General features: G+C 39.1%; 3 protein-coding genes and 1 long non-coding RNA gene across 9 annotated transcripts; 2 read left to right on the top strand and 2 right to left on the bottom strand.

Annotated features, from left to right (window-relative positions):
* Nucleotides 1-47,446: 47,446 nt before the first annotated feature.
* On the bottom strand, nucleotides 47,447-48,631 carry LOC124605912. The gene is made up of 2 exons (XM_047137865.1): nucleotides 48,228-48,631; nucleotides 47,447-47,486 (listed from the first exon to the last, which is right to left on the bottom strand). Exons 1-2 carry the CDS (start codon nucleotides 48,629-48,631, stop codon nucleotides 47,447-47,449), a joined length of 444 nt encoding a protein of 147 aa, XP_046993821.1.
* Nucleotides 48,632-110,818: 62,187 nt separating this feature from the next.
* Nucleotides 110,819-112,283, top strand: LOC124605783. 3 transcript variants are annotated; one of them, XM_047137672.1, is made up of 2 exons: nucleotides 110,819-111,723; nucleotides 111,851-112,283. In XM_047137672.1, exons 1-2 carry the CDS (start codon nucleotides 111,375-111,377, stop codon nucleotides 111,925-111,927), a joined length of 426 nt encoding a protein of 141 aa, XP_046993628.1. In that variant the 5' UTR covers nucleotides 110,819-111,374; the 3' UTR covers nucleotides 111,928-112,283. The 3 variants fall into 3 exon arrangements, with proteins under 3 accessions (XP_046993628.1, XP_046993626.1, XP_046993627.1); XM_047137670.1 differs by having other exon boundaries at nucleotides 110,820-111,723; nucleotides 112,057-112,283; XM_047137671.1 differs by having other exon boundaries at nucleotides 110,829-111,723; nucleotides 111,836-112,283.
* Nucleotides 112,284-135,913: 23,630 nt separating this feature from the next.
* On the top strand, nucleotides 135,914-148,334 carry LOC124605782. Its single transcript, XR_006978680.1, has 3 exons — nucleotides 135,914-136,406; nucleotides 145,428-145,527; nucleotides 147,899-148,334. It is a non-coding gene; the product is annotated as an uncharacterized LOC124605782 (long non-coding RNA).
* On the bottom strand, nucleotides 141,142-519,933 carry LOC124605781 (pericentriolar material 1 protein-like). Of its 4 annotated transcripts, none has more exons than XM_047137665.1 (43): nucleotides 519,826-519,933; nucleotides 514,269-514,403; nucleotides 499,717-499,813; nucleotides 491,126-491,184; nucleotides 490,930-491,037; nucleotides 488,586-488,684; nucleotides 486,138-486,266; nucleotides 485,328-485,399; nucleotides 479,715-479,792; nucleotides 467,261-467,347; nucleotides 466,121-466,255; nucleotides 465,789-465,936; nucleotides 454,460-454,623; nucleotides 443,634-443,770; nucleotides 434,845-435,009; nucleotides 428,147-428,231; nucleotides 412,679-412,775; nucleotides 403,463-403,562; nucleotides 394,374-394,499; nucleotides 384,479-384,567; nucleotides 374,280-374,440; nucleotides 367,400-367,579; nucleotides 353,481-353,812; nucleotides 315,835-316,005; nucleotides 312,855-312,995; nucleotides 303,087-303,288; nucleotides 293,798-293,905; nucleotides 291,006-291,062; nucleotides 282,492-282,554; nucleotides 275,722-275,975; nucleotides 266,472-266,571; nucleotides 261,916-261,978; nucleotides 255,885-255,947; nucleotides 247,432-247,494; nucleotides 238,703-238,837; nucleotides 228,426-228,679; nucleotides 214,092-214,194; nucleotides 201,290-201,352; nucleotides 197,891-197,956; nucleotides 174,157-174,219; nucleotides 168,029-168,163; nucleotides 153,430-153,505; nucleotides 141,142-141,313 (listed from the first exon to the last, which is right to left on the bottom strand). In XM_047137665.1, the coding sequence occupies exons 2-43, from the start codon at nucleotides 514,389-514,391 to the stop codon at nucleotides 141,288-141,290; spliced, it is 4,977 nt and encodes a 1,658-aa protein (XP_046993621.1). In that variant the 5' UTR covers nucleotides 514,392-514,403; nucleotides 519,826-519,933; the 3' UTR covers nucleotides 141,142-141,287. The 4 variants fall into 4 exon arrangements, with proteins under 4 accessions (XP_046993621.1, XP_046993622.1, XP_046993623.1 ...); XM_047137666.1 differs by having other exon boundaries at nucleotides 519,715-519,828; XM_047137667.1 differs by lacking the exon at nucleotides 174,157-174,219.
* Between the last annotated feature and the right edge of the window lie 37,924 nt (nucleotides 519,934-557,857).

Here is a 557,857-nt window from a genome sequence, read left to right as displayed (position 1 = left end):
ATGATTTCTTGGTGATATAGCTTGCATATTTTTGCAACCTGTTTTAGAATATTTGATTCTACGATGCATAAGAGATGTTTAAAACTTGCATGCAACACTGTCAGAAAGTTTTTAATCAGGGCGATGTCCTCTGATTTTAGTTCATTCAGTAGTATTCCTCAGAAACTAAAACATGTACTCCTCTGTATCCATTTTTTCACTCAAACACTTCTGTTTTCTTATTGTTTTGTTTTTCAGTACTATTTTTTAGGAACAACAATGCAACAACTGTGGCGGCTGTTCTGCTTTTTCAGCATGTTATGGAAAACTTCCACTTGCCTGTTTCATGGTATAACTGTAGGGAAAACACTTACAAATATACTTGTTGCATATTCCTGAAATTAGCTTGCCCAAACGACTTGTAAAAGCAAACTTGCGCAAATTTTTTTGTAATGCAAACACTTCAACAAGTACTTGCAGCAGCTACTTATGGAAGTTACTTGTTAGCGGACACGCGCCTTCAAGGCTTTTAGCCAAGTAACTTGGGCAGCTAACTTTGGAAGCACGTCGTGAGATGTTATTAACATGAGAACAAAAACTCCTCAAGTTCTTTTTTTTTTGCAAGTCGCTTTGGCAAGTTAATTTCAGGAACTTGCTGCAAATACTCGCGAAAGTGTTTTCATTAAGGTGGAAGTTTGCAGTATTGTGGTTAAAAACAGAACAGCTGCTACCAGTGTTCCATTATTATTATCGAAGAAAAATCGTTACGAAAAACAATGTTGCACTCTCTGATTAAAAGAGAAAGCGCAAATGACCGCACAGGAAAGTTAATACAAATTCTTCCCTATGTAAAAAGATCTACACACCATCGTTCCTTAGCAACAGATCTTGTCGAGAGGCTGAGAAAGTCCCCAGGTCCTGATGGAATCCCAGTTCGGTTCTGTAAAGAGCTCTCTACAGCATTGCGCCTTACTTATATTACAATTATCGCGAATCTCTGGTCCAGCAGAAGTCACAAGCGACTCGATAAAAGCGCAGGTGTCTCCTGTATATAACTAGGGTAAAAGAACGAACCCGCAAAATTACAGGCGAATATGTTGAACATCAGTTTGCTGCAGAAGCCCCGAACATATTCCCAGTTTGAATGTAATAAATTTCTTTGAGCAGGAAAGGCTCCTGACCACAAATCAGCACAGTTTTTCAAAGAATCGCTAATGCGAAACTCAGCTTGCCCCTTTCTCATGTCATATTCCCCAAACCATGGATGCAGGGAAATAGACGGATTCCATATTGCAGATTTCCGTAACGAATTTGACACGTTGCTACACTGGCACCTGTTAACGAAGGTATAAGCATGCAGAATAAGTTCCCTGTTATGTGAGTGGCTTGAAGACTTTTTAGGTAACAGAACAGCGTGTATTATTCTCCATTGTGGGCGTTTGTTGGAGACATGGACATCGTCAGGAGTGCCCCAGGGAAGTGTGATAGAACTGTTGATATTTTCTATGTACATAAACTATATGGAAGACAGGGTGTGCAGCAATATGCGACTGTTTGCTGATGATAATGTTCTGCACAATAAGGTGTCGTCATTGGGTAACTGTTGGACGATACAAAATGACTTGGACAGAATTCCTAGTTGGTGTGATGAATGGTACCATGCTCTAAATGTAGAAAAATATAAGTTAATTCAGATGAGTAGGGAAAACAAACATTTAATGTTCGAATTTTTCAGTGGTTTACTGCTTGACAGAGTTGCATCGAATAAATGTCTAGGTGTAACGTTTAGAGCAATATAAAATGAAAAAAGCATGTAAGGATTGTAGTAGGAAATGTGAATGGTTGACTTCGGTTTATTGGGAGAATTTTAGAAAAGTGTGGTTCATTTGTAAAGAAGACCGCATTTAGCACACCAGCATGACCCCATTCTTTGTGGCCCAGCCCAGGTCAGAGTAAAGGAAGACATCAGAAAAACTCAAAGGCAGGCTGTTAGTTTTGTTACCAATATGTTCGAACAATACATAAGTATTATGGAGATGAATCAGGAACTGAGATGAGAATCGCTGGAGAGAAGCAACGTTCCTTTTGAGGAGTACTATTGAGAAAATTCAGAGAACCAGCATTTGAGGCTGACAGCAGATCAATCCTACTGTCGTCAACATAGACTATGTGTAAGGAGCATGAAGGTAAGATACAAGAAATTAAGGTTCATACAGGAGCATATAGATAGTTGTGTCTCCCTCGCTCTATGTGAGAGGGTAGCAACTAAGGAAATGACAAGTAGTACTACAGGGTACCCTCCACTATGGTCTGTACTGTGGCTTGTGGAATGTGTATGTAGATGTAGATGCACTCAGGTTGCTCATGGTAGTAGTGCACTTATGATGCACCTTCAGAACAAGTGGCTACCACTATCCCGTGGTAAATGGATTGTCAGATCACAGTGCACAATCAGTCACATTACATAATTAGATCCATACAGTAATATAACAGTCTTAAATTACATATAGGGCTATGTACACATGATGCTTATTAAATTATACAATATATTGAGTTCAGTATTAGGGTATTATATATTTACAATATTCTGCATGTAGCTTCCATGTTTATTATCCATTATTAACACTATTTGGAATAGTTGAATGTCCCCTAAATTACATTATTTGACGTACTATTTCATTTAAAAGACGACAATTCTGGGCAATTCTGAGTTTAGTATTACATGTATCCATTCTATTAAAACAATAGTTTGAAATCCAGAACGATAATAATTTAGTAATTTAAACATAGCTGCACAACAGCAACAGTTCCACGTAATAAAATTATAAACAGCCGACCAGTTGCAATGGATAAAGAATTCTTTACCTAGGTTTCAACAAATTTAAATTTGTCTTCTTCAGAAGGTGGCCTAAGGACAATGAACATCATAGCTTACATTAGAAAGGTATCAAACTTAAGTCAAGAATAGATTTTAACACAAATTAGAGAGCTCTTGCATTTACTTATGTAACGCAGTTTCTGTACAAAATGGAAGAAACAATTGAATATAATGTTTTAGACAGAAACTGTTAAAGGTTGTTAACTATTGATCTATTTATCTTATTAATAATTATATTAAAACTGACAATAATTCAAGAGTTAATAATCTTTATAGGGTTTGCAAGGTAGTTCATTATATAAAAAAAGTAAATTTAGCATTAGAATCAATGTTAACATTAGTATTTAAATAATTGAATATTTTATTAGGTATTTGCATATTCCAAAAGCTTAACCAAATCTCATTTAAAAAAGAAATTGCAATGTTAGGCAAAAGGTGCCAAAACATTTCTTCATTATTGTAAAACTAACTGTTACGCTAAAGTTTTGTGAATATGTGATTTTGCATCACAGCTTCACAAAAGGATTAATATTAACAATGAACTTGTCAATATAGGTTGTTCTGGTTTTATTTGAAAGCCAGTGCAAATCCAAGAAGTTAGTTAAGGTGATGTTGTTTTACTGGAAAACGGTTGTTATTGAAGTATGAAGTAGTCAAGTTGTTGTAATAGTTTGAAACGAAACAATGTACAAATGATTGAAAATGGATTTGAAGAACAAGACATTACAAGATTACATGAAGTAAAAGTCAGTATTTCATTCTGTAGTTCGAAAACGTGACCAACACCTCTTGCTAAAAAAATTACATTGATCTTATTTCATCAGGTAAGTATTTTTTAAGTTCGACATACGCCTTCTTTTGTAACACAGAGTGTGTAATGTGATTACTTTATTTAATGTGCATCACAGGTGCAGTGCATACATGATTTGAGACAGGAGTTATACATGAACGGACAGTTTTGAAATACCCTAAGTAAACAGTGTGGATGATTAATGAAAAATTTAGTGAATTTTTTAAAAAGCTTAAAAATGTTAATGTGGGTGAAGTATACAATAAGCCTAACACTAACACTAAATTAAACATATTTATTAATCAGTTTATATTCATTTTTGAAAGTAATTTTCCTAAAAAGATAACTTAATTTAATAATGAGAAACCACTGAAGAAATCATGGAACACGCAGGTACTAGAGTCTCTTCACTTTTACAAAATAGCCAGGACAAATAACAATCTAGAAATACTTTGCTATTGTAAACAGTACTGTAACATATTAAGAAAAGTTATAAAAAATTGGCAGATCAGGTAATGCAATAAAATAAAAATGACACTGTTACATCATATTCTTCTTTGGCACTATAGCTCTTTTTAGGTCCTAACCTCTTCAACAATCTGCCTCCACACATCTCTGTTCTCTGCTTTTCTCTTCCATCCTTGTATCTCCGTCTTTGTCATCGTTCAGCCACCCAGCCATGTAGCTCATGGTTAGCACTTCCTTCTGATTGAATACAATCTGCCTTTCATTATTCATTTGGGTATCCTTTAATATGTCATCTTCTCTGTACGTCCTAAATTCTTCGATATTTAATAAATTTTGCTCTATCTTTTCCTTTTATAAGCTCTTGATTTTCCTGGTTGTATTTTGCCCTCCAGCCCTCTGAATTACTCCACAAATTTTATTGAGATTTTCCATTTAAGTACCCCTATGTTGTTTGTATCTCTTTCTGTCATCATCAACATTTCTGAGTGATACATAACAGCTGGTCAACAGGGAATAGTATACCATTAACTACATTTTTCTTGTAATGAGAGAATTATTAAATGCCTGTAAGTTTGTAAAATAGTGCTACAGTCCAGGATAGTATTGCTGGTGGGCACTAAAAGATAGTATAATTTCTACCATCATTCCCAGACGCTAACCCACCTGTGTTAGTGACCAGTAGATGGTCAGGTAGGGGAAAACGGTTAGAAAGCTGCGGAAAACATGAAAGTTATTGGGGCACGGGGGAACGACCGAGTGCCCAGGTCCACAAGTGAAGTATAATGACATCATGGAAGCTGTGAGATACTGTCATACTAGTGACAAAACAGAGTTTCTTAAGGAAGACCCAGGATAACGCAACATTAGGTATTCAGTTGCAAAGACAGCAGAGAAGTGCCTTTGAAAGGGGAAGTTATGAAAGTCTGGTCATTAGCAGAGCTGACAGCGAGATAAAACCAGGACACATGATCCTACAGCCGTTCCCACCACCATTGCACACATGGAAAGCGCTGACTTAAATATCCCACCCTTCTTAACAAACGTCTTGTTGCTGATTGATGAGTGCCAATTGCTGACTGTGTAGTGCGTGGTTCAGCCCTTGCATTAGTTTCAGCTATCTGGTGTGAGGAGAGGTTGTGGAGGTTGGCCCTTGGGACAACTAACTGTCTTTGATCATCTATGGACCCACAAGTTCAGCTGGAAGGACACTGCTGCTGCCAGCTGCATTGCCAACTTCTGAGAAAATGCTGATGACGTGTAGAGGGCGCCATCTCTCTGCAGGCTTGCTGGAGGCTTCACCTGTGTGACCTGAATGCTGTGCATTATCCATCTTCAAGTGATGATGATGATGTCTGATGTGTGGGCGCACAACTGTGCAGTCATCAGCGCCCATACAAAGCCCCAATTTTTACACAGTCCAATTCTCTTTTAGACAATGCAATCCAGCCACTGTCACGAATGATGATGATGATGATGATGAAATGACGAAGACAACACAAACACCCAGTCCCCAGGAAGAGAAAATCCCCAACCCAGCCAGGAACCGAACCTGGGACCCCATACTCCAGAAGCAGCAAAGGTAGCCACTAGGCCAAGAGCTGCAGACCCGTCTTCAAGTGGGTGGACAGTACCGGTGCTCATTCTGCTTCTGTGTCAGACACCGATGCTGTTGGCTTCTGCTTTCACAACAGGGACTCAGGTTCGACTTCTGTGTGCCAGTGAGTATTTCAGGCTGTCCTGGGGCGAGATTCTTGAGTGTAAATCTTCAACACCCACGAGTGCAGTTTGGAGATCGATATGCAGAGCTGGAGGCCACCAGGTTCCGCAGTCGACAGCCACACTGTGACGTAACAGCCGCCACCCGACATTTAGCAGTCCTGGCGGTAATGCAAAATGAGTGCAAGCCGGACTTCCACTGCTGATTTGGCGCTACTCTGCCTGTCCAGCGAAGGTGAAGCACTTTGTAAGACAGTCCTTTACCACTGCTAATGAAGTATTATTGTCAATGATGTTTTCTTGGCAGTCTCGAGCATAAGTAGGACGTCACCACTGCATTCCACCGGTTCTCTCCTGACGACTGTAGGCGTCTGGGACTGGACCCTATGTCTGGTGTCAACAAGTGGTTGCCAGTGGTAGAGATGTCTACAGCTGGTGCCACACCAACACATCTTGGACAACAGCAACCGACCATCTATGCAGCTCTGGGGTGAGGTCAATGGCTATGAGTTGAAGTTCGTAACAATGCTGTGTGGTGAGTGACTGATATTCGTTTGCTTTCTTCTTCTGTATTTTTGTATGGGCATGTTGAGTTATAGAGGACTTCACTGTATCTTTAAGATGTCATTTCTTGGACTGCAAGAATCCACAGAGTCGCCTGAGTTCTGTGGGAGCACTAGAGAAGTTTACTTGCAACGCGTGAGGTGTTTGTACTGTAATTTATCTGAGCACAACAGTGCACAGAGTCTCGTTGGGTTATGATGCAGAGTAAAGATTAAGTATAGCTTACTTCCTTTTATGCCTGTTGTGGCTGCCGTTTCCTTCTTTTCTAGTATAACACTAAATGGAGCTTACACAAATCCCACAAACATGAGCAGCAACTCTGAATGAAATGATGGAAGCTTTGATGGGTTAGATAGTCACATTATTACAAACTACAAAACAACAGCGGCAAGACAGTGAAGTATTTCGTAGGAGAATAGAGTAATTTGAAGCTACTGGGAGCGAAGGGTTCCTTCATTCAGGAGAAAATAATACTGTGTCGGATGTACCCGCCCATTCCATCGATCCCAAGCAGCTAACTTCATAGTGCCGTTTTCAGGGAAGGGAACTGTCCCGTGGGCTCTTCCTCACGTGGTGGCACATTGGAGTGTGAGTGTACAGTGTGAGAGGACTCACTGTTTCCACTCATAATAACTAGACGGAACAAGTTGTCTGGTATAAGAGTTTATTACATTAAACCCTTCAACTTGCACAGGCAGCGCGCCAACTGCGTCTCCTGGCTTAGCTGGAAGACATACACGCCCGTCCGCTATGGGGTCTCGCAGCTACCCGCTCGTCCGTTACAACTGCTGATCTTACCTGCGCGCACAAAGGACCTGGGATATCCCTACTGCACGTGGGTTGCAAAGTCTTCCGACAGGGAGCAGACTGTACTGGACAGTCTGACCTGCCCGGTTTGAAGCTACCACCAGATGGCAGTTGGAGTGAGTAGCATAGTCCAAACAGCAACCAAGGATGTATGTATTTTTATTAGTGATGTAAAGGCTGCCGCCAAATTGGGAAAATGATTGGAAGAAACGGCTAGGTTAAGGTTCGTGGATGACATGAAAATATATACACTACTGGCCGTTAAAATTGCTACACCAAGAAGAAATGCAGATGATAAACGGGTATTCATTCGACAAATGTATTATACTAGAACTGACATGTGATTACATTTTCACACAATCTGGGTGCATAGATCCTGAGAAATCAGTAACGGCCTTGATACGCCTGGGCATTGAGTCAAACAGAGCTTGGATGGCGTGTACAGGTACAGCTGCCCATGCAGCTTAAACACGATACCACAGTTCTTCAAGAGTAGTGACTGGTGTATTGTGACGAGCCAGTTGCTCGGCCACCACTGACCAGACGTTTTGAATTGGTGAGAGATCTGGAGAATGTGCTGGCCAGGGCAGCAGTCGAACATTTTCTGTATCCAGAAAGGCCCGTACAGGACCTGCAACATGCGGTCGTGCATTATCCTGCTGAAATGGAGGGTTTCGCAGGGATTGAATGAAGGGTAGAGCCACGGGTCGTAACACATCTGAAATGTAACGTCCACTGTTCAAAGTGTCGTCAATGCGAACAAGAGGTGACCGAGACGTGTAACCAACGGCACCCCATACCATCACGCCGGGTGATACGCCAGTATGGCGATGACGAATACACGCTTCCAATGTGCGTTCACCGCGATGTCGACAAACGCGGATGCGACCATCATGATGCTGTAAACAGAACCTGGATCCATCCGAAAAAATGACGTTTTGCCATTCGTGCTCCCAGGTTCGTCGTTGAGTTCACCGTCGCAGGTGCTCCTGTCTGTGATGCGGCGTCAAGGGTAACCGCAGCCATGGTCTCTGAGCTGACAGTCCATGCTGCTGCAAACGTCGTTGAACTGTTCGTGCAGATGGTTGTTGTCTTGCAAACGTCCCCATCTGCTGACTCAGAGATCGAGACGTGGCTGCACGATCCGCTACAGCCATGCCTGTCATCTCGACTGCTAGTGATACGGGGCCGTTGGGATCCAGCATCGCGTTCCGTGTTACCCTCCTGAACCCACCGATTCCATATTCTGCTAACAGTCATTGGATCTCGACCAACGCGAGCAGCAATGTCGCGCTACGATAAACAGCAATCGCGATAGGCTACAATCCGACCTTTATCAAAGTCGAAAACGTGATGGTACACATTTCTCCTCCTTACGTGAGGCATCAGAACAACGTTTCACCACGCAACGCCGGTCAACTGCTGTTTGTGTACGAGAAATCGATTGGAGACTTTCCTCGTGTCAGCACGTTGTAGGTGCCGCCACCGGCGCCAACCTTGTGTGAATGCTCTGAAAAGCTAATCATTTGCATATCACAGCATTTTCTTCCTGTCGGTTAAATTTCGCGTCTGTTGCGCGTCATCTTCGTGGAGGCAATTTTAATGGCCAGTAGTGTATTATGTACCACGAGATCCTCAGTAAGGCCCAAACTGGCTAATGGTCTAATACAGCGCTATCGGAAGCTGAACAGCATGAGCTTGTCTAGGTAAAAATTCAATGAATTATCGAAGAAGCATGGTGAATCGGTGGAACTCTTCCCTGACAGGGTTAGGAAGCTGAACTCGCAAACATATGAACTGACGCAGAATGCGGAGGCCGATAGAGTGATTTTGCGTGAGGCAGAGAATAGGGCTCTGGAAGCGTTTCTAACAAGTATTTCTTTTGATATGTCAAGGAGTGTCACAATGGAGAACCCAAGTGACTTATCTGCTACCATAAGGACTGCTGCGTAATTCGAGGAGACTGACATTGCTGCACGAAGACAGAGTGATCGCTGTGTTTTTTCTTCTAAAGGGAAATGTTTTAGACAAGAGCACAGGGGCCACATCAAGAAGCAATGTCGGCAGCCCGAATATTACGTATGTCAGGAGGTGGGCCTTAGAGCGCATAACTGCCGGAAGAAAGCTTGGTACAAGCAGTGTCCTAATAACAGGTCATTCAACAGGAATAGGTGTGCCTCAACGTCGGACGGCAGTACCAGTAGAACACGAGACTGCAGAAACGTATGCAGAGACGGAGTGTTACGTGCTAGGCAAAGTAAAAGGTACGGAACATAAATTTCTGGTGGACACAGTGGCTCATGTGTTAGTAGTTGTTTGGATTTCTTGGGCAGTAAGAGACTGCAGTCGCTACGATAGAGGTGATGCGGAATAGATGATAATGAAGTGAAGTCATAAGAGACAAAGCTGTTCAGTTTTAATGTGGGAAATAAGGTTTTTCGATAGCATGTAGAAGTACTGCTACGTGTTGATGAGGGGTACTGAGCGATCCTGGGACTCAACTTTCTTGCTAAACGTCACGCAAAAATTAACCTTTTGCAGCAGACAATTGAACTTGGTGGGACATTGTTTACGCTAGGATCTACAGCTGTAAGTGTTACACTGTAGCGAGGTTTCCCGATCATGGGGGCGCTACCCTATAAACTGGAGACACAGGCACTAAAGTTCAATTCACATGATACCATACCACAAGGTATAGGATAGTTGATCTGGGAGAGCGTAGATATAGACCTACCTAAGGATTTATTATTTCTTGTAGAGCTATTGGAAACTAACGAAGAACTGGATAAGGTACACTGTCTTGTACACAGAAGTATAGTATGCGTCAGTGACATGGATGGAGATTTTATGGTTCTAAATAGTCTAGATAATTTTGGGAAGGACAAAGTTAGACCGCTGAAGAATTCGCTAACTGCTAATTTGGATGTTTTGGAGGAAGATGACAAGTGGGGGCCTCTGACACAAGCACACCATCAGTGCATCTGCATTACATGAAAAAGTGAAACATTTAAAGAGAAATGATAGAGAAGCAATGGAAGCTTTCTTAATACAGTTCATAAATTTGTTTAACCCGAGTGGTCCATTACCAGCAACGCCACCAAAATAATGTTGAAACCAAAATAATGTTTGACCTGTCTGGATGATATAACAGTGTTCTCAAAGGACATGGAAGAGCACATACAATGATCGGAGGTGATATTCAAAAGATTGAGAACAGCATGACTAGCGCTAAGCATCGATAAATGGCTTTTGCAGAGAACAGCATTACTAATGTTAAGCGTCGATAAATGGAATTTCCTGCAATGGAAGTAAATCATCTTGGGCGTATAATTAGCAAGAAAGATGTGAGAGCAGATCCACATTTGGCCTTAGTAGTTCAGAATTTTTCGCCACCGAAGACAGTGAAAGGGTTGCAAAGTTTCATCAGTCTCTGTAAGTATAGTCATCAATTCGTAAAGGACTTTGCTGAAATCGCCGACTTTTGATCGGTTTTTTATGCGAAGGGAAAAATTTGAATGGTGTGTAGTGAATGAAGTATTATGAAACAATGTGTGTGTGTGTGTGTGTAGTGTGGGCAGTGACTGATAGTGAGATATGAGTGAACGGTGTGGCATTACATTATTTTAATAAGTTATTTGTGAAAACGGGTAGCTTTGAGGGATGAAATAGTGAAAGCAGCAGAGGATCAAATAGGTTAAAAGACGAGGGCTAGTAGAAACGCTTGTGTAACAGAAGAAATATTGAATTTAATTGATGAAAGGAGAAAATATAAAAATGCAGTAAATGAAGCAGGCAAAAAGGAAAACAAACGTCTCAAAAATTATATCGACAGGAAGTGCAAAATGGCAAAGCAGGGATTGCTAGATTACAAATGTAAGGATGTAAAGGCTTATCTCACTAGGGGTAAGACAGATACTGCCTACAGGAAAATTAAAGAGACCTTTGGAGAAAGGAGAACCACTTGCATGAATATCAAGAGCTTTTATGGAAACCCAGTTCTAAGCAAAGAAGAGAAAGCAGAAAGGTGGAAGTAGTATATAGAAGGCCTATACAAGGGCGATGTACTTGAGGAGAATATTATGGAAATGGAAGAGGATGTAGATGAAGATGAAATGGGAGATATGATACTGCGTGAAGAGTTTGACAGAGCACTGAAAGACCTGAGTCGAAACAAGGCCCCCAGAGTAGACAACATTCCGTTAGAACTACTGACAACCTTGGCAGAGCCAGTCCTGACAAAACTCTACCATCTGGTGAGTAAGATGTATGAGACAGGCGAAATACCCTCAGACTTCAAGAAGAATATAATAATTCCAATCCCAAAGAATGTGGGTGTTGACAGATGTGAAAATTACCGAACTATCAGTTTAATAAGTCACAGCTGCAAAATACTAACGCGAATTCTTTACAGACGAATGGAAAAACTAGTAGAAGCCGACCTTGGGGAAGATCAGTTTGGATTCTGTAGAAATGTTGGAACACGTGAGGCAATACTGACCCTACGACTTATCTTAGAAGAAAGATTAAGGAAAGGCAAATCTACGTTTCTAGCATTTGTAGACTTAGAGAGAGCTTTTGACAATGTTGAGTGGAATACTCTCTTTCAAATTCTGAATGTGGCAGGGGTAAAATACAGGGAGCAAAGGGCTATTTACAATTTGTACAGAAAGCAGATGGCAGTGATAAGAGTCGAGGGGCATGAAAGGGAAGCAGTGGTTGAGAAGGGAGTGAGACAGTGTTGTAGCCTATCCCCGATGTTATTCAATCTGTATATAGAGCAAGCAATAAAGGAAACAATAGAAATGTTCGGAGTAGGTATTAAAATCCATGGAGAAGAAATAAAGACTTTGAGGTTCGCCGATGAAATTGTAATTCTGGCAGAGACACCAAAGGACTTGGAAGAGCAGTTGAACGGAATGGATAGTGTCTTGAAAGGAGGGTATAAGATGAACATCAACAAAAGCAAAATGAGGATAATGGAATGTAGAAGAATTAAGTCAGGTGATGCTGATGGAATTAGATGAGGAAATGAGACACTTAAAGTAGTAAAGGAGTTTTGCTATTTGGGGAGCAAAATAACTGATTATGGTCGAAGTAGAGAGGATATAAAATGTAGACTGGCAATGGCAAGGAAAGTGTTTCTAAAGAAGAGAAATTTGTTAACATCGAGTATAGATTTAAATGTCAGGAAGTCGTTTCTGAAAGTATTTGTATGGAGTGTAGCCATGTATGGAAGTGAAACATGGATGATAAATAGTTTAGACAAGAAGAGAATAGAAGCTTTCGAAATGTGGTGCTACAGAAGAATGCTGAAGATTAGATGGGTAAATCACATAACTAATGAGGAGGTATTAAATAGAATTGGGGAGAAGAGGAGCTTCTGGCGCAACTTGACTAGAAGAAGGGATCAGTTGGTAGGACATGTTCTGAGACATCGAGGGGTCGCCAATTTAGTATTGGAGGGCAGCGTGGAGGATAAAAATCGTAGAGGGAGACCAAGAGATGAATACACTAAGCAGATTCAGAAGGATGTAGGTTGCCATAGGTACTGGGAGATGAAGAAGCTTGCACAGGATAGAGTGGCATGGAAGGCTGCATCAAACTGGTCTCAGGACTGAAGACCACAACATCAACAACATTTGTAAAAAAAAGTATTGTATGCCAGGAGTAAATCTATAAATATATATGTATACGAATTAGCTTATTTTAAATTGTTCTAAACTTGTAAATACTTTGACATGTCCTATATCCTTGTAAAAAGAGATCTACAGATGACTAAAGCTACTACTACTACTACTACCAAATGTCAGACGGCATTTGAGAAATTTAAAGCAAGCACCGACATTGGTCCCGATTTTGTTATTCCCCGATTTTGAAAAAAAAAAAATTTCTGTTTTGTGATGCGAGTAATACAGTTCTATGAAGTGTCCTAGGACAGAATATGCAAGGATCATCCTGTAGCATACACATCCTCTCAGTTGAACAAAGCAGAGCAAATTTATTCCATAACTGAAAAGAAGATACGAGCAGCAGTGTATGGTGTTACATACCTCCGCTGCTATTTATGTGGGCAAAAGTTTATGGTATTGGCAGATCATGCTGCTCTCAAATGATTGAAGGACCTTTGCAGCAGGTTAACAAGATGGGGAGTCCGTGTGAATGAGTTTGATTACAAGATAATGCACAAGGCACAAAAAAGGCATGCTAACGCAGACAGTTTGAATAGAAAAATTGCAGCTCTACAAACACTTGGCAGGAGCATTGCTGAATGGCGAAAGGTGCAAAGTGCTGATGCTGACTGTCAATGGGGCAAGTTGCAATCTTAGTTCGTGACATGCGACAGCTTGCTGTGCGGAGCAACAAAGTGTGGGTTATGAGTGGTAGAAGATGCAGCTTGCGGGAACAAAGTCTTGGCACAAGCACATGAGCATATGTTGTCAGGCCATGGTGGACGAAGAACAACTTTTAGATGAATTGCCAGAAAATTTTGGTGGATGACTTGAAAACGAGGTGTCGAGTAATGTGTCAGGAACTGTGTACCTTGTGCACAACAAGATCATATTAGCCACTGACCGATTCAGTTGCAATGTTTACCAGAAGCACCTACACCATTTGAAGTGCTTGAATTGGAGCTTCAGGTCAATTTAACAAAACACCTGCAGGAAACAAATACATGTTGACTGTAATTGACCATTTTGCGTGTTATATATTAATAGCTATAATACATGACAGAAAAGTGAGTGCAGTTGCTAAAGCGTTAGTAAATAATTGGTCGCTCACATTTCGCATACTGGACACGTCATTTACAGTCCAGTGTACCAGTTTCATGTCCGATCTTATGAAGCAGTTGTGTCAATTGGTCCAAATTCACAAACTGTGAACAAGCCCCTTCCCCCTCTCAAGCCAGTGGAAGAACAGAGAGAGTTCACTGCACGATTCTGAAGATTTTGAGCTCCTAAGTTAGCAGTAATCATGAAAATTTGGACTTATATTTAAATTTTGTAATTGCTGCTTACAATTCCAAAGTCCTTAAGTCTTCTGGTCTTTCGCCTTAGTAAATGTCTTCATGCAGACTCTCAGAATACAAACCATTGCATATGGGAAAGATTATCCAAGAATGTTTCTGTAGGACTAAATACATTAAAAGGTGGTGTACTAGATGCAGTGATATGTTTCAGGTCTACTGAAGTATGGGGTACAACCCGTTGGCTTTGACAAATGACATCATAGGTTGCCTATAGATATTAATGTCTTTACTTTCCCGCCATCGATAATAAACTGGTTGTCTGCTGTGGATAAGCGCTAGCATTGCACATTCAGAAATTGAATGTGGTTTTAAAAGAGAGCGCTAGACATTGCGTACAATTTTTCCGTATGTATTGATTTAAATAATTGGTTGTTTGCAATTCATTCGGTACTTAACTTCATTCTTACTGAGTATGAGATAATTTGGACTAATAGTTTTTTATTTTAAGAGAATTTTTAGTTTTTCGTTTTCGTTTGTAGGTATGGATTCATCTATTCCAATGAATCTGGATGATTTAAAGGAGGATATGGGCGTAGACATGTTGGCCACGATTCGATATTTACAAATGTGTGGTCTTGGTGCCAATTATGTTCGATGCCGTGAGTGCGGCGAACATATGCGCTTGAAAAGTGTGTCTGCTCTCCGTACTCACGACTTATTTGTATGGCGCTGCAGCAAAGATAGGTTGTGGCGGTCCATTAGACGAGTCGCATTTTGGCAAAAGGAAGTACGATGGGAGGAAACTCCGGTAGGGTTATGGGTTTGGGGGGGGGGGGCGGGGGGGGGGTAGCTTCAGGTCAAGAATGCGACGCTGTAGTTCTTACAATAGTTCCCAATCGAAAGAAGGAAGTTATGGTCACATTAATTCAAGATCATGTTGCAGAGGGTACCGTAGTAACTTCAGATGGTTTTTCTTCATATAAAGATTTGGGGAACAGGGGTTATCAGCATCTTGTTGTTAATCACAATACTGAATTCAGATCTTTATCCACTGGGGCTTGTACAAATAGCATAGAAGGTCATTAATCAGCTATAAAATCTGTTGTAGGGAGGGGGAAATGACGGATTTCGTCACTACAGAATCACAGAGGAATATTCATGGAGGTGTAGTGTAGCCCTTTTAAGTGTTTTCTTAAAAGTGTTGGTCAAATGTATCGTCCAAAATTTATTAGTTAATTTCAGATTGGGATGGGGGTTGGGGGGTGAATGTGTGTGTTTTCATAATGTGTTTCTTGTGTATGTGGGTATGTGATTTTTGTTAATGTCTTTCTAGGTGAGCATCGGTTTTTTTGCAGAGGAGTTTTCGTGTGGTAAGCTCAGTTTTTTATATTCGTGTTTTACTGCATTTGTCAGTTTTGATGTAATTCATTGTTGTATTACATCGTTACTTATGTTTTTGTCAACTGCAGTACGTAATACAAATGTTGTAGCTGTTGTTCTCTTCCCTTCCCCAGCACTAGTATCGGTACGATTTTTTCGATTCTATACTAGCACTGCTAAAGGCGAAAAGACCGACACACGTAAAATTGTATCCTGTACTTGAGTTGACGTATACAGGTCAACTGAAGTATGGGATACGGATACTAGATAGACGACAAAAGCGATATATGTAACACAGATGTGATTTGGCTATATAGGTCAACTGAAGTCGTTATTTCCAATTCGCTAGTACTACTATACTATTCTTCAGTTGACCTATATCGCTCAACTAAAGAATGGGATACAAATTTAACTGCTGTTGATTTTATTGTCGTCGCTAGCAAGGCTATCACTTTCAGTCGATACTATTAGCGCCCAAGAGAAAACAAAATTGTACCCCATACTGAAGTATGGGATACAGATTTTATGTGTGTCGTCTTCTTGCGTCTTCGCGTAGTTTGCCAATTTAACATACGTCGATTTCCTCGTTTTTGTAAAACCAGTACTTCAGTTGACCTACATAATTCAACTGAACAACAACAAACTAATGATAACGAAAACGAAGAAATCGATGTACGTTAAATACACTCCTGGAAATGGAAAAAAGAACACATTGACACCGGTGTGTCAGACCCACCATACTTGCTCCGGACACTGCGAGAGGGCTGTACGAGCAATGATCACACGCACGGCACAGCGGACACACCAGGAACCACGGTGTTGGCCGTCGAATGGCGCTAGCTGCGCAGCATTTGTGCACCGCCGCCGTCAGTGTCAGCCAGTTTGCCGTGGCATACGGAGCTCCATCGCAGTCTTTAACACTGGTAGCATGCCGCGACAGCGTGGACGTGAACCGTATGTGCAGTTGACGGACTTTGAGCGAGGGCGTATAGTGGGCATGCGGGAGGCCGGGTGGACGTACCGCCGAATTGCTCAACACGTGGGGCGTGAGGTCTCCACAGTACATCGATGTTGTCACCAGTGGTCGGCGGAAGGTGCACGTGCCCGTCGACCTGGGACCGGACCGCAGCGACGCACGGATGCACGCCAAGACCGTAGGATCCTACGCAGTGCCGTAGGGGACCGCACCGCCACTTCCCAGCAAATTAGAGACACTGTTGCTCCTGGGGTATCGGCGAGGACCATTCGCAACCGTCTCCATGAAGCTGGGCTACGGTCCCGCACACCGTTAGGCCGTCTTCCGCTCACGCCCCAACATCGTGCAGCCCGCCTCCAGTGGTGTCGCGACAGGCGTGAATGGAGGGACGAATGGAGACGTGTCGTCTTCAGCGATGAGAGTCGCTTCTGCCTTGGTGCCAATGATGGTCGTATGCGTGTTTGGCGCCGTGCAGGTGAGCGCCACAATCAGGACTACATACGACCGAGGCACACAGGGCCAACACCCGGCATCATGGTGTGGGGAGCGATCTCCTACACTGGCCGTACACCACTGGTGATCGTCGAGGGGACACTGAATAGTGCACGGTACATCCAAACCGTCATCGAATCCATCGTTCTACCATTCCTAGACCGGCAAGGGAACTTGCTGTTCCAACAGGACAATGCACGTCCGCATGTATCCCGTGCCACCCAACGTGCTCTAGAAGGTGTAAGTCAACTACCGTGGCCAGCAAGATCTCCGGATCTGTCCCCCATTGAGCACTTTTGGGACTGGATGAAGCGTCGTCTCACGCGGTCTGCACGTCCAGCACGAACGCTGGTCCAACTGAGGCGCCAGGTGGAAATGGCATGGCAAGCCGTTCCACAGGACTACATCCAGCATCTCTACGATCGTCTCCATGGGAGAATAGTAGCCTGCATTGCTGCGAAAGGTGGATATACACTGTACTAGTGCCGACATTGTGCATGCTCTGTTGCCTGTGTCTATGTGCCTGTGGTTCTGTCAGTGTGATCATGTGATGTATCTGACCCCAGGAATGTGTCAATAAAGTTTCCCCTTCCTGGGACAATGAATTCACGGTGTTCTTATTTCAATTTCCAGGAGTGTATGTATCCCATACTGCATTTAACCTATACAGCGCGACTGAGATTCGAGAGAGAACTCATATATATCTGATGTGAGGTGTTCTATGCTACTGCTACTTCTATCACTTTTTTCCCCTTCATTTTCCACAGAAGTACTGGGGCACAAACAAGCGATATCCTTAATATTAAGGTCGAAATACTACTGGCATTTGTATATGTCTACCATATTTCTTCTCTCCTGTATTCCTTTGTTTCTGAAAACTCCTCTCAGCCGTTAAATCTGCGTAATAAATGATCTCTGGCAAATTCTGACGTCATTGTTCAAAGTGTTGGCTGTTGAGGTTGTATCCCATTCTCCAGTAGACCCTATGTTTCGATGATGGAGTGACAGGAAGGTTGAAAGTCCTGAGAAATTTATATATAAAATGTGGCTCTAATATGGAAGATCAACTGCTTGTGTGTGACAAACAATGGGTGCATTAAGCTGAAACATTAGCTCTTCAAGTTACCAAAGAAGCAAGAAGTGCTGAAAGGAATGCCAAGAGGAAGCTTGAAGATGAAGAAATGCTGCAGGATGAAGATTATGTTTCAGGAATGTTCTGAGGCACAGTTTAATTGGATTCATGTCTTCATTCACAATTTCTCGCAAGTTGTATTTTTCAGAATTCAGGTATTTCCTAAAGTTTATAAATCATTGCTCTAATTTTTTTCTGTAACTTGCAACAGTCCGTTCTTATGTTGTAGACCTAAGATTTTTTTTATATCTCTTCGATTATTATTTCACATTTAAAGACTTTGCAAGAATGTATTTTCTGTTAAACAATGTGTTGTGGCAATTTGTTCATGTATAGTGCTGTAGTATTTCTATAAGATTGAAAGAGTCTGCAAGACTGTAGTTGTTGTTAAATAATCTGCTGCAGTAATTGGTTAACTTTGTATTTCAAGTAGACATGTCAGTATTTGGAAAAAATCGTTATGAATTGCAACAAATGAACCCAAAATAGCAATTAATTTTTGGATTACATACATGTCTTCTTATTCTGCCTGGGAGTGATGACTCATCTCTAGTGGCACTTCAAATGTCTAAATTTACATGATTGGAATAATAATAAAATTAATTTGTTAATTGTAAGAAATATCTGCACGAATGGCGAGCAACAGTACATGAATGATAAATAATTCAGATTGTTCAGGTACTTTTGAGCACAGGCATGATGTGGTTGGCTAAGAGCATGATGACGTCGGCATTGACATAATATGACATTAATATGACATGACACTGACGTGATGTGATGCTGATGTGATGTGGCATTGAAGTGATGAGACACTGATGTGATGTGGAGAGGAGTGGGACGAAATTTGCATAGCTGGAATAATAATGAAATTAATTTGTTATTATTGTTACTTATAACAGATCCACACTCCCTGGTTCCAAACAAACCCTATGGTGCACAGAATAAGACTGATGTTCCCCACACAATTGCTTTAGTTATAAAAGATAGTCCATAATTGATAACTAATTCAGACTTTTTTGATACTTTTGAGTAAAAGCTGTATGATATCGGCACTGGTGTGATAGAACATTGATGTGATACGGCATTAACGTGACGTGATGTTGACATGGTGTGATGTTGATGTGATGTGACACTGATGTGACACAGTGTTGAAATGACAAGATTTTGACGTGAAGTATAGTGCAGTGAGGCGAAACTCATGTAATTACCACAATAAAAAATATTTATTATTAATATTATTTATGCCATGTATGGAAGTGAAACATGGATGATAAATAGTGAAACACGTATGTATTCAGTAGCAGCGATGGCGAGGCATGACAGAATCTCTGACTAGAGAGTTTTTTATCGTTTCTAGTCTGCGCTTGACCGCGTGGGAGTGCGGTTGTTGTACGTAGCGAGTCGCGAGAGCATGTAGTTGAGTTCCGAGTTGGACGCTGTTGCGTGTTGGACGCAGTTGCTTGTTGCACTCTGTCAGTGCTAGTAGCGCGCGTGAGACAGTAGTCGTGTGTGAGGAGTCAGCGGGCGTCGACATGGGTCTCTGGTCACGATTCAGGACGAGGTATATTGTTATCAAAGGTAATGAAGCAGCATTGCGCTCAGCCAATAACATCTGTTAATTGTAACTAATTTGTTCAAGAAATGCCCCAATAATAATTTTGTTTTCAAAGCAATCGTTTTTAAGAAAAGAATCATTCGAATTGAAACAATATTTCCTATGCTTTTCCTCCCAGAATCAATTTATCAGATTAATTATTGCACAGGGCCTAAGGTCAGCGATGCTGCCCTATTATTGTGGGCTTAGTGATTAAATTTCATTTCTCAATTTTTGTGTCGAGTTTACATTGGGCGATTATTTTTCAATATTTTTGTAGCGAAGATGCAGTCACTTTTATTTCAATTTAACGATGTTTTGTGGGAGCTCAACAACATTTGCCTCTATTCCGATTAACATTCAAATATAGTCATTCAAATTATTTGGCAGGAGAATATTGACATTTACAATTTCTGTGGGGAGACTACACTTGGTTCTATTCAATTCTTTTCATTTTCATACTTTTACGGGGAGGTTACACTTAGCATGACAATTCACAAATAAATATTATCTTTCATAAATTTTTGTGGGGAGGTTACAATAGTTTGGACAAGAAGAGAATATAAGCTTTTGAAATGTGGTGCTACAGAAGAATGCTGAAGATTAGATGGGTAGATCACATAACTAATGAGGAAGTATTGAATAGGATTGGGGAGAAGAGAAGTTTGTGGCACAACTTGACTAGAAGAAGGGATCGGTTGGTAGGACATATTCTGAGGCATCAAGGGATCACCAATTTAGTATTGGAGGGCAGTGTGGAGGGTAAAAATCGCAGAGGGAGACCAAGAGATAAATACACTAAGTAGATTCAGAAGGATGTAGGTTGCGGTAGGTACTGGGAGATGAAGAAGCTTGCACGGGATAGAGTAGCATGGAGAGCTGCTGTAAATCAGTCTCAGAACTGACGACCACAACAACAACAACAATATTATTTATAACAAATACTCAAACTACAGGCCCTAACAAACCTGATCCTCTCCTCATGGGGCGCAGAACAATTGTGACTTCACCTACGCAATTGCTTTAGTTACAAAGAATGTGGAGAGAGAGAGAGAGCTCGTATCCTATTGGTTCAAGGGGTGGAGGAAGAGGTGACCTTGAATATACAACATATGCGTGCATGGGCAGGGTTGCTGAAAGTGTTATCAGTTGATTAAACTGGTTATGATCAGCAGTGTCTAAGGTATGCTGGCAAGCTTAGAGGGGGGCAGGGGAGGGCGATGATCTTGAATGTATCTCACACAACTGCATCAGGTATGTGGACAGACAGTTGTTACCCTGGGTGACTCGCCCAATCACCTAGGTGTAATATAGCAATTTGGAAGTCTTTTCTTACTTTAGCAGTGGATTAAACTGGTTTTAACCATTTCTTGGCTAGAACTGGCCTTGATAACTACTCGTATCAAATAGCATAAAATCGTAAGCACCGTTGTTAAATAGTGAAATGTATTACACTGTCAACAATTTAACGCCATAGGTTTTATATCGCCATGTAACATGTGCCTTAAAAATCTGGTAATTGTCTGAGGACTGAAAGCGGTTGTAATAAATAGGTACTTATTACCAGTCTTTGGTGGTGGAACTGTGACGTTTCTTTAAATACTTACAAGCTGTAGGGCTCCGCCTTCACAAAAAAGTTTAAATTATCTGAGTAGAACGACCATTGCTGCAGAGACAAATATCACTGGCAATACGAACAGAGAAGAACTTGGAATCAGTTTTTCTCTGTCACCTACTTGGTGACATTAAAAGCAACGGTGGTAACATTAAGAGTGCAACGGGAATTCCACTGTTAAATGCAGAGGAGAGAGCAGATAGGTGGAAAGAATACATTGAAAGCCTCTATGAGGGTGAAGATTTGTCTGATGATATAGAAGAATAAACAGGAGTCGATTTAGAAGAGATAGGGGATCCAGTATTAGAATCGGAATTTAAAAGAGCTTTGGAGGACTTACGGTCAAATGAGGCAGAAGGGATAGATAACATTCCATCAGAATTTCTAAAATCATTGGGGGAAGTGGCAACAAAACGACTATTCACGTTGATGTGTAGAATATATGAGTCTGGCGATATACCATCTGACTTTCGGAAAAGCATCATCCACACAATTCCGAAGACGGCAAGAGCTGACAAGTGCGAAAATTATCGCACAATCAGCTTAACTGCTCATGCATCGAAGCTGCTTACAAGAATAATATACAGAAGAATGGAAAAGAAAATTGAGAATGCGCTAGGTGACGATCAGTTTGGCATTAGGAAAAGTAAAGGGGCGAGAGAGGCAATTCTGACGTTGCGGCTAATAATGGAAGCAAGGCTAAAGAAAAATCAAGACACTTTCATAGGATTTGTCAACCTGGAAAAAGCGTTCGACAATATCAAATGGTGAAAGCTGTTCGTGATTCTGAAAAATGTAGGGGTAAGCTATAGGGAGAGACGGGTCATATACAATGTGTACAACAACCAAGAGGGAATAATAAGAGTGCACGATCAAGAACGAAGTGCTCGTATTAAGAAGGGTGTAAGACAAGGCTGTAGCCTTTCGCCCCTACTCTTCAATCTGTACATCGAGGAAGCAATGATGGGAATAAAAGAAACGTTCAGGAGTGGAATTAAAATACAAGGTGAAAGGATATCAATGATACGATTCGCTGATGACAATGCTATCCTGAGTGAAAGTGAAGAAGAATTAAATGATCTGCTGAACAGAATGAACAGTCTAATGAGTACAGAGTATGGTTTGAGAGTAAATCGGAGAAAGACGAAGGTAATGAGAAGTGGTAGAAATGAGAACAGCGAGAAACTTAACATCAGGATTGATGGTCACGAAGTCAATGAAGTTAAGGAATTCTGCTACCTAGGCAGTAAAATAACCAATGACGGACGGAGCAAGGAGGACATCAAAAGCAGACTCGCTACGGCAAAAAAGGCGTTTCTGGCCAAGAGAAGTCTACTAATATCAAATACCGGCCTTAATTTGAGGAAGAAATTTCTGAGGATGTATGTCTGGAGTACAGCATTGTATGGTAGTGAATCATGGACTGTGGGAAAACCGGAACAGAAGAGAATCGAAGCATTTGAGATGTGGTGCTATAGACGAATGTTGAAAATTAGGTGGACTGGTAAGGTAAGGAATGAGGAGGTTCTGCGCAGAATCGGAGAGGAGAGGAATATGTGGAAAACACTGATAAGGAGAAGGGACAGGATGATAGGACATCTGCTAAGACATGAGGGAATGACTTCCATGGTACTAGAGGGAGCTGTAGAGGGCAAAAACTGTAGAGGAAGACAGAGATTGGAATACGTCAAGCAAATAATTGAGGACGTAGTTTGCAAGTGATACTCTGATATGAGGAAAGGAATTCGTGGCGGGCTGCATCAAACCAGTCAGTAGACTGATGACAAAAAAAATTAATGTCTGTCTATAAACACCCCAGCATCACCCATTCCCAAGCCAAGACCACTTTGTCTGAGAGGAGTGTAAATCTGGCTGCAGGTACCATAACCAAATCTGATTGGCAACACAAACTGAGGACACTAGCAATTAGACGATCACCATCGTACAGTATGCAAACCAACTGCATAATCATTTTCTTTCTGCTGTGCTCAAAGCAGTCCTGGTAACTGAGAAGAGTCCCTCTATTTGGTGTAGTGTGAGATTTGTATCAGAGGCAGATACCAGTCCTGGCTTGATATACAAACAGAGCCCATCCAAAATTTCTCAGTCTCCTATGGAAGAAAAACTTTTGCATTATTATTTCCTCTCTACTCACTTTCCCCACAGCAGCACTGACAGCAGAGCTGATGCCTCAGCTGACAGAGAACCAGTGTGGCTGCAGAGACAGTAACAGTAACAGGATCCTACAGGTGATCCGAATAGAGGACGATCAGACACAGTCATATTATCTCCCCAGGGACTATGGCGCTATAGAAGATCCCTGAGATGGGTTGAGTATGAGAATAACACGAGATACAGTAGCTGGATGTGGCTAGTGATGCAAACACAGGATTCCTGGAATTAGCTGTGTAATTTTTCTCTCCTCATAATCAAATGGTTCAAATGGCTCTGAGCACTATGCGACTTAACTTCTGAGGCCGTAAGTCGCCTAGAACTTAGAACTAATTAAACCTAACTAACCTAAGGACATCACACACATCCATGCCCGAGGCAGGATTCGAACCTGCGACCGTAGCGGTCGCTCGGTTCCAGACTGCAGCGCCTAGAACAGCACGGCCACTGCGGCCGGCTCTCTCCTCATAACCCTCCCCCTCTACTACAGTGTCTGCGAAAAGTCTCTCAGCAGAGTGGAAAACAAGTGCAGCAGCATACACAACAAACACATACGGCTGATGATGCAAACAAAGGGTGACTGGATTCGGTCATGCTCCATCAGCAAAGGAAGAAAACCGAGCTGTGTAATTTTCCCCTCTCTATATTCCCCCCAGCAGCCCTCACACTAGAGAAGGTTCCTTCTACAGTATGGAGTTCAAGTAGAACAGCAGGTATACCACTGCTGGCAGTGGGAGAAGATAACTCCCTAAATCACTCATCCTCCATCACCTACTGCAGAGGAACCAGCTGCGTGAATGTTTTCTCTTCATAGTATCACAAGCTACCCTGCCACCTGAAGGTATTCTCAGAAGTATCAATATGACAGTAGAGACAGCTAACAGATCTTGCCGGCGATACAAAAAGAGGAGGCCAGCCTTTGTCACCTAGGAAGATCATCTAGCTGTGCAATGTACCCCTTTCTCTAATCAGACCAGAAATTTCAAACTAATGTGTGGCGCACGAGTACAGAAGAGATGCGGCTCCAGACATGCAACGTTTGGCGAGTACCTAGTGGGCGCTCAACGAATGCTGAACAGGAGAGATGTTCGTCACGATGAAGAGAAGTACTCAAACGGCCTGAACTAGATATGTGCACATTACCATGCGCTGCGACGAACTGCTAACAACGAATATTCGCCGATCTGCATCTCTACTGACTAGAAGGATATCTGGAAATTGTAATTCATGTAGTAGCCATAGTATGTAGTGTAACATTGCTGAGAATTAATCTGAGCCCACGGACAAACGCTTCTGTGTTAATCAATGAATCTAATTTTTATTCTGCTGCACTTCATTGGTCTAGGAAAAATGCCCCTTCTGAAAGAACAGAATGTTTGTACAATCTGTCTAGTTTCAATCAGCGTGGATATTCAACCTGTGACACCGAGTGTAACTTCACATGACACCTCTATCACTCTGAATATGAGATAATAGTCATAATAATAATAATAATAATAATAATAATAATACGAGTGTTGCCCAGAAAGTAATGCACGCAATTTTTTCCTTAGCCTAAAACAATGCTATGAATGCGAAATGTTACATGTATATTATTTGAAGTCTCCTGAGTGAGCGCGACAAGCTTCTGTCACTTCCGATAGATAGCGTAGCTGCAGGACAGTTTCAGAATGGCTTCTGTAGGAGATGTACGTTACAAGCAACGTGCTGTCATTGAATTTCTCACTGCACATTTCTCACTCTTGTGCAGAGTCTATGGAGCATCTGCTGTCGACAGAAGTACAGCCAGTCGCTGGGCATGGAGGGTGAGGCTATCAGAAGGGCCGGCCGGAGTGGCCGTGCGGTTCTAGGCGTTACAGTCTGGAGCCGCGAGACGCTACGGTCGCAGGTTCGAATCCTGCCTCGGGCATGGATGTGTGTGATGTCCCTAGGTTAGTAAGGTTTAAGTAGTTCTAAGTTCTTTAAATATGATGCTGGCAACAATCAGAGCAAAATGCCTCGGACCTTTGGAGGTGATGGAGTCCCACCTCTAACTGACAAACCAGGGACTCCAAAGATACGACTTGGCAAACAAATGGTAATGAGATGGGGAGCCATTAATATCAATGGGGGCTACTCTGGGAAGATGGTAGAGCTGGCAGAGGCTGCAAGTAAGATGGGGCTGGACGTTTTAGCTGTTAGTGACATTCGGGTAAGGGGTGAGAAAGAAGAGGAAGTGGGAGAATACAAGGTCTACCTGTCAGGAGTCAAAGCAGAAATAGCACAATGGGGTGTAGGGCTTTACATCAGGAAAGAAATGGAACCCAGCGTAGTTGCAATAAGGTATGTAAACGAACGACTGATGTGGATAGATTTGACAGTGTCTAGCAAGAAAATTAGGACTGTGTCAGTATATTCGCATTGTGAAGGGACAGATCAAGATAAGATGGATAGTTTTTATGAGGCACTCAGTGATGTAGTTGTTAGAGTAAAGGACAAGGACAGTGTTCTGCTCATGGGTGATTTTAACGCCAGGATTGGAAATCGAACAGAAGGGTATGAAAAGGTTATGGGTAAATTTGGAGAGGATATGGAGGCCAACAGGAACGGGAAACAACTCTTGGATTTCTGTGTCAGTATGGGCTTAGTAATCACAAACTGCTTTTTTAAACATAAGAACATTCACCGGTATACTTGGGAAGGCAGGGGAACCAGATCTGTCATTGACTATATAATAACAGATCAGGAATTCAGGAAGGCTGTGAGGGACACATGTGTATTCATGGGATTCTTTGATGACACTGATCATTATTTAATCTGCAGTGAAATTGGGATTGTGAGGCCGAAAGTGCAGGAGGTCAGGTCCATTTGTAGGAGGATAAGAGTGGAGAAACTTCAGGATAAGGAAATCAGGCACAAGTACATAACAGCGATCTCAGAAAGGTACCAGTTAGTTGAATGTAGTCAATTACAGTCATTGGAAAAGGAATGGACAAGGTACAGGGACACAGTACTAGAAGTGGCTAAAGAATGTCTTGGAACAGTAGTGTGTAAAAGTAGGATGAAGCAAACAGCTTGGTGGAATGATACAGTCAAGGCAGCCTGTAAAAGGAAAAAGAAGGCGTATCAGAAATGGCTACAAACCAGAACCCAGGTAGACAGAGAAAGTTATGTTGAAGAAAGAAACAAAGCCAAACAGATAATTGCAGCATCCAAGAAGAAATCGTGGGAAGACTTTGGAAACAGGTTGGAGACTATGGGTCAAGCTGCTGGAAAACCATTCTGGAGTGTAATTAGCAGTCTTCGAAAGGGAGGTAAGAAGGAAATGACAAGTATTTTGGACAGGTCAGGAAAACTGCTGGTGAATCCTGTGGATGCCTTGGGCAGATGGAGGGAATATTTTGAAGAGTTGCTCAATGTAGGTGAAAATGCGATCAGTAATGTTTCAGATTTCGAGGTAGAATGGGATAGGAATGATGATGGAAATAGGATCACATTTGAGGAAGTGGAAAAAATGGTCAATAGATTGCAGTGCAATAAAGCGGCTGGGGTGGATGAAATTAAGTCGGAACTCATCAAATACAGTGGAATATCAGGTCTTAAATGGCTACACAGGATAATTGAAATTGCCTGGGAGTCGGGACAGGTTCCATCAGACTGGACAAAAGCAGTAATCACACCAATTTTTAAACATGGAAACAGAAAAGATTGTAACAACTATAGAGGTATCTCTTTAATCAGCGTTGTGGGTAAAATCTTCTCAGGTATTGTTGAAAGGAAAGTGCGAGTATTAGTTGAGGACCAATTGGATGAAAATCAGTGTGGGTTTAGGCCTCTTAGAGGTTGTCAGGACCAGATCTTTAGCTTACGGCAAATTATGGAGAAGTGTTATGAGTGGAACAGGGAATTGTATCTATGCTTTACAGATCTAGAAAAGGCATATGACCGGGTTCCTAGGAGGAAGTTATTGTCTGTTCTACAAGATTATGGAATAGGAGGCAAACTTTTGCAAGCAATTAAAGGTCTTTACATGGATAGTCAGGCAGCAGTTAGAGTTGACGGTAAATTGAGTTCATGGTTCAGAGTAGTTTCAGGGGTAAGACAAGGCTGCAACCTGTCTCGACTGTTGTTCATATTATTTATGGATCATATGTTGGAAACAATAGGCTGTCTGAGTGAGATTAAGATATGTGGACACAAAATAAGCAGTCTTGCATATGCAGATGACTTAGTTGTGATGGCAGATTCGATTGAAAGTTTGCAAAGTAATATTTCAGAGCTAGATCAGAAATGTAAGGACTATGGTATGAAGCTTAGCATCTCCAAAACGAAAGTAATGTCAGTGGGAAAGAAATATAAACGGATTGAGTGCCAAATACGAGGAACAAAGTTAGAACAGGTGGACGGTTTCAAGTACTTAGGATGCATATTCTCACAGGATGGCAACATAGTGAAAGAACTGGAAGCGAGGTGTAGCAAAGCTAATGCAGTGAGTGCTCAGCTACGATCTACTCTCTTCTGCAAGAAGGAAGTCAGTACCAAGACTAAGTTATCTGTGCACTGTTCAATCTTTCGACCAACTTTGTTGTATGGGAGCGAAAGCTGGGTGGATTCAGGTTACCTTATCAACAAGGTTGAGGTTACGGATATGAAAGTAGCTAGGATGATTGCAGGTACTAGTAGATGGGAACAATGGCAGGAGGGTGTCCACAATGAGGAAATCAAAGAAAAACTGGGAATGAACTGTATAGAAGTAGCAGTCAGGGCGAACAGGCTTAGATGGTGGGGTCATGTTACACGCATGGGAGAAGCAAGGTTACCCAAGAGACTCATGGATTCAGCAGTAGAGGGTAGGAGGAGTCGGGGCAGACCGAGGAGAAGGTACCTGGATTCGGTTAAGAATGATTTTGAAGTAATAGGTTTAACATCAGAAGAGGCACCAATGTTAGCACTGAATAGGGGATCATGGAGGAACTGTATAAGGGGGGCTATGCTCCAGACTGAACGCTGAAAGGCATAATCAGTCTTAAATGATGATGATGATGATAAGTTCTAGGGGACTGATGACCTCAGAAGTTGAGTCCCATAGTGCTCAGAGCCATTTTTGAACCATCATCAGAAGGCGGTTCGACAGAGCTCCACGATTTGCAGCGGTTGGGAAGATCATCCATGGCTGTCACACCTGACTTATTGCAGCGAGCTGATACTTGAGCCATTAAGGTACGCCATTCGTGGAAGACATTTTGAGGACGATGAGGACGTGATTCACACAGTGAAGCGCTGGCTCTGCTACTGGGACAAGGATTGGTACTGAAAGGCATGCCCTTGTTTAGTGGTGGAGGAAGGCCATAAAATGGGATGGAGATTATGTGGAAAAATAGGTTGTGTAGATAAAAAATTATTCTTTCATGTATGTAATGCTCATTATGTTCAATAAAGAATTGTTGAAGAAAAAAAATGTGGTACATTACTTTCTGGGCAACCTTCGTAATTCTTTGTAGCACAATGGCCTGGTGCAACGTTTTCAGTTGGATGCCATTCAGCAACTTTTGTGTTCCTAACCTTCTCCAGTAATACTATTAGCGAGAGCGGACCTCACATGGAATCCTAACCAAGTGTCGTTCCTGGCGAATAATCCAACACTGAGAGGTGAAGGCCAGGTTAAGGCCGAGTGAAATATTCCAATGCTCGACCAGAATTCGGTCTTGCTTTCTTTCGGTTCCCAGCCATGTCATTTACCATTAGCCAACTAGACCTGATTGAAAATGGGATGTCACATGCTGATTAAGTTCTTTTTGCTAGTATCTTTGTATGCTAATTTCACATCAGCAGATAGTCAATATTCATGTCAACAAATTTTGTGTTCATTAGATTATCTATGGTATTAATGTGACAGAATTATTTTCCCCCTTCAAATTCATGTAGTTTGTTGTCTTTATTCTGTTTTGGTTTATTATTTACTGACTTAATGCAAAACTTGCATGAGTATTTAATTTACTTTCTCCACCTAGAGACCCATTGTTTCCTCTGTGATTATAATATTGCAGTCATCCACAAAGAGGATTATTTCCACATGCTGAACATTTTCTGGAAACTCACTGCTGTACTTTGGATTTCATACATATGTACTAAATTTTTTTGTCATTTGAGAGATGCATTATTTCTAGCCTTGCTACTGCCCTTATTTATAATGATTCTAGCTTGTTTGCTACAGTCTCAGTGGTCGTATACAGATCTAGACATATGCATGATATAGCAGTTAGCATTGCTAGTGTACGAAATATTGCCTTTGTATTCTTCACAGTGGTTGATTCTCTTTCTTTGGAAATCAAACTGTGCTTGTCTGGAGACATTATATGTGTTCAGGTAATTCATTAAACTATCTTGACAACCAGATCTATAGCTTTTTAGAATGATGATGTTTTAGATATTATTAAAAGTTATATGAGCTGAAATACACATTTGTTATGTTAATTAATGTGTATTGCATTCTTTTTCAGAATATTATTAAAACGTGCAGCTCAGTAGCCGTATTTATACTATTATTCAGCTTACTACAAGCATACTGCAACACACTTGCTGAACAAATCTAGATTCATTGACATGGTCTATATTTATGATGTAAAAATTTATCATCTACCAGTTTCTTTCATAATGTAATAAAACAGCACAACTCCGATACTACATTGGAATTATGGAAGGTGATTGTTTTGTTGCCATATATAATTCAGATCGTTGTTTCCTGCCATCAGAGGGGTCGTGTGATGGCCCCACACAGCTCCCTCTGATCTGAATGCTTTGTATCCATTTACAAATGGGTTTTATACAATTTTTGTACTAAACAAAGATTGATTATAAAGTTTGTCTAAAGTTCTGTTCATCACTGTGATATCCCACTCAACCCATAGCGTAGGAGAGACAGAAAGAACGAATAGCACACTTTGCTCACTTTCTGCTTAGTCATCACAAGCAAAGGACATTTCTGGCAATCATATTTGTTTTGTAATTATTCCATTAGCATCTGAATAAGAGAGATGAGTTTCCTTTTATAATAAAGCTTTTGCAAATACTTCACCTTTCTAACGGCTGAATTATTAATATTGTAGTGGCTTCATTTGTACATCAGAAATAACTGAAATAATAGCTCCTGTGTTATAGAAAAGGTATTTTGTAATTGTGTAGATTTGAGAACATTAATTTATGGAACAGAAGGGAGGATTACAACCATTGCTTTATATACATCAGAAAAGAGAAATATGGTAGTAAAGTAGCAATCTCTGTTGTGAGAGAGTGGCAACTGTAAAGTAATAGATGTAAGCCATTTTAGCATTGTGAGTATTAGGCCAATTGAAGCAAGTACAAGAAAGAGACAATAATTATTCTAGGTTTCTACAAATTTTCCTGTGGTGGCACAGAAAACATGATATTAACTGCCCACATCAGCATTGACATACTACCTACAGAATTCAGTTCAAAAAATTAATATTGGCACTAAATCAGTTTAACTGAATTTTCTTGATAAATGAGATAGAGAGGTTGAAAGGTGTGCATCAGTGACATAACGAGAAGTAAGCAGATAAGAAAATGTTAAAGTTTTAATTATCTCTGGAGAATCTGTGAATGAAATCACATATTTAAGTTTAAGGTGAGCTATAAACTTCTCAAATTGTAGCAGCTCTACTTTCAGCAGTTAAAGTCTCCTCAAGAAAATTACATTTCTCTTTCAAATTATTCAAATTTATTATTCTATAAAGTAATAGATTTCAGCTGTTATTCTTTTCATCGTCTTCTTTTACATGATACAAAGTAGAATTAATTGCTAACGATCAGAATATATCCAAGAGCAACTGCAAAGCCCTTACTGATGTTAAGACTTTTTATTTTACATTCGTTTTCTGCTAACAAACTCCATCAATCGTACATAGACAGCCACAATTTCATTCTTTCAGCTATTACCGAACTAACCTAGAAAATCCTATACCCAGCCAAATTCTTACTCGTTTATAAATATCTACATACAGTATTTATGCGTGAACCACGTGAACCTGGATTCAGGGAGGCAAATTAAGAATTTCAAAAAGTTTAAAAGAAGAAGAAGAACAGGACTGATGGTTGGTGGAATTTTTATTAGCGAAGTGGAAATCGTAGGTAGACGGATGGATATATGCACGTGATGCAACTGGTAACTCTGTCTCTGTGATGTTTTTGTGTGACAGTCATGGACAGAAACTTTGATGTAGTGTGGTATCTGCTTAGTGCTTTTATTGCTGTTTGGGTGTGTTTCCCCTGTTTTATCAATATGATGATGTCATGATAGAAATTAAACATCAATATCGACAGTAGGAAATGTCTTAGTGGCGCAGGCTACAGAAAATTAGTTGAACAAAACAGTTGGAGAGAAAAGGAAGTGTTAGGTCGAACGCCAAAGTTACATACGTTTTTCGTTAACAAAGGACTAGTTCCTGTAGCTGTAAGTTCTTTCTCTCCTGACAACTTGAAACCTGTAAATGTTTCACAGTGGATCGGCAGTTGTGTCAAAAGCTCCACGTTAGTGAATCTTGAACTGATAAACAACATACAAATATTTCCACAGCAAGTAAACCAAAGTCAGGCCTAGAGGAAGTTTCGTCAGACTTTACAGTTGATGAAGATCCTTACTTGTGGGAAGTCACTGAAAAACACTAGATTACATATTACAACATGGAATTAATCAAAATGTGAACTGTGATTTTGTAAAGTAAGAGCGAGTATATTCTGCGTGAGGGCTTAATTAAATAAAATGCAAATAATTTTAATTTTAGTAGCTGTCTGTCCGGTTACACAGTCTCGTAACCGGTTGGCCCTGAGTAGTATTAGTACGCAATCTGACTGCATAGAATAACAACAAAGAATGAAAGGAAATTTCCGTTAACACAATTAATTAATTAAGTCCCCAGCAACTATAAAAGCTACGAAACAACAAAGCACAAGTGTAACTGTTCTGTGTGTGGAAGTGTGATTCAACGTACACATCTGGCACGGTTCTTCCTCAATAAGGTAAGATATTTTAAACACCATTTACACTGAAGTAATTAAAAAAACCAGAAATACTATAATTACACACAGAAGCCAGAATTACACTCTAATACATGAACACAAGCCAGATGCTTCATTGACTGAACCTGTGACCAAGAGGCATTGTTAGTTAGGAAATTTGAAATAAAAAATTTTTGTTACCTTCATATATATTGACGAAAAGTACACTCTGATCATTACTAGATCCCCATTCGAACATCTGCTGTCTAGCCCATCAGAACAACTGCACACGACATGGCCTCAACTAGTACAGCTATCGACATCCTCTCAACAAGCACTGCCGCCGGCAACCTCTGAACTACTACTACTAGTGGAAGCGGCTGAATAATACTCTTTGGCGCAATCTCTGACGCTGTGACTCAGTGTAGCCACCTATCATATGCCCCTCCTCCACGGGGTAGAATTTGATGGTAATTTTGCCAGCATTGGTGGTGAAAATACCGCCAAATTCATCCAAAAAAATACAGACAAAAATAAAAGATAATATTTGTAAGTAAATATCACATAACTGAATAAATTTTGGCTTTGCACTGACCCTTCAATAACCTAATATATAAAATACAGTAAGGAATACAAATGCTTGCCTACATGTGATTTTACATAATAGTTTACACAAGTATCATGTGGTTAAACAAGTCAATCAATAGCTTCAGCAATGACGAATAGGTGCAGGTAAGAGTCTCATAACATTTCATAAACAGTAAATACACAAAAAACCAGTTTATACAAATATTCACATAAAATCCTTTCAGTAGTTCAATAAACAAGTAGCACTCCTCAGTGGTTAACAGTTCCAACAGTAGCACCCAGCAGTGGTCAACAGGTGCAAATAGCAGTCTCATAACATTTCATCAGCAGTAATTAAACAGCTCCAACAGTGGCACCCAGCAATGTTGAACAGGTGCAGACACCAACAAGTGACATCATTTCAGTAGAAGCCGTTCCATCAGTGGCACTCAGCAATGTTGAACAGGTGCAGACAGCAACAAGTGACATTATCTCAGTAGAAGCAGTTCCATCAGTGGCACCCAGCAATGTTGAGCAGCTGCAGACACCAACAAGTGACATCATTTCAGTAGAAGCAGTTCCATCAGTGGCACCCAGCAATGTCGAACAGGTGCAGACACCAACAAGTGACATTATGTCAGTAGAAGCAGTTCCATCAGTGGCACCCAGCAATGTTGAGCAGGTGCAGGTAACAGTCCATAATATTCACTGTCACTAATTAGACAGTTCATCAGAGTTCATAATCAGAAATTAAACATTTCCAAGTGGCATCCATCAATGTAGAACAAGTGTAGGTAACAGTCCATAATATTCACTATCACTAATTAGAGAGTTCATCAGAGTTCATCAGCAGAAATTAAACATTTCCAAGTCGCACCCATCAATGTTGAACAGGTGCAAGCACGAACAACAGTTTGAATGCACACACAATTGCTTTTAAAAAATTATTATCAATGTTCTTACACTAAACATACAAATTAAAATAAACACACAAATGATATCAGATAATTGTCGTATTAACTATTACAAATACACAAATATCAGTAAACCTATAATATTTATGGGTGTCAGTGCAAGCCACAACAAACAAGCAAAATAATATTTGGGAGATAGGTCGGTTCCAATTATTTGGAATTAGGAAAGGAAAACACACAAGACACACTCACTCACCTTTCATCCACATTAAGTACTACTGTGTAATTGAAAAGTGTTAACTGTGTAAATGCAATTCTGTCAAAATTTGATGTTCAACATGTGTATCAAGTAGTAGTGGCATCAGTGTGTAACAGTCAATAATAGTTAGTCAATGTCATGGTCATCATGTCAAGACCAGTGTTTGCCAAGCCAAATCAAAATGTACGGTTGCTGAACAACTGTCAGTGTGCTAAGATATGCAAATACTTCCTCTCTCCAAAAAAAATTATATATCTACTTCTTATTGATTTAACAAAGCGTGTGTGTAGACAATCTTCTTTCCACTCGAGTGTTCTAGTCTGCCATCTTCATCCTCCTTGTTGCATATAAACCAACAAAAAAAATATGCTCCTCACTTGCTTTACCTCTTATCCACCAAAACTCCAATAATCATCAGCATCACATAATCTTAATACTTCAATAATACCTCTTACGTCGATACATATAAACCTTATCATCAATAACATTTACCTTACCTCTTGTCCACCAAAACTCCAATAATCATCAAATTCACACAATCTCAATACTTCAATAATACCTCTTCAATATGTCGATACATATAAACCTTATCACTAATATCATTTCACTTCCATAACAACTCTTTCCTCTAGTCAGTCTCCTCGAACAAGTACAGATAATATCCTAGTGCAAACTTCAATTCATCATCCCATACAATCCGAAGACACAATGTCCACACACTACCTCTGTGTAATCCACCTGACCCAAATCTTCTACTCATTATGAATAATAAAATACATTTTGGTTACCTTGTCCATCATTAAATAAAAGAAATGCATACATGACCTCTAACAGCCTTTAGTTTGAATAACTTTCAGTAAGTAAGTATGAGTACAGAGGGTGAATGATCCTAATATTTCACAGTGTGTACACCACTTCAAGAATCACGACAAAATAGAAGTAAACATGTGGAGTATTTTTTTTTGTGTGTGTAAAGTGTCACTTGCTATTTCAATTGCTCACGAAGAATGCAGTGTAATAACTGTCAATGGTCTAAACCTAGTGTTGGTATTTCATGTCGTTAGCTTCTTTTCTATTAGCATAAATTTATACAGCTTTCATAAATCCTCCAGCTCATGTTACTTCAATAAAGTTTCTTGTACCAATGTCATTCGTAGAATTATAGCAGTTCATTTTCTTATCTTAAAATATAAAGCACTAAGCGTAAGCAAAACATCCAATAGCGAGTAAATATACCAGTAGAGAACTGAATGTCAACAAATGGATGTAGCACAATTCCTACAACGAGGCTCTGCCAAGCGAACAATCTACAATTAATACCATAGTGTGACCTAAACTCCATGTTTGTACACTGTATACCAGCATTTCTATATACCAAATTAAAGAGTAGTTATGACAACAAAACAAAAATGTGTAAATATGCAATCCGTAGGCAAGCAGTAAATATATATCTTACATAACAAATAGGTCATTAGCATCATATCAGGATAAGCAAATAAATGTTCATATGTAATCTTAATAAGTAAACATGAAGGCGCAAGCAGATAAATCACAAAGTATAACTTACATACATAACCATATCAGCACAACTAATCAGGTGACAATTATAATTTAAATAAATAATCACAGCAGGCAAATAATAAAAAAATATGACATCAGTGAAAATGCAGTGCAGCCAAGCGATGCATAGTATACATAAGTAACAAACCTGTTCATTAATCAATCATTGTCAAAATCAGTTAACATAAAGTATAAATCACGTCATCGTGAGCAGCAAATTACGTCTAAAGTACGTACCTAAGTGTAATTATGTTACCTGAAAAATAAATGCAGTTGATAGTTACCTTTTTAGTTTATTACTTTCTTCTTCGAAATTACATTCTTCCAGAAATTTTCTCGATAGCAAGTCCTCTTAACGTCGGACACACACAGAATTTACCTGAAGTTCTTAAATATTTTATACAACTGTATCCTGAAAAAAAACTGAACGTCAATAACGTAATTTACCAAGTCATTATTGCTTTTTACTGAATTTAATCAGAGAAATTAGACTGTGTATTTGTTTACGGCTGTCAGTGCATTTGCACTGAGCGCTCGATCAGCTGTAGGTACGCGTGACGTAGGAAGTAATTGTTTGCGGTCAACGACTGCCTTGTGCGGCGCGCAGACTTGAGTGTTGCTTTGAGTATGTGCCGCCGCCAGAACACGGCGCGGTATCCTTGTATTCTTTGCGTGTTTACATGTAACTGTTAGTTTCTCGAAAGTATGTCATTCCACAAAAATTTTAACGTTCGATATATGATGTATTCCCTTAGAGCGCCGAGATTTAAGAGTTTCTACTTCGACAGTGTTATCATGAATGATTTTGCGAACTCTATATGGACCGTTATAAAGCAGAAAAAATTTGCGACACAAGCCTTTTCCTTTGTGAGACAAACGGTGAGACTTAATTAACACATTTTGACCAACTGACAAGGTTTTTAAACAACCAGGACGTTTAGCTGATTTCTCTCTTCTAGTAGCCGCAGACGCAATATTTTGTAGAGTCAGGTTCACAACTTCAGAATGCCGCAGTTTCCGTGAAGGCGGAAAAGAAACGATTTCAGAAATGCGATTTGTAGGTGCTTTATTTTTTAATTTCAATATAGGCGGTAAAGAAGTTGAATCATTAGGGAGTTCGTTCAGAATGTTTTGAAAAATATGAAGATACTGATCCCACTTTCTGTGATTCTGATGACAATAAAGACGACACAATTTACTGATTTCCTTCATCCATCTCTCTGAAGCGTTAGATTGAGGGTGAAAAAGTGAAATGAATATTGGTTTAATCTTACGACGCCGTAGAGTACGAAGCCAAATTTTAGAGCGAAACTGTGCCCCATTATCTGATATAACCTTATCAACATGACCCATTTCTTCAAGAAAATGTTTGATGAAAGCGTTAGATACTGAAAGAGTTGTTGCTTTGCGTAAAGGTGTAAAACACACATATTTTGATGTCAATTCCACTGCTACCAAAATGTACGCAAAACCATTAGTAGAACGAACCACTGGACCGAACAAATCGACTGCAGCCATCTCCTTTAATTTCTCTGGAATGATAGGAAACAACGGTGCTCTGAGAGAAATGGTTGGCGGCTTAGCCTTTTGACATAATTTGCATTTGGCAAGAACAAATCGAATACGTTTTTCCATATTACTGAAGTAGCAATTTTCTCGTAATTTATGGAAGCATTTTCTGGGACCAAAGTGTGCATAACTGAAATGTGTATACCTAATAAATTTATTAACCCACTCATCAGGAATGCAAACTAACCAAACAGAGTTGTCGACCGATTTTCGTTTAAAAAGAATATCAATGCGAACTAAATAATACTGTCTAATCGCTACGCTTTCCTTTCTCCTCCACTTCTCCTTAATGTCCTTCCAGATTGGATCCTTGTTTTGCTCCTTAGCGATGTCCTGGAGCGAAGTCGAAATAAAATTTTCAAACGCAACACCTTCAATATACATCAATCAGTAATTGTTTTCTTTGCAGTCCTCCTCAGCACTTTGTTTCAAACCCATAGGTGCACGTGATAAAGCATTAGCAATAATATTTGAAGATCCCTGTATGTAAACAATACTAAAATCAAATTCCTGTAGATACAGCGCCCATCGTGACAATCTTCCATGTGTTAATTTTGTTGACATAAGAAATTCCAGAGCTCGATGATCGGTGTAAACCTTAGTATGTATGCCATACAAAAATATGCGAAATTTTGTGAAAGCCCATCCAACAGCCAAGGCTTCATGTGCCGTAATCGAATAATTCTTTTCTGATTTAGAGAGAACACGACTTCCAAATGCAATAGTTTTCTGTACTACAACGCCTCTTTCTTCTATCTCTTGAAATAAGTGTGCACCTAGGCCTTTGTATGATGAGTCCATCGTCAAACAAAAATCTTTAGATAAATCCGGGTGTGAAAGAAGTGGAGCAGCAACTAAAGCATCACGAAGTTCTTCAAATTCTGATTGAGCTTCCTCATCCCAACACCAATAAGAATTCTTTCCAGATAGTTCACATAAACGAGGTGTGGCCAAATTGTCCAATCTAACAAAGCGTCTAAGAAAATTACAGACACCAAGGAAACTACGAACATCACGTTTTGTAGTAGGAACAGCATAATTACGAATAGCATCTAGTTTCTCTGGATCAGGAAGAAAACCTTCTGTAGAAATAATATGACCAAGAAATTTCACCTGAGAACGACCAAATTCAGATTTTTCCAAGTTCACTGTAATGCCAACTCTTGCAAAAATACGTAATAATGAATCCAAAATTTTGTTATGCTCACTCCAAGAACGTTTAGCAATAAGAATATCGTCAACATATGAAGTAATATTGTCACGAAGATAAACTGGTAAAATTTCGTTTAAACTACGAATGAATGCTGCAGAAGATACAGCAAGTCCAAACGCTAATTTCCGAAATCACTTTTGGGTAAAATAGTCATATCCGGTTATTCTTTACCGACTCTCTAGATAGATTGATAGTTGAAGAGTTGTTTTAATAGATACAAAGAATAGTAAAAGAGTAGGCAGCGGTGCAGAAAACTAAAAGGGAAATAGCACCACTACAGCTCGGGGCCCTGTGCACGCTACGGCACATATTCACTTAGTGTAGCGAATCCCCTGAGGACTTAAATAGCCGCACATAAATTCCAGTTTGTGACTTAGTGGCCAGTTTGGTGGAAGTGCGTAGATAAATTTATCTAACCATGAACATGGATGTATGTCATTCTTAGAATTGCGAAAGATCTTAAATTTCCGAACAGTTAAAAAGTGTTTATAGTCAAAGTTTTCGCCTCGTGGCGACAAAGACGTACCGCGTCTGTCGCAGTCCGAATGTCGATTCTTGTCAAGTTCGCGCGCCTGGCACTCTCTTGTTGCTTCTCGTAAATGAAATAAATTATTTTCTTCAAAGCCCTCTGCTATCTGCGATTCTTAATTTCTTCTGCTGTCTTTTCCTACGATTTCGCTTTTAATTTGTTTGACTTGTTTTTGTAACGCTTCAAATTCCCTTTTAACGCGTTCATTAAATTTTCCCTGATTTTCAACATGATTATTTATGTTCAGGTACTCTTCTGTTTCTGCAAATGGCAATGGAGCTGTATCATCTGAATTTCCATCCCCATTTAAACTAAGACTTGTCAATTGATCTGAAATCTCCTCAACTCTTTCCGGTAAGTCACCTATTTGTTCTTTCTGTTTATTTACGTCTTCCGTAAGTGTCGCGACTCGGGTTTAAGAAATGACACATTTAGTAGTTAACTGTTCATACTGTTGTGTTAGGTTATTTATTCTGTCATGTGGTACGGATTCCTCGATTCTTTCAAAAATTTCTTCCTTATCATGTGCACGTTGTAAATTTACCTCTGAGAATTTTTGTACTATCACGCGATCTCTTTCTTCCTGTTCTGTTTCCTGTTCCTTTTGTCTAATTTCTATTGAAATTAATCTATTATTGTGAGAATTCGGAATCGGTTGTACTTCTTCTTTAATTTCTCTCTTTAATTCATCTTTCATGTTTTCAAAACATGTCCCTATTCGTGAGTCTGTGTTTCCATTGTTCCCATATCAGTTTCTAACCGTGTTGCCACTGTTTTTAATTCAGATCCTAACTGTGATCCCAGTGAGTCTAACCATGTTTCCATTGTTCCCATATCACTTTTAATTGTTCCTATTTGTGATCCTACTGTTTTTAATTCAGATCCCAAATGTAATATTGCACTCATCAACTGCTCCATAATAACTGGTTCGAAATTCTTTTCGCCCCTAACATTTCCCGCAAAACCAGCTTCCTTCGTCATAGCTGTAAAGCTATCTGTGTTTGATGCTATTCCAGAATCTTCTGTCGTTAACCTCGTATTCTGAAAATTTTTTGAATGTAAAAAGTTTTGAACTGGTTCCGGACTATCTTCCCTGCTAATTAAACTATTTTCTACTTCATTATTCATCATACTGTTCTCCTGTGTTGGCAAGTTCGCCATGTTAACAATTTCGTCATTCTGACTATCCATCATTTTTGCCTTTTTCATCAATCGCGTAGTCATTTACAAGACATTCAAAACTCGTCACTATACGAAAATTACACACAATATGACACTTTACGACCAACAATACTATTCACACGAAATGCTTCCCGACAAACACGATTAACGAACAATTGACATATTCATAATTGCATAAAATTGTCAAACCCGTATACAAGACATCAAAAATTAAATTCTGCAAAAATACCATTAGAAGAATAACAAGACAACTACAAATGTTCAATTACCAAATCTACACATGCAATATAGACTACAATTACTAAACTACAAATTTCTACAAAAATACTACTGTATGCTATTTTTACTATCACAAGAATTCCAAGGGAAGATCCGAAGCAGCAGTCGCCACATGCATGGGGGCTTAATTAAATAAAATTCATATAATTTTAATTTTAGTAGCTGTCTGTCCGGTTATGCAGTCTCGTAACCGGTTGGCCCTGAGTAGTATTAGTACGCAATCTGACTGCATAGAATAACAACAAAGAATGAAAGGAAATTTCCGTTAACACAATTAATTAATTAAGTCCCCAGCAACTATAAAAGCTACAAAACAACAAAGCACAAGTGTAACTATTCTGTGTGTGGAAGTGTGATTTAACGTACACATCTGGCATGGTTCTTCCTCAATAAGACAATATATTTTAAACACCATTTACACTGAAGTAATTTAAAAAAACCAGAAGTACTATAATTGCACATAGAAACCAGAATTACACTCTAATACATGAACACAAGCCAGATGCTTTGTTGACTGAACCTGTGACCAAGAGGCATTGTTAGTTAGGAAATTTGAAATAAAAAAATTTTTGTTACCTTCATATATATTGACGAAAAATACACTCTGATCATTACTAGATCCCCATTCGAACAACATCTGCTGTCTAGCCCATCAGAACAACTGCACACGACATGGCCTCAACTAGTACAGCTATCGACATCCTCTCAACAAGCACTGCCCACGGCAACCTCTGAACTACTGCTACTAGTGGAGGTGGCTCTTTGGCGCAATCTCTGGCGCTGTGACTCAGTGTAGCCACCTTTCAATTCTGATAAACCAAGATTTATTTCCAAGGATTTGTATGAGAGAAAACTGTTAATGGCGACATCGTGCAATGCAATTACTCGATTCATATTGCAATCAGGGATCATTTTACTGTGCACCTGTAAACTGTTTGGCGGTTCATCCCAGTTCAGTGCAAGTCGCTTTAATGATTATTAATCAAAGGGTAACTGAACATGAAAATTACAGGCACTTCGTTATTGTCTTGTAAGTTTCAAAGAATGGGGAAATACTCTACACAGAGTTAATAAACAATTTATTATTCAGTTACAAGATGAAATGAAGTATTGGAGAAGTTTAGTACGCAGGGTAGTAACTGTAGTGAAAAAAATTTCTTCGAGATGACTGCTATTGCATGGAGATGACGAACAATTTGTTTCCTTATGGAATTGTAATTTTATGATGTGTTTATAGAGGATAGCTGAATTTGGTTCATTCTTAGGAGGTCATAGAGCTAAATATGGAAGGCAGGGTAAAGGAAACACCTAAAATTTATAATTCAGAAATTATTAACTAATTATAAATATTCTGGGGAAGTCTATCACAAGAAAGATCAAAAGGAGATAGCTGATCCAAAGTATTTATCCTTTATTGTGGATGTGGATTCCACCCCTGAAGTTCAATGCTGTGATCAATTAAGTTTCACTATACGATATGTGAATAAAGATGGAGTACCATAAGAGCAGTTTGTAGAGTTTATGAGAAATACTGGTCATATGGAAAAAGAATTGACAGATGCATTATTTAAGTTCCTCAACTCCTGTGGATTAGATATAAACAATTACTTTGGCCAGACTTATGAGAATGATGTAAATACGGTGGGAATCTACCCTCACCTACAAGCCTCAATCAAACCCTTCAGTCCCTTGGCAATTTTCATCTCCTGCTCAGCTCATTCCCTGAATCTGGTAGGATCAAGTGCAGAAACATGCTGTAAAATGGCTACAACCTTTCTTGAACTGCTACAAAGAATTTACAATTTTTTTGGTGATCTACAGATCGCTCGAAAATTCAGCAATCAATTTGTTTGAGTTTGAAGTGTCTCTGCATTACAAGATGCTCAGCTCGAAAAGATGCCTGCAAAGACATAAATTTCAATTGGAATGCAGTCAATAAAGCTTTAAAGTTCATTTCTGAAGCGTAAAACGAGAAAGCTGTGATTAAATGAGAAGCAAAAGAAATATTTGAAAAGCTTAACTCGAAAGTATTCCATTCATGGCAACAATGTGGGGAGTATTTTGTAACGTTTCAGTGCAGTGAGAAGAAGTTGACGTACCTGCAGTAGTGAAATTATATTATACGTCACTTCTTCCTTTCATAGATGAGATGACAAATTCTTTTGAAGTGTACAAAAAGTTTGGGGAGAGGAAACTGGAGGTTGTACGACCAGTACAAATAAATAAAACTACAAAAAACGAAAGAAGTCCTCTGAGGACTCAGACCCTGAGTTAGAAAATGAAACTGGTTCTCAAAGCTGATGGTGTCAAGTTGAAGATCAATTATTTAATTATATTGGACAGACTGTTCACAGAGATCAATAAGCATCTTCGTGCCTACAAAGGATTTACTGAAAAGTTCTTGTCCTTATCTGGTTTGACGAAAATGGATCCTGATGAAGTCTATAACGCTGCAAAAGAGCTGCAGCATGTTTTCTTAGAGAATATAAAGCAGTTTTTGGAACATAATTTGTCCATATCAAAAGCTTCCTTTTATGTTCTGTGTATGAGAACGGTCCTTCTTTGTCTGTCTTAAATAAAATGCTAAGATATGGTTTGATATTTATCCAGACAGCAGAATCGCTCTTCTAATTTATTTGAGTACACCAACAATTCCTGCTCTGCTGAACGACCTTCTCAATTTTTTGAATGGTCAAGAATTACTTGTGTGGTTCTCAGTCTCAGGAGCATTTGAATTATTGTACTATCAATAGAAAATAACATGACAATGAAACTGGACTTCGAGTGTACAATACATGTGTTTGCTGATAGCAAGTCAAGAAGAAATCCACTGAACTGCTGATGTTCTGTGTTCATATACTAATCCTTTTTTCGTTTCTATTGAGTTTACCTTTCTACATCTACATCTACATTGATACTCCGCAAGCCACCCAACGGTGTGTGGCGGAAGGCACTTTACGTGCCACTGTCATTACCTCCCTTTCCTGTTCCAGTCGCGTATGGTTCACGGGAAGAACGACTGTCTGAAAGCCTCCGTGCGCGCTCTAATCTCTCTAATTTTACATTCGTGATCTCCTCGGGAGGTATAAGTAGGGGGAAGCAATATATTCGATACCTCATCCAGAAACGCTGAAACACGTATGTAACATAGCAGCGATGGCGAGGCATTGTAGCATCTGTGACCAGAGAGTTTGCGCTTGACCGCGCGAGTGTTGCGAGTCTGTCAGGTAGTCGTTGCGAGTCTGTAGCTCTGGCTAGTTGAGGGCAGTACTCTGTCAGTAGTCGTCGCGTGCAGTACGCTAGTAGTCATCATGCAGAGCAGTCGGTCAGTAGTAGCAGCCCAGTGCGGTTGTGTGATGTAGGCGGTCGGCAACACTGGTCAAGATGCTGAATGAGGTATACTGTTAATTAATATAATCATTAGATAATGAAAAATTTTATTTATTGTAATTATTCTCCAACAAGTGCCCCAATAATAATTTTTATTTCAAAAGCATTTTCTCAAAAATTTAATTTTTTATTGAACTAAAGATTTCGTTGCACTTCCCATTTCATTCCACTTCTTTTGAAGAAAAATTTCACTAAAATCACAAAAAAAAAAGAATATTATTATTTGCAATGCAGTTCCTCCAAGCGGTGCGCAACAACAAGAGCAGAAATTTGACTAGGTGTTGCAATGAGGTAAGAATTTAATTTTGATTTTTGCACAGGGCCAAAGACCGATATTTCGGTTTAATTGAATTTTCTTATCACTGAATGGACTTTAATTTTTTGTGAGGAATTTATATTTGAGTCAGATTGCTAATCTTTGTTTAATTGTCATTGTCAGTAGATTTCATTGTGGGGAGGTTGCACTCGGCTCCCATTTGTATTAAGTATTGTCTTTTTCTTTTAAAATTTTTGTGGGAAGGTTACACTTGGCGACACCCAGTCCAGGATCGTATTTCGTTGAGAGTCTTTTGAGCAACAGTCAGATATCTGCTCTTATTTGCTTAGATATAATTAGGATTTGGCGCAACGCTTTTAATAATATTGTGACTTTCTTTCTACAGGTCAACGGCAATTTGTTGCTCTGTTGTATTTGTGTGTTGTTTTTGCATTGTGCTTATTTATTTTGTGAATAATTTTGACTATTATTAAAATGCCGCGAAAGACTGTGAATAGTGTATCGCGAGGTATTTTGAATGAAATTACCGACTTAAACAGCGTGACCGATAGTAATTTTGACACGCAGTGTGATGATGACAATCCTGCGTTCACTAACAATCAGTGCATTACAACCATTAATGATGACTTTTGTCTTAATGATGAACAAACGAACTCGGTTATGTCCTCTGTTGATTTGACGACAATCGATGACGCGGGACGCTCTATTGTAATGAGCGCTGCCCAGCTTAATACACGCGATTTGGAAAATTCAAGTAACGTACAGACAAATTTGTCTAGTGAAAATGAACAATGTACCGAAAGTAGGACGGATTTATTTAATTCCGAAATAATGTCTGACAGTGTACATTCGACTGACAAACTTTTTTCTAAATCTCAGAATAACCAAATGGTTACAGTAAGCGAGAAAGTTCCAGATCCACTATTGAACAGCACAGAGAATAGAAATGCTAATTTTGAATCGGATCCAATTATGACATTTTTGCGGCAAAATTTCAAACAGTTTAATGAAAAATTTGATAAAAATGACGAAAATCTCAAACAACTTAATAAAAAATTAGACGACAATTCCAGACAGGTAAATGATAAATTAGACGACAATTCCAGACAGCTTAGTGAACAAATTAGAGCCGTTGCCGCGCAGTGCCATGACACTAAGGAACAGTTGCGCGTGGAAATTGAGGCTTGTTCACGAAAAAATAGCGAAGAAATAAAGTCTGTTGCGCAAGAATTAAGGGAAATGCAAACAGCCGCAACAGAAACACTCAGAGACGAAATTAGCGGAGTCGCTAAACAATGCTCTGAAAAAGCTACACAATTACGGGACGAGTTTAAAGCAATGACGGTAGAACTTTCGCGCACTATGGACGCAAAGATAGACGCGAAATTCGAACAACAGAACACTCAGATGAACGAGCGCTTTAATCAGCACATACAGAACAGTGATACGCGTTTCCGCAGATTTATTCAAGATCAAAACAAAGTAAAACGACAAGTCATGGAAACAATCACTGCACAAAGACAAGAGGACAAACGTAAAATATTCGCGAAAGCGAAGACGTATGTAGACAATAATATTACTACAGTGTCCGACAAAATTAATACCATAGAACAGTTGAACGCGGAATTACGGGATGAAATTTCTGATCTTAAATCAAAAACAGACACACACACAGTAAATATTCAAACAGTGACAGACAGATTCGAACAATTAGATCTAACACAGGATTGCGATGTCATCAAAGCTGATGTTAAAAAACTGAGCGAAACTACGCGTAAGTTGCAAAAACAGATTAATGCGTCTGATTCTAAAACCGATGATCAGGTTAAGATACTGACTGAAAAATGTGATGAATTGGCCAGTCGTATTGATGTCATCGAAAATACTAATGACAATAAATCAGACGATACTGCACCGGTTTCATTTATCCAAACACCTGAATTTCAAAATTTACAGCAGACAATTAATGAGATCGATTCATCTAACAACACGTTACGTAGGAAGTTATCAAATTTACAACAAGAAGTAACAGAGATGAAAAACATTTCAGTTAATAACATACCACAACAGACGCCACTTTATGAACATGTGTCAGACTCACGCAGCGCGTATAATTTGGGTAATCTGCAGAGAGTACGGGACTTAGATTCCGAACAACCACAGTTCAATAGATACTCTTACGATCCTGAACCTGTTGCATCACACAGAGATGATAATTTCGATTACAAACATTTTCTGTCAGTAAGAAAGTTCAAAATATTTAAAAACGATAGAACGCAGATTCACCCACTGGATTGGATTCAACAGTTTAGCTTTGCTCTTCCACCGACTTGGCCTGTAACACATAAACTTGAATTTATTTGCAGTTTTTTGGAAGGCGAACCGGCAACTCGTATGAGACCGATCGCGAGACAGTGTTACTCGGTAGAGGAATTTCAGAATGCTTTTCTGTCAGCGTACTGGTCGAAGACGACACAGCGCGGAATTAAAGATCAACTAATTAGTTTGCCAAACTATGAAAACTCAAATTTTCCCAGTGTAACGCAATTTTTTGAGCACATGGTACAACAAAACCAGTACCTAAGTGAACCGTACAGTGAATCCGCACTTATACAACTATGCATCTCTAAATTACCACGGTCATTACGAGTGTCACTTCTAACGGGCCAGCAAAAAGAAAACATTTCAGCATTCAGAGATCTTTTACAGCTCTTGGAAGTACAGCAATCCGATTATTCTTTTGTAAACAAAAACTTTTCGTGTAACAACCAAGGTCAACAACAGTACTACAATTATGATCAGGGACGTAATTTCAATCGGAAAGGTAACAGACGCTTTAGGAACGACAACTACCAAAACTTTAATAACAGGCAAAATTCTAATTATCAATACCGTCAAAATTTTCAGCAACAGGAACAACACTTTGGTAACAATAGAGGTGTTTCACAACAACAACATCAAAACCAGCCGGTTAGCATACCTAACCAACAATGGAATACACAAGGTCAACCAGGCTTTAATGTTTCGCCGCGTGGACGTATAGTCCCTGGTTCAACAAATAGTAACGCACGGGAGCAGAGAAACAACTACAATCGCACCAAAAAGTATTGGCACAGTTACATTTTAGTGGTTGTAGGTTAAACGAAACATATATTTCAGAACAGAACCCATACATGTGACACCTTACATTACATAGTTTACAAATATGTCAAAATCACCTGTCCTTAAAGTAACATACAGTGTCATGAAAAAAAACATCGCTCTTCTGCACCCAAAAAAGTATTGGCACACGCATATGAATCGGACAGTGTGTTCGTTTTCTTCATTGATGTTCACCATCTAATAGCTAGTGTGCATCCCTTTAGCATCTATAACAGCACGTAAACGCCTAGGAATGCTTTGTATTAAATTCCGGGTGATATCAGGGGTAATTTTCGACCATTCCTCCAGGAGCACTTTCTCCAAGTCGTTTTTACCGGACGGACGCCTTTTTCTGACTTGTGTGTCAAGATGAGCCCACAGGTTCTCAATGGGGTTCAAATCAGGGCTCTGAGGTGGTGTTAGAACCCTTCTGGGGGCATTGTACAGTAACCACTCCCGGGTTTTCATGGCGGTATGTTTTGGGTCGTTGTCTTGCTGGAACTGAAACACCCCAGTAAGGCCCAATTTCTGTGCACTAGCGTGTAAATTACCTCGCAACACGTCAATGTATCTCATATGATCCATTGTGCCGTGAATTACAGCTAGATTTCCAACGCCGGAAGCCGCCATACAGCCCCAGACCATGATACCGCCCCCACCGTGTTTGACTGTGGGATGCATGTGTTTGATGTCGAGGTGCGTATTCGGCTTGCGCCAAATTTTCTTTCTTGCATCAAATCCGAACACATTGAACTTCGATTCGTCGCTAAATATCACAGTGTTCCAAAACTCCATCGGCTTGCTGATGTAGTCCTTGGCAAACTGCAGGCGTTTCTGCCGGTTAATTTCCGAAATGTATGGCTTCTTCCTGGGAGAACGTCCATGCATGTCAGCCTCATTCAACACATTTCGTATAGTCTGAACACTAACCGTCTTGTCGGACGTTGTCTGAACAATCTCAGCAATAGTTGCTGCACTTGTAGCAGGTTCCTTCCGAGCAAGTGCGATGATATGGCGACGCTCTCGGGTTGTAAGCACTTTTGGACGTCCAGGACGACACTTATTCACTGTTGTTCCAGTCTCTTTATATTTCTGAATGATGGCTCTTACCGTGGTGTAGCTCACAGACACCTCTGCTCCGATTTGTCGATAGCTTCTCCCTTGTGAATGGAGCAATACCACTCTCTCACGCAACGCCACTGAATGTTCCTTCTTCTTCGGCCCCATGCTGACCACTATCGCGCACTACAGCAACATACTGGCGACCGGGCCGTCAACAACACGCAGTGTCTAATGTGTCAGCAGATGGCGTTCCGGTACCTGAAAACCCAGCAATATACCGAGATGCCATGCTCTGTGCCAATACTTTTTGTGTGCAGAGGAGATACGTGTTTGCCCATAACACTGCATTTCTTTGTTAATGGTAGGCACTATGGGCAGAATTGTAATGTCTGGTATGTGAGGTAGCACGTACATGTACTGTGTACCGGAAAGTGCGGCGTTTGTAACCAGCAACGATAAATACGCACGTGTGCCAATACTTTTTGGTGCGATTGTATGTACAAAGAAGACAGTATTTCAATTCCTATCGCAATACACCGTATAGGAATGATTATTACGACAGACGTAAAAACGATGAGCACAATTACCAGCGTACATATAATAACAGTCGGTCTCACCAACAGCAAAATCATACGCAAGAACATATTCTCATGAATGAACCCGACAGTAGGTACCATCCAGAGCGTAACACGTCTGGAAGAAGTAATAGAACAGTTCAAATAGTAGAAATGCCACAGAATTCTCCTAGTAATAATAACACGTCGGATAGAATCTGACTAGATACTGCACAGGACGCATCTTCTAATAACACAAGCACTACCTTTGACACGCAAAATGTTGTTCACGAAAATGTAATTACTTTTGACAATATCAGAGACACTCTCTTGCAGGAAAGACCAGTTGTTCAGAAAACTATTTCACATCCTGTTATTGAAATTAAAATTGGTTCTTCGAAATTCTCAGCAGTAATTGATTCCGGATCACCAATATCAGTAATAAATGAAGAGACTTTTAATGAGTGCAACAAAGAGAATACCTATCCGACATTACCATTAGGCAAAACAAAAGTGAAAGGAGCAGTACCGAGTAAAGGAGTAGACGTTAAACTACAGACGCATTTATCATTTTGTATTGGAGGTCATACTTTCCACTCTAATTTTTGGATTGTTCCTTTATTGACAACAGACATTATTTTAGGCACGAATTTTCTGGTACAACACGACTCAGTTATCGACTTTCAGAATTCTTATTTAATGTTAAAGGATGAAAATGTACAATTGGCTTTAGAATTTCAGCACTCATTATCTGCGGAAGAACAAACAATCAACCGCACAGAGGTCATTTCCGCAACACGTGACATAAACTGTAATCCCACATTGTTAACGGATACGTACGTACACAACTATAATACTCCAGACGAAATGGACTACGACGTAATACAAATGATTTCCGATAAAGTTAGACAAAGCAGTGCAACTACAGACGACGAACGAACGCAATTACATAAAATTCTTTTACAGCAAGCTCCAGTTTTTGACAACATTCCTGGTACTATGTCCGGCTTTATGTATGAATTTCAAGTCAAACCGCACGACACATTTAAGGCAAAGCATTATCCTATTCCATACATTCACAGAGAACAGGTTAAAAAAGAATTGCAGGATATGCTCGACCAAGGAATTATAGAACCGGCAGTTAGTCCGTACATAAACCCGCTACATATTGTTAAGAAAAAAGATGGCTCACTTCGCCTTGTACTTGATTCACGTCACATTAATGACATTATTGTTAACGAAACAGATCGACCACAGACACTAGAGGAACTTTTACAGAAATTTCATGGTACAGCTATTTATTCTACACTAGATTTGAAATCGGGATTTTGGCAAATTCAACTTCATCCGAATTGCAGAAAATATACAGCTTTTCTTTGTTTCGGCGACTGTTATCAATTTTGCAAACTACCGTTCGGCTTAACTATTTCTTCTGCAGCTTTTATTCGCGGTTTGAACACTATACTTCCGACAGAACTTAAAGACAGAATTACGACGTATGTAGACGACATTCTTATCGCAGAAGCTAACTGGTCTGAACACAATCTGATTCTTGAACAACTGTTGCAAACTTTTCATGCACAAGGACTTACAGTTAATCTTAGTAAATCGCACTTTGGCAAAACTTCTATAAAATTTCTTGGACACGTAATTTCAGCAGAAGGCATTGCACCTGATCCAGAAAAACTTCAAGCTCTACGTGATATTACTGTTCCGACGACAAAGAAGCAATTACGCAGTTTTTTGGGCTTAATTAACTTTTTTCGTAAATTTATTCATCACTCCGCTTTAGACACGCCTAGACTATGCCAATTAACAGGTAAAAACACTATTTGGTCTTGGGATAAGCAAGCACACTCTGAATTCATGAACCTGAAACATGCTTTGTTGAATGCACCACTATTATCGCACCCAGATCTTACTAGAAATTTTTCCATTGCCACTGACAGTTCCAACACCGCTTTAGGCGTACACATTTTCCAGGAAATCGAAGAAGACGGTTCTACAGTAATTAAAAACATCGCATTTGCAAGTCGCGTTTTGTCACCCGCTGAACGAAATTATTCCGTTACAGAACTGGAAACATTATGTGTTGTATGGGGTTTTACGAGATTTCGGCACTTTCTTTATGGCAGACATACCACCGTTTACACAGACCATAGAGCTATACAATTTTTGCTTTCAGCTAAATTTCCTCACGACAGATTAAGCAGATGGAAACTATATTTACAGGAATTTAATTTTACAATTGTTCACATTCCCGGCACACAAAATGTTATAGCAGACGCACTATCGCGTTCTCTCGGCAACAATCAGCAAGACGTAGCAACCAACTTCTGCAAAACAAATTTCAGTGTCATGTACATTCAGCAAGTTGCATTTGAAAACTTTATTTCGTCGTCATTACAGGACATAGCAAAGGAGCAAAATAAGGACAATGTGTGGAAAGAAATTAAACACCTTTGGCAAGATAGGAAAAATGTTACGATTAGGAACCATTACACTGTACGCAATGACATTCTGTTTCGCCGCTCTCATCCTGATAGCAACAATTGGTTATTATGCATACCTGACGAACTGGTTAACAAATTAATTTGGTACACTCATTTAAGTTACGCACATTACGGAGCACGAAAATGTTTTCTTATACTGAGACAGAACTGTTATTTTACTAACATGGAAAAACGTATACGACGAGTTTTAGCGTCTTGTAAAATTTGCCAGAAAGCTAAATCAGACACCACTTCACATATTCCTCCTTTATATCCCATTATACCTGTTAAATTAAGACATATGGCCGCAGTAGATATTTTTGGTCCGATTCCGAGAACTAACAGAGGTTTTTGCTACATTTTTGTCGCTGTTGAGCTCACTTCAAAATTTATTACTTTCACTCCGTTACGCAAAGCTACTGCTAAAACTGTTTCCAAAGCATTTGTAAAACATTTTCTATTTCATGTAGGGCATGTAATGAAAGTAATTTCTCACAATGGATCTCAATTTCGTAGTAGCGTATGGACACGCATGTTACGAGCCAGAAACATTTCTCCGATCTATATATCCAAGTACCACGCTTCTTCGAACCCCTGTGAACGATTAATGAAAGAAATTGGTAAGCTGTGCCGAATATACTGCCACAAAAGACATATTGATTGGGACACACACATATTCTCATTCCAAGATGTAATTAATTCCATTCCAAATGAATCCACTATGCTATCTCCGTCTGTTATACTGAAAAATGCTGAACCACCTAACAAAATTAAAGAATTAATAACATTTCCTACATCTCGTCGATTACGACACCACGAAATAATTGACATTGCGCTGAACAACATCAAACGTGCCGCAGAGCGCCGGAGAAGACAGCAAAAACAGGTTTGTACACGCCGCGACTTTCACGTTGGACAGAAGATACTAGTACGTACACACTATTTATCCAGCAAATTAAAAGGTAAGTGCAGTAAATTTGAACTTCTATACGCAGGTCCATATCGGATTCGCAGCATCCCTCACCCCAATGTTGTACACGTCGAAACTTTGAGAACCAGAAAATCGAAAGGCAGTCACCATATCTCAAACATTAAACCGTTTATTGAGTGAAACCACTGTATGATTCAACACACTATGATGTCATTTACTAACGCAATTATTTCACGTGACTAATTACTGATGATTATCGTATTTTTTTTCTTGGCAAGTGCCCGGCAAGGTAAGGTTAGCAGGTCGCTTTTCTTGTCGTTACACATCAGACCGTGCACATTTTCCACCTTTTTGTGTGTATGATTGTACTCCAGTTTTGTTTGTATGCACTATGAAATAGTTAAGATATAACACACACCAGTCGACTTTGACATTTTTTTTGCCTTATGACATCTCAACATCGTGACTGTTTCACATTTTTTTTTGCTGCTGCATTGTATTATTCTGTGTATATTTTTGCATTTGAACACTGTCAATGTTTTTGACATATTACGTTTTCTGTCATGTTATGCTGTAGGGTTAATTATGTTACCATAAACCAGTCATTATCTAGTGGGTATATGATTTAAATGCAGGACATTAATCTTTGTTCATCAATTTCAGAAAGGAATGATGATTCTAAGAAATAAATTTAACATAAATGGGAATTTCACCTACGGAATAAACGAAAGGAGATGCAATAACTTTATGAGGAAGAGTAAATGGATCAGGATTAACAAACATTAACAAGAATATACTATACTCATCACAGAATAGCAGTCTTAACTAATTTTTTCTTTCAGAATACAAGGTGATTGATGCAGGCTGTCAGAGAGAACTACACATCTTAGTTTTAGTGATGAAATATGCTAGAGATAAGGAATAGTTATGTAATGAGTAATGAAGTGATTTTTTGCAGATGATAATGAATACTGATGAATAATGATGAAGGATATGGTATTATGAATAATGAAGTTTTTCTTTACAGGTGACGATAATGGTGAAGTTATGATGATATGGATAATGAAGTTTTTTCTTTACAGATGAGGATAATGTTGAAATTATGTATTTATGCTACGTAATTATTTAAGTATTTGTTGCAGTTTGTTTTGACAGCAGGTGTTATATTGCATAGTAGGATGACAGAAAGTTTTGGAAAGGACAGCTATGGAACACATTTTATACACATTTCACTACCTGTTAATTCGAAGTTCACTACTTTTCAGCATAGTGTGCGTTTCTTCTTTCAGGTCAATAATCCGTTTTTGTATTTTTTCCAGGAGAAGCTTTTCATGATACTTACTAAACCTGTTACTTATTATACCTGTTCTAGTACTTGCATTTTTTTGTATTTTACCCATTTGTGTTTATCATTTATAAATGTGATCACACATACTGCCTTGTTACATAATCTTGCTACAGCTGACTCATGACGAATGACGTTACCTATCCTCATTTGCAGCAATAGGTCAAAAGCAAATAGTGTTATGCCTCACCAATTAATTATCGATCCCAACGCAATGCATTGCTAAAAAAGGTATTACCAGTCCCACATAATGTCACTAGTTTATGATAATTCTGAATAATACTGATCAACTCTGAATAGTATGTCACTTGAGTAATGACTTCCTAATGAGACAAAAATATATATATATATATATATATATATATATATATATATATATATATATATATATAAAATAATGCTTTGTCACCAGCTAATAACTGCCACTGTTTTATTGTAATGAGACTACTTATAATGCCCACGATTATTAATGCTATGATTGTAATTAACTGATTTTTAATAATGACTTTGTAATGATCGGAATATTACTGAATGAGGAACACTGTTTATTGTAATGAGACTACTTATAATGCCCATGATTATTAATGATTTGACTGTAATTAACTGATTTTAATAATGACTTTGTAATGATCTGAATACTACTGAATGAGGAACAATGTTTTATTGTAATGAGACTACTTATAATGCCTATGATTATTAATGCTATGACTGTAATTAACTGATTTTTAATAATGACTTCGTAATAATCTGAATAATACTGAATGTTGATTCTATTCAATACTTGCTGGCCACTGAGTGCCAATAATTAATGTCACTTGAAGAATTGTTATTAATTATGCCATTAATTAGCCCTTTTTTTTCCCATGTTGAGTTTTCATGTTCTGGTTAATGGCCAATGAGTGCCAATAATTTGTATCACTCAATGTATTATGTTAATGCTAGGCCAATAATTGACTCTCCTTTTCAACTAAGACTTCTGATGAACATTATTCTGTCATACTAAATATACTTTGTAACTGGCCAAGGACCGCCACTGTTTATTGTAATACGATTACCCATGATGCCAGCTAGTGATTCTTAATAGATTGGAATGACACATAATTAATTAACTATGGTACTGTTTAAGGGGATACGGAATCACCTATCCCCGCAATGTTATTATATGCCTACTATAGGGAACATTTTCTCACAAACTACTGGAGACAGAGAGGTAAAAATTTTACTGTATGTGCATTCATATGTTACAACAATACTGAAACAACAGTTTATTGTCAAAGTATTTTCTTACAGAGATATTGTACATTTATTTTTAAGTAAATTTTTTCCATCGCTTTTTACTAGACTATCACCCCTAAGTCTTTTGTAAATCAAGTAATTAAAAAAAATCGTTGTTTCAGTATGTAATAGGGACCTATGTCACTACGTCATAAAAATTTCAGACTTCTAGGTTGACCAGTACCTGAGATAATGTTCCTAGATGAAGTAAAAAGTAAACTTACGGGAAACGGAGAAAGGAGATTAAAACATTCCTGATCCGTAGCTAATACCCCCTTCACAGTCTTCATAATCATCTTCAAGTCTTCTTTTGGCACCCCTCTGCACCTGTCTTGCTTTTTTCACTAATGTCTTGATTATATTATCAGCATGCCTTAGTCTGTGCTGATCTAAAAAGAACATAGCACGTACCGTACGGGAACCAACACACATACCCAACTTTTGAAGGACCTGGCATTTAGTTATATTTCCAAGATTGAAGGTTGCCACAGCATCATACACACCAAAATGTAGTGTATTAATTCCGACAAACACTGTTTTTGGGAGACGATGCCATATCACACTATTCAAGCACTCGTTGGGGTTCTGCGTTTTTCCGTGAAGACATTTCATCAGAAGACTTCTGTCAGCCAGATCTCTGAAAATGGGCTTTATTTGTGCCATGATGGCTGATGGTAGACTGTGGTGGTGAATGTATTTCTCTCCTGTTGTTAGTCCCCTATTGTATTTACACCAGCTGTTTTCACCTTTGGGGCACAAACCATGTTGTGGATGCTCATCCGTGGATGCGGTGTGGAAATATAAAGCCCATATAGCTCTCCTCATTTCTTCAAGATTGCCTGTATTTTGCCTGATTGCAAGGCCATAGCAGTTCTGAATGTGGTCTATTATGGAATCAGTCAATCTTCCTCTGCCATCCAAGGTTTTCCCATCATCTAGTTTTTTCCCTTTCATAACTGATTTTAACCTTCTCAGCCTGGCACCCATTCTCTTCTGCACATGTCCTATACATTCAAGTTTGCTTATATTTACACTGTTCCCATATGGTTTGCTTTCCAAAACTTCTTTGAATGCTTTAGAGTCACCATCTCCCAGATATTTGACATAGCGAACATTATACCACTGTGAAGAGCGATGAAAAATTTTCTTCACCCCAGCAACCTCCATGCCACCACTACTACCATAATAATTAGCAATACAGTCATCACTGTGTTCATTTTTCAGCCTGCCTGTGCACCTACAGTATTTAGACATTATTGCAACATCAATAACCTTGCCAGTATCAACACTAGTTGCTGTTACAACACCATTGTTGGAGGTGTGGCCCCTTTTCTGCCACGTGCCATCAAACGCCACTGTGAGGTCACGACTGCCGTCATTTTCTTCCACTGCTTCTTCCACAGCAACCTGCATTGACTTCTGTGCTACATCTTCAACTGCAGATCCTAGTACATAATTGTAAGCTTCAAACTTTGAAGGTGCACTTGGAAGATTTAGAACACCACATAGCATATCACCAGCTGCTTTGCCCTTACCAATTGCTCGCAATCCATAAACTAACCTAATATTTACACTATAAAGTTCAGTTTTCTTGTATCCATTATTTACAGTTACTGAAACCGAACTTGGAAACTTACAGCTGTATTTACAAACACTGCATATTAAATTAAACTGGGCAGCCAGGCCAACATGGGATTCTACTTTCAGAGAAACGTTTCCATGACATTTTTTGCAGCACAAACTGTTTTCAAGAGCTTCACACAATATATTCGTATCAATGAGTTCAAAAACTTCATTCCCTCTATCAAGTAAATTATATTTCTCTTCCAAATCTCTTAGTTTTTTATGAGAAGCACTGCTTTCATTTGGTGTAAGTTCGTTCGGCAAATCAGTAATAAGTGGATTCACATTTTCCAACAGTGATGATGATGAACTGCTTTGCTTTGCTAATGAATCATTATTTCTTTTCTTTTGCCAGTTCACACGCTTTTTAAATACTTTTGCTTTAGCTCTAGGCATTTTCACTGCGAAAAATGAAGCACTAAATACGAAATAACTCAACAACAACTACTTTCTTATATCACACTGTTTACAAAACAGTCCCGCCACAAAGTCAAAGAGTAACTTGAGGAAACCAGAGAGAAACATTTTCGGGTAACTAGTGTATAAATAGTCGCTGGAAACCGGGATATTTGAATTCATGTCACTTTAAAGGTACTGCCAAAAAGTTCATGGTCAGCCACGAGAGACGTGTATAACTAAAGCGCAATACCCGATCTCACAAATATATAAAAATAAAATAGTTATAATTGTAGTAGAGCTATGTATGATACGTCATTTTAAAGAGGAAACATGGCAGAATATAATACGCCAATAAAAAAAAATTCGATTTTTTAACCCAAAATCCGATTCCGTATCCCCTTAATAATGCTTTGTAATTAGGAGAAGACTAATGATTCTTACTATATTAGAATGACAAATGAATAATTAACGACAAATGATTAATTAACTGTAATTAGACAAATGATTAATTAACGACAAACGATTAATTAACTGTAATTAGACAAATGATTAATTAACGACAAATGATTAATTAACTGTAATTAGACAAATGATTAATTAACTGTAATTAGACAAATGATTAATTAACGACAAATGATTAATTAACTGTAATTACGAAAAGGCTAATGATTATTATTGGAATGACAAATGATTAATTAACTGTATTTAGGAGAAGGTTAATGATTCTTAATTATATTCTGTAACTGACAAGAATGCGATTATTTCATAATATTTTGTAACCAGGAAAAGAAGGCTACTGATTCTATGTAAAACAATTAATGAACATTTTTCTGTAATACTACATACTTGGTACAGAAATGTTCAATAACTGGGCTATGAATGCCACAAACTGCTAATTAAGTCTGTAATTGTCAATATTATGTGACTTGATGTCCTTCACTTCATAAGCTGACTGCCCTGAATTACTGCAATGTCCATTTGTCCTGTTTATCCCACTGATCATGGAGCACTATATTTGGTTTTGCACTAATTCTACGTGGGTGTGCCTTGTAAGAGCGTGGTGTTGACACGACATGCTGTCCACCACCGTGAGCGATGAAGACATTATTATGGTCCCACTGTTTGGTGTACCTAATGTACTGCCAAAATGAAAACATGGAACATTACTACGACAGTTCAGTGTCTTGGCTACACTGATAAATTCTGATGGGAAAAGAACTTCAAGTTGTGTCACTTGGTGTTGTACTTCTGTGGAAAGATATGGACTTTCAGAACAGCTGTGTGCAATCTAAAGTGCTACAACCATGATGCAATCCTTCCCTTTCCTATCCTAATTCTTGTCACATAAGAAAATCAGTTTTTTGGTAACATCATTTATGTTCGTAGGTTATACATTTTTTTTTTCGATTCGCTGAACTCCAGTGCGAGTACACTTATGTCACTTGTCAACATAATATTTTGCCAGTCTGTTTATTTGTTCTGAATATGCTAAAGAATTTTTTTCAGTGCCTGTGCACTTTGTTATCTGTCAAATAACTTGTATATACATTTTTCTGATTTGCTACTATGTTTTGTACTCACATTTTGCCTTTGTCTGATATATTTTGTACTTAGTGCGTGTGCACAACATTTAAATATTCTGTAAGTTGTAGAATTTTGTTAATTAAAGAAAAATTTTGCCGCGCTTGGCAAGTCCAAATGACTCACCATCGCTGCCAAATTTTTGCCCCCCCAGTGGAGGGTTATGAAACACGTATGTAACATAGCAGCGATGGCGAGGCATTGTAGCATCTGTGACCAGAGAGTTTGCGCTTGACCGCGCGAGTGTTGCGAGTCTGTCAGGTAGTCGTTGCGAGTCTGTAGCTCTGGCTAGTTGAGGGCAGTACTCTGTCAGTAGTCGTCGCGTGCAGTACGCTAGTAGTCATCATGCAGAGCAGTCGGTCAGTAGTAGCAGCCCAGTGCGGTTGTGTGATGTAGGCGGTCGGCAACACTGGTCAAGATGCTGAATGAGGTATACTGTTAATTAATATAATCATTAGATAATGAAAAATTTTATTTATTGTAATTATTCTCCAACAAGTGCCCCAATAATAATTTTTATTTCAAAAGCATTTTCTCAAAAATTTAATTTTTTATTGAACTAAAGATTTCGTTGCACTTCCCATTTCATTCCACTTCTTTTGAAGAAAAATTTCACTAAAATCACAAAAAAAAAGAATATTATTATTTGCAATGCAGTTCCTCCAAGCGGTGCGCAACAACAAGAGCAGAAATTTGACTAGGTGTTGCAATGAGGTAAGAATTTAATTTTGATTTTTGCACAGGGCCAAAGACCGATATTTCGGTTTAATTGAATTTTCTTATCACTGAATGGACTTTAATTTTTTGTGAGGAATTTATATTTGAGTCAGATTGCTAATCTTTGTTTAATTGTCATTGTCAGTAGATTTCATTGTGGGGAGGTTGCACTCGGCTCCCATTTGTATTAAGTATTGTCTTTTTCTTTTAAAATTTTTGTGGGAAGGTTACAACGCACCCTCTCGAAACCTGTCGAGCAAGTTACACCGCGATGCAGAGCGCCTCTCCTGCAGAGTCTGCCACCTGAGTTTATTAAACATCTCCGTAACGCTATCATGGTTACCAAATAACCCGGTAACGAAACGCGCCGCTCTTCTTTGGATCTTCTCTATCTCTTCCGTCAACCCGACCTGGTACGGATCCCACACTGATGAGCAATACTCAAGTATAGGTCGAATGAGTGTTTTGTAAGCCACCTCCTTTGTTGATGGACTACATTTTCTAAGCACTCTCCCAATGAATCTCAACCTGGTACCCGCCTTACCAACAATTAATTTTATATGATCATTCCACTTCAAATCGTTCTGCACGCATACTCCCAGATATTTTACAGACGTAACTGCTACCAGTGTTTGTTCCGCTATCATATAATCATACAATAAAGGATCCTTCTTTCCATGTATTCGCAATACATTACATTTGTCTATGTTAAGGGTCAGTTGCCACTCCCTGCACCAAGTGCCTATCCGCTGCAGATCTTCCTGCATTTCGCTACAATTTTCTAATGCTGCAACTTCTCTGTATACTACAGCATCATCCGCGAAAAGCCGCATGGAACTTCCGACACTATCTACTAAGTCATTTACGAATATTGTGAAAAGCAATGGTCCCATAACACTCCCCTGTGGCACGCCAGAGGTTACTTTAACGTCTGTAGACGTCTCTCCATTGATAACAACATGCTGTGTTCTGTTTGCTAAAAACTCTTCAATCCAGCCACACAGCTGGTCTGATATTCCGTAGGCTCTTACTTTGTTTATCAGGCGACAGTGCGGAACTGTATCGAACGCCTTCTGGAAGTCAAGAAAAATAGCATCTACCTGGGAGCCTGTATCTAATATTTTCTGGGTCTCATGAACAAATAAGGCGAGTTGGGTCTCACACGATCGCTGTCTCCGGAATCCATGTTGATTCCTACATAGTAGATTCTGGGTTTCCAGAAATGACATGATACGCGAGCAAAAAACATGTTCTAAAATTCTACAAGAGATCGACGTAAGAGATATAGGTCTATAGTTTTGCGCATCTGCTCGACGACCCTTCTTGAAGACTGGGACTATCTGTGCTCTTTTCCAATCATTTGGAACCCTCCGTTCCTCTAGAGACTTGCGGTACACGGCTGTTAGAAGGGGGGCAAGTTCTTTCGCGTACTCTGTGTAGAATCGAATTGGTATCCCGTCAGGTCCAGTGGACTTTCCTCTATTGAGTGATTCCAGTTGCTTTTCTATTCCTTGGACACTTATTTCGATGTCAGTGATTTTTTCGTTAGTGCGAGGATTTAGAGAAGGAACTGCAGTGCGGTCTTCCTCTGTGAAACAGCTTTGGAAAAAGGTGTTTAGTATTTCAGCTTTACGCGTGTCATCCTCTGTTTCAATGCCATCATCATCCCGTAGTGTCTGCATATGCTGTTTCGAGCCACTTACTGATTTAACGTAAGACCAGAACTTCCTAGGATTTTCTGTCAAGTCGGTACATAGAATTTTACTTTCGAATTCAATGAACGCTTCACGCATAGCCCTCCTTACGCTAACTTTGACATCGTTTAGCTTCTGTTTGTCTGAGAGGTTTTGGCTGCGTTTAAACTTGGAGTGGAGCTCTCTTTGCTTTCGCAGTAGTTTCCTAACTTTGTTGTTGTACCACGATGGGTTTTTCCCGTCCCTCACAGTTTTACTCGGCACGTACCTGTCTAAAACGCATTTTACGATTGCCTTGAACTTTTTCCATAAACACTCAACATTGTCAGTGTCGGAACAGAAATTTTCGTTTTGATCTGTTAGGTAGTGTGAAATCTGCCTTCTATTACTCTTGCTAAACAGATAAACCTTCCTCCCTTTTTTTATATTCCTATTAACTTCCATATTCAGGGATGCTGCAACGGCCTTATGATCACTGATTCCCTGTTCTGTACATACAGAGTCGAAAAGTTCGGGTCTGTTTGTTATCAGTAGGTCCAAGATGTTATCTCCCCGAGTCGGTTCTCTGTTTAATTGCTCGAGGTAATTTTCGGATAGTGCACTCAGTATAATGTCACTCGATGCTCTGTCCCTACCACCCGTCCTAGACATCTGAGTGTCCCAGTATATATCTGGTAAATTGAAATCTCCACCTAAGACTATAACATGCAGAGAAAATTTATGTGAAATGTATTCCAAATTTTCTCTCAGTTGTTCTGCCACTAATGCTGCTGAGTCGGGAGGTCGGTAAAAGGAGCCAATTATTAACCTAGTTCGGTTGTTTAGTGTAACCTCCACCCATAATAATTCACAGGAACTATCCACTTCTACTTCACTACAGGATAAACTACTACTAACAGCGACAAACACTCCACCACCGGTTGCATGCAATCTATCCTTTCTAAACACCGTCTGTACCTTTGTAAAAATTTCGGCAGAATTTATCTCTGGCTTAAGCCAGCCTTCTGTACCTATAACGATTTCAGCTTCGGTGCTTTCTATCAGCGCTTGAAGTTCCGGTACTTTACCAACGCAGCTTCGACAGTTGACAATTACAATACCAATTGCTGCTAGGTCCCCGCATGTCCTGACTTTGCCCCGCACCCGTTGAGGCTGTTGCCCTTTCTGTACTTGCCCAAGACCATCTAACCTAAAAAACCGCCCAGCCCACGCCACACAACCCCTGCTACCCGTGTAGCCGCTTGTTGCGTGTAGTGGACTCCTGACCTATCCAGCGGAACCCGAAACCCCACCACCCTATGGCGCAAGTCGAGGAATCTGCAGCCCACATGGTCGCAGAACCGTCTCAGCCTCTGATTCAGACCCTCCACTCGGCTCTGTACCAAAGGTCCGCAGTCAGTCCTGTCGACGATGCTGCAGATGGTGAGCTCTGCTTTCATCCCGCTAGCGAGACTGGCAGTCTCCACCAAATCAGATAGCCGCCGGAAGCCAGAGAGGATTTCCTCCAATCCATAGCGACACACATCATTGGTGCCGACATGAGCGACCACCTGCAGATGGGTGCACCCTGTACCCTTCATGGCATCCGGAAGGACCCTTTCCACATCTGGAATGACTCCCCCCGGTATGCACACGGAGTGCACATTGGTTTTCATCCCCTCTCTTGCTGCCATTTCCCTAAGGGGCCCCATTACGCGCCTGACGTTGGAGCTCCCAACTACCAGTAAGCCCACCCTCTGCAACTGCCCGGATCTTGCAGACTGAGGGGCAACCTCTGGAACAGGACAAGCAGCCATGTCAGGCCGAAGATCAGTATCAGCCTGAGACAGAGCCTGAAACCGGTTCGTCAGACAAACTGGAGAGGCTTTCCGTTCAGCCCTCCGGAATGTCTTTCGCCCCCTGCCACACCTTGAAACGACCTCCCACTCTACCACAGGTGAGGGATCAGCCTCAATGCGGGCAGTATCCCGGGCAACCACAGTCGTAGTCCGATCAGGGGATGCGTGGGACGAGCTGGCCGTCCCCGACAAACCCCCATCCGGACCCCCACAGTGATGCCCATTGGCAACAGCCTCAAGCTGTGTGACCGAAGCCAACACTGCCTGAAGCTGGGAGCGAAGGGATGCCAACTCAGCCTGCATCCGAACACAGCAGATGCAGTCCCTATCCATGCTAAAAACTGTTTTACAAAGAACGTCTGAACTAATCTACAGAGAGCGCAAACAAATCGACAAAATTTAAACGGTTATTAAAATACAAGATTGCCTAGTAAATGCAGTAATGCTGGTACTTGCGCACTGCTGACACTGCTCGGCGGCGGAAGGAGACTAAGCGAAATTACACTGTTCAGGTACTAAAACGCGATGCTACACTCTCAAATACTATAATACCCCCGAAATTTATGAATTAAACAATTTGCGTACCTGTGTGTGTTTAATAATAGTGTATGTTTGGCGTCTCCCTCCTGAATTTTGGATATGCTGCAAAGGATCTTCCTGCTCTGACCTCAAGGTTAATTACTATAATTCTGTATAATATTTTTGGGCCCATGGGCATACTGTTACCTAAATATGGGGCTGAGTGTATCGTTCAAATCCAAAATATAAATACAAAATACATAAATAGATTATAGTTAGAGAGTGACACTATGTTAAAGAAATATTGTGATTTTTAGGTAATTTATAAATATATGGAATTTCTAATATATAGAACCAAAACTTTTCTTTGATTAGTTATCAGGGTTTTGGATTGGAAGTCAAATGTACTATTTATGTTAGAAAGAGAATTATTCATCATTAAATGAAATATATAGGAATAACCACACTGAATCTTCGAAGTGTCAATATCATGTAATAGCTTCAAATCCAAAGTGCTGTCTTAATGACAATTTATTTATTGAGTGTTGAAATAAAAAATCTGATAAGACGCTTGTGCCAGTAATAACATGTATTCTGTGGAATTCTGTTGCAACAAAAGCTGTTGATCCATAAACCCCATTAGCAATAGAGAAAGGTGCTTCTCAGTATTCATATGCATGCAATATACTGAAATATAATCCTAAAAATATTGTGAAAATACACCTTGTTATCCTTGTGGATGATTATATTCTGAAAGTGTATGATGTGTACATGTCAGAGATACTCCTGGTGCAAGAATTATAGCTACATTAAGTAAAGGAATTTGTATAGGACTCAAAGGTTGGATTCATATTTGAGGTTGTAGTATTTCTAATTCAATTGTTGGTGTTAGTCTTCTCCTAAAGAAACCTCAGGAGAATGGTACAAAGAATAGAAATTCAGATGCAATAAATAAAACTCTTTCTCATCCTAATACAAATAAACAAATCCTGTATATAATCCTTGATATTTACCTCTTCATATTATATCTCATCATCACTGAATTATTGTACATAATGTAATGTAATTCCAAACGCAATTATAAATAGGTTAATATTACAAAAATAAAATTATTTACTTAGCTCTAATTCTTTAACTTTGCTCCAGTTGCTCCTGTTAGTGGTTAAAGTATATTAAGTGAAATGAGTGATTTGAGTGAGGTGTTAACACATGTTTTTAATATACTAGTGTATAATACAGAGTTCTTAGAATGGAGAATAACAAAAACTTTAATTACTGTAGCTGTTGATTCTCGAATTAATAATAATGAAGTTAAATTTATTGCTAGTGATAGTCCCGTGTTTCATAATGGTGTTAATAAGTATCCTGCCACTGTGTCTGCTGTCACTCGAAGTGTTAGTGTTCCTTGATGGATGACATTTCGAATTGTCTCTATTAAAACCATTAATAATATCAATATAAGAGATGTACCTTAAGGAAACTGTATGTACAACTAACTACATGGTTAGTGTGATTAATTCATTCAAATAATATAAATCTCAGTTATATTAGTAAAGCAGCTGTGAATGTTAGTACTAGGTGACTAGCTCTGGCAAAAATGTATGGGAAGAGTTGTATGAAATTATTAATTAATATTATAATGAAAATTGAAATAAAAAGATTGTATTAAATGGTATTGGTCCTATTAAGGTTTAAAATTTGTTATGTAAAGTTATAATTTATTTCAAATAATGTTAATTTGTGGAGGTGTTAATCAGTGCAAAGAAAAAGGTACAGGGAAAGACAGAAAAACAGCGATATAAGTCACTTAAGATTGAAATTAATATCAACTGCATGGAAGCCAAGCCGAAATGGTTGCAGGAAAAATTCGAGGATATCAATAAAGAAATTGTCAGCAGAAGGATTATTTCAGCTTATAGTAAAGCCAAAACATTCTGTGGTGGGATTAAAACCGAAGGTGTCAACATTAAGAGAAGAATTCCACTGGCAAATATAACGGATACAGCTGGTAGGTGGAAAGAGTACAGTAATACCTCAACTTACACTACTCTGTTTTATGCAAATCGAGAGTTATGCGTTCATCTGTGTGAGTGCCATCCACCAATATTTCCCCACTCTACCTGCACAGTGTTCGGCTTACAATAGGTTCAGATGTGTTTCGTGTGAAATCGTTTCATCCATGGAGCTGGCTTGATCGATGGAATCTATGTTATCCAAATGAGCTAGAATAGATTCATTTACAACGAACAAGAAAAGAAAATCATTGTCTTTCAAATGTAATTTTCAAATACTTTGATGCAAGAATTAAAATATGTAGATTGGCAAAGATGTTTGATCTACTTTAATCAACAGTCAGAACATTACAAAAGGTAAAAAAAAAATTCTAGAGGCTGTGAAAAATGCTCAGTCTTTGAATTCAAGTATCATTCATAAACATCATGATATTATCACTCAGATAGAAATAATATTAAAATTATAGTGTAATAATTAAGCAAGAGTAAAAAATCGTCCTATTGATCAAGAAATGGTGTGCTCTAAAGCTAGGTTTATTTTTAAGCGCTCAAAATAAGAAGATGGCCAGAGATGAAAAGTTTAAAGTTAGAAACAGTTTGTGTAGCTGATTCAAAAGTCATTGTAATCGGCATAGCATCACAAAAAGTAAAGAGGCGGCAAGCACTGATAAAGAGACTGCATCACTCTATCAAGAGAAGCTCAAGGCAATGGTAAAAGAATGTGGCTACGCCGCCGGAACCATAGTCAACGTAGATGAAACTTATGTTATTGAAGAAAACGCCTAAAGGAACTTTTAGTGTGCATGAAGATTTTTTTCTATGTTTTAAAGCTGTCCAAGATCGATTGACATTGATGGCTGGTGTAAATGCAGCTAGTGATTGTAAATTATAAACTTTCCTAGCTTATTGCTCAGAAAAGTTACCTAAAGCTGGGTTTCTCGTTATCTGGAAGTCGAATGCTAAATCTTGGGTGACCCTTTTGAGGACTGCTTTGGTCAAACGTTATTGTCCATTAAAACAAATCCCATTTAAAGTGATCCTATTAATCGAAAATGCACTAGGTCATCCTCATGTTACTCTAATTTCTACAAATATGTGAAAGTTGTATTCTCGGCACCAAATTCATCTATGGTCCAGAGAGACGATTGTTTGCACATCTACATGAAGGTATGACACAAAACAATGAGCTCTCTGTTAAGGATTTTTACAACCAATTCAATGTTTTAGAGGCTGTGAGAATTATTGACATTGTGGAATAAATCTGGACAAAAAACTTAAATGGTGACTGGAAAAATTGTGTCCATTTAAATTTATGAGTGGATAGTGATGACATACAAGAACTCCTGGATTCACACAATCAGATGCTGACAATTTATGAGTTTACAGATATGTGTGAGCAAGAGTAAAACATTGAGGAACCTGGTTCTTCAGACTCAGTTCCATCAGAAGATCAAATAATTGTTGCAAACTATACAGAAGGCCTCAGTCCAATTAAAAATGGTTACAATTTTTTGAAAAATAGAGACCAACGAAATGTACGTTTCTGTTACGGAAAGGAGAATAAAAAATTTATTACCATTGTTACAAGAAAATTTTGTATGAAAAGAAAAAAAATTGAGTCATCATATGTCATTGTTAGATTTTTTTAAGCCGTCTATGTCACAATAAGTTTGGTTTACATTGTTGCAATCCAAAATGCTGTACTATAATATTTGAAAATTTTATTGTCCCAAATTACGTTGTTTTATTTAATCTCTGGTTCCAATTGAACATACTTTTATTTAACTGTATGACACTGAAAGCCTCTAGGAGAGAGAGGATGTGCCAGATAATGTGACAGAAGAAGAAATGGGAGTCATTATGTATGACATAATGGATCCAGTATTAGAGTCAGTGTTTAACAGAGCTTTGGAAGACTTGTGACCAAAAAGGGATAAGGCATAGATAATATTCCTTCCGAATTTCTAAAATCAGTGATGGAATTGGCAACTGAACGATTATTGAAGTTGGTCTGTAGAATCTACACTCCTGGAAATGGAAAAAAGAACACATTGACACCGGTGTGTCAGACCCACCATACTTGCTCCGGACACTGCGAGAGGGCTGTACAAGCAATGATCACATGCACGGCACAGCAGACACACCAGGAACCGCGGTGTTGGCCGTCGAATGGCGCTAGCTGCGCAGCATTTGTGCAACGCCGCCGTCAGTGTCAGCCAGTTTGCCGTGGCATACGGAGCTCCATCGCAGTCTTTAAAACTGGTAGCATGCCGCGACAGCGTGGACTTGAACCGTATGTGCAGTTGACGGACTTTGAGCGAGGGCGTATAGTGGGCATGCGGGAGGCCGGGTGGACGTACCGCCGAATTGCTCAACACGTGGGGCGTGAGGTCTCCACAGTACATCGATGTTGTCGCCAGTGGTCGGCGTAAGGTGCACGTGCCCGTCGACCTGGGACCGGACCGCAGCGACGCACGGATGCACGCCAAGACCGTAGGATCCTCCGCAGTGCCGTAGGGGACCGCACCGCCATTTCCCAGCAAATTAGGGACACTGTTGCTCCTGGGGTATCGGCGAGGACCATTCGCAACCGTCTCCATGAAGCTGGGCTACGGTCCTGCACACCGTTAGGCCGTCTTCCGCTCACGCCCCAACATCGTGCAGCCCGCCTCCAGTGGTGTCGCGACAGGCGTGAATGGAGGGACGAATGGAGACATGTCATCTTCAGCGATGAGAGTCGCTTCTGCCTTGGTGCCAATGATGGTCGTATGCGTGTTTGGCGCCGTGCAGGTGAGCGCCACAATCAGGACTACATACGACCGAGGCACACAGGGCCAACACCCGGCATCATGGTGTGGGGAGCGATCTCCTACACTGGCCGTATACCACTGGTGATCGTCGAGGGGACACTGAATAGTGCACGGTACATCCAAACCGTCATCGAACCCATCGTTCTACCATTCCTAGACCGGCAAGGGAACTTGCTGTTCCAACAGGACAATGCACGTCCGCATGTATCCCGTGCCACCCAACGTGCTCTAGAAGGTGTAAGTCAACTACCCTGGCCAGCAAGATCTCCGGATCTGTCCCCCATTGAGCATGTTTGGGACTGGATGAAGCGTCGTCTCACGCGGTCTGCACGTCCAGCACGAACGCTGGTCCAACTGAGGCGCCAGGTGGAAATGGCATGGCAAGCCGTTCCACAGGACTACATCCAGCATCTCTGCGATCGTCTCCATGGGAGAATAGCAGCCTGCATTGCTGCGAAAGGTGGATATACACTGTACTAGTGCCGACATTGTGCATGCTCTGTTGCCTGTGTCTATGTGCCTGTGGTTCTGTCAGTGTGATCATGTGATGTATCTGACCCCAGGAATGTGTCAATAAAGTTTCCCCTTCCTGGGAAAATGAATTCACGGTGTTCTTATTTCAATTTCCAGGACTGTATGAGACTGGAGACATACCATCAGACATTTGGAAAAATGTCATTCATGTGGGAACAGTGGCGAGTATATATGAGTGACGTGCAGGCCGCCCCCCCCCCACCCCTCCCCCTTGCGGGTCGCGCACATTACGACCCGCGCCGCTCTCGCCAGTCAGCCTGCACGCTATTCTTTCGTTTCTTTCGTCAGTCGACTCGACTGAATCGGATTTTCGAGTAGTTGTACTTTCCTAAACCGCACACGCATCTGCACATCGTATTTTATACATTTCTGTCTGGCACATACACTCCTGGAAATGGAAAAAAGAACACATTGACACCGGTGTGTCAGACCCACCATACTTGCTCCGGACACTGCGAGAGGGCTGTACAAGCAATGATCACACGCACGGCACAGCGGACACACCAGGAACCGCGCTGTTGGCCGTCGAATGGCGCTAGCTGCGCAGCATTTGTGCACCGCCGCCGTCAGTGTCAGCCAGTTTGCCGTGGCATACGGAGCTCCATCGCAGTCTTTAACACTGGTAGCATACCGCGACAGCGTGGACGTGAACCGTATGTGCAGTTGGCGGACTTTGAGCGAGGGCGTATAGTGGGCATGCGGGAGGCCGGGTGGACGTACCGCCGAATTGCTCAACACGTGGGGCGAGAGGTCTCCACAGTACATCGATGTTGTCGCCAGTGGTCGGCGGAAGGTGCACGTGCCCGTCGACCTGGGACCGGACCGCAGCGACGCACGGATGTACGCCAAGACCATAGGATCCTACGCAGTGCCGTAGGGGACCGCACCGCCACTTCCCAGCAAATTAGGGACACTGTTGCTCCTGGGGTATCGGCGAGGACCATTCGCAACCGTCTCCATGAAGCTGGGCTACGGTCCTGCACACCGTTAGGCCGTCTTCCGCTCACGTCCCAACATCGTGCAGCCCGCCTCCAGTGGTGTCGCGACAGGCGTGAATGGAGGGACGAATGGAGACGTGTCGTCTTCAGCGATAAGAGTCGCTTCTGCCTTGGTGCCAATGATGGTCGTATGCGTGTTTGGCGCCGTGCAGGTGAGCGCCACAATCAGGACTGCATACGACCGAGGCACACAGGGCCAACACCCGGCATCATGGTGTGGGGAGCGATCTCCTACACTGGCCGTACACCACTGGTGATCGTCGAGGGGACACTGAATAGTGCACGGTACATCCAAACCGTCATCGAACCCATCGTTCTACCATTCCTAGACCGGCAAGGGAACTTGCTGTTCCATCAGGACAATGCACGTCCGCATGTATCCCGTGCCACCCAATGTGCTCTAGAAGGTGTAAGTCAACTACCCTGGCCAGCAAGATCTCCGGATCTGTCCCCCATTGAGCATGTTTGGGACTGGATGAAGCGTCGTCTCACGCGGTCTGCACGTCCAGCACGAACGCTGGTCCAACTGAGGCGCCAGGTGGAAATGGCATGGCAAGCCGTTCCACAGGACTACATCCATCATCTCTACAATCGTCTCCATGGGAGAATAGCAGCCTGCATTGCTGCGAAAGGTGGATATACACTGTACTAGTGCCGAAATTGTGCATTATCTGTTGCCTGTGTCTATGTGCCTGTGGTTCTGTCAGTGTGATCATGTGATGTATCAGACCCCAGGAATGTGTCAATAAAGTTTCCCCTTCCTGGGACAATGAATTCACGGTGTTCTTATTTCAATTTCCAGGAGTGTATATAGCTAACACATACCTACGAGAAAAGTTGCAGTCATTCTAGTGATCTCGATACATTATTCTGTCTGGCATTTGTTCGAGAAAAGTCGTGAATATTCTACTGTTTTCTTATACAGAGTACCTTCGATACATAGCGTTATAAATACGGACTATTCGCCAAATAGGAAGCTAGTTTCCATTAAGAAGCAGAAATGTTAAGGCTGAAGAATGAATAAGTAAAAAGTCCTAGTTGTATCAAGTGCAAGTGTGAAGATTAGTCAAGATTGAGAGACAGCAGTTGATTGTGAAGTATTAATAAAAGTAATTCATAGTAATTTCTCAGTAAAAATATCGTTACGAGACGTAATGGCTTAGCTCTGTCGAACACACACCCTGACATTGATTGTCCTGTTGATAATGTAATTAACCAATTTGCAAGGATGAACAGGCGCATAGAATACATCATTTAAGGAAGAGAACCAAAATTGTAACTTTATTATATCATAACATGGCATTGTATTGTATTGTATATGTGTATAATCAGTTTAAATAAAACTTTCTTAAACTTTGCATGTGACTTGATTATTTTTTATTATGGTAAAAATAAAGTTAGCTCAAGGTATCTTTACCACCCCTTCCTTGAGGTTTTTCTGTACCCGCCACAGTGTGAGACTGTATCTGATGGTTACTGCTGGTGTAATTTCCCTTCCAAACACTGTCCCAAATGAGCAAATCATTTGTATCTTTACCTATAGTTACTCATACTTTAGGTACTTGGAGTGCAGAAGGCTCTGTTTAAAAAGGATAGCTTGATGTGTAAGTAGGCTGTTTCTATGTAAGTAGGCTGTTTATGTTTTCTTATTGGTAACGCCACGTAGCGCTCTATATGAAAAATCACTGGCTGTGCTGTGTGCAGTCTGTGGCTAGTTTGCATTGTTGTCTGCCATTGTAGTGTTGGGCAGCGGCAGCTGGATGTGAACAGCGCGTAGCGTTGCGCAGTTGGAGGTGAGCCGCCAGCAGTGGTGGATGTGGGGAGAGAGATGGCGGAGTTTTGAAATTTGTCATGAACTGCTATATTTGTATATGATGATATCAAGGTAAATACATTGTTTGTTCTCTATTAATATCTTTCATTTGCTAACTATCCCTATCAGTAGTTAGTGCCTTCCATAGTTTGAATCTTTTATGTAGCTGGCAGTAGTGGCGCTCGCTGTATTGCAGTAGCTTGAGCAGCGAAGATTTTTGTGAGGTAAGTGAATTGTGAAAGGTATATTTTAATGTTAGTCAGGGCCATTCTTTTGTACGAATTATTGAAAGTCAGATTGCGTTGTGCTAACAAAATATTGTGTGTCAGGTTAAGCACAGTCTTGTATAAATTTTTCAAAGGGGACGTTTCATATGTCGACCCTTGGCCTAGGATACCTCACTGGAATCTTCTGATTTTTTTTTTGTTGTAGTTTGTGTAATTAGTGTAGATTTTGTTTATTGCTAGCGCGTAATTGTAGAGAAAATCTCCTTTGTAGTTGCAGACTTTCATTGTTGTACAGTAAAACAGTTGTGGCATGCACGTAGATTTGCACAAAGTATTTCGCAGCTGGAATTAACTAGATATTATTTTCAGTGCTATGTTAATGTGTTCTCTTATTTTTGATCTTCAAATTGTGTTTTTCTGTGTTGTCGTGTGAAATACTGTGACAATAATGGCGTGTGAAAAACGTAATACTAGGCTCCAAAGTAAACTGAGAAATGACAGTGAAAATGAAAGCAGTGTGTTAGCGCCACCGAGTAATGAATTAACTGATGTTCAAAGTAGCAATTTGGTAATTGTGCATAGGGAAATGGAGCGGGCGGCAAACAATGGCGTGGACAGTGAAACAATTAGTGAAGAGGGAAGCATTATCGATCGATCGGTCGGCAACAGCTCGCCTCAGGAATCCGAAATGACAGAACACAATATTGCAAATACTGTAGACTCAGGTTTTGGGTTCTCACCGTTTTCTCAAATGAGTCAAGGAACATTTTCTGCTTGTCAAAATGGGAATGTTGCCGGTGCAACTTCACTACCGAAAAGCACTGAGGAACATGTTTCAGACACCAGTGCATTGTTATTACAATTAATGCAACAAATGGGACAAAAGCTTGAAAAGTTAGACACAATGGAACAACACCAGAGACAAACACAGCAACAGTTAGACACAGTGGAACAAAATCTCAAAAAGTTAGACACAGTGGAACAAAATCTCAAAAAGTTAGACACAGTGGAACAAAATCTCAAAAAGTTAGACACAATGGAACAAAATCTTCAAAAGTTAGACACTACACTTGAACAAACACGTGAAGATTTAACCACTGAGTTACATAACATCGAATCGAAATGTCAAAAGGTCTGTAATGACGTAAAAACACAAATTTGTGAGCATTTCCAACCTATTTTTTCGCGTCATGAAAATGTATTACAGAATCACGAAGCAGCCATAAAAGAACTGCAAACTATTGTTCATGAAAATTATGAGACCTTGCAAGCTAAAATTGACTCAGTTGCATCTACCGATTCGGTTACGCAACTTGCAAGAACTCAGGAAAACTTAAAGGACACAGTAGATACCCTGAAAATTGGTTCAGAAAGACACATGGAGGAAATAAGTACACTATCGGAGAAAGTAGCCGAACTTTCGGATCAGTTCACTAACTTATCTACAAAGGTAGATGATGATCTGAATGACACAAGACCCGTAGCCTTCACTGACACTGAAGAGTATGTAGAAATTAGAAAATTCAAATAAAATCAAAATCAAATCAATACACAGTACAAAAGAGAAATCCGGGAAGTGCAAGATCAGTTGGCACAAGTAGTACAAGAATTACGTATTTCAGAGGACACTCGCGCCCCAATATGGGAAGAGGGACTTAGAAATACGGAAAAGCCACAAAAAAATAACACAGGGCATTTCGGTAATTATGAAAGGAATTGGCAAGGTGGACCGAATTTTGAAATGGAACCGCCGACACGACGTAACAATGACCGATATGCTACTCGCCGGTACGATGACTTTGACTATAAGCTGTTCATTACTACACGTAAATTCAAAACATTTAAGAATTCTGCCAACGACATTCATCCACAAGCGTGGCTCCATCAGTTCTCTCATTGTTTTCCTCCCAACTGGTCATTAGAACACAGATTAGAATTTATGTGTGGCTACTTGGAGAATGAACCAGCTGTAAGAATGCGATCGGTCATTCACGATTGCCACAGTGAAGGAGAGTTTTACCATGCCTTCCTCTCAGCATATTGGTCTCAAGCCACACAAGACCGAGTAAAACATAGCATCATAATGATGAAACGTTTCGAACAATCTGAATTTTCCAGTCTTATGAAATATTTTGAAGACATGTTGCATAAGAATCAGTATCTTTCAAACCCATACAGCCCCTCAGAACTTATCCGCATTTGCTTAATCAAATTGCCTGAACATTTACGACACATTATTTTGGCAGGACGTTGCAAAGACGACATTGAAGCTTTTCAGGGAATCTTACAAGAATTAGAAATTGACACAGACAGTCACGGGATGCGAAAACAGGAAAACAATCACTACAGGTCACATCCGTCACAATTCTGTGACGACAGAAACAATAACTGGACACGACAGGTCTATTCTTACAACGCAAATCGTGACCAAAATAGACACCACCCGTACGACAACCGTTGGCAGAGTAGTAATAATTACAGGGAAAGATCACCTCTCCATGGAAGTGACTATCACAGAGATAACCATAGAAACAAACAATATGGGTACCAAAACAATTATTATCAAGGGAGGCAGAATAACTTCAGACGCAACGGTCCGCCGTGCAGTGATAATTCAGGGAGAAATTCTCCACCACTTAACCGACAAGAAAGAAATTACAGGAACTACCGACAAAACGACAGACCTGAATTTCATCAGAACTGGCGGGATTCTAACAGAGCTGGGCCTTCTCGGCAAGGTGAATTTGTAGAAGTTAGGTCTCCTAATCCCAATAACGACGCGCGCCAACAAAGGGACAGACAATGACTCGCACCGCAGGCACCCACGTGCGCCGGCTGGCTCAGAGAAAAATAACATAGAAGCTAACCTTGAGAAAAATTCCAGGACTCTTTACCGATGTATACCGCATGACAATTGCTTTGAAGTTGAAACTCTGTGCACTAGGAAGAGTAAAGGTTGACATCACATTTCACATGTATTACCGTTTATTGAAAAATAATCTGCTTTTTAACTTTGTCTTTGCCATAAAACTTTTCACTTTACATTACTAGTATGCATTGTCAGACTTAGAAACTGTTACCATGCAACAATGTTTGAAGTTAAATATCCAATCAAGAACCTAGGGAACATTTTTAAACAGAAATTACGAATGCATTGTTATTGTGAACAGACGACACAATGTTGTTATTTGTACATTCTTGCTTGTTAGTTGCACGATTACGTAACGACTATAAGGCTCACATACTTAGAACATTTACCAGTACTGCTAATGAGATTTTAATGCAACATTTTGGTTTACTTGAAATTTGGTGTATCATGAGGTAAGTACATTGGCTTCTGCAGAACTTAGCTTTCGGAGGACGATAACTACGACACTTCCACAGAGATTATCTTACAGCAAGACGCACATTTAGCGCTACAGGACACGTATTTGAGTGATTAATTTCGCACTTAAAACATGCACTTTTTAAGATATTTGAAGTACAATGATACAAGGGTTTTCCGTGATATATTTCATTCCATTGCTGTAATCTGTAACACCTGAGGGTATAATTACATTAATCCTCAGGGGGGTACACGCTTACTTTGTGTAGCATGTGTGTGGCAACCACAAGGAACCCTAGCTAATATGGTATTTGCCTATACAACTTTACACATCGGTACCATATTTCTCTAACACACAAATTACACAGCTATCTGATCATTTAACTGAGAGATAAACATTTTTTTTACTACATCAGTGACACATGTTTACGCAATACACAGTTGGGTAACTTCACACTTATGAAACTGTATTTTGTCTGTACTTTGTAAACTGTTCATATTTTTTCGGAATCATTGTGATACTATGAGAGCTTTGAATGATGTATTTGGTAAGGGAGCATGATTTTAAAGTACGTTTGAGGTAGATGACACTATTGAAATGAGCAGAGAATTTTTTTTAGGTTTTGAAATTATTACAGAAAGCTACGACGTTTTTGAGATTTGACTGAGGTGTTATGATGTTATTATTACGACGACGATGTGTACTATGCTGTTGAGATATGTTTATGATCAATAAGATGATGCTACCATATATGAGGAATAAGAAGTATGTTGGAAACCAAGAATCGTACTTTAAGAGTTATGAAATGTGCGTAAATGCGTGACTGTATCACAATGCTGACGAATATTTTATTTGGACACTGTTATATTCATAGGATTTTGTTTCTACACATTTGGAACGTAAATTCTCGACCTGTGAAATTTTTATATGAGACTGTCACTATAGCGGAAACTGCTGTCGTAAATATTTCCGTAAGAAAGTTAAGTGACCACCTGCACGTAATGCATCGCGGGCACCCACCTGGGCGACAGCCGCCCGAAAAAAAGCCATTAGCCTTTCAGCGGCACAGGTAGAAAAAAAAGAAAGGGGAGGCCATTGTCCTCGCTATTGACATTTCCTTGTTGAAAGCATACTGTGGAGCTCGTAATTTATGATATTTACTAAAATGCCTAATGAAATGATTAGAAACATTTTACATCTATTGTCTTTATAGTTAAGAGATTGCTCATTTTGTTTAATATCTGGTTTCCAGCTGTGTTGCAGCATTGGTTTCATAAAATAAAATTAAATGCATTTGCTAATGTGAACACTTTCTGTCAACAGATCTATTAAATAATAATTTTGTGATTCACATTCTTCAAAAAAGGAGCACTTGGAAAGGAAAGAACAATAAGAAGGGACTAGTAACAGTAACTGCATACATAATATTCTTTTCAAGTACATGGTAATATTTCTTTTACAATAAGTTTTTGTGGTGCACCACTTTAATTACATAGACATTAAGATGTGAATATACATTTCCCTTATCTGCATTGTTGTTTTTACTGTAATATTTTTTCTGCTTGAGCTATGTCATGTTTAGATATAAGCTGCTGTTTGCCAGGCATAGTGCTACTGAATGTTAATTTGTGTTACTCTGCTAAGCCAGATTTATTTTTTTGTTTGCTGCGCATTGCCTCATATTAGTTGTAATGTTGAATTGCTTGGTAATTTAGATTTACTGTAGCTTGCTTTGCGATTTTCCATTTTTTTCATTGCTGTTTATATTAATTGTTTTATGTGCTGCTGCATTGCCTCGTCCCTTAGTTTAGCATCTGAGCTCAGTAGATTTAAGTTAGCTTAAGAGGGGGTAGACTATATAAGAAACTGACTATGGAGAATAGGTAAAGAATGCATTGCGAAGTTATATGAAAAAGATTTGGGCCCAAATGAGTATTGTACAATCAGAAATAATTATTTTGAAAGAAATATGAACAGAATACAGAAAGCAGGCTTAGATAGGACTTTTTGGGAATAATGATGAACAAAGGGAGATCTCCATGCAAAATACTGCAGTAAAACAAACCCTGTCCTTTCCCTTTTGTGTTATCCCACTATATGTTTGTGTACCCTTGTGTATTTGTTTTCTTCCTGTCTCTGTGTACTGTTTCATAGAACTTTTTTCTCTTCTAATACTAAGTTACATTCACTATGATGAGGAATACTGTTATCCTCAAATACAATTGGCATTAATAATGTGTTATTTACTTTGTAAAGATGTTTAGACATTATTTATTCTGTTTTGTGTTAATGCTCATGTGTGAAGTTGATGTTTCGAAAGTTATTCTGATCTTTTATGTATGTACTCATGTCATAATTCCTGTAACACTGACGTATATGTCTATTTCTATTCTTTTGTAATGCCTGTTTTACTACAAATGTTATCTGTATTGTTATGTTCTTTAATGATGTATTTTGTACCTTTGTAATTGTATTCTCATGTTATAAAATTGTAATTGACACCAGTTCATCTTATTATTAACTTGTAAGTTACATTTCACTGCACACGTTTCTGTTGGTCATAGTATATGGGCAATATGTGAGAAGTAGGGACTGTTAGTGTTTGCACGTGTGTTAATAATTCAGCAAGGGACTGGATAACAGCATTGCTGGTTCTAAGGACAATTTCAAAAACTTTGTGAGTGCACAAGTGGTGGTTTATGGACTTGCTATATTATCCGCAAGACTCTTCAATGGTGATTGTGCACCTGCACAGTCACAACAGATGGCTGCTGGCTATCTCTACAAGGACTACAGTGGGTCTACATCTTTGATGATCCATCAATATCATTATTTCTACAAGGACTGCAGTGGGTCTGCACCTCTGGTGGCCCACCAATACCGTAATCTCTACCAGGACTACAGTGGGTCTGCTCTGTGATGACCTACCTACCAATACTCTTCAAAATTTCGACTGACTCTGCTGTGGGTTTGCTCTGTTGTGGCCCATTACCTGTATGCATGTCAAGAGTCAGCACTGTCTTTCCGTTGGAAGGACAACACTACTTCTTCAAGACTGCATGGAAATCCACTACTTCTGTGTGCATTTTCTTCTACTGCTCAGACTTTGAGAAAAACACTACTATATTACCGTGATGAACGATCGGGACTGTCTTTATGGACTGTGAGAAAATTTGAGCTTTTGACCAACATAATATCAATAAGTGTGTGCATTTGATTTCTTTGTTATTGTAATTATGAAAAAAATTTTCAAATCTGTATTGGCCACTGCCCAATCCAATTTGTAAAATTTTTTGTGGGGAGCATGGGGGCTATATAAGTAGGCTGTTTCTATGTAAGTAGGCTGTTTATGTTTTCTTATTGGTAACGCCACATAGCGCTCTATATGAAAAATCACTGGCTGTGCTGTGTGCAGTCTGTGACTAGTTTGCATTGTTGTCTGCCATTGTAGTGTTGGGCAGCGGCAGCTGGATGTGAACAGCGTGTAGCATTGCACAGTTGGAGGTGAGCCGCCAGCAGTGGTGGATGTGGGGAGAGAGATGGCGGAGTTTTGAAATTTGTCATGAACTGCTATATTTGTATATGATGATATCAAGGTAAATACATTGTTTGTTCTCTATTAATATCTTTCATTTGCTAACTATCCCTATCAGTAGTTAGTGCCTTCCATAGTTTGAATCTTTTATTTAGCTGGCAGTAGTGGCGCTCGCTGTATTGCAGTAGCTTGAGCAGCGAAGATTTTTGTGAGGTAAGTGAATTGTGAAAGGTATAGTTTAATGTTAGTCAGGGCCATTCTTTTGTACGAATTATTGAAAGTCAGATTGCGTTGCGCTAACAAAATATTGTGTGTCAGTTTAAGGACAGTCGTGTATAATTGTTCAAAGGGGACGTTTCAGATGCTGTCATAGGGTCAAAGTATGCATGTCTACTTTCATGTCATGCAGGTAATTCACTGCAAGTAATATCCTGTAGTTTTGAACCTGCACTCAAACAGTCTATGCATTGGCTAGAATTGCGAATTAATGAATATACACAAAAAACACGAAATCAAAGTTAAACGAATAATTTAATGACAAGGGCTCTGTTCTAAGGTCTGTAATTGGTGTAGACGACAGAGAATTATGTTGAATGGTATCTGTCCAAGAAAGGACATTTCGAATAACCGAGGAGTTGTCCTACGATATTTAGTTAAAATATAGACAGAAAATACTCGTATCAAATGCAGCAGATATTATGTTTAGAGCATTACTTGAATGGTGCCAAAATCCCAAAACTGAATAGTCATCAAAGATGCAGAAAAACTAGGTCCATTTCGTAATCACAATACACGAAGTATTCAACAGCACAAAACAGTTCTGAGTTGAACATGATTTGCAAACTAGCACTCATGAGATGAAAAGTAGAAATTCATACTCCATCAATCCTCAGCTCCGTGATACAAGCAGAAAAAATTAAAGTCCTACTCTGGGACACACTAAGATCTCTTGAAAAATAAACTACCTACATCCAAGTATCAAGAATTGCTCCCTGGAGCCCGTCACTCGAGAAGTCTAAGTCTCCACTTGACTGCCATATTGTTCCACTACAATCTACTTTTCCATTGGCTGAATGCTGTCCTAACAAGAAATAAATTGCACCTAATTTCTACAGAAACTGACTACTTCCCAGACTAAACTAATATGTTATCAAATAAAGAAATGTTATAAATATTTGGTCACACTCAGATCATTCATAATTATTACAAATAAGGGTTTGTTCATAAATTAATAAATAAGCAAATATTCTTGTGCAACTGTGTGCACATTCAATGACAAACCAAGTGTCATTGAAAATTATTTAAATAGTTATTTACAGCTTCTTGACAGAAGTGTTTTTGTTTATCTTTTCAGTTGTGGTATCTGCTGACACATGCGACTGACCGCTTTTAAATTAGCACAGTTTTTTAATAGCACTTGCAATCAAAATTTAAATAATGCTACTGGCAAAATGATAAACTGTTCATTAAATAACTATGTACATGTGACAATATGTGAGGTATTCATTTACTGTGTGTAATTGTGGAGAGTACGATGTGGACAAACACTTGCTTACAAAGAAGAACCAGCCAAAGTTGAAAATTTCACTTTTTTATTCACTCAGTGACTAGTTTCTGGCTAGGACTGATTTTCACATAATCATAACATAGTCGAAAATAGTATTTCCGAAAATGCAAAATCCATGTGAAAATGTCTAAATGAACAGTTACAGCACTTACAAATAATTCTATGCTGTAACTGTTCGTTTGCACATTTTTGACAAGGTTTTTGCATTTTAGGAAACACTATTGTCGCTATATTATGACGATTTGAAAATGGGTCCCAGCCCACACTAGCCAGCAAGCAAGTGAAAAAAATACATTTGCAATTTTGGCTGGTTTTTTGTTGTACTGATTAACAGAAGTTGCTGACCCACAACTATTCTGGCATGCTGGAAGATCAAAAAGACTTACATAATAAAAAAATATCAAAGACGTCATAGGTCAACAAATAAAACAGACACAGATGAGTGGCTTTCAGGGATGATAGCAATTATGCGTTGTTGTCATCTAAGATATTGTTTGGTGAAATTGTATGAAGCATTTAAAAGTTGCTAATTCAATGGTTCTTTGCGAAAATGTTTCTCACTGTGAAATAGTACCTTGTGTAGTTTTAAAGATGTGGAAAATATTGTTGTGCCATCGGATGTGCCTCATTTCTCTGAGATCGTAAATTTGATTTGCTTTAATACTTGGCCCTAAATTATTATAGATTCTCAAAAGCTGTAAGAAGCCATCTTTCAGCTTCTCTGAGACTCCAACATTTTTGGAACATCTTCTGCACAAAGGCCACACGAGCAACAGGCATCCAAATTCCCAGCTTTGGGATTTACCAGTTTCTGGTGATGCTGTTCGTCTCTGTACACAGACTCGCCCATACGACTCAACTAGCGAGACCAGCTGTGGCGGGTCCTGAGTACTGACCCTGCTAGTGTTCAGCTGTACAACAATTTCATCTAATGTCATATCAGTATTGTGGTGTCACCGGTGAATCCAAACCGAGCGCCGCCACACGGCAGGTCTATAGAGACGTGCTAGCACTCGCCGCAGTTGTACAGCCGACTTTGCTAGGAAAGGTTCACTGAGAATTACGCTCTCATTTGCCGAGACGATAGTTAGCATAGCCTTCAGCTAAGTCAGTTGCTATGACCTAGCAAGGCGCCGTTTATCCTTTGCTATGTATCTAATGAAGCATGTACAGTAACAAGACCAATGTTCACCAATTGTGGATTAAAGTTAAGTATTCCAGCAGATACGTACTTTTCTTTATAGCATTCATTACGTATCCTGTTTCAGACCTCACGCCAGCCTGCGTGAGTTTAAGCGCGTGCCTTTCGGTTACCCGTCACTGTGGATTGGCTGTCTTGCCAGTCCACAACAGGTATTGTACAGCCAATTATCTTGCCTATATACCTATAACATCATGAAAGAAATCCCAAATACAGCAAGGGCAAATAAGTGTGAAAAGTATTGGACTGGCAAGGAATAAAGTTGACTCTGCTAGATGATCAGTTTGGCTTTAGGAAAGGAAAGCCTCAGGAGAAGCAGTTCTGCCATTGTGCACATTGACAAAGGCATCAATTAAGAAAAATCAAGATTTTATGTAGAATTTGTCGATCTAGAAAAAAGCATTCTTAGGATATGCCTAGAAAGGCAGTTTATGAAGTAAAATTGTGTAAAATGTTCGGAATCCCCAGAAAAATGTGTGTAAACTATCTATCCAAGAGGGAACCATGAGAATGGAAGACCAAGAAAGAAGTGTTCCAATTAGAAAGGAGGTAAGACAAAGATGCAATCTTTCACCCCTACTGTTCAATTTACACATCGAAGAAGCAATGATGGGAATAAAAGACAAGTTGAGAAGTGAAATTAAAACTCATATTGAAAGGATATCAGTGACAAAAGTCACTGATGATATTGCAATGTTCAGTGAAAGTAAAGAAAAACTGTGGGACCTGTTGAATGGAATGAAGAGTCTAACGAGCACACACTAAGGATTGAGAGGAAACAAAAAAAAAGACGAAAGTAAGAAGTAATAGAAATGAAATGAGTGAAAAACCATCAAAATTGGGTACCATGAAGTAGAGGAAGTGATAAAATTCTGTTAGTCTTTTGGAAGTAAAACAACACATGATGGACGAAATAAGATGATGGTTAGCACAAGCAAAGAGGGCATTGCTGGCTGACAGAAGTTGTAAGACCTCTTTATTATAAATCATTTTTTGTTTATAAAATTTTGTGTATTCTTCAGCAAACAAACATATGTATAATTGATGTATCGATTAAGGACCAGAGAGCTTATGTGATAATACTTACACTAACTGTACAAATAAATGAGGGTGTGGCATTCAGTCTTATCTTTGAGAGCAGCTAGGAGATGCCTGGCTGTTCGTTTTTGTCTTTTATCATCCTGATCTTGTCATGAAAACATCATTGTTTGTAGCTCTGAATAGTTTCTAATATATTGGATTAACTTCCATTCACAATGTGTTCGAATACTTTATTACAGTACCAATCCACTTGTATTAATAATCATTATACTGCTATTTCTAATTTCAGCTTTTTTTTTGTGGGAGAGACATAACACTTCGAAGCAACACCAATTCACCATTTGTGTCACTTTGTTATTGATTTTCAATATATTTTTTTCCTCCTGTCATACAACTTGAACCTGCAGTCGTTCGAAGAAGAAATCCAAGAATTTTAACTAATCACACAGCACAGAGCGGTTGCCAGATCATAATATACAAATTTCAAACATTCCATCGGAGCATGTCTTTAGTTGTGCTGCTCCCAAAACGAATGTGGGACAATTACAATGTGCATTCTTTTACTGCTTCATTGTTCATTCATGGAGGCAGAAACCACCTCACACTGGCGACCGCATGCAAAAGATTGCTAAATTATGTCTGTTGTATAAAATTATAATGTTTTTGATTGATCTTGCTGTTTGTTTTTGTTTCATGGTCGAGCGATCGCTAAAAACATTATCGTATGGAAATACAAAGTAACTGGAAACTACAAATGAGATGAAAGAACTACTACGAAATAAAATAAGCAAAGAAATCTGTAAGGAAAAATTAACAAGATGAAGCAGAATGAAAACATTTACGGTATTAGGGAATTCGTCATTGCACTTTACTGCTTGAAGTACTGAGTGCTAGGCTACAATATTATACTTTTTTATTTAAATACATCAGCAGTATATTACATTTCTATCATAGTTAGTCACATGCTTTCATACAGTACAGTGCAGTTAACGGTAACAAACATAACAATACACAGTTTGGCTGGTCCAAGATGAATTTTACACAAAATGGCACTCTTCAATATCGATGTAAATGCCATCTGTGTTGTGTTAATCTAGCAGCAGTGTTAATATTTTCCATTATCAGTTAATGTTATTTATTAAAAAAATGCTTAACTGCAGTGTATTACTCTTTCAATATCATGATCTAAATTGGTCACCAACAAAAAAAATGGAAGAGACAGATTCTAGTAACATATCTTCAGATGAAGTAAGTAACGAAGTAGAAATTAATTCAAACAAGGAGAATATTAACTTTGATGTGTGTGAAATCCATACACAATATGGTAGTGACACATTTTAAACAGTTATTCAACCAACTATAAGTAATGAACAGCTGAATGGTTTGATCTTCAGCCAACCTTGTGTTCCTGCCCATAGAAGTTTCTAGTGAATCTGATATGCAACAAATGTTGCAAAAGATATAACTAATACGACCACTCTGAGGTCTAAAGACGAAATAGCCTCAAAGCTCGATGAAACAACGAAAAATATCACACACAATTTCAGAGCTTTCATGAATTGCATTTAATTTGCAGTCATGGTTTTGTAGCATTTCCCTAGATGTAGTGCTAATATCCCAAGAGAATAAAAATTTGAAGCAACAACAAGGAACATTAGCTAACAATGTATCAAAGTTATCTAATGTTTGCAAAAGATTGTCTAATAATGTTGGTAAGCTCACTGGTGAACATACCACATTCCATGACACTTTAGATACACTTCAGTCTAAAGTAGAACATTTCACAACTGAACAAGGTAAGAGTTTAAAGTTACAATTCAAAGACCAGGTGCATATCTTTATTAGCAATTATTCTGAATGGATAGATAACAAAGATAAGCACAAGGCTGGTGAATAAATACTTGCTAGCATCTGTTGACAAAGATTTGCCAGTTTGGCAATAAAATGTGTTTTTTTACAGTTGTCTAATTTGCGATAGGAACTAAAACAGGTACAGGGAAATGAGCGAGGTGCCAGGGTGTACCTATTTAATTCTGACAAATTTTGCATGGGAACGAGACATGTACTCGACCCAATTCTTACCTATCACCTCATTAATTATGTGCACAATGGTAATGAAGGGAAATGATGGTGGACCATGCTAGTTGGTAAAGTAAGGAGTGCACACTCACAATAATTTAATAAACTTCATAATCTATTCAGAGAAAAAAGAGAACTTTATCATAGTAAACAACACGAAATGGGATTCTGCATATATCTACGAAATGATATGCGGCTTAAATATTATAATGAGATTTATTATACATCAAAACATAAAGACACATGATCATCGACACAAATAGTACGTTAAAGGATAGGGTATTCTGAACTATTATGCGAATAAGAGTTGGCTCGAGAACAAGGGCTCCTACTCTCTGTGATGCAATAGTTTGACGATAATGAGTGGAGGTCCTAATCAATCAAATATTACTCTCTTGACTATATTGCAGTATTGCGATTAATAATGAGAGCTCATATGTGATCACATGGAGAAACAAGCAAGGTGGACTTGTGGCAAAGTGAGTGGATGTGGTGCTGAGGACTTCAGTATAAAATTGATAGGTCCTACAATGCCAGAGCCACAAAAACTTTATCAATACTGAAATTTGTAGCAGGTCGTCGGTAAGCAGCTTCCTGACGATGTAGGCACCAACTTCTGCCTAAAAAAGTGCGACTAACTCGCAAGACCGTCCGACACCGACGAAGATCAGATCCAGAATCCACACAACCCGAGATCAAAGCCAGCATAGCTCAACTCACTACCATCCTCGAAAACCGCGAATCAGTATTCAGCTCTGATTCCAAAATTCCCCCACACTGTCTCAGAACATCATAGACGCCAATAGCGACCGTTCCCTCCAATTTCGAGTAGGGCATTACGACGTCAACTAGCCTCAGTCTAAGATGACCAGTCATGCCTCTGCTATTCAGCTGAGGGAACTGAACTTGCCGTTTGACCGGATACGAAAACAAACTGCCTAGAACACTGGCCATCCGACGTCAGACAGTCGCACCCAGCAGGGCCTGGTCCACAAGTATTCTCAGAATCAAGAGGACAATGCAGTCAGTCGGTGCCAGCAGTCTTCGTTCCGGGCGCGCAACGGTCAACACATAAACTGCAGCAACACTCAGACATCTTGCAGGTCGTTCCGCCCTGCATACAATAGGCGAAACTCGACCGATGTCAGTCGTTCCGCGAGACGCTTAAGCCCATTCTACGAACCCCTCAGAATTCGGTGAAGTGCAGCCCCCAACCGTAAATGCAGTGTGCCACGTCCTCCAATGCTCTCCTCACACAGGCCACACAGGGAAGTAACCCAACATACATAGGAATCATTTCTTGATGCAATAATTTACCAACAGCCGTATTTATTGTAGAAACTTATTTTATGAACTTCTTATGTGCTACCAGTTTCAGCATTACATTGATGCCATCTTCAGGCCCCACACATAATAGCCATAATATCGCTATACGCAATAGGAGCCATATAACTGGATCCATGAATCAAATTGCTATGCAACAGCTCTTGGTGGCCAGGTGACACAGACTGTATAGCGATTTTATGACTATGACGTGTGGGGCCTGAAGAGGGTATCAGTTTAATGCCGAAACTGGTAGCACGTAAGAAGTTCATAAAATAAATTTCTACAATACATACGTCTGTAGGTAAATTATTGCAGCAAGAAATACATGTCAGCTGTTGTCCCACAGTCCATAATGGATCAACAAAGATTGCTTAGGAATCAAGTGAAAAGTACTTTTTGAGCTCTCAGTACAAATACTCTCATTACAATAACCTTAGTCGGTCTGTTACCACTGTGAAATGACATAGAACATTAGTAAAATTGATGATGTGAGAGGCGACATGCAAAAGAAGGCATGGAACATCTCATTATCCCCCCAGTCACTTTAGATTATTTTTGGTAGTGGTTGATTCACTTGAAAGAGGTAGTGTGTCAGTCACTCCAAAGGAATGAGTCCAAACAGTTTCCAAAATGTCATAACAAATTGGCAGATTAAATTGGAAATTGATGATAAAATGGAAGGTGGAATTTTTCTTATGACTTTGCCAACATCTTGCTCATATTGACAAATAAGTCACATGCAACACAGATTCACCCTCAAGGAGCCCACTGTCATTCATGGACATACTCGCACAGTCATACAAATATTGAACACGTGCCGGAAGGCCAAGTTCGAAGCTGCAATAAAATGTTGACCTATTGGATCTGCAAGCTTCTCATTAAGGTAACATTTAAGAATTATCTACTGGTACCCAACTCAAACACACACATACTGCATGAAACCAAAAAGACAAACAATATTTCTATGCTTTATGGTTGAAACATTTAACCACACTCACGTCGTTTCCCTGAACAGAAAGGATGATAATTGTTTTTTTTTACAGTGATAGATTGACTGATGGCCCATTCATCACTAACAAGAATTGTAACCGCACATATCCCACTCACTTACACAAAACAAACAAAAATACTCTCATGTAACTGTGGCAAATTATTGTGTATAACATTTTGTAACTATTGGCACATACACAAGAAATTTGCACACGTAGTGACACTTGACAGGCATCAACATAACTTAGATAGACAGATACAGTATAGAAAAAAATAGAAATTTATAAGTATACCTGTTTGATCGAATATTATATAACATAGTGTGCATCACAAAAAAACCCTTGTTTCAAACTAGCATGATGAGAAGGGAACCAAGATATCTTCAACATGAACACGAATGTATAAAAAAAGGAGGACTGGAAGCTATAAAACAAAACAATATACATGTAGTTGACATTGTATTTCCAGTTTCTAGTATCTGAAATAAAGTTTGGAGGGCAAAAAAAACAATGTTTTCACAAAAGGCACAAATTTTACTGTGTTCACGCAGTTGTCTGAGAAAAAAAAACAGTTGACCATAACATCCTTCACACGCTAACATCACACAACGAATCTCTCAACACACGGACATTACCGCACTCGTCTGTGGAGCTGGGTCGTGATTACTGGCGTGGAGAAAGGGGCACCTGCTGGAAGGAGTGCGACTAGGGGTGTGGGCCACCACTTTAATGTTTCTCGGAACTATGCGCGGCATCAGGAAGTATCTCCAGTCATCCTTTCCTCTCTGTAAGGGCGTTGTCAGTATACAGGTGGTAGGACAGCCGATTGTCGATTTGCAGAACTGTGGTGTATGATGGCAAGCACATGTACAGGCTCTGATTGTCATTGAGGACCACAAGATTCGGGACAGATCCATAGGACAGGTAGTTGGCTGCCCGAGGACAGTAACACTTGGCCTTATCTAGACCAAAACATTGCAATACAGGATACTACTCTTAGAGTGACTCCAACACTCGTGGAGTCATCTGATGGAGGTCGAAACAAGGACAGCAGATCGATCAATGTGGCTAATTGCTCAGAACTGCTCTCTGTAGGAGAGGAGATAATCACGAAAAACTGCAGTCCAGCAATAGCCAGCACAGAACTGCTTTGGGCATGCAGTCCGGCCTATTATAGTGAGTTATGCGAACTCGTGCAGGAACTGTAAACGGCGTCCATCGTAAGTGCGGGTCAAGAGATCTCTCCGATGCTTTGTGGTGCCATTGTTAGAGCACGCCCTCGTCGTACGACACCTCTTCTGCAGTGGGATCCCCATTTCTGCATCACTGCTGAGTGGTGCCGTGCTGTCTCCTCAGCCAGCCGCTAACGTGTTTTGTCCTGGTCGGCTTCCGAGGGATATGTCCGCCCTCAGATGACCCAGAGCTGTCTACCAGGTGAGCCGCTGCCTTACTTTCATTGCACTGAACAGGTGGATGGCATACACCTCTGAGCCGTCGGGGAGAGGGGGGATGTGTCGTGACTGACAGCCGTCTCCCTCAGGCGCCTCCCTGCGGCTCGGACGCCATTTACTCCACATCGACCACCTTGTAGTGTCAATTCTCGTCCAGCACTCACACGCTGTTTCCAGTACCTGCACAATACTTAAGTCCCTTTATAAAGTGTGCCTCCCTAAAGCTTTTTACAAATACAGCATTAAGAATTTCATACAATTATCTCAGATAGTATTTTGTCTATTCAATAAAAAAATTAATAGAAATGACTATTTACATGAACAGAACTGTTACACTAATACAATACAAAATTCTTATACTCTGCTGAGAGACTTTATAATTAATACTATTGTAAAGAATAGTGACTTAACCTATGGGCCCTTTGTTAATACCAAGGTATGTGTAATTATTGATTCATGAAGATAAAGAAAAGCTGAAGTACGCTACCCATAACCCTAAATTACTATATGTATTAGCAACTGTGGCCTACCCTTCACTGGAGCATGCTCACAACTACTGGTGACTATTTAACTTTACTAACTACGCTATCTACAGGCACCACTGCACGTCCCACGGCGTCTCTGATCCCAGAGGCCTAGATGGATCCCTGAAACTGCTCAAGACATGGCGACCGCACACAAATACACAATGAACACATATTAGACGAGATAAAATTAGCTGCAATTGCATTAGTAATGGAAATTAATTAAAATACTACATGTAACTTATCAGCTACATCCGTTTACCATACATGCGCCCCTATCCTGCCCCGCTGAGACAACTTGATGGATGTTGCTGTCTCTGGTGTGGCCGATACGCTGAGTCAGTCGTCGCTCATCAGAGATGGAACTGGAAGTACTGAAAGCTACGATGGAAGATTTACACACACACAAAAAAAAAAAAAAAAAAAAAAAACAACCGCAGCAGACTTCGCAAGTTAAGGGGATACGGAATCACCTATTCCCGCAATGTTAATATATGCCTACTATAGGGAACATTTTCTCACAAACTACTGGAGACAGAGAGGTAAAAATTTTACTGTATGTGCATTCATATGTTACAACAATACTGAAACAACAGTTTATTGTCAAAGTATTTTCTTACAGAGATATTGTACATTTATTTTTAAGTAAATTTTTTCCATCGCTTTTTACTAGACTATCACCCCTAAGTCTTTTGGAAATCAAGTAATTAAAAAATCGTTGTTTCAGTATGTAATAGGGACCTATGTCACTACGTCATAAAAATTTCAGACTTCTAGGTTGACCAGTACCTGAGATAATGTTCCTAGATGAAGTAAAAAGTAAACTTACGGGAAACGGAGAAAGAAGATTAAAACATTCCCGATCCGTAGCTAATACCCCCTTCACAGTCTTCATAATCATCTTCAAGTCTTCTTTTGGCACCCCTCTGCACCTGTCTTGCTTTTTTCACTAATGTCTTGATTATATTATCAGCATGCCTTAGTCTGTGCTGATCTAAAAAGAACATAGCACGTACCGTACGGGAACCAACACACATACCCAACTTTTGAAGGACCTGGCATTTAGTTATATTTCCAAGATTGAAGGTTGCCACAGCATCATACACACCAAAATGTAGTGTATTAATTCCGACAAACACTGTTTTTGGGAGACGATGCCATATCACACTATTCAAGCACTCGTTGGGGTTCTGCGTTTTTCCGTGAAGACATTTCATCAGAAGACTTCTGTCAGCCAGATCTCTGAAAATGGGCTTTATTTCTGCCATGATGGCTGATGGTAGACTGTGGTGGTGAATGTATTTCTCTCCTGTTGTTAGTCCCCTATTGTATTTACACCAGCTGTTTTCACCTTTGGGGCACAAACCATGTTGTGGATGCTCATCCGTGGATGCGGTGTGGAAATATAAAGCCCATATAGCTCTCCTCATTTCTTCAAGATTGCCTGTATTTTGCCTGATTGCAAGGCCATAGCAGTTCTGAATGTGGTCTATTATGGAATCAGTCAATCTTCCTCTGCCATCCAAGGTTTTCCCATTATCTAGTTTTTTCCCTTTCATAACTGATTCTAACCTTCTCAGCCTGGCACCCATTCTCTTCTGCACATGTCCTATACATTCAAGTTTGCTTATATTTACACTGTTCCCATATGGTTTGCTTTCCAAAACTTCTTTGAATGCTTTAGAGTCACCATCTCCCAGATATTTGACATAGCGAACATTATACCACTGTGAAGAGCGATGAAAAATTTTCTTCACCCCAGCAACCTCCATGCCACCACTACTACCATAATAATTAGCAATACAGTCATCACTGTGTTCATTTTTCAGCCTGCCTGTGCACCTACAGTATTTAGACATTATTGCAACATCAATAACCTTGCCAGTATCAACACTAGTTGCTGTTACAACACCATTGTTGGAGGTGTGGCCCCTTTTCTGCCACGTGCCATCAAACGCCACTGTGAGGTCACGACTGCCGTCATTTTCTTCCACTGCTTCTTCCACAGCAACCTGCATTGACTTCTGTGCTACATCTTCAACTGCAGATCCTAGTACATAATTGTAAGCTTCAAACTTTGAAGGTGCACTTGGAAGATTTAGAACACCACATAGCATATCACCAGCTGCTTTGCCCTTACCAATTGCTCGCAATCCATAAACTAACCTAATATTTACACTATAAAGTTCAGTTTTCTTGTATCCATTATTTACAGTTACTGAAACCGAACTTGGAAACTTACAGCTGTATTTACAAACACTGCATATTAAATTAAACTGGGCAGCCAGGCCAACATGGGATTCTACTTTCAGAGAAACGTTTCCATGACATTTTTTGCAGCACAAACTGTTTTCAAGAGCTTCACACAATATATTCGTATCAATGAGTTCAAAAACTTCATTCCCTCTATCAAGTAAATTATATTTCTCTTCCAAATCTCTTAGTTTTTTATGAGAAGCACTGCTTTCATTTGGTGTAAGTTCGTTCGGCAAATCAGTAATAAGTGGATTCACATTTTCCAACAGTGATGATGATGAACTGCTTTGCTTTGCTAATGAATCATTATTTCTTTTCTTTTGCCAGTTCACACGCTTTTTAAATACTTTTGCTTTAGCTCTAGGCATTTTCACTGCGAAAAATGAAGCACTAAATACGAAATAACTCAACAACAACTACTTTCTTATATCACACTGTTTACAAAACAGTCCCGCCACAAAGTCAAAGAGTAACTTGAGGAAACCAGAGAGAAACATTTTCGGGCAACTAGTGTATAAATAGTCTCTGGAAACCGGGATATTTGAATTCATGTCACTGCCAAAAAGTTCATGGTCAGCCACGAGAGACGTGTATAACTAAAGCGCAATACCCGATCTCACAAATATATAAAAATAAAATAGTTATAATTGTAGTAGAGCTATGTATGATACGTCATTTTAAAGAGGAAACATGGCAGAATATAATACGCCAATAAAAAAAAATTCGATTTTTTAACCCAAAATCCGATTCCGTATCCCCTTAAAATGCAAAGACTCTACCTCTGTAAGCAAGTTCTTATAAATATCATACTTTTGGAATTATCTTGTGTGCTAGGTCTGACACTAAGATACCAATAACCAGACTTGTTGAGGAATTCCATACCTTCTGCATTACACCGCTCATACGATAAATCCCGACGATCGCAGACGTTCAGAGACGACACTTGCCACACTCCAGAAAGGTTATGCCCAGCAGCAGCGGCATGGGCGGGCACAATGGCCACCTTTGTATATCCGCCTCCAAACCCTAAGAGTATGGTGCAACGTACCCATCACGCCAACGAAAAAAAAAAGGCTCACTGAAAATAGGTGCAACACTGCAATTGTGTGCCCATGACACCAGTGACAAATACCCTGAAAACAAACAAAAGGTTCAATGCTGTAGGGCGTGCCCAGAGCAATGTCGATGTGCATCCAGTAGTTCTTCCTCAACAAAGACATAGTAATAGGTATGGTATAAAGACATAACACACATGAAGATCAAGTCTGTGTTACCAAGGACTCGGAAGGGTGGTAGCTCCACCATATGACGGGAAGTCCGGAAAAGTGAGTTAGACTGACACTACATTTTCGGAGTTAATCAAGATTGCGCAAGGATCATATGTCGCTTTGTAGCCCCTACAAGTTACACATGTACACGTTAAAGAATATAAATAAAAACAAATTACCACGCTTAATGTCTAATATGTACACAACAGAAAGTTGTTTCCTAATCCAGTGTATTTTACAAATGTTTCCCGTTTGTTTCTCACACAGGCAACACTTTTTTTCGCTACAGAAATACTACGTTCTCGCTCTCCTTACATTTCAACATATGTACACGGCTCTGTCCGAGTATTAGTGCAGATTTTCCGTGAGCCGAATCCGCATGGTCCTGGCTTCAATATCGCCCTCCATTTCTGTTCCGGTGATTGGAACTCGGGTTAGAACCACGTATTTCTAGTGCCTCATCCCACTGTTTATCTGAATCTCTGCGCCTCCAGCTCGTGTCATACTGGCAGGTATCGTTTTGGCTCTGCAAGTTACTCTGCCGTCCTGATCTTTGTCTCCCATAGTCCTGCCTCCTGGATGTTCCGTCATGCTAATTCCTCCTGTCATTGTTGTTATTATTGGACGGTGCTCCACGAACGTCGCCATTGTAATAGTTATATTGCCCTTTCCTTCGATCATGTGCTGCTTCTTTTTCAAAAATTAACTCCATCTCGCGCAGAAGACTTTTCAACGTTTCGATATTCGATCCGTACTTTCCTACAAGCAATTGCTGGTAGCTGCTTGGCAGTTTCGCGAAACAAAACTTAATTATTTCACCATCACTATGAGTCACATCAAGAAACTGGTTCTTTTTAATTAGAGCCTCAAAGAGCTTCGTGCGTCTCTTGTATCCTGACGACTCCAGATCTGGACACAAAATGATTTCCTGGTTTTTTTGGTCTTGCATTTCGCGCAAACAATACGTTCTGAGAAACGCGTCGGTGAATTCTTGGTACGTTCGGCATGTACCCGCAACACCGCACATTTTCACAGCTGCCGTGCCCTAAAAGTGCTCGCAGATAAATTCTAATTTTGCCGTCAATGGCCAAGATATTTGTGCGTGTTAGAAAACTGTGACAGCCAAATTTTTGGGTGAAATGAGCCTCCATTTTGCCGGAAATTTTGGAATTTGAGGACTGATAAAAAGTGTTTGTGATCAGACTCTGGTCTCCCTTGCACATTTTTATTGATTCTAGAATCAAATGCGCTCATCTGTTCGACGCGAGCTGACTTCTCCTGGTACGTGCTGTGACTACATAGTCCTGCCCCATCCTGCCCCATAATGATACTGGAACTGAGCGTTAGTTGTTCCGACCGGGCTGTAATGTTGCGTCCATTCGCTCCCTGGGCTGCTGTGCGCGCTTCGCAGTCCACTACCTCGCGCTGAGCCGGTGCACGGTGGGCCGCCGTCTGGCGCCACACTTCCATATCCGCCAGTCGTCGCCTCTGTACGCGATGTACCAATTTGTACTTGGCGTTCCAGGCGTGCTACACGTTCTTCTACGCTTTCGCATCTTTGGGTGGTAACCGTAACACGTTCTTCAACGCTCCCCATTCTTTGCATCGTACTCGCAAGTGCTTCCTTCCCCTGGGCTTTTATTGCAGCAATTCCTACCGCATTGACGTGTCCAAATCGCCTAGCGATTCTTGCATGGTTATTTGCGGCTTTTGCCATTTCTTGGCGACAGCCGCTTCAACCCCTACTAACTATGCTTCCTTCTTGGCTTCAACGGCGCTTTTCTTCGCCTCGACACTAGTCTTAAGAAAAAAAGAAAAAAACCAAATAAAAAAATTTTAAAAAAATTAAAAAAAAAACAAAAAAATAAAAAGTTGTTATATTAACTTCATTATGTTCTTAAATTAACTTAATTATGTCATGTATTGGAAAATTTGACTCGTTCCACATCATTACGAAATATCGTATTCATGATCCATGGAACTAGTGTTAATCTAATCTACTCTAATCCTCCGCTATTTCACTCTTCACCTTATTCTCTACTTCATCCATTCTCTTTTCTAGGCTCTGCTTTATGTCCTTTACCAGCCCCAAAATCTCTAATAATAAATCCTTTGGCTGACTAGGCCCATCTTCACCAACTGGAGATGCTACTCTAGACACTTGAGCACTATTATACTGTTGAGGCCGAATTTTCCTCGGTATGTTCTCATCTGTGTTCTTATTTATATAACCAAGAGCGTCCACATGCCAATTCACTTCTACCTCCCCTTCTTTCTCACTGATTTCACCGTTCAGATCCTTCTGTTCTAGGTCTGTCTCCGATTCGCGTCAAACGTCTGTGTTCCACACCTTCCGTCCCATAGGAAAACTCAACAGTTCTTCATCTGGCTCAGTCCTGTTACTACCCTGATCCTGTTCTATCGTGTGCAGTCTATTTATTTGAGATGTGTTCGACAACAGTCGCACCCTGCCGCAGCGAACATTCATGCAAGGAATATCAACAACAACAACAAAAATATATCAGCGGAAACACCATAAAACACTTCACACAAAAATTGCACTGGTCCACTTCAACTACTAAAAAAAAATTTAACCCACAAATGTCTATAAGACAATCCCTCCAAAATCATTTCAACACTGTAGCAACACTGTCAGTTTCAATTGAATACGATGTGGTACAGAACACACACACATCAACCAACACACAAAAAAACCAACATGAAATTACTAAATAAATGAACAAAATCAATGTCTTTTACATACGTGCCACAAAATATTTCTATCGCGAAATCTAATTACAACAATGAAAATTAATTATTATGTTTTTCTTGAAACAGAAAAGTTATCAATCAAGTACTGACAGTGTCTCAACGGTCACAGGATAGAACCAAGGGAAGGGTCGCCATATTATGCGAGGTGCCAGGGTGAAGAAGAGTTTGTACCTCTTTAATTCTGACGGATTTTGCATGAGAACGAGACGGCACTTGACCCACTCCTTACCTACCACGTAATTAATTATGCACACAATGGTAATGAAGGGAAATGATGATGGACACTGCTAGTTGGTAAAATAAGGAGTGCGCACTCACAATAATTAATAAAAATCGCAATATACTCACAGAAAAAAAGAGAACTTTATCATAATGAACAACAGGAAATGGGATTCTGCATATACCTACGAAATGATATGCGGCTTAAATATTACAATGAGATTTATTATACATCAGAAGATAAAGACACATGATCATCAACACAAACAGTAGGTTAAAGGATAGGGTATTCTGAACTATTATGCGAATAAGAGTTGGCTCGAGAACAAGGGCTCCTACTCTCTGTGATGCAATAGCTTGACGATAATGAGTGGAGGTCCTAATCAATCAAATATTACTCTCTCGACTATATTGCAGTATCGCGATTAGTAGTGAGAGCTCACATGGGATCACATGGAGAAACAAGCAAGATGGACTTGTGGCAAAACGAGCGCGCGTGCTGCTGAGAACTTCAGTATAAAATTGATAGGTCCTATAGTGCCAGAGTCGCAAAATAATTTACCAATACTGAAATATGTAGCAGCTCGTCGGTAGGCAGCTTTCTGATGATGTAGGCACCGACTTCTGGTGTGCAGCAACTCTGTTTCAACCCCTGGCCCTGAACGCTGTCCGAGAATTCTAAGTTCTGCCGAAAAAAGTGCGACTAAATCGCAAGACCGTCAGACTCCGAAGAAACTCAGATCCCGAATCCATACAACGCAAGATCGAAGCCAGCATAGCTCAACTCCCTACCATCCTCGATAACCGCGAATCAGCATTCAGTTCTGATTCCAAAATTCCCCCACACTGTCTCAGAACATCATTGATGCCAATAGCGACCGTTCCCTCCAATTTGGAGCAGGGTATTATGACGTCAACTAGCGTCAGTTTAAGATGACCAATCATGCCTGTGCTATTCAGCTGAGGGCACGAACTTGGTGTTTGACTGGCTACGAAAACAACCTGCCTTGACCACCAGCCATCTGGCGCCAGACAGTCACATCCAGCAGGGCACGGTCCACAAGTATTCTCAGAATCAAGAGGACAATGCAGTCAGTCAGTGCCAGGAGTAATGTTTTGAAGAATCAGCCTCAGTTGTCAAATTTTCTGGTCTTTACCAGGTTTCGGCTAAATTAATCTAGCCTCCTTCAGAAGCTTAAAATTACTATAACATGCCAGAGTAAGGAACAGTCAACATTAAAATTAAAACCTATAGTACTGTGGTACCATGTCAAATTAAAACTACTTAACTGAAGGCCAGCCCCAGCATTCTTAGGTGCCAGGAGTCTTCGTTCCAGACGAGTGAAACAGTAAACACATAAACTACGGCGACACTGCATACAATAGGCGAAACTCGACCGACGTCAGTCGTTCCGCCAGGCGCTTAAGCCTATTCTACGAACCCCTCAGAATTCGGGGAAGTACAGCCCCCAACGGGATATGCAGTGTGCCGCGTCCTCCGATGCTCGCCGCGCGCACAGGGAAGTAACCCAGCATGCATAGGAATCAAATGAAAAGTACTTTTTGAGCTCTCAGTGTAAATACTCTAATTACAATAACCTTATTCGCTCTGTTACCACCGTGCAATGACATAGAACATCAATAAAATTGATGAAAGAGAGAGGTGACATGCAAAAGAGGGCATGGAACCTCTCAAATGTAACACATTATTCATCCATGTTTGCTCCCACACATGAAAGTTCCAGTTATGTGCAAACTGCACAAAGGTTTGTTAATGAAAATGTATGTGGCATTCAGGTCCCCACTAATGACCTATTGAATAACCTGGAGGCAGTTCCTAAATTCTCAACTGTATTACTAGACGAGAGTTTATTAAAACATCATCCATTCCAAGTATTCATTCCGGAAAAAAAGGCTGTTCAACCTGTCGTTTTTCTTAAATCATTCAAAACAGTCTCACCTATGACTTGGAAAGATCAACAAAAGATTAATTATATAGCAGGCTACATACAGAGTGAGGTAACCGAAACTGCGGAAAACTATCGACTCCGAACAAATTGATCGCGCTTTTCTGAACAAATTTTGGTCAGACTCTTTTCAATAAAGGTTAAGAAAACAGGTTTTTGGCCTAGAATCCATTAATCCACGTGTAGGTAGCGTAAGGTGTGAATTCTAAACGCAAAATTACTATTTGAGATATATGAAAAACTTGTAAAAGTTCCCAACACAAATATGGAATACTTATGTCTGTATTCGACTCACTGAACCAGGAGAACTAACGTGCCTTTTGCAATAACAATAGTCAGACAGCTATCGTGGCACAGTCGTGACAGTACAGCCAACCTAATCACACTAAAAAAGTTTTGTAAACTGTATAGTACTGGCTAATCAGGCATAAAATGCGAATCCAGCTGCTCAGAACTATGGACCAAATCCGCCAGATAAGAAAAGTAAGAATGAAAACCGTTTCCATCCAGGATACAGTAGTAACTATAACAGGCGAAATAACAGAAATGGAGACAGGAATGATAATGGAGACCATTACTATGGTAACCGCCATAATAATGGCAATAAAAATAATTACAGAAACGGACAATGGCAGTGGTACCATACAAACAACAATAATAATTAGGCTGGGAATAGGACCACCTATAATAATAATAACAACAGCAAAAACCAGAATAGTTCGCAAAATAACACACGAAGACATGTGGTCCAAGGTGACTGGAGAACACAGCATCCTGATGTGAATGTAATGCAGCTACGAATAAGCACTTGAGAAGAACATCTACAGATTCTAGAAAGAACACTAGAGAAGTTTTCACGAGCAGGAGTAACAGCAAATTTACAAAAATCTAAGTTTGCAGGAGAGGACATCTGATTTTTAGACCATGTAATATCCATACAAGGAATACAACCAGATCCTGGTAAAATTAGTGCAATCAAGAATTTCCCATATCCAAGCACCAAGAAGCAGTTAAAAGCATTTTTCAATTTCTGCTCTTCCTATCGGCGTTTCGTTCCAGACCAATTAAAGTCCACAGCATTACTGAGTTTATTTTGAACGTTTTATGGCTTTGTACACAGCGATTCACAAATGATATTAACGGAAACAAGAAAGTGTTAGTTAATTCAGGTATCTTATGTCATCTTGAAGTGACCAAAGATTTTTGTCTCGCTGCAAACGCCTCCTACAAAGTTCGGTCTTGTGTCTGTTTCAGGCTGATTAAGAATGAGGTAAGAATGAAGTGAAAATGATCCGATTTGCAATCAGAATACTCAGTGAATGCCAAGGTTCTTATTCAGCAGCAGAATTAGAAACATTAGCAACCGTATGTGCATTCAAAAAATTCTGTTGCTACATTTATGATAGAAACATAAAGGTATATACTGATACCAAGCTTTGAATTCTTTGATGTTGTGCTGATTATTACGCTGGCATCTGACACGATGGGCATTGTTCTTATAGGAATATTCCTTTGTAATAAATCACATAGTGGGAAAATAAAACATTGCAGCTGATATAATGTCTAGACTGCCACGAAGTCTAAACGAAAATGCAGAAACATTACAACAAGTAATAGACTATTGCATTTTACTCATGAAAGACAAACACTACTGACAACACTATATTAATATGAGTAGAAGCAGGAGAGAACTACAAGAAGCAGATCCACAATGGCATGAAGTGAGAGCACAGCTGAAATAGGATAATGCAAGCAATTTGGAAAATATTATAGCATACGCCATAACGTATTGTTCTGTAAAAGGCATCCCAACTCAAACTCTTGGTGTGTACTCATACTGTCTGAAAGTGTAGATAAGCTCATTAGTTATATGCATCTTGCCTGGGGGCACTAGAAAACTACAGAGTGTTAAGAAAGTTTAACCTATTTTGCTATTTTCCCAATATGGGACGAAAAGTACATCGATTACTAAGCTCTTCTGTCATCTGTCAGAAAGTAAAGTCCATCAACAAAACTAATAAGAGTGAACTGCACTCCATTTTGGCGAACAAATTACTTGAAATCGTAACTGTTGATGTTGCCGATCCAGACCTGACCACCTGTGATGGGTACCAAGTATGTTATTGCGTTATATGACATTTTCCACGTTTGTAAAGATAAATGCAGCAAAGTCCACTGTGATTACAGAAATTATAAAATAAGTTTAAAATAATTACATTCCTACAATAGGAAAACCCACGATGTTACTAACAGACAATGCAACTTACTTCACTGACTACAAATGGAGAGAGTTTTTACGAGAAACTGACATATAAATAATTTTAATATCACACTTTAACCCGCAAGCCAATCCATGTGATCAAGTATATCATAAAATAAACGGATCCATATGCATATACACGTACAATCAATGCATTCGCTGGGTGCAATATCTTGATTTGTTTCAGCAGGTAGTGAACCATCTTCCTATTTATGACATACCACACGCTCTTCCAAACTTGATGTTGAATGTTCCAGAAAGCAACGAGTGGCTAGGTCTTCTTTCAAAATTTCCAAGACAAGCAGGATCTTACAAAGAAATGGTGAGATCTGTCGTAATTGCACTTTGTCGTCAAGCACATCTTAGAAAATTGCAGTATGACAAGAATCTCAAAATCACGTAAAATTATGAATTAGAAAATTATGTTTTACTCAGAACTCACTGCAAATCTTCACAGCGCAAGCGAAAAAACAGCAAGTGAGTGTTACTTTATGAAGGATCATGTATCATCACAAACATCCCACAGCCAAGCTGATATTTACTCACAAATTCTAGAACCAACAAAATTCAAGGTATGCGCCTACAAAGATCTGAAGAAGTTTCAAAGTACACAAAACCAGTAAATGAACATTATGAAAGGAAAGAACCACCTAAAAGAACATTCGTCTTAATAATCTCTGAATGAAATAAAACACATGAAACATCACAAATCCTGATTTCGTTCTGGAATAAGTATTACATTTGAAACATGCATATGTATCAATGATACAAGTCCTACACTAGCTGAAATTGTATTGATTCATTAGCAAATGTTCACATGTATTAATTTAAGGAAGATACGCTATAGCGCCAACTCACTTTTATCTATTGTTCACCAAGTCTTTCCTGATGTTAAGTATTTTCACCTGTATAGGTATAACGATATTTTCTCAGAGTGCAGAGATGCATCCCAGACTTATACATTTCTGGATATAAACCATGTCTAATGCATTTTAACACCATGACATTTATTTTGTGAAGAGAATAAAACATGGTCATAAACTAATAAAACTGAATGAGTAGTAAAATGGCAAAGAATTATGTCCTGTCAATAAATAAAAACATTTACACAGACACACTGCACTGTGTACCATATGAATACAACACAGTCACACACAAATACATAATTTGCTAGCCTGTCCACAAAGTAAATATCAGTAGTACACTCAAATGAAATACTGCTCAGCAATATGAAAGGTAGTGTACTGCTGTAACTAGGGCTTTTCCGTCTGATCTTTTTGGGTGAACATCTGTTTGATTTGTGCTTGATTCACTTCCAATAGTAGGTACTTTGCTTTTTTTCACTCATGTACGTACTTTAGGTAATGATGTGTTGTAGTGACTTTTCTCTGACCTTTTGCATGTATACAAGTAAATAGAACATTAACTTCACAATATACAGGGTGATTCAAAAAGAATACCACAACTTTAAAAATGTGTATTTAATGAAAGAAACATAACATAACCTTCTGTTATACATCATTACAAAGAGTATTTAAAAAGGTTTTTTTTTCACTCAAAAACAAGTTCAGAGATGTTCAATATGGTCCCCTCCAGACACTCGAGCAATATAAACCCGATACTCCAACTCGTCCCACACTCTCTGTAGCATATCAGACGTAACAGTTTGGATAGCTGCTGTTATTTCTCGTTTCAAATCATCAATGGTGGCTGGGAGAGGTGGCCGAAACACCATATCCTTAACATACCCCCATAAGAAAAAATCGCAGGGGGTAAGATCAGGGCTTCTTGGAGGCCAGTGATGAAGTGCTCTGTCACGGGCTGCCTGGCGGTCGATCCATCGCCTCGGGTAGTTGACGTTCAGGTAGTTACGGACAGATAAGTGCCAATGTGGTGGCGCTCCATCCTGCTGAAATATGAATTGTTGTGCTTCTTGTTCGAGCTGAGGGAACAGCCAATTCTCTAACATCTCCAGATACTGTAGTCCAGTTACAGTAGCACCTTCGAAGAAAAAGGGACCAAAAACTTTATTGGCTGAAATGGCACAGAAAACGTTCACCTTAGGCGAGTCACGTTCATACTGAGTTGTTTCCTGCGGATTCTCATTGCCCCATATACAGACATTGTGACGGTTGACTTTCCCATTAGTGTGGAAAGTTGCTTCATCACTAAACACAATCTTTGAAACGAAAGATTCATCTGTTTCCATTTGAGCAAGGATAAAATCACAGAAATCGATTCTTTTAATCTTATCAGCTGCAGACAGTGCTTGAACCAATTTCAGACGATAAGGTTTCATAACTAACCTTTTTCGTAGGACTCTCCATACAGTTGATTGTGGAATTTGCAGCTCTCTGCTATCTCTGCGAGTCGATTTTCCTGGGCTGCGAACAAATGCTTGCTGGATGCGTGCTACATTTTCATCACTCGTTCTCGGCAGTCCAGAACTTTTCCCTTTGCACAAACACCCATTCTCTGTAAACTGTTTATACCAACGTTTAATACACCACCTATCAGGAGGTTTAACACCATACTTCGAAATTCACGCTGATTCACTTCTGCCATACTCAATAACACAAAAAGCTTTCTGTTGAGCGGTCGCCATTTTAGCAGCAACTGACGCTGACGCCTAGTCAGCAGCGCCTCAAGCGAACAAATGTACAACTAAATGAAACTTTATAGCTCCCTTAATTCGCCGACAGATAGTGCTTAGCTCTGCCTTTTGTCGTTGCAGAGTTTTAAATTCCTAAAGTTGTGGTATTCTTTTTGAATCACCCTGTATATAGGCTGCACCCAGATTCTAAAGAATATTTTAAACGCTGATAATACGCTAAGTAAAATTTGTAAAAATATGTGGATCTGTAAATTTAAAAGTTTCTAGTAACTAAAAAACATCGTACAAAGGTCCCTAAACTTCTGTTATAGTGAACCCAAACTAGTAATATGTAAGTGATAAAACAATGATCAATTGTGTGTGGGGGTAGAGAATTAGTGGGCAGTGCATAATCCCAATCCTTAGCAGGAACATTAGGATGAATAAATAGCATTTCCGCCAGATACAAAGATGGGCACTTATGTCGTGGAAAAACTGGAACAGCTTCATTCAAGTGAGAGTGCCACCAAAGGGGTGTCGATGGATTCCACTGCACAGGTGCTCGAAACGCGTCTCCAACACCACTGTTCACTGAGAAAAATATCACAAGAAACACAGAGTGCCACATCCAATGGTCATGTCTGAAATAAACCGCAGGAGCGCCTACAGTGAAATGTAATTGACACTGGATAGTTGTGAGCAGCACATTACTGAATATTCAGATGTGCACAATAAAATGTGGATATATAAACAAAACATGGACACAACAATATTCGTGTGAATTTATCAACTTTTCTCTTTTGTAGATAAGCAGGCTACTCTCACGATAAAGAAATGAACTTTCAGCTTTGTCTGAATTCAAACTGTGCTTATGCACTGGTCCATGTCCGAGTCTCTCCAATTAACAAAAATCAAATGAAAATGAGTAATTTCTACTGTCCATAGTGTGAATATTCTAAACTCATGTTATTAACTACCATTATGAAAGAAACCGAACTTTATCCATTGTACAGGTATTTATCTATGTATTTTAACTTTGTATGTACCACAGTAGCACATCTTTTTCATTCAGCTGATGGCATGATACAAATGATCCACAAATCCCAGAACTTCAGTACTGCTGCATGTATGTGAGAGGGCACCGGAGTGAAAAGCCTTAAGATGGCATTGTGAACATAGACCATATGGCATACTAAGGGAAACGTGCCAGCTGACCTACTGCTGCCCAGGTGCTGTCATGCAGCCATTGTCTGGCATTACTCCTCCACTGGAGTGATGACCTGCAGTGTGTCGCATGCACAAATCAAGAAATGTCTGGACTCTGCTCTCATCCTCAGAACAATAATGTCACTCACAAGTCATGTTGATGCATACCTACAAACATATTTATACCAGGAAATTGACAAATAATGAATCATTAACTTATGGGACTGTTCTTGACAGACACGCAAAAATGTATTCATTAATTTTTCTTTTCTAGGTGTAGGGAAACTATCACTTCAATGAGCTGAATTACTACTCACAATAAACTAACAAACTGTTTTGTAGTTTCTCAAAGGGGCAATGTGAGACCTTCTTAGAAGACATTTTTTCTGTTTATAAAATTTTGTGTGTGCTTGGTTAAAGGAACATTAATTGATACATCGATTAACGACCAGAGTGCCCATATGGAAACACTTATACTATGTGTACAAATAAACGAGGGCGCGTTCTTCAATTTCTTCTTTGAGGGCAGCTAGGAGATGTTTGGCTGTTCTCTTTTGTCTTTTACTATCTTGATCGTGTCATGTAAGCATTGTTGCCTATAGCTCCGAATAATTTGTAATATAGACAACACTCATTCAAAATGTTTTTGAATACTTTATTCAGCTGGTCCTGGCAGAGGTTCGAGTCCTGCCTCGGGCATGGGTATGTGTGTTTGTCCTTAGGATAACTTAGGTTAAGTAGTGTGTAAGCTTAGGGACTGATGAGCTTCGCAGTTAAGTCCCATAAGATTTCACACACATGTGAACATTTTGAATACTTTATTACAGTACCAGTCCACATGTTTATCTTAATAATAATTATGCTGCTAGTTTCATTTTCACCTTTTTTATGGGAGAGATGCAACACTTCGAATTCGCACACCCTGAACCTGTAGTCATTCGAAGAAGAAGTTCAAGAATTTTAACTAACCGCACAGCATAGAGCAATTATCAGATCATGATATGCAATTTGCATTTTGAAACATTCCATCGGTCTGAGTCTTTCATTGTGTTGCTCCCAACACCAATCTGAGGCAATTACAATACGTATTCCTTTACTGCTTCAATTTCCATTTAATGAGCAGAAGCAGAAGCCAGCTTACAACGTCTACTAGCAATGGAGGGTAAAAAGTGTAGTGGAAGGCAGACTGGTAAATATTGAAGAAATAATTGAGGACATTGGATGAACATGCTACTCTGAGGTGAAGATGTTAGCACAGGACAGAAATTTGTAATGACCACATCAAACGAATTAGAAGATCGATAACCCATTAACAAAAAAGAAAAAAATAGAGAACAATGTGATGTTGCTATTTTGTCAGAAGCTGAGGAAGCAGTAATAATAGTGGTGCATACCTTCCCCCCAATGTGTACATGGAGACAGACAACCAACCATAGTGAACAAGAATTTTCTTTCAGGGAATGAACAACTTTTTATTTTTTAACTAAAGAACAGTGTGCTCAAGAAATTGCTATGTTTTCTTTTAAACGTAACTTGGTTGTAAAAGGTTTTTGCTTTCAAATTTCAGTAGCGCATTCCGACTGTTGCAGACGTCTTCAGGTTATCTACAAAGCAAAATGTTTTAAAAATAAGCATAAGGAAATGTCCTGAGCCTATCTTGTGCAAAATCGTACTCTACAGGAGCGGTTCCATCAAACTTTAGGATCTGGTCATGGCGCATGCCATCTGTAAAATGATTACACGACGCAAATACATTGGCAAAATGCGACTGAGATATGAAAATGTTGAAAATCCCCAAAGCCTGTCAACTGGGTTCCTGGTAAGAACAGCAAAAAACTTTTTTATGTTTGATAAACTGGAAATAATTATGAAATAACACTGGAGATACCAGCATACTTCACAGCAGTAAGTCTAAACTTCTTTGAAGAGGGACATCAGCTGATAATTGAGGAGTCAACACCAAAAAACGTCCTTTTAGTGATCTCAAATTCTTCAGGTAAACTGACTTTCCGTCGCTTATGGGGAAAATGCAAAATCTAGATATTATTGATAGTAGGCGAGCAATTACCAGATGGCTTTAAATGTTCTGCAAATGGCGAGTGTTGTTTTATCTGCCTTCTTTTTGTGAGCAAGTGTTCCTCAAACTGGCTTTAAACATTCTTCCTGTTTTCAAATTTTGCGTTTGCCCATGAGGGACGGAAATGCAGTTTACTTGAGGGATTTGAGGTAACTAACGCATGCTTTTTGGTGTTGATTGCCTCCTCAATGATCGGCTGACCTGCAAATATCAATCATTTTTTGGTATAATGGTGTCCCTTTTTAAAGAAGGTTAGCCTTTTTACTGTGAAGTGTGCTGGTATCTCCTTTGTTATTTATTTGACTGTTTTATCTTTAAGACATAATTTTAATTCTTATTTTTATATTTATGATGACCTTTTTATAAGGTATAATTATCTTATGGGACAGATGACAGTTAACTTTGCTCTTATTTTTAGGGCTGTTATTTCAGAAAGTATGTACATTGTGATTTATAAGGCTATGTATGTTCTGTATGTGAATACTCTCATATGCAGTGGTTTATGTAACACACTAGCCAACGCAATCTGTCTGACTCTACTGTACTACTTGCACTTGAGGTCTGATTACCATAATTTTCTGCATTCTCTGTTTGTGAGAGTGGTTGCTCACACATGTTCTGCTCCTGCTCCATGAAACTCTGCTGTGCGTCTGTTCTTAACTTATGTGGCGTCCATTACACATAGCAATAAGTAGGGCAATTAAAGAATTTTTCGTTATTTACTGTAATGGTCTCCTTAGCTGCCATTTTCAAATCCAATTAATTCCATTTTATCAAACCTTACAAACTTTTTCGTTGCAATTTTGCATCGTTCCAGTTCTTTCCAGGAACCCAGTTGACAAGCATCGGAGATTTTCACCTTTTTGATATCTCAATCGTGTCATGTAATCATTTTATAAATGATGTGTGCAATGGTCAGTTTCTGTAAATTTGATGAAACCTTTTCCCAAAGAGATCGGTTTTTCACAAGATGGAATTAGAAGACTTTCTTATACTTATTTTTATAATTTTTTGCTTCGTAGATAATCTGAAGATGCCTACCACAGGCGAAATGCGCCACTGAAATTTGAAAATAAAAACCTCCACAGCCAAGATCGTATTTTTATCTCAAATTTTAGGCTGGTGGCTATATCAGCTAAGATGATGGATGGAAGAAACTTTTTTTGGTACGTTGAAATGCAAATAACGTTGAATCATGAAGTTCTAGTATTGGGAAAGTTCGATTAGCTGAGTGTGGAAGTACATAAAAATAAACAATGATAAACATAATCCTGTCCCACCACAAGCACCAGATGGGTTTCACATAATGGATGTTTTTGAAATCCTTGCTACTCTGCAAGATGGAAGTTATTCTGTTTGAAATATCTCATTATGTTTGAGCTCTGGATATGTTCTTAAATTTCAATAATTGCTGGATGTCAGGGATACTGGACAGCAGATATAAGAATAATTTTTGCTACTCTTTTTGATTGGTGTTACCTATATAGTCTAACTACTACTGGTCACAATGTTTTGATTGAGGGTTTATGGTACATTGTGGTTAAAAGATGGGCTAATTGACTTACATATTCTGTACAGAATTTGATAGGTACTCCATCAAGTGTTGGAAGCCTGTTGAAATTTAGTGATTTCAGCTTACACTAATATCTATAGCTCTAACCTTTGAAAAAGCACATTAATCTATCCCTGGCAGTATTCCTGGATTTTCCTTTGTAAAGGAATATCTGAAAATGGATATCAGTCCTTCTGCTTTTGCTTAGTTACTCTCAATTTCAGTTCTTGTGTCATACATTACATACTAACTTCTGTGCCAATGACAGCCTTTACCTACGACCAGACTTTCATTAGATTTTGTGAGAGGTATTTCAATAAGATTCTGCTACAGTAGTCAATTTATGATTTGTGCACTGCACTTCTGGTAGCCAAATGCTTTTGGTTTATCATCTCTCTACCTGTAGCGTCATGCTTTGTTTTACACCTATTATGCAGTAGCCACTGTATTTTTAGAAGTTTATCCTCATAGAGGGTCCTACCAAAAATGTTCTACTATGAGGGCGTGCTGAAAAGTAATGACTCCGAATTTATTATTCTGTTTTTAGTATCACCCATATTACTTGGTTGACTTTCCCACTTTCTTGGAACCTCCATGCCACTAGAGGGCAGCTGTAACATTACAGTGTGTAACGTAACTACGTTGGTGAGCAGAAAGTTATAAACGAGTTCCTAACCACAGGAAACGTGTCTTCAGTTGATGTCCATAAAGGAATGAAAGCTGTGTGCAGTTATGATTGTATCGATATCAATAACGATTTGCAACAATCTGATCACTTGGGTTCACTGTCATCGATCATCATCTATACAGTCCTGACTTGGCTGCATCCGACTTTTATATGTTCCTAAAACTTAAAGAACACCTTTGAGGACTTCACTTTGATAGTGAGTGAGCAGTGCATGCAGACATAAGGTTGTGGCTTTGACAACAAATTAAACACTCTACACTGACACAATCAAGAAACCTCTCTCTTGTTGGGAGAAATGTGTCTGTCAGCAGGGTGATCATGTTGAGAAACAAATGTGTAGATATGAAGAATAAAGATGTAGAATGTTAAGGTGCTTTATTTAAAAAGCTTTAAGAGTTGTCACATAAAAAATTTTGAGGCATTACTTTGCTGTACAACCTTGTAGATACTTATCTATCATGTGCTTGGAAACCATTTTTCTAATACTGGGCCTCTTTTCCTCGACATGTTCGTGTAGAGAGCTAAAGGTTTTGATGTGTTCCTTGAGATATGACACTAAAGCCTCTGTATCTAGTTTATTGAACCTGCAAATTTTCTACTTGTTTTAGCTGCTCTTTTTACTTCAGTTATCCTTGTTGCTGCAATTTTGTTGTGGTCACTGATACCGATTTGGATTTAGTTATCCTTAGTTTCATCTCTGGGTGATTCTGGTGGTCAATAAAAGGACTCAATTATAAATGTATGCCCACTATTATACTGAGTCTTGCCTATATACTCTAGCATGCGAATATAATTTCTATCTTGGTGGATTTGGGTTTCTTCTCTACTGCAATGAATATACCAATCTCATTTCTGGTTATCCTATCCATCTGATACTCACTTAGATCTACTATAAAAATCTCACTGCAAACTGTTTGTTTTTAGTTAGTTTCCTGTACCTAGTAACATATGAGCTCAGCTGCTTTTAGAAACACATATAGCTCTCGAACTTCGACAGTTGATTAATACAATTTTAATAGTCTTGTCTGTAATAAGAATTTCTTTAGGTCTTATATTAATATTTCATGGTCTCGTATCAGTTGCAACTGATGGAAAGTTGTCTAATCTAGAAAGCTCTGACATGCACTTTTCAGACAGTGAGCTGCCTGGTTAGCAGACTCTGATGTGTTGTAGCCCCTGACCCATTTTGCCGAATCGTAAAAATCCCTCACCTGTAGCACAAGCTAACAAAGCCACAGCCTAGCTTGTCACAGAAACTTTGAAGTCTCTGGTTCAAGCCTTCCACTTGACGTACAATGAGGGGGCTACGATCAGTCCTGGTGATTATGCTGCAGATTGTGAGTTCATTTAAAATTCCATGAGGAAGGGTGACCTTTTTGACCTAGTCTACCAGCAAATGGAATGATCCAGACATAACATTAGAAATGTTTCTAGTTACCAGGCGATTAAAGGCTGGTCCACATACTACAATTTGTGTGTGCAGGCATTTTTGAATGCTGTATATAGGTTCATATTTAGTGTGCCCATATTAAACAACGACAATCTTCTGCTGGTCATCCAGATATCAGTCTAATGAAATAACTTTCAGTGGCAAATGGTTACTCTGTCATAAAGGATATTTTAGACTCAGTTTGGACAGTACCACTAAAGGAGGAAGTTATTCTATGATCAGTGTTCGCAACTTTTCTTGCAGATAAATTGCTAATGATGCGTCAGAGCCATCAAGAACTGTCTAAATGAACAGGCCACCAGCTTTTTAAGCAATAACAATTTTGTCACATTATTTTAGTTCTCAAGTTACAGAGGAGACACCAAGATTTGAGAAATTATTTGGCACTGTACATATAAACATAAAATTATTTATTAAAACTCGTAACTCTTAATATTGGACGAAACTGTAACCCAATGGAAAAGCAGTTCATCTCACGTAAAGCTGACAGCGACGTTACAGATTCCAATAAAAAGAAGAAGTAATAGAGATTTGGAATTTTCGGCTGCATAGTCCTCGCAAGCAGTGAGGAAGATTGTAGTGAGCACTCTCGAAGGCTTCAGAATAAAATTCAGTCGTCATTTTTATTTCATTTTAGCACTTTCAACAAATTAGTCATCTTCAGAAGCTTAGTGCTGGTTTAGCGAATGTCTTATAGACGTGATTCATTTACCATAAATTATCGGTCTGTCGATCTTTGTTCACAATAATCACATACAATATGTACAATTTTGGACATGTCATGACATTATTCTTCTGTGAAGTAGATATTGATCTCTACTGAACCAGTGCTAAGCTTCTTAAGATGACAATTTAACTTGTTGACAACTTGTAAAACGAAATAATAAATCTATGCAACTGCAGACTGAATTTTATTCTGAAATGTATACTACAGTTTCTCAAAAAATAACAGCTATGAATAAAATACAATGTTCTGAAGAAGTATTTCATGTACACTAGCAGAGTACCTAAAATTAGGTAAATTTCGATATGCTGCTTAGCTTTATTGTGAGAAACAGCTCGCAATTTTTATAACTGTTTCCCTCTTTGCTGTAGAGTCTATTGCATCATTTTCTCTATTAAAGAATTATAAGCAGTTGCCTTCTTGTCCCAATCACTGTGTTCATTGGTCTATTTCCTCAAGCAATGAATCCACAAGAGCACTGATGCATATCAGCCGTTTTAGAATTTCAGAATTCATTATACAGTCAAAGGCTGGAATCTCTCGATGAACAAACATGCGAGTGAGAACTCCAGTTTCGCTGTGATTTCCTGTACCCACGCTATCCTTTACCTTCACAGATGTAGTTTGCTCTTACAGATTTCAGCAATTTTGCTGAAAGACGCGGCTACAGCTTTGAGATATGTGCACATCTCAGATCTGCGTTGATTCCTGGCTCCACGCTACTATTTGTTTATTCACAAGTGATGTGAAGGAAGAGGCACAGATCAGATGAATGCTGTGAGCGTCCTGTCGATACCAGTCGCCATACATATTTAACAAAGAAGATTAGCTGTGTGGTTATTCTTTACATTTTATGATCTTTGCGCATCGTCGTTCAAACTTTTGATTGGTTGTATCGGAATTTAAAATTGTTTATAATTAAATAAAACAAATATCACGCAAAGAGGATGTCATTTCATTGACATTATGTTCTCAACTAAATGTAATTTTGTCAGTAACACATTCTTTATTTACGAATTTTTCGCCCCGTAGTTAAAATACACCACCCCGTGTTTGAAATTCAGTTGATATGTGGAAAAGTACTGTGGGGCTACCAAGGGGGTTTCGGAATCAGTCTTGTTGCAAACTGAATTAGTTTCTTTCCGATGAAAAATTCAAAATGGAATTATTTGTACGTCTTTTGTCATGACTTGCGTAGGAAACCAGGTGCTGTAGTCGATCCCGTAACGTAGCATGAAGCAATATAACGGGAATATCAGATGATCTCACTTCCGAATATATCCTCCACTTCCACAAATATTCTGCTAAAAGCTGCACGCTTGAATCTCGTATTGCATTGGTTCAACGGCCGTCTTCCTGCTTAGGTAGAAGGTGGGGGATTAATATCGGAAGTGCATGTTGTGAAGTGTTAAAACTGTTAAAGAGAACTGACTTTGTGTACGCGTTGTATAAAATAGTCGTTCCACTTCAGCATTATGAGTTGTGAAGTAAATGAGAAATGGGCTGCCGACGCTGAGCCGTTAGCCGGCGTCACGCAAAACCTATGTGTAAATGTGGCCAAATTTCCAGACTTAAGACGAGTTCCAAATTTCCAGCCATTTCTTTCTACCAACACATATTATGGATACATGCCAGTGTTTCCTCGCTCCGATGATTGTGAAATGGACACTGATGATACAAACTCTTGGACTAAATTAGGTCTAAATTCGCATTGTGCCCATCGTCAGAACGAAAATGTTGGTGCTTTTCCGGGATTAACTCGAAAGCGCTGTAGCAGAGACATGCAGCCGCACGAGCAAGGCGCCAAGAAAAGCAGACGCGAAGGTACGTACTGTTAAAGTCATTTTACTTTTTAAGATGTTCAGTCATGATCCCGTCAAGTAACGTTAATATGTATGTCGATTGGAAAGAAATGTGGATAAATGTTGCTTTTCAGAGCTACCCGTTACAGGGTTTTCGGCGCGACAGACAACAATGCAGCAATTAGACGCACACTATCCAAGGTGCATCATGGGTCATTTGGTGTGATACTATTGTATTGAAAATTTTGGAATTTTCAAATGTGGCTTTAGTTGATCATTTACGTTTTATATTTTCTTGCTTAAAACATTGGGAGAACATAACACTTACCTTGAGATCATTCTTTTTGTTCCTTAGAGCCTGTGTCTAAATGTGAAAAGGACATTGAGAGGCATACCTCTGAAGAAAGTGAATTGGCGTTGGAACAATTATTGAAATATACTCACGGCTGTGACATATATAATTATTATTCTGCTTGTGACATCTAACATGTAACTAATTACTTAATTTATATACTTTTTTAATGTATTGACAGTTTTGTATTGATTGTGAGTTGTAATAATAAATATTGTATTCTAATCAAAGTCCTGTATGGTATTTATTTCAAGTCATTCCCAGATGATAGCTTCTATAATAATAGAAAAGTTTTGCTTATTGATGGCTCTGAAAAATCAAGGGAGGGTTCTTCAGCTTTTTTATGGAATTAGTGAAAGAATATTCTGTGCCTAATTTTCTATAAGCTGCAGATTGCATTCTTTTGAATATTAGTGTTTAATTGCTAGGCATTTTTGTTTGATCAGTGTCTGTATTCTGGTTGTAGAGTGCTTGTAATGAGGTGTTATAAGCATGCTATGAAGATTTATGATCTTCTGGATGTTATTTATTATTCTTCATGGAGAATGAAGATTTATTAATGTTCCTGGTGCCCTGTGGGTAACCGCGTGTGTGTGTGTGTGTGTGTGTGTGTGTGTGTGTGTGTGTGTGTGGGTAGTTGCCTTATAACAGTGGTGCAAGATGGCATACACAATTTTCCTTATTGCAGACTGTATCTTGCGTTGTCTGTAATGAGATTTGGTTTCGTCATCCCTGTGAATTATACTACTTCAATAAACAGCCGATATGCTTGTAACAACTGGAAATGTATGTTCTTTCTTAAAGCCAACACAATAGCTAAACCTCATTCCCATGAGTTTTTCCTGTGATATTATTTGAAATTGGTTATGTTTCAGGTTCATTGATACACCAGTACAAAGTGAAGAGCAACTGGTTGGTATGTTCCTAGTTGCCAGCCTTATTGTATATCTACTTTCAAACTCTGCAGAGCACTGTCAAGTGCTAACAGATGTACACTGTTTTGCAATGGTATTTGAGAGTGCTGTAAAATTTTGTGTGCATTTTTAATTCACACATATAGATTGGTGATAACTACTTTCAACACGGCTGTTGTCTAGAAAGCTGTTGCTAAACTTAAAGAAAATAATTATTCAGTCGTTAGATCCATACCCCAAAGTACTTGAACACATCCTTTACCATGTGTATGATGTTGGCACTGAAACTAGAAGGAAGATAATAGTGTTACAATTTGGTCTGTTAAATGCTACACAACTGGAACTTATTCTAGTTAAGAATACATTTGAAATTGTTGTTTTTTTAATTTAGATTAGGCAGGTTGAAGTAGTGGCTTCTGAGTGACTGGTCTATGCTCAATTTGCTAAAGACTGGTGACTGGGAGAGTGATATATGTATGCCTATAAGATAACCAACTTTTACAGAGATTTTACAGTGTGCTTACTACACCTCCCCCCCCCCCCTCTCCACATGCAATATACTTACTAGAAAATGTGGGTATGAAAAGTAAGCAGTGTAATTACTATTTATCAGACTTTTCTTGATCATTAAATGAAAAGGCGTGTGGGTTGTGCAGGAAGCAAACTCTGCACAGCACACAGGCAGCTACTGGAGAGGAGCAGCACAGTGTGGAACAAGTTCTGTCTTAATCATGCCATGTAAACACTATACGTGTGCTTTGGTTTGACATATGCAGGGTGTCTCAGGAGGAATGGTCAGTAATGTATATATAAATTATTTAACTATGTATTCCAACTGTCTCACCCCAAGGAGTCTTATTTCATGACAAACCAATTCTACTCCATGGCATTTACTATTAAATTGTATTTTTAGTTCACTAAGTTAGGCAGTGAAGAGTGTGTGCAGTTGTGAAATGTGGACAACCATCAGCTGTATAATGGAGTGATGACAATAAAAATTTTCATTGTCATTCCACGACACAGCTGATTGTCATCCATGTTAACAACTACGAATACTTTTCATGTGTTTCATAATGACTGTACTCGACGGAGTGCCAGTTTATTTGGTCATGCATGCATGTCCGAAGGAACATTTGCATCGTGATTCTCCACAGCACAGGCACTGCAATATCATAAATTTGGCCGTGGCTGGACTTGAAGCAAAATTATCCTGTAGTCCTCAGATTTCTACTGCCCTTTAACAAGAAGTCCAGTGATCAAGAAAAATAGCTCAGATAGTTTTTTAAGGTAAATAAATTTGACTGAAATTATGAATGGTATTAAATTGGTAAAGAATGCCCATGGGTTGCACCATTTACTGCTCTTCTGGATGAGGATTATTTTCTTTATGTTGAAGATAAACAGAGAAAAGGTTTCAGTTTCTATTTTAAGACTTCTCTCTTTCTACACAAACAAATGCAAATACAAAATATTCAGTGCTCATGATTCTACTTATTGATCATTGAAATGCAGCCGTAGCTGCAGCCGAAGACATATGAATCAGTGTTTACACATGCTGTTGGAAGTCTTTGCATTGTTAAATATATGCTTATTGGAGGTGTGAATATTTGAACTGTAAGAAAAACTGGCTTTGTCTTTTCAAACAAACTACAATAATGGTGAAGCATGATATATTGTGGCAGCCATATTCAGTACAGGGTTAAGTAGTGAGTGTGTGTGTGTGTGTGTGTGTGTGTGTGTGTGTGTTTTTTGCAAAGCATAATCTCTGGAGGGCAAATAATTTTGGTGTACTATCAATATAAAGATGGTTCTTTGTATTTATAGACTTGAAGCTGTTGTTTTTATCGAATCATTTGTATAAGGAAATGACGGAAGAATTTGTTTTGACAACATGGCACTTAAGGTATCCAATTTCTGTTTGGTTAAAACTAGCATCCTGACCATCCTGCTTGTGATGTCTCATAGTTTACACAGATACCTGTATGGCTGTTTCAAAAGACTATGGTCAGTCATTCTATCCATACTTTTTTCTAACTGAGAAAAGTGCTTTGTCTGGATCAATTTATCCCTTAATTCCTCTTTATTAACGCAATGACTGCCATGTGCCACAGTAGAACCACATGCCTGACTGTGTGCCTGGCTCTGCCTGATGGTGTGTGTGGCAGTCAACGTGTTACAATTAATAACAACTGTCAATAATAAAGTGGATGCAGAAACATAGTTGGTCAACTGTACTCACAGTTGTAGTGCACCATTGACACTGAAAGTTCTAATATTAAGTATGTGGGTTTGGAATCACATAAAACACCAACATATTCTAATGATTTGTTTCAAAGTTTCTGTTAGTTAATGTTGCCAATTGTGGCAATTGTTCATCATGGATTTCTCCAGTTGCTTTGTTTGCCCCTTTCTTTTAATACAAAAAAGGCATTCATGCAGTAAAATTTGTCACACAAATTCTTAGTTTCAAAATTTGGTATACTATTGCACAGCATACAAAATAACTTAACCTTTGTTTTGTACTACTCGTCAAACTACTTGTGATCGCTACTAGAAGAGGGTGTAGGGGATGAAAAAAGGCAAGCTGTGGCCAGCACACAGACTACAGTAGTGTCAAGAGCAGCAGTGGGGGAGGAGGGAGGGTGTGTGGAGACTCCACGTTTTCCACACTGTGCTAGTACAGCACTTTAACTTTGTGCTTTGTACAGAAAATCTACTAAAGTAGAACAGTAGAAGTGGCTTATGTTTTACTGCCCCTACTCGAAGCAGTGCCTGCTGTGGGGCTGGAATTGCCCCATCACTCATTTTCAAACAAAGAAATCAACAGCACAGCACAACTTTCACTATGTTTCATTACTTTGATGCTACTTACAGTAATTACTATTATTATTATTAATGGCATGCCTTCAACTGAACATCTGGAAGTACATGATTAATCAATCATTCTGAGGTATCACGTTGTTGTTGTTATAACTGTAAAGTTGGCTTTGGTTGGACACTAATGGTTCAAATCTAGGGAGCTTAGCAATTGAAAATATTTTGGCACATGGAGCCTTCGATAAAATTAAGTCTACACCTATTGATATATTCTGTAAGCCACTGCACAATGAATGGCACATGGGCGGTTACTTTACACCAGTATTGAGCATTCCTTATCACATTCCATTCTCAGTCGAATTTGTTTCCATAAATGAGTGCTGTTGTTGTCACCATCACCTCGGCCACAGACTGGCAGAAAATGATAGGTGCCATTTCTTTGAGACTATGCGGTATTTGTTCTTCTTTTTTCCTCATATTTTAACTGTTAAAATATGAATTATATGATGTGAGGTGGAGAAATAACATTGAATTAGCAAACTGCATGGGCAAAAATTGTCTGCAGAGCAACGTCCAGACTGTCTGGTATTCCAGACAAAGCATTAATCAGTTGCACCAGTTTGATCCTGTTGCAGTTCTTCCTGTCTCTCAATGTAATGATTTGTGCATTGTGTTACCATTGGGACAAGCTGACACAAATATCGCTCACCAAATTCCTGTTGCATGCATTTGATTTCAGTTCCTGGCATGACAATACTTTAAAAATAAAATATGTAGTTTAGTTGCAGCTTCTCTGTTGCTACCTTTTTTTAATAGCAGCGAAGGAAAATCAGTCTCGTTGATGACAAGGGCATTAAAGGTGGAATATAATCTCGAACAGAGCAAAGATGTGAAGGAAATCAACTATGTTCACTTCAAAGGAACTACCCCGACATTTCTCTTCATCAGTTTCAGAAAACCACATAAAACCTAAACTATAAGGTTAAATGCGGATTTGAACCCACCAGTATAAAAAGAGGTGGGAAGTATTGTATCACCAGAAGAGAACTAACAGAAAAATAGGTAGGTAAGGAGAGTTCAGTGACGTAGAATGTGGACCAGTCATTGGATGTCATGTGAATAACAAATCCATCATGGTCCTTTTCGATGCTTCAAGAGCTGATCAAGTCAACTGTCGGTGATGTGATTATGAAATGGGAACGTAAAGGAACAACTACAGATAAACGAAGACCATGCAGACATCATGCTCTGACAGAAAGGGACTTTTGAGTGTGGAGAGTGGGGGATTCTGAATTTTTCCTGGTTATAGTTTTTGTAAAAAAAAAATTTCTCCAAGTTTCATACACTGTATCTGCATATTTAGATATTGCTGATTTTTCATCCACAAGGTAGTAAGTTGCAAGTATTGTTTAACACCATGGAGAATGGAAATCATAACACTTCCTGTTCCTGATTGATGCATGTGAATCCAGGCTTTTCTGAAGTGGAAAAAAATTATGGTACTTGCCTTAACCAAAATGTTTCACATCTGCATTTACTATTGTAACTTCTTATGAGTAATTGTGACAACTATAATGGCTTTATATAACTTCAAAGTAAAAATTTATAAACACCGGCCTTGTGTCTGTGTCGTCCTATTGATCAATACCACTTGCTTTCTCTGTGCACTACATTTTTGCCTTTTAAATTCAATCACTGAGTGGAAAAAAAGTACAGCTCCAGAATCCTTGTTTTGAGATAAACACAAAAATATGTTTTGGGTGACAACTGTAAATTTCACAACAATCAAGTGAACAGAGAATTGTAAGGAATGACACTCAACAAGCCCTTGCTAAGAATGTTTCATTAAGTGCATCTTTAGAAGCTGTACAGTCAAAAACAAAACTTGACATTATACTGTTATTCCAGTTCATATTTGTTAAATGTAAAAAAAGGAACTCATTTTAATAAGGATGCCTTTAATACCTATTTTTTTTACATAATATGCTGGCCTAGAACTGATGATTCCTGCTGATCTTCATTGCTTGTCTCCCAAGACGTAATACAACAGTAAAACGTGAAACTCCAAGATTTTGCCACATGTATACTTCAAGATTTATTTTATATCTACTATTTCATATTAATTGGTAATGGTTTCTTGTAGACTGGTTCATTTGGAAAAGTTGCAATGATGTGAGGCCTGAGCCTTTTAAAATCATTTGTATGCAGTCCTCCAATAAAACGAGTAGCAGAAATATAACCTGGTGTAGATCTGTCATAGATTAACTGATTATAGGTTGAAACTGGAAGGTTTCATTACTTCCATGAACAACTGACTTGCAAGTTCTTTTTGTAATAGTTTGGCCACCACCTTTTGAAGTCAGCTACAGCTGTGTATTTGATTGCTGATACTGTAAATGGCTTTAATTTGCAACTGCTTGCAATCATGTGCTGATAATTTCCTGGTAGATGAATTGAATCGTGTTCTTGTGACTCATTTGACATTTCCAAGGGCTGTCTCACATGCTGGCTTTGTGCAATATGTAAGAGAAATCTCAAAATTGTATGCTTTCAATTCTGCCCCAGACAACTGTCCGAAAAAATATGAAGTTCTAATACCTCAGTGGGGCACTTTTTGCAGTAATTGTAAATAAAACTACGAACTTCATTGAAACCTTTCAAAGCCTGCCCTTCATGATATGTGGAGAAATGTCCAGTATCACTTTTCAAGTCATGAATCTCAAATCTGTCGAACCATAACTGTTGATAGTAAAACATTTTCTGAACAGATATCTCTGGAAGTGGCATATTCTGAATATAATCAAAAACTATAGCACCAACAAACAGCTTCTTGTTCCTGACATAAAGCTTTAATTTTCTTGAGTTTGGCATACAACTTATTTTCTTTTCCTTTGTGTACCATAATTTTTGCTGCAACAGCTCACTTTGCTTTATCATTGAGACTGTGATTTAGTTGTTTTGTACTGAGTTATTCACATTCACCAGAAACATCAAGCTGTGGCCTAATGAATCTCGGAGCAAAATTTTCTTTGAAAAACTGCAAGTAGATTCATACCTAACTTTCTTCCTTCCTCCTGCATATTTCTTTGGGAATAGGTAATACATAATCTTCCCACTTAGATATGTGCCAAGGTAGTGTACTTTTTTTGGAACGATAATAAGAAATCTTTATGGGGAATGACTATATGTGACTTTTTATTTTGGCAGATATGTCAGGCGAGAATACATGTGGCCTATTGTTATGCTTGCAATGTGAATCTTTAGGATTCTGCCCAGAAATCAATAACTGATTCAATCGCTGAAGATGTAAATCAGTTATCGAAAGTATATTCAGAAAAGCAGTTTTACAAATGGAAAGTTTGCCTGAGCCATTTTGTATAAAGTATGAAACTGTTGTGGTCCTACTTTTTTACTTGGTTTCTCCTTTCAGATGACGTCTAGCTACTTCATGACATTCCATTAGGCTAATCAAATATGTATCTTGCTGGTCCCCAGAACCTCCTTGATACAAATGAGTCAAAAAGGATTCCTTTTCTGCTCGACTTACATTGGACATGAGTCATTCCATGTCAAATCAACACACTTTAAATAAAAATTTTACTTCACCCTCTAAGATTTTCCTGAAAGTTGGTATACTTATAGTGGGTGCTGAAACTAAGAAAAATACCAAATTTCAATTTTTTGCCTCAAACCATTCCTGAAATATGGTCGTGTAAACTTGTCAAAAACTGGCCAAAAATGTGTGAACGGACTTTTTTTAAATTGCCCTAGGAGCTGCCCTAATTGAGCTAGAGAACTGGGAAAGGTGTTATTTTGTAGCATTTTTCATGCTCTGTCCATTGATAGACAAAAAAACATAGCTCAAAATGGTAATTAATATTTTGATTTAATTTTTTTACAAAAGTACATAATCGAAAATTTTCAAAATATTTCCATAACTACTTCATACTGTTGTAAATCACATGGCAAAATATAAATATGGGATGATGATGGGTTCATTGTTAAAAAAAAAATATTCCAGACTCTTGTTTTTCACCAAACTGACCTTTAAGGTAGTACGTCAGTAGAGGACCATATACATAGGGCTTGATGTCTGTACAATAATTCAAAGACTGGAGCCATTGTTGAGATGATGTAGTCTGCATTGTTACCTTCTAAGGCTTTGTGTGCCTACAGCATTATTGTGCTGTGTGGTTTTAGTGCAAATCAATTGTTACCTCTGTGTTGACCAGTCTGTATCTATTATATTTAATAGTTCATTTTCAAGTAAATCTATACATTGAAGGACATTTTATAAGTGGTTTTTGTATAAATATGGAACCAAGTAAAAAGTGCAGTGCTGTAATCCATTGAAGAAGTCAAATCATTTTATTAGAGACAGAAAAAAACTGAGAAATGTCATAACATGGATGCCCAAATTATTTCCTCAAATACCAAGTGGTGCCAAGATTTGTGATAAATGTAGGAAAGATGTAACCAAATTGAAAAATACATCAGAGCCCATCAGTGATGAAAGTGTTGAAGAAGAATCTTCTGGATCAGAGATAATCACCCGAGACCAAGACCCTGACTTCACTCCAACTTCAGTAGCTGTTAAAACATTTAACACAACACTTCAAGAATTAGGTGAGTCCCCAATTGACAAGAGAAAACTAACATCTAGGCATTACGCCAAATCAAAAGTGAAGAAAATCTCATCAATGACACGTAAACTTTTTGTTGCTCCTGAAACTTCTTCATCAGATACTGATACTGATGAATCCGTTCTTGAAAATCTTAAAAGAAACTTTAAAAATTCTATAAGTAGAAAAAAAACTAATGATTATTACAATTTTGCCTGAAAAGTGGAGTGTCAGGAAAATAATGAGGGAATTTAATGCTCCTAATTACATTGTTTGGCAGTCCAAAAAAATTTTGAAAGAGAAAGGATTCATGGAAGATCCAAACCCAAAACCAGGGAAGTGTTTACCAACAGAAACTGTCAAAACTGTACATTCATTTTATGAAAATGATGAAGTCAGCAGGGCAATGCCAGGTATTAAAGATTGTGTGACAATTACAGAAACAAGTGGAAATAAAACAAAAATATCAAAAAGACTTATTTTGTGTAACCTTAAACAAGCTTACAAGCATTTTAAAGACAAGTTTCCTAACATAAAAGTAGGTTTCTCTAAATTTGCTGAGTTGAGACCAAAATATTGTATATTAGCTGGCCGGAGTGGCACACACATTGTCTGCGTGTGCACAACTCACCAAAACATAAAATTAATGATAGAAAAAGCCAAACTAAATACAGTAACAAACAGCAGCTTAAACAATTATAAGCAGTGCATTGCAAAAATGCTTTGCAACCCATCATCAGTTGATTGCAGCATGGGAAACTGTGAATACTGCCCAGGAGAAACTGTCATACGTAAAATTTTAAAAGACTCTTTTTCATGAAAACTTAATTGAACAAGTTCAGTTCCTACAGTGGATGTCAGTTGACCGATGTAATCTGGAAATTGTTCAGAAAGCTTCTGAAGAATTCGTAGATTTATTTTGTAGTAAGATGTTGACTTTGATTTGGCATGACTTCATTGCAAAGCAACAACGAACATTCCTTAACTCCACAAGAGAAAACCTTCTGGAATCTGAATTGTTGTCATATGTGATTTTTCAGAAAATTGTAGTATAGTTCTACAGGATGAAGCTCAGAGTTTTCACTGGACAAGACAACAGATTACCATTCATCCTTTTGTTATATATTACAAACAGGAAGGCAAAATTGAGCATACGAGCTTTGTCATTGTTTCTGATTGCCTGGAGCACAATACAACTGTGGTTTACACCTTTCAAAAGAAGCTAATTTCATATCTAACAAATAAATTTCAAAAGATTCCAAAAAAGATATACTATTATTCTGACGGTTCTGCCGCTCAGTATAAAAATAAGAAAAACTTCCTGAACCTTTGCCTTCATGAGGAAGACTTCAACATAAAAGCTGAGTGGCACTTTTCAGCCACAGTACATGGGAAAGGGCCTTGTGATGGAGTAGGGGGTTCAGTAAAGAGACTGGCAGTTCGTGCAAGTTTGCAAAGGCCATACCAAAATCAGATCCAAACCGCACGAGATCTATTTGAGTGGTCAGTAGATAATATCACAAATGTTGATTTTGCATATTCCACTCAAGAAGACTACGCTGCTTCAGAAATATTCTTAAAAAGCCGACTTGAAGAGGCATTGACAATCAAAGGAACACAGCAATTTCATGCCTTCACTCCCAACACTACATCAAAATTAATAGTCAAATACTTCTCAGGTGATATGCAGAGTTTGGAGAGGGAAGTAACTACATCATCAGACAAACTGAAGTTACAAGATGTATCAGGCTATGTCACCACTGTATATGGCAGAAACTGGTGGCTTGGGTACATTTTATAAAAAAAAAAAAAACGAAGAACTTGATGAAGTGAAAATAACTTTTCTTCATCCATGTGGACCAGCTAAGCCATTCTCTTATCCTGCACATGCAGATGTCCCGTGGGTGTCAGTTGTGGATGTTCTCATAAAAGTGAATCCATTTACTCCGACAGGGAGAACATATATTCTTAATGAAAGTGATGTAAACCAAACCTAGTCAGCTTTATTAAAATGTAATATGTGAAGTTCCAAGACAATTTATTGGGAAACTGCTTTCAACTCAAAACTTGATTTTTGTGTTAAGTGTTAATGTATATTTTATAGAAAGTTGTTTCAAAATTATTGTTAGTACCTATTGTGTTAAATTTAGCTACGTACAGATACCTGTTACTCAAAAACAAGCATTATGTATTTAATTTGATTAATAGTTCCATTTCAAACATCATGGACCAGAACTATTACGTAAATACTTGTACTTATTCATACTTTATTTCAGTTTGTAGTTAAATGCTCAATTTCTTGTTTTTGTTATATTGGTTAATATACTGTTAGTGAAGTTGTATGAAATTAAAATAAGCAATCAACTTAATTATAAAATATGCTGATTAGTTTTGGTTTAATAAGGTGATGTTTTGATATTTCTAATACTTTTTTTACTTACCTTTCAGTATATTTTAAAGAAATTCCTGTTTGTTAAAGGTCAATTTGGTCAAACTAGGGCCGTTAGTGAAAAAAAAGAGTCTGGAATAATTTTTTTTTCACAATAAACCCATCATTATCCCAGATTTATATTTTTCCATGTGATTTACAACAGTATGAAGTAGTTATGGAAATATTTCGAAAATTTTCGATTATGTACTTTTTGTAAAAAAATTAAAATTAAATCGAAATATTAATTAGTATTTTGAAAAAGGTTATTAATTAGAAGCTATGTTTTGTTGTATATCCCTGGAAAGAGCATGCAAAATGACACCTTTCCCAGTTCTCTAGTTCAATTAGGGCAGCTCCTAGGACAATTGAAAAAAAGTCCGTTCACACATTTTTGGCTGGTTTTTGAAAGGGTATTTCAGGAATGGTTTGAGATAAAAAATTGAAATTTGGTATTTTTCTTAGTCTCAGTGCCCACTATAAGTATACCAACTTTCAGTAAAATCTAAGAGGGTGAGGTAAAATAGGTATGTTGATTTGACATGGAATGACTCACACGCACTTCTTCTTGCAACTAGACAAAAAGGAAAAAATACATATTTCACTTGTTAATTTTCTTTATTAACATTTTATATCAGTTAATGATATAAAGAGAAAACTTATATGCAATTTTGTCCAGTAGCTTTCTTCCCCCAACTTTCCCCTTTCAGTGACATGCTGTTCTCCATGAAGATGAACTTGCTTTCTTGCACTTTTCTTCCATGCTTCCACCTATTCCTTTATCTGTATTATCATCTGAACACTCACTACTGGACATTATGTACGTATCTGATTATTATACAAGTACACTTCTTGAGAGCAACTACTGTTGCTTCTTTCATCTGAACAAAAAACACCGGTAACTTCAAATGAGGTTGCAGGTGCACAGATATGTCTGCACATGTCAACTGCTAGCGGCAAGGAAGAGAACATCTGATACTGGGTGGAAGAGTGTTATAATGCTTGGAGTTGTATCGTTCTTCCATCCTTTAACGTAACAGGCACCCTTATAAATGTATACACAGTGTTTAAGTTATACTTCTCTTTAACCCACATTTAAATGTGGTTTTGACTGTCTCTATTGAAAACTGACAATTTTGGAGTTTTACTGTTTTTCCATTCACCGATTCAATTGTATTTGCAATAAGAATGATGGATAGTTATCCCACAAAAGTATTTTGTTATATAGGATGTGATCACTCAGTTTCATTCATGAGTCTTATTTAAAAAATGCCATGAGAATCTCAAAATGGTCTATTTGTCAAACACTGCATTCCGACAATCCAATGGCAGCCATATAGTCACTATTACTGGATGGAATGACAATTAGGATCTAATGTTGTGTTGACGAGGTAGGCCTAATTAGACATGGATCACAGTCTGAGATTGGAGAAGGAAATGTTTCTTCTTTTCAGAGGAGCCATCCCAGCATTTGCCTTAAGCAATTTAGTGAAACCATAGAAAACGTAAATCTGGTGGCCATATGAGAATTTGGATCACTGTTCTCTTGAATGCAAGCAGGACTGGTTCTGGGGGAAGGGGGGGGGGGAGGGGGAGGTGAACCATGCCACCATGCAGGGCTGTAGGTTTTTGGGCATGACAGAATTCTTAAGGTTTAATGTAGTTCCATAAAGATGACTTAGACAATGAAAGTTTTGTATAAATGAAACAGTCTGAGAATAAGTTGGAAATACAGTCATTCGTAAAATCTAGAGTTTTACTGGAAATTGTCTATAGAATTGTGAAACGAATGACAAAAGAAGTGCTGGAGGTGGTCACCTCAGTTGCATTTTTCAGAATAGCGAAGGCTGCTAGTGGCAGTGTTGCAAGCTCAGTTTCAACCATGTGCATACACAACACTTAAAATATACTTACATGAGCTTGAAAGCCCTTGCAGAACTGAAAAACTTTATTAGATAAACATCAGCATATGATGACCTAACAGTTATTTATTACCTATTGCAGTATCACTGAGAAAACACTTTGTAATAAATAAATAAAGAATAAATAAAATATGCACTGCCATCTCATGCCATACTCTTTTGAATCCTGGCATTGTGATTAAGGAGCATCTAATCATGGAAAGATGTATGGCATCCATCCTTCACCATTCCATCTCCTTCAGATTTGCCATAATACCATTTATGTTGTCTTTCTTCTTGTCGCATTCCTACAAATCAAAATTTTTCTGCCTTGTCTATAACTTCTTTTAAGTTTTCCTTCATTTTTTTCCCATGAGTGTTGGAGCCATAATCAATAGATGTTAGTATTAACCCTTTCAGATCCACTGGCTACAATTCTGTACATTAAATTTTACTGTTTCGTAGTTGGAACCGAAATATTTTTCCCCAGTGGAAATTCATGTACACATTTGTGAATGTTCAGTCTTTTTATCAAACAGTGGAAAAAATCCAGGATGGAATGTAAGAACATTATGAAAAGGATAGATGCTACTCTTCATAATGTTCTTACATTCCTATCTGCGACTCAGCATCTCCGCTATATGGTAAGGATAGATGCAACTCACCATATAGCGGAGATGCTGAGTCGCAGATAGGCACAACAAAAAGACTGTCACAAAATGAGCTTTCGGCCAACGAGGCCTTTGTCGAAAATAGACAAAAACACACACACACACACACACACACACACACACACACACACACACACACACACAGAGAGTCTCTGGCAGCTGAAGCCAGACTACGAACAGCAGTGCATGTTAGGAGAGGCAACCGGAGGGGATGAGGAGGAGGCTGGGGTGGGGAAGAGGAGAGATAACAAGGTAGGGGTGGGGGACTGTAAAGTGCTGCTAGTGGGTGCATGCAGGGACAAGGTGTAGAGCGGGTAGGGCAGCTAGATGCAGTCAGAAGATTAGATGGAGGGCAGGGGAGAGATGCGGGTAGTGGAAAAGGAGAGAAGTAAAAAGACAAGATGTGTTAGTGGAATAGAGGACTGCATAGTGCTGGAATGGGAACAGGGAAGGGGCTGATGAGTAAGGGCAACGACTAACGAAGTTTGAGGCCAGGAGGGTTATGGGAACATAGGATATACTGCAGGGAGAATTCCCACCTGCGCCATTCAGAAAAGCTCCTGTTGGTAATGATCCAGATGGCACAGGCTGTGAAGCAGTCATTGAAATACAGAACATCATATTGGGCAGCATGCTCAACAGCAGGGTGGTCTAGTTGTTTCTTGGCCACAGTTCTTCGGTGGCCATTCGTGCAGACAGACAGCCTGTTGGCTGTAATGCCCATATAGAATGCAGCACAGTGGTTGCAGCTTTGCTTCTGGATCACATGATTGGTTTCACAAGTAACTCTGCCTTTGATGGGATAGGTGATGTTTATGACTGGACTGGAGTAGGTGGTGGTGGTGGTGGTGGTGGTGGGAGGATGTATGGGACAAGTCTTGCATCTAGGTCTATTACAGAGAAATGGGCCATGCGGCAAGGGTTTGAGAGCGGGGGTTGTGGATGGATGGATGAGGATATTGTGTAGGTTTGATGGGCAGTGGAATAACACTGTAGGAGGGTGAGAACAATAGTGGGTAGAAAATTTCTCATTTCAGGGCACAACGAGAGGTAGTTGAAACCCTGGTGGAGAATGTAATTCAGTTGCTCCACTCCTAGTTGGTACTGAGTCACGAAGGGAATGCTCCTCTATGGCCAGATGGTGTGATTTTGGGAGGTGGTGGGTGACTGGAAAAATAAGGCATGGGAGATTTGTTTTTGTATAAGGTTGGGAGAGTAAGTACAGTCTGTAAAGGCCACAGTGAGACCTTCAGTATATTTTGAGAGGGACTGCTCGTCACTGCAGATGTGACGGCCACAGGTAGCTAGGTTATATGGAAGGGACTTCTTGGTATGGAATGGCTGGCAGCTATTGAAGTGAAGGTATTGCTGGTGGTTGGTAGGTTTGATATGGACAGAGGTACTTTGAGTTGGAGGTCAACATTGAGGAAGGTGGTTTGTTTGATTGAGGAGGACCAAATAGAGGCTCTTCACTGTTCCCATTCCAGCACTACACAGCCCCCTGTTCCACCAGTGCACAAAGTCTGGGGAGAGAGAGAATAAATAAATACAGTAAGTAGTCTTAATTCTTTTAAGGATGAGGTTGGACAATGTTGTAATGCAGAATTGTCTGTTGGCATGTTCATTACACTGTTGGCTTAATTTCAATGCAAAAAGTATACTACCTCTAAGACTTTAATTAGTGTGACCACCAGTGGGACTTGGTTAAAATATTTAAGGACCATTAAAATAATCATTCCACTATCTCAAAATAATTGTAAGTTTACATATTTAGTTAGACAGAGACCAAAACCAAAACATTCTACCACTCTGTTGTCCATCAGTTCTGATCTCCTACTCTACAATATAATAATTATAAATGGGAGAACATGAGAACATGATAGCAATTCACCTGTAGGTATCCTGCATGTTCATCTTCTTAGTAATTTAACTAACAAATTATTTAGGAGTAAAGGAGATGACTCACCGAAAGGCAGAAACATGGTGTCGTCGACAGGTACGCAGACAAAAGGCACAGAGCTTTGCTAGTTTTTGGAATGAAATTCCTTTCTCAAGCTTGTAGGAGAAACACACACACACACACACACACACACACACACACACACAGACGGTGCTGTCGAGTGCCAGCTCTTTCCTGGCCCATGGTGAGTGTACTGGAATGAGGCGGGGGTGCAGAGTGGGGTGGGGTGAGGGAAAAAATGACAAAGAAGCACTCCCCCCCCCCCCCTCCCCTTGTCATCCAATACCATCTGGGACTGGAATGACTGAAATGCCTTTCATTAGGGCTTTGATTATCTGTCATTAAGCCCTGAAATGAGGGAAATCCTACCCATGATACTTATATCTCCCAAAGCGATGTTCTGCTACCCACCGAACCTCCACAGCACCCTAGTCCATCCCTATGCGACCCCCCCCCCCCCCTCCCGGTTCCCTGCCACAGGTATCATACCCTTGTGAAAGACCCAGATGCAAGACCTGCCCTGCCCACCTACCCAGCACCTCCTACTCCAGTCAGTCTCATCGCAGGCTTATCCTACCCCATCAGGGGCCAGACCACCTGTGAAAGCAGCCATGCCATATACCAGCTCTGCTGCAACCACTGCACAGTGTTTTACATTGGTATGACAACCAACCAGCTGCAAGCAGAATGAATGGCCACCACCAAGCTGTTGCCAAAAACATGGTGGACCATCTAGTGGCACAACATGCAGCAGAGTACGACATGCGAGATTTCGATGGCTGCTTCACAACCCTTACCATCTAGATCCTCCCCACCACCACCAGCTTTTCTGAGCTGCGCAGAGGGTGCTATCCCTACAGCACGTCCTTCGCTCCCATGACCTCCCAGGCCTAAACCTAAGGTGAATCGCTGTCCCCCCACCCAATGATACTTGTGTGTGTGTGTGTGTGTGTGTGTGTGTGTGTGTGTGTGTGTGTTTCTCGTACAAGCTTGAGAAAGAAATTTCATTCTGAAAGCTAGCAAAGTGAAGATATGTTCCTTTTGTTTGCGTACCTGTCAATGACATGGTGCTTCTGTCTTTCAGTGAGTCATCTCCTTTATTCCTAAATAATTCATTATCCTCAACCAGAACTTTCTGTAATTTAACTCACAGCCACTTTTGGATGCTACAGTAAGTTTTATTAACTCAGCTCATGAACCTGTACAGAACTATCATAAATGAGAAAAATAAAGAGGGTAATATTGTTCACTCAAAACAGAAAATTTAATGTCAGCTGAATCTGTTCCAAGGCTTCTCCACTGGGTTTACTCGTAGAGTTGAGGGCTGAATTTGCTGTGCTGGCTCTGTTCCAGCTTTCCATTCCGCAGTTGTGGGCATAGTGTCCTCTTCCATTTCATGAACCATTTTGTTGGCCTATGGTAGTACATATGTGAGCTGTATTCGTTATAAGGAAACTGTCCTTTGCTTGCCGTTACACTGTATTTGCATTGTATTCCATCACATTTTAGGACTCTGTATGATCTGGCATATGGGGGTTGCAGAGGGGGACGTACTGCATCTGTCCTCAACATCAAATGTGAGCATGTACTCAGACCCTTTTGGATGAAAAACTTATGTTCCCCTGTTGTGATGCAGGTGATGGACATAATTGGCTATTTGGTTTTGTACCTGTTGTAGCAAGTACAGCAGATTAGTCAATTTTTGGTTCTGGTTATGCCAAATGCATGCATGCATGTCTGAAGGACTGTTGAATCGTTCTTCTTAACAACACAAGCATTGCAGTGTCATATTTATCTGCTGACACCAGGCAGAAACTTTCAGTTAAAATGTACTCCTTTGTATGAGAATTACTTAATGTATGTACGAGTACAGGTTGTGATGCAGGCATGACGACATATGTATCCTGTATCATGCTTATATACAACCTGTAGGCTTAGCAATAACAGCAGCAGTGTGGAGGTCCAGCTCTGGCTTCATGACATATGATGACAGCTTTCAATGTCCTGTGCCAGCATTCCTTGATTCCATTATTTGCCAGATTGTAGCTAGTTTTAAGATAATGTCAGAACACATGCAGGTCAGCCAGCCCTAGGAACAGCTTCAATTCAAGCTATTGCCCCAGGTTTACGGCAATGTGCTATCCACATCGCTAAAAAAAAAAAAAAAAAAAAAAAAAAAAAAAAAAAAAAAAAAAAAAAAAAAAAAAAAAAACAACAACTTAGCCACAGTCTCTGCTGAGGTGTCGTTCAGTGGGACTGCCTGTGCCCACCAAGCGTATTTGATGAAATGTCTGGGTTTCCCTTTTGACATTTCACACTAGATCTTTAGTTTGGACCCTACAGGCTGTAATTGCTTCAGACCCAGTACAGTTGATTTGCTTTGCAAACATTCTTTTAGTGGAGCATCAGTAGCCTATTCTGTGGGCAGCAGCCCATAATCCACTACATTTTTAGTCCCATCCCTTTAATTTGTCTATTAGTTGTAGTAGACTGCCCAATAAACTCAAACTGTTAGAAATGTCTTGGGGACCAATCTTCCTTGTGTTCTGTGAATGGTTTGGCCTCTAAGTAATAGCTTAAGTGTCACACTGCTTCATAAACCGCTAGTAACTCACAATCAAATGTGCCCCATTTGACCTGGGATGCTGTGAGCTTCTGGAGGGGGTGGGGGGATCGGGGTGGGGCGATCCAGAAGGTTGCCAATAGCCTTTCATATACCGGTGGATGTGGCTCCAATTGCCTATTGGCTGGTGTCTATGACTATTGCTAACAGTGGCATAGGATGGGCTAAAAGAATTGTTTTTTACAAGCTACCTTTTACCTGGGGAAAGGCTCGTGGCATCTCAGGTATCGCCTCCAGTGGCCGTTGACCTGTGGCATCTTAACCTGCTAGTGCTGCTATCAGCAGTGCTGTACCTTGCCTGCTCCTGGTAGATGCTAACAGTAGAAGATTACAACCTCTAGGAATTTCTTAACTGATGTAAATCTATTGGGCGAGGCATGTTCTTAATTATTTCAAATTTTGTCTGCCTACAGGCAGATGCCAGCTGTTGAAACTGCACGGCCAAGGAAATTCACTTGTGTCTGCAGCAGAGTATAATTCCCTTCATCGAACACTATGTTCTACTTTTTTATCTGGTCAAATACTGTCATGAGGTGTTCCTCATGTGATGTGGCATTCTTGGTATGGAAATAATAAATCTAGCCTTCTGAGGACCATTTGCACGAAACACTGCCATGTCTGTGCAGTGTTCAACTTGAATGGCATTTGTAAAAGCTCGAACAATCCTAACAGAATTATTACAGCAGTTTTTCGTTTGCCCACTTTGCCATTGGTATTTGATTGTACGCGTTTTTGCAAATGATTACACTGAATGTTGTGGTTCCTGCTAGCATGTTGGCGAAATCTTAAATATTTTGTACTGGGTATCGATCCAGAATTGTATGTTTGGATACATGGAAATCAGTGTAGAGCCTCTGAATGCCATCGTTCTTTTTGACTAGATGCATTGGCGATGATGCCCTTGAGCTCTCTGACCTATGTATAATGCCCATTTGTAGCTTGTCTTCAAAATCTGCCTTTCCTGCAACAAAACTGTTGGGCACTAATTCTCTCAGCTGTTGTGAGACTGGTTGGCCTGGTGTTATCTAAATATGGTGTACTGTGTTGCACTACACCTTTTTTATCTTCTCTCCAATACCCATGGTGCTCACAACACTTCAGCCTAAAGCTCAAGCTATGATCTCTTCATCCATCTTTATCTGTGCTGTGCTGAGTTTTACCTCAATCTTCTGCTGGCAAGTAAAATCTGCAGCTAGAATGGGTTCTGCTATGTGTGTTAGTATGAAACTTCCTATAAACTTCCTACTAAATCCCAAATCCACCTTCGCTTTGTGATTTTCGTATGTTGCTATGGGCAAACTGTTTGCTGCTGTAATATGAATAGGCTAGGTTGGTCTTCCACTTCTTTTTTTATCAACCGGTAATGTGCTAACTTCAGACCCTGAGTCAAAAGGATAGTCATGTCTTAACATCTCCCACATGTAATCTTCATGACAATGTTAGCATCTTGCTTGATTGCTCACTCTTTTGGGACCCACCCTGTTTTTGTTATGGTGCTTTTCTTGAGCTCTGCCACCCACTGCACCTACTGCTGGCTGCTTTCATCATTTGGGTATGAACACAGAGAGGTACATCATGTGGCTTGCTTGTCAAAATGCCAATGATACCATGTTTAACCTTGTTTATGCTAATGGTACTGTCTACTCTTACTTCCAGTGTCTTGTCAGGATGTATTCTTGTTACCTTCTGCCAGCATGGCTACCTGCTTCCATAACATTTCTGCCTGCTCTTTCAGGTTACTTAACTGCTTACTAATGTCTGTATGTTGCTACTTTTGGATAAACACAGTCTCTTTTGTGTTGCTTTCTTTAGCCACTTTTATTACCCTTAACATGATCGGCTTATCTAGTACTGTCTACACCCTGTCCGCAGTCGTGATTACAGAGTCGATGTCAATCCTTTCATGCGTAACTAAAGCTGCTTTTACCATTACTGGCAGCTGCGCCATCCATATACGTCTTAGTGTCATGTCCAACAACTCTTCTTCTGCAATTATACTTCATAAATGCTGGCCAGAATTCTGAAGGCATTCGGTCATCTATCTGTTCACTACACAGCACCCGCTACACCCTCTGATCTACTGTCTTACACAACCAGTTGATTAGTGTCTTCTTTAGATGTAGATACTGTTGTTCTTGTGGTGGTTTCAATATAAAGTCCGTGACTATAGCGATAGACCCAGCATCTAAACTGTTTACTGTTACCGCAAATTTTATGTGATCATTGGTCATGTTCTTCTGCACAAATGCTATGTCTAATACTGCAAACCATAATTGCGGCTTTTCTGGCAAGAACTGTGGAGTCTGCACTTTCATATGTGACTGACTCTTATCTCATACGAGGGTCACTCCGAAAGAAATGAACACTATTTTTTTTTTTAATCCATCTTTTATTCTACATGTTTGAAAGTTTTACAATGTGTAGATACATCCTTTAGGAACAATATTTTCAGTTTTCCACATAATTTCCATCCCTCTCAACTGCCTTACGCCATCTTGGAACCAGCGCCTGTATACCTGCACGGTAAAATTCTGGACCAACCTGTCGGAGCCACTGTTTGGCAGCGTGCACAAGTGAGTCATGATCTTCAAACCTTGTTCCACGAAGAGAGTCTTTCAGTTTCTCAAAGAGATGATAGTCACATGGAGCCAGGTCAGGACTGTAAGACAGGTGTTTCAGTGTTGTCCATCCGAGTTTTGTGATTGCTTCCATGGTTTTTTGACTAACATGTGGCCGTGCATTGTCGTGCAACAGCAAAACATCCTGCTTTTGCCGATGTGGTCAAACACGACTCAGTCAAGCTTGAAGTTTCTTCAGCGTTGTCACATATGCATCAGAATTTATGGTGGTTCCATTTGGCATGATGTCCACAAGCAAGAGTCCTTCGGAATCGAAAAACACCGTAGCCATAACTTTTCCAGCAGAAGGTGTGGTTTTGAATTTTTTTTTCTTGGGTGAATTTGCATGATGCCACTCCACTGATTGCCTCTTCGTCACTGGTGAAAAATGATGGAGCCATGTTTCATCACCTGTCATAATTCTTCCAAGAAATTCATCTCCACCACTCTCGTAATGTTCCAAAAGTTTGCTGCATACCGTTTTTCTTGTTTCTTTGTGAGCCACTGTCAACAACCCGGGAACCCACCTGGCACAAACCTTTTTTAACACCAACATTTTCAGTATTCTGCAAACACTTCCTTTCCCTATCCCAACGTAGCATGACAATTCGTTCACTGTGATGCGTCTGTCAGCAGTCACCAATTTGTTAACTCTCTGCACATTGTCTGGAGTGTGTGCAATATGAGGCCTACTGCTGCGAGGACAATCCTCAATATTGCCGTGCCCGCTTTCATCACGTAACCTGCTTGCCCACCGACTAACTGTACTGCGATCAGCAGCAGCATCTCCATACACCTTTTTCAACCTCTTGTGGATGTTTCCCACTGTCTCGTTTTCACAGCACAGGAATTCTATGACAGCACGATGCTTCTGACGAATGTCAAGTGTAGCAGCCATCTTGAAGACATGCTGTGACGGCACCACTCACGGGAACAGGTTGAACTAAGTTTGAAAACAAGCGGGAAGGATGTATCTACACACTGTAAAACTTTCACACATGCAGAATGAAAACTGTATTTTTACAAAAATAGTGTGCATTACTTTTGGAGTGATCCTCGTATTTGTCAGCTCACCTGTTTACTGAATTTCTGTTGTCTGTCAACAATTGCGCACATTTCTGGATTATCTTGCATTCCTATTGCAGCCTGAAGATCTTTAATCTGCTTCTGCACGTCTTCTTGTAGTTTTGACAGCTGCCACTCAGCCAGAGTTTGACTAACTTCTTGATATGATGATACCATACAACTCTGTGTAGTCTTTGCTGTTTGCAAATTTTTCGACATCTTTGGGGTCACCAATTTGTAGCTATCCTGCATGTTTCCCTTCTTAGTAATTTAACTAAAAAGACAATTTGGATGCTACAATGAGTTTTATTAACTCAGCTCACAGAACTGTCAAAATGAGAAAAAACCAAGTGTAAATTTTTGACTCCCAAGAGTAAATGTAATGTCAACTAAGTCTTTTCCAAGGCACACAAAATACAGACTGTGCAATTTAATCTGCCAGTGGCGATTCCCATACATCCATTAAATTTTGTGAGTGCAGCTGCACAAACTTCATTTCTCCTTTTTCTAATATTTTGGCCATACATCCTCCAGCTATCTTCAGAATGAGCCAACTGAAGTTAAAGTACTTGTTCTGTCATTTTAAACCATAGAAAACACAAGCACCATGCATGTTGTTTGGTGGCGGATATGTCGTAATGAACTGCACTGTAGTGACATCATTGTACGTTTATTAAAGAAAGAAACAACTGAAATTTGTTTTTTGAAGAATTCAGTGACCAGGATAGTGATTCCAACTCAGATAAATCACCCAGTTCAGAACTTTCTTTAATAAACTTACAAATATATTACTACAGTGCAGCTAATGATGACACATCAATATCCCAGCATGGATAGGCCATGTTGCCACAGATTCAGTTTACGGACACTTCCGGCTGCTAATCAACAAGCCAGGCACTGTGTTTTGTGGTTTAAAATGATGGAACAAGTACTGCAGCTTCATTTGCCTCACCCTGAAGATGGTTGAAAGCTATATGGCTGAAATATCAGGGGAAATTTAATAGATGAATTATTATGCCTTGAAGACATCAAGACACACACGATGACAACTATCTTTTGAGATGTACATCATATGATTTTGGCTGATTTCAATAGCACGTGAACCACTGCGAATGCTGCTGCTTGTAAGTAGACATTACAAAATTTGACGGACACTATCAACATCAACATAGTAAATGTGCAGCTGTTGCATGGCAATGTATGGAATCGCGTTTTCGTACCATAGAGGACCAACTGCACATCTGGGCTTGCCAGTGTAGTCCCTATCTCCTATACAGCGTAGACCTGGCACCCTTGGCCTTCTGTCTGTTCAGAGAAAACAAAGAAATATATTTTCTCAGCACAGTTGATGACTGGTGTGTTGGTGAAATGAAAAAATGGAACATACAGAGCAGGTAATTTCCCATTCACAGTGAAGTGAAGGCGAAGATATGCAAAATGCTACTTTCATTTTCTATGCAATGGTAATCCTTGTACACACAGAAAAAATGCTTCAGTCACATAAGTAACTGTTTTGAAAAATAAAGGAACAATGCAGAAATTGTCCTTTTTCCAGCACTCTATAAGATGGGTTGCAGATGCTGACCTGTGTCTGTTCATGCCTATAGGCTTTTAGCGTGTGTATTGAAAGATAATAACAGTTTCATTAAAAATTCTTTATTATTTATATTACTGCTAAGTATGACCTGTCTAAAACAGTAAATAGGGTTACGGCCTGAATTTCATGTACATGTCTTGCAGTAAAATATAGAATTTTTTGTCAAAAACATGACCCCTTCTTCTTGGCACGTTGTTTCAAACTTTTCTGACAAGTTCCTTACTTTGTGCTTTCCTACACTGAAGGTATAAACACTTTTTAGCTTCCTTGTTCTCTTGGGCAATCTCGGTCTGTGTAAAACTGTTTACTATAGACATTTCAAGCAAGTGAAGAAAATCATTTCTCCATCACATCAGTGATTTTGCAGCAGAACTATACTTGGAAATGTAATTATTGGCTCTATTAACAGCTTCCATTTGTTTAATGTATGTTGTGACTACAGTTAGTTATTCAGTTGTTATTCGCCACTGTGCATTCGCATTCTCTGCGCCACCTGTTGTTTATCAACATTGTGGAACGTGCTCAGCATCAGACCTGTCTCTTATCTTGCCAAGCCAATACATTCACTGTCACCTTTCAGTAAAGCGCAAACATCACTGTGCTTCAGTTTAATTTTATTTTTTTATTTCCACAGGTGTGCAAGTCCTGTTGATTTGCAAAGTCCCAGTGAAGCCAAGTAATTTATCTTAACATTAAAAAACAGAGGATAAAATTGAGAAATGGTACCACAAGAATAAGACTAAGTTCTGAAAGGAAAAACATTAAATAAGGTGAGCCACAGGGTTTGGTTCTTGGCCCACTCCACTTCTCAACCTAAATATATGATTTACCTGGGACACTGGGCTACTCTTCAAAGACTATGGTATTTGCTGATGGGGTTAAAATACCAGCAAGACACCCAAACACATCCATATGATGCACAGATATGAGAATCATGGAACAAGTTTACAACTAACGGATCCATAGCAAATAATTAAACCCCTAATCTGGTGAAAACCCATACAACGCAATTCCAAACAAAGAAAAATGGCGTACAAGTACTGGAAGTAGTGATGAATGGACATACAACGGATGTGGCTCCATGTGTGAAACTACTGGGCATCTAATAAACTGAGGTGGCACCAGCACATGGATAAGGTAATAAAAATATAAAAACAAAGCTCTGTCTGGTTTTGCACCACATAATCACATTTTTGCAATTCTGTATATTTATGGTACGAGATGTTCAGAGGTTAAATATACCTCTCCCAAAGCAGTTCAATGCAACTGTAGAAAATTTTCGAGAAAATCAAATTTGAAGTTTTCCAGTCACATTTAATACACCAAAATAACATAGATGTTTCTCTACATGCATTGTGGCTCTGTGGTAGAGCGCTCGCTTGCTGCGTGGGGGGCTTAGGTTCGATTCCAGATGGAATCAAATTTTTAAACACAAGTGCACATTCTATGAGCATTTCCATGAAGTGTAGAATCATACGGCACACGAGAATGGTAATCGCTATATTATATTGAGTCTCATTTCGTTCATTATTTTTTCCATTATTTTTCCCCATTCATTTTGAATACCTACATTATTTAAATATAAAATTCATCAAATATATGGTAATTAACAAACCTAATAGTCATTTTTTTATGAAAATGTACATCGTCTTATTTCTATACATGTATTGCACACAGGAATACAGTTTTCATTACAAACAAAAATTCTAGCTACTGCTCCTTTATAAAAGATTTATAATTAAAAAATTACAATAAGTTTTTTTCTATATTTTTGTATTTTATAGTTTATGTAAATACTCATAGAACATGCACCTTTATTTAGAAATTTGATCCCAACAGGTTACAAATCCAGGCCCCTCACTCATTGAGTGAGTACTCTACTGCGGAGGCACATTGCTTGTTGAAAAATATCTACATTATTTTAGTATATTAAACGTGGCCAGAAAACTTCAAAGTCAATTTTCTTAAGAATTTTTTAGAGTTTCATCAAACCACTTTGGGAGAAGTGTATTTATTTGAGTTCTGAACTTCACGTACCATGAATATGAAAAATTACAAAAATCTGATTATCGTGTGATCTCTTTGTAAGAAACATCTTTCACTGCACGATGAATTCCTTTTGTTTCTGCCAATGATCACAAACTTTTGGTCCTTAGACTATTGGTTTCAGTCAACAATGGCCATCTTCAGACCTGTAGCAAATCATGGGAAATGGAATACAACTAGTGAACAGATTATGTTTTAGAACAATAAAATATGTCATAATGAAAAATTATTACTTTCATGCATATGAAAACATGCACTTAAAATATGATGAGGCATACCTGTTTTAAAGCTTGTCCTAAAACAATGAAGCCATGGTGGCTCCATCACGAAGTATACACAAAATCGGCATGGCATCGTTGCACATATTTAAAATGTGATGTAAACTAGGCCACAGGTCTGGCAGGGTCATCTGTCTCTATTGCTAATGGTCAAAGCAAACTGCAGTACAGTAGCCACTACATATTTTTGTGCTGTGTTGACATACGGACAGGAGTACCACCATACTTTCATTCAGTTCTCTCCTATCTTCAGGGCCCTGGGAATTTTTACACTTACATGCCAATATGTATACTCCGTAATGGTATAGTGGGTTAATAACAAGAGTCATCTGCAGAGTTAAATGCCACAAAACTAGAAAAAAAGTAATTATTTCTATGTAGACTTTCCACTGCTATCTAGGCTCCGAGTGGAGTTTTATATTCTGATAAAAAGTCAAGCGCATGTTGCTGTAGACATCAAGTAGGAAACTGAAGAAAAAAACAAAATAAAAGAGTACTTTATTTGCCACTATAACATATCAGAATATATGGACCTAGGGATGTAAATTCTGCTTCATTTTAACATTTAATAGAAACAAGCATTGACTTTGCTAGCATACAGGCAGCTGACACTGCTGTGGTACAGTAATATAAACGCTTTGTGTGAAGTATTGGATAAAAACACCAACTGAGTTCTACATTTACATCTATACTCTGCAAACCACTATGAGGTTGTAGAAGAGGATTAGCCATGCTTTTTGCTTCCAAAGCTGATGTTTTTCTCCTGATATACTTGTAATTTAGAATCAGTTTTCATAATTATCAGTGTGAGCAGATTAGTAGTAGTGATGATTTGTTGTTAGTACACTTTACAAAAATAGCCGTCCACCCCGATAGCTGAATGGTCAGCGTGATGGATTGCCATCCTACGGGCCCAGATTTGATTTCCAGCTGGGTCGGGGATTTTCTCCACTCAGGGATTGGGTGTTGTGCTGTCTTCATCATCATTTCATCCCCATTCGGCATGCAGGTCACCCAATGTGACATCAAATGTAATAAGACCTGCACCAAGGTGGCCGGACCTGCCCCGCAAGGGGCCTCCCGGCCATGACGCCAAACGCTCATTTCCATTTTCCAAAACTAGCCTTCAGTGGTTGCTTATGTCTGTTAATGTAAACCTTCACTTGTCCCACATCCTTAATTGCTCTCCATCGTGATGGGATTTGTAGAAAACAATGTGTAAATAACTGAATGACTTAAATTTCTGTACAGTCACATTCATCCAGTAATTCCACACAGAATATTACTGCAACACACAATAGGCAAAGTTTTATGCAGCGTATTAGTTTTTTTAAATCTATTTTGCCCTGAAGCACTTCATCACTGAAAAAACTACACTGGTGTTTCTGGTGACTGATGCTTAGTACGTGAATTGTGAATGCCATTTCTTTGAACAGAAACTTTAGTTTGCTGTAATGATGTTTTCAGTATGTCATGCAGCCCTCTTCAACCACCATAATCTATTATGTCATCACTTATTTCATTGCACTCACCATTCAGTTTTGAGAACATTGTTGCTTGAGCCACTGTCAAATTCTTCACATTCTGTATCATGTATTTCACAGTTAGACTCATTCCTGTTATTGAGAAGTTCCTCAGTTTCATTCTCACTAAGATGAGTGTACTTCAATGGAAACATTATGTCTACTGATAGCTGCTCTCCAGTTATTGAAGAGTAATAATAAAATTAATGATTTCAAGTTAAAAACTTCAGTACAACCTAGTGGAATTCTCTTTTAAAAAAAGAGACTATATTGAAACACACACACACACACACACACACACACACACACACACACACACACACACACCAGTGGGGTGCTCGCACTATACAACAACTAAATTAATTGGTCTCAAATGACTGGAACTGTAAAACTGTACTGTCCCACTCTGTGGTATGGTGGACTGCAAAGTGCTAATCAAAATATTAAAAATGAAGCCATTTTTCACTGTCTTTCTTAGAGATCAATCCAGGAAAATTAGTCATTCCTATTACCTGCAAGATGGATATTTGCAACAGTTCATATAGTCATGATGCTTCTTCTTAAATAGCAATGCTGCAAATAATTTCTATTACTAAGAGTTGGATTCATATAATAAAAAAATAACACAATTAAAAAAAGTTTATTATCTTTATTTACAAACTGAATTTACAGTGGCTTCTAAAAATACTTCATTAATATTTAAATAATTTGCAGCAAAATGAAAATACTATTTCTTATTCACATCATCATTTCAATGGATCAGTCTTCAATAAACTAACTTAATTATAAGGAAAAAAATACAAGTGCAATACGACGTGAAGCTAACAATGCATTTATACCAAGGTATAAAAAAAATATGGAACTACAGAATTAGCATACCAACAATGAAATGATTGACTGTGATAAAACGAGTAACCAAGTATTAAAAATTTTCTCCTAACAGGACAAAACGTACTGAGGAAAAAATTGCATTACTGTTTCTTTTCTTTTTCCAAAAAGAGTTAGACCAAAGTTAGTCGCTGAAATTTCACAATGATTTATTTTAGAAGTAATAAAATATAGTCAAAATTGAAATTCCAGCAGTTCTTAAAAGGTGTGACCAGTTGCAAACAGATATTTCATATGAACAAAAACAACAGTCTTAAATGGGATGAAAGATATAATCTATGTGGAAACTTCACTGAAACCAGTGAACGCATAAATGTAAACAATGAACTAAACTGGAACCCTCCTGTAAGTCCTGAATCAAAAGTAGCAGAAAGATAAAGGTTTTTTAAAACTGTAATACTTTGAATTTGGAGTCAAAATACTTCGAGGAAAGAAAGAATATGAATAATGATGCAGATATGGGTGACAACTGAGATATGATTCACAAAGTGTCACTGGGAGAAAAAGCACTGTGCCCTTCCCACTAAGCAGAAATGAATTTGCAAAAATTATGATCACTTTGTGTGGAACCGAGCAAAACATCAGTCATGTAAGATGTAACATGTCTAGAAGAAGCAAAATTTGTGTTGAGAAGATTTTTTTTTCTTTATGACGTGCTTTTATTTCAAGAGAGAGACAAATAATTTGGGCTATTCAAGGCATCTAGTAGTTTGGTTTTGTACTTCAGAATGTGCCCTGCAAGAAACTTGGCCAGTTACAAGTACTGAGAGTGCTTTAAAAAAGGCTGGAAAAATAACACGACACCCTATTAATGATGTGCACGAAAAAGATGAGATAAATGAACACCGACACAAGGATACATCTTTGAACTGCACACTGCAAGAAGATGGAAGTATATGGAAGTTACACTAGCCATAGTACAATGATTAACAAACCATGAATAGTATTTGCTCTCACTCTTATTTTGTCATTTTATCAAGATTTTTGATGACTGAGATTCAGTGTTTATTTCTGAGTGTTCCTGCTGGCATGATCATTATTTTCTTTGTCACCACCTTTATGTACAAATAAAATTTGATTCTCTTCTCTTGTAATTTACAACTGAGAGAAGACTTCACTAAACAAGAGAGCCATTCAAAAATGGGAGAAATAAATTTATTTGGTCAATATATCTTATGAGGAAGCAGGACACTCATGTTGCCCATAGTACACAAAAACAACTTAATAAATATAAATAACCAGTCTTCCAAAAATATATAGGTGTACTAGAGCCAGCTACAACTTCACAAACATGATGGTGATGAGTTATCTGAAATCAGACATTTCATTTGATTAATGGCATTTTGTTGTTCTAGACATATATACAGAATTAATTTTAATCTTTATAAGATTATAGGGCAATACTGAGGTGACAAAAGTCATGGGATAGTAATATGTACATATGCAGATGGTGGTAGTATCACGTACACAATGTACAAAAGGGCAGTGCATTGGTAATTAACAGACTTAGAAAACGGAACGGTAGTTGGAGCAAGGCACACAGGATATTCCATTTTGGAAATTGTTAGGGAATTCAATATTCTGAGATCCACAATTGCCTGTCACCACAGACAAAGCAGTGGCGTTTGCTTAGAGTTGTCAGTGCTAACAGACAAGGAATACTGCATGAAATAACAGCAGAAATCAATGTAGGACATATGATGAACATATCCATTAATGGGCTATGGCAACAGATGACCAACATGTTTCTTTGCTAACAGCATGACATTGCCTGCAGTGCTTTGCCTGGGCTCGTGACCATATCAATTGGACCCTAGATGACTGGGAAAACTGTGACCTGGTCAGATGAGTCCTAATTTCAATTGGGAAGAGGTTATGGTAGTGTTTGGAACACGTATTACGTTCGAATATAATGATTTTTCTGGAGACTAGATATCTACTCTGTAGGAATCAGCATGGGTTTCGAAAAAGACGATTGTGTGAAACCCAGCTCGCGCTATTCGTCCACGAGACTCAGAGGGCCATAGACACAGGTTCCCAGGTAGATGACTTCTGCAAGGCATTCGATACAGTTCCTCACAGTCATTTAATGAACAAAGTAAGAGCACATCGACTATCAGACCAATTGTGTGATTGGATTGAAGAGCTCCTAGATAACAGAACGCAGCATGTCATTCTCAATGGAGGGAAGTCTTCCGAAGTAAGTGTGATTTCAGGTGTGAGGGGAGTGTCGTAGGACCATTGCTATTCACAATATACATAAATGACCTTGTGGATAACATCGGAAGTTCACTGAGGCTTTTTGCGGATGATGCTGTAGTATATCGACAGGTTGTAACAATCGAAAATTGTACTGAAATGCAGGAGGATCTGCAACAAATTGACGCATGGTGCAGGGAATGGCAATTGAATCTCAATGTAGACAAGTGCAATGTGCTGCGAATACACAGAAAGAAATATCCTTTATCGTTTAGCTACAATATAGCAGGTCAGCAACTGGAAGCAGTTAATTCCATAAATTATCTGGGAGTAGGCATTAGGAGTGATTTAAAATGAAATGATCATATAAAGGTGATCGTCGGTAAAGCAGATGCCAGACTGAGATTCATTGGCAGAATCCTAAGGAAATGCAATCTGAAAACAAAGGAAGTAAGTTACAGTAAACTTGTTTGCCCACTGCTTGAATATTGCTCACCAGTGTGGGATCCATACCAGATAGGTTTGATAGAAGAAATAGAGAAGATCCAACGGAGAGCAGCGCGCTTCGTTACAGGATCATTTAGTAATCGCAAAAGCGTTACGGAGATGACAGATAAACTCCAGTGGAAGTCTCTGCAGGAGAGATGCTCAGTAGCTCGGTACAGGCTTTTGTTGAAGTTTTGACAACATACCTTCACCGAGGAGTCAAGCTGTATATTGCTCCCTCCTATGTATATCTCGCGAAGAGACCATGAGGATAAAATCAGAGAGATTAGAGCCCACACAGAGGCATACCGACAATATTTCTTTCCACGAACAATACGAGACTGGAATAGAAGGGAGAACCAATAGAAGTACTCAAAGTACCCTCCAACACACACCGGTAGGTGGCTTGCGGAGTATGGATGTAGATGTAGATGGTGCAGACCCCACTAAGCCATGGGCCCAAGTTGTCAAAAAGGCACTGTGCATGCTGGTGGTGGCTCCATAATGGTGTAGGCTGTGGTTACAGAGAATGGAGTGGGTCTTGTAGTCCAACTGAACTGAGCATTGACTGGAAATGGTTATGTTCGGTTACTTGGAGACCATCGACAGCCAGTCATGGACTTCATGTTCCCAAACAACTATGGAAATCTTATTAATGAAAATGCGCCGTGTTACCAGGCCACAATTGTTTGTCATTGGTTTGAAGGACATTCTGGACAATTCAAGCGAATGTTGTGGCCACCCAGATCATGTACATGAATCCCACTGAACTTTTATAGGACATAATCAAGAGGTCAGTTCATGTATGAAATCAATTTGCAATTATGGATGGCTATAGCGGCAGCCTGCACAGGACTTCCAACGATTTGTTGAGTCCATGCCATGTCGGGTTGCTGCACTGTGCCAGGCAGAAGGACATCCAACACAATATCAGAGGTATCCCATGGCTTTTGTCACCTCAATATAGTTTATGGAACCAAATGTCAGCTATGTGGACAAAGTATTACATGCAATAAGATTAATTATTTCACTATAGTGGATAAAAGCAGTCTTACTTGAACTATAATTCATTCAGACAAAATCCACTCTGAGTTTTTAATACTGCACTTTACAGTATGGAAGTGTGAAAGTGCAAAATGATGTCCCCCCCCTTCCTCCCTCCAGCTGTAACTACCTCCAAATGATTCACTGTTGTAACTATGTGGTCAATATGATCTTTCCATCTAGCATCTCCCTTAACAAATGTTCCAAGTTTAACAAATCTATGTAGATTTTTCAGTGGGTTCACTTCAACCTACAACACTTCGATATTTGTGATGTAACACAATTTCTTAATTACTTTGCTACATCTATTTTTACATGCGTGTACACATTTCTCTTTCTTATCTTCATGTAAACCTCCCCTCCCACCCCCTCAAAAAGAAGGAAGTCACTTCTGCCTTTTTAATTTTGTTTCATCTGTGAATCCTGAATATTGCATTATCATATAGCAAAGCCTCACCCTCATTATATTCAAGTTTCTTTCATTGATTATTTTATTTAATGTTCTTCATCCATATCCTAGCAGTATAATATATCAGAATTTTGAGTTTCTTGAACAGAAAGGATAAGGATAATTATATTTGTTAATTTTTTTGCCCCATAACAGTTCTTGTAATCAGGACAAAGTACTAACAGAATACACGTCAATGATTTTGAAACTAACGGTTTACCTTTAAATATTTCTGTTTGTTTGATTATGATATTCACTTGTGTAATTATATTTTTCATAACAAATAATGGAAAATCCAGGATGGAATAATGACAGTATTATGAAAAGGATAGATTGCCATCGACCATATAGTGGAGATGTCGAATTGCAGGCATGCACAACAAAAAGGCCTGTAAACAAGTGAGCTTTTGGCCAAAAGGCCTTCTTCCAAAGCGCGCACGCACAACCCCCCCCCCCCCCCCCCCCCCCTCCTACACACTACCACTGTCTCCGCCCACCAAGGCTGGGCTGTGAGTAACTGCGCATGATGGGAGAAGCAATCTGGGTGATGGGGTAAGGATGAGGCTGGGGCAGGAAAGGGGAGAGAGAGCAATGTAGGGGTGGGCAATGGTAATGTGCTGCTTCTGGGGGCATACAAGGATGTGGTGGGGACAGGGTTGGGCAGCTAGGTGCAGTTGGGAGGGTAGTCTGGGGGTGGCGTGGGAAGAGAGCTGAAAAGGAGAGAAGCAAAAAGACTGGGCACTTTGGTGGAATAGAGAACTGTGTAGTGCTGGAGTGGGAGCAGGGAAGGGGATAGTGACTAATGAAACTTAAGGCCAGGGGGGTTACTGGAACATAGGATATATTGCCGGGAGAGTTCCCACCTTCATAATTCTTTACCTCCACCACCCAGATTTGCCTCTCCCTTTATGCGTAGTTGCTTGCAGTCTGGCCTCGATAGCCAGAGACAGTGATCATGTGTCTGTGTGAGTTGTGCTTGCATGAATGTGTGTGTGTGTGTGTGTGTGTGTGTGTGTGTGTGTTTTGTCTACTTTAGAAGAAGGCCTGTTGGTCAAAAGCTCAATTGTTAAGCAATCTTTTTGTTGTACCTGTCAGCTACTCGACATCTCAACTATATGGTGAGTAGCAATCTATCCTTTTCATTATATTTTTCACAACTATCTTTAAGTGTTATTTGCTACCTTCAAATTATATGTTCTCTTCAAAAATTCATAAGGTGTGATACTAATTTGGATTTAATGTACAGGTGACTGTTGATACCAAAGGAAGTGAACTTGAACTGCTGTCAAAGGTGCCACATAGTGTGAAAGACACCCAACAAAAAGATAAAACTTCATTATGTAAAGGTAAGACAGAAAGCTTATTTCTTTTTGTCTGTATGGATCTTGATAGATAAAATATACAGGGTGTTTCAAAAAGACTTTTACAAGCTTGGGGGACTGGTTCCTTACACCAAAACAAGGAAAAAAAGTCTAATAAACATGAGCTCTAAAATTCATATTACTTGTTCATTTTCAGTATGGTAAAACACATCTCTTCTACTGCAAGCTCTTTGCTTTCCATATTTTGGGGGAGAAGAGGTAGTATGGACCAAAACAAGAAAAAATGTCCTGTAAACATGGGCTCTACAATGTGTACCTTAAGAGATGTGAGCACCTGTTCAATAAAAGAAATGTATTCCACCATGGTGAAGAGTATGCATTTTGGAGCCCATGTTTACTGGACATTTTATTCTTGTTTTGGTCCATACTACCTCCACCCAAAATATGGCAAGCAAAGAGCTTGCAGCAGAATAGATGTGTTTCACAGAATCGAAAATGAACAATTGCTCATGGCTCGTTAGGTATTTTTTTTAGAGCCCATGCTTACTAGACATTTTTTCTTTGTTTGGTGTAAGGAACCTGTCCCCAAAGTTAGCAAAAGTATTTCTGAAACACCCTTTATGTGCTGAAGAGTCAACAATGACCCTCTTTAAGTAGATGTTTTAGAGGCTGTTAGTAACTCATAAAACAGAAGCAAACGTGATCTGCTAGTTTCACACAGTAAATTTCTGAAATTAATTTCCTTTTTTCCAGACTGGTATGTCTTATAGACTGTGTAGCAATTATAAGCAAGTATTATGAGGCTGTCTAAAAATATGCTTAATTCACTAATGTATGTCAAAGCAAATAAAAAAAATGGGGAAGGAGAATAAAACAGTTGAATTTGACATCTTACTATATTCAATACACGCCTGTCACTAACTTTGTTTTGGGACTTCACTGAACTTGATTCCCAAGACTGTTGGTGGTACAGCTTTGTGTATGTGTTTGCTATTTGGAAGTGTCGGTAGTTGGTGAGAATACTTTGGTTTTCCTGTTCTGTTTTTTGTTTGTGAGTCACAATGACTCACATCCATGACACATAGCTGAATGAAGAGACTCATTTAGAACATGACAAGAATCTTCACAATTGTACAAAGAATTCCAGACAAGACACAATATTTTGACACTGCACATTATAACAGGCAACTCATGTAGTATTTCACTCTAAATCATTCAGATAGTACTAATATGAGCAAAAGTACAGTAAATACAAACCTGTAATAAAGGATAACAGTTGAGTCATTAAGTGAAATTGTTAGTGGAAATAAAACTGTTTGTGATCTGGACATTTTTCGGAATTTTACAAATGTGCCAAACCAGTAAGATTCTTATTTATGGGGGACTACTGTTCAACAGGTAGAATTCCGATATCTTTTGGCTAAAGATATAGGAAAATGCTGGTGGAGGGTTCCAATACTGTAGCAGGTACATCTGAACAGGAAATAAATTCAGTCAGTCAATTATTTATCTATATGATACCTAGTCCAACGAAACTCACAGGTACATCTAGCACAGATTGAAAGTTTAATGGCTTGTGAAAGTTACATCTCCTTAAGGCAACAGATTTATTGTTCATGATGCACAATCATCAAATTATGATTTCAGTCAAAACTGCATTCATTTTATTTCAATATTTATAGGCAAACTTTTCTTGCTACTTTGACTTCTTGCTCTGTCAGTGAAATTGTGGCTAAAATACCCCAGCAAAGTAAAATTATGAACAAAAAGAGTTGGCGTAGAAAGAAATATGAAAGTAGACTACCACAAATTTTACACTTCAAGTGCTCCTACACTTCCTATCCCTTCTAATTTATTATTGGTATTAACATTCCTAAGTTACTGGCAGCTGATTTCTGCTCTTACTTCTCACAAATACTTTATTGGGAACACTCAGAAAGCAGAGGAACAATGTTTTGAACAGTGAGTGATCGCACTGTGAAAAAAAAACGACAGCTCCTAGTTCCACTGGTGGCATAATCACAACTATACTGTTATTAATGTTGAAATACATCTCATATTTTTTAGACTCAATCACAGAACTATTTCCACATCTTGAGCTAAGTTTGCCAGGAATCATAGGATATTTTAGTCTCATATATATGGGTGCCTTTTTATTCAGGTGTAATGCTAATAAGCTACCAGTAATTTTGAGACTTGGCCAATGTGTAATCAATTCATTACTTCAGGGTGCACAGTAACTTCCCTGCTATAAAACGTTCCTGAAACCTCAGACAACAAATGAAAAATAACAAAATAATTCCAGAAATAACTGCATTCATAAAGCATTGTAGTTAACTGAGTGTGTTCAAAAAGTAACACAGCCTTTTAAATGAATGTTTCTTATTTGTTGCAGGTATGATCCTTGTTTCAGTGAGGAAGAAACTGACTATACTTCACGACAGAGAGCATTCATTGTCATTAAATACATTACATGTGTCAGTTATGCAGTGAATCAAAATGTCTTCACAGAAAACTACAGTAACCATGCATTTAAGTTCACCATCTGGTGGCAATATGAAAAGTTTCAAAAGAAAGGAAATGTGGCAAACATTGCCAAAATCAGTTGACATCAGAAAAGTTGATCTGTGTGTAAGCTGCATATTCATCAAGTTCTATGAAGTCTGTGCAGCACCTATCTAGGCAGTCTGGTCCCACCATTGGTAGTGCACACAAATGTGAGCAAGTGCATAAGCATCCATTCAAACAGAACACATACTGTTCATGAGTGGCTACCTGTCATTAGTTCATTTGTAATGCCTTATTGAGGAGCGGGGGGGGCTCAATGATTGGTTTTCGTTTGACAACGTGTAGTTCCATCTTAATGAGGATGTAAATGCACAAAAATAATGCATTTTGACTATCAGTATGGAAAATCCACATGAAATGCGCGAGTCTCCTCTGCATGGACAAAGGAAGATGTATGGTGTACAGCACTGCATACTGATGATGTAATAATTTGTAAACACTATACCTGAAGACCAGAAGTGATACATATGGTTTCAGCAGGGCAATGCTGTTCCTCACACACTGACCACCACCATGACTTTCTCAAGTCAAATTAATCATGAACAACTGATTTCATAGGAACTGTGGTCCCCTTGGGCTCCTGACTTATTCCTATGTGACATTTTCCTGTGTGTGTACCTTAGGAATGCAGTTTACAGCACCCACATTCACATTATTCCCAAACTGCAGACAGAGATTGAATGATGTGTTGCTCCAATTCCTCAACAAATGTTAATCATGTGCGTAAGAACGTGCAGTGTCATATTCAATTATATGAATTATATAATAGAGGCCACTTTGGACAACTATTGTCACTTAGCTAACTTTCTCATAAAAAAAAGTGAGGCACCCTCAAGACATAGTCACGTGTTGCTGGAACTGTGTATATGTACACACCAGTGGTTGGTACACAATGTGATCAAAAGTATCCGGATGCCCCCAAAAACATACGCTTTTCATATTAGGTGCATTGTGCTGCACCTACGGCCAGGTACTCCATATCAGTGACCTCAGTAGTCAATGGACATTGTGAGAGACCAGAATGGGGCTCTCAGCAGAACTCATGGACTTCGAACGTGGTCAGGTGATTTGGTGTCACTTGTGTTGCACACATGTACGCGAGATTTCCACACTCCTAAACATCCCTAGGTGTACTGTTTCCAATGTGATACTGAAGTGGAAACGTGAAGGGACACGTACAGTATGAAAGTCAGTCGATAGACCTCGTCTGTTGACTGACAGAGACTGCTGACAGCTGAAGAGAGTCATAATGTGTAATAAGCAGACATCTATCCAGACCATCACACAGAAATTCCAAGCTGCATCAGGATCCACTGCAAGTACTATGACAGTTGGGTGGTTGAGCAGCTGCTCATAAGTCACACATCACACTGGTAAATGCCAAACAACACCTCACTTGGTGTAAGGAGCGTACACATTGGACGTCTGAACTGTGGAAAAGTGTTGTGTGGAGTGACAAATCATGGTACGCAATGTGGCGATGCGATGACAGGGTGTGGGTATGTCGAATGCCCGGTGAACTTCATCTGCCAATGTGTGTAGTGCCAACGGTAAAATTCGGAGATGGTGGTGTTATGGTGTGGTTGTGTTTTTCATGGAGGGGGCTTGCACGCCATGTTGTTTTGTATGGCACTATCACAGCACAGGCCTACATTGATGTTTTAAGCACCTTCTTGCTTCCCACTGTTGAAGAGCAGTTCAGGTATGGCGATTGCCTCTTTCAACACGATGGAGCACCTGTTCATAATGCACAGGTGGAGTGGTTACAGGACAATTACATCCCTGTAATGGACTGGCCTGTACAGAGTCATGACCTGAACCCTGTTAGAACACCTTTGGGATGTTTTGGAACGCTGACTTCATGCCAGGCCTCACCGAGCAACATCAATACCTCTCCTCAGTGCAGCACACCGTGAAGAATGGGCTGCAATTCCCCCAAGAAAACTTTGAGCACCTGACTGAACATATGCGTGTAAGAGTGGAAGCTGACATCAAGGCTAAGGGTGAGCCAACACCATATTGAATTCCACCATTACCGATGGAGGGCACCATGAACTTGTAAGTCATTTTCCGACAGGCATCCGGATACTTTTGATCAAATAGTGTAGGCAAATGATTATAGAGTTGCAGTTCTCTGTGGCAGGTAGAATGGCCACCAGAGTGCATTAATGATGTTCATGTTTAGTGTTGTTACCAGGCCTGTTAGGGTATATAAGGGGCAAGAACAGCATGAGATATCGAGTGATCACTGCGATAATACAGAGATGACATTTACTCACATGAGATAACAAAGTTTGAAAGGAGCCTTGCAGTGGGTATCCACTTGGTCAGCTGGTCAAACTGTGCAATAGACAGACTTGTGGCACACTGAGATCTGGCAGGGCCCTATGTTGGACTGGATGGGAATGTGAGGGTAGGCATACTCATCAACAAGGTTCTGGTCACATCTGCACCTGCCCTCCAAGAATGAGTAATGGACTCCCTGCAACATTCTGTGTCATCCTGCACCATTGCTCATAGACTAGGATAGACTAGGAGCAGCCTGACTATGGAATCCTCATCCTACCTGTAGTGCCAATAACACCGCAACACTAATGGCTGTGTTCGGAGTGTTGCTGTGTTTGGGAAGCATGTACTGCTGATGAATAGCATCAAATGGTGTTTAGCAATGAAGCATTGTTCTACGATACTGTAAGCAATCGTCAGTGGTAAGTATGGCAGCAGCTTAGGGAGAGGTCTCAGTTTTCCAATGTTTTGGAAAGCGATGTTACTCTTGGCCTCACGCTATGGGGAGCCACTGGGTATGACTCTTATCGTAACAATGGTACATCAAAAACATCCTGCATCCTCTTATGTTACTTCTCAAGCAACAGTATTGTAGTACCATTTTTCAACAGGACAACACTTGTCCTGTCCACACATGGCAATGAACTGTGTGTGTGATGATGAGATACTCTTGTGGCCACTAAGATCCCCAGATCTGTCCCCAGATCTGTGGGACTAACTATGACGTTATCTCTGCCCCAGTGCCAGTATCTAGGTCTGGGACCATATACAACATTTGCAGGCCAACTTGCCTCAGGGGTTCGAAAGTGCACTGTGTCTGCCACTGTCATACTGTGTGATGGGATTGTGAAACTGACTACCTGTAAACAATTTTTTATGTAAGAACTGGAACCAGTCGTCATTAGTCTGATTGGTTACAATAAAGGTGGAAAAAGTCAATGTTAATTAAAAAGAGTATAGTGTACATTATTAGAGTAATTCTTGAAATCCAGTTTCACAGCAAATCGATGACCTCCTTCAACGAGACACTGAAGGCAGAATAAGGGTTTGCAGGTAGGTCACATTTCAACCAACTGCTGCCAATCTCAGATATCAAACATTACTAATCTCCAGCAGCAGCAGCACTGTAGTAGCAGTTGTTGAATAATGTGTTCATATTGCTGATATGTAATTTGTAATAAAATCTTCATCACTGAGGGTGAGTTCAGTTTTAAATATCAATCACACAAAACAGTTAAACATATGTTAGTTGTATGTGTCATTCTGATTTCATAGCCACTTGCTACAAAGCATAGTTAGTATGCTTGCACTGTGTCAAGGACACTTACTCTATTGGCATTGCTCTGCTCTCCCATGGCAGTCAATGTTCAGAGTAAGGCTTGCATCCTCTGATGCTACCCCACCCCACAACAACTGATCATGTTAAAGTGTGTGCACAGTATCACAACAGAGTAGAAAAACAGCTGAATTCTACACAGTGGCTTATGCCACTCATCAAACAAAGCTGTTTCCACACCATACCACCATTCAGTCTCCTCTACAAGAATTCCACCGATTAAATTACAATCAACACTTGATAAAATTGTGGTTGTAAATAATATCAATCATGAATGTAAATACAGAAAAAGAGTATGTAACTGCCAACAAGCAGTATTATTACTGGTGAGCTTACACAATTTCAGTATGATACAAGTCGCCAAAATATCTTGTGGGTATATACAAACAAAAGAAGCAATTACACAGAAAAATGGACTTTTCTCACCAATAAGAGAATATAGGAGAATCAATAATGAGACTGAATGATAGTTATGGATTCAAAAAGGTGACAATCAATATACTGATCACCAGTGGTGCAACATAACTGAAACTCAAAGATTATCTTGAAGAACTGCTGGCAGCCATTTTATGCTACCTTTTGCATTATCCAAATTCTTTTAATGTAACACGTCTTAGCTCTTTTGAAAGCAGAGCCATGGTCTGTCTTTGTCTCTCTCATAGTTTACATTCCTGAATAAACAATGATGTGTACATCCTTTTCTTACTATTTGTTTCAGTGTTAAGATTTTAGCAACATTAACTATCTTGAGGGGGGGTACCAATTTGTAATGCTTATAGTAAAAGTTGCTTTATTTTGTTGTCCATTATGATGTAATTGGTGCACTAGTGGGTAACTAACTGGCTACAAATCCAAAGATGTAATGTTCAATCCTTAGTCATTACACATTTTGGTGGTCAGGTGTCCACCAGAACCATACCAATAGCAGTACAGCACTTCTCAACCCAACTTTTTAGGTTGAGGATAGCTTTACATTCTTTTTTGTGTGATATAACAACATTTTTACTTCTAGTAAGTAAAATACTGAAAATGAAACATCATGATTGGCCGTCAATAATGGAACATGTAATCTCTGAGTGTAAAGGAGTTTTACTGAAGTTGTAAAAAAAGTGTGATGGTTCTACCATCAATTTTCAGTCTGCTGTGCAACTAAGTCCCTTCAAACTTATGAAACAAATTTGCTACTAAAATTGGAAGAACAGAACATTTGCAACTGTGAGAGAGAATGACATGCTGCTACAAAGTAACTGTAAGAAGATCAAGGTGTCACTTGAAGACTATTTTTTTAATTCGTTCATCTTGTCTTCATGAAATAGTTGTTTTTCATTTTTATCCAGAGGGAATGCCTTGGGTAAAAAAACTGACATCTTCACAAATCTTCTACTATTGAAATGAAAATTTTTTTGAGAAAAATGTAATATTATAAGGAAAAACAAATGGGTGCCCAATACTAACTTTAAGGAAGTGGAATTCCAATTACTGCCAGTAGACACAAATGAAAAAGTTTATATTCCCTCTTCTACTTTTATGTTTGTCTATCAATAGTATTTGGAACAGATAATTACTCAACAACGAAACTGTTTTCTTGTAATTTTAAAACTTTCTTGTGTATATGACCATTGAAACTAACTCCCTCATCACAACCAGGTGCTCCCCATATTTTGAGAAGCTACAATTACTCTTATTAACTGAAGCAAATAATATATATGATAATTATATGTTTATTAAGTACATACCAACACCATGAAAGCTGTTAAGAAGTCGAGATGGAATTTGGTCTAAAGACTGATCCATCTCCCAGTGGGCCTCGGCCTGAAACAATAGAATATTGTAATACGATTCAGCATTTACAAATACTTAACATTTTTAACATTGAACACAATGGAATGCTCATTAATTAACTGTATAGATTTTGGGACCTCAAAGTAAAAACTGGATGCTGAACATTGCAAGTTACTTTTTGAAACAAATTACGTAGACATTTTTCAGAACATAATAATTCTTTGGTAAGTCACTTTCAAGATTTCCCAGTATTAATATCAGAAATAAAAATAATCTTCATAAAGATTTAAAGTCATTTGCTTTGGACCAGAACGGTGACCATTATTCAGAAACACACATGTCCAGTAAATTCCCAGCAGCTTCAAAAAGCTGAACTACTTATAAAGTAATGTTCATCACATTTTGCTTGCACAGTAGTTTGATATGAATGTTAAGAAAACCATGACAGCTGTTATTTTAAGTGCATATATTAAAGCCATGACCTGTTTCTTTCTATACATCATCTTCAGATGACAAAGTGGCAGAAATGTGGCAGGGTCATGATTAAAAATGCTTAATCCCACTATAAAACATTGAAAGATACACTTTGGAATATAAAAAATACTTTGTTTCACTGTGTTGATTGTTCTTTGTAAAAGCACAGCCAGCAGTACATGTTGAGTAGGACAAGGATAGCTGCATATTGTTCTGCACCCAATACCTACAACTGACTGCACTTACACCAAGCGTAATAAATGAAGTGAAACATTGTACTTGCCCTATTCCAGCATATATGTTTCAGTGTTTTACTGTGGATTACGAATTTTAAATGATGACAATGGCACATTTCTGCCACTATGTCACCTGAGGATGTTCATACAGAATGAAAGTGGTCGTGGCTAAATAAATGTTCCTAAAATAACAGCTGTGTGGTTTTCTTAATATTCATACTAATAAAATGAGTTTGCAGGATTTGTTGGTGGCCCACTCCTTCTACTCCAACTACAAATTTACTGCTAAAACTAATTGATGTAATAACATTAATTACTTCAAATAAGTCTTACTTCTGCAAATTTTTCAGTGCAGTAATGTGATCAGTGTAAAAGAAATTGTAAACTGATTTTCTGTTTGATGATAGCCTACGAATTATCATATACACCTCACTGTATTGTACACTGATATGCACATCATAATGGTTTGCTGAGTATAGAGATAGATGTTTTGTGACAAGTTTGTTATTGGATTTTAAATTTATTTTCAATTGAGAGTTTTGAATTTTTCCACTTCCATGAGGAACATTTTGCTTAGGAAGTGACATTAGCATACCCTTTTTTGTTGTTGTAAACAATTATGTATTCTTGTTTTACAACACGTTCTACATTTTTGAGGATCTCCTTGCTATGAATCTATGAAACAAATAACATTTTTATTGTAATCTCTTTACTTTGCTTACTTTACTGCACGAATCATATCCCTGAACTCACAGCTTCCTTGATCTATCATCAATCTTTAACTTTGCTTTTGTACCTATATATGGTGTGGGATAGACAACATAAAATGATTTTCAGGCCATGACTAAAATCATGTTTCTCTATGAAATGACTTCTGGATACCAGTATAAAACTTACTGACAACCAAGAGTGTTAATAAATAGGTAACTAGCAGCAATAATAGTTAAGCCCAAATAGATTTACACACATGACCTTTAATCTTCTCCGCTCCTTCCATCTTCTGGTGAAGTCAAAAGAAGGAAAGAAAGAGTAACCTTTGCAAAACATTGTGCTCACTCTGTGATCATGTATGAAAAGAAACCTGTGAAGATTTTATTGCACTGACACACCACAAAAACCTTCATAGACACATGGTCTTGTGTTTGTGCATATATTGTTCAGTATAATTATGCTGGTAGATATTTTAAAAAGTTTTAAGGCATGGATGACATACTAATGAAAATGACCAACAGGTACTCAAAACAAATAAATAAAAAAGTGACAACATACCCCTCACAAATTTTATGTAAGGATATTCAATTTGGACGGTCTCTTGACATTTGTAACAGAAAATTATAGAAACTGCGAGTTTACGTTCTGGGAGTAACCCTATTACCCCCTAAAGAATCAAACTTCATGTATAAAAAAGTTTCAAATGTCTCATTACTTTACGAATGAGTTAATGAGTAAAATATTTGACAAGAAGATTGTAAAAGCTTGATGGCTGAAACTGGAAAATCCTAACTGTATTGATTTTTATTAGTTTTGGATTATTCACCCATGGACTAATGAAAAAATCAAAAGCAACTGAAATTATGTTTCAAGTTTGTTGGAGGTTGCTAATTGTGTCATTGGGTTGTATGAATAAAAAAAGGGAAAAATTGTCTGGAGAAGGTTCTTAGAGCAAAAGAACATTCTGTGAAAAAGTTCTCTGATTCATATGAATAAAAATTATGAAGCATATTCTCTTGTGCAGGAGTTCCTTTTTACTACCTCCTCTCCTCCTTAAGAAGGTTCTCGACATGTGTTGTCAGCCATGTTCAGCACAGAACACACACTTAATCTCAGATTTCATTCAACTCACTCAAACAGGCAAACTATTCAATTTGCTAGTATGGAACTGACATCAATGTGTTCTGGAAGATTTGCACTATGTTTTGATTTTACTTTTATGTGTAGCAACAGATTATTAAGACAATTATGGACAGTTTACAAAAATGCATTTTCTGATAATGCTATCGAATCGAATTTTCGCCATGTGGGAAACTTTTTTATTACTGAAGTACGTGAACGCTTTATGCAAGCAAAATCTTAAGAATGCATCACATTCTCGTCTACTCCAAACCAAAACTCTGTCGGAGTTTTCTAACATGAGATAGTTTTTGTTAAATATGACACATACTGATCTGCTCAAAAGTGGTAAGCTTTGCAGTTTCATTACAAAAAACAGATAGCTATGTTTGTAATAAATCAATTATTAATTTTTCTGATCTGGCTACTTATTTCTGCTATGAGAAAATATGATGATGAACAACTGAAAATGTTCATGACACAGTTGTGTGGTGGATACTTAAGTCTTCTCGTACACTAGTCTGAAGACTTGGGTCTGCTAAAAAGTACAAAAATGTTTTCACTTTCACTTTCTTGAAAGGTTGCCCATCTTCTTTCATGATTTTTGGGAAGGAAGTTCACCAGCAAAGTAATATTTTTATTACAGATAATTTTCAAACTGGGGCAACCACTGGTAAAATAGTTATACACTACTGCTTCACACTTCATACAGTGAACAGCTTTTTAAAATACGGGTGTTAAAATGATTACACTGAAACTGAATGAAATGTCCAATGGACCGCTGTAGCTGTATTTAGTCAGATCACTTATAAATCTACCCAACCAGTTTCGCAACTTTTGAGTCGCATCTTATGGTGTATATAAGTGCTATGTCATAGGTTACAGAATGCCACAGTGTAACAATTGGTATGGCTAGGTAAAAATTTCAGCACTTCTCAACTGATAAAAAACCATCTTCAAATGATAAAAAGACCATTCTCAATCATGAAAGTCAAGTCTGTGCTATGTTGCGAACTAGACACATTCCTATTAAAATATGCTCTTGTCAGCCTATGTCAAGCAACAAAATGCCCCTCATACATGTTATTAGTGACAAAAGCCGACATGCTCATGTGTATTTGCCACCAACATAGCAGCTGACAACATAAGCTATGAGTGTCCTATGAAGTGTGTGCTGTGGCTGCCATCCAATTGTGTGGGTTTATAAGTGACCTGAATAAATACAGCTACAGTGGACTAACGGACATTTCATTCAGTTTCATTTGAATAGTTTTAACGCCTGTATTTTTTTAAAAAATATGTTTGCTGTGTGAAGTGTCAAGCAATCATGTATAATTTTTTATTGTTAAACCAGTATCAATGTTTGAAGTTTCTTTCTTCAGTATTTCTTTGGCCTAAATATATATTTTTTGTCCTCCAAGCAACATAAATTTTGCCATTTTTACTAAAAGAAACTCTGTAAAACTTAACACCAACAGAACTTACTTTGCTCAAAGTATGCCACAGATCTCACTTTGAAAAATGGAGAAATTTGTCTAGTTTCATTCACTTGAAATCAAAGAATGTTCTTCACGTTGAGCAACTTTCCCCACTCTTTCACTCAAGCGAGAATATTCTCAGGTGATGTATACTCATGCGAACCTGAGTGTGTTCTCTGAAATTCCAAGAATGAAGTACATTCTCTGTTTTATTTATATTACCCATTATCAAACAATGGGTGAGTATAGTCCGGTTGATTTGTTGTCCATTTTAAGAAAAGGTAGTTTTTCTGGCACCTCAATGTTTATGACATCATATCTCCTGAACTATATGTCATACAATGATATAATTTTGCAGGTTCTTTCTGTGATATATGTGGATACTGCTGCAAAATTTTCTGTGAGTAGTGTTGGTAGTAAAGAAATATGACATCATGATTGCGATCTGAAGTTTTCCCGGTGTATTTCCAATTTGAACAGTACTCGGATTACCCGACAGGGTAGCGTCGTAATTTCTCCAGAATATTTCGGCAGACGTACACACTGCCATCTTCAGGTGGTTGCTGACGAATGCTGTGCCGTTTCTCTCGGCACCCTATATATACTAGCCATTACCCCCTCCACCGTTCCTCTCCTGGTGTCTTTGGTGCGGCCGGCGCGGCGGCTACTGGAGGTGGTGGGGGAAGCGGCGCCTGGGTCTGAACTGCTGCCGCCATTGGGGGCGGTCCTCGATCTCTGGGACCGCATCTTTCTGTCCAGTTCTATCGACTGTGGACATTATAAGCAGTGTGGAGCAGGCCACCTACACTCTGCCAGCCAATGAAGCAGAAGAAATATGTCGTGAAACGTGCTGTGCGCTCACCAGGGCCGCACCACTGAAACAGAACATCTCGAAGGAGGAGAGAGCGGCCATCCGTGAGTTATGCAGCGATCCTGAGTTGGTGGTCTTGCCTGCTGACAAAGGCAATGCTACAGTACTTCTCGATGACGCAGTGACCCGACACGTCGCCTTCAAAGAAGAACCGTTGAACTTCTTCGCAGTACCTTTGATGGAAAAACTGTCAAGAAACTTCGACTACAAGCAGCTGCACCGCCATGACTGTATGGGCTACCAAAGGTCCACAAGGATGGGACACCTATGCGTCCAATGGTCAGCAACATTGGAGCAGCAACCCATGAACTGCCCCAACACCTGACGGGTATCCTTAGTCCATTCCTGGGAAAATGCGAACACCATATCCGCAATTCCATCCACTTTGTGCAACGTACACAAGAACTTCAGCTCCAGGATAGCGACTGGTTAGTGAGCTTCGATGCAGTGTCCCTCTTCACTAGGGTACCACTGAAAGACTCCATCGATCTGATAAGCAAGAAATTCAACAACAACCTAACAAGGCTCTTCAAGTTCATGCTCACCTCAACATACTTCCTGTTCACCGGCAATAATTATGAACAGACAGATGGCGTCACCATGGGATGCCCGCTTTCACCGGTTGTAGCCAACTTTTTTATGGAGAATTTCGAGGAGAAGGCACTAGAACAAGCCAAACAAAAACCAACTTGTTTCTTCTGCTACGTGTATGACATGTTCGTTGTTTGGCCACATGGATGGGACAGCTTAAATGAATTTCTCGAACACCTCAACTCGCTGCACCCCAACATACAATTCACGATGGAGGTGGAGTAGGATGGTGCCCTACCGTTTCTTGACGTCCTGGTGAAACAGAAACCTGATGGCAAGCTGGGACACAGTGTATACAGAAAACCTACACACACCGATTTGTACCTATATACCTTCAGTTGCCACTACAACTCCCAGCGTGAAGGCGTTTTGCGCACACTTGTTCACAGGGCACGATCGATCTGCAATCAGGGGAGCCTTCCAGCAGAACTGCAGCACCTCGAGACAACATTTCGGAAAAATGGGTACAACCGGAAGCAAATAAGACATGCACTCGGACAGACTGTGCCAAGAGAACAAGGAGAAGAAACAGAAGAACACAAGTCATTGGCGTGCACTCCGTTTGTCGGAAACACCTCAAGAAAAATCAGTAGAATCCTGGGGAAACACAATGTGAAATGTGTATTCCAACCCCCTGCAAAAACCTTCACTCTACTGGGTTCAGTGAAAGATGACCTAGGCCTTTGAAAACTAGGCGTTTATCAAATTCTCTGTCAGTGCGGAAAATCATACATTGGGGAGACAGTCCACACTGTAGAAGAGAGGTGCTGCGAACACAAGCACCATACCAAATTATGCCAGGCCACTAAATCAGCCGTGGCTGACCAGCGTGTAAAGACTGGCCATACTATGGACTATGAAAAAACAAAAATACTCTGTCAATCCTCCTACTTCTGGGACTGCGTTACTAAAGAGGCCATCGAAATCCGACTACAGGACGATCTAATTAATAAAGACAGTGGCCTTCAACTTAGTCAGGCGCTTGGAACCCTGCACTCAGCCTGGAGAGGAAGATGCGGTCCCAGAGATCGAGGACCGCCCCCGACGGCAGCAGCAGGGAGACTGCAGACCCCAGTTCAGACCCAGGCACCGTTTCCCCCACCACCTCCAGTAGCCACCGCACCGGCCACACCAAAGACACCAGGAAAGGAATGGTGGAGGGGGTAACGGCTAGTATATATAGAGCGCCAAGAGGAACAGCACAGCATTCGTCAGGAACCACCTGAAGATGGCATCATGTACGTCTGCCGAAATATTGTGGAGAAATTACAACGCTGCCCGGTCGGATACCCGAGAACTGTTCAAAGACATCATGATTGCCACTTAAATTTGTCTGTATGAACTGCAAAAATGTAGTAAACAATACTTTTTTTTTCCTTTCGTTGTTTTGCAGTAGTTTCAGTGAAAAAAAGTTTCAAAAAAGATTGAAATTATGTGTGAAGTTGTTTTGGAGATTGCTAAATGCTCCCACCCTCAAATACTGGATGAATAAAGTGTGGATAATTTGTGCGCCATGAGTTATGCTGCCTTAAGACATATTCAGTTATGTACAGTTTCTAACTTTAATACAGCACTTCTTGTGTTAAATCTTCAAAGTAAAATTATATCTCTTAATGAGTAGATTAGGACAGTATTTTAAAATTTTAAGTTGGGTCAATAGTTTCATGAAATATTGAAAATCTAATTTTTGTTGCCCTGGAAGCTGTTAAATAAGCAACCTGCAATTGAAACTGGGTGACTATTTTAGCCTTTAATAATATAGATTTTGGAACATTAGCATCCTTTGATATACAATTCATCTCTAATGATTTAGAGCACACACTGACACGTATGGTAGCACAATGTGAGCAAACTTGAATGCAGTTTTGAGACATATTTTCCGTTTGCGTCCTGAAAAAGTTATGATGGTGTTGATGTTTCTCTCCAAATATCTCATGAGGATATAGTATGTATGAAACAATTGTATCAACAGTATCACAACGTTTACATTACATTAACATAGACATTATTGTTGGTGTCATGTTAACCATTAGGTGATTAAGCAAGAAAGAAATAGAACTGCACAAATATTAACTAAAGGACACATAAGTAATGTTAAGAGTTTCCATGAAGAAATGAATATATCAAAATGCAAGTACAATTATATGAGATTGCATTTAATTTCAATACTTTACTTTATACCTCATATCAAACATCTTTTTTGGTGTTTTGGATGTCTCCTTGTTAAAAATTCTCTGAAAGTACGGAAAAGCAAACAATTTCGAGCTCCTCTGCTGAAATTGTGGAAAGTGAAGATGAAGTAAAGACCTTTTTGTGACAACAAGAAAAGCTGAAAAACAACAAAATGGATTCATATCATCACATGATATATTTACTACACATTAATTAATTAATTTTTGCACCATGCAAACAAAAGGAAGCCAGAGAGAGAGCAGTGTGGTAAGCAGAAATTACCATGAAGAGGTACGCAAGCTACTATATTATATAAGATGATCAGTCAATGAAGATATGTGAGATACAAGTCTTGCATGAACATTTCAATGAATCATCTTTTGTTCGTGGAGGTGCGTTCCATCTATGCAACTAATTGAAGGCAGTTTGTTTACTGCCATATGCATTTCGCTTCTTTTATTTCGAAAGCATCTTCAATGGCCTGTAATACATGTTTCTTTTTATACATACAATAAACGTATTATGTGGTGTACACAATATGCTGCAATTTTACATTCTGTCATGTTTTGCTCTTTTTCTTTTCTTTTTTTTTTTTTTTTTGTTAGAATCAACTTTTGTAGCACAAATTTCATAATGTGAAATTATCATTTGCTGTTACTTATGATTTCCAGCGCAGTTAACTCGTGTGTGGTCCTGGAGATGTATTCATTAGTTTCCATGCTCCAGCTGGCCCACTTCTGGCTGGAAACTGATTTAATTTGATAATTATTGTCTGCATATGAGTGACATTGTTACTGCTGCCTATTTTGACTCGTTCTCATGTCCCTCCAATTTAATAAACTTATTCATCTTGCATCATACGAAACAGTCTGTTAGGATTGATTGAAGTACTGACTATAACCTAGAGACTGATTTTAAAAATTCCGCTCATTTATGTTCTTAACTTGTCTCAAACTCTGTAAAATCATTATTTTAGTACTATAATAATTAATTCCTCCAGGGACCATTTTACAATGATATAGGATTTGTCAGCTTAATGCAGGAAAAAAAGAAATCTTGTGTGCTGACAGGTACCGGTAGAAATAAAGCTATGAGAACATCTCTTGAGTAATGCATTGATATATCAGTTGGCAGAGCAACTACCCATGGAAGGAGGAAGTCCAAGGTTTGAGTCCCAGTCCAGTGCACAGTTTTAAACTGTCAGGAAGTTTCAAGTCAGTGCACACTCTGATGAAGAGAGAAAATTCATTCTGGGAACAATCCTCCAATCTGTAGCTAAGCCATTTCTCTGCTACAACTGTTCTTCCTGAAGTACTAGTTCCACAAGGTATGCAGGAGTCCTCCTGTGAAGTTTGAAAGGAAGGAGAGAAGTTCTGGTGGCAGTGAAGCTGAAAGAGCAAGTAGTGAGTCATGCTTGGATAGCTCAGTTAGTACTATTTCTTCACGGAATAAGTCAGTACATGGTTTACAGAATGATGATTAGAAAGTTTATAAACAAAATATTAATAAATCCCATGCAAAAAGAATAGTGAGAAAGTATAAATAACATAGAAGAGAAAAAAATTCCAAACTACAGTGAGAAACTGCTGTACGGAATAAAAGTGTGCCATAAAGAAACGTTTCAAGTTAGATATGAATACCAGGGGTTTACCATACTTTTTTCAGATCTGTAGGAAGCCTAATGAAAATGAAACCTGCTGAATAGTGCACAACTTTCTGTACAATGCTTCAGTGAGTGTTATCCAAATGCATATCATTTTTTTCTGTCTAGAGTTTACTGGATGAATGTTGCAGTTTCTTCATCTGTCATGTTTAGTGGTATACCCTATCAAGAAAGAAACGGAACAAACCCAGAACAGAGCTCAGCTGCTCCCCCCCCCCCCTCTTGCCCTGCAGTATCTTCCACATATACAGGGCTATTACAAATGATTGAAGCGATTTCATAAATTCACTGTAGCTCCATTCATTGACATATGGTCACGACACACTACAGATACGTAGAAAAACTCATAAAGTTTTGTTCGGCTGAAGCCGCACTTCAGGTTTCTGCTGCCAGAGCGCAGTGAGACAAAATGGCGACAGGAGCCGAGAAAGTGTATGTCGTGCTTGAAATGCACTCACATCAGTCGGTCATAACAGTGCAACGTCACTTCAGGACGAAGTTCAACAAAGATCCACCAACTGCTAACTCCATTCGGCCATGGTATGCGCAGTTTAAAGCTTCTGGATGCCTCTGTGAGGGGAAATCAACGGGTCGGCCTGCAGTGAGCGAAGAAACGGTTGAACGCGTGCGGGCAAGTTTCACGCGTAGCCCGCGGGAGTCGACGAATAAAGCAAGCAGGGAGCTAAACGTACCATAGGATGGTGCTCCACCGCACTTCCATCATGATGTTCGGCATTTCTTAAACAGGAGATTGGAAAACCGATGGATCGGTCGTGGTGGAGATCATGATCAGCAATTCATGTCATGGCCTCCACGCTCTCCCGACTTAACCCTATGCGATTTCTTTCTGTGGGGTTATGTGAAAGATTCAGTGTTTAAACCTCCTCTACCAAGAAACGTGCCAGAACTGCGAGCTCGCATCAACGATGCTTTCGAACTCATTGATGGGGACATGCTGCGCCGAGTGTTGGAGGAACTTGATTATCGGCTTGATGTCTGCCGAATCACTAAAGGGGCACATATCGAACATTTGTGAATGCCTAAAAAAACTTTTTGAGTTTTTGTATGTGTGTGCAAAGCATTGTGAAAATATCTCAAATAATAAAGTTATTGTAGAGCTGTGAAATCGCTTCAATCATTTGTAATAACCCTGTACTTTTATATGAAATTAGGAGTAAAAATTTCAAAGAGCCAAGATTGCTTACTACAGCATTCATTTAGATTACCGGTTTCAGCAAACTATGTTGCCATCTTTGGATCTTGTGCAATATACTTCAATGAATCATGATGATGTGCACCTTATATCGTGTCACATCCTAAGGAGACATTTCAAGAACATGAAGACCATAGTATATCAGCATGTCAAGTACAAAACAGTCATTACATAAAATGCCACGTATATTGCACCAACTATATACATGCTCATGCTCATGTCCATACAACAGCTGAATGACAACCCTAGGTCTTCTTTTCTGAAGAAGTCTTTGGCCGAAAGCTCAGTGTGGAACAGTCTTTCTGCTGTGCCTGTCTGCAAGTCAGCATGTCATCCTTATGGTGAGTAGCAAACTATCATCTTCATCATATACATAAATGATATGCTTTCTAGTATGACAGGTGAGTCTGAAGCAGTTCTGCTTGGAGATGACACTAGCTTGGAAGTGAAGAATGTTGAGTTCAAGAGAGAAGTTCATTGCTTGTGCCTGTGCCTGCATCTGATGTGAGCAGTAACCATTCACCCCGGATTACTTTTGCTCCTACCCCTGTGATCATCCCTGTTGTAGGACTTGCCCTATGCACCCTTCAAGCACCACCTCTACCAGTCCTTTACATGTCAAATGTTACCTCCCATACAGCCTTGGCATTTGAGGCAAACATATTTGTTGAGATGCAGACTCTTCAGTCTAGTTTAAAAGCAGATTCTTGGGCCTTCACATCCAATCCAAAAAAACACAGGTTAGGGATACGCCTCTAGTCATTCAATTCTGTACTGATCTTCAATGTATTAACCACCTACTTCGACAAGGCTGTGGATTCCTAAAACCGTGCCATGAAATGAGGTCCATTCTGTTTGACATTTTACACACTACAGCCAGAATAGCTTTTTGTCATGCCCCCCCCCCCCCCTCCCAATTTCTACAGTATACATTATTTAACAGTTTCCTAGGGTTGCAAATCTCTGCAGTATCCTGGTCAGAAACTATGCTGCTTCTGCACCCATTTCCATACCCTATGGCTCCTACCCCTGTGACCATCCCTGCTGTCCCTGTAACACATAAAACTTATACTATCAAAGGGAGAGTCACCTGTGAAAGGACACATGTTGTGTACCATTTCTGTGCTGTTTTCAGCTTCTACATTGGCACAACTAGCACCAAGCTATCCATTAGAGTGAATGGGTATAGCAGAGGACGTATACTGACAACATATAACATCCTGTTGCACATGTCATCTGTATTCTTTCCCCTGACACCAGTTTCTCAGAATTCCACAGGTGGGAACTTGCATTACAACATATCCTTGGTTTGTCACCCACCTGGCCTTAATTTATGTTAATTTCTTTTTTCCCAATATTTCCTCTCAGTAACTACCTCTTTCTTCACTCCGTTTTAGTTTTCTGTATCTTTTATTCTCTGATCTGTCTACTTCGCCCCCCCCCCCCCCCTTCCCTTTATCATATATAATGCACTTAGCATTCTGCTGCTCTTATAAAGTCTTGCAGAATGTTTTTGCAGTAATCTCTCTCTTGCTTCTTAGACTACCTTACAGCTTTAAGCTCTCAGGTTTTCAAATGTCATCCAATGTACCCCCCCCCCCCCTCCCCCAAACAATCAGTCTTTCGTACTCATCACATCCAGTAAATCTCCCCTGGCCTAGGATTCTGGACGACCTTTCCGTAACTCTCATCATTTCCTAAACCTCACCCTTCATCCCTCTTCCTTCCCCTTCAACCCTTCCGGCACTGGCTCCAAAAGCATGTACACACACACACACACACACACACACACACACACACACACACACACACACACACTGAGAGGCCAATGTCAGAATCCACACACTCCTGAACAGGGGTTGACAAGAGGCTTGCAGACTTACATATCATATTGTTTGAACTGTATGTTTCTGAGCCAAAAATATCCTTTGCAAATGGGAAGAGTTACCCCAGAATGTGGTGTTGTAAATTATAAGGAAAGAAAATAAGCAAAGTAAACTAATTTTCATGTTGGCCTATCGCTATTGCATATACTGTTTTAATGGTAGATATAGCAGTATTCAGTTTTTGAACAGGATCCTGAATATGGGCTTTCAATGACAACTTCCCATCTGTTCTGCCTGAACACCTAGGATTTGTGTGTGTGTGTGTGTGTGTGTGTGTGTGTGTGTGTGTGTGCGAGTTCTGATTGAACTTTGCCCAAATGCTAAAAGTTTAACAGTCTTTTCATTGTGTCTGTCTACAACTTGACACCTGCTCTATGTGGTGAGTAGCAATCTTTCTTTTCATATTATTGTTAAACGATAAACTCACAAAAATATATATAAAATAGCTATATTTCCCCTTTTGATTCCCCGATATAAGAATTCACAGCCTCAAAGTAATAAGTGAAAGTTGTAAAATGTTTTGTCCAACATAAACTGTTTTATTTATTCAAAGAAGCTGAACTTGCATTCTACCATTTATTCTGCATTACTAGCCAGTATTGACCTGTGGTCTTTTTTAAATTTCCTTGACATCAATGCTGTTTGTATCATTATACAGGGTGATTCAAAAAGAATACCACAACTTTAGGAATTTAAAACTCTGCAACGACAAAAGGCAGAGCTAAGCACTATCTGTCGGCGAATTAAGGGAGCTATAAAGTTTCATTTAGTTGTACATTTGTTCGCCATTTCAGCCAATAAAGTTTTTGGTCCCTTTTTCTTCGAAGGTGCTACTGTAACTGGACTACAGTATCTGGAGATGTTAGAGAATTGGCTGTTCCCTCTGCTCAAACAAGAAGCACAACAATTCATATTTCAGCAGGATGGAGCGCCACCACATTGGCACTTATCTGTCCGTAACTACCTGAACGTCAACTACCCGAGGCGATGGATCGGCCGCCAGGCAGCCCGTGACAGAGCATGTCATCACTGGCCTCCAAGAAGCCCTGATCTTACCCCCTGCAATTTTTTCTTATGGGGGTATGTTAAGGATATGGTGTTTTGGCCACCTCTCCCAGCCACCATTGATGATTTGAAACGAGAAATAAGAGCAGCTATCCAAACTGTTACGCCTGATATGCTACAGAGAGTGTGGAACGAGTTGGAGTATCGGGTTGATATTGCTCGTGTCTCTGGAGGGGGCCATATTGAACATCTCTGAACTTGTTTTTGAGTGAAAAAAAACCTTTTTAAATACTCTTTGTAATGATGTATAACAGAAGGTTATATTATGTTTCTTTCATTAAATACACATTTTTAAAGTTGTGGTATTCTTTTTGAATCACCCTGTATTTAAAACCAGTTCAAGTTATGTGGGAACACCAGAAAGACTGCATGTAAATATTGCGCTGCATGTCACCTGATGAAATTTTGATTTGATCTAGCTTCCAGGCACTTTTCACACCACAATGCATCTTTCTACTTGCAAAGATGTTTTCTGTTTCTGCACTTTGTACCAACTGTGTGCAATTTCTGCTTGTAGTCATTCTGTTTGTTATTGTATTTAAATACAAGGAAGTAGGATTAGTGTATGGAAATAAATGCCTGCTCCCATGCAATACAAATTGCTATGAACTATAAAGACACATGTCCCCAACATACAACAGTATTAGAAAATGGACATGGGCCGTAACTAGCTGGTAATGCAAAATAGATGCTAAAATAAGAGTTAACTTGTTCCAAGAAATTAAACATTGTATGGTTTTGACATTCAGAAAAAAAATTCATTTATATTTCAAAAAACTGCACGGAACACAACTCTATACTTCTTTCTGTTCAAGGGATTTTTCGAATTTGAGGTGTAACATGTTGGAGATGGCCAATTTTGAGGCATTGTTCTATTGCATGTGGAATTTAGTGTCTTGACTGCTTCTGGCAGTGTCTGGTTCAGCATGCTAGGAGTTGGCAATATTGACAAAAGGCTCCTCATCTGTAATTTTGGCCATCTGAGCTTGGGGAAGAGATCCCTTGGTGCTGGTTGGCTTCATCAGCACACCATAGTTTTTTTTTTTTTTTTTTACGTTAGTAATATTTTCTTACTTCATTACTGCATTCGGAAGGTGCAGCAGGAACAGGTGTATGGAGCCGGACGTCGACACCGTCATCAGGGCATGACTGGTCAGCTTCTGCCAAATCTCCATTGAAGTCCTCTGGAGCAACAGTTTCCATGTGTTCCTGTGAACACCAATACTGTGTGTAAGATAGGTCATAATGTTAAAACCTTTTCCAGCCAAGTGAACACTGTTCAATGAAACACATTACAGCTATACTGCTCAGATAAAACTTCATATTATAATTACAAACAATACATTATTTTTGAGCCAGCAACAATGAATTCTACACATATATTTCATGAAATCCTTAATGCTAAAAAGATTCCTCCAGCTGGAGATTTGTGGCTTGCTAAATAAAAACAGGTCATATCAGAAACGACTTTTCATGTGGAAGATTTCATCCTTGTTTAAAGAAAGCAGTTTATGACAGAATCAGCGTAGAAACCATATGCATGCTGTAGCGTAAAAACTGCATGATAAATCTCTTTCCCCATCATCAATAATTCATCAAATTCTTATCTTGATTCTTTCCTCTGCATATATCTCTCCCTTCCTCCTATCCCTTGAGTTCTTTCTGTCAGCTTCAGAATGTTTCCAGTGTGTTATATTCTTAAATGTATAAAATTTGTTCTATGACTCAGGTTAGTGTTAAACCGACTGAAGATCTGAGCGGAACAAAAACTGTTTCAGACATAATTGAAAAAGAAAGTTGTCAAAAGTGCTATTTCTTATACGAATGTTGAACACTCAGAACAATTCATGAGGCCAGCAATCAGAATGAATTATTTAACAGATTCCAAGGGATGCAGAATTTTTCAAAGCTCCATATGGCAAGTATCACATTCATTTAATGCTGTATGCTGTCTTTTTCTGTAATAATGGAAAGATGCAAATTGAAACTGTGTACAATGTTTGAGAGAGAGAGAGAGAGAAAGGGGAGGTGGGCACTTGATTCGCATAACACTCACTATTTATAACAGGAAGTTTGCCACAATGGAAAATAATTTTGAAACTACAAGGAGAATGAAAGATAAGTACTCAGTGAAACACAAGTTGTCATCCTTCAACCCTATCATTATGAGTGGAGTGAGTTGACAGCTGGACCACTACCTAAAGAAGTGGCACCATCTCTGGTTACCATGGACTTTAAAGGAATGCACATAGAGCTGTATGATCCTGCAACCAGAACAACCAAGGCACATTTCACAGTAACAGCTGTAGGCAACAAGCCCCACAATGTTGCACTTTCATCTCTCAGAGTCTACAGGACACAGACGGATATCTTATAAGAAAAGGAGATAATGGTCTATACCTTCAGCAGCCAGGACAACATATCCTTAGTGACAGACTTCAGAAGACTGGCTTTCAACTATGGAACTGATTCATTCATGGCAAGGGAAAGGACACTAGTATGTCTGTGTGTTGTTGCTAATAATGACACAAAGAGGTTTCTGCTTCAAGTCACCTAAGTTCTCACCATTCAGTGACCACCGAGTAACTATGTAGTAAGCACAGTCTGGTACATAGTGTCCACTGCTAGGATCTAGACACATAGTCAAGCTCAAGCACTGCTCCATACCTTAGAAGTGTGTGAAGTGTGCAGGTGGATACTGGAACTGTGTTTGTCTCCTCACTAAAGACAAGTTCTACCTAACTGTGCACTCTGCAGAAAGTAGCATATGATCAGCTTGCAGGATATTTGGTAAAAAAGTGTGCTGAGGCTAAAAAGAGGGAGGTAAAAGCCAACACAGATGGGTGGTGGTAGTGCAGGAGAAGCATGTGCAGGGGTGAACTATACTGTGCTGGTGAAGCCAACTAGCACCGAGGGATCTCTTCCCCAAGCTCAGACAGCCAAAATTACAGATGAGGAGCCTTTTGTCAATATTGCCAACTCCTACCATGCTGAGCCAGATATTGCCAGAAGCAGTCGAGACACTAAATTCCACATGCAAACTTGGAACAATGCCCCAAAATTGGCCTTCTCCAACTACCTAGACAATGCAACAAGACATCATGACACCTTTCTCATACCAACTGACACTGCCAATAAGCCACAGGGACTTGCTGAGAGTAAAGCAATGCTCTTGTTGTGACTCTTACTAACTAACTGAATTTTCCACCCACTGACAGTGGATAATCTCCCTGCACCTTCCTCGTATAAATTGCCAGGCATGTGAGCACACCACAGCAAACTGTTGCAGTATTCATATCAGCTGTCTTGGCTGCCACCGGAAGAAACATCAAAGTCAGCAATGGTTGAGTGATTCTGCAGAATCACATTCTATTTGTGCAGAATCACATTCTATTTGTGGGGTGCCGGTGGTATTTGCACACAAGTTGGAAAATTATAGCAATTCCTGAAGTGAATGGGAATCATCTCACATTGGACATATATGTTAGCCAAGCAAACGAAGTTTGCCATTGCAATGCAGTGGCAGTAAATTTTATGTTATCTTCAATACTTTCATGCATACAACATGTGCTCAGTACAAAAAATTTCAAATACTGACCAGGGGCTAATTCAACCTAACTTCATTACCTATTACATTTGTTTAGTTACTGGGAGTATAATGAGCTGGTTAGTTTGACTGACAACTGCACGAATTACAAAACATCAATAACTTAAAGTTTTGTTACCATTGTTCATATATAAACATGTAAACATTTACTGGCTTCCTGACAAGGCAGACAGAAAAGCTGTAGAAATGAATAAAGTATTCATGCAGTCACTGATGAAAATATTTTAGAAACACTAGCATTCATTTAGTTTTGAAATAATTAACATCTTTATGCAGAATACTATTTACTGAAGTAGAATTGCACATTTATGCAAACTAACCAGCATAATTGTATAGAAATTATGACTGTATGAAGGTTCATATTTAATTTAACCTCCATCCACTATTAGTTACTTAGAAAAGCAAACTGTTAATTGTAATTTGTGAAAACAACAATGTATAAATTCAATTTTAATATTGTGTTGTAGACTTCTTTAGGAAAACATTTTATTTGCCAAGTTTGCAAGGAAGGATACATCAATTACTGGTTTCAACAAGTTAAATGGCCATCTCCAGCGCACTTAACAGAAAGCAGTGTCTACATTGACTATTGAAGCAAGATGGTTTGTGCTATCATGTTTACAATTTCAAACTAAATCTAACATGTATATATTGTAGCCACAGTATTTGAGTTTGGAACTTTAAACATTATTACAACAAAATGTCTCGCTTCACCAGTTGACGTAGACACTGCTTTCTCTTACGTGGTGTGAAGATGGCCATTTAACTGGTCAAAACCAGTAATCTACTTATCCTTCTATCTCAGCAAATAAGGAGTTTCGCAAAAGAAAACTACAACACTATGTTTAAAAATCACCACCTAGAAAACTGACATGTCAGGTAATTATCAATTTTAATTATTGTAAACTTATAAAAGAAGCATGCTAGAAGGCACTTAGGTGAGTATTCCATAGTTTGAAAGTGAATAGTTAACATTTATGTCTGAGGTGCTCTAGTTTTCTGCCTCAAGTCACAATTGCTTGCATTCTGAACAGGATGGCGAAAGATTCTGCCAGAGAGGAACATTTGTGGAACATCTGCTTGAACTTTGAGAGGATGTGGAATCTGATTGTAACAACACTGACTAATGCTTCCCTGTTTCATAGTAAGCCTATACTCTTCACACTATCTGTAAGAAGTTGTTAAACGACAGGTCAGAAAGATGCAATATCCATGTGCGTACTTGCTGGTCAGGTCCATAGCAAACAGCACAATCCCTTGTGACAGAATCAGCATAGAAACATTTTCACTGGTGATTGGGATATGTGAATTACAGTGCACATTTAATTCTTTTTGCCTGATGATCTACCACAATAATATTCATTTCCTTGTTCCATGAGTTTGCAAAACAGAAGGCAATAGAGAAGCAATACACATAAAAAAATGACTCTTTGCATGCAATACAAACTTTATGGAATCCTGACAAGAGTGATCCCCACAAATTACTGATTGATTTACAGATTCTGAAGAATCTCTTTTCAAGTAGCTAAGGGCGCACCATCATCTCTGGTTGACTAGCGAATATATTTGGTTCATGGTTCACCAGTCTCATAAACAGATAATAAATACTTTACAATATATAGTGGCCAGATGTTGCTTATAAGATGAAAAATTGACATGATTTTCAGATTTAAATGTGCTGTGAGGAAACTGATATTTTTTGTCATTGATTCACTGGAAGTAAAATACATATTCAGGCGAGATGGAGCCTACATACTTGTGTTTCAAACTGCGAAACAAATGAATCTGATGCCTATTATGGTCATAATATGATGATAATACTTCACAAATTTGGTCAAAGGACAATTTATCAAGTTGTTCTATGAAGCACAATTTCCTAACTAGATTTAACAGACATTGCAAAGACCAAGATAAAAAAAAGAATATTTCTGAGTAACTGGATTAGTTGCTGCTGATACAGTTTCCTATAGTGTTTAATTTTATAAAACAATGGAAATGCTGAAACAGTTGGTGTAAATGATGCCTCACTGCCTGATGTTATTATCTATTGCTGTATGACTATCTCTAATAACTTGGTCAGTGCTGTGTCCATTTTGACACATCATGTGTTCAGAGCTTCACTTTACCACCAGTATCTTGCAGGTACACAGTTCATTTCCATGCTCTACTTGTAGTTCTATCTTCACCATTGTTGTGTGGTGAATAAAAAATAATTATTAGAACACTATCTACAAACATGGTTCTGAGTTACAAGTCCAAAATCATAACCAAGTCCAGCCCAAAAACCAAGAATTTAGAGCAACACAAAACCAGGCTGGACTGCATTCCACAGATATACCAAGTCTGTGTTCTTGGGGACATCTAAAACATCTAGATATAAGCACTACATTATATCACCCAATAGTGTCAATAGTTATATTAACAATAGTCAACAAAATTATGTATTATATACACAGGCAGCTAGACAATGGCATTGTAGCTGAAATATGCCTATCACAAACCAAACAATAAAGCACAAAATCCTTTCAACATAGCAGTGATTTGAATTTCCCTCTTTATAATACAGTGAGTCTGTTGTGAAGTATATCAATGTAAGGATGGCTAGCAGAGGCCATGCATGCACACATGGGCGCGCGCGCACGCACATACACAGGCACGCACATGTGCACGCATGCACGCACGCACTCTCTCTCTCTCTCTCTCTCTCTCTCTCTCTCCTGTCATTGTTATCATGTCTTGTTCCAACAGTCATGTCACACTATGACATGGTGACCAGTGTTGTGTCTGTCTGCTGCTGTGCCCTTTTTCCCTGGGTATGCAGCCTATGATGTGGGTAAGAAGATAGTTTCTTACTCACTACTGTTTGTTTAGCTGCCGGTTACAGCTGTCAGCTCATGCAGTGAAGGCTCCAGACTGCCTGTGATGATCTGTATCATGGATAATAAAATGGACTTTGGCCATCAACACAGTGAAGAGCCAGTCATTCACTACATGAGATACCCAGTTGCACAAACTCATGACAGGTAAGCATCCCACAATGGAGTTGTCTAATGGGAATGTGTGGCCAAGTACATAGGCACCATTATCCACAGGTTGCCACGATGACACTGCCATGTCAAAAAATTGCAGGCTAAAGCAATGACCAGTATATGATGGTGCTACTTGCACTGAACCCAATGGACGCGAACGTATGAGCTGACTTGTACAACACAATGCTGCACCTATTTTTAAATTATGCAGAAGTAGTGTATCAAATGCTTACAGAGAGTGCAAAATTATGGTCTATAATTTGCTTTGAACTGACAGCTGGATACCTTACCTTTTGGAGAGATTTAAGGGAAAGGCTGGCGACCTGGTGAGAAATTTAAAATGTCACAGAACTGAACATACACAACCTGTGCATATGAGTACAATACCATGAGGTAACCATTCCTGATGGTTGTTATTATTATTATTATTATTATTAGCATCTTCATTATCATTATTATTATTTGCAGATAGTAAGTGACTATAATCTAAGATGTGCTCATTACTGCAGCTACAGGTACTGTATGATGTGAGAAAGTAATATATTTGTACATTGTTTGGAACATACCCGATCATTTAGTGAGTTGGACGCTTCTGAAATACTTTCAATGATCCATAGTTCAGGAGAATCCTGCAGGAGACAAATCAGTGAAAGGGAAGTAATACTATAATGTTGTTACAGAAAATCAATGATTAGATCTGATTACTATAAATACAATACAGTTACAAAAGTTAAAATATTATACAGTGTCTTTAAGAAAGTAGGTAAGATTCCTCGGAAGTACAAACAAGACTGCAACAAATGTAAAAACTCACAGTCATCTGTTCTTTCATTTTGCACAATCTTGTGAACAATACATCTTACATTATTAAGAAGAAAAAAAACGTGTGTAACAGGAATATATGGTTGATGTAATGTTCTTGTTGATAAGACTGACAGTAAAGGACAGAGTGTTGAATGGAAGAATAATCAATCTCCCACCAACAGAAAGTTGAGTTGACCATCATATAAATATATGAGCCTCACAGCATTTTGGAGTTCTTAAACTGCAACACCAATTAATGAAACTATTTGAAAGATAACCAAGCTGATCTTAATTGCTCCTTAAACAAGCAATCACCAATTTATTATCTATTACTGCTTCACCTCAACAACTGTTCAGTAAATAACAAGCTTCATGACATCACAACATTCTGTTAGAATCATTTCTATCTACATTCTAGAATAATGAGAGACATGCTTTATATTTTGTAGCTGTGGTGGCCATTTATCAAAAATCAAATCCAAGAAAATGACAACAGCAAAAACAAAATTAAATAGATATGGAACCAAACCCAAAACCTGATACATAATAGTGAAGTGTGAGAAATAAAGACAGATTAGAGAGAAGAGAATGAAAAAAATAGAAACAATAAAGAAAATAAATGAGACAAATATATATCTTGTATGTAAAAATTTATGTTTACCTGTTCATCATCTATGCATTCCTATACCATTTATTCCAATACAATGAAGCTTTGGCGAGTTCTTACGCTCACAGCTGCAACGGTTTCTGTGGGGTTCAGAAACCACAAGTGTGAGGGTGGAAAGGAGGGTGGCACAGAAGCTTATCTCATGAACAACTGGATTAATTTCAGTCAAATTCTATATAAACATGAATCATTATTTTTTTTAAAAATGTATGTAACAAACCTCAACCACTCCTAAGGGGTTCTCAGGGCCTCTAGACTTGACATTTCACCCCTGTGTGTGTGTGTGTGTGTGTGTGTGTGTGTGTGTGTGTGTGGGCGCGCGCGCGCGCGCGCACTCGAGCGCACCCCTAAGGGGAGGAGGGGGTGGGGAGTGTGCAGAGACAGACCACATATCAGTGGTTCTATATAACGCCTGAAGGAATTTCTAGCAAAATTGACACACATATCACTTGCTGTCTCGAAGAATTTACTATGATAGTAAGACAGGTCTAATGAACAGATTAAATAGCAATGGCTGAGGGTTTGGAGTGTAAAAATGTAAGAACCAAATTTTCCTCATTCAGCTGTCAGCAAAAAAAAAACACCCCAAGTAAGGCCACTTACAACAGTGGCCAAAATGTGAGAAGCCTTAAACATTGACAATGTGGTCACAGAGCCAGAAAAATTTTATTGACTGTGACAATGGCTGTGAAAGTCTACACTTACAAGCTTTTTCAAATTTAATTTAATACATAAAAAACCACTGTCTTTTATTTGTTTTGTACATGTAAATATGTCTGCTTAGTACATGTGTATCTACTTAGAAAGAAAAAGACATACTGCAATACATGCCAGGCACAGCTAGTATACAGTAAAAAGTATAATGAAAAAAGAGAGGTGTTAACAGAGATCAAATCATGATGGGGGTCGGATGCAAGGATATGTTGGAACGTATGTTCCCGTCTCCTGATTTGAAATGAAGATAGGATTACACAGTGCACATTAAATGTACGTGTTATATACGACATGTCAAAAATGAACAATGTTCATTATCGCGTTTTACCTAACCACTTTGCTTACATTTTAACATAATTGATTATAAATACAAACAGTTACAAATTTAATGTTATAAGTATTCCTCAACACTTTAAAATTCCTTTTCCACTAGATAGTATTTGAGTTTCTCTGGAAAGTTAGTGTTACATACACTGTCATGCAATGGCGGCTCATGCTCATTTTCATTGGTGAGGCCCAGATAAAAAGTCAATTAAGTTTATAATGGAATTGTTCTGCACTGTTGTTATATAACCTCCATGTCTGTCACTTATGTCAGAGGCGAGGAATCTTTCAACAGGTTTCTTTCCCTTAATCTACTGCAGTATGATGACCAACTGACTTTTGCAAGTAATATGCGCTGTTTCATTTGCCTGCACAGAAACAAAAGTGACAGCATTAATGTCTTTAATCAGCTCTTCAATGTAAATTAGGTATATAAAACCTGAAAAGAAAAAATATGTGAATATATTTGCAGATGGAAGTACTAAATCTGTCTAAAACATTGTCAAGGTATCCTTGAGGAGGCAAGAAATTTAAGAAACTCATGAGTTCCTCAAAATGTTAAGCACTCTACTGCTCCATTTAATGTGTGTCTATTCTTCATACCTAATTCATTATGTCAGGTTCTCAATTGACATTTTATACAATAAATCAATCTGAGCAGCAATGTTATGGTGCCAAACTTTTTCTATTTACAATAATTTTCTAAATGCAGTCTGCTTTTGCACGTGTGTCAATCCATTGACTTAAACGCTTTAGATCCTTAATAGCCAAATTTTGGCCAAAATAACTTTCCTTTCTCTTCACAAACTGTTAACCACTACTTTTTGCAGAAAGTTGTGTCCTTCCTTCCATCATGTTCACACATTACAAAACATTCTGATTGATGTGCACAAAACCTTTTGATTTATTTAGTATGAGAACACTAAATAAATTAAAGTTTTTTTTTTAGCAAATGATCTACTTTATTAATTTTAAAATCATTGGAAGAGTACTTGAGTTTCAGCCACAAAGCTCCAGAATACAGAACACTACATAGAGATAGCTACTTTTGCTGTCTATGACATTTCCCATTGGCATGGAGGAAGATGCATAAAGTGATATAGGAAAATATTTAGGTTATGGGGCCACAGACACTGTTTATAGGTGCAGATGGGTGGGAGAGTGGTAACGTGACAGAGAGATCAGAGTTTGCTGGGGAGGAGGAACGAGGGGTATGCGTGAGTCAATCCATCCACCCAAGCTGGCCCCAAGTTACACCATGGCAAGGGGTGAGGTAGAGGAAGGGAAACAGCTTGGTCACGTCATTACAATTGCAGTTTATCGAGCCAGAGGTGTGAGTACAGGCCACGATACACTGGCCCTCAGATGAAAGGGATGGGGAAAGGAAAACAGGTCCGTCACTGTGGAATGATGGAATGAGTGGAGGGGTAAGGGAGGAGTAGCAGAAGATCTGGCCCTGTTACTGGGAGCTCAGAGTACATTGGAGCAGTAGAAACTGAGACTGATTATCTCTGATCTCTGTCATCCATACTACACCAAAATCAGATCATTTTCAAACTGTTTGATACAATATTGAAAAAAAAAAATGCAGAATAAAACAAAATTCTGGTGGGGCCGGGTCCCTCTGGCCCAGATGAAAGAGACACTCCTGCTGTCAAGCAAGTTTTTAGGTAGAATTCTTAGTACCTGTGTACTGATGCCCTTTTCCCATCACTGCCAGTCAGTAGTGTATGCTTCATACACCATTTTTCCTCTGTGTAATGTGAGGGTGTACACTAGCATTTGTAATCCACTCTGCACTATCTTTTGTGATGTATGCTATTGTTTTATATGTATTAAAAGATGTAAAATTTTAAGGTGCCTACATTTTTAAGCAGTTTTGGATGTTTCAGAAGTCTTTTTTCTTAAAATGATCCTCAGTGCTTTTTTCTGTAATGTGAACTTTCTTTTTGTTTCTAGAATGTTTGAGTTTCCCCACACTGTCACTCCAAATTACAGGTATGGTTCAAAGAGTCCACAGTATACTGTGCACAGAAGCTGTATGTCTGCATACTGTGATAGCTGCTTCATTATGAATATGACAGAGCTGAGTTTCTTACAGACAGAATTAATACACTGTTTCCATTTCAGCTCATAAGCCACAGTAATATCTAAGAATCTACTGAATTCTATTTATTCCAGCCTGGTTTCGTCTACATCTATATACATGCTCCGCAAGCCTGCTCGTTGTTTCTGAACACTGCAAACATAGTTTTTTTCAGGTTTACAACCAGTCCATTTTCTAAGAGCCACTGAGTTCTGATGTTTGCAGAAATGTAAACTCTTCTCTCAAGTTGCTTCATATCCTGGGTCAAGGTTCAATATTGTGATGTCTTCTTCATACAATATTCTCTTCTCTTTCCCTTCAACACCTATATCATTAATAAACAAATTAAAAAGCAATGGCGCCATTACCAACCACTGTAGCAATCCATATTTGATGGCCCTAGTTTCTGATTGGTATGCATTCCCTATTGAAACAAACTGTTTCCTGTTACATAAGTATGATTGTATCCACTCTCCAGTGTGTCCTTGAATGCCATATTTTCTGCTCTTTGTATTATTATTTCATTGTGAACGGTGTTGAATGCTTTGGAGGGATCCAGAAACATTGCAGATACTATTTTTTTCATATAAGAACTGTGTAATTTATTCTGTGGCAATTGCTGATTCAGTAGGTTTGCTCTTTGTGAAACTATGCTGCGATGGAACAAGAATGTAATGTTTGTCCAGATAATCAACTGATCCATTCTACATACACTTATGTAGTTGTTGGGGTCATCCCTATCCTCTTTCTGTACACTGGCACCACCCTGCCTTCCTTCAGTTCTTCAGAAAAAAGCCCATCTCTGAAAAAGGTGTTTGCTATGTGTGATTATTTGCTCACTTACTAGCTCCATTAGACAATGGAAAATCCAGGATGGAATAATGACAATATTATTAAAATGATGGATTGCTACTCACCAATAGTGAAGATAAGCACAACTACTAAACACATACGCTCTTGGTCAGAAGGCCTTTTTCTGAAATAGACAATGCACATATACACATTCACACAAACACAGCTCACATTTCAGAAGAATGCCTTCTGTTTACATGTTTAGTAGTCTTTTTGTTGTATTGTCTATGACCTAACATCTTCACTACTAGCTCTATTATGTGAGTCAATATTTCATCATCACCAGCTGATTTCGTGGACTTTACTTTCTGTACAGCTTTCCTCAGTCCATCTTCTGTACCAAGTTTCAAGAACATGGTTCAGCTTGATTTTCTTGATACCTTAGTAATCTTCTTTTCTGGACCATTTCTTTCCAATTTTAAGTTCTCTACCACATTGATAGATTTGTCACTGAGTGTGTCAGCTATTTCTCAACCACCTGTAACCACTGTGTTGCGTTTTTTCATTGACCTGATCTCTGTTTCTTTGTTTCATTAATCTTTTTCCTTTCTTTAGGCACCAATTACATTCCAAGCAGCCTTAATTATTTTTTTTTTTTTTTTCCCCCACTAGGGTGTTACAGAGGTTAGGAGGGTAATGAAAGGTGATAATGGATGGTGTGGGAAGTAGTATCAGGAAAAAAGGATCTCCTGTTAGGCCTTGACTTGACGAAGTCATAGCCTTGGGCAAGAAATGTATTGAAGCAATCAATACCAGGGCAGTATGGAATGACAAGAGGGATGCTTCTGCATTTTTGGGTGTGGTGGCTGAGGGATGGAGGAGATAGTGGCTGGTGAGAGTGGTGGTTGGCAACAGTAATGTGTTGGTAAAGGACCAATGGTAATGTGTTGGTAAAGGACAAGGTGAGTAAAGGGCTAAGGATTCATTAGTATGAAATTTAAGGAGGGATTGGTTGCAAGATCTACAAATAAACCAGGGAAACTGCTATGGGAAGCAAGATGGTCCTGTTGTTTGCCAAACTTTCTGTGGGCTGCATGGAAGAGACTTTCCTGAAGGATCAGAAATGGAGCCCCCTGGTTTGTTACAGATTTATTGATGACATTTTTATGGTCTGGACTGTTGCTGAGGAAGAACTTCTCCACCCTTGACATCAACCTCCTTTTAACTGAAGCCCATAACCAAACTTCAGTCCATGTACAGCCAGCCAATAAGCAACAATACCTGCACTTTGGCAGCTACCACCCCTTCCACATTAGACACTTCATTCCTTACAGCCTAGGCTTCCATGGTAAACATCTCTGCTCCACTACCAAATTTGTCAACACCTACACACACAAAATATTCCTAACATACTCAGTTATCCTGCGGATGTTATTCACCAACAAATCTCCCAGGCAACATCCTTGTCCCACTGTATGACTAACACAGTTCCTACTGTCAAACAACTCAGAAGCATTCCCCTCCCCTTGTCACCCAGTATAACACATGCTTTGATTTTTTAAATATATTACTTCATCAAGGCTATGACTTTCTCAGGTCAAGCCCTGAAATGAGGTCCCCCCCCCCCCCCCCCCCGATCCCCTCCCCACTTGCTGTTGCCTTCTGTTTCCCTACTGAAGTCCATATCATCCTAGTGAAACCATATGATATTCCCAAAACAGAATCCCCAGGTACCTATCTCTGTAATCATTCCGCTATACAATCTGCCCCATGCATCTACCCACTGCCACCTACCCCAAGCCTATCGATGGTACATCCTACAATATCAAAGGCACAGGAACTTGCAAAACTGTGTATGTTGTCTAGCAACTAGCTTGTGTCCACTGTGCAGCATTTTATATAGGTCTGAGCATTATTAAACTAGCTGAAGGAATGAATGGGCTTTGGGTAAACCCAGCTCCCAAGCTTCAGCTCTCGACTAATATACAAGTACTACTACACAGTGGCAAGTTAAGTGTTATCTTTTCCTGTGTTTCGCTTGTAGTATATTTATTAAATTTCGCGTATGTTTCACTGTTTAAGAGGTTTAATCTCGAGTTTTTGTAAGTGTAAGTTCATTTAGTCTGTAGCACAATAGTTCCTCACTGAACAGCCAGCTATGTAGCTCATTAATGCATCAGCATCCATTGGTGGCACATGTCAGCAAGTTGCATACCTAGAATTGTCTGCTATTATAGTTCACTTCTTCAGTTAGCCTTGTTAGGATGTGTGCATGCTGTATGCAGATGCAGGGGGAGCTGGCCGTAGTTCATGAACACCAGAACATGGTTTTGGCTATGGTCAGTCATATTCAGGCTGCTGCCTCAGGTTGTAGCAATGGTGGAGAATCTGGCACATCACATGGGACACCTCAGATATCACTTGTTTTGTCCATGGGCTCTGCTTCTGGAGCACCTTCTAGTGCATCTGATGTGGCGGAGCCACCATCACACGAGGGTGAGTGGCAGGTGGTAACACGATTGCATCGCTCAAGGTGGAGGGCCAATGTGGAGACTGGATGCTTAGCCTTGCCCATTCACCCTATGAGTGGACAGGTGGCCACTCCTACAGCAGGATCCAAGCATGCACACAGAGGGAGAGGCTTCTAGTTACTGGGAGCTCCAATTTTAAGTGCATTATAGAGCCACTTAGGCAGATAGCATTCAGGACTGGAAAGAAAGCCAATGTGCACTCGGTACATCTCCTGGGGGGTCTCATCCAAGATGTGGAGGTGGTCTTTCCTGTGGCTATCAAGCGTGTGCAGGTTGCAGTCGTCTGCAGGTGGTGGCTCATGAGTGCACGAACAAAGCCTGTCGCATGGGTTCTGAGGCATTCCTCAGTTCATACCACTGGTGGAGATGGTGAAGACTGCTGGCATCTTGTGCAGGGTGCAAGCAGAGCTCGCAATTTGCAGTATCATTCCCAGAGCTGATGGGGTCCTTTGGTTTGGAGCCAAGTGGAGAGTCGCAACCAAAGACTTAGTTGACTCTGTGACGGTCTTGGCTGCAGATTTCTGGACTTGCGTTATTGTGTGGGGATTTGTAGTACTCCCCTTGCAGTGCACTATGCAAAGGAAGCAGCTACTCAGATAGCAAAGTACTTGTGGAGTGCACATGAGGTTTTTTTTGTGCTACACAGTAGTTTGAGGTGCTCTGATGAACACTCGTCAATCAATATGCAGTCAGGGAAGTCGGACAGTATTCAGAATAAATACACTTTGGATGTCACAATTTTATCAGTAAACTGTCAAAGTATTTTTAATTAAGTTCCTGAATTTACTGCCCTCCAGGGACATTCTCACGCTCAGATTATTCTTGGGATTGGGAGCTGGCTGAAACACGAAGTGAAAAGCTCTGAGATATTTAGTGAGTCACGGAATGTATACTGGAAAAGTAGATTGGTGGTCATAGGAGGGGCAGTGTTCATTGCAGTTGACAAAAATATTCTTTCTGTTGAGGTTGAAGTCGAGTGTGACAGTGAAGTATCTGGTCGCATATAACAGGTGGTAGGTGAAACCAATTAATTGTTGGATGTTTTAACCGACCATCCGATTGTGCTGTGACAGTTCTAGAGTCATTCAAAGGAAGTCTATGGTCAATAGCACGTAAATACCCACATCATGCAATAATAGTTGGAGGCGACTTTAACCTGCCAGACAGACAGTCATGCAAAATGCTTATGAACATTTTTTCTGAAAACAGACTTGTGCAGCTAGCTTGGCAGCTCACACACAATGAAAATAACTTAGACCTTGTAGCTACAAATAGGCTGTACCTTATCGACAATGTCAGTATAGAAATGAGGATTAGTGATCATGATCTCATTTTAGCAACTATGATTATGAAAGGTAATAAATCAGTTAAGAAGGCTAGGAGAGCATTATGCCAGATAGAGCAGATAAGCAGTTATCATTTACACAGTGAATTGGCATCATTTAGTTTCAGTAAGATGGATGTAGAGGAATTATGGGCAAAGTTTAAGCAGATTGTAAATTGTGGTCTGAAGAGTTATGTGCCTAGTAAGTGGATAAAGGATGGCATAGACCCACCATGATTTAACAACAAATTTTGGTGGATGCTGAGGAAGCAGAGGCTGTTGCACTCTCACTTCAAAAGGTAATGCACAAATGATTACAATCGAAAGTTAGTAGAGATTTGCACATCCGTGCAAAGATCTATGCGCGAAGCATTCAACAATTACCATCATCACACCTTAGCAAAAGATCTGTCAGAGAACCTGAGAAAATTCTGGTCTTAACATAAGTCACTAAGAGGGTCTAAGGCTTCCATTCAGTTCCTTGTTGACAAGTCTAGTATGGAGGCTGAAGATAGCAAAATGAAAGCTGAAGTTTTAAATTTCTAGTTCAAGAAATCATTCAAACAGGAGAATTGTACGAACATACTGTCCTTTCACCATCAGACTGACTCTCATACGGACGACATAGTAATAAGCATCCCTGGCATAGAAAAACAACTGAAAGATTTGAAAGAAAATAAATCACCAGGTCCGGATGGAACTCCAGTTCAATTTTACAAAGGGTACACTCCAGCATTGGCCCCTTACCTAGCTTGCATTTATTGTGAATCTGTTGTTCAGCACAGAGTCCCGAGTGACTGGAAAAAATAGCAGGTGACTCCAGTATATAAGAAGGGTAAAAGAACAGACCTGCAAAATTACAGACTAATGTCCCTAACTTTTGTTTGTGCAGAATCCTTGAAGATATTCTCAGTTCAAATATAATAAACTTTCTTGAGACTGAGAAGCTTATTTCCATGAATCAGCCTGGTTTTATAAATCATTGCTCATGAGAAACTCAGCTTGCCCTTTTCTCACATGATACACTGAGAACTATGGATGAAGGCAACAGGCAGATTCCACATTTCTAGGTTTCCAGCAAGCACTTGATACAGTGCCTCATTGCAGGCTGTTAAAGAAGGCACGAGCATATGCAGTAAGTTCACACATATGTGAATGGCTCGAAGACTTTTTAAACAACAGAACCCAGTATGTTGTGCTCAACAGCGAATGTTCATCAGAGAGTTCCCTATGGAAGTATGATAGGACTGCTGTTGTTTATATACATAAATGATTTGGCAGACAGAGTGGGCAGCAACCTGCGGTTGTTTGCTGATGATGCTTTGCTGTATGGTAAGGTATCAAAGTTGAGTGACAGTACGAACATACAAGATGACTTAGACAAAATTTCCAGTCAGTGTGATGAATGGCAACTAGCCCTAAATGTGGAAAAATGTAAGTGGATGTGGATGAGTCGGAAGATCAAACCTGTAATGTTTGGATACAGTATTACTAGTGTCCTGCTTGACACAATCAAGTTGTTTAAATATCTGTACATAATGTTGCAAAGTGATATGAGGTGGAACAAGCACGTGATTCACCTGTAAAAGAGACTGCATATAGGTTGCTGGTGCAACATATTCTTGAGTAGTGCTCGAGTGTTAGGGATCCATACCAGGTCGGACTGAAGGAAGACATTGACGCATTTCAGAGGCAATCTCCTAGATTTGTTACTGGTAGGTTCAAACAACACCTAAGAGTTACAGAGATGCCTCGGGAATTGAAATGGGAATCCCTGAAGGGAAGGTGATGTTCTTTTTGAGAAACACTATTGAGAAAATGTAGAGAACTGGCATTTGAAGTTGAATACTGAACGATTCTACTGCCAGCAACATACATTGCGTGTAATGACCATGAAGATATGACAAATTAGGGCTCATATGGAGCCATATAGACAGTCATTTTTTCTCGCTCTATTTGCGAGTGGAACAGGAAAGGAAAGGACAAGTAGACCTTCCACCATGCACCGTGTGGCTTGCAGAGTATCTATGTAGATGTATATGTAGAACCCAGTAACAAGTTGTTAATCGATTTGAAATCCCTTGTCAATAGCAATGATGTTTGCTAAACCCATGATGACTGTGTGTCAATAGACTGTTTTCTTTGAGGTGATTCATAATGTTCAAACATAATGTAAGTTCCAAAATCCTGCTGCATATTGACACTAATGATATGGGCCTATAAGTAAGTGGATTACTCCTGCTACCTTTCTTGAATATTGGTGTGACCTGTCCAACTTTCCAGTCTTTAGGTACAGATCTTTCATTGAGCGAACGGTTGTATATGATTGTTAAGTACGGAGCTAATGCATCAGCATACTCTGAAAGGAATGTAATTGTTATACAGTCTGGATCAGAAGACTTGCTTTTATTAAGTGATGTAAGTTGCTTCACAACTGTGAGGATTGGTAGCTGTTTTTGATTCGAATTCTGGAATATTTACTTCATCTTCTTTAGTGAAGGCATATGTTTAGTAACTCTGCTTTGGCAACACTGTCTTTGATAGTATCTCCATTGCTATCGTGCAGAGAAGGCATTGATTGTTTCTTGCCGCATTGATTGTTTCTAACCTCTTACTGTCTCTGATGCCTTCCCATTCACTTCTGTCAACCCTCATCTCCACTAATAGTGGATCCCTTTCCTCCTGTAGTCTGAGTGATCTGTTAACCAGCAATTGTGTCCCATAATTTATAAGGTTCCTCAATTGAATTTTACTTTGCTGTGTTAATATAGTGAAACATCCCTTAAAATGAACACTTCCCAATAATGGACTCCTCTCAACAGCACTTATAGTAAAATCATTCCAAATAGCGGACATTTTCAATAAGAACCGACCAAAATTTCAGTTTTGGACAGAAATGTTAGTTTCAGCTGCAGTTTCAGTTTCAGCCAGAAATCAGCCGATCTTCAGCTTGGCTGAAACCAGCTTTTGTAAACTCATGGATGAAGTCAGGTCACGTCAGAATAGATTGAGTCAACAATAGCGCTTGACCTTAGTTGGCGGGGCACTGTTTAACTATTATGAGAGTTTTTCCTTGTGCATAAAAATTGCAAGTATTTTGCTGCTAATTACAATACAATGTAATTGCATCTGATGGTGATACTCTTATACTGAGTTAATAACAATTTAACTTACTCATTGTCGTATTTAATGGAATGGGTTTTTATACTGTTATGCTGAAATGTTTTACTGAGTTTTCTTGAAAGCTAGTGCCTTTTTAATAACCGACATTGGTTTAGAAAATATTTCTCATGTGGTACACAGCTTTTATGGTTCAGTTTGTGTAAATTTACAATGACAAAAATCATACTGTTAGTCAGAACTGTGATGCTATTTTTCAAACTACTTTCTACAGCACTGATTGAAGTTGATTTACTGACTGTAACTAATGTGCATTATGTAATTAGGAATGACAAACAGGAGATATGTTAGGTTGTTTGTCGACTGCAAAAAGAGAAGTGAAGATGGCTGTTTGAAACTAGTGCTCGCTACAAAGGAATTGCAAACAAATTATTCCTTTCTGTGTACTTTGTATTGTGGTGTGATATGCCGCTAATCATGTACACACATAGCATTTTGTAGTATCTACTGTGCTTGTTTGTAGCACACCTAAAGAGTATTTTCCTACAAGAAGATATGCAGGACTGTAACATTATGAATATGACATAGAATTTTTTGTGGTATCTATATGTAGTTAAGTTTAATTATTCTCTAAATTATTTCAATTTTTTTAGGTATAAAATGTCACAACAAAGAGAAAAGAATTGAATTTGGAAGTACCTTAATGAAAGTAACACCAATTCATCTAAAGCCATTTGCACAGTTTTGCAACAAAACACTTTCGCTGGAGTGCCATAACCCAAAAGACAAACACTGCATGGACTGAAACAATATTTATCAAAGTTTCATGGCTCAGAATGTAAACAGATTTTAAAAGATCAGTCAGAATTGGATAATTTGAAAGATGAAACCAAATCAAAGCGGATGGATTCCACAGTCTTCTTGAGTACCAGTACAGAGAAGGATGAAAAACCCAGTCTAATTCAGTCGACCATTTCAAGTTTGACCTTTAAATCTGCACACTGGTGAGGAAACCATGAAATTATAAAAAGAATAGACATCTATTATGGATTTAATAATTGCTGGCATGCTGCTGTGTTGTCAGCTCAATTTTACTCATCCACAGGCTTCCAGAATGAGATTTTCACTCTGCAGTGGAATGTGCACTGATATGAAACTTCCTGGCAGATTAAAACTGTGTGCAGGACCGAGACTCGAACTCGGGACCTTTGCCTTTTGCTGGCAAGTGCTCTACCAACTGAGCTACCCAAGCATGACTCACACCCCATCCTCACAGCTTTACTTCTGCCAGTACCTCGTCTCCTACCTTCCAAACTTCACAGAAGCTCTCCTGCGAACCTTGCAGAACTAGCACTCCTTGAAGAAAGGCAAAGTCCTGAGTTCGAGTCACGGTATGGCACACAGGTTTAATCTACCAGGAAGTTTCATATCAGCACACACTCCGCTGCAGAGTGAAAATCTCATTCTGGAAACATCCCCCAGGCTGTAGCTAAGCCATGCTTCCGCAATATCCTTTCTTCCAGGAGTCTAGTCCTGCAAGGTTCGCAGGAGAGCTTGAAATATTACTGTATAAATATTACTGTATCTCATTGCCATGTATCAGAACCCCTTGGAGAGCATTAAAGATAAACACCAGTCCTAATTGTCCAATTGTAAAATGACCTGTTTCCAAATTACATACAAAAACAACCACTATTTCAGTATACACATAATTCGAAAATGATGCTTTGCTGATTAACATTGTTCTTATATGAGAAACACAATATAAATGTGAAATTAACACTGTAACTAATCGAAAGAAATGTAGCATATGGTCAAGATGTACCAGTAAACCTATCATTATAAAATTACTACAGCAACTTAAATAGAGCATATAAATAAAGCACGTTAATTGAATCTCCGATATATGTTAGCACTAAAATTCAGGCACTAGTTGATTTGTTATAAACAAATTTAGAAATGTAATTGTTACCTGTAACATAATTAGTCAGAAAATGTTATATTAACTTGTAACTAAGTTGAAAATAGGTTCACCTTGTTCAGCACTGAGATTGTAAATTTTTAGCAATGTGTATCTCATATTCGGTTTAACTTTTAATTGTGATTTTACATAAAATTGTTATTTTCATTGTCTGTAATTGTTAACAAAAGTATAAATAGAGGTCACGCAGGCACCTTGGGGCACTCGTTTTTTGGCTAGGGTTGCGAGCAAATGTATTGTAGGCTCACTCGTTTGTTGATTGTTGTGAACACTGTGTCGTTTGATGTCAACTTTGGGTACATGTGATGTAACCGGTACAGTTCACCAGGCTCGGACACCAGTGTCCTGGAAATATATTGGTGTTAAAACTGCACTGTACTTTGGAATTTATTTGGGAGTCTTCCGCAATCCTTTTCATAGGCTGCACAGCGACGAGACGAATCCAGGAATTTTACAACACCCCGAGAACTAAACAACTCTCACTGTTGGTAGAATTGACATGAAAACAACAGCACATCAACTGGGCATTTCACTCAAAAGTCAAAACATTTGCAATGCGAAGGTGGGAAAATATAAACATCTCAAGCTTCTGTGAAGTTTGGAAGGTAGGAGACGAGGTACTGGTGGGAGTAAAGCTGTGAGGACGGGGCGTGAGTTGTGCTTGGGTAGCTCAGTTGGTAGAGCACTTGCCCATAAAAGGCAAAGGTCCTGAGTTTGAGTCTCGGTCCGGCACACAGTTTTAATCTCCCAGGAAGTTTCATCCACAGGCTGTTCACAAATATCGACTCACATCTGAAAAATTCTTTAGAATCACGTTGATCCTGCAGATCTATGACAAAGTAAAAGTCAATGTAAAGAATCTGATTGTGAAATGCAAGAGGTTAAGTGCCACCGAAATATGGACCCACAATGCAAGCAAAACGTTCTCACTCCTCAGCTTTATACAGGGCATGTCATTATTGAGCACCAACAATGGAAAGATATACTAGGTGCAACTGCCTTAGAACAAGATCATACTAGTCAATATATCAAACAAAAGTTAACAGAGATGGTTAACGAATGGAGCATAAGCTGCAAGACTTTTCTGAAATTACGTGACACTGCACCAAATATGGTTTGTGCAGTGTGTGACCAATATGCCTATAGGTTGTGTGTCACACACACTGAAATTGGTGATAAAACATTCCCTGTTCTCAAATGAACAAACTAAAGCCACAATAAAAAAGGGCAGGAAAATCATGTGCTACTTCCACCACAGTGAGCAAGCTTCAAGATAACCAACAAATTGTCAAGACTCAGTGTGGAGTGCCAAAATGTTATTTTTGATAAAAGATGTTGATGTGAGATGGAACAGCACATACTTGGTGTTGCAAAAACTTCTGGAACAAAAAAAGGGCAGTAAAATTGTATAGTGGTGAACTTGGAGGAATTACCACCCTTTCCCGTTTTGAGTGAAATTTATAAAACCTCTCATAGACGCCTTGAAATATTTCTACGAGGCCACATTGGAATTATGTCTCAGTGATGCATGTGTTGCTGTAATAATACCCCTGTCATCTTTGTTGAAGTGCAAGATGCAAGTTCAATGTGAAAATGAAGTGAGACAGTGGCAAATACCACAAACACTGAGTGAATCTTTAAATAAGAAATTCTCCTATGTTAAAGGACATCCTTCACTGCTTGCTGCAACACTGCTCACTCCAAAGTTTAAATCTAAATATCCTACTTCCAACAAATTGGAAATTGCAATGTCTGCAATAATTGGATTCTCGAAAGGGCACAACAATAGTGTATTAGTACACAGAGGGAACGAGCCAGCCTTCAACTTCTGCAGAACAGAGCCAGTCTGTGCACAGTATTCAGCAGAAAGGAGAAAATTTAAGGAATTCATACTACCATGTCTCTGATGAGGTGCAGTCAGACAAAGACACAATGGTACTGCAGGATAAAACTTTAGTGTTCAAGCAGATCATCCAGTGTTATCTCTCAGAACCACTATTACAACACAAGGTTGACACATACTCATACTGGAACTCCAGTACCTTTTCTCACTCTAAGGAAAACAGTCTTGAAGTATCTTTCTATACCTTTCTGCTCCATCTACTAGTGTTCCTAGTGAACAGCTGTTCAGTCACTCTTGACAAATTTATGCAGATCGTCAAAATATTTTGCTTGGTTAAAATGTGGAAAAACATCTTTTCTTAGCTTACAATATAAGATTTTTTAATGATAATTAGTAGAATTACTAAATTAGCTAAAACATTTAAAGTGTTTCTGATGTTACTTCTGTCTATAAATAATTGTTAGTTTTTAGTTTTTTTGCAAATAGTTTTGTTTTGTAAGTTAATTCAGTTTTCTTTGTCTTGAAGATATGACCATATTGTTATTTTCAGGCTGATAGTACAAAATTGACAAATGCAAGATCTCAGTGATTTAATTAATGACTTGCTTCTGAATTATGGAAAGCATATTGTTATAGGAGACTATCAAATATAAATAATAAAAATTATAAAATATATTACAGAACATGCATTTAGCTTTGAACCTGTTAGTATGAAAAAGTAGTTGAGGACACTAGCTGATTGTGATAGGCAACAAAAGACTTAAAAATTGATTTATTAATAAATCGAAAACTTTTATTTTATCTTAAATAGATAATCTGTTGCACAGTCAGAAAAAACTAGTGGTTTGGGGTATAATGTAAATTTAGTGAACTTTTAACTTAAATACATAAGTTCCAGTTTTGGTTACGCTTTCAGCCAAAACAAGAAGAAGAGTCAAATATTTGATATTTGGTTATGTTTCGGTTTCAGTTGCAACTTTACTGTTTGTGTCTTCAAAGGAAAGAGCTTATGTACTGTAGTGCTAAGATGTCAGGAAAATGGAAATGGTTAGTGCTGAATGAAAAGGTCAAAATCATCAGCATCTACGAAAACAAAAAGCTTAGTGTTAGAGATATGGCCACGAGATTTGGTGTTGCAAAAACACAGATGAAAGGCATAAAATGAAACAGAAATGACATTCTGAAACCATGGACTGGAAATATAAACTTATCAGTCAATGTGCTTTTCCCATGTTGACATTTCACTTTTGAATGGTTCCACTATGCTCGCAGCAATAACTTGCCAGTTAGTGGACCTATGATCCATGAGAGAGCACTTGCAATCAGCAAGGAGTTACAACTTCATGATTTTTAAGCATCTGTAGGTTGGCTCGACAAATTTAGGAGTCGACACAACCTCTCTTTTCCAACTGCGTGTTGTGAATCCAGCCCAATGGACAAAACTATTATGTCAGATTGACAAAAATGAGTAATGGGAATCTGTGAGGATTATGAAGAAAGAATCATGATGAGACTGGTCTTTTCTTCACAACTCTTCCCAGTGTAACAATGGACTTGAAAGGTGAAAACTGTTCAGGAGGAAAAATTTCAAAAGAATGAACACACTGTTCTATTGTGTGTTAATATGATATGTGAATTGCAAAAGCCTTTAATTATTGCTAAGGCTGTGAAGCCTAGATGTTTTACAGGTATTGACTTGAGTAAACTAAATGTGGAATGGTTTGCTAATAAAGGATCTTGGATGATGACAGCAATAATGACTGAATGGTTGCTGGCACTTGATAGAACAATTGGAAAGACAAAGGCAGAAAGTGATTTTGTTCATGGATAATGCCAATTCCCACTGCAATGCAGCACTAAAAATGTAAAAATAATCTTTTTACTGGCAAATTCAAGTAAGTTATCATTGTCAACTGTGGGATCAGTGTATTATTCAGAATTCAAAACGTTTTACAGGCAAAAAGTGTTGAGACATATTTTGTCTTAGATGAATAATGTTGAATCTGGATATGAACTCCAAAAACCTATCAGCGTATTGAAAGCAATTCTGTGGATATTTTCAGTCTTAAAATGTGTAACATCTAATACAACCGCTTCAAGAAGACATGGTTCATTTTCAATGACCATGCTTCAGCAATTCAAAATACCATCCAAGAAAACAATCTCAAGGAATATGAGCATGAACTTCAGACTTTGATAGTAATTTTATGTTCCATAGGGACTGCAGCAAGGTATAAGTTAGCAAGTAACATATTTATAAGGAATGTCTACATCCACTACTGTATGATACTTTTATTTCTTTCAATTTCACTACAAATCTCTTTCAGCTAAATTGCTATGATCAAGTGATGTACATATTGTCTAAATGGACTGACATACATATGACATCATTGGTAATTGTATTTTGTCTGCTGTCTTTTTTTTAATGAAGGTAGTAATGAATTTGTTATAACAGTAAATTGACAGTTTTGGAACTATAGTGGGGGATTAATATCACATAGCGGCGAGTCCGACACTCCTTATAAATTCAGTGTGGAATTTGGTGGATCTGAGAGATATGACAACCTCAATGATGCACTGTTCACAGAAAGTACATCTTTTAGTGTAACTGAACTCATACAAAAGATCCACCAAGAAGGGTGTGGTGACAATGTCAAGAATGGACAACAGGATGAAGATGATGTAACTGAACCAGACTTTACTCCACTTTCAAGTAACTAGCAGTTGAAGAAATAAAAAAAATGGAAACACTGCTTTTTAATGAAAAGTGGTAAACATGGACTCAGTTTAACATTAGCAGTTAAATACACATTGATAAGACAATTATAAATGACTCTCTGGTTCAAGGTTAAACTAACCTTCCAGATGCATGAAAGAAATTTAATGCTGTATTATACTAGCATATGGGGGTTTGTTAACGTAGTACTGTACTTAAATAAAGATACATTTTCACTAATTTACTCATACAGTATACAAAAGAATTCTTCTCTATCTACAGTGCATATCTACAGTGCATTGTATGTATGTACCAGGTAAAAGGGTCGGATGAGAAATGGAATGAATTCTACTCAACCCTATTGCATCATTATGAATATAGTTGTCCAGTCAGAGAAATCCAGAAGGTAGTTAAACACTGTCAAAATTGAAGTAATCCTAGACTGAAACTCCCAGCAAATCTGATTAGGCTCAGGCAGCAAGTACATGATCTAAACCAGCTTTATAAAGCTACTACTATGCAGGTTTTCAAGGAAAAATACAATAGGGCCAAGCAAACTTTTAAAACTGAAATTGTCAATCTAAGGAAGCAGATTAACAGCAAAACAATAGAACAGTCTGACAACATAAGCAAAGCATCTTGGAAGCTGATTGACAAATACCGAAAAGGTCCCAACAAGATGAACATGGAACCACTCAGCATAAGACATGATGGTAACATTATAAGAAACCCAGATACTATATGTAATATTTTTAATAACTACTACATTTCTGGTAAACAACCAATGCATATGACAGATTCACAGATAGAGATCCTGTGCCATCTCCCCCAATGTACCGAATTTGAATTTGTGGAAGTGAATGAGCAGGAGGTTCACAGGGCAATGTACATGGTAAAGAAAAAATTTTCATCGGGATGGGATGGCATATCCAGTGCTATTACTAAAGCATGCTTAAAAGAAATTTCTAAACCTCTTACTCACCTGATTAATTGTAGCATTAGAGAAAACATGTATCCAACGGTTCTAAAAATGAGTGTAGTGAAACCAGTGTATAAAAAGGGAAGTAAGGAAGAAGTCTCCAACTGTACACCAATATAATTAATTCTCACTTTTAGCAAGATATTCGAAAGCATTATCCTTTCTCAGCTAAGTGCCTTTTTCACAAAACATAAACTGCTTGTAGATTTGCAGCATGGTTTCAGAAAAGAGCTAAGTACAACCACAGCAGTTACACAGTTCATCCATGAAGTTTACTGTCTGTTGGACCAAAAGATGCAGACTGCAGGTATATTTTTGGACCTGACAAGAGCATTTGATATGGTAAACCATAGGGTACTTCTTAAAAAGCTAAAATCTTATAGTATTGGGGATAAAGCCATGAATCTCTTAACCACGTACCTGTTGAATCGTAAGCAAAGCACTAAATTGTCATACAAACTAGATAATAAAATCATGAACTCCCAGTCCACCAGTGAACCTGTATTACAAGGTGTACCACAGGGCTCAATCCTTGGACCTTTTCTCTTCCTTATATATATTAACGACATTGCACAACCCATTAACTCCCATATTGTAAGCTATGCAGATGACACGTCAATCTTATTCTATGGGAGCGAATCTAAAGAGCTACACTCTCTTGCTTCTAGTGGTGTAACAGAAGTAACAAAATACTTCAACGATCAGGGACTAAAGGTGAATGTCACCAAATCTCAACTACTGACATTTAAAACAGGCAGTTTGCATCACAACAATTTGAATAGTGTGTGTAATATCTCTGCAACAGAAAATGGTAACTGTACATTCCTGGGTGTATATGTTGATGAAAATTTGCGATAGACATACCACATTAATTTAGTATGCGGAAAAGTCAGTAATGCCATATATCTCCTCAGCCAGCTCGCAAAGATAGTTCCTAGCCAAGCACTGAAATTAGTATATTATGGAACACTTTACCCCTTTCTCAATTATGGAATTGAACTATGGGGCTGTGCAGCTGATGTACATTTAAAAAGGATACTACTACTACACAAAAGAGCAATAAGACTTATACATGGAATGGGACATAGAGATTCATGTCATGAAGTGTTTGTGCAGCACTAATATCTGACAATATATTCTCTGTACATCTTCAAAATAGTTGTATTTTTTATAAGTCAACCAACAGAAGCTATCAAAGGCAGTGATGTACACGATCACAACACTAGAGCAAAGTGTAACTATTTCCATAACAGAACAAGGTTAAAAATGACTGATAGAAGTCCATATATCAGTGGTTTGATTTGGTATAACAAACTACCAAACTCTCAAAGAACGTATACGGGAAATGTTTTTAAAACAAAATTAAAATCTTTTATAATAGAAAAATGTTTATATTCTTTCAATGAATTTTAAGATAGTGATTGTAACCTGAGGCATTAGCATATCAGTTGTAATTTGATAAATGTAAAAAATAGACATAAGAAGCAACAGCTACAGAATATAGTGTATTTTATAAGTATAAATATAGCCATAGTATTAAGTCTGATGTTTGCAAAAGCCATCATTATGATGGCTCCACACAAAGAAAATGTAAATAAATAAATAAATGTATTGTACACTGTGTTTTTATCCTTGTTCGAACAGCAGACACTTCAAAAAAGCAAACATGTTTATTTTACCCATAGATGTTCATTATTTACAAGTTCTACTGTAACTAATGCAGATAAATAATAGGACTGCAAAAGGAAATGTACAGGTGATGGACTAGGGCCAAGCAAAACTTATAACATCAATAAAACTTCATCTCTTGCCATGGCATATACAGGGTGTTACAAAAAGGTACGGCCAAACTTTCAGGAAACATTCCTCACACACAAAGAAAGAAAAATGTTATGAGGACTTGTGTCCGGAAACGCTTACTTTCCATGTTAGAGCTCATTTTATTACTTCTCTTCAAATCACATTAATCATGGAATGGAAACACATAGCAACAGAATGTACCAGCGTGACTTCAAACACTTTGTTACAGGAAATGTTCAAAATGTCCTCCGTTAGCGAGGATACATGCATCCAACCTCCGTCGCATGGAATCCCTGATGCGCTGATGCAGCCCTGGAGAATGGCGTATTGTATCACAGCCGTCCACAATACGAGCACGGAGAATCTCTACATTTGGTACCAGGGTTGCGTATACAAGAGCTTTCAAATGCCCCCATAAATGAAAGTCAAGAGGGTTGAGATCAGGAGAGCGTGGAGGCCATGGAATTGGTCCACCTCTACCAATCCATCGGTCACCGAATCTGTTGTTGAGAAGCGTACAAACACTTCGACTGAAATTTGCAGGAGCTCCATCGTGCATGAACCACATATTGTGTCGTACTTGTAAAGGCACATGTTCTAGCAGCACAGGTAGAGTATCGCGTATGAAATTATGGCGGTGAATCGAGGAAGTACAGTACATACTGACGAAACTAAAATGAGCTCTAACATGGAAATTAAGCATTTCCGGACACATGTCCACATAACATCTTTTCTTTATTTGTGTCTGAGGAATGTTTCCTGAAAGTTTGGCCGTACCTTCTTGTAACACCCTGTATATTACATATGAGAGGAAATTCACTAATGTTAGTATGAAGACTGTGATTTAAGACAGTGATTTTGCACTAATCCATTAATTGAAAATAGTGACAACTTAAAAATTCTTTTATATTTATGATTTTTATCAGTTAGGCACAGCTTATTGCTACATACCACTACTCAATTTCACTTGAAACGCTTCTCTAATGTGCCATCAGAAACATTACCCTGTACCTTGCATAACAACTTCAGGTAACACCATGATGAATTTTACCATTTTACACAGTTTTTTCTCTGTGTATACAACTGTGCTGGCAGTCTGAAATTACTTTTCTGTTTCAGAAACATTATGCTTGGTCTCAAAGGCTTTTTCAAGAAAACTTCTGGGAAATAATTATGGAACTCAGAACTTTGTACAGTGATAGCAGGGGGAGGTACCATATTTTTTACTCCAGCAGCAAATAACAGCAGTTTACTTTTCAGATTGTCCTGAACTGTTGCTTTAAAAAAATCCACATGGCTATAGAATATCAGTTTTGTTATGTGACTAGAATGAGAATTTCTTGTTGAGTGTACAACATTATCAGCAATGAAAGTAACATTAAGTGTTAATGAAAGCAGCATGAAGTATGTGTCAGGGAAACATTATAGGAACACTGCTGCTTATTATGTATGTAAATAACTAGAACGACAATGTCTGTAGGTTGGTAATAATTATCATGCATGTCACTGGCATTCAAAAAGAACTGATCACTTGAAAGAAGTTGCAGCATTAGAAAATTGTAGCGAAATGCAGGAAGATCTGCAGCGGATAGGCACTTGGTGCAGGGAGTGGCAACTGTCCCTTAACATAGACAAATGTAATGTATTGCGAATACATAGAAAGAAGGATCCTTTATTGTATGATTATATGATAGCGGAACAAACACTGGTAGCAGTTACTTCTGTAAAATATCTGGGAGTATGCATGCGGAACGATTTGAAGTGGAATGATCATATAAAATTAATTGTTGGTAAGGCGGGTACCAGGTTGAGATTCATTGGGAGAGTGCTTAGAAAATGTAGTCCATCAACAAAGGAGGTGGCTTACAAAACACTCGTTCGACCTATACTTGAGTATTGCTCATCAGTGTGGGATCCGTACCAGATCGGTTTGACGGAGGAGATAGAGAAGATCCAAAGAAGAGCGGCGCGTTTCGTCACAGGGTTATTTGGTAACTGTGATAGCGTTACGGAGATGTTTAATAAACTCGAGTGGCAGACTCTGCAAGAGAGGCACTCTGCATCGCGGTGTAGCTTGCTCGCCAGGTTTCGAGAGGGTGCGTTTCTGGATGAGGTATAGAATATATTGCTTCCCCCTACTTATACCGCCCGAGGAGATCACGAATGTAAAATTAGAGAGATTAGAGCGCGCACGGAGGCTTTCAGACAGTCGTTCTTCCCGCGAACCATACGCGACTGGAACAGGAAAGGGAGGTAATGACAGTGGCACGTAAAGTGCCCTCCGCCACACACCGTTGGGTGGCTTGCGGAGTGTAAATGTAGATGTAGATGAAGAACAGGAAGATTGACATTAAAGTAGTATTTGCTGCAGTAATTGTGAGGGGACCCTAAGGTAAGTGCACCTACATGCACAACTAAATCAAAAGCTCTGTATTTTTATTGTGCTACAAGTCCTGCATCAGGAACGCTCAATGGTATATATTTAGCATTTTGACATGACAATTCAAAGAAGGGTATGTCAGAGTAAATGTCTATTACTTAAGTGCTGGATGCTGTTGATGAAGATTTTGTCTATCTGGTGTGACAAAGTATTAAATTTGTACATTGTCTGACACATACCTGACTGGTCACTGTGGAAGAAGTCTCTGTAATATTTTCAGTGGTGGAGGCAGGTTCAGCTGGTTCCTGGAGAGAGAGAGAAAAAAAAACAACTAAAAGACATTTGATGGTAATGATATTACAGTGAGCCAATAATGTAGATATTATAAAGTTTCACTATTAATCTATGTGTTTACACAAACTGTAAATATTCCTTTGAAGTATGAAGAAGTCCATATCAAAAGTAAAAATTGGAAGTTAACATGTTCTCTTTTTCTATCACAACTATGTGAGTTGTATACGTTATGATCCCATTAGCTCAGTCATTACTGAGAAGAGACAGAAGGTGTATCTATGTATGCATGTATCTATCTAGTCTTCCATCAGTATGGATCAAAAAATAAACATCTGGTGCAACTATACATCCAAGATCATTTCATTACAACAATGCACAGTCATCCTGCAAATCATACTAAGGAAGTACATTGTTATAATCTGGAGATTTTGCACACAGTAAAGAGGAGTCAGGCAAATTTGTGTGAATAGCTAGACAAGTTTCAGGATAGCTGCATACTTAATGCAGTGACAACTCACTTTTACAGATATTCAACACTAATGAAAGACCATTTCTGATTTGCAGCTGTGGTGACTGTTTTTTTTTATTTTTTTTTATAAAAAAAGCAAACCAAAGAAAATGATGACAACAAATCCATAACAAAAGACAGGGATCCAAAACCAAAAACTGACTGATAGCAATGAAGAAAAATTTTGTAACTTTGTAAACCCAGATGATCTGAGATAAAAGTAAATGTTGCAGGCAAGAGGTGGAAATACAAAGTTAAAGGCACCAATAAAATACTAGCACCAACCAAAATTATCAACAACAATAAAATTTCATGCCTTGAAACACGTATAGGCACAATGTAAATGAGCACTTTCACTAACATGAATAAATACAAAGATAGAGGCAATGAGAGAATACAGTAATTGAAGATGGTAGCAACTTCTAACAAAGTCTATGTCTATGATTCGTTACATTCGGCCAAGGCCTGGTCCTTACTCCTTTCCTCAACATGTCTTAGACCCCCTCTTTAATTTATCATCAAAAGCATTATCTTTAAGCAACTGTAGATGACACCATGATGATTTTTTATTTTTTGTCAAATTATATTAAAAAACACACAATGTCTGAAAAATAATGATGTCTCTCGGAACTGTGTGTATGGATAGTGAAGGACGAGACAATATTTTCTAATTCACAATGCAGCAGATAATTGCAGTGAGATGAATGCTAGCCTTTTTCATTTTTGATGTTGCCCTAGACTTTTACCTAAAAAGACATTAGCTTAGTTATGTGATTGAAATGATAATTTCTTGTTAAGTGGAATTTGCTATGCAGTTCCATGTGTAGAGCCACATCAATAATCACTGGGAAATGTTATAGGATAACTGCTGCTCATTATGTATGTAAGTGTCTAGACAGGTACCTTCAATAGATGGGTACGATTGATCACATATGGTGCGTTTTATTTATATAGCCCTGGTCACATGACAGAACTGTTGTAAAATGCAGGAAGATATGCACAAGATTAGTACTGGCTGCAGTGACTGACATGTGACCCTAATAAAAGTACAACAATGTGCACAACTGATCAAAGACATTCACATACTCTCTTGATGTGGCTATGCACAGAGGTGTGATGGAACAAGCACATTGCACTTATTGTGCACTTAAATCAACTTGCAGCTTCTGTTGGTTCGTTCTAGTGGGAGGGATGAAGCTTATGTCCAGGTAACCAACAGATAGCCAACTTTTGTTGCTATACTGTCAGTAAACAGTAGCATGAAGTTCTGGGCATTTATTGCTTCTATAATTGTCACTTCTCATTGTTAAGAGTAATGTTTTCAATTGTTGGAATGTTCTGTGTTTATGGTGAATGTTTTTATTTGTATTAGTGATGTTTTAGTAACAGTGTTACATGTCTCAACCCATAGTTCACCTTAAAAGATAATGTCCAAGAACACATTCCCTGGCTTCAAAAGTACTTAGGGTTACAAGGAGAATTACATTCTGCGAATAAGGCTGTGAATTTTTGTGCTTGTGAGAGAGTGCTTCAAATTGGTGTGCAATAGTGAGGATACAATTTTACATCTTTTAAGTGAGTTGGAAAGAACAAGGTGTACTTAACATTCATAGACCTACAGCACTGAAAATTGGAAAGGAGAAGGTACGTGGAAATGATGAAGTAACAACAGGTCATTATTCCCCGGAAACAATGCAAGAAAGGTAGTTACAATAGAAGCGTAACCAAGATCAACTAATTGAAGCAGCTTGCAATATGTAGATTTGTACACTGTTACCATATTATCAACACAAGGGATATCCTACTTTAATCAAACTCCTGTTCAGCCTGAAAGAAGAAGTTATTTAATGGATGTAGGTTGCTTCATTGAAACTGTCTACATGAACTTGGTTTCCAGCACAAACATTTTTGACCTCCAATGTTTATCGCAGAGAGAAGCGACAAATTTGCCTGGAGATGCCAGTATCTGCGTGCCATGAAGAGCATTTCATTCAGAGACATTGTGTGGTTTCGTCATTCAGAGACATTGTGTGGCGAGATGAGACAAATTGAAAGTCCCACAGAACCTGGTTGGAAACCTGACTATGCTGAAAGGGCATAGCATAATCAGCATCCTATGTAATTCAAATTGATTGAACTTTAAGGCCAAGGTGGAAAGCAACACGGCAATAAATGTCAGTAAGGTGTACGGTAAGTGTTGACAAAAGAAGCTATTAACCCACAGGACTTGTCTCAAGTTGTGAGTCATACCAAGGAAACAGTTGCGGAAACATTGATTCCTGATTCATGGAGGAATTCTGGAAGAATAGTTCAATCAGATGGTCATTTCAGTCAGCTCCAGTTCCAGGTTCAAGAAAGAGGGCAGAAATAATTCTTTCATTGGAGTCATACTGCTTATTCTGTAATCATGAGTATTTATAAAATATTAGTTGACATACGTGTCTTCTTTTCTATTTTAATTTGTTTATTACTAATAAAAATTTCTTTTTGATGGCTGGTTAATGACCGCAAACTGAAAGAAGACATGATGCGCTCAGTGCATGTTGGTAAAGATGTCCTCTCCAGTCATTCCATGAGAACTATTAAAGGTTGCAAAGTATTTTAATCACACAATAGTGGAGAAGTCACACACAATAGTGGAGAAGTCAAATGTCAGATTACAGTTCACTGGAATGAATTTACAGTTTTGAAACATCTAACTTACAATGCATTCAGGTGCCCCTTTCTAACAACACATTTTTCATTAACTTCATCTGTAGATAGTAAATGACTATAAATTAAGTATGTCCTAGTACTGGATAGTGTAGCCAAAGATATTGGTCTATCAGGAACATACCTGCTTGTTTGCCAAGGTAAAAGTCTCTGCAATATTTTCTGTGGTCACAGGTTCAGTTGGTTCCTGGGGAAAACAAACCAACAAAAAGGAAATAGGATGATAATGTCATTACAGTGGGCCAATAATTATATCTGATTACTGTAAAAACAATACAATAGTGAAATTTAACTGTTATTCTGTACGTCTAAAAATGTGTAAACCTTCCTTGACAGCATAAACAACTAAACAAAATGTAAATATTAAAAGTTAATTTTTGTGTTTCAACATAACTGTCATCAAGGGGTGTGACTGAATGAAATTTAAGATGTTTATTTGACACCATAAATGGTTGTCAAGCCACAGTCACTAAAACAATGAAATTTTTAAAAGGTTACATAACTAGTTTCAACACACTGAGTCATCATTGTAATCAACAACCTGGAAAACTGCATTAATAATTGCAACGAAACGTATTTCAAATATCACAAAAATTACACTAAAACCAGTAAACTGAAGCAAAGGCAGCAGAAAAGGGTTACAAGATGTCATGACAATTTTTGGTTGATCAGTCATTTCACACCTAAATGCAGTGAAGACAAAAACCGCATCGGGATGAAAGATATTATATACTCTTGCATTGAGTCCTGCAGTGATACAACGATCACTTTGCAAACAAAGGCTCACAGTCATAATCTTATAACATACACCTAGCCAAAACAAGAACACAGCATGCATGCAATTGTACTGTGTTCTAGTTTTGGGCTTGTTGCACATTATAAGATTATGACTCTAAGCCTTTGTTTGCATGACATAATCCAAGAGTATATAATATCTTTCATGCCAATGCAGTTTTTGTCTACACTGCATTAAGGTGTGAAATGACTAATCAACCAAAAACTGTCATGACATCTTGTGACCATTTTCTGCTGCCGTTGCTACAGTTTACTGCTTTTGGTGTATTTTTTGTGATATTTGAAAGAAGTGTGGTTGCAATTATTAATGCAGTTTTCCAAGTTGTGATTATATTTGAAAATGACAACTCAGTGCATCGAAAGCAGTTATGTACTCTTTTAAAAATTTCATTGTTTTAGTGACTGTGGCTTGATGCTATTTGTGGTGTCAAATAAGCATTTTAAAAGTTAATTACTTCCCCTTCAGTATGAATCAATATAATATCTTGTGTAGTTAAACATCCAAGAACATTTTATTACAATGCAGAGTGCACATCCAAATCGTACTGCGTGTAATAGTCCACACTTGTCAGTGTCAAGTTGTCTTTGTGACCAGTGTATCCTGCAGACTTTTGGTAAAATATAAAGTGATTTGGTAAATAAAAGTAGGTATAAATAGACAGTAGAGTTCCATCAGCTAACTATTTGTCCCTCATAATGTACTGGAATTCTCTAGCTGCAATACTAACAAATAAGAAATATTTCAAAGTTAAAACAGCTGATTTTCATTTTCATTAAACAAGCAATTGCCAATCAATTACTCAATGTCTCATCTGAGCCACTGTTTCGTAAATAACAGGCCCTCAGACAACATTCATATCTTGCAACTGTGGTGGCCAATCATTAAAGTCTGTACCGATATGGAGCCAAAGCTAAAATTTGTAGATAACAATGAAGAAAACTTTTGTAAGTTTCAAAAAATTAGACATTTTAGCAAGAGGACCATACCTCCTTGTCATCACTGATTTCGTCTGAATTACTGGTATATGCATGGCGTGGCCAAAAATGAAAGTGACAGAAGTGGGAGCTCCAGATGGCCCAGCATTTAGGGGAGAAAAATTACATTTTCGACAAAAGTGAGATGAGGCATTAACCTATCGTACATTACAGGCAGTGGTTGGTGCAGCAGAAAGAGTACAGGATGGTAATTCGAGGATTGTAGGGTTTAGTCCTCATGCAGAAATAATTTTTATTTCCTATTTTTATGTTACTTACACTGCAAATAAACCTTAATGTTCAACATATAGTTTTTATTAATATTAATTAATTTATTAATATATTAGTATTTATTAATATTTTTCCAGATTAATATTCATTAATTCTAATAAAAGGCATGGAAAGGAAAGTCGAAGGAAAATTTGAAACTGCAACTAAATTTCCAAGAAAGGATTGTAATTAAAGCATACAGATAAAAATTTGGCACTCATAATGTATTCAAGATGCCGAAAAAATTACGGCTTCCCATAGTTTTATGGCATATATCACCCAAACACAGGTAGATCGTCAACTGTAAAGTAACAATAGTATCTACTTTTATACTTGAAGTTATTGTATGTGGATTTATAATCCATTCTTGGAAATTATTTTACAATCCCAAATTTTACTTTGCTTTTCCTTTTTAAGCCTTTTATGAATATCTAAATTTATAATCTGTAATTTATTGCAGCAGATATAGATTTTGACTATAACATAATCAATCACACCAAGAATGCTATTTTTTTCTACATTCTTGATCATCTACACCTCCCACTTCTGTCACTTTCCTCCTGGCCAAGTCCTGCATATACAATAAATTTAGACGAAACTGATGATGACAAATAGGCACTGTCCCCTTGTAAGATAAAAGTAGATGACATGTGAGAAATGATAATGAGAAAGTAAAGGCACACATAAAATACTAGAACCAAACAAAATCATTACCAACAATAAAATTTCATATCCTGCAATGTGCATATGCATCATAAATGTAAGAACATTCACTATTTGTGTTTATGACTCATATCGTATAGCCAAGCCTTACTGTTTCACTATTCTACTCAACTTTTCTGGATCTCTACTCCAATGTGTGGTCTAACATACAAGCTTGCCACTGTAAGCTAAAAATCAATAACAGTCAGTGATACTGTTGTAGTCTCTTGACATACTCATTCAAAGGTGAGTAAAATGGCACAAGTAAATGACAGAGGGTGGTGAAGTCAACTACCAGACCACTTTTCACTTAAATGAATTTACAGACTTGAAAAAACTAACTCATACAGCATTCATGCTGCCCATTCTTGAGAAGCCAAACAAACTGGTGCATTTGCCTAATATTGTGTAGGGCCCTGCGAGCAGGCAGAAGTGCCGCAACATGATGTGGCATGGACTCAACTAATGTCTGAAGTAGTGCTGGAGGGAATTGACACCATGAATCCTGTAGGGCTGTCCATAAATCTGTAAGAGTACAAGGGCGTGGAGATCTCTTCTGAAGAGCATGTAGCAAGGCATCCCAGATATGCTCAATAATGTTCATGTTTGGGGGATCTGGTGGCCAGCGGAAGTGTTCCCGCAGCCACTCTGTAGCAATTCTTGATATGTGGGGTGTTGCACCGTCCTGCTGGAATTGCGCAAGTCCGTCAGAACTTATAATGGACATGAATGGATGCAGGTGATCAGACAGGGTGCTTAAGTACGTGTTACCTGTCACAATCATATCTAGACGTATAAGGGGTCCCATCCAACTGCACGAGTCCCACACCATTACAGAGCGTCCACCAGCTTGAACAGTCCCCTACTGACATGCGGGGTCCATGAATTCATGATGTTTTCTCCATACCTGTACACATCCATCTGCTCGATACAATCGGAAATGAGACTTGACTGACCAGGCAACATGTTTCCAGTCATCAACGGTCCAATGTCAGTATTGATGGGCCCAGTTGAGGTGTAAAGCTTTGTGTTGTGCAGTCATCACAAGTGGATCTTCAGCTCCAAAAGCCCATGTCGATGATGTTTTGTTGAATGGTTTGAACTCTGACACTTGTTGATGGTCCAACATTGAAATCTGCAGCAATTTGCAGAAGGGTTGCACTTCTGTCACACTGAATGATTCTTTTTAGTTGTCGTTGATCCTGTGCTTGGCGAGGAATGATTGCTGATCAGACATACACACGGTACATGTGTGGAATGGGAAAAGCACGTGACCTATCTGAGTTTGACCGAGCACAGATTGTGATGGCCCAGAAGGTCAGCACGAGCATTTCAGAAACTGCATGACTTGTCAGGTGTTCAAGGAGTTCTATGTTGAGGGTCTTCAACAAGTGGTGAAGCCAAGGTGAAACCATGTCCAGACCTAATGGGGTTGGGTGGCCAACCTTCATTACAGATGTTGCATGTCGCAGGCTGGGCAGACTGGTAAAACAGGATAGGTGGTGAACTGTGGTGGAACTAACATCAGACTTTAATACTGGGCAGAGTACAAGTGTGTCTGAGCACACAGTGTGCCTAACACTCCCAATGATGTGCCTCCACAGCTGATGACTCAATATGTGCCAATGTTAACATCATGTCATTGGCAACTACGATTGAAATTGGCACATGACCATCAACACTGGATGTTGGCGCAGTGCCAGAGTGTTCCATGGTCTGATGAATCCTGATACCTTCATCATCATGCCAAATCCATTGTCTTCCAGGGGAACAGCTCCTCAACACCTGTACTGCGGGATGAAGACAAGCTGGTGGTGCTCTGCGGAACATTCACTTGGGCATCCATGGGGCCAGTGGAACACATGCAAGGCACCATGATGGCCAAGGAGTATCACAAACTGGTTGCAGACCATGTACAGCCCTTCTGATGATCATGTTTCCTGACAGCAGTGATATTTTTCAACAAGATAATGTGCAATGGCACAAGGTCAGAAATGTGATAGAGTGGTTCGAGAACACAGTGACGAATTCCAGTTGATATGCTGGGTCTCTAACTCACCAGATCTGAGTCCGATCGAACACATCTAGGATGCGATTGAACATGACATCAGAATTCATCACCAGCCTTCCCAGAATTTACGGGTATTAAGGGACTTGTGTGTGTGTGTGTGTGTGTGTGCAGATATGATACCAACAAGGCATGATGCCAACAAGGCATCAATGCTTTCATGCCATGATCTATTGCCACTGTTATCCATGCCAAAGGTGGACATACTGGCTATTAGGAAGGTGGGCATAATTTTCTGGCTGATCTGTGCATAAGTATGTTAGTAGGAAAATAGGTACTTTGAAAAAATCCACTGCTCCTCCTCTTGTACTACTCAGCCATGTTTTTCAGCTAACACTTAAAACATAGCATTTATGTATGTATTGACATGTAAGTTTAAGAACCGTAGGTACCCAAAGAGACCTCTACAAGATGCTCAGTTATCAACTTTACCCATTATTCTTACTGCCTATTTTTGCAGAATAAACACTTTTTTCACCTTAACTTAATGCTCCAGAAGATTATGCCACAGGAGAGAACTCATTAAAAGTATGCTGGCATTCATGTCTGTAGGTCAGCACACTGACAGATACTTATTAGTGTAGAAGAACCTGGAGCTGTGTTTTTTGGTTAACTTATCCACATTCTGGTGTTGCCTCAGTTTACTATCCATCTGGATGCCCAGGAGCCTCAAAGATGGCACCTCATTTAGGGTTTTGAGAACTTCTGCGTTTTTTTATTTTTTTAGTGTGGGATGTTAGAATCCTACCTACTGCGCATCACACATTTGTGTGAGCAGGTGTGAAATCAGTGGCGAGCAGAAGGTAGACGCGGCGGCCAAACGGCACTGACAAGTCTTGTTGGGCGATCCATGGAAGTTCTAGTGAAAGTATAGGAAGAACCATGGAACTTCTAGGTTATTCTGTGTCAATTGTATAAGTGACCTTTGTTATAAATAACAGGAACAATTGAGATTCTGAAGTCTAAAAAAAAAAGCTCTTGTCTTGGGCTTACTGGAGGCAAGACATACTTGACGATTTGTTTGTAATAGAGTTATTGGTTGTTAAGCCAACTCTTTGCTAAATGTACTTAAATCTGTTTCTAATGTGAGACGATATGAGTGACTTACAAGAAGTCTAATGTTTATGTGCGAAGAGTGAATTCTGTTCTTTATGAAGCTCAAATATATTGATAGTTGTTGAAAAGTATTCTTTGAGTACCTGATTATTTCACAAGTAGAGAGAGAGTCTTTAAGGTTCCTGTAACTAGCATCATTCTTTGGAGAAGAAGTTATAGAGATTCTAGAAGCTGGTTATCCAAGGAAGTAGATTGGCCGTGTACACCAAGTAAGTCGACTCGTATAAGAGAAGTGGAAAGTTTGCACATACACTTCATACACTCTTACTCATCAAATTGTTTGACTCGTCCAGTGTATGTCCATTTATCTCTGCTTCTACTACCTGATATAATTTTTATTTGTTTGTAATTCCATTATATGAGTTTTTATAATATTGAGAGAATAATTATTTGCCATGGACCCATTAATTGCAAGTCTGTTTCATGATTCTCCTGGCTGTGCCTCGTATGGGTGTGTTTGGGCCCTCTATCAATATACTTAACTCTTCAGTTTTTGGAGAATCCTCCAATGTCATAGGTTAATCATTTACACAAGCTAAGAATAGAAGCAGGACAGACAAGCACTGTACCTTGCATACATCACATTTAATGTTTTCCTACGCTGAATTAAATTTTATGCCTGTCATTTCATTTGCTAATGTGGTTCTCTGTTTTCTACTGCCGAAAGAAGATTCCACCAATGCAAGGGGAAGATTTTTAATATCACATAATTTTAGTTTCCCTAGCAAGATTTTATGATATACACTATCAAAGGCCTTGGAATGATCACAGAAAACATGGCTGGAACTGTGATGAAGAAGAAGAAGAAGAAGAAGAAGAAGAAGAAGACACATCACCTCTGTAGAAGGATGGCTATAAGCAATCAACCACCTCAAGACACAATTAAAGCTGGTTGGTGTGTAAAGTGCTTAACATGCTACATTCAGGAGCTTGAACCATGGGACTTCTATTAGGGTGGAGTGTATTCTGATTGTGAACAACAATAAATTACAAGTCATATGCTTCAACATCCTTCATGCTCAATAACTTGCACAAAGGATGATCTTCTAAGAGACCCTCTCCAACTGCCTTATATTGCAAAGTTTTTGTCATTTGTAATATGAAGAGTGTAACTGTTACATCTAGTGTGTCGTGTTTGAGCAATTAATTTTACATTCACTAATTTGTATAGCACCTGTAAATTTGTGTATTTCCAGTTCAAGAATTATAACAACAAATTAAAAACAATGCCTCTAAAGGCAGAATTTGAGACTAAATAACAAAAATAATTGTGTATCTGACATTGACTGTTTCCTTCAACATGATAAATGCAGGTTTCTACCCATACGGATTAATGTAATTATCCAAAACTCATGCAGAACTTTATTAGTTACACTGGTAGAATAGTTGTACAAAATAAAATGATTGGGCAAACTTGGCTAATTTCGCAGTTTAAGGTTTTTCGGCTCTAGTATTTTAAAGAAATATTTTAAAAATGAAATTTTTGTCTCAAATTATATGTAAAAGTAGTATAATTCATTGATATAAATGTTAAATATTGAAAGTTAAATTTCAGATACAAGAAAACTTTCTTAAAATAGTACTAATTTACTGTGTTAATAAGGACTCAGGCAATTTCACAATACTACTTGGGTAATTTCGCAGTAGCAGTTATAGTTCTAAAAGAATACTTTAGTGTCAGCAGAACATGATTTAAAGTAACCAAAACATCATACACTTAACATCTACTGTATTTACCATTGCTAAATTATTATAAGTAATGTAATCAATGGTAATATGATTAATTAATTACATACTTTAACATATAAAGGAATAATACAATAAACAAAATTAATTATTGCAGTCATAAAACATCTTAAAATCGGAAATGTAATTGAAGTTAGTTCTTAAAATGGGATATGTGATTCAAGTTAATCAGAATCAGCCTCAGTGCATAAACGGCATGTGAACTGAGCACAGTATGCCTTCAGTCTTTGGCAAGACAGATGAAACCAGCACTCATACTTCAAGCAATAAATCCATTCTTGGCCATCATTATCATCTTTGTAATTTCCACCACATGGCGAACAAATGTTGTCATCCTTTCCTACATTTCTTATTAATCTTCTCTGTACAGGCATACATCGTCTTGTTGAAGGAACTACTTGTGCATGCACTTGCTGTTTTCCCATTTTAGCTTTTGAGGTGCTCACTTTTCGTTGTTGCCTCTCTGCTGGAACATTCCCCTTTGATTTGGAATTTTCTGTCTCCTTCCCTTTCTTCAGGGGTCTTTAGGCCTATTGCAACCAACATGCCTTCATGAGCAATAACTCTGGTTGAAGTAACTGCATGTTTCCTCTTTCGCCATGATTTTATGGATTTTGGAAGAGGCATGTTAATTTCCTCCTGAATACTTTCACTTTGATCTGTTGACGCTTCTGTCTCAGATGGCATATTATCAACAGCTTCTTTTTGCTCAGCTGATATGCATTCATCTACTGTTCTTTCAGGTAGCTCTACTTGCCCAGCATTAAAGGTCTCATTAACTTGGGAAACCTTCAAAGTGACGTCTGGAATGGCATCTCTATTCATGAGAAAAATTTCAGTTTTAGAAAGACTACTCTTGATGGTGGCTGTAGTTATAGTTTCATCCATGGGCTTCTTGAACAGATGATAAAAATCCATCCTTGTAGGATTGTAACCACAAGTTTTCATAAAGTCCCTCACATTTCTTTTCCAAGCCATTTTTAGAGAACCAAACACGGACACATCACACAGCTGTAAGATCTGAGTGGTGTGTGATGGAAAGGTAACAAAAAGAATGCCATTTTCTTGTCTGAATTTTAGAGCTTCTGGAGAGACATGTTTAGAATGTGAGTCCATCAATAGCAGAACAGGATGAGCAGGAGGAATGTGGTTAATGACGTGCTTCAAGAACTCCATAAAATTTCTGAATTTATCCAGCCATTTTTTGACACTGCTACCTGGCTCAATGTAGGAGCATTTTATTTCAGGCTATCAGTGACAGGAATCCCCTTGAAAATAAACATAGGAGGCACTGTTTGTCCCACAGCATTGGCAGCAAACATAACTGTTGTAGTCTCCCCCTTTTCACCAGTCGTCTGCTGGTGGACACATTTTGCTCCTTTGGTGAAACAATTTTGCTTGGCTTATTCACCATTGAAAATCCTATTTCATCTAGATTCCAAATTAGATTTGGCTTTGTCATGAGTCCTGTTTTCTCATACACAGTACTTGGCACATCATAAAAATTGTTCAAATTAGAATGATTTGAAGCTGCAGCCCTATGATATAATTGATTTTCTGGCTGATGTAAACTTAGTCCATATCATTTCTTAAATGAACTCCACCATTCTGCCTTGTCTCTTTCTTCCCCAAATGGGTTCCTTTGAGGTCTCCTCGATGCTAATTTGTGAGTGTAATAACGCATATCACTTGCCCACAATCCGAAACCCAGTTCTTGCATTCAATTTCATTAGTTTCCTCCTCCTCTGCTAAAAAGAAGGGGCACCCCTTTTCATGAGAACACAGTCCACAGGATTGGCGCAAACACTTAGTCTATCCTTTAGGTGTTGTAAGGTATGCCAAAATCTTTACTGGATCTATAAACTGACCAGCCATCCTTTAACACCCTTCGTACAGTTTCTTCCAAATCCTTTCTGCTGGACTATTCTCCATATTTGACTCTAGGTTTATATATCTGTAACAAATTAAATTGATAAATACCTTAAGCCTTCCTTAACGAATGTCAGTATCACATTCAAATCATGAAAGCACTTTAATTCAGCAAAACAACATGTAAAATACGTTCTTTTATTTGATTTGCGTGCTGCTCAAACTGCTTTACACACTCGTCAGTGGCACCAAATCATTAAGAACTGCAGTACCAGCAAAAGTGAATTACAAGCAAACTATTGGTGTCAAAATGGCTAACAAGACATTAAATTAAATAGAGAACAGTGAAGAACCCATCACTTACACTTCAGATTATTTTGGCAGTATCAATAAAAAAACCAGAAAGCTGTCACTAAACACGTGCAACACTGAAAATATTCTCAACCACACTGGAAAAATTTCTATCACAGCCGCAAGAATGTGCTCCGGTAGCTGTTTTCTCGACCACACACTGCTGATAGGTGTTGCCACCCGTGGTGCAATGTTCATACTTAAAATCAGCTCATACAATTTTGCAGTGAATGGATATGTATGGTACTGCAAAACTAACCATATTACAAAATTAGCCAAGTTTGTCCTGTATAAAAACCATGATCATGAATCGTGTTTGTTATTATGGATTGTGATTGTTGACCTCCTCATTACTATGTCACTTTTAAACAGAGAACCATGTGACATGCATTTTATAATTTTTTCTTTTCTTACTAATGCTGGGGATGATGAAAAGATACAGACTGAATAAGAAACAGATCTACCAATAATCTTGATGTGGGATCATGAGTGGTGTACAGACAGTGAGACAAGAGCAGATATGTCTTCAAAGCTATATAGCATAGTTTTGCTCAGGAAGAAGCTCTGAGATTGACAGATGTGCTCCACTGGTGCCAAAATCCCATGTGTGAATTAGGAGAAAAATTTGTAAGCACACTTCCACACTAGCAGGGTTCAGAACACAAAACAGTATGGTGACTGCACTCTTGTGTAAAATACCCAAATTTGTCATCATACGATGGTCACATATATGGACCACTGAAAAAAGCTGAAATATTTAAAGCAATCATTTTTATGAGAATGTAGTTTACATAATTTTCATCTGGTTCAAGCAGCCAGAGACATGTATCTTCCACACACAATCCATGGCTGACGCAAAAACTGAATTGCCCACCACCACATTAACAGCAATATCTTCTTAAAAGCATAACCCAAAAGCTATTCATATCCCCGAGCCATCATATTTAAGTGTTTGGAGAGATGACTTTTATCTTGTAAATAATCCAATAAAAACCATTCACAGAGTATAATTTCTCAGATTACAAAATCAGAATTTTTAAAACTTCAAATTATGTTAATACTGCAGACCTATAGGCTGAAGACACTTCATTTTAAGTTACTCCTACAAGCAGTTTCTTTTATTTTCTTTAGTGTACTGTCATATGTAACTTTTACATGTCTCAACAGTTCTGGGTGTTCTAGCTGGCAGTGAGAAATAATTTCACTCCCAAATTCTGATCACAAATTGTTTCCTTCTTGGAAGATAAAAAAAGGAAGAAGAACAGGAAAAATCTAAAATAAGTACCAACAATAAGACTAGCACAGAACATTGTACTTTTGTATACAAGGAAATATTATCTGTTTTTTTATTCTAACTGATATCTGAATGAAAACATAAGAATGTAGCAAACACAATAACAAACTACTTTTTTTGGTGTAATGATAGTGCAAACCAGACTGATGCAGCATTATACACTCCTGGAAATTGAAATAAGAACACCGTGAATTCATTGTCCCAGGAAGGGGAAACTTTATTGACACATTCCTGGGGTCAGATACATCACATGATCACACTGACAGAACCACAGGCACATAGACACAGGCAACAGAGCATGCACAATGTCGGCACTAGTACAGTGTATATCCACCTTTCGCAGCAATGCAGGCTGCTATTCTCCCATGGAGACGATCGTAGAGATGCTGGATGTAGTCCTGTGGAACGGCTTGCCATGCCATTTCCACCTGGCGCCGCAGTTGGACCAGCGTTCGTGCTGGACGTGCAGACCGCGTGAGACGACGCTTCATCCAGTCCCAAACATGCTCAATGGGGGACAGATCCGGAGATCTTGCTGGCCAGGGTAGTTGACTTACACCTTCTAGAGCATGTTGGGTGGCACGGGATACATGCGGACGAGCATTGTCCTGTTGGAACAGCAAGTTCCCTTGCCGGTCTAGGAATGCTAGAACGATGGGTTCGATGACGGTTTGGATGTACCGTGCACTATTCAGTGTCCCCTCGACGATCACCAGTGGTGTACGGCCAGTGTAGGAGATCGCTCCCCACACCATGATGCCGGGTGTTGGCCCTGTGTGCCTCGGTCGTATGCAGTCCTGATTGTGGCGCTCACCTGCACGGCGCCAAACACGCATACGACCATCATTGGCACCAAGGCAGAAGCGACTCTCATCGCTGAAGACGACACGTCTCCATTCGTCCCTCCATTCACGCCTGTCGCGACACCACTGGAGGCGGGCTGCACGATGTTGGGGCGTGAGCGGAAGACGGCCTAACGGTGTGCGGGACCGTAGCCCAGCTTCATGGAGATGGTTGCGAATGGTCCTCGCCGATACCCCAGGAGCAATAGTGTCCCTAATTTGCTGGGAAGTGGCGGTGCGGTCCCCTACAGCACTGCGTAGGATCCTACGGTCTTGGCATGCATCCGTGCGTCGCTGCGGTCCGGTCCCAGGTCGACGGGCACGTGCACCTTCCGCCGACCACTGGCAAAAACATCGATGTACTGTGGAGACCTCACGCCCCACGTGTTGAGCAATTCGGCGGTACGTCCACCCGGCGTCCCGCATGCCCACTATACGCCCTCGCTCAAAGTCCGTCAACTGCACATACGGTTCACGTCCACGCTGTCGTGGCATGGTACCAGTGTTAAAGACTGCGATGGAGCTCCGTATGCCATGGCAAACTGGCTGACACTGACGGCGGCGGTGCACAAATGCTGCGCAGCTAGCGCCATTCGACGGCCAACACCGTGGTTCCTGGTGTGTCCGCTGTGCCGTGCGTGTGATCATTGCTTGTACAGCCCTCTCGCAGTGTCCGGAGCAAGTATGGTGGGTCTGACACATCGGTGTCAATGTGTTCTTTTTTCCATTTTCAGGAGTGTATTATCAGGAAACTAGTAAGTGTGAGCACTAAACAGCTCTTCAACAATATTAGAGTAATGAAATATTGGTTGGGAAACTCTCCTGCAACAAAGCAGAAAAGCAGATTGATAAAGCAGTTGCGAGAGTTGAGCAAATACCATTTCTTATTCTAATTTACCTCAGAGTCTCTCCTAACAGTGTCCACCAAACGCAAAAAGGTCAGTTCACTCTGCACAACTTCAGCAATTGCAGTGAGCAATTCTTCTCCAACATCTCGCAGTCTGCAAAGAATGAGAAAATAAGATGCTTTTCCTCCAAGAAAAATAACACATAAATTACAAATTTAGGAATTTAAATAATTTTTTTTCATAATGAGTTGAGTTCGCAACAAATAACATACCACTGCTGTTACAATCTATAATACTGCCCAATGTGTGTAAATGAAGTGCCAAACCAAGTAGCAAATTATTACTATTTGTCACCTTGTATTGAAAGTGTAGCTTGGTGTGGAGCTGGGAGGAGAGCAGGTTTTGGTTCTCATGCTCCGCACAGTTGACACTACAGGGCCGAGCGAGATGTTTACTTGACTAACGCTGCATGCAATACATTACACATACTCCCTATCAATCTGAAGAAGTATTATTACATGTTAATCGAACTTTTTATACTTAGTACACCAAATTCTGTGGATACCACAAAGATAATGTTAAAATTTCAAATCAATAACTTCAATACTTTCAGAGATATAAATTTTTATCTAAAACACATAATAACCATGCTGCTGCTGTGAAACTGAGTAAGGGTCTGTAATGTATTCATTTAAAGTATCAATTGAAACTACAACCAAGAGCATAGGTTCATATAATCTAAATTTTGGAATTTTCTTTAGTGTCATTATCACAGATTTCTGACGTACTTAAAAGTACTCCAGAAAATTATTATTTCATCATGTTTTGGTTGCGTGTGTGTTTCGGAGAGGCTGAGAAAGGGAATAGAGGACATACATAAAGTGAGAATGGGATATTTTATTAAAACTATGTAAATGCATGTGTGAGAAAGTTGTGCAATAGGGGAATTTATGACATATGTCTGAGTGAGCTTCATTTTGTGAAAGGCAGCCAGAAGGGATGTTGAGTATTAAATTTATTAGTAATTTATTTTATGGAAAGGAATCATATTTTGTTTTTGTTAAATTTTATCTAGTTTCACAATCATGAGATTTCTAGTCTAAATCACTTGAGGTAATCTGATTGGCTGACATTAGAAATACCACAAGTATAGAAGTGCTCGAGATGATCTGATTGGCTGTTTAACAAACTAGCCAATAGGAATTCAGCATTTTCCGTGCATTTGAGTGGGGATTTGGGCCCTGATATCTATGAGTCGAGAGAGTCACTCGGGAGCCGTCTTCTGGTAAACACCTATTAAACCGGGTGAAATTTTATCTAGTTTCACAATTATGAGATTTCTAGTCTAAATCACTTGTGGTAATCTGATTGGCTGACATTAGAAATACCACAAGTATAGAAATGCTCGAGATGATCTGATTGGCTGTTTAACAAACTAGCCAATAGGAATTCAGCATTTCTCGTGCATTTGAGTGTGGATTTGGGCCCCGATATCTATGAGTCGAGAGAGTCACTCGAGAGCCGTCTTCTGGTAAACACCTATTAAACCGGGTGATCAAATTTGTACTAAAATGAAGAAATTGGGGCGTTTTATTGGTTCTCACATTGTTGATGAAAAATGACTACAGTGTTGAGTATTTTGTGAAAGTTTGAGCTTTTGTGAGTGATTTATTTTAGGAGATATTCGCATGTGAATGTATCATGTCATCCATTAACTCCATGGGGTGTTTTCATGCAGATAGCGAGACATTATGGTGAGCACTTCTTTCCAAGAAGCCTACTGAATGACTGAATGTGTTAACTTGCAGGTAGTCATTGGTCAGTGACTGTTTAGCAGATTGAAAATATCGGGTCAGACTAAATATCTTCTGGCTGCTTTCGGGTGTGAACTTGTAACAGAGACAGTCAGTAATGGTGTATAACTGATGTTGGGACATCCCGCCCCACCTCATACGCCAAATGAAAAACCACTTTTTCTTGAAACAGGAGGATGGGGTGCAGAGGATGCACGTGGAAGTTATGTGCACCAATCTAGCTGTAAACTTCTCATAACTGCTCAATAGAAGACCATTACATTATATAACATATTTATCTCTCATTAGTTTGATAAGTTGACTCCAACATCCAACTATTAGTTTCAAAAACTGTCCCACAGTTAATACAAACTGTGTATCTGGTCTTGCTTCAAGTCAGTCTTTGTTTTAATGCTACACTAGGGAGAAGATCACTTCCCTAGCATTAATCAGAAAATGCAAGTTAACAGTAACTTCTAGCTGCATTTAACACACTAAAGAATGAAATGTGGTTGAAAAGATTATACAAAAATGGGAAGTGTCATGCTTCCAACTCAAAAATTATTCAGCATAGCTCAATCAACACAAGGAATAAGAAAATGGAGTCACAGAGTAGTCGTTGAAAATCTCAGTTCGATGAAAAGGAGTCTGTACGTTTTTTTAGGAATGACACATCCAACTGAAGCCACTCACTGATGGTCAGATCCCACGTAGATACCAGACTGTATGATAGGCTGCCACAGCATTTGTTAAACCAGAAATGTATGCATGCAGTGTGAACGTGGATGTCGCTATTTTGTAAGGTGAGAGTTTCCACTGCCTCATGAAGATGTAGAAAAATGGACAACACCTAGTCAATGAGAATACTGAAGTAAACATCTCAGTCATGCTCACCACAACCAGAATGATTGGGCCCAAGTCACGATATGAAAAACAACCTCAAAAATCACAAAAGCACCTCCAGCCTGAACTGCACCCTCCACACACTGTGGGTTAAATTCCTCACTGGCCTGTTAGTGCACTTGTTGTCCTGCATCATGTGAAAAAGAGGCAAAATAGTGACTCGTCAGGCCACAGTATGTACCTCCACTCACATACAGTCAAGTTTCTGTTTGTCCCACTGAAGATGCGCAGTTTTACGTGTCACTGTAAGTAACAGTCTTTTCAAGGTACCCAACTTCAAAAGATCATTGCATGTAGTTCCCTTTGCAATGTTTGCTCGTTAACTGGCTGAGATGAATCTATATTCACTGATGGCAGCAATTGCTTTCAGATTTGAAACCGACTGTTACTGACAAGTTGTGACAGTCATCTCTTGTCTGTATTGGCTAGGGTCTTTTTACAACCACTGTTCTTAGATCATGTTACATCTATATCTACATACACATTCCACAAGACACCATATGATGGGTGGCAGAGGGTACCCTGTACCACTATTAGTCATTTCCTTTCCTGTTTCACTCACAAATACAGTGATGGGAAAAACAGCTGCCTGTATGCCTCCGTACAAGTTTTAATCTCTCTAACCTTATCTTCATGGTCCTCATGTGAAATGTATGTTGTTGGCATAGAATCATTCTGCAGTCAGCTTCAAATGCCAATTCTCTTCAAATGCCAGTTCTCTAAATTTTCTCAATAGTGTTTCTCCAAAAGAACTTCACCTTCCCTTCAGGTATTTCAACTTGAGTTCCTGAATCATCTCCGTAACACTCGAATGTAGTTTGAGTCTACAGGTAACAAATCTAGCAGCCCAACTCTGAATTGCTTAAATGTCTTCTTTTAATCTGACTTAGTGCAAATCCCAAACACAAGAACATAACTCAATAACAGGTGACACTAGTGTCCTATATGTGGTCTCCTTTAGAGATTAACTACATTTTCCTAATCATACAATGTAGGCTTTGATCGTACAATGTAGGCATTTTCCTAAAATTCTCCTAATAAACCGAAGTTGACCATTTGCCTTCCCCACTATAATCCTTACAGGCTCATTGCATTTCATATTACTTTGAAACATTATGCCTGGATATTTAATTGACATCAGTGTGTCAAGTAGCACACTACTAATGCTGTATTTGAATATCATGGGTTTGTTTTTCCTACTCATCTGCATTCCCTTACATTTTTCTACATTCAAAGTTAGATGCCATTCACGATACTAACTAAAAATTTTGTCTAAGTCATCTTGTATTCTCCTACACTCTACAGTCACTTAATGACGACACCTTCCTATACATCACAACAGTCGTAGGTCTCTGCTTACCCTGCCCACCAGATCATTTATGTATATGTATGACAGCATTCCTATCACACTTCCCTGGAGCACTCCTGATGATACGCTTGCCTCTGATAAACACTCGCCATCAATGATAACATCTGAGTTCTGTTGCTTAAGAAATATCTGAGCCACTCACATACCTGGGAACCTATTCTGTATGCTTGTACCTCGGTTAACAGTTGGCAGTGTGGCACTTTTGAGTAGTACACACTCCTTGTAGACACTTTGGGTAGTCCATGATGACACATCAACAAATCAGGCAACTACATTCACAGTGGGGTGTCACGGGTACACCCAAACACAATAGCTCCTTTTTGTCATTCTGTCACATCTCCATGTCAATCCATCCTACTGTGCCATTTCCATACAACGGACTAGCACCTACACACCATTTGCACAAGTGATGCAGGGTCACATGACTACTTGGTATCAATTACATGCAATTTATAGCACTCCAATGCAACCACTATGTTCTCAAGGATTGCTGACATAACTACTTAGATCTGAGGATTATCCAGAGTGATCAAAACATATCATGTAATTAAAAATGAGCAACTGAGACTGAAGTTCAAATGATAATTGTTTTAAATATATCAAGGCATGGTTTCCACTAAGTTATAACAAACAATGTGTCAAATTTTCTGATGCAAGCAAGAAATTTTTAATGTTTATAGCTGCTGAATTGTGACACTGATTTTGTTCCTTAAATGCAACTATACTCTTTTGTCTGTGGTACTCAAAAGATCCTCTGAAGAGGATTTCAAAAACATATCGTGTGGAACTCGATGAAATAGTAAGAAGATAATAGAGATGCAGCCACTGTCCTGTCATCAGGAGAAGAGTTCTCACAAACAACTGCTCTATGTACAAATGTAAGCAAAGACATAACTCATGTATGGATTATGTATTTATTACTATGCCTGTCATATCAAGCATCTCAAGTGGTGACCATGTACACTGATAAATGTTATAATCTGATTCTGGAAAAACGAGAGGTTGAATTTCACCTGGACTTATACAAGTGCAGGCTCATGTTATATGGCATCTTATCCCTTTAGGACTCACTGCCATATAAAATGAGAATGCCTTTAGGACTCACTGACCCCCCTCCCCTCCCCCTTAGATGAACCAGGGACTTTGCCCGTTGGTGAGGAGGCTCGTGTGCCTCAGCGATACAGATAGCCCTGCCTTAGGTGCAACCATTATGGAGAGGTAACTGTTGAGAGGCCAGACAAACCTGTGGTTCCTGAAGAGGAGCAGCAACCTTTTCAGTAGTTGCAGGGGCAACAGTCTGGATGATTGACTGATCTGGCCTTGTGACATTAACCAAAACAGCCTTCCTGTGCTGGTACTGCAAATGGCTGAAAGCAAGGGGAAACTACAGCCGTAATTTTTTCTGAGGGCATGCAGCTTTAATGTATGGTTAAATGCTGATGATGTTCTCTTGGGTAAAATATTCTGGAGGTAAAATAGTCCCCCATTTGGATCTCCAGGTGGGGATTACTCAGGAGGACGTCATTATCAGGAGAAACAAAACTGGCATAATACGAACTAGAGCATGGAATGCCAGATCCCTTAATTGGGTAGGTATGTTAGAAAATTTAAAAAAGGAAATGGATAGGTTAAAGTTAGATATAGTAGGAATTAGTGAAGTTCGGTGGCAGGAGGAACCAGATTTCTGGTCAGGTGAATATATGGTTATAAATACAAAATCAATTAGGGGTAATGCAGGAGTAGGTTTAATAATGAATAAAAAAAATAGGAGAGCGGGAAAGGTGCTACGAACAGCATAGTGAACACATTATTGCAGGAAAGGTAGACACAAAGCCCATATCTACCACAGTAGTACAAGTTTATATGCAAACTACCTTCGCAGATGACGAAGAGATTGAAGAAATGTATGAGGAGATAAAAGAAATTATTCAGATAGTCAAGGGAGATGAAAATTTAATAGTCATAGGGGACCGGAATTCGATAGTAGGAGAAGGAAGAGAAAGAAACGTAGTACATGAATACGGAATGGGGGTAAGGAAAGAAAGAGGAAGCCGCCTGGTAGAATTTTGCACAGAGCATAACTTAATCATGAAAGAAGGTTGTATATGTGGAAGAGACCTGGAGACACTGGAAGGTTTCAGATAGATTATATAATAGTAAGACAGAGATTTAGGAACCAGGTTTTAAATTGTAAGACATTTCCGGGGGGCAGATGTGGACTCTGACTACAATCTATTGGTTGTGAACTACAATCTATTGGTTGTGAACTGTAGATTAAAACTGAAGAAACTGCAAAAAATTGGGAATTTAAGGAGATGTGACCTGGATAAACTGACAAAACCAGAGGTTGTACAGAGTTTCAGGGAGAGCATAAGGGAACAACTGACAGGAATGGGGGAAAGAAATACAGTAGAAGAAGAATAGGTAGCTTTGAGGGATGAAGTAGTGAAGGGGGCAGAGGATCAATTAGGTAAAACGACGAGGGCTAGTAGAAATCCTTGGGTAACAGAAGAAATGTTGAATTTAATTGATGAAAGGAGAAAATATAAAAATGCAGTAAACAAAGCAGGCAAAAAGGAATACAAACGTCTCAAAAATGAGATCGACAGGAAGTGCAAAATGGCTAAGCAGGCATGAAGAGGACAAATGTAAGGATGTACAGGCTTATCTCACTAGGGGTAAGATAGATACAGCCTACAGGAAAATTAAAGAGACCTTTGGAGAAAAGAGAACCACTTGTATGAATATCAAGAGCTCAGATGCAAAACCTGTTCTAAGCAAAGAAGGGAAAGCAGGAAGGTGGAAGGAGTATACAGAGGGTCTATACAAGGGTGATGTACTTGAAGGCAATATTATGGAAATGGAAGAGGACAAGGATGAACTGGGAGGTACGATACTGCGTGAAGAATTTGGCAGAGCACTGAAAGACCTACGTTGAAAACAAGGCCCCAGGATTAGACAACATTCCATTAGAACTACTGATAGCCTTGGGAGAGCCAGCCCTGACAAAACTCTACAGATGTGCAAGGTAGGTGAAATACCATCAGACTTCAAGAAGAATATAATAATTCCAATCTCAAAGAAATCAGATTTCAACAGGTGTGAAAATTACTGAACTTTCAGTTTAATAAGTCACGGCTGCAAAATACTAACAAGAATTCTTTACAGACAAATGCAAAAACTGGCAGAAGCTGACCTCAGGGAAGATCAGTTTGGAGTCTGCAGAAATGTTGGAACACGTGAGGCAATACTGATCCTACAAATTATCTTAGAAGATAGATTAAGGAAAGGCAAACCTATGTTTCTAGCTTTTGTAGACTTAGATAATGCTTTTGCCATTGTTGACTGGAACATTCTCTTTCAAATGCTAAAGGTGGCAGGGGTAAAATACAGGGAGCGAAAGGCTATTTGCAATTTGTACAGAACCCAGATGGGAGTTATAAGGGTCGAGGGGCATGAAAGGGAAGCAGTGGTTGGGAAGGGAGTGAGGCAGGGTTGTAGCCTATCACTAATGTTATTCAATCTGTATATTGAGCAAGCAGTAAAGGAAACAAAAGAAAAATTTACAGTAGGGATTAAAATACATGGAGAAGAAATAAAAACTTTGAGGTTTGCCAATGACACTGCAAGAGACAGCAAAGGACCTGGACGAGCAGTTGAATGGAATGGACAGTGTTTTGAAAGGAGGATATAAGATGAACATCAACAAAAGCAAAACAAGGATAATGAAATGTAGTCGAATTAGGTCAGGTGACGCTGAGGGAATTAGATTAGGAAATGAGACACTTAAAGTAGTAAATAAGTTTTGCTATTTGGGAAGCAAAGTAACTAATGATGGTTGAAGTGGGGAATATAAAATGTAGACTGGCAATGGCAACGAAAGCATTTCTGAAGAGGAGAAATTTGTTAACATCGAGTGTATATTAAGTGTCTTTTCTGAAAGTATTTGTATGGAGTGTAGTCCTGTATCGAAGTGAAACATGGGCAATTAATAGTTTAGAGAAGAAGAGAATAGAAGCTTTTACAATGTGGTGCTATAGAAGAATGCTAAAGATTAGATGGGTAGATCATGTAACTAATGAGGAGGTACTCAAAAGAATTGGGGAGAAGAGGAATTTGTGGCACAACTTGACTAGAAGAAGGGATCAGTTAATAGGACATGTTCTGAGGCATCAAGGGTTCACCAATTTAGTATTGGAGGACAGGGTGGAGGGTAAAAGTCATAGAGGGAGACCAAGAGATGAATACACTAAGCAGAGTTAGAAGGATGTAGGTTGCAGTAGTTACTTGAAGATGGAGAAGCTTGCACAGCATGGAGAGCTGCATCAAACCTGTCTCAGGACTGAAGACCCCCACACTACCACCACCACCACCACCACCACAACAACAACAGGACTCCTTGTGTTTCATGAACAATGAGTCCAACAGTCTCCAAATGTTCTCTTAAGAAGGTCTGTAATTATCTGTACGGAATGGGCAGGTCATCTGTATGCTCTTACGGATATTTAGAAGCCTAGAATTCCATCAATAAAAAAGGGACGAATGATGTGATTTATGAAAATCAAACAATGGAAAATCCAGGATGGAATGTAACAATACAACAGAAGGAAAGTTGCTACTCACCATATAGCAGAGATGCTGAGCCATGATAGGCACAATAAAAAGATTCACACAATCATAGTTTTTGGCCATTAAGGCCTTTGTCAGCAGTAGACACACATGCACACACACACACTCACACAAGCACAACTTGCACACACATCTGCAGTCTCAGAGAGCTGAAATTACATGATTTATGGTTTATGAAAAGGTGCATAACATGTTGACAGACCAAGGCAACTGTTTATTCACTTAATTCAGCCAGTGTGGAGTTTCAGCTGACCAGTAGTGTGAATTGCAATGACTGATTTTCTCAGGGTTTGTAAAGGGTGCTTCACCTGTAAACCAAATCTTGCACAGAAACACTGCATCTTTTTGCAGTTTTCAAAAATATTGTTTAAAGAACTGTAAACTATTTTGATTCACACTGTAAAGCTTTTAATGGAGCAAAATGTGAAAAGCGTGAAATGCATTGAAATGTAGTATTCACAGAACACTCTTTTGGCTGATCCCACTCACACATACAAGCTGCCTTGTAGTAACACAGTGGCTGTGTGTCACTCTGCTGAAATGTTTAATGTGTTTCTCTTACCAGTTGCTGTTTTTTCCAACAGTGACAGCTTGCTACAAACAGGATATACTTCAGCATACAATTGCACCAATGTGTACATCTCCCCCCCCCCCCCCCCCCCCTTGTCCACCACTCTCCCTCTCATTCTGATTTCCTTTCATATGTCCATACTTTCACTGGACAAATCCTCTTTAGCCATTTAATACCATTAAATAATTTTAAATTAATATTGTAAAACAAAATAAAATAAATAACGGTATTACTAGAAAGACATATTGCTATAAAAATGCGTGCACACAATGCCTCGAGTTCATGTGCTGGCGTAGATGCATGGGAACAGAAAGTACATGTATCAGATTTACCTGAATGAAAGTGTAAAGGCAACAGTGATGAAATCTAAATGGAATTTTTATATTTTATGAAGTTGCCAAGACCGTTAATAGTTATAGTTCATTACTGATAACATGATGTAATATCTTTAAATATTTTTTTGTTTGTTTATTCTTTGGTAGCAAAGATGTGATGATTCTGGGATAGCTGCTAAGTAAAAGTCAATAAAGAAGTCTTAAGCAGGCCAAGTGGCGTGTGTTCTCTGTGATTTAAAATTAGACTAAATATCATCAAGCAACATCTTTTGGAACTGTCACAAATATTACGTTACAGCAGTTATATTTGGTGACCCTGACGTGATAATAAGAAGATATGACTACAAATGGGAGCGTTTCTGAAGATCGCCTGGAAGCAAACAAGGTTAGCATCAAAATTCCGCCTTTTTGGAGTGAAAAACCTGAAATTTGGTTCTATTAAGTAGAAGCACAGTTCAGCATTTGCAAAATTGTCACAGAAGAAACTAAATTTAACCACCTAGTGTCACAATTAGAACCAAAATACATCGAGAATATTTGGGACATTATTTGCGGCACAGATGTGAATAAATATTCATTGGCTAAGGAACGTCTACTGAATATTTTCAAAGAAAGTGAAGATATGTGTATTAAGAGATTAGTTACTGGAATTGATTTGGGAGACCAAAAACCTAGTCAGTTATTACGCAAAATGCAAGCCTTGGCGGGTGTAGATTTGTTAGAAAAAGTCCTAAAGGCACTTGGGCTAGAAAAACTTCCGGATTCTATAATGAACATTTTAATTGTCAGTGACGAGGGACTCGAAAAGGTGGCTATAATGGCTGATAGAATAACAGAAATAAATCCCCGTAACGAATTGTTCATCACAAAAAGTGGTGCTTGTAGCCAACAGGATGTTACGATAACAATGAGTGACTTGATAACAAGAATTTCGAGGCTAGAGCAACAAATGGCCGCGCTGTCAACTGGTTATCGAGGCAGGTCTCATAACAGAAGCTGTGAGCATCAATGTAAAAGAAGTCGTAGTAAGTCTCGAAATAAATACAACCCCAAGGGAAAGTACCGTTATTACCACTTTCACTTTGGGCAGAACTGCAAGCCTGAAAAATGCACACTTCCATGTAGCTGGACTGAAAAGGGAAACGCGACCCAGCAGCTGAATTAGCGGCAAGTTCTGCTGCTCAAGTCCACTGCTGCAAAACCCGCTTATTTGTAACCGACAAAAAAACAGGATTGCAATTTTTTGTCGACAGTGGGGCAGATGTTCTGTAATTCCCGCTCACGCAAATGTTAATGTTGAGTCGCCATATAAATTGTATGCTGCAAATGTTACCAAAATTCCTACACATGGAATCGAACTTCGTACTATTGATCTGGGACTGCGACGTCAATTTCAATGGCCATTTATAGTTGCGAAGATCAATAAAGCTATATCGGGTGCTGATTTTTTTAATAAATTTAAATTATTAGTAGATATCCATAATAAAAGATTAATAGATGATGTAACCAAGCTCAATGCTGAGGGTAAAGTTATGTCAATCTCAGAGGAAATCGCCCTGAGCACCATGAGCCAAAACACAAAATTTACAGATCTACTGTTACAGTATCCAGACACAGCTAAACCTAATTTGGTACCTAGCAAAATTAAACATGATGTCAAACACTATATTACCACTGAAGGCCCGTCTGTGTCTTCTACGGCAAGACAATTAGACCCAAAGCGCATGGCGATGGCAAAACAAGAATTTAAATTCATGTTGACAATGGCATCATTAGACCATCTAAATCTGCATGGGCAAGTCCTCTCCATGTTGTACCCAAGAAGGATAGCTCAATACATCCGTGTGGAGATTATAGACGGTTAAATGAAAGAACAATTCCAGACCGTTATCCTATACCTAGAATAGAAGATTTCCACTGTATTCTTCAAGGCAAAAACATATTTTCTAAAATTGATCTCTTTAAGGCCTATAATCAAATACCTATTGCTGAAGAAGATAAGCACAAAAAACAGCTGTAATCACACCATTTGGACTGTATGAATTTAATGTCTTGAGCTTTGGCCTGCGGAATGCACCGTCAACATTCCGGCGATTCATTAATGAAGTTATGTTTGGGCTAGATTTTGTGTTTCCTTACCTCGATGACATTTTAATTCCCTCATCCAGTATTGAAGAACACCGAACACACCTGGAACTAGTCCTGGAGCGATTGTCTAATTATGGACTTCGAATCAACATATCAAAATCAACCTTTGGAGTGAATGAAACTGAATTCCTGGGGTACTGGATAACATCAGAGGGATTCCGTCCACTACCTGAGATGTGACAAGGTTAGAAAACCATTAGAACCTACATATGATGGTCCCTTTCCTGTCATTTCAAGACATGAAAAATATTTCACTATTAAAAGGAAGTGCAAACACATAAATGTGTCAGTGGACAGACTTAAACCAGCTTATCTCCTGCAAGAAAAATGGGAATCAGAGAAGGAACTTCCAACTTTTCCAAGGACACTGAACCACAACATCCCACAGAGGAACCATCTCCGAATATCAGAGTATCGAAGTAGGACGGATTATAAGGTTCCCACCTTGATTCTTAGAGCAGCTGTCTCTGTGGAGAATTAATCAAATATCATACCAGACATTGTAAAAGGTTTTTTGTAATTATTTTGTATCATATCTTTTGTCATTCCAATATGTTTTTTATTGTCTTATATTAATGTTGTGCTGATTTTTTTTAAGAAAATTCATTCATCACCATGTATTAATTCATAACCATGTTACTGGTGGGGGAGTAGTGTAAAGGCAACAGTGATGAAATCTAGATGGAATATTTATATTTTATGAAGTTGCCAAAACCTAACATGATGTAATATTTTTAAAATTTTATTTATTTTTTGTGTGTTCTTTGGTAGCAAAGATGTGATGATTCTGGGATAGCTGCTAAGTAAAAGTCAATAAAGAAGTCTTAAGAAGGCCAAGTGGCATGTGTTCTCAGTGATTTAAAATTAGACTAAATATCGTCAAGCAACATCTTTTGGAATTGCCGCAAATATTACGTTACAGCAGTTATAGAAGCAATACACAGATATGCACTGCAGTGTCAACCTATTGTGTCAGTATCACTGAAATAAAATGTCAATACAGATTTTTCATATTCTGCTTGAGAAACTGATAATGGTTATTTCTAGGCAAAATAACATTATGAGTAATGCAATTTCTACTGAGATAAGGAACAGCCACCCACAATGCTTCATTATCTGTAAAGTGATTACTTGTATATCAAGTTTGAAAACGAAACATTTCTATGATTGCTCTCAAAACTGCAAAACACACAATGGACATATTTTAGTGTCTATTATGTTTCATAGCATTTAATTACTTTTATACTATAATGAAACTGTTCCACAGAAGTATTTTCCGAGGTGCAACAATAACATAACTTATTAAATTACAAGTTATTTGGAATCACTGTGAAATAGTGCAGATTGTTACTTTTTGCAAAAAAAAAAAAAAAAACTCCACACAAAGTAACAATAAACTTCATTGCCACTGGTTCGCATTCCTGTGCCAAAAATTTTATTTCCAAATTACATTCATGCAAGCTTTTTATGACTGAAAATGTATAAATTTTTTGGCTATTCGTTTGTTTGTTCACATATTTTTATCAAGATAATCTTCTGAATTTGATATCCAAAATAAAATTGTCGTGTTTTGTGAACTCCTGCAGACTTTTTTTATTGCCAATAAATGTTGTGATGAGAAACGCACAATGAAGCATTATCAGAGTCATGTGCACTTCACAAACAAGCTGACTACACTTACTCACAGTCAGTCAAATAGGTCATCAGATTCTCGCCAAGAAGGGGAAGCCAAGCACTTTCAGATATGTCATACACTCTGAAATGAAAGGTGCAAAACACATACCTTCATGGTGGTGCTCAAAGCACCAAGTGTATGCTCAAAACCTGAACAGAAAAAACCATCCTGTGGCTGGACCTTAAGACTGACATAGTGTTGAATAATTGTTAAAGTCTCTTCTAAATTATATTTTAGATACTGCACTTACTTATTCCTTTATGAACTAGATCAGTATCAACAAACAAAACTGAGAAAACTTGTCTCTCATGACTTCACATGCAGCTACCATGTTATTAGCATTTGTGACAACAAATAAATAATGGTGGAATTAATTCTATTACTGCATAACTATTTAGTACAGCAATAATGTGCTAAACTATTTTGCCACTTTGCTGAGCTCTGAAAAACAATTTCAAATACAATGGCTACTGAGTTAATTGTATACATGTAATCATATATCTGAAAAATTTGATGAGCTAGATAACAATTGGTTGTAAAGACAGAAAGTTGTCCGTGAGATGACAACAGAATAATATTATTATTATGGCTCAGGAGTCTCATGTACTTTTACATGGCTCAACTGAGGGTTAAAGCTGAATTCATATATTCAATTTTACATCACTATACAAGAAATTTACACTTTGTAGGCCAACAACTAACTCTTAAATCAGTTTAAGTATTTTAATGCTGGTGTGTCATTATGTTAATGACTACCACAGCATGCTAAACAAAAAATGCTCCATTTTTCACTTCTATCACAGATACGCTAACAATGTTCTGTTCTTCATTAGAATAATCAACACGTGGGAGATGGTACATGCTTTCTGTACAAGCATGTAAGTAATTTGTTAACTAAATGAATAATTTGATGTAATAAAACAGGGACCGTAATGATTGTCTTGGTCAAGGTTTTACTCACCGACAACCTTGAAATTTGAGTAAAGCGTCCTCCAGCAAAGCATCAAGCTGCCCATGAGAACCTCCAGCAGGAGTGGTGGCTACAACATTAGATGCAACAGAAAGTGTAGGTGGCAGATGCACTGCCAACTCTCGCACAGCTTCTAGCAATGCTGGAGTGCATATATCATCCAGATGGGCTTTTAGAAAAGGGATAATATCAACTAGAACTGCTTGCACTTCCCAGTCCAGCTTTTGTCCATAGCCAACCTGCAACTGAAAATAAAGATTAATCAGTTAGACTGGTTATATTCCTTGTTTTGAAAGAAGTAACATTAACAATAAAAAAAAAGGGTTTTTAAGGAAAAACACTGAATGTATAAAATACATCAGACAGTCAATGATCAATTCAGGCTAGTTACTGCTGTGCAAAGGCTTAACACCTACAGTGTCACCAACCAACATCACATCAGTGCATTGGAGATGTCTAATATACAGGGGATAATTTTGTGGAAGGAATGGCCACGTTCCAACTGTCCACTAGCAGGAATCCAAGCATCACTAGAGGTTGTGGGTTGCACAGACCTCTTCTCTTCCGCAAGACACTTGATTAATAATAGGCTCAGCTGTATTCTAGCACTCAGTGGCATTCAAGGGCAGCACTCAGGCCAGACCAGATCAGTTCACTCCAAATGATTTTCCTGAGGCAGGTGCCAATTCTGCAAGGACTCCATCAATCACAGTTCTCATTTGAGAGCCACCTCCATGATGTTGCTACTTTTCACGTCTGACTTCATGATCCGCGGAGTTGCCAGCTGGGGATTGAAGAGTGCCCGAGGCCTCATCGCTGAAAAAGACAGGCACTCTGTCATTGCGGCAGACTTGTGTACTTATAAATTTATTCCTGTTTAACTTTCAAACACCTACACACAGGGCTTAGACAATTTTGTTTCCCCATGGGACTTAAGCTTTGTTTATTCAGTTTGTACTTTAACACTGAGCTTCCTGCAGGACGCTGACTTTTAGAAAGTGTGTGTTTAATGACAATTTAACCAGCATACAGCCACCAGAAGTGTTATTCCTCTACTTCAAGAAGTGATTTATTTTATCATTTCAATCCACATCAGAGAAGATGTGCAATTAATATTTGATAAACAAACTTGTTCAATTATTGCTACCTGGAGATTTTTTGCACCACCACTAGTGGACCTCAGATATTTTTGCCAGAAGCATAGCTGACTCTGAGTGGAACAACATCATCAAGCTGACTTTTTTATGCTTTCATTCATCTGTGTTCTTCAAGATATTTTTGGATAACTTTTCACTTAGGCAAAATAGTCTTTGCTGTGCAAATTAATTCAAATTATATGCAGAGTTCACAACATCCACCTTCTTGGAATTCCTTTTAAACATTCAGGAATGTCAAATACAGCCACACAGTACACTTATTTGCTGGTGAAATTTGCTTTTAAGAATCCATTTGAGTCTCAGTGCCACAAAAATAAAAATATTAAACAATTTTCTAATTGAACTAACTCTAGCATGGAAAGGACTTAAATAGACAACTGTGAACACTTTGACAATTGAACCACATAAGTAAAATATCTAACACATAACAGAAATGCTACAAAATGCTGACTGGAGTTGTTTTTTTAAACTGTCCTTCAGCAGCACAGGTAATTTGTGAATAGAAATAAGTAATCAATAAAAAATCAACAGGTTAACACACAAAAATATTTGTTGAAATAAAAAAAATGTATACTACTTTTGTTTGATTGGCACACTGCACATCATAATACATAAATTAAATATGACTTACGGGATACACAACTAATTAAAGCAAACCAAAGAGTTCATCAGATACTTGTTAAAAATGCAAATATCACAAGTTGTGTTTGCAGGTGTTAATAACAAACAGAACTGAGCAAAAAATTAAAAGTTCACCTCAGTAACTATAAATGGCAAACTCATGTCAATAACAGCAATAATGAAAATTCCTGGATGGAATAATAAGTAAAATAAGGGAAAGGTATCACTCACCTATAGCAGAAAGATGTTGGCACATGAACACACATAACAGAAAACAGTGTTCACTAACTTTCAAGCGCTCTGGCTCTTCTTCTAGTACAAAGTGCACACACACACACACACACACACACACACACACACACACACACACACACCATGATGCCTATCCAAATTTCAGAAAAAAATCCCTGAGAATTTCAGGTATGATGTGCAACATGGTGTCATAATAAGGCCCTGGATAACTGATAAATTAATGTTGGGGCCATAAGCTGCTGAATGACCATGCTTTTCAAAACATCGATAATTTATATAGAACAATATTCATATAGTTAACATACTTCGAAATATCAAGCATTTTATAATAAAACAATGGAAAATCCAGGATGGAATGTAATAATATTAGAGAATGAAAGTTGCTACTCACCATACAGCAGAGATGCTGAGTCGCGATAGGCTCAACAAAAAGACTCACGCAATTATAGCTTTCAGCCATTAAGGCCTTCGTCAGCAATAGAAACACACACACACACACACACACACACACACACACACACACACACACGCTCACGCTCACGCAAGCGCAACTTTCACACATGTCTTCAGTCTCAGACAACTAAAACCACACTGCGAGCAGCAGCAGCAGTGCATGATGGGAGTGGCGACTGGGTGGGGCTAAGGAGGAGGCTGGGGCAGGGAGGGGGAGGTATAGTACGGTGGGGGTGGCAGACAGTGAAGTGCTGCAGTTTAGACGGAGGGCAGAAGAGAAGGTGGGGAGTGGGGGGGTACGTAGCGGAAAGGAGAGAAATAAAAACAAATTAAAAGATGGGGTGTGGCGGTGAAATGACGGCTGTGTAGTGCTGGAATGGGAACAGGGAGGGGGCTGGATGGGTGAGGACAGTGACTAATGAAAGTTGAGGCCAGGAGCGTTACAGGATTGTACGATGTATTGCAGGGAAAATTCCTACCTGCGCAATTCAGAAAAGCTGGTGTTGGTGGGAAGGATCCATATGACACAGGCTGTGAAGCAGTCACTGAGACGAGGGATATCATGTTTGACAGTGTGTTCAGAAACAGGGTGGTCCACTTGTTTTTTTGGCCACAGTTTGTCGGTGGCCATTCATGTGGGCAGACAGCTTGTTGGTTGTCATGCCTACATAGATTGCAGCACAGTGGTTGCAGATTAGCTTGTAAATCACATGACTGGTTTCACAGGTAGCACTGCCTTTGATGGGATAGGTGATGTTAGTGACCGGACTGGAGTAGGTGGTGGTAGGAGGATGTATGGGACAGGTATATTACAGGGGTATAAGCCATGAGGTGGTGGATTCGGAGCAGGGGTTGTGTGAGGATGGACTAGTATATTATGTAGGTTCAGTGGACAGCCGAATACCACCATAGGAGGGGTGAGAAGGATAGTGGGTAGGACATTTCTCATTTCAGGGCACGACGAGAGGTAATCGAAACCCTGGCAGAGATTGTAATTCAGTTGCTCCAGTCCCAGATGTTACTGAGTTACAAGGACAACGTTCCTCTGTTGCTGGACTGTACAACTTTGGTGGGGACTAGCCAGATTCCAGTCCCACGTACCACATACTGTTTCTGCGTTGTTGCTTGTCTCATGAAATCTCCCCCTAATGGCCTTACCATTAAATTACGCATCTCTGGCTGCCAACCCTCCTTCCACTATGACCTCCACCTGTTCAGACCCTGCCAATCCTTAGCCCACATCAACATAGTCCTGCAAAACTATATGAACCAAGTTCAATCCTCCTTGCAGTATCTTCTCCCTATCCACAAAATTCTCCTGCTATGTAATCCCAAATTCCTGAAACCCATAACACACAATGAAACTCTTGCCCTGCAAGAACTTGAGCAACATGCACAACCACCTCAGAAAGCTCTCCATCTTGCTCACTTCCTATTCCCGCAATTTTGTCATATGATGACAAGGCTGGACACCGTGGCTGTTATTTGAAGACAAATGTTGATAGTGTTGAGACAGCAACCAGCCACAAATTTATTTTAAGTTCCTTTATTCAAAGGGTAATGTTACCGGTTTCGAATCATTATGATTCATCGTCAGACGGCTTTCTTCAGAGCATGTGCTGAATTTTTTACTGATTAGATATCCTAAAAAATAACAGATACATTTGCTACTTGATCTGTAGATAGGTGTAGGAATACTATTTGCTTTGGAGGGTGAAAATTAATTTTTGGAAATTTTTCAGGATTGGGGTGTTAGCCAGCTCAGTTTGTTCATTAAGGATATAGTCTGGAGTGCTGTTTTGTGTGTGTGTGTGTGTATTTATATTTCCTCCAATATATTCGTAGTGGCTCCCTTTTCTGCCAGGTGTAAAATTTTTAAGTTGTTCTCAATGTTTCTCACTGAATGGTTTTCTCCAGCAATATGGGGGCTGCAAACGCAGATTTATTCAAGTTGCCAAGCCTTAAAGCATCAATGTGTTCTTTCTATCTAACTTCGTAACTTCTGCTTGTCTGGAACTTCCTGGCAGATTAAAACTGTGTGCCGGACCGAGACGTGAACTCGGGACCTTTGCCTTTCGCGGGCAAGTGCTCTACCATCTGAGCTACCCAAGCACGACTCACGACCCGTCGTCACAGTTTTACTTCAGCCAGTACCTCGTCTCTACATTCCCAACTTTACAGAAGCTCTCCTCCGAACCTTGCAGAACTAGCACTCCTGAAAGAACGGATACTGTGGAGACATGGCTTAGCCACAACCTGGGGGATGTTTCCAGAACGAGATTTTCACTCTGCAGCGGAGTGTGCACTGATATGAAGATTCCTGGCAGATTAAAACTGTGTGCTGGATCAAGACTCAAACTCGAGACATTTGCCTTTTGCGGGCAAGTGCTTGTCCGTCCAATGTAGAATTTTGGTCATGTATCACATTTGAGCTTATTCCTGATTTACTGTAGGGGCTCTTGGAGGTGTTTGCATCATGGATTACTTATAGTTCTAATTTATTACTTGTGGAAAAGCTGATTGTAATATTTTTGTTTTTAAATAAGTTTACTATTTGGCACGATAGTGAGCCTATGTAAGGGCGAGCAGCATATTTAGGTTTGGCTTCTGTGGCACACTGATTTGGCTTGGAGTGCATGTTGTGTGGATTGCTGTTTAGTGGAACTGTGGTTTTTTTTGTGGAGTTTTTCTATTATTGTTGGTTTATATCCATTATTATGAGCAACTGTTTTAATTATACTGATTTCATTTTGTTGGTCTGTGTCACTCACTGGGACTGTTTTAATTCCATGTACCATGGCTCTGAAACATGCCATTTTTTGTTGGCGAGGATGGCACGATGTGTTGTCAATACTGACATCTGTGGTGGTAGGTTTTCTGTAAATACTAAATTGATGTCATTACAAATCTTCAGGTCAAGGAAGTTAATGCTTTTATTCGTTTCATATTCAATTGTGAATTTAGTATTTTTGTGCATTTTGCTTAGCTCTGCTTCTAATATATCAATTTCATTGTTTGTATCATCAAAAAGCAAGATTGTATCATCAACATATCTTCTATAGTAGATAATTTTGTTTGAGATGTGCTGGTTGTTTGAGAAAATTTTTGCTCTATATGGTTGATGTAAATATCAGCCAATAGCCCAGCTAAGCTACTTCCCATTGCCAAACCATCATGTTCTTCATACAGCTTGTTGTTGAAGCTAAAGTTATTATGCTCTAGAATAAGTGTAAGTATTTCTATGAGTTCATAGATCTGTGAAATACTAATTTTCTTATAATTAAGCTGATTGTTTCTTATAATGTTAATAGTCTCTTTGACAGGGATGTTAGTGTATAGATTGACTACGTCTAGTGATGCTAATTTAGCTGTTGGTGGGATGTGGATGTCTTTAATTAAGCTTATGAGTTCATGTGTGTTATGTATAGTGTAGTTATTTTCAAATGTATAGTATTTGGTAATGAGGTCATGAAGTATGGAGGGCTGTTTCTTGAGTTAACAATCAGGCAAATGGGACAATTTTCTTTATGAATCTTTGGCTGTGCATGCAATTTTGATGCTGAGGGATTCATTGTTATACAGTTATGTACTTCATATTTGTTCAGTAACAAGTTACAGTTTTGTAGTAGCTTACTATATCATTAATGAACAAACTGAGTAGGCTAACACCCCTTTCCTGAAAAATATCAAAAAATTATTTTCCGCCCTGGGATGCATGTTAGAAGTCTGTTCTGTGACTAAGCTGAAGTGCTCAGTGACACAAATTTACATGTGCAATGACAGAAATGTGGTGGAAATGCATTCAGTGACATATCTGAAGCACTCAGTTACGCAAGTTTATGTGTGCAATGATGTGAATGCGGCGAAAATTACAAACGTTGTCTGCTGGATGAAAACTATGAAAACAAGTACTCCAAAATGACACTTCACGTGAGTCACATCCCAATGCAAATCCGTAACTCAACCATCTTTGTGATGTGCTTTTAATCATGTATCATTTATATTTTAGGATAACTAATCAGTAAAAAACACAGCACATGTCGTAATGAAAGCATGAAAGCCAGCTGACAATGAATCGTAATGATTGGAAACTGGTAACCGTACCTTTTAAATAAAGGAACTTAAATACATTTGTGGCTGGTTGCTGTCTCAACACCATTAACATTTGTCCTATTCCCACCTTGGAGTACCACTGTCCACCACCTCTACAACATACTCCAAACCTCCCCCACATCCGCTCATAGCAGACAAACCCTGTCTTGCAGACCTACTACACTTACCCCACCCTCCAAAATTCCCTCCCACCGCCACACAGAACCCAGAACCTAAACAGACCCGCAACACAGTCATGAACCTTTCCTCAAAAAGCCTTAACCCACAGAAATATCAGTCCTTTCCAAAGGCCTCACCTTTTGCCCCACTCCCAAATTCAGTCATGCAGGACTTGTTAAAGACCTTCTCTCCTTCTCCTGGTCTCTTCTGTGGAAACACTTTTTTGCCATCAACCTGACCAATCAGACTCAACCAAAGACTGAACCTTGCCCAACTCAGTTCACTCCTCTATCCAACCATGATCAACCCCCACTGCCTCCAAACCACCCCATGTTAACATTCGAGAATTTCTTAACCTCGAACCTTGCCTCACCATCATTCTCCAAATCCCTCAACATGGAAACTAGCCTTACATCTGCAGAAAGAACCCTTCCTTATAATCCTACTTGCAGACAAAGGCCCCACCACCGTTGTTTTGAACTGCAAGGATTACCTGGCAGAAGGACTCCATCAGCTGTCAGGTACTTCCGCCTACAAACCTTGCCACAGTGCCCCATTCAAGTAATCCAGCAAGATCTCCAGTCACTACTCAAATCCTTAGGTCCATATCCACGAACCTCTCCCTAGAGTACATCTCCCTACTTACCCCTTGCACTCCCCTCATTCCCACCTCCTACATGCTTCCTAAAGTTCATAAACCCAACCACCCACTGTGACCCATTGTGGGCGGTTACTGTGCCCCCACTGAGAGAATCTCTGCTCTTGTAGACCAACACCTTCAACCTATTACCCAGAACCTATCCTCCTATAGAAAAGATACCAACCATTTCCTCCACCCACTCTCCACAGTTCCTGTCCCTTTACGACACAGTGCCCTGCTCGTCACTATTGACGCCACCACCCTGTATACTAACATTCCTAATGCCGATGGCCTTACTGCTATTGAACACTACCTTTCCAGATGCCCTATGAACTCCAAACCAACAACCTCCTTCCTAGTCACCATGACCAACTATATCGTCACCTACAATTACTTCTCCTTTGAAGGCATTACCTACAAGCAAATTTGGGGTAAGGCTATGGGCACCTGCATGGCATCATCCTATGCCAACCGATTCATGGGCCATCAAGAGGGATCCTTCCTAAAATCCCAGAATCCTATACCCCACACCTGGTTCAGATTCACTGATGACATCTTTGCTACCTGGATTGAGGGTGAGGACACCCTATCCACATTCCTCCAGAACCTCAACAACTTCTCCCCCATTTGCTTCACCTGGTCCTATTCAACCCAAGAAGCCACCTTCCAAGATATTGACCTCCACCTCAGAGATGGCTACATCAGTACCTCTGTCCATATCAAACCTACTAACCACCAGAAATACCTCCACTTCGAGAGCTGCCACCCATTCCAAACAAAGAAGTCCCTTCTGTACAGCCTAGCCACCAGTGGTTGTCGCATTTGTAGTTATGGGCAGTCCCTCTCAAAATATACCGAGGGTCTCACTGAAGCCTTCACTGACCATAATTATCCTCTCAACCTTGTACAAAAACAAATCTCCCACGCCTTATATTTCCAGTCTCCCACCACCTCACAAAATCACACAGTCCGGCAACACAGGAGCATTCTCCTCGTAACTCAGTACCATCCAGGACTGGAGCAACTGAATTACATTCTCGCACCTCTCGTCGTGCCCTGAAATGAGAAATGTCCTGCCCACTATCCTTCCCACCCCTCCTACAGTGGTATTCCACCATCCACTGAACCTACACAATATACTCATCCATCCTTACACAAATCCTGCTCCCAATCCTTTACCTCATGGCTCATACCCCTGTAATAGACCTGTCCCATACACCCTCCTATCACCACCTACTCCAGTCCGCTCACTATATCACCACCTATCCCATCAAAGGCAGTGCTACCTGTGAAACCAGCTAAGCTGCAACAACTGTGCTGCATTCTATGTAGGCATGACAACCAACAAGCTGTCTGCCCGCATGAATGGCCACTGACGAACTGTGGCCAGAAAAACAAGTGGACCACCCTGTTTCTGAACACATTGCCAAACATGATATCCCTCATCTCAGTGACTGCTTCACAGCCTGTGTCGTACAGATCCTTCCCACCAACACCAGCTTTTCTGAATTGCGCAGGTAGGAACTTTCCCTGCAATACATCCTACATTCCTGTAACGCTCCTGCCTCAACTTTCGTTAGTCACTGTTCTCACCCATCCAGCTCCCTCCCTGTTCCCATTCCAGCACTACACAGTTGTCATTTCATTGCCACACCTTGTCTTTTAATTTCGTTTTATTTATCTCCTATTTCACTTCTTACCCCCACTCCCACCTTCTCTCCTGCCCTCCATCTAAACTGCAGCACTTCACTGTCTGCCACCCCCCACCATACTATACCTCCCCATCCCTGCCCCAGCCTCCTCCTTACCCCCAACCAGTCGCTACTTCCATTGCTGCTGCTTGCAGTGTGGTTTCAGTTGTCTGAGACTGAAGACGTGTGCAAGTTGCGTTTGCGTGAGGGTGAATGCGTGTGTGTGTGTGTGTGTGTGTGTGTGTGTGTGTGTGCCTATTGCTGACAAAGGCTGTAATGGTGGAAAGCTATAATTGTGAGAATCCTTTTGCTGGGCCTATCACAACTCAGCATCTCCACTATACGGTGAGTAGCTACTTTCCTTCTCAAGTATTTTAAAATTAGTGATTTATAAAACTGAATAAAATCAAATTACAACAAAGGTTAAAATCAAAGAATTCTCTGACATTGTATGAAATTCCTGAAATTCTCTGAGATTTCCCTGATTTTCTCATGTATAAGGCAATTGCCTGGAAATTCCAGGTTTTCCGGGTATTCCAGAAGAATCACAACCCTCTCCACAGAGATGCTAAATGACCATGGTAACATTTATTACTGATTATCAGTTACTGAGAGCAGTTAGCCAACTAATGGGTTTGGGGAGGGATAGGGAAGGATGCACAAGGGGAGGAGGTGGTAGCATGGTAGTGTGAAGCAGAAGCAGCAGGTAGCGGGTGAAAAGAAAGGAAAGTGGAGGTGGTCAAGGAATGGATGGAAAAGGGAGGAGGGGTGGTGAGAATGAGAGATATCATTGTAAAATAATCCTTGTACCTAATATTAACTTGTGTGTTTTTGTGCTTGTAGTTGTATTAGTTGTTACTGTACGTTTACCTAAGATAATGTGACTAGTATGTAGGAACAAATTTCTACTCCCTTATAACACATATTTGTTTGAAATATGTCACCGATATAATCTGTATTTAAAAATGGATGTGAGTTATGACACGTTAGCAATCCCAAATAAATGTTGAAATAAATGTTTGACTTGCTACAGTAATTAAAAAAGCCTATGGCAGACAAAACGATTTTTAGCTTTCTTGTGTGTCTCAAATAACTGCAATGATAACAGAGTTAGTTTCCACTGTTTAAATGTTTTTGTTGATTACAGGTGCAACAAGTTTAATGTTAGTAATATTTTCTTACTTCATTACTGCATTCAGTAGGTACAGCAGAATCAGATATATGGGGCTGGACATCAACACAGTCATCAGGGCATGACTGGTCAGCTTCTGCCAAATCACGATTGCAGTCCTCTGGTGCCACAGTTTCTCCATGGCCCTGTAAATATTAATACTATGATTGTTACATGTGATATGTGAGACAGATAGACACAACAAATGAATATCATTACAATGAAACAATGGAAACTCCAGTTGGAGTGTCAACAATGTAAGGAAAAAATAGACTGCTACTTACTGTAAAGATAACATGTTAAATTGCAAACAGGTGCAATTAAAAGACTCTTACACATTAGCTTTCAGCCACAGCCTTCATCAGAAAAAGAGAGACATATACCATTCATTTACACAGTTAAGCACACCTCACACACACACGACTGCCAACTCTGGCAGCTTGGGCCAGAATGCAACTGTGACATTGAATGAAAGGAGCAATCTGAAGGGGGCAGGAAAGGGGAAGGGAGAGCATTGTATGAGAGGGGGAGAGAGGAGAACCATCTGGCAAAGTGTGCACGCGCAGCATCGGACTGGGAGGTGTGGGAAAATTGGAGCAAAAAAGGAGAGCAGCAGAGAAAGATGGGCAGGTGAGGTGTCAGAGGCAGCACACAAAGAGAGCAGGAGATGAGAATAGGCAGGAGGTGACGGACAGAGGGGTTCAGAACTGCTGGGTGGAGGGTGTTGGAACAATATGTTACCATAGGTTGAGATTGGGATAATTTTGGGGGCCGAGAATGTGTTGTAAGGATAATGCCCATCTGTGCAGTTCAGAAAAGCTGGTGGTGGAGGGAAGGATCCAGATGGCTCGAATAGTGAAACAGCCATCTGGATCCTTCCCTCCACCACCAGCTTTCCTGACCTGCACAGATGGGAGCTACCCTTACAATACATTTTCTGCTCACAAATTATCCCAACCTCAACTTATGGTAACATACTGCTCCCACACCCTCCACCCAGCAGTTTCCACCCCCTCTGTCCATCACCTCCAGCCTGTTCTCGTCTCCTATCCTTTTTGTATACTGTCCTCTGCCAACACACCTACCCAACTTTCCCTGCTCCTCTCCTTTTTCGCTCTGTTTTTCTCCATCTCCCTGCCTCACAGCCTCCCAACGCTGTGTCTGCTGGCAATCTAGCCCCTGCACAATCTTCCAGCAGTGCTCTCTGCCCTCCTTCCACCACCCTCTCCCGATTGCTGCTTTTGTTCTACATGACAGTTACTTTCTGGTCCAAACTGTTGGAGTTGGTGGTCATTTGCGAATGAGATGTGCTTTCTTGTATGAATGAATAATGTATGTTTCTCTTTATTTTTCTGGTGAAAGCTGTGGCTGAAAACTAAAGTGTAAGTGTCTTTTAACTGTGCCTGTCTGCATCTTAATGTGTCATCTTTACGGTAAGCAGCAATCTATCTTTTCCTTACATTTTTACCATTGCAATGAAATGTACTGTTATTTCACAGTTCACGAATACTTAATACAAGTATTATAGTTACAGGCAACAAAATATTGTTGAGTCAGCAATACTGAATTGCATGCCTTCATTTGATGCAATACGTAATACTAAAAAGGTTTCTACACTTGTTAAATAAAAACAGTCAATAATAAAAATGACACTTAATGTGAAGGTTTCATTCTCCTGTGGGGAAAGCAGTTGCCTCACAACGACATTACAATAAACAGAAATTCTGTAGAATGAAAACTATGTGATTAATACTGAAAAACTTCTCTACCCATCACTGATAAACAAGTTACACCCTGATTACAATTCTTTCCTTTGCAAATATCTGTCTCTTTCCCCTCTCCCTCATTATCTCTGCCAGCTTCAGTATAGTACTTACGATACTAATGTGGAATACACAGAACAATTCACTAAGTCAGAAATCACAATAAAACATTTAACAGATTTCTAGGTTTAAAATTTTTTTCATGGCCCTGTATGGAAATAATCGCATTCATTTAATGGCGTCTTCTTCTGTAATGGAGGGATGCCACTGTAAACCATGTATCATACTTAGGAATAGGGGAAAAAAGAAGCTTGATTTTAATAATGCTCACTATCTATAGAAGTAAATTTGCTACACTGATAACACTATTAAAAATAATCCTGAACTTAAAAGGAGACTGAAAGATAAGTACCCTGTGAATGTAAGTCACCACACCTACCACTACAAGCAATGGGCGGTGATGGATGCACCACCACCTAAAGGACTGGCACCACCTAGGACTCGCACAACTTATGGCCATCACAGATTTAAAAACCGTGCACAAAAAGCTGTATGATACTGTGACTACAACAGTCGATGACAATTTCATGGTAAGAACCACAGGCAGGGAGCCCTACGAAATGCTTCTTTTGTATCCTGAATACTACAAGAAACTGATGGATATCTCATAAGAAAAGGAGATGATGCTTTGTATGTTTGGCAGCCAGGACAACACATCCTTAATGACAATTTTCAGAAGACCTTGGAACTTCCAGTTCTGAAACTAGTGAGCTCAAGAAGAACATTCATGTGATGGACTTCAGTGCATGCAATGTCATGGAAATGAGATCCAGAATGGTGAGGGAGGTGACATTGCTATGTACTTGTTGCTGACACCAATGACACAAAGTGGATATTGTTTCAGGTCACCCAGGTTACCACCATATCTGTGACAACTGAGTAACTAAGAAGTAAACACAGTCTCCTACACAGCTCCAGTGCTAAGTCCTCATCACAGAGGCAAGCACTGCCACATACCTTAGAAGTGGGCGAAGTGTGTAGGTGGACACAGCAGCAGTGCATGTCTCCTCACTAAAAGTGAGTTTTACCTATGTATGTACTCTGCAGGAGGAAGTACATGGTGAGCTTGCAGCATATGAGGTATAAAAGTGTGTTGAAGTTAAAAAGAAGGGGCAAATGCTAACACAGATTGGTGGCGGCAGTGCAGCAAAAGCCTGAACAGGCCTGAACTATGCTGTGCTGGTGAAGTCAACCAGCACAGCCTGCTATCAGGCTACTTTAGATGCTGCCAGAAGCAGCCAGGAAACTGAGTGGCGCACATGAAGTTATTATCACAGCCTTCTGAAATTTACAGCTTTTGAAACACACATTGACAGCTTTCACACAGTGTTGATGCTATCAATAAACCACAAGGGTCTCTAGTAAGAGCAAAATAATGCTCCTGTTGGTGACTGTGGCAGCCTAGCACTGCCCATCTGAATCTTCCACCCGGTGACTTCTCATGTCAGTTACCAAGCTCATGAACATGCCACAGCAAACTGTCACTGCAATAATGTCAGATATCTTCATTGCCATTGGGAAAACCATTGAAGCCCAAAATGGCTGAGTGATATTGTGGAATCATATTCTGCGTGTGGAATACCAGTGGTATTTGCATAAAAGTCAGAGAATTCTAGCAATTCCTCTTTGAGGCAGAAGTGACAGAGAAGCATCTCACACTAGACATAAATGTCAGCACAACAGACTATATTTGCCACTGCAATGTATCAGCAGTTAACACTTCTGATATTGAGACCACTTTGGTCGCTGCCTGCAGGTCCCATCATGGGCTGCTGGAGCTGGTAGATTTTAGATAACTTTGTACACAACATTGTAAACTCATTGTCACAGATGACTTTAACATTACAAGATGCCTGCACTGCACTCCTGATTGGCATAACACTGTTGTTATGGGACTGTAAACACATTACCTCTAAAGAGGAAAGGAAAGATGTCCTACACACATACACCGCACAACAAAGTTAAAGGATAACTTTTTCAAAAACCCCAATTGTCTCCCATTGCAATGTATAAGTTTCAAATTTGCCCCAAACACGCCTACAGCTTCCCTCTGCAATGGTGCAAAAGTGTGGGACCCTGTGACATCACCCTTTGACTTGGCGAAGCTTCAAACAGTGAAGTGTCATCACATGCAAAAAAAGGCCATAGCTCAATAGCTCATGTGAACAGTAAAGTGGGTTGATGATGTCACATTGGCATCAAATTTCACCACAATTCTCCCTAACACCATTGTGAATGTACACAGGATGAGAAGGTTGTCACAGCCCCTCTTATACACACTTCACCCCTTCTTCTGATATATCTGTGATGATCAGAACCGTGACTCCCAGTGTTGAAATCATGCAGTTTTCTCACAGGCGTCTGAGGAAAACATCTGAGACACATTGTCACGCAGAACTGACATGAAAAGACCTCAAAGGGTGGCATGAAGGACATCAATGAAACTATCCATTCCCTTGGAGTGTCAATTCCCACACATCTCGTGGCAGAAAATAGCAGTTCACATTGTGATGAGCAACAGGAAGATGTCCTTGACAACCTTTGACATTACTGACACCATCAGACATTTCAATCTTTCTCTAAGGTGATTGTGGGGCTACATCTCCACTGAACAAGATTGCACTGGAGTGCAGTAAGGCCACAATTTTTGCTCTTGTTTACAGGACAGAACCACTAGGGAATGTTCAAAACCATTCAATGAAATCTGAATGTGATACAAAACCTCAAAGGGTACTTATGCTTTTTCAACTCTTAATGTTTTCTGCCCTCCTGTGTGCTGATCATGTGGGAGTGCAACATTAACATGTGTGAATAAAACAGTAAAGGGTGCCCTAAGACCCCCATGTTTGGCAATACCCTCAGTGCTATCCACCAAACATTACTGAGTGCATTACAAATGTATGTGTCAGGAACTTTTACAGTAATTCAGCCTGACTGCTGCTCTAGTGCCTGAAGGCAGGCAAATTGCACCAAAGAGGTGTTGAAGCAGCTGCCTAACCCTCATGTGCTAGAACAGCCACCAGGCTGATTTGGTGCTGAAATTTCTGAAAGTACATTTGTAATATGCTCAACAAAGTTTCATGGATGGCATCGAGGGTGTTGCTGAACTGGAGAGGGGGAGGGGGGGGGGCGTGTTTGAGAGTCCCTTTGCTGTTTTATTCATGCACACTTTAATGCTTCTACTCACAACATAGCGGAGATGCTGAGTTGCAGGTCTCAATGTGTCTTACCACCAATTTCAGTTGGTTTTTGTCTTTCACTATCGGCCTATTCCCTCAGATTTCATCTTTTTTCCACCTTGCTTCATCTGCCATTTTTTCAGACATAATTCTACGTTATTTATGTATTTTTACAGATGGATCCTTGCGCCTTACATCTGCGTCAATGCAGAGTAGTTCCCTTATCCAGAGCCAGAAGCCAGTCCCACACACTGTTCCTGTGTTGTTGCTTGGCTCACGGAATCCCCCAAATGCCTTACCATCAGATTACCCATCTCCGACTGCCGTCTTCCTTCCACAATGACCTCCATCTGTTCAGATTTGCCAATTCTTAACTCTCACCAACATAGTGCTGCAAAACCAAATCAATCAGATGCAAACCTTCTTGCAATGCCTTCTCTTCTTCTGTAAAATTCTCCTGCTATGCAATCCTAAAAATGGATCTAATAACACACATTGAAACTCTTGCCCTCCAGGAATTAGAGCAACATGCACAATGCCACCTCAAAACACTCTCCACCCTGTTCACTTCCTATTCTCGCCTTGGGCTACCACTATCCACCACCTCTACAACAAACTCCAAACTTTTTAAAGACCTTCTCTCCTTCTACCAGTCCCTACAGTGGAAACACTTTTTCACCACCAACCTTACCAATCAGACTCAACCAAAGACTAATGTTGTATCCTGCCTGACTCAGTTCACTCCTCCGTCCAAACATCATACATACCACTGCCCCCAAATCACCCTGTCAACTTTTCAGAATTTCTTAACCTCGAACCTTGCCTCACCATCATTCCCCAACCCCCCCCCCCTCCCCCCCAACATGCATATTAATCTTACATCTGCAGAAAGAACCACACTCCACCACCTAAAAACTGATCCCAACCTTATAATCTCATAGACTAACACCTTCAGCCTATTACCTGCAACCACACTCCAACATAAAAAATACCAACCATTTCCTCCAACGACTCTCCACTGTTCCTGTTCCTTTACCATATGGTGCCCTGCTTGTTACTATTGCTGCCACCTCCCTTTACACTAACATCCCTAATGCCTGTGACCTTAATGCCACTGAACACCACCTTCCCCAACACCTGATGGATCCCAAACCAACAATTTCCTTCCTAGTTAGCATGACCAATTATATCCTCACTCACAATAACTTCTCCTTTGAAGGCATTACTTACAAACAAATCTGGGGTACAGAAATGGGCACCTACATGGCACCATCCAATGCCAAACTATTCATGGATCATTTAGGAGAATCCCAGACCCCTTTCCTGGTTCAGATTCACTTATGACATCTTTGTGATCTGGATCGAGGGTGAGGACACCCATTCCACATTCCTCCAGAACCTGAACACCTTCTCCCCTTTTGCTTCACTTGGTCCTACTCATCCAACAAGCCACCTTCCTTGATGTTGACCTCCACCTCATAGATAGCTACCTTAGTACCTTTGTCCATACCTAATCTACCAATCATCGGCAATATCTCCCCGTCAACAAAGCCTAGCCACCCTTGGCTGTCACATCTGTAGTGACAAGCAGTCCCTCTCAAAATATACCAAGGGTCTCACTGAAGCCTTCACAGACTGTAATTATCCTCCCAACCTAGTACAAAAACAGAACTCCCATGCCTTATCTTTCCAGTCACCCACCACCACCTAAAGTCCCACCATACAACCAAAGAGGAGCATTCCCCTCATGATTCTGTACCACCCAACACTGGAGCAATTGAATTACATTCTCCACCAGAGTTTCGATTACCTCCTGTTGTGCCCTGAAATAAGAAATGTCCTACCCACTATCTTTCCTAAGACTCCCACAGAGGTATTCCGTTGTCCACTGGGCCTATGCAATATTCCCATCCATCCCTGCACAACCCTTGCTCCCAACCCCTTGCCTCATGACTCACATCCCTGTAATAGACCTAGACGCAAAACCTGTCCTATACACCTTCCCACCACCACATACTCCAGTCCGGTCACAAATATCACCTATCCTATGAAAGGCAGGGTTACCTGTGAAATCAGTTATGTGATATGCAAGCTAAGCTCCAACCACTGTAGTGCATTCAACGTGGGCATAACAACAAACAAGCTGGCTGTCTGCACAAATGGGCACTGACAAACTCTGGCCCAGAAACAGTTGACCATCCTGTTGCTGAGCATGCTGCCCAACACAACGTTCTTCATTGAAATGACTACTTCACAGCCAGTGCCATCTGGATCCTTCCCATCAACACCAGCTTTTCTACATTCCACAGGTGGGAACTCTCACTACAATACATCCTACATTCCCGTAACCCTCCTGGCCTCAACCTTCAACAGTCATTGTCCTTACCCACCTAGACCCTTCCCTATTCCCATGCCAACACTACACAGTCCTCTATTCCACCAACGCCCCCTCAGTCTTTTTACTTCTCTACTTTTCTGCTACCACCCCCCACCCCCCAATTCCTCAATCTTACCTCCCAAACGCAGCTGGCTGCCCTGCCTTCTATCCACCTCAACCCTGTATTTTCCCACAAGCAGCACTTTACCGTTCCCCACCCCTATCCTGATATCTCTCCCCCTTCCCCTCCGCACCTCTGGCTGCTCCTTACGCCTACCACTCAGCTGCCTCTCCCATCATGTGCTGCTGCTCGCAGTCTGGCTTCAGGTGCCAGAGACTGTGATGGCTTCAGCTGCCAGAGACTGTGGTCATATGTGTGTGAGTTGCATATTATATATATATATATATATATATATATATATATATATATATATATATATATATATATATATGTGTGTGTGTGTGTGTGTGTGTGTGTGTGTGTGTGTGTGCGCGCGTGCTTGTGTGCTTGCTGTGTTTTGTCTATTTTTGACTTCCATTGTTTAGCTCTGGGATACATTTAGGTGAATGGCTGGTGACTTCTACAACAAATGTAGAATACTACAAGAACTGACATATCTGCAACTCTTGCCACAGGGTACAACATTACGATAGCACTAAATGGCCACACCTTATAGCAAACTATGATCATTCTTATAACAAGCTAATATTAGACTGTTTTTGTTAAAAGATCAAAATCAAAGCAGACCATTAAGAGAAAAGGGCTGGTATACTTTATCAGGAATGTCTGAAACAATGTCAAAAGTACACAATACAATAACTTCTACAAAGACAGTTCCCGTGCATTGCTATTGGGCAATATAGGAACAAAATCAGTTTGATCTCCATGCCTCCAACCTATAAATGATGTGTCACATGTGTATGTTGAAATACTATTTAAATTTAACTATAACATGTTCTTGTGAAATGTACTGTTGACTTGTGGATGAACGTGGAAACAAACAGAAAGAACTAGGTGAAACCTGGTGTCAGAAAACAATGTTTTTCTTTCACAAAGTAGTAATGGGACTATCAGTTGAATTGCTGTCAGCAGTATCCCATGATATCATTCCAGACCACAGTTTCTAGTTCCAAGTATTTCCATTTATGAAGCAAAAATCATCAACAACCAACAGGTACACTTGAAAATTGTTCAAAATTCAAAGTGAAACTTTATTACTATTATTATTATTATTATTATTATTATTATTTTGAGTTGTTAATAACAGAGACTATCATTTGAGAAGTGCTGGAAACTGCAGCCACAGATTTTGGCCAGTCTTGTGTGAAGGTATTATATTTAAATATTGTTTGGCACATACCTGATTGATTGCTGAAGGAAAACTCTCTGCATTATTTTCAGTGCTGGCAGGTTCAGTTGCTTCCTGGGGAAATTAAATCAGACAAAAGGATAATAATGATATTACAGTGAGTCAATAATTATATCTGATTATTATACATTCAAAACACGTATAAAAATCAACTATTAAATCTGTTTAAAGCAGGTGTAAATATTCCTTGGAAATATCAAACAAGTCTACATCAAATGAAAAATTGAAGGTTAAGTCTTCTTTCTTTCAGGGCTGTGAAAAATGGTACATGTTACATCAGTTCAGTATGACCAAGAAGAGATAAAAACATAGCTACGGGTGCATGCATACATCCAGTCTTGTGTTAGTATGAATCAATAAGATATTTATCTGGTGCATTTTATTTATTATTATTTATTATTATATTACTATTTTAATACAAGAATGTATGGTTCTCGTGCAAATCATACTAAGAAAATTCAATGGTTCACAGAGTTTGGTATCAAGTTGCCTGTCAGGGCCAGTTTAAGGACGTGCGGTACACACAGCACTGATTAAAAGTGCAGAGTCTGTGTTCAGCAAAATGTACTCATTTTTAAAACTTATTATTTTATATCTTTATAAAATGTGAAGCTAATGTCAAATATAATTTATTTCATTAACTAACAAATGTTATACATGTACATTTTTGAACAATTATCTGACCAACATATTAAACCAAGACTTTAATATTATACATCACAGTTGACTTTTTTTAGCTCCATTCACACAGCATGGAAAAACCACTCTTTAGGGAAGTAAATAGATGTCATCCCATGTTTTGTGTCGCTTCATAATAAGAAAATTGTTAACCCACATTAGTGACTCAACAATAACATGTCAAGACTGTCAGAATGTGGATGCCAATGCTGTCTTGATTCAACACTGGTTGTGCCAAGTCAGTTCTGTTACTCAGCCTTAAGGATATTTCTAAAAACAAAAAATGTACACACATGCAAAAGAATACACCAAATTCTGCATCTCTGAAAGTCTGTATCATATACTGAATAAGTCTCCACATTATTACACTGTTTAGGAAAAAAAATCATTTGCTGCTTTAGTATCTAAATCTAAATGGATACTCTGCAAATACACTTAAGTGCCTGGCAAAGGGTGCACTGAACCACCTTCGCAATAATTGTCTATTATTCCACTCTCAAATGGAGTGCGGAAAAAATGAACACCTATATCTTTCCGAGCACTGATCTTCAAATTCTGTAAGTATAAAACTGAAAAGGGCAGAGCACTCTGAGGTCCCCACAACAGGTACAAATGGGTTATCAGGTGGGAAATGGGAATGCAAGAGGAACAGCACAAATAAAATCCTGTGACTAAACAAAATCATTAAAAAATAAAAAAATTCCATAATGAAATTTTCACTTTGCAGTGGAGTGTGCACTGATACGAAACTTCCTGGCAGATTAAAACTGTGTGCCAGACCAAGAATCGAACTTGGGACCTTTGCCTTTCATGGACGAGTGCTCCACCATCTGAGCTATCCAAGCATGATTCATGACCTGTTCTCACAGCTTTACTTCCACCAGTACCTAGTTTCCTACTTTTCAAACTTCACTGAAGTTCTCCTGCAACCTCGCAGAACTAGCTCTCCTGGAAGAAAGGATATTGTGTAGACATGGATTAACCACAGCCTGGGGGATGTTTCTAGAATGAAATTCTCACTCTGCAGCAATGTGTGCACTGATATGAAAATTCCTGGCAGATTAAAACTGCGTGCTGGATCAAGACTGTGGCTAAGCCATGTCTCTGGAATAGCCTTTCTTCCAGGAGTGCTAGTTCTGCAAGGTTTGCAGGAGAGCTTCTGTGAAGTTCAGAAGGTATGAGATGAGGTACTGGCAGAAGTAAAGCTGTGAGGACGGGTTGTGAGTTGGGCTTGGGTAGCTCACATGGTAGAGCACTTGGCCACGAAAGGCAAAGGTCCTGAGTTCGAGTCTCAGTTCAGCACACAGTTTTAATCTACCAGGAAGTTTCAATAAAAAAAATCATTTACTGCCTTGCATATACGCATACACTAGTGGAGACTGACCTTCATTGTAACGGAAAGCCAATCACTTGCCACAAGGCGATGCCCAGCCCATGTGGTCCCACAGCAGATGAACATGCAAGAATGGAATTGTGCAACAAGAAAACATGGCCAGTTACCTATGTGTCATACTTAATAGGTTGCCAATGTACACCAATGTGTCAAAAATGGAAGATCAGAGTGATGCTACCTGCTGCTAAACCCAATGACAAGATTCCCACATGACCTTCAAGCTATCCTGTAAATGACACTGCTGTGTCCAAGTCTGAAGCATGTGGCAGTAATAGTCAACGCAAATGAAACTGATTACATACTGATATCAATATAATAGAGGGAAACATTCCACGCGGGAAAAATATATTTAAAAACAAAGATGATGTGACTTACCATACGAAAGCGCTGGCAGGTCGATGGAAACACAAACACACATATACATACACACAAAATTCAAGCTTTTGCAACAAACTGTTGCCTCATCAGGAAAGAGGGAAGGAGAGGGAAAGACGAAAGGAAGTGGGTTTTAAGGGAGAGGGTAAGGAGTCATTCCAATCCCGGGAGCGGAAAGACTTACCTTAGGGGGAAAAAAGGACGGGTATACACTCGCGCACACACACACATATCCATCCACACATATACAGACACAAGCTTGTGTCTGTGTATGTGTGGATGGATATGTGTGTGTGTGCGCGAGTGTATACCCGTCCTTTTTTCCCCCTAAGGTAAGTCTTTCCGCTCCCGGGATTGGAATGACTACTTACCCTCTCCCTTAAAACCCACTTCCTTTCGTCTTTCCCTCTCCTTCCCTCTTTCCTGATGAGGCAACAGTTTGTTGCGAAAGCTTGAATTTTGTGTGTATGTATGTGTCTGTTTGTGTTTCTATCGACCTGCCAGTGCTTTCGTATGGTAAGTCACATCATCTTTGTTTTTAAATATATGATTACATACTGATTTAAACATCCTTGCAGTTTGAAACTGTGTGCCAGACCAGGCTTTGAATCCAAAATGTTGCCTTTTGCAAGCAATATTCTCATTGACTGTGCTGTCCAGGTATAACTCATGACCCACAAAAGTTTCATTTCTGACAGTACAACGGAGTGGCTGGGACTCATGCATGAGTACAAATCCTGCCTGCAAACACAAAGTTCTGGTGTCAGGTCCCAGACCAATATACAGTTTTGATCAGTTAGAAAGTATTTGCTGCAGACTCAAAGATAAATTCTGGGCAGATATTGACTATTTATAGAGAGGACAAAATCGAGCTCTTAGACCTGGTCTGCACAGTTAATTAGGATACCTTACTACCGGGATAAGTTTAGGTGACTGGCTGGCAATTTCCACGAGAAATGTCCAGTATGACACACATGATACATTAGTAACCTGTGTATGATGCCTCCAGGAAGCCATATACATGCAGGAGGGGGGGGGGGGGGGGGGGGGAGGTTCCATTTTGAAGATTTCCAATTGACTGAAGATTTATTGTTGCAACAGTGCAGGTGGAGTACATGAAATGATTACATTTGTATTGAAGTGCCCATACAGTATGGTGCTGACATGATTTGACCTCAGGAATGCTATATTAAATATAATTCAATGATATTTTACTTAGTAGCATGTAATCTATTTATATTGTGTATCAATAATCTGAATGTAATTATTATAACATTGCCCATGCATGTTAAATACATGTTTCGAGCTGTAAGATAAATAAATAAATAAACAAGTGGTTCTCAGGCACCAGGCATCAACCCATGCTGAAACACCCACATTAGTATATGGTGTAGCTGTCACACGTGGCAATGCAGGCACTGACTATGACATCTAGTCGATCATTGTTGTTGTTGTGGTCTTCAGTCCTGAGACTGGTTTGATGCAGCTCTCCATGCTAATCTATCCTGTGCAAGCTCCTTCATCTCCCAGTACCAACTGCAACCTACATCCTTCTGAATCTGTTTAGTGTATTCATCTCTTGGTCTCCCTCTACGATTTTTACCCACCACGCTGCCCTCCAATGCTAAATTTGTGATCCCTTGATGCCTCAGGACATGTCCTACCAACCGATCCCTTCTTCTAGTCAAGTTGTGCCACAAACTTCTCTTCTCCCCAATCCTATTGAACACCTCCTCATTAGTTACGTGATCTACCCATCTAATCTTCAGCATTCTTCTGTAGCACCACATTTCAAAAGCTTCTATTCTCTTCTTGTCCAAACTATTTATCGTCCATGTTTCACTTCCATACATGGCTACACTTCATACAAATACTTTCAGAAACGACTTCCTGACACTTAAATCTATACTCGATGTTAACAAATTTCTCTTCTTCAGAGACACTTCCCTTGCCATTGCCAGTCTATATTTTATATCCTCTCTACTTCGACCATCATCAGTTATTTTGCTCCCCAAATAGCAAAACTCCTTCACTACTTTAAGCGTCTCATTTCCTAATCTAATTCCCGCAGCATCACCCGACTTAATTCGACTACATTCCATTATCCTCGTTTTACTTTTGTTGATGTTCATCTTATATCCTCCTTTCAAGACACTGTCTATTCTGTTCAAATGCTCTTCCAAGTCCTTTGCTGTCTCTGACAGAATTACAATGTCATCGGCGAACCTCAAAGTTTTTATTTCTTCTCCCTGGATTTTAATATCTACTCCAAATTTTTCTTTTGTTTCCATTACTGCTTGCTCAATATACAGATTGAATAACATCGGAGAGAGGCTACAACCCTGTCTCACTCCCTTCCCAACCACTGCTTCCCTTTCATGTCCCTCGACTCTTATAACTGCCATCTGCTTTCTGTACAAATTGTAAATAGCCTTTCGCTCTCTATATTTTATCCCTGCCACCTTCAGAATTTGAAAGAGAGTATTCCAGTCAACATTGTCAAAAGCTTTCTCTAAGTCTACAAATGCTAGAAACGTAGGTTTGCCTTTCCTTAATCTTTCTTCTAAGATAAGTTGTAAGGTCAGTATTGCCTCATGTGTTCCAACATTTCTACGGAATCCAAACTGATCTTCCCCGAGGCCGGCTTCTACCAGTTTTTCCATTTGTCTGTAAATAATTCGTGTTAGTATTTTGCAGCTGTGGCTTATTAAACTGATAGTTCGGTAATTTTCACATCTGTCAACACCTGCTTTCTTTGGGATTGGAATTATTATATTCTTCTTGAAGTCGGAGGGAATTTCGCCTGTCTCATACATCTTGCTCACCAGATGGTAGAGTTTTGTCAGGACTGGCTCTCCCAAGGCCGTCAGTAGTTCCAATGGAATGTTGTCTACTCCCGGGGCCTTGTTTCGACTCAGGTCTTTCAGTGCTCTGTCAAACTCTTCACGTAGTATCGTATCTCCCAATTCATCTTCATCTACATCCTCTTCCATTTCCATAATATTGTCCTCAAGTACATCGCCCTTGTATAGACCCTCTATATACTCCTTCCACCTTTCCGCTTTCCCCTCTTTGCTTAGAACTGGGTTTCCATCTGAGCTCTTGATTATCATACAAGTGGCTCTCTTTTCTCCAAAGGTCTCTTTAATTTTCCTGTAGGCTGTATCTATCTTACCCCTAGTGAGATAAGCCTCTACATCCTTACATTTGTCCTCTAGCCATGCCGGCTTAGCCATTTTACACTTCCTGTCGATCTCATTTTTGAGACGTTTGTATTCCTTTTTGCCTGCTTCATTTACTGCATTTTTATATTTTCTCCTTTCATCAATTCAATTCAATATTTCTTCTGTTACCCAAGGATTTCTACTAGACCTCGTCCTTTTACCTACTTGATCCTCTGCTGCCTTCACTACTTCATCCCTCAGAGCTACCCATTCTTCTTCTACTGTATTTCTTTCCCCCATTCCTGTCAATTGTTCCCTTATGCTGTCCCTGAAACTCTGTACAACCTCTGGTTAAGTCAGTTTATCCAGGTCCCATCTCCTTAAATTCCCACAATTATACAGAATGTGAATACTGTCCTGAGATACATTATGCCACACCTGATCAGCCCATTCATGTAGTTAAGTTGCATGTGTCACTTCTCATCCCATCATATCCCACACGTGGTCAGTTGGAGACAAGCCTGAAGATCATGCTGGTCAGTAAAGCTGCTGCACATCTTGCAGAGCATGTTGAGTTTCATAGGTGGTGTGTGGGTGAGGACTATCCTGTTGGAATAACACATCTTCCTGTTGAAATAATAGCAAAGGAACACTTCTAACAACATTCTGCACGACCAAGAGCTGGTTAGTGTCTGCTCCAGAAACACCATACGTGAATGAGGGCTGTAGTTTATCACACCCCAAAGTATAAGGCCAGGGGTGGTGCCAGTGTGTCTTGGATCAATGCACTCTAAGAGGCAGCACTCATCAGGTCTGTCTCATATGAGCCAATGATAATAACTTGCATGCAGGCAGAATCTGCTTTCATCACTGAGGACCACGGCATGTTATTCCATTTTCCTAGTGACCTTTTGACAGCACCGGTCGAACCGTGCATGTCAATGCGGTGACGTGAGTGGAAGATGGGCTGGAGGTGGGTGTGCCCATAGTCCCAATGCTAATAACTGGTTTGCAACAGTTCATGTTGACATGTCTGGGTTCACAAGTCCTCTTATTTGTGCTGTGGTATCTGTATGATCTGCCACTGTTGCCCTTACAGTATGACAATCCTGCTGGGTGTCTGTGCTGTGTGGACATCCAGAACCTCATCTATGGAGGTGAGAATGTTCTCATGATCATTGATACCAGCATTGTTAAACAAATGACACCGCACATCCAATTTGTGTGGCAATTCTCCAGAAGGAGCATCCTGCCACTCGGAAGAGTGCAATTTGACATCTTCCAAACTTGCTCACTTGGCTGTAGGAAGCACGAATGCATCTCCATGGCAGGGCTGTCTGCTTGCTTCACACATCTGCACCACAATGAACCTTCTGGCTTTGAGCATACCCTATTGAAGGGTAGACACAGACACCACACTGGTAGCTATGCCACTATGCTATCTGTTGGCAGTTGTCTTTGAAACCTCTGTCGGAACATCTACTGACCCAAACTGAATATGTCGTAATCAGATCAAAATCAACATTGTCTTTCCAGATCCACTCCACTAATTCCCCCTCCCCTGACAGTGTAAAATAGCACTCTAATATTAGATTGTTATTTTGTTACAGAGGAAAACCAGAAAACACTATCTAGAGAAAACTGCTAACTAAACTTCTTCAAGAATGTTTGAAAGAACAAGGAGCGCATCAGGCTTAGCCCTCTCAGAAGAATAGGAGACAAGAATTCTAGCAAAGGGATATCTGAAATCTTTCTCCTGTAGCGAAATCAATTTGAGTCTACATGCTTTCAACATATAAATGACATCATACATGAAGAATGATCAACTATATTAAGTGTTTGTGAAATGTTACACTGAATTGTTGAATAAGCTGGGAACAAACAGGTGAAACCTGATGTCAAGAAACTGCCTGCTCCTCTCACTGAGCAACAATGAAACTGGCCAACAGATTATTAACAACAGTAGTCTGTACTAGCAGCTCCTATAACAACTTGGAAAATTTTTTAATTAATTTCAAAACTGCCACGCAATATGTTAATCAGAAGGTATAAGCTACGAGGTCTCCTCCCATTGTTGAACAAAATTTAAGTGGTTAAAATGTCTTCTAATGTACAACTTACACTCATATCGCCGTATCACCATGATTAAGAAATCACGCACAAACCTAGATTATTATCAAATATAATGTGACAGAAGCAAAAACAAACATATTGCAGCAGTAATTAGTCCAGGATTCATATTTGCAAGCAGTTTAGCCACACGTATTATTTCCATTTATGAAGGATAAAACACTAACAACCTACAGGTTTGGCTGAGAATTGTTCAGAATCCAAAGTTTCACACTTTATTTAATTAATATGATGTGCCATTTAGTGCCTCCTCCATAAAAATCTAGCCTAATATTAGTATCAATATTATGAAAATGGAAGTTGCTACTCACCATGTAGCGGAGCTGCCGAGTTACAAACAAGCTTTCAGCCAGCACAATCTTTGTCTAAAATAGATGACAGTTTGATGAAGGTCATACTGGGCGAAAGCTTATTTCTGACAGCCTTTTCATTGTGCCTATCTGTGACTCAGCATCTCCGTTACATGGTGAGTAGTAACTTTCCTTTTCATAATACTGTCACATTCCATCCTAGATTTTCCATTGATTGATTTCTATTATTAGTATTGTTATTTCATCCCATATTTTCTGTTGTTTGATACTTTTTTATTAGTTTGATTTGTATGTATTAAATGGCTATTATTTAAGATGTGAAGGATGCAGTGGATGAAGTTTTTGATCTGTCTGGTGTGAGGAAGTACTATATTTACACTTTTTGGCACACACCTGGTTGTTTGTTGTGGTAAAATTCTCTGCGATATTGTCAGTGGTCACAGGATCAGCTGGTTCCTTGCGAAAACAAATAACAAAATGGAAATACAATGATAATGATACTGCAGTGAGCAAATAATTAAATCAAATTATTGTAAATTCAATAATAGTATGAAGGACAACTATTAATCCACATGTTTAAAACTAGTGTAAACATTCCTTGGAAATATAAACAACTCTGCATAAAAAAAAATGGAAAGTTTGCTTTTCTTATTTCAGAGCTTTGTAAATTGATACATCTTACAATAATTCAGTATAAGCAAGAATAGATAAAAACATAGCTGTGAATGCAAGCATCTATCCGAGAATATTTTATTACAACAGTGCAAGGTCCACATACAAATCATAATATGAAAGTACAGTGGTTCATTCTCTTCAGTCTGAAATTGCCTCCATGGCCAATACTTTCTGGAGACTTTCTGCACATTACAGACAAGGTGATCTGGTCAAGACAGATACCTGTAACTAGATAGAAAAGTTTAACCCTTTCAGACCATTTGGCTACAATTTTGTACATTAACTTTTACTGTGCCTTAGCTATAACAGAAGTATTTTTTTTCCAATGGAAAGCTGAGGTACACATTCATGAATGTTCAACCTTTTCATCATGTGCAATTGCTGCCAACTGTAGGGCATCCCTATGAAAATATCAGCAAGTCGATATAGCAGTGCGCAGCATGTTATGACATTACGCAGCAGCCCATGATCACCAGGATACACAGATATGGCTAGTTCACTATATTCCACTTTATAATTGAATATTGCTATTGACATTTTGCATGGTAATTACTGAATGATCATTTTACTATTTATTACAATAGAGAATATTCTGTAATAAGTTATTGTTCACCATAATAAGAAGCTACATCACTAAATTATGTTTTCAAAATAGGTACATATTTTTGTATAAATCTTGCCTCTAAAATCATTAAAAAATCACCTACAAGCATTACCACGTAAATAAAAATTTTCGTTCTACCAGAAAAAAATCAGGTCTGAAAGGGATAAGGAAGAGTGCACAGTTAATGAAGTGGCAAATCACTTTTACATTAGTCACAGCTGATATAATTCATGATTGAATGAGTTCCCAAATGAGTATGTACAGCTGGTACTGAAACAAGTTAAGGGAAAATGTGAAAATTTTCTTATTGGTATGAATTTTTGAACAGCACTTTGTGGATGATGGAATATTCTTAAGCAGAATCACTGTTGGTGGAAAAATGGTTTGCTGCCAGATCACATTGTGTAAATTTTACAACATTTAATCAACACAATGGTTCAACATCATCAAGTGGCTACTGGTATGCACAATGAGGATATCTCATCTGTTTCCAGATGGATGGTGGCAGCAACCCCACAGATCCCTATCAGGAAGCAAGGAGTGGTCTTCTATATACACATACTGGGTCACCAGTGCTTCTGCTGGGTTGCACTACTTCCAGGAAACAAACCAAAGCTGGTAGCAAGGCGAGTCCTCCACTATGGTGCAGCAGGGCTGTCCTCAGAAATTTTTGGTTTTCTTAATATCTGGCACCAAGCACTGGATTTCTAACTGTACTTAAATGGAATCTTGAGTCTCTTCTTCTTCTTCTTCTTCTTCTTCTTGGACAGTTCTGTCTTGGAAATTTTACCACTTCTTAATTTTGTTCCTGCATTTTGTTCTGTCTTCAATTTCTTGCTTATCTATGCCTGTTTGTTCTAGGTCTTTATACAATTTCCTAAGCCAGTTTGGTTTGCTTTTCAGTTTTTGAATATGCTGCAAAACTTCCTTTAGTCAGTTTGCTACAAATAGGACGTGCCTACATGGCATTAGTCTTCTTTTCCTACTTTTGTCTGTTTTATTAATTTTCTTTTATTGATTCCAAAATAGTGTTTCTGATTGCACATGTGTATTCAGGCCAAATTAGTGTCTAGTAATGATGAATTTTTGTGTTTCTAAAGAATGATCTTTTATTGTAAACATCTTTTGTTAAATGAAATGATAAGTGCTTCTTTTGCAATCTTGTCCTGGTGGCTTCTTTCACCCCTCCACTGTGCTGGATGACTAGTCCTAAATACTCAAATTTGTCTCCTCTCCTGTTACTTCCATACCTTGTGTTTGATTTTGATAGTGTAATCTTGTTGTTTCTCATTACTTCCATTATTTTGAATGAGATTTCTAGTCCCACTTTTACTGCTGTTCAACGTGTTTCTGTCCATCTTAGTGCTACCTTTATACTGTCTGCCAGAACTGCTAAAACATATGCATACGCTTAGCAATCAGTTTTGAGATTATCTCTTTTCATGCCAAATTGTATTACATTCTTTTATGTTAGATTCTTCCAATTTCTTCCTCCATTCTCTGGTCACTTTTTCAAGTACATACTTACATGAGATTGGAGCTAGCCACTGACTAGTCTAATTCCTGCCTTTATCTCAAATAGGTCTCAAATTTCTCCCATGATTTTAAGGTGGAATTTGTATTTGTTAATATTTCTTTTAAATGTTACTGTGTTTTCTTATTTACTGCAAATTCTTCCAGGGTTTTGAATAAAATTAGCCTGTGTACAGAGACATACCGCTTTTTAAAATGTACAAATCCACAGAATAACTTAGCTATTTCAAACCTTTCTTTAAATATTAGCTTCAAATTACTGATTTATTCTGCACATGACCTATCCCTTTTCTAATTCTGCCTGATATTCTCCTGATTCTGCATCCAGTTCTTCTTCAATTCTTCGGGAAAGAGCTGCAGAAAAGATTTTGTACGCTACATGGACTAAGGATGTACCCGCTGTCCCCTGCTCACCCTTCCTAACGTCATTCAAACCAGTTTCATCATGTTTTTTGTGTAGTGGGTGGATTAGTGATTACTGCTACTTTCCTTCTTCTTGCCTTTTTCCATCAGTTTAAATAATGCCAATTGTGTCTCTCTTCCACTACGTTTTAGAATTTCTGCTATTACAATTACTATCATTTCATGGTCCTTTAATTCTGAGTCCCTATTGATAAGGTTATCCTCTGTAGAAATACATACAGCTTTCTTTATCACACAATCCCTTAAGTATGAAACTGAAGGCATAATCTTTGTCTTCTCGTACATCACTCCCTGTGGAAAGGCAATCTCATCTACTGTACATTTATCTGGTTGGTCTAAGTGAATATGATACAGCTCTTCATCACTCTGGTTTGCACTGTGCAGAATGTCTAGTCACTATAAGACATTCAACAATGACGTGGACTCTCATATACGCATCATGTCCTACGACAGATACAATCTTTGATGGGCCCAACAAGTTCCTCAGTTTTGCAATTGGACAAAATATACATTTAATGTTATGATGCTGGTGGATTCTCCCAATTTTTGAGAAAATACCACCAACATATGATATGAAACCCTTGACAGTGGGTACCTCCAGTTCTTCATTTTGCTGCTCAAGCTGGTTGCACCTGGTGGAATATGTGACAAATTTGTTCTTTAGAATAGCTGCTCTGTTGGAAAATTGTTTTCAGATCTTGGATACGGAAGCTCACCTAACAGACCATCAGTATCAGAGACGACTTGTTCTGTGAAGGAGAGTCTGCAATACACTACAACATTGTGTAGTGTGTTGCTAAATTGTTTCCTCTAAAAACAAAACCATCATGGGAAAGTGAGGGCTCCCTATGGTAACCTCATCTACTTGCTCAGAGATTTGTGTACAAGGAGTGTCAGTAGTGATGTAAGATGCTTAACTACAAAGTCCATGCAGATTTTTGATAGTGTCTCATTGGCACAAGCCCTTACTGGCAAGGGTGAATGTGAACTCTTCTTGAGAAAGGTCTAGAATTTCCTCTGAATCTAGTCCATTGGGGTCATTATTTAAGTTGCAATATGGAGAATAATTGAATACCTTGCCATTACATTCAGTACAGGACAGATGATGACAGTGGCATTAGCCTTGTTGGAAGGCAAAATAAACATATCCTTGTCTTGTCTTAAGTCATGGAGAGCAGTACTTCATAATGACATGATGCTGAGTTTACTATTTGTGACTATTTGGAGACTGAGCCAGAAAGTGGCGGCATTCCACCTAATTTCCTAAGCAGCATCCCTTGGGAGTCTTGATACTTCCCATTATACTCCAGTTGCAGTGTCTTGGATTGGAGCAGTCCTGGATGCAGGTATCAATTTCAGATGTTTCTCTAAAACAGAGATCACTGTACCACCCAGAATCTTTCAAGCAAGAGTAAATACTATACATCACAATGGTGTATCTTCTTACAACATTTGGAGGATCATGTGGTCATACTTTTGAGTTCGATGAAGCTTCATTTAGTGATCTGCCTTATTCGCTAGTGTCCAAGTAACACTATTTATCCAGTCCCAGGATACTGCTGAGATATTAGATGATATCTTCAGATGTAAAGATAGTAATCTCGTTGACACCAAATCTGTTCCCAATGTGCATAGCATATTTTCCGTCTCATCAATGTTAGCCACTGCCTAATTCTAGTGGTGGCCACAGAAAATATTTGAATATTGTTTTGTTACAAATCAAAACCAGAAAATGTTATTAAGAGGGAATAGATAAGCATACATCATCAATGACACATCACAAGTGAAACACTTAGATGCTGTCCCACTATACTAAGCTTTTGTGAAATGTAAAGTCAAATTATTGAAGAAACTGGGGAAAAAAATAAAAAGAACCAAGTGAAATCTGGTGTCAGGAAGCTGCCCGTTAATCTCACAGAGCACTAACAGAACAGACCAATGGATCACCATCAACAGTAGATTGTAGAATCAGTCCATACAATTTGGAGAGAGATTTCATATTAAATCGAAGTCACTGCCACACAGGCTACTTATCAGAAGTTACAAGGTATTCTCCCCCTACTAAACAAATTTAGGTGGTTAAAAGGCTTCTAATATACCACTGCCACCTCCAACTGCAGATAGTAATATTTGATATAATGTGACAGATACAGAGAAAATCATACTTCAGAGGTAATTGGACCTCATTTCATATTTGGAAATATTTCATCAACATATGTTGTTGTTGTTGTTGTTGTTGTTGTGGTCTTCAGAGAGACTGGTTTGATGCAGCTCTGCATGGTAGTCTACTCCGTGCAAGCCTCTTCATCTCTGAATAAGTACTGCAAACATCCATTTGAATCTGCCTCCCTCCACATGTTTTAGCCCTCATATTTCCCTCTATTACCATACTGATTATTCCTCGATATCTCAGTATCCATCCTATCAATCGATCCCTTTTTTTAGTTAAGATGTGCAATAAATTTCTTTTTGCCCAGTTTGATTTAGAACGTCCTCATTCATTTTTCAATCTACCCATCTAAACCTCAGTATTCTTCTATAGTGCCACATTTCAAAAGCTTCTGTTCACTTCTTGCCTGAACAGCTTATTGGCCACGTTTCACTTTTGTACAAGGCTGCACCACAGACAAATACCTTCAGAAAAGACCACCTAACATATAAACTTACATTAGATGCTAAAAAAATTCCTCTTTTTCTAATGCTTTTCCTACTATGCAAGACACTACCCATTCTGCTCAACTGCTGTACCAGGTCCTTCACTGTCTCTTACAGAATTACAATGACAAAAGAGACCTTTCTTTACCCTGAACTTTAATCGTCTTTCCAAAGTTCTCCTTGGTTTCTTTTCGTGTCCGCCAAACATACAGACAGAACAATATCAGGGAAAGTCTACAACCCTGTCTCACTCCCTTCTCAATTACTGCCTCTATGTCCTTCTACTCCTATAACTGCAGTCTGGTTTCTACACAAGTTATATCCCTGTTACTCCATGAGATCTATTATATCTATTTTCAACAGCTTTCAGATTTGGCTGAGAAATGTTAAGAACGGGAGATTCCATAAATTTGTATTATTTTGATTGATAGATATTAAAGGATTATTATTTAAAATGTGATTTATAAATTAGATGGAGTTTTTGGTCTTTTTTGTGTGAGAAAGTATTATATTTAAACTTTGTTTTGTACATACTGGATTGTCTGCTACGCTGAAAGTCTCTGTGATATTCTCAGTGGTCACAGGTCCAGATGGCTCCTGGGAAAAACAAATCAACAAAAAGGAAGTAGGATGATAATTATGTTACAGTGCGCAAAATATTGGATCTGAATACTGTATATACGATACAGTTATAAAAATTAACTAATAATCTATACCTGTAACATTAAGAACTTTCCTTGGGAGTACAGACAGGTCTACATCAAATGTTAAAAAGACAGTTAATTGTTCCTTCCTTGTGACAAGTGCATGAGTGTAATACGCTGCATTACTACAATCATTAGCATGAAGAGATAAAATGTATAACTATGAATGCAATCATCTATCCAGTGTTGTATCAGTATAGCTTAATGTAATGTTTTTAATGGTGCAGCTAAACATAAAAGAATATTTTACTGCAACAATGCACAGTTCACATGGAAACAACAATAAGAAACTACAATGGTTTACTCTCTTAAGTCTAAAATTGTTTCTGTGGTCAGCATTTTGTGGAAACTTTGTGCACAGGTGCTTTGGTCAAGACAAATAAGTATGAATAGACAGAAAAGTTTAAGTGAGGCTGTGTCATTAATGAAGTAGCATATCACTTTTACATTAGTCATGTCTCAGTGGTTGCAATAATTCATAACTGAACAAATTCCCAGAAGAGTGAGTATAGCAGATGCTGAAACAAATTATGAGAAAATGTGAGATGTATCAAATAAATATTTGCATACAAAATTACAACAGCACTTTGTGGATGATAAAATTTCTTAAGAGGGATCACTATAAGTGATAGTACACGAATTCACCATCATCCGCATGAGAATGAAGGTAATAAGGAGTAGGCAGGGGCTGTCACTGTATTAGTCATCTGAGCATGTGTAGTTTGAACAGCATAATCATTTCATCAGATGTGTTGCATTTCTGCATGTAATAGTATAGTCACTTATTTATATACCACTTACAAATTTGTAAGTTCCAAAATCAACGATTATTACAGTATCTCATCAAAAATGACAGGAAATAAATAAGCAAAAATGGAAATTTCAGGATAGAATAACAACCATATGGAAATGGTAGATTGCTAATCATGACACAGAGGAAAATGCTAAAATATTTAAGCTTTCACACAAAATCTTTCTTCTGAAATAGAAACACATACACATTCACACAAGCACAAGCACACATAGTCAATGTTTTTAGGCACTGGGGTCAAAGGAAGGGCAGCTTAGTGTCATCAGCAAAGTGTTCTGCTCCACTACCACTACAGAGGATGCTACTATCGAATTGCCAATAGGATCTGTCTTAATTCAGGAACAATGTTGGAAGTGATATCCATTCTGTGTCAATTTTTGGATGTTTTTAAATCCACAGTGGAGAAAAGACAGACCATACGGCCCTTGATAAATCATATCAGCACTGGGGATTATCCACCAAATAACCAGCATTCACATAGAATGTCCTTGGCTGAACAACAGATAATATGGAAGGAAGTGATGAAGATGTGCAAAATTATATCACTGGATTTTCTGGGAGTCCTTTATGCTACCACTCACAAAGAAAGCACTCTATCCATTGCCATGCACTGATGACATCCTAGACTTCTTAAAAAGGATCAAAGTATTTCTCAGCTATGAACATGCAGACAGACTACTGGTAAAACAATGTTGATGAGGCTAACTGGGAAGAGGCTGCCTTCATAACTCTTGGTGGCTTCTATGGGTTTAAAGTTACGCCATTTGGAGTGTTTAATGCTCCAGCCACCTTCAACAATGTGGTGGACAACCAGCTTCTACACCTTCAATGGATGATGTGTCTGTGCTATCTGGATAACATCGTTATAGTTTTGGAGACATTTGAAGAACATCTAAGGCAGCCATATTAGAGCATCCTCACCTGAATCCAAACGAAGTGCCTCTTCATTGCCAAAAAAATAAAAATCTTGGGCATATAATGTATGGCAACTGAGTCCATCCCAGTCCAGAGAAAATAACAGCAGTCAGAGATTTTCTGACTCCTCAACACATTTGAGAAGTGTGAAGTTTTCTCAAAAAGTGCTTGTACTATGGCATTTCATTTCTTGAAGGACATCTGTATCAAGGTACATCCCTTGCAAGAACTATGGCAGCAAAGTTCCAAATTTTCCTGGAATGAGGAGGAAGAAAGAGTTTTCCTTGTCTTAAGGAGGCACTATCATCATCTCCAGTTCTAGCATGCTAGAATGCTGAGACAGAAATTCACACCTATGATAGCAGTTTTGGGATAGGGGCAGTTCTAGCACAAATTCAGGAAGATGCTGAAAAGACAGTAGCTTATTGTTCTAGAGCACTCTCCAAGTCAAAGATGAACTGCTCTACAACATCTTGCTATTGTTTGGGCCATTTAAAGCTCCAAAATCCATCGTGGCCACCATTCTCTCTGTTGGCTGACAAGCCTGAAGGATCCATTGGGTCGACTGGCAAGATGGGCACTGAGACTTCAGGAGTACATCACAGTGCTATACAAAAATGGAAGAAAGCACAAGAATGCTGAATGCTTTTCAAGGAATCTTTTCGTGGAACACAGCAGCATGGACGAAATCTGAGACATCGACACATTAACTGACACTGCTGATGAACAGAGGGAAATTCCAGCACCGATGAAAACCAAAGAAGCATTCAAAGAGGAGGAACCAATCAAAGGAGAATTCCAGTTCATAAACAGAACATCATGTAAGAGGAGCCAAGATCCAATGGTTGCTCATCACCTCAGTTCCTCTACAGGCAGGTATCCTGAAGTATTTCCGTGATGCTCCCGCATCTGGTCACCTGGAATTCGTGGAGACTCTAGACAGTATCAGATGCAGGTATCACTCACTCACCAGGTCTCTTCTGATCTGTTAAGACACTATGTGTAAGGAATGACAGTGATGGAAACACATACAATAATTATCCCTGGGGCGTGTGGTACCAATCTTGCCTGCAGCAGTATCATTCCACTGAATTGGGATCGAACTCTTGCAGATTTTCCCAAAGTCGACAAACGGAAATCGATGGATGATAGTCTGCACTGACTACTTCATTTACTATGCTGTCACTAAAGCTGTGCCAACTGACAAAACTCCAGTAATTGCAAAATTCATTGCAGAAGATGTCATTTTGAAGAACAGACCAATCTGTGTGGTAACCTCTGATTGTGGAAAAGGTTTCTGGTCAAGACTTGCATCCAAAATTATTGTACACTCTGACATTACCCACAGGATGAAAGCTACCTACCATCTGCAGATGAATGGCTGCAGAGAATGCTTTAACATAAGACATCGGCAACACTGGCAAATATACTCTCTTTGTATAGCGATGTCAAACAGAGTGTTTGGCATAGAATACAGCCTGCTGTGACATTCGCAAACAACACAGCAATGCAAGGCACTAAAGAGATTTCACACCGTTCTTCCTGATCCACGGTTGTGAAGCTAAAACGAGAATGGATAAACTGTCCCCATTTCAATCAGATGATACTCAGTACGACTGTGTGAAATACCTCTTCAACAGAACTGAAAAAGCAATGCAGCTGGCTTGCATATGGATCCCAGATGCCTGTGAGAAAGACTGAGAGCACTACAATGCAAAGCTTCAACCAGTGAAATATAGCCCAAGGACTTTGTATGGATTTTTATGCCTGTGTGGAAAGTAGGACTATCTGAAAAGTTACTAAAGTGCTACTTTAGGCCATTATTGTATCCTTCATCACTTGTCAGATGTCACATATGAAGTCAAGAATTGAGACCCTTCATCAAGAAGATAAAAGTGCAGAGACATTGTCCATATCCGTCCTACATAGCCCTAATACAGTCCAGAGGTGCAGGTCAATGATGGGAGGTTCAACGAAACTGAAAACCTACTTGACAATCACAAATCTTCGGTGTGAGGTGCTGCCTTTGATGCTCGTCATAATGAAGAGGATGTAACAACACAACGAGAATGCAACGCTCAGTCAATGCTGCCGTACAGAGGACCACTGACAAGGTCTGAATTCAGAGTGCTGTAGGCAGCTACAATGAGAACTTCTGAAATGGCAAGTTGCTGTTTCGCCAGGAGAGGGAGCAATGCCACAAGCTGTGAAGCATGCAGCACAGCATAGTGGTTAGCACTGCTGGTTGGTGTGCTGCAGGTCACCAGTTCAAACCTGACCAGAAATTAGTTGTTATTTAGTAGTTATCATGTCTGGAAAATTCTCCAAATAGCTTATGTTTGCAGTTGTTGTACTGTATATTCTGGAATATTTGTTGTTTGTATAAAGACCAGCATTCTGGAACATTCAGTTTGTATATACAGCTGCACTCTCCCTTGGTAATAAACATGCTTTCAGTTCTAAATGTTGTGCTCCATTGACAACACTGCCTTCGGATTTGGATTTGATTGTGGTCTCAACATAACAGTATCAGAGTAATGAAATATTGGCTTGATAACAAACTTGCAACAAATAGGAAAAGAATGTTTACAAAGTGATTTGGAGAGGTGAGCAAATATCACACTAGCATTAACAATAGCACTTTTGTCATTCTAACCTACCTCGTCTCTCCGAACAGTGTCCACAAAACGCAAAAAGGTCAGTTCACTCTGCACAACTTCAGTAATTGCAGTGAGCAATTCTTCCCCAACATCTCGCAGTCTGGAAAGAATGAGAAAATAAGATGCCTTTCCTCCAAGAACAGTACCACGTGTGTTACAAATTTAGGATTTTTTTTTCTATATAGAGCTGAATACAAGACACATACTATATCACTGCTGTTAAAATCAATCATACTTTTCATTATATGTAAATAGACTACTGAAGCCTGGCAGAGCTCTATGTCACACTAGAAAATTATATTTGATTTTGTTTCTTGAAACTGGGGGGTAGAATTCAGGGCATCCTTTTGGAAACTATGTGCTGTAATTGTATCTTCATAACTGTTCAATAAGAGATACCCATAGTTTATACTATATAAATATTTCTCTCTCACTTCTTTGAAAGATGCCTTCAGCTGCCACCACCAAAATGTTTTTCTAGATTGATAAAAGCTATATAGCATTTCTTATTTTGATTTATTCTTTGTTCCAGTTCATATTCTTGCTCTCTTAACACAGTAAAACAGTAAATGTGCAATTATACACTGTGTCAAAATGAGAAGTGTCTTGATTCCAACAGAAAATGGGTTCAACAAAGCACATATTAAACACAGAATAACAAAACGGACCACAGAGTATGCATTAAAAATCTTCATGAGTAACTAGGACATAAATAACATAAAAGTGTACCAGTATCAATGTGATTTTATTTCTCTTCAACTTATCTGGCATCTTTTTTGATATGTGCATGTGAGTTCTCATTTCACATTTTCAAATTCTTATAACACAAATCCTCATTGTTGGTGTGGTATAACAGCGACCTATGCGTATTATAACTGACTTACTGTTGTATACAAGTTTCATCTTACAATAGCAGTGTGTATTGATTGCATCTGTCATAAATTTCCCCTCTTTAAAAGTCCATTAGTGAGCATAATGCAGGGGAAAAACTTTCAGGACTCGAAATTCCAAGTAGCTTCAAAGCAGCAGAAAATTTTATTCTAAATTTTGCTGTTGTTTTAGTGTTTTATTGGGTGTTAATCACTTCAGTTCTTGAAGCTAATTTCTATTCAGAAATTAATATTTATTTGTTTACTACTGTGTAAAACATTGCACCTGCCACAATGCTATTTTCAGACGAAGGATAGATTACTTGTGCATAAGCAACTGACTGAGCTGTCAACTGATTGGAAGCTGCAGAGAATAGATAGAAAGAGATACACATGAGATAGAACAGGTACTATACTATTCTGAGAATACCGTCCCATCTCCAGGAAGTATAGCATCCATCACTACACAACTACCCGACTGTGAGTGACATGTCAGTAGAAGATTTTGGGGTCCAGAGTATGGGAGGTAGGGATCAAGAAGAACTTGGGGTATGTCACTCATTCTCTAGCCAACAAGTGTGAGGTGTTGTCGTCTCACCCTGAAACTGAACTTGAGCCAATGAGACACATTTCATCTGTTAGGAAGCCTGCCACATCATGTGTCAGAGGGAGGCAAGCACAAAGAGAAGGGATCTGTTACTTGTCAGCAGTTCAACTCTATGGCAAGTAATGCTACCACAGAAAGGAATGGGAAAGAACACCATGTGCACTAAGTGTGTATGGCCAGAGGCCTCATCAAACATGTTGAACAGGCTGTTTCAGTATCTACTGAAGGATTAGGATGCACCCAGCTGCAGACTGTGGTGCATGTTGGAACAAATGATGCCTACCTTCTGGACTCTGATGTCATTCTCAGATCATTCCAGTGACTTGCAAAGAGGGTTGAGAAGCCAGTCTTGCCCTTGGAATTTCAACAAAGTTCAGTATCTGCAGCATTGCCTCCAGCACAGATCGCTGCCCGCTTGGTTCCGAGTCAAGTTGAAGGAATGAAAAATAATTATTAAATGTTCTGTGACAAGCTACGCTGCAACTTCCTAGATTTGTGTCATAGTGTTGTAAACTGTAAAATCCCATTGAATGGGTCAGAGATGGACAACACATCAGAGACTGCTACCCAGGGAAGTATGAATGGTGCAGACAAGGTATTCTTTTTGATTAGGTGACTCTCCATCCAGTCAGAAATAATAGCTGTGTGAGCACCAGAGTGTTAGTATAAAATCTAGAGATATCTCCCACTCTTTACCCCAAATGCCCCCCAACCACCCCTTGAGACTATTACAATTCCAATGATTAACTGGGGAGGTATTTGCAATCATGTACCAGAAAGTGCTCCCAAAATAAATTTGAATTCACATAATTCTAGGTGCAGAGAGACAGTTGTTGTGGACTTTAGGCTGAAGACTGGTTTGATACATCCCTCTATGATAGCCTATCCCACAAGAGCCTCTTCATATCTGGAAAACTACTCCTAATTATGTCCATTTGAACCCGCTTACTGTAGTCAAGCTTTGGTTGCCTTCTACAATTTTTAACCACCATAGTTCCTTTCATTAGCAGTCTTACAATTCATGGATAGCTCAGGATAGGTATGATCAATAGATTTCACTTTTATCCAAGTTGTGCCACAAATTATGCTGGCTGCTAAAACCCAAAATTAACAGCACTGACATTTTAGGGGTGAATCTAAGTGTCTATTGATAGTATAGGCTGACAAAAAATGGAGATGATGTAACTTTCACACTAAAAAAGAAACTCAAATTCACTGAGATAGAAGCTGAAGCTCCTTGTGAGACTGACTGAACAAGATCAGTACCAACTTAGTAGTAGTAGTAGTAGTAGTAGTAGTAGTAGTACGGTCAGGTCTAGTCATGGGTTATGCCTCTTCCATTTTTCTCTGTCCATAGCCAGTCTTTTCATTTCTGAATATTTGTCTCCTTTTGTATTGTCCAGCATTTGTCATCTTCACCTTTTTCCATTCACGATTCCTTCTATTGCGTCCTTCAATAAACATTCCCTCCTCAAACAGTGTCCAATCCAGTTCCGTTTTCTCTTTCTGATACCTTTCAGCATGTTTCTTTCTTCTCCAACTCTTCTTAATATTTCTTCATTCCTTACTCGGTCTTCCCATCTCACTTTTTCCATTCTTCTCCATATCCACATCTCTAGTGCCTTCAATCTTCTTTCATCTTCCTTACTCAATGTCCAGGTCTCTGCACCATATAGTGCAATGCTCCAGATGCAACATTTGGTAAGTCTTTTCCTCAGATCTATGTTTAGTGGTCCACAAAGTAATTTCTGTTTCCTCTTGAATCCTTCTTTAGCCATTGCAATTCCTTTCCTAATTTCTGTTGAGCAATACATATCATCCATTATTACACTTCCCAAGTAATTGAAGTTATTCACTTGCTCTATTTCCTCTACCCCATTTTCATACAACATTTTCTCCTCTTTCCTCCAATTACCATGCTTTTTGTTTTCTGCTTGTTAATTTTCATTCCATATTCTTCGACTGTTGAGTATAGATCATCTAACATGTGTTCCATCTCTCTTGCACTCTCTGCCGTCACAACAATGTTGTCTGCAAATCTTATACACTCCACCATCTGACCACCTATACAAGTTCCTCTCCTTCCATCGACTGAGTGGGTAAAAAATTTTAATTGTGTAACTGATGTAACTGAAAATTCAGAGAAAATCTCAGCTTGCTAGTGAGTATGTTCCCCTACCATACTGTAATCATTGGAAGAGAGAGACTGAGATGTTCATTCAAAAATCAACTGCAATTGTTACACTTTTTTAAAGTGGTGGGAATGACATGACATCCTGCGAAATAATACTACAGGCCTTCTCTCAAAACTATCTAGAACAATTAGTTCAGAAATATATTACATCTAATGGCAAAAACTAGACTGGATTTCTTTTAGATGTTTATGTTGAAAGCAGTATCAGTGATCTTGAAACAGTTCTAGCAACAATGACCACCAAAGTAGAAAAGGCTATAAAACAGATAGAAGGACTTACCTGTTTGGCAAACCAGATAAAGACGCATAGTGTCACAGTTCAAGGAGGAGTTTGAAACATTTAGTTTGGCAGGAGCATGTAGGGGAACTGTGGATTTAGGAGAATAGTTGAACAATCACTGGATAAATATGTAACTTAGATGTATAACAAGATGCAGAATTATTAATACAGAGATGCTAAATGAAACATGTTTGATTGTCAATAGGCCAACATATGAAGGCTTTAATTACTACCACAGGAAAATGTCATCAATGAACTTCTCACACAACCCCAGGAAACGTTGTACATGTCAAGGCTATTATGGATGAAATGTAAGCTTAACCTGGAGGGAAGGAAAGCACAAGAAGAAATGATGAATCCTCTTTTAAATATATAGGAATGAAGCCCTTCACCGTAAATTTCATTGATGAAATCTTCACAGGTTATCAGCCGAGTTGTAACATGTTGTAAGCAGAATTCTGACAAGCTTCCTACTCATCATCTTCATGTCAAGAGTCAGGTTCATGACTAGTTTGTTCATTTATAGCTGCTACACTACAGACTTCCCTGTTGACGGCCCAGCAGGCCGACCAACTGTGTGGCTCTGGAAGAGGTGTCGGGGCCATTAGTGGAGCGTCTCCCACTGGACTTTGATATCCCACAATACTGGAGCAAAGTAGTAGCAAGAACTCTGCTGCTGAATATGAGTGAGCTGTGTAGGTGGCTTCTGAGTGACCTGAGCAACTTTTGCCACATAAGTCATATTAGTGAAATACATCTGGAAGTATTTCTTTCTTTGTGATGCTTTTAGGATGAAGTGACATTGTAGAAATGACACTGTGACAACACTTTGTGTTTATGTCATGGGCAGATGGAAAGGCTTCTTCCCATAGGCAGAATACAGCAACATGAGGGACAGGAGAACTCACATCTCTCTTCCAGTTAATTCTTAAATTGTCCTCTCTCTCCCAGTCAGTTTTTGGACCAACTCTGTGCCTGTGCCACTGGCAGGGGATTATCTCACTTCTCCCTCATTATGGCCCTGGTGACTATAAAGATACGTACATATGATGCCTAGAATTTGAGTGCAGATGTGCAGGAACAAATGGGTATGTATCCAAGTTGGCTGAATAGATGCAATGAACACACTTGAATTATAATGTCAACCTGTCACATCAATGTGTTTTCAATAAAATGTCACTGCAAGTCTTAGGTATTCTACTTGAAAAATTGATTATGGGTATTTCCAGGCAAGATAAGATTATGTGTATTGCAATTTCTCTAGAGATTAAGACTAAGCATAATGCCCCATTACCTTTAAAGTGATTACGTGTATTTTGGATTTGAAAGCAGAACATTTTTGTGATTGTTCCTGAAACTGCAAAATATTTGACAGGAAAGATAGATTAGGCAGAATTGGTGGTGGAGTGTTTGTGTCTGTCAGTAGTGGTTTATCTTGTAGTGAAGTCGAAGTAGATACTCCGTGTGAATTGGTATGGGTGGAAGTTATACTTAACAGCCGAACTATGTTAATAATTGGCTCCTTCTACCGACCCTCAGACTCTGATGATATAGTTGCTGAACAGTTCAGAGAAAATTTGAGTCTCGTAACAAATAAATACCCCACTCATACGGTTATAGATGGTGGGGACTTCAACCTTCCCTCGATATGTTGGCAAAAATACTTGTTCAAAACCGGTGGTAGGCAGAAAACATCTTCCGAGATTGTCCTAAATGCTTTCTCCGAAAATTATTTCGAGCAGTTAGTCCACGAACCTACGCAAATTGTAAATGGTTGCGAAAACACACTTGACCTCTTAGCCACAGACAATCCAGAGCTAATAGAGAGCATCATGACTGATACAGGGATTAGTGATCACAAGGTCGTTGTAGCTAGGCTCAATACCGTTTCTTCCAAATCCACCAGAAACAAACGCAAAATAATTTTATTTAAAAAAGCAGATAAAGTGTCACTAGAAGCCGTCCTAAGTGACAATCTCCATTCCTTCCAAACTGACTATGCAAATGTAGACGAGATATGGCTCAAATTTAAATATATAGTAGCAACAGCAATTGAGAGATTCATACCTCATAAATTGGTAAGAGATGGAACTGATCCCCCATGGTACACAAAACAGGTCCGAACACTGTTGCAGAGGCAATGGAAAAAGCATGCAAAGTTCAGAAGAACGCGAAATCCCGAAGATTGACTAAAATTTACAGACGCGCAAAATTTGGCACGGACTTCAATGCGAGATGTCTTTAATAGGTTCCACAACGAAACATTGTCTCGAAATTTGGTAGAAAATCCGAAGAAATTCTGGTTGTATGTAAAGCACACAGGCGGCAAGACGCAGTCAATACCTTCGCTGCGCAGTGCCAATGGTAATGTTACTGGCGACTGTGCCGCTAAAGCGGAGTTACAGAACGCAGTTTTCCGAAATTCCTTCACCAGGGAAGATGAATGGAGTATTCCAGAATTTGAAACACGAACAGCTACTAGCATGAACTTCTTAGAAGTAGATACCTTAGGGGTTGTGAAGCAACTCAAATCACTTGATACGGGCAAGTTTTCAGGTCCAGATTGTATACCGATTAGGTTCCTTTCAGATTACACTGATACAATACCTCCCTACTTAGCAGTCATATACAGCCGGTCGCTCACCGATAGATCTGTACCTACAGATTGGAAAATTGCGCAGGTCGCACCAGTGTTTAAGAAGGGTAGTAGGAGTAATCTATCGAACTACAGACCTATATCATTGACGTTGGTTTACAGTAGGGTTTTGGAGCATATACTGTATTCAAACATTATGAATCACTTCGAAGGGAACGATCTATTGATACGTAATCAGCATGGTTTCAGAAAACATCGTTATTGTGCAACACAACTAGCTCTTTATTCGCACGAAGTAATGGCCACTATCGACAGGGGATCTCAAGTTGATTCCGTATTTCTAGATTTCCGGAAAGCTTTTGACACCGTTCCTCGCAAGCGACTTCTAATCAAGCTGCGGGCCTATGGGGTATCGTCTCAGTTGTGCGACTGGATTCGTGATTTCCTGTCAGGAAGGTCGCAGTTCATAGTGATAGATGGCAAATCATCGAGTAAAACTGAAGTGATATCAGGTGTTCCTCAGGGAAGCGACCTGGGACCTCTGCTGTTCCTGATCTATATAAATGACCTGGGTGATAATCTGAGCAGTTCTCTTAGGTTGATCGCAGATGATGCTGTAATTTACCGTCTAGTAAGGTCATCCTAAGACCAGTATCAGTTGCAAAGTGATTTAGAAAGATTGCTGTATGGTGTGGCAAGTGGCAGTGGACGCTAAATAACGTAAAGTGTGAGGTGATCCACATGGGTTCCAAAAGAAATCCCTTGGAATTCGATTACTCGATAAATAGTACAATTCTCAAGGCTGCCAATTCAACTAAGTACCTGGGTGTTAAAATTATGAACAACTTCAGTTGGAAAGACCACATAGATAATATTGTGGGGAAGGCGAGGCAAAGGTTGCATTTCATTGGCAGGACACTTAGAAGATGCAACAAGTCCACTAAAGGGACAGCTTACACTACACTCGTTCGTCCTCTGTTAGAATATTGCTGCGCGGTGTGGGATCCTTACCAGGTGGGATTGATGGAGGACATCGAAAGGGTGCAAAAAAGGGCAGCTCGTTTTGTATTATCACGTAATAGGGGAGAGAGCGTAGCAGATATGATACGCGAGTTGGGATGGAAGTCATTAAAGCAAAGACGTTTTTCGTCGCGGTGAGATCTATTTAAGAAATTTCAGTCACCAACTTTCTCTTCCAAATGCGAAAATATTTTGTTGAGCCCAACCTACACAGGTAGGAATGATCATCAAAATAAAATAAGAGAAATCAGAGCTTGAACAGAAAGGTTTAGGTGTTCGTTTTTCCTGCACGCTGTTCGAGAGTGGAATGGTAGAGAGATAGTATGATTGTGGTTCGATGAACCCTCTGCCAAGCACTTAAATGTGAATTGCAGAGTAATCATGTAGATGTAGATATATACTTAGTGACCACATAGTTATGTTAAATTTTATTATTTTTTCTCCCTCACAGCAGAATTTTCTGAAGTGTAGAAATAACACAATAATACCACTTATTAGCTGCTTGGAATCGTTCAAATTCTGACTTTTCACCCACAACTGGCTACACAAAAGAACAACAAACTTCACTGCCTCTGGCACACATTTCCACACAACAATTTGCTTGTTCTTGTATTTTTATCTACATAATCTTCTGACTTTGATGCCCAGAATACGCATGTAGCACTATGCTTCTTTTATTGTAAATACACATCACAGCAAGAAACACACAACTAAATACCTGTGTGATTCACAGAAAGGTAGATCTTGCTTGGCTGTTATCAGACATACTGTGCATCAGATTCTGAACAAGAGGGGGAAAGTATGCACTTTCACACATCAATCAACTGCAGCAAAACAGGCACGCGCAAAATGCACGCCTTCACTGTGCTGCTGAAAGTATCAAGTGCAATCGAAGAGAACAAGTCAACTCTAGTAGAAACTGACACACTGATGAATAAGTATGGAAGAATGTTATAAAACATATAATTTTATATACTGTAGTTACCAATTTCCTTATGAACTACATCAGTATCAATCACACACATCTAAATATGCTGAGAAAATGGTTCTATTAGACTGCAGATGCAGCAAACACACTATTTGTATATGTGGGAAACAAATGAATAATGGTTGAATTTATTCTGTTGTCGTATAACTAAGTACTATAGTAATAGTGTTCAAACACATTATATCTCTTTACTGAGCTCTGAAAAATTATTTACGAATACGGCAACTGCTGAATTCATTATGTATAATCCCAACTTAGAACAGTTTCCTGAGATACACAAGTTGTTGTTGATATAAAAAGCTATCAGTCAAATGATTGCAGGAGTCTTAGCATGTGTTGTATTTTTACAAGACTCAAATGAGGATTACTAGCTGCATCTATATATTCATGTTTACAGCACTGCATAAGCAATTTACATTTTGTAGAGCAACAACTACCTTTCACTCAGGCAAATTTAAGCATGATGTATTGCTGGTGTGACTTGAATTTAGAGAACTCTACAAAAAATTCTCCATTTTTTACTTCTATTAAAGATATGATGATAAGGTTCTATTCTGCACTACGGGAACTAACACTTACTGTGAGAGGCAGAACACACTTTCCGTGCAAGCAAATAGGTACGTTCTGAATTAAGTGAATCATTTGACATAATAAAAAAGGGATAATAATGATCTTTCTGATCACAATTTTACTCACCGACAACCTTGAAATTTGAGTAAAGCATCTTCAAGCAAAGCATCAAGTTGGCCATGGGAATCACCACCAGCAGTGGCAGCTACAACATTAGATGCAACAGAAAGTGTAGGCGGCAGATGCACTGCCAACTCTCGTACTGCTTCTAGTAGTGCAGGAGTGCATATATCATCTAGATGAGCTTTTAGAAAAGGGATAATATCAACTAGAACTGCTTGCACTTCCCAGTCCAGCTTTTGCCCATAGCCAACTTGCAACTGGAAAAAAAGGAAGACTCATAAATAACAATGGATATACTTCTTATTTTTGAAAAGGTAATATTAATAATTGAGGAAACAATTTAAAAAAAATAAAGAATGTACAGAATACAGCACATAGATGATAATTTAATTGTGATATGGGATGGAATTTGACAGTGTGGAAAGGAAGAGAAGGAAAAATAGTAGAAGATGGGGAAAAAGGAATGGAAGAGGCAGCTGGCTGATAGAATTTTGCAGAGTACAACTTAATCATTGTGGATACTTGATTTGTGAACAATGAAAGAAGGGTGTGTATGTGGAAGGGAATTGGAGACAGCAGACGATTTTAGCAAAATCATGTAATAGCGAAGGTAGAAGTAAAGGAAACAACTCACCTTGAGCCATTGACAAAAAAAACACCCTTTGTTAGCATTTAGATGACCGCCGCCACAGGCAGTAACAAACAAGCACATATGTGCACATACGCATGCACGTACGCACGCACGCACGCACGCACACACACACACACACACACACACACACACACACACACACAGTTACAACGTAGCAGCTGAATCCACATTGTGAGAACTGCAGTTTGGCATGTAAACTGGGGAACTGGGGTGAAGGGTTGTGGCGTGGGGGATGGGTGAGGTAAGAAAAGTGGCAAGGTGAGGGGAGAAGGACTTGGAGAAAGGATGGAGGATGGTTTGGAGGAAGGCACCAGGTGTGCAAGATAGGAATGCAAAGAGAGGGAGGCAGCAGACACACAGGATAGGAATGGAACAAACAGGCACCAGAGCCAGTGAGTTTGTGAAGCACAGCGGGACGATGACTTGTGGCGTGGATTGAGAGCAGGTGACAGAATAGAAGGGGATGCTGTTAGGAAGGAGTGTGAGTGCAAAGGGTTTCGGGAGACCCCCACTAACCCCCTAAACCCATTAAAGTTCCTTTCCATTCCATTCCAACATTGAATGCAGGAAGAATGGCTGCTTCAGTGGCTCTGTGCAGGCTGTAGTTAGTCTAAAGCTGCCTTCGCAGTTCCTATCGAAGGAATCCATAGGAGCTGTAGTATATTCCCAATTGGTCACTTAATACTCCTCCTTAAATCTTTGCAAGTTAGTTCACATCTATCTGCAAGCATCTCAGGTTCAGGGTTTTCACCATTTCATGATGCGCTCCCGAGAGTCAAACAAAGCTGTAATCGTTCATATTTCCCTTCTCTGTGTACATTCCATATCACTTGTCAGTCCTTTGTATAAACTTCAGCATTACTTTGGTATGAGTTACACCAGTTTTCTAAAAGTGATCTACTTTGTAGATTGATTACCATTTCCCAGTATCCTACCAATGAACAAACGTCCTTCACCTAATTTCCCTACAACTGAGCCTATGTTATCAGTTTATTTTATATCCACTGCAGATTGTTAAGACAGAGCAATTTGAATGAATTTGCCAATTTCTACTGGGCTTACTAACATTTTAGTCACAGTATACTACAATTGTGCATTTTGTGAATGGCAAAATTTTCATTTCTAAACATTTAAGTGAAATTGCCAATTTTTGTACCACTTTGAAATCTTCCACAGACCTGACTGAATATTTGCACAGGTTTTTTTTCAGATAGCTCTTCATTACTGATAACTGGTTCATTTCAAAAAGTCTGAGGTTACAACCAAATTTGTGCACCAGGTCATCAACAAACTATATAAATGATAAGAATCCCAGTACACTTCCCTCGGGTACACTCAAAGTACTTTTACACCTGTTGATGAAAGAGAATGTGCTACATCCTCCCTAACAAAAAATCCTCAATTCAGTCACAGATTTTAATGATACCCATATTAGTGTTATTAATAAGTGTTGATGTGGTACTGAGTAAAATGGTTTTTAGAAGTAAAGAAATACAGCATGTACCAGACTGCCCTGATACATGAGTTTCATGACGTCATGTGAAAAGGGCGTTAGGTGATGCTTGCATGCCCATTGTTTACAGAATCCATGCCCAATGGCAAAGAAAAGTTTATTCTGTTCTAAATACTTCATTATGTTTGAGTTCAGAAAGTGTTCTAATATTCTACAACAAAGTTTGTATGTAGAACATCTGCAACTGAGAGGTATGATAAATAACTTTTTTTAGAGATCTGTACCAGTTGTACTAACCATTTATTGAAACTATAACTGGCCTTCACTTAATGTCTGAGAGCAGCAGTATTTGTGTAGAGTTGTCAGTGCTAACAGAGAAGCAGCACCATGTGAAAAACCATAGAAATCGGCGTGGGGCACAAGATGAATGTATCTGTTAGGACACTGTTGTGAAATTTGGCTTCAGTAGTCTATGACAACATGCAATCAATGCAAGTGCCTTAGCTAACAGCATGACCATGTCGGCTGGATCCTAGACAACTAGAGAAGTGTGGTCTGGTCAGATGAGACCCAATTTTAGTTGGTAAGAGCTGAAAGTAAAGTTCAAGTGTAGTGCAGTGCAGACCCCATGAAGCCATGAACCCAGATTGTCAACAAGCCACTGTGCAAGGAATGGACTGTGTCCTCTGGTCCAACTGTACTGATTGATCATTGACTGGAAATGGTTATGTTCAGCTGCTCGGAGGCCATTTGCAGTCATTCCTGGACTTCACATTCCCAAACAACAATGAAATTTTTATTACTGGAAATGCGCCATGTCACTGGGCCACAATTGTTTGCGATTTGAAAAACATTCCGGACAACTTGAGCAAATGATCTGGCCAGAAAGATCACCTGACATGAATCTTATCGAACATTTATGGGACATAATTAAGAGGTCAGTTCATGCACAAAATTCTGCACCAGCAACACTTCTCTGAGTTTGGACAACTATAGAGGAAGCACCACTCAATATTTCTGCAGGGAATATCCAATGACTTGTTGAGTCCGTATCACGTCAAGTTGCCACACTGTGCTGCACAAAAGGAGACCCAATATGATATTAGTAGGCACCCCTTAACTTTTGTCACCACACTGTAGATGTATTACATATAGAAAAGACAGAAAAAAACCTATTTATGTTAGCAGTGGTATTATAGCAAGTGGTGCTATTGGATTTTACTATGTTTCAAGGAAATAGCATGCAACTAATGACTAATACCAGTTGTCTGAGCTCTGAGATTATATCAGAATTGTTCAAGTGACTCAGAGAGAAGGTTGAGAAGACCAGGGTTGTTCATGGAGTTACAACAAAACTTCTAATCTCCAGCACTCTCCTCAAAACTAATCTTGGCCCCCTTGTTCTGAGCTGAGTTAAAGGCTTCAACAAAAGACTTTAGAGATACTAAGACACTGTTAGTGTATGTAAGTAGCATGAACAGCATCAGATGTTGAGTGATCACTGTGTATGACACAGAGGTATTCCATATTTGTGTGAGACAGTGTTATCAGCACCTGTCAAATTTTGAAAGGAGCCTTATTGTGGACTCCAGCTGACAAGCATCACTTGTGTGATTTGTGGGAAATTCAGGTGTGACAGTGGGCTGCATGGAAACATGATGGCGGGTGTCCCCATCATAAATGTTTAGGTGGGCCAAGTCACAAGGGAGGATAGCGCATTGTGCACCGAGAACATTGTATCCCTTCACTTTTGCACCTCCCATCCAAGAACTGGTAATGCAAGCCCTGCAACATTCTGTGCTATCCTGCACAATTGGTCGAAGACTAGCAGCAGGAGGACTAGGGAATTACCACCCCATGTGTTGGCTGCTGTTAACACAACACAAATGGCTGTCTTTGTAGTGGTGCCATTATGAGGAAGTGTATATGCCTCATGAATGGCACTGCATTGTGTTCAGTAATGAATTGCGGTTCTGCACTATCCTAAATAGCCATTGTTGGTGAGTATGGCAGTGACATGGACAGAGATCCCAGTTCCCAATGAATTTGTTAGGCACAACATTGTTACTCCTTGTGTCATGGTGTGGGAAGCCACTGGGTATAAGGTCAGGTCATGGATAATAGTGACTGAGGGAACTCTTACAGCACAATGATACATCACAGACATCCTGCATCGTCATATATTACCTCTCATGTGACAGTACTGTGGGGCCATTTTCCAACACAACATGTGTGAAACCAGCTTGGACATCACCTCCATTCTAGTGCCAGTATCCAGGATACCCAAGACCAGTTACAACAGTTGTGGGCTAGCTTGCCTCAGGAAAGAAGACAACAGCTTTATAACACCCTTCCCAACCAAATCAGTGCATGCATCCAGGCCAGAGGGCACACAACATCATTCTGTAAAATGGGCTCATACTGCCATGTTCTTTGCGAATCTGACTCAGCTGTGTAATAACTAAAGTAACATCACATAACCTCTCAAACCATGAAATTTCATTTCGTTTACTCCTCCCCTTCTGCACACTTCAATTTTTATCAGGCAGCATGTGTGTTTGTGTGTGTGTGTGGGTGGGGGGTTTGTAGAGTTTTAGAGTGTTATACTGTTCATTTTCCACTTCTTTACAAATCAACATCCAAGAACATTGCTCCAGTTTAAATCACGCACCACTACACATATGAATGACACGGATATTATTGCCAGTGATGTTGAGAAAGAGCTGAACTCATTTAAATTTTACAGGGCCCAGGACCTAGTAGAATCTGTCAGATTCAATACAGAACTTGCAGCAGAGTTAGCCACCTCTCCCAACGAATATTAATAACACATAGACCAAGTGAGATGGTGCAGTGGTTATTACAATGGACTCATATTTGTGGGGATAACATTTCAAATCCACTTCCAGCCATTCTGATTTATGTTTCCCTTGATTTCCCAAAATCACTCCAGGCAAATGCCTCGACGATTCCTTTGAAAAGGTAGGGCCAATTTCCTTCCCCATTCTTGTAAAAGTCCAAGCTTGTGCTCTGTTTTTAATAACTTCAATGTCAATAATCCTAATCTTCCTTCCTTCCTTTAAAACATGATAGGTCCCTGTGGTTCCAAAAAAACAAAGATCACACTCATCTACCGTCAAGGTAGCAGAAGTGACCCACAAAACTATCATCTAATAACACAGGCATGTATCTGTTGTAGAACAATTAATTTAGAGAGATCCGCTTCAAATATACTACTTATTTATTCAAACCATGACTGGTTTTGTGATTTTAAAATCCCATCTTTGGGTGTATGGTGAGAGGTAATGCCTGAAATGTGATATTCTTACACACTCTTGACTCTGTGGATCTCAGTATATTGAATTCCCGGCCAATTTCTGAAATGGAATGTCCCGGGCATCTAGCTCCAACAGCTATTTTCCATTCAAAGTCTATTAATTCCCATTGTGTGGCCATAGTCACATTAGACACTTTTTCACATGAATCACCTGAGTATAAATGACATCTCCGCCAATGTACTGCCCTTTCATGTCTTGTATGTGCAATACTATTGCCATCTGTATATCGCTATCCCAAGACTTGTGTCACCTCAGTATATCAGGAATATATGAAATCCCCAAATTCTTTTTTGGCTGGTATTTTTCTGAACTTGATTATTCGCTTTATAATTTACATGCAGCTAATAACATTAGTGTAAAAATTCATGTTCACATGCTTTATGTAAAGAGGTATTCAAAATGTAGGATTCATGCGAAAACCACATGCACTTTAAAATTTCAACCCATTAACAACAGTTTTAGGACTGGAATATCTTACTTGAAAGTCCTCATTTCCTTCTTTCTAACAAATACCTTGTTTTTCTGAACAATGAATAACTATGAAAATATCTTTATTCAAAACTGTTGTTATAGAAAGATCAGAGAATACTGAATCTTCATATGTAATCTTTTCAAAAATCCATTGTTATTTATTGTCTTGTAGCCTCAGTTGTTCTGTATGCTTTTACAAGGATAACATGCTAGTTAGTTAAATATTGATCATCATCAGTTTGGACAATAAAAAAGTATGTAAATGAAATTCAAATTTGATTGTGTTATGGTAAATTATTTTAAGTTTTTTCAAAGTATCCAGCAGTTCACAACTGAACATCAAAACTGATACACCCTCTATGGCTGCTGGAACAACCTCTGCAATGTACTGAATGTGGGGCCCCCGCCCCCTCCAAGACATATACACTGTCTGAACAGGCGATCTTTCTTATCCCTTGTTGTTATTGCCCTAAGTGGTATCATTATTTACTGTACATTTTAAGGTTTTAGTTTCATTACAGCACACATACAGGGGTACATATGAGGCCATTTTCTTCAAATTTACTTGAGAAGCATCATAAAATACTGTGAAAATGATACAACAGGGAACTTCTGGCAGAACATAAATAATTTTGAGTATCGGAGGCAACTCACCAAACAGCATAAGTGTTGATTCATTGTTGACAGGCACACCAAATGCGAATGAAAACTTTTGCACCTATACTGTGCCGGGTATATACACAATTGTGTGTCCACCTGGCACAAGTGTAGCTGCACAAGTGTGTGTGTGTGTGTGTGTGTGTGTGTGTGTGTGTGAAAACAACAGACACATTTCTGACAGCTACCATAAAGTACTTACAGTGAGGTCAAAGGCATCCTTATTGTTCCACACAGCATGTTGAGGTGCCAATGCTGCTGCTCCCTGGGATAACACAAGTGCAGGCTTTTAAAACTTGTTGAAAATCAGAACCAATACAAAAAAATGGATCAACATTTCCATTCTAATAATATCTGTTGTCACACAGTTCACAGATAAAGTAGAGAGCAAAAGTACCACAATGTTATTAAATTACAAAAAAGTGTTTGTACATAGAATTTTGGTAATTATTGCATCTGATTGTGGAAGCAAAATCAGAAATGGCTCTCTGTCTTTATTAGAATTACTCTAATAAAATGGTAAAGCAGTACAAAAGCAGTCAAAACTATGTTGTGAATTTTGAAGCCTATGTACAGCGATAACATGAAAGTTAAAAAAACAACCCATAATGAAACCGATACAGATATTACAAAAGGAATGAAGATCAATTCAGTCATGGTGTGCCACCTCACTATCTATAACACTGGTATTTAAAGGTAAAAAGATTCAATTTAACAATTCCTCATTATACTTGAAAGCAGCAAATGTTTTTTTGTTGAATGAAAGTAGTTCATTCACAAGCTAATTTTACACCTTATCTGGAATTACTCTGAGCCTCTTCAAAATGTGTTTTCTCAGAGAATTTCACTATAACACAACTTATTTTTTTAAAAAGAGGAATTATTATTGTTTCCTTTCTTGTTCAGAGCAGAAAGTGTAACTGAATACTCCATCACATCATTGTTACGTAGGTTAAGTATGCATCATCTGAGTCATGTAGTACATTCATAAACATGTTAAATCATTCAAAATGTAAGTGTAAATGTGGAAGTTTTCCACAATGCAGAAGACAAATGCTATGTGGTCAAACGAAGGCAGTATGTTAAAATACTTTATTTCTCTCATTAATCCTGCCTGAGATGTTTTCTTGAAATCACTTTATTTCTCTCATTAATCCTGCCTGAGATGTTTTCTTGAAATCTAACAACTGTCTTTCTGTTACTGCTAATCAAAGACTGAAGCAAACATTCTGTCTACACAGTTCTTCAAAACGGAATTGTGACTCTGAAATGCTCTGGACAGTAACTAGAAAATATTGTGACTGAAGATGAAATATTATTAAGTAATATATTCTTAACCTAAACAGACTTCAATATTCCAGACTTCTCTTTGTCACACCCTACTCTGGTTTCTACATAATCAGTGTATGACTTGATGGATGATTGGTTGGTTGGTTGGATTGGGGAAGGAGACCAGACAGCGTGGTCATCGGTCTCATCGGATTAGGGAAGGAAGTCGGCCGTGCCCTTTCAAAGGAACCATCCCGGCATTTGCCTGGAGTGATTTAGGGAAATCACGGAAAACCTAAATCAGGATGGCCGGACGCGGGATTGAATCGTCGTCCTCCTGAATGCGAGTCCAGTGTCTAACCACTGCGCCACCTCGCTCGGTTGGATGGATGAATTTGACCTCTTATCTGACTTAACAACAGAGAAATGAAGAACAACAATGCTCATGCAAGTTGTTTTACACATTCAATGGAACACCGTAAATGTATTGTAGAGTACCTTTTACAGCAAAATGAAATGCTCCATTAACATCATTTTACAAATGTACTATAGAAAACACTCTACTGTGAAATAAAATTTTCTATTATTGATAATGCATTATTATCAAAACACCCTACTATCTTGCACGAAATGGAAAAATAATATTAGCCTGTTTAACTTTCATGTTTTCTAGCAGCAGTTCTGTCACCAATGATTCAAGATATACATAATTGCCACAGATTATGCTGATAGACTGCAGAGACATTTGGCTGTACGTCAATGACTGCATAATGATTGGTGGCTGGACAGAGTCAGGACTACAGTGTGACAAGAGGAGTAGGCATGGGTCCTTCCAGAAGGACTACATCACAAGAAGATCACAGGTTTTTATGTCTATCTCTGATGAATAGATAAGGACAACAGCTGAAATTCAGATAGAGGATACAGGCAGAGTATCACCCTGAGCAGGTTACTGGAAGCTGGTTCGAGATCTCAAGTAGCCAAGCAATGTTTACCACTGACACCATCAACAGAATAAAGAGACTTGCATGTGTAGAGCCAGTCATCTGGAACAGTGAGTAGTATTCTGTGCTATTCAGCATTGATTCTGGGTTCTGTTTGTGGTGGTCAGATTGATTTCATTGTCCTTGGACATAGGTCATGGGAAGCAGTAATTTTCATAAGCAGTTATTTTCTAGACCCATGTGCATTCATCTTCTAGAAGATGGTCTGGGGAACTATTTGAAATGACAATAGGACTCACTCAGGAATTGTTGAAGGGAGGCTGAATAACTGCCAGTATGTGGTAAAAATGGTAAATCCTCTTACCATAAACCTTCATGACCAAGGTACCAAATGGCACATTCCAACAGGATGATGCATGGTCCCACATAACAGTTAACACCACAAATGCTTTGAAGGATGTAAGGATCATTAACTACCCTGCCCAGTCCCATGGTATGTCACCACAGAGCAATTCTCAGAGTTGAGGGAAAGCATCCAGCCAGCATTCTTCATGTATTGACACAGCAAATGTTTCAAGTATGTCAACAAATTCCTCAAAAAAAGATTTGGAGGTTGTTTATTTCCATGCCACAATGAACACAAGAGCATATTCTCTGTATGCAAGATCACACGTTAGACTGATGTAGATGACAGACAGCAGTTACGAATGGAATGGAAATTCAATCATTTAATGCTCATTATGTGATGAACGTCTGTGGTAAATACAGAACTGGTGCTACATGCTTTAACACTTTCCGTTTCTGCCTGTGTGTGTGTGTGTGTGTGTGTGTGTGTGTGTGTGTGTGTGGGCACGCGCGTGCATGTATATACAACAGAGCGCGCGGACACGCGGACACGCATACACGCGCACGCGCACACACACAGATATCACAACATCAAGAAATAATTAATACAATCAAAATTTGGGAATACATTCGTCTAGGTAAAATATTTAAGTGATTAACATTGCATGATCACAGGGCAATGTAAACATGAGATAAACCACTGTAAATATGAAATGCTGGTAGATTAATAAACAGTGTAACTGGCAGAATGTAGCATGCAAACATGCATGCATTGCATTGTACAGGTGATGGATGTCAATTTGTGGGAAGGAGGTCCATGCCTGTTGCACTTTGTTGGCCAACACAGTGACAGTTAATGCTGTTTGTAGACAATGCTGGAGTTGTCATCCGATGATGTCCCGTAGGTGCTTGATTGGAGGCAGATCAAGCGATCAACGAGTCCAAGGCTACATGTCAACATTCTACAGAGCATGTTGAGTTAAAACAGTGGAATGTGGGCTAGTGTTAACTTTTGCAAAACACCCCCTGGAGTGCTGTTCTGCACAACAGATAGATTGGACTGACATACAAATTTGCAGTTAGGTTGTGTGGGTAACCATGAGAGTCTTCCTGCTGTCATATGAAACAGCATCTCAGACCACATCTCCAGGTGTACGTTCAGTGTGTCTAGCACACAGACAGGTTGGTTGCAGCCCTCAACTGGCCTCCTCCTAACCAACACACAGCTGTCACTGACACCAAGGCAGAACCAGCTTTTATCAGAAATGATAACAGACCTCCACCATGCTTTCCAATGAGCTCTTGCTTGACACCACTGAAGTCGCAAATGCTGTTGGTTTGGGGTCAGTAGAATGCTCACTATAGGGCATCTGGCTCAGAGCTGTCCTTGAAGTAACTGATTTGTAACAGTTCATTATGTCACTGTGGTGCCAACTGTTGCTCAAATTGCTGCTGCAGATGCAGTACGATGTGACAGAGCCATAAACCGTACCTTCCTGTGACCACGGTTACCAGTAATCAGATCAGTGGCAGCATTCCTGCCAAGTCTTTCTGCAGTATCATGGAAGGGATGTCCAGCTTCTCCCAGCCCTATTATATGACCTCGTTGAAACTTAGGGAGATGTTTGTAATGAAGCAAGCTGGGATGCTTTTACTTCCTCTCTTGTTTTGGCATATGCCTTCTTAAAATTCATTTTCTCATTTCTGAGTAATCAACATAACATAACTTGAGTATAATCTACATTTTCATAAAAGAGAAAGGTTGTCCCTCAGTTTTAAAGAATATAACACCAGATCTAATTTTGTGCTTAGTTTTATGTATGTAATTGATTTTTTAATTTATTTTGACTATTCCTAGCTAATAATTTTGTCATAGGGTGAAATCAGTAACTGCTTTCTAACTTAAATTTATTGTTGACTTAAAAACAAATATAAATTCTGTAATAATTGTAAACATTTGGAAGATGAAATACTACTAATCTTAAAGTACCTATTTGGCTCTATTCGAAAACACGTTAGAAAGCCAGCCCTTCATTGATTCCAAAGTAATTAACAGTTTTGTCAAAAATAATGTTTGCGAAACAATATCTGTTAATTTCATCATTTAAACAAATAATTCAGCCAACTCTTGTAGTAGAAGAAACGGTTAAAAAGATACAATTTTTTGATGTATTCAGTTAATTTCATGAGTTAAGTTTTAATTGTAATTTCTGTAAATTACACATCAAACAATGTGTAGTTTCAGTGCCTATTATTGTAAGGATATATAAGGGACTGATTTTTTGTCCCGGGCCAGTCAGTCCACAGCCGAGTTTCAGACAAGAAACCTGTGTTGGTTAGAACAACAATAATGCTTCAACTTAACTGTGAAATAAGTTTGTCACAATTAGGCTCTGTGTAAAAACATTGACAGTGTCTGTTCAATTTATTTGAAAGACTGTGAAATGTGTGGTTAGGCTTTTACTGCTCATAGATGTTCAACAGTAAACTATTATAGCAGTATGTGGAAGTTTGCCTGCAACCTATTAATGAGGGTTATCGAAAGTTAAACGATAGTTAACTGGCCAGATTAACTGTGTATATTGGGAGGGGGGAAAGGTGGTGACAGTGAAAGTAAAGAACTGTGAAACGCAAATGTGCACCTGTCGGCCACATCATTTATAGTAGTCAATGCTGAACTTCCAAACCCCATTTTTCAGCAGTGTAGCAATGCAGTACATCGACACTGAGAACAACAAACAAAGAAATAAAGCAGGTGAACATCATGTATGGTGCCCCAGGTGAGGACTTTTTATGTGGGCACAATAAACTAGGACTTGCAAACTCTGACAGTGAACTCGAGCGGTTTACAGTGAATTAAATGAAGTGAGTGCAACAGCCAATCAGTGCTTGGGTTTCCTGGCCACAGTAGGACAGCAGCCAATAGGCGAGTGGGTTCTATGGAAGGAGCCACTGAGTACAGGAGCAGCCAATCAGCATGTCGGTGGACACAGCTGACCAGGATAAACAAGACACCTCGCCGAGAGAATTACAACTTGCAGGAGCTGTGCAGACGACAAATCGAGATGACAACTGCAGCTGTCTAGCAGGAGATGAGTGAATAAGAATAAGTTAATTTCATGACAAAAGCTGTTTTATATTAAGTGATACATAATGATTGGCCTTAACAAACATGACAGTGAGATGGAGGAGAATGGACAACACGAGAGTGATGTCCTTGAAAACAAAGCTGTAGAGGTTAAGTTTTAAATGAACAGAAAAACTTCATGGGGACTGGTTCTGTAGATGATAGTGGGTATAAATCAGTTATGAATGTAACTTCGAGTGATGGGAATGAAAGTCCTATTGTAGATGGAATGATAAAAGTGTCATATGCATTGTATGGTGATGTAAGCAAAATGGACAAAAACAGTACTAAAGTGGATGAGATCGTTAAAGTTAAGGAGGAGGAAACTAGTAATTAAAACCAACAAGGGCAAAAGTTTATGGCAGATGGAAAAGTGGAAGTAATGTTAAAGCAAATTATGAGTAGTTTGAGTAGTATGTGTATGAAAGAAGACATTAGTAGTATGAAACAAGACATTAGTAGGGTGGAAAATGAAAATGAATAGCATTAGAAATGACATGGTTAGCTTAAAGGATGAACTGAAGAAAGAAATGAAAAAGGAGATTAAGGTAGTCAGATCTAATCTTTCAGAATTAAATAAGAAGATTGAGGTGGTAGTTAAAGATTGTGATGAAAAGATAAAGAAAGTAGAGCAGAAGACTAATGAGAAATTAACATTAATGAGCAATAAATGTGTAGAAGAGAGAAATAAACGTTGTGATGACTATAGTATGAGGGTGGAGGCTTCTGAAAAAAAACAGTATAAAGGTGAAGTCAAAGGAAATTTTGTGCTGAAAATAGGGTTAAACTAGAGAACCAAATCGATCAGATTAAAAATGTTTTTGAAACGGAGGTAGAAACCAAGTATGCAGTAGTGGTAAAGGAAAAACTGCTAAAATTAAATGAAATGTAGATTCAAAATTGACTGAAATGGAGATAAATGTGGAAGAGGTACAACATCTAAAGCATAGAGAAAGTGGTAGTGGATCTGATTCTGACATTAGTTGTAATAATGATGGCAACGTCAAATCCAGTAGTGATGAGGATGGGGTATTTGAATTTATTATCAATAATGATGGCAATGTGATAAGTAAAAAGGAAGTGTGGTACCCTGTAACAACAACAAGTGTACAAGGTATACATGTTAAGTGTTTACTGGGCAGTGGTAGTGATTTGAATGGCACTTCACAGGCATTTTTTGTATCTAGGGTATAGTGGTAATGCATGTTTCTGGAATAAAAATTATTGGTGCTACTGGTAAGCTATCAAAGAGTGTGAAACGAGAAGTACTATTAACTGTAAAATTGGTGGGGCAGTTGTTGGAATGCAATTTCTTGGTGATTCAAAATCTCAGCATTGATGTAATATTTGGGATTAATTTCTTGTGTAAATAGCAAGGAGGGGTTCAACATTCTGTGTTGGATTCATTATGTGACGATAATGCTTACCTCAGCTGTCTGTCTCATTTTTCATGTTTCCTGAGGCAGTCAAACTCTTCTCCTATCCTATCTGTAGTTTACAAGTGAATCAGAAACATTCTGTCTTCGATTTTTATGTAATTTTATACAGTAGGAATATTTTAGAAAAGGTTTCTCCAGTGTTATCTATGTATATATATACTATATTATGTTGTGCTAGTGATAAGTAATGGAATCATAAGAGGATGGAAGAAAATTAATTGGTACCATGGTTAAAGAATTTCCGTCAATAAGGCATGGTAAACTGAAAATGAAGTATTATGTGGAGAATGTCCACATTATCTGAAAACTATAATTAACATCTGAAGTAATCATTGGTGCAGCAGCAGAGGCAATATGCAGTAAAAACCATCTTGAATACTAGATCTTAATATTAACTATGGTATAATAGAAGTGTTTGTGTTCAGAACAATCAGTATATGGAGATAACTATCCATCTGTGTCATGGTACAGCATTTTCTAACATTAAGGAATTCCAACTTCAAACATAGTTACCTGGAGTAATCTATGGAATGTATAAGCAAAATTGGTATATATATCACCCTTCAGGCTATAATCTTAAGCAATTTGATGGAATACAGTGAAATAATATTTTTTCTAAGTGATAATTTCATCTGATCGGTAATGAGTTAAGTTCGCCTTAGCATAAGGCTCTGTTACTGTGGAGTATTTTTCAGTAGAATCAATTTTGTATTGAATAAGCAGAGCAGGTGTTTATTAGTTAATGAAGCAATGATGAAATAATAAAATAGTGAATAATGCTAGGGTCTTAATGGTTAGGGAGCCTGTCTCTGAAATAGGGATTTTTTTTAATTTTTAATTTTTTTAAAATTTTTTTAGAATGCACTCCACTAGTTAATGAGGTAAGAAAGGTAAGTAAAATAATAGACCTGACAGACATGATTGAGTAATGCAAAAGATGACTGTATACAACAAATGTGGTGTAACTATATTTAGCAAATTTGAACTCGGCAATACTGAGTACTGCGTGTATTGTGCAATTCATGACACTGCAGCTGGGAATGAGAGCTTAACAGAAAGAGCAATATTTTAGTGAGGTACAAGTCATAAAGCTGCACTATCGAATCTATACGTTATCTGAAAACTTCTATTTGTGCTCTGAGGTATTGTGAGCTTAAAGTGGTAATACTGGAACAAAGAACTTTAAGTTTGCTGATTAACTGATAACTGTGGTACTAGACTGATGTGAATATTCTGGCAGGCCAACTATTTGGTAACTTTTGTAATTTTGTGAGGATTTAATCTTGTGGCTGAATGAGGGTAGTGCTCAGAGTTGAATTAAGAAGTGGGGCAATGATTTGGTACAGCTTCCATCCCCTTAATTTTGATTTGAGTAGTAATTAAGTTATGTGATGGTGACACTAATCTTTTTTCATAATGTAACGATTAGTGCTACTGCATACAGTTTAAGACCACCAATGTTTCACAGTTTGCACAGTAATTCTGTCTTGTTTACAAGCCTGTCAATCTCTCAATGTTTCAACAATGCATTGAGTAGTAATGTTTATTTCTTCCATAATTAATATATTGTTTCTTGACTTGCTAGAACTTACCTCAATATTGTCATCATATTCACAAGAAAACAAATCTGAACAACCAGAAACTTCACTCTGAAAAAGACAATGTTTTCATAGTTACAATGCTGAACAACAACATACAATTAGATAATATCGTGAACACTTAAAGACAGTGAATAATAAAACCATGTATATGATTATTACCCTTACAGAATGTCTGCCTGATACATTGGCGTGTAAGAGGTAATCCATAGAGCTACCAAAAAGAAATCTGAACACAAAAGGTTATGCAAAAAATTTGATATGTGGAGCATTTTAAAATTACATCTTACTCTCATGCAGAAACAGTGACATCTGAAGGAAATGTGGCAAATTTTATATATTTCTGTAGCTGACAACATGCAAAAAATTATGGAACTAATGCAGAAATATGTAAGTTGCAATCAAGGAACAAAATGAATGTCACATACAGACTCGCAAGTAAAGTGAATTAGAAACAGCTTTTACACTGGAAAGATAGATGTGCTGTAGCAGCAAATAGAACAGTTTGATATGTCACTTCACAGGGTTCTGATGAAAGGAGCACCCCATCTTTGAGGTTATGCACACATCCCCCCCCCCCCCCCCCCCTCCCCACAGTGTGTGTAAGATGAGTATATCAATTTACAAAAATTCATACCACTACCGTCAACTGCACTTGGCAATAATGTGTTAATGACACACATGTTCATATCAATTATTGAAATTTGTAACAAGTGGGTATACGGGTCACAGTGCTACAAGTCACTTGGCATCTTAATGATGTACAACAATATCCTGTCAGCAACCATGCCACCCACAACCATCCTACCACTGTTGGATGCAAAGCCACAACCAACACAGGTGCCTCTGCTCATCATGTGCCCACAGCAAAGAGATTAATTTGGGTAGCACACTGAAACGGATACTGGTTGCCTAGGCTGTGGTATCCACCGGTACACACCAATGGGAGGATAAGAATATCTTGAAAACTGCAAGAGGCACTGGACATAGCTTGTCAATAGGACTCCATTCAGTTAATTACTGGAGGTACTCTCATGTATGTAGGGAATGTTCATCTGGGTGATATGGGGCCCCTGATACATCTGCCATCATCTATCACCAACAAACAATAGGACACAAGACCTAAATCTTATTGAGCATGTGTACGACATCATCATATATCAATAAGTGTGCACCTTGGACCTGGTTATACCAATGCCTGCAAGATGTTAGTGGCAGCTGACTGGTTATGAATTATACTCTCCTACACTTTTGGTATGTTTGCTCTGTAGCTGAGTGGTCAGCACAGCTGAGCACCATGCTGAAGAACCTGGGTTTGATTCTCAGTACTGCCTGAGATTTTTCCTTAGTGGGAGGACTGGTACGAGCCCAACTGAGGAGCAAGTCAGTGGTTGCGAAACCCAACAACAACCCAGAGAGTGGTGTGCTGATCACATGCCCTTCTATACTGCATGTAATGATGCCATTGGCAGAGAATGACAAAATGTCATTTGGACCTGACAGGTCCATCCAGGACCAGAATGTGGAACTTTAACTCATCTTTACACCTTTGGTATCTTGTGAAGTCCATGTGATGATGTTTTTCCACCATGGTCAGATCAATATGGTGATGTTTATGCTACTAGGTATGTGTCAATAATTCAACCACTCATGAGTACTTATACACTGTAAAATATCCTAAATTTCCCACATATACTTCTAACATCAATTGAAGGGGAATGGTAGGAATGCATATCACTGTCTGATCTCTGTTATCAGAGTAATAAATGAATATTTTGTGATACCAGTTCATTATAGAAACAAGTGCACTAATTTCGATGTTTCATAAGCTTCCTGTTCAGTGTTTATAAGTAGATCAATAACGTCAACCATAATCATTCATATTATACATCACCTGCGAAACAGTGTAAAGACAGGATATATTTTGGGCACTAGAATTACACTAAAAGTAGAAGCTAACATGAGATAAACTTTTGAAGTTTTGAGAATGATGAAGAATATAGTCCACTGATGCAATCACAAGAAAGAAAATCAACAGCAACTTCTAGTCAGATCTTATTCTTTCAGCAACATGTAACTCTCAGAAGCAATGGACAGATGTCACTGTAGTCTCCATGCTTTGACTGCTCAATGAAAACTTCAATAGCATGCAGTTGTAAACCAGAAGTATAACTCAATTTTTATGTTAGTTACTAAAGTCAGATGACAATTTGTTTTTTTAGTGATTTTGGTGGTTTCACAGAAGAGAAATGTAATATGTATAATAAAATAAAAACACAGAATTTAAGAAAGCCTCATTGTGTTCGTATAGATGGTGCCTCTGACATTTCTTCAGCTTTTGAAGTTGATGAAGATCTCATGGTGACAAACTAAAGTTGGATCCCTCACAAAACTGAAATGTGGTTTTTTATTTATACACCTTCTGTTCATCCTCCTGTGCTTTGTTCTGAGAGTTTACCCTGACACTAAGAGTATGCTATGTATTTTTAATCTGTACAGATATTTCAGACATACAGACAGTTTCTGAAATGTCTACCTGCCCATCTAACATTTTGTGTAACATTTTGAACACTTATCGCTCACCAGGCTGATATACCTTCAAACAAAACAAAAATGACAAGCTTAATGGCTTTTGCTAAACCTATTATATCATTAAAGAAATAGTTATAAACTACAAAGGTCCCCCCTCCTCTTTTAGTCAATTTACCATATATAATATATATCACAGATAACACTTGCATGAAAACAGAAAACTAGCAAACTTGTTTGTGTTTCAGAAACTGTACCTTAATAACAACATCCCCAGTGCTCGATGCAACACTTTCAGTAGTGGCATTTTCAGTAGTTCTGGTATCACTTTGTGGATGTGGCGTTTCAGTTGACTGGGTACTATTCTGGAAAGAAAGAAAATTATATATTATTTTGTTCAAATGAAATGTGACTTTGTCCACAATCGTAATTCCTGTCCAGCAAACTAACTGATATAGTGATCATATCATAGGTTCAGTTTCCCAAAACAAGATTGATATTAATTACACTTATGATGATATTCACAGTACCATTCTATCACTCTTCAAATCACAACATCCTGGTCATCCCAAACATTCTTACTTAAATACTTAAATCATTTCTTTGACATTATGGGTTATACCTGTAGTCACTGAGTGAACTATTTTATGAGAGAGAGAGAGAGAGAGAGAGAGAGAGAGAGAGAGAGTGATATTAATCAACAATCAACAGGCTTTCTCATTTCAGTACAGGGCTACTAGGTCACAACTGCAAACTAAGTGCAGCATGCATTTATTTCATTTTCATTTCTGCACCTTTCTCCTTGCCTCATATCTGTTATTATTTTCTCAGTTTTTCATATTTATTAAAGTTCTAGTTTTTATTTCAGCTTTGTATTCTGCATCTTCTTTTTCTTCATTCACTTCTCTCCCACAGTCTCCATAATTTTTCTTTCCTGTATTTATATTACCACCGACATTTTTTTCAAATATATTTGTACTTTCAATAAACCTGTCTGTTGCCTCTGATTAACTGACCTTTCCTTCCTACCACACCAGAGTCCTCAAGGTTTCATATCCTGTCTATTGTCAACAATCACATGTTACATTTATAGCCTGTCTATTACCAGTAATTATGTTTTATTGCTCTCTTATTCTGTTTTGTCGGATTTTCCATGCCCTGTGTCTGAGAATGGGTTTCCTCTTTAATCCCCAAAAAATCTCATCAGGAAAATCCTTTCCAGCATGTGAGGTACATATAGCATCCACCTACTTTATACTAACATTCATATGTAAATAGCTGTAAAATCAGTTTTTCATATCTAAGTATATTGTTACAATAAATCTCAAAATAGTGTAGCTTTGTTGTATAAAAGTTACTGCAGCACCATGACAATGTGCCAAGTGACTATTAACACTGTTATGTTGCAGCCTCACTCCTGAGTTAGTCACCAAATCTAGATGGGTTGCAGTGCTTTGCATTAGTACACAAAATGATATCACTGTTGTGTCACAATGATTATGGCCATTACTCTGGCCACATGTAGAATAGTTAGTTATAGCTCATGGCACATGGTTAAAGGAGTTCATATGAAAAACTTCAACCATAAATAAATGTACACATTTTTGGTAAGGAGTGTTAGACAGTAGTACTAAAGAATACTTCAGCTTGAATTTTTCATCACAACTATCGTCTTTATAACACCCCAATGATGAGCGGAGAGGTGGGGGCCCCTCACAAATACACTACTGCTCATTACAATTAAACTGCCAGGAACGATAGCAAATAATGAAATTTTACCTATTGTGTGTATACAATACAGAGGGAAGGATACATGATTAGGTTTCTAGGTGATATGTAGGTATACAGGGAACAAAATTTAGTACACCAAGTTGCCAACTCTTAACTTGGCTGGGCACTAAGTCAAAGTGAGCTCGTATGACATAACAGTATGTCACTGCATGCGGCTTCAGCTCCAAGCCAGATACCATCAACCGCCATGCCAGTCTCTCAACAGTCCTTGACCAAATGTTTTCATTGCATGAGAAATCACAAGAACGTGCTGACCAGAGCCTGAGGCCCTCTGTATAATGGGAAATCGTGAAAAAATGGGCCAATTGTTATCTTATTTTATCTCAATGAAAGATCATGGCATGGACACATCGAAGATCAGGCACTGCCACTAGCCTTAACACATCGGGAATGTAGTGCCCACTGTCCAAATTACTGGTCATTCGAATCAGAACCAGAAGTGATCATGTTGCATATTCAATGACACCTCATTCCATCACACCACCTGCGAGACAAACACAATCTGGCAACTTTCATTCTTCTTGGAGTCCCCACACATTGAATATGTCCACTGTGAGGCTAAATACAGAACTGGGACTCATCTGAAAAGACAATGTGGTACCATTCCTGTGTTATGTGTTGTTATTGGATGCACCAGTTTTGACACACCTCTCTCTGCTGCAACAATAGTCACTGTGCTGGCATCTCATGGTATTCAGACATCATTACACTGTTCATCTCAATACCTATCTTCATGTAAACAGACCCATTTCCTGATTCATGCTACATGACGTGGCTGTATGGCCAAGTGTGTGTGTGTGTGTGTGTGTGTGTGTGTGTGTGTGTGTGTCATTTAGATCATGCATGGCACTGAGAATGGGACTCCTGGACCGACTGATTCCAAGTTTGGGTTACAAATTAATTGATAATTGCAGAAAGACCACGAGTCAACTTTTTTACAAAAATGAGTTATATATTGGAACTGGGTGACACAGTATAGCCAGATTAATAAAGACAAGAAAGGAAGTAGTCAACTGTCAAGTGACATCACTAATGGAGATCTAAATCTTCACTCCATGCAGAAAGGTCATGAGTAACTGACCCATGTCCTTTTTGCAGTGACTATAATGAAGTGTATTTAGCTGAAAGCAAAAGACATTGGTGGTGGAACTGGGTGACACAGTATAGCCAGAATAATAAAGACAAGAAAGGAAGTAGTCAACTGTCAAGTGACATCACTAATGGAGATCTAAATCTTCACTCCGTGCAGAAAGGTCATGAGTAACTGACCCATGTCCTTTTTGCAGTGACTATAATGAAGTGTATTTAGCTGAAAGCAAAAGACATTGGTGGCCCTTTGCTGCTTTCATGTGTACTTTTTCTTGTTAAGGTTGACAAATTGTGACAATGCAATTAGTTGTTCACCACAGAAGGTCCAACAAATTTCACAGTAAAATTAGTAAAGTTTCTTAACACGGTAAAAAGGGAAATAATGTCTGTGGGCTGAAGTTTGACTACACGTGAAAGTTATTATTTACCAACTACTCCTGTTCAGGATATCTTTTATTTGAAAAAAAGCTATAGCTCAATGATTTTGACACACATAATATGAAAAATAAAGACTCACGGTCTTATGGATACCATGAATGCACAGTCAAGAAATGTGGAAATGAAGTTTGCTTATTTCTGTACCATCATATCCAGAAAAATATCCCAAAAGATGTGAATTAGCTTCACCTGTTCTCCAACAGGTGTGCCAGTTTGAATAAGAACAACACAATGATTCACTTTTGTTTAACATTCGTATCAGATGGAAGATTTAAGAAGATGAAAGAATACTTCCCTGTACAGGAACCAACGATAGTCTGAGAGTCATCATCACAGGACCTACACATTTTAAGAGTGTGACATAATGATCAAAGAGCTATCAGCGGAACCTGTTGATGGCATCTTTATAGAAGCATTTACAAATTGGTGGTTTGTCTATTTTTAAAAAATCTTGTCTCTTTGAATCAAATATGGGAAAATTTTCAACGGAACATAAAATTTCTTTTTCCTCTTCTAAATGGGTGAGTTTTGAGTATTATACACATTATCCTGGACAAGGGAAAACTGAGCTGTTCATTCATGGTGCTCCCACAAAAACATTTCAGCTCCTTTACAGTTTCAATAAGGATCCTATACTTCCCAATGAGTTAGCACATCCCGAAAAACAGGTGCCCATCATTGTCAAAAAAATATGAGACATACTGAAAGTGAAAAGGTATAGCCACCAAAGTATATGGAATTTTATGAGCAATTGCAAGAATAGCCAACAGTACAGGAACGAACTATGATGATATGAATGAAAATGCAAGAATAGCTGACAGCATAGGAACAAACTATGATGATGTGAATGAAATAGTAATAGTCTCATTTGAGTTTGCAGTTCACCATATTGATTGAATTTTAATAAAATCAACATGCATGTCCAAGTATAGGTTTCATTTAAGGTAATAAATAGTTGTTAACTGCAAAAAGTTATGAGTCAGAAATTTTTAAAATTTTAATTTTATGATAAACTATATATAACAAAACAAAAATACACAATGCTAAGCAGTCCTTAAAGACTCAAAAACCAATGACATTGTAACAGTAATAAATACACAGATGGTTTACGCTGTAGGAAGTTTGTGCATTCTCCTGCAAAACTTTACTTTTGGGACTCATGAACTTTTTGAGATGACCAATCCAATTGAAGGATCCCGACCAAAGCGAGTAGCAATATTGCAGAACAATAAACCTCAGTCTCTTGGGGTGCGATCCTCAGGCTATCTAATTTTGAAACATGCTGGTAGATATTTCTCCTTCTTAAGGCATAACACTATTTTTAATCAAGCTATACTCAAATATAACTCCTGAATAAAAACCTCAGTGTGTGATCTTTCCCTGGTAGACATTTCTCCTTCTTAAGGCATAACACTTTTTTGACACAAACTGTATTTAAATGTAACTTCTGATTGAGAGAGCCTAAATACAGGATTTAGATAGCATAATTCCTTACCAGTTTATTTGGTTGTGGTGAAATTAGCATATCCAGCTCTGTAGCACACTTTTTGTACATTTAACTTCTGTTGCTGATCATCTTCACGATGCTGTAATTTTAAAGGACATCTGTGTAGATAGTGGAACAGTTAGTTCTGTGCCATATTGAGTTTCTGTCATTGTCTCTTAGATCAATATTATCTTTAATTGAGTACAACAAAGTAATACTGTGATAAGAAGAGGCAAAAGTAAATAATTAGCCTTTATTCCATAGTTTAAACTCCATTGGTATTCAGCATGTGTGTTGCACATATTTCCTCCCCCCGTGTCAACCTCTTCCTCCCAGGTCTCTCTGTGCACCTCGTCCTCCTACCCCCACTGCATCTGTCCTCTCCACTCTCTCTGACTCTTCATTTCCTCCTCTCTTTGTCCATCCCCTCTACCTACTCTCTCTGGCTCCCTCTGCCCATACCCACCTCCCCCCCCCCCCCCGCCACTAACTGTCCATCTCTACCTGCCCCTCTCTAAGTGTGCACATCTCCACTGCCCCCTCTCTCTGTCCATTTCCTCCTCTCCCCCATCTCTCTTGTTCAACTCCTCCTCTTCCCCTCTCTCTCTGCCAAACACCTCCTGCCCCCTCCCCCTTCTCTCTCTCTGCCCATCTCCCTTTGTCCCATCTCTCTTTCCATCACCTCCTGCACCTCTCTCTGTCCATCCCATCCTCTATCCACCTCAATCTTCCCCCACCTGTGTCCATTATACAGCTGGCCGATACTACCCCACTACGCCTGTCATGCATAGGAGCCTACACATCAGGGGCTTAAAAACGAACCCACGCATAGGCTGCCATGCAAAGCAGATAGATAAAGCAGGCCGATACTACTCAACGCAACATGCCTTTTGTGCAGGGCAGCCTATATGTTGGAGGCAGGAAAATTGTTCCTTGCTCCTGACTGTAGGCTGCCTTACAAAACAGGCTGAAAGGCACAGTGATAATATTCCCACACAATGCACCTGTTGTGCAGGGTAACATATATGGCAGGGGCCGTCAAAAACAAAACATAATGCTTCTTTCCATATCTGTGCTCCTACTGGGGCTAGGATGTTATAAGATCCATAGTGCTGATTCTCAAGAAGTTTGCTGTTTACATAGCAAATTTGGTTGGAATTGATTCAGAAATTTAGGAGGAAATGCTAGACACACACACACACATACATACATACATACATACAGCTCTCTTATCTACCCATCACCTCCTTGTCTTCCTATATGTCCATCTCATTCCCCACACTATCTCTTCCTGTCACTCTCCTCCTTTCCTCCCTCTCTGCCTGTAAATCTCTTCCTACTGCCTCTCTTCCTAGTCATCTGCTCCCACCCTCCCATCTCCCCCTAACCTTTCCCTCCCCCCCCCCCCCCCTGCCCCCCTCACTCAATCTCCTCTATTCATTTCAACCTTTTGCCATGCATGCTCATCTGCATGAACTGTCCCTGCAAAAAGAGGTCAACAAAGCAGGCTGGTACTACTCCCACAACACGTCTCGTGTTGCACACCCTATATGCCAAGGGCTCGCCACCCGTGATGAGTAGGTTACCTTGAAAAGCAGGCCAACACGACTCCAACACAACACACTTGATCCAATGAGCAGTCTACACATCAGGAACTGGAGAACCCTTTCTTCCCCTTGACGTGTAGGCTGCACTGCAATGTAGGTTGATAATGCAGGTTATTATTATTCCCTCACAACACATCTGTTGTGCAGTGCAAGTCAGTATGGCAGGAGCTTAAAAACACATGTCTGCATCTCCATAAGTATTGGTGTTAGAGCATTAGAAACCTCACTAAGTTGGTCCTCTTGGTGCAAAAAGTTCGTGTGTCAAATCTGACCCACTTCGTCCATGGGCATGGGTGGAGTTCCCACACATACTTACATATTCTCAGCTACATTCATTAAGAGAAGCTCTTACCAACACATGCATAAGCTTAATACATATACTAGCCTATTTCTGGCAGTTTTATGTGTGTACACATTCAACAGATCAATTGCACCTTCACCGGCTTCTCCTTCTCGGTCCATACCAACCTCCGCCCCCTCCCCCTCCAACACATAGTCCATCCCCTCCTTGTCTCCCTCCTGCTGCCTGTCCCTCTCCTCCCACTCCTACCCTACCTATTTGTCCATCACCTCTTGACTCTTCTCCCTACCCATCCCCTCCCCTCATTGCTCTCTCCCTATCCTTTTCCGCCTCCCTATCTCTGTGCCTCCTTCCTATCACCTCTCTTTGTCCATCCCCTCTCACTGTCCATTGCCTCCTCCTCCCATTCATCCCATCCATCCCCTCTTGCCACATTCACTCTCTGTCCGTCCTCTCCATCCATCTCAACAATTTCCCAGCCATGCCCATCTGAAGGTGTAGCCCCTGAAAAACACGTCGATAAAGTAGGCCTGTATAAATCGAACACTACAGGCCAGTCACACAGGGCAGCCTACATGCTGGGGACAAAAAAAAACTGTTTTTGTTAAAAATGAAACTCCTCCAGTTGTACTTAAGATTTTATATTTATTTGGCTACTAGTTTTGACGTTGCATCTACGCCATCTTCAGGCCCATACAATTTGATGAAACCAATTGTGTGGGGCTCAGTTCTAGAAATCCGCAGTGAGACCAACATGTGCTCCACATGGATGGCAGGCTGGCAGTTATACGTGACCCCTGATACATCTAGATATGCCTTTGACAGGTGACACATATGTAAGCATCCTGTCTGAGCACCTGCATCCATTCATGTCCATTGTGCATTCTGATAGACTTGGGCAATTCTGGCAGCGCAATGGGATACCCCACACATCCAGAATTGCTACAGAGTTGCTCCAGAAACACTCTTCTGAGTTAAAACACTTCCACTGGCCACCAAACCCCTGAGACATGAACATTATTAAGCACTTTCAACATTCTGGAGGGCCCTACACGATATTAGGCAGGTGTACCGGCTTCTCTAGCTCTTCAGTGTATATGTGGCATGTAGCAGAGTGATATCACTCACCAGTTTATACATCATGGCACCTGGGAACAGTACGTCTAATATTGAATGTAACCTTACATGCTGTATGTTGTGTCTGCATTTCATATCTATATCAATTTCTGACAACTACTGGTGGATTGTGGAGTTTGAGTTTGGGACACAAGGATAGTTGGAGTGGAGTACCATCACACAAGTGCAGTTGTGGCACTTGGGGGGGGGGCGAGGGGGGGCAGAGGAGAAGAGGAGATGGGCAGAGAGGGAGGAAAATACACACACACACACACACACACACACACACACACACAGATTGTATTGCCAGGTATGTAGCGCACGGCCTTGCCGCATTGATAACACCAGTTCCCGTCAGATCACCGAAGTAGCACTGGGATGAGTGACCATCCAGTCTGCCGACCGCTGTTGGCCAGCGGGCTACACTGAGTCCTTGTGAGGCAAAATGAGGAGCTACTTGTTTGAGAAGTAGCAGCTCTGGTCTCGGAAACTGACATACGGCCAGGAGAACGGTGTGCTGACCACATGCCCCTCCATATCCGCATCTAGTGATGCCTGTGGGATGAGGATGACATGGTGGCCGGTCGGTACCATTTGGCCTTCCATGGCCTGTTTGGATGTAGTTTAGTTTTTTATGTATGTCTGGCATCTCCTTTCATACCCCTCTATTGATTTCAACCTAATGTGGCACACAAACAACACACTGCATGAAGGTTTTAACCTACTTCCCATAGGAATGGAGATATGGCCAGAAACAATTTTTCAGCTGCTGATGTGTATGCTGCCCCGCATGAGAGGTGTGTTGTGTGGGAGTTTAATCAGCATGATTTATAGACCTGTTTTGCAGGGCAGTCTACATATCAAGGTCAACGAATGGTTTTTTGATCTTCATACATCGATATTTAAATTGGATTAAGGTGGGACACAGCTGGTATAATTTTTGTTAAAAATGAAACCCCTCCAGCTGTACTTAAATTTTATATTTATTTGGCTACTAGTTTCGACGCTGCATCTACGCCATCTTCAGGCCCGTACACTTTGGTGAAATCAATTGTGTGTGGCTCAGTACTAGAAATCTGCAGTGAGACCAACACGTGCTCCACATGAATGGCAGGCTGGGGGAGGAGGTAATAGCGCATTGCCTACTCTTTTTTTCCATAGGGGCTTGACATGTAGGTTGCTCTGGAGAGCAGGTCAATACTATTTCCACAAAACATACCTGTCATGAGGGTAGCCCATATGGCAGGGGGTTAAATACACCACATTTGTATCTACACACATATTATAGCTACAGCATTATAAGCCCTCCCTATGTTGGTCCTCTAAGGCTGTGTGTCTGGGAGGAGTTCCCAGACATACACACACACACACACACACACACACACACACACACACACACACACACACACACACACATACGTATTCTCAACTTTATATATATTAAGAAGACAGGTGTAGATGTGGAAGAGTAGGTTAGTTCATCTGCATTTGGTTGCCTCAAAGGTAATTTACCCAACACTGACTTTTGTGAAAACAAACAGCTCAGTAATACATGCTTTCATGGGGCAAACCAGAATGGCTACTTTTAAGGAACATATGATATGTCTTGAGTAAAATATTTGCAGCATTATAATAAAGAAATAAACAACACACTAAATATATTTTTTTATCAATTATGTATAGGTAAAAATTCAAAATATACAGTTTAAACTACCTACCAAAGGATTATTGTTGTGAGATTGCTGGGAAAGAAAATTTTGTAACACTTGAAGAGTGCCCTGGCGCAGTGGTTCTGAATTGACTTGTTTCAAATTTTCAAACAGCTGTAAGAGGAAATGTTGTTGGTTCTCATTTGCAGCAACTAGTGCAGTAAATTCAGAGTATAAAACTTCACCAAGTGACTGCTCCATTGATGACTTCCTAAAAGTAAAGAAAAGAATATTGTACAACACAGAATGGAATAATAATTGACAATAGGTAACTTCTTCTCAAAGACTCTGAGGATTTAAATTAGCACATATGTCTTTCTCTCATTGCAAAATATGTGCAATTAAGCCATACAGGAGCCCAAACATAACTTCAGCTACTACCAGTGTGTTCAAGAAGTGAAATTGTGGGTAAAGTTGGCAATACAACCAAAACCGCCCATTGCAATCACTAGTCTTTATGTCTGGGGCTACATTTTGTTGCTTCACTGTGCACTATAGCAGTAATGCAGTGGTAGCTCCTGTGGTTATGGAGGTATGAGTGTTTGATGTGGTCCCATCACACCATGGTGTTCATTGTGACACCATCTATCTCTTTAGCATCAATGTGCAGTGTATATCTAAAGATACCCTACAACTTCAATGTGTTATAGTGTCCAAACTAATTAAAATATTCACATCATGTTTGGCTTACATGACAGAAACATTCACAATGTTTTGTTTGTGAGTGTTCCAGGTTGATGTGAGTAAAGCATAATAACAACAGTTCAAGAAATGGCTCACTGTTTGAAATGGTTTATTCAGACCAAATCAGACATGCAGGTTCAAAGGAACTTCCAAACCTGGTATAGGAAGCACCGATCCTCATGAACGCCAATACACTGCTGGTACAGGCATTTTATGCAGACAGAAAGCATTGATGTGATGTATAATATTGGATGACCTGGAACAAGTTAAGCCAACACAGTACAGATATGGTTGGCTCTTCAACGTTCACTGCAGGAGGCTGTTTAAAAGGTATCGCAATTGCTACAAATCCCTAGAGTGGCCATGCACAGAGTTCTTCAGATACGGTTACAGATGGATCCATCCTGAGTAATAGCCGGAAGCACTGAAACCAGGCAACAAGCCACAACAGATGCAATTCACTGTGGATGTTTTTCACCATTTAGAGAAGGATGGGAATTTTATAACAACATAACTGTTGTGACTCGCCAATCATTCAAAGCGCCGCCGCGCAATTACGCGCGTCCTCTACGTGCGGCACTGTCTGCCAGCCATGCAGCAGCTGTGCCACCTAAGGGGCCAGCCGGGCAGCGGCCGCTAGACTGGGACTCAGTGCTCATTTGAATGCCAACATGTACACATGTCTTGCTTGTCAACTTACTCTGTGACTTATATGTGTTGTGTCGATCTGAAATATATTTGTTAAACTTGAAGTTATAGCAATTGGCGACAAGGTAGTGGATTTTTCCTTTTCACCGTTGACCTATAGGGTTCCAGGGCTACTGTTGAGCAACTATTGCAAAATCTCCTTGAACAGCAAACGCTTCTAACAGCGGCGATTCGTGATTTCGTCGCGGCGTCAAATGCGGGGCGTTTCTCGTCGTTGGCTGTACCTCCTTTTCCTCCTTACGACGAGACGGCGGAAGACTGGTCTGATTATGAAAAACGTCTTCAATAGCACTTCTTGGCATTTCATGTCACGGACGAACAACCATGTAAGTCTCTGTTCCTTTCCTGGATTTCACCTCAAATGTATCGGTTGTTGTCGCAATTGGCTCCTTTGAAGGATCCTGCATCTTTGTCCTTTGCTGAAATGTGCTCATTTCTGTCTGTCTATTTTCAAAAGCAAACGCATGTGGTAGCCTCTCGTGTTGCCTTTTATCGTTGTCAAAAACAGCCACATCAATCCTATCGCGCTTGGGCTGCTGAACTTCACGGCCTGTCGAAAGTGTCAATTTGTTACTGACGTTCACAAAGAATCCTATGCCGATTCCATGGTACGGGATGCTATTATCCAGTCGGCGCCCGACAAAGAAGTTCGGCAATGTGCCCTTCAGTTGGCGAATCCGACTCTAGATGAAGTTCTCTCCATTGCGCAGTCTTTTGAAATTTCTCGCGCTGCTCGTGTGCAAATACTGTAGAGGCGTGGGGTGATGTCGAGGAAATACAACCTCTGTGTGCTGTTGACGACGCGTGCGGCGCGTCCCCGCCGGCCGACGTGGCCGCAGTGCGCTCCCACGCGCAGCCTCGGCCTAGCCGTAAATAACCCGCTAAGAAACTGCAGCAAAACCCCCGACAACTACCTTCATGTCCGCGGTGTTTTACGAAACATTCACGCTAGGATTGTCCCCAACGTTGGGCTGTGTGTCACAATTGCAAAAAGAAAGGTCATGTGTCTTCCGTTTGCAAATCCGACCGCATACATGATGTTCATGAACATGATGCTGATTCTGATTCTGTGTTGTCTGTCAATTGCACTTCTTCCCTTTCAGGGAAGTTATTCCTCACTGTCCAAATCCTTGGTCGAGATGTTCGCATGCAAGTGGATACCGGTTCTGCTGCCACTATAATTAATTCTCAGATGTATCTTCAGTTGGGTTCTCCACTCCTGTCACCTGTTACTCAGCAATTACGGACGTACAATAAACAGAAGATTTCTCTCTTGGGACAGGTTAATGCTGAGGCATCTTACAAATCCATTGTTCGCACTTTTCCCATATTTGTGGTCGACCGGAGCAACGCAGAAAATCTTTTTGGTTTCGATGCCTTTCGCGTTTTTGGGTTCTCCATAGATTACTCTGTCAATATTGTCTCTGATGCTATTCCTTATGCTCAACTGGATTCCTCGTCAACGACATTTTCGTCCCTTTTTTCTCCTGGGTTAGGCCGTGCAAACGACTTTGAAGCTCATATCACACTCAAACCCACTGCGCGGCCTAAGTTTTTTCAGGCCTGGCCCATTCCTGTGGCCCGTCGTGATCGGGTAAAACGGGAGTTGGATCGTCTCACTACTTCCGGGGTCTTGCTTCCTGTCACTTCCAGTGAGTGGTCCTCTCCTGTTGTTGTCGTTGCTAAGCCCAATGGTGATACTCGTCTCTGTGGTGATTTCAAAGCCACTGTAAATGCTCAATGCCTCATCGACACTTACCCTATGCCCCGTCCTGAAGAACTGTTCACTAAACTTGCTGGAGGCCAGTATTTTTCTAAACTTGACCTGTCAGAAGCTTATCATCAACTTCCTCTCAACGCTGCTTCCCGGCAGTTTCTGATCCTTAACACGCCTTTCGGCCTTTATCAATACCAACGCTTGCCATTCGGGGTTGCTATCACCCCTGCTCTCTTTCAGCGATTCTTGGAACAATTATTGCTCCCTGTCCCTGGGTGTATCAATTACATGGACGACATTGTTGTCACTGGCTCCACCACTGAAGAACATCTTCAAAATCTCCGCACACTTTTTCATGTCTTACAGACTGCCGGTCTTAAGTGTAATCTTCAGAAATCACAATTTTTTCCGGCATCTATCACGTACTTGGGGTTTCAACTCTCTCGGGATGGTATTCGTCTGCTTCAGCAAACTGTCGCTGCGATCGATGCCCTTCCTCACCCTACATCTGTTAAGGAACTGCAGGCCTTCTTGTGGAAAATAGCATACTATCACAAGTTTTTACCGTCTGCGGCTTCGGTGGCTCAGCCATTGCATCGCCTGTTGCATAAAAACGTGCCTTTTCACTGGTCCGTGTCATGCGAAGCGGCTTTCCAGAAATTGAAGACTATGCTGAAACAGGCCCCGTGCCTGGCCACTTATCGACCTGGCCAACATCTTGTTCTTGCCACAAACGCCTCTCAATATGGGTTCGGTGCAGTCCTTGCGCACCGTTTTTTTGACGGTTCGGAACAACCCATTGCTTATGCCTCCAAAACACTCACGGATGCCCAACAAAAGTATTCTCAAATTTAAAAAGAAGCTTTGACCATTATTTATGCTCTTTATAAGTTTGGTGTTTTTCTCTATGGCTCAAAATTTTATCTTGTTACGGATCACAAACCACTTGTTTCCTTGTTTCATCCATCAATGTCACTTCCCGACAAGGCTCCACACCGCCTCCGGCGTTGGGCTCTTTACTTGTCTCGTTTCAATTATGAGATTCACTTCCGGCCAACGGCTCAACATGCAAATGCTGATGCTCTGTCTCGCCTTCCCATGGGTCCTGATCAGGCATTCGATAGGGACGAACTTTTGTTTTTCCACCTGCATGTTGCCGAGCAGCGGGTTGTGGACGGGTTCCCCATCACTGGGGACAGGCTGGCGGCTGCTACGGGTTCTGACCCTACCCTCTACCGGGTTTTACGCTGTATTCAGAAGGGTTGGCCAGATCGCCCGTCCGCTAAGACTTCTGATCTGTTGTGGAACTACTACGCTTTGCGCTACCGCCTCACGGCTAGGAATGGTGTTATCCTCCTCTCCACTGACAATGCTTCACCGCATGTTGTGGTACCTGCGTCTTTGCGTGCTTCGGTCTTGCGCCTCCTTCACCGAGGGCACTGGGGTGTGTCGCGCACAAAATCTCTGGCGTGTCGTCATGTGTACTGGCCTGGCATGGACTCTGAAATAGCACACACGGTCGCTCCCTGCGGCCCTTGTGCGTCATAGGCCGCTGCCCCGAAGTCATCTTTGTCTCTGTGGCCTTCGTCTGAGAAGCCCTGGGAGAGCATTCATGCTGACTTTGCGGGACCCTTTTTAGGTACTTATTGGCTCCTCATAATTGACGCCTACTCTAGCTTTCCTTTCATTGTCTGTTGCACGTCGCCTACCACCGCGGCAACCACCAGTGCTCTCGCCCGCATTTTTTCTTTGGAAGGCTTCCTCTCTACTCTTGTTACTGATAATGGTCCGCAATTTGCCTCTTCCGAATTTGCGGATTTTTGTGCTCGTCACGGCATTATGCATGTCACGGCCCCGCTGTTCCATCCACAATCCAACGGTGAGGCTGAATGACTGGTCCGTACATTTAAGGCTCAGATGCGGAAACTTCTGACTTCTTCTACTGCTGATGATGCACTTCTCCAGTTTCTGGCATCTTACCGTTTCACCCCCATGGGCGACCACAGCCTGGCTGAGCTCTTACATGGCCGACAGCCCCGCACACTACTTCATCTTCTGTGGCCTTCCACTTCCCGGCCGCGGGTGCCTTCCTTTGGTCGGCTCACCGCCGACGACCTCGTCTGGATACGGGGATCTGGCAGCCGGCCAAAATGGAGCCCGGGCCGCATCTTAAGACACCGTGGCAGACACCTGTATGAAATCCGGACGGACACGGGTGTTGCAGTGCGTCATTCGGACCAGCTTCGGCCTCGTGTGCCGGCAACGCCTGTTCCGAATGCCGCTACACCACTTTTGGCCCTACCTGACGCACGGGATCTTGGTATCTCTCAATACTCACAACGCAGCCCTCTCACCGTCATCGCGATGCCGGTGGAAGAACGGACGCCACCAGAAGACGTGCCCATGCAGGAACCAGATGACCATCCTCTGTCAGAACAAATCTACTCGCCTCCTCCTGCAACAGACGCCGACACATAGCCCATGTCTACTGTTATATCAACTGGACTTGCCGCAATGGGCAGATTGGCGCAGGGGGCCCGAGCAGATTCAACCCCTACGTCTCCTGTCATCTCGACCCGTTATCATCGGGGACACTTCCGTCCGTACGGGAAGCCTCCTCCTCGAGACTTTATGGCGAGTCAAACAACGCCTGTGGATTTTAGCCATCTCCAGGACACCTCCATCAAGACCAGGGCAACAATTTCAAAGGGGGGAAAAGTGTTGTTACTCACCGATCATTCAAAGCGCCGCTGCGCAATTACGCGCATCCTCTACGTGCGGCGCTGTCTGCCAGCCATGCAGCAGCTGCGTCACCTAAGCGGCCAGCCGAGCAGTGGCCGCTAGACTGGGACTCAGTGCTCATTCGAATGCTAATGTGTACACATGTCTTATATGTGTTGTGTCATTCTGAAATATATTTGTTAAACTTGATGTTATAGCAATAACATTTTCCGGTGAGAAAATGTTCCACATCTGTGGTAAAGTAAACAAACACAATGCCACTGCCAAAATGGATGTAGATATGTTGCACTGAGTACGGATAGAACTCGAATACAGACTGGATCAATGCTGAACGTGCCACCAAAGGCATTCATGTTGAGATTGAAGAAATGGCATAAAAACTTTTTAGGATAGTGTCTCATGTAAGCCAAGCATGGTATAAATATCTTAATTAGTTTGGAAGCTGTAAAACATTAATGTTGAATAATACCTTTTGAGATACCCTGTATTTTTTAAGAGAAAAAATTTGAGATTGCTGTCTAATGTTCATATGTTCAAGAATACAGCTTGGAAATGGCTCATACCACACTGATTCATACTCTTATAAAACTGCCTTCAATTGATAAGCCGTGCAGTGCAGTAAAGACAGAGGAACAATTCGTGAAAAAACTGTATCTGCTTATAGAGAGGAACTACGTAAACAAAGAATAGTTGTGTGGGTGAACAACTCTAGCATCAAAAATTGGCATAGTTCAACAAACACATCAGTGAATACGGAGTACAATACAAGTGAGGAAAAAACTTTTTAGTCCATTAATACAATGATAAAGCAAGATGAAAGCATAAACTTTCCAACAAAATTCCTACATTTGCTCTATGTAACTGGCATGCCCTTACCAAAAAATATTTTAAATAACTTCACAAAAGTGAAAATATTAAACAGAGAAGAAAGAGACAAGTCAGTATTCATACCACAAATTCTACTCATTTCAATTAACTTAGCATTCCGAGCTTTACAAGGCTTCAGTTTTTGGTAAGACAAGTGTGCAATATGGCTATAAATAAATCTCACGGGCAAACATTCAATTGTTGTGGAGTGAATTAAAAAAAAAAAAATTCATGTTTCTCACATGGACAAGTATACACAGTGCAACAAACACTAATTAAAGCAACTTTTAAACGCACTACAAGATAGCCACCTACAAGACTGAGGCACTAACACTCTGGGCCTCCATTACCAGCCTGCTGAATCCCCTTCTTTCCTTATCACAATCAAACATAAATGGTCTACTGACTGATTACTTTCACCAGTGTGGACTTAAGGGGTTGATTTGTCATGATCATCATAGAAGCAGACAATCAAATTCATACTGAGAGATCAAACAATACTGTCTGGTGTGGTGAAGCAATATGCAGGTAAACTTGCAGGAATACAAACTTACTTTTATTGCTGACATTTGTTTTATGGGCATAAGGCCATGGACCAAGAGATAATTCTTTGTCTAACATTTTTGTCTTCCAATGCTAGAGACATTATCAGAGGCTTTAACAACTCAGAAATCAATTAGTCTGAAATAAGCTTTGCAAAGCAAATTGTTTACAAGTATCCATGCAACAGTTGGATTTTACATCATCGGACTACTACCTAGGAAAGTGAAGTGATATTGACGAATGTTATAGAGCTTGTAGAAAGAAAGAGTTGGTGCTGTTTGTTTTATTTGCCACTAACGCCCAGAACTTATCTAATTTCAATCATTCTTCTTTTCTGTTAAAACTGTTTTTGTGCTTTTAAATTTCTACAGCCTCTCTGTACACCCTAGCACAGTAATTATTAGATCTTAATAAAACCACAGAGTCAGAAAAATAAATTTGGTGGTTCCCTGGTGCCACAGCACAATCTGCTACTGTGGACTTATCCATATTGCCCAGGTGACAATTTCTCCTGTGTTCCTTAAGATGCATGTTCATGCTTCTTTTTGCAGTTCCTATGTACACATGACTGCACATGCAAGTGATTTTATAAACTCCTGCTGTGGCAAGCCATGGGCAAAGATCTTTTGATGTATTCAAATATTCGTGCACCTACTGTTAGTTTAAACACTGTATCAATTCTGTGTTTTCTGAGTGACAGTTTTTACCAGTGGAAGGAAAACACTCCCTTTAGTTGGCTCTTTTTTGTTAAAAGCTCTAGATCTTTTAGGGGTAGTGCCCTATTTATCCCTCTGTCGGCACAGCTACTTCTTCTGAAGGCAGTTCTTAAATGATCAAGCTTGTCCTCCAAGTACAGAATCTTTTAGCCATGTCCACCATTGTTTTGATAACTCTTCTTTTCTGCTTGGGATGGTGACTGGAAGTTCTAGGAATGTTTCTATCCATGTGAATGGGCTTCCTGTAGACCTTATACCCTAAAGCTTCATCAACTTTCCAAAGTAGCTGTACACTAAAAAATGATAATTGACCTCCTTTCGCTTTTTCCATAGTGAACTTCATATTAGAATTGATATTATTCAGAAAATTTAGAAATTCTCCGAGTTCTTTTTCTCCATGAGGTCATATAACAAAAGTATCATTCATCGACCAAACCCACCATCTGATGGGCTGCTTCTTCACATTTTTCCATATAATAATTCATTACAACTACACTGAATGGGTTATCCATAGCCTCACCATCAGTCAGTTCACGGAATTTGTCCTCTCACTGAAAGTAAGTTGATGTTAGACAATGTTCAAAGAAATCTAATATATCCTTTGCGAAAATACTTTCCAACTGTTACACGGCCTTGTTAGGAGGAATCATAATACACAGAGATACAACATAGGAACTGATCATAACATCACTTGGATTCAACCTGAAAGACTTTTATTTTTTGAGAAAAGGCTAGAATATTTAACATAAGTGTCAGTTTGCCAACAAATGGCTATAGGAGAGTGGTTAAGTGTTTCAAAATCCCATAGGTTGCACAATTAGTAGCACTAACAATTGGTCTTAATGGAATACCGTATTTGTGAATTTTTGGTGAACTTTGTGATAGTGCTCCTGATTTTATGAGATTCTTCTTGTCAATGGGAGAAACTGAAGAGTCCTTTATTAGCTTATTAGTTCTCCTAAGAACTGAAATTGTGGAATTTCCTTTAAGTTCTCTGTACCGTCATGGTTTACTGCAGTCGTCTTAATTTTTCCTTACCACAGCAGCATCACCTTTATCTGCCAGAAGAATTAGAATATCTTTATCAGAATTTAAACCTCAGCAAGCTTTCATCTCATTTTTCCTTAGGTTCCTGTAAGGTAGTTTGCTCCTAAGCAATATCCTACCTAATTCTATGCATAATTCATCTGCAGTTGCTTTAGGCAAAATATGGATTTCAATTTCAATATTAACAACAGTGTCTTCCATTAGTATTCTATGGAGTGCAGCCACATAGTTTCCGCATTTGGCAGGCACATCTATTTCATTCTTAGACAGATCCCAGTCAAACCTATTAATAACAGTATGATTCACATATGAGGTAGGAAAGTTACTTTCTTCTTTTGCAGTCTACTGAATTTCTCCTCCTGTCCATTCATTGCTACTGCAGAATCTACTTCCATAGTTCGGTTCTTTAAACTATTGATCTTGTGAGCCTTAGAGCTAAGCAAAACAAACAGACCAACTCTTACCCAGTACAAGCTCCATAACATACATTGGCATGACATTGGGCTAGGCAGTGATCTGATAATGTCACAAACTGGTTGTTCATGGATAAATGTAAACAGTTTGGCTTACTGAGCTTGTGTGAGACTGCAACTGCTTTCTGAGTCATTAAAGCATCTGAAGATGTTCCCGCATTGGAAGATAAAACATTCAGCATAGAATAAGCCTTGGGCCATGGTCTAGTGCCCATAAAACAAATATTAGCAACTATGCAAATGCCAGCCATGAAAGACTGCATTCTACGATTAAACTTACTTTTGTTTATGCCGATTTACTTGATGTCCCGTATTCCCTGATGAATTGTTGGTATGATCTTGAATAGGCCACCTTCCAGGCAAACTAACATTTCCAACATTTCCATCAAGACATTTAGTGTTCAACTTCTCTTTGCAGGGCCTGTGAAGACAGAAACTAAAGCTTCATCAATGGGAATCAAATCTCACAATATGAACAGTACTGTCACAATTGTTGGCAAAATTTCACATCTGTGCTTTTTCTGGTTTAAAAGTAAACTTAGATTCTAGGTGATGAGCAGACACATTAAAAAGAAGAGCGACCCTACTCTATATAAAACAAGGCAGTTGCAGAAGAAAGGACTACCACACCACCTTAGCAACATTTTGTGAACATGGTAGCTGTTTCAGAGTTTTTAATCATAGAAAGAAGAAAAGGTACTTACCTCACTATTAAGGTGGCACGGGCACAATTGTATTATGCAGAAGATCTTCTGCACCACGGCAATCCATAACATTGATTTAATTTGATACAGAACTTTTCGTGCATGAAACATTGTCTATTGTGGTGCATAAGCAATGCACTTTCTAAGAATGTGGAAGATTGTAAATTCTATCAAGTCTTCTGGGGAATTACTACGTGTTTTTCTTTTTGTCTCATAACACTGATTTTTATGTAGAAAATGAATAAACATACCACAATGGCCCAAAAACACACAGAAAATCAAGAAAGTCCCTGTATGGGGAGGTGTCAAATAGTGAGCTAACTGTTGTTGAGAATGATCTTTTACTTAAGACTTCTTCTGCTGAAGACACCACCCCTAAAATTGTACTTGTCTCACTTACTCAACCAGTAAGAATTTCACAAGGGCTCTTTTACTGAGTACTGACTACAACAACAATTTTTACACCGACGGTCTCTTAAATTATGTTCTGCATGGTTTCTGATATTTATTCTACAGGTATCGATCAGATAAATGTATTAAATAATGTAAGGACAGAGGGAAAAATTAAAATGAGTTTTACTTGAAAGTTAGACATGTGAGGGAGTATAAATTAAGTTTCTGAAAGATGTAACTGTCATCTGACTGTACAACAGGTTTTATTTCACTATCTAGGTTTTGGCCTTAGGTCATTATCAAGTGTTTTTATAAATCATTAAACTTGGAGTAGAACCCAAGTCATTGTCAAAACATATATCTTCAGTTATATAAACCAATTTTGTCGAAATAAATGTGAGAACATTAGTGCAATATGCTAATTTACTGGCAATTAGCATGACTTAGTTGATATAGTTGCGAAAAAACAGAAGACCAAATCACCAATTTTAAACTTTGCTACACTGTGGCTATGCAGCCACTGACATAAACATAAATCATGTTTGCTACACTGTGTCCTTTTCAAAGGAATCATCCTTGTTGAACACCACTCATTCAAAATATACACCCAGTGCCTTAACTACTGCATCATTCACAATGTCTGAAGGAAACCTCAGTACATCCATGAAACTGGTTCAGAGAAGCATTCATGAGGTATTTAAAGATGCTCAGCTGACAGTTAAAATTGCAATACCAACAGAATGGAAATTTCTTCACCAACATCTTTTTAATTAATAGTTACTACCAACAGCCACTTGACAGTTTTGTAAAATCAGCTCCTGATACATTCCTAAACTGTTAATGATGGGGATGTACAGATTAATTAATGGGATCCAGAAAGTAGATATTTACTGAAAGTGTAGATTTTTACAGATTAAAATGCATATCTCTGTAGTAGCCCTGAATGAGTAGGAGTATAAATATTGCAAACAAATGTTCCCTAAAAGTAATCAAACTATCAGTCTTCCACTAGAAGAACAAACATTGATCACAGTACATTATATCATAAAAGTACAACTGCAAGTTTTCGAGGCGCTTCAATAACAGTAATGAAGCAAAGAACTATTAGAATCATTTTGCACCAGGCAATGCATTCTTTACACAGGCAATAACACTTTCCACCACATTCAATTTAAACCAGTTGCTAGGTTGATCCTACATATTTTTCCCTGAAGAGAGAAAGATGACCCCCCTGCTTACCACTTTGCATGGGGGGGGGGGGGGGACACACAGTTTTTTTCTTTTGTCAGGGGTGGGGGGTGGGGGGGGGGAGAGAGGGGGAGAGAGGGGGAGAGAGGGGGAGAGAGGGGGGGAGAGAGAGAGAGAGAGAGAGAGAGAGAGAGAGAGAGAGAGAGAGAGGCACAAAGACACGAAGATAACCAGCATAAATAAAACTAATTATGTCTACAGACTGAAATTTTCAGCACATCGATAAAATCAGCACCATGAATGATTAGCAGGAATGGTAAAAACTGCATGAAATGTTATTCAAATTGTTTTCAATAAATGTATTCATGGTCCTTGTACTATGTGCATATATGTAAAAGCAGAATGGAATTCTTGTACTGTTGACAAAATTGAAAACTGAAAATTCAGTTGATTCACATTACTGTTGTTCAGTAATTTTATCAGAACATTTTCTAAATGTTCACTGACTGCACATACTGTGTGTATGTTGGGGCACAGTTACCTAGTAATCTCTTAAACTGAGAGGCTCATTAGAGATCAGATAATTTTGCATGACAGTGCGTAAAAAATTGTGCACAGAAATCACAAAAAATCAATTGGCATAGTTTCCTCTCACGTGAGAAATGGAAAAAGAATGAATGTACATTCAAAGCAAAATTGTAAATTTCAGTCCAATTCATAATGGTTAATTAACACTATTTTTAGCAGTACACATACAGTAGATTTTATCAAATAATGAAAATCATAAACCACCATACGATATCCACAATGTCTGCATTAGTTGTGCTTCTAAATGATAATAACTTTATGATTTTTAATTTTTGTTATACAAGAATTATTAAAAAACATAGCAGATTCACTTTCTCTTTAATATTGGGAATGTATAATTAACTGTGTACATCATTATACTACACTAATATCACAGAAGAAACTTACAGTGATGATGAACTTGCTGCTACAACAGAATGATCTGGAGAAATGGCTGAGGATGCTACTGGCTTTTGCTGGCTCGCTTGACGACAAGAAGAATGTAAAGCATTTCGAGATCGTTCAGAGAGCACTTCATTTGTTTTTGTAGATGTTGATAAAAGATTTTGCCTAGAGTAGCTGAAGAGAAAAAAAATTTGTTAAGGCAATTAGTCACCAAGGAGCCATTAATGTTGAGAATATACTAAGCACGAGACTCTCTCAAATTCTCAAAGTAGTTTCTGACATTTTATTGCCACACATTAACGTGGCATTATGAACATAACCTAGAGACTATAACACTTTGTCAGTAACTTATAACTGTATTAACAGTAACTATAACACACACTTCAAACTACAAACAACACTATTTAGTTTACACACAAATCTGACATGCAAAATGAACTCATTGCAAGTCTTTAATGATTGTGGATGTGAACAACTTATGCAGTACATCAGAAATTGGTAGCCAAATATGTTAACACCTTATAACAATAATTTCAGAACACAATTAGTACAACTGATAAAATTACAAGACAAAACGGCTTGCCAATACTTAACTAGAGGAGGTAAAATTTTTAGTATTGCCAGCAGATAAATATAAAAGTACAAGACACTATCCCAGGTTTAAGAACGATTATCATCTTTGTCAGGGAGGAAAACACTATAGGTTGGGGGATGTTAGAAAAGAGGAGCAGGTCATGCACACCTAAGATGAGGGAAAACTGGTAGGACTTCTCATTCTAGAGACTGAGTGACTTGCCCCTACTTTCTAACATATTTCACTTTTCTCCCCAAGGAGAGAATTGATATTTCCAAAATTTATGATAATACTAGAGAAGGAAAGTTGCTACTCACCATATAGCGGAGATGCTGAGTCGCGATAGGCGATAGGTGTCAGCAGACACACACTCACACTTACGCAAATGCAACTTGCACACACGTGTGCAGTCTCAGAGAGCTGAAACCACACTGCGAGCAGCAGCACCAGTGTATGATGGGAGTGGCGACTGGGTGGGGGTAAGGAGGAGGCTGGGGTGGGGAGGAGGAGGGATAGTATGGTGGGAGTGGTGGACAGAGAAGGGTTGCAGTTTAGACGAAGGGCAGGAGAGAAGGTGCGAAGGGGGGAGGGGGTATGTAGTGGAAAGGAGAGAAATAAAAAGAAATTAAAAGACTGGGTGTGGCGGTGAAATGATGGCTGTGTAGTGCTGGAATGGGAACATCTTCCTACCACCACCTACTCCAGTCTGGTCACTAACATCGCCTATCACATCAAAGGCAGGGCTACCTGTGAAACCAGTCATGTGATTTACAAGCAAAGCTGCCACCACTGTGCTGCATTCTATGTGGGCATGACAACCAAAAAGCTGTCTGTCCGCATGAATGGCCACCAACAAACTGTGGCCAAAAAACAAATGGACCACCCTGTTGCTGAACACCACCAACACCAGCTTTTCTGAAATGTGAAGGTGGAAACTTTCCCTGCAATACATCCTACATTCCCGTAACCCTCCTGCCCTCAACCTTCTTTAATCACTGCCCTCACCCATCCAGCCCCCTTCCTGTTCCCATTCCAGCACTCCACAGCCGCCATTTCACTGCCACACCCTTTCTGCTACTTACCCCCTCCCCCCTCCACACTTTCTTTCCTGCCCTATGTCTAAACTGCAACACTTCACTGTCCACCACTCCCACCATACTATCCCTCCCCCTCCCTGCCCTTGCCCCAGCCTTCTCCTTAAACCCCCCCCCTCCCCCATCGCCACTCCCATCATGCACTGGTGCTGCTGCTCGCAGTGTGGTTTCAGCTCTCTGAGACTGCAGACGTATGTGCAAGTTGCGTTTGCGTAAGTGTGTGTGTGTGTGTGTGTGTGTGTGTGTGTGTGTGTGTGTGTCTGCTGCTGACAAAGGCCTTAATGGCTGAAAGCTATAACTGTGTCAATCTTTTTGTTGTACCTATCGCGACTCAGCATCTCCGCTATATGGTGAGTAGCAACTTTCCTTCTCTAGTATTGTTACATTCCATACTGGATTTTCCACTGTTTCAAAATTTATGATAGTACTTGTGATTTTATATGTACCTATTTATAGTGTTGAGAGTTCCACCTGCTGAATTTAAGTACTTGCTCTGTCTTGTAAGTTTATAGTTTTCTCAACTGAATTTTCTTTTGAAGCAATTCATACGACTTATGCACCACACATTATATACCACACATTTTGGTTTTGCAGAAACTGGTCATCATGTAAACGTGAATATTAAAGAAAAATAGTGTAGGAAAGTAAAAAAAAAAAGGATATTAATGGAAGACACAATTTATGTCTATAAGCATTGGCAGCAGCATACGCTTGTCATTATTAGGAGCACAAACTAATGTTGTGAAATTTAAAATACAAATTCAGTATTGATTTCAAACATGAAAGTCACAAGGTAAGTTACAAATTGCAAGTGACAAATCAATAGGTGTTTGTGCTCTAACAATTAATTATAATTTTGGAAAGTACCTGCATGTGAGACAGTTACATTATGTGCATTTCAATAGTTTTTATGGTTTGATGCACATAGAAAAATCTCAAATGTTATCTCGTGCGAACTTTCAAATTGGCATGAATTTATGCTGTGTGAAAACTGCTGATTGTAAGTAATCTCTCACATTTCTGCATATGCCATTCTGACTGAGTGATTATCACTTTGACACAGCCTTCAATCAGCATTTTGCTATGAACCTGCTGCTTTTAAATGACATTGCAAAATATAGAAATGTTACTGGAAGATGACCGTCACACTATTTCAAAGGGAAAAGTATGTGTATTAAGTGAATAAGTATGTATATTAAGCAAATAAGTTTATTTTAGGATATATAACTACAATAACTGAGAATCAAAAGAAAAAATTATGTGCTTTCTCTCTCTCGAGTAGAAAAAATATTATTTTAAACTACTCTTCTTCCTAACGCACTTGCAAGTATTTCTCCCATAATCTTAGTAAATTTTGCAGCAGCCAGTTTACTAATTTTGTTTGCAGTCGGTAAAGTCCCTCTGCAACATTATGCATAAACATACTGCCCCTTCCTGTGTATAAAGTAGGCTGTCACTAAAAATATATCCTCTTTTCCCAGTCAATTTTTCTCTGTTATCTTTACATCTGTCACACATTCCTCACAGTCATTTCTTTACATAGGGTGAAGTTGCTAAGATAATAATTAAGTGGAAAAACAGCTCTTTCCAGCACCTAGCAGGCTTTCAATAAAATGCATAATAGTTGTAGAACTGATCTCCTATGTAAACACCAATTTTGTTACTATTGTAGTCAGTGATGATGTTAAGCTTCGATTCTAGTAACACTGATGTCAGGATTTTGTTATGAAGGAAACAAAGCAATGTCTCACTTTATGAAGTGGGTCACACTTTTCTTCACCTCTGCTGGCATATGCAGCAATGTCTCTTAGATGAAATGCGGAAAATAAAGCACAAATTCAATCATGAATCAGCAGTTTAAGTTACTTGGAAATCCTGAATATGAAAATGGATCTGTTGTCTAATAATCACAGACTCTGGCAAAACAACGACACACATAAGCAAAGTAATACTGAAGAATGTTTAAATTTAATGGAACATCACTGCAGGCCATTTTTTTTAGCTTTGCTTTACAGTCCACTGCCTCACTTGTATTTGTGGCTGATTGTCTAATTCTGTGTCATACTGTTCACCTTCCTTGGGAGAATACATATGATCATGTAGTATACAAGGTGACTGAAAGTCTCTACCATCATCATAGTAAAGAAAGAATACTTGCATCCATTCTTGGAAGACAAATATTCAAACCAAGTGATGAACACTGTTCACAATACAAAACATGGAAATAAACTACTCGTTTTACAGACAACTGATGGGTGGATATACACGAATCCTTAGTAACATTTTCTTCTGGAAACTGCTAATCTTCTCAGTTCATATCTCCTGTGTTTTATGCTGAAACTCTGTATACAATATCCAAGATCTTTGACTCCTTGTGCTTACTACAGGCCGCTGCAATAAAAAAAAAAGGCTAATAAAATAATGTTGTGATTGGTTAGTGTGTGTGTTTATATAAAATAGCTTCATGATTTCCAGATTCCAGTGGAGTATTGTTCCCAGTGTGGATACAATTCCATTCGAACCTGCCAAACAGACAACACAGCTTGAGAAAGAGCTGCAGCCAAGTGGCACCTGGACCTCACCACTCCCCATGTTGAAGCTTGTGTCACAAAGTTATTTTAGTGAGGAGTATACAGTTTCTGACATAAACACTGGCCACCAGCTAGGCCCCACGACGACTCCAATATACTCAGCCACCCCTCACAGTCTTAAGTCCAGCTACCTGCACAAACGGTCAACACTGTGCAATAAGGAAGTTTTGGAAGAAGTGTTACCTTCCACTCAAGTTGTTTTGTAGCTGTATCTGCTCATAGTCTAGTGCTAAACAATGAAAAATGTTAATACGAAGTCAAGAATTTGGGTGCAATTTTAAACCATATTTTGTCTGTATGCTAAAAGTTTCAGTCTGATGGAAATGCATTAATGATTAATTTATGGCCCATGAGTAAAAGTACAACCTCCTACAAATATTTCCACGAATGGAAGTCATGGCTATCTGACCAGCTCAGAACACTTTCTGCTTGAGAGTTTGCCTTGGCACAGCAGATGCCATCCACTAGACACTGGTCACCTTACTGCAACAAGCATCCACCCATATGAATGCGACACATCTCCTCACACTTTGCATCTATGATCTACAGCACGTTGATTCAGTCACTTTCACAAATATAAAATCAAATGAGTTAGCATACTGTGAAGTAGTAACAGTGGTGTGACCACTGCTCATGCAACATATAAATTGAGGAATATTAGAATATGTATTAATATAATAGAGGGAAACATTCCACGTGGGAAAAATATATCTAAAAACAAAGATGATGTAACTTACCAAACGAAAGCGTTGGCATGTTGATAGACACACACACACACACACACACACACACACACACACACACACAAACACAAAAGTCAAGCTTTCGCAACCAACGGTTGCTTCGTCACGAAAGAGGGAAAGACGAAAGGATGTGGGTTTTAAGGGAGAGGGTAAGGAGTCATTCCAATCCCGGGAGCGGAAAGACTTACCTTAGAGGGAAAAAAAGGACAGGTATACACTCGCACACACATACATATCCATCCGCACATATGCAGACACAAGCAGACATTTGTAAAGGCAAAGAGTTTGGGCAGAGATGTCAGTCGAGGCGGAAGTACAGAGGCAAAGATGTTGTTGAATGACAGGTGAGGTATGAGCGGCGGCAACTTGAAATTAGCGGAGCTTGAGGCCTGGTGGGTAACGGGAAGAGAGGATATACTGAAGGGCAAGTTCCCATCTCCGGAGGTCTGACAGGTTGGTGTTAGTGGGAAGTATCCAGATAACCCGGACGGTGTAACACTGTGCCAAGATGTGCTGGCTGTGCACCAAGGCATGTTTAGCCACAGGGTGATCCTCATTACCAACAAACACTGTCTGCCTGTGTCCATTCATGCGAATGGACAGTTTGTTGCTGATCTTTCCCACATAGAAAGCTTCACAGTGTAGGCAGATCAGTTGGTAAATCACGTGGGTGCTTTCACACGTGGCTCTGCCTTTGATCGTGTACACCTTCCGTGTTACAGGACTGGAGTAGGTGGTGGTGGGAGGGTGCATCGGACAGGTTTTACGCCGGGGGTGGTTACAAGGGTAGGAGCCTATGAAATCCCCAAACCACCTTCCCTACTCTCTGGCTCCTACCCTTGTAACCGCCCCCAGTGTAAAACCTGTCCCATGCACCCTCCCACCACCACCTACTCAAGTCCTTTTTTTTTTTTTTGGTCATCAGGCTACTGATTGGTTTGATGCGGCCCGCCACGAATTCCTTTCCTGTGCTAACCTCTTCATCTCAGAGTAGCACTTGCAACCAACGTCCTCAAATATTTGCTTGACGTATTCCAATCTCTTGTCTTCCTCTACAGTTTTTGCCCTCTACAGCTCCCTCTAGTACCATGGAAGTCATTCCCTAATGTCTTAGCAGATGTCCTATCATCCTGTCCCTTCTCCTTAACAGTGTTTTCCACATATTCCTTTCCTCTCCGATTCTGCGTAGAACCTCCTCATTCCTTACCTTGTCAGTCCACCTAATTTTCAACATTCGTCTATAGCACCACATCTCAAATGCTTCGATTCTCTTCTGTTCTGGTTTTCCCACAGTCCATGTTTCACTACCATACAATGCTGTACTCCAGACGTACATCCTCAGAAATTTCTCCCTCAAATTAAGGCTGGTATTTGATATTAGTAGACTTCTCTTGGCCAGAAATGCCTTTTTTGCCATAGTGAGTCTGCTTTTGATGTCCTCCTTGCTCCGTCCGTCATTGGTTATTTTACTGCCTAGGTAGCAGAATTCCTTAACTTCATTGACTTCGTGACCATCAATCCTGATGTTAAGTTTCTCGCCGTTCTCATTTCTACTACTTCTCATTAGCTTCGTCTTTCTCCGATTTACTCTCAAACCATACTGTGTACTCATTATACTGTTCATTCCGTCCACCAGATCATTTAATTCTTCTTCACTTTCACTCAGGATAGCAATGTCATCAGCGAATCGTATCATTGATATCCTTTCACCTTGTATTTTAATTCCACTCCTGCACCTTTCTTTTATTTCCATCATTGCTTCCTCGATGTACAGATTGAAGAGTAGGGGCGAAAGGCTACAGCCTTGTCTTACACCCTTCTTAATACGAGCACTTCGTTCTTGATCGTCCACTCTTATTATTGCCTCTTGGTTGTTGTATATATTGTATATGACCCGTCTCTCCCTATAGCTTACCCCAACTTTTTTCAGAATCTCTAACAGCTTGCACCATCTTATATTGTCGAACGCTTTTTCCAGGTCGACAAATCCTATGAAAGTGTCTTGATTTTTCTTTAGCCTTGCTTCCATTATTAGCCGTAACGTCAGAATTGCCTCTCTCGTCCCTTTACTTTTCCTAAAGCCAAACTGATCGTCACCTAGCGCATTCTCAATTTTCTTTTCCATTCTTCTGTATATTATTCTTGTAAGCAGCTTCGATGCATGAGCAGTTAAGCTGATTGTGTGATAGTTCTCGCACTTGTCAGCTCTTGTCGTCTTCGGAATTGTGTGGATGATGCATTTCCGAAAGTCAGATGGTATATCGCCAGACTCATATATTCTACACACCAATATGAATAGTCGTTTTGTTGCCACTTCCCCCAATGATTCTAGAAATTCTGATGGAATGTTATCTATCCCTTCTGCCTTATTTGACCGTAAGCCCTCCATAGCTCTTTTAAATTCCGATTCTAATATTGGATCCCCTATCTCTTCTAAATCGACTCCTGTTTCTTCTTTTATCACATCAGACAAATCTTCACCCTCATAGAGGCTTTCAATGTATTCTTTCCACCTATCTGCTCTCTCCTCTGCATTTAACAGTGGAATTCCCATTGCACTCTTAATGTTACCACCGTTGCTTTTTTTAATGTCACCAAAGGTTGTTTTGACTTTCCTGTATGCTGAGTCTGTCCTTCCGACAATCATATCTTTTTTGATGTATTCACATTTTTCCTGCAGCCATTTCGTCTTAGCTTCCCTGCGCTTCCTATTTATTTCATTCCTCAGCGACTTGTATTTCTGTGTTCCTGATTTTCCCAGAACATGTTTGTACTTCCTCCTTTCATCAGTCAACTGAAGAGTTTCTTCTGTTAGCCATGGTTTCTTCGCAGCTACCTTCTTTGTACCTATGTTTTCCTTCCCAACTTCTGTGATGGCCCTTTTTAGAGACATCCATTCCTCTTCAACTGTACTGCCTACTGCGCTATTCCTTATTGCTGTATCTATAGCGTTAGAGAACTTCAAACGCATCTCGTCATTCCTTAGTACTTCTTTGCGTATTGATTCTTCCTGAATAATGTCTTGAACTTCAGCCTACTCTTCATCACTACTATATTGTGATCTGAGTCTATATCTGCTCCTGGGTACACCTTACAATCCAGTATCTGATTTCGGAATCTCTGTCTGACCATGATGTAATCTAATTGAAATCTTTCCGTATCTCCCGGCCTTTTCCAAGTATACCTCCTCCTCTTGTGATTCTTGAACAGGGTATTCGCTATTACTAGCTGAAACTTGTTACAGAACTCAATTAGTCTTTCTCCTCTTTCATTCCTTGTCCCAAGCCCATATTCTCCTGTAACCTTTTCTTCTACTCCTTCCCCTACAACTGCATTCCAGTCGTCCATGACTATTAGATTTTCGTCCCCCTTTACATACTGCATTACCCTTTCAATATCCTCATACACTTTCTCTATCTGTTCATCTTCAGCTTGCGACGTCGGCATGTATACCTGAACTATCGTTGTCGGTGTTGGTCTGCTGTCGATTCTGATTAGAACAACCCGGTCACTGAACTGTTCACAGTAACACACCCTCTGCCCTACCTTCCTATTCAAAACGAATCCTACATCTGTTATACCATTTTCTGCTGCTGTTGATATTACCCGATACTCATCTGACCAGAAATCCTTGTCTTCCTTCCACTTCACTTCACTGACACCAACTATATCTAGATTGAGCCTTTGCATTTCCCTTTTCAGATTTTCTAGTTTCCCTACCACGTTCAAGCTTCTGACAATCCACACCCCGACTCGTAGAACGTTATCCTTTCGTTGATTATTCAATCTTTTTCTCATGGTAACCTCCCCCTTGGCAGTCCCCACCCGGAGATCTGAATGGGGGACTATTCCGGAATCTTTTCCCAATGGAGAGATCATCATGATACTTCTTCAATTACAGGCCACATGTCCTGTGGATACACATCTTTGCGTCTGTAACACGGAAAGTGTACACGGTCAAAGGCAGAGCCACGTGTGAAAGCACCCACGTGATTTACCAACTGACCTGCCTACACTGTGAAGCTTTCTATGTGGGAATGACTAGCAACAAACTGTCCATTCGCATGAATGGACACAGGCAGACAGTGTTTGTTGGTAATGAGGATCACCCTGTGGCTAAACATGCCTTGGTGCACGGCCAGCACATCTTGGCACAGTGTTACACCGTCCGGGTTATCTGGATACTTCCCACTAACACCAACCTGTCAGACCTCCGGAGATGGGAACTTGCCCTTCAGTATATCCTCTCTTCCCGTTACCCACCAGGCCTCAACCTCCGCTAATTTCAAGTCGCCGCCGCTCATACCTCACCTGTCATTCAACAACATCTTTGCCTCTGTACTTCCGCCTCGACTGACATCTCTGCCCAAACTCTTTGCCTTTACAAATGTCTGCTTGTGTCTGTATATGTGCGGATGGATATGTGTGTGTGTGTGTGTGTGTGTGTGTGTGTGTGTGTGTGTGTGTGTGTGTGTGCGCGCGAGTGTATACCTGTCCTTTTTTTCCCTCTAAGGTAAGTCTTTCCGCTCTCGGGATTGGAATGACTCCTTACCCTCTCCCTTAAAACCCACATCCTTTCATCTTTCCCTTTTTCCTGACGAAGCAACCATTGGTTGTGAAAGCTTGACTTTTGTGTGTGTGTGTGTGTGTGAGTCTATCAACATGCCAATGATTTCGTTTGGTAAGCTACATCATCTTTGTTTTTAGAATATGTATTAAAGTATGTAAAAATTCCCTGAGGGGCAGGTGGGAATTGGTGCATATGTTCATAGCTTTTTTTCCTGTATGTTGTCACACAGGCTTTTATGAACATATGTTTTTGATTTGAAATCCTAGTATTGTGCATGCAGTTGCATACAGAATTTTGCATATCTGAAGGGTATGAGCATTGTTTCAGCATTAGTATATGATGTGTCAGTTGAAAAAGTCTTGACATTTGTGGTGTATCATTTGTTTTGAAACTAATAAACAGTTATATGAGGTGGAGAATCATAACAAAACAGTTTTCTCATTTCAAGTGCCTGTGTACCCAAATGTGACGAAGTGCAACTATTTAACATTTGTATGATAATTGCATTCAATGGGCAGTGTTAAAAATTCATATGTTGGGGTACTTCAAGCTCTAATTCCAAGCAAGTAAAATCAAGAAATGATCATAAATGCAGTTTTGCTTGAATGTTAACATTTGCCTCATGGAGCACTCCTACCCAATAATTTCAAACTTGGCTTCACATCGTCTTTATCTCCAAACCAGGCAGGAAATAATAAGAAACCAGAGAGTTGCATGACTCTTTTAGATAATGTGAGAAAATATATTTTTGATGATTAATTTTTCTCTTAATATTTTCCTATTACATTCCACATACTAATAAGAATGTTATAAAAATGTGCACTGTACTAACACAAACGAATTACGCCTTATCTTATGAAAGAAGTCCATGTTATTACAGCAAAAAGTACCGATAATTTTAGCCAGCCCAACACCTCACCAGTTAGTAATACATTAACTGCCTCTGACCTTAAAATTTTCTGCATCTATGTGCAGACCCTTGTCATAGTCAAGTAGTGTTTCAGAAACACAACAGCATAAATCTGCTAAAGGGGCTATATACACAGAGAACCCCCCCCCCCACCTCTCCCCGCAATGTTCATCCTTTTTTTAAGAGAAAACACAATTCAACTACCAATTTAAAAGCGATTAGGACAAATTACTCTTCTATCATCTGGTCCATATAGACTGATAAATGACATTTTATAAAAGGGCTTGGTATTCCCAAAGTAGACAACTGTGACAACTTCAACAAGGTACTGTATGGAGGTTGCCAGAAAACTTATGAATCACGTTCAACACAAGAGAAGCTTTCAGTCAATAATTCAGGGATTTTGAAATCAGTTCATATGTTTACCCAACAACTAAAATCACCCTGTTATTCGAAATTTTGTTACCTTGTTACAAAGGTATTGGGATTTTCATATCATGAAATGCTGTCATCTACTTACAGTTAACTTTTTGAAGCCTACAGCTGAAAGCTGAAAAAACAGTAAATCATTTAATGTTACTCAGGACCACACATTTCTGGCTGTCCTGTAGTTGTACTGCAATTACTCCTCATAAAACAGTTGGATAATGTGATCTGGCATGAATTACATTATCATCATTGTGAAAAACTTCAGAAATGGTTGTAGACTTTGTACTTACATTACTGGCTTCTTGTTATGAGATTTTTTGACTGGGTACACTGCTACTGCTCTGGAGAAAAATGGCTATCTGAGGCAAATGCAGATATTTTATGTGGTGAAAATCAGTGAAAATGAGCAACAGAAAAGCAGCAAATGCAGTTGGCCTTATGTTAGTAAAAGCATATGAATTGTAATTCACCAAATGGATCAATTTATTTGTTACCTAAGATGGAATGAATGATTTGCAAATATTCTGTGGAATACGACCTTAATGCCATACTATCCTCAGTCCTTGTTTTGAGATAGAGCTACTCCATGAAATAAAATAAATGTGAATAAGAACAAAAAATCTTCTTATTCAAATGACTAATAGTTAGTAAAATTTGGAACCATGAAAGAGCTGACGATTTCATTAACTGTAACATAAAGAACCTGTGTTGTGAGCATAATTTTGATTACATGCCATGTGACACTATCTTTTACACAGTTACCTGAATAATTAACATAATTACCATAACAATGAACTTTGTAGTTGTTTCAAATTTCAATAGAATTTCCAGTACAAGAACTGAAAATTATGTCTGCTAATTCAGCTTATTAAAATAATGCTAACTACTAGGGATGTTGCTTCAAATCACCTTGAGTGGAATTTTGCAGACAGCAGTACAAGTCGTAACAACAATTTCTACATCTACATGACTACTCTGAAAACCACACATAATTGCCTGGAAGAGGGTTCACCGGAACCACCTTCACAATAATTCTCATCTTGAACAGCATGCAGAAAAAAAAGTATATGTTTCCATGCGAGCTCTGACTTTCCTATTTTATTATGATCATTCTTGCCTATGTAGCTCAGCATCAACAAAATATTTTTGCATTCGGAGGAGAAAGTTGGTGACTGAAATAAATTTCATGAGAATGTTCCACAGCAAAAAGCCTTTGTTTTAATAATGTCCATCCCAAATCCCATATCATGTCAGTGGCACACTCTCCCCTATTATGGTACTTAGATTTGACTGATTTATCATGTAACCAAAGTTTAATGGGTTCCTTTCATCACTCATCTGGATGACCTCACACTTTTCACTATTTAGGGTCAATTGCCAATTTTTGCACCATACAGGTATCTTATCTAAATCATTTTGCTATTGATTTTGATCTTCTAATGACTTTACTAGATGATAAATGACAGAATCAGCAGCAATCAACCTAAGACGGCTGCTCGGATTGTCTCTATATAGATAAGAAGTAGCAGATTGTCTATTACAATACCTTAGGAAATGCCAAAAATCACATCTGTCTTACTTGACAACTTTCCTTCAGTTACTACAAACTGTGACTCCTCTGACAGGAAGTCATGAATCCAGTCACACATCTGAAACGATATTCCATAAACATACAAATTGTTTACAAGCCATGTCTGAGGTACATTATCAAAAGCCTTCTGGAAATCTAAAAATATGGAATCAATTGCAAATCCCTTGTCAATAGCACTTAACACTTCATGTGAGTGAAGAGTTAGTTGTGTTTCACTAGGATGGTGTTTTCTAAATCCGTGTCGATTATATGTTAATAGACTGTTCTCTTCAAAGCAATTCTTAATGTTCAAACACAATATAGTTCCAAATTCCTGCTGCATATCAATGTTAATGATATGGGCCTGTAATGGAGGGAATTACTCCTACTGCCTTTTTTGGATACTGGTGTGACCTGTGCAACTCTCCAGTCAATATTAGTTAACTGTATAATTCATATTTATTTAAGGCACAATGTGTATAAGGACCTGATGATATAGCAGCCGTTGTCTTAACGTAGGCTATTGAGTAGAATCACATACTGTAATTACTTCTGTCATCCGTATGCACACCACTGTGAAAAAAGTTGTGATAGTTTGGCATAAAGTATCGACACTAACTCGATAAAATTCCTCCCACATCGGTATTGTCTACCCGTCAGTACCATCATAGTCTTATCCCCAGTTATTGTTCCAGGCTCTATATTTTTATTTTTTATCCAAGGATTTGCAAGTATATGTACACAAGAGCTATTTTAAACATATTATTAAGCCATTACTATAGTCTCAAAGCTTTCTGACGAGTTTGGAGCATTTCAAACACCTCAGTGGCTGAAAAAAATGATTTTATCTACCACTCAAGTGACAGTCTTTAGGCAACACCTGTTCACCAATGTTGTTTAGTTCAAACAGAGATTTTATCAGGTAACAGAACAGAACATTGTCTTCAGGAACATAATTTGGGAACACAGCGAGGTCACAGCCTGACTCAAAAGAAATGAGGTCATCTACAGAAATGTGTAAGCATAGGGCGTACTGCTGCAACTGGCCGGTGCTGCGTGTGGGGTATAATTGTGTTAATGCTGCTAGCACATTGCCGAGCAATGTTTTCACTGGCAGAAATTATGTCTGAGATATAAAACTACTTTCAAAAAATGGTAGTGGTTTCATGTCATGGACCAGCAGCATTTATATAGCCTCCACCAATACAAGAATTGTCTACCCATCTGTACCACTGTATTCATATCCCCTAATGCTGCTGTGGGTTGCTGTGTGTAAATGCCAATCCAAGCTCTATTTTTATTTTTTTTATTAAAAGAAAAGAAGGAAAAAACACAACGAACCTTACATTTGACGAGCTTTCAACATGAATGCATTCAGTTTGTCAGCCCACACAACACTTAATGAATTTGATAGGCCAGACAACACAGTCAAAGCAATTCAGGACTCATTTTTTACAGTGTCTGCACATGGAATGAAATTAAAATTATTGTCAATGATTCCATCATATTCAGCTGCAAGCACAGTACTACTTATCCTAACAGTCTGTTCTAATAATTGCTTCTAGATAATTCTCCCATGAATATTCTGTTAGCCCAGAGGGTTTTTTTTTAGTTTGAAACAAATTAAATTAAAAGCAAATTCCAACCATAATGTCCTGAATAGAAACCAATCATGCACGGCTCGGTGAACCTCTTGCTGTTATTTTGGTTTCTCTTTCTTGCAACTGTACTGTAAGTTCAAGAAAATGTTTCTCATGTTGTTCATATTTATTGACAAACCATCATCAGTGACTATACTGTAATCATTAAGAGAAGACTATTTTTTGATTATTATATACTGAATTATAGTATTCCCTATGGATGACACATCCTAAACATTACTGTCACCAGTTTGTGTTCCTTTTCACATGTTCAGATGACAATGGCTTCTGCTGTCATGAACTTTCACCGTACTTATTTTCTATTTTTATTTCTGCACAGTGCTTTTTGGGCATTGGGCATTTTTCCTTGCTCAGTTTAGTTTCTCGGTTTGCGATTTTATGTTATTTGTAGCTTATAAAGTCTCTCTGTAGATGTCCTTGTTTAGCAATCAGTGCTGCATTTCTCTCTCTGTGTGTATGTTCCTCTATATTGGAGGTAGTGCCAATGAAAGCATTCTTAAGAAAATCTGATTTAAGGCTACAATTATCAAATAAGCAAAATGTGGGATAACTCATACTGTTTAGCATACACCCATTAGTGATGATAAAAAAGGCAAATTATATCAGATGTATGAGTTTTTCAGTTTGCAGCTAGTTTAAGACAGGGAAGCAGAAATAATTATATCATTTACTGAAGCAGAGAGCCAACCTAATGATTCACCCTGCTCTTAATTTATAGAATTCCGGTTGCAGTTTGTGCATCTGAATATTAATCGTAACTACACTTTAGTCCCCTAATGCTAGTTACAGAATTAGGAGTAAAACTCACTGACCTATTCTATTGGTATTTTTTTTTACTTGGTCAACTCAGAAGCTCCTGCACCACCCCTCTGAAGCACATGATTTCTTCCCCTCAAACGGCAAGCAGAGCAGCGTGCTGACCACGTGCCCCTCCGTATCCGCATCCAGTGAAACCTACAGCCTGAGGATGACATGGTGGCCAGGTGGTACTGTTGGGCCTTCAAGGCATGTTCAGATAGTGCTTGGTGTTCCTTGACCACAAAAACATAGTATTCTTGATACTAGTGTAATTGAAACTTGGCAACCTAACAGAATATATATGATAACTTTGTGATGATCAAGTTATTATCTATACTGGTGTAGAATTATCCTGCTAAATTCCTTTGTCATTTCAATTAAATGTTTTGAATGATTCTCACCCTAAGGTGTGACACAGAGGTAGTAAATTCAAGTTTTTGAGCTCATGAAGACTGTTCCATCCAGAAGCTATAACTAATCTCACCTTTTACATCATTCATTAATCTCTCTTAAACATCACTGTGGCAAAGAAAGTAGAATGAAACCAGCAGTGGCTTGCTAACTCAGTGGTAATGTGGTCACTTAAGGACTAGAGACTGCCATTTTCTTCAATTATAATCTTGCCAGAGACCTAGTATACTTTACCATATTTTTTCTTGTTGTCTCACTGAGCTACAAGCATTTGAATAAAACATTAGGGAGAAAATCTTCAGATAACTTCTCCACCATAAGTCTTCTTGAAATCTCAATGCAATGGCCCATAGATATGACAGAGAAAAACTTATGACACTGTAGAATTGCAGAGTTGTAAACATCTGCATTATTCTACTTGAAAAATTTGTTGACTAGGATGCTTTATACCAGATTTCCAGACTTGCTTGCAGTACTGAAATGCTAGTTGAATATAACACAGGACTGCAGAGTCACAGACCATTTTGAAGTCAAATGTTTTCATGTCTTACTAATTAGTGAAGTTGGGGGCAAGCTCAATTAAAGGATTTTTTTTTAATATTATGAAAAGGAAATTTGCTACTCACCATATAGCAGAGATGCTGACTCACAGATAGGCACAGCAAAAAGACTGTCACAAATAAACTTTTGGCCTGTAAGGGCTACATCAAAAAAACACACACACACACACACACACACACACACACACACACACACACACACACACATACAGACTGCAGTCTCAGTCAACTGTAGCCACACTACAGTTGCTTGAGACTGCAGTCACATGTGTGCAAGTCCTCTGTGTGTGTGTGTGTGTGTGTGTGTGTGTGTGTGTGTGTGTGTGTGTGTGTGAGTGCGCGGTTTTGATGAAGGCATTATGGACTGAAAGCTTTATTTGTCACAGTTTTTTTTTTATTGTACATATTTGCGACGCACCATCTCCACTATATGGGGAGTAGCAACTTTGCTTTTCATAATACTGTTACGTTCCATCCTGGATTTTCCAATGATTGATTTTTGCCTCACAGATATATTTTGTTTTATCAAAATGGATTTTTGGCATCAGGTTATTGTGATAATTTGTAATTCATTTGCATTAGTACAGAGCACATTTTATAACATTTTTAATTATGTTTACTGAATATAATAGGTGAAACAAGAGAAAAATTAATCATCAACAGCATATTCTCTCATTATCTACAACAGTCATACTGCATTCAGATGGTTTTTTTGATTCGACATGTGTATAACTTTACTGGTTTGGAGGTAAAGATGATGTAAAGCCAAGCCTGAACCATGTGGGATTGGAGTGCTCCATGAACCCTGTCCATTGAAGGCAAATACTGCACAAATGTTAAACGGTCATATTTCATCACTTTTGCCACTTATAAGGTACACTTATTTGTACCATAACAAATCCATCTGTTTAAATGTTCTTCATAGAGTCTTTCTAAGTGTGGGAAGTAATTCATGTTAAAATGGTCCTCCTTGAATTGAGAAAACCATTTTTTGACATGACTTCTCCATTATCACTCACCCCATGTTTGGAATAAATGTTTTGAGCTGCCTTCAGTGGACTATTAAAATCAAAGTATGCAACATTAAATACATAACTGCAAGAACAACACTACGACTGCAATATTGGATAAATATACTCAGAGCGATGACATGAGCAACATCAAATCATACAAAACTGCTACTCACTTATGGACCAATCTACTGGGTGGTTATAATTAAACTTTTCCTATTTAAGACATTATAATATGGAAACTAATTACCGTACAAGTACCAAACTTGGTAGCATTAGTGTCCAGAGTACGGGGTGCATGATTGCCATGCATCACAGCACCATCGTCCAGTTCCAACTAAGGTCATCATATTCGGTGATTGGTCATCATGATTCACAGCCTCACACACTTGACAAATCAAAGTGCACTTGTTGGCATGTCAACACGAGATTGGACAAAAGGAGCGAGGCTTATTGGTGAAGCTCTATTATCAAAACAACAGTAATGCTGCCGCTGTACTTTGAGAATATCGACGGCTGAAATGATTATGGAAGGGTTCTCTTTCTCCACCTGCTTTGTGGAGCATGATGAAGTAGTTTGAATCAACTGGAAAATTGGGCTGTGGCCGAGCAGTTCTAGGCGCTTCAGTCTGGAAGTGCGCTGCTGCTACGCTCACAGGTTCGAATCCTGCCTTAGGCATGGATGTGTGTGATGTCCTTAGGTTAGTTAGGTTTACGCAGTTCTAAGTCTAGGGGGCTGATGACCTCAGATGTTAAGTCCCATAGTGGTCAGAGCCATTTGAACCATTTTGGAAAATTGGGTATCACTCTGGGAAGAGGCCAACAACCAGTTGCATCACAGCTGGTTGATGAAATCACTGCTGCTATGGCAGACGATGATGCACGCAATTCCCAATCATCAGGCAGTGCGCATGCTATGTCACGACAGTTGAACATCCCATGGTCCATCGTACGGAAGGTGCTTCGAACCATTCTCAAATGATATCAATACAAGATCCATATCGTACAGTAGCTTGCACCATAGGACACACAATGACGTGTTGACTTCACTCTCCATCTTCTTGCAAGAATTGAAGTTGATGGACCATCCTATTGACAGACAAAGCTCATTTTTCTCTGATGGGTGAGACGAACACGCAGAATTGCTGAGTGTGGGGATCTTCACCTCCAGTCACTGTGCATGAAGTTCCTCTGTATGGTGAACATGTCACCGTATGCTGTGGCTTCATGGCTACATTAATCAATGGCCCCTTATTTTTTGAACAGTTCAGTACTTGAGGACCAAAGACATGAAATGTGGCTGGCCAGCATTACTGCGATATGCTTCACCAGCATGTCATACCTGCCCTATAGGAGAGAGATGCATTGACCTCAACAGTTTTCGTGTAAGATGGGGCTCCATCACACATCATTTGTGAAGTTCACCTGCTTCTCTGAAACACAAATGGAAACGACTGAATTATTAGCTGATCATTTCCAAATGCTTGGCCAGCATGATCAACTGATCTCACTCCCTGTGATTTCTGGTTGCGGGAATAGGTGAAGGACAGGGGAACATTCACACATGTGCTGATCTGAAGCACATCATATCAAGAGAGGTAGCCAGTATACATAAGGACATGCTTCATTCTGCTGTGCAGAATTCAACCCTGCACTTTCACACTCTTCTGGACACTGATGGGTGCCATATTGAGCCCCTTTTATAGCAGTAATGGTACTGGTATGTAATGGTTAGATGAACTGTAACAGCACATTAAAAGTGTTTCAATTGAACTGATTCTGCATTCTTTCACTTCCCTAATGTCCTTGAAATTAATGCTACCAAGTTTAGTCCTCGTACGGTAATTAGTTTCCATGTTATAATGTGTTAAATAGGGAAAGTTTAATTACAACCATATGGTATTTATTATTTTTTCCAGTAAGTAAATTCTCATCATTATGGTGAAATACACACTTAAATAATTCTCAGATTCTTTGGTGCAAGAGAAATGACCAAACCACTGTTGCTACTAAAAGGTATTACCTCTAGAATTTCACACTACAATAATAAATAATTTTATATTTGTTGAAGCAAGTGCAGCAGTATGGGCTGTAGATCAAAGTTACAAGGTTCAGTATGTTGTGTCATGATCACCTGGACAGATACTAACTGCAGTATGGTGGCCAGTGGCTAGCCTCTTTTAACTGAAGGCAAGCTCTTGAGCAGACAGTGTTCTGAGATGGACAGTCAGCCACAATCTCCTTTTGTGAAAATGTTTTTGGAAGGTTTTGGTTTTACTGTTGGAGCAGAAAGTGAAATAAATTATACTTGTGGGTGTATCAGACTGGTAATGTTAGCATATTAACAAAATGTGATTTTTAAAAAAAATCAAGGAAGGAGTGGGACTGGACTCTCTACTCGGCATTTACCCAGCACAACATTTACCACTAGATCACAAGCAAACAGACCTTGAGCAGAAGACAAAAATTCCTCCAAAACTTCCACACAGTAGTGTTATCAGTTTGTGAGATGGCTGGCCTTATGACTCTCACAAGCAGCCTCTTTATTGCTGCCTTAAGTGAGTGGCTTGGACTTAGCATCTTTCGTGCCTGGTTTGTGACTAGGTTTTATGTCAAAGACTGAACCTTCATACACATCCAATAATGGACAACAAAGGACGCTTTCTCTTCATAGCTTTCTAAATTCCCACTAGAGCGAGATACCTGCCAGTAAGTGTGCCCTCTGGTAACAGTAAAAGGAACTGCTGTTATATAATGAAACAAAGTGACACTGGCAACATGCTAAATGTATCTCAGACTACAGTTGACCTTATTGAATACGGATATTGTCATGAACACCCTCGTGCATATGCACGCTTTTGGTACATGAATATCATGCTCTGATTGTCAATTTTTACTTAATTTCTGAAGAATCGTGTATAAGAGCAACAACAAAATAACTTTTAGATTTATATGTACTGTTTGGATGCTGCTGTGCCCATGCAATGAACACAGGAAATTATAAATGAAATACAGCAAACATGGTTAAAAATATCAGGCCATAGAACATGCAGATTTGGAATTACTCACCAATAACTTCCAGATTTGATAAAATCTCACTGAAAACTGATTCCAGTCTTAAGGCTAATGATACACCATTTAGCTTACCCTGGTATGACTAGAACGTAAATTTTGAAAAAGTGTGTCTGGATGTATTTTTGTGGCGTTTACTGTCACAAAGTAGAAAAAAATCTGGATAATTATAGTTTGTTAACAATATAGCTTTGAAAGCAAATGAGGTAATCCTCAAATCGTATACCTAGGATAGTACTCATTACTATTAACATGTATCAGAAGTACATTCTAAGACACAAAAAAACCACACACACCACAAAGGAATCATTCAAATGGGACAGAAATTGATAGATGTGACATATGTGCACAGAAAAAGATGGTTACAATTTCAGAAAAATTGGATGATTTATTCAAGAGAAAGAGCCTTACAAATTGAGCAAGTCAGTAATGCATTGTTCCATCTCTGGCCCTTATGCAAGCAGTTATTTGGCTTAGCACTGATTGACAGAGTCATTGGATGTCCTCCCGGAGGATATTGTGCCATGTTCTGTCAAATTGGCATGTTAGATCGTTAAAATCCGAAGTTGGTTGGAGAGCCCAGCCCATAATGCTCCAAACGTTCTCAGCTGGGGACAGATATGGTGAACTTGATGGCCAAGGTACAGTTTGGCAAGTATGAAGACAACAGTAGAAACTCTTGCCATGTGCAGAAGCGCATTATCTGACTGAAATATAACTCTAGGATGGCTTACAATGAAGGGCAACAAAACGGGGCATAGAATATCGTCAATGTACTGCTGTACTGTAAGGGGGCTGTGGATGATAACCAAAGGGGACCTGCTATGAAATGAAATGGCATTCCAGATAATCACACCTGGCTGCCGGGCTGTATGGGGGGGACAGTCAGGTTGGTATCCCACTGCTATTTGGGGCATCCCAGACACATCTTTGCTGGTCATCAGTGACCAATTCAAAGCATGACTCATCACTGAAAATTCCAGTCCAGTCAATGACATTACAGGCCCAAATGACCAGCAAATACATGTCTGGAGATGCCCCAGACATTGATGGGATACCAACCTGACTGTCACCTGCTATAAAGCCTGACAATCAAGAGTGATGGCCTGGGGTGCCATTTCATTTCAGAACATTACCAATTTGGTTGTCAGCACATTGGTACATCAACAACATTCTACCCATATGTGTTCTTGCCCTTAATAGCAAGCCAACCTAAGCTTATATTTCAGCTAGATAACGCCAACCTGCACATGGCGAGAGTTTCTACTGCTTGTCCTCATGCTTGACCAGCAAGATTGCCAGATCTCTCCTCAACAGAAAATGTATGGAGCATTATGGGAAGGACCCTCCAACCAGCTTGGGATTCTGCCAACCTAACACATCAATTGGACAGAATTTGACTTAATATCCCTAAGGACCTCAGCAATCAGTGTAAAGCTGAATAAATGCTTGCATAAGGGCCAGAAGTGAACCAACACATTATTGACTAGCTCAGTTTGTGAAGCTCTTTCTCTTGAGCAAATCATCATTTTTTTCTCAAATTGTAAACATTTGTTTGCCGTACATTTATGAGCATATAAGACAGACTGCACTGTACAGAAGTCTATCTCCATAGATTCAGGTATCATTATTACTCTACATAGTTTTTAATCTCCCACAAACAATCTGGAGTAGATCTGGTTTGCAGAAGAGCTTCTGTGAGGTTTTGAAGGTAGGAGACAAGGTACTGGCAGAATTGAAGCTGTGAGGACGGGTCATGAGTCGTGCTTGAGTAGCTCAGATGGCAGAGAACTTGCCCGTGAAAGGCAAAGGTCCCGAGTTCGAGTCTCGGTCCGGCACACAGTTTTAATCTGCCAGGAAGTTTCAATCTGGAGTAGAGAATTCAAAATACTTGTACTGTTAATGTGATATTGTCTTTTCTGGCAAATTCTTGAGTTTCCATCCACAATAGCTACTTGAAAAGAACATTCATGAAAAATTGCACCTTTTCAATGAGCCTTACAGGGCTCAGACCCAGAGAACTTTGCATCTGTACTCTTAACAGTTCAGTAATGCCATTGTCATTGTCATTTCCACATAGTATGTCGATCACAGGACTAGACCTGATATACAGATGGCAATAAAAAACTAGAAACGGCAATAATTTGAATGTAAGATAAATATTTCACTACACAGCATTAACAAACACAGGCAACGGCACTGAGATAACACAGACTCCCCACCCCACAGTATTGCAAGAAATTCTAAATCTACATCACTACAGTAACACAAACACACACTCTCTTGTAAAACTCCTACAAGGAGACAACACTGAATTCAGAATTGAAATGAGCAAATAAAGTATGAACCAGGAAAAATACAATCAACAGAATAATTGTTTCTAATTTTATTCCCTCACATGACTACTACAGATTCAGTTCTGCTTACTTTAGACCTCAACTTTCATATTAAATTGATCTTATCTCTCACAGAAATCCAATCTAATCTACATCAAACTACAGATGTAAATGATGAGCTTTGTGCATGTAAATCACAGTCTAAAATTATTTGTGGAAGTCTCATACACATTTTATGTGCAGATAGTAAACTGTGTACAAGACCTGACATTTCAAGACAGACTTTGCCTCAATAGCTAGGGCTGTTTCACAGAAACTGCATTGAGGGCTGTTTTTCCAGCTTCAGTTGACATTAATTATCAAGATCCACTAAGTACAGCAGCATTCATTATTGAACAGCTGTAGCATTCAGTTCATTCTACTTTCTAGATGATATAGACTCACTAGAAAGTGAATAGATCAAAGTTTCTGCTTGTATACTATCATTACTTAATTTCTGTAGTTTATATTCAAAAGGTGGAGGGAGTGACACTCAGTTCCATTATTACAAAACAAATGTACGTTGTACACCATGCCATAGATTGATCTGTAGTCAGAAGATGCAGAGAAAAGAAAAGTAGTGGGAAGTGAGGGTGGTGGGGGGAGGTGTGGGGAGAGGTGAGGAGGTGGTAACGAGTGCAGCAAAGTGACCTGCAGCAAAAAACAAAAAAAAATCATATTTTGCAATGTTAAAGAAGGTGATTAGTGCAAACAAGACATTGTTCCCTGATTGGTTAAGTGTGTTTGGTACCCCTCAGAAACATACCAATGAAAATACCTGTTTCATCAACAGTCCTCAGGGTGTTTCTAGGCCTTCCACTTGTTTCAAGCTAATAAAATCAATGCTGGGCTATTCAATTTAATTGATAACTTTGCAATCCACATCACAGAGAACTTCATGCTCTTCATTACTGACTCTCCCTGTGCTAGTGAGCCACTGGTCAACTGTAATGAAGCTCATGTACCATTTGACCATTTTTTTAAGCAGTTTATGAAAAAAATGGGCACTGTATGCAATGAGACTGCTGTTCATATAGATCCCATCAAGAAACCAACAGTTGTCCAAATACAGCAACTAAGATAATTAGTGTGGCTGATTCAGGGAAACAGTGGTCCACCACAAATGTAGTTGAGGACAACTGAAACAGATTGTGGATGCCAGTGGAGGGACTGGATAAACAAGAAGGTAAGTGGAAGCAATAATGTATACGAGGCTGAGAACTTGCTGGCTCTAACAAGAAGTCATGAAAAGTCATCTGAGTTACAAAAATATATCATAAGTGAAATTCCAACAATAGAGTTTGTCTATATCTACATCCATACTTAATAAACCACCGCAAAATGCACAGCAGAGGTCTGCTTGAGTACCAAAGTGTGCACTGTAACTAATCTGTCTTCTTGGTCCCTATGGGAATATAAAGGGAGCTTCATTTCTCATTTAGTACTCATTCTTGAGACATTTAAATTAGGCCCCTGAGAGGTGATTTGTGTGTCTGCCAGCTTACTTTTTTGGATTTTTCTATGATTATCTCCTGTGATGTAAACAAACTTGCGACAATTCATTTTGCCCCTTCTTGTATATGCAAAATACTCTAGGGTGGATCACAGAAGTGCTTTGATAGCAATTCCCTTTGTGGACTGACTACAGTGTCCAAATATCCTATCAATTAACTGTGGTCTGCAGCTGTTTTACTTACAACTGAGCTTACACGATAATTTCAGTCAATGTCCCCAAAAACTGTTACACCCACATATTAGTCTGAGTTGGTTAATTACATTTGTGAGTCACTGACATTGTAGTCACTGGATAACTATATGAAACACACAATTTTACATTTCTGAACACCCAAAACAAATTGATAATTTTATGCCAGTTTGAAAATTTATCAAGATATGACTATATACTTCTGCGGCTTTTTTTCATATATAGTACTGCCTCATTATTGATAACCACACCATCCGCAAAAAGTATGAAGTTACTGCTGATATTCTCTGCTAGGTCACTAATACAAACATCAACAGTAAGGCTTAGTACACACCCAAAGTCACTTCTACATCTTTCAGTAACTCTACATCCAAGATAACATTTCATGCCCTCAGAAGGAAATCCCTAATCCAATCACAATATAGCAGAGATTCTCAGTCACAGATAGGCACAACAAAAAGATTTTCACACTTATAGCTTTCGGCCAATGGCCTTTATCAACAATACACACACAAATACGCACACACACACTCACGTAAATGCAACTCACGCACGACTGCAGTCTCAGGCAACTAAAACCACCACACTTTTACATTTGTTATATTCCATCTTAGATTATCCATTGTTTGATCAATCCATTCACAAATTTCAATTGATACCTCAAATGATCGTACTTATATTAATGAGCTTTGGTATTGGTGTGATACTGAATGAAATGCTTTCCGCAAGTCAAGAAATTCTGCATCCATCTGACCATCTCAATCCATGGATTCTAGGATTTAAGGTGTGAAAAGAGATAGTTCATTTTTGTATGACTTATGTTTCAGAGGAAAAAGGGTGGGAAAGCTGCCTTGAGGCTGAATGTGCAAAATAAGTATCGGAACTGGCCTATTTGTACGCAGAACATAGTTTGTTGCAGTACACAGCAATTGCCCGGTTGGGGTTCACAGTCACATGGACTTTTTAAAAGGACATGATATTTGCTGTTGACTGCAGAAATTATTTATTTCACAACTGCATATGGCTCAAATGGCTCTGAGCGCTATGGGACTTAACATCTGAGGTCATCAGTCCCCTAGAACTTAGAACTACTTATACCTAACTAACCTAAGGACATCACACACATCCATGCCTGAGGCAGGATTCGAACCTGCAACCGTAGCAGTCGCGTGGTTCTCAGACTGAAGCACCTAGAACCGCTAGGTCACCACGGCTGGCTCACAACTGCAGTTTCGGCCTTTGCACAATTTTCAAGTGGTACTGCAAAACATTTTGCTTCACCATATGTCAGACTTTAAAATCCTCTAACACATATACACGTCATTGTCAAAAATAAGCCTTTTCATTGTAGACATACCATAACATCAGATGAGTGCGAAGCTCTGAACATCGTGAAATGTTACTGATGTCAACATCCTTCAAATAGGTCACTACACATCAATGTTCTAACACACAGTTCCCATTTATACATGCCAGAGGATTTTAAAGTCTGACATGTACCGAAGCAAAATTTTTTGCAGTACCACTTGAAAATGGTCCAACAGCTGAAATTGCAATTGAGAAATAAATAATTTCTACAGTCAATGGCAAAAATGGTTTCCTTTAAAAAATTGCCCAACGGTGTTTTGGAGTGAAGTGTAGCAATTAAACTTTCAACATTTTTGATAGTTTAATGCTTTCAGAAGTAACTTTGTGTCAGTGCCACATAGATTCTCACTACCTTACCTTCATTCCAGTGCAATGAGTGGCAGGTCAACATATCTTATTGTGATGTAAACAACCTCTTACTGGCAGTTCCTACCTCACCATATGTTTAAGGCTCAATTAAGTACTTTTTCTATGTACAATTAGTGCTGTACTAGTACAGTCATTTTCAAAGTACTCCTTCTGTATCGAGACTATCTTTTTTTCTGTATGAAGATCTGTTAGATAATGATACTGCACAATCTGATTGCACTATTCTTTCTTTTTCTCATCTTCAGATTCTGCCTTATTTCCAGCCTGTGCCAATGCAGAAGTGAGTCAACTGAACATAAAACTAACTTCAAAAGTAAGATAAATGGTTTGCACACTTATTCTGACAATCCTTTAAGTTTTAACAGTATCATTGTATTGAAAAGTTCATGTAGCCATTAAATTCCTTCAGTGGCTTTTGTTCAACATCTATTATAACTACAATCATTCTATTCTTCGCTGGCATTTTCCTTCACTGTTTGGTTTATTGTGTAAATGCACTGTAAAATCTGAATACCATCTTGTGTAGATTTTAATATAGCTATTGCTAATGTCATATGTAAATAAAAATATGATAAATCAGCATTTAAACACGGAAAACAAACAACTGAAAAAGTGCCCTGATGTACAGAAATTAGAGTTGTATGAAACAAACACAATTACACCTCCAGAATTATTAACAGGCAATCAGTACACTTTGATTGACATAGTAATCAAAATAACTCTGTGATTATTGTTTCATGGGCTCTGTGATATGTCCAGCCTTCCACCATCACAGTTGTTACTTATGCTCTAGACATTCACTTCATTGTCTGTTTTGCAATTACGTGTGCAACGTTGTTACACGTCCTGAGCACTGCCAAACTGGTGGGGAGGATGGTACTCGTTCAGCACACAGCACAGTATGGAAAGGAAGAAGATAGTTATTACGTGTTGCAGCTCTGTAAAAAACATTTAGGCGAATGAAGAAAAGCTAAATCATTTTTTTCAGAATTTTTTAAATTTATTATATAAAGAGTAACTGTGCTTTAAGAAAAAAATTACCTGAGACTTCCAGGTCTTTTCAGGTTGAAATTCCAAGTTCCCTGAACCAATTTTTGTTATATGTGAGAGTAAGTTTTACCATATTAGCTACCATGGTCCCAATTGAAAGTTTTATAGTTACCACACTACTTATTAGTGATGATTCCTAATTCATCTATGATTGAAAACAATATATGTACAAAAACTGATGATTTTGTTGTTGTTGTTGTTGTTAAAGAAATAATGTTCAACTGTAATACTTTTCCATTCTGCAGATAAAGTTAACTTGTTTTATTAAAAACTTCATTTATGCTGCAGAAACACATACTAGATATACACCGATGAGCCAGAACATTGTGACCACCAGTTTAATAGTGTGTTGTTCCACTTTTCAAACACAATACAACATGGATTCTGCTTGACATGGATTCTACAAGTCCTTGACAGGATTCAAGAAGTATGCGGCACCACCAGATGTCTACACAGGTCAAGCAATTCCTGCAAATTATGAGATCGTGGTTAATGGACATGCAGCTAGCACCAGATGTGTGTCTCAATGGGTACAGATCAGGCACTGTAACACAATTCTGACATTGCAACCTGGACAGTTATCCTGCTGGAAGGTGTCATCACCGTGGGGGGAGACTTCATGCATGAAGCAATCTGCAATAACGTTCATGTTGTTCACTGCAACCATAATGCCTTTGATTATCACCACAGATCCCATGGAAGCCCAATTCAATGTACCCCACAGTATAATTCTGCACTCATTAGCCTCCATTTGTGGTGCCGTGTATGTTTTGTGCAGCCATTCGCCTGGATGACAGCGTTTAGGACCCAACCGTCAATCTGGTGTAACAAGACATGCAATTCTTTGACAGGTGACACATTTCTATTGACTATGCTGAAAACTCAGTGATGCTGTGCCCACTGAAGCCATAACGGGTGATGCTGTTGGGTCAACACAGGAACATGTAGGGGTCGTGTGATGTGGAGCTCTGCGTTCAACAATGGCCGTTGTATGGTGTGCTCTGAAATACTTGTGCCTGTACCTGTGCTGTACTCTGTCATCAGATCTGCCACAGATCATTGCCTATCCTGGATTACACAGAGGGGCATCCTCTGGCCTCTACATTTTGTGAGGAGACATGGTCTCTAATACCATATGGTCTACTCGTTATTTCACCATCCTTCACCCACTTTCCATAGGTGCTCATGACAGCAGTATGCCAACAGGCAATCAGCTTCATCATTTCACAGATTCTCGTTTATAGCTATATCTACGCAACAATGTGCCCTTTGTCAAAACTTCTTATATCAATGGATTTCTGCATCTGCAGCCCACATCTTCACTATAATGAGTGCCCATTCATCTCTCTTCTGCTTACATTCTTTCCTTACTGAGTCACTTGCCTGCAACACCACCACAAGGCATTTAACCTCACGGTGAGCAAATAGTCATAATGTTTTGGCTCATCAGTGTAAAAATTGTATTATTTGACTATTCAGGTGGGACTACTTGTAAGTGTTTCAAAACATCTGTGTGGTTCACAGCAGTAACCAACCAGTTCCAAATATGATGTGGATTTGTCTTTTGTTACAATAACAAAAAAGCAATCGTAAAGCTGCTGACAACTAATTACTGGTGGGTATCTTTGTGAATTCAACTGTAGAAAACAAAAATAAATGGTAATGCCAACAACAGACCACCTCTTATCAGAATGAAAAAAAAAAATAATAATAATAATAAAATGCCATTCACAAATTTCAAATTGAAATACTTCCAAAGGCTGAAATCAGGGAGTAATTTCACAGAAACATGCAGCCACAATGGCAAATAAAGCCGTGAGGTATACTACTGGCCATTAAAATTGCAACACCATGATCATGATATGCAACAAATGCCAGATTGGCATGAAGCGTGCTACAGCTTGGATATGCTAATGATTAGCATTTCAGCACAACCTCACAAAGTAGCGAGCCCTACTTTCTCGTATCTTATCTTTGTGAAATTTATGTTGGCGGCAGTAGGAACTTTCTGTGGCTAGCTTCAAATGCTGGTGCTCTAAATTTTCTTAATAGTCTTCCTCATAAAGAACATCGGCTTATCTCCAAGATATCCCGAAAGCACCTACACAACACTTGCATGTTGTCCAGACCTACCAGTAACAAAAATAGCAGCCCCCCCTCTCAAATGCTTCAATGTCTTCCTTTAATCCAACCTGGTACGGATCCCAAACACCTGAGCAGTACTCAAGGTTAAGTTGTACTAGCATCCTATATGTGGTCTCCTTGGCAGATGAACCACACTTTTTTAAAATTCACCCAATAAACTAAAGTCCATCATTCACCCCTCTTACTACAATTCTTACATGCTCATCCAACTTCAGATTGCTGCCAGATACTTAAATGACATAACTGTGTCAAGTGGAACACTACTAATGCTGTATCCAAACATTATAAGTTTGTTTTCCCTACTCATCCATATTAACTTACATTTAGATTCATCACACAAACTAGATATTTTGTCAAAGTCTTCTTGTATCACCTTACAGTCACTCATCTTCGACGCCTTCCTGTACACCGCAGCACAATCAGCAAACAACCGCAGAATGCTGCCCACCCTGCTCACCAGATTATTTATGAATATTGAAAATAACAGCGGTCCTTTCACAGTTCCCTCTGACACTCATGATGATACCCCTGTCTCCGATGAACACTCGCTGCCAAGGACAAAATACAGTATATAAGGAAATATTATCCCAGTACTGTAGAACATACACAATATTGTAGTTTACACTTATAATCATGAATTTGTTCTACCAAGAAGAGAGGGAGGAGTCAGTTAACATCACGCAGTAAGTTTCTCATCTGGATATCCCATTTTACTGTTGTTACTTTGTGAAATCATATAAAAAGAAGAAATGTCCACCAGCATATATTGGAATTTGACTGTGTGGCAGAATTGTGGTCAATCAAGACTCTGGTTTGTTGTTAAACAACATTGCTGCACACTCAGCTCAGGATCCCATAACTGTCATGCAAACATGGAAACGATGGGTTCAGATTGGGCATAATGAATGCCAGGCATGATCCCAGCAGCCCCATACATCTGGCATCCTAGAGTGCAGACATATTGTTGTCTTGGCTGGGTAAGATAATACAGCCATGTCATGCACCTTGAGCTCAGTTTTGCAGCTAGAAAAGTACCCACGGCAAGCATTACATTTCTGACTCCTATGGCTGATGACTGTGCCCTACCTTCGAGCTCCCCGTGGCACTACTGTATTTACCCAATTATGAGACAACCATGAAAAGAAGATGACCCTTTGTTATGAGGCTTTTTGGGAAAAAATTATTTATAATATATTGTGACTAATCAAAATTACAAACTGTTTTATTGACATTAAGTATCTGCCTAAAATTTTAGCATTATATCTATTTTAAACTTATGCCATTTATTGATTGTCTACCTTTTGATAAAACAAGAAGAAATAAAATAAACAAAACTAAATGGTTTACATTAATTTTTATCTTCACTACCTATTTTGTTTACTAAACCTGTGGTCTTTCGTATCACTACTTTTTATCACCACCATCGTCAAAAAAGAACAGATATGAAACTCATATCTTCATTGTTACAAATGTTTTGCTGTTTCTTCTGAGTACGTTGTGATATCTGAGGTTGTAATTACAGAGGAACTCAAGAATGCAACTGTTTTTTGCCAAATACGTATCAAATTTCACTTCTATACCGACGTGAAAATGTTACAATGTCTCTTGCTTCAAAACTTACAGTCTTCCCGACGCCATCTCAATGGCTGCGCCGAACCAGCAGCTGACACACCCTCTTCACTCCCTTCATACCTCACGCTGAGCACGACAACACTGTTGCACGAATACATACTTGTAAGTAGGCCACCTGCCACTAGCCTCTGTCTGGACTTTTACCATCTCCTGCAGAAATGTATATCACCGTTGTGTATTTTTCCAGTTTTAAAGGCAATTCAAATGGACTCAGGCAAACTGCAGTTTAAGCATGGTAGATGTTCATAAAAAACCAAAGTACACGGTGTAGGTTCCCATAGTTAGCTACATGACTCAATTTGCTGCTCACTGTTTGCTCCGCATTCAACATTCATCAGAATCCTCAGGAAAGCCAGTACTACTGCAGCCTACATCCTTCTGAATCTGCTTAGTGTATTCATTTCTTGGTCTCCCTCTATTATTTTTACCCTCCACACTGCCCTCCAGTACTAAATTGGTGATCCCTTGATGCCTCAGAACATGTCCTACCAACCGATCCCTTCTTCTAGTCAAGTTGTGCCACAAACTTCTCTTCTCCCCAATCCTATTCAATACCTCCTCATTAGTTACGTGATCTACCCACCTTATCTTCAGCATTCTTCTGTAGCACCACATTTCGAAAGCTTCTATTCTCTTCTTGTCCAAACTAGTTATCGTCCATGTTTCATTTCCATACATGGCTACACTCCATACAAATACTTTCAGAAACGACTTCCTGACACTTAAATCTATACTCGATGTTAACAAATTTCTCTTCAGAAATGCTTTCCTTGCCATTGCCAGTCTACATTTTATATCCTCTCTACTTCGACCATCATCAGTTATTTTGCTCCCCAAATAGCAAAACTCCTTTGCTACTTTAAGTGTCTCATTTCCTAATCTAATTCCTTCAGAATTGCCCGATTTAATTCAACTACATTCCATTATCCTCGTTTTGCTTTTGTTGATGTTCATCTTATACCCTCCTTTCAAGATACTGTCCATCCCAATCAACTGTTCTTCCACGTCCTTTGCTGTCTCTGACAGAATTACAATGTCATCGACGAACCTCAAAGTTTTTATTTTTTCTCCATGGATTTTAATACCTACTCCGAACTTTTCTTTTGTTTCCTTTACTGGTTGCTCAATATACAGATTGAATAACATCGGGTAGAGGCTACAACCCTGTCTCAATCCCTTCCCAACCACTGCTTCCTTTCATGTCCCTCGACTCTTATAACTGCCATCTGCTTTCTGTACAAATTGTAAATAGCCTTTCACTCTCTGTATTTTACCCCTGCCACCTTCAGAATTAAGTCTACAAATGCTAGAAACGTAGGTTTGCCTTTCCTTAATCTTTCTTCTAAGATAATTCATACGGTCAGTATTGCCTCACATTTTTACGGAATCCAAACTGATCGTCCCCAAGGTCAGCTTCTACCAGTTTTTCCATTCGTCTGTAAAGAATTCGCGTTAGTATTTTGCAGCTGTGACTTATTAAACTGATAGTTCGATAATTTTCACATCTGTCAACACCTGCTTTCTTTGGGATTGGAATTATTATATTCTTCTTGAAGTCTGAGGGAATTTCGCCTGTCTCATACATCTTGCTCACCAGATGGTACAGTTTTGTCAGGACTGGCTCTCCCAAGGCTGTCAGTAGTTCTAATGGAATGTTGTCTACTCCCGGGGCCTTGTTTCGACTTAGGTCTTTCAGTGCTCTGTCAAACTCATAACGCAATATCATATCTCCCATTTCATCTCCATCTACCTCCTCTTCCATTTCCATAATACTGTCCTCAAGAACATCGCCCCTGTGTAGACCCTCTATATACTCCTTCCATCTTTCTGCTTTCCCTTCTTTGCTTAGAACTGGGTTTCCACATTGTAATGTATCACAAGGATACATTTTAATGTATCCTTGTGATAACAATTACAGACAATTTCATTGATAATTAATTTGATATGATTTATTTCGTTTTTTTGACATTTAATTCCGGATTAATTTTCTTTCTTGTTCCATCTGAATGTCACCAATTTGTTCTAAAACTGATTAAAAGGTGGAACGTATTTACACAGTATTCTAAAATTTGAACAGTAACCAAATTTCTCACTTTCAATCCATCTGGTAAATAGTTACAGTACCTCATAATCAAACAAAATAATGACTAATATACTGCCCACCACTATTCTCTGCTGTGCTGTGTCATTGTGTGATAACCTTAAATACATACTTATCACACACTTTTATTTGGCCCTTCTGTGGTCAGTGGAAGTTGGCTGACTTCATGCCACTCCAGAATATTTACGCTCAGCATCAACCATAGCTACGTAACAGTATTGTGCCCCATAACAAAAACTAGTCATCGTGAATATGGTGTTGATCCATGTGTGCTGTTGTGCATAGTGACTGTTAATAATATTAGCAAAAATAAGTGCAAAGGCTATACCTGATCCTTCTAACAACTCACTATAATCTTCTGTGACACATTAATCCATTACACGTTCATTTCTTTTGCACACTATAAAGTGTCTGCTCTAGGAATAGGAGGCAGGGATTGTCTCAGCAGCCAATGTGCTACAAGTCAGTCGCAAGATTCTGCTCCCGGCATCCTCCACACAGGAGCAAAGTAAAAGTGTCAATCAGTATAACACGTTTTGAATGGCTGTAATTGTGGAAAGTGACATGAATAGACTTTTACAGCAAAGATGCATGTTTCAAACCAAATGGTCTTCACACTCCGATCATTGTTAATTTAATGCCTAAACTATAAGAAAGTTGGCAAAGTACTAATTTGCCCTGAAATTAGTGTAAAAGAACCAAAGCCTGAATATTCAAGTCCACCTACAAACTGCAAGAGTTCAAATACAAATCAGCATACAAACATATTGCTTTTGTGTTAATAATGACTCCACAGCTATGTGACAAATACTCACATGCTCATTACTTCCAGTTGCACTCTCAATCATGCAATAGGAAAGGAACCTAGACCCAGAGAACACACAGGAAATAATGGAGGTACCCGAGGCCTGTGACCATGCTGGAGGTAAGCCTTTACCATTCAATGGATTGATAAATTTTACAGCTTCGAGGGAAAATATAATGTCACTTAACACTTTCACCTCAGGTATAGTATATTTCCACCTGGGGTACAGTGTATTAGAGTATTTTCACCTGGGAAAAAGCATATTTTTAAGCAGGAAATCTGGAAAAGATCTGTGAAATTTCATTTCTTGCTACATATACACCCAGGTAATTTTTCAGAAGATTAACCTAGTATTGTTTTCCACAAGTGAGTTGAGATTTAATGAATCCACTTAACTTCAAAATACAACACACAGTTTGACTAACAGTGATAAGATAGCCAGTTCAACGGTAAAACTGTGATATGAGCTTGTAAGAAGCAAAAGAACCAAATTTGTTAAACTAACATCTTTCGCTAAAACTGTGTGATCAAGAATAGAATTCTCAGGGAATTCTGAGAGATTGTGGGAGATGCTGAAATGTTTGATTTTATTACAAATCACTCTGGGATTCTATATTGAAACAATCAGTTTTGCAGTCTTGTAAGGAAATATGTGAAAGTGTGTTGAATTATTGTAAGGTTTTCTGCACAATCACACCTACCTCCAGCATGGTCACATGGGTATAGAACTTCCTGGCACTTTAGCAAATGAAACCCAGCAAAAAACAATGCATGGCAACATGTACACTGCATATTTTCATATTACAAAAGAATAAATACGAATTCTGCCAGCTACAGCACAGTAGCTTCTGAGGCACTGAAATCGAGATTACTTTTTTCAGACAATTATAGCTCATATCACATGATCTCGCCAGCCACTGACAGCAGATATTCAGAGCATAGGGTACATGATGTAGTCAGCCAATAGCAACAGGACTTAAGTAGCGTGAAGACACAAACGGGAAAAGTTATAGTTTTAAATTAATATGCATTGGTATAGCTACAAGAAAAGCTAAGCTTTCACATATAATATTGGTCTTTTAGCACATGTTACCCTTTAAATAACATATATCAAACACATATGTGCACATTTTAAATAATGGCACAAATGGCTGGTCTTCTGGGCTGGAAATTTTTGTCAGTGGCTGGTCCTCAAAGAGTTAAGTTTTGAATGAGAGTCAAACAATTTGTGACTTAAGAAATTCATTGCACACTCTCACATGTAACATAATTCATCTTGTGTAAAAGGGTATTTACTTTGACAGTAATACTTCTCAGACCACCACTCACAATATTTTTCTGTGACCTGTAAGAAATGTGACATCACACTCACTGAAAGCAGTCTGTTGTTATGGTGTACTGCATAGACTACATTTTGCTGTCAGCAGGTGTTGGTGTGTGCACTGTGTTTTGTTGTTTAAATGGCACATTTTCTTTACAACTAGAGTTTCATTTTGGTGTTATTCTCTCATTTATCTTTATTGCTGTACTATTATTCTGCAGTAGCAGGCTAACATAAAATTCTTTGTTACAGTACCTGTTCTTATCAGCCAAAATTACAAAAATGTAACTGAAAGGTCGAACAATGAAAACTTCCTGTAACTCTGTAAAATTCTTGGGTTTTTCCCAGATGAAAAATTTCCACATTTTTCCCAAACTTCCTCCTAGATGTCCTGGTGTGTATACACCCTGCTTTGTGTATAGTTTCAACCACAAAAAAAAGTTACCACCATATATTTCTTTGCTTGTATTCCTTCCACACATCCAAGAAAAAATATAATCTTAGTTTAATTAAAATAATCAACCCAAATACATCAGTGGTTCAGAAGGGGAAAATAATTACAAAGTAATTAATATTGAAAAGAACAGAAGAACATTTGAAAGGCAGTAACTTACAGTGATTCAGTGTGGGCATCACTGTACAGAGAAAGTATACTACTAAATTGCGTGCAAAGTAATAATATGCCTAACAAATTTAAAAAGTTGGCTTTATATTAAACACTTCATGTTTTCTAAAACCCGTCTTTAGGTATACGCAGTAGAAAAATAGTTTACATGTGGGCTAAATGTTGACAGATCTGTTGCCATGCCAAACCTTTGTGTTAACTTTGTGAACTGAGTAACAGTTCTACATGAATCTGGTGACATAACAATGTTTCCATAACTTTGAAATTAAGCATGGAAAACAATATACAATTCTGGTACCATGGAAGTTCCCTGAAAATATCTGGTAAGTAACAGCAAGCAACATAATCAACTGTCACTTATCGTATGAATGAACTGCACACCTCAGTACTAATTGTAGTGACTACACTGATATATGCCACCCAGAAAAATTCAATTTAGAAAATCTTAAAATTGCACAATTGTAATAATCAGAACACAATGGATCAATAATTCAGGAAAACAAAAGTTACGTCTTTTGCAGTAATTGAAATTAACTTTCTTCTGTAAGAAGGGAGGAGTGACCATTCAAACCAAAGATGAATGTTTAACAGAACATGTTGAAGTACTAAAATGTCAAAGAAGGTTCTGGAATTCGAGTTGAGATTTGTGAATTTCACACACACACAGTATTCTGTAGATAACCCACTTCTTTTTCTTTTGACTTAACACAGGAGTCTCTCGCCCCACATTCTGAGTGGCATATCAACCTCTTTTTATCTTTTTTCATCTGTTTTATTTGAGAATAGTCAGTGAAAACTAAAGGTACCAAGGCATTCTGCATTTCATTACGTCTTCCCATCAGACAAGGGATATTTGGCTTTCATTTTTAATGAGTAAATTGCCTTCAATTATTAATTTTAAACATTCATTCTCACTGAAATAAATAACCAGTTACCCAAAAACATTAAAGGTGAGCACCTACAACTCAAGTACACTACTGGAAGTATGTAAAGGGCAGCTAAACAGAATCAATATCTTGTGTTACTTTCCCACATAGAATCAACTTGGATGAAGAGACACACATTATTACTGTAAGATCTCTATACTTTTTACTAGTTACAGTCCTGCACATGGATTCTGCAGAACTGGGTAAATATGAGAAATTTACTTAATGTGTCTTATTCTGTAATACTGATTCATCTCAAAGCCAGCTGGTACCAACTTCCACTTCAAAATTAATTTTAGGATACATCATGAAATTAGCAGTTGTACAGTACATAGATATTTGTAACAGTCTAATCAAAATATGACCTCTGGTGTAATTTCTACACCTTTAGGTCACTCCAGTCAAAATGATAGTTAGGAAGAAATAACTGTTTTGTGGAAAATCTCAGTCTATAGCACAGTAGGCTGACACAATGGATAAAGTTACTCCATTCCCATGCTTTACTTTATTTTAAACAAATTACACTCAGTATAAGAATGTAATTCAAGTTTTTAACAGAGCCTACATACAACATTTTGATATCAGTGTTGTCCCATTACGAATTGCAACACAGTTTCCAATTCTCCCTCCAAGAGCAACTATGAATGTACAAGAAAACTTGCGAATGTACTGGGTGCTGTACAAATTACACATATAAATTAAGAGGATGCAACATGCAGATGTTTTAAAATAGGTTCCTTGTGTGACAGATATGAAGATGACTCATTTGCTAAATGCTACTTCTCAGAAACATGACCAGGTAAAAATCTGGTACTCAATATGACATTATTTTAACACAACAATCGCCTGAAATACACATACAATTTTGTTAAGACAACTAATGCATACATCTGAATGATGATAATATATCCATCTTCAACTTAGTTTCAGTAAATTACACTTTATGGATGAACAAAATAACAAGACTGCATATTTTAAAACATTCTTTTCTTCTTAACATACTGGTAGGTACAATGGCAATAAATATTCCTGAGACATGAATATTATACAAGAATATATTGGCATATCAAAGAAGATAAACCCTAAGGATCATTTACACTTCGACAATAAAACTGAAGTATACAATTTTTGCATATCAGAAAATGATCAGAAATATCAGTCTAATGGCAATTAGGTGTGCAAAAAATACTAAGACAACGGTAAATGTAAATACTTTTCAGATTTGATCATTTACCTCCGGAAATTGTCCCAGTAGTTATTGGCGCGGTTTCCTGGTGGTACTTGGTTATTCAGTGCTTGTGGTGATCGCACAACGGAAGACGGTGGAGGAGGTGGAGCTGGTACAGGAAGAGGGAGAGTATGAACAGGAGCTGCTGAAGGAACCACCAAGTTAGGGAGTGAGTGTGCACTTGCAACGCTATCCGTAGGCAATCCAGAACTGTATGGACCACCATTATTAACAGCAGGAACTGGTTTGGCGTTCTGAATTGTGGAAGACTCATTCAGAAGCTCATTTGAAAGAGGCAGCTGTGTCTCCAATCTGGTCCCGACTCGTTCTTGTTGTAGCTGTGAAAGAAAAGGTCTTAAAGTCTGTTTTGTTGAAAACAGCATACTTGTTTTAACTTAAAATTTAGATGCACATGACTGTCAGTACATTGTCATCTCGAAGTGTCGTAAGTGCCGAAGTTCATCAACCTAGTTTTTGATGAGCACAGATTTATGCCAATTACTTTTTATCTCCCCCCTCCCCACCCCCCTCCACCAGCAAGATGCAACTCTCGCTGTTTGAAAACAATATAAAGTTGTGACAACACAAGTGATAGCCTCCACTTAAATAGAGTAAATAGCTACATATGTAGTCAAAGATATATTTTATGTTGCAATGTTGTAGTGAATGCATCCTATGTGGCTAGTGGATGTGATGTCAGACAAGGGGTGCTGGAACAGTCTTTAAGAGCAAGGAGCAGGCATTGTGGCCTTGGTGGCCACGAGGGTAACACTTTTGTATAGTGAGAGACCAGCCATTTTCTTTAATAAATGTGTTCTGCACAAGTCAAACTTTTATTCACGGTATCACAACTAATATTAAAGTATTTAACATACCTGTACGAGAACTTCACAAAGTGATGTCACAAAAATATGGTACAAATGTAGGACATAATACACTAACAGAAATCAACTGAAAAAGTGATGAAACATATAAAACTTGCATTTAAATTATTCTCAGTTATATACCTTTAATTTGTTCATAATTTATTTATAAAATTAAAAAATAAGAAGGATTTTCAAAATGGTTCAAAGGGCTCTGAGCACTATGGGACTTAACAACTGAGGTCATCAGTCCCCCGGAACTTAGAACACACATCCATGCCCGAGGCAGGATTCGAACCTGCGACCGTGGCAGTCGCGCGGTTCCGGACTGAAGCGCCTAGAACTGCTCAGCCACTGCGGCCGGCGAAGGATTTTCTTCCATCTCTAAGAGCAAACAATTAGCTTAGAATACATTACATCATAGTTGTACATGTGCCATGCTACCGTAGCACCCTGCTACAGAAGCCAAAACAAAGTGGTACAGCCCACTGATAGAATGGAGTACTGTGTGACAATTTGTCTTCTGCATTTGATGGGGAACAATGCTGCAACAATCCATGCTGAGTTGGTGAAAGAGTACAACAACAATGCACAATCATATGACACAATGTTTAGATTGTGGAGATGCTTCTAGTGTGGTCAAACAAGTCTGAATGACAAAGAACGAAACAGCAGGCCATATCTCTGTGAAGAACAGGGAATCACAAGAGAAGTGCATGTGCTGGGGCTAGAAGACCTGGATATCTCCACTGATGTGATGGCAGAGAAAGTGAAGATCAGTTATGGATCAGAGTTCAACATCTTACATGACATTTCAAACATAACAAAGATTGTTGCCCACTGGTTTCTGCAACTGCTCCCACCCTTTCAGAAAGCCTACTGAACTGCGGCAACAGTGGGTATGTTGCAGCTCTGTTACACCAAACCAGACTACTACTTTAGCCACTTAATCACCATGGGCAACTGCTGAGTGTATCACTATGACTACGATACAGAGGAGCAAAGAAAGCAGCAGAAACCTGTGGCTTAAACATCACTCTCAAACAAGTTAAGATCCAGCCATTATCAGGCAAGGTAATGCTGAATGTTTTTTTGTGTTGCTAGGGATTGGTGCTAATAGATTAGGATAACACAGAAATTTCCTGATGAGGTTACCGGAGTCTCCGAAGAAGAAGTGTTATGGGAGGCTGCAAAGGGGTGTTTTTGCTCCGTGACAATGCTCCAGCTTATTGTGCTCAAGTCAAAGTCACACCTGCTGTTTCTGAGGGCTATCATATTTTGCCTTACCCCGTCCCTCTGATATGACACCCAGTGACATCATCTTCTGTCCTTGGATGAAGAAACCACTGCATGGCAAGCAGTTCACAAATGAGGATGAGGTGATCTTCAAGGTGCAAAATGAAGGCTTGTGAAACCTGGGTCTCTGCCAAGTCATCTGTCATTGGGAAAAATGTGTTGCACCAATAGGCAGATATGCAGAGAAGGCCAACCATCATCACCGCGTTTCATTGTTGCACACTGATTTTTTTGAGGTGATAATTAATGACAAGGAGAGTAGTGAATGGGGATGTAGTCTTGCAGAGTGTAAGGCTATGTTTATGCTGCAACCTCACTGCTGGCATCTCACTGTTCGCTACTGGCACATCACACCTCCCTGTACGTTGGGAGCCTTGTTACATTTACATTGCAACCTTGCTATTTGGCCAAAGAAATTACCCTGCAGCTGATCACATAGCTAGTTGAATGCTAGCAGAGTCAAACACAGCACTGCTAGAGTTACATTGAAGCAACCAATCATGGCTCAAGTTTCAGGGCAAGCAGTGAGGGTCATGGTGCAAAAGGGAGAAAACTGGGCAGGCTGAAGAGAGAAACATGCTTTATGACCATCGTTCAATTATACTGGTCAAAACGATGAGAAGCTGCTTTCAACTATATCATGTATGGATGCTGTCATTTTTAGAAAGATTTTAATGATGTGTGAAGCTGTAATGGCACCAACACTAATCAAAAATGTTTTACGATCTGAAGATGGCGAACTGAAACTAGTAATCCATCCAAATACTGAATCATGCAGGAATAATTTTTAAAACTTATGATTTTGAACTTGTAGGACTGTGCATACACAAAGGTTGCAATTATGAAACTAGAAATACGAACAATTTTCATGGAGAAGTACATACAAAGGCTCTGTATCAAAGAAACAAGCTGTATAAACCTATAGCACTCTCCAGTGTATTGGCTGTAGAAACAAAGAATGTAAAAATATTAGCTAAGTACTGCTGGAAAAAAAAATTAGTACACCTGGAAAGATGACTTCAATTTTGATCTGATGATGGCACATGCCACCTGGGCAATATTAGATGTACTAGTAATGGTTTCAAAATCATCCACCAACAGGTAGCATAGTCGCACAGTTGCCAGAGTGCCATCTGAGTCTGTCCTTTAATAAAGAAAGCTTGCAGACAGTGTTCTGCAAACACATGAAGCAAACAGACAACCATGTCATAGAGATGCATTTGTGCTTCCTACAGCCAACTCAACTGAACAAGTATGAACGGGGTCAAATTGTGGTCTGCTGAGTGGTGAGATAGTCGTTTCAGAGAACTGCTACAAAAGTTGGATATGCTGTGTCAGTTGTGCAACGATGCTGATATCAGTGGTCTCATCAACATTCTCATACCTGTAGATGAGGTTCTGGACATCCGTGCAGCAGAGATGCCCACCCGAATCGTCATATTGTAAGGGCAGCAGTGGCAAATCGTACAGCTACCACAGCACAGATAAGAGTGCTTGTGAGCACAGATGTGTCAACACGAACTGTTGCGAACCAGTTATTAGCAGTAGGACTACGAGCACGCACATTTCTAGCCGATCTTCCTCTCATGCCACAGCATCGACGTGCACGACTTGACTGGTCCATCAGAGGATCACTTGGAAGATTGAATGGTGCGCTGTGGTCTTTGGCGATGAAAGCAGATTCTGCTTGCATTCAGGTGACGACTGTTTGCACGTAGTACGACATAGACCTGGTGAACTCAGTCTTGTAGAGTGCATTTGTCCAAGAAACGCAGCTCTACCCCATGCCTTATGGTCTGGGGTGTGGAGAAGACGCTAACCAGCATTTGCTACACGTAGAATGTTATTAGATCCATATTTTTACCTTTCTTGCAACAGGAAGGTGATGTGTCCTTCCAACAGGATAATGTTCACCGACACTGCCAGTGAAACTCTTCATGCTCTGCAGGACATGCAGCAACTTCCCTGGTCAGTACGATATCTGGACTTGTCTCCAATTGAACACTTGTGGAGTATGATGGCACAAGAAGTGACTCAACCAACTCAGCAACCAACAACTCTTACTGAACTATGTGAATGGGTCGAGTAGACGTTGCATAATGTATCCAAGGACAGCATTCACCATCCGTACGATGGGTGCCAGAGGCACTGGCAGCATTGCTGCCCATGGAGGCTATAACATGTACTAACATGTGTGTTTCAGCATTGGTAGATACTTGGTACCACAGACTGTTTGTGCTACTGATCTGTAAATGTAATCATTTCATGTACTCCATATGCACTGCTGCAGCAATAAATCTTGATCGAATTAGAAACCTCTGAAAAGGTGTACTAATTTTTTTCCTGCTCTGAATTTAGGAGAGGATGGTGAATTACAGATAAACAAATAAAAAAGCTGCCATACATTTAAGCTTTTGTCCAAAAGGGGTTCTTCTGAAGTAGAAAACACACACACTTTCACCTAAGCACAACTCGCAACTATCCTTCACCTACCCATCTCTTTCCCTGCTTCCACTCCAGCACTACACAGCCTTCTATTCCACCAACATACCCACTAGCCTTATTTATCTCCTTTTTCCATTCCCCTTCCCTTCTCACCTGCTGTCCACAAAGCCTCCCAATTGCACCTAACAAACCTATCCTACTCCACTATGTCCCTGTACGCTCCCACAAGCAGCACAACACATTCCCCCACCCCTGCCCAGCTATTCCTTCCCCTCCCTCTCTTCGCACCAGCCACTTCCGTACACCCACTACCCACCCTACACCAGACTGCTTCTCCCAGCAGGTGCTGTTGCAGTCTGGCCACAGGCAGTAGTATCCTTGTGTGAGTTGTGCCTGTGTGAATGAGTGTTTGTTTTTCAACTTCAGAGGAAGGCCTTTTGTCCAAAAGCTTGAATGAATGGCAGGCTTTATGTTGGTCCTCTCTGCGACTCTATATGGTGATAGAAATTTATCCTTCTCATAATACTGTTGTTATTCCATTTTGGACTTTCCATTGTTAGATATATTTAAGAAAGTTTTGATGATGATGATGATGATATCTAATAGTTTTTACAGCAAGTAATACAAAAATTATTCACATTCACACAGTTTTGTCATTTAGTTCACTTATACACATGTTTTACTATGACTTTTATATAAAGACTGATCTGGTACGGTTTCCATGTTTTGATTGTTTCAGGCATTGGGCATTCCAAAAGCTGTTGAAGTGTGCTAATAACTGAAGAGTAAAATAATGTGTGAAGTGGTGTCATTGACAAGAGATGAGATAGAATATACAATTTACATTGTACTTGTACATAATTAGGACAAAAAACTTGTTTCCAGTTACGCAATCTACATTCAGTGTCCTTCTAAGTGACATGTCCATGCTGCTGTACAAAATGATCAAAGGATGAATAAATACTACTACTACTACTACTACTACCATCATCATCATGGCACCTATGTTTTCATGACATAGATGTTAGTCCCTCCTCAGATTCGTCTAGATAATTTCTATGCTGCAGATGATCCCTTCAATCAGTTCTTACATAGACTTACTAAACACTACACTTATTCATTTATATGTGACCACAGATTTCATCTCTTCTCTCCAAACAAATAGTGTACTTTAATTTTGTCTGTGGCAAAGACATGCAACATGTGAATTACAACAGAGCTTCTTATAAAGAGACATATGGATGTGAACTATAAATTCAGGCATCTTTTACTGTTAATATATTTATTGAACTGCAAATCTAATTACACTGAAAGAAGTAATGAAGAGCTCTTCTTAGACAGCCATGTGATTTTGTCGGTGACAGTCATCTTACATGTTTTCTCAGACTGCTACCCTTCTGGTACTCACTGCATTCATACACTCATTGCGTACTCACTGCATTCATATATTATGCCTGCCATCTCATGATTCTATAGATGCAACTATCAACTCATATTCCAACAAGTGAGCAAGTATAGAACTTGTGCAGTTCTTGAATATCAATGTCACTGTAAATCTTTTCTGTGGACAGCCATAAAAATTCAATTGAATAAATCGAGAGGTATCTTTACTGGAGATTATTAAGAAAAGGAGCAAAACATATATTGTTTGTTAGATGTTACTGGTAGTACTCATGAGTCTATTCAAAAAGAGTCAAAACCTATGTCTGTCTCTCAAAAACCTAAATGTGATTGCTGTGCAGCACATGTTCTGCAAGACTGGTAGTAAATCCAAATTCTTCACTTCCCCATAAACGCAATGAGGTTACACTGGCAATGATTGCATCATCCAGTCCCCTGGCAATATTTTTCTTACTAGTTAATGAAGTGACAAATTTTTTAAATAATGTTTGGTTTAATTCAGAGTTGTTATGCTGCAGCAACAGAAAAAATGCAGAAACACAAAACTCATCAACCGACTTTCTGAAAACGAGTTTTGAGAGATAAGATATGAATAAGACTCTTAAATAAGTAATGACACCAAAGAGCTAAAAAATAATGTTAATGGTATGTACAAATAAATTTTATAATAAAACTGGCAGGTGGCCAATAAACAAGTAAACAAATGACACACAGTCTCAAACCACAATATTACCAAATATTATGTGATTTGGGAACTCAGAATACAGGCTTTGTAACACAGTGGGTTTCTAATACAAGTAAAGCTGAATCGTGCATAGAATGGTGGAAAGTTAAACAACAATATGCATGATAATGCCTGACAAAGACATGGATATATGAATTGCAACAGAGGTTTTATGAAGAGACATATGGATATAAACTGTAAACTCAGGCATCATTTCTTGTTAATGTCTTTAATCTACTGCAAATTTAATTACACCAAAAGTAGTACTGACTAGTTCCTCTTAGGCAGCCACATTCATAAATGATCAGCAATGTGACCATCTGACAAACAGCTTGCTTGAGCTTAAAATACAGAAAACACATGTTGGCAGCACTGGCACAGATCGCACATGCTTGAATATTAAGCTCATGAAGATAAGTCAGTAATTCTATAATAACTGTCAATTAAATTAATATTACACCACAACAAAGTTAATTAGAGTCTGTTTTATATTATCTACTGAAGGTTTCAATTGTTTTAAAGTATTTCTTGGAAAGAAACAAAAACATAAAATAAGAGCCGGTTTCCGTGTACTTTAGACATGCGTTTACATATATTCTTTAAGCATTAAGTCAAGAATTTACGTTGTTTTCATCACACATATATTTAATAGTACCGTATCTATTTAGCGAAGTACAGGTTTTAAGTTCTATCCTTTGTTTCCTTTCAAAACACATAAAGTACGTATCGCACATACACAATCTAATTTTTCGGGTATACAAGTTTTGATTTTGGACATTAGTTTAACTTCATTATGTTACTATATTAATAGTATACATGTATATTAGTGTTCCACATAACTTAAGCGACTTTTGTGATCTGTAGTTAATAGAATATTACTGTTATTGTCTAGATAAATTTTATAAAAAATGTTGTATACAACCATGAGCGAGAAGTATTTGAGCTGCCATAGGAAAGTCAGTTCTGGGGTTCTGTGCAGCTGTGTGGCAGATGGTTACACTGGGGTGAATGTAGTGGCATGGGAATCAGGGAAGTAAATGGCTCTCTTCCATGGTATTGCAGATTATGTTCAAGGGATAGGAAAATAGCAGAACAGGAAGGGAAGATTAGAGCCCTTCAGGCTAAACTGGATAGTGCTACGGAGGAACTGATGAGGTTAAGGGGGGAGGAGGGTGAAGACAGATGGGAAGTGGTAGCAAGGAACAGGGGCCACAGAAAGAGAACAGTATCAAACAGTTTCATCATTGGCACAAACAACAGATTTGCTCTGCTACCTCAGTCAACTAAGGAAGAGGCTCAAGTAGATGTAAGTGTAGTGAGCACTCACCAGAATTTCACTAGGAAACCAACTGTTGCAAAAAAAAGTACAAAGTAGGAGGAAAGTTCTGTTGTTAGGTAGCAGCCATGGAAGAGGTGTGGGCCAGATCTTGCAGGAAAAATTAGGTGACAGGTACCAGATCACAAGTATTTTCAAGCCCAGTGCATGTCTTAGCCATGTGATAGAGAATGTAGGTTCATTGTGCAAGGGTTTTACAAAGCAGGGTCAAGTTGTGGTAATTGGTGGAGCGGAAACAGTATTGATAGGGATCAGGGCTACAATATTGAGTGTGACCTGGTAAAAATAGCATCTGCAACGAACCATACAAATGTCGGCTTGGTTCCTGCTTTGATGCAGTATGACTGGCCCCAACTGAACAGCCCGTCAGGAGGGTCAATATGGAGCTAGATCAGCTGCTTTGGAAGGCTACTTTGTCACGCACAGGTTTGGTATCTGTTGATGGTATTGGTAGGTGGGACTTCATAAGACATGGCCTGCATCTCAATAGGGAAGGGAAGGGTAAACTGGCTGGGATGGTAGCAAAATCTTTAAGGGGGGGAGGGGGGCTGCACTGAAACTCATGGGAGTTTTTTTTTAGGCTAAGATTGGTGTCCAGTCATTCTACATTGATTGAAATTAGGCTTAATGAGAAATTTAGAGAGGCAGGTGCTAGAGATGTGAAAATATCACAAGATTCTCATAACGGTATAGTGAAAAATAATGTTAGTATGTCACAAGATTCACATAAAAGCACAGTGAAAAATAATGTTAATATATTGTATCAGAATATCATGGGATTAAAAAACAAAGTAGATGATCTTCTTGTTTGTTTAGAAGATTTAGAAACTGAAGGTGGAATAAATGTACTATGCCTGTCTGAACATCATATAGTCACAGCTATGGAAATGGTAAACGTAGGTGAATATAAGCTTTCAGCACACGTAAGTAGAGACATTATAGAGCAACTTATAGAAGCATGTGCATTTGAGCTTAAGCTAAATAATGGCACTTTCATAATTGTAGCTGTGTATAGGTCCCCATTCGGAAATTTTTAACTATTTTTGAAAAACTTGGATTCTTTGTTGTGCTACCTGTCAAAGCAAATTATTGTTTGTAGGGATTTCAACATACATCTTCTGAAAGAGTCCGACAGAAAGCTTGACCTTGAAGTATTACTTGGTTCTTTCAATTTGGCATCAATTATTGATTTTCCTATTCGGGTGGTACAGGAAAGCAGCACACTGATAGAAAACATTTTCATAGAGCAAGATAAATTTAATCAAATAAAAACTTTTCCTGTTAAGAATGGTCTGTCTGATCATGATGCACAGCTAATTACAGTATATGATATAGCTCCATACAGTAATGCAAAACAGCCCTCCAAAATAGCATGTTCCATGAATGATTTTACAATTTCAAATTTTAGGGAAAGCTTGCAACAGTTAGACTGGGATGAGGTGTACCTTTGTGAGTATATTTGAAAACGGTGAAATATAGTTGTAAGAAACCATGTCAAAAGCCATGGCTTACTAAAGGGATAAAAATATCTTGTAAACAGTAAAGGGAAATGTACCTTATAGCTAGAAGGAGTAATGATCCCGAAACAGTGATACATTATAAAAACTATTGCGCTGTATTAAGGAAAGTTATTAAAAAGTCCAGAAGTATGTGCATTATGTCTGAGATTAGCACATCTGATAATAAAATTAAAACAATCTGGACTACTGTGAAAAGGGAAACAGGGCAACCAAGAGCACAGGAAGACCAGATTTCTATCAAACACAATGAAAAGTTTGTTAACAAGAAGTCAGAATTAGAAAACATTATTAATAATCATTTTGAAGTGTTGTAGATAAAATAGGATCCAGCTATTCATTAGAAAATGCAAGGCAGTATATGGAAGAGGCAGTACCTATGCAATTTGATAAAACTGAAATTCAACTCGCCTCTCCTACTGTAATTAGGAAAATAATAAATTAACTCACAAGAAAAAGCTGACATGGAATTGATGGCATTTGAAACAGAGTACTAAAAGCTTGTTCCCAACAAATAAGTAGGATTCTCACCCACATATGTAGTAGCTCACTGAAACAGGGCATTTTTCCAGATAGACTGAAATACACTATTGTTAAACGATTGCATAAAAAAGGGGATAGATCTGATGCTAACAACTACCACCCAATCTCACTTCTGACAGCTTTATCCAAAATTCTTGAAAAAGTAATGAATTCAAGAGTAGCATCACATATTTGTAAAAATGAAGTACTAGCAAAATGTCAATTTGGTTTTCAGAAAGGCTTCTCAACAGAAAATGCTATAAACGCTGTTACTGATCAAATATTAAATGCATTGAATAACCAATTATCACCCCATTGGGATATTTTGTGATCTCTCAAAGGCTTTTGATTGTGTGAATCATGAAATTCTTCTAGATAAGCTCAAGTTTTGTGGTATGAGCGGGACAGCGCACAAACGGTTAAATTCATACTTACCTGTATAGCGTCCCCAGTGCCAAATTTTTTATCATGTAGCCGTAAAATAATAATTTCTCTGTGTAGGTTCAGATTGCAAAGAAATAATTTATGACAGAATGATCTAAAGAGACGACAAGATACGCTCTTTTGTTAATTTTTTAGTCGACTTCACTTCTTCACTTGTCTTTATGGTGTCTAGAGGGACATCTTGCGTGTGCTGACAAATGTAAGCATATTTGTATGAGTTAAGCATATAATATACCGATTTAATATTATTGTGCACTTTTAATTTGTAAGAGGTGATCCCGATTTCATGTCCGCCTTCCTTGAATTAACCTGCATTCAAGTAAATTACAGCTCAACAATCGCAGCGGCCGATGCAGCCAACGACGCCATTACGTGGTGAATTTAACTTATGAAAAGGGAGCGGAAGCGGAAAACTCGCCCGCTATTAGCATAATATTAATTTTTCTCCACAGCCGCATGAAGTTGCAGAAATACTTAGCTTTAAGATTCTTACTTTCAGTACCATAGCCGAGAGCCAGAGCCAGGACTCTGACTGCAATACAATTCTTAATGGAGGTAAGAAAAATACTCTCGCGCGTGTGTGGGCCGCAATTTTAATTAATAACTAAAGATCTTTTGCTTTAAAGTGAACTGACTAGCCGAGGAAATTAATATGAAAAGTTTATTACATTGTTCAACTTAAATATCATTTTTATTAAGGCCCACCACGTAAGTCGGCAACAATCAAAAAATAATAATAACAATAATAATATATATATTAAATTACGACGGACGCGAGACCTGGAAGAATGCAGAAGGTTGAAATTAACAGTACAGATAGTCTGCAAAAACCAGCAGGGTCCTTTAACTGAGGAGGTATCACGAATCGTTTCCCACAGGGTTCAGTCTTGGGTCCCTTATTGTTCTTAATATATATTAACAACTTGCCACTCTATATTCATGAAGATGCAAAGCTAGTTCTCTTTGCTGATGAAAGAAGTATAGTAATCACACCCAAGAAGCAAGAATCAGCTGAGGAGAATGTAAATAATGTCTTTCAGAAAATTATTAAGTTGTTCTCTGCAAATGGACTCTCACCAAATTTTTAGAAGACACAGTTTATACAATTCTGCACAGTAAATGGCATAACACCATTGATAAATATTGACTATTAATGAAAGTCTGTTGCTAAGGCAGAATACTCAAAATTTCCGGGTGTGTGCAATGATGAGAAATTGAACTGGAAGAAACACATCGATAATCTGCTGAAACGGTTAGGTTCGGCTACTTATGCTATTAGGGTTATTGAAAATTTTGGTGATAAGCATATCAATACATCTACATGGATACTCTGCAAATCACATTTAACTGCCTGGAAGAGGGTTCATCCAACCACCTTCACCAATTCTCTATTATTCCAATATCGTATAGCACGCGGAAAAAATGAACACCTATATCTTTCCGCATGAGCTCTGATTTCCCTTATTTTATCTGGTTGATCATTCCTCCCTATGTAGGTCGGTGTCAACAAAATATTTTTGCATTCGGAGGAGAAAGTTGGTGATTGGAATTTGGTGAGAAGATCTCATCGCAATGAAAAACGCCTTTCTTCTAATGATGTCCAGCCCAAATTCTGTATCATTTCTAAGACACTCTCTCCCATATTTCGCAATAATACAAAACGTGCTGCCTCTCTTTGGACTTTTTCGAAGTACTCTATCAGTCCTATCTGGTAAGACTCCCACACTGCGCAGCAGTATTCTAAAAGAGGACATACAAGCGTAGTGTAGGCAGTCTCCTTAGTAGACCTGTTACATTTTCTAAGTGTCCTGCCAATAAAACTCAGTCTTTGGTTAGCCTTCCCCACAACATTTTCTATGTGTTGCTTCCAATTTAAGTTGTTCGTAACTGTAATACCTAGGTATTTGCTTGAATTTACGGCTTTTAGATTAGACTGATTTATCATGTAACTGAAGTTTAATACGTTCCTTTTAGCACTCATGTGGATGACCTCACACTTTTGGTTATTTAGGGTCAACTGCCACTTTTCACAACATTCAGATATCTTTTCTAAATCGTTTCGCAGTTTGTTTTGATATTCTGATGACTTTATTAGTCGATAAACGACAGCGTCATCTGCAAACAACTGAAGGCGGCTGCTCAGATTGTCTCCAAAATTGTTAATATAGATAAGGAACAGCAAAAACACTACCTTGGGGAACACCAGAAATCACTTCTGTTTAACTCAATGACTTTACGTCAATTACTATAAACTGTGACCTCTCTGACAGGAAATCACAAATCTAGTCACATAACGGTGATATTCTATAAGCACGCAATTTCACTATGAGCCGCTTGTGTGGTACAGTGTCAAAAGCCTTCCGGAAATCCAGAAATACGGAATCGATCTGATATCCCTTGTCAATTGCACTCACCAATTCATGTGAATAAATAGCTAGTTGTGTTTCACAGGAACGAATTTTCTAAACCCATGTTGACTGTGTGTCAATAGATCATTTTCTTTGAGGTAATTCATAATGTTTGAGCACAATATATGTTCTAAAACCCTACAGCATATCGACATTAACTATATGGGCCTGTAATTTAGTGGATTACTCCTACTACCTCTCTTGAATATTGGTGTGACCTGTGCAACCAATTAGCCTACTATGCCTATTTTCATACACTGCTTTCATATGGCATAATATTTTGGAACAATTTGTCATTAAGAGAGAAAGTATTCATTGCACAAAAGTGTGTAATCATAATAATAGCTGGAGCCCACCCAAGATCACCTTGTAGACATTTATTTAAGGAACATGGGATATTCACAGTACCTTCGCAATACATATATTCACTTATGAAATTTGTCATTAATAACCCAACCCAATTCAAAAATAACAGCGAAGTGCATAGCTACAACACTAAAAGAAAGGATGATATACACTATTATGGATTAAATCTCACTTTGACACAGAAAGGGGTGAATTATGCTGCCACAACAATATTTGGTTATTTGCCAAATAGTATAAAAAGTCTGACAGATAGCCAACCAACATTTAAAAGCAAATTAAAAGAGTTTCTGAATGCCAACTCCTTCTACTCAATAGATGAAGTCTTAGATATGAAGTAGTAAGAGAAAAAAATTAATTAATCAATTATTTTGTGTAAAGAAAATTTATGTTAAAGTGACATGTTCCATACCATTACAAAATGTCATATTCATGATCTATGGAACAAGGATTAATGTATGTATGTATGTCTATTATATACTTCTAAGTATATAAAAGTTTATTACTGAGAAAATTAGGAAAAATGCAAAATTTTATACCAAGATTTTGTAATGTAATATTTTTTATATGAATTAAAGAATACCTAAAATGATTTTTAATACTTACTGCACTGACAGCAGCACGTAGTGATGCAATTTCCCGCTGTTGAGACCATAGCATTTGACAGCACTGATTAACAGTTGTAAGCAAAGCTTGCTGTTGTTGCACTTGACTTGCTGCCCAAAGTTGTTGGTAATAACTATTTGCATTGTACTGCTGGTGTTGTTGCTGCTGTTGCTGTTCCAGCTGTGCAAAAATAGCAGACTGAATATAGATATCATTTGCGACATACACCTTTAAGCAAAATTATATTAAGTCATGATAAACAGAAGCCCTCACTGGAAAAAAGCACCAAAATACAAAAAAAAAAGAGTGCTCTCTTCTTTTTCAGGCCACTTAATCTGAAATTAGCATATTGAAGACATTGTAATTACCAGTTCCATCAAATCTTTCTACAAACTAAATGAGATTAAAACTTCCTGTGTGATGTTAATAGAAAATTACTATAAGTTCTGATCTTCAGCCTGTTCATGGTTCTATTGCTAAATGAGCACCTCAATGGCGAATTAATACCTGCATGGATCAATGCAACATATTATTACATCATGACTATTGCTGTTCTACCAAAGAGAAATTTATGGTTCACCTGTGCCTTTTTAATCAAATGAAATTCTGCATTAAATACAATTAATTAATTTAATCAATGAGCACTAAATTTATTATTTGGGGGAAAACTGATTAAAGAGGAGGAATCCCGCTTACAACAGAACAGTGTAAATTAATGTAAAATTATAGACTCATTAAAATACTGCTGTTGCGAGGTGTGTGTGTGTGTGTGTGTGTGTGTGTGTGTGTGTGTGTGTAACCTATCACCCAGAAATTGCTAACTTGTAAATATAAAACCTATCTAGTACTATATGTCATAGAAGTATGAACTGTCTCCAGGCCATTTTCCTTCCTTCATGACCAGCATACCTACATTTTACATGTCACCACACTTTTATACCAAATAGTTTTACAGCTCATTGCCACTTCATAGAACTTCACAAAGGTTCTCCTGCATACCTTGCCAGACCATAGCTCCTGGAAGATAGGGTACTGCGGAAACATGGCTTAGCCACAATCTGGGATATTCTTTCCAAAACGGATTTTCACTCTGCAGTTAAGTGTGTGTTGATTTGAACTGCTATTTATCTTGGAAGGTAGGAGATGAGTTTCTGGAGGGAGTAAAGCTGTGAGGGCGCACTTGCTTGTGAAAGGCAAAGGCGCCAAGTTTGAGGCCCAGTCGGGCACACAGTTCCAATCTGCCAGGAAATTTCATATTAGCACACACTCCACTGCAAAGTCAAAATTCATTCTGGAAACAACATCCTAGGCTGTGGCTAAGGCATATATCTGCAGTACCCTTTCTTCTGGGAGTGCTGGTTTGACAAGGTATGTGGAAGAACTTCTGTGAAGTTTGGAATGTAGGAGATGAGGAGGTGCTGGTGAAAGTGAAGCTGTGAGGTCAGGCTGTGACCTATTCTTGGATAGCACACAGTTGGAATCTGCCAGGAAGTTCCAAAATAGTCCGTGTTAGTCTCCATTCATATATTTGGGAGAGAATATCTTGAGACAACCCAAATATATAAGCAGATTGGCACATGGAATGTAAGAACTCTACTAGAATATGGAAAATTAGGAAATTTAAAACTGGACATGGATAAAATGGAAATACATATAACTGTAATTTCTAAGACAAAATGGCCAGACTGTGTAAGTTCTGGAGACTACAAAGTTGTAGATATAGATACAACTCAGGCGAGTCACTATAATGATGAAAAGGAGGTTGAATATTGAAGATACATACAATTTCAAGCAAAAATAATACTAATGAGATTAGAAATTAAACTACAGTGTAATGTAATAATGCAAGTGCATATGCAAACTTACACTGAGGTGCATGAAGAAACAGAAAAGATTTACAAGTTGATTGATTTGACAGGCAAATAAAAAGGGAAGACAAACTTATTGTCACATGTAAATACATTCACATCCACATACATACTCTACAAGCCATCACACATAACATGTCGGAGGGTACCTAGCACCACTACTAGTCATTTCCTTTCCCGGTCCATTTGCAAATGGAGTGGGGGAAAAATGGCAACCCATATCAAAATGACTCTTTATGTGCTTCTATATAAGCCCTAATTTCTCTTATCTTTGTGGTCCTTAGGCAAAACATATTTTGGCAGCATTAGTATCGTTAAGCTCCAAATGCCAGTTTCCAAAACTTCTCAATCGTGCTTTGCAAAAAGAATCTCTTCCCTCCAGGGATTCCCATTTAAGTTCACAGAGCATTTCCATAATACTCACATATTGATCAAATCTACCAATAACAACTCCAGCAGCATGCATCTGAACTGTTTTGCTGTCTCTCCATAATCTGACCTGATAGGAATCACAAACACCTGAGTAGTACCTAAGAATGGGTCACAATGGTGTTGTACAAGTTGTCTCCTTTATGCAGGAGGCCCACTTTCCTCAAATTCTTCTAACAAACCAAAGCTGACCAATGGCCTTCCCTACTACCGACCTTAAACACTTGTTCCATTTTGTATTGCTTTGCAATGTTACATCTAGGTATTTAATCAACATGACTGCCAAGCAGCAGACCATTAACAACATATTCGAACATTAGAGGATTGTTTTCCTTATCCATATGCATTAACTTAACATTTAGAGCAAACTGCCATTCATCACACCAAATAGAAATCCTTTTCAAGTCATCCTGTATCCTCCTACAGTAACTCAATGACAACACTTACTCATATACTACAGTGTAATCAACAAACAGTTGCAGATTGCTGCTCATTCTGCCCATCAGATCATTTATGCATATAGAGTACAAGAACAACCATATCACATTCCCTGGGGAATTCTTGATGATATACTACCAATACCAGCCTGCCACTGTCAGTAAAAGAAGAGAAGACATAAGTGAGACCATTTGGCATGTGAAAAAGAAAAAAAGAGGAATGACTGATTAGTAGATTATCAATTAATATCCAAGACGAATGTATGCAGGGTAACCACAAGATAGTGAATGAATACATCAAATCAATTATTTACAGGGTGGGGCAAATAAAAGTGGCCCAGAGGGTACAAAGAAACACAGCAGAGAAAAGGAAGTACAGTATTTACCTGACTGTAGCAGATGCTGAAAATGACCACCATTCATCTCTTGACACTTTTGGTCCTGGTCAGCAAGTGTCTGAAGGCATATCGAAGCTGGTGTGCTGGAATTGCAATCTCATCTAAAATGTTCTGCCGCAGTTCTCGAAGACTATGAGGATTGCTGTGATACACCTTAGACTTGAGGGCTCCCAACACAAAGTAATCGCACAGTGACAGATCAGGTGACCTGAGTGGCCAGGTAGGACTGCAACCAGACTGACCTCTACTAACAACTGTGTCAGATGCGAAGATGATGTAAATGTACACCATGGTTCGGCTGGCTGTATCAGCAGTTGCTGCTTTCTGTTGGAAGTAACTGTAGGTCTCTTCCTCCTCCATTAATGCTATAGCAAATAGTTTTAAAATGTTGGCAATGTAATGCACCGAAGTCAGCGTCTGATGAAAGAAGACGCGACCAATAATGTGGCATGCAGACACTGCACTCCAAACCCCAATCTTCTGATCATGCAATGGTGTTTCATGGGAGTTATGCAGTTTCTCTGCTGCCGTGACAGGCATCTGGTTGATTTGGTAGGAGTCAGAAGCAGTTTGTAGTGAACTGCAGCCACATTTTCTGGTGTGCAAGAACATTTTGGAATTGTTTTTGACTTGTTCTAAATAGATCCTATCACACACCATTTTCAGGTTAAGCACTGCATGGCACTCTTTGCTGGCACTTTGACACCATTAAACTTCTCCCCCTGAAAGTAACACTGTTCGCTTTGCATTGCTCCACTCACACTGACACAGCCCACATTACACTCTGAATTGGTGTGGATCATGTGGCAGGCATACAAGTGGTGTGTGCGTCACAGGGTGTGGTAATATGCATACATTCACATCCAATCATTTCCACTCTTTCAGGCCACTTTTATTTACCTCATCCTGTATTAGTGAAACAATGATTTAGCAATCAAATTAAAAACAGCAGAAGTCACACTGGACCCAACACACAGCAACATAGTTCTACCAGAGGGGAAATTTAAGTTCAAAAAGCTAAAAACGAAATCTCTATTTAAGTGGAACACAGAAGAGCTAAACGAGGAAGAAGTTATTTTCCTGTTCAAAGCCCAAACAAATACAATGAAAAATAAAGCTCCAGAGAATATTCATGATAAATGGGAAATAAAAACTGAAGTGTGTACACTACCTAAAAAAGTATTGGCTAGGAGAAAAATCAGCAGCAACCAACTGATAACTACAAACATCATAGAAAAAAATAGAATAATGAAGACAGTGAAGGAAATTATCCACATGGAGCAAATTAATTCTGGGAGGAACTGGGGGTTCTTAACTGTAAGATTCCCGGAAAGTATACGGTCATCCTGTGCTGGGATTGTAATGTGAGCATCAGTAAGGAGAGAAAATTCCAAAACACTGTGGGCAGTATCCTGTTCACTGTGGAATAAAATGATATGAGGAGAGCCTCATAGAACTTTGCAACGATATAATGTAATCCTTGCCTTCAAAAACCTGCCCATGAAACAAAAAACCAAACCCAAACCTTGCTGAATTCTATGTGCTGGGCAGCATCAGCCTGGTCAGTTTTAAATCTTTTTCTATTTAAAACCTTTGCCGTCAGTACTCGTGCTCTAATTTCTGGTGGCATACGTGCAAGGTAGGGTCACCACCTCAGCGAAAATGCTGTTTGTTCTGGTAAAGAATGTGGACAGACAAAGTTTTCCTGGACAGCATCCGGGCAACCAATGACGTGATTATGGGAGGAATAATGTGCTGACTGCAGGATGTGACCAGAAGCAATGGTCAAGAGACATTAGTCCTCTCTGGCTGCGGCTCTCAGCTTGGCAGGACATCTTGTCCTCTCCTCTCTCTCCTAATGGTCTTTGGACTCTGTTCCTTTGCTGACTGACATCTACCACGACAATTCTACCTGGCTGGTGGCCTGTTCAACTCCAGGGGAGGTCCAAATCTACTCCATACTCACATCTTGTCTATTAAACTTTCTGACTCATTTCCAACTTCTTTGGATACCTACTGCTCTGATATCAATCCTAGACACCACTCAGCACCTGTAGAAAACTGAACATCTGTACAGGAACTGGCAATTCCTGCACAATAATAGGAGACATGTCATAACGATGTCTTCCTTGAGCTACAGTCTTCAATTTTCTATTCAATGGGGGCAAAAATTTTTCTAAGTTTAATTAATAAAAATTATATCTTAATGCTCATGATTATACACTTGGCCATTTTCAATTTACAACCCTCGGTACATCCTTTCTGAGGCTATTTCCTTGTTGAAAGCCGGTTGTTGATTCACTGTTGGCTTGCTAGGCCTATCACAGCTTCACCGGAGCCCCGTCATCCACCTAACAGAGTGGAGGAGACTGTGGATGTCTGAGTTGCGTGGAAGTGGGAAATGAAAGGACACATTGGTTCCAGCAAACAAGTGGTGTGAAACAGGATAGTGCATTCACTTCTCCTCTTCATTGTGGTCTTGGGTGAGATAATGATTAAGGTGGCAGAGAAAACTGGAGAAGACCAAATGAAAGCAGTGGTATTCACAGGTGTCTTGATGATCTGGGGAAATAGGAAGGATTAGATTCAGGAACAGCTGGGTGCTTGGGAGACAGTATGGAATGAAATTTTACGTAAACAACTGTGAGATCCTTGTTACAAATAGAAAGCAAGCTAATCCAACTAGTGGAATAAAGATTCGAGGTGAACAGCTGAAGAAGGCGGAGAGTGTCAAGCATTTGGGAAGTGCAACAGAGGAAAACTGAAGAAAGGAAGCATTCCTGCAAAGTGTTAGGAGCATGATTTGGAACAAATACACCCAACAAAAAAGTAATATATAGAACTTACTACATCTCAATACTGACCTATGCATCTGAAATGTGGAAAATGAAGAAAAAAGATGTAAGCACATTAAAGGCACACAAAATTAAGTTCCTAAGAAGTAGGATAGGAGTAACAAGGAGCGATAGGGTGAGGAAAGAAAGGTTAAAGCGAAATAGCGAAAAAGGTACCCTTGCAAAGAAGGCTAGAAACATCAAGGCTAAGATGGTATGGGCTCTTAAAGGGAACAGAAAACAAGAGGATTCTCAAGAAGACACATGAAATGAAGATGCAAAGAGAAAGACCAAGGGCTAGATGTCTGAAAGATGTGGAGGAGAGTGTTGAAAAAAAGAGGCTAGGACCGGACCAGAGTGAAAACAGAAAGATTGTGGGGAAAACAGGACTAGATGGTGAGGCTTATGTTCCAAACAGACTCAGGCTGGGTCTGGAAACAGTTCATGATGATGATGATGATGATGATGATGATGATGATGGTGATGGTGGTGGTGGTGGTGGTGGCTAAACCTACCAAGAACCACAATATGGCATATACTGAGGGTTTAAGTTTCCTTGCCCGGACTGTCTCATTGCATTTGTGCCTAAAAAATGAGGGTGTGTTCACCTGTTGAAATATGGGTGGTTGTTTAAGATGTCACCAGGCTGCATTTCTGTAAGTTGGCTGGTTTTGTCTGAACATGTTATACACCAGGAGAAATTCAAAGTTTCATAATTTACTTACTAACAACATATTTTTGAGAAATCTCAAATTTATTTGGCATTAGATGTATTAATACATACCTCTGTCAACTAATAAGAATTTTTCATCTTTGATTAAATGTAATATTTAAATATTCACCTTTATACACTCTCTTTATAGTTATTGCTGCCTTGAAATAAGCACAAGCTGCAGGACTAGTTTTCCACTCACCAAAAGAGCATGTTGCCACGGATTGTAATTGCTGTGGTTGGTAGAATTGGCTTCTCCATCATGATTTGTTCCAAAATTTGCTGTGCTACCAGTGTCCTCAGGAACATTACAGTGCTGTGATGAAGGAGTCCAAACTGCTCTTGGTGCAGCATTATTGCTTCCTAAATATGTTTCAAGCTTTTTACTATACAGGACCATAAATAGTTCAAATGTTGTTACCTTAAACAGTTAATTTAGTGCTCAGAAATATAACAATGAACTAATAAACTCATCAACAAAGAACAGTGCATGCTTTTATCATTCAATCAAAGCCACAAGAAATATATTATGTAATATTTAGAATTACTTCAAGCGAAATACAACAATGTGTGTCACAATGTGAGACAGTAAGAGAAAGAGAGGGAGACAGAGGGGAGGGGGGTGAATAAATACAATGAAAGGCTGGGAAAACTAAACGGAGTCAAACCTACAGCATTTTGCAATTCCAACAAAAAAAATATTAAACGGCACTAATGTTCATTTTGTGCAACTGTTTCAACGTCATGATCAGCCTCATCTTAATGCGGCTGTTAGGCATGTTAACATGGGGCTGGAGGGCGTGGGTCATAATTTCAGTTGTGCCAGTCGAGTCTATCAGTAGATCAGGTTTCACTAGGCATGGCCTGCACCTCAATAGATATGGGGAGGGGAGGCTGGCAAAGATTATAGGTAACAGTGCAGTGGGTGGTGGTGAGAGCACTCATGGAAAAGTTCCTGTAGCAGTTGGCGTTAGAGCTGCACCTTTTTTAGATCGAAATCAGCTGATATACAGGAAGTCCCTCTAACTAAGGGCTCACCTACAGAGGATGTCATGTTTCCAAGTAGAGAAGGAAATAGTATATTTCATCATAATATGAGATGTATTAGAGATAAAGTTAGCGAACTGCTTATAGACGTTGAATCTGAAATTATTGGTATGTCAGACCACCACTTAAATAGTATGACAATTCAGAGACTTTCTTTACCAGGAGACAGATTAGCTGGCTGTTTTTCAAGGAGTTCCTTGTGGGGTGGGGGAGTGGCTATGTATGTAAAATATAGTATTCCATTTGAGTCCATAGACTTATCACAACACTGCACAGAACAGATATTTGAATGTTGTGCAGGGGCAGTTGAATTTAGTGAAACTAAACTTCTAATTGTTGTTGTTTATAAGTCCCCTAACTCTGACTTCAGAGCATTTCTGCTCAAGCTAGGGTTCTTTATTCACTTTTCAGGAAGTACCAGAAATTAATTATATGTTGTGACTTCAATATAAAACTTGTATATGACGGTGCAAGAAAAGGGATGTTGGTAGATATCCTAAATTCATATTATCTGATGCAGACTGTGTTTCTTTCAACTAGAGTGCAGGGGAACAGCAGCACAGCCATAGAGAATATTTTTATTCATTCTTCATTACTAGACAGGCATTCTGTTAGTAAAAGGGTGAATGGCCTTTCAGACCATGATGCACAAATTTTAACACTAAAACACTTTTGTACTCAAACAAATGTCACGTATAATTACAAACTATGTAGGAAAGTTAATCCAACAGCAATAGAGTTTTTTTAAATCTTGTCACGGAACAAGAGTGGCAGGATACTTTGTTGTTGTTGTTGTTGTTGTTGTTGTGGTCTTCAGTCCTGAGACTGGTTTGATGCAGCTCTCCATGCTACTCTATCCTGTGCAAGCTTCTTCATCTCCCAGTACCTACTGCAACCTACATCCTTCTGAATCTACTTAGTGTATTCATCTCTTGGTCTCCCTCTACGATTTTTACCCTCCATGCTGCCCTCCAATGCTAGATTTGTGATCCCTTGATGCCTCAAAACATGTCCTACCAACTGATCCCTTCTTCTAGTCAAGTTGTGCCACAAACTTCTCTTCTCCCCAATCCTATTCAATACCTCCTCATTAGTTACGTGATCTACCCACCTTACCTTCAGCATTCTTCTGTAGCACCACATTTCGAAAGCTTCTATTCTCTTCTTGTCCAAACTAGTTATCGTCCATGTTTCACTTCCATACATGGCTATACTCCATACAAATACTTTCAGAAACGACTTCCTGACACTTAAATTTATACTCGATGTTAACAAATTTCTCTTCTTCAGAAACGCTTTCCTTGCCATTGCCAATCTACATTTTATATCCTCTCTACTTCGACCATCATCAGTTATTTTGCTCCCCAAATAGCAAAACTCCTTTACTACTTCAAGTGTCTCATTTCCTAATCTAATTCCCTCAGCATCACTCGATTTAATTTGACTACATTCCATTATCCTCGTTTTGCTTTTGTTGATGTTCATCTTATATCCTCCTTTCAAGACACTGTCCATTCCATTCAACTGCTCTTCCAAGTCCTTTGCTGTCTCTGACAGAATTACAATGTCATCAGCGAACCTCAAAGTTTTTACTTCTTCTCCATGAATTTTAATACCTACTCCGAATTTTTCTTTTGTTTCCTTTACTGCTTGCTCAATATACAGATTGAATAACATCGGGGAGAGGCTACAACCCTGTCTCACTCCTCTCCCAACCACTGCTTCCCTTTCATGGCCCTCGACTCTAATAACTGCCATCTGATTTCTGTACAAATTGTAAATAGCCTTTCGTTCCCTGTATTTTATACCTGCCACCTTCAGAATTTGAAAGAGAGTATTCCAGTTAACATTGTCAAAAGCTTTCTCTAAGTCTACAAATGCTAGAAACGTAGGTTTGCCTTTCCTTAATCTTTCTTCTAAGATACGTCGTAGGGTCAGTATTGCCTCACATGTTCCAACATTTCTATGGAATCCAAACTGATCTTCCCCGAGGTCCGCTTCTACCAGTTTTTCCATTCGTCTGTAAAGAATTCGTGTTAGTATTTTGCAGCTGTGACTTATTAAACTGATAGTTCAGTAATTTTCACATCTGTCAACACCTGCTTTCTTTGGGATTGGAATTATTATATTCTTCTTGAAGTCTGAGGGTATTCGCCTGTCTCATACATCTTGCTCACCAGATGGTAGAGTTTTGTCATGACTGGCTCTCCCAAGGCCATCAGTAGTTCAAATGGAATGTTGTCTACTCCCGGGGCCTTGTTTCGACTCAGGTCTTTCAGTGCTCCGTCAAACTCTTCACGCAGTATCTTATCTTCCATTTCGTCTTCATCTACATCCTCTTCCATTTCCATAATATTGTCCTCAAGTACATCGCCCTTGTATAAACCTTCTATATACTCCTTCCACCTTTCTGCCTTCCCTCCTTTGCTGAGAACTGGGTTGCCATCTGAGCTCTTGATACTCATACAAGTGGTTCTCTTCTCTCCAAAGGTCTCTTTAATTTTCCTGTAGGCAGTATCTATCTTACCCCTAGTGAGACAAGCCTCTACATCCTTACATTTGTCCTCTAGCCATCCCTGCTTAGCCATTTTGCACTTCCTGTCGATCCCATTTTTGAGACGTTTGTATTCCTTTTTGCCTGCTTCATTTACTGCATTTTTATATTTTCGTCTTTCATCAATTAAATTCAATATTTCTTGTGTTACCCAAGGATTTCTATTAGCCCTCGCCTTTTTACCTACTTGATCGTCTGCTGCCTTCACTACTTCATCTCTCAGAGCTACCCATTCTTCTTCTACTGTATTTCTTTCCCCCATTCCTGTCAATTGTTCCCTTATGCTCTCCCTGAAACTCTGTACAACCTCTGGTTCTTTCAGTTTATCCAGGTCCCATCTCCTTAGATTCCCACCTTTTTGCAGTTTCTTCAGTTTCAATCTGCAGTTCATAACCAATAGATTGTGGTCAGAATCCACATTTGCCCCTGGAAATCTTACAATTTAAAACCTGGTTCCTAAATCTCTGTCTTACCATTATATAATCTGTATGATACCTTTTAGTATCTCCAGGATTCTTCCAGGTATACAACCATCTTTTATGATTCTTGAACCAAGTGTTAGCTATGATTAAGTTATGCTCTGTGCAAAATTCTACAAGGCGGCTTCCTCTTTCATTTCTTCCCCCCAATCCATATTCACCTACTATGTTTCCTTCTCTCCCTTTTCCTACTGACGAATTCCAGTCACCCATGACTATTAAATTTTCGTCTCCCTTCACTACCAGAATAATTTCTTTTATCTCGTCATACATTTCATTTCATCAATTTCTTCATCATCTGCAGAGCTAGTTGGCATATAAACTTGTACTCTGTAGTAGGCATGGGCTTTGTGTCTATCTTGGCCACAATAATGCGTTCACTATGCTGTTTGTAGTAGCTAACCCACACTCCTATTATTTTATTCATTATTAAACCTACTCCTGCATTACCCCTATTTGATTTTGTATTTGTAACCCTGTAATCACCTGACCAAAAGTCTTGTTCCTCCTGCCACCGAACTTCACTAATTCCCACTATATCTAACTTTAACCTATCCATTTCCCTTTTTAAATTTTCTAACCTACCAGCCCGATTAAGGGATCTGACATTCCACGCTCCGATCCGTAGAACGCCAGTTTTCTTTCTCCTGATAACGACGTCCTCTTGAGTAGTCCACGCCCGGAGATCCGAATGGGGGACTATTTTACCTCCGGAATATTTTACCCAAGAGGACGTCATCATCATTTAATCATACAGTAAAGCTGCAGGATACTTACGGTGTCGATAACATAGATGACAAATATAATGCTTTCCTTAACACATTTCTCATGCTCTTTGAGAGTTGCTAAACGGGGTACTAGCAGTAACAGGCAGCCCGGGTTGCTGACTAGTGGGATAACAATATCATGTTGAACAAAGCGGGAATTATATCAAAATGTTGAAGTAGTCACAATCAAGCTACAGTAGCCCACTACAAACAGTATTGTAAGGTGCTTAAAATTTTATTCACAGGATAAAATTAAAACCATATGGTCAGTTGTGAAGGACGTGTCTGGTCAGCAGCACAAGGTCGACAATATAGTCAGTTCATGGTAAAAATATTTCTGTTACTGATAAATCAGATATACAGTATTTAACAATCATTTTCTGAGCATTGCTGGTGAATTAAATAAAAATTTAGTTTCTACAGGGAAACATATAACTTTCTTGGAAAATGCCTTTCCAAGACTGATGTCTGAAATATCCTCTGTGATACAGACAAGGGGGAAATTGAATCAATAATTAAATCACTGAAGACTAAGGAGTCTCATGGATATGATGGAGTGCCCAGCAGAATATTAAAGTACTGTGCTGCACATGTTAGCCCTGTATTTAGCCATATTTGTAATTTTTTCTTTAGGAATGGTCAGTTTCCTGAACAACTAAAGTACTCAATAGTAAAGATGCTTTATAAAAAGGGAGAAAAGGGTAATGTAGCAATTTTAGACCTATTTCCATGCCATCAGTGTTTGCTAAAGTTATTGAAATGGCTGTGCATGTAAGGATAAATGATCATTTTATATCATATGATTTGCTATCAAATGTACAGTTCGGATTTAGAAGTTGTTTAACAATTGAAAATAGCCGGCCGCAGTGGTCTAGCAGTTCTAGGAGCGCAGTCCGGAACCACGCGACTGCTACGGTCGCAGGTTCGAATCCTGCCTCGGGCATGGATGTGTGTGATGTCCTTCGGTTAGTTAGGTTTTAGTAGTTCTAAGTTCTAGGGGACTGATAACCACAGATGTTAAGTCCCATAGTGCTCAGAGCCATTTGAACCATTTTTTGAAAATACTATATTCTCTTTTCTTTGTGCGGTACTGGATGGGTTAAACAACATATTTCGAATGCTAGGTATATTTTTTGATTTAACTAAGCCGTTTGATTGTGTTGATCACAAAATATTGCCCCAGAAGTTTGACCATTACGGAATACGGGGAGTAGCTCAAAATTGGTTCACATCTTACTTCAGCAACAGACAGCAAAAGGTCATTATTCACAATGTTGAGAATGGCTGTGAGGTGGGGTCTGACGGGGGTACAGTTAAGTGGGGGTGCCCCAGGGATCAGTGTTGGGGCCATTCCTGTTCCTTATTTATATAAATGATATGCCCTCTAGTAGTACGGGTAACTCTAAAATATTTCTGTTTGCTGATGACACTAGTTTGGCAGTAAAAGGACGTTGTGTGTAACATTGGCCAGGTTTCTAATAGTGCAGTTCATGACCTAAGCCCATGGCTTGTAGAAAATAAACTAATGCTAAATCACAGTTGACTCTGTTTTTTAGTTTCCAACTCACAATTCAACAAAATCTGACATTTTAATTTCACAGAATGGGATATGATTAGTGAAACTGAACAGTTCAAATTTCTAGGTGTTCAGATTGATAGTAAACTGTCGTGGAAAGCCCACATTCAGGATCTTGTTCCAACATTTAATGCTGCTATTTTTACTGTTAGAATGGTATCTGAAGAGGAATCTTTCGACACGAAAATTAGTCTAGTTTGCTTATTTTAATTCGCTTATGTCATATGGTACTATATTTTGGGGTAATTCTTCCCATTCTAAAACGATATTTTTGGATCAGAAACAGGCGGTTCGGCCAATCAGTGGTGTAAGTTCAACCTCTTGTCGACCCCTGTTCACGAGTCTGGGTATTTTGACATTGGCCTCTCAATATTTTCTTACTTTCGTTTCTTGTTAACAATATTAGCTTATTCCCAAGAATAAGCAGCTTTCACTCAGTTAATATTCAGCAGAAATCAAACCTGCATTTGGATCTGACTTCCTTAACTCTTGTGCAGAAAGGTGTGCAGTATACTGCTGCATCCATTTTCAATAAGCTACCACTTGTACTCAAAAATCTTAGCAGTAATCCATACGCTTTCAAACTGAAACTGAAGAGTTTCCTCGTGGGTCACTCCTTCTATTCTGTCGAGGAGTTCCTTGAATAATTAGGGGTTCATAAACATTTTATTTTTATCTGTTACTACTTTTATGTTGCAATTTCATGAACTGACATGTTCCATGATCTTGGAGATTTGATTATCAATTTGGTCCTATGGAACTTGATGAACAAATAAAAAAAAAAATAATAAATTTGGTTTAACTTACAGAGGTTGAACAAAAATATAGAAACACCACAAGAATTGCACGCTTAAACATAAATGCAGGTTCTAGTCATGTCTGCATGTTGCACTGTCATATTTGACCAAGAACGGCACCTGCACAATGTCCAAAATATATTGCAAGTGTGGTCAGAGCAGTATCCTGTGTCGTCGTGAGTGCACTATGTGGAGTTAAGTGAATTTGAACATAGCCAAAATACTGGTGCTTGTATAGTAGGTGCTTTCATAATGAAGGTAGCCAAAGTGTTTACAGCAAAAGCAGTTCCACTAAGTCATAATGCAGACAAAAGAGTGTGTTGAGTGATTGTGACAGATGGTCACTGAAGAAGATTATGACAGTAAATAAGAATGACAGCTCCAAAATTCACTGCAGAACTGGACCCTGTGAGCACCAAATCTGGATGAAATGAGCTCCATAAATAGGGAATTGCACAGTGAGCTCGAAGTCCAAAACTGCTCAACACTGATTCAAATGTCTGTAGCAGGACAACATAGTGCCGAAGCTGTAAAACTTGGACTATGGAGCAACGGAAGAAAGCCATTTGAGCATATGAGTCTGGTTGGACACTATATTCAATGTGTGGCTAAGTTTACATCCCGAGAGTGAAACGTGATCGAGGTTCGGTGATGATTTGGGCAGCCATGTCGTAGTATGGCATTGCTCCCCCCCCCCTTCCCCCCCCCCCCTCCCCAGGTAATCCGCTACATTGCATTATGGCCAAGAATTATGTGACCATTTTAGCTGATCAGGCCCATCCTACGGTACAATGTTTGTTCCTCAATGGTGAGGCTGTGTTCGAAGAGGGCCCCTGTTCACACAGCTCTCATTGTCCAGGACTGGTTTTGAGTACCAGGATGAAGTATCACATCTCCCCTGGCCAACAGTCACCAGATTTCAATATAATTGAGCCTTCATGGTCTACTTTTGAGAGATGGGGGCATGATCGCTATCCACCTCAATCATGGTTACGTCAACTTGCCACTATTTTGTGGGACAAATGGTACATGATTCCCTTGAAAATCATACAGGATCTGTATTTATCCATTCCAAGAAGACTGGAAACTGTTTTGAATGGCAAAGGACTTGCTGCACCAAATTGGGCATGGTAATGTGTTATGTTTTTTGTGTTTCCATGTTTTCATTCACCAGCTGTAGGTAGCTAATGTACATCAGCAAATTTTCTAATTTATTTCAGAAATGGCACTACATAAAATATGAACATCAATTGTCTGTCTTCAGTACATTGCAGTACTTTTATTTCAGTGTTCTGCCCATTAGGCAGATATCTCTATAACATGGGCTCTCCATTAATTTCCGACTTCTGTTCTTCTTTTAGTCATTACATAGCTGTTTTGCACTTTCGCCTCATCTATCAACCTCTATCTTTTGCTTCCTCTTTTCTTTTTCTTTTCACCATTTGTTCCAAGGTGTCTTCAGTAAGCACTGACTATTACTTAGGCAATGTCCTAACCACACCTTTTCTCTTTAAAATTGCCTGTAATATTTGTCTTTTCTCACTGACCAGTCTTAATACTTCTTCATTCTTAATTCTTTCTGTCCAATTTATCTTCTCCATCCTCATCAACATCCACATCTCAAAGGCTGTGATGTCTGCAGTACAAGCAACACAAAATTAAACATTTCAATTACTTGCCTTTGACTGTATCCTGCAGATTGTGACTCATATCCCCCTCATATGTATATAACTTCAATTATATAGTCCTGCAGAAATGCAACAGAGTGGACTGATCCGTACCACAAGAGGTATGACTAGAAATTGGAGTGCATTCAGTTTCTGCATGCAACTTAATTTGAAATGGCTGATGTGGGACAGCCACATCAATTTATTATCAAAGAATATGCCCAGAAAGCGGAAATATACACTACTTTGAGACACTGGATTCCTAGGAAAAGTTCTAGATCTGGGTAGGTCATGGGAGGATGACAAAAGTGGGTGACCCATTTTTTGCGGAAGAAAAATGAAAGCCATGGGTGTGCACGAAAGACAAGGATCCTTGGAGCTGACATTTGGTCACCACCAAGGACTGAGAGCTGTACCAAATGCAAAAGTCATTTACATAGAGGGCAGGAGTGACCATTGGTCCCACATATTATGTAAGTCCAGAAATAGCTATAAGGAGAAGGGTGACTCTCAGCACATAACACTGCATTTGGGTGGAGCTGAGATGTATTCTGACTAACTATGAATGATTGTTGTAACAGGAAATAGTTGATAAATATCAGCAAAGTGTCACGAATTCCCCAGCCATGGATTGTGATCAAGATAACACAGTACCATGTGATGTAGGTCAAAGATGTAGAGGTCTTTAGCAAAGGTTAGCAGTATTATCATTTCTAATCTGACCAGGTGCTCTGCTGCAGACTGGTCTTTCCAGGAAGCACACTGGTAGGTACATAAAAGACAATAACAACTTGAGGACCCAGCACAGTCAACATACCACCATCCTCTTGAGTAATTTACATAGCACATAAGTAAGGCTGGTTAGGTGGCAGCTATCAATGGAAGAAGGGTCCTTTCCTGGCTTCAGGATCAGGCTAATGATACTATTCCCCCACTGTGAGAAAATGGCACCCTGAGCCAGATACAATGTTAGAAACACTGAGACGATAATTTTTCTGGTCTGTGTTCAGGGGACAAAAAGTATAGTGGAAGACAAATTGGAATATATCCAACAAAGAATCAAGGATGATGATTTTAAGTGATATTCTGAGATCTAGAGGTCGGCACAGGGGAGAAGCTCATGGTGAGATGCATCAAATGAGTCAGAAGACTGATGGCAAATGAAATGGTGAAACCATTTATTTGGCAAATCACAGAACATGCTGCAGTAGGCAGGTTGCTGCAAAATAAATAAAGAAATACATAAAATAAAATAAAACACTAACTTTTTTATTTTCTCGACTCAGTAAACAAATAAAGTGTCTACCTTCTTATATCTACATCACATCTACTTTCACATCATAGCAACATTGCTTTCTGACGATTACAGTAACTCTTATTCAGTTATACTTTACAATCCAGCATAATACCCAAAAGGATTACATTCAAATTTATTATTTCTGCCCCAAAACACTATTGTACACTTTCCTATAATATCAAAAATAGGAATGAAAAAGGGAAATACATATTCTTACCAGAAGAGATTTTCCTCCAGATATTCTGTGAACTTGGACGAGCAGCAGATCCAGGCATACTTGAATCCAAAGACATATCTACAGCATCCCTAGAAAGATACAAAATAGCAGTTAGTTAATTTACAACTTTTATATATAAGATTTGCATATAAATTTTGTGATGTGGAATGCGTCACGCAGCCACTTGTTACATGTTGTTGTTGATGTTGTTGTGGTCTTCAGACCAAAACGGCTTTGATACAGCTCTCCATGGTATTCTGTCCTATGCAAGTCTCTTCATCTATTCATAACTACTGCAACATACATTCACTTGAATCTTTTTACTGTAGTCCAAACCTTGTTCTATCTTTTCAGTTATTACCCAACATACTTTCCTCCAGCATCAAAGTAATTGTTTCTTGATACCTAAAGTATGTGCCCTGTAAAACTACTTTTTCTACTCAAGATGTGTCATAAATGACTTTCTCCCCAATTCAATTCAGTGACTCTTCAATAATCATCCAGTCTATCCATTTAAGCTGCAGCATTCTTTTGTAGCACCATGTTCAAAACAGCGCAATTTTCTTTTTATCTGTACAGCTTACTGTCCATGGTTTCCTTCCATGCAATGCTACACCCCAGACAAATACTTTCAGAAATTCTTTTCTTGCTATTGCTGGTCAACATTTTATACAGTTTCCACTTCAGCCAAAGTCAGTTATTTTGATACCCAAACAGACAAATTCTTCCATTATTTTTGGTGTGTCATTCCCTAACCTAGATTTCTCCATATCACCTGATTCAGTTTTTATGTTCTCCATTACCTTGTGTTACTTGTGTCACTGTTCATTTTATAACATCTTTTCAACCCATTCTGTTTAATTGATCTTCCAAGTCCTTTACTGTCTGACAGAACTGTAATGCCATAGGAAAACCTAAGAATTTTTATGTATTCTCCCTGGACTTCATTTCCTTTCCCAAATTGGTTTCCTTTGCTGCTTGTCCTTAACGAAAGATTGAATAACACTGGTGAAAGGCTATGACCCTGTCTCATATTTGCACGTTGTTTGTTCCTTTTATTTTATCGCTTCTGTTCCGGCATAACATCAAGCACCGGCATGTCGGCCTGGAACATTACACTACAGAGGGCTGTGAGATGACGTCAGTCAATAGTATGTGCGACACCACAACAGGAGCAGCCCCAATACAAAGAGAACATAAGTGCCACTCCGCCTAACCGCAGCCGCACTAGAAGACCAACTATCATCCAAATGCTTTAGCCGGCAATAATGAACTGTTGTGTTTCGCTTGCACTGAAATTGTATATGCCAAAGGACATTGATTATTTGCATGTCGCCAATTGCTTGCAACACCTGTTTGTGAAAACGCAAAGTTAAGATTGTCAATTTAACTTGCTGTAATAAACTCCATTAATAAGATTTGCTTGAAATGTTGTCTAGCTATCTGAGAAAACAGCTTCCTACGCAGCCTATATTAGACGAGTGGGCAGGATACGACATTTGGCGACGAGTTATAAGAAGAACCCAGTGCCTGGTGGCCACTGAAATTTGTTTTGTATTTTGCTGGTGCCTTAATTCACTCTTGTCCTTACTTTTCATGGGTGTTTACATTCTTTAACAGTCTCTTATCAGGTTTTTGCTAAGCAGTGTTTTCAGGTGGGCGATACAGAAATTTTCTCTGCTTTTGTAGTTTTTTCCTTGCTTGCCTTGTCTGTTTCTTGCATTTGTCTCTTCCAACATGCCCATCCCACCTATCCCACCCCTGTTCAGGCGCCACAGCTGCCAGCGTTAGATGCAACACATCTAATGCAGATGTTTCAGTTCCAGACTCAAATATCTACACTGCTCAACACGGTGGAGCAGCTACTGGCCAACATTGCGTACCTGATGGAACAAGCAAAACCTACAGCAGCTATACCAACTTTTCACCAGTTTCATGAAAAAGAAGAGGAATGGCTCGAGTGGTTGCAATAGTTTGAAGCTCATAACATACCAGGTACTGTGAAACTTCCCTATCTCTTGTCCATGGTAGGCAGTGCAGTGTTCAAACTTATCCAGAAGTTACATCCTAATGCTACTCCAAGTGAACTTTCATATAATCAGGTTGTAAATTCTAACTATTATGACAAACAAATAAATGTGGTAGCAGCTAGGTATCAATCCTTTAATTGCAAAAAGCGGTCACAGCAAACTTATCGTGAGTGGGTAACAGATTTGCACGGTATGACAAGGAAATGCAAATTCAAACGTTCTTCAGATGTTATGTTGCGTGATGCGATCATGTACGATGTACCTCATGTCAAACTTAGAGAATAGATTTTGAAACAGTCCAATCCATCACCTCAGCAGGTAGTGTAAATATTAGATCAGTACGATTCAGGTGCTCTGTCAGATGATAAATTTGAGCAGCCAGCACTTTGTTGACCTGAGTCCCTTGTTTGCGACCATCCCATTTGGTAGTGGCAGCACGCGCTTGCCAAGCTGAGTAAACAATGCTCCACTTCGCGTAAGCAGCTCGCTACACAGGCGAACAGAATTAAGTCTTGCCCTCAGTGCTATTCAAGGCACGAACGCCAAAACTGCCCCTTCCAACAAGCTCAGTGTTACATTCGTGGCAAGAAAGGATATGTATAATCTGTATGTCTGCAATGGAACAAACTAAGAATTTGGACCACTCACAAAAATCTAGTCACAAGCCCAATGTCATTAATGCAGTATATTCAAAGTCTGCAACAGGCATTTGCGAAACTGGCATGGAAAAAATTTCTCCAGTGATACACACCATTCCATCAAACTTTTTGTTCATTTGCTTCTTTGTGGGGAAACGTGTAAAATTTCGGTTGGACATGAGTGCCTCTGTCACATTGCTAAATCGTCACACACATGAACTGTTAGGCTCCCCATGCCTATCTAAAACTAGACGGCAACTGATGGCTTATAATGGACAAGACATTCCTATTCTCCGAAAATGTACTTAAAGAATTGCAAGATAGCACAGCTATTGCGGCCATACAAGCTAGTCAATGGGCAAGCCCAATGAATTTGCTCCCCAAACCCTCCGGTCACATTCGCCTGTGTTGACTTTAAGTCTACAGCCAACCCACAAACTGTGGCTGACACTTACCCACTGACACACCCAGAGGATCTCATTGACAGATTAGGCACCGGTCGCTACTTTTCAAAAAATTGATTTGTGCGATGTGTATCTTCAAATACCGCTTGATGAAGAATCTCAAAAAGTGTGTGTAGTAAATACTCATTTGGGCTTGTTAAATATTTGCATTTGCCTTTTGGCAGTGTCTCTGCACTCGCCATTTTCCAACGGTATTTGAAACAGCTGAATGCTCAAGTGCCAAACTCTTCAAACTATTTGGACGATATTTCCGTAGCAGGTCGTACACCTGAAGATCATATTACAAATCTGATTGCTTTGTTTTGTGTGTTATCTGATGCAGGACTAAAGTGAAGACTAGACAAATGTGATTTTTTTAAACCTGAGTTGCAGTATCTTGCTCATGTCACAAACAGTCAAGGTGTACATCCACTTCAGTCACATTTGTTAGCCATACGAGATATGTCAGTTCCTTGCAATATCACAGAAATGCTGTCAGTCTTAGGGAAAATGGACTATTATATTCGGTTCATACTGAATGCTGCACAAATCACATCGCTTATGTCACAAGAATGTCCCCTTTGTTTGGACAGATAAAAGGCAAGTAGCTTCTCAAAAACTTAAAGATGCATTGCACAGTGATCGATGCTTATATCACTTTGACCCTCACAGACCAATTGTACTGCAAATTGATGCTTCCTCTTAAAGAATTGATACAGTGCTTCTGCCCAGAACTGGCAATAAAGACAGGCCTGTTGCTTCACATCAAAAGTGTTGTCCAAAGCTCAGTGTAACTATTCACAAACTGAGAAAGAGGCTTTGGCTATTGTGTATGGTGTCATCAAATTCCACTACTCTTTGTATGGCAGAAAATTCTATTTAGTAACAGATCATAAGTCTCTGCAGTCCTTGTTTCAACCGATGAAACCGGTTCCTACATGAACTGCCCAAAAATTGCAAAGATGGGCTTTGTTGTTGTCTCAGTACCAGTACGAGATTGTGTATCGCCTGACAGCTCAACAGGGTAACACAGACGCACTTTCACGTCTTTCAATTTGCCCTGATACAGACTTTGACACTTCTGCTGCATCCTGTTGTCACATCGATGGTCGAGATTCTGAACTGATTCAATCTTTTCCGCTAAAGGAAAATTGCACAGGCAACGGAAGCTGATTCAGATCTGAACATTTTGCTAACAGACATTTGCACATCTTGGCCTTGTTCCTTGCACAGCATAAAGAACTCTGTGGTGCACCGATACTTTTCATGTTGACACAGCCTCGCTACACAGAAAGGAGTGATTCTTATTCAAAATGACAGTGGACAGTCACGTGTGTTGATTCCTAAAGCTTTGCAAAAAGAAGTGTGGCAGTTACTTCACCAAGGACACTGGGGGACTGTTCGTATGAAATAGTTAGCATGTCAACACTGTACTTGGCAGGGTATAGACACCTAAATGGAAGAGATGATGTCGCAGTGTCACACATGTAGGAAAAATCAGTCTAATCTGCCACAAAAATTCTCTGCCTGGCCGAAGTCGCAATCACCATGGCAACATGTGCACACAGACTTTGCAGGACCTGTTTGAATCACTCGTCGGTTGATTGTGGCTACTCATACAGCAAGTTTCCTTTTGCTGTGCCAATGAACTCGACAACGTCATGTAGTACAATTCAGATGTTGTCCTATATTTTTTACCTCTAAGATTTACCTGAAATCATAGTGTCAGACAACGGCTCTCAGTTCATGTCAAATGAATTCGAAGCATTCTGTGAACGCAGGGCATACAGCATCTAACTAGTGCACTGTTCCATCCACAGTCAAACGGTGAAGCAGAACGTTTTGTTAGAACCTTCGAGCAGCAGATGGCCAAACTTTGCTCTGCACACACCAGGGATCAAGCATTGCAACTGTTTCCACATCTCCTATTGTTCTCACCCACGAGATGGACCATCCCCGGCAGAACTGCTTCATGGCCGCCACCAATGGACACTGCTCCACCTTCCTCAGCATCTGGCACCGAAGGAAGGACAAAAGTATCACTTCGTGCTGCATGATGATGTCTTTTACAGGGTTTTTAGTGGCAGCAGACAGTGGGCACAAGGCGAGCTCATCCATCGACTTGTTGCTTGCATGTATCTCATTACAGGTCCAAATGGCTTGCAGTGTTGACATCACAATCAACTTCACCGCTGTCATGTGCACAGCGATCCTTCTGTGTCTCTTCCCCCAGATTCATGAATCCCGAGGACAGTGCGGCCACAGCAGCCACTAGAAGGTGTCATCACGACGCCATGGGATGACCCTATAGAGACAGAGCCTTCACCTCCTCCACCTCCTCTCATCCTACCGATGGAGCTGGACCCGCCCACACCGCAGCTGCCAATGCTTTCCACATATGGTTATTGGCCTCTGGAGGTGGATGCATACCATTCTGGTCATTTTCCGGAGGATGTTTCTGCCAGAGTGAAGGCCGGATGGTGGAGTATGATCGGAAGCTTGACATCCCCTGCAGCCACAGCTTCCAGTCCAGCACAGCACCCACCCTTCGGCCTCCATCGCCGTCCTCGCATTTTCTACACGACGACAGTCCATCGCTTTGGGGGAAAGGATGTTCTTGCAGTATCACATCCCCCAGCTGATCTCCAAGTATTCTCCCCTTCATTTTCATAATACTGTATTGGAGTATCTTTTCTTTGCACAGCCTTCCTATATATTCATTTTACTTTTCACCCTTCCCATCTTTGTTTAGTACTGTCTTGCCATCTAAGGCCTTGCTTCTCTCTTTTTCAAAGGTTTCTTTAATTTGCCTACACGCAGTGACTACCATTCCCATAGTTACATATTCTTCTACAGAATCCCATTTCTCTCCTATCTATTTTGTAATTCCCATCAATCTTGTTTTTTGTTGTCTATATTCCCTTTTGTTGCTGTGGTGGTCCAGGATGTAGAGCAGTAAATTCCAGTACTGGAGGTCCTGGGTTCAATATTGAGTAGGAGGGGGGAGTTTTCCTAATTCTAGTACCTCTAGAGTGGTCCCAAGTCCATTTAGCCTCCTATCAAATTGAGTACTGGGAATATTTCATGGGGTTAAAAGGCAGCAGTGAGCAATGTGATGACTACGACCTTCCTCTTCCTCCTCTTCTTTCTGTTCGTGTTGTAGTAGATAAAAGGCTGCATTCTGCATGTAGTCAGGGCAGAAGCCTGTTCACATGTTGTGAACCACAGAATTTATCTTTTCATATTCCCTTTTACCTGCTTCATTTTTATATATTCTCCTGTTGTCAACTAAATTCAATATCTAACATTTTATCCAAGGATTACAGAAAAACGGTAAAAATCACTCATGGATTAGGCTTTAGGTCTGCTCTGAATGGCCGACTGCTACCTACAAGACAGTATGAGGTGTGATCTATGATTTGGGGGGGGGGGGGCATGTGATCAGCATGTTGCTAATCCCTCCAGTAGTTACTGACAGTAGATGAATTCTGATGATGCCGCTGCTTCTTTATTCAAGCTGCTCCTCATTTGGACTCACAAAGGTTGGGTGGACCTTGTACCAGACCTCCCTACCTCAGGAAAAAGCCTGATGAGGCACCAGGGATGAAACATAGGCCCTTCCATACCAAAGGAAGCAATGCCAACCATTTAGCTACAAGAATTAAAATATGCAATTACAAGGCACAACAATGTATAAAAAAACTGATCAGATAACTAATAATAAGCACACTTAACAAAAAATTATTCACCCCAGGTGACATAATGCTAATATACCACACCCACAAACCACCATCTCTAACATTGATAATGGCCTTAATTCAGCAAGGAAGAGAGTTTACAAGTTTCTTCAGGTATTCCGTGTACGGCTGAAGGCAGCCATTGATGATTAGATCCCACAGAGCAGCCAAATTGTGGAGATGTTGACTGCTGCATTTCATTTCTCCGACTGTTCAAAATAGGCCTGGACATTTCCACAGGGATTAAGATTGGGCGATTTAACGGGCCAGTCGAGGTGCAATAGGAAGGCTGGATGTTTGACAAACTACAATCATACACATGCATCCCTGTGGACTTCATTGTTACCATCTTGGAACACAGGAGCATCCACAGCTAATTCATCACGACGATGCAGACACTTTCAAAACATCACAGTGCCACCTCCGGCATGAACTACATCCCCCCACCTCCTGCATGAACTACATCCTCCACACACAGTGAGTTAAAACTCTCACTGGGTCTTTGGTGCACTTGACACCTTGCGTCATTTACAAAGAACTGACTCGTTGAACCACACTGCATATCTCCAGTCAGCTACTGCCCAATCTGTGTAGTTTTTGGCCCAAGACACGCAACTTTATGTGGTGCTGTGAGCAACGGCCTTCTGCTAGGTACCCAGACCCCAATACCTACAGCACGCAACTGCCTCCCTACTGTTCACTTGGCAAATGGCTGAGATTGACCTTCAAGGGTGGCAGCAGTTCCAGTCAGGATTGTAACCATTTGTCACTGACAAGACATGGCACTCACCTCCAGGCCCGTTAGTTAGAATGTTTTTACCATTACTTGGCTGTGAGTGGTACACCATTCCTTGTAGACGTATTAGACAGTCCATACTGACACACCAACAAATTGAGCAACTTCCTTCATGGTTTGGCCAAGGCCATGTCTACACACATTAGCTCCATTTTGCCGTTTCATGACACCTCCATGTCAATCCATCTTACTGCTGATTCCACTGATTCCATACACTCGACTGACGTGTACATATAATTTCACTGTCAGGACGTACATCAGTAGTGGGCAACGTTTTGTGACCACCTCATAGCAGTTCACCATCATATCCATGATAATAAGGTTCGCTGACTCAGTTTTTCATGTGGACAGAGGAGCTTAGTTCAATGTGCAAGAACAGCATCTGGAGTTGGTGCAAGGGAGCACAGCAGCATCTCCACAGTCCGGAGTGTCAGTGGATGTCCTTAATGTGTGCAGCAATGAAAAATGAAACTATGTTTTACATTACAAGTCAGCTGAAACAAATTCTGTGTAAACCAAGTAACATTATACAATGGGGACCTACCGAATGAGGCAGTGCAGCTGTTAAGATGCTAACCTCACATTCGGGAGGATGGAGTTGTTCTATTTAGCCATCCTGACTTGGGTTTTCTGTGGTCTCTCTAGGTCACTAAGGCAAGTGCCAGAATGGTTCCTCAATCAAGGCCACCCCCAACCACCTGTTCTATGCTCACAGACTACCTGTCCCATCCTCATTCAGCATGTTATGTATGCTGTGTTTTGTATATTTTGTTCTATTGAATCGCACTTTATTACTTTGACAAACCTAATATCACTGTAAGATCATCCTTGGATGAATAAAGATAAATAAATAAATTTAAAAAAAATCCGCAGTGCTCCAAAGCGAACAGCATGCTCTTTTAACCCTTTCACTGTTGTGGGTGTGTATACACATCCTGTTACACTGTTTACCTGGTGCTGTGGATGTGTACAGGTGCACTGGTTGGGTTTTTCTGCAGTGCTATGGACGTCTGTATGTGTCTTGAGCCATCCACCTCTCACTGCTGTGGACAAGGTACTGCCATAGCTCAGTGATTTAAAAAGCTATGAGTATTTATCATACAACATATGTGCCCCATTATGTTATCATTTCCCAAAAACCTCATTTTGATATCTTGAATCATTTATGAGATGTGATAATTGTTATGACCACGATTCGCAATGCACAAGGACGTGAATGGGCATGTTGTGCACAACTGCCAATTAGATATAAAACCCAATAACTCAAGAACGAAATAAGATACCGTCCTGCTTTCAATTTCAAATAAAATTTCCATATTTTATCTACATTTCATTCGCTGCAATGTAAAGGGTGGGTCAAAACGGACTTTAAAACTTTGGAGTGATATAGAAATTTATTGAGATAACTTATAGAATTGGTAGATGTGTCATTTTGTAGCAAACAACTTGAAGTTTCACATTTTGGCTTGATGTGACTACCATTTATGATGCCACCGGTAATCAATTTCTTCTCACACTCTTTGCAGCAAATCATGCGTAACTTGTGCAACGGCAGTATATATTCGAATTTTCAGGTCAACTAAATTGTTTGGTTTCACGGCCAATCCACTGGCCTGGAAAGGGATTATCAAAGAAACTTCAAATTTCCATGAGGAAATCAGGTGCTGCACTGTATCGCTGATAGTAAACCATCTCATCTCGGTTATCCATCAATCTGTGGCATTAAAAAGTTTTCAAGCATATCCAGATACACAATACCAGTGAAAGTAGCCATTTTAACTGTGCACTACACTAGCACTCCTAGTGGCAGAATGGAGTACTGATGCACTATGTAAATCAAACTTGATATTGTTTGCTACAAAATGACACATCTACCAATTCCGTAAGTTACCTCAATAAATTTCTAATCATTCCAAAATTGTAAAGATCTTTTTGGCTCAACCTATACATAAAGTTTACACAATACATTTTTACCTCTGCAAAATCTTTAAAAACTTTGCGTGGTGATTTACTGAATTTGATGGAGCACAGTAACTACGGCATATAATGAAAAGAAATTCAGTCCTTTATCATGTGAAGATATCTCCCTGTAAGATGGGCGAAGATCAAATTTTTCCCAGCATTGGGCGAGCAGTACAGCCATAATACAAGCCGCCCTCAGCACAGAATGCAGAGAGCACATCTGTAGCAGCAAAAGGATTAAGAGGATGACTAATATACTGTCTGGTAAATTTTTGTGTGCTCTACATACCTGTTTGAAGAAGATGTGTTATGCTCTAATATATCTTTGCGATTACTGCCACTGCAACTGAGTCTTGCATTACGCTGGGAAGAAACTGAGGGGATGTCATTGTTTTCTTCACACAGGTTATCATCACTGCAAATAAATAAAAATATGCAACAAGAATACAGGTAAAGTGAAATAAAAATGCAAAAGATTTAATAACAATTCAAGAACAAAGAAAACAAACAAACAAACACACACACACACACACACACACACACACACACACACACTACGAAATAGGGGGAGGTTATTAAAAATTAAATAACAATACCTGAAACAGTAGGATCCCAGGTGGGAAACCAATAATTTCATAACGCCACAAAAGCTTGAAAGATCACAGTAGATCCTACAAGGTTTCTAAAATGTTGTGCACACCAAGTAAACAATTATTGAACTGCAGTTAAAATAAATGTATCTCCTGTGAGTAAATTGTGATGTCAACCTAAATCAGAATAAGAAAGCAAATGGCAGCTAATTGTTTACAGGTACCACACTGACAGCCAATCAGAGAATGAGCCATCTGCTTGTTCGCTGTAATCAAAACACTCAGATCTTTTAGGTGTTGGTTACCACATTTACCTTTGGACAATAATTGCAGCTGATAATGTAGTTGTATTTCAGTATTGTTCTATGCTTTGTTTCTCGAGAATGGCACATTTATTTTATGAACATAATGAGTGAAACTAGCAGCAAAAATGCACAGAGATGTGATGAGACTTTTACAATCTAGTAACAAAAACTCAATGCTGCCATGCATTGACTGAGAGCATTTGAAATATATCTGACAGAAACTCATACAACTGCTGCTGTCACAGTCATACTGCACAGATGAGTTACTGCAAACGGACATTATAATTTCCTATCAAGTTCAACTGTCTTATCATATTACATTTTTACAGACAGACTGACAGAATAAGTGCCAGCTGTTGCACATCAATCATATGAGCTGAATTACAGCTATGTTTTTTGTTCCAGGCTTCTAATGAGTAAAGAGGTTTCACTGATTTGCAAGTGTGCTAGCTAAGTTTCAATATAAGTATTCAGATATGGCAGATATAAAAAAGACAGTCTACACACCACAAGTATTTGGATTAATCTGTGGCTGAAAACTTGGTTATGACAAGACACTTTTGGAAATGGGGTTCAGTTGTAGACAGCAAGATATACAGGAAACCAATCATTCTGACTGACAAAGGGACTGTTATAACGTCAAGTTGAATAAATATATTTCAAGGACGACACAATACATTTAAGTCACAGATCAAGTAAACAAAGTAAGACGTGTGTACACTTTAACAGTCAAATCATAACTGAGTCCAAGTCTAGCGGCCGCTGGCTGGCTGGCCGCTTAGGTGGCACTGCTGCTGCATGGCTGGCAGGCAGCGCCATATGTAGAGGACGCATGAAACTGCGTGGCGGCACTTTGAAAGATCGGCGAGTCACACTTTTCCCCCGTTTGAAGTTTTTGCACATGTCTTGATGGAGGTGGCCTGTAGATTGCTAACGTCCATAGGTGTTGTTTGACTGGCCGTAAAGTCTCGAGGAGGAGACTTCCCATACGGACTTCCCGTACCCGATGATAATGGGTCGACAAGAGACATGGGGGTCGCATTTGCTGGGGGCCCGTGCACCAATCTGCCCATTGTGGCAAGTCGGGTTGTTACAACAGGAGACATGGGTGATGTGTCTGCATCCGTAGAAGAAGGAGGCGAGTACAGTTGTTCTGACAGATGGTGGTCATCTGGTTCCTGCATGGGCACGTCTCCTGTTGGAGTCAGTTCTTGTGCTGGCACCGAGATGATGGTGGGAGGACTATATTGTGAGTAATGAGAGATTCCAGGATCCTGAGCGTGAGGTAGAGCCGAAGGTGGTGTAGCAGAATCCGGAACAGGCGTTGCCGGCACATGAGGCCAAAGCTGGTCCGAATGACGCACTGCAACACCCGTGTCCATCTGTATTTCATACAGGTGTCGGCCACGGTGTTGTAAGATGTGGCCAGGACTCCATTTTGGCCGCCTGCCATATCCCCGTACCCATACAAGGTTGCCGGCGGTGAGCCGGCCAAACGAAGGCACCCGCGGCCATGAGGTGGAAGGCCGCAGAAGATGAAATAGCGTGTGGGGCTGTCGGCCATGTAAGAGCTCAGCCGGGCTGTGGTCACCCATGGGGGTGAAACGGTAAGAAGCCAGAAATTGGAGAAGCGCATCATCAGCAGCAGAAGAAGTCAGAAGTTTCCTCATCTGAGCCTTAATTGTGCGGACCAGATGTTCAGCCTCACCGTTTGACTGTGGATGGAACAGAGGGGCCGTGATGTGCATGACGCTGTGACGGGCACAAAAATCCCCAAAATCGGAAGAGGCAAATTGTCGACCACTATCAGTAACAAGAGTAGAGGGAAGGCCTTCGAAAGAGAAAATGCGGGCGAGAGCATTGGTGGTTGCCGCGGTGGTAGGCGGCGTGCAACAGACAATGAAAAGAAAGTTAGAGTAGGCGTCAATAATGAGAAGCCAATAAGTACCTAAAAAAGGTCCCGTGAAGTTAGCATGAATACACTTCCAGGGCTTCTCAGGTGAAGGCCACGGTGACAAAGATGACTTCCGGACAGCAGCCTGTGATGCACAAGGGCTGCAGGCAGCGACCATGTGTGCAATTTCAGAGTTGATGCCGGGCCAGTACACATGACGGCACGCCAGAGGTTTGGTGCAAGAGACACCCCAGTGCCCTTTGTGAAGGAGGTGCAAGACCGAAGCACGCAAAGACGCAAGTACCACAACACGCGGCGAAGCATTGTCAGTGGAAAGGAGGATAACACCATCCCTAGCTGTGAGGCTGTAATGCAAAGTGTAGTAGTTCCGCAATGGATCAGAATTCTTAGCGGGCGGACGATCTGGCCAACCCTTCTGAATACAGCATAAAACCCGGGAAAGGGTAGGATCAGAACCCATAGCAGCCGCCAGCCGGTCCCTGGTGATGGGAAACCCATGCACAATCCGCTGCTCGGCAACATCCAGGTGGAAACACAAAAGTTCGTCCCTATCGAATGCCAGATCAGGACCCATGGAAAGGCGAGACAGTGCATCAGCATTCACATAGTGAGCTGTCAGCCGGAAATGAATCTCATAATTGAAACGAGACAAGTAAAGAGCCCAACACTGGAGGTGGTGTGCAGCCTTGTCGGGAAGTGACGTTGATGGATGAAACAAGGAAACAAGTGGTTTGTGATCCGTAAAAAGATGAAATTTGGATCTACAGAGAAAAACACCAAACTTATGAAGAGCATAAATAATGGCCAAAGCTTCTTTTTCAATTTGAGAATACTTTCGTTGGGCATCCGTGAGCGTTTTGAAGGCATAAGCAATGGGTTGTTCAGAACCGTCAGAAAAACGGTACACAAGGACTGCACCAACCCCGTATTGAGAGTCATCTGTGGCAAGAACAAGATATTGGCCAGGTTGATAAGTAGCCAGGCACGGGGCCTGTTTTAGCATAGTCTTCAATCTCTGGAAAGACGCATCACATGACGCAGACCAGTGAAAAAGCATGTTTTTATGCAACAGGCGATGCAATGGCTGAGCCACCGAAGCAGCAGACGGTAAAAACCTGTGATAGTATGCTATTTTCCCCAAGAAGGCCTGCAGTTCCTTAACAGATATAGGGTGAGGAAGGGCATCGATCGCAGCGACAGTTTGCTAAAGTGGATGAATACCATCCCGAGAGAGTTGAGACCCCAAGTACGTGATAGAAGCCTGAAAAAAATTTTCATTTCTGAGGATTACACTTAAGACCAGCAGTCTGTAAGACATTAAAAAGTGTGCGGAGATTCTGAAGATGTTCTTCAGTGGTGGAGCCAGTGACAACAATGCCGTCCATGTAATTTATACACCCAGGGACAGTGAGCAATAATTGTTCCAAGAATCGCTGAAAGAGAGCAGTGGCACTGGAAACTCTGAATGGCAATCGTTGGTATTGATAGAGGCCGAAAGGCGTGTTAAGGACCAGAAACTGCGGGGGGAAGCAGCGTTGAGAGAAAGTTGTTGATAAGCTTCTGACAGGTCAAGTTTAGAAAAATACTGGCCTCCAGCAAGTTTAGTGAACAATTCTTCAGGTCGAGGCATAGGATAAGTGTCGATGAGGCATTGAGCATTTACAGTGGCTTTGAAATCGTTACAGAAATGAATATCACCATTGGGCTTAGCAACGACAACAACAGAAGAGGACCACTCACTGGAAGTGACAGGAAGCAAGACCCTTGAAGCAGTGAGATGATCCAGCTCCCGTTTGACCCGATCACGAAGGGCCACAGGAATGGGCCAAGCCCGTAAAAACTTAAGCCAAGCAGTGACTTTCTGTGTGATATGAGCTTCAAAGTCGTTTGCACAGCCTAACTCAGGAGAAAAAAGGGACGAAAATGTCATCGACAAGGAATCCAATTGAGCATAAGGAATAGCATCAGAGACGATATTGACAGAGTCATCTATGGAGAACCCAAAAACGCAAAAGGCATCGAAACCAAAAAGATTCTCCACGTTACTATGGTCGACCACAAATATGGGAACAGTGTGAATGACAGATTTGTAAGATACGTCAGCATCAAATTGTCCCAAGAGAGAAATCTTCTTGTTTATTGTAAGTCCGTAATTGCCTAGTGACAGGTGACAGGATTGGAGAACCCAACTGAAGATACGTCTGATTTGCAAACGGATGACACATGACCCTTTTTTTTGCATTTGTGACACACGGCCCAAAGTTGTGGACAATCATCTCGTGAATGTTTCGTAAAACACCGCAGACATGAGGGAAGTTGCCATGGGGTTTGCTGCAGTTTCTTAGAGGTTTGTTTATGGTTAGGCCGAGGCTGCGCTTGGGAGCGTACTGCAGCCACGTCGGCTGGCGAGGACACACCGCACGCTTCGTCAACAGCGCACAGAGGTTATACGTCCCCGACGTCACCCCCTGCCTCTATTTGCGCTCCAGTAGCGTGAGAAATTTGAAAAGACTGAGTGATGGATAAGACTTCATCTAGAGTCAGATTTGCCAACTGAAGGGCACGTTGCCTAACTTCTTTGTCGGGCACCGACCGGATAATAGCATCCCGTACCATGGAATCGGCGTAGGATTATTTGTGAACGTCAGTAACAAATTGACACTTTTGACTGAGGCCGTGAAGTTCAGCAGCCCAAGCGCGATAGGATTGATGTGGCTGTTTTTGACAACGATAAAAGGCAACACGAGAGGCTACCACATTCGTATGCTTTTGAAAATATACGGACAGAAGTGAGCACAATTCAGCAAAGGACAAAGATGTAGGATCTTTCAAAGGAGCCAATTGTGACAACAACCGATACATTTGAGGTTAAATCCATGAAAGGAACAGAGACTTACATGTTTGGTCGTCCGCAACATGAAATGCCAAGAAGTGCTGTCAAAGACGTTTTTCGTAATCAGACCAGTCTTCCACCGTCTCGTCATAAGGAGGAAAAGGAGGGAGAGAGAACGATGAGAGATCCCCCGCATTTGATGCCACGACGAAATCACGAATCACATTTCTGAGAAGCGTTTGCTGTTCTATGAGACCTTGCAATAGGTGCTCTAAGGTAGCCGTGGAAACCTGTGGATCAGCGATGAAAAAGAAAAATTCACTACCTCGTCGCCAATTGTTATAATGTCCAGTTGAACAAATATATTTCAAGGACGACACAATACATGTAAGTCACAGATCAAGTAAACAAAGTAAGACGTGTGTACACTTTAACAGTCAAATCAGAACTGAGTCCGAGTCTAGTGGGCACTGGCTGGCTGGCCGCTTAGGTGGCGCTGCTGCTGCTGCTGCTGCTGCTGCATGGCTGGCAGACAGTGCCGCATGTAGAGGACGCACATAACTGCGCGGCGGCACTTTGAAAGTTCGGCGAGTCACAACAGGGACCTTAAAATCTGATCTGCCCTTTTTGATTTTCTTCTTTCTTGTATGATTTGAAGGTCAGTGCCCTACAACAATTTCATAAAGCAGTATACTGTATTCAACCGACTGTAAGACGTGGTTTTCAGCCAAATTCATCATTCGAAAAATACAGGGTCATCTTATATTTGCAGATTAAACTATTGGTGCTAAGGTGTTTTGTGGAGTATACATGTGTAGTCTCACATTTATAGCTTTGGCTACAGAGGTCGTGTGCAGATTTACTTTGAAGAATTCGGAAGGGCAGGGCTCGGCAAACGATACTCGCATTCCAACAGGTTCGAGATTTCCTAATATGCCAGAAAGCTTGATACAGTACTGACATTGCTAGAACACTGACTCATGTGGCACTAGTGCAAGAGACACATGAGAAACTATGGACTAGCCACTACAACAGCCTACTGCTCTGATTAAAATTTGGTAATTTTATGAAACACAAGCAAAAATAGCATTAAATTCTATCATCTAACAGACTTTTGTTGTACTTGAACAGGTTTGCAATAAACATTCTCGTACATTAATGGATACCACATACAAACATTAATGTCACTTTTTAAGTAAAGGTAACACTCAAAAATGGAAATGTTGTCCCTGATAAAACATTAGTTGATTCGGACCCAGACCACTATTTTATTTGGTTATGAGAGACTGTAATGAATTACTAAGTGGACTGCAAACAAGAAATTTCAGTCACTGTTCACCTATTAGAATACCCAGTAAAACATTACCATCTTTTAATCAGATTTAGAACATGAGTGCCAGACATTCAGTTGAAACAATAAGGAAAGTTAATACAGAATGAAATGTCTAACAAAGAAGTAAATCATATTAAGCTGAATGTAACTGTTACTGCGATAATAAATTAAACAGCAGCAAGATCCATTATGGAAATACTACCAACATACACCACTAGTTCGTGAAAGCTCACGAATGGGGCTGAATCATAACTGTACTCCTTTATTTATGTATTAGTTGGTGTTGTTACATATGACCTGCACATCAGAAGATATTGCAGTCTGGTTTTCATAGTGACTCAAGCTCAGCTCTACGGAAGGTTTGGAAGGGGACAAAGTACACCAGCATGGCTGAGAGCTAGGTTGATCGGATGGAGGAGAACGGTATGCGAGCAGCAAATTTCATTGTGTTGCCAACTATGGAAATCTATACCATGTATTTTGGCATTTTATGAACATCTACCACATTTAAACTGCAGTTTGCCTGAATTCACTTGTAGTCGGAATCGAACTGCCTTTAAAATTGGAAAAATACTCAACAACAGTATTCCTTTCTGCAGGAGTCAGTAAAAGTCTAGACAGGGCTGTACTTATGTGTTTTTCACTGTAATGTTGTCGATGCTCACCTTGACGTACAACAGGAATGAAAGGATGTGTGTCATCTGGTTCTACACAGCCAATGACAGAACAGCGGGCAGGTGATATGCTTGGAAGCAAGAGATATTGGAACATTCTCACATCAGTACAGGAGCGAACTACAATATGTATTCAGAAAAAAATGGCTGTGTTCTCAGGTCCCACTGTAGCCACAACCTTGAGACTGCAACACATTCGGAAGAAACAGCCGAATATTTGTGACAACAAAGATACAAATTTCACAGCTGTGCTGTTAGGGTGATGGTGGTGACGATTAAAAATAGTGATACCACAGACTACAGGGCTAGTAAGCAAAAGAGGCAGAAAAGAAAACAGTTTAGAATATGTATAACGTTAGCTTTTTAGCAAATACTGTACATCAATAAAACAGTTTGTGATGTTAATTAATCAGAATACGTTAAAAATAAATTTTTCTTGAAGAGTCTTTTACGGAAAGGGGTGGCCGTCTTATATTCAGGGTCATCTTATACTCAGGTAAATATAGTAATACCATTCTCAAAAACATTTGTGAAAATCAACTTCAAAGATCTCTGAACACTGTTAAGTATAGAGTCTTACATTTTGTTTCCATGTGTATTCCAGGTATCGCTTTCTCTCATGTTTTGAGGAGCTTATCTAGTACCAGACTGAGAATGAATGGAGATAATTCATCACCTTGCGTGACCCCCCATTTTAATTAGAAATGATTCTAAATTTGGGTCACAAATTTTACTTTGCAGATTGTGTTAGTTTACATTACTTTTATTTTGGGAATCGGTAATACTTTCTCATCTGCACTCCACTTGCAGTTGTCTATATTTAAATGAATACTGTCTTTGCATGCTACAACACCCTTAATAAGATTCATGGTATTGTGCAGCTCTGATACCAACAGGATATTCTTCAAGAGACTTAATTTTATGCAGATGGCAGGCAGTCAGAAGCGGATGCTTTTGCTGACCATATCCCTTGTCTGAAGCATTTCCTCTATTATGGAATGTCTTTCTATACTTCTGTGACTTTTTCTTAAGGCTTCCATTTTGTCTCCGCACAACAAAAAAACACATTCTGCAAGCAGTTTCTGGTTTTACTGCTTATTCTATTTTTCATCATATTTTTTGATCTGGCTCTATTCCAGTGGTTGCCAGCCTGAAATCTTTAATAACTACATAAACCTTGAGAGCCCAATCCCTCTTTAATCTGGTTTCCTAATGATTAGTTGCCAACTTTTTCACTTGCTTTCCACAACATCTGGTTCGGTAAGCTACACCTCCCTTAACTGTTATTTCATGAATTATTATTGTCTGTGCCTGATTGCAAATACGAGCCAAACCACCTACATTTTTGTTAATTTAACTCTGGTATCAATGTGTAATAATAAGGTGAATGACATCATGTATCATATGTTCCAGAAATAGAAACAGAATTAATGTGGAAGGATAATGAGCGGTCCAACATAAATAACCATTGGAATATTTTTTAGTTCAATTTTGCTCTCCATATTCTCCAATGGCCTACGCATTATATTTTACAGTATTTTAGCATCACTATGACTGTGATTTTCCACTGCATGGTAACAGCTGCACACAAGATTGCACTGAGTCAAAATGGCAGTAATTTTAGACTAAATATCGATGCAAAGCTGAAAGGCACTGTATAAACACAAATATTTTATTTTCACACACAATTACAATACATATACTTCGCACATTAATATTTCTATTTACCTAGAGAATCCTGCTCTGCCATCATCCAGGTCCTCCAGAGTAATCTGTGTGGAGTTCCCCCACGTCGCATTACTTGTGCCAGTATCACCAGTGCCACAACCTTTAAGAACAGAAAAGATTCACTGGTTGATATTCACCTTTTTAAAAGAGTGTTTATGATGAGGTACAGAATCTATGCAGCTTCCCAGTCAGAACTTTTCGGATGTATTAAAACTTTGTAATGTACTGTAATTCATGCTGAGACCCTTGCCTTTTGTCTACAATTTTATTACCAATTTAACTGTCTGCTCTGCATTACAACTAACTTATGGCTTCATTTTGAATGACTGAAGCTTTCTTTATGTTAAACCATATAAAATATGCTTGGATAGTTAAACTAATATTGGCATTTATTGGAAAATATGAGGATATGGATTAGAATCCCTATGTGGCATAAAGTTTTAATCTATAAGGAAGATTTATTTTAGTATATACTCCAGTACTGTAAAGTTTCATTCTGTTTACCAAAATACACATAGAGTTGAACAATAGCTATTTTACATGGAAGTTTGGTAATTCATTAAAACAAGGATGAATATTAAAATACAATGAAGGGAGGAGCAAGTTTTGGTTCATCTGCTACACAGAAACCATCATTTTTCAAAAAAGACGTACACTGCTTATGGGCAGCACAGAAAGGAAAAAGACAGAATGTTTATTTTTTATATTGTACTTCATCAAATAACATAATCATTTAAGGAAAATATACTATTTGTTGAACTTTTATTGATCATTTATCTTCCTATTTCTGAATCGGGATAAGTCAGAAGATTTTTGAGCCACTTGCATACCGTGTCCAACCACCACAAGCTTTGCTCATCTCTAACAGTAAAATAGTCAATTCTGTGTAGTGTGGTTGATTTTTTCATTTTGAAAAATGTAAAGAAGCAACTCCTCACCCATCACAGGAGCCATCTGTGATTTGTCAGAGAAGAAAGTTTACACTATATAGTAATGTGTGTGTGTTACTTACGATTACATAGATGACCAACACAAAATGCAAAGTATTAGGTTGGTGCATAAGTTCATAGGGCTTTTGTTTTGCTTATTGGTATTCCAGTTGCTGAGGGTTTATTTATTGATTGTCTTTTTTTTTTTTTTATTTGCAGTTCACTATTTTTATCTGAGTTTCCATATCATTGTTCTGTCTTATGGATTTATTCATTAAAGACAAAGTCTGTAAATGAGTCTGCAATCATTTTTTGGCATTTTATTTTTACAAGTCCATCTTGATCACACAGGTTTCTTACACTTTATTACTGGTTTTGGCTACTGCCATCTTCAGGTAATTAAAATATTCTGATGTAAATCATCGTCAAGTTAAACATGTGAGTTCATGGTACTTGTGTGATCAAGACAGGCTTGTAAAAATAAACTGTCATATGGAGATAGAGCTGTGGACACTAGAAAATTGAGTGCCAAGCAGAGAAATAAGAACATTTCCGTAATTTTTCTGTTTCAATCCAATAGAGGAGTCACAGCAGCAGAGACAGCCACAAACGTTTGTGCCATGTATGGGGATAATGCCACTGGACAGAGCACAGCAAAAGGATGGTGTTTTCATTTTAAGGAGGATCACTTTGACATTAGTAACTCTCCACATTCTGGAAGACATTCAGGGTTTGATGAAGATCGTTTTTTTTTTGAGGCGACAATGGTGAAGAAATGGGATCTAGAGAAGACAAGATCCAACAAAGAACAAATTACAGAAATGCTGTCTCGGGACTTTCTAAACACATTACGAGACAAAGAAGCACCTGATAATGCCAACGAGTACTGGAATATGCTGAAAGAAGGAATCATTAAAGCAGGAAAGCAAAATATAGGATATGTAAAAGGGAAAAGGTCAAAAAAACCATGGGTCACACAAGAAATGATTTCCAAGATGGAGGAGAGAAGAAAATTGAAAAACAAGAACACTGAAGACGCAAGAAAGATATACCAAAGGTTAAATAACGAACTGCAAAGAGAAACAGAGCAGGCTAAGAAAAAATGGCTAAAAGAGGAATGTCACGAAATTGAAGAACTGGACAGGAAAGGAAGATACGACTTACTATACAACAGAGTAAAGACTATGACATGGGAACAAAACAGAGCAGGAAGTGCTACTATGGAAATTTTGAGTAAAGACGAAGAGGTAGTGTATAAAGATCGTGACGATGTCCTCCAGAGATGGGAAGAATATATAAAAGAGCTATATGACACAAATAGCAAAGGCGAGGAGCAGTTTGGCTTTAGACGGAATGCGGGCACCAGAGATGCAATAGGGCTCCTACGAATCTTAGGAGAAAGGTTTATTGAAAAAGGAAGAGACCTATGTATGTGCTTCATCGATTTAGAAAAGGCATTTGACAATGTGGTTTGGGACAAGCTGGCGACTATTATGAGGGAAAAGAGAGTGGACTGGAAAACCAGAAGACTTATAAACTCATTGTACCTTAATCAAAAAGTTTCAGTTAAAGTGAGAGGAGAAAGTACGAACTGGATCAGACTAGGGAAAGGAGTAAGACAAGGATGCTGTTTATCACCTACTCTTTTCAACCTGTACTTGGAAAATATGATTGACCAATGCTCATTAGATGGCAAAGGAGTAGAAATTGGAGGAAGAAGAGTAGGGTGCTTGAGATTTGCTGATGACATGGTCCTTCTAGCCACAGGGGAAAAAGAATTACAGGATTTGGTGGACACCATTGCAACTAACGGAAAAAAATATGGAATGAAAATTAACACAAATAAAACAAAAGTATTGGCAATAGGAGGAAATAAGGAACTAAAAATTGTGCTGAATGGAGAAAAACTAGAACAGGTGCAAAATTTTAAGTATCTTGGAAGCCGGATAGACACCGACTGGAAGTGCACCACAGAAATTAAAACAAGGATAGCAATGGCAAAAGAGGCGTTTTATAAGAAAAGGAGAATCTTCTGCAGCGGTATGGACAGAGAGCTCAGAAAGAGACTCATAAAATGTCTTGTATGGAGTGTTCTTCTATATGGCGCTGAAACATGGACTATGAGGAAAAAAGACAGAGAAAGGCTGGAGGCTTTTGAGATCTGGACATGGCGGAAGATGGAAGGAATAAGTTGGATGGACAGAGTAAAAAATGAAGAGGTACTGAGAAGAGTGGGAGAGAAAAGGCAGTTACTAGATGTAATAAAGAGAAGAAAAAGAAATTGGATTGGGCATATATTAAGAAAGAATGACGGACTGATAAAAACAGTTTTAGAAGGTTATGTAGAAGGGAAAAGGAAGCGAGAAAGGAAGAGATTCCAGATACTGGATGACATGATGGACGGTACAACATACAGCAGCCTTAAGAAGGAAGCAATGGATCGCAGAAAATGGAGAGGCAAAGGACCTGCTAATATAGCAGATAACTGATGATGATGATGATGATCGTTTAACCGCATTCATTCACAATGATCCATGTTAATGTATTCGAGAACTGGCAAATGTGATGAATTGTGATCATCTCATGATCGTACAACATTTTTATGCAATGGGTAAGGTTAAAAAATATGATGTACAAGGACCACATACTCTACGCCAAATGACAAAAACCAGTGGGTGGCCAGATGTGCATCTCCACTTGCTCATCTTCGACTGGCTCGTCAACAACACCGATCATTTCTACACACTGACCATTCCTATCCGGTACTGTAATGTTGATGAGCAATGGAATCTTTATGCAAACATAAGGAAAAGAAAGGAATGGTTGAGCCCAAACAAAGCAGCAATTCCCTGTACAAAGACCTGTGGGGATCCACAAAAGATAATGCTATGCATTTGGAGGACAGCGACAGCGTGGTGTACTACGAGATGCTTCCCCAAGATGCAACCATCACTGCTACCATTTATTGTCAACAACTGAGAAATTGATGCTACTCCACAATAACGTCCACCTGCATTCTGCTAGACTGACAAAAAACAGTATACAGGAGTTGGGTCAGGAAGTTGTTCTGCTTCCACCTTATTCACCTGATCTTGTGACCTCAGATTTTCATCTTTCTGCTCTCGATTGAATAATCTTTAAGGAACTTGCTGTCCAGATGAAAATGCGCTCCGAACTCGACTCAACGAGTTATTAATCTCAAAATCGTGTGATTTCTACTGTCTTGGAATTGAAAATTTATCTCAGTCTTGACAGACTGTTGTACACAGCGAAGGAGACTGTGTTATTAATTATTTGAGTGGGTGTTATGTGTATCTGTTGTGTTTATTAAACTTATGGAAAAACACTATGAACTTATGTACCAAGTTAATACAGATATCCACAAAAATAATTTATTTTTTAAATATAAGTTAAGTGGATAGATAAAAAATCTACACATGAAGCACCGGCAGGAGTACACACATATAAAAGGTATTACAGTGTGCTGACTTTTGGAGCAAGTGGCTCCTTCTGGCAGAAGGACTGAAGGGGAAGGAAGAGCAGTGAAGGAAAAGGACCAATGATATTTAAAAAAGGGGTAGAGTTCAGAAAAGTCACCAGAACCATGGGTCAGGGGAGACTTACCAGATGGGATGAGAAGGGAAGACTGTTGGGGATTGCACCGGATGAGACCTAAAAACCTGAGAGCTTAAAAGTGGAAGACAGGATAATAGGCAAGACAGGGATTAGTGCTAAAACATTGTGCACGAGTTAATAAGAGCAAAAAGCTACATATATTGTATGTGATAAGAGGTGGGAGGGAGACGGTGAAAAAGGCAGATCAGAAAATGAAAGATGTAGAAGGCTAAAAGGGACTGAAGAAAGAAATAGTCACTGTGAAGAAATTCTGAGACCAAAGAAATTAATGTAAATTAAGGCCAGCACTAAGGACATGTTTTAGCACCAGTTCCCACCTGCAGAGTTCTGAGAAACTCCGCTGGTGGGAACTAGCACTAATATAGATATATGACAGTGTGCACAAAATAGCTTGGCTCAAACGAAGGGGTCGTCAGAAGGAAGTGCTAACCCTCAGTATAACCTTCAAGTCCCAACAACATTAAAAAATACAATTTTTCACAAATTAATCTTAATTACCAAAGAACACAACAAACACAAGAAGAAATTGGCAAAAAGTTAACAATCAATTTTTTAAAGAGGTGATTTCACTTTGAAATCATTGAGACATACTGTTTTCAACCACCATCACTTCATGAGATATATATGAAGCAATTTCACATCCTCCTAGACACAACCATACGTCTAGAAACTTCCATGAAACTCATAATGACTAAACCAAATTATAGTCCTAAGTTAGAGCAAAAATGGACCCAAACTTTAATCAACTTATACTAAAAGTACATGCTGCTCCAGACGTTTTGTTTCAAGACCACTCATAAAAGCAGATTTCAAATACCACTCATAAAAGCAGTAGTACAAACTCAAATTTACATTACAGTGCATTTAGATGTTCTTACTTTCACTGTCAATGATCATCTTATAATGATCACTATAAAACACATCACAATCTTCTACTGTCACATAGCACACTCTCCACGCAGACTGCTGCTTTGAATGCTGTGACTGACTGTTACAATGCACGATATTGATAAGATTAACTCAGTGTACCACTAGATGTGTCTGTCTTGCGAAAGTATTAGTAGTTTTACGCAAAAGGCACTGGTAATTAAAAAAATTGATAAAATAGTAGTTTCAGGCAGAAACTACTGATACTCAAAGGGTTAGTAAGGGTTAGTTTCATCACATTTTGGTGTTTATGAATGTCAACATTCTGGTGGCAAATTTTTCCTTATGTAGTGCTAAAACACGGCTGTCTACTATATAATTTGTTTTATCATATTTTATTTATGTCATTTACAAATTTATCCAAAAATATAAAAGCAGCAACTTAAAATCTACATTTATGGGTTAGCATTTTCTTCTGCCAACTAATTCATATTTGCACAAACAGTGCAGCTGGGAAGGGAAAAGAGAAAGAGGAAGATTAGAGTTTAACATCCTGTCTACAATGAGGTCATTAGAGATGGAGCACAACCTCATATTGGAATATAATGGGGGAGGGGTGGGGGGTGGTGGTGGGGGGTTGGGGGGAGGGGGGAATTGGTTGTGCCCTTTTCAAAGACAACATCCTGGCACTTGCCTAGAGCAATTTAGGGGCATCAGATTTGAACTGTCATCCTCCTAAACATCCTCTCCACTCGCTCAGTGGTGGGGAAGCAGATGCTGGGAATGGTGGGGGCTCTGGCTTGAACAACCACCACGTGGTAATGGAGGTGCAGTTCAACAGCTGAGGCCCATAGAGAAACACATATCAAGCATACCTTATTATAAGCTACAGCAAATTATCATACTGGGCAGTTATAATTAAACTGACAGTGTTCCGAGTGCCATAGTGTCGACTGTATACATCACAGGGCCCTTAAACATTGTATGTTCATTAAACAGTGTGCTTGTGGGGTATATGGTGCTGTAAGCAGTCAGAATGTGATATGGGTGCACAAAAGCAGCTGAATAGTCAAACACATAATAATGATGGCTCTGGTATGTTTAATAGGATGTGGTCACAGGATACAACATGTGTTCAGTATGGTCTCCCTACTCAACAACATGCTGCATCCATAACACGGCACGGTCGACAGTTACTTCCAGCATATCCAGTGTAATCAGGGCGATATGTCGCCATATGCTTTCCTTCAGATCATGAAGAGTCCAGATATACTCCTGATAGACACAGCTTTCATATATCCCCACAACCAGAAGTCGCAAAAAGTTAGATTGGGGGATCTGGAAGGCTTCACATCTTGAAGTTGCCTAGAAATGATGTGGTCATTACTGAAGGTTTCCCAAAGGATATCTTCACCTGGGAAGTGACATGTGATGTCATCCTGTCTTGCATGAAAATAGTGGTGTGGACACACTTGTGGTCATACTAAGCTGAAACCATGTGTTGCACATGTAGGCCCTTATAATGTGCAGATGTCACCATACACATAAAAGGCCTGCAAGGTGTTGTCTCCATCAATAAAAACAGAACGAGAATGGAGGAGCTTGTGAAACCATACCACACAGTCATATAAGTTGAGTGCAGTGGATATTTCTGGACATGTGGAGTAGAACTCACAGAACCGTGCAGAGTAATATGTGCCAATATTAATTCAGTGACAATGCAGAGAGCCAAGCGTGCATGGTTATGAAGAACTTCCTCCACACCTATGGTGTGTGAAGATGCATTGTCACATGCAGTGAAAAGATAGCAACAAGAATAAGAATGCTCGAAGTGCCCACATCAACAAGTGACAGGCAACTAGGTGGACTTTTTTGTACTATTGCCACCTTATCTTGTGCAAGCTCTACCAGCAATGTGTGAGGAGGATAGATCCTGTTTCCTCTGTAGTGCTCCTTTGCCTGTGGCAGGCAGTGTGCTGAGTAGATGTGAATTCCTTTCTACATCTGCATCCAGACTCTGTGAACCACTGTGAAGTGGATGCCAGAGGGTAAATCCCACTGTACCAGATATAAGGGCTTTTTCCCATTCCATTCACATATGGAGCACAGGAAGAATGACTGTTCAAATACCTCTCTGTGTGCTGTAATTAATCTAATCTTGTGCTCACAATTCCTATGCGAGTGATCCTTAGGAGGTTTTACTATATTCGTACAGTCATAATTTAAAGCCATTTCTTGAAACTTTTTAGTAGTTTTCTTGCGATAGTTTCTGTCTATCTTCAAGAGTCTGCAACTTCACTTCTTTCAACATCTCTGTGACATTCTCCTTTGGGTCAAACAATCCCAAGAGCATTTGTGCTGCCATTCTCTGTATCCATTCAATTTGTCAAATATTTTATATCAATTGCACTATTCTAATTCTTAAACTTAAGTTAAACACATGCCCTCTTTCATACTTTGTGAATCTCAAAAATATGATCTGATGGAACTGTAGGTATTGTTCGGTATGCAGAGAAAACTATTTGAACACATATTCCGTTTCTCCAACTAAGGTATAGAATAAGTGCATTACACAGTCTCAAGACATTTCCAGCATGCAGTAAAAAATTCAACAGATTCCCAGTTTTGGGACTCTACTTGGGAGGAAGATGCAATTTTTCCAACTATTCTGTAAAATAAGAAAAGAACTACATGCCCTAGGAAAGTGTGATAGGACCACTATAATTCTCTATATACATAAATGATTTGGCAGATAGGGTGGGCAGCAATCTGCGGTCATTAGCTGATGATCCCATGGTGCACGGTAAGGTGTCAAAGTTGAGTGACTTGATACAAGATGACTTGTACAAAATTTCCAGTTGGTGTAATGAATGGCAGCTAGCCTTAAATGTGAAAAGAATAAAAGTCAATGCAGATGAGTAGGAAGATCAAACCTGTAATGTATGGATACAGCATTACTAACATCTTGCCTGACACAGTCAAGTCGTTTAAATACCTGGGCATAACGTAGAAAAGCGATATGAGGTGGAACGAGCTTGTGAGGATTGTGGTAGGAAAGGCAAATGGTCATCAACTTCAGTTTATTGGGAGAATTCTGTGAAAGTGTGGTTCATCTGTAAAGGAGACTGCATATAGGACGTCAATGCGACCTATTGTTGAGTATTGCTCGAGTGTTTGGGATCTGTGCCAGATCACGTTAAAGTAAGAAACTGAAATAATTCAGAGGCGGGCTGTTAGGTTTGTTACTGATACGCCTGAATAACAAACAAGTGTTATGGAAGTGCTTCAGGAACTCAAACTGGAATCCTTGGAGGGAAAGCAATGTTCGTTTTGAGGAACACTATTGAGAAACTTTAGAGAACCAGCAGAAGGATTCTGTTGCCTGCAACATACGTTGCGCATAAGGATCATGAAGGTAAGATATGAGAAATGACAAGTAGTGGTAAAGGGTACCTTCCGCCATGCACTGTATGGTGGCTTACGGAGTATCAATGTAGATGTAGATGCAGATGTAAAAGATACATATTCCATTTGATTTTTTATTCTTAGATAGTTTAATGTTGTTCTGTACTGACCCACATCATGGCCAACTGTCTTAACATCCATAGCTGAAATATAAGCAAGAACAAAACACTAAATTTTAAAAAAAGTAACATAACTGTAAACCATGACTGCTGCAAAAGAAATGGATCTAATTACTAAATACTGAAGAAAACTGAGAGAAATGGGACATTGTGATGCACATGTTGTATGGAACACTAGCCAACAATGTAAATATGCCTACCTGGTTCACTCTGATTCACAGATGATGACTGGCACTGATCCTTTTGCATCAACTGCTCCAATTCACGCCGTCTTGCTTGTAATCGTTGTGCATCAGCCTGTAAATATATCAACTTTAGAATTATATGTGTGAAAAAGGAGTAAAATGACTGGTTTTAGGGAGCAAGGATGTTTCAGGCAACTCATTAGGCATCAAGAAAAGAAAATAGTAACGTCTCTGTTAAACCACCAGATAGACACTTAAAATATCTGTCACTCAAAACTCCAAAAACTTGAATGATTACAACACTAACGATACAATTACATCTGATAGGATGCCCTCAAAAATAAATAAATAAATAATGCTTAAGTGTCAGAAAGAACCAGTTCCAACCTGTCCATGTCACACCAAAGGTAAACTTTACCTATTAGCATTGACATAAATACCCAAATACATATAATGTATGAAGATCATGGAAGTAGACAGTAGAGGTCGCATATTCATATGACAATGCTTAAATATTTTTTTTATTATACACAGTAGTTCAGAACCTCATTAACAACTCTGAAGAGCAACATATCACACAAAAAGTATAAATTCTGTTAAAGAACATATTCTTTTTAGCGTGACTTTTACAAATGTTACATCCACACCTGTACTTTGCAAACCACTATGAAGTACGTGGCAGAGATTTTTCACATTGTACATTTATTAGGTATTCTTCCTGTTCCATTTGTGTATGGAGCATAGAAAGAATGCCTGCTTCAAAATCTTGGTGTGCACTGTCATTCATCTACTCTTGTCTTTTCAGTCGCTATGTGAGCTTGAAAACCAGAATCATACTTAACAACAATTTGGCAATGCTGTGTTGTGGACATGACAAATGTCTCTCACTCATACAAGTGACTCATAAATGAAGTATTAAAATGTTTATGTTCCTAAGGAAAAAAGTATCCTGTGTGTACGAGTTAGTATGACTTATCATCCCTCTAAAAAGTTTGTTAGTGAGTTCCTGACTAACACATAGAATATCATTTCACTATTGGGTAAGTGGGCTAACAGAGGTTAGGTTTCAACTCTGAAGTAAAAATGTACACTCCCGTAACTGCGGCAAGACTTGCTGTGGCCATGGGAGTGTGTGTTTGGGTGTCTGTGTGCTTGTGTGTGTGTGTGTGTGTGTGTGTGTGTGTGTGAATTTGTGTACACCATCATCATCATCATCATCATCATCATCATGTGTTCTGCCAAAAAACCGGTTTTCACATGGAAGTTCTCCACGCTGTCCAGTCTTCCGCCATCCTCTTCAGGTCTGCATAATTTCCTCTTCCCTTTATGTCGTCTATCATTTTGTATCTCCTTCTTCCTCTCAGTCTTCTCCCACAAACCAATCCTTACAAAGCATCTGCTAGCAAGCACTCCCTTCTCAATTAATGTCCCAACCAGTCCTTTTTCCTTTCTATTATAACCTTCAGCAGACATCATCTCTCACCAATCCTTTCCAACACTCTTTCATTAGTCACTCTTTCCATCCACCTTACTCTCTCCATTCTCCTCCACATCCACATCTTAAATGCTTCTAACCTTTTTTCATCCTCTCGTCTCAGCTTCCATGTTTCTGTCCCATATAGTGCCACACTCTAAACAAAACATTTGCCAGGCTTTTTCTTTAGACCTTTATCTAATTTGCAACATAAGTCTCCTCTTTCTGTTGAATGCCTCCTCCGCTATGGCAATTCGAGTTTTCACCTCCTGGTGACATCTCAAGTCTTCAGTCATTGTGCTTCCAAGATATTTAAATGCACTTACTTGGCTAATGGTAGATTGTCCTATTTAAATATTGGACAATCTGTGTCTTGTACTGATGACCATACTCTTTGTTTTGCTGTGTTTATTTGCATCCCATATTCCACACAAGCTTCATTCAGATCTTTCAGCATATCACTGTCCGCTCACTTTCTGCCACTAATACTATGTCATCAGCGACTCTTATACTTTCTATTCTCTTTCCACCAATACATATTCCTCTTTTTCCCATCTAAGCCTTTCACAATAATCTCTTCAAGGTGTGCGTTAAACAACAGTGGGGAAAGGCAACAACCTTGTCTAACACCTCATCCAATGCTGCTTCCTCCTTATACTTCATTTCCAATCCTTATCCTTATTTTCTGCTGTAAATGTAGATTCTGTATCGGTTGTCTCTTTTTTCAATCTATTCCTTTCCTCTTCAAAATATGCATCAGCTTGTTCCAATGAACTCTGTCAAAAGCCTTTTCTAAATCTATAAAACAGCAAAGATTTCTCTACCTTTTTCCATACATCTTTCCCCTAAAGTTCTTAACAGGCCAATATCATCTCTTGTTCATTTTCCTCTTCTAAATCTTAACTGCTCCTCTGCAATCTCTCTATTCAGTTTGCCATCTAGCCTTCTACTCAACACTCTCAGCAAGACTTCAGCTGCACGAGATATTAGACTGATGGTCCTACGCTCTTCACATTTTTTAGTGGTTCTCTTTTTCTCTATGGGCATAATAACTGTTGCAACAAAGTCCTCTGGCCATTCCCCTTGTCATATGTCTCATTGCAGAGGTAGATTATTTCTTTTCTTGCCTTGTTTCCCAGACTCTTCAACAGGTCTGCTGGCATATCATCAATTCCACATAGCTTCCTATTCTTCATCTCCTTCAGCGCCTTTTCTACTTCTGCTTCCAAGATGGTGACTCCCTTGCCATCTTCCGGCACATATTGCTCCTCTTCAACATTAATTTCACTTTGTATTTCATCCCCATTATACAGACATTCAATATATTCTTGCCATCTGTTCAAAACCTCCTGTGGTTCTTCTGCTAGAGTGCCATCTGCTCTTTCTATTTCCATGTTATTCCTCTTTCTTTTACATTCAAAAACTATCTCACTGGCCAGTCTATAAATCATTTCATACTTTCCCTCTTTCTCCATTTTCTGTATTTCATCGCATTTCTGTTTCATCCATTTTCCCTTGCTTCTTCAGTTTCTCTTCTTAATTCATTATTCAGTTTCCTTTACCCATGACTGAGCCTATATGACTGTTCCACTTCATAGGCCTACAATGTGTTACACCAATGTATTTGAATAAGTTTCAACTGTGACTCACATCTGATGATATATTGATAGGATATTATGTTTTATCATTTTGTGAAGTGGAAAATTTTCCTTTTCTGAACATTTAAGGCAAGGCGGCGATCACTGCACCACTTTGAAATCTTATCAAGGTCTAACTGAATATTTGAACAGCACTGTTCAGACTGTACTTCATTGTAGATAACTGCATCATCTGCAAAAAATCTGAGGTTACTATAAATATTGTCTGCAAGATCATTAACATACAACATGAACAGTAAGGTACCCAACACACTTCCCTGGGATAAACCTAAAGTTACTTCTACCTCTCTCAATGACTCTCCAGTCAACATAACATACTGTGTTCTCCTTACCAAGAAATCCTCAATTCAGTCATGCACTTTGTCTGACCCCATACGACTGTACTTTTGATGATAAACATCGAGTATGGTATCGAGTCAAAAGCTTCTCGGAAATCAAGAAGCACTGCATGTACTTGACAGCCTTGTGGAGGTCATTCTGTTCTCATTCTGTTCAACAGGCCCCACTATGTCTGAGCTCAGAATATATTCTAAGATTCTACAAGAAAAGGATACCAAAGATACTGGATGGTAGTTTAGTGGATCACTCTGCTACCCTTCCTGCAGACAGGCGTGACCTGTGTTTTCTTCCTGTTTCTGGGCACAGTTTCTTGTTCAAGGGATCTACAACAGATTATAGTTAACTCAAGTGTGGGCTGGCTATAGAATCTGGTAGGAATTCCATTGGGAACTTGAGCTTTGTTCAGTTTTTAACGATTTCAGCTGTTTCTCAGTGCCACTGACACTAATATCTACTTTGGTCATCTTTTAAGTTGGGGCAATACTCCTGGGCTTTCCTTTGTAAACGAACTTTCGAAAAGTGAGTTAAGCATTTCTGCCTTTGCTTTGTTATTCTCAATTTCAGTCCAGACTATACATGAGTGTCTGGACACTAACTCTTGTGCAAGTAACACCCTTTACATATGACTAGAATTTCTTTTGGTTTTTTGAATGAGTATTTGACAATATTCTGCTACAGTAGTCACTGAAGGTTTCACACACTGCTCTCTTGATTGCCAAACATGTTTCACTCAGCATCTCTCTATCTATAGCTCTATGCTTTGTTTTATATCTACTAAGCAGTTGTCCTTTGTTCCTTCAGAAATTTCTTTATAGTTGATATATACCATGGAGGATCTTTCTGATTATGAGCTGTCCTACTGGGTACACATCTACTCATTGCATGGTGAATGGAGACGATTGACTGCTCGCTCTATCATTACTTTTTGTACATTTTTATGGGTAAGTATTGATGCACAATACCACTGTTATATGCAGGTCTAGCAGAAGTTCAGATTCATCCCCTGTTAAAGGATTATGATTTAAGTGAAGTTTCATCGGTATTTACTGCACTCTGTCGATTTTTTTGTTGGCAACTATTAGTTTCTATACAGAGGGAACTGCCGTTAACACAAGACTGTGAAAAAGAGCATTAAGGATCTTCTTAAATTTAGGATGTTTCCAGCAGAATCTCTTTTGGCTTGCCCACACCGAAAGAAGAGGGCAAGAGAGTGTGAGGCGCTGTTAGAAGATGAGTCAAGCATCTTGAAATGTATATACCTCAACCAAAAGCAGGTATGGACAAGCAATTTGATGGGTATGCTAACCGGACCACAGTGGATAGCATTTTGACATCACAAGCATGTCAATATGAACACTGTAAAAGCAAATCTAAAACAAAGTGCATAAAATGCAACCAGTACCTCTGTCTTCACAAAAGTGAAGCAGAATGCACAATGTCTTTGTATGACAAAAGTTATAAATTTTATACATTTTTAATGCCATTAAAATGAGTTTGAAATTGTGTAACATTTTACTAACATTTTTATCAACCAAAAGTAAAATCATAACATGTTTCATTCATAACAGTTCCTCATAATATCAAATATGTTGCAGAAGTCAGAGGACAATTAAACTGAAATAAAACTTGATCCACATGATAATGATCATCGTTTTACAATAAAATTTTTAATGAAAGAAGTTTTATACCATTTTTTCATCATGTAATATGCCAAAATATTCAAAGAATTCGACTTAATTCATTATTTTGAACAACAAAAAACCCAGAATAGAATAATGACAATGTTATGAAAAATGTCAGATTGCTACTCACCATATAGTGGAGATGCTGAGTCACAGACATGCACAACAACAACACTGTTCAACAAGTGAGCATTTGACCAAAAGGCCTTCTTCTAAAGTACACCCACACATGCACGCACGCACATTCACACAAGCACAACCCACACACATATGACCACTGAAGATAGACTGCAAGTAGCTGGGGTTGCGAGGGAGGGGTGGGGGAGGGGGGGGAGCTGAAAGGGAGAGAAGTAAAAAGATTGTGAGCATGTTGGTGGAGTAGAGGGCTTGAAGTGCTGGAGTGGAAGCAGGAAAGGGGGGTGAAGGACAATTACTAAGAAAGGCTGAGGCCAGGAAGCTTAAGGGAAAACAGAATATATTGCAGGAAGAGTTCCCACCTAGCAATTCAGAAGAGCTGGCATTGGTAGGAAGGATCCCGATGCCACAGGCTGTGAAGCAGTCATTAAGATTAAGAATGTTGTATTGGCTAGTGTGGTCAGCAACTGGGCGGTCCAGCTGTATCTTGGCCACAGTTTGTCACCATTCATGCATACAGACAGCTTGTTGGTAGTCATGCCCACGAAGAACGCAGCACATTGGTTGCAGCTTAGCTTATAGATCACGTGACTGGTGTCACAGGTAGCCCTGCCTTTGATGGGATAGGTGATACTAGTGAAAGGACTGAAGTAGGTGGTGGTGGGAGGGTGTATGGGACAGGTCTTGCATCTAGGTCTATTACAGGGGTATGAGCCATGAGGCAAGGCCTCGGAGCAGGAGTTGTGTAAGGATGGATGAGGATATTGAATAGGTTTGGTGGGATCGGAACACCACCGTGGGAGTTGTGGGAAGGATGCTGGGTAGGACATTCCTCATTTCAGGGCAAGACGAGAGATAGTCGAAACCCTGCCACAAAATGTGGTTCAGTTGGTCCACTCCTAGGTGGCACCAAGTCATGAAGGGAATGCTCCTCTGTTGCCAGATGGTGGGCCTTTGGGAAGTGAGGAGTGAATGGAGAGATAAGGCATAGGCTATCTATTTCTGTACATGGTTGGGAGGGTAATTATGGTCTGTGAAGGCCTCAGTGAGATCCTTGGTATATTTCGAGAGGGACTACTCTTCACTATAGATATGGCAACAACAGGTGGCTAGGCTGTATGGAAGGGATTTCTTGGCATGGAATGAGTGGAAGCTGTCAAAGAGGAGGCATTGTTAGTGGTTGTAGGTTTAATATGGACGGAGGTAGCCATCTTTGAGGTGGGGGGTCAATATCGAGGAAAATGGCTTGTTGGGTTGAGGAGGACCAGGTGAAGTGAATGGGGGAGAAGGTGTTGAGGTTCTGGAGGAATGTCGACAGGGTCTCCTCACTCTAGATCTAGATCACAAAGACGTCATCTGTGAATCTGCGCCAGGTGAGGGGGTTTGGGATACAGGGTGGGTTAGAAAGGATTCCTCTAAATGGCCCACGAAGAGGTTGGCATTGGATGGTGCTATGCAGGTGCCCTCTGCCGTACCCTGGCTGCTTGTAGGCAATGTCTTCAAAGGAGAAGTAATTGTAGGTCAGGATATTGTTGGTCATGGTGACCAGGAAGAAGTTTGTGGGTTTTCAATCCATCAGGGGTTGCGAAAGATGGTGTTTAGTCATGTCAAGGCCATGAGCATTAGGGATGTTAGTGTAAAGAGAGGTGGCATCAAAAGTGATCAGCAAGGTACCATGTGGTAAAGGAAAAAGAACTGTAGACAGTTGGTGGATTGTAGGTTGCAGGTAATGAGCTGTAGATGTTGGTCTATGAAAGCAGAAATTCTCTGAGTGGAGGCACAGTAACCAGCCACTAAGGGGCATCCTGGGTGGTTGGGTTTATGGACTTTAGGAGGCATGTAGAAGGTAGGAGTGCAGGGAGTGGTACAGATGAGAAGGGTGATAGACTCCAGCAAGAGATTCTGGCATGAGTGTAAGGATTACAAGCTAGGGTTCAGTTTTTGCATTGTGGATTGCAGTGCTTTCTCCAGATGTAAGATTAGCTTGCACATTGAGGGATCTGGGGAATGATGGTGAGGCAAGGTTCGAGGTTAAGAAATTCTAGAAAGTTAACAGGGTGTCTACGTGGACAAGAAAAAGAAATTCCCGGATTTCCCGGTTAAAAACACAATTTCTCCCGGATGAAATTACGTATAAAGCGGGCGAAAATACATCCGTGTTAAGCAACAGTATACTTTCCCTCGGAGCTGTAAAACCTATCAGTCCTCTGAATAGTAAAGGTCTTATACCGGCGGAGGACATCTCAGCACTTTAGGAAATGAAATCCAGGAAAAACAATGCGTTTGGAAAGATGTTTGATGCGAGACAATCTGCACAGGGTTTATTTTCGTATTGCGAAAGTATATACACAAATTCCACAAATTACAGCACAGTAGCTTCCGAAGCTCTAAAATAGAGATTGCGTTGAGCGACGCACTTTTGTCAGCCAGTCGTAGCTCATGTCACGTGATCGCACTAGCGAATGACGGCAGTTATTCAGAGCACGAGGCCTACGAGAAAGACAGGCCGCGGCGCATACGTTACGAACGTAGGCCGAGCTTGCTCAGCTCAGCAAAGTGCGTTTCTACACTGGTTAACTCTTAACTAGATGTGTATGTACGAACGAGAATTGCATCATCTATTGGAATCCACTATTATTAGTCCTACAATGATAGGAAGTTCGTAGGCCTACTAACAGGCTCTAATTTGGCGATTAAAATCATGCCAAAATGATTATCAGTTGCGTAAGGCACCACATCTTCTATGACAGGAGAACTGTTACGAAGAAGAGACTAAATGCTATAAACGAGTGGTTATACCATTTCTATCGAGAATTGATTTTAGATTTTGTTGTACGAACAGTAATCGGTAAAACTTCATAATAACGGATTCCAGTAAAAGATTCAATTCTCGTTAGTATGCACGCACCCATTTGGGAGTTAACAGATTTAGAAACACATTTTGCCCGCTGAGTTAAGGAAACGAGCGAGCTCAGGCCGTTCGTGATGTACGCGCCGCGGCCTGTCTTTCTCGTGGGCCTCGTTCAGAGCATAAGACATATTATGTACTGAACCACTAGCAGCATCATTGTTAAGTAACGCGACCATACGAAGGCGAAGGGTTCATGGGTTAAAGTAATGTAAGTACATTATATCTTCAAGAAAAGCTGAACTTTCAAATATAACATTGGGCATTAACAATGATTTGCTGTTTTTTCTCGGAGGGCATGTTTAGGCAGGAACCTAAGAATGCTTCGGAAACTAAACTGCTGTATTTGATGTATTTCATACATATAATTTCATATTATGCAACCATGCAGTTCAAATACAGATGCAAATAAAAGATATTTACAAAACGTATTGATTTTTGATGGATTACGTTTCCAAAAGTTCTTGGAAGTATAAAACCCCTAACCTTTCCATAAGCCGTTTTTCAATAACACAATTTATTTAGTTTTTATTTCGTGATCATGGCTGCAGCGATTTAGGAGAACCTTTACAAAGTGAAGTTTATACTTATCTGTAGTGGGTGTCATGTTTTTCGAGGAGTGATGCAACAACTTTTACATTGTTTTTATTCGAAACTCCGAATATACTGTACAACATTTAAACACCCACTGATGTAAGGCTGCGAGCACTCACAGCAAGGTCTAGGGATCTTTGCGAGCATTCTGCGTTCTGCCTGACTGGGACTAGAGTGGCAATGAAGGATGGGGCACAATAGGAGCAGTCACCACAGCGTCAGCTGGTAAATGCAAAGCGATCCAGTGACAGGATGAAGTGGGAAGAGACATCACTTCGAGCTGAGGCGGCGAGGTGAGATGACCAAGCCAGCAATCGATCACACGAAAGACGAGCCATCGCTTTCAGCAACTAACATCGTTACAGCCTGCTCAAAATCCCAATACCGTGAAACGCCATAATAATACAGCCGCTGTTACAGTGATTAAATACAAATAAAACAACTGCCATTTATACATCCAATGCCAAAACATATAACTTGGTGTATTTAAAGAGAAAAAAAAAAAAACATCAAGACAGTAGTACAGGAAAATACTAGCTGGCAGATAAGTGGTAAACAAAAACATCACGTAAGTTGGTCAATAATTAAAGAAGAAAAGTCTAGAGCAAGAGTCTTGAAATACGAGTTTATTGAGCCGAGAAGCATGTTCTTCAGATGATCATAGACTACCGCGTAGCTAGCACATTTCAGGTTGTTTTTGTGCTCTATCTTTGCAACAAACATTCACAGATACAGAAGCAGTTACTAGAGCGCACTCCGCAACATCTAAGTTCTCCAGCCATCGGATCACGCAAAACTTCAAGAGCAACCGTTCCGATTCCATGGTCCAAATATACAGAGCTACTCTGGAATGGAAATCCTTAAATAGGTTTACAAGGCATGTACAAACTGAATTATCATCCAGAGTGTTTCGTTTACTGCAGACTTGATTAGCAGAAAAATATGGAGAGTGGGCTTGCAAGTACGTCAAAGAACAGCAAAAAAACATAACGTGAAGACAAAAATAACAGCTGAACAGCGTTTATTACGTTTCTAGGTACGGAGCGATACACAAAAAGCGACATTATGAATATACTGGATGTCAAGTACAACCATATTTTAAAATTAAGCGGGTAAATCATTCCTATACAAGTAAATCAACATGTATGCTGGTACAGAATCTAGGATTTAAATTAAAATCGGTATATGTACAACAGAAGGTCTACCAAGTCCTAAAGTACTCCGAAAATTTTAGATACAGTAGAGCACCTCACCTGTAAAGTAACTGGGAGGCCAAGTCGTTCGTAACCGGCAGACTTCATAACTTAGAAATCGTGGATGGGAGACGAGAGCAAGTAACCAATAGCAGCCGATAGAGAGAGAGAGAGAGAGAGAGAGAGAGAGAGGAGAAGCACCCTCATGGTAAGGAATAAGCTAAAACGAAAAGGTGGCGAAACCTTCAGAACTTTGGTCGATGAGCACGGTGGCCTTAATATCTTTCGTCTTTACAGTTGAGGTGCTGTATTGTACATGTAAAATTAGCTAGAAACTTGCAACAGATTTCTGGAGTAAGACTGGTTGATAAGTCTTGTCATTCATAGTTTCTTAAAGGGTCAACAAACGCAGCGCTACTAATAATATCATAATTAACACTGACTGTTGCTTGGCAGAGACAGTGTTGTCAAACGTGCCTCGCTCGCTTTTCAAATCACACAGTCTGTCAGTAGTCAGTGTGCTCGGCTCACCTGTTGAATTCAGTTCTGCGCACGTGCGGGGCAAAGTTTTATAAACTGACAAGGTAGGTAACACTTATTGTGTCATATTTCATTATGTTTAATAACGAGGCGCAGCCTTATTTACATACATTGTTCCTCTTTCTCCAATAAAGGTTGCCCACCAACAATCACTGCGACTGTGCCATGTCGATTGGTTTTCAAGATAGCTGGCTTTCAGATCCAGCATTCAAGGACTGGTTGGTGAAAGTACCCACAGACGTTTACAGTGCTAAATGTGGATTATGTCCAGGGGCCCTCATTAACATCATTACTATGGGAAGATCGGCTCTTACAAGTCACATGACAAAATCCAAGAAGCATGTTGCGAAAGTAGCTGTCATGAGAAGCACAGCCAAGTTTGTACGTCTACACCCGTTCGGCGGCGACCACTTCAACCCAGCAGACAGGTGCTACTTCCACTACCACATCTGCGGATTTAGCTGGGTCAACAACAGTGGCGTTGGCCGTTGGAATTGTTGCGCCTTCGCAGAAGGCTGCCACTACAGTGTCAAAACCCGGGGATAAACTGAGAGGAATTGATAGGATGACAATAAAGGACGAAGTAGCAAAGGCGGAAATATTGTGGTGTTTGGAGTGCATCGTTTCACACAAGTCACTGCGTAGTTCTGCGAACGACGTGTTACTTTTCCCCGCAATGTTCCCCGACAGTGAAGTGGCTAAGAGCATGCGTTTACAAAAGGACAAAATAGGTTATATCGTGCAATATGGACTAGCTCCCTTCTTTGAGTCTGAAATTAAATCTGACCTCGTAAATGCACCATGGATTGTTGTTTGTTTCGATGAATCCTTGAACAAGGTGTCCAAAAGAATCCAGATGGACATTTTAGTGCGTTATTGGGACATTAAAAAATTCTAGTGTGCACCCGTTACCAAGCATAGGCTTTTCTAGGCAGTTCGACAGCAGCTAAGCTACTCGAGTCCTTCAAGAAATAAATTCCCAGCGAAGCAATGAAAAAACTTTTTACAAGTATCGATGGACGGCCCTAATGTCAACTTCGCATTGTTGAAAGAAATTGAAGGAGTAGACACTGTTTTATTCGAAATTGGAAGGTGTGGGCTTCACGTTGTTCACGGCGCCTTCAAGTCCACAATTCAGGAAACACAGTGGATGATAATTGAGTTTTTATGTGCCTTGTACAATCTTTTTAAGGATGTCCCTGCCAGAAGAGCTCTGTATATTTCGACAACGGAATCGGAACTGTTTCCCTTACAGTTTTGCGCTATCCGATGGCTGGAAAATGTGGAAGTTGCTGAGCGAGCTCTAATAATGCTTCCGTTTCTGCGAATATTTGTTGCAAATCTGGAAGAAAAAAAAAACAACAACAAACAAACAAACCAAAATGTGCTAGCTACAGAGTAGTGGAGGATCACCTCAAGGACAAGCTACTCGGTCCGAAAATTGCCTTTTTCAAGACTCTTGCTGGAGACTTGACACCTTTCCTAAAAAATTTCCAATCCAATTGGCCGCTAGCACTGTTCCTCCACTCTGTTTTGACAGAGAGATAATGGAGACAACGATGACACAATTTGTCCAGCCGACGAAGATTTCACCGTCAGTTAATTTAGACAAAGAATCCAATCTTTTGGGTGTGAACTACGTCAAGCTTGGGTTCACCGTCAAGAATGAGTTCAGAAAGTGCAGGTCTCTCACAGCCCTTGAAATCGCTAAGTTTTGGAACGAATGCAGAAGAAAAATGATCAAGCTCGTGTCAAAGTTGATGGAGAAACCTCTCCTACACTTTAGGTTGACAAAAGCTGTAAGCTGCTTTGATCCCATAATAGCGTGCAGGGAGGCTGGTCTCAAACCATTTCATTCCTTTCTACAGATTTTGGTGGAGAGCAATTGGATGGACGGTGGATGTGCCGATAAAGCAGAAGCGCAATACACTTCTGTTGTAAAGAAGAACTGCAAAACAAAATTCGAAACATTCAACAAAAAGGATCAACGGCTGGATGAGTTCTGGATGAAATGTCTCAAGAACCAGAATGTAACGTGCCACAAGCTGCAGAAGGCAATGGAAATCGCGCTCACTTTGTCGCACGGTCAAGCAGCTGCGGAGCGAGGATTCTCGGTGAACAAAGAGTGCCTCTTCGAGAATATGAGGGAACAATCTGTAGTGAGCAGAAGACTGGTGTACAACACCGTCAAGACACACGGTGGAGTCCAAGGAGTGCCTATAACAAAGTCCCTTATACACTCTGTAAGAAACTCACGAGATCGATATGCTGAAGACCTCAAAAATCAAAACGATGAGTCATCCAGGAAAAAGGATCATCTGACTAAAAGAAAGATTGTTGACGCAGAAATAAGACAGCTTAAAGAGAAGAAGGCAAAACTTGAGGGGACCATTCAAAACGCACAGATAGAGCGAGAATCTATTACAGAACGAATCAATGCTCCCGCACACAGCTCCAAGTGAGCTATTCTCCAAAGTCAATTCCTAAATTACAGTATTTGTTGTTAAACATGGGTACTTCCTTCTAAATTATTTGTTGTATTGTCTAATAATAATTAAAATATTTCTTTAATAAAATGCTTTTAAAACAAATGAATATGATAGCGTTATTTATTTTAAACTGCTAACTCCCATAGATGTTTAAATATACATTTCAAACAATAACTTTCGTGATTCAAAAATATTTGGAAAATAAACCTAATTTAAGAAATTAAGTATTAAAATACAGACCGGAGGTAAAACTTAGCAACATGAAAATCCACAAAAAAAGTCTGTAAAAATGCACAAAATATTTTACATAAAAAATCTCTTATTATTCTAAAATGAAAGAAAGTAATTAAAGGTCTTTAACAACGATTAAACCGCATGCTTTTGTACTTAAATAAAAACAATAATAAAATCGGAAAAATTGAGGAACGGAAGAGGTAAAATACATACTTGTCCTTACTGAAAGCAAATTTTAGAGCGGGGAATATAGTAGCTGTACTTGACACAGGTTTTCGCTCTAAAACTGGACTAATTTCGTACGCGACCACGGAACGGATGTCCCACTACCTGTCGCTTGACTGGTGCTGCTTTCTGTTGTCCATTTATAGGATTAGTTAGAAAGAAGTAGTAGCGAACTTTAGAGCTGTTCGGAGACAAAGAGACAATTCACCAGCAAAAAAAGTAGAAAAGAAGCGAACTGGTATTGCTCTGCATGCCAGAACACTTCGTCTTTAGAGAAAAGTTGAAGTGTTCTGGCATGAAGAGACTTGTGACATTGCTCAGTAACACATTATGCACTTTTTTTCAAGGTCAATTACACTTTTTGCCATCGATTGCATAATTTTTTATCGATTAATGAACAACATTAAATATGAAAACTAACTTGAAGCTCGGTCTTTCTTTTAGTGTGTGTTACACGTTAAGTCGTATCAAATACAAATGTGCCGGTAAAATTTTAAATAGTGGCATAAATGACTTATCTTCTGGGCCCGAAATTTTTCAAATAGCTGATCCTCAAAGTGTTGCGTTTTGAATGAGAGTTATAATGCCCTGTGAATTAAGAAATTCACAGCACGTTCTCACATGTAGCACAAATCATCTTGTGTGGAAATTTACTTTGAAAGTAACGCTTCTCAAGCCACTATTCGTAATATTTTCCAGTGATCTGTTAGAAATGTAAACAATTGTGACGTCAAGCACATCGAATACACGTTAGTTGTTACAGACATACTGCATAATCTTCGACCTAAAGCTTTTGACACTTTATCGGTGTCGGCAAACTGGTCTGTGCATTGCGTAAATTACCCATTTTCTATGCAACTATACTTTTATTTTGGTGTTATTTTCTGATTTATGTTTCACTGCTGCAGTATTATTCATCAGTAGTGGGCTAAAGTTTTTTGTCAGCGTATCAGATCTTACACATCAAACCAACAAAAATTTAACTGAAATATAAAACAATGAAAAATCCCGGAATTCTAAGAAATTCCCGGGTTGTTCCCCGGTTTGTCCCGGATGAAAAAATTCCCGGGCTTTTCCTGGATCTCCCGGATGTCCCAGGCCGTATACACCCTGGTTAACAGGGGATGATCTGGGAGCAGTGGTGGTGGATCACACTTGAATGGAGGAGTAAACTGAGTTTGGCAGGGTTCAATGATGGTCTTTGGTTGAGTATGATTGGTAGGGTTGGTGGCAAAAAAGTGTTTCCACTGTAGGGACCAGGAAAAGGAGAGACAGTCTTTAACAAGTTTTTCTGGGGGGAAAAAAAAATTCATGATGGAAAGGACTATAAAACATTTTACACGAAATGTCCGTAACATACTTCTATTCCTGTGAATATTGTACTAGGTGCCAAATTAAAAATGTGAAATTGTCCTCCACCCAAAGGTTGGTTTAAGCATGGCAGCATTTTGCCAGCATGCTGTTATTGGAGGTCGTACACCCTTACCTTCCCTCGATCCTTGAACTAACTTACTCAGCCAGTTATAGGGGGACCTATGGTTTAATGTGGGCTATGAACCATGATGCAATGTGGCATTTTACACATACATATTATTGTCAGAGGTGAAAGAGTAAATGGTAACCACATAGATAAGTATTCTAGTAGAACCAACAGAGGATACTGAATGTGTGTAAGGGCAGTACTAGTGGTCACAGATCTGCTGGAAAACGTTTGAGTTGGCAGATTCTTTTAGGTAGAAGTAAATTATCACATGAAAGCGTAATTGCAAAATTCAAGAACCTATATTAAGTGAAGCACCTAGACTTATTCCTCATCTCCCTTATTTATTGCTCCCATACGGAGCGTGAAGACAAAGTTTGACTAATTACAGATCACACAGAGGCATTTAAGCAGTCATTCTTCAGTGCTCTATATATGTTTGTAGAAGAACCATCTGCCACACACTTCACAGTGGTTTGCAATGTATGTATGTAGATGCAAATGTAGACATCAAATCATAGTCATACAGTACCTGCGTGTTAGTTCGTTTTTCTTTCAGAGGAGGCCTTTCAAATGAATGCCTTTCCTGTTCTGCCTGTGAAGTCACCTCTGCTGGACTGGAACATAAAAACGCAAAATTTTTAAATTTGTAATGTTTGTGTTTTCTTTATTCAGCAATAATTGCAAATTCAGCCGCTCCACTAACAGAATCATCTGCATTCACTGAACACCAAACATCAACTGATAATATGTCAGTATTTCTGAGAAGGGTGGAGCAAGATATGAGCCTCTATACCGCCAAAGGAAAAATAATTATATTATGTAGTGATTTTAATATAAACTTTGCAGTTGAGTCACAGGAATCAACTGACATAAATAATTTATTGAGTACATTTTCTATGGCAAACATGGTCAAGGCATCGACAAGACTAACACCCACTTCCTGCAGTTCAACTCATGTCATATTTGTTGATCTTATTTCTACCCTAGTACTCAGTTTACAAAATTTATCCAACTTGCTTTCTGACCATGACGGCCTCTTACTTAAAGTAAAACTGGCACATATGGCTGCCAACAGACCCTTAGTACCAAAGAGCACATAAAAAAATAGTATCATAGATTCCAACAATTTCATTTTAAATAAGTAACTGCAAGAGATATGGAAAAATTTTATCATGAGGGTGACACTAAAAGGAAAGTTCATTTTATTTTAAAGCACCGCTTTTCTACTTGTAAGATATATAGGAAATTCTTTATGAATCACTGGATGCATGGAGTGGATCACTAAGGAAATATCACCTCCTAGGCAACCAAGAAAGAACTTTGCATAGAAAGTACAATAAATAGCGACCTGAATTTTCAAAGATACTTTAAAAAGAATAAAAGTCTCCTCAATGCAGTCACATCAAATGCAAAAAATATCTCAAACCATCAGCATACTATCAACTTAATGCAACTAAATGTCTTTTGGGAAGTTGCCAGTGGTACCATAGAAACCAAAGCCAAACAGGACTCATCTGAATACCTTAAGTTAAATGATAAAAAAGCTTCAGATGCAAAGCAGAAAGAAATTCATTTAACTACATTTACCAAAGATTGCTGATAATGCACTGTGAAGAATCACTGTAGCAGCAGAATCATATAAAACTTCATTCCCAACATCAGATAGGTCTACTTTTCCTGCTCTGGTAACTGAACAATAGGTATTAAAATTGTAAGAGATTCCAAATCATCTGACTCATGTAACTTCCTGGCAGATTCAAACTGTGTGCCGGACCGAGACTCGAACTCAGGACCTTTGCCTTTCGCGGGCAAGTGCTCTACCAACTGAGCTACCCAAGCACGACACACGCCCCATCCTCACAGCTTTACTTCCGCCAGTACCTCGTCTCCTACCTTCCAAACTTTACAGAAGCTCTCCTGCGAACCTTGCAGAACTAGCACTCCTGAAAGAAAGGATATTGCGGAGACGAGGTACTGGCAGAAGTAAAGCTGTGAGGACGGGGCGTGAGTCATGCTTGGGTAGCTCAGTTGGTTGAGCACTTGCCCGCGAAAGGCAAAGGTCCCGAAATAGAGTCTCGGTCCTGCACACAGTTTTAATCTGCCAGGAAGTTTCATATCAGCGCACACTCCGCTGTAGAGTGAAAATTTCATTCATCTGACTCATGTGGAACTGATGGTATCCAACACTATGAAAAATCCTTCTGTGGGACTGCCACATCCTCACACACAGTGAGTTTCCCAGAAGCATTAAAGACCTCTAATGTAACTGCAGTCTTCAAAAATGAGAGAAGTCAAAATGCAAACAATTGTCCTATTTCCATACTCTCAGCTATATTTAAGATATAGCTAAATCTAAGATAATCAAGAAAGTTATCTACAGTCAAATAACAGCATTTATTGATAAAATGGAATCACTGACCCTTTAATTATGCACTCTTAATAAATTCCATGAGCAGAGTCTTAAATCCATCAACCAGAAGGGATTTTACTCTGGATTTCTCACTGACTTAAGTAAGGCTTTTGGACTCGTTAATCACTCATTGTTGCTTTGGAAGCTAGAATCTTGTAGCATCAGAGGCACTGGAAATCAGTAGCTTCAATCACACCTCATCAACCAAAAGTAAATGGCTGAAATCACAAGCCCATAATCTGAAAAAAGTTACTCGGACAAAGCCCTGAGAAACTGTGGAGACATACGGGGCTCAGTGATAGGGGCCCTCTGCTCTTCCTATGTTTTATTAAATTTCCCAAGCACTACACCTGTATTCCCCCCCCCTTCCCCCCATGAACCATGGACCTTGCCATTGGTGGGGAGGCTTGCGTGCCTCAACAATACAGATAGCCGTACCATAGGAGCAACGACAAGGGAGGGGTATCTGTTGAGAGGCCAGACAAACATGGGGTTCCTGAAGATCATTTTTCCCGAGAGCATGCAGCTTTACTGTATGGTTAAATGATGATGGCGTCCACTTGGGTAAAATATTCCGGGAGTAAAATAGTCCCCCATTCCGATCTCCGGACGGGGACTACTCAGGACGACATTGTTATCAGGAGAAAGAAAACTGGCCTTCTACGGCTCGGAGTGTGGAATGTCAGATACCTTAATCGGGCAGGTAGGTTAGAAAATTTAAAAAGGGAAATGGATAGGTTAAAGTTAGATATAGTGGGTATTAGTGAAGTTCGGTGGCAGGAGGAACAAGACTTCTGGTCAGGTGAATACAGGGTTATAAATACAAAATCAAATAGGGGTAATGCAGGAGTAGGCTTAATAATGAATAAAAAATAGGAATGCAGGTAACCTACTACAAACAGCATAGTGAATGCATTATTGCGGCCAAGATAGATACGAAGCCCACGTCTACCACAGTAGTACAAGTTTATATGCCGACTACAGCTCCGCAGATGACAAAGAGATAGATGAAATGTATGATGAGATAAAAGAAATTATTCAGATAGCGAAGGGAGACGAAAATTTAATAGTCATGGGTGACTGGAATTCGATAGCAGGAAAGGGAAGAGAAGGAAACATAGTAGGTGAATATGGAATGGGGGTAAGGAATGAAAGAGCAATCCACCTGGTAGAATTTTACACAGAGCATAACTTAATCATAGCTAACACTTGGTTCAAGAATAATGAAAGAAGGTTGTATATGTGGAAGAAGCCGGAAGATACTAAAAGGTATCAGATAGATTATATAATGGTAAGACAGAGATTTAGGAACCAGGTTTTAAATTGTAAGACATTTCCAGGGGCAGATGTGTACTCTGACCACAATATATTGGTTATGAACTGTAGATTAAAACTAAAGAAACTGCAAAAAGGTGGGAATTTAAGGAGATGGGACCTGGATAAACTGACAGAACCAGAGGTTGTACAGAGTTTCAGGGAGAGCATCAGGGAAAGATTGACAAGATTGGGGGAAAGAAATACAGTAGAAGAAGAATGGATAGCTTTTAAAGATGAAATAGTGAAGGCAGCAGAGGATCAAGTAGGTAAAAAGACGAGGGTTAGTAGAAATCCTTGGGTAACAGAAGAGATACTGATGTTAATTGATGAAAGGAGAAATACAAAAAAGGCAGTAAATGAAGCAGGCAAAAAGGAATACAAATGTCTCAAAAATGAGATTCACAGGAGGTGCAAAATGGCTAAGCAGGGATGGCTAGAGGACAAATGTAAGGATGTAGATGCTTGTCTCACTAGGGGTAAGACACATACTGCCTACAGCAAAATTAAAGAGATCTTTGGAGAAAAGAGAACCACTTGCATGAATATCAGGAGCTCAGATGGAAACCCAGTTCTAAGCAAAGAAGGGAAAGCAGAAAGGTGGAAGCAGTATATAGAGGATCTATACAAGGGTGATGTTCTTGAGGACAGTATTATGGAAATGGAAGAGGATGTAAATGAAGATGAAATGGGAGATATGATATTGCGTGAAGAGTTTGACAGAGCACTGAAAGACCTGAGTCGAAACAAGGCCCCGGGAGTAAACATCATACCATTAGAACTACTGATAGCCTTGGGAGAGCCAGTCCTGACAAAACTCTACCATCTGGTGAGCAAGATGTATGAGACAGGCGAAATTCCCTCAGACTTCAAGAAGAATATAATAATTCCAATCCCAAAGAAAGCAGGTGTTGCCAGATGTGAAAATTACTGAACTATCAGTTTAGTAAGCCACGGCTGCAAAATACTAACACGAATTCCTTACAGACAAATGGAAAAAATGGTAGAAGCCGACCTTGGGGAAGACCAGTTTGGATTTCGTAGAAATGTTGGAACACACGAGGCAATACTGACCCTACAACTTATCTTAAAAAATAGATTAAGGAAAGGCAAACCTACATTTCTAGCATTTGTAGACTTAGAGAAAGCTTTTGACAATGTTGACTGGAATACTCTCTTTCAAATTCTGAAGGTGACAGAGATAAAATACAGGGAGCATAAGGCCATTTACAATTTGTACAAAAACCAGATGGCAGTTATAAGGGTCGAGGGGCATGAAAGGGAAGCAGTGGTTGAGAAGGGATTGAGACAGGGTTGTAGCCTATCCCTGATGTTATTCAATCTGTATATTGAGCAAGCAATAAAGGAAACAAAAGAAAAGTTCGGAGTAGGTTTTAAAATCCAGGGAGAACAAATAAAAACGTTGAGGTTCGCCGATGACATTGTAATTCTGTCAGAGACAGCAAAAGACTTGGAAGAGCAGTTGAACGGAATGGACAGTGTCTTGAAAGAAGGGTATAAGATGAACATCAACAAAAGCAAAACAAGGATAATGGAATATAGTCGAATGAAGTCGGGTGATGCTGAGGAATTAGATTAGGAAATGAGACGCTTAAAGTAGTAAAGGAGTTTTGCTATTTGGGGAGCAAACTAACTAATGATGGTCGAAGTAGAAAGGATATAAAATGTAGACTGGCAATGGCAAGGAAGGCGTTTATGAAGAAGAGAAATTTGTCAACATCGAGTACAGATTTAAGTGTCAAGAAGTCTTTTCTGAAAGTATTTGTATGGAGTGTAGCCATGTATGGAAGTGAAACGTGGACGATAAATAGTTTAGACAAGAAGAGAATAGAAGCTTTCAAAATGTGGTACTACAGAAGGATGCTGAAGATTAGATGGCTAGATCACATAACTAATGAGGTGGTACTGAATAGAATTGGGGAGAAGAGAAATTTGTGGCACAACTTGACTAGAAGAAGTGATCGATTGGTAGGACATATTCTGAGGCATCAGGAGAGCACCAATTTAGTATTGGAGGGCAGCGTGGACGGTAAAAATTGTAGAGGGAGACCAAGAGATGAATACGCTAAACAGATTCAGAAGGATGTAGATTGCAGTATGTCCTGGGAGATGATGAAGCTTGCACAGGATAGAATAGCATGGAGAGCTGCATCAAACCAGTCTCTGGACTGACAACAACAACAACTTCTGTATTATTCACAGATGTCAAAAATTTGCTCCTCCAATTCGACTCAGTTGTGCAACTAAAATACAAGCCGAAGAGTACAACTGAAAGGTCCTGCCCTGACTGTACAAGAATAAATCATTGGTGTACACAAGCAAGACAGCTAATATGCAGCTCTGTCTAACCAGAAGCCCTCTGCCTATATTAAACCCTCAAAAATTGATGTCAAAGAAATTGAATAAGTACCAGGCACAACGTTTTTGGGCATATGAACTGACAGAACACTTCAACGGGACCAACACAGAGAGGAATTGCTAAAAGAAATCCAGGTAGTTTCTGTTATGCATTTAGAATCTGCAGCCAATAAAGTGATATACATACAAGTATGCTAGAAAAATCCAAGTAGTCTCTGCTGTGCATTTAGAATCTTCAGCCAATCATGCGATACACTCTAAAAATTGTGTACCATGAACTTACACATTCAGTAATAGCATATGGCATCCCATTTGGGAGCTGCTTACAGAAAAATTTCGTTACACGAAAAGGGCCGATGAAAAAATTATTAAAAGATCACCAAAGCAATACACAGCAAACATTAATCTGATGGGCAAAACATTGAGGAGAAATTATGATGGGATTGGAAACATAGGCAACCTACTCTTTAAACTACCCCTAACATTTAGAAATAAAACAAATACTTTTAATAATCTGGTATGAGAAAGGTAAATTTTAGTGAGGGAGGTTACTGTGTTAAATATGACAACAGTCTGTCTACCAAAACTCTTGACACTGAAATCATCCAACTCTTATATGTAACATCCACAGTTTTCTACTTCTTTGTCCCATTTTTTTTTTTAATTTTGGGTGTAATATTTAAAATTAGATATACTTCAGTGTTCTTAGTGCTTTTTTACCACATGGCTGCTGTTGATTTCGGCAATATGTGGCTGTTGGCATCTCAACGCCTTTACTGTTCACAAGTGATAACCTTTACTTCTAAATTATTTACATTCTGACAGAACTCTTCATTCCATATTTAAAACTAATACCAGTCAATTGCGAGAACTGTAATGTTCCCAGTAACACTGATTAGAACAACATGCGCATATGAGTACATAGCACACTTTACAGTTGCTGAATCGTAAATACTGATGTATCTGAAAAAATAATGTCCATTTCATATCTTATTATTGGACAATATGGCACTGTCATGACTGTATCACAAAAAAAAATATTCTAAAAGTTTCAAGAATGAGATAGCTAACATTAGTAGAGTAGCATGCTTCAGAGTCCAACAAGTTATTGTTGATGGTCTCACCTGTCATGGGGAGCTGCTTCTTTGCTCCCATCATCACTAGCTGTCTCTTGTGCCAGCTGGTCAAGGTAATGTTGAGGCACAGACTGTCCACTGCTCTGGAAATCAACTACTGTTGCAAGAAGCTGTTGCAAATGTTGCAGCCGTGCCCTTGCTTCTTGTAGTTTGCTGTACGTGCAGAAAGAAAAACTGCATTACTATTTTATTCGAAGACATAATTTTTATTAATGTATTCATTCTGTACATAGGGAAGAGAAGGTAAGGCAAGCAATTTTTAAGTTGAGTTTGGAAATAAGAGTGAAACATATTATGTAAACCAACAAATAAAAAAATACAATCATACAGCAATAAATGAAGTATCAAACATCAATTTTATGTTTTTCTGTCCATCTGCATTTCAGTCTGTTTAAAAAAAAAAGAAAGACACAGCATTTCAGCAAACAATTACCACTGCTAGCTCAGAGTCCTGTCAAAACTAAACAGATTGGCTCCTTTTTTGTGAAATGCCAGTACCACGGTCACAGAGACAAATTAAATCTGTGCAAAACCTAAGAAAGCAAGCATCTTAATGAAAACTGAACAGAGGAAAACCTTGGGTTGCAGAAGAAAATTTTATAGAGTGGGAAGAAAGAATAATTTTTCTTGTTGGCTGTGTGCCATATTTGCACTTATATAGGCCATGTATGAATACAGGCCGCACCTAAACTTTTGACATGAGATTATAGTAAGAAGTAAATCTCAAATACTAACCACATAACTCAATTTACAAGAAAATACAATTACGCACATCTCTCTGTCCCCTTCTTCAACTCCTGCATAACTATGAAGGGAATTGTCCGATCTGACATGTCAAAACCTGCCATCAAATTCTTTATACAGTAAGGAAATGCAGAAAGAATGCAATTACAAAATTTTAGCTGCTAAGACACACAAGCATTTTTTTAAAATGTTAAAAATTGTCAAATTTGTAGCTCACTAGGTGGCTGGAGAATTGTACACCCCTATCATGGCTGTAGCAGACAGAACATGTGCAACAGCGCAGGTGCACAGCCTTGGCTGACAGTGCACTGGTGAATGGATAACAGAGCACAACACAATCGTAATTTGAACAAAGCGAATTTCAGTTTCCGTTGATGGCTTCTCTGACAGGATTGTTCAGTTACTATTTGCTGAAATTTGCAACCTGTGTAATATCCACAATAATTTAGCAGTTGCCTTTGCTGTATCACCAACTGTTAACAATGGAGATAAAACCGAATTAATTTTCCTTTGTTTTTCTACAAGGTCTGTTCAAAAAATTCGGGAACAATCGTAATTTCGCGCCAATGGCATGTTGGAGTGAAATGCGGTCCACATCCCAGCACACACGTGTGTTTAATGTGTAACTGCTAGAAGTTTCATTTTTGTATGTCTGTTAAGTTATTGTTCAGTTCTGTATTGAGTAGAACTCTGAGTCACACAGTTTGCAAACTTCAAGATGGCAGAATTAGAGAACTGACGTCTGTATTAAATTTAGTGTGAAACTCAAGAAAACCTTTATACAGACACACCAAATAATGCAGGAAGCCTATGGTGATGAGTACTTAAGCCATACTCAGTGTTATGAATGGTTCACGTGGTTCAAGAATGGCTGGACGGAAGTTAAAGATGACTCTCGTTCAGGACACCCTTTGATGTCTACCGACAATGCTCATGTCAGGAATGTCAACGAAACTGTATGTACCAAACGAAGAATGACTGACCGAGAGATTGCAGAAGAATGTAACATTATAGTCTGATCATGTCACGAAATCCTGACACAGCATCTTGGAATAAATCGTGTTGCTGCCAGCTCGTCCCACATCTCATTAGTCGAGACCAGAAAGACCTTCGTCTCACAATCTGTTACAAGCTTTTGGACCACACAGATGAGAATGAGATATTTCTTAAGAGAATCATAAGTGATGACGACACATGGGTCTACAGTTATGATGTTGAGACCACGGATCAACCTTCACGATGGGACAGGAAAGGTTCTCCAAGACCAAAAAAAGCTCATCAAGTCAGGTCAAATGACAAAGACACACTGATAGTTTTCTTTGACTTTGAAGGATTAGTTCACCATGAGTTCATGCCACAGGGACAAACTGTTAATGAAGTGGGACATGTTGCAACGCCTGTAAGAAAATATGAGAAGGAATTGGCCTGAAGTGTGACGAAAGAATTCATGGCTCCTGCATTACGATAAAGCACCCGCACATTCATCCCTGTTGGTGCATGACTATTACACAAAAAACGAGATCACTATGCTGCCTCATCATCCGTACTCTCCAGACCTGGCCCGGTGGACTTCTTTTTATTTCCAAAATTGAAAATCCTGTGGAATGGATGAAGAATTGCAACAAAAGACGACATAAAATAAAATTTGTAAGTGGTGCATCGTGCAATCTAGCAAGAGGTATACCAGGACTGCTTCCGGAAGTCAAAATGGCATTGGGAGTGGTGTATCAATTGTAGAGGAGAGTATTTTGAAAGAGACCATGCACAATAAGTAAAAAATAACCACAGAAAAAATTTTTGGACAAAGTTCCAGAATTTTCTGAACATACCTCATTTTTGCTCAAAGCATCTGTCTTTGTGCAGGTTCCAGAGTATCACAGGAATGTGGTGTCCAAGTAATGTTTTCAACCTCACAAAGATGAGTATGAAGAATATGGTATGCAACCAAAATCACATACACTCCTGGAAATGGAAAAAAGAACACATTGACACCAGTGTGTCAGACCCACCATACTTGCTCCGGACACTGCGAGAGGGCTGTACAAGCAATGATCACACGCACGGCACAGCGGACACACCAGGAACCGCGGTGTTGGCCGTCGAATGGTGCTAGCTGCGCAGCATTTGTGCACCGCCGCCGTCAGTGTCAGCCAGTTTGCCGTGGCATACGGAGCTCCATCGCAGTCTTTAACACTGGTAGCATGCCGCGACAGCGTGGACGTGAACCGTATGTGCAGTTGACGGACTTTGAGCGAGGGCGTATAGTGGGCATGCGGAAGGCCGGGTGGACGTACCGCCGAATTGCTCAACACGTGGGGCGTGAGGTCTCCACAGTACATCGATGTTGTCGCCAGTGGTCGGCGGAAGGTGCACGTGCCCGTCGACCTGGGACCGGACCGCAGCGACGCACGGATGCACGCCAAGACCGTAGGATCCTACGCAGTGCCGTAGGGGACCGCACCGCCACTTCCCAGCAAATTAGGGACACTGTTGCTCCTGGGGTATCGGCGAGGACCATTCGCAACCGTCTCCATGAAGCTGGGCTATGGTCCCGCACACCGTTAGGCCGTCTTCCGCTCACGCCCCAACATCGTGCAGCCCGCCTCCAGTGGTGTCGCGACAGGCGTGAATGGAGGGACGAATGGAGACGTGTCGTCTTCAGCGATGAGAGTCGCTTCTGCTTTGGTGCCAATGATGGTCGTATGCGTGTTTGGCGCCGTGCAGGTGAGCGCCACAATCAGGACTGCATACGACCGAGGCACACAGGGCCAACACCCGGCATCATGGTGTGGGGAGCGATCTCCTACACTGGCCATACACCACTGGTGATCGTCAAGGGGACACTGAATAGTGCACGGTACATCCAAACCGTCATCGAACCCATCGTTCTACCATTCCTAGACCGGCAAGGGAACTTGCTGTCCCAACAGGACAATGCACGTCCGCATGTATCCCGTGCCACCCAACGTGCTCTAGAAGGTGTAAGTCAACTACCCTGGCCAGCAAGATCTCCGGATCTGTCCCCCATTGAGCATGTTTGGGACTGGATGAAGCGTCGTCTCACGCAGTCTGCACGTCCAGCACGAACGCTGGTCCAACTGAGGCGCCAGGTGGAAATGGCATGGCAAGCCGTTCCACAGGACTACATCCAGCATCTCTACGATCGTCTCCATGGGAGAATACCAGCCTGCATTGCTGCGAAAGGTGGATATACACTGTACTAGTGCTGACATTGTGCATGCTCTGTTGCCTGTGTCTATGTGCCTGTGGTTCTGTCAGTGTGATCATGTGATGTATCTGACCCCAGGAATGTGTCAATAAAGTTTCCCCTTCCTGGGACAATGAATTCACGGTGTTCTTATTTGAATTTCCAGGAGTGTATTTCTCCTGAAGACCTACAAATGTGTTATTTATTAGTTAATTTCTTGGACATTCATTTGAATGATGTCGACATTTCATTAGAAATTGTGGAAACATTAGAAGAATCAGGAAATTGATGATTCTATGAATTGTAGTACCTATGACAATTGTCGTCTTAATTAAAATCAGGAACAAAGATACAGTACCTTCCTAGCCCAAAGAAAACACATACAGTGATGGCTTTGAATGGCAAAGAAAAGGAAGGAAAATGCTTAAGTTAAGCAATGTGCAAAGCCTGTTTCGTGTTGTAAAATCTGCCCAACAGTACCAAGCAAGATCTATGAGTCTGGACACTCTGACTTGCACATGAGGTGAACATTACTGATGTCCACACTTCTTTGATCTGGTTAAACGGATTCAGGACATTACAGCGAATAGGAAGTAGCAAAATTACAAGGTTTACTTCAACCAAATGTGTAGAGGACATATCACTGATCAGAAATACGAGTACTATAGAGAAATTTGCAGCTGATATGAAGACAAAGCTTCTCATTATCTCCTAAAATTCTGTGTATAAAGCCAATCACTCAGGTATTTGCACTGATAAGTATCAGTGAATTACTGTTTCCACAGCTTTATATCTATTTTCAGGAACCTCATAGCAAACTAGAACCAAAATTTAAAAAAAAGACTATTTAGTTGCAAAAATCTTGTAATAAATGTTGCAAAATCTGGAAAAATCGGAGAGAAGAATTTTCAATATTACATCTGACTCACTGCTTTTGCTGGCCTCTTGGTCTGGACATAATGACACCTCTGACTGTAGGATGCTGATGAAAAGGCTGTTAATATAATTCAGATTCCACATGGAACTACTAGTGTGATTCAGCCTCTTGATAAAGAAATTTTTGTGTGAGCCTAAAGCATTTTTTAGTAAATTGTCAGATAATGTAATTACTGATATCTCTTTGTCATTTTTGGTTTATTAGTGGCGCAGTAATGTTAAACTTCAGTCATTTCTGCACTGTCAGTTTGCATCACCATGTTTTATAAATTTTATCAGGTATGCCTGATATGCAGCACAATATCCAGAACAATGGCCACAGCCATTTACTACTCCATCCTCATTCTGTCTAAATAAAACTAACAATTACTGTGGAGTGCTTGACTGCATTAATTTTTATTTTATCAGGTATGTCTGGTGTAATGAAAATGTTTATTTTGTCATCCAATAGACTTTTGCATTTTGTGGTAACTACATTAAATAAACAAGGAACTGTTTCATTGTTAGTAAACTGTGCCATTATTCAAAAATTATCATAAGGGCTACGCTGCAGAAATTGTTATAAAATATTTCGTGCACCAAAGTATAGTTCTGACTGATGGAAGTTGTCTGTAATGTATCATCATACACTGCCTAGATTTGCTTTCCTCTGCTAGTCACTTGTGTAATAATTACATCTGCAACAGCTTAGCTGTCAATATGAACTGCCAGTTATTCGAACTATTAATGATTTGAAACATTTTTGGTATGGTTTACATGCTTAAAATTCATGTGTGTTCACTTTCGACTTTCTGCTATGTGGCACTATATTCTCCTGTCTACTCATTCATTGACTCGCACACTGGGCAGCAAGGGCATTACAAACCATTTTTTATAAGTGGTTCTTCATGCAGCAAAAATGAGTAGCTTCTAACATTTTTCTTTTCCTTAGCAGTCAAAATGTTGACAGCATATTTCTTTTGGCATATTTTCCTGGGTGAAAAATTTCAGGGCAGGTTTTGACATGCCGCACTGGATAATTCCCTTGTAACAGTGATACAACAAACACACACACACACACACACACACACACACACACACACACACACACAGGGGCACAGTATTTTGTGAACATCAAGGTCCACTGTGTGTATTTGAAAGTAGCTATCAGACTGTACCATCCTGAGATGACAGTGACCTGGTGTGTGTGTGTGTGTGTGTACAAACTTAGTCCAATGGCTTAATTTACATTTGAGTGAACTTTAAATGTGCCTGCTTGGTATTCAATGCTTCCTCTATGTGGTGAGTAGCACTCTATCCTATTTCATTAAATCAGAGACAGAGACAGAGAGAGAGACTGACTTTGTGACTAAAGGTAAACAAATTAAATTTTACACAGAAGAGTATATTTTTAAGTGACTGAATGATTTGTGATATCTATCCACAGTTTTATAAAAATGAGTTATTGTCTCAATTAAATGATTAATGGAAAATCTCATATAAGATGTGAAACAAACACTAACAAAGAGATAGAGGGGCTGGCCAGTACTTACCTCAGCTCAGTACAGCCGATAGATACACATAAAACAGAACTGAAAATTTACATTCCTAGCTTTCGGAACTTTGTTCCTTCATCAGGGAGGAGAGAGGGGAAAAAAGGGAAGAAGGGAAAGTGGATTCAGTTACTCACAACCCAGGTTATGAAGCAACAGGGAAAGGTAAACAGGGAGGGTAGCAAGGATGGAGGCATGGTTGTCAGAGGGAAGCCAAAGATATTCTACTGTAAGTACTGTGCCAGCTTCAAACCAAAGAGGATGCATACAGAAGTAAAGAGGTATATAGTATAAAGATAAACACAACTATGTAGGATGAAAAGATGCGTGAATGGCTAAAGAGGAAAGGGAAAGAGGAGAAGACTGAAGAGTGAATGGGAGTGAGGTTGTTTAACGTAGGTTCAGTCCAGGGGGATGGCGGGATGAAAGGATGTGTTGGAGTACAAGTTCCCATCTCCGCAGTTCAGAGGGACTGCTGCTGGGCGGGAGAAGCCAAATGGCACATACGGTGTAGCAGGTTCCTAGGTCCCTAGAATTATGCTGGAGGGCATGCTCCGCTACTGGGTATTGGGCATCTCCTAGGCGGACAGTTCGTCTGTGTCCGTTCATGCGCTCAGCCAGTTTAGTTGTTGTCATGCCGATGTAAAAGGCTGTGCAGTGCAGGCATGTCAGTTGATAAATGACGTGTGTAGTTTCACACGTAGCCCTGCCTTGAATTGTGTATGTTTTACCAGTAGCGGGGCTGGAGTAGGTGGTTGTGGGGGGATGCATGGGGCAGGTTTTGCAGCGGGGTCGGTTACAGGGGTAGGAACCGCTGAGTAGAGAAGGTAGTCTGGGAATATTGTAGGGTTTAACAAGGATGTTACAGAGGTTAGGGGGGCGACGAAAGGCAACTCTGGGTGGTGTGGGGAGAATTTTGTCAAGGGATGATCTCATTTCAGGGGTTGACTTGAGAAAGTCATATCCCTGGCGGAGTAATTTGTTGATGTTTTCGAGGCCAGGATAATATTGGGTGACAAGGGGGATGCTTCTGTGTGGTCTGGGGGTAGGAACATTGTTGTTGGACGGGGAGGAATGTACTGCTCGGGAAATCTGTTTGTGGACAAGGTCTGAAGGATAGTTGCGGGAGAGGAAAGCACTGGTCAGGTTATTGGTGTAATTGTTGAGGGATTCGTCACTGGAGCAGATACATTTGCCACGAATACCTAGGCAGTAGGGAAGGGAGCGTTTGATGTGGAAAGGATGGCAGCTATCAAAGTGAAGGTACTGTTGTTTGTTTGTGGGTTTGATATGGACAGAGGTGTGAATGTGAGCTTCAACAAGATGAAGGTCAACATCCAGGATGGTGGCTTGGGTTTTGGAGAAGGACCAGGTGAAATTCAGATTCGAAAAGGAGTTGAGGTTATGGAGGAAATTAAGGAGTGTTTCTTCACCATGAGTCCAGACCACAAAGATGTCATCTATAAACCTATACCAGGCCAGGGGAAGCAGCTGTTGGGTCTTCAGGAAAGCCTCCTCCATGCGGCCCATGAAGAGGTTGGCATAGGAGGGAGCCATCCTGGTTCCCATGGCCGTTCCCCTGATTTGTTTGTAGGTCTGGCCTTCAAAAGTGAAGTAATTATGGGTGAGGATGAAGTTGGTAAGTGTGATAAGGAACGAGGTTTTTGGAAGATCTTCGGGTGGGCGTTGGGAGAGGTAGTGCTCAAGGGCAGAGAGACCATGGGTATGTGGGATGTTTGTGTAAAGGGACGTAGCATCTATGGTGACAAGAAAGGTTTCAGGTGGGAGAGGAGTGGGAATGGATTTGAGGCGTTCTAGGAAGTGGTTTGTGTCTTTGATGTAGGATGGGAGTCTGCGGGTGATAGGTTGTAGGTGCTGGTCTACCAGAGCTGAGATACGTTCGGTTACATTGCTTCCCTCTGACAACCATGCCTCCATCCTTGCTACCCTCCCTGTTTACCTTTCCCTGTTGCTTCATAACCTGGGTTGTGAGTAACTGAATCCACTTTCCCTTCTTCCCTTTTTTTCCCCTCTCTCCTCCCTGATGAAGGAACAAAGTTCCGAAAGCTAGGAATGTAAATTTTCAGTTCTGTTTTATGTGTATCTATCGGCTGTACTGAGCTGAGGTAAGTACTGGCCAGCCTCTCTATCTCTTTGTTAGTGTTTATTGTCTCAATTGTCAAACATGGTAATGCTTCTAAGTTTTCTTCAAAAGTCTTCTAAATTAGCAATGAAATGTAAAATGAAGCTTACATGTGTCATTTTTAACATGGACTGTTCTAAACTGTAACTAACAGCAGGCAGTAATTATAAACAAAGAGCAAACATAATTAGTATTTATTTTAACTGAAACTTACATTGCTTTATTGTGGATGTCACGTGCTCTCTCCCGTTCACCTTCACTGCTGATGTTATCAGGTTTGTTACGAACACAAAGATTTACTGCAAGTTCATTCTCCTGCTCTGCTTCATTCTGCTCAGGATTGTCTCTGTCCTAAAAAGTGCAAATGCAGTAAGTATCATTTGTATATTATTATAGTTCTATTTCAAACATCAAGTGCTTACTGCATAGCAAGATTACCATCAAAACACAGATCCAGGACACAATGAATTTTATCAGCAAGTTATTCAGAACCTACTTTCCTGCTTCAATTACAGTCTCTTGCATTATCTGAGTCTCTGAAATTGTCACCTAGAACTCAATGGAATTTCTTGCAGTTGTTACTACTTTTGAGCAGTCCCTCTATGTAGTGATAGTGGTAATATGGTTGTGTATATGGGCTAGATCCTTCACCAGATGTTCCTGGAATGTATCTTCAATGATTAATTTCCTCTAAACTGGAGTCTTTCCTTATCCCACTGATTGTTTTACACTGTCCCAGACTGTTCTGAATTTAAGACTGTGTGTTGTTTTTGCTGTTTTCTTCAGTGTGCAGACCAGTTTAATGCAGTTATCCATGTTAGTTTCTTCATAACTATTGCACCCTACATCCACCTGAATCTGCTTTAGTGTATTCAGTCTTGGCCTGTCTCTACAATTTTCACTCCCCACACTTCCCTCCATTGGCAAATTTACAATTTTTTAATGTTTCAGGATATGTTTCTCAATTAGTCCCTTATTTTAGTCAAGATGTACCATAATTTTTTTCCCATACTCTGATTCAGTACTTCCATTACCTGAACTCCCAGTCTGTCTTCAGTCTGTCTTGTTACTGGGTGTAAAGCACCTCAATTGAAATGTTCTCCCATTATACAACTTATCTTTATTATGTTCATAATATTATTGTTTTGTGGGTCCAAGCAGAAAAATGCAGTATGACTATGAAGTCTTTTGTTATGGATACCTTGGGAAAAAGATTCTTGTTCAACTTGTCATGTCAGGTTTGGGTAAAATTCCAAGCGTTTGCTGACTCCCTCCACCATCATTGTCATCAGGGGCTACTTGAAAGCAGTGAAACTTGGATTTTTTCCTGGACATGGCTATGATTTTGGGCTTTGAGCTGAGTATCTTGTATTTGCTAGTATTGTACAAATAAACTGTGTTATACTGGTATTTACAACACAAATAAATTCCACCAGTAAACAGAAAGAGTACCTATCTGAAACTAACATATTTCACCCCCCTCCCCTCCCACACACACACACACACACACACACACACACACACAAAGAAAATATTATGGCTCATATTAACAGTTACTGCACTAAGGTGATGGCTTGTTTGTGGGTTAAGAGAAGTCACAGTGATTTACTTGTTCAAATCATGAAATGTCCCAAGAGGTAATGTTACACAGCTATTCAAATTATCAAGTTCATCAAGCACTGTAGGATTTTCAATAAAACTGATAGCAACAAGAGAAGCAAGATTATTTGCTCTGAAACATATGCTTATAAGAAACTGAATTAGAGATACCTGTTACGCTGGAAAGGGAACGCTCTTATCATCACAGCAAACAAAATAGTTTGGAGTGTCACATTACTGATCTCCTGTGACAAGTGTATTGGCAGTTGACACAAGAATGGGCAAGACAAGCAATATCAGCACATCAGTTTGTGGCCACACTGTGGGAGAAATTCCATCTACAACATCATGCAGGCACAGAGCTATTTACTTGTCATTGTGTCAAGCATTTACTGCAAGTTTATAACACTTGGAAGACAAACCACAGTGTAAAAAACCTTTACCAATTAAATGATGGACAACAACAATGTTTGAGCAGATGTACTATCCAGAACGATCTTCTCACTATGGAGTACAGAAGTCACTGTCTCACATGTGTGCCTCTGTTCATTGTGTCACCTGGCATAGAGATCACCATGAGCACAAGGACAATACTAAGTACTGAAAAAAGGCTGCATGGCTATATGAGTTGTAGTACACAATGGTAGGCGTCAATGACAGGATACAAATATGTCAAAATACACAATTTGGCAATGCATCCCACTTGGCAATGCGGCATTGGTCTGTCGAGCGGTGTAGGTAAGTTTCTCATGCGTGCATGTTTATGTAGAATGAATTAGGGCTCTTGATACATCCACCATTTTCTCTCTCTGTTGAACAAACCTACTATCTGATCATACATGATCAAGCATACCCATTCATTCACCCACATCACCCAGATAATACAACATTTGTTTCTGTGATACCTGTAGCAGACATTATAAACAACATGAATTTGGTTAAATAAAGTGCTGCAGCTTGGTTTGATACATATGATTTACTATTTAAATGACAAAAAGCCATGACTACATTGTTCAGGCTATCAACACTTAACAACAAAATTACATGGAATTCTTACGATATATCTACTGAGGACTTTGGTGGCCTCTGCAACTTGAGGATATGAAAGTACAGCATATTTTGCATTTTTTAAAATTTGTGTTAAGGTAAGGATTAGTACTAAGGGAAAACCACAAAAACATAATTGATTTTCTTATAAATCAGATGAATGCAATCAAAGTGAAGGCAAGAACACACCGTAGGCCTTTGTTAGATAAATCTGAGATCTTAATAGTAATTAACATATTCTTACTATGTCAATGATGTATTTGCTTAACTACTGAACATATCTGTAATAAATCAATGACACAAGTACAATACCAGAACCTGTACATCTCTAGTCTTACCAAAAAACAGATTGGCAGAAACTAAAAACAGCCATGTTTATATAGTAATCAAAGTGTGTAACAAAATCTCAAATTCACCCAATGTATGCCTGTCAAATTGTTTAAGGAAAAACTTCATAGTTTCTTATTCATTGGAATAATTCCTTCATAAGTCTAATACAAGTATAACTTTGTAATAATACATTTATGGAAAATATTATATTGAGAAACATTGATATTAATGAAGTCTACTGCTTGTCTTTCTGCCAAATGACTAACAAATAATTAAAATCTAAATCTGACATGAGAACAGAGATGAGAGAGAAATCCAAAATAAATTTTCTATACAAGAAGATACACGGAGAAGAAAAAATGTTAGTTTGAGACAACAGCAACAACAACCAACAGCGAATAACAAAATAAATAACCTGAACACGTTAAACAATGTAGGCAAAAACAGACTGCTATTTACAGTGAAGAAGACATGTCAAGTTGCAGATAGGCAGAATTACAAGACACTCACACATAGCTTCCAACCACAGCCTTCGTCAGTCAAAGACGCACAAGCACACATGACCACCCACTCCAGCATCTCAGGCCAGAATGCTGACAATGTTGCATTCCCCCAACATGCTGGAGTTGGCAATTGTGTGCCTGAGGCATGCGTGCTTGCTTGCATGCACACACACATGTGTGTGTGTGTGTGTGTGTGTGTGTGTGTGTGTGTGTGTTTTACTGACAAAGCCTGTGGCTAAAAGCTATTGTGAGTGTTTTTTAATTGTGCCTGTCTGCAACTTGGTCTGCCTTTTTATGGTATGTGGGGTCTGTCTTTCACTACATTGTTGATGTTACTACCTGGAGTTCACATTGCTTGAACATGTTAAAGTGAGAGAAATTGAAAGGGAATGAAGCATGACAGAGAAGCCTTATAAAATGAGAAATGAGGGACAATTGAGATATATATCTTTAATTGAAATGTATCCAGTGTGGGCAGGAAGAAGCAAGTGACTATTGTAAATATGAAACAACTTTAATAAAAATTAATATATTTGTTTAAAAGGAATTGTGATTCTTTCTGTGCAATTGTACAAGTTGATCTTCGGGGTTAAATGTCTGTCGCTGAATGAGAAATGCTGAGGTGGCCTCTTTACATGAGGTGTAGCATTCAGTGATACTGGAACAGAAATGGTGGTGGCCCGTGCATGAGCCTCTTTTTACTTTGCTTCCATGGACATCAGAAGCTGCCACACAAAGCTAATGAATGTAGTAGGATCTGTGATGGACATTGCTAGAAGTGGTTATCCTAGAATGTCAATGTCTGAGGAAAATGACCAATTTGTGCAGGAAGTGTTCATCCGGGACAAAAAAAAAAAAAAGAAAAAAAATCACCACGCTGTTGTGACCATCACATGGAGTATGATGAAATCATGGTATGCTCGTTCAGATACTTCTCCCAGTAGTTATTGTCAAACATAATCTGGAGTGATGAAGCTGTGTTTCATATGGCAGAATATAATCAGTCACAATTCCCATTACTAGGCACAAGATTCTCCACATGCCACCAATGAGAAAATGCAACATCGGTCTAAGGTAATGAATAGTGCCGTGCAGTATGACATCAACACAACTTAGCAATCCATTCCTTCTTGGAAACACAATGAAACTCAGACCAGTAGCTAGCCACACCATAAAACAGATTTTGCCAAATGTGTCCATGTATGAAAATATTACTGACCTCATCTTTATACAACATGGTGCACCACTGCATTTTGCAATCAACATACACGAACGGCTCGACAATCATTGTGTGAGATGTTGGTTGGGCTCTGTGGTCCTCAAGAGTGCCCAATGCAAAGACCTGGCCACACACTGTGCACATTTACTTGGGATGGGTGAAGAAGGGAGTTTATCAGACCAAATTATGTATGTTAGATGATTTGATGATTTGGAAGCTGACATCTAGCATGTTCTCACCTATGTACCACAAGAGTTCCATTTGAAGTCAGTTGAGAATGCACCCAAGCAACTAGAAAAATGACATCCATGCAGAATTTCCATTGAAAAAAAACTGCTACTATACCAGTCATAAAACACTTTGTTTCAATAAAACAGACCAATTATTTTACAAAATATTAGCTATTTCCTATAGGCACTAACTTCACACTGATTCTGTAATTCCAAGATTATAAAATGTATGCTCTAACAGAGCTCATTTAAGTAAAATGTATTAGTTTGTGGATGACACTCGGTTTTAATTGTAAAGTAGAAACCACTGTTCAAAAGAATAGCAATATCCAACTTTGTCTTTTGATTTATTTTACAGGTAAATTTTATTTTTTTCTGACATTGTAAACTAGCTGACAAACACAGCATTGCCTAGGTATTCATTTTGCCAACTTCATATTTTTTAAAAAAAAACTGTGTTTGTTGTGTAATATCAAAGAAATTTCATTTCCATGTATGTGTGAAAACACCTCTAAAATTATGAAACAGTCATACAAAGAAATATATCAACCTACAAATGTATAATAAGGTATCCAAATTGAGAAACATAAGAGGGCTATCAGAAAGCAACTGGCATTTTGGTCTCTCACAGCATTGGGCAGGGCTACACTCACCATCTTGGTGCCATAACATTCCTACACTCAGTATGCATCCAGTGGTGGTAGCATGTGATTTGTGTCTCTATTACTTTGCTTTCTGCGACATGTTAAAATGTTTGTTGCAACAGAAAATCTAGTCACTTGTGATGTGCAGTCTATGATTACGTTTTTGTTGGCAAAAACTGCAAACCAATTGAAACTTATTACAACCATTGTAATGTGTACAGAAAAGGAATAATGAGTGAAGCCGAGTGTGGCAACAGTGCACTGATTTTAAAAACAGCTGTACCAGGACCGCAGTGGTAGGTCTAGCCTTGTGACTGATGAACTGCTGATGAAAATCAATGACAACATTTGTGTAATTGTTCATTTCATGATTACAGAACTTTTGGAACATTTTCCCCAAATTTCACAGAGTTTGGTGCATGAAAGTGTGGCAGAGAAGCTTGGTCGAAACAAATTTTTGGCTATGTGGTTTCCAAAAATCCTAATGGAAAACCACAAAAAACAGACCGGTTGCAGCACTGACCTTCATCAAAGATTACGAGAAAAATGGTATTGTGAAACAAAGAGGCAGTTAATGAAATGAAGATACGCAAATTCTCTCAAGGAATCGAGGAAATGTTTGCAAATGCTGTCAGCAAGAAACATCATGGCAACTGTGTTTCTGGACTCTGAGAGAGTGATTCTCATCGATTTCCTTGAACATGGCACAATAATTAACTCAGAAAGATATTGTCAAACACCGACAATGTTAAGGTGGGTAATAAAGAACAAACATTGGCGAAAATTTAGTGTAATTTTTTTTTTTCACAACAATGCACATCAATACATGGCCAATTGCCCCAAGAGCTCCTACAGGGTTTTGGGTGGGAGTTGTCTGTTCATCCACCATACAGCCCAGATTTGGTGCCGACAGACTATCATCTCTTCCCAGTAATGAAGACATGGCTCGTTACACAACAACTTGACACTGACGCCAAACTGTATGCTGGTATAAACCAGTAGTTGCAATTGTAGGTGGCAGATTTCTCCAGAGACAGTATTGACAAACTTGTGCAATGATATGATAAGTGTGTCTCAATTAGAATGGCAATTATGTAGCGAAACAGCTTATGAGTTTGTCTTTAATATACATATAATAAAATTTGGTTTTTCCATATTGTTAACTTTTTATTTAAAAACATCTGTTACTTTCTAGAGAGCCCTTGTAGTATGCAAAATACAAACTCTCTGTACTGTTTGTTTAACTCAGAACTTGATTATACATAATATTTTCCATTACATATCCAGGAGCTACAATGAATAACTTCTCGGGTGAGTCCATTCTTGAGCAAGTAACATAACACTGTCCATGAGGAAAACATGGAGATGTCAAATCCAATCTCCATTATTTAATAGTTTGCCCCAGTGATTTGTTAATTTTTATGGCAAATGAAAGTCTCTCTGGAAATTGCAGTCTCTTGAGGTGAAAGTGATGGAGCTGTTTCGCGTGTCTAGAATGCGATTTTGTTAGTGTCCCTGTGGCAAAGCCTATTTACAACTCAACAGATGGCTCCTGTTTCTGCCTACAGTGGTTTTTGCTTCACAGCTGAAAGATGTCAAAGCTGTTGCCAGGTGTCAGGAGCTTCTTTAAGTTGACCATCTGTATGAGTGTCATAGAAGTAAAGAATAAACGTATTAAAACTTCATGCACGATGCGGCATTTTTTCACAGGTCTCAGTGTTTATGACAAAATGTCTCTTGAATTATGCATCTTACAATGATATATTTCTGTAGGTACATTCAGCGGCATATGTGGATACTGTCTGCAAAATATGTTGCAAATAGAGTAAGTAGCAAAGACGTAATAAATTCAAGTGTCATAAATGGTGCAGCAGTTTTTCATGCATCTCAGTGTTGATGACGTCATTCTCCTGGTCTGTGTGTTACACAATGATATAATTTTGTAAGTACACTCAGCATTATTTGAGGAGACTTCTGCAAACTATGTTGCAAATAGAGTTAATATCGAAGAAATAATAAATTTAAATGTCATGCACATGTGGCAATTTTTCATGCATATCATAATATTTAATACGGACAATTAAATAATATTTAACACACCAATATCAAGAGTAATTAAATCATTTATGGAAGGTGAGTGCAATAACAATGGTAACAAATTCAAACAGTTCAGTTGAGGTAATCATTTATGAGTCACAACAATTTTTTTTTCAGGAAAAATGATATTTACAAATAGACTATTCCCTTAGAAATAATAGGACAAAGTCTTAATTTACAGATGTGCAAATCTTCAGAGGGCTTATCACTGGCTCATATAGCTAAATATTGACTTTAGCCTCTGACTTCTGGAAGGGCACACTGTATGAACCATACAAATTGCATTTGTTAAAAGAAAGAAGCATAAATAAGAACACTGAATCTAAGAATATCTATTACAAACAATTTGGAGACATAATGACTCAATGTTCACCACTACAGAGAAAAAGTGACACCGGAAATCCTAAATAAAAAGAATTAAAAGAGACCAGTGGAAAAATGTTCCTATTGGAGCACAAAAAGGGTGCATATGCTCCTGTTTAGACACTGACTTAAAAGTAAGGTACTAGCTGCCTCATCCTACCTTATGCAGCACTTTTAAAAATCTTCCCAAAAATGTTGGCATGCAAACATATTCATGCTCTTTTTGACACGCGACTCAACTCTCACCCCCACAAGCTCTCCTAATTGTAACTTGGCCACACCAACTAGTCCATTGCTGTAAGTTGCTCATACCTACCCTCTTCCACTTGCCAATTCTCACTCACTCATTTGGCCCAATTCATTGTCACTATCCCTTTGTGCCTCTCTAACTGTCGATGTCTCCTGTCTCACAGCCACAGTCTCCTTCATTCTGGAACCACATGCTACTGTCTCCTCTCGCTGTCACTGTCACTGTCTTCCTCCTGCTACCTCTTACTATTACTATTTAATTCATTCCTTGCCACTGCTACTATCTCTTCTCACTGTCACTATCTCTCTCTTCCTTGTTGTCACTGTCACAGACTCTGTCTCTCATTATAACTGGCTGTCACCAATTTCCACTTGCTCCTGATCTTTATTCCTCTTGCACCTGCATTGTTCCCATCACTCTTTTCCTAGCACTGTTCTGTAACTTTCAACTATGTTCCACTGCCACTGAATCCCTCTTTTTCTCTCACACTGCCATGGTTTCATTTGCTATTTCTATATCACACCAACAGTCTATTATGTTCCAGTATTAATTACTTTTCCATCTCTTCCCCAGTGATACTGTCTCCTCCTCTCTCAGAGTAAAGAGGGATGAATATGTTCACAAGTCAACATTTTTAAAGGTGCTGAGGAAGGTGGAGTGAGGCAGCTGGTACTCTACTTTTCAGTCAGTCATTTAAATAGGAGCACATTTGCCTTTTTTGTGCTCCAATAGGAGCACTTGGCTGCTCGTTTTCTTCTTTTCACTAATGTGAAATGAACTTAATGGACTAGTAAAATTTTGATAGTTTACTTATGTGAAATTGAAATAACACAAAACTAATTTTACGCCTCAGATTGGATTTTATGTGCACAAATATTTTGTATTTGCTTCAATACTACAGCATGTGGTTCCAGAATCCTTTTGATGACACACACACAGTACTGTGTATTTCTCTGGGCTGCATCACTTTATAAACTAGGTTTTTGCCTCACACTGGATTTCACGTTCATATTTCACATGCACAGGTAGGGTAACTTTGAATCGTTGCATGTCAAAAATGGATAATGACATCAATAAAATTTTCAAGGATGTTCAAGATTGTGATCTTAGGAATATATTGTAAAAATTTCACCCACTTGTTTTGCATAGCCATCTTGGTATCCACAGCTCAGTTTTGGCACCCAAAAACCATGTTTTTGGGGTGTTTCTCGATAACAGATAAAGATTTTTGAAACAGGAAGATAGCATTTCCAGATAAATACCTACAAAATATACCATTAAAATTTGAGACATTTGCTGCATTTAGTTATTTAGATATCCACTGCTGACAGAGAAAAAAATGGTGAAAAACACTTTTTTTTATTTCTCAGGAATCACCTATGAACTAAATGGTGCCTCAATAAGCCACTTAAAGCACACTGTAGACAACATTTAATGCCCCAGTTGCCTAAGTTGGAGGAAGAGTGTAATATTCAAACTCTGACCCAGTAGAATAGGATGGTTACAGTAAGATAATCCTTCTGTTTGGTATACAAAGGGTCCCCAGCCAAAGGGCTATCCAAAACACTTGACAATATCTTTTTAGCACCAACAGAACCTGAGGTCCAAGCCCTGGTAAAATCCCATTTTTATGTGCAGCATTTTGGAACATATCGGTAGTACATGCAGTAGCATGTGTACCAGTCTGTGGATCTGTAAGAAGGAAATTGAAGAAACAGTGAAAGAAAGGTGCGTAAATACTCCATCTTCAACAAATATTTGAAGACAGTGGAGGAAGCTGAAATGAAAAAGAAAATAATGCTAAAAAAATTAAATATGCACAACAAGAACATGGAAGCCAATTGAATTCATGGCAGCCAATATCTTGAGTAAAAATTTTTCGACACATGGACAATAGGAATAAAGTAAGAATAGATGTGTTACACAAATATCCATGAATCAATCACTGCAGCAGAAAGACAGACAAACCTATCAGCAGAAGGAGGAACTGACTTCATTCTAATGAATGAGCTTCAATGATCCTTGCAAAAAATTAAAAACAAAAAACTACTAAAATAGGTAAAATAAATTATTAAAATATGCAGGCATGATGCTACACTGGAGGCTGCTAGAAATAATCAATGCCTGTTACGGAACAAGTGAAATGTCAGACACGTGGAAAAATCAGAAGTTTGTTCAACACTGATTACACTACAGACTCTACAACTTATTGTGGTATAAATTTTATTAGTTCAGTGAACAGGTTATATGCAAGGTTAAATATAGTGGTAAAACATTTGCTCACTTGGGGTACCACCCTTGCAATCAATTAGTCGAGAATATAAACATATTGTCTACAGCCTAAGCATCACACATACTTTTGTTGCTGAAACAGGTTTCAACCTAAGACAAGAAATTTGTATGTTACTTATGCGACTTACAGAAGTCCTCTGCATGCTCCAACTGAGAATTTATTTAAAACTACATTAGCTGTGAGAGTAGAATGAATGCTGGCTGGTAAAAATACTTTTTCTTTCACTAATAAACATGACTCTGAACACAATTTCAGAAATTCCCAATGAAGATGAATAGATCCGATTCAGAAAGGAAAGATCAATACAATTTATTTATATTATTTCATTTTAGGTATGCTTGTCTATATTCTATATTTCACATTTCATGAAACATGAATAAAAAACTTATTATTTTATGTAAAGTAAATGATATGCACTATTATTACATTATTTCCACCAATTTTAATGTTTCAATAACTTCTTACCCCACCAGATGAGTCAAGATTAATAGTGGCAACAACGTTCTGAAGATGAGCCAGCTGGCTTTTAAGTGATGAGAACTCAGCCATTCTGTTTTGGACCTGCTCCACGACCACATCCACATCACCATCACTACCTTCTGCTAAACTGCCTGTCTCACCAGCCTCATCTGGAAACAAAGACCAACAATGTGTCACTCAAGATCATTCAAAACATTCAACAAGAAGTTACCAACTATAGTAATGTGATCTATATATACAACCAACTGATTTTCAATTTGATCACACAGGCTACATCAACCTAAGAATACTCATATGCACCTCACAGTATTGTACATTTACATATTTTGTGAGAAGAAATACATTTCATTTTTTACATGTTCCACACTTGTGGAATAGGTGTGTGTGTGTGTGTGTGTGTGTGTGTGTGTGTGTGTGCGCAAGCGCGCGCGCGCACGCGCGCGTAAAGTTTGGTCATTTGTTTATTTGGGACTATAAATGTTGAATGAAACCTAGCCAGGTCTCTTACATCCTTTCTAAGACCAACAAAATGACACATCACAAAGGAATTGTCTGGATGGGACAGAAACCATTAGATGTAATGTACACATACAGACAAATGATTACAACTGCGGAAAAAATTGGATTACTTACTCGAGAGAAAGAGCTTTACAAATTGAGCAAGTCCATAATGCACTGGTCCACATCTCGCCCTTATGCAAGCAGTTATTTGGCTTGGCACTGATTGAGTTGTTGGATGTCCTTCTGAGGAATATCGTCCCAAATTCTGTCCAATAGATATGCTGGATCATCAAAATCCCGAGATGGTTGGAGGGCCCTGCCCACAATCCTCAAAACTTTCTCAGTTTGAGAGAGGTCTGGCGACCTTGCTGGGCAAGGTAGTGTTTGGAAAGCATAAAGACAAGAGGTAGAAACTCTCGAAGTGAGGGGTGGGCATTACCTAGCTGAAATGTACACCCAGGGTAGCTTGCGATGATGGGCAAGAAAATGGGGCATATAATATCACTGATGTACTGCTGTGCTGCATGAGTGCTGCAGATGACAACAAGAAATGGCACCCCAGAGCATCACTCCTTTTGTTGGGCCATATGGGGAGCAACAGTCAAGTTAGTATCCCATCGTCATCTGGGGCATCTCTGGTCTGGAATCTCACTGACTGGAATTGATCTGTCTTCAGTGATGAGTCCTGTTTCACACTGAGCCCCAATAACCAGCAAAGACACATCTGAAGATGTCCAGGACAGCAAAGGGATACCAACCTGACTATCGCCCATCATATTGCCCGACCACCCGCAGTAATGGTCTGGAGTGTCATTTCCCTTCATAGCAAGACCTCTATGGTTGTCATCCATGGCACCCTTACAGCACAGCAGTACATTGATGATATTGTACAAGCTGTTTTGTTGCCCAAGATGGCAAGCCAGTCTGGGCATTGAGAGAACGAGACATTATTGAGAGCTACAAATACAGCATTAGGCAACAGAAGATGAATGGGTAACTTTGAGAGATGAAATAGCAAAGACAACAGCCCTCGGACATTGGCGCGCCAGGTACATATAGTCTGCGCCCACGAGCTCGACTCCAGTTCTCCACCGCCAATGGAGGGTAAAGCTTTGACAATGCCAGCCACTCGTGCTGGCGAAATGTCAGAAAAATCATTAGATGAACGTCGGCCGAAGAACCCGAGACAGAAGCCAATAGGCAGTTTGTCAAAAAGTGGCCACGAAAGCCTTAACAATTTTGTAATATAGGTTGCAATGTATTTCCAATACATTTTAACAAAAGAATAAGAGTGGCAAATAGCTTACTATCTAAACCAATAAATATCATTTAACTTAAAATGGGTGTCTTATTATTTATTAATATACATTTTTTACCCTGAACCCCAAAACAGTTACCAAAAACTACTTTCAGCAAAACCAAATTTTACCAGTTTGTCAGTTGAGGACCCCAACTCTCCTTTTGTTAAGCAATGTTCCATTTTCCCAAACCCCCACCGCCCCCCATTAGTCCCCCACCCCCCCTTTCACTGACTTCTAGAATCGCCCCTGCATGTATCCTTTCACTATTTCAAAAATGTCTTTGCCCTTGGTAGTTAAGGGCATTTCCTTGCAAGAGAGATACTGTTTAACTATGTTTCTTTCATTAATGAAGCAAATAAAAAATCATCTAGGCCAGTTACCTCAGTAGATTCATCCAACTGAACCAATTTGAGTTTTAACAGAATGTTCAATGTTTTCAGACATGCCCTGAATACATTACCAGTGGACAGAATTTTTTTTTACATCAGGTTCATACGCAGTGCCAAACACTGTTTTCACTATAGCACATCAAGCCGGTTTTTATGGTTGTCTCTGCAACTACATGAGGTAATGCATCTTTTGTAATACTCTCAGCTACAAGACAATTGGCTTCTTGAGTTTTATCAGATGTCCCAAATGTCTTATTAAATAAAGAACTCTGCCGAGTCTTTTCTCTAAAATTTATTTCAAATAGTCAAAACTTTTTCCTTGTAAATGTTTGTGTTTTGTTGAAATACATTGCAGCAGTTTATTCACTAGCATGCTTCCACTGGCAAGTTTCTCTCCACATATCATACGCTTCGGTGTAGGACATCCTTCATCTCCACACCACATGAACCCCATTCTTAAGTATTCTTAACTAAACAGCCTTGCATTTGCGTTCTTGCTGCTAAATGATGGCACAGAGCAGAGATTTGAGATGCACTATTTGACTGTTCTGTTGCTCTGCATCCAATGTTTCATTAACTGCCAAAGGTCTCTTTCCAACAACGAATTTATCCATTTCTGATGACTTCCATAAATTACATCACTTTGAAAAAAAGTAAAATAACAACACATCACAAACAAAACAAAGAAACAGGCTGAAGGATAAGTGTGCAATCTCCCATTATTGCTGCTTAAAAAGCTTGTTACAGTGTGGACCGATAATGTTTGCCAATGTACAGCAGACGAAGATGACATCTAGTGCCACAAATAGAAGTTACACGCACAAAATAGTGGAATTCAACACACAATCACTTGAGGACATGCTCTATGGTTACACACAATGAAGAGACGATTGTTTTGTATTATTTCATCACAAGTTTTTAATTTGTTCTACATTCTGAATTTATTAGCCTCACAACAGCCCCGGGTGCTGGGACAGCTCTGCTGTAAACTCATGCGTAACTATGGGAAAAATAGATACCACTACAGAAAGGTAAAGAATCCTTACAAAAAAATGAAGTACCTGGATGAATCGTTGGTCAAGACGTCCATGATTGTAGAAGTGTGTGATTCAAACTTGAGAAAAAGTTACAGTTATACGGCTAAAAATTGATTTTTTAAAAATTGTAAAATTGAAATAACAGCACTAAATGAATGAATTTCAAGCTTAAAATTCTTACTCAGTTCTTTAAAGAGATATAACTTCATTCAAGAAAGAAAATCAGGATGTGCAACCGAAGCCAACACAGTGAAGTTACACAAGTCAAAAGTAACAAATTGTCAGAGTGGATAAAAGTGTCACTTAAAGGCAGTTCTTCAACTGCACAAATAACAAACTCTGCAAAAACTAATACATTTTCTGATAAAAACAAATATGATGTTTTGTAAACAAGTGACTGTGATAACGACTCTCCAAATAATCGTAAGCTTGTAAAAATCAGTGGCCTGAAAATGAATGGTGTTTTTGCAGCTAATGCCAATAACAAACACAGATCATCAAGGAAAAACAGTCGTGCACTTTTAGTAACAGAGTGTTATGGCAGAAATCTATCCAGCACGCTCCAAGAGAAAAATCACAACATAGTGGTGACTAGTATAGTGAAACCTGGAGCCGGAAATAAAAACATAGACTCTAATTCAGGGGTGAAATTAATGCAGGAAAATGACAATATCATCTGTATAATGGGATCAAATAATGCAAAAAATGAAGCAGAGGTTTGCCTGAAAATGCTCCAGTATTTTCTAGAAGCTAACAAATGCTGAAACACATTAGTTGAAAAACTACTTCATAGGCATGATCTAATTTATAGTTCTTACGTAAACAAAACATTCAGAAAACAAACTTCACAATAAGGAAAATGTGTTCACAATATGCCACGTGCAGCATATTGGATACAAGCAAGCTGCATTGAAATCTGCATGTGAAGCAGGGAATGCATTTAAACAATGACGGGAAAAGGTTTGTTTGTGATTATGTCAGCAAAACAATTATAGAAAGACTTTTAAGCAATAGGACAATCTGGCAGACCTACTGACAACAGTGAGGAAAGTAAAATGAGCACAACACAACTGGCGATCCTAATTTAAACTGAAGGTATGTGATGCTATAAATATGACTCCCAACAACCAAGCCGTGAATACTCCCAATCTAAATATTTATCACCATAATGTGCAATCAATGCATAATACCATCGATGAAATTAACATACTATTAACTGATCAACTAAAGGATATCTCAGCATTATGTATTCCTGACGATTGGCTTAACCCAGAATTAGTTTAGAATATGAAAATAAATAAAGTCATTTTGTCCTCATACTACTACGGAAAAACAGCAAGCAAGGTGTGGTGTAAATTTACACAAAGGAAAATACAGATTTCAATACCCTACCTGATTTAACTAGAACAAATGTAATAAGGATTATAAAATTGGAGTCACTGCTAAATAAAGTAAAAAAATGGATTGTGAGTCGATGATCTATGGGAACTTCAATACTGATTTCCTCAAAAACAGTAGATACAGAGGCCCTTTTGAACCTTGCAACAACCTATAATTTTACAGCTGAAGTAAAGGTTGTTACCTGAGTAAAAGAACTTGTGAAACAGTTTTTGATCAATTTCTAATCATGAAAAGTTTGCACAACACTTCACTAACAATTTTCACTGCAGGTTTCAGTGATCATCTTGCTCAAATATTAAACTTAAAAATGAAAGGCAGTAGTATTAACAACATGTCTTTAAGAACCACAAGTAGAAGGTATAATCAGGATAATGTAAACTACTTCAACAGATGTGACTTTGTAGGCTTTCCTGGCATAATAAGTCTTGAAAGTCTCGCCAAGTTTGCTGCTGGATCATAAAATCAACTTGATTCAATATTTCGGTGATCCAACTGTTCGCCATCTTCAGGAGAATGCTGCTTCTACTGATCAGTCCTGCTGAGAACTGCAGGACTCATCAGCAGAAGCAGTGTTCTCCTGAAGATGGTGAATAGTTGGATCACCGAAATACTGAATCCAATTGATTTTAGGATCCAGCAGCAAACCCGGAGAGACTTTCAATACTTCAACAGCTTATTACAGAGAGGAAAACAGTCACAGGTTTGCAAAGTTAATGACATAAATGGAAAATTCAATCCCTTCGTTGATACATTAACCCAGTTCTTTCAAATTGCCTTCCCACTGAAAACTGTAACCATAATAAGGAATTCTAGAACTAACAGCTAGATGACAAGGGGAATAAGGGTTTCATGCTAGAAGAAAAGACTACTACATGAAATATGTTAAGTCAAAAAATTCTTCACTTGAAATACATATGTACTATGAAAAATACTCCAAAATACTAAGAGCAGCAAAAATAATGAATAATGATGAGAAACTTCTTGACAGATTAAATCTGTGTGCCGGACTAAGACTCGAACTGACCTTTGCCTTTCTGCAAGGTTCGGAGAAGAGCTTCTGTGAGGTCTGGAAGGTAGGAGACGAGGTACTGGTAGAATTGAACCTGTGAGGATGGGTCGTGAGTCATGCTTGGGTAGTACAGATGGTAGAGCATTTGCCCACGAAAGGCAAAGGTCCCGAGTTCGAGTCTCAGTCCAGCACACACTTTTAATCTGCCAGGAAGTTTCATATTGGCGCAAATCTCATTCTGCATAATGATGAGTACATTTATAATTCAGTAAATAAAGGGAGGCTATGTGGAGTGTTACAAAAAAGAATCTGGTGAACACAGGCCACCCTGCAAAAATACGACACTATTACAAAAGAATAAAAAACAATAACAAACCTCATAATAGTAGCTAACACCTTCAACAATTTTTTCGCAGGTGTTGGTGATAATATGACATAATCAGACTTACATAAGGACACCCAAACCAATGAATACAAAAGCAGGCAGGCAGTGCTTGTAGAGGGTCAAAACTCATCAGTTCAGTCTCACAAGATGAAGTAGCTAATGCAAGAAAAGGACTACAAAATTCCATCTCTGCAGGCGTTGATGGTGTCCCTGCAACAATCTTAAGGACGAGTGCATCAAACCTAACTGAAATATTTACACACTTATGTGAGTGCTCATTTCAAGCAGGCACTTTCCCTGATTTATTGACAACATCTAAAGTAATTCAAGTCCAGAAAAAAATTTCTCCTGCATTTCAAAAGTATTAGGAGAAGTTATATATGACGACCTTATGAAATATGTGAATAAAAACAATATCCTATGCAATGAACAACATGGATTCAGAAATAAGAGGTCAACGACAACTGCTATTTATGAGTGCATCACTTCCATATTAAGCCTGATGGACAAGAAACAGGAATCAATACTGACCTGTCAAGTCTTTTGCATGGTGGACCATAAGATTCTGCAGTCAAAGCTTGAAAAATACAGTATTCAAGTTCTGTCCGACAATTGAATCAGTTCCTTCCAGTGCAATCGTAAGCAGGCAGTGTGCATGAAGTACACAAATATCCACCTATTAACAGTATCTGAACACTTATCAGACAATAAACAATTTAAATATGGTGTACCCCAAGGATCAGTAATGGGACGCCTTCTGTTAAAAATGATCTCAAATGTGGATGCACATAAAACAATTACATTTAGATGACCCAAAAATTCTACTAAAAGAAGAAAGCAAAGAACAATACAGCAATGAGTAAACACTGCCCGAAACAACTTAGCAGCTGGGCATAGAAAAATGGGCTTATAATACATAGTAAAAAAAAAAAAAAAAAACATGCACTAAAATTCCAAAGTGCTCCAAACAAGGGCATGTTTATCCTATTGGTCTCTATCAACAACGAACTAGTTAGTAACAGTGCTGAAATGAAATTCTTAGGCTTGGGCTGCTGAGAAATGTAAAATGGAATAAGCATTTTGAATATCTTAATGCAGAACTTAGTATGACATGTTACCTTCTTTGCACACTAAAATCATGCTGCAATAAGAAAAGAGAAATGAATGAATATCATGCCTACTTCTGTTCTCTCCTTAAATATGGAACCACTTTCTGCGAAAACTCTAAAACAGCTAACAGTACTTTCAAACTACAAAAAAGGGCCATTAGAATCTTATTTGGATGCAAACCTAGAGACTCTTGAAATGTTGCTTTTTGAATAATTAATAAAATATGCCCCAAACGTTTAATTAATGCTAAAATCCATTCAGAACAAATTTTCTCTGTGTAAATAAATCTGTAAATTAAGAAGAAAAGGCCAAAGTTTAATATAAAAAATATATTTTTAATGTTCATATAAAGAATGTTCCAGAGAAATGTTTATATATCAAAACTTCATAAAAGAAGCTCTGTAAAGCAAGTTGAAGGCAGTCACCGTAATTTGTTTTGACTGTATAAAAGCAAAAGTTGCGCTCCTGTTCACTCTCTCTCTCTCTCTCTCTCTCCTCTCTCTCTCTCCATCTTTCATTTGTTATTGATTGCTACCTCATAAAACATAAGTGTTGCTCTCGTATCCGTAACTTTTGGTTGAAAAATTATGTTAATTTAATGGTAACAGCCATGTTTGAATCAAGAAACCTACTTTCCTCTTCCATTAAAGCTACATCTCTCAATTTATTATGTGGCATTTTAGAACTTTTCAGGCCGCAGTGAAGGAGAGTTGCTGATGAATTGTTTGGTGCACACAGCCGAATGTTACTAGTGTTCAAAAAACATTTACTTTATCAAGTGTTCAAAAAACATTTACTTTATCAAACTTTTGTTTCAGTATCCCTGAGATCTCTTTTATTGAACTTTTCTAACAGTATCCAGGCAATATAATTATACTAACTGCATAATTTTGAGATCAGTCACTGGCCTCTGAACAATGTCACCAGTCAACATTGTCATCAGGCTGATGGTAATCTTATTCTGAATGGCGGAATGCAAATCAATTAATAAGTAAGTAAAAATTTTCTATGGACCATTTTACCATTTCAGAAGCTCTGCTACCAGCAGGCACGGTTAAAAGTTTTATAATATTACTTACTAATTGTTTAACAACTTGTAAATGTCTTTTGGGGAGTTAGATTAATTTCAATCAGGAATATTTGAAGAAGATATCAACCACAGCTAATATTAAGCTCAATATTTCAAATTAACTTCCCCACCTCCAAAAAATGTAATATAATATTTTAATATTAGTAATATTGCAAACCTCTATTTAAGATATATGGTACTCCTCCATTACCACGTGTATAGATTATGGAAAACTTTAAATTTTTCAAAATAAATGTAATAGGTAAGGACTGTAGACTGCAAAAAAACAGTGATGAACATGATCACTTTACCAGACATCACAAAAAATTTAAATATACCCAAATCAGCACAACTTTGTGTCAAAAAGGTACTTTCCACAAGGGAGTTAAACGTTACAACAAACTTCCTGAAAATGTACAGTGTATGTAAAAGGTATTACTAAGGTCAAAACCTTTGAAAAAATCTCTAAAGTCATATTTACAGCATTTACTGTTTTTAATCCATTTAACTTATGAAGTGTGTTATATAAATACTTAATGTATAAAGTGTTTTATTGAAAGTTTAAATAAGTATGCCTAGAAATCACTTTCAGAAATGTATGAAGAACTTGGTTTGTCCAATGTCTCATGCAAAAGATTCTTTTGTAGAACACAGAACCAATATATACAATACAATATTAAGAGCATAGACGGCAAGCCTGTACTACGCAAAGAAGGGAAAGCTGAAAGGAGGGAGGAATATACAGAGGATCTATACTAATGAAACAGGCTTGAAGACAATGTTATAGAAGAGTAAGAGGATGTACATAAAGGTGAGATGGGAATTGTAATACTGCTAGGAGAATTGGATAAAACATTGAAAGACTAAGTTCAAAACAAGGCTCCTGGAGTAGACAACACTCTCTTGGAATTACTGAGATCCTTGGGGCAGCCAGCTATGACAACACAATTCGACCTGGTATGCAATATTTATGAGACATGCAAGATACCCTCAGACATTAGGAACAATGTAACCCCTATTACAAGTAAATCAAATGCTGAATGGTGTAATTATTATACAACTATCATGTTAATAAGTCACAGTTTCAAAATACTGAGACAAATTATTTACGGAAGAATGAAAAAATTCACAGAAGTCGAAGTAAGAGTACAGTTAGGAAGGAAGGAAGGCAGATGGGGCTTAACCTCCATCGACATCAAGGTCATTAGAGACAGCACAAGCTCGGATGGTGTTAAGAACAGGGAGAGAAATTGGCTATTCCCTTTCAAAGGATGGCCGGATGTGGGTTTGAATCATTGTCATCCCGGACGCGAGTCCAATGTGCTAACCACTGTGTCGCCTCACTCAGTAGATCACTTAGGGTTCTGGAAAAACTGAGGAACAAGAGATGCAATACTGGCTCTGTGACTTATCTTAGATTTAATACATTTGTATCTGTAAATTAAGAAGAAAAGGTCATAGTTCAATGTAAAAAATATATTTTTAATGTCCATATAAAGAATGTTCCAGAGAAATGTTTATATATCAAAACTTCATAAAAGATGCTCTGTAAAGCAAGTTGAAGGCAGTCGCCGTAATTTGTTTTGACTGTATAAAAGCAAGAGTTGCGCTCCTGTTTCTCTGTCTCTCACTCTATCTCTCTCACTCTCTCTCTCTTTCATTTGTTATTGATTGCTACCTCATAAAACATAAGTGTTGCCCTCGTATCTGTAACTTTTGGTTGAAAAAGGGAAAGCTTTTGACAATGTTGACTAGCATATACTCTTTGCAATTCTGAAGGTATCAGGAATAAAATACAGAGAGTGAAAAGATATCTACAAACAAGAGCCACGGGGCAGAAAAAGGATGCCCTGAGAAGGAAGTAAGACAGTCTTCAAACTCTCCCCAATGTTATATGTACAATGAATAAGCAGTAAAGGAAAGCAAGGAGAAATTTGAAAAGGAGATTAAAAGTTTACAAAGAAGAAATAAAAAATGAGGTTTGCCAATGACACTGAAATTCTGTCAGAGATGGCAAAGTATTTGGAAGATCAGTTGAATGGAATGGATAAAGCCTTCAAAAGAGGTTATAAGATGAGCAACAACAAACATAACGTGGACAATATATATTATAGGGGCTAGTCAGGAATCAGTTCAAATATTTGTGAGATATGAAAACTAGTTTCCAATGAAGGCTGGTTCTCTGCCTTCTGCAAATAATGTAGCCTATTATCAACAAAAGTATAAGCATACAAGGTGTATTTAGATGACTCAGTTGGCAAAGCACTGTCTGTGAAAGGCGAAAGTCAGATTTGCAACCCCCGTGCAAGTGCAAATTTTTAACTTTTGACAAATGGTCATTACCATTAATGCTGGAACAAATTTTAGAGATAATTTATAAAATGAAAGTACAAATTTCAGATTTGTGGTATAGTACAAGTACACACTTAAAATGACATTAACAGAAGTCAGCACCTCTGCTTGTTTTTGTTAACAGAAGTCAGTTTTATTCAAAATAGGGACCAAAGCTTAAAATGGCCAAAACAGAGATAAACAACAAGAAACTCTTTATTCCTTAAATGATAAAAAAAAGACGAAAAAAAGATTCTAATGTAGATAACCAACCTCAGCTCATCAGCAGCAAAAAAACTGCTGAAAGTAGTTTCACTTGCAGCAAAGAAACTGCCAATAGTATTTTCACTTGCAGAGCAGAATGATTCACATAAAACACAGGAACTGTCAACCAACACAACATGCATTACATTTTGGAGGCAAAGTCATTGTTTCAATTAATGATCTTATGTGCAATGAGAATCAAAATAACAATCAGATGAAATGAACTAGTTGTTAATATTCCTACCTGGAGTTTGCACTGTTTGAAATGAACTAGTTGTTTGACACATTTGCTCTCTCCAGGCATACAGAGAACAGACTGAGAAAAATTTCCTTATTATATAATTTGTTGAAGATACTGTCTAGGTAGTTAATCAGTGCAGGCAATGACAAACAATGAAAAGCAAAGGATGCAGGCAATGTTCTCTGGATCCTATTTGTTTAGCAATCTACAAGAGTTGAAGTATTTCATCTAATACAACTTCTGGTTCTTTGAACTGATAATAAGGACACTTCTTACCGTTAGCATCTGAATTGTTTAGAGCTGAGAACTGTGCCAACAGCTGATCCATGTGTCGTTTCTTCACTTGCAGTTCTGTCAACTTGTCTTGTAAAACTGTGTGCTCAGAAAGTAATGCTTCGTCCCGTTCACCTAACAGCTCTACTATCTACAACAATAAAGAGCAAAATACATTAACATCAACACTAAAATCATAAAATAAGAAAGTTATATGGATTTTTTTAAATTTTGTCTACCAGTCTATCAACAAATATTTGTATGACAAATAAGTAGACAATTTTATCAAAATAATCTTAATATACTGATAAAGTCAAGAAAGAAAGAAAAAATACCTGATTTCTGTTGTCATAAAATTCATGCAAGACTGATATTCGATGTTGAAGATTCTGCACATCTCTGAGGACATCCGAGCTACTTTGTGGCTGATCACCTGTGCCAATTCCTGATTCTATTGAAGATACAGTATTCTGAAATAATAAGATATAGTACAGGTAAACAAACCAGTAGTTATATTGTATTCTATTAATATTGACAGTCAAATGGACAGGGAAAAATTCTGTCACTCGATAGTGTAGTGAACAGCATCATAAAAGTATGAATTTCCTACATTCTCTTAATTGTGGTTAAAGAAGACAGAGAAGTGCACGCTCTTTCACAGTTCCAAAAACATCTTGAGCGTGCCAGTCAGTTCCCTTATTCGCCATTAGTTGTTCGTATTTATCTCCACAGCATTTCAGATAGGTGTTCAGCTATTCTCCCTCACACTGTAACTACACTATAAGCATTTCCTGTCATTAAATTAAACTACCTTATATTTCTCTTTCCATAGTTCATTTATCACTACTACAATAATTACCACACTAGAACAATTATTGATTGGCGACTCCATGTTGTCTTGTGCACTATGACCAGATAACAGGTATACTTGAAAAAAGAGACAGCATTGGTCGTATATTTTTTACTATTGCAAAATCGATTTTCTGTCACTGAGTGACCATCTTCAGTGCTATATTGTATAACTTAAATTGGGATGCACTGTTGTTACTAAGCTTACTGCAATCACATTGCCGTAAGCTTAGTAACAACAGTGCATCCCAACTTAAGTTATACAATATAGCACTGAAGATGGTCACTCAGTGACAGAAAATCGATTTTGCAATAGTAAAAAATATACGACCAATGCTGTCTCTTTTTTCAAGTACACTAGAACAATTCCTTTAAACATGCACTGATCAAATGAGAGGCCTCTACCATGTAAGTTGACAAAGGGGTGCACATAAATAAATGAGGAAAAAATGCATCATGGGCACAAAATTTTTGAATTTGCATCTCATAACTTATCATGATATATCACTTAACAATAAAATAGCATAGGCTGTCCTTTACATATTCATAAAATATTTATTTTCAACTGCATCATCTATTTGCCTCTGTTGCTGCAACTATAAAAAATCTCATAACACTGTCCTTACTTGTGCTGCCTTTGCTTTTTGTAACTGTTCTTTTGCTTTCTGCTGCAATGCCACCAGGGCTGCCTGATGTTCTTGTAGTGCCTGCAACTGTGTAAAACAGCAATACTTAATTATTTATGTGTATGGCAAATATTTTTAAAGTTGCACTTAAAGAAGAAAAAAATTTATCTCAACGTACACTTTCCGAATGTAATAACACAAACACAAGATACAAACTACCAAGCTTTTTAGGAAATCATTAAAGTATCAGCAGAAATTTATCACTTCATATTAAGCTTTTTTTTTTCCTCCAAAAAAAGTGTGTGAGAGAGAAAAGAAATAAGGAAGAATAATTAATTTCTCACACACAACTCAGATGACTTATTCTTTCATATTTTGCAGCAAATTTTAATACGTATGTTAAAACAAACATCTTATCTTTGTTCTAGTCATTAAAATTAGTGCTCTAGCATGAATACTGAACCATCATTCTAAGCTGATTGCAGAATGATTCTACTGCCACCAACATACATTTTGTGTACAGACATTTTGTGTACAGACCATGAAGGTAAGACATGACAAGGGAAATCAGGGCTCGTACGGAAGAATAAGGACAGTCATTTTTCCCTTGCTCCATTTTAGAGTGGAACAGGAAAGGAAATGACTAGTGGTACAAGGTAACCTCAGCCATGCAACACACAATAGCTTGCAGAGCATGTATGTGGACATAGAAAAACACACACTGATGAGCCGAACATTATGACCAGTGCCTGCTGCAAGACCGAGTGCCACCTGGCGGCACAGCGGGTGTGTTTATGTACATGCAGGCTACATAAAGGCTACAAACTGGGAAATTCACTGACATAAGATAAAGTGCAGATTGTTATGGCACAAAGGCTGGAAATGACCATCTCAGAAACTGAGAAACTGGTTGGCTGTTCGTGCGCTACTGTCATGAGCATTTATGGAAAGTGATTAAAGTGTGGTGCTACAGCTACAAAAAACAGGACATATGGAATGCTTTATAGAGTCAACGTAAGATTCAATGAAGTGCCAGTTGCACATAATACTGAACACATTGGATGGACAACAGTTATGTAGGTTATGGAATAGGCCAAACACTCAGTTGTGATTGCTTACATAATACTGTTTCTTTTGGCAGCTCACCAGAACACACCAGGGGGCTGACCCAGATGGCTTTATAAGCAGGCCTGTGAACTGTATGGACACACAATCTCTGCAATCGGGCGCATTATGAGTGAAGGTAAATCAGGTGGTAAAACCACGAGTAAGTGATATGGTGTCAGGCATACATACTTCATTACATAATGTTAAGGTCAGAGGCTTACCCATTCGATACAGCAAGATAGGTGCCATTCTGTGGCAGATATGATGACAGTGCAGACACAACTGTTTTAGTGCACACTGTTCAGTACACACTGTTGAAAATGGAACTCTGCAGCAGACAGTCCCTCTGCATTCCCACATGGATCCAACATCATCAACTATTAGGGCAGCAGACACATGCTCATTGCGATCGAACTGCAGATCAATGGAAACAAGTCCCCGACCAAATGAATCATGTTACTTGTTACACCAGACAATGGTCGTGTCTGGCTATGGCCTTCATCCAATCTAACTGCTGCTCAAAACATGCACCATGCTGTGGATGCAAGCCAGTTGGGCCAGTCTTATGCTATGGGAGACATTCATCTAGGCTTCCATGAGACCTGTGCTAGTAATTGAAGGCAACTAACAGCTATGGACTATGTGAACATCATTGTGAACCACCCATATTCCTTCAAGCTTGATGTCTTCAATGACGGCAGCAACACCTTCCTGCACGATAATTGTCTTTTGTCACAAGAATGAATTGACCTCCAGTGTTTTGAGGAGCAGGATAGTGACTTCACAATGTCACCATCACCAAATTTGCCCAATTTGGATCCAATGGAACACATCTGAAGTGCTATCTGGTACCAGCTCCACGCCCACAAATCAACAAACCATAATGCACGGGAACAGCATTATCTGTGCATAAATGTCTGGTACCACATATCTTCAGAAACCTACCAATGAATTGTCGAATCCATGCCACACAGAATCACTGCTGTACTGCATCCCAATGGTGGACCAACACGCTAATTTTGGTTCATTGGTGTACAGTTAAATAACAATATGATGTCGAAATTTCTCATAATTAGAAATAAGGAGTGACCTGTAGCTGCTTTGAAGAAAATTTAACAGCCAAGATTGCATTCAGTACTATTTATTCCTGATGACTGGTTGCAACAGATCTTCTGATCTTCAAAAAACTGTTGTCTAATGAACAGGATGTATAAGAACAAATTTTTTAGAGATCAGAAGATGACAGTCTTAACTGCCGAAACTGTTCCTCCGAAATAAATAGTAGTGATCTTGGGTATTAAATTTTCTTCAAACAATACGAAGAGCATTTCCTTGTCAAATCTTGATTCATCACTATTTTAAAGGCACAATAAACATGTCATAGGTTTGTACCCACATAAGAACAGGCACTGCATCTCTTTAACATGACAACCAGTAATTTGGAATAAAACAACACACTTAATTTTTCTGCCACAAAATGTAAAAATAAGGTTTGGTAATTTTATACAATGTATAATTTCTTTTGTATGTAATTATCTTCCGGTTTTCTTTCTTTTAAAAAAATAGAAATAGAAGAGGATGGGGAGAGAAAAAGTTTTCTACGATACCCAGGGCCTTTCATTTAGGAATACAGTGCAGGACGCTGCTGTAGACTGGTTTGATGCTGCTTTCCGCACTAGTTCATCTCTGTCTAACTACTGCATATAACACAAGATCCCAGAACATTATTACATTTTGTACAAAAATGTAAGAATAGAGAATTTGAAAGTATTATCATTAAGCGCATCTTCTGTCTCCCAAGTAGCACATGCTAACGAGATATTTCCCCCTAAAACTGCAGCAGACTTCCCAGTGTCTAATTTTCTAATCTTAAACCCTAAGAAATGACTACATTTTATCAATCTTGTTTTACTTTAAGCTATCTTTACTAGATGGAAAACTCTAATAAAAATTTTGAAAACACAGGAGGGAGGGGGATGGTACTATAATTAGAGGTCACCTGTTACATCCACTTTTATAAATGGTTATTGATATTGCATATTTCAGCCTATCAAGAAGTAGACTTTGGCTCACCAACTGATCACATAGGTTACTAGAGATGACTACTATCAAATCAGCACAAAATTTCAGTACTTTTGTTGAAACACCATCACAGCCAGAAGAATTGCTGCTTTTAAGTGAGCTAATTACTTTTGTGATCTCTCTGACAGCTATATTGCCAAAATTAAAGTCTACCAGTGAAGCATGCAACACCTGACTAAGTAAATGTAACTGGTCTCATTTTGTTGTTGTTGTTGTTGTTGTTGTTGTTTTGTTGTTGTTTTTTTTCCAGCTACTTGTAGGAATAATTTGTTGGATTTGGTGGGCAATGATTTGAACCTAACATGAGCTGTCTCCCTGATAATGCCATACAGCTCTTAAATATAATTTACCTTACAGAGATTATTCATTTCATACCTAGTAATGCTCAAAGTTTAGTTCACTTTGTACATGAAAATTTTAACTTTTATTTGCGTAACAAGGTCCGTTTTCTGATGGTACGGTGGAGAATTCTGTTGCACTGCTCGTAAGGTACGTTTAGATCTTGATTAGATGTAGTCCTCCGCATTAACGCACAAGTGGTCACTTGGCGTCCCACAGACACCAGACACACTTCATTTACACATTATTGTTCATCAGATACAGTGGCACTCTTGTGATGCCATTTACCTTCCAGTTAACTAAATCCAAACATATTTTGCTCATTAACAATGCATCAGCTGCAGTACAGTGTTGGAGGGAAAAGGTTGTTACCAAAGCTGGAGTCTACCAGACGCCACATGATCTTTGCCGATACTAAGGGTAAATATTTTGTTTTTTATTTAATCTAAAAGTTTTTAATATTTGTTTTTAATACCATAATTTATCTTCAGATCCAATATGAGCTCACAGAAGCCTTATAATGTGGAAAACGCAATGTGACAGTGAAACTGTACTCTTGCTGTTGTTCAAGGAAAATGATCACTCAGTTGATGATTTTGGTAATTATAGTGATGTGGAAGAAGACAATGTGGAAATAAGAGAAGAAAATACTGACACTGAGCAGGGTGCAGACTCCAGTGATAGTGATGTCATACTCATGCTGACGAATGTTTTCTAGGAAGGACAAATTCTACAAAAAGGTCAAGAATGTGTCCACCAAAAAATGTTTGCATTCGACAACAAAACATAGTCAGTCAATTATCAGGAGTGAAAGGAGCCACAAAGAATGGAAGAAAACCAATGGAATATTGGGAATGCTTTTATGACAAAGAGCTGCACTCTAGCATTGTTGAGCATTGTTCCTGAAGTACAGGAACATTATTCCAGAGAAAGGGATGCTAATCTGATAGACGCAACTGAAATAATAGATCTATTAGGAATACTGTATTCATGTGCGGCAAGTAAAGACAACCATATAATCACACAATACATATAGGCATCCAATAAAATGGGAACTGAGTTATGTTGTCTGACAATGAGTGAAAGGTGATTTAGGTTCCTCTTATACTGTTCGAGGTTCGGCAACGGGGATACTAGAGAGCTGATAATTTAGCCCCTAAACGGCTGAAAGCAAGGGGAAACTACAGCCATAATTTTTCCCGAGGGCATGCAGATTTACTGTATGATTAAATGATGATGGCATCCTATTGGGTAAAATATCCAGGAGGTAAAATAGTCCCCCATTTGGATACCCGGGCGGGGACTACTCAAGAGAACGTCGTTATCAGGAGGAAAAAAAACTGGCGTTCTATGGATCGGAGTGTGGAATGTCAAATCCCTTAATCAGGCAGGTAGGTTAGAAAATTTAAAAGGGGAAATGGATAGGTTAAAGTTAGATATAATGGGAATTAGTGAAGTTCAATGGCAGGAGGAACAAGACTTTTGGTCAGGTGAATACAGGGTTGTAAATACAAAATCAAATAGGGGTAATGCAGGAGTAGGTTTAATAATGAATAAAAAAAATAGGAATACGGGTAAGCTACTACAAACAGCATAGTGAACGTATTTCTTACCAAGATAGACACGAAGACCACGCCTACTACAGTAGTACAAGTTTACATGCCAACTAGCTCTGCAGATGACGAAGAAATTGATGAAATGTATGATGAGATAAAAGAAATTATTCAGGTAGTGAAGGGAGACTGGAATTCGATAGTAAGAAAAGGGAGAGAAGGAAGCATAGTAAGTGAATATGGATTGGGGGTAAGAAATGAAAGAGGATGCCATCTGGTAGAATTTTGCACAGAGCACAACTTAATCATAGCTAACACTTGGTTCAAGAATAATGAAAGAAGGTTGTACACATGGAAGAAGCCTGGAGATACTAGAAGGTATCAAATAGATTATATAATGGTAAGACAGAGATTTAGGAACCAGGTTTTAAATTGTAAGACATTTCCCGGGGCAGATGTGGACTCTGACCACAATCTACTGGTTATGAACTGTAGATTAAAACTGAAGAAACTGCAAAAAGGTGGGAATTTACGGAGATGGGACCTGGGTAAACTGACTAAACCAGAGGTTTACAGAGTTTCAGGGAGAGCATAAGGGAACAATTGACAGGAATGGGGGAAAGAAATACAGTAGAAGAAGAATGGGTACCTTTGAGAGATGAAGTAGTGAAGCTACAAGCTTTCAGGGACAAATGTTTCATCCCTAGCAAACCAAGTAAGTACAAGACAAAAATATTTGCTTTGGTGGATGCTAGGATGCAATACACCATCAAGCTGGAAATATATGGGGGTAAATAGCCTGCAGAGGCATTTGCAGTTAGCAACAAAGTGACAAGATGATGTGAATTGTGTCACTTCTGAGCTCTCAGGATCTGGTTGTAATATAACCATAGACAATTCCTTAGAGTTAGCTGATTACTTGCTTCAGAAGAATTTTACTCTGATTGGAACTATGAGTAAAAATAAACCTGAAATCCCTCTCGCACAGAGTTTACGCAAACAAAGAACTGGGAGGTACGCACTACACACTGTTTGTGTTTCAGAAAAACTCAACTCTATAATGTCACACGTTGACAGGAAAAACAATGTGGTTCTGATACTTTCCACAATGCATCATCAAAATGCAATTGATGTCTTATCTGATGACAAGAACAAGCCATAAATAAATATTGAACAGCTGTGTAGTACATAAAACATATCCAGAAAGATCAACCGATAGCCTATGGTGATTTTTTACAGTATGAGGAACATTGCAGCTATAAATGCACACTTAACACACTGCGCAAATAATACTGATTCTAGTGTTAGGTGTAATGAGTTCCTGAAACTTCTAGCACATAATCTAGCTGACGATTACCTGTGTAGACGTTCTCAGCATTCACTATTGCCAAGAGATCTCAGATGAGATAGTCAATGTCTTTTTCTAGATGAAGGGGCAGTCCAATCCACAGAAGAGGAACAAGACTCAAAACAACAGAGCTGCTGTTAATTTGGTCATTCAAAAACCTATACACCAAGTACAGATCATGCAGCTGTAAGAAATTTCTCTGTTTAGGACATGTGCAGCAACTATGTGCTGACTGCTGACTGAATGTGATGTTTATGTTCTAAACTGTATAATGTGTCTAAAAAAAAGGTAGGAATGCTTCCATGTAAGGACTGTAATACAATTTTCTGAAAAGTGTGGTAATGGTTTTTCACTTTTGTGACAAATGAGATTAAAAATTTCACAACATAACAACCAACAGTTTCGTTGGCTGCATTTATAATTAAAAACCAAAAAAATAAAATATATTCCATCGGTCAGAATTTATACACCTCATTTCACTTAATTAGTACTTTTAACTCATAAATTTTTACAGATTGAACTAATTATACCTTGTTAAAGGAAAATGCTGTTGGGGTCTGTGAGATGCCAAGTGACCTACAATGAAACAATATCCCACATGGGCACTCCAGGTTAAATAAAACTCTCTAACACATTAACTATCAGTTCTGAAAATTCAAATCTGATATGAGTGTTATTCACAATAAAGACACATCGAAGCTACAACTCTGTTATTGTGACTTTAGTCGAAAGAATGGCCGAATGTAACTCTCCACATTAGTCTATCTGCTTAAATATTTCAATCTATTCCTACCTGAATCTGACTTAAAAATCAATTGAATTTAGTTTCTTTCCCTTCTTTCAAATCACAATTAAGAGATATGTATTTGTCTTAGCTTCTCATCCAGAGTAAGAAGACATACTTAAATATATTTCCAAATTTGTGCTTCACACTCATATCAATTTGGGCAATTTGAAATATAGACTAAAGTTGTATAGGTCAATATTAAACCTGCACATGGAGACGGATGCACATGATCAAAAAAATTTCTTTTTGAGAAGAAAGATAGTAACTGGTGACACAATCTGAAGATGTATATTTACTGGTGGAGCTTCCACCTCTCAATGAGTTCTCACTGTTATATGGTATCTCATCTGCTGGTTAAAAACACACTGGGAGTTAGTTTATCTGCAGCAGTACTCTGATATCTGGCAACCTGTGTAGACACCGTGCCGCAATAATAAAAAAATATAATGAGATAAGCTTTGCTTTTTGCTTTTTTTATTTTTTTACATGTGCTTTTTCAGACAAGTTTAGGGACTCATTGGCAATGATAATGGTTTTCTAACATAATCCCCTTCTTACGCAACACACTATTTCAAATTCAGAAAACATGATTCAGTTCCATTTTAAAAAGAGAGTGAGGTGTTTGGAATTCAGAATACATTTACTTGAGATGGGTTCAAATGATCTCCTAAAACATTGTGGACACACTCAGCTATTGTTTCCATTATTTTTGCACATTTTCTAATTATCACATCCTTCTAGTTGCAGTTTACCAGACGTCTCTCCTCTCCTTGCAGCTCAGAGCTTCTTTCCCTCTATTAGTGGGCGATTGATGCCACTGGAAATGAGACATTTTTGCTGCACTCTGAGCTCTATGAAGATCTTTAAATGTTTGTTGTCTTCTCCTTTACCACAAAACTATGTTCTGCTGTTGGGTTTCTGCCGCTGTAAATTCCCAACACACTACTACTGGAGAACGGCTATTGAGGATCATAAAATAAAAACTGTTTGACAGGTAGCATATGAGGTGTGTGAGAAAAGTAATGAGACTGACAATACTGCAAACAATCTGGCAATGCTGTGTTGTTCTGCTCGTGTAGTCTGGTGTGATCGATGTTCAGTCAGAGTTTCAACTCTGTACAGCTGTTACGTGCTTTCTTAGACTGCCATCAGTATAGTAGTTTTGTTGTGTGTTACAAAAATGGAACAGCGGAATTTAGAGCAACGCTATCCAATCAAGTTGTATGTTAAACATGAGAAATCTTTCAATGTGACTGTTGAAAAGTTGAAACAGGCCTATGGGAAATATTACTTTTCAACAGCACAAGTTTTTCGCTGGCACAAATCATTTATGGAAGAACAAAAATACATCAAAGGTAAACCTTGCTCAAGGAGACCTCAAGATTCAAAAACTGACCAAAATGACAAATGTGTGCATGTTCTTATGATATCAGTCCAACATTTAAAAATAAGGCTGATGGGTAACCTGTTAAACATAAACACTTTCTCCGTACATCAAATTTTGTGTGAAGATTTGCACTTGCAAAAGGTATGTGCCAAAATGGTGCTGAAAAACCTCACAACAGAGCAGAAGTACAATCGAAGGAACATGTTACTGATCTTCTTGAGAGGACTGCCAAAGACCACAAACGGTCCAGTCATGTGATCACAGGTGACGAGTCCAGACCTTTGAGTAAGATCCATGGACAAAACAGCAATGTAAGGAGTGACACACTGAGACATCTTCTCAACCAAAAAAAGCTCAAATGGGCAAATCAGAACAAAACAATGTTGTCCTGCTTTTATGAAAATAGGGATATTGTGAATAATGAATTTGTTCCTCAAGGACAAACTGTGAACCAAGAGTTTTACAAAGATCTGCTTGAGAGGATCAGGAAAAAAGGGTGAACTGACTGAGATCTGGCATGGTGGACAAGTGGATGCTGCATTATACAACAACCCTCCGCCGTTCACCTGATCTGAGTCCTCATAGCTATTTTATTTTAATGAAACTGAAAAATGTTGTAAAAGGATGTCATTTTGAGACTTGGAGAACATTAAAAATAATGTGACCAACATGTTAAAGACTCTAGCAATGGAGCCTTTCAGCATTGCTATCAAGACTGGGAACAAATCTTTATTTAAAAAAGAGATATGTCAAAAAGCCGTGCAAATTGAGAAGTTATTTTATATCATTTTCACCACCAGTTTCTGCAATTCAATGTGCCATCTTCACACCCCATTTGCAATTCTAAAAAATTATCAATATTGGCACACTGGGGCCATCTGTTTCTGGATGTCGTGAATTCTCTTGACTGCAATGGTCAAGTCTTTGACGGAAGCACTCGAGAATTGAGGACTCCAGAAACAGATGACCCCAACAGTGCCAATATCAATAATTTTTGAGAGGCACATATGGGGCCCGAAGATGGCATACTAAATTGCTGAAACTGAAATAAAATAACTTTTCAATTTGCACGGCTGTTTGATGTATTTCTTTGTTGAATATTTGACCAGCCGCCGTACCATGTCCACAATGGATCAACAGAAACTAGGAACAACTCTGTTGACATATAGCTGCTGAAGAGAACTACTCTGAAAAGGACAATCCTGTTGTTTGAAAAAAAAAAAATAAAAAATAAAAACTTTAGTCTCATTACTTTTCTAACACACCTCCTGTAGGCCGCGTATCTGATGGTCTGTTTTATGAGAGCTGCCTTTTTAATTATTTACAAAAACAATGAACTAAAAACTTTTTTGGTACAAAGTATCTTATTGTTACTCAATATATTCACCTTTAAAATTTATATGCTTCTGTATGCATTCAAACCAACCATGGAAACAATTTTTTCCCAATCTGATGCAGGTACCTCAAAAATGCAGATTCAGCAGCATCTTGAGGTGATAGTGTGACCTATTCTTGAATAATGCTCTAGTGTCTGGGATTCACACCAGGTCGGACTGGAAGTACACATCAAAGCAATTCAGAGGCGAGCTGCTAGATTCGTTATCGGTAGGTTCGATCTACATGTGTGTGTTACGGATATTCTTCAAGAGCTCAAGTGGGAATCCCTGGAGGGAAGAAGACATTCGTTTTGAAAAACACTACTGAGAAAGTTTAGAGGGCCGGCATTTGAAGTTGACTGCAGAGCAATCCTATTGCCGCCTACGTATATTTTGTTTAGGAACCACAAAGATAACATACAAGAAATTAGGGTTCATATGGAGACATATAGACAGGCATTTGTCCTTGCACTATCTGCGAGTGGAACAGGAAAGGAAACAACTAGTTGTGGTACAGGATACCCTCTGTCACGCACTGTACGGTGGCTTGCGAAGTATGTATGTGAGTAGATCTATACGCAGATGTAGTCCTTGTTGACTGCTGTGTTACTGTCACTCTACTATGAGAAATCTAGGATGGAATAATGAAAATATTATAAAAAGGATAGTTGGTACCCACCCAGCAGCTGAAATGCTGAGTCACAGATAGGCACAACAGAAAGACTGTCAAACAAAGTTTTGGCCAAACAGATCTTCATTAGAATTAGATAAAAAACACACACACGATCACAGTCCCTGTGTGTGTATGTTGTCTAACTCTGATTAAGGCCTGTTTGGCTGAAAGCTTTGTTTGACAGACTTTTTGTTGTGTCTATCTGCAACTCAGCATTTCCACAGTCTGGTGAGTAGCAACAATCCTCCTCACAACACTGTCACTCTGCTTTGTGCTATTTTCTTGCTTGCCGATACACGTAAATAATTGTTGCACTTAGGATTTTTATTACATGTGTCGATATATAAGATGATATCAGTTTTGATTACTAAAATATTTCAGCAACCTTTACCTTCATGGGTACTTCTGATTTCGTGGGAGCATGAAGCCCACGTTAACGTGCCTACACAGCGGTAGGTACAGGTCATCACTCTGCAGTGGTCTGTGTCGGAGCCAGGCTTGCTTCCTCCATTCCCCGCAACCCCTCCCTCCCTTCTGCCATCAACCAACCTACAGTTAACACATTGCATATGGATTTTGATCTTCCTGCGTTGAATTTTTTGACACTAATTGATAGAGCCTATTTTTCGACTTTCCTTAAGCTACGCAGAAGCGATTGCAGATCTTTTGTGCAAAATCGAATGTACTGCAATCTTCAGTATGCCTAAGGCCACCTCTACCTCATGGCTAATAACCTGCTCTTTTTTAGCAACATGCGATTCTGGTCGACCTTCATGAAAAAACTGATGGACATTAACAAAATGCCTCAGATTAATTGTAAAAGGTATTTTCTGACAGCGACTGCTTACCAAAAGTTGAACACACTGTTATGAGGCACAGTTGTCAAGTTACACTTTTACAAAAATAATATCATCAAGCAACAAAAAGCGCCATTTGAAATTTTTATTTTTTATAGCACTATTTCTTTAAATGCACAATGTAAAGAAAGTGTTCAGACAATATCTGAGCTGCCATTATCCCAACAACAACAAATGACATATTTTAGAACAAGAGTAAGTTCATATTTCAACTGTGCCATCTACAGGTCATTTGTAAAATAAAGCAACATTCACACTGAACAATTCTCAATCTTTCACATTTTATTTTTCTATTAGCTTAACTTCAGATGTTTCAGTTCCAGCAGTAAAGTAATAGTTCTCATAATGACTTGTATAAACTTCCATTTTTTTTACTTAACTGTTTATAATACCTCTTGGTAAAGCAATGCACACCCTTGGTTGGAATAGCGACAATGAAAGGAAAGACAGATAGCTACTCACGGTAAAAATGACACATTGAGTTGCAGACAAGCACAATGTAAGTGTCTTTTCTTGTACCTATCTACAACTCGATGCGTCACATTTACAGTGAGTCACAATCTATTTTTCCTTACAGTGTAGAATACCTCTTGACAATATTTGCAGCCCAGTTTTGAACTGTGTAGTTATATGGCATATGCCACATTTTTAAAAAGTTTTTCATTAAAATTAGTTTCATTAACTACAGAAAATTAAACAATGCTATCTCAGAAACAAATGTCAGCTGGAGAGGGAAAAAAGGAAAAAATGTGCAAGACTTAAGTATACTGCATAAGAAGGAAAGAAAGATTACAATTTAATGACTGATCTATGAGGAAATTGGAAGATGATACAGAAGGCTTACAAAAAATCAAGCTTGCCTTTGAACATGAAGTGCACTTAATGTACTGGCAGAAGTCGAAATATAGACATTATGGAGTAAAATATATTCTCAAATTGTCTTACCTTTCTCTGAGACTCCTCTACCATAAGCTTTAACTCATTGTGTTTTGCTGTGGCAGCAGCTCTTACCAATGATGTGCTCTGGAATACAAGAAAATGATATGTGTTACAAAAAGTAAATTGATTCTTCAGTCTCTCTCAGTGGATATGTTAACTATACTGCTCTTGGGTCTGGCACTCTGCACTTGCCACCATTAGATATGAGTTGGTGATTTTTAAAAGATGGTTAAGTCAATTTTTTCACTTTTTGAGATAACTGCACTTTTAAGTATTGATAGGGGTTTACACAGGTCTGAGTGTCAAAACATGCCTCAGCCAGGCATCGTTTTACATTTTACAATTAGTCACTTTTATTGAGTAAGTGTCAAAAGGTACCTAAGTCACTGGCTCTCACATCTTTTTAACACTCAACTGATGGTAGCACTACAAATTATTTTCTGCAGTTGAATATCTTCACCTCTTTTCTTTGTTTGTTGTTCTGCATATACTGTGTTGATTGTTAAATAGTGGAGATAACATTATTGTAGTGCTACTAACAGTAATTATTACAATATGAGTAAAGCAGTAATTTAAATGACATCCATTAAAAACATGAAAGAGGAAGGCTCATCCAGAAGCCTACAAAAGGAATGTTGTTAAGAAGCTGAAATTACAACGTAAAGAATACACTGGACACAGAGGACAGCAGCTCTGATCAAGATCAATCAGTTCGCCTTGCAGGTAAGAAGTAATTACTGTAAAACGTACTGTTGCAGTTTACAGAAACTTACTGGTATAGATATTAATGATACAGATAGATGATTTATCCCAGTGAATACATTGGTTTGTACATTTGCCCCCCTAACAGCAAATGTTTGTACCAATATGCTTTTTATCTAAGAGAAGAAGAAAAAAACTTAACATTAGTAATGGGAACAAACAGAATTATTGGTCCTTTCAATCTTATTAATTACCTAGACCTAAATCTCTTTTTATTTAGTGTTAGGTGCAAGAAAAACTGTTTCACCAAGTTTGTTGACACAGAAAAAGCCTTGATATACAGTTCTTTATATGCTGATTTGCAATCTAAAGATGAGCAAGATTTGCATTTACAGAGGATGATAGAGGTGACTAATGTTAAGCAACACCATCCAAGGAGTGATGACACTTCTTTGAGGATGCACTAGTATAAATGCCATGTGATTCTCCATGAAACTAAGGTTTGGAGCCTTTTTTTAGGCTATATGATGTGATGGAGAAGCAAATTAGGCGTATTAAACAGTTACATGAATACAGATTTAGCCCATTACTACATCTACCATAAAGGACAGGCCCACAAAGGACATGATGATGTCGCTTTGTTCCTGTTGGACTACGTTAAACAGCATGTGCTCGTGACACTTACTGAGCTACACCTACTTTTGGATAATTGCCCAGGGCAATAACCGATACGTGCAGGTTTAAAAGGATTAAACAGTTTTTCCTTTTACGTAGACACTCCATGTGACCGCCAAGTTCAGCATGATAAACATTCCATTACGAAAGAAGACAGTATCTATACTCGACGTGAAGTTTGCGAGTTTATAGCTAATGCTGAGAAAAAACATGCAGGGACAATTAGGCGGCTTGAAACACACATGATCATTGGGCATTCTAAGTGGTGGCCCTACTTCTTATAAAGAGTCAACAGCCTCTCTTGAAACCAGATACCTTCCAAGAAACGAAAGGGTGCAGTTTCATATTTCCAAATATCATTATTTTGTGAAGAAGCTTATCCAGAAGGAAAAATACCTATCAAAAAAAGCAAAATTAAAAATTGTGCCATATATTGCAGAAGAACACAAAAGCTATTACGATTTGCTTTTATAGTGGCCAGTAGCTGATGTTTCTCTCGGTGACGATGAATAAAGTTCTGAAAAAAAGGTCTCTGTAATGTGATGATATTCTTTGTGTGTTCATAATATGAGCTAACAGATATAACTGTTTATTTAATAAAGACCTACATTATTTTCAAGTAAAACTACACATTAAATTTTATGGAATATTAAAATGGACCTTAGTCAGCAAGGTAAAAATTTTTTTTCTGGTTTCCCATTAGGTATAATCCATCAAAAATGTATCTAATTGTAGATCTATGTGTATATTCTAGTATGCAATTCTACCAGTGCAGCATTTAACAGCACAAAAGAGAAAACAAGTTTTCTTTGTTTTTCTTGAAACTACAAAAAAAAACTCTTAAGTACCTTTTAAAAATCAGTCATTCATATGGAGAAAAACAAGAATTTCTGATGATAGTTACACCCCAATATAGTGGAGGATCCACCTAGCTACCAATTTTGGTTGGCTTCCAGTCACAGCAATACTCTGCACCAGTAATGGCAACCTGGCACAAACTTAGGAGCCCACTGCTCGGCTCCCAGTTCGAGGCACTGAACACACTATCGTCAACTCTCTACAAGTAACTCCATCACACATGCGTGACTTTCAACAGTGTGTCTATAACAGACTTTTATAGTGTGGATATCGGCAGTTGCTACTTGCCTCGAATAACTAACAGCCACCACCTAATGATGTCGCCAGCTGCCTTGAGGAAATATTGTGGGATTTCCAAAATTTGATCTGCAGTTGACCCAAAAGGCAGATAGTACACTTGTAAATTCTTTAAATAAATAATAATAAAGCCTAAAAAATAATAATTCTCCTGGACTATATGCTTTGTAACTGGAGGGAGTGGAAACTGTTGGTGGAGGGTGTGGGGACAGTATGTTAGCTCAGGTTGAGGCCGCGTTAATTACAGGAACAGAGAATGTATTGTAAAAATAACTCCCATCTGTGCAGTTCAGAAAAGATGGTGGTGGAGGAAAGGATCTAGATGGCTCAGGTAATGAAGTAGCCATTGAAATAAAGTATGGTGTGTTCAGCTATATGTTGTGCGATAGGGTGGTCTACTTTCCTCTTGGCCACAGTTTGGCCGTGGCTATTCATCCTGGTGGACAGCTGGTTGGTAATCATACCAATAAAGAAAGCTGTGCAATGATTCCAGCAGAGTTGGTAAATGACATGGCTGCTTTTCACAGGTGGCCTGACCCATGATGGGTTAGGATAAACCTGTGACAGGATTCAAATAGGAAGTACTGGGTGGGTGGATTGAGCAGGTCTTGTACCTGGGTCTTCCACAAGGATATGGTCCTTGTGGCCCCAAGGGTTGAGATTGAGATTGGCATAGGAATGGAATAGGATGCTGTGAAGGTTGAGTGGGTGACAGGGCATGGAGGAGTGAGAAGTATCAAGGGTAGATGTCCCTCATTTCAGGGCATGATGATAGGTAATCAAAGCCCTGGCAAAGGATATGGTTCAGTTGCTTCAGTCCAGCGTGGTACTGGGTTATGAAAGGGACACTCCTTTTGGTTAATTCCCAAGAATGGGAGTTACACTTGCAACACATTCTTTGCTCCCGTAATTATCCCAGCCTCAATCTACGGTGACATACTGTTCCCACACCTTCCAGCCAACAGTTTCCATCCCCTCTCTCCTGTCATCTCCTCCCCACTTTCATCTCCCACCCTGCATACTTGCCACCCTCTGCCAATACACCTGCCCATCTTTCCCCGATCCTCTCCTTTTTCGCTCCTTTTTTCCGCAACTCCCTGCCCCACAACCTCTTGATGATGCATTTGTTGGCATTCTAGTCCCTGCACATTCCACTAGACAGCATTCATCTTTTCCCTCACTTGTACACCACCATCCCTTCCGCACCCCCTCCAGATTGCTGCTTGCATCCCACGTGATAGTTGCACTTCGGCCCAAGATGCTGAAGTTGGTGGTCATGTGTGCATAAGATATGCTTGCTTGAGAGTATGAATGGTGTGTGTTTCTATGGTCGAAAGTTTTATGGAAGTGTCTTAAATGCACCTGTCTGGAACTTAACATGTCTTCTTTATGGCACGTAGCAATCTGTCTTTTCCCACATTGTTGTTATGGTATAACTAGGTATTCATCTAGCACAATGTAACCACAAGTGTGTGTGTGTGTGTGTGTGTGTGTGTGTGTGTGTAGAGGATGAGGGTGAGGAGAGGGAGAGGGGGGGGGGGGGCACTCTAGCTTGAAAAGGATATGCTGCCAAAGCTCTCACTTTTGTTCACATGTCTTTTGACAATTTCTTGCTGTACTATTTAGTTTGTTGTTACCATTACTTTGTATTTATTTACATTCCATCAGGATTTTCTTTTACTAATAAATGACCCCTCTTTACTCTTTGCAGCTTGCAAAAAATTTGAGCTTTATTTTCTACTATCCTCCAGTTAATTTCAGAGAGAGAGGAAGGTGGCCGGGGGGGGGGGGGGGGGGGGGAGGAGGAGGAGGTGTGGGAAGGAGGCAGGGAGGGAAGGAGAGGGAGGATAAGGGGTATTATTTCTGAGGACTCTCGACACAGATATATTTGTTTCCCAGTTCTACACATTTCACGCATCATTTCACAAATATCTAAATAATTTACAGCTACAGCTATTCTCAAAAGTAGGAACAGAAGAACAAAAGCTACTGACATAAATATGATTAAAAATGGCCATTATGCCCCTTAAAACATGAAAGCATATTCTGGTAAAGAAAAAAAGATAAGAACCAATATCAAATTATGAGGTTTTTGGAACAGTAGTTTCTGTAACAAGTTAAGAAAATGACGAGGTGGTGAAAGAAAGAGAAAAGTAAATAAATGCAAGCCGGAAGCTGCAAGAAGACAGTTGATTCTAGATCTCACATTAAAACACACTATACTTGGAAGATACCAAGAGTAAAACCATCAAGAAACTGAATTATGAAGTTCTGAAAGAGGAGTTGTATTAGTAAGTTTAGAAAAAGTTGAAGTGGTTAGAGGAGAGAGGTAAATCAAAACAGGAAAGAGGGCATAAGAAGACAGCTAATTTTCATTCCTACATGAAAACACTACATGCATACAAAAGACTGTCACTAACATCATTAGCAAAGGAGTAGAGTAGAAAGTATGTATATGTTGAAAAAGAAATTAGTAACAAGCATTTATTCAGACAGTTAAAGTAAAGAAATGACAGGAAGAGAAAGAAAAAGGATACAGAAAAATGAGAAAAAACGCTGGATAAAACACAAAACAAATGACTGAAAAATTCTAAACTGAGAACTGATAGAAAGGAAGAAATTAAGTATAATAGATACATTAGGATTTAATGGCCAGGAATGAACTGTGTTCTTGCTGAAGGAACCATCCTGACAACAGGTGAAAACCTTTAGGAAAGCTACATACAACATTAATCACGAAGCCAGTACGCTATGAGAGAACGAAGACTTCCAAAAACCCTTCTCTGTAATGAAAGAAAATATGGCTATGTAAGTGTAAATCTTCTGCAAGCACTTCCACTGAAACTGTTTCGAAATACAGATGTTCATATTTAACCTCTGCAAATGAATACAGTCAGTAACTATAAGTAAATGTGCAATATTCAAATGAACCTTAAGTTTTTTTCATGCTATATGAACTCTCCACAGTAGCTACAGGATGTGGAGAGCACATGATAAAAGTGATGAAACTCCATTATTATAAAACGTTACTATCAAAATCATGCATTAGATCCACAATTATCCTGAAAAAGTAAGACTGGAACTTACCCGTCTCTCACGTTCTTCTGAATGACTATAACTTCGAGTGGATGAGGCGCAACTACCAGTCTCTGAACTGTTCTGTTAAAACATATATCATGTAAATGTACTGCAGATTTATTATTAATCTATTCCAAATTCTCTTCTCAATTTGAAAAATGCAGGCACATATTCTGATACCTTAAGTCACGCAAATATGTTCTAAATGTATTCAAATAAGACCAGTTAATTAAAAAAAAAGAAAAAAAATTCTTTGTAAAAAATTGACCATTCAACCCAGTCAATTTTTAACAAATCATAATGTACTGATTAACTCTACGAACAATGGCAAGGGAGAGAGCTAGGGAATTCAAAGGTGATGAATCAAGTTACGAAGATAAGCCACATGACAAACTTAAAAAGACCACCAACATTATAAGTGCACTGCAGATCTTCCAGCTGTATACATACGTATGGATACTGCATTTCATTGTTAACAACAGGAAAAAAAGAGCATATTCTAAAATTCCACTGTTAACACAATCATTAAGTCACTTGGAACTCAAACCTTTCAGAAAAGAATTTTCATCAGCTTCCATTCAGAAATCTGCTGCATTCATGACTGTTATATTAACTTGTAAATTATAGATTGCAGCGATCAGTTAAAAAGGACGACTGATCGCTGCAATCTATAATTTACAAGAAAAGAATCTTATGAATAATTATAAATGTAAGCTTTGGTGGAAGAAAATATGATTAAAATAAATTTATAGGATACATCTAAAATTACAATTACAGATTAGACAATTCTGTAATGACCGTCAATGCTGATTAACTGACCTGGCGCTCGCAGTGTGAAAGACGACGTTCAGCACGTTCGAGCTTGTCAGCCAACGACTGGAGTTTGCTCTCACTGTCACGCAAATCTTCCACCATTCCTGACAACTTCTGACGTTGTGCTTCTTGGCGCTATGGAAAAAGAAATTAAATTTGCACAAAAGTAAAAATTATAGAATGCGTGTGTGTGTGTGTGTGTGTGTGTAGGCGCGCACGCATGCACACGCGCATTGATACATACAGTACGTTGATCTTGTTTATATCTGAAGAACAGCCAAGTTCACAAAACAAGCTGCTAACAAAGTTCTATTTCTATGGATCAGTTATCTGAAGTCCATAACCAAAGTTTGCAACAAAATGCTAACACCATGCATTAGAAAAACACATCTCTCCAAAAATAAGAGTCTACCCCTCATCCTGGGGTCCAAGGAACCTACTCTCACTGGTAACCTTCCCCAACATTTTTCTCTCTCATTCTTGAAGAAAGAACTAACAGTTTCAAAGGATAAAATAGTAGCTGTCAGCAGTACTAAATATTTCGTCTCCTGATGGCCACCTAACTATTTTGTCTCATAATTTTTCTCAATTGATTTTCCTTTTCATACAAAAATAGTGCAGCTCTGTTTAAGTATTAGAAAAAATGTAAAAATAAAATTGTAAACAAAATCTGTTTATTTCCATCACATAACTTTTTATATTTTTATTAATGTGACTGATGATCAAACGATTACCTTTCTCAAATGTTTAAACAGCTGGTCACATATGTGGTAAATGAGATACTGAAGATGAACATCTGAAATATACATACAGAGTGTTGTTGTTGTTGTTATTTTCACTCTGATGCCTGGTTTGACACAGCTCTCCAAGCTAGTCATCCTGTGCAAGTCTTGTCATCTCTGCATAACAGCTGTAACATACATCTATTTGAACCTGCTTACTGTATCCAACCCTTGAACTCCCTCCACAATTTTACCCCCACCCCACACTTCCTTCCATTACCAAAGTGAGAATTCCTTGACGCCTCACGATGTGCCCCATCAAACAATCCTCTTTTTTTTTTTCAGTTAAGTTGTGGCACAAATTTCTTTTCTCCCCAATTTGTTTCAGCACCTCCTCATTTGTTATTCGATCTACTCATCTAATCTTCAGCATTCTTTGAAAGAACCCCATTTCAGAAGCTCTTTATCATCCATGTTTCACTTCCAAACAAATCTACATTCCTGACAAATACCTTCAGAAAAAACTTCCTAACACTGACATTAATATTAGATGTTAACAAATACCTCTTTTTCAGAAATGCTTTTCCTTGCTACTGCCAGTCTGCATTTATAGCCTCTCTATTAAATGACCAACATCAGCTATTTTGCTGGCCAAATAGCAAAAAGTGTGTACTAGTTTTAGATTCTCATTTCCTGTTCTAACACCCTCTGTATTGCCTTCTTTCATACGACTATATTCCATTATCAACGTTTTACTTTTGTTGATGTTCATCTTATGATGTTCTTCTTATAACAACTTTTTCAAGACACTACCTATTCTGTTCAACCACTCTTCCAAGTTCCTTGCTGCGTCTGATAAAATTACAATGTCATTAGCACACTTCAGGCCACAATCTTTTCTCACTACCACCTCCACAACTGCTTTCCTTTCATGTCCTTCAACTCTTATAACTGCAGTCTGGTTTCTATACAAACTGTAAATAACGTTTCACTTTGTGTATATTATTCCTGCTACCAGCAAATTTTCAAAGAGTGCAGCCCAGTCAGCACTGTGAAAAGCTTTCTCTAAATATACAAATGCAATAAATGTAGATTTGATTTTCTTCAAAATATCTTCTAGGATAGTTCACAAGGTCAGTATTGCCTTGCACATTCCTACATTTCTACATAACTCAAACTGATTTTCCTAAATAATTCAGATACGGCAAAAAAAAAATAAATAAATAAATAAAATAAATAAAATAAAATAAAAAATTCTAATGAGTTGTCCTAGTCAGAAGGACAACATGCATTATACTGAACATGATATTTCCACACAAAAAGTTGGACGTTAGCCAGCCAAAATTGAATGAAGTTTCAATAACACTCTTAGATGTAGAAAATACAAAGCTGTCAGTAACAGCAACATCCATCTCTTCATGGCAGAATTTATACATTTTTACAGCAGTGAGAGGAATATGAATGCCTAGCAGATAATTGTATAAACATTTATGTACATCCACCTATCCTGTTCTTCAATGAATGATCAGTGCAGTTTTGTCCATGTAACTCGATGACATGAAATACCAATAACTGTTTTCCTTAGATGCATTAATCATATTGGCTGCTAAGACACTGCTCACCTTTCTGTCAACGGATGCAAATATGATATTTACCCTTTTCAAAAGTGTGTTTAAGACTAGCTTTTTGTTTAATTCTGAGATATGAGTCTGCAAATACTATATATACTTACCGGGTCACCTGAGGCTTTCAAGGCGTCCATCAATGTGGTTGTTTGTTTAATGTAGTCTCGAATCTGATTCAGACGACTAACAACTTGGGCACGATCAGGCTGCAAAAACAATTATTTTCTTTCCATACTTTTGACAAAGAGCAATGCCAAATGATGTGTAGACAGTCAAACACACATTACAGCATTCATGTAAAGAATGTGAATTCATTGTGAATCACTTTGCTTAGGAGCTGTAAAAATCACGAGCCAAAAAAATTAACATTTCTCCAATATTACAGAAGGAAAGTTGCTACTCAACTGAGTCGCGACAGGCACAACAAAAAGATTGACACAATTATAGCTTTCGGCCATTAAGGCCTTTGTCAGCAATAGACATACATTCACACACGCACACGCGCGCGCGCGCGCGCACGCACACACACACACACACACACACACACACACACACAAGCAAACGCAACTTGCTCACACGTCTGCAGTCTCAGATAATTGAAACCACACTGCAAGCAGCAGCACCAGTGCATGATGGGAGTGGCGACTGGGTGGGGGTAAGGAGGAGGCTGGGGCGGGGATGGGGAGGGATAGTATGGTGGGGGTGGCGGACATTGAAGTGCTGCAGTTTAAACAGAGGGCGGGAGAGAAGGTGGGGAGGAGGTTGGGGGTAAGAAGCGGAAAGAAGAGGAATAAAAAGACAGGGCGTGCCAGTGAAATGACAGCTGTGTAGTGCTGGAATGGGAACAGGGAGGGGCTGGATGGGTGAGGACAGTGACTAACGAAGGTTGAGACCAAGAGGGTTACGGGAACATAGGATGCATTGCAGGACGAGTTTCCCCCTCCCTGTTCCCACTCCAGCACTAAACAGCTATAATTTCACTGCCACAGAAGGTTGAGACCAAAAGGGTTACGGGAACATAGGATGCATTGCAGGGAGAGTTTCCCCCCTCCCTGTTCCCATTCCAGCACTAAACAGACATAATTTCACTGCCACACCCAGTCTTTTAATTTCTTTTTATTTCTCTCCTTTCTGCTACTTCCTCCCCCCCCCCCCCCCCCGCCCCCCTCCTACCCCTCTTCACCTTCTTTCCTACCCTCTAAACTGCAGCACTTCAATGTCCACCACCCCCACCATACTATCCCTCCCCATCCCCGCCCCAGCCTCCTCCTTACCCCCACCCAATCGCCACTCCCATCATGCACTGGTGCTGCTGCTTGCAGTGTGGTTTCAGTTATCTAAGACTGGAGACGTGTGTGCAAGTTGTGTGTGTGTGTGTGTGTGTGTGTGTGTGTGTGTGTGTGTGTGTGTGTGTGTGTTTTTGTGCGTGGGAGCGCGCACGCACGCGTGTGTGAATGTATGTCTATTGCTGACAAAGGCCTTAATGGCCGAAAGCTATAATTGTGTCAATCTTTTTGTTGTGCCTATCGCGACTCAGCATCTCCGCTATATGGTGAGTAGCAACTTTCCTTCTCTAATATTGTTACATTCCATCCTGGATTATCCATTGTTTGATTTTAACATTTCTCCAATGTCTTCCTCACTAATTGCAGAAAGAAAAATAATTTTCATTGTCCCCTGAGAAGTTCTTACTGCTATATCTTAAAATCTACAAATTCAGTGATCAGTACAAATTTCAAGTATTAAAATTTAAGAATAAGTAGGACACTTCCATTACTCGGTTCACAAAGCTGTTTAAAAATTATTGAACACAAGCAAAGGAAGCAGGTTTATAGCTGAAGACTATACTCAAATTATATTCATTACAATAAGAAAGGAGACAAGTAAAAAAAAAGGAGAAGAAGAAGAAGAAGAAGAAGAGAAAATGAGTAATATATGCTGGACTGCAATAGGAAGTTTATGGAATGTAGTAGATCTTTCACATTGTAACAGAATTTTCACAAAGTTGATAAAGCAGTGACTATTGTCAACACAAAACAATCTTGAACAGAAAATAGATGCAATAATAATACTCATGAAGGAGTTTATACAGATAGTTATAACAATAGGGATCTAAGGCAAACTAAAAGTCAATTGAAGCAGTCAATTATAAGAAAATTACACAGGCTAAGCAAGCTGGAAAATTTAATTTGCAGAAGTATGTAGATGATGACAATGCAATATTTTTGGAGGAAAAAAAAGTGAGACTGAAGAAATAATGACAACAAAGTGAGACTGAATTCACATCATAACATAAAGTGTGGTACAATATTGTGATAACAACACTATATCATAAGGAGCTGTTCCTCATAATATTTTGCAACTATAAGCACATCATGAAGAACATGTTTATACTGCAACTGTAATGATATTGACTAAATTGTTTAAGAATTCCTAATTTCAATTTATTACCTTTGATATATTACTCTTACTGTCCTTATCTTGAACCATATTGCGAGCTGCTGTTGCTTCGTGGCCATTCATGGTTGCTGGGAGAAAATTGTGGACACTCCAATTTCCCTTCAACACAAAGACTTTGTATGTTATTTGTACACTGAATCATCAGTAGATTATAATAAGATGTACATAATTATCGTATCTCCCTCACCTGTAATTCTTCAGCGTGCAGGAGATGATGTGTCCCAATACTAGTACAGTCAACAGGACCTAATTAAAATTATATTAATATGTAAGCCTTCTTCACAAAATTCTACACAGAAAAGATAAAATAATGATAAATTATTATTTTATGTTTCTCAATCACTACAGCTGCAATCTTTCGAGTTTACATATTTTCGCTGAGCCTTTGTTTTTAAAGACATATCTCTATACTTTCAAATTAATGTCTTCACTGGATAGTGTTCCATTCATATGTTATGCCAAGAAATGTGATAGAAAATGTTTCTTTACCTGAAGCTATAAAGGTTATTTTAATCATTCTGAGAAGGATGTTCAATAAGCAATGCAAAACTTTTTTTTCTGAATGCAAGTTGCTTTTATTCAGGGTTCCAGTACACCATATTATTCCATACTATTCTGATTACAAAACACTATTTTTCAATGTGTTGGCCTTATGACACCTTACAGGGAGTGCATGTATGCCCACATGGTATCACTCTACTGGTTGACATTGGAGCCAACGTCTTTCTGCACCAATAACCCCCCCCCCCCCCCCCCTCATCATCCATGTACTGCTTCCCTTAGAGTGCATCCTTCATTAAGCTAAACAGATGGAAGTCAGAAGGAGTGAGATCCAGACTGTAGGGTGGATAAGGACAAATTGTCCAATAAAGTTTTGTGAGCTGCTCTCAGGTACACACACTTTTGTGAGGCCTTACACTGTCATGGAGAAGGAAAAATTCATTTGCATTTTTGTGATGATGAACATGCTGAAGTTGTTTCTTCAATTTCCTGAGGTTAGCACAATACACTTCAGAGTTAATTGTTGCACCACAAGTAAGAACATCAAACAGAATAACCCCTTCAGAGTCCCAAGTGATCATCGCCATGACTTAACTGGCTGAGAGTGCAGCTTTGAAATTTTTCTTCAGTGGAGAGGTGGTGTGGTGTCACATCATGGACTGCCATTTTGTTTCCAGTCCAAAGTAATGAACCTGTGTTTCATTGCCTGTGACGATATTTGGCAAAAAATTGTTACAATCTGCCTCATAAAGTGCATGCAATTCCACACAGATTATCCGTCTTTGTTCTTTATGGTCTTCTGTCAGACATTGAGCAACCAAGCGTGCAGACACTTTTGAGTACCCCAAATGATGGATGCGCGTGTCAGCACCACCAACAGAGACATCCAGTTGTGCAGCAAGGTGTAATATTGCGATTCATCAATCAACTTGAATAAGAGTGTCCGCACATTCCAATGATGCATGAGTCACAACTGTGTGCGGCCAGCTGCCACATGGAAGACCAGACAGCTTGTGATGGTGTCAGATGCCTTGCTCAATGACTCACCATGCTTTTGTTCACTGCCAGGTCTCCACGGGAATTCTGCAAGTGCCTTCGAATATCTCCGATGGTTTGGTTTTCCATCAAAACAAACTAAATGACAGCTCTCTGCTTGGAACACACCTCTATTACAGATGCAATTTTGAAGGCTACGTACGAGATGTGTTCAAAAAGTAAGGTGACTCCACATTTTTATGAACAAATATTTATTTATTCATCAATATTCATGTTGTCCCCTTCAAAGTAATTCCCGTCAAATACAATATACTTGTGCCAATGCTTCTTCCAATTCTCGAAACACTTCTCATAGGCACTTTTTCGTACAGCCTTCAGTACTTCCAGTGATGCAGTTTCTATTTCCTCAATCATTGAAAATCTTCATCCTTTTATAGGTCTCTTCAGTGTTGGCAACAGGAAAACGTCACAGGGGGCTAAATCCGGAGAATATGGTGGCTGAGGCATGATTGTTGTGCTGTTTTTGGCCCAAAAAATCTCTCACAAGCAACGATGAGTGAGCAAGTGCACTGTTGTGACGCAAAAGCCATGAGTTGTTTTTCCACAATTCCGGACTTTTTTGCATATTGCTTCTCGCAAGCAGTGCATAACATCAAGGTAATACTCCTTATTTACCGTACGACATTGAGACTTCAACATTTGATCAAATTTAGCATGCTCTTTTCAGTCTTGGTTCTCCGGGATGCTTTCATTGAGACGATTGGGCTTTGGTTTCGACTTCATAACCGTAAACCTATGTTTCGTCACCAGTTATGGCCCTTTTGAGCAAATCAGGATCATCATTGACGTCATTCAAGAGCTCCTGAGCAACACTCATGCGACGATTATTCTGATCAAAATTGAGAAGTTTTGGAACCAACTTCACTAACACACGTCTCATGCCCAAAACGTCCAAAAAATTGCACGGCACGAGTTGATCAATTTGCCAACATCCTCAGCAACTTCTCTTACAGTAATCTGATGATTTTCCAAAACAATTTTCTTCACAGTTTCGAAGTTATCATCTGTTGTTGATGTGTTGGGATGTCCAGAGCGAGGTTTGTAATTGGCATCTTCTCGGCCATTTTCGAAGAGCTTGTACCACTTATTAACAGTTTTTTTTTTTTTTTAGAGCAGATTCACTATATGCCACTGTCAACATTTCAAGTGTTTTAGAGCACTTGATTCCATTTTTCACACAAAATTTAATGCAAATTCTTTGCTCCATTTTTTAGGATCGGAAATCGCCGAGTACACTAAAACACGTCTTTCTATCTGTCAAAAACAAATCAAGTATACTGCACACTTGAAACTTTGAACATATGTTCGGGACATGTGTACCAACATAAAAAAAAAAAGATCGATAATTGAATGTATGTTGCCCACTCAATTTGAAAAGTCACCTTACTTTTTGAACAGCCCTCGTACAGTGCTGCCACCTACTGGAACTTCTTGAAACTACAGGTGCTGGAGTGGCAATACTCCATGATGTTCCACAACAAATTCCCCATTTTTTCAACTGGATTTAGCCAAGGAAAAAAAATGTGTTGCATTACTTATTGAACACCCCTCTAAATATGGTCGCTGTTTGTGATTAGTCTCTGGGCAATTTGTTTTTAGTTCACAGTTTACTTTTGCATTATTGGTGAAAGGAAGAGTGGATTGTCCACAGTCAAGTTTACTCGTCATTTCTCCTGGAGTCTCACAAAGGAATAGTCCAATCCATCATGTTGAAACCAGTCTCGAAATGTTTTACATCGAAAGAATACACCAAAAAGATGGCACTGTCAGAATTTTAGCTGCTGAGACAGATGGCAAATATTTTAAAAAGTCCTGTTTAACTTATTCATTTCTGCCAGATGCAGATGTGCTTTTATCAGGATTGTACAGCCTCCCTGCCTAGTGGCGAATGAGCGGAACCAGCTTTGACGAGAGTGTGCACCCTATAGTGCGGGACAAGAGGGAATTTCAATAACTAAGTCACACAATAAATATCACATATCATTAGTTTTTTGGATCATTATGGCTCATACCGACAGCTAAGCTGTTGCAGATGTAATTGTTCCATAGGTAACTAGCAGTAAACAAAACCCATGGCATGTTTTGATATCATGTTACATATGTCTTCCATTATTTCAATCAGGAATTAAATTTGTTGAAACGGAAAAGTACATACATGCACATCTTGCTGTAACAAGTCTTGTAGCAAAGTTCTTACAATAATTTTGAATTTTATACATTTAACTTACAATGAAACAGTTTCTTTTATATAGCTTATTGTCTGCACAAAAATGCAAAGTGTCTATTGAGTGAGGAAAGTAAATATTTTTCCTCACACCAGGCACACTCCACAATCAAAAAGTTTATATATTTAGGCACTTCATTGTAATTACTTATTTTGTTTCGACAAAATCTGAACAGAGTAAGAAACAGCCCCAGCTGCTGTTCTGTGAACAAAGCATAGCTGGTCAAGTTTACAAAATGTAGCAACGCAAACTGAGAATGCACAAATGACCAAAGTTTAAGAATACTTTTCCATTGATAAGCCGTAAATGATGATGAGCTATCAGAAATTATACTGTTAGGAAATTTTCTAATCAACTTAATGTTCTGGGGGGAATCCATATTATATAGACAGTCTCTTTGTTGTCGACCTGAAAGATAGTTGGGTCATTATGTCTAAGCCAACAAAAGCAACAAATTATTTTTTGCAGCTGGTAAGAAGACATTTCGAATTAAACACTGGAAAATACTACTACTGACAATAACACTATAGCAAGTAAACTGTTGTTTTTTTAACTATCCAAACTTTTTGTCAGATTCCTAAATACTGATACAATGATGGGGATATAGCAATTGACTCATACTTATCACTGGTGTTTTTGTATACAATCATTGATTGCACAATTACCTGCCTATTTTATCACTGCAAAACAACAAAGGGTAGTTGCTTTATAAGATCTGACTGATAAGCAGTTGTGTGGATAAAAGCACACTTCCTCTTCACTTCAGCTACAAATACCATATGAGTTCTTGAGGCTGTTTAACCAATTCAAGGAAGCCTGGATATCATATAAGTCTATTTAACTAGCATTTCGGAGAGCCCTGTCTCGAAAGTATGCATCAAATGGTCCACTGTGTTTCACACAAACAGTTCTAAATCTTTCAAACAGTGTTCTCGCACCCTTTTCGGAGTTTCATTTTGGCGCACATCAGTTTTGCATGTAATTCTTTCCTCCATTTGTGCAATTCACAATCACATTTTACAGAACAAACTTAAGTACGTTTTCCCCCTTCATCATTTGACATAAAATTCCTATCACCATTTGAATTAGTGTCATATAAAAGTGGCAAATCACACATGTGTAGGTCTTAAGAAGACTTACATGATGTTGTGTACATACCACATTCCTCATATTTTATCTTTGTGAGATTGGGAACATTAAATTGATTCTACATTACAATGATAAACTGATACCTGCACAATGACAGATTCTATTAGAGAAAACACAAAGAATATTAATTCAGTTTTATTCCCATTGTTAACAATTACTAATACCATAAAAACGACTGATACCTATTGTTGTTTACATCTAAATCAACATCCATACCCCAAAATCACTGTGTACTGCATGGCAGAGGTTTCTTCCTGTTCCATTCACTAATGGAGCATGGGAAGACTGACTGCTTAAATTTCTCTGAGAGTGCTGTAATTAGGGTTGACTGTTTAAATTCCTCTGTGTATGCTGTAATTAGTTTAATCTTGTCTTCGAAGTCCCTGTGGAACTGTATAGAAGATACATTGCAAATTCAAGAGACAACTAACTGTCAATCTTTATGATATGGTTGTATAATATTATCTGTTTATTGAATTGCTGTCAGCCAAAACTGCGCACCAACTGTGTAGCACATGCAATGTCTGCTCCGGCCACACTAGGGGTATATGTTTCTCCTGCCACCTGGTGAAAAACGATATTGGAAATTTTCAACAGTTTAAAAACTTGCAATGAAGCTACGCAGATAAAATATTAACAGGGCATTTATATGGTTGTATTCTAACTATGGGAAAAATTTTGTGGCTGGTTTTAATATGCTGAATTGCACCATTCCCCTGTCAGACTTACTTTTGGTTCGACACGCAGTTTGGAAAGTTCAAAAAGGTGGACTGAGCTCACTGTGTTCTGTTTTCATTGGAAGTTTTTGATATACTAGGATTCAAATATCTTTTGAAATGATTTTAAGACCACATATGAATTTAGAATAACAGGAGTACTGTTTGTGTGAATGTAGATTTTTCCGGCATATACTACTGATGAAAAGCTTCACCAGAAGACGATGAGTACAGCACTTGTGAAAATGTCATGGTACCTTAAACCTGTAACCCAACTGGAAACCCGAGAGCTTTTCATCATAAATATTGCTATTTTTGTCTTGTAAAGCAGGAAAAGGGCAATGAAACATATTTTATTCCCAATAACAAGTAAAAAATTATTGACTTTGCCCAGTTACACTAAATGAAAACATTTTAGACATTCAACTTTCAGTGATTAATAAACATTCTTTTTTGAACTCTTCTCGGATATTCATCCTGGTGGCACAGTCCAGATGGTGCAATATTTCAGCAAGCTAGCATGATGCTATTTTCAGCTGTTAGTGATGACTGACTGTCTTCCACTTCGTGCTGTCTTCATATTCCCTACCCTCCTGCAGTCTGTTACAGGCTGGCAGGACCCAGGCTTTGCTCCAAAGGCAAGGTGATGAGAAAGTGGTTGATAAAAGCATGAGCTATGGTCCTTGGTCACTGTGCTGACACTATCAGGCCCAGGACAGTGCTGCTGCAGAGGCAGAGGCCACAGCGGCCAGCCATTTGGAATGATGATAGGAACCTGCTAATGAATGGCATCAAATTGTGTTTAGTGATAAATAATGGGTCTGCACTACCTCAGATTATCATCATTGACCTAGTGTGGGGGCCTATTCTTTCAATGTTTTGGTGGGCCACAGCAGTATTACCCCTGGTGTCACGGTGTGGGGAGCCATCGGGTAGGACTTCAGGTCAGTATTGGTAGTGACTGAAGGAACTCTGAGGGCACAACAATATCTCATGGACATCCTGCATCCTCATGAGTTACCCCTTATGCGACAGTATCCTGGTTCCTTTTTTGAACAGGACAACACTCATCCACATATCGTGTATCTCTACGATTACATATACTACCAACAGCAGAGTAACCTGCGAAACAACATGTCATACATCAGCTACTATGTAAACACTGTCCGGCCTTCCACAACGGCTTGACTACCACCAAATTATCAATTGGGATGAATGGGGACAGGCAGAGGGAAAATACTGGCAACTCACAATATCCTGTCACATAGCATGCTCTACAACATGACATTTGACCTTGGTGCCTGTTTCACCACTCGAGCCATCTGGATTCTTCCCCCAGACACCAGTTTCTCAGAACTCCGCAGTTGGGAACTAGCACTACAACATGTCCTGGATTTTTGCCACCCAACTAGCCGCAATTTACGTTAATTTCTTCTGTCTCAGCATTTCTGCACTGTAACTACTCCTTGCTTCACTCCGTTTTAGTTTTCTATATCTTTTATTGTCTTTCCCGTCTATTTTTCACCACCCCCTCCCATCTCTGTTATGTACAATGCACTTAGATTTCCACTCTTATTAACTCATGCATGATGTTTTAGTAGTAATCTCTGTCTTGCATATTATCCTATCCTCCACCTTTAAGCTACCAGGTTTTCAAATCTCGTCCGATGCAGTCACCAACAATTGGTCTTTCCTTCTCATCCTGTATGGTAAGTCTCCAGTGACCTGCACTTGTGTGTGACTTTCCTGAAATCTACCCTTGTTCCTAGACCTTTACAGTCATTTTCCTTCACTCTTCTTTCTTCCCCTTCGATTCTTCTGCCTGAAGGAGGAGCCACTGGCTTCGAAAGCTTGCAAATTACAACAGTCTTTTAAGCGTGTGTTCTGCCACTGCTTGGTGAGTAGATTTTTTATCTATCCAATTAAATTATTTTGTCAATAATTGATTGTTTTCATTGTTCTATGAAGTGTCTGTGTGATGTGGAGAAACTCCCACGGCCAGCAAGATCCCCGGATCTGTCCCCGATAGAACATGTGTGGGCGTCTGCTCTGTTCCAAAGCCAGTGTCCAAGATATCAAGGATCAGTTATAATAGTTGAGGCCTGGCTTGCCTCACGAGAGGATACAATAGCTTCATGGCACACTTCCCAATCAAATCAGTGCACACATCCAGGCCACACTGTCATATTCTTTATAAATTTGACTTGATTTTGTAATCACTGAAATAACATCACATACCATGTCGGTCCAAGAAGTTGCATAGAATTATCTCCTGTCCTTCTCGGTACTTTCCCTCCATTATATCTCCCATTCAGACAATCCCCAAGACAAATTTTCCCGGATCTTTCACCTAACCTTCACTATTCCTCTCTTATCATTTTTGAACTTGCTCCTCCCCTATCTCTTCCTAGTTTTGTGAATATCACCTTTTTTCAGCCCTCACTTTAGAACTACCACTGAGTGAAAACTGCCTCCCCATTCATTGTGCATCCCCTTACTTTCCCACCCCGTTCTCGGCCTGTACATTTTAACTCTTCTCTGTTTCTATATGTCTTTCTTCTCTATACCCATCTGTCTGTCAGCTATTCTAAAACAGCAGCTGTGACTGGAAGTAGTTGGATATCTGTGGTTGTATTTGAGAGAGTGTGTACTTTAATGATGATAAGAGTGGTAGCTGGAAGGCTAATAACTTCTCTGGACTGTTACAAGGATTTACGCTCTACTTATCAATCAGATACATGTGATCTTTCATCTTTTTTTTTTCTTTGTTTCCACCCTAAAACTTCCATTAGCGTACTGTCATAATGATAAGAGATACTTACAAGTGTTTGAAGAGAGTATTTATATGACCATTTCTATCTTTCTAAGCAAAAGAAATGGAGTGAGGGCACAAAGTGAGTGAGTGAGTGAGTGAGTGAGTGAGTGAGTGTGCGTGTATTTAAATACTAATACAAGTAATTTGTACAAATGATCTGCACACTGCTACAGCCCATATTCATGGAGAAAATATTTTATTTTTGTACACTACTCGCATTTTCTACAGCATTATGAAATACTTCAAATGGAAAAATAACTCTTTTGTTAATGATTTTTCTGGAATAACTTGTAGATTATGAGGTATCAAGCCTTACCTGGATCTAAACTTTCAGTTCGAGTATTGCTGGCTTTTCGTGTATGCCTTTGACTGTGCTGCGATATGCTGCCTGTATACCTGCTATCTTGTGATACCTAAAATCAAGAGTGACACCATCTTGCATCAAGCTTTACATGCATATTTGACATAAACACAGTTATTCATACGTAACATTTTCTTCCTTTTTATTGAAAATGTAAGTATTTAGCAAACACGACAAAACTCCAAAATGACTTGTATGGTACAATGATAATGCTAACTAGATGAATGGTCACTGCGTGTGTGTGTGTGTGTGTGTGTGTGTGTGTGTGTGTGTGTGTGTGTGTGATGTGGGGAGAAGGGGAACTATTACGAATATGAAGACACCAATAATGAATGTGAACCACATAAAAATAAAAGGTTGTAGATTCTGAGTGCCTAGGAAAGATTCCACTACGAACTTCATCAATAGGTTGGCTTATAGAGGGCCATGCAAGTGACCACAGCTATGCAAATCTTCTCATCGAAGTTGAAGTAGTTATGAGTGAGAATACTGTTAGTCATCTGTATAAGGAGTGAGGTGGTACGTTTAAAGTCATTAGGATATTGCAAGAGGTAGCATTTGATGTCAGCAAGATCATAACAGTAGATGATGTAGCCGTATTGGGAGGTGGTGTCAACAGTGATGAGCAGGAAGCTGGATGTCAATAGAGTACAAATGGTGGGGTGATAGTGAAAGTACTTGATATAGTAAGTTGGGCTATAAACACTGGGTAGGATATGATGACTGATCAGGGAAAGGAGAGGGAGAGAGGGAGAGAGGGAAGGAGATTGTGGAAGAAGGTGCTTTTAGGTGAGATATTCTGAAGTGTGTCTCAGGATCTGAACAGAGAATGAATGGCTGAGATGGGTTCATTGCATTTAGAATGAATAAATCCCATGTTCACCCAGAAAATTTACAGAGAGACAATAAGCAAACAGTTTGGGAATGCGACATTTAGGAACAATGTGTGAATTGTGAGGACAGGAAAGAATGTTGTTCTGAGCGAGATACTTTCAAGTAATACACACTTCATCAATGTTAACAATGCAAAGTTATTCAATGCATATATTTACACATAGATGCAATCATCAATGCAGACAAACGAGAGGGTTTTTGGCATGAAATGAAAAAGCCTTACATTAAAGAGAAGGTGAGTTGTAACATCGTGCAACACATATGCCAAAATATAGAGTGCTAGAAAAAAAGGGAGCGGGGCAGGGGGAGCAATTATTCTGCACACATACATATATAGATCACAATTCCTGATGTGACACAATAGTCTTCTGAGATCATCAGTCATGAGAGTTCATGGATTTACTCATCTAACTCCAGTGGTAGACACTGCAAGAGAGACATTATACCTCACAGGCATATTTACTGTTAAAATTCTGAGAATGTACATTCCAAAATGAGTCAAACAACATATACTACTTTGTCCCATATATGTTTCATGAAATAACAATGACAGTAAAACCTGGGAAATTCAGTTCATGAAGAGGCTTACTGATGGTAGTTCTTCCCACACTCATCCACAAATGGAAGAAAAGAATGGGAAAAGAATAGTGGTGCACAAAGTATCCATTGTCACAAAGAGTTAGGTGGCAAGCAGACATATGTAGATGTCAATATCCAACTGTGATGTCTACAATTAATTACAATATAATGGTAAGTACCCAAGCATTCTCGAATGCCCCATTTCACATTGCACAATGTAACACACATATACAGGGTGTTTCAAAAATGACCGGTATATTTGAAACGGCAATAAAAACTAAACGAGCAGCGATAGAAATACACCATTTGTTGCAATATGCTTGGGACAACAGTACATTTTCAGGCGGACAAACTTTCGAAATTACAGTAGTTACAATTTTCAACAACAGATGGCGCTGCAAGTGATGTGAAAGATATAGAAGACAACGCAGTCTGTGGGTGCGCCATTCTGTACGTCGTCTTTCTGCTGTAAGCGTGTGCTGTTCACAACGTGCAAGTGTGCTGTAGACAACATGGTTTATTCCTTAGAACAGAGGATTTTTCTGGTGTTGGAATTCCACCGCCTAGAACACAGTGTTGTTGCAACAAGACGAAGTTTTCAACGGAGGTTTAATGTAACCAAAGGACCGAAAAGCGATACAATAAAGGATCTGTTTGAAAAATTTCAACGGACTGGGAACGTGACGGATGAACGTGCTGGAAAGGTAGGGCGACCGCGTACGGCAACCACAGAGGGCAACGCGCAGCTAGTGCAGCAGGTGATCCAACAGCGGCCTCGGGTTTCTGTTCGTCGTGTTGCAGCTGCGGTCCAAATGACGCCAACGTCCATGTATCGTCTCATGCGCCAGAGTTTACACCTCTATCCATACAAAATTCAAACGCGGCAACCCCTCAGCGCCGCTACCATTGCTGCACGAGAGACATTCGCTAACGATATAGTGCACAGGATTGATGACGGCCATATGCATGTGGGCAGCATTTGGTTTACTGACGAAGCTTACTTTTACCTGGACGGCTTTGTCAATAAACAGAACTGGCGCATATGGGGAACCGAAAAGCCCCATGTTGCAGTCCCATCATCCCTGCATCCTCAAAAAGTACTGGTCTGGGCCGCCATTTCTTCCAAAGGAATCACTGGCCCATTTTTCAGATCCGAAATGATTACTGCATCACGCTGTCTGGACATTCTTCGTGAATTTGTGGCGGTACAAACTGCCTTAGACGACACTGCGAACACCTCGTGGTTTATGCAAGATGGTGCCCGGCCACATCGCACGGCCGACGTCTTTAATTTCCTGAATGAATATTTCGATGATCGTGTGATTGCTTTGGGCTATCCGAAACATACAGGAGGCGGCGTGGATTGGCCTCCCTATTCGCCACCCCTGTGACTTCTTTCTGTGGGGACACTTGAAAGACCAGGTGTACCGCCAGAATCCAGAAACAATTGAACAGCTGAAGCAGTACATCTCATCTGCATGTGAAGCCATTCCGCCAGACACGTTGTCAAAGGTTTCAGGTAATTTCATTCAGAGACTACGCCATATTATTGCTACGCATGGTGGATATGTGGAAAATATCGTACTACAGAGTTTCCCAGACCGCAGCGCCATCTGTTGTTGAAAATTGTAACTACTGTAATTTCGAAAGTTTGTCTGCCTGAAAATGTACTGTTGCCCCAAGCATATTGCAACAAACGGTGTATTTCTATCGCTGCTTGTTTAGTTTTTATTGCCGTTTCAAATATACCGGTCATTTTTGAAACACCCTGTATATTATGAATCAGGATGTCAAGCTAAAATAATCAATGTGTCAATTTTCCATGCCAGGTATTAGATTTTTCAAGTTCATTTCTCCCAGTAATTCCTATAGTAAAAATTTCACAGCAACTAAATGAGAAATCTACGGTTACAGAAACAATATGTCATACTACCATTTGTTTGCACTTATTAATTTTAGTTTAGTATTTTACTTGTGGTCTGGAATAAATTTATCGAAATATTCTGATACTCAACTACTCATTATGGCCAATGTTTTACCACAATGATGGTGATATTGAATAAAACAGAGAGACTTTCAGGATTTTGGCAGCTTTTCCAAGCTCTGGTTTAGAGCTGAAATTGTATTTTTTAACTTGTCATCTGGCAAAATCTGTTATAATAAACAGAAACTGAACTGTGATTGTTTATTCTCAAGTCAAGTCAAGTCACTTTTCAGCAAAAAGCTTTGTAGCAAAAAGAACTTCTCATTGTAGCCAATTTTCTCTTCATTAAGAGTCGTAAAGACTTGAACCTTATTGTTTATTGTCATACTTGCTCACAGTCATCAAGTTGCTTACTGATCACATCTGTTTAAAACTACACCAACCAATGACAAGTTCTCACTGCATACCTTCATTCAATTCTGGAAACAAACTGAAATGCCTTTTCTCTTGCTACAATACACAGTTGTAAGATGATGGTTCGATATGGTAAATTTCCACGAAAGAATGGAACATTCTTGTTACATCTTTATGATTGGTAAGCTTGATCATTCTAAGGTTTGTACAAAGAATTTCAACAATGTCCAGTGTACAGTTAACTGTTGACAACCATCTGAATTGGTCAGGAGTCGACTACGATTGAAAATGGAGAAAACAGTTTCATGCTGTTACTAAACATTTGAAAGGTTGGGGTACCACATAAATTAAAACAGAATTGGATGGTGTTCATGTGGACTCAACACCATCACTGAAGACCATTTACTTTTGGATTAATGAATTTAAACATTGTCAGACAAGCACCAAAGATAAAGTGCACTCCGGCCATCCAGTTGTGGGAATGCCGAGACTGTAGACACCTCAACTATGTGAGTGCATATTATCCTGCATGGACGACTGGCTATGAAGAAGCTGTGTGTGAGATGGGTGCTGCGATTGCTCACAGTCAACCACAAGCACATCCAGCACAACACTTAACACAATGTCTGATGATATTTAATGGCACCCGCAAGATCTTTTGTACAAATTTGTGACTGCTGATGAGACCTGGATCCATTATTACACACTAGAGTCAAAACGGCAGTCAAAACAATGGACAAAGGCTGGTGAAAGTGCATCAAAGAAGGCAAAGAGTGTGTTGTTGGTTGGTAAGGTGATGGCCACTGTTTTTGGGATTCTCAAGGAATAATCTTCACAGATTACCAGGACAAAAGGCGAACCACAACTAGATCCACCCTATTATGCCCCATTGTTGGATTGTCTGAAAGTTGCACTGGCTGCAAAAAGGTCTTAGGTTGACACAAAAAAAGTGCTTTTTCACCAGGATAATGCATCATACCACACATCAGCGATAAAAATGGTGAAAGTGCATGAACCACATTTTGAATTGGTTCCTCATTCACTTAGTCCCAAGTGACTTCTTCTGTTCCCAAACTTGAAACTTGGGCTTGATGGGAAGAAATTTTCATCGAATGAGGAAGTGATAGTTGCAGTCAATGAGTAAGAGTTTGACAGAACCTATTTTCCAATGGGACGAAAAGGCTGAAGGATTGCTGAACACAGAGCAGATCCTTCAAAATAGACTATGTCGAGAAGTAAGATGAGTTGCTTATGAAACAAACGTTTTTTCTTGCTTTTTTACCAGACTTATGAAACCACCCTCATAAACTGGCTGTAGATAATAATCACACCAACAAACGTGTTGTAGATTATATTTCCAGGGAGAATACTGAGTCAAAGTAGAAACAACTTCAACACTGTCAGCAACAGAGGTAATTAATAGCTAACAAACAATTTGCCTGTTTTCTTCTTTAGCTGCAACCAGCAACCATAATTCTGGGAATGTGAACCTAAATGTGCAAACAAATATGTCTTCAAATGTCACCAAATATAGACAAATGACTCATAAGCAGCCAGGAAGTGCTGTAACACAGTTGTGAAATGACTGCAACACAGAGTAGGTTGCTGACTTGCAAAGAATATGAATAACCAATATACATTTTACACGTATATAAAAAAAGAGTAAATCAAACTGAAAATTTGTTTTCATTATTACAGTCTTGTGTGGCTTCGATATGTACTAAACATTTAATACTCATTTCTGGCTAAGAAAGGCTTCCAATAGAAATGCCTAAAAGCAGTACCACATCAGATTTCACACAAAACTGCAGATTCTTCCATGTGTTCCCCTGTCCCAGATCTTCCTCCTGCATTACACTAACAGGCTGAAGATGATAATTCACACAGGTTGAAGATGATAATTCACACAGAAAGACTAAAGCACACCAGCTTCAATACAAACATATCCAGCAGAACATCCTGTTGCTAAACAAAGTGCTGCTTCTCATTTGTTTTCTTTTTACAATATTATTTTGAATTATTAGTTGTTTCTTACTTTTAAATGTTAAACAGCTAGGAGTTCATTAGTGCTTGTGTTTTAGCAGTCACCATCTGACATACAAATTAGTGTTCCCCACATTTCCACACTAAAGGTTTTCAGTACGTTAAATCTCTTTTACTTCAAAGACAGTGATTTAAAAAAAAGCTTCAGTAATAATCTTGTTTTATATTCTGCCTTATGTATAAATGTTCTATAACTCTCATTCCCAGTAAAAGGTATGAGACATAAAAAAAGAGGTGTACATATATATAATTTTGCACCTGATAGTGCTTGTTCATTTGCCATACAGTTAAAGACTGCAGTTTCATTTCTTAGTGACACACTACCTATGAATATCGACGTAGCTACAATGTTTGTACAATATTCAATAGAAAGACAAATAATGATGATTAAGTTACAACATTATCCATTGCAAGATTAATACAATTTATAATGCAATAGCTCTTCAAGAATACATCTACCAGATACACATTAAGTACTTTTATAAAAAGAATTACTACTAATCAATACAACTTTTAAAAAGGCAGATATTTACCAGTATGTATAAATATAATTATATACTTGGTCCTGTTTTCAACTGTCTGAAGAACCTACACACGCGTGTCAGGAAATGAATACATGTGGCACGTTCTCTGTCAGCACATGGCACCAGCGCACTGCCAAGATCTGGCACCTATCCCCTCCAAGAGATAATTATAGAATGAGAGCTTTCTTGGGCTACTTTTAGCTCACAGACCACCTGTATATCATGATGGTCTGCAGCCAGCAAATTTAACAGGATCTGCAATCAACTGCCTGGCTAAATGCAGATGTTGAGTGCTATTGGAATTTACTTACTTCCCTAGGCTATTTATACCCCTTTATTGAAAAAAGTGGTTGCTTACAAAAAGAAACCACACTCATTAAAAAACAAAAGATTTTATAAATATCCAAACAATGGCAGATGTTCAGCTGGGGAAAAGGGCATGGGGCAATATGAAAAAGTGCAGTCATTACATCAGTTATCCATAGCCAGCTTTTAAAATAATTAAAAGGAAATGCTGATTTGCAAAATTTTGCTTATTATACAGTGTTTCTCTCACAGAAAATGCTGTTAGTCTGGACATACTTCATACATAGAAATATAATATGTTTCAAAAATAACAGCTACTCACAGACACTATATATTTTGAAAAGTCATATCTTTATAAGTAGAAACCTGAACATAAGAAAAATTCAAAAATTCCAAATAACAATGAATGACAAATAAAAGAATCAAAAGGGGGCAATTAAGAGGAAAATAAGCAGAAATAAAGATGAAAAAAGGAGATAGCATACTATTAACAGGAAATAAAATGGGTCTACAGGCAATGCTACAACAATACTGAACAATTTGTGCAGAAGTGGGTGGCAAACAGGAAAAAGTAAAAGGGTAAGTCCTAATATCACATAATTTTGATGTATATGCTTGTGCTTACTTTCTGCCCACCCAATCTGAATTATTTTGAATTAGGAGGTATTCTTTTATGAGATATTTTGGGTTTCAATAGGCTGGAACTACATTTAATTTTATTTCTTAATATTTAACATTACAGAACTTTCTAGACTGGCACAGCCACAATATAATATCTTCACCATGTGCAGATTAATTCTTATTCCTTTGTGACCCTTCTGCAAGCATAATCTGTGATTTGTTCAGTGTGCCAAGAGTTAACTGTCTCTACAGATATACTTGCACAAATAAATTCAATTGATTAATAAAATTCACAGCTCATTCAAGTCTTTCGCCCATTTAGCTATTAGAAATTTCTAGTACTCAGTCTACATAACTTCCGTGGTAAATAGATAAATACATAATGTGGCTGCCAAGTGAGTGGAACACAAGTAACCATAAGTTTTACTGATAGATTTTAGACTATTGTCCTCACAATGAGTGTGACAGGATGTTCTGAACAGTCCCTGCCAAATCCTAAATGCTTTGCTGTTAACAGATGGCAGAGTGTGGGACAACTGATCCTGGTGATGAAAGCTGATTGGGACACATTGCAATTTTGGTTGGAACAGTGGTTGGGGACATGGAAGAGGCATGGCATAGACAAATGAACAGTAGGTGTACGGTTAAGGTTAAGGTTAAGGTTACCGTATTTACTCGAATGTAAGCCGCACTTTTTTTCCGGTTTTTGTAATCCAAAAAACTGCCTGCGGCTTAGAATCAAGTGCAAAGTAAGCGGAAGTTCTGAAAAATGTTGGTAGGTGCCGCCACAGCTAACTTCTGCCGTCGAATATATATAGCGCTACACAGGCATGCTTTGCAGGCACAAAGATAAATCCTAGCGCCAAAACCTCTGCGTCAGTAAATAAATAAATAAAATAGGTGGAAGACGAGCTTTTTTCTCTGTCCCTAGTTTCGACCACTGCATTTTATACATTATCCAACGAAGTAAATACAAATTCCGTATTGTTCATCTTCAAATGTAGCAGCATTTCAATGTACTATGAAAATCCGACTGGCAAGACTGTTTGGGATGTTTGTCAATATGGCCAACTCTACGTTCTGAATTTTTTCCTACCTGTGACAAGAGATGGTTGCTAATAGGAACTTTTATGAATTGTGAATCACATGCAGTATTCTCTACACCATAAGAATAATACGAATATAAACATTTTGCCATGTATTCTTTCGGGTTTGCTGCTATCTCATTTAAATCCTGTCTGCCTAATAAACTATGAAACTAGAGTGAGGCAACAGCGAACTGTGAAGAATATACATATTATGTCATGTTTTTATTCGTATTATTCTTATGCCTAATAGTGATACAGTCAGAAACGAAGCACGGCAATTGACTAGATTTTTAAATCTAAGATGACTCTAATTTCTGTGCAGAATGTAAAGTACCAAAGAGGCGTCTGCAAAGATTTTCAAACGGAGAAAAATTTTCGGTAAACTCTCGTTCAGAACATCTATCATATGCAGTCTATTATTTGGTTCTTGTTGATCATTATCAAAGAAAGCAGCAGCGTAAGTAGCAACAAATAGCAGTCGCTTGCCATTGTCTCGCTAATGAGACGATTCCTCTCTTTTTTCTTTCTTTTTTAATTGTAAGCGGCGGTAGCATGCACAAATGCAACCCATGCCGCGAGCTATGATAGGCCGTAAACATTCATTATCAGAATGCGACAAACAATGCATGGCAGTACAGTAATGCATTTTCAGCTTAGGGTGACATAAACACCTATAACAAAGACAACGGCAGTTATCCGATCAAAGAAAAATAAGCAATCAATTCAAACCAGATGAAGCATGTGAAAAAGGAAGGGTATCCGTATAAATACAGACGGAGCGCCTGACGCATAGCAATGGCTACCTGGTAAAGCTTAACTGCTAAGCTTACGACTCGAACCAAACTACTGTAGCTGTATCGTCATTCATTCGACCTAAATTGTTTCTCATATTACAATGGACCAACTTTGTTTTGATTTGGAGGTGCGGCCTAAAACTTTTCTCTTCCCTTGAATTTCGAGTCTCAAATTTCAGGTGCGGCTTAGATTCGGGAATTTTTTTTTTCCCTTGATTTCGAGTCTCATTTTTCAGGTGCGGTTTAGATTCGAGCAAATACGGTAAGGCTGTGCTCATACAGTACCTGGAGGAGGCAAGGATAATACCTATGCAAGGACACAAGTGAAATGACACCCAGCTATTAGAAGAAATGCTACGAAGCTAGAATACAGGTGGAAGGTGGAGACCTCGGAGTTAAAGAAAGACATACGGATGAGCTAGGGGTGCAGCAGGAAGTGTGGCAGCAGGAAGATGCAACAGGGTGAGTACAGGAGTGGGGAGGGGAGGGGGGGGCAAGGTATGTGAAGAGCATGAACTACTGCAAACTTAGGCACAGGGGATTGGTAGAATGTAGGATATGTTGGAAGAAGTGTTCCCAATGGCACAATAATGAAAAAGGGGAAGGATTCAGACGGGTTATGAAGCAGTTAACATCAACAAAATCTAAAACAACGCTGTTTAGTCCCAGCTGGTCTTTGGCAACAGTCTGTTGGTGACCATGCATCAATGTGTGGATAGTTTAAGATGATATTACATAGAATGCTGTGAATCTCCTGAAGTATAGTTCGTAGAGGACGTGACTACTCTCAGTGTGAATTAATTATCCAGTTTAGATTTGTATGGCACTTATTTAGTACATAGTCATTAATATAGTAACATTAATTCTGTGTGGAAGAGCCTAAATAGGTGTGGTTCTGTTTAATTAAATACAGTCATGTCACAGTATAATTTCTGGTAGACGTATAAATTGTGCATACTTGTGACAAACACTTCCATTTGTAATATTCCTAAGATATATGCTTCACTATGTCACAGGTTTCATAACAATCAATTGATATTATATTTTCCACAGTTATCAAAATAATATATCATAAAAATACAGTAAGAAGCTAAGTAAAAAGTAAAGTAGCTATCAGTCTGAAGATTGTTTTGAACACCACACTGCTTCACTACGAATGGTCTTGTTCGAGATGGTATGCTGTTGTCTGTCTCCAACCTTTGATCTGTCTTACCCTTGCGGTTATAGGGGGCCAACAATTAACGCGGATTCCGAAGCATGGTGCAACTCGGGATTTTTCACAACAAAAAACATTGCACGAGATGAAATAAGTGACAGAAAAAAATTGTACGACTGACTGGCGTTTGAAACCGAGACTTTTAGATTCATAACCTGACACTTCACCACTGAAACACTGAACCTCATACTGTAAAAAGCTATAAGACCAGTTTTATAATTACAATCTACTGAACCACATTTATAAGAAGAAACATGCTCAGAAAATCAAAACAATTGCAAATATAAAGCTAGATCAATCTTTAAACATTAATTTGTAATATTTTTATTATTTTTTTTAGCTCCAACATGGCTGAGGCATGAGGCAGTACAAAACAGTTGTTCATAGCAAGTATTAGGCATATTTTGTGGTCACAAAGATAACAGAACAATTTGCTGTGAAAATGACGCAAAGGAAGTTACATTTTATTTGATCAAACCGCAACCAAGAACGATTACTGCTTAAAATTTTCAAATAATGAATCCTAGAGAAAACTACAATGGATCATGAACAGTGAAATTCAATCTCTACAGAAACAGAAGAGAAGTATTTCTTAATATTATTGTGCTGCCAACTCTCTATTGTATTTATTACATAACATGCATCAAATTCATTGCAGCTTGGGATAATGCAATATGTTTAATATTGCAGTGTCTGACAACTGGATAATCTGCAGAGAGATGGTTCATAGAACAGTATATTAGAATCAAGAAGTACAAAGATATGACATTCACTGAGTAGTCAGTACAAAACCAGTTTGGAAGGTGTGAGAAAATACCAAAAGGGATGTTCCTTTGTGCCTGGTCGGTAGGTGTATGTCGCAATAAGTTGTTGCAGATCTCTTTCTATACGAGTGTTCATCTGAAAAGGCCTCAGCAAGTCCTTTGGAAAAGGGATTGTTTACTACTGTAGATTTCTTAACTGTCAATAAAAATGGCTGACAATACGTTTTTATAGATGATCCATTGAGTTGCAGACAGCAAAATGAAGAGACTGTTACACATTACAGCTTTCAGCCAAATCCTTCTCCAGCAAAAGAAAACACACACACATTCACCAAAGCAAGCAAACACACTTTATACACATGTGATTGCTACCACTGGCATGACCCTGGCAGTAGTAATGGTTATGTGTGTATTAGGTGTGCTTGCTTGTGTAAAAGTGTGTGTGCTTTCTTTGCTGAAGGAGGCTCTGGCCAAAAGGTATAACAATAAGAAACAGTCATTTCATTGTGCATGTCTGCTACTCAAGAGGTCATGTTTACAGTAAGTAACAGTCTCTCCTTTTCCTAATATTGTTGATATTCCTGCCCAGAAATTTCCACTGTTTGTTTTTAATAAGCTTTTACACTACTGCAAGTTTCATCTCACTTGGTTTAGTGGACACAATGCATGAGTTCACTCAGTTCCTTCCGAACAGTAGCCTTGTTACCTCTCCATGCAGAAGGAAGAGAAACATTTCAATGTAATTATTTTAAAGTGGTTCTGAAGGCAAATCACTGTTTTGGGAATTTGCAGCAGGCATGGACAACACAGTTTGTACACTTCACCTGCAGCAATTTCTCTCCGAATCTGTGACTTCCGGCACGAGTGAACATTTCCTGGAGATGATTGTTGGTCAAGGCATCACTAAAATGATTTGGAAAACAAGTCAGAAGAATTACCACAGTACCAATAAAATTCAGATGCACTTTGTGCATTTCGGTGGAGCAATTTTCATATTACAATGATACAACAGCCTGTGGGTAGCACACACTACAAACATAATAAGAAGATCAGTTCATACATTTTCATAGCTAGACCTTCAGAAACTCAGGCCTGGATAGTCATAACTTATATTTTGTAACAGATGAGAAAATAAGAAGGAATGGGGTAGAGAAGCCGACTGTACTAAGAACAACAAAATTGAATTGAACAACAGAATGTAAGTTGTGTTAAAGAGGAAAATAGAGAGAAAAGGATGACAAGCAGAGAAACTGCCGGAAACAAGGATGTTCGCTATCTCCATTACTTTTCATTGTGGTGACTGATGTGATAAAGACGAAAGTGGCAAGACAGGAAGACAGCAACGCTGTCCACTGATAACCTGGTGTTGTGGGGGAACATCAGAGTGGGGAAAAAAAGAAGCAATTGGATGTTTGGGTACAAATTGAGCAAGAGAGTGGCCTAAATCGTATTGCAATGAGTTGTGAACTGGTGGTCACAACAAGTAAAAAAGGGTAGACCTATGGTAAACATGTCACTGGGTTGGGAGCAGCTGAAAATGGTGGAAAATTTCAAGTAGCAGGGGAGTAGATCACAGGACAATGGAAGCTATGACAAACAGGTACATGAATAAGAAAGATAAACTGATTGCTTAACGAGAAATGTGAGAGGAATGATGTGGAACAGACACATCCCCCCAGAAACTAAGAATGGGATATATTGTATCCCAGTTCTGTTATATACACCAGAAACTTGGGTCACAAAGGAAAGAGAAAAATGTAAAATGCGATCAAGTGAAATAAAGTTTTTGAGAAGGTGGATAAGTGTAACAAAAATGGAGAAGAGGAGAAAGAAAAGTTTTAGAGAGATGAGGAATCCCTAAAGGAAAAGACTTCTGAAGAGAATGGATGAGGATGCCAAGGAAAATGCACGAGATGCAAATGATGCGTAAGAGACTGAAGGGAAGGTGAAGGGAGATGTGGTGAAATGGAATGGAAGAAAACATTGAAAACAGAGGAGAAGACTGAGCCACAGCAGCGACAGTGAAGTGGTGGGAAGAACGGGGGGAGGGTGGCAGGACGAGGAGGTAGCGGTGGTGTGATAGAGATCAGTGAAGTAAGTGATAATCTATATATAAAATGTGCTAAAACATGACATCTTTATGGTGAGATGTTGAAAATCTCAAAAAGAAAGTAAACTAATAGATGTACAATTTGGAGTAGAAAACAGTTTGTATTCGTAGCCATAGTAAAGCTATGCCAATATAGATAGCAAAATGAGAGAGAATTTTGGGCAGAGTGTTGAGAGATCTTTATCCTACAGAGAAATAGCATCCATGAACAGGCTGTTGGTACCCTCCACAGCTATCTACGGGGTGCCTTCTGCCAACAATGCTTGGTGTGATGCTAGCTGTCTGCAAAGGCTCTCAGAACTTTTCAGCCTGCAAAAAAATCGCCACTTGCATGTGTGTGCTTACACATAAAAATAAGGGTTTACTGAAGAGGGTAATCATATTATAGAATATCTCAAACTGTTCTCACTCTCTTGTCAAGCAGGCACTATTCAAGCATTTGCCTGAAGTAATTTACGAAACAAGAGAAAGGTGGCAGGGTGGTTGGCTAGGGATTTGAACCCACTCCTCCAAAATAACAATACCACATAGACAGTTACCCTATAAACACAATAAACTCTATACTAAGTGTGCAGATTCTCATTCCTCAAACCGTTAATTAATTTCGTATTTATCTCTCATACAAAGGACAACATTTTTAGGCATTTTATAGCAGTAGTGCACTTTACAGGGCAACTTTGACACAAGTGCTCATAGCAGATGGTTTCTACTGTTGGCAACTTGACGTCGGTTGCAGGGGCTGAGGGGGGGGGAGTGGGGGATGGGGGGGGGGGGGGAGTGGGGGATGGGGATGGGGGGGGGGGGGGGGACTGTAGTGGGATCATTTTGCTCTTTCCAGCAAGAGGCCAATACAATACATCACAACTCACAAGCATTCATGCAGTTTTTGCTGTGGACTGTCCCACAGTAACTGTAGCATCACCTAATACTGGTGCTAATGGAGGAAGTGATCTATGTGTTGTCGAATTTAAATCCTGCTGCAAGATTTGCCATACATGCACACTTCACAGCCAAATGCCAAGGGTAAATTCCTAACCAAAACATTCAGCATCAACATTTGCAACAAACACTTCACAAATAAACACCTAATGAAAACAGCAATCTCTGCATTATACAACATGGTCACAATGCTTCAGAGATGTTAAAGTTCATCAAAGGAAAAATGGCAAGATATCAACAATTGCTTTAGTTTCAGTCTCTTAGCCAGACAGAAGCTGAGCTAAAACTTACAAGGTTATTAGGTACATTGCTTCTGTGTTCCTGCCTTCGCAAAGCAGATGTATCTCTCCGTGTAGACCCTTTATGTGTACTAGTCTTCGGGACAGTACCAGTGTACCTGCCGTCAGGTGACATGGTTCTGGGAAACTGAAACATATAAAGGTATTCTTTCATTACTGTGTCACGTAAGTTAATCAGTACAGAGTGAATAGAGTCTGAAGATTAGAACACTACTCAACCTGAGTGAATATCCAGTGCCATAAGTACATGGTTTCAATTTGGTTGAAAAAGCAAGTTAGTTACATCAGTTATGTGAATGTTTCATGGCTCATAATTGTGACCTCTCAATATAATGTGGAATGATTCAGATTTAAAATTACAGTACATCTTCTAGGTCAAAAATATGGCAACATGTGGGAACATTTGAAAATTTCACAACAAATTTTAATTTGGGTTTAACACACATATCATTTTACGCATCATCAATGCAAAGAATTTTTCCTGGGTGACTAAAACAAGCCACAGTTACAATATCTCTTGAAGAATGGCGAGATAAAAGATGAGACAGTTATCACACACTTTTCTTATTAACATCTTTTACCACTACACTTGTAAATGTCACATACCAGGGCCCAAGGAGACAGTTTTGCTACAGAAAGATGAACTGTACTTGTGAAATTACTTAATAAATTAGTAAGTTTTTAAATCTGAATATCAATTTTACATGCTTCCCCTGAGCTAAAGCTTTTGGGTTCTCTGCGGACTTTTTTAGGAGATATTAATTTTCATTACTATGATAGTCAAGATTTCATTTGTGTTAGTACGAGATTAGTGTCCTCCCTTTAACTGTATTATTTGTCATGTTGGCTCCAAAAAAAATAATACTGACTTCACTTGTCACATATACATTGCTTACACTGAGCTTATTTACAGAACCTGTTGAGTTTCCTCCAGTTCCCTTTGATAAAGGCATCTGGAGTCATCTACGTGCTCTCCTGCACTGTGTCTACCTGGAGCCTCTCACAAGACTGTTGGATAGGCACAGGTTTTGGCTGGTGTTAGAGGTAGCTATGAAACCTATAGTTAACTTCACAATGGAAAAAATGTCCTTTAACTATAATTGATGAGTGAAAATTTGCACAAACATTGAACTTGTGCTTCAAGGAAGTGCCATAGCGAAAGTCTCAAGCTACCTACAAAAAAAGACAAGGTAACCAATCCAATATAACATTCTGTCGATCAGTAGCCCTAACTGCTCATCTAAAACAGCCTGCACTACTGGTTAGCAATAACTTGATACTACTCACCAAGTAGTGAAGGCAAGAGCAGAGGCAGACATGTTATGGTTTGGCCAGGAATCAACATCATGACCTTTTGGGTTCCAGGCATGCAATTTACCCCTGCTGATGGCTAAGAACTTGACTGTAAATATAAAATTACTGGTTCTCATGCTACCTCCAATTATAATATGCCTTTTGTTGATGTATTTTGTTCCTACCTTTATGTATACTATTCTATGTATTTTGTTCTAAACTGGATTATAAGACTTTTCCATCTCTAATGACCTCTATGTCAATGGGACATTAAACTCTTAACCTTCTTTCCTTTCTTCCCTCCCTCCAAGACATTTAACTTTGTGTTGAACATTACCTCATTCAGCTACTTTACACCCATATCTCTATCACTCTTATTATTCTAACATCATATTTCTATGACCAGTACTCCGCTATTGTGAGGATTGAATGCTCTCTATGGCTAGCAACAATAGTGCACCACAAGAAGGCACACCTGGTCATCACAGCACTTTAATTAATGGTATTACAAAAATTGGTCTGAATTATAGGCCTACTTAACAACAATTACATTAAAGTTAGGGTGATCAATTCAAACATCGCAGGGAGGTAAGAAAATAAGTGACAGTGGAGAAATTACAAATGGAGTCCTTGCAGGGTTCAATTTTTTATCCATTCCTATTCTTTGTATATGTGAATGACCTGTCACATACCATGTAACCAGACTTCTTACACAGTGCCGGCTAGGGGCATATGGACATACACACATTTTTGTGTGTATGTGTGTTCGAAGGATAACATTGAAAGCTATCAAGTTTTCTTTCTTTCGTGTGTGCCTACTGACAGCTCAACATTTCTGCTTTTCAGTGAGTGGTCTTATTTAATCCCAAGACCCTCACAGAATATGTGGAATCTCCACCAGTCATCATATTGTTGGCACCTCTCCAAGATAGATGAAGATTTTTTTTGGGGGGGGGAGGCACAATTTTATATCTACTGTGGGATAAAGGCCCACTAGACTTTTGAATGCACTGCAGTCTACAGCACTGCCCCCCAGTATTCTTCAAAGTTTATATACATGTACACAATATGCACAAAAATACTTGGAACTTCGTCTATTGTGTAATAAAACTTCCCTGAATTTACTTTGCAACTTTAGGTGATTATAATGGGAAGTGTATTAATTATAGTGTGAACTGAGACGTTGGTCTAAACTAGAAACCAGTCTGCTATCACAACTTCCATTTGCCAACTCACAACTAAATAATTTAGCACCTTCAAAGATAGTCTAGACCTAGGATTATTCACCTGTCAGTCTGTTGCTACAACCAATATTTCGAGGAGGAAACACAATCGTGTGCTGAAAGCTCTAGAAATTTTTTGACTTAACTGGTTAATATGATACATTGTTCAAAAGAACCTAATTCCATAATATAATAGAGGGAAACATTCCACGTAGGAAAAATATATCTAAAAACAAAGATGAGGAGACTTACCCAACAAAAGCGCTGGCAGGTTGATAGACACACAAACAAACACAAACATACACACAAAATTCTAGCTTTCGCAACCAACGGCTGCTTCGTCAGGAAAGAGGGAAGGAGAGGGTAAGACAAAAGGATGTGGATTTTAAGGGAGAGGATAAGGAGTCCTTCCAATCCCGGGAGCGGAAAGACTTACCTTAGGGGGAAAAAGGACGGGTATACACTCGCGCACACACGCACATATCCATCCAAACATATACAGACACAAGCAGACATATCATAGATATATATATCATAGACATGTCTGCTTGTGTCTGTATATGTGTGGATGGATATGTGTGTGTGTGCGCGCGCGAGTGTATACCCGTCCTTTTTTCCCCCTAAGGTAAGTCTTTCCGCTCCCGGGATTGGAATGACTCCTTACCCTCTCCCTTAAAACCCACATCCTTTCGTCTTTCCCCCTCCTTCCCTCTTTCCTGTGGAAGCAGCCGTTGGTTGCGAAAGCTAGAATTTTGTGTGTATGTTTGTGTGTCTATCAACCTGCCAGCGCTTTTGTTTGGTGAGTCTCATCATCTTTGTTTTTGGATATAATTCCATAATATGATACACAAGAATACTGGGCACAACTCCCATCGACATTTTCCTCACTGTCATGTGGGTACGCCAAGTAGATATGTTAGCCTACTCAGTAAACAAACCATAACTAGGATATGCCTATTGATTGAAGAGCAGAACTTCCACATAAATAAAAATATTCTAGGAGAGCAAATTGTCAGTTATGTTAAAATAAATAACTTCCTCTTATGAAAGAGGAACACAACATGTACTAGGATCAGACACACAAATTTTCTCATGAAACAAAAAGTTGTCCAAAGAGAAAGCATCAACCACACAAGCAAAGACTGTGTATACTTGTAAATCAGCTTTTCACATGGGCACCGGGATAAATCCTTTGTGAATGCCCCATTTATGTGTAACTGGTGGTCACAGGCAGAAAACCATGCAGACAGACCCATGATACACAAAAAACAGAAATAACCAGTAGCATAACAACATACAACAAATTATGGTTGAAGTCAGTCAGGCACAACTTCAAGAACAAAATATTTTAATAAAAAAAAGTAAAAAAAGACAGTTCAATGTGTGTAACAACACAAGAGGAAGTATTATGTGGCTACTCAAAATGTATGAAATTCTTTTCAGTATGTGAGAGATGTCATTGTGGATGAGTGACAATTTAACACTTTATTTAGTGAATCAATAGCAACCAGTGTTATGTTTAGGAGCATTTGAACCCCTGGAGGACAAGGGAAGTCACAGGCATTGACACAGATTTAAGTGATGCGCTGATCAACAAAGTATGTGTTTTATACATTATGTCATAGGACAAAGCAGAAGGGATCTGGAGATCAAGCTCTGTCTGTCAATAGCAACAATCTGGGTTCACCTTTTATATCCGGTACTTGGCAGCTTGGATATGTTGAAAGCAGAGCATTTGATTAAGAATGATTGAAGATGCATCAAATAAACATTTGTTGCAATGTAGCACTAACACACATGCAATATATCATAGTGAGAAAGATCAATTAACATATGTCAAGTTGCAACATTGTTTACATTCATTTTACTATAGCTTCAGACAAGCAATGAACCATGTGGTCTTCTTGTACATACACCTGTCAACAGCATTTAGTGTACAATGCAAATCATTTTGTGGTGACATCAAAGTACTTAGTGTATTTATTTTTTATGCATGGTGTGAAAGATTGGACACATACAATTATTTGTCCATGGATCCTATTTCAGTTCACAACAAATACACGTTTTCAGTCTCTCTACTTTTTTTCTTTTCACAATACTGAAATTCCAGTAAGGTCTGTTCTGCATGCAACATGAGAACAGTAACAGTGGTTACATCCACAAAACAAAAAAAATACCGAGTATTTGTAAGGAAGTTTAACAGTCATTATATTCCATGACATTGCTTTTACTTTCAATATCCCATCGTTGTAATACCAAAGTAAGGTAAAACCATCCTCGACCCAAGAGTTGGTTTGAACACCACAACAGTGTTTTATTATGCATGATTCTATTGTACGAGGTATGCCCTTACCTACATTCTCTCTTAGCACTAACGCTGCCAGTTACAGGAAATGAACTGTAAACAGCATTATTCAAATGCTCAAATTATTGACATGAAAAAGTGATGGTCAGAAAAATATTAGAAGACCGACTAATGACTGAAACTCAAACCTTTAAATCTGATGTGTGAAACTTAACTCAGATCCTGCGTGTTTGTTGTTTAAAAAACAGGATACGTCCAAGAGCGTTGTACCTGGTAACAGGCTAACCGTAAATCGTAACGAGTTTCTAAACCATTTACTATATACCATAATCCCAAATATAATACTTTTCAGAGTACGATGACAGTTCCGTCGATCAAGCCAATAATTACTTCGTACAACCCTAATAGTGAGACACGGCAATTCTCACTATACTTTGCACCTGAACTAATTACGAAGACGCACTAATCATTTAGTGCGCTAAAGCAATAGAACGGAATAAAAGAACGATTTTGCCATGGGAGTTGTCTTCAGCTTCGTCGCATTGGTGTTACACGCAGTAGTCAAAACAGTCATAAGCGAATGCTTATGGTAAGAACGGTCATTAATTACTATTTACATGACGTTCTTGCAGCTGGAAAGTAACGTCTTCCAATTGGGCATATATAAACTTCCTGAACTACATTTTATCGTTTGCCCTACTTTTTACGCGTGACGTTGTATATCTTACTTCAACTCAGCTCAAAACATCCAGCGGCTTCTCCGCTACAAACAAACAATTGACTTGACTATATACTCTGCTTTGCATTTATCCCTACACATAGGTGTAATGTGAGACTTTGCTACTCTTTGACTAAACAGACACAACAAAGATGGTACTTTTTAAAACTGAATCATTCATCTTCGGGAATTATCCACATAATCTTCAACTCACGCACAAAATCCATCACTGATAGGAACACAATGCGATAAATAACTTAAAAACACTTCTATCACTTGAATAAATACTTTAATACTTGCGTAGCCTTCCGCGACCAGAGTCAGTTAACATGAAAGTTTTCTGTACTGTACTGTACCTTTATTGATTCTCTGAGTCTTTCAGTGTACATAAGTGTACAACATGATATTGAACAAGCCAAGCAAATGATGAAAAACATGTATACAAACAACATTGTTACACATAGTGTACATCACATAGAAGATACATTACAGCTGTATTCTTATTCATTACTTCAATATACAGGTACCGATTCATACTGTACGAAGCTGTTACTCATGATACCAACGTTTCGGCTGTGGTTACAATTGCCTTCTTCTGGGTATATCTGTGTGACACTGGAAGACTCAGAACAAAGTCACAGTAACCATGGCCGAAACGTTGGTTTCTTATTAACTTAAATACTTCCTAAAAGCAATACAAGGTAAGGGAAATTTAGCCTTCCACTATAAATTGATATAAATGATAATATATTGAGAATTCATTTGTCTTTAACAAGATTTTTACATTTGTACGTGAGACAATATGGGCTGTGACGAATGATTGTAGCAGATGCGTTCACTCTTGATGATGATGATTATTAGTGTTTTAGGGCGCACAACAGCGAGGTTATCAGCGCCCGTCACTCTTGATACTGTCTAGAGCAATCAAGGAGAAGATGGTTAACATTGTGCACGCCACACTCACAGAGGGAAGAAAGAGCCATATGGGTTCGAACGAAGTGTGTATCTACTCGTCCATGATTAAATGTGACACAAGCCATAATGAGCACAAAGTCCCTATTACCTATATTTCTACTTTTCACATCACGATTTCCTGAAACTGATTGTATAATTCTGGAATAGATTTCCTCCTTAATTTCATATGAGAGCCTTAGTCACATACTCCACTGAATCCTTATTTATATTTCGAATACATAAAGGAAGTAGCTAGGTGGCATTTGAGTGTACCCCTCTGTTCCTGTGTACACTTCTCATTGCCCATTATTCTGCTTTGTGCTTTGATCCAGATAAAGGCAGTGATTTTGTTTTGATACCGTAGTTCCTGTATTTCCTCGCGGATATGGTGCATGTTAAAATTATTTGTCTTGATTATATAGTGGTATTTTATCACCTTCAGGTCGATTAAGAATCTGATAAATATAGAATTGTCTGTTCTTAGAGCCCTCTGGAGAAACTGAGGGCGTCCAAGATGACACTAAAGTCCATAAAGAGGATTGTTGACTCTCATGGTAATTTAAATTTGATGTTGTTTACGGTGGAATAGCATGCAAACAGTAGCTTAAATTTGATATGATTTATCAGACTGTTAATTATTTTTCAAACTGCTGCAGTCTCATCGGATAGAGCTGTTATAGAGACATTATACTCTGTATCATTTGCAGTAAATTGAGAAACCAAGACCACCAAAATATTGTGTATGTGAGTGTGTAGGCTGGCAAAATGTACAATGCTGGAAGCAATTTGTCACATATATCATAAGGCTGTCCAATCACTACGATACTAGAGCCTTGCTCAGTAGTCATCAAACTGCAGCCTGTGGGCAGTATGCACCACGACTCAAGTATCCATGTGGCCTGTCATTCTCATCTGTATTTTATAATAAAAAACATCTAAAAACTCACAGCCACATCCAAAAATGTCAACTAACTTCTTAAGAGTGTAGTTTTTCTTCTCAGTATAAAATAAAATTACTTTACAGAAACAGTAATATCTTAAGATGTGCTTAATTTTAGTTAACATTGGTGTATTCAGCCAAGAGCAAAGTAAAGTTTGCCACTTACCTCTGGGGTAGTGGGGTAGAAGGTTCAATTCAATTCAATTTTTATTATCACAATCAAAAGTTGTGACATAGGTGACTTGTCAGTTTTACACACTATACAATAATACTAAAAATGGACAATAAACTAATAATATACATGGTGTAACATCTTCAAAGAGGTATTTTAATTACAATTATAATGCATTGTTGCCATTCACGAAAGCTTCTACACTATAGTAACATTTATCTTTCAAATATTTTTCCAGGTCTCTTTTGGTACCTTTTACATATGGGTCATCCATATCTTTCCATATTTTATTTACAAATTTAATGCCCATATAGTATTGGTTTTTTTCATATGATTTTAAATGGTGGGTAGGTAACATGTAACTCGTTCTATATCTAGTATCACATTGATGCAAGAAGAAATTGCCCTCAGAAAATTGTGGGTTTCTTTTCGTGAAAGTGAGAGTTTCATAGATGTATATGCTTGTAATGCTCATTAGATCTAGTTTTAAAAATAAAGGTTTACAATATTGCTTTGGTTTTGCCCCCACCATTGCTCGGATGATTGTTTTTTGTAGTCTAAAAGCTCTAAGTAAATTTGTTTTTTCAGACCCCCAGAAAATTATACTATACCTAAAGACTGAAACAAAATATGCATTATATTTTTCTTACAGCTAAATCAGTAATACTATACAATATATTCATAATATATACAAGGCTATTCAGTCGACCCAGTATGTTGTCCACATGGTGACTCCATAACAGGTTTTTATTGACTAATACGCCAAGGAATTTGACACAGTCTGCTGTCTCTAATTTTTTGTCCATATACCTTATTTCACTTATAGACTGAGCAGATTGTTTTGTGGTGAAATGAACAATTTCTCTTTTTGTAAAATTTAATGTCAAGTTATTGTTTTTGACCCATGCCTCCACATCCCCAAGTGTTTGTTCAATATGACGAATTAGGTCTTCCTCATTTTTACAACAGACTACAGCTGTTGAGTCATCTGAATAGAGGATAGTATCAGACTGGACCTGACATGGCATATCATTAACGTAATACAGAAAAAGTAGTGGCTCTAATATTGAACCTTGTGGAACACCTAATTGAGTGTCTTTCCAGCCAGAGACAAATTTCTTGCCATTGATATTAATAAATACTCTTTGTTTTCTGTTTGCCAAGTATGATGACATTCAGCTAAGATATTTGCCTTGAAAACCATAGCGTGCCAATTTTTGGAGAAGCAGGTCATGGTTTACTGTGTCGAAGACTTTGGACAGGTCACAAAAGATGCCTGACACTGTGGTTGGCCTCTGTGGCTATGAGAATGTGAGAGTGGGAATGTTGCATTGTTCTGACAACTCATGTGTGCGGAACTTGTAGCAATCACCTGCTGTGGTATAAATTTTGGCACAATAGTGATATGGATTCATGAATGCACATTATATAAGCTCTCATCTTCAAATGTGGTACTTATTTGTAGCAAGGGACTTTAAAGCAATTAAGGCTATTGTAATACAACACAATGACTAGAAGAAAACTGGTATTGAAATCATTTAGTAAACTTTAGTGATTCTGTCTCATATTCAGTAGCGCATTTAAATTTAAGTACAAATACTATTATTAATCAAAGTCCTTTGCACACATAGTGAAACCAACAACACTTCTCCACTCTAGTATAGTATCACAACTGTCAGGTCACAGAGGTTGCAGCAATCTGAAACAGACCACAGTCAACATAAAGTGTTCCAGTTAAAGCCGACTTTTGACGATCAGTATTTGGGGGCCAGCGGCCAACTTATTGTGCTCTTACCATAGCTAGACTGTTGGGACTCATAACATAGTAATTTAATAGGCTACCAATTAACAATAAGACTTGTACTTTTTCAGCCACACATTGTCACTATTGGCTTCTGTGCAAAAAAGTTTGATGTCCACTTTTCTAGCTACACATTGTGCAGAATAGAATGTCCCTATAACACCTCCATGTGATGATGAGCCTGCAGTGGCTTGCAGATTAATTAATGGTTCAATAAATCGTATCAAAATAAAAAAGTGACTGGTTGCATGTTATTAAATGATCATCACGATAAAATAAGAGAAATCAAGCTCCCACAGAAAAATTTAAGTGCTGGTTTTTCCTACATGCCATTTAAGAGTGGAACGGAAGAAAGACAGCTTGAAGGTGGTTCATTGAACCCTCTGCCAGTCACTTTATTGTGAATAGCAGAGTAATCACGTAGATGTAGGTGTAGATACTTACACAAAACCTGCCAATTTATATCACAATTGCAGTTCAGCAACCATTATGCATGTAATAAGTTTAAATTTAAGTCGCTTCTTTGTAGTGTTGTCCAGAAAAGCACTATCTGTTCCATGGGACACTTTCAGTATGTTAGTGTAGATTACCCTTGCTGGCATGCATTTGGCTATTGGATCCTTTAGAGCCATTTTATTAATGCCATAGTTAGAGAAATGAATGGTGTTAAGAAATTGAGGTTAACAATTGCGTTTACAAGCGTAGAGCTGAAGCTCTGAGAGTTGAAGCGAAGTAAGATCTGCGATGTGGGGGATGAATTTCGCAGTAAAGAACGGCTAGAGGAGGAAGGTTCATGTTGTTCCAGAATGTAGCAATGAAGCAATGACCTGTGAGTTCCTTGATGTACTATAATAGTTTATCTTGTGAGAGTTAGTAGCGTTTCAGGAGCGGTTTAGAGCCGATGTATTTCCATCACAAAGGCAGATGTGTTTCGTGTATCCAGAATGAGATTTTCACTCTGCAGCGGAGTGTGCGCTGATATGAAACTTCCTGGCAGATACAGTTTGGAAGGTAGGAGACGAGATACTGGCAGAAGTAGAGTTGTGAGACTGGGCGTGAGTCGTGCTTCGGAAGCTCAGATGGTAGAGCACTTGCCCGCGAAAGCCAAAGGTCCCGAGTTCGAGTGTCGGTCGGGCACACAGTATTAATCTGCCAGGAAGTTTCGTGTTTCGTGTAGTTTGTCCTGGAAGGCATTTGTTTTGACTTACTCAACAGCCTCCAAAAAGATTCTGAACTTCGTCAAGTAGCCTAAAGAAGAGTGTGATGCTGATCCACAACAGACATACCTGTAATCCATAGGTTTTCTCATCATTGTACAACATAGAGTGAAGTCAGGTTCACACACTCAACTAACGTGGCGCTGTAGCTTGTGGCTTCCTGTAGTTGCATTGTGAGCTACAGACAGGACCCCACAAATTCTTTGTAGTTGTACAGCCTTAAGTATGATGTCAATTGAAATCATATGGGTGGGTATGAATGTTATAGTGCATGTTATGGCAAAGAGCTGTGACACGAATTAAATACAAGGAAGCCCGAACCCAAATGTTGAATCTAAAAACAGATATCGTACAGGGATACATCAGGGGCCACAAACACATATATAAAAGAAATAACATTTGGAGACGAAAATGCTATCTGCAGTTGCAAACTAACAAACAGCTGACATGTAAATATCATCTTCAGACACGCCGCACTTCCAAGATTTTCGAATCTTGTTGTGTTCATTGACATAAGCATTCAGTGCATGGTCTCACAAATCACGAAGTTTATACAACCCGCTTCTCTTGGTTACATATATTAAGTTTATTTATTTAATCATCAAAAAATCTTTTAATATTACAGGATATGTTATTGGTTTAAAAATATTTCCACTCCTCCACACGCACACACACTGTTGCAGAAAATCAAACACAGGTTACTATTCTTGTAGTTCAAGAAGCTCCGAAAGTGTACCTGCCGACCACTGTTTTCACTTTTGTCGGTAATAAAATGAGAACAGGCTGAAATCGAATGGAGTACAGCAGCAGTTACTCCACAATAACTGCAACAGAATGCTCATGTTTTGGAATACTGCGACCAGCTTGCAGTGGTGGAAGGAAAGTGGCCCAATAAAGTACAACCTAGTTGAATTTTTGTGGCATGACAGAAGTTGCGCAACTAAAATCTGGGAGTTCACACATGCAACTTCACTGCAACTGCAGTATGCCACTAGCTGGGGCTTCTTTCCCTTTTCTTTTTCCTTTTTTTTCTGCAAGTGACACCAGCACCAATGACACTGATATTCTTCCTTGTCACAAATAACAGTTTATTTAAGAATATGTTGCGATTTACATAGTAGCACCAACCATTCCAATGTGCTAAAATTTTTCTTTGTAGCCTGCTCATCTCGACTTATTTGAATTTTGTGCCCCAGGTTTCTAATCATAATCATCTGTACTGGTAAACTAAAAGAAAATAGCGCCTACCACTCCAACGTACTTCTAAATGAGTCTTTCTTTTTAGTATTAGTTTCTTGTGTAAGAGAAATACAGCTTATTAAGAGATATTTTTCACTGATTTGAAGCTGTTTCTCATGTAGGTAATTGTCCTTCCATAATGTTTTGCGGTCATACTCACACTGGTGTAACAAAGCATCACTTTTTTATTTGAGAAATACAATTCCCCTATACACATATGACGATACTGTTAATATTTTATACCTTACATGCCTTAATGAGGTGTATAATATTTCTTGTACACATAGCTAACTCTGCCTTTTTGACATATTAAGAGGTTTTAAGCTTATGTGTACAGAGAAGTTGTGTATAACTTCCCCATCCTCCATCTACTATTTCTTTTGTCACTTCCTATTATAAATTCCCCCCCCCCCCATGAACCATCGACCTTGCCGTTGGTGGGGAGGCTTGCGTGCCTCAGCGATACAGATAGCCGTACCGTAGGTGCAACCACAATGGAGGGGTATCTGTTGAGAGGCCAGACAAACGTGTGGTTCCTGAAGAGGGGCAGCAGCCTTTTCAGTAGTTGCAAGGGCAACAGTCTGGATGATTGACTTATCTGGTCTTGTAACAATAACCAAAACGGCCTTGCTGTGCTGGTACTGCGAACGGCTGAAAGCAAGGGGAAACTACGGCCATAATTTTTCCCGAAGGCATGCAGCTTTACTGTATGATTAAATAATGATGGCGTCCTCTTGGGTAAAATATTCCGGAGGTAAAATAGTCCCCCATTCGGATCTCTGGGCGGGGACTACTCAAGAGGATGTCGTTATCAGGAGAAAGAAAACTGGCGTTCTACGGATCGGAGCGTGGAATGTCAGATCCCTTAATCAGGCAGGTAGGTTAGAAAATTTAAAAAGGGAAATGGATAGGTTAAAGTTAGATATAGTGGGAATTAGTGAAGTTCGGTGGCAGGAGGAACAAGACTTCTGGTCAGGTGACTACAGGGTTATAAACACAAAGTCAAATAGGGGTAATGCAGGAGTAGGTTTAATAATGAATAGGAAAATAGGAATGCGGGTAAGCTACTACAAACAGCATAGTGAACGCATTATTGTGGCCAAGATAGATACGAAGCCCACACCTACTACAGTAGTACAAGTTTATATGCCAACTAGCTCTGCAGATGACGAAGAAATTGAAGAAATGTATGATGAAATAAAAGAAATTATTCAGATAGTGAAGGGAGACGAAAATTTAATAGTCATGGGTGACTGGAATTCGAGTGTAGGAAAAGGGAGAGAAGGAAACGTAGTAGGTGAATATGGATTGGGGCTAAGAAATGAAAGAGGAAGCCGCCTGATAGAATTTTGCACAGAGCACAACTTAATCATAGCTAACACTTGGTTTAAGAATCATGATAGAAGGTTGTATGCATGGAAGAACCCTGGAGATACTAAAAGGTATCAGATAGATTATATAATGGTAAGACAGAGATTTAGGAACCAGGCTTTAAACTGTAAGACATTTCCAGGGGCAGATGTGGACTCTGACCACAATCTGTTGGTTATGACCTGTAGATCAAAACTGAAGAAACTGCAAAAAGGTGGGAATTTAAGGAGATGGGACCTGGATAAACTGAAAGAACCAGAGGTTGTACAGAGTTTCAGGGAGAGCATAAGGGAACAATTGAAAGGAATGGGGGAAAGAAATACAGTAGCAGAAGAATGGGTAGCTCTGAGGGATGAAGTAGTGAAGGCAGCAGACGATCAAGTAGGTAAAAAGAAGAGGGTTAGTAGAAATCCTTGGGTAACAGAAGAAATATTGAATTTAATTGATGAAAGGAGAAAATATAAAAATGCAGTAAATGAAGCAGGCAAAAAGGAATACAAACGTCTCAAAAATGAGATCGACAAGAAGTGCAAAATGGCTAAGCAGGGACGGCTAGAGGACAAATGTAAGGATGTAGAGGCTTATCTCACTAGGGGTAAGATAGATACTGCCTACAGGAAAATTAAAGAGACCTTTGGAGATAAGAGAACCACATGTATGAACATCAAGAGCTCAGATGGAAACCCAGTTCTAAGCAAAGAAGGGAAAGCAGAAAGGTGGAAGGAGTATATAGAGGGTCTATACAAGGGCGATGCACTTGAGGACAATATTATGGAAATGGAAGAGGATGTAGATGAAGATGAAATGGGAGATACGATACTGCGTGAAGAGTTTGACAGAGCACTGAAGGACCTGAGTCGAAACAAGGCCCCCGGAGTAGACAAAATTCCATTGGAACTACTGACGGCCTTGGGAGAGCCAGTCCTGACAAAACTCTACCATCTGGTGAGCAAGATGTACGAAACAGGCGAAATACCCTCAGACTTCAAGAAGAATATAATAATTCCAATCCCAAAGAAAGCAGGTGTTGACAGATGTGAAAATTACCGAACCATCAGGTTAATGAGCCACAGCTGCAAAGTACTAACACGAATTCTTTACAGACGAATGGAAAAACTAGTAGAAACCGACCTCGGGGAAGATCAGTTTGGATTCCGTAGAAATACTGGAACACGTGAGGCAATACTGACCTTACGACTTATCTTAGAAGAAAGATTAAGGAAAGGCAATCCTATGTTTCTAGCATTTGTAGACTTAGAGAAAGCTTTTGACAATGTTGACTGGAATACTCTCTTTCAAATTCTAAAGGTGGCAGGGGTAAAATACAGGGAGCGAAAGGCTATTTACAACTTGTACAGAAACCAGATGGCAGTTATAAGAGCTGAGGGACATGAAAGGGAAGCAGTGGTTGGGAAGGGAGTAAGACAGGGTTGTAGCCTCTCCCCGATGTTATTCAATCTCTATATTGAGCAATCAGTAAAGGAAACAAAAGAAAAATTTGGAGTAGGTATTAAAATCCATGGAGAAGAAATAAAAACTTTGAGGTTCGCCTATGACATTGTAATTCTGTCAGAGACAGCAAAGGACTTGGAAGAGCAGTTGAACGGAATGGATGGTGTCTTGAAAGGAGGGTATAAGATGAACATCAACAAAAGCAAAATGAGGATAATGGAATGTAGTCGAGTTAAGTCGGGTGATGCTGAGGGTATTAGATTAGGAAATGAGACACTTAAAGTAGTAAAGGAGTTTTGCTATTTGGGGAGCAAAATAACTGATGATGGACGAAGTAGAGAGGATATAAAATGTAGACTGGCAATGGCAAGGAAAGCGTTTCTGAAGAAGAGAAATTTGTTAACATCGAGTATAGATTTAAGTGTCAGGAAGTTATTTCTGAAAGTATTTGTATGGAGTGTAGCCATGTATGGAAGTGAAACATGGACGGTAAATAGTTTCGACAAGAAGAGAATAGAAGCTTTTGAAATGTGGTGCTACAGAAGAATGCTGAAGATTAGATGGGTAGATCACATAACTAATGATGAAGTATTGAATAGGATTGGGGAGAAAAGAAGTTTGTGGCACAACTTGACCAGAAGAAGGGATCGGTTGGTAGGACATGTTCTGAGGCATCAAGGGATCACCAATTTAGTATTGGAGGGCAGCATGGAGGGTAAAAATCATAGAGGGAGACCAAGAGATGAATACACTAAGCAGATTCAGAAGGATGTAGGTTGCAGTAGGTACTGGGAGATGAAGAAGCTTGCACAGGATAGAGTAGCATGGAGAGCTGCATCAAACCAGTCTCAGGACTGAAGACCACAACATTATAAATTTTGTCCACATACTTGCAATGCTATGGTGGTATACCGTACTAGCAAGGTAGGGAGCTTGTCTACATTTGCACTCCATTTTCGACAGATTGAAACCATTTTAATAACTTACTGCAGGAAGATGTTGACATACTAGTAATTTGATAGGTTTTCGTTATTTCTTTTTGTGGTAGATTGAGATGTTTTTCATACTGTAACTAGATTATAGGTCTATTTGTTACTTCGTTTTCTTCCTTCAATAAATATAACACACCAACAGAAGTCAGCAAACAGGGTAGAGCATACTAAATTTTTGGGTGTACATATAGATGAGAATCTTAATTGAAAATTCATATTTTGGATTTTCTAAAGCGACTAGGTTCAGCAACTTTTGCCCTCAGAATAATTGCCAATTTCGAGGATATAGAACTTAGTAAGCTAACATTCTTTGCATACTTTCACTCTCTGATATCATATGGAATAATATTTTGGGGTAATTCAACAGTTAGACAGAAAGTATTCACTGCTCAAAAGAAAGCAGTTAGAGTAATGTGTGGAGTTCATAGTAGCACATCTTGTAGGCATCTTTTTAAAAGATTGGGAAATCTTATAACAGCCTCATAATACATCTACTCACCAATGAAATTTGTTCTCAACAACATGGACCTGTTTAAAAACAACAGTGACATTCATGATTATAATACCAGAAAAAAGAAAGACTGGCACTATCCTTTGCGCACCCTCTCTTTGGCACAGAAAGAGGTAAAATATGCTGCTATAAAAATTTTCGACAAATTTCCAGATGAAATAAGGTGTCTGACAGACAGCAGTAATAGCTTCAAGAATAAACTGAAATCATATTTCCTTGACAACTCCTTCTGTACCATAGATGAATTCTTGAATAGGAATAAATAAATCTATAAATATAGTATATGCATTTTGTACCATTTAAGGGAATGGGGTAAATAATAGAAATATTAATCTTTAACTCTCTCTCTCTCTCTCTCTCTCTCTCTCTCTCTCTCTCTCTCTCTATATATATATATATATATATATATATATATATATATATATATATTGACACATTCCACGTTATAATGGCTACCATACCGTGCGATTGATCAATGCGACACACAACCAACTAACTAACTAACTGTGACTTGATTTGTCCTTAGATGGATTCCAGTATCACCTTACATTTCTTTACAACATAATCTGTGACATTTCTCTTATTATACATACAATGTAACTTAATTATCCTTCCTGCCCTATCCTGTTTTCACTACTGCTGTCTTCTGCAGTTGAATTACTACACTTGTTTGGCAGTGGGCAGAGGCAGGATAAAAATTTTCAGACAACATAGGCACACGATATTTTGCTGTATCTGTTATGCAATACATATGAACAACAAGATACACTGGACAAGTAAATTTCATTTAACTCCAGTCCATACTAGTGATGACATGTATGCTGAATGAAGTCAGACGTCACAGAAGACGTAACGTAGTTTCCACAATGAGCACAAGAGAACACTGTTCACAATACACAATATGGTGTGGAAGATACAGCAAAGACAATCAGCAAAAAAATATACTCCACCTTATGAGAGGAACACATCAGTCACTAATGGCTAGAAGAGTGAGACTGATTCTCAGGCTCACTCCTAGCAGGAAATACCTGGTATGGCCCATAGAGTATTTACTACAGTTACGCTTATGTTGATAGTATGAGTCAGATGAGCTGTCCAGATAAACTTCTGGTCAATATGGAGCCATAACTTTTTATTACATTTTTCATGCTGGACTTGTATGGATCAAGTCTCTGGGTATTCTGCATGTTCTTCTGACTTAGAATGTATATACCCACATTGATGACTTATGTGAATATATTTCTAGACTGTTCCATAAAATTTCGGGCGTGGTGCCGCATAAATGTCAATTCTTCTTCTAATATTTCGGCCGTACACCGCCCAGCGATGTGAATGACGCTTCAGCACTTGCTCTGTCCTTTGAAACCCGCAGACAGCACCGCTGGACATGTGGCAATAGGTACACAAGGCGCCAGCGGCGTTGATCGACGGCAAAGAGGTATGACATATGCATGAAATTAGGTCTGTAGCTGCGTGGTCGATCCACATGGTGATGTCGATGTATCACTGTGAGCTGCACTGCCGCGACGTCTTTGTGTGTTTGACCTAGACATATTTTTTATTCAATAAAGAATTTTATGAACAGAGTGACAGTTTCGCCATGGGTAGTCCATTGTCGCCCTTGGTGGGTAACTTTTTTATGGAGTACTTCGAGGAGAAGGCGCTTGAATCTGCTAGCTTGAAGCCGACAGTGTTTTTGAGGTATGTTGATACCACATTTTCAATGTGGCCCCATGGTGAAGACAAGTTAAAAGAATTTTTAAATAACCCGAATTCCATCCAAAGACAAATTCAGTTCACAATGGAAATCATAAAAGATGGATGCCTTCCATTTTTGGATGTTTTGGTATGAAGCAAAGATGATGGCACTTTGGGACATACAGTATATCGAAAACCGATCCATACGAATTTGAATTTACATGCAAATAGTTGCCATCATCCTTCGCAGACGATGAGTGTACTCAGAACTCTGGTACACAGAGCACACGTCATTGCTGATGAGAGCAGTCTGGAGGACTTGTTTCTAAACTTGAGAAGAGTTTTTGAAGCCAATGAGTACTCTCCGCAGCAGATAAGTAAGGCACTGCAAATGAAACCAACAGTAGTATAAGGAATGCAGAAGAAGACATGGAAGGTTTTAAATCTGTGTTTTTCTGCCATACGTGGGAAGTCTATCGTCGAAAATGGTACCAATCATCAGTAAACATAAAGTCAAACAGATGACCGTGTGGGCTGCAGATTCCTCGACTTGCGCCATAGGATGGTGGGGTTTCGGGTTCCGCTGGACAGGCCAGGAGTCCACTACACACAGCAGGCGGTTACACGGGTAGTAGGGGTTGTGTGGCGTGGACTGGGCGGTTTTTTAGGTTAGATGGCCTTGGGTATGTACAGAAAGGGCAACAGCCTCAAAGGGTGCGGGTCAAAGTCAGGCCATGCGGGGACCAATCAGCAATCGCTATTGTAATTGTAAACTGTCGAAGCTGCATTGGTAAAGTACCAGAACTTCAAGCTCTGATAGAAAGCACCGAAGCTGAAATCGTTATAGTTACGGAAAGCTGGCTGAAGCCAGAGAGAAATTGTATGGACATTTTTACAAAGGCACAGACGCTGTTTAGAAAGGATGGATTGCATGCAACTGGTGGTGGCGTGTTTGTCGCTGTTAGAAGTAGTTTATCCTGTAGTGAAGTAGAAGTGGATAGTTCCTGTGAATTATTATGGGTGTAGGTTACTCTCAACAACCAAGCTAGGGTAATAATTGGCTCCTTTTACCGACCTCCCGACTCAGCAGCATTAGCGGCAGAACAACTGAGTGAAAATCTGGAATACATTCACATAAATTTTCTCAGCATGTTATACTCTTAGGTGGAGATTTCAATTTACCGGATATAGACTGGGACACTCAGATGTTTAGGACGGGTGGTAGGGACCGAGCATCGAGTGACATTATACTGAGTGCACTATCCAAAAATTACCTAGAGCAATTAAACAGAGAACCGACTCGTGGAGATAACATCTTGGACCTACTGATGACTAACAGACCCGAACGTTTCGACTCTGTAAGCGCAGAACAGGGAATCAGTGATCATAAGGCCGTTGCAGCATCCCTGAATATGGAAGTGAATAGGAATATAAAAAAAAGGGAGGAAGGTTTATCTGTTTAGCAAGAGTAATAGAAGGCACATTTCAGACTACCTAACAGATCAAAACGAAACTTTTTTTTGCGACACCGACACTGTTGAGCGTTTATGGAAAAAAGTTCAAGGCAATCGTAAACTGCGTTTCAGACAGGAACATGCCGAGTAAAACTGTGAGGGACGGGAAAAACCCACCGTGGTTCAACAACGAAGTTAGGAAACTACAGCGAAAGTAAAGAGAGCTTCACTGCAACTTTAAACGCAGCCAAAACCTCTCAGACAAACAGAAATTAAACGATCTCAAAGTTAGCGTAAGGAGGGCTATGCGTGAAGCGTTCAGTGAATTCGAAAGTAAAATTCTATGTACCGACTTGACAGAAGATCCTAGGAAGTTATTGTCTTACGTTAAATCAGTAGGTGGCTCGAAACAGCATATCCAGACACTCTGAGATGACGACGGCATTGTAACAGAGAATGACACGGGTAAAGCTGAAATACTAAACACCTTTTTCCAAAGCTGTTTCACATAGGGAGACCGCACTGCAGTTCCTACTCTAAATCCTCGCATAAACGAAAAAATGGCTGACATCGAAATAAGTGTCCAAGGAATAGAAAAGCAACTGAAATCACTCAACAGAGGAAAGTCCACTGGACCTGACGGGATACCAATTCGATTCTACACAGAGTGCGCGAAATAACTTGCTCCCTTCTAACAGCCGTGTACCGCAAGTCTCTAGAGGAATGGAAGGTTCCAAATGATTGGAAAAGAGCACAGGTAGTCCCAGTCTTCAAGAAGGGTCGTCGAGCAGATGCGATATCTCTGACATCGATCTGTTGTAGAATTTTAGAGCATGTATTTTGCTCGCATATCATGTCATTTCTTGAAGCCCAGAATCTACTCTGTAGGAATCAACATGGATCGTGTGAGACCCAACTCGCTTTATTTGTTCATGAGAACCAGAAATTATTAGGTACAGTCTCCCTGGTGGATTCCATTTTCCTTGACTTCCAGAAGGCGTTCGATACAGTTCTGCCTACGGAATATCAGACCAGCTGTGTGGCTGGATTGAAGAGTTTTTGGCAAACAGAAGGCAGCATGTTGTTCTCAATGGAGAGACGTCTACAGACGTTAAAGTAACCTCTGGCGTGCCACAGGGGAGTGTTATGGGACCATTGCTTTTCAAAATATATATATAAATGACCTAGGAGATAGTGTCGGAAGTTCCATGCGGCTGTAATATACAGAGACGTTGCAGCATTAGAAAATTGCAGTGAAATGCAGGAAGATCTGCAGCGGATAGGCACTTGGTGCAGGGAGTGGCAACTGACCCTGAAAATAGACAAATGTAATGTATTGCAAATACATAGAAAGAAGGATCCTTTATTGTATGATTATATGATAGCAGAACAAACACTGGTAGCAGTTACTTCTGTAAAATATCTGGGAGTATGCGTGCAGAACGATTTGAAGTGGAATGATCATATAAAATTAATTAGAAGAAGAAATGAAATTTATGTGGTAGCACGTCCGAAATTTTATGGAACTATCATTGCGCTTCGAAAATAGATGCATATATTTCTATACTGCTTGTATTTAGAGACTCACTGATATCCCTCATAGCTGCATCAGTGCCAGGTTGAGATTCATTGGAAGAGTCCTTAGAAAATGTAGTCCATCAACAAAGGAGGTGGCTTACAAAACATTCGTTTTTAACACTTTAAACTAATTTATTACGTTCATTATAGTGCTCTTCAAGTGTACGATTAAAGGTTTTTGTCTTACTCGCGTATTTTCACAGTAATCACGTAAAGTTCGTTTTGTTTACATATCGCGGCCAGGCCAAACTTTTGAGCTTTCAGATTAAACTTCATACCGCAATTTTAAGTGCATTTACTGATAGTTTAGTGTGCTAAATACGTTTGCTGCCCCTTTATATCCGTTGAGTATCGTCATCTCTTGAGTAATTTCCAGTAATAAACTTCTGAGCCACTGTTTACATTGTCGCGAGTGGGCCTAATTTTTCGTACACGTATTTTCATTGTTTTCCGGTAACTTAATTGTCTTTCTGTCACTAAAACCGATTTGTACCATGAGGGTAAAGTGCCTGACGTGCCGTAGAATCGGTAACTCCAGGGTCAGGTTTGACCTGTTGCCTCAGTCATAAACTGATGAGCCTCTCACAGAAGTAGATGTAGACAGGGCTCATCAAGCTTTCAGCAGCAAATTGAATAAGAATGTAGGGAAGTCTGCAAAGAGAAAGAAAGTCTTGTTGCTAGGTAGTTCGCATGCTAGGGGTGTGGGTCAACTTCTGCAGGATGAATTAGGGTCAGAATACCAGGTCACAAGTTTTTTCAAACCTAGTGCTGGACTGGGGCAGGTTACAGAGGATTTAGGTTCACTATGTAGAGGCTTTACTAAGGAAGATACCATGGTTATTGTGGGTGGGCTGGGCAACAGTATCAACAGAGATCCGGTGTTGGGTTTGTGTCAGTTCAGGGGCGCCACGACTGACCTCATTTGAGCTCTTCTGTCAGGAGAGTTAATTTGGAGTTGGAACGGCTACTTGGATCTGGTGCAGGGTCACACATTGGTGTGGTTTCTGTTGATTCACTCTGTAGGTGGGACTATACTAGACATGGCCTACACCTTAAGAAGAAAGGGAAGGGTAAACTGGCTGGGCTGATAGCAGGAAATTTAAATGGAAGAGCAACTACATCTCATGGTGGAAACTCTTTTTTAGTGTAAGATCAGTGTTCAGTGGGAAACTCAGCCAGGCAAGTACTAAAGATGTTAAAAAAGTTCAAGATACTCACAAAAGTAAAGTGAAAAATAATGTTAGTATATTTCATCAAAATATTGGTGGATTGAAGAATAAAATTGATGAGCTTGTGCTTTGTTTAGAAGAAATAGAAACTGAGAATGTAATAGATGTACTATGCCTGTCTGAGCATCACATTTTCATTGATATGCAAAAGGTTAGCATCAATGGGTACAAATTAGCTGCACATGAAAGTAGAGATAATATGATGAGAGGAGTTGCCACATATGTCAAAAGCTTCCACAGTGTAAAAAATTTAGAAACTAAAAGTTTTTGTGTAGAGCAACATATGGAAGCATGTGCCACTGAACTAAAACTAAATGATGGCTCTTTCATAATTGTAACAGTGTATAGGTCCCCCTCAGGTAATTTCCAACTATTTCTAGACAACTTCGATGCTTTGTTGTGCTATCTGTCAGACATAGGGAAGCAAATTATCATTTGTGGGGATTTCAATGTTTATACCCTGAAAGAGTGTAATAGGAAGAATGACCAATTCTTTCAATTTGAGCTCCGTCATTGATTTTCCTACTCGGATAACAAAGAACAGCAGGACATTGCTAGATAACTTTTTTATAGACCAAGATAAGTTTAAGGACATAAATGCTTATCCTGTTGAGAATGGTCTTTCAGATCATGGTGCACAGCTAGTTACAGTGCATGACAGAGCTCCATGCAGTATATCAAATCAGAATTTCAAAGCTGTGCATACAATTAACAATATAAATATTGCAAACTTTAGGGAAAGCCTACAGGAGCTAGACTGGGATGAAGTGTATAAGGAACCCAATGCAAACTTGAAATATAACTTATTTCACAATACATTTTTAAAATTTTGAAAATTGTTTTCCCAATAAAATAGTTAAACATAATTCCAAGAAATCATATAAAAAAACCTTGGCTAACTAAAGGAATAAGAATATCTTGCAACCATAAAAGAGAACTGTATCTAATAGCAAGAGGGAGTACTGACTCCGAAATTGTTTATAAAAACTATTGTGTGGTACTAAGAAAAGTTATTAAAAAGTCCAGAAGCATGTGTATCATATCTGAGATCAGTAACTCTGATAATAAAATTAAAGCAATTTGGAATATTATTGAAAGGGAAACAGGGCAACCAAGAGCACAGGATGATTTTAGTGCCATAAAACTGAATGACAAGTGTACTAACGAACAATCAGAAATTGAAAATATTTTCAATAATCATTTTTTAAATTTTGTGGAGAAAATAGGATCTAGATCTCCACTAAAGAGGCAAGGCTACTAATAGAAAAGGCCATACCTGTGCAGTTTGCAACAACTGTATTTCCACCAACATCTCCCTCTGAAATCAGTAAAATAATAAACTCACTGAAAAGTAAAAGCTCTTACGGAATTGATGGCATTTCCAGCAAGGTACTTAAGGCTTGTTCCCCACAGATAAGTAGGATTCTCAGCCACGTATGTAATAGCTCTTTGGAGCAGGGTGTTTTCCCTGATAGACTGAAATATGCCATTGTAAAACCATTGCATAAAAAGGGGCATACGTCGGATGTCAACAATTACCGCCCAATCTCTCTTCTGACAGGTCTATCAAAAATTTTTGAGAAAGTGATGTATTCAAGAGTAGCCTCCCATATTTGTAATAATAAAGTACTAACAAAATGTCAGTTTGGTTTTCAGAAACGCTTTTCAACAGAAAATGCTATATGCGTTTTCACTGATCAAATATTAAATGCTCTGAGTAACCGGACATCACCCATTGGTATTTTTTGTGATCTCTCAAAGGCCTTTGATTGTGTAAATCATGGAATTCTTTTAGATAGACTACATCATTATGGTTTGAGTGGGGCAGTGCACAAATGGTTTAATTCATACTTAACTGGAAGAATGCAGAAAGTTGAAATAAGTGGTTCATGTAATGTTAAAACAACAGCTGATTCCTCAAACTGGGGGGCTATCAAGTACAGGGTCACACAGGGTTCGGTCTTAGGTCCTTTACTGTTCTTCGTATACATTAATGACTTACCATTCCACATTGATGAAGATGCAAAGTTAGTTCTTTTTGCTGATGATACAAGTATAGTAATAACATCCAAAAACCAAGAACTAAGTGATGTAATTGTAAATTATGTTTTTCACAAAATTATTAAGTGGTTCTCAGCAAACAGACTCTCTTTAAATTTTGATAAAACACAGTATATACAGTTCCGTACAGTAAATGGCACAACTCCAGTAATAAATATAGACTTTGAACAGAAGTCTGTAGCTAAGACAGAATTTTCAAAATTTTTAGGTGTGTCCATTGATGAGAGGTTAAACTGGAAGCAACACATTGATGGTCTGCTGAAACGTCCGAGTTCAGCTACATATGCTATTAGGGTTATTGCAAATTTTGGTGATAAGAATCTCAGTAAATTAGCTTACTATGCCTACTTTCATTCACTGCTTTCGTATGGCATCATATTCTGGGGTAATTCATCGTTGAGTAGAAAAGTATTCGTTGCTCAAAAACGTGTAATCAGAATAATTGCTGGAGCCCACCCACAGTCATCCTGCAGACATCTATTTAAGGATCTAGGGATCCTCACAGTAACCTCACAGTATTTATATATTCACTTACGCAATTTGTTGTTAATAATCTAACCCAGTTCAAAAGTAATAGCAGTGTGCATAACTATAACACCAGGAGAAAGGATGATCTTCACTATGCAGGGTTAAATCTGACTTTGGCACAGAAAGGGATAAATTATGCTGCCACAAAAGTCTTTGGTCACCTACCAAACAGCATCAAAAGCCTGACAGATAGCCAACCAACATTTAAAAATAAATTAAAAGAATTTCTAGATGACAACTCCTTCTACTCATTGGTTGAATTTTTAGATATAAATTAAGGGAGGGGAAAAAACCAACTTAAACATTAGTGTCATGCAATACTTTGTGTAATGTAATATCTTGTACAGACATCTTTTATTAACCTGACACGTTCCACATCATTACGAAGTGTCGTATTCATGATCTATGGAACAAGTATTAATATAATCTAATCTAATCTAATCTCGTTCGACCTGTACTAGAGTATTGCTCATCAGTGTGGGATCCGTACCACGGCGGGTTGACAGAGGAGATAGAGAAAATCCAAAGAAGAGCGGCGCGTTTCGTCACAGGGTTATTTGGTAAGCGTGATAGTGTTACGGAGATGTTTAGCAAACTCAAGTGCCAGACTCTGCAAGAGAGGCGCTCTGCATCGCGGTGTAGCTTGCTGTCCAGGTTTCGAGAGTGTGCGTTTCTGGATGAAGTATCGAATATATGGCTTCCCGCTACTTATACCTCCCGAGGAGATCACGAAAGTAAAATTAGAGAGATTCGAGCGAGCACAGAGGCTTTCCGGCAGTCGTTCTTCCCACGAACCATACGCGACTGGAACAGGAAAGGGAGGTAATGACAGTGGCATGTAAAGTGACCTTCGCCACACACCGTTGGGTGGCTTTCCGAGTATAAATGTAAATGTAAATTTTTCGCCCTCCACCAAAGACAGTAGGACGCCTGCGTTCCTGAGGTTTACAAGAACCCCTGTCCGTGTGACGGTTCATACATCAGACAGACGACACAAACTGTCCATGAGAGATGCACAGAGCACTGCAGGCACATCTGGCTCTTACAACCTAATAAATCTGTGGAGGCAGAGCACTATGCACTCTATGGTGTATGCTAAAATCGAAATTTTCGCCTCAACTTCAACTTTTTGAGACTCCGAAGTGAAAATAGGAATCGAAAATCGGTAGGTGACGACTTTAATTAATCAGCGGCTTCAGTTTGGACATATCATGAAATCCGGCACTTTCTCAAACAAATTCACAAGGACATCGCAGCAGTTCAACTCGCAGTGATACATCGATATCACCATGTGGATCGACCACGCAGCCACAGATCTAATTTCATGCATATGTTATACCACTTGGCGGCTGATCAACGTATCTGGTACCATGTGTATCTGTGGCTGCATGCATAGTGGTGCAGTTCACTGGTTTAAAAGAAGGAGGAAGTTCTGGAGCGGCGGTCACCTCAGCTCACACTGAAGATGGCTGGAGTGCATACAGCTGAAATATTAGAAGAAGAAATGAAATTTATGCGATAGCACGCCCGAAATTTTATGGAACTATCATTGCACTGCGAAAATAGATGCATATATATTTCTATACTGCTTGTATTTAGAGACTCACTGATATCCCTCATAGCTGCATCAATATTTTGGTAGCACTCATCTAGAGAATCCTATCTCACATAAATACACTGCTTGACAATTACTAAGGAAAAATTAACACTTGCCGAGGAACAACTGTAAATTGCTAATGTAGAGTTTGCGATGTATTAACTGCAGTGAAGGCTGTACATGAATGCCGTGTATGCATTCGACAGTTAATGCAATACAAGGTTTGACGAAGGTTGTTGGGGAACCAATTAGCGCGAGAGTCCATGTGATACTGCAATATGTCTGTAAACCATCATTTGGATGCTTATGATATTGGACGAGCAGTTGGACAGCTCAAAGCCCGTCAAAGTGTCACTACTGTGGACACAGTAATGGGTGAAACCGAAAGCGTCATTTCGTAACTAAGAAAGATCACTGTACGTGTACATACTGAACAAAAATATGTCGATGGTCGTAGGTGGACCACCACACCGCAAGAGGATCCATACATAGCCCTAGTGGTTATAACAAGGAATAGACATCTCATTCCTAGGCAGATCACTGAAGACATAGCAACTGCAACGAGAACAGAACCATTTCATGGCGATTAAGTCAGTTAAGTCAGACTGGTTTGTACGCTTGCAAACCTGTTAAGTGCATCACACTTGAACAACATCATCATTGAGAAAGAGTTCCTTGGTCTCGGAAGCATGCCAGTTGGGGTCAGCAACAGTGGTTCAGAGTGATGTTCTCCGATGAATCCTGTTTCACGATGGCAAGTGATTCTGGCCACCAGTCAGTGTGGAGAGAGAGAGGACCACACTGGACATCATGGAATGTTTATGATTGTCATTGGTATGGCCCAGATCGTATGGTGTGGGTAGGCATTATGTGCTGTAGCCGTACGCCATTGCATGTATTGTGGGAGGTATGGTTTCAATACAGCAGTATTGCAGGGAAATTATTCTGGATCATGCCCATCTGTATAGGAATGTGGTTGGTCCCGAATTTCTATGTATGGACAACACCTGCCCAAACAAGACCGCTGAGGGATCAGACACACTGGAAAGTAAAGGTATTGAACATGTGGAATGGCCTGTGTAGTTCCTGGAGCTAAATTCTATATAGCATTCCTGGGATGTTATTGGATGATGGGTTTCTCAACAAACACCCACTCTCCAGACTATGAAATAAATAAAAACCTCCTTGAGAAGGAGGAATGAGTCAATATCCCCAAGGATCCCTCAAAAGTTTGGTAGGCAGCATGAATAACATATGCAAAATGTGTACTAGTGCCCCATGTGAACCTGTTCCTTACAATGAGTCTGATATTGACCATTATGTTGGGAGTATGAACTGTATCAATCACGAAAGATATTTATGTCTAAGTGCCTAGGCTTCCGCAGCCAGAGTCAGTTGACATATAAGTTTTCTGTGTGTGGTACCACGCCATAATGTATAAAACTACTGCTGCTGGAGAAAAACCAACGTTTTGACCACAGTTGCAGTGGCCCTCTGCAGGGTCCACTGGTGCATTCTAGCTATGCAGTGTCACTTGTATTATGTCACTATGTATTTTGTCTGTTATCCTGCTTTCCCGATTGGTGAAATTTGCACCATTTTCCGTTATAAATATACCACTCCACATCTGTTACATATGTACTGTGTTTCTTGTCGTCCAGCATTGGTTTTGATTATTCCTGTCGAACAATAGCTCTGTTCCTTATCAAGTGCCAAGCAGCGTACATACATTGTTAGCTTATTGTAATAGCTGGATGTCTTCTTAGACAACACTGTGCAGGGCTGCTACGAATATATTGAGCAGTAGGGGAGAAAGAACTTAGGCTTGTAGTAGTCTTATACTTGTTTCTTTTCGACCTATATATTTTTCCTTACATAGGATGGTGAGTTTCCTGCTGGAGATGTCTATGTACACCACCAGAAGGTATTTATCGACGGTAAGAGTGAACCGTATGTCTGTGACTAGCTGCTTCAAAGTCTTGTGTGTTCTTTGTCGTTTCATGAAGCCCGTTGACCTTTACATATGTCTTTTTGGCTTTCAGACAACAATTGTAATTTATATTTCGCCACGGATTTATAGTGTACCCGCTTGTTTACTTTATCCTTTCATGGATAAATTTTGTATCATCACATAATGAAAGTTATTTGGGCCAGGTGCTGTGCTGTTTTCATGCTGCCTTGATCTTTTCTAGAAGACCGAAAATTAATTCAATTGATTTTGTGGTTGCTCATCACCATTGCTGATTATAGAGTCCACAGCATCACATATGAGTCTCTGATGAATGTATACCAATAGATTATGCGGTGGGAGATAGTAAAGAGTCTAACTTCAATGAATTTTCTTTATGTTGCTCGGTCTTTGACGTTTTATTAATGGGTGATCCTATCATGTACCTACTATACTTCCGTTCCTTAAGTTTTGTCTCACATTCACTCTCTCACTAAACTAGGAATGAACAGGTATGTGGGGTGGCCCCAAGTGAACCATAGGTTATCCACTTTGTCTCCTTCACTTGTACTTTAGCTACATGTGCACTTCTCATCAGATACATGAACAATATGCTACCAAGTTATAGACATGAGTTAATGCTGAAGCCCTCAATGGGTTCACTCCACAACCACACATCGTTCCAGCCAGTTTCGACAGGACAGCATTTCGGGACTTTAACTTCTGTTCTGTATTTTCTAAATGAGTACTATATATTAAAGAGCGATCTAATTTCAGTCCCAAGTATTTAGGGTTATTCTTATGCCTGTTGCACTGTTCATACATAGGAAGCCGTAGATTTTTGTTTGTACCTCTATTGTTAAGGTGCATTACGATGCTGGTCATTGGGCCGTTGAGATTTGAATGTAAATGCCTCTATAAGTGGTATCTGTTCAGTACTTTGAGGTCTGAATTCAGTATTTTGATGTGGTCATTACATTTTTACTGTGATATGCAATGGTTTGTTCGACTGGATATACAATTTTACATGATTTATTGGCTGGCATGCCATCAATATATCGATTGAAAAGGATAGGTGCTAGTGTAGAACCCCATGGCAGGCCTTTATTCAGAACCATGCTCTTCCTCTTCATGCTATGTAGTGAAATGTTGATTTTCCTGTTTGTTAACATGTTTTTAAATAAAGTGTAAGTCTGTTTGACATCCTACGATTTACACAAAGCTGGGTATACTCTTCTATAACTTTAACAATAATTCTGAAGGATCAGTCATTGTGGGACTGGTCTCATATCAAATGATGGACATTAATATCAACAACAATAATTTTTGTTTCTCACAGTGATATCAAATGATAGGTACCAAAATCCCCAATAATAATTTAGGCTGTTCCCCTGAGTTAAATAATTTTAGTTGCTTACTAATGGTGTTGCAGTTTGGTGACTTAAATCAGGAAGGAGACTAACTTGCCTATCCCACATCGAAAGTTAAGAAGAATTTGTTACATTGTATCTGAGCAAAAACGCTTGGTGGAAGACCTAGCTTCGAATAACCAGGTAACAGAATATCTATCTCTCCAAATGTACAATATTTCAGATGAGATAGAGAAACATAATGACACTAAATTTGAAAGACAACCTACTGCAACCAAGTTAATAATGTCCAGTTGCCTAGAAGAGGAAAATATAGACATTGTAGAAATGATCAATGGAAAATAGCCGTTTCTGAAAAAGCACAGAATGAGTTAATTTCTAAATGGTGTCACAATAAAAAGGAACAAATCCATATCCAATGTGCAGGTACATACTGAAGTACCCTCCCAGATATCGTAAAGTTGAAATTTATTAAAAACAAAAAAGAAACAGAGATCGACCCTAAGCATTGGCAAAGACATTAATTATGAATGCGTGGTAAGTCACAGACAAATGAAAAAAAATCATAATTAATTTTTCATTGTACATGATTTTGTTTCTCACTCTCTCATACGTAGAAAGATGGTTAAGACATATAGCGTAAAGTATTATGAGTGTATAAATAATAGAGGACTTAACAACAGTATTAAGTATTTTTATAGAAGGGAAGTGGAACCAAGTTAGGAGGATTTTCTTAATTTTTTAACACTCACTGGTGTTCTGGAAGTCAGCTGCCTGCTTCTACAATAGAAATGTAAGAGAGGAAGTCCGATTAGCCTAAATTTGTACAAGCAGAACATTTCTAATAATGCAATAGTATCTTCACTTTAAATTTTTCTTTCCATTCATATATGTATTTTTTTTTATTATTATAACACAACTGGCGACCGTGGCAGGACTTAAGGGCACCGATTGTAAGTAGGGTTGTTAATTACTGTTATAGTAAGAAATTTCTATGACATTGTTATTGGTCAAAAAAACTAATTGTCTGTATTTTCTGTTTACATCAATCAAGATGGGGAGCAAGTAAAGCAAAAAGGCAATGACTGTGGAGAAAATTTTGGAAAGGATAAGAATTGGACACAGGTTATGTAAAATTTTCCATGGTAAGCTGTTTTATTTGGTGCAGCAAAGCAAAGGTAGGACAGCTACAGAAGTTGCTTGCATGGTTACGCTTGGTAGCGCCTGTTTTGATACAGATAGAAACCTTTTGCTCATTATTCCCTTCTTTGAATTTATTGTGAAAAACTTACAAGAATTTTTCAATGTGATACACATGATCAGTAAAACAAAGAATTGCGACCATTAACTTGCATATCATAACAGATGCAAAACAGGCTTTGACATCACATAATTGTCAAGAGTAATAATTAGCACATGAAATTTTTACATTTTTGTGAAATTTTTATTTTTGCATATTCATATAACACAGCAGAAAAATATATGTCCATTGTTGTTAGCATTGGCGGAAACACAATCAGCCTAGATGGCGTAGAACTGTGCGATCGAACAATTGAAGTTCAGGATCCTTGCATGCCTACTGCAGAAGGTGAAAGTAGGTCAGAGATGAGTATCGCAGGTGTGACAAATGATAGCGATGCTCCACAGCAGAATAACCTTGACGACACAATGTTTACAATTGACGAGACAATGTCTCACATCTCCCAGATTGATATACCACACACGACTGAAACACATATAAATCTTGACAACACGTTACAAACACCACTTGTTCTCAACTGGGAAATTACAGCTGATAGCAACAGCTATAGTACAACTGATGCACTGCTATGGCAGATATTATCTAACATAAACACGAAACTAGATAGTATCAACACCAATTTCAGTGATATGAAACAAGATATGAAGATGGTGCACAAGATCTAAATACAATGAAACAGAACAAAAACAAGTATTCAAGGATTTGCAAGACGCGGTCTCACAGAAGTTCGATGACTTAGCCAAAATTTTAGCACTGAAATCGACGAAAAAGGGATGAAGTACTTTCTGAAGTTAACGGTAGCATTACGGAGCTAAAACAGAAAGTAGATTCTTTTAGCGACCATAATGATCTAGTAGAGCAACAGATAAAAAAAATTACAGACGCAAACACAAATACTGAAGCCACACAAAACCAGTTGCGTTCAACAGTAAAAAAAGGTAACCACTCTCGTTAACAAACTAAATAAAGACTATGAAGGTGTACCACTGACTGTATATGAGCTTACTTTAAGGGTAGCAACACTAGAAGTTGACTCAGCATGTGCTAAGAAGGAGAGAGAGAGAAACTCAATAAAATCTGAGCGATATCATTAGTCAAGCAGAAGCAGTTAAGTTAGATAAGAGCAATACTCTTGCAGAGAAGTTAGTAACCGATTATAATGTTATACACAGATGTAAGAGAAAAGGTTATTCAGAAAAAAGAAAATGAAATGGTGAACAAGATAAACATTAACCTACAAGCTGCAGAAAATAGGATTCGCAATCTTTTAGAAGAAAATATTACCGGATCTCGAAATATGCACGTAAGTAATACACAGGTTGCAGGGAACAAACCACAACCTGCCGGTATTTGTCCACAAATTGTCAGGAGTTCCACAACTGGTACCAGTGACAGTTGTAAAATTCAAAATGTAAACATACCTGCAACTCCTATACCTGAGGAATTGCCAACCAGAATTACAGGTAACTACAATAACCACATAAATACGACCGAAAATGCCACGTGTCTATCAACTATTTTTGCAGACGAAGGTTTGCTGAGACATCGACAGTTTCCTACTTTCTCTACCGAATGTAAAAGAATGAATCCAGTAGTATTTATCAGTGCTTTTCGTCATATATTTCCACGCAACTGGATTGAAGCACAGAAAATCAGATTTCTCGTGGGATATACGAAAGGTGACTTTTTTTTATGGACAACTGAAGTGGCCGAACGTTGCAGCACTTATATCCAACCCGAACGAGCTTTCCTAGACAAGTGCTGGTCTGAGGCAGTGCAAGAAACACTCAGATGCGAGGTTTTCAACCCTGCGCAATTCAATGGCAAATACGTTGGTCTACGTGGATACTTTGAAAAATACCTGAACAAGACGGGTAACTGGACGAACCCAATATCACAGGTAGACGCGTTAAAAATTTTGAAAAGTTCTTTACCATCTCACATTACAGAAAAATTAGTCACAACGCCAGAGCGTGACGCTGAATATTTTCTATCAGTGCTTGATTCTATCGACTAAATCTATGAGGAAAGACCTGTACCCAATAGGGCAACAGAAAATCAGGCAAAACAGCAGCATAGTTATGCAAATCAGTCAGTAAAACGTGATCTAAAAGCACAGCAAAGATGGTAGACACAACAGCAAAGTCACATACCAAGAGGTAACGAGTACGATAACGGGAACGGAAGAAACAAACGATTTAAAAGAAAATTTCAAAACGACAGGAGTAATTTCAACGCACGACCGAATTACAATCCATCATCACAAGGCCCTATGCCGAACATGAACAGAAATAGTCAGCCACAGCAGTGGCCGACGCGCGGAACATTGCCATGCCTTAAACTGTACCGCAGCTAGCCTTTGGACAACAAAATAACGACACAGGAGCCAACGACACAAATTGGAGAAATACCCACACAGTGCAACTAACTGAAATTACTCCAGGTAATGAATTAAGTCACACTACGCTGTCGGAGAATACCAACTGGTTGTAGTTGAGCCCCATGGTATTGACCTATCAAGGGCTGGAATCATACTTGTTCCAGATGCGAGAAGAAGGTAAAGAAGTACCGAAGGTCGTCAGTTTAGCTAGTCACACATTATCAGAAGCAAAAAGATCTTAATCTGTGCCAGAAGTGGAAAGTTTAGCTGTAATATGGGCATTTAAAGAGTTTGAATATTTTTTTGAGGGACTAGAATACCAAAGTTTACTGTGACCATCAGTCACTGTCACTGTCATTGCTCTATTGCATCGCAGATTAGCTAGGTGATGTCTGTATTTACAAGAATTCAGTTTCGAGATCATTAAAGGAAGTCAGGATGTAATTTCAGATGCCTTGTCTATGTTACCACAAGGTTTAGAGGAATTTACTGAATTAACAGAGGAAGATGCAGAAAAGTTCAACGCAATAGTTTTGTAAGCAAATGAGAATTATACAACAGCAAGATCACAGATGGAGTAAAGTCATGCAAAACCTTAAGCAAGATGAAGGTGAGAAGGTAAGTAAATGACATTAGGAGTACAAGGGCATTTTGTTTTGTAGGAAATGTGAAAAATCTTATCAATGGTGTGTGTGCGCATTCCTGAAGATTATATTGACGAATCTATAAGACACACACATGAAGTATGGAGACATTATAGAGTAGGCAAATGTACTGAAAAAATTGCAACACTTCGTTATTTTCCAAATTTGAAAAGGCGAGTCCTACAGGTATTAAGAGAGTGTGCAATATGCCAAAAATCAAAACAGTCCAATGTGTCAAACTATACTGAGCCACGCCGAGTACTCACAAAAACCCCTCTAGATATAGTATCCCTGGACATAGCTGGTTCATACCCAAGAAGTAAAGGAGGGGTAAAACACATAGTAGCACTAAACGATATTTTCTCGAAACATATAAAAATGTATGCCATTAAAAATGCAACAGCCACAAATATCAGGAAAAGAATTGAGGGAGAATATTTGAGAAGAGTAGGTAAACCAAAGGTACTACTAACTGATAATGCTTCATATTTCCTTGGGCAAAGGTGGAAACAATTTATGACCTAACAGGGCATAAAACATGTATTAGTAAGTTTTTTTCACCCAGAAGCAAGCCCAGTAGAACGAGTCTTTAAAGAATATAACCGGTTTATGAGGGTATACACCCCTCACAAACACACCCAATGTGTGGAATACGTAACTACTTTCATGCAAGTTGTCAATAGCCTTCCACATTCTTCAACAGGTTTCACACCTAACAAATTGATGATCTGGACAAAACAAACGAATGAATGGGAGTCGCCCATAACATATGTACCCACTACAGAAAAGGGACAGAAGAAGAGAATTATGTCGAGAGTAGCAGGTACCTCGGGTAAACAATTTAGTTATAAGGATATTTATACAACGTTCAAAGGCAAACGAGAAATGAAATATGCATCATTGCAGTGTATCTCCGTGACAATTATCAGTACCTATTCACTGCAGAGTACACATAAACATCTAAGTGTGAGATTTTGCAAAACCAATTAATTTTTATCATGTCACATGAAAGCTTGAATAACGACATTTCGAGGTATTTGAGAAAGATAAGTCTACGATGGTTGAAACTTCTTCATATTTCAGAGTAAGCTAAATGTGAATTGAAGTAAAAAGCACTAGCACATGAAGAAACAACATGATAGTACGTGAATGATTAGTCAGTGCACATCATTTCCATTAAATAAAAGTTCCTTGGCAACTAGTCCATGATTGTATGAGCGACATATCCTCATAAATCCTTGAACCAGTAGATGAGTATTTCCTGCCTCCCTAAAAAATAAAGGAGGTGGCGCCAGGTGTAGTTAGGCCAGCAATGTGTAATGTTTTAGTCCTATTTCCAATGTTTTGCTTCCTCCTCTACCTAAGGAAGAAATAAGCCCCCATAAGCGATAAAAGCCTACTATAAAATGAAGTATAAATGTATCATATGCTTGTATTGTATCATAATAATGTGTTATGTAATTTGTTTGTATATGTGATGCGAACGAAGGTAAGTTAAACTAAACAACAAACAGTAGTAACAGAACCCAGTTAATGATAAATTTATGACGTTTTAAAACTTAAGAAATTTGTGATCATAGTATAAGCAATGGGTGCAATGTCAGCCATAGCTATAAGCTATCATGTTATGTATATTGTTGTAACTCAATACTTGTATGAATTTTCATTCGAAACCAACTCTATGTGAAGGAATGCACTTGAAAAACAAGCATTGATACAATGTTTGCTATATGTGTCTTTCAACAAGTAGACAGTCAAGTGTGATGACATTAACATACATGTGCAACGAAATAATTTCTGTGTATCGTGGCTCACAACACTTGATACAATAATAAGTGAACTATAGTTGTTCGAGCCAGTACTTACCTCATCAACGGATGCTGTTGGTCAGGGTTCTCTCCTTTGGAAATGCGAGTACAACAGGTTATAATGACGCCTGGGCCGTAAAAATGGAGATCTTCTGCAAAGCGTCAGATTTTGAACAATAAACACACACCCAGTGTACCCAGAATGCAGACAAGCGCCACAGAAATTCTTTAATATGTGGTACTCAGGTGAAAGTTGACACTCAGTGTGAAATCAACAAGAAGAAAATGAATGCACGCATGTGTGACAGTAGCAGCTAACATCTTGACCATTAGCGACTAGGGCTCAGCCGCCAAACCTGCCAGTACACAAGTGCGAAACCCAGCAGTGAGGCCGAAGCAAACTGAACATTGTTGTCAGCACGCTAAATTCAAATATGTAATGGACTAACAGATTAAATAATCTTTTAATATCTTGTAGAACTCTAATATACATAGGATAAGCTAACATTTTCATTCCCTTAAATAAAAGAGAAGCCTACAAATAAAGGGCAACGACCCCTATCGGCGAATTTAAATATAAGTTATGCATATACATAAACACTGTACATCTCCATACCACATCAAAATACAGTATTTGGACAGTTGTGTAGGTAGATGGTGAAACCTGCCCAGAATAGTAAAGTTAAAATTTATTAAAAACAAAAAAATGAAACAGCGATTGACCATAAGCATCGGCAAAGATGTTAATTACGAATGTGCGGTAAGGCACAGACAAGTGAAAAAAATCATCATTCATTTTTCTTTGTGTATGATTTTGTTTTTCACTCTCTCATATGTAGAAGGATGGTGAAGTTGTATAGCTTAAAGTATGAAGTGTTTAGAGTGTTATATATCATAGGTGTGTATAAAAAATAGAGGACTTAACAACAGTGTTAAGGATTTTTTATTGAAGTTCAAATGTTCAAATGTGTGTGAAATCTTATGGGACTTATCTGCTAAGGTCATCAGTTCCTAAGCTTCCACACTACTTAACCTAAATTATTGTAAGGACAATCACACACATCCATGACAAAGGGAGGACTCGAACCTCCGCCGGGACTAGCTGCACAGTCCGTGACTGCAGCGCCCTAGACCGCTTGGCTAATCCCGAGTAGCTTTTATAGAAGTGAAGTGGATCCAAGTAAGGAGGATTTTCTTCATATTTTGGCACACACTGGTGTCCTTGAAGTCGGCTGCCTGCTTCTACAATTGAAATGTAAGAGAGGAAGTCCAATTAGCCTAATTTGTATGAGCATAACATTTCTAACAACGCAATAATATCGACGTTTTAAATTTTTCTTTCCATTCATATATGTATATTTTTTATTGTTATAACACACCAATTCAGAATGAGGCTGCATGAAAATTTGCATGATGTAGAAGTGTGCATTGCTGAAACAGTGGCAAAACTATGTAATGGCGTAAAGTTTAGCCACAACGATTTCATGAACAACATGAACAAAGAAATCAATGAACTAAAAAATAATATGAAATAGTTGGAATAAGGCACATCTATTTTTGACGAGGACAACACATCCAATGTTGTTGCTAACTACAATAGTCACAATAAAGTAAAACTGGAGCTATCAACAAACCAACCAATGTTGTGAATGCCGAAGTATGACTCACTGTCAGGACAATACCCTGTTTTCCTGCCTACTTTATGGAAAAAACATGATGCGGCAGAGGTACTTTGTTATCTTTACACTGGGCGAAGAGAAAATCCACCCTCTGGTATTTATAAAAGCTTTTAGAGGTGTCATTCTGAATAACTGGAACTAAATCCACAAGATTAAATTTGCACCAGGACATATACGGGCTACTCAACACTATAGACCACTGAAGCATCAGAAAAATATTCAGCATATGACAACACTGGAAAATCTTACCTAGGCAAGTACTGGTTGAAGTTTCATCAGGAAAGGCTAAGGAAAGAAGTGTTCAACTTTGCAGCATACAATGTGAAGCAAGGCACATTGTATGCTCCTTAGAAAAATATCTAATGAGACTAAATACTGGGACCAGAAAATGGCATCTACTGATGTACACTATATACTAAAGGGAAAGCACCCATTGCATATCAGGAAAAAGCTAATTATAGATTCTGACAATGATGTGGATGCATTTTTGTCTACTGTGGACGTGTTGAACTTCCTTGAAAAACATAGAAAAGTGCCCACATGACTCATGATAAAAATTGTTGACACAAACTAAGACAAAACAGTCAGTGTTCTCATTACAGTTCATGAGACTGGCAGTAGTTACTGATGCAACAGAATATATATGGTGAATAGCAGATGAATAATAACGAAAACTCAGTTCAAAGTTGTCCACAGAAAATAAAATGACATGTGATCGGCAGTATCTCTTCAAATTGAAGAAATAGGAACACCAGTTGTTTAGTTGGCCATGCAATTGATAGTAGTTTCTTCCAACTGGTCCAGACAAATTATTGAGCAGAAGAAGAACCTGACTTTATCCATCAGTGCATACACAATTATAGGTAACCGTAGCCACATGTAATAAAGCTCTAGAGTTACAGAATTGGATAACAGTGGAGCTGGCCTGTACGTCACACCTTCCCAGTAGTTGACGACCTGGTTGCTGATTGCTTTCCAGGCGTCGACTTCCTTCTGGGAACTGACAGCATAAAAGCCTTTGCTGAAGGAATATTGGTTTCACATCCTGGAGGTTGTATCATGGAAGTACCATCATAAACTTCAGCTGAAGACTGCAGCCGTTTCTGTGAGCAGGTGAAAGTACATATAGTGTGGATCAAACCTGTAGCCTCATGTCTTAGCACCTTGGATACTTGCAGTGGCAATGATTTAACAAAGTAAATGAGTCAGGTCAGATTTTAGACCAAAAACTTTCTTCCTAGCTGCAGTGACAAGTGTGTGTGTGTGTGTGTGTGTGTGTGTGTGTGTGTGTGTGTTGGTAGGTGGGTGGGTGTGCATGTGATTTGTTGTGTAGTATAGCACATGTTAGTTTTCCAAGTTTTTGTTAATAGTAAGAGCTTTTTACACATGCTAATCCAAAGTGATTCTAGTAATAATTACAAGGATCCACACCAGTTACTTAGCTGGGCATTTCATGGGTATTCTATACTGTAGGATAAAGTTTTTGGGGCATAGTAGTCATATCCATTTGTATTTGATATGAGCATGCAATGCAGATCAACTGAGGCTACGGATTTTTTGACACTGATTACTACCCTGTATGGATTGAATGTGATTGTGCCCTGAATCTTTTTAGGTTATTTCAAGAGCAAACTCACTGCAGAGTTTGACTGTGACTGATTGGCAACTATACCAACACAAAGAGAAGTGATTGTCCAGGCCCAGCTTGCAAACATATGACAAAGTAACTGATGTATGTCTTCCTAATGAAAATAAGTATTTTGTATGACATGAGGTGCGATTATCAATCGACAGTTGGTATGGGTAAGTATTACGTGTTTAATTCCTATTAGTTCACTTTTGTTTGGTTACTGTACTCCTTAGGCAGGTAAACATGTAATTTAATATTATTTACTCAATGGACTAATCATTAGCAATAACAAACTACGTCAGGAGTTGCAGTGTATACGATACCTGGTCGACCTCGTGTCTTCTGTCATGAAAGCGTCCATTTATTTATAGTAGTGATAGTATAAGTGTTTAGAGTTTATCTAGCAATGAACGATATGCTTTGCCGTGCGAGGTTAATGAACTGAAGACTCTCACTGGAAGTTCAAGCTTATGATACACTTACAGACACTCACTAATGCGACATAATGTCTTTTGTCACATGGATTATAGGCACACATATGTTTGCACTGTGGCACAGAGATGGTTAGAGCTAAGCAATGTGTTTAAAGATATTGTGTTGCGACTGTTAGGATGAGGTAACAAAGTTACTTTCGCAAAATCGCTGTTACACTAGGCATAGGAGTGGCTGCAAGAAAATGTACACTAAATGAATACTGAATGTTGAAGACAAGTTGAGATGACTTGTAAGGATTATGTCGAACTGGTTGTCGTTCTGAAGAAAGTCAAATTTTCAACACCATTAATAAACGTTATCTGAAACACTGAAACATAAACCAAGGAAATAAAAACAAAAATAGAAGATACATATATGCATACATACATACATTAATCCTTGTTCCATATATCATGAATAAGACATTTCGTAATGATGTGGAATGTGTCACTTTAACGTAAGTTTTCTTTACACAAAATAATTAATTTTTTTACAGTTACTACTTCATATCAAAGAATTCATCTTTTGAGTAGAAGCAGTTGTCATTCAGAAATTCTTTTAATTTGCTTTTACGTATTGGTTGGCTGTCTGTCAGACTTTTAATACTATTAGGCAAATGACCAAAAATTTTTATGCAGCATAGTTCACCCCTTTCTGTGGCACAGTGAGATTTAATCCATATTAGTGAAGATCATCCTTTCTTCTAGTGTTGTAGCTATGCACTTCACTGTTATTTTGGGATGGGTTATTAATGAAAAATTTCATTAGTGAATATATGTATTGTGAAGGTACTGTGAATATCCTGAGTTCCTTAAATAAATGTCTGCAAGATGATCTTGGGTGGGCTCCAGCTATTACTGAAAGCAGTGATTTAAATAGGCCTATTAGGCTAATTTACCAATATGCTTATCACCAAAATTTGCAATAACCCCGATAGCATAAGTAGCCAAACCTAACCGTTTCGTAGGTCATCGATGTGTTTCTTCCAATTCAATTTCTCATGAATGCACACGCCCAGAAATTTTGAGTATTCTACCTTAGCAACAGACTTCCGTTCATAGCATATATTTATCAATGGTGTTATGGCATTTCCTGTACAGAATTTTATAAAATGTGTTTTCTCAAAATTTAGTGAGAGTCCATTTGCAGAGAACCACTTAATAGTTTTTAAAAGACATTATTTGTAATTTCCTCAGCTGATTTTTGCTTCTTGGGTGGGCCTACTATACTTGTATCACCAGCAAAAAGAAGTAACTTTGCATCTTCATTAATATAGTGGCAAGATGTTGATATATATTAAGAACAATAAGGGCCCAAGACTGAACCCTGTGGGACACCATTCTTGACACCTCCCCAGTTAGAGGACTCTGCTGGTTTTTTCAGAATACCTGTACTGTTAATTTCAACCTTCTGCAGTTTTCTAGTTAAGTATGCATTAAACGATTTGTGCACTGTCCCACTCATACCACAATACTTAAGCTTATCTAGAAGAATTTCATGATTCACAAAATATTCACAAAATATCCCAATGGGTGATGTTCAGTTATTCAATGAATTTAATATTTGATCAGTGAGAGCATATACAGCATTTTCTGTTGAGAAGCCCTTCTGAAAACCAAACTTGACATTTTGTTAATACTTCATTTTTACAAATAAGTGATGCTACTCTTGAATACATTAGTTTTTCAAGAATTTTGGATAAAGCTGTCAGAATATGCGTCTATTTAGAAACATTTGCAGCCTTGTTAGCATCTAGCAGTACCAATTGCACCTCGGGGTTAATTATTTGTTTTCTATTTTTATTACTTTACTCACTTCCGGGGTCACATCTTGCAATACATGTCCTTTTATGCAAAATATATGGCAATTTATGTGGAAAAAAAACATGCTGTTGTAGAGATCAGTGAGTCGTGATATTATTTGTATTGAATTAAACTAATGTTTGCGATGACATTAAAGAAAACATTTGTCCTCAGAATCATATCAATTTTGGCACGCTTGCAGAGGTCAAGATTAGCAATTGTCAACCAAATTGATTATTCTAGCTCCTTTGTCTATGATTGCAGCACGCTGGTGACATTGTCCATTATAGCACAAGTGCTTACAATGCGAGAATATTAATTGTATGAGAGATATCAACATTACAAGTGTATGAGATGGAAACAGTCATGCTTTTGTTTATGCAGTTCACAGCAAATGACGTTTTACTGAGTTTCAAATTCAGTTTCTTGGCCATGCCTCGCTTTTGTATACAAGATAGCTATCTCACACTACCTACTGACATTGTACAAGTTGCTGTTTACCCTTTGTGTCTATAGTGTTGACAACAACTGTTGCCAACAAGGTATTACAACTATCACCTGGATTTCCCTTACTTGTCTGTTGGGTCAAGGAACAGCTTCTGGAGCCACCAGTTTGACTACATCTTGCATCAACTCACTTTTGGAGCAATATGTTGTGCTTCACATCACGTACCTTACAGGTAGGAGCCTTGACCTTCCTTGTAACGCGATCTGGCAGATTCACACAAAGCCCATCTTCTTTTTTGTAATAAATGCTTATCGATTGTCGATATAGAGTGCTTGAAACCTCTTGCATTTAGTAACAGCATGAGGTATGTTATAAAATTTGTTACTCCCTTTACAGTAAGTGTCACCTGATGTGCCTCACATGTCACATTTGATTTATGTTATTTAAATTAGTTGCAGGTGTTGTCCCTGAATCTGATCAGCTCAAGTGCCTGACATTTTGTCTCCAGAACGGTGAGCAGTCGATTTAAAGTAGCGAATGGACTCAGACGTTTATATCTCCCGCTCATGCCTAGCTGTGGCTCGCAAAATAGCTTCTGATAGAATCACTGCGTGAGCTGAGAAGTCAGGTTAAGAGCCTCTAAGGTTTTCAAATGACTACATAAATAATTAATTAGGTAACTGTAATTATTGACTACTTTAGTGCTGACTGTAGGAGGCAAGGCTAACGGAGGCTTTGCATGCACGTCCATAAATAATTTGGGTTTTCACATCTCTCCATAATAAGCCGCCAAGCAACATTATCTTTCGTACCAAGTCAAGTGGAAGTTTCTGATGTGACATATATCTTTAAGGAGATCCTTTATTTCAACTCATAAAGCAGAACTGAAATAATTAAATTGTCAATTGGTTATGCTCCATAATTAAACTGAAAAGGCATTTCTGTTTGATGCTTCTTAAGGTAGTTGCCTTCAAAGGCTGACCAAGAGATGACACTGTCTGAAGTATTTGATGATTCCCTAGACTGTGAGCCAGCCGGGGTGGCCGAGCGGTTCTAGGCGCTACAGTCTGGAACTGTGCGACTGCTACGGTCACAGGTTCGAATCCTGCCTTGGGCATGGATGTGTGTGATGTCCTTAGGTTAGTTAGGTTTAAGTAGTTCTAAGTTTTAGGGGACTGATGACCTCAGACATTTAGTCCCACAGTGCTCAGAGCCATTTGAACCTAGACTGTGGCAGGTGACCACACCTCTTCTTTAAACTGTTGACAGTAAAGTCAATGAAGTCCCATGAATCCCCAAATTATGTACTGTCTTTGCTATGATCTTCAACTTAATCTTCAATTTCTAGCTGCACTTATATTAACTCAAAATCAACTTGAATCTCCATCAGTTTACATAATTTTGCTTCCAGCATTTCAATACTGACTACCTGCAGCTGCCATCCACCATGCTGCAGTAAGACAAAAGCTTCGAAGGTGTGTAGATGGTTAAGGATTATTTACCAATTTCAGATTATAAATCTTATGTCAAGGACCACAACATTAACTTAAATAGAGAACTGCATGAGGGGCAGTCAAATAAAAACGAGATACATGGGCTAAAATAAGTAAACTGTTTATTTTTTCAAAAGTGATCGCTATAACTAATAGTTCATTTATCTCTCAGTGATACAAGACGGTCAATCCCCTTACGGAAAAATGTTTTTTGTTGTCTACAGAACCATGATGGTGCAGGCACACACCTCTTTGTCCGAAGCAAATCTATGACCACAAATGTTTTTCTTGGCGGAAAAAAAATAAATGGA

Source organism: Schistocerca americana, chromosome 3, assembly GCF_021461395.2.
Source record: "Schistocerca americana isolate TAMUIC-IGC-003095 chromosome 3, iqSchAmer2.1, whole genome shotgun sequence".
Taxonomy (NCBI): Eukaryota; Metazoa; Arthropoda; class Insecta; order Orthoptera; family Acrididae; genus Schistocerca; species Schistocerca americana.
Note: the sequence above shows the minus strand (reverse complement) of the source record. Positions and strands in the feature narration are given on the sequence as shown.

What these genes read in the sequence shown, in the direction of transcription:
- LOC124605781 (XM_047137665.1), bottom strand. Translation starts at nt 514,391, where the DNA reads ATGTCACCTGACGGCAGGTACACTGGTACTGTCCCGAAGACTAGTACA. An exon ending in TGTGAATCAGAGTGAACCAG is followed by an intron (nt 403,563 to 412,678) that starts GTAGGCATATTT and finishes CTGTTCTTAAAG; the next exon opens with GTTGTGGCACTGGTGATACT. An exon ending in GGCAGAGCAGGATTCTCTAG is followed by an intron (nt 394,500 to 403,462) that starts GTAAATAGAAAT and finishes ATTTATTTGCAG; the next exon opens with TGATGATAACCTGTGTGAAG.
- LOC124605783 (XM_047137670.1), top strand. Translation starts at nt 111,375, where the DNA reads ATGAGTTGTGAAGTAAATGAGAAATGGGCTGCCGACGCTGAGCCGTTA. An exon ending in CAAGAAAAGCAGACGCGAAG is followed by an intron (nt 111,724 to 112,056) that starts GTACGTACTGTT and finishes TTTGTTCCTTAG; the next exon opens with AGCCTGTGTCTAAATGTGAA.
- LOC124605912 (XM_047137865.1), bottom strand. Translation starts at nt 48,631, where the DNA reads ATGGGGCCGAAGAAGAAGGAACATTCAGTGGCGTTGCGTGAGAGAGTG. An exon ending in AACCGGCAGAAACGCCTGCA is followed by an intron (nt 47,487 to 48,227) that starts GTTTGCCAAGGA and finishes TGTTACTTTAAG; the next exon opens with GACAGGTGATTTTGACATAT.